The sequence below is a fragment of the Cygnus olor genome, chromosome 3, assembly GCF_009769625.2.
Source record: "Cygnus olor isolate bCygOlo1 chromosome 3, bCygOlo1.pri.v2, whole genome shotgun sequence".
NCBI lineage: Eukaryota > Metazoa > Chordata > Aves > Anseriformes > Anatidae > Cygnus > Cygnus olor.
Genome location: NC_049171.1, coordinates 27209171 through 27785886, shown reverse-complemented (window position 1 = coordinate 27785886; position 576716 = coordinate 27209171). Strand labels below are relative to the sequence as shown.

General features: G+C 36.8%; 1 protein-coding gene and 1 long non-coding RNA gene across 6 annotated transcripts; both read left to right on the top strand.

Annotated features, from left to right (window-relative positions):
- Nucleotides 1-154280: 154280 nt before the first annotated feature.
- Nucleotides 154281-513882, top strand: KHDRBS2 (KH RNA binding domain containing, signal transduction associated 2). Of its 5 annotated transcripts, XR_005818562.1 has the most exons (11): nucleotides 154281-154518; nucleotides 220360-220487; nucleotides 278282-278398; nucleotides 329323-329469; nucleotides 391361-391488; nucleotides 394742-394937; nucleotides 467557-467639; nucleotides 483874-483932; nucleotides 503448-503621; nucleotides 505588-505639; nucleotides 513410-513882. XR_005818562.1 is itself a non-coding variant. In XM_040553047.1 (10 exons), the coding sequence occupies exons 1-9, from the start codon at nucleotides 154428-154430 to the stop codon at nucleotides 492731-492733; spliced, it is 972 nt and encodes a 323-aa protein (XP_040408981.1). In that variant the 5' UTR covers nucleotides 154281-154427; the 3' UTR covers nucleotides 492734-492739; nucleotides 503448-503521. The 5 variants fall into 5 exon arrangements, 3 of the variants coding, with proteins under 3 accessions (XP_040408981.1, XP_040408980.1, XP_040408979.1); XM_040553047.1 differs by lacking the exons at nucleotides 505588-505639; nucleotides 513410-513882 and adding an exon at nucleotides 492711-492739 and having other exon boundaries at nucleotides 503448-503521; XR_005818563.1 differs by lacking the exons at nucleotides 483874-483932; nucleotides 503448-503621; nucleotides 505588-505639; nucleotides 513410-513882 and adding exons at nucleotides 470533-470745; nucleotides 472134-473461.
- A 19840-nt stretch (nucleotides 513883-533722) lies between these two features.
- On the top strand, nucleotides 533723-536582 carry LOC121067646. Its single transcript, XR_005818365.1, has 2 exons — nucleotides 533723-534255; nucleotides 535806-536582. It is a non-coding gene; the product is annotated as an uncharacterized LOC121067646 (long non-coding RNA).
- Nucleotides 536583-576716: the final 40134 nt, after the last annotated feature.

The window sequence follows — 576716 nt, the reverse complement described above, 5'->3', positions numbered from 1 at the left end:
ATTCCAATGTGATTTAGTATCTAAGACAAACAAAACCATGAAAATATTTTCTAATGTTTTAAACAGGTACATTTCTATTGCTGCTCATACTGACAAAAATCCTAAATTTGTGGTACTGCAGAATCACTTTTCAGGTTAGAGTTCTACTTTCTTAAGTGTTACACCTTCAAGCCACCTGAAAATTAGAGTTATTGTAGAGAAAACGTATGATAAACTTATACCATCTTTTTAGAATATCCCATACGCAAACATAGTTTCAAAGTTTCCCATACTTAAGAACACATGCAGTGCCAGATTTAAAGATGAAATCTTCTATATTTATGTAAATTATTCTTGTTACTGTTGTAATATGCAACTATATGCTTTATTTTGGACTAAATATACTGAAGGGTTTAATTAATACTACTAGAAATGCATTAATTCTCATGAGAATTTAAGTTTCTCCAAGTATTTATTTGACAAAGAAGAAACATTAGCTTTTGATTAGTGTGTAGCTTGAAAAGCTCATTGATGCTGAAAGGTATTTTTGAATAGTTGTTCCCATTTTAGGTTAAGATAGAAAACTTTTCTTATGTTTTTATTAGAGGGATATTTAAGTGAAAACAAGTTCTATCTTTTAATTTTTAGGAATTCAACTATTTCTCATACTTTTTCTCTAACCCTAGTCATAGTCTGTCTCTGGCATCAAAAATGTCTCTGGCTGTGAAAATGATTATCATATCAAAAAGCAGGATTATGACCTCAAGTGAGGAATAATTAGAAGGAGCAGATGAACTCTTCCGGCTATGAGATACAATCAGATGGGCACTAGAAGGCTTTGAAAACTGCTGTTATATATTTTTAAAATGATAAGGCTGAACTGAAGATCCACTGATCTGTTAGTATTCTCCATGAAAGGATGATTATCTTCAGGTATTCAATAAATACAGTGTGAACATCCCTCTGAAGAAAGGTAGCTTGATGAAAAACATTTAAAAAGAGATGAAGAAAGAGGATAACATTTTCTGCCTTGCTGTATGAGGAAATTTGTACACAGTGTAAATTTAATAGTGTTCTTACTGGATTGGTGTATGTTCTTGATCTTCTGTGGCAGTTTGATCATTAGGAATCCTGAGTACATTTTTTTTTTTTCTATCTGCAACCTACTTTAGGCACCCAAGGGAGGACTGCAGTGCCTGAGACTTTGGGTGAATTCCTAACACTCACTGAAGAATCCTGGATCGATGCAGGTTATAAGGACACAAATACATTCTGTTCTGTGAGGAATGCTCTATTTTTGTTTTATTGCTTATTGCATTAAAGAAATTAAAAATGTTTATTCCAGAGCTTTTTAACTGCTTCCAGTATTTGTTTCTCTCAAAGGCACATTGAGAACCTTTCAAACTGTGAAGTAAAAAAGTTTGAGAGGATTAAAAATGATGCAGTGATGAATCTTGAATCTCATGAGGTAATCAAAACATATGTCGTGCGTAAACAAGAAAGAACTTAAATTGTTCACTGTACTGGGTGCAGGTGTCGTGGTGTTAGCAGCAGGGTGCTGCAATACGATTTCTGTGAGGAGAGGCTTGGGCTGCCCCGTGCTGGCCCCAGCTGGTTCCAGACGGCTCCAACGGCCCCACACACAGGGCACGGCTGGGCCCAGAAGCCAAGATGGCGGCGCCTCTGGGAAGTGTATCAAAGAAAGAGGAGAAAATGCTGCATAGCAGTTGTGAGAGAAGAGTGAGGATGAGAAAGCATAAGAAACAGCCCTGCAGAAACCAAGATCAGAGAAGTTTTAGGGGAAGACATGCTGCAGGCACCAGAGCTGAAATTACCCTGCAGCCCAAAGCGAAGAGCCCATTCAGGAGCAGGGGAAAAGTGTGAGGAGGAAGGAGCAGCAGAGCAGCTAGGTGAACATCTGGCAGTCAGTGAAGGTCAACCCACCACATATTGGTTCTGAAAAAAATTGATACTGCTTACATATTTTGGATCACAAGGATATTACATGACTCTTCGATGGGTCTCACTGCAGGCTAACACAACTCTTTGATTTTTCTCACCTCTGACTCATTTAGAGAGCACAAGTGAGGCTCAACCATGGCTGCATACTGCCATAATCTGAAACCATACGGCTCTTCTGAGACAAAGGAAGAAAGAGAAAGGGAACGAGTGGAGAGGGAGAGAGGTAAAGAGAGAGAGGAGCTGGCTGTAGCTCCCTTTGCTGTGTGAACTGAGGCTAGGATGGTGTTGGCCTAAACCTTGGCATATAGTGTCATTCAGAGTCACTCATTAGTCCTACAGTACCATATGTGGCCTCTAACCACTAGTAAGGGATGCCTGCCTCATTTTTGTCATCTTGTTTGGATGACCTGAACATCCTGTGTAATCTCAAATGGCACTGGGCATATGTACATGCGCAACCTAATCATGACCCCATTTTTTCATTGGTTCTAATGATAGTATAGGCACCTAACACAAATGTATCTCTTAACTTCTAACTGAATCCTACTTCTAAGCTTAGCTATGTTAATCTCAGACTGAATTCTGCTTTCATAAATCTGCTTGTAGCATTTTGGATGCAGGCCCGATTCAGTTTAGAAACTGTTAGTTGCATTACCAGGGCACTAAATCTCCTCAATTCCAGCTGGGGAAATGGATTGGTTCTCTACCATTGCTCTCATCCTTTTCTTCCTTTTCAGCTACATTTCCCTTGCTGCAAATACTGTCTTGGCCCAGGCTTAGGAAAACGTGTCAAATTAGATCCACACATCCAGACCTCTCACTATGTTGGCAGAGTAAAAGTGTGACTCACTACACTTACCAGGATTATTGTCAGGATTACTTATTGTCAAAATCAATTGTTAATGAGAAAATATTGTGAGTCTTACACAGAGGTACAATGGAACAAAAATCCGGGCAACCCTTATGTCCTGGTTTCCTCTAGGATAGAGCTAATTTTCTTCATAGGGTACGTGCTGTGTTTTGGACTTAGGAGAAAAATAATGCACCAACGTTTCTGTTGTTGCAGAGCAGTGCTTACACAGAGCCATATACTTTCCCGCTTCTCTTGCTGCCCTGCCAGTGAGCAGGCTGGGTGTGTACAAGGAGCTGGGAGGGGACAGAGCCAGGACAGCTGACCCTGACTGTCCAAAGGGATGTCCCATATCATATGGTGTCGTGCCGAACAATAAAACTAGGGGAGTTGGCCAGGGGATGCGGAGGGGGGATGCCGCTGCTCAGGGATGTGATGGGCATCAGTCAGCAGGTGTGAGCAATTGCATTGTGAATCACTTGCTTTGTGTATATATGTATATATGTATTATTATTATCATCATCATTATTATTTTCTCTTCCTGTTCTGACCTATTAAACTGCCTTTATCTCAACCCAGGAGCTTTACCTGTTTTTTCCAGTTCTCTGTCCTATCCCACTGGGGGGGGCGGGGTGAAGATGGGGGTGGTGGGGGGAGTGAAGAGAAACAGCTGTGAGGTGCTTAGCTGCCTGCTGGGTTTAAACCACAACACCTTATTATACTTTCAGAGTTAAACAATCCTACATTGCTCTTGTAAGGAAGCTTTCTTGCTGCACTCAGCAGACTGCCATTTGCGTTAAGCGATTTTTTTTTTAATTTTATTTTTTTTGCCAAAACCAGTAGGAGCTAAGCATGGAAATAATTTCTCAGAATATCCACTGAAATCCTATTTTCTTAACTGTGAACTTAGATTTGGAACAATTTTTATCAAGATAGTTCAACAGAAGAATTATCTATTAATTTAAAAAAAAAAATCAAATAGAATCCCCCATCTCGTCTAGAAGACTAGACATTATATCTTTAAGAATGAATGAAACTAAAATATTAAGTCTATAATTGACAGAAAAATGAAACATAAAGAAAAATATTAAGTCTATGATTGACAGAAAAATGAGCATGTTTCCAAAAATACCGCATACAGATAGATCCAGTGAAATCATGGCGAGCCATGGGGAGAGCCATTCATTATACTTTCTTACACAACAATTCAGCTTCTGGCATGTATTGAAAGTTGAGTCTGTGTTTCTTGCTTAAAGAAAAAAGAAGCAAAAAACATATTTTGCTGTTTTTTATTGCTGTTATCTCACATTTAGGAAGGATTTAGTTAAATCCTATTTCTTCCAGTAGAATTGTACATAAATTGTACAAGCCACATTGGACAGCCGCTGGGCTCTGCTCACAGAGGCCACCCCTGCAGCCCCTCTGCTACCGAAACCTTGCCATTTAAGCCTGATATCCTTTAAGTATTTTGAGATCGAGGCTGTCATGTGCTGTGGCAAAACTGCCATAAATGTTTGAAATAACTAAGTTAGATTGCAGAAAAGGACTTTTATAAGCAACCCTAATGTTATAGTTGTGCTCAGAAACATTCTTCAAACCCAGCGTTGAATTATCAGCTCTGAAGTGTTCATCTGAACTTCTGTTGCAGTAGTGAGGAGTATGGGAACCTGGCTGGGGAGGTCATGCCGGCAGTTGCAGCTCCTATGGACAGAACTGAGGAGCTCAGCTATCCCATGCCCTGCAGTTCTTCTGGGGCATTTGGGGAGCTTCGACCTTTTTTTTCAAGAGTGAAAAGCAGGTGCAGTTCAGTGTAGTTCAGAGCTTGTGCTTGGTCTTCTACTGGTGCAGCTGCACTTCTAGCGGTGCTGTTTAAAACTGGTGTAGATGCATCTGTGTGAGCATACATATGTCAACGTGTGTAAGCAACCAAAAAGCATTTGGATATTCACAAGATAAACCAATAATATGCTCTTTTTATTTGGATGGCTGCTAGTACTGACATTCTTGTCCATTTCCCAGCATGCTCCCCATTCTCAGTGACTCGTTTCTCTTTGACTTACTGTTGTTCTGTTATGCTGCTGTTGCTATGTTGTTGTTATGCTGTTATTGTGTGGAAAGTAATGTGACTGCAGACCATTCACTATCTGTGAAGATTCACTATTTGTGAAAATAACCAGAATTGTGTCCTGCTGGTGCACAATTTCGTCAAAGGATATTTGTGCCTGTTCTCCAATAATTTGTATTTTTCCTTAAAAAAAAACAAACATACACACACAAAACTAACAAACAATAAAACTTCTAAGTTACTGTGAAACAAAGTTAGGAATTTAACTGTGTTCAGGTTTGGAAATTCCAATTCCAAAAGCTACAGTATTAAAATTCTCAGGAGAGGAGAGGAGAGAACATGAAACTACCACTTTCTCCCTTTTTCTTGCACACATTACCATTTTTCTATGCTGTAATATGAGAAATACCTTCCGTGCAAACACAAATTAAAGATTTTTTATTTGTTTGGTTGTGTACATGAGTTGTGTACTTAAGCCCGAGTAGACTATGACCCTGATTATCTATTTCAGATCTCTAATTTTAAACTTGACTTTTTATGTTACCCTAGAATCCATCACACCAAATCTAATACTTGAGTAAAACTTATGCCAATATATTCATTTTGCTCTCATAACCACTGAGCCTTTGCTCTCAATGTTTTATGTTCCATTAAGTCTGTTATTAAATGTGACCTTCTAGCTTTATTTAGTCTCTTCTCTTATTTTTAATAACTGTATTATATTTTTAGTTACCCTAAGAAATTAAATGGTCTTATTGCTATTTTTTTACCAGCAGACAATTTAGAATATTTTAGCAACTTATATAACTATTCCTGATCTTTACAAAAATGCATCAGTTTTGGCAAATAAATTATTATAACTGTCTCAGCATGTGCTGTCCTACAATAAGATCAGAAATCTTCCTAGAGCTTTTCCAGTGTTTTTCTTTCCTACCTTTCCTAGAGTTCACCTTAAACCATGGCTTCCAATTAGCTTTTTTGTTTTGTTTTGTTTTGTTTGTTTAAATCACTGGATTAAAGTAAGTTATTATTTAGAACCTAGAAGTCATTTACCTCTAAGCTGTTATACTCTAATTAGAAATATAGTTTGGGAGTTCATCAACTCAATACAAACAAATTAAAATAGGCATATCTGAGAGTTACCATCGCGTTATGAGACAAAAGACGGCTGTGAAATTCCCTATGGAATTGCCTACTTTACAGAATAGTGTAAATAATAAATACTTTGGAAGTAACAGTACATCAGTTACAGATATCATTCATGTAGAAAAAGTATAAGGAAAAGCTCCTTACAAAACATGTGTGTAACATAATTAAGGATTGTATGAAGGGATAGTTAGAGAAGAAAGGGATAAAATCAGAAAGACTGGAAACATAATGACTTTCAGTTAACAAGGCACATAAAAAGTAATAAGAAAAAATTAAGAATATTTTTTAAGGAAGAAAGGAGCAAAGTAAAATAAGCATAACAATGAAAATTATGAATGATACAAAGAAAAACTTCCTTTTGATTTAATCTTTATAGAAAAAAAAAGACAAAACAACAACAAAAAATGTGAGCAGGTAATTGAATGAATTTAGTAAAGGATTAGGAAATTAAGGTAAAATCTAGAAAGAAGTGTTCAGAGAATACAGAGATACATAGATGCATGCAAGTTCAGAGGGCCTGATGAATGTGTCTGATAAACTAACCAAAGTATTCTTTGAACTATCGAAGGTTATCTTTAAAATTTCTCTAAGAACAGAGGAAGTATCACTGGGCTGAAAAAGAATGAATATTTCTAAAAAGGTAGAAAAGACATCTTGAGGAGTTCTGGATACATCAGTGTCCTTTAAGTCCCTGGAAATATTCTTAAATCAATGAGCATTTATAGAAAACTAAGTGTTAATGAAGTGACAGAAAGAAAAGAAAACGTAGGCTTTTCTGGATCGTGACAAATGAGTCTAAACTCATACTTTGACATTAAGGGAAGAAGAAACAGATATATATAGAGAGAAACAGAAGCCTGAGAAAGCTTTTTGTACTATGCTATATGACACCACTTTAAAAAAGATAAGGTGCTGAAATCTCCTTCCTTGGAAGATTTGAAAACAGATTAAAATGTCATTTGATGAGGATATCTACAGTAAATTAATCCATTATCATTGCAGAAGTTGGTCTGGGTGATTTCTGAGAGGTTGATGTGGTCAGTTCTTGGTTTTAGTTCTTGGTTTGTACCCTACAGTATGCTACCCCTCACATTGCATTGTGTGATAACTAAATAGTGGAATTGTGGCAATAAGTATTTCACACTCTGATGTGAAGACCACACTGAGTTAGCCCACTTTTCTCCTCATATTTCTACAATCTGTAAGCTACTAGCTGCAATCTGAAGTGAGTATGATTTGTGTAGACATTCTTGCAAATGAGCTTGGAGGAAAAAGCAGAAGACACTATAGACCCCCAAACTTTCATTTGCAATCCTACTGAGCAAAAAATTATTAAATCTGCATTGTTTTGCCCCAGTCACAACAATGATTTATGTACACTGCCTGAGCAAGCTGCTGTTCATTTTTGCTCTGATAAAGATATCAGAACCCAGTATCCCATAATGCAAAAGTTCACAGAATCATGATTTATCTCAGATGTTTAGGACCTTAAGTTTGGATATCTGATGAAGAAGGCAATGATGCCTGGACATGAATTAATTGAGATACTGTTTAAAGAAGTAGCTAGCCTAACATAGTGTAGTATCTATACCTTAAGGAAAGAAAAGACTGCCTGTCTTTACAAGAATTGAGTAAATAAATGGAACATAATAAATTCCAATTGTGAATGAAAAAAGAAACAACCTTATTTTACTGATTTGCATAGCACCAAATGATATAGATGTTGGGGGACTTTCTTTAATATTACCCTTTGTAGTGCTGTTTTGGTCAATAGAAGAAAGGTTTGGGGCTGCCTGCCCATTCATGTATAAAAAGTTCATTCTACAAGCATCTCACTTGTCTCTGCTCATTTTATTTTTAAAAAACTCTGCTGTCTGTGATATTACTGAGTTAAGCTCAGACACCTACTCCATGTCAGGCAGTTAATTTAAACTAGAGACCAGATTTTCTATCAGATACTGACATGGTTTTTGCATTGAATCTTTGCTTATATACGAATGCATACAAAATAAGGCCACATATGCAAGGCAGTCACAGTAATGGAGGCCATATCAAAATGTTAGCATTAGAACAGAACAGTTTTCTGAGTACTGTTGTCATCTAACCTGCTTCTGCCCTGTATCTCAAGAGCACACAGAAAGAAATAAAAAATATCCTCCAACCCCAAATTATTACTTTCTGTTGATTTCCTTCTCTTTTTCAAGCATCTAACATTAGTTGGGAAACAATTTATAGTGTAATACTCTTTTTTTTAGTTATTCAAGCAATCTGAAGCTTTCAGTTTTCAAGGGAGAAGAGAGGAGAGGAGGGGAGGGGAGGGGAGGGGAGGGGAGGGGAGGGGAGGGGAGACACTGGGAGCTATCACAGAGACTTAAAGAATAGCAAAAGCCAGTGTCAACTGTGTGTTATTGCAGGTCAATATGGCTAATTGTGAGTGGGAATGTTGTGACACAAACTATTTAAGCAGAGGAACTATTTAAATGGACAAAACTCATGTGGAAATAACCTCTATAAATCAGAAGAGAAGACAGCATTGACAAGAAGTTGGAGGTACTAAGCTGCTAACTTGAATGAAAGCATTCTTGTACCTATCTTCCCTTGAGATGTGCCCATAATTATTTAAGAAATTCTGTCTGAAATCTGTCCTACAGATCCTCTTTCTCCTTTTGCAGCTAACTTTTGTTCCTAAAACAAGTTATGTTCCTGAAAATTAAATTCAGCTTGAGTTTAAAGGATCTAGGTTAAGCTCTAATTCTCAAAGGTCTCAAAGATTTCAGAGTTAAGTGGACAGTTCTAGAAATAACTGTAAAAGGCCGGCAGAAGAAATTTGTAATGCCTGAATATCTTAAGGTCTTGGCACTGACACAACACCCTTTACTTGTTTTATGTTTTGTTTGGCTTAATCTATTTCTCGTGTGATTTACTACTAGAGTTTATTAACATGGGAGTTGTGCTACCACAGCTTTATTGTTGCCAGTGTCAGCTGAATGTTTCTTCAAGGCACAGCATTGTTAATAATTGTAGCAGTTCTCTCCCTGTACTGCACCAGACCTCACAATGTGTATTCTTGTCCTCATGCATCTCAGGTAACCTAAGACATACACATCAAAACTTGGACTGACAACTGCCTATTTACTATATACTGTGCTACATATATTCTGTGCTATATCCTACCACAGGGAGCTTTGGTGCCTTAAAATAGATCAAAAAGTGCTAACCTATGGATCAAGAAACTGCTGAAAAGCTCTGTGCATCAGCACCTACAGCTAGTCAACAAAATTGAATACGCTGACTAGGGAACACTGGGTATTTCTACACAGACAGTTTAATATTGTCTCAAGTTCAGACTTATGCCTAAAGAAAACTTTACTCAATAACTTTAGTGCTCTAGCAATGAAGTCATTGAAGTCTAGGATTTCTAACATTCCTAAAAGGCATTTCCAAAAGACTAAGATTGCCCCCTTATGACACACAGATCAAAAGAGTATTGACTGTAGCTCTAACTGTGGGATCCAGTAGGATGTTTACCCATACAGTTATGACTTTGGCCCTCCTGTTTTGAAATATCAGCTAAAGGCAACCAACAACAGTTTTCTAAATTTCTTCTTATTCCTTATCACATGAACACACTTAGACTTCTTTTAATTTTTCCCTGAAATCACTCAAGAGGTTTCAAACGAGCTTTCTCAGGTTACAGAAAAGGCTTTAGAAAACTCTTGCTCTCAGCTTTTGGTTCTTACCCTACTCTAATTGCAATGCCAACTTCACCTATGAAAAATGTTTAGTCTGCACTACCATATCAGACATAGTGCAAATTTGGAAACACACTGTCAGACATCTGGAAATCAAAAAGGGGTTCCTCCACAGGTTGCAGCATGGAGATCTGCTCCACCATGGGACCCATGGGCTGCAGGGGGACAGCCTGCCCCACCAGGGGCCTCTCCACGGGCCGCAGGGGAACAGCTGCTGTATGCCTAGAGCACCTCCTGCCCTCCTTCTGCACTGACCTTGGGGTCTGCAGGGCTGGTTCTCTCTACATTTTCTCACTCTTCTCTCCCAGCTGCTGTTGTGCAGCATTTTTTTCCTTTTTCTTCAAACTGCTGTCCCAGAGGCCCACTCAGCATCTCTCTCTGGCTTGACTCTGGCCAGCAGCAGGTCCCTTTTGGAGCCACCTGGAGCTGGCTCTGATCTGACAGGGGGCAGCTGCTGGGCTCTGCTCACTGAGGCCACCCCTACAGCCTCCCCCTACCAAAACCTCACGATGTAAGCCCAATATAATCACATAATGATGTAGGTTTTGTTGTTGCTGTTTTAAAAATTTCAGTGAGGTTCTAAGGTTCTTTCTCAGGGTTTCCAGGACATACTCCCACGAACTTCAAATGTGTGTGGACCTCCAGAGGTCCCTTTCAACCTCAACCATTCTGTGATTCCTGTGATTGTATGGTTCTGTAAATGACATATTTATCTTGTAAAGTGCAGGAGAAAGGGAAATTAGCACCCCATTCTTCTTTCATGTGAGATCCTGGTACAGAACACATGATACTGTAGACTGTTAATAGTCCATTGATATCTGACCATACACTCCAGTAAGACAACAGTCTGGAGAATGTGGATGCACTGAACAACATTTATTAACTGGCATATTATGTGAAGCTTGCTTTTTCTGGAAGTATGTGTTGAACAAAATGCACACATTTAGAAAATTGAGATTTTACTTCATGGTCTTCTGCTTATTTCTTCCACAGTTGGGATATGAAGGTGTTCTCACTGAGTCATTACCGAATTTCATTTATTTCCTGGCATGCTCTCGGACAATTTCCTATTCCTCTCTTCTACACACATCAGCCACCTTTGGCTGCAACCAGCCAGGTGGTTCACTAACTGACTTAATAACTTATAAATTCACTATGCATTATATTTTCTGCAGAGCAGACTCTCTCACTACCAACAGAATTTTCCCAGACAGAGCAATAAATGGGGTTACCTCAGGGTTTAAACAAATGTGAAGTGTGTCCTTAATGCAACCAATTTAATCAAACACATCACTGAGTTCTTCTAGTATATTATTTTCATTTAGCTCACAGGAGACCTCCATTATACGTTTGATCAGTTTTAATTCTTCAGAAACTTTAATCCCTGGCACACGCTAAACCTCCATGTTCACAATGAGAAAATATAATAATCCTGTGTCCCTTTCTACTGGGAAGGGTGGACTTTTAGCATGTGAATGCTTTGTGCCTACATTTGCCATAATAGCATAGCATTTTAAAAAAACTTTCCTGTACTTACAATGAAAAGTTTAGTTATCTAAGACAAATGTCTATAGGAACTTGCAGTTTTTCAATGTGTAATTATCTGGATTTGTGACAATTTTTCTGAATATTGAATACTTCAGTTACATCTATTATTCACATGCTCAAGTACATTTCTGGCAACACAAAGGATTCCACTGTGAGTTTAACTGACAGGCTCACTATTTGCTTTCAAAATATTTGACAACATTTAAAACTATAGTTCTAAATTCCTTCTGAAATTTGTTTGTGAAGGAGTAACACAGCTTATTATGTTTAAAACTGGGTAAAAATTGTGAAACTAAGCCAACAGAAAACAGATCATTTTGAGATAATATGTGTTGGTTTTATAAAGAGTGATACTAACATAACCAGTTGATCAAGAGGTCAAAGAATCACATGGGGGCACACAGGGACTGATGTATTCGTAACCTAGTAATAACTGAGGTCAGATTTTAAAAAGGGAAAAAAAAAAAAAAAAAAAAAGAAAAAAAAAAAAAAAAAAAAAAAAAAAAAAAAAAAAAAAAAAAAAAAAAAAAAAAAAAAAAAAAAAAAAAAAAAAAAAAAAAAAAAAAAAAAAAAAAAAAAAAGAAAAGCAGTTGGGAAAATGTCTTTATATTTATATATTATACTGTTTATATTTCAGGATAGATCCAAGGTCATTAGATTGTTCCTACTGAATGACAAACACTTCATTTTTGGATAGTGAGAACCTTCTGAAAAGGCCTCTACAACTACTGACATAGTGTTTAGCTGGTTGACTCCTTTAGCTTGTTTTTAAATTTATTATCTTTAAATGTTCTTGGAGGTTTGATTCTGGATCTCAGTTTATTTTTTATGTTGTAAAAACCCAAATCTGTGTATTGTCTTTCTGATCTCTCTCTCTGGTCACATAGTCACCTCATAGCTCTTTTCATCTAAATTTCTGAAGGTCGAAGAATTTCATCCCCTTCAGTCTGCAGCTCAGACCACTAACCTAGATCTACCTTTGTTGTCACTTCTGTACACATCTTAGTTTAAGACAAGCTGTATAAGTATCATATGAATTATATATCAAGTGAGGAAACACGGTCAAATTTAGAGGAAACTCATCACCTCAAGCCTGTTCCCCATTAATTACATAAACTTTGAAATCCAGAAACCTAATGGCAGCATTTTACATGATCATGTAACTAACTCCTACTTTTAACCAGTAGACAAACCGAGAAGTATGGGCTAGATAAATTGACAGTGAGGTGGGCTGACATCTGGCTGAACTACTAGACTGACATCTGGCTGAACAGTTTTGATGGCTGTTTAGAACACGAAGTCCAGCTGGAAGCCAGTCACTAGTGGGGGTTGATGCTGAGGCCAATATTGCTTAACACCCTCTTTAATGACCTGGATGATAGGATGGAATACACCCTCAGCAAGTTTGTATGTGATGCTGAACGTGGAGGAGTGGTTGTTGCTCCAAATGGGTGTGCTGCCATTTAAAGGGACCTTGTCAGGCTAGAAAAATGAGACAGCAGAAGTTCTCATGAATTTCAAGAAAGGGAAATACCAAGTCCTGCATCTGGGGAAGAAAAATCCCATTCACCAGTAGTTGCTGCAGTCCAACTGGATGGAACACATCTTTGCACAAAAGGACTTGCCAGTTCTAGCAGATACAAAGTTGACCATGAACACACTTTGTGCAATGCGTTCTTGGGGCAGGGAAAGCCAACAGCCTCCAGAGTCCCAGTAGAAAGAACACTGCCAGCAGTCAAAAGAGGTTATCCTTCCCATCTGTTAGGCACTGCTGAGATACATCTGGAGTGCTGTGTCCAGACCTTATGTAGCTTCCCAAGTACAAAACCAAAGTGGAACGAGTCCAGTGAGAAGATGAAGGTTATTAAGGGATTGGAGCATCTCATACAAGAGGCTTTTTTTTCTTCCCAGAAGGAGAACTGAGACTAGTTATCCCCTAGAAGAGAAGACTCAGGGAGCTTCTGTTCTTATCAAAGTGTATAAATATCTGACAGGAATGTGTAACAAAGATGAAGCTAGGCTCTTTTCAGTGGTGCCCAGTAACAAGACGAGGCAATGGGCACAAACTGGAACACAGGAGTTGCTGTCTGAACATAAGGAAATGCTTTTTCTCTGTGAGGGTCACTGAGTAACGGCACAGATTTCATGCAGAGGCTGTAGAGTGTCTATCTTTGGAGATATTCAGATCCCAACTGCACACAGCCTAGAGCAACCTGCTCTTGGTGGCCATGCTTGAGCAAGGGTGCTGGACTAGACAGTCTCCAGAGACCTCTTCCAACCTCAGCCATCCTATTATTCTGCAAAATTCAATTTACATGAAGTGTAGCAAATGGACAGGGAAGTGGAAGAAAAAAAATAGGAAAGAGGTGGAAATGGAAGAAATTACCTGGCTGACAATTTCAAATACAGGCAGTTAAGTTTACTGACACCACTGATCCAGTATTGCTTTTCATCAAAGGAGGAGACTCCAGATGACATTTTATCTGATCTCAGTTGTTAACCCTTGCCCCACTTTGCTACTAATAACTTTCCTACCCACAAATTTCTGTAAGTGATAAAGGAGTGCTTTGGCAAAGCTATAAAATAGTTTGGTGATCATAAGGGATCATAAAGGTGATCATAATGACGGAAATTCTGATTCTGATTTCAGTTGACATTAGTCCATCTTTTGATTTGATTTGGTGGGATTTGTTAACCCTAGTGGTGTCAGTTTCTGTATTGCATGTTTCAAACCAATGCATTCAATAGAGCAGGAAGTGTTAATTCTATAAAAAAAATGCTTCAAAAACATCTGGGGCACATGCTCTTAAAAAGTCAGTGTAGGTTTTAAATATTTCACTACATACTCATGTGTCATTGCACTTTTAAGGCTCTGAACTATATCCCACTGGAAAACTTACTAACGAATTCTCATTCTACTGCATTTAATGCCAGTTTACTACAAAACTTACAAATAAATAAATACATCACCTTAAATAAGGTCAGAAAGGAGCTACTCCCTAAAATTAGTATTCTTCTAAGAGACTTCCAGTAAGATTTCCTGAACATCTGATCTTCAGTCTTCAGCAATACAATATTTGAGCCCTCCTTGATCTAAAATGTTTGTCGTGGCAACCTTATGCCACCTGAGCTGAATCAACATTTTCAGAAATCAGCCTTCTCAGAATAACAAGTCTTTCTAAAATGCCAAATCAGCTTTTAAGTAAAAGATGAGAGGTTTAATTGTTTCATTTTTTTTCTTTATTATGAAAATGCTGAATGATATTTAGGAGAGAGAAAATGAACCAGTGAAGAATGAAGGGAAACAATTACAAAAAGAGAACAAGAGGTAAGGAATGAAGAGAGAGACTGAAAGCAAGATAAGAAATATGAGCTAATAGTGCAAGAAAATATGACAAAGTTTATACTGTTTAGAAATATTGCATTAAATATGAAAATCAAGAGAAAGAAACACTAATGAGCTCAGGAAATAATGCTCTCCATAAATCAAGAGTAGTTTTGTGGTTTCCAAGATTTGAAATACAATAAATATGCCATGTGAGCCTTGAGATCATTGAATTCACCTTTCAGTGCTTTCCAGACAGAAATGTCCCTAAAAAAAAAAAAAAAAAAAAAAAAAAAAAGTCAATAGCTTTCACATAAAAATATGTGTGGTAGCCTCCAGGAAAAAAAAAAAAAAGAAAACAGTATTGTGAGATACCAAAGACAAATGGAAAGAGAGGGAGAATAACATCAGGAAGAGCTGCTTTCGAAAAGGAATTTTCTATTGATCAAGTCCAGTGTCCATTTCCTCATCTTTTTGATGGTTTTCAAATTTGTTGAAACTTAAAAAAACAAAAAACAAAAAAAAAAAGAAAAGATTGCCAAACGATCTATCTAGGCATGAACACAAAGGAGACGATGTAAAGCTGCCTCAGGAAATCTGAAGAAAAATAATGGTTGGGAAGAGGGAGAGGGGAATGAGGACTGCTGACAGTCTACAGGTAAGGGGCAGACAGTGGTAGAAAAGCAGTGTTAGTATTAATATTACTTATTTTGTTATTAAAATGAATATGCTATTTTTTCCTTTTTTTTTTTTTCCTATTTTACATTATTCTGGAATTTAATCTACTAAATATATTTTTTGGGGGGGGGAGAGGAGGGGAAGAAAGTAAAAAAAGAAACAATTCTGCTGTGGTGTTACACATGAAATCAGCTATATAAAAAAGCAAGTTAACTGCTTTTCTGTGGGAACTTTTTTGTTGCCCATATAGATGAACAGTGGTTTAGGAGGTAAAAATGAGCTTTCTGTTATCATTGTAATCTATTGCACTGAAAAATATGAGACAGGTGAAAGCTACAACAGAGAGAGTTACTTATACAATTGCCTGTCAAAAGACAACCATCTTGTGTTAAGTGAAGCTATTGTCTACTCATGGAGTCTTAGAGTAAAGAGAATAGAAGGGAATTTGCATATCCTCATTCTTGTAGTTCAACTAAATTCAGCTATTAGAGACACCCTGGAAAAACTGAATAACCACACTTAAGCCAAATGTTGTGAAAAAGATGGCATTTTCACATTTCAGGTCCATCAGCGTTAAAGAAGGATAAGCTTGGCTGCACATTGCATATGTAACAGTGCTTTTTCTGAAACTGAGACTGCACTTCTGATGCTTTTAGAGGCACTTCTAAAGTTTCAAAGACCAAAAAAAAATAAAAATCACACCCCTTGGCTGCATGAAATCCAGGCCATTTGCAGCATCTGAGAAATATACCATTTTTTTCAGTCACACATAAACAGAGAAAGCTGCAAGGACACACATCTGTTATGGTTCTATGCTACTGCATCCTGCTACAGTTTCCTGCTCATTTTAGCCTGAATTTCAGTCCCTTCTTGTTAAATGAGGCAGGAGAACCTAGCATGTAGCAGCAGCTCCAATGGGTTTGTGAGGTAAATCCACAGAGCAAATTTTCTGCGTGTTCCCCAGTGGATCTCTGGTTTCTTCCAGTAATTATTTTCCCTGTCAGTCACTGCACAATTAAATAGCTACCTGGCTGTGGCAGCTTGAACCTTTGATTCTGACAAGAGGTGGTTGGGGAAGTTAGTATGGAAAATGGTTTAAAATAAACCGCTCCAAATGCCATATCAGTCATCAGTGTCCTCTGCAGACTTCCAGAGAAAGACAGCGGAAGATCGTATATTTTGACACTACCGCAAAGTTATGCAGGTGATTTTTAATGATTTTTAATTTAAAGAATAATAAATGCAAATCACACTGTCTAGGAAGAAAAAGATATTGTAATTCGATAGAGCTTGTAAGTAAGAAGATAAAGCTAGCATAAAAAATAGACATGTCAAAGAATCTTTAGATGTCAAATGACAGACCATCCCCCCAAAGTTTAAATGGTATTTTATTTGCATTTTTTCAGGTAACCAAAGTCTCAAGAAAATAAACCTCTTCCCAACTAATTTAGAGGAGAAAGAAAAGGGGAAGATTCATGGGAACTGTTTGGAAAATTGTTTCTGCACATGGACATAAAATTATCCCCCGCAAAATGGGTGATGGAGCACTGGAACAGGCTGCCCAGGGAGGTTGTGGAGTCTCTTTCTCTGGAGAGATTCAAGGCCTGTCTGGACGCCTACCTGGGCAACCTGCTCTAAGGAACCTGCTTTGGCAGGGGGGTTGGACACAATGATCTCTTGAGGTCCCTTCCAACACCTACAATTCTGTGATTGTGTGTGTGATTCTGTGATTCTGTGATTCTGTGAAAACTGTATGAAAAGGGACTCAGGTTGGGTTTCTCGTTCTCAAAGACAGTAATTTCAAGAAGTAGTACTGGTTTGGTCCTTGACTTTCATAACAGAGATGTGCCAATAGTAATGCCTAAGTCACAGCTGGGGCTAAAATATATGTGATATCAAACTCATTGAGCTCTAAATTTTTTTCTTGCTTTCATGGTTTTATTTTATAACTGGCTTCTAATTTTCTCATGAAGAATTTACTCCTTTACCTTGATAGAATATCCTAATTCTCCTGCTGGATAAATATGGTGAGCTCAGGTGTGTTCAAGAAATCACCTCCACTGCAGGCCCAGATTAGTCTGAAACAATCACATGGTTCCTCTTTTTCAAAAAGCAGCATGCACTTTCTCAGTGCATACTTTCTCACTTCCTCTCTCCTCTGCTTTCCATTTTCCCCAGTAACAAGGCTATTACTGCTGTCACTCTGAGCAGCCTGTCTGTGTACACTTCAACAGACAACAAAATGAAGTTGGAGCTGATGTACTGCAATGAGATAATGTTCTTCCATTGCTGCATCCTAGAAGGGTTCAACAACTTTTTCCACAATAACATGTCAAAATAGCAACTCATCATGGCCACACTAAGGTCCAAAATATATCATCCTGGGTCTATTGCTTTATTTGTTCTAGTATTATGATTGTTACCATAAAAGTGGGTCAAAGAAACTATCTAAGACTCATTTGGAGTTTTAGAAAGCAGGCATTCTTTAATTGCGACACCACCTAGTGTGCATGACAAATTGTCCAAGCTACAGGGGCTATGTACAATCAAACATAAGTATTCATCGATTTCCGAGAAATAATCAACATATTCATACTATTTCCTGTAACTTGTTAAAATATGTAAATGTCCCTGACGCACACACAATTTTCTGGTGGTGGTCTTTTGGGGGTATCTGGTGGTTTTTGGTAGTCTTCCTCACTATGTTGACTGCTTGAACCCAGTTCTTATGCATGCTCAGATCATCTCATTCTTTCTTATCTTGTTCCAATTTAGCCACACACACTAAGCTAAGTCATTTACACACAAAAATACGTGCATACCATGAGTTCCTCACCTGTTACGGGCACATCCTCCAGGCCTGGGTTATTTTACCCCCCTCCCTTGTTCTGGATACAATTCTGTATGGTTTTACAGATAAGGCTGACTAATTAGTGAGTAAGGTATCATCAGACATACAAAGTTTCTAGTCTTCCTTTTATCTAATGAAACATAGTAAAATATTTCAAATTTGGTTCTGTTATTCTATCAGGGAGAGAACCATATGTCCATCTGACTTGGTATCATAATGTGACTCAAACTCACTTGTGGCTCAGTTTTCATTTTGCTGCACATGCTGGCATGTAGATCTTACTTACCTCAAATGGACTGATCTAATTGTAACACCTCAGATTAATCTTTAATGACAGATATGTGCATGACATCCCCATTACCTCAGAAAATCCACAGAAATGACCAGAATCCAGTTCTTCAAATCCTAGCCCCTCTTAAGGAACAAGAATGTAACTTTCCACTTTTTTTTTTTTTTTTCCCTCATTATTTTAGTAGATATTCAAATTGACACAGAAAAGCAATATCTAAGAAGTGTAATAATATAGATTAAAAAAGCCTCAGGCCCCTAATAACCTGTGCACAAAATTTAGTGGGATATCTATCTGGGATATGATTCTGATAATTTTAACACTGCTTATTATATTACCTTTAAAATATTGCTCATGGAAGTGGCTGTACTATTCACAGTTACAATTGTTTAATACTTTGAGGTTACTTTTTTTGGCATCACATACATTACACAGCTGAAGTTAGGAGCAGAGGCCACTGATGGGCACAGGCAATAGTTAATGTTCTGCCATGTGTTCCAGCTAAACAGGGAATATAGGCAGCTAGATTAGGTGCTTAATATTGTGCATCATGAATACCTTTCCTTATCTGCTTTAAACTCATGTTCTTAGGAGACCTTTGTAATAATTTAAGATAGGACTTGTTTTGACAAGGACCTTCTCAGCAAGGCAATGGCAAAATTTCTGTTCACTTAATAGGGAGGAATTTCAATGCCATGTTTTTATCACTTGAAAGTAAGTTTTGGATAGTAGGATGGGTCACTGTGGCAGAGACAGAAAAAGGAAAAGATGGAAAATTTTGAAATAAATTTTAAAGAGAAGAAGGAACTGTGAAGAATGCAGGATTAAGATATTATTCCAGTAGAGACAGGCATCTTGAAAAAAATGTGATATATATTGGTCAAAGAAAGAGGAATTAGGACTTCAGATATGGAAAGATGAGGTGTTTAATGACAAATATAAGCATTGTAAAGCTGAAATGTTAAAAATATATTTTCCAAATTATTTCTCATCTTAGTTATTCTTATCATGCATTTACAGTAGTACTATAAGAGAATTTTTACATGAAATGACATACATGGTTTTGGACAACTTTTTGAGGTTTTGAATACCTCAAGGACTATGGTGAACTATAAAACTGTGCAAAAATTCAGTCTGAAGAAAATTTATATCAAAGGTGAAATTCCGATGTATATTAAGATTAAAGACAAAATAATTAAAAACAATGGTAAAAGAATGATAGTATTACAAAATAGAAAACTCGGAAATTAGGAAATTCTGAAACAGATAGCTGTTGTAATTGAAAACTTTCATAATTTTCTATAACAGACTTCATAAGATAATATGCTACATAATTACATGATCATAATTGTCGCTGGATTCTTGCCTCATTTAGGACAGGAGCTAGATTAAGTTCTAGGAATAATCCAGATAGTTTCAACCTGAATATTTTAGATATATTTGAATATATATGAATTTTTAGATTTTAGATATAGTATAGCTATGTGCAACTACGAACAGGTTATTTTAAAGAGAAAGCACCATCTTTTCTCTACTAGCTCTACCTTCTATGTACCTTGAATAGCTGCAAAGTTATATAAGGAACTTATCTGCAGCTTTATACATACACATGCATTTTAAAATGTCACTAAAAGCATTGCTGATTTATTTTGGAAAGTGAAGGACCTGTTCCCTCTTGCCCTTTATGCCTTTTTAAAGCACAAAGTTTTTTTCTTAAACAGGTTTTCTTTAAAGTGTAGCTACTTTCCTGTGATTGACAAATTTGAAGATAAAACTAAGTCATTTTGCAGTACTGAGTGCATCTCAACATTTTTTTCCAAAACGTGAAACTATCTTTTTTTTTCTTCTTTTTTCTTTTTTTTTTAAATTCACTCAGACAACTCAAAACCAGAAACATTTAATTTTACAAAACCACTCCTAGAGTCAAAGAAAAGAAATAACCTTGGCAGTGAAAGCATGCTTGAAAAAAGGTCATTCAATCAACCAATAATTTTCATTTTATGAAAGTCTCAAAATTGTGTCTTAAGAGGAAAGTATAATATCCCTTAACAATTCTGATGACCATTGTATGTGCAATACATGTTAGATTCAAAACAGTATATGACCATCATATTGAAGATCTAAGAATCACAGTGAATGGAGTTCAGTCCAGATGGTGGCAGGTCAAAAGTGGCATTCACCAGGCCTCAGTACTGAGGCCTGTTGTGTTCACCATTTTTATCAATGATCTGGGTGAGGGTATTGAGTGCACCCTCAGTAAGTCTTCAGATGATACCAAGTTAGGCAGGAGTAGGAAGGCTTTGCAGAGGGATGTGGATAGGCTGAATCAATGAGCTGAGTCTAATCACATGACATTTAACCAGGGTAGGTGCCAGGTCTTGCATTTGGGTCATAACACCCTGATGCAGTGGTATAGGCTAGGATAAAAGTGGCTGGAAAGTTGCCCAGCAGCAAAGGACCTGGTATGATGGTTAACAGACAGCTGAACACGTGTTAGCGGTGTACCCAGGTGGGCAAGAAGGCAAACTGCACCTTGGCTGACCAGGGAAGTGGTGGGATTATCCATGGAGGTATTTAAGGTACATTATATATTACAATATAAAATATATATATTGTTTTATATATATATATATTTTATATATAAAGCGCCTATCACCGTATTGATAAACACTCTTTGGAACCACTCTGACGGCAGGGGTAAGAACAGGAGTTGGCCTGTTAGTACCTCAGCACTTCTGTTTCCAACCAATTTAAAAAAAAAAAAAAAAAAAAGCCACAAGATTTTGATGCCAGCCTGGCCCACTGGCTGGTGTTAATACTGCTACTCCATCAGGGTTGGAGGGAGACTTATTGTGACCTTAAGGTATGTGGACATGGCACTAATGGACATTGTTTAGTGATGGGACTTGGTAGATCAGTTTGAAGGTTGGACTTGGATATCCTGAAGGTCTTTCACAACCTAAATGATTCTTGAAGTAAAGAAGGTAAAATTGTGGCCTATGTTCAAGCCAAATGGCTGCTTCTTCATATTTCTCTTCAAAATCTTATAGATCTTGGCATTATTTACTTGGAACAGGCAAGACCATTTTGTTTTCTGAGTTATGATGTTACTGAAATTCTGAATGCCTTCACTGCTGGCACAGGTGCTGAATAGCCCTACAGCAGAGGGAACTGAATAGAAGATACCTTTCAGTTGCTGCTGCCTCTCTTCTGGTTTCAAGAGAAGCACTGGAATTACATGACCTAACTACCTGTCACAGCAGAGGAATAAGGTGAAGAAAAATGTGAGGATATGGACATACAGAGTTGCTGAGGACCTACAAAAAGGTCCAAAAGATGAGGTTTGACTGGAAAGGACAATACAAGATGCATGGCAGATCAATTCCTACCAGTGTTCTGTAAGATGTGATGTCGTAATAACATACAGAAAATAGCAACAAGGAAGTACAATGTGAGAGGCAGGCAAGAGCAGCATGGCTTTGTAATAACAGTACGTACACATATAAATAAAACCATCAAAACATACTCCACAACCTGCACTATAAACTAATTCATTACCAAAAAGTAAAAAATAAAAATGTCTGTCACTCAGCTGCCTCAAATCTCATATTCTATTGTGACAAAACACATGGAATCAATCTTAGAAGGAGTACAGCTAATTTATCATTCCAGAATTAATTGCGTTAAAATTCTAACTTATCCTTAGAAGATATAAAGCACCATATCTTCAGAAACAGTAAGGGTTATATCTAGCTCTCATGCGTGAAACAAGAGGCACAATCTCTAGCGTGGCTCTGTTTAAAGGTACATAAAGTTTTCCATCTCTCAAATCCTTCATCTCAGCTGCTGACAGCAACCAGTTTGGGCTCAGCTTGTGTAAGACATAGCCAGTATGTATATATTTCATATATAAATATATATATACTGGCTATGTCTTACATATATATATGTATATATATGTTGTTATATATATGTATTACAGAAAGGCTGTGAACCTGGGGAATGTTCATCAGTGAATGTGGTTGGAAGGCCATGGGGTGCAGGCCAAAAGGGAGGCTGCTTGTTCAGCAGAAAACTTTGAAGAACCACATGTGAAAGCTGACATATAACAACATAGAAAAGCATGGTAGCACAAATGGTGACCTGTGGTGAAGAGCACAGCCACTGAACAAAAATGTCACTCCATGACTGCTGATGCAAATATGTGGCTAGAAAAACACCAGGGAGGTGGGAAGCTGAGGAACTGAAGTGGTTATGCCTGGGATCTACATTGTCTGTCCATCACTAAAGAAACAGTCTTAAGTGAGAACTCTAGCATCAAAGCCTATGAAATAAAGACAATATTTTCTTATATAAACATCATTATGAGTAAATAATAATATTATTTTTCTATTGCTCATGTGGTGCTATCAAGTAAAAGATGAATTATTACAATTTCTTTTGGTAATCTCTATATATTCCTCCTCTGTCATTCTTACTGAGTATTAGTATACTCAGTTACTAGTAGATGTGCCTATTTGTTGGAGGCCTGTGTTCACATATAACCCAATTTTATCACAGCTCTTAAAACATTTTAGTAAAGTCCCAAGTATTATGAAATATTAAATGAGAATTTCAGTTTTAATAGACATTAAAACCAAATTTCTAACATAGCGAACCAGAAAAACTTACGAGCTCAGGAATATAGAGAATTCACAGAGTATTTTTACTTTTTTATTATCATTTAAGCCAATCTCATAATTTCTGTGGAAAGAGTTGGCACAAGAGGGAAACCCAGCAGTTTTACTTCTGAGTTTTCAAAAATTCCCAAAAACATGACTCCGAGGTTATGAAATCCACGAAGAGGCCAGGGCTGCCCCGTGCCGGATACAGCTGGTATCCAGCCCCACCAACGGCCCCACCACAGGGCACGGCTGGGCCCAGCAGCCAAGATGGAAGCACCTCTGGGAAATGTATTTCAGAAAGGGTAAAAAACACTGTCCAAACGATGAGGGAAAAAGAGCAAGAAACAGCCCTACAGACACCAAGGTCAGAGAAGAAGGAGGGGAGGAGGTGCTGCAAGCACTGAAGCAGAAGTTCCCCTGCGGCCTGCTGAGAACAACATGTCTTACAGTTCAACATTTCCAGGAGTTGTGACCTGTGGAGAGCCCACCCAGAAGCAGAGGAAAAGCATGATGAAGAAGTAGTAGCAGAGTGGAACTGTTATGGACAGACCCCAACCACCCTTCCACATCCCCCCTGTACTGCTCAAGTGGGAGGTGGGGGAGTCTGGAGTGAAGGAGTTAAGCTGAGCTTGGAAAAGGGGGAGGAAAGATGTTATAATGTTTAACTTTTTGTTTCTCACTATCCAGATCTATTTTAATTGGCAATAAATAAAATGATTTTTCTCCATGTTGAGTCTGTTTTGCCTGTGACTGTAATTGGTAAGTAATCTCCTTGTCTTTATCTTGACCCACAAGCTTTATCACTCCTGTTATTTTTTGCTGCATCCTATCCCAAGGGGTGGTGGTGGAGAGTCAGCAGCTGGGTAGGCTTTGGCTTTTGACCAAGGCAAACCTGCCACAGGCTTCTAAATGCTGTCCTCCTTAACTCTGTCTTTACACCTCTTGTTGCCTGTCTTCAAGGTCACAGCACTCTTTTAGGTGAAAGAAATTAATCTGAGCAAATTTCACCTATTTCATCTTCAGTGAGACAAATGCTTCGAAACTGCCTACTCCTCTCCTTGTTTAGAAACAGACCTAATGGGATGGGTGCTGTGGACATGAAAAGTTAGGCAAGATTAATGCAATACTTTAAGTCTGCAACTATCCTGAGGTCTTATGTGCAGATGAGTGGCAGTACATTTGATCTGAAAGGAACTTCAAAGAAGTCAATTCAAACAATAGGTTTTGAGCTATTGTATTAGAGAAGCAACTAGTGAAATCTCTCAGCTGAGAAACTACCAGTGAAATTTCTCAGTTAATGAGTTTATTTGAATACTTGGGTTTCCTTTGTGAAGTCTTATGAGTGGAAAACTCTATTTAGATTAAGAAAACGCTAGTCTGGTCTTTAGTTGTGTAGATTAAGTAGATACACTCAGAGAATAATATTAAAATCAATCCTTTTGCATTACAGATAGGTGAGTTCATATGATGACAGATTTATCTTTTTATATGTACAGATACTCAGATTATAGGAGATTATATTAAAGATATATTAAAGTAACTTCACTTTGCAGTTCCCCAGGTGGGTTGGCCTAACAGAATTATCCTGTGTTCCAATACTTCTGTTTAAAATGGAACAGAAAGTAATTTATTGTAGGATTCTCAATTGGGTGTTTCATTATGAAATCCAGATGAACACATGCTGTGGTAATTGGTAAATCTCTGTACTCATTATAAAGCAAAGCAAAAAATAAAGCTGTCTTTTAAAAAATATGGCTTCATCCAAATGCATATGAGCTTGCTGTAATGTCTCTATAACCCCCATTTTTGCTGTTCAGTGTAATGAATAATCCACATTTTTTCCTGTTCAGTGTAATAAACCACTTCCTATAACCTCTTCAGACTGATGAACTGTTGTTTATGAAAGACTGAGCTATTTAACAGAACTAGCTTAGTCATAAATACTGTCAAGTGCATAGTTAGAGAACTGTCACATCACTGACTATTGTAGTATTCATTCTACCTACTAGAAAAGAATGGGGACACAGATATTTCCCTTAAAATTTCTCAGTGCCTAACAAGAGTATATACATACATGATCACATAAAGGATGCACATCAAAATGTTAAGAGAGAGCACAGTAGGCTGTAAATTATGTGGGTGTCATGTATATATATATAAATAAATTCAAACATAAAAAATATAAATATAAAGCAAACCTAAGCATCTGTTGAGACCATCCTGAAACTGTAGATTTTTTAAATGAGACATAGACGCATGAAAGATATCAAGCATATTTCTAATACTGATGACTTGACCAATATCAATACTTTTTGCATTACTTTCATTTAAAAGTTATTTTTGACATAGTTCTAACACAAGTTACTGTATGGTTTACCATGATTCAAACAAACAAAATCTTTAATTTAATGTTGTCTTGTAATAAAATGATTAACTGAAGGTACTGTGGGGAGGTGTAGGCAGATTTCTTCCACAGCATAACAGTATTTAAATTGGAGATAATCTAGTGCTGCATTATCTAGCCAGTGCAGAAATATTTTCAATACAAAGTTGCGCTAAGCAAAAGACTAATTTCTGACATACATTATTCTGGGTCAAAGAATTGGTTAAGGATAGTCACTTATTATTCCATTTCAAGAAGGAAAAATAGTGAAACCCAGGTGACTCAACAGTCTATATGTTTTGTAAGTAGATCCGATGCTGGACTTTTGTCATAAAACTTGGAGCAAAGCCACTAGGAATCTTCTACCTGCTTTTATGGGAATGGAAGACAGACACAATTACCACAGCCATCATAACTAAGTTGCTGTGGACTCAAGTACACACCTGATTTGGCCCTGTCCAGGGGGACCTTGAAGATATAGTCTGTATGGGTGGTTCCTGGAATACTCCTCTGGCTGTGTCAAGGAGGGGATATGTTTCTTGAGAATGTTGACCAATGCACAGTCTACTGGGCCAGGAAAAGAGGACATTCTTGCCATGTTAGATACAATACTTCAAAAATTGGATCTACTAAAGAAATAGAGCACCATTTTGTCACGTGCCATCTAAACAAGCAGATTAAGAAAGAAAAGAAGTGGCATTCAAAGTGACATTTGGTAATTAAAATTCCATGGGGAAGTTCTCAACCAGTTCTACTTAGTGTGCTTTATAATCATCCTTTTTTTTTGAAACAGTGTAAGGAAGAACGATAATAGGAATGGGGTAAAATTATTAGCGGTTTTTACTGTTCAGGGTTGACCAACTTGAGACCTTAAAATAAATTTTATCACTGGACTTGGCATCTTTATAGGATCCTAAAAATATCTAAGCCACAGCATCAGCTGATATTACCTGCAAGCACAAATGCTCATCTGTTCTGCAACTCACAGCCTATGGTATTTGCAGGGCAAACAGAAATAAGGACCAGTTAATGGTCAGCTATAAAAAAGTTCTGTTTGAAGGACTTTTCCTGCCTCAGATTAGAAGTCTGAGGCAGAGATGGGGTAGAATTCTCCCAGCTTTCTTTCTTCTCTTGCAAACCCTCTGCTACATTCATAAACATGGTCTCAGTTACCAAAGCAATGTTTCCCCACATAACAGCTTCCTTCCCTGCACAATCTCAGCAATTGCCCAGGTGCCACATATCCTGACATACTACCCATATTCCAGTCCTCCTTAAAATAAATAAACAAACAAAATAAATAAAAAATAAATATGGATAATGTTATTAAACATTGTATTAAAATATGTAAAACACAAGATAGTGCCTACAAGCAACATGTCTAGTAAAACTCTGCACAGCTACTCTGTAGAATAATACATATACTGTCAATGTGTACAAGTACCTTTTTGAGCAAAGCATGTTCAATACAGAACCATAAAATGGTTGAAAGGAACCTCTGGAGTACTACTGAAACCTAAAGCAAGTTGCCTAGGACTACATCCATGTGAGTATCTCAAAGGAGTGAGACTCCAGAAAGTCTGCGGGTTACCATGAGATAGTTTAACAGACATTTTGATTAAGTGTCTAATAATTATGTAAGGAATATGGTTCATCACAAAGGCAAATAATTTGGGTGATAATAAGGGTGATTTTCACTGAAAGAATTAACATGATATCAGGGCAAAATCCAAGTTTCTGTTGAAAAATCTGGAGGCCTTAAAACTTCTTAAGTATAACTATTGTTGAATAATTTCTTAAAATGGGAAAATAAAACATTTTCCTTATTTCAGTCTGAAAAACTTTTAAATAACTTTTCCTAAAGCTTTCCATTTTGAGACAGATATCCAGCACAGGAAATTTCAGCCTTTAGCAAAGTAGTACAAATGAAAGCCGAATGCTAGGATAGGAAGAACTAAGCAACCAAAATAGAAGTAGGTTTGCATAAACAAATAACATGTCATACTTCACTTCTGCAGATGAAAGTGAGGAGTTCTGCTTGTGCAGCTTGTGCAGCTTGCCTTCTCATATAGACAGATTTTTTTCTTTTCTCCAGCACATGCATTATTTCTTTTAACTTTCTAGAGAGCTAGTTCAGACTGCATTGCATTGTATTTTTATCCTCTCTGTACAGCTTAACTGCTCCAAAATATGAAACAATTGTTTTAGTTAAATTCTGGATTAATTTGTATCACCAGAATGTATAGCAAGATGGTATAGACAAGGTGCAGACACTGGGCTGCCTATAGGGGCAATTTGGAGGCTATGAATGTACCAGAGTAATAAAGATATATTACAATCTTGAAGAAGCATTCATAACAGTCGGATGAAACTACTTCCTGAATAGGGGATCATGCTATACAAAGGTTCAGACCACCAGGGCCTTTGGTTTGAAAGAGTGCTGATGACATTTGTTAGAAGAAAGAAAATTCTTTTTCTGTAGAAATAAAGTACTCTCAGAATAAACTAACCTAAACTGAACTAAACTAAACTAAACTAAAATACAAATTAAATTAAATTAAAAAATAAAATAAAGTACATAGAGCATCATGCAGTAAAGCTCTGAGAGCACACCTATATTTATAATAAACAGTTCAGATGTGCACGAGCTAAGGCTTGTAATAGCAGATTCTGCTATGGCTTTAGCACCAGCTACCTAGCACTCTCTCAGATAACTCTCAGATGCATGTCAGGAGCTAACACAGGCTGTAGACCCCCTCTGGGTGCAGTGAGGGTGTAGTAAGCCTCTTCCGCAGTCCAAGACAGTCTTATAATACAGTCAAGGATAACCACAATGAACCAGGGGGCTACAAAATTGAAGAAGGGGCCTGGAGCTGTGGGATTGGATAGGCTGCAGAAAGCCTGAAGCCTGTCTACTGAAGATTACAATCTACAGAATGGAGCCCAGAAGCCTGTTACTGTGAAGAAAAATATTTTGAACCTCCTGTCACCTTACTGTGTTAATTCAGAGGTCTCTTCTTTACATATATAATGCCATTATTTGAGTTTGGTAGAAATATTAGATATGAAACATTTGTTACATTTTTTTTTAATAGTCTGTGTTAAGGTCATCTTTTAAATTATCTTTTGTGAATAATCATTTATTATCAACTAAATATACTCTATATATTATTTCTAGCCTGAAAGTTGATGAGTGAGTCTTCATGTAGTACAGTTGCTAGGGAGACAGATTTATACTCTGAAGCCAAAGTAAAGCATTATGGATTGACACAAAGCTTAAAATCTAGAATTTATGTGGACTAGAGCTTGGATGCAAAATGACATTGTGTTTTTAAAGTACAGATGTGTAAACATCAACTGAAGCCATATCTGCATACAAAGCACTGCCAAAATAAAGAGTATAGTCTGGTGGAATTTCTGCTGAACTTACTACATGTAAAGATCTACCAGCTTTTGAGCTTCAGTTTTCCCTCTTCTTAAAGGGCAGCATCTGGAGTAGCCAAACTATAGAGAAGGTTATGATAAAAAGAAGAATAAATGTTCTTCTGCCCTAGATTATTTGGTAGGATTCAAAGGAGGCTGAAACTCAAAAAAATTTTATAAAGGTATAAGAGACAAGAATGATAGAAACATTTTCATAAATATAAGTTGAACTGAAAATGAGAAATAGAGAAAAAAAAATACATGTAGCAAATAATATGTCTACTTCATTTTTCAGGGAAAAAGTTTGTAAAAAATAAAAGATGTTACATAAATGGTTAAATGTTCTTTTAAAAATTATTTTTACTTTATAAAAATAATGTGCTTATACGTGCCTTGATGCTACACATATGCTTGACTTGAAACTTCCAAGTCAATGTATTCCAAACACATTTCAAATAGAGATCAACTAAGCAGGCAGTTTAACCAAGTTCTTTATTAACATGAAAGTAAACAAAAATAGAATGCTTTTTTTTTTTTTCATTTTATTTTTAATAGCAGTTCTGCTGTCCTTACAGTAGTGTTTTCTGAAGACTGAAGGAATGTGATACATGGAAACCCTGGGACTGCTGCAGTCATTACAAAAATCCTTGTCACAGGATGTGGTCCAGTGATAAACAAGGTCAGGGAAGCATGCCATCTGCCCATAGAATATCATGTTGACATGTTGTTCTGGGTTTTTTGCAACTACATTGTTTTCAGTCATTTAAAAACAGAAGCAAAAATCCATTGGAAAAAAAAAAAAAATAAAGCTTATTTAGCAGCTAAATAAATGCAGAGTAAAATAGGCAAAAGTAGAAATACAGAAATATTCTTTGCACAGCAGTGAAACCTGTGGTTTAAACCACAGCCATATCACACCATGCATCAATTATAAGTGATTTAAATGGGAAGAATCTAGGTTCAGCTGTTCTCCTTTGGAAGGTGTCTTTCTGGGAGCTGTTACCTTGTCGGCATTGGGCTGCGTGTTCTGGACTCCTGCAGAGGAAAAAAATTATTATCATTCCTCAGCTGACTGTCTTATGCTCTGTGCACAGCATGACTGAATTGGCTGGAGTAAACCAAAGCTTATTATAACTGTGTTTAAGACTATTTCCAGAATGAGACTTTGAAAAAAACACTAACAGATTCAGAACTACGCCTCTTGTTTTCATTAGGTGAAATGATTTTTCACAATTCTGCAAATACAAAGTACAATAAAAGTGCATGCAGAGTGAATATAAAATCCTTTTTCTGTTTTATCTTTCCTTATAAAAAGTAAAATTATCTTGTCTTTGATTTTTTTTGAAAGCAAAGAATTAAATACATACAATTTGTATTCATTGAGTTCTATAATTTCTGCACAGTTTATCACTCTTGGAGAGATACAAGTCCTGCTGGCTTCACTTAGAGGCATGTGTGAGTAACTGGTATCTTGTGCTCTTTGGAATTATGAGAAGTAATTGACCTCTTGTTTGGGATACTATGCATTTACACCGTTTTCTAAATTCTTCTGTTGCATGGTTTAATTCATAGAATCATAGAATCATTAGGGTTGGAAAAGACCTCCAAAATCATCTGGTCCAACTATCACTCTACTACAAATGTCACCCACTAAACCATGTCCCTAAGCACCACGTCCAAACTTTCCTTAAACACCCCCAGCGATGGTGACCCCACCACATCCTTGGACAACCCGTTCCAATGCCTGACTGCTCTTTCTGAGAAGAAATGTCTCCTAACTTCCAAACTGAGCCTCCCCTGGTGCAACTTGAGGCCATTCCCTCTAGTCCTATCGCTAGTTACCTGTGAGAAGAGGCTGACCCCCAGCTCCCCACACCTTCCTTTCAGGTAGTTGGAGAGAGCAATAAGGTCTCCCCTGAGCCTCCTCTTCTGCAGACTAAACAACGCCAGTCACTCCTTATAGGACATGTATTCCAGACCCTTCACCAGCTTTGTAGCCCCTCTCTGGACATGCTCCAGGGCTTTAATGTCCTTCTTGTACTGAGTGGCCCAAAACTGAACACAGTACTCAAAGCGTGACCTCACCAGAGCAGAATACAAGGTGATGATCACCTCCCTGGTCCTGCTGGTTACACTATTCCTAATGCAAGCCAGGATGCCATTGGCTTTCCTGGCCACCTGGGCACACTGTCAGCTCATGGCTCATGTTCAGGCAAGCATCAATCAACATCCCCAGATCCACCCTGGAAAAAAAAAAAAAAAAAAAAAAGGATAAGTGGAAAAAAAAAGGAAAAGTGGAAAAAAAAGAAAAAGAAAAAGAAAGAATCTCAAGTACTTAAGTTTTATTATCACATGTATTTAACATCTCTATATGGGTGCATTACACAGACATCTATCCACATTACAATCATGAAGCATATTGCAGTATGGGAGGCCCCTTCTCCTAAGCCAGGGAGAAATTCTGCCTACTCCTATTTGAATGCACACTAAGTACCAAAAATGGCCATTATAAGACTTCAGCAAATTGCAGTTCTTGCATGGTACAATGCAGAGAGATTTCTCTTTTTTATTCTTTCTTTAGAAACATGAATATCAAAGGACTATGAAGGGATGGGCAGGTGGTTATCAGTGGCCTCACACAATAGTCAGCATAGTTGGCTAGCTTAATCAAAGGGAAAAGAAGAAGCAGTTTTCTATAGGGGGAACAAGAGCCACCTGACTTCACTGCACCCTTGGGTCTGTGTCACAGAGGTGGTGCAGCCCTCTAACTCCTTACAGATTTCACAGTAATACAGGCACGTACTAATGGGATATATAAAATACCTTTATTATGCACTTGTTTGAAAATATCACAGATAGCCCAAAATTTCTCTGGTCACTTTGATTTTACATTGTGTATCCAAGGGCATATTTTTTTAAGTATTTTCAATGTTTTACTTTCCCTGTCTTTCTAGTTTCAGTATATATATTTGAATTTTGAATCTTAATCAAGTATATATTGATTATGTATATAAAATAGATTTGATAAAGAAAATATAGGTAGATATAGACGTATCAAATTCCAAAGATTGTTATAGTGGGCTATTTACAGAAATAAATAAATGGGAAGTTGAAAAGTCTTTTGATACTGATTTTTAGCATGGGTATATTTTCACATGTTATTTATAGATGAAACTTTTACCAGTACTTTTAAGAACATATTCTGATGGTTTTTGTTCTTTCTTTATTTGAGGATTGATCTTGGTAGTGACCATGATAGCTGCTGTCCAGAAAATCGTTCACATACATGCTTATGGTCATGGAAATGATTTTTAAGGTCTGTTGAATACCTGAGTATTCAGAGGTATGCATGAGTTTGGGTACCTTGAGAAGATAACCACAAAAACAAATGCAGTATGTCAAGGCTAAAATAATGGACATATGACCAATCACTATGGTTCAGCGGCACGTAGCTGTAAACCTAACATGGTTTGGAGGTCTCTTTGGGAAGTGCCTAAGATCAGAATCCTCCAGCTTTATTCTTTGAATCCATGCTGACTTTATGATGTGAATAGACAAAAGCAGCGGCATCTTTTTACTTTTTCAGTCAGCACACATGCTAAATCGCACTATATAATATAATATATATAATAATAATAATGATAATAATAATAATAATAATAATAATAAATATATAATATATATAATATAATAAAATAATGTAATATAATATAATATAATATAATAATATATAATAATATAATAATAATAATATAATAATAATATATATATATATAATAATAATAGTAATAATAATATAAAATTACCAGTGTAGGGTAGAGCTGTTTTTTAAAGCTTCCTTTTAAGTTGGGCCTAAGGATTAGTCAGTATCCTGCAGGCAGGCTTTTCTACAACTATTTCAGTGAATGCTCTATTGATGAAAAAAGTAGTGATACTGCAGCAACTTTGAAAAGATCATGGAACTGTATGACTTCTGTACCATCTTAATGATAAATGAAAGAGATAATCAGTTTCAGTTTGCCTGGATAGTTAGGGCAGACAGACATATTTGCTTCCATTTCACAAAGTGTGCATGTGAGAAAGCAAGTCTTTGGTTTTACATTCCTCACTTATTATTCGTAAATTCAGTTTACAATAGAAATGAAAGGAAGTATCACTTATTTTTCCATCATGAACATTGATTTAAATTCCATTTATGTATACTCTTAAATTATGTTTAGTTTCATGACCCTGGAAATTTAAATCCTGTATTAATTATTCTACGTGCTTGGTATTTGAATCTTTATTCCTAGAGAGAGTTTCCTAGAGAGAGGGGAAAACAAAACTTTATCTCAGCCTGAATTCCACAATGCAGAGCATGGCATTTTCTTTATCTGTTGACATTTTTAACTTCATTCCTTATGTATGTTGTTATTTTTGCTACTAATCTCATGCATCTGTTTGTTTACCACTAAATTCCAAGTGCTTCTCCCTCAGTTTTGTTATAGCTCAGAGCTCTGATTTTGCCTTGAATCCTTTCACTTCTTCAAGATTTTCTATATTTCTGTTTTTATTTGTGGCACTCCTGTCTACTCTAAGAAATTTATTCATGCTTGTTATTATTCATTTAGCTTCTCATAGACTTATTTTGTGGTTATTTCTCCGCTAGCCACCAATATTTCATTGACTTCAGTAAACTTTAAATTGGCCTCAGGGGAGCTTTGCTGAGTTTCAGAAGTTTACCAGAAGATGAGCTATGATCATTTTCAAAACAGGGTAGAAAAAGTATATTAACTCTAGCAATAAGCTGTTTTGTGTGTGTGTGACTGCGGCAGACAAGAGGCCCTTCCAGGGTCTAAGGAGTTTGTGTGTGCAGACCTTCTCTTAAAGCAGGACTGGATTTCTGTAACCCTTGCTGCAGCAGGAGGAGGAACAGTCATTTCTCTACAGCCCAGTCCAACATTTGATGTAGAAAGAAGCACTGGAATGGTAATATTTTTAGTAAAGGTCCTGATAAAAGGAAAATTGTTTAGGCACAGTGCTTTCTTAATAACTGATTAAAGAGCAGGCAGAGAGGAAAGCGTACACCTGCACAAGCTAGGAGTGTTTGAGAGAGATTTAGTGAGTTATAATGTTCTTAGAGGAAGATTTCAAGGAGCTAGCAATGAAAGCAAACTGCAGAAGAAAGGAGATGGGCTCTTTCTAAGAAAAGTATGGAAACCCTTGGTGAATGAAAGAGATGAAAGCTCCTGATTCCTTTGCAAGTGCACTTGGTAAACAAACAAACAAACAAAAAATATTTAAGACTGATTTTATTGTCCTTAACTGGGAGCACTGTTTAGTTCTTGGAAATCAGAGAAAAAAAATCAGGAAACTGGGGGGAGAGAAAACAAGACACTTTATTCTGTTTGCCTGGCAGTATTAGCAGCTTCAATTTGTCTCAACCAGTGTGAAAGGGAAAGCTCATGTCACTGCTTCTAAGGATATTTTTCACGGGATAAGGAAGGGTGGTATAGTTTAACATTACAAAACCTTCCTTTTCCTTATGTTTTAGGGCATGTACAGGTATTCATAGCCAGTAAGAAACTGTTGTGTTCCTTAAGGCAAATATTTGGCTAGACCTGTGTGAAGCACCTATGTCTCTGTAATTTCTCAAAGTAGCACATAGAATTCAGTTAGAACACCTGGAGTTCAGTGTTGGTGATTTTGAGGAGGTAGTGTGGAAGAAGTTAAAACAATTCCATTAAATATCTCCCAATGTACTCAGGGATACCCTAAAGTTACTTAAGCCTCTCAAGTGATTCCTACTCTTTTCCACTGTAGGGCAGGGGAGAACAATCTCACAGAAAAGCCAATGAAATGTTTCCTCCTTTCTCTTCCCCAGGAGTGGAATGAAAAAGAAAAATCTGAGCTGCTTCCATGAGGGCAACAGTAAAGAAAAATCTGAGCTGCTTCCATGAGAGCAACAGTAATCTTAGTATAAGGTTTTGATGTGAGTTATCCTAAAGGTAGATAAGAATCAGAGAAGATACAAGTCAGGACAACAGTAATTTTAACAGTCTAGCACAGAAGAGTGCTAAAAGGACAGGGAAAAATGCTGTGCAACAGATGTCTGCTTTCATGTGACTGAGCCAATGAATCTTCTCTTTTGGTAGTTTTACATTGCATTGTCACACATACAGCCAACAGGAACATTATAGAAAAAACTGCTGATCATATAAATCTAACAGTTTGGTTCAGAACACTCAATGGAATCAGCTATTTATAATGCATAGGCAATGGTGGGTTCCTAACTATGTCAGCCCACATACATGGTCATCATAAAGAAATGGAAGTTATCTATGGGTGATAAACTTCAAAACACCTAAAGAGGCAATATTTTTTCCCTGCTATTAAAAATCATGTTCCATCTAAAACAACTTATATGGTGCATTCATGCATATTTTCCTCTTTTTATTTCTCAGATATAAGCCTTTTCTAAGTCTCCCTTTTTTTTTTTTTTTTTTCAGGTTTAAATGGTCATGTGTCATAACTGCATTCCTGACATGAACTTTTGGTTCTTTGATCATTTCTAGCCATTGCTTATAGTTTTTTCTAACTGCTTTTAAATCTTATACTTAAGTTCCTTCCTTGTACTTTTTTTTTTTTTTCTGAAATGCTTTTATTTTTTGCTACAAGTCTACACTTAATCTGTGGCTTGGCTTGGATGTTTTAATGTGATGCTCATCTCTTATTCTCTTTACCTCCCATGCTTCTTCACATCTTTCCCTTCATGATCATCACCAAGTTTTTGTGCTTATTATGCTGGTCTTTAACTCCTACACTTGCTGTACATTTGTTTAGCAAGAATTTATTTTATCCTTCCCATGGCATTCTTCAGTCTAAGAATTTAAAACAGATTCCCTACTGAGTGTTATCTTAATCAGAAAGGTAGCACTCCAGGGCTCACTCTCTAACAAGTCCCTCTACACAGCGTTTCTCTTTGAGCCTTTAATGTTTTACTCCAATTTTACAGAAATTTAAAAGTTGGGAGACTTACTAGTAAATTAAAATGTTAGAAGATTCAGCTTTTTATCATTTAGAGACACTATCCTGTATTTCTTCTCTAGAGATGCATTTCAAATGTTACAGCTGAGCATTTTAACAGAGCACAGGCCTGACATTTGATTGAGAGATTCCTTTTTATGACAAAGCTTTGAAAGAAATATTCCACATAGGTTAAGAATGGCCACACATCTCATTAGACAACATCATGTTGTAGGCTTTTGTAATACATCAAGAAAAAGAATCTGAGAACTGGGGGGAACTGGGGAAGTGTTCCTTCTAAGCACAGTGAAGTAGTAGAAAAAATGTTAATGAAGTAGTTAATCTTCTGAGCATTTATTCTGGAATTTGATATATATGTTGGGAGGGCATAAAATATAAGCATGATGAGCACTGGAATTTAATAGAAAGTAAATTGTGGTAAATATAACTAAGGGAAAGATGGGAAATGTAGCTTGATCCTTTTCCCATTAAAAGCAATGGAAGTTTATCACAGACTTTGAGAGCAGGAAAGAAAGGACTTCTGTTGGTTTTGATTAGTATTTAATTCATTACCTTGCTAAAAAAAATAAAATAAACATTTTAAATACAGATTATTAAGTTTTGTTGTAAATTAAAATCGTGAATTTGTTGGTCTTTTCTGCAGACAAGAGAAAGCAGTTCATGGAAAGTTTTACAAAAAATCAGGCAACACAAGTTGATAGGGCTGCATTTTTGTGCAATCTGGATCACAGTCCAAATCTAACTAAAATTTTAGCTAAATTTCTCTTTTAAAAAATGCAAAAATTAACATATTGCTTTCAGTTAAGGTCTTCACTGAAATATAATTCTCTCCCATATTGATGCTCAGTGAGCAGCACCCACCCAAACTTAATGTTACTATCTTCTTTAATTCTGTAATGTATAGTTAGATATATACCATCATTTATACATTATTTACTAGATACATAAAGAATTTAAAAATTGGTCATACAAAGCTAAAAATGCTAAGCTTGATCAGGTCTATATGACCTATGAAAATATAAAGATATATAACATATAAAAATACAATATAAAGATATAAATTTTAAAAAAGCATTGGTTGTCACTTATTTAAAAAAAAAAAAGTGAAAACTGAATATTTGCTCTTCCTTTATGTAGTAGCTATGGAAGACCTTTAAAATCTATGTTTTAACAGATAGCTAGATGAAGTTTGCAGTAAGAAGTTCAACTATGTGGTCAAAGGCAAGAATTAATTTATGATTATTATGTAGCATTTGTGTATATCTGCTTCATTCAATAAAATTTAAAATCTTTTAAGGAATATATTTTTTTTAAATAGCTAAGATTAGACTCCACAAAGTAATGAGGGATTAAGGAAACAATTCAGAAATAATATTTTAAATTTTAACTCTGACATCTACATCACCGATAGGTCAGGGATGACTCATAAAAAAAGCAAAAAAAGTGAGTCAGAAATCATGTCAGATAACAAATTTTCATTGAAAAATCTCTCATGTATATTTTCATGAAAAACTGAAACAGTATTGAAAATATAGTGACCAGAAGGAAAGATATTCAGTGACTTCAATGACTGCAGGGATTAAGGAAAACTGTAATAAGCACAGATAAACTTTGCTAAAAGGGAAATGTTCTGACTGAATGCATTCTGTGTATCAGGAAACAATGGATGAGAACAAGGAGGAGAAATGCTCGGAGCAGCAAAAGACATACTTGTTGCTAGCACAGAAATCTTATTTGTATCTGGTGAGGAAAAAAAAGTCAAAGATGGTTGGTTTTCTTTGTTTTTGTTTTTGTTTTTGAAGAAAGAAGCAAAAAATAAGTTCACCTTCAGCACAGGTAAAAATGCTGAAAACTCCTCACCAATTTCTTGAAGTAAGCAATGAAGCACAAGGCAAGAGAGGAAGACATGTTTTGAACCTGTTGTCTTAGCTTCTACTTTGAAATGTAGTATATGGGAGAAGGAATGTGACTGAATGTTTTTTTGGTTCCTGTAGCCAAAGAAAGAATTAAAAATAGCTCATCAAATAGCTCATCTCTGAATACTGGTAGTCTGGACATCCTGTGCTTTTGAGTTGCTCTTTGAGCCACACTTTAGTTATAAAGAAAATCTTAGTTTGTAGAAGGAAATCTTGGTTATCTGAGGAAAAATCATTGGAGTTAAAGCAGAAGATTCCTAGTAAAAATAGTAGAGGTAACTTCAAGTGAACTTGCTCACTCTCCACTGGTGTTTGTAACTTGGAAAGCTGTCCCCTGACACCTAGGTTTCTGGAAGAGCAGGTCCAACTGCTCTTCTGGCTCCAGAAAGGGGCTGTATAAATGCAACATTCTGTTTTCAATTGCCTAATTCAGAACTCAGTCTTTTGTTTAGTTAGCATAGAACTAGTGCTGTTTTTCCACAGATGAACTAAGTGCAATTAAACATTTTTTGAAAAATACTTGGAGTGGTGGTTGTAATTCAGGATGAGCCAGATAATCCCAGATGTGGTGTTTGTTTCCCACAAACTCTAAAATTTAATTTTGGGATGATGTCATCCGGTACAGGACAGGATTCTCTGTTAATGGTTATCTGTTAACCAATGGGTAATCCATAATCGGTGTAATGCATAGCCTATGCAATTGGTATAATTAAATCTAAAATGTTAATGTGCTGAAATGATTTCAGATCTGAGTGATAATTTGAACTTTCTTGCTGAGAGAAAATGTCTTGTTTGATAAAAAATAATTCAAGGATCCATAGGTTAGTTAGGATCCATTTCAGCAGCGTGCTGAATAACACTCTACAAAGCAAGCACAGAAAAAGGGGAATTACAGATTGAGAGGAAAATATATGTTAAATTGGGTAAATGATCAAATTTCCTCTACTTCTGAAATGTAAGATGGTTATAAATCTTAGTTTTAAAAATCTCTGTTAAATCCGTTGACCTAAACAAAAATCTGTAGTCAATTATGGTACAAAAATAGGCACTGCTGAAAAAGAATACAAAAATGTCCACAGTATAACTGTCAAAACAGTATGTTTTAATCTGTTTAGGTGTTTGAGAACAGTGGCATGGCACAACCTCAGTCTATTTTCAGTAGTTTATTAAAAGCCATGTACTGCCCTTGTTCTACATAAGCAATTTACTTCAACAGTACTGTCTGTAGACTGGAATCAGTTTATGGTTCAAAGAACTGGTATTAAAGCTTTAAGAAACTGTCTCCTCTCCTGAGATTATTTTAAGCATGTCTGGTTCTATTCACTGTCATTCAGTTACCAGATTTGCCAATAATTTACATTTTGCCTGAAGCCAGATAGTCCTGTCATTATTTAATCTCTTTGGGCATGTACAAATATCTAGGTCTTTAGTTATGGGGCTTGAGGAGTGTATGAGAGAGTGTTGTGTAAACAGCAAGGCCACAAAATAGCAAAAATTACAACAAAAAAACAACCAGAAAAATATGAAAGTGGGAAACACACTTCTGAAGAGTACGTTTCTTAGCCACTTGCAAATTTGTGCAGTTATTTTATTCACCCTTGCAAAATCAAGGATAACAGATGAACAAAGCATATTCAAATGGAAATATTTGTTTGTTTGTTTGTTGTTATTTTTTTTTAAATAGGTTGACCTTATTTTTTTCCAGATCATTTCCTCATTCATTTCTTGTGACAAAATTCTACACACTGAAATGTGACTTCGAAAACTGCCACATTCTTACTCCATAGGTCTTGTGTGAGATTAGCATTTTGTCCATTCTTTTCAAAATCAGTGTGCTGCTTCTTATGCCATAGCAAACATGCCTGGGTTTCTTCTTTTGTGTGAATCCTAACTCCCTACTGCAAGCAATTTTCTGGGTTAGATCAGAGAGGCAACATGACTCACTTCTCTGTACTTGAACAATCTAAAAGCTGGCTAGAAATAAAATGTTCCATGATAAGAAGTTTCCCACATGATATCCTTGTCTCTAAATTTGAGAGATATGGATTTGATGGATGGAACACTTGGAGATTAAAGAATTGTCTGGATGGTTGCACTCATAGAGTTGTGGTCAACAGCTCAATGTTCAGGTGGAGATCAGTAACAAGTGGTGTTCCTCAGGGGTTAGTACTGGGATTGGCACTGTTTAACATCTTTGTTGGTGACATGGACAGTGGGATCGAGAGTACCCTCAGCAAGTTTGCCAATGACACCAGGTGTGATGTGGTCAACACACTGGAAGGAATGGATGCTACGCAGATGAATCTGGACAGGCTGGAGAGGTGGGCCTATGAGAACCTCATGAAGTTCAACAAGGCCAAGTGCAAGGTCCTGCACTGGTCCTGGGCTGAGGCAATCCTAAGCACAAATACAGGCTGGGCAGAGAATGGGTTAAAAGCAGACTTGATGAGAAGGAGCTGGGGGTGTTGGTTGACGAGAAGCTTGGCATGAGCTGGCAATGTACACTTACAGCCCAAAGAGTCAACAATATCCTGGGCTGCATCAAAAGAAGAATGGTCAGCAGGTCAAGGGAGGTGATTCTCCCCCTCTACTCTGCTCTCATGAGACCCCACCAGATGTATGGCATTCATCTCTGGGGCCCCAGCACAAGAAGGACATGGGCATATTAGAATGAGTCCAGAGGAGGGCCATGAAGATGGTCAAAGGGCTGGAGCACCTCTCCTATAAAGACAAGGCTGAGAAAGTTGGGGTTGTTCAGCCTGGAGAAGAGAAGTCTCTGGGGAGACATTATAGAGACATTCCAGTAGCTAAAGGGGGCCTACAGGAAATCTGGGGAGGGACTCTTTGTCAGGGAGCACAGTGATAGGACCCAGGGTAGTGTTTTCAAACTAAAATAGGGTAGGTTTAGATTAGATATTCAGAAGAAATTCTTTACTATGAGAGTGGTGAGTCACTGGCACAGGTTGCCCAGAGAAGCTGTGGATGCCCCATCTCTGGAAGTGTTCAAGGCCAGGTTGGATGGGGCTTTGAGCAACCTGGTCTGGTGGGAGGTGTCCCTGCCCATGGCAGGGATTTGAAACAAGGTGATCTTTAAGGTCCCTTTCAAAAGGGACCTTAATGGTTTGGACCCCCAAACCATTCTATGACTCTATGATTCTAAGTTATGTAGTCCTAAATAATGAGGAAAAAGCATATTCACTTGTCTTTGACTTTCAGCTGAGTCAGTGTAGCTATGTGCTACTCTTTACAGTAGATTGTAACTTTATAATCTATGCTGTTTGTTACATCTTGATTGACTTGCTTAAGAGCAAGATGAGATGTTCCTGAGAGCATAATTTGGCCTTCGGTTACTATATTGCTGAGGATTACAGAGGAGATACAAAGTACCCATGTTGACTCTGAAAGATTGAATTAGAAGGAATACCAAATGTAAAAAAATAACTTTTTCTTATAGAGTTGCACATGTGCAATAGATTCTCTTAACCATAAAAATCGTGAGACCCCATATGGCTACATCTACTGAGTAATTTCTTAGACATGAATTATACTTTAATTGTCTTTTTGTAGTAATATATGACTTTCACATTTATATAAAAATTGATTTTATTTTCTGTATATTTTAAGTTGGTTAGTGATTAAGTTATTTTGGACTACACAGAACTAGTTCTTTTAACAATGTGCTCTTGGTCAAAGTGCCATCAAGCTAATGACAAACAATTTTTTTAATACAAATGTTGTGATAAAACTGTTGTGTGAGTCAAAAATGCGACATCCACTTTCTTCTGCTCTGCTCATGTGTTCTCACTTCCTTTAGTGTACTGGATGGTTTGGATGAGCTTGCCAAAATGGTCAGAAAATTAATCTCTAATTTTGTGATGTAGTTGTCCATCAGGTTGACAAGCTGATTGAATGGCTGCATGACGGCTGGAAGTGATGAAAGGGAAGAGGTGTCCAAAGGAGGGCTACAAAGGTGGTGAAGGGTCAAGAAAGCGTATGAGGAGCAGCTGAGGTGTCTTGCTTTGTTCAACCCAGAGTAGAGGAGACTGAAGGGAGTCCTCATGGTGGCCTGCAACTTTCTCACAAGGGAAGCAGCGGGGCAGGTGCTGATCTCTGCTCTCTGGGGACAGCAACAGGACCCGAGGGAACAGCATAGAGCTACAAAAGGGAGGGTCAGGCTGAATGTTAGGAAAAGGTTTTTCACTAAGAGGGTGGGCGGACACTTCAATAGCTTCCCCAGGGCAGTCACAGCATCAAGCCTGCCGGGGTTCAAGAAGGATTTGGACAATGCTCTTAGACATGTGGTCTGATTTTTGGGTGATCCTGTGTGGAGCCAGGAGCTGGACTCAATGATCCTTGCAGGTCCCTTCCATCTCAGGATATTCTTTGATTCTATAATTATGTGATGCTCTTCTAACTAGTTCACTGATTTCAGATCACCTACTGGCTCTTTTTAGGACGCATAATTGTTGAAAAAAAATCATTTTAAATATTACTTTTTCAACACCATAGCCTGGTGAAATGGAGGAGTCTATCATATGCATGCATCACTGCTCTTAGTGAGAATTAGCAAATAACGTTGTTGGCTAATTTGAGATTACATGCATGATTCTTGATTACAGTAATAATGTAACTTCTCTTAAAATACAACACCAGTTTGCTTGCCATACATGACTTTGAATGGAGCAGGACATATGATTAAAATAAATGGGGCTCAGGGTTTTAAGAAAGAAGGGATTTGGATTTCAATGTTGATTATCAAATTGAATGGCTATCGCGCTTTTCTAAAGAGCCACCTGGGGCAACACCCACCATCACTTTGTAAAAGATGTGTCTTTTGCTACTTTTGCCACAGTTTGTCCTACAGGACTTGTGCCTATTATTGCGTCTACTTTTATTTATTGTTCATGAGAATTTATTATTTCTTGTGAATGATTTTGTTTATCATGTGTAGAATAATTACTGGAGGTGACTCATTGAGGCTAAATATTTGTCCACCTCTTAAGGGATGGTTCAGCATAAGGAAATTTCTACCGTGAGATGCAGCAGATACTCAAGGAAATCTGTCCCATGATAGTCCCCTTGGCAATATAGCCTGTAACCTTAGTATTCGGAAATCAACATTCTCTATAGAGCTTTTTTTATCAGTTGCACACGTGTAGTCGTTGTATTAGTCTATTTTTGCGTATTTGCACAGCTTTGCAGACGGTATTTATCACCAGCAATCCAAAAGAACTTGTACGCCTGGTTACTTCAATAAACTACACCAGTCATTTACTATATTGTGCTATTTGTGAATCCGTGACCTTGATTAATGTGACCAGATTATAGTAGTGCTGATTGCCAACTATTTGTGCATCCGTGTTGCGTGATAATTCAATATAGAATTGGATGAGACCAGACTGTATACTGCCCAAAGTGGGCATCAGTCAGAATCTAAGCCCAGCCGCCCCCCCCCCCTGATATCTAAGGACAAGCTAGAATGCAAGGGGGTTTAGGTCCTGCCAAACTTCCTCACCCTTTAATGCAACAGAGAGGAAAAAAAAAAAAAAAAAAAAAAAACATAATGGAGAAGATTGTCATGGATAAACTGCTGCAAGAATAGAAATGTGCCCCTTCCCAGCCTGGGAAGGAATGGGCTTAAAAGTTTTGGAAGGATGAAGAGAAAGTGGTAGAGCAAATAAAGCAATGTAGAAGTGAGCAGAAGATTAAAAAGGTAAAGGCAAAGGAATTGTTTGCACTATACTGGGGACTTGCTTATCTTGGGCTCAAAAGGAATTTAAAGAATCTCTTCCCCCTGAGAGAATTGCAGATGTAGAATATGTTGTGTTAAAAACAGAAAACGAGGTGCTAAAAATATCACTGTCCTTTGAAAAGGAAAGCCAAGAGAAACTAGGGACAGAAAATAGGGAACTTAAAATGCTATTGGCCTCAGATGAAAGGTGAGGAAAAACAACAGGAAATCTCTCTCCTCTTACCTAAACCAGATGCCATCCTCAGTCTTTGCTAAATCAAATCCACAGATTGATACACTGTGGCATAAATCCTGAGACATGGGATGGAGAACATCTGTTATAGTAATGATAATTCTGAAGTGGTAGGAGATTCTGCTTATGATCTTACCCCAGAACTGTACCTGTGTCACCATTGATCAAAACTGAAATTGCAAATGATGGAGATAATGACATTCGCACTACAGTAAGAACTGTCCCATGGTCCTCCGTCTAAATTAGCAAAGTTACAAGAAAGGTATTCTAGACACCCAGAGGAATCTGAGTATGTGTCAAGGTCTTCCCCACCGGTAAGGACAGCGGGATGGGACTAAATCCTACTAAAGGAGGAAGAGGCAGAAGGCTACTGGGAGCCTGGTGAGTTTTTAACCATTGCACCAGTGATCAAAATCAATCATTGACTACACGAGCTGCCTATTTGGGCCAGCGGCATAGACCCACAAGAAAGAGGAGATCCCCTTGTTATTAAGACCTCAGGGTTCTCCAGTTTGGCTGTGTCTGTGGCAAAAAACGCCTGCATACAATGAATGTATGAGAGGGATGTGTTAAGGAGATCCCGATGCTACTGCACCTATTGATCCAGCCAAGGTTAACTCTCCTTATTTGTGTAGTCCCCAGATAGCCTAAAGACATATGTAGTTCAGGACCGCATACAGACTGCACGTGCTATGATTGCTGCCATTGCTTGCTGCACAGCCCCATGGGAGTAGGTCCCTATAACTACCTGGAGTGAGTTTGTGCAAGAGGTTGGAATTATGGGTGTTGAATGGGCTGGGTCAGGCTGATCACTGGAGAACCACCCAAAACTTCCCAGATGGGTTTACCAGGTCCATACCACTAGCTTAAGCAAGAATTCAAGCAAAGTTGATAAGGGACCCAACAACCTCTGGCATAAAGCCTTGGCATTAGGGGTACCATGACAGTTACTGTGTGATACCTCCACCACCAAATTTGTTAGAAACATCTATACCTTTATCGTACTCCAAATCACCAACGGTTTGGCAATATTTATTTCCAGCAGCAGCACTTATGGGTATTACAGGGTGGTGACAGAACTGGAAAAGATAACATCATTAGAAGGACTCATTCACCTTACAATTCACCAGTGTGGCAGTAAGGAAGTGATTGGGGAATGACGTTTCTCAGTTGATTATTGACAGTTAAATGCTGATACTGCAACCTTTAACTGCCTCGTCCCAAACGTTGCATAAATAGTGACATTGATATAAGTGGCTGCTCATCCTTGGATGGCTTCTTTAGATGTTAAAGATATGGTTTCATGATTCCTCTCCTTGATCAAGATAAAGCACAGTTTGTTTTTACATGGAGGGGGACCCAGTATATTTTTAATAGGCTTCCACAATGTGCATCATGCTATCTCTATTTCATTAAGAAGTATCTGTAGGAATTAAATAGTAGCTGTTTGAAAGAAAATTCACCATACTATAATTTTTCTATTTCTGTTTCCTGGAAATGTTAGGGAACAATTGCATGGAAGTTTGGAAAAGCCCTTTCAAAACATCTTAGGAAGCAAGTCAAGTACATTGCACAGGCAGCCTTGTTATCAAACGTGTCTTCTTGTGTATCTTTTTGAAACAACTTGAAAAGGACTTGAAAATGTTTATTTGTGTATTAATGGTGTTTCCTTTAGGTGTGGGGATAGCCAGCTGAAAACCAAGGGCCAGGCATATCACTTTGACCATTTCCTTTCCAACTGCTAAAATTAATTTTCATTTTTGAAAATACTGAACATAAATCATCAAAATATTAGATGTTACAACTGGTGTTCCGGTAAGGACAACATACATGTTCTGGGATTTTGTTAGAAACAAATAATACACTGCTGATAATACACCGAATTTTTAGTCGTTGCAGGGCAGTGCTTAGAGAGAGCCAAGGACTTTTCAGCTTCTCCTGCTGCCCTGCCAGCAGGGGGCTGGGGGTGCACCAGAAGTGGGAGGGGGACACAGCCAGCGACAGGTGACGCGGGCAAGACCAAAGGGATGTCCCACACCATGTGGCATCATGCTCAACAAAACAGCTGGGGCGGGGCTTGGCCAGGGTAGGTGCTGCTGCTCAGGGAACAAACAGGCTGGGCAATTTATCAGCAGGTGGTGAAGCAATTGCCTTGTGCATCATTTGCTTTGTTCATCTTCCTCCCCTCCTTCTCCTTCTCCTTCTCCTGCTCATTCTCCTTCTCCTTCTCCTTTCTTTCTTCACCTTCTCCTTCTTCTTCACCTTCTTCGCCTTCTTCTTCGCCTTCTCCTTCGTTCTTCGCCTTCTTCGCCTTCCTCTTTGCCTTCTTTGCCCTTCTCCTTCTCCTTATTTTCTGTCCTATTTAACTGTTTGTATACTCAACCCCAAGATTTATCTTTTATTTTTTCTTCTGATTATCTTCTGAATAATTATTTATTTTTCAAATTCATTGCAGTCTATAATTAGTGAAAAAAAAATCAATGACACCCCAATCACAGCAGGTATGAGACTTGGGGATTTTTTATTTATTTATTTTTAATTTAGATACTGTAGGAACAGAATTGTGTTTAAAAATATTACAACAATCTGTCAACATTAAAAAAATGATGCATAAAATCATCCACAGCACAAAAAGTAATGGGAAAAAAGTGCCCAGTAATCACATTGCTATTTAGCATTCAAGATGGGAAAGATTTCTAATCTATCATGCTGTTAAAATGAAATGGTAACATATTTCTTCATGTATGCCAACAGGCAAATATTGAACTATTATTTTCAGCAAACACAGAAGTAATTTGGTATGTTACTTGAACTGGCTGTTATTTAAAATACTGAAATACTATATGCATTTTATAATAGAACACATAATTTTAGGACAGCTGATAACTTAGAAATGTATCTGGTAGTTCAAAAACTGTGGTTCATTTGAGACAATACTAAATAACAAAAAATGTAAACTATTAGTAAAATAGCATATTTTAGCAAAGTGGGTTATTTATCAAAAATATTAAATAATTTATCAGATATTAGGTCATGGAAAAGTTACAGGAAATAATTTTGAAACTTACAAACTTGTATTTGACGCTGACCTTGTACTATGACAATTTCACTAATCCATCAGATATTCATTGCTGGCAAGTGAGTTTGAGAAGAAAATTAATATATATATATATGTAGAATATTATATTTGAAAAGTTTTTCTTGAATACACAGTAATAGATTTTTTTCATTACAACTAAATGGTATAGCTGAGACTCTCTCAGAAACTGATTTATTAGATGCCTTAGCAGTTGTTTTAAAGCCTGTTTGTAATTTGGAAAACAGGCTTTTTTATTTTTATTTTATTTTTTATATATATATAAAGACACAGGTGATTATACAGGAGGGAACAAAGAGAACAACATGTCAATATTCTGAAATGTTTCTAAGAATTTGAACACTGTGTCAGCACAGTACAGAGTTTCTCCACACACTCCAAGTGCAATTTTACCTGACAAGTACTTGCATTCAGAAGGGACGAAGTGCTTTTACTGTAAGACTAAACACTGCTTACATACATATTTATTTCAAACGTGAACCCAAAACCTTCAACAGGTTTTTTGTCCACCGACTTCCCCCTTCTCCACCTTTCACCACCAGGCAGTTCAGTCCTTCCACCTCTGAGGCCACTAGTCCACGACCTGTAGCTGTCAGTACCAGACCTGTACATTGCCAGATCCCAGCAGCATGTATCTGATCCCCTTCATCGTGTATCTGCTAAGAGAACCAGACCCCATGTCATGGCATTTATTCCAGCTTTATGCTTTTAGACCTGCTGGGAAGATAAACAATAACTGGTCTAGCATAAAGCAGCAATCTCTGGTCTGGCATGAAGTCTGCTACTATAAAGTTAACCAGTCTTCATCCTTTTTGAAGAGTATACAACAAAAAGAGATTATATCAGATTGGCACTTCAGATTGTGTGATTGTAGTGCTTTCAAACTGGGAGCAGCAGTCTTCAAAAGGAGTTTCCTGTGTTGCTGAAGCAGTGTGAGCTAGTTGCTGCTTTTCAGACTGGGTCCTCTGAAGGGAAAGTATTAAAAAAGGTGGGGAAATTATAGACACATTTCCTCAGCACTGCTACAAAGGAAGCTCCTTATCTGTTAACTCCATTAACTTCAGTGACCTTCTGCTTTTATTGCCATGCTTAGCTTTATACATGAATAATCCCATAAAGGGACTTCTGTTTGATGGGGGTGCAGGTACAACTGACTGCTTGATTGTACTCTTTACCTTTCTCCCTCGCTCACAGTCTCCATTTCTTTCTCATATAGATGTGAAATGCTCTGTAGAAACCTTCACTGTGAGCAAAGATATGCTGATTTTTATTTTTACATGCAAATAAATACAAGCTGCTACTGTGAGGTGCTTTTATATTTTTAGAAAGAAATCATAGAATCATAGAATATCCTGAGTTGGAAGGGACCCATAAGGATCATTGAGTCCAACTCCTGGCTCCACACAGGTCTACACAAAAATTCAGACCATATGACTAAGAGCACAGTCCAAATGCTTCTTCAACTCTGCCATGCTTGGCGCTGTGACTACGTCCCTGGGGAGCCTGTTCCAGTGTGCGACAACACTCTCAGTGAAGAACCTTTTCCTGATATCCAGCCTGAACCTCCCCTATCACAGCTTGACACCATTCCCTCGGGACCTCACTGGTCACTAAAGAGGATAGACCAGCGCCTGCCCCTCCACTGCCCCTCGTGAGGAAGCTGTAGACCGCGATGAGGTCTCCCCTCAGCCTCCTATTTTCAAGGCTGAACAGGCCAAGTGATCTCAGCCACTCCTCATAATGTTTCTGTATTTTCAAGTTATACTTTTCCAAAGGCATTTCAGAAAATTTTATTGAATAAGTCAAAATGACCGGAAACAAGATAATTAGTTTAGAATTACACATACAAGTTTGCACCACACCAAAGAGCTGTCCTCTGCTCCTCTGGCTCATGCTAGGATCTACTGTGGTTCTGCAGATGTATATAATTGCAGTGGAGTGCAGATGTGAGAACTTTCAGATAAATGATATCCCCAAGTGACCGTTTCATCAGTCACAGCTATGAATCTGTCCTTCTTTTTGTAGACTCCAGGGAGAAAATTGAAAAAAAACAAACCAACAATCAACAAAAAAATAAAAATGAGTACCCTTACTTACATCCTCATAACAGCATTTAGGGAATTCAAAACAGCATTTTCTAGGGGACTGGCTTTGACCATATTTTGTAGAAAGACCTGCAGTTTTACAAGTGCCATACAGTAAGCAAGCTGACCCACAGTGTGCATTCAGGGCTTCCTTGGGATCCAGTTTATGGTCGGAGCACAGGCTTAGTGGGGTTTGGAGCCTGCAGTTTCTTGGCTCATGTGGACTTTCAGACTCAGCTGAGAGCACTGCACAGGGAGAAAACAAGAAAAACACCTATGCAAGTATATACAACATCTTATTGAAGTCACTGTCTTCCCTGCTTTTTTCTCCTCAGATGATATTTAGATTGAAAGTATGCAACTGCACTTTTAGTCCAAAACTGCAGCAGTAGCTACAATATACTATCTATTTCAAGCTTAGAGAGGAGTTTGTAAAATGCAGAGATTCCCCTCATTAGTTTCAGAGGCCGTAGGCAGCGTATGCCTTCAACTGTACATGGGCAGCCAGTAGAGAAGACAGTTTGTCTTGATGTACTGGTAGCTGTATCTGCTGAGATAAACCAAAATCTGGCTAAGATGAAAGAGTTACTGAAATACTGGTATTTTAGCCACTGTTTTTAGAAGCTTCTCCATAGTTGTGGAAATTGATTATTTGTACAGTGACTTTCGTTGCTTTTGTCATGGATTTATTTGGTTGAAAATCTGGTGGGAAGGGTCTTTGTGTGTTGCTAACTCTGACAGGGTTTGGGAAAAGAATGCTGGTGACTTCTGTTGTCTGTTTAAATCTCTCTATGTAATGCAAATTGAATACCTTAGTCCTTTGATCTTAATGATTTCCTTTGTAGTAGCAGATATACCTAAAAGTGACATCAAAGCTGTCAGAAATACTAGGACTAATACAGTTATGACTAGTTTGTTTTAATGAAAGCGTGAGTCTTAATAATACGCTATTAAACTATAAGATGTTTTCATTCTGAAAGTGCTGGGGGAATAGCAATTGGAACATCTGATAAATGTTAAAAATGTTAAAATGTTAAAAATCAATAAAAATTACCCAGAAATCAAAACAACCCAGCAGAGAAAAAGAATACTGACCATTAAGCATCCATTAACATTTAGAAATCAAATAATACATCATTTTTTTAATTGAAATAACTGCAGGTTTAGAAAGTCTCTGGACATATGCACTGAAATTATTAGGGTTATTTAAGGAACATATTGTTCTGTAAATTCTTGTTTCATACGTTGTGATGTAAGTGGTTGCATATGTTGTGATATAACTGGAGAAACACTATACATCAAAAAAGGGACTGAGGGAGGACAGCCAGCTTGTTTGTGGGTTCTTGTTTGTTTTTTATAAGCAGGATAACCATTTTTTTTCTGAAAATTTAGTTTCAGAACAATGAAAAGTATATCTGAATATGATTCTAAATGATATGGATTAAAAAGACTGAGAAAAGTTAAATCTGTTTTTGAAATTAAAATTTTCAAATTTGAAAAATGTAATAGGTCTTTTTTGGGGGGATCAAATACAAAAAGTTCTGTTGTTGATTTTTTTTCTTTTTTTTTTTTTCTTTCTTTTTTAACCATCTTGTTTGACCAGGCAATCAAAATATCAATTTAGAGCTCTAGACCAAAACTGTCGTTCTTTAACAAAATCATCCTGAGACTGTTAAAGGGGAATTGTAAATGAGAACATTGACATTCATATCACAAAAATTCCAGTACAAATAGGCTGTAATGGGAAAGATTCCTATGATATAGATGTCTACATAAGGTTGCTGCCCTAGGCTGTCAGTGCAGTAACTGTTATTGTGTGTAAATCCCACTGTTAACTAGATTTAAGATTGGATCAAATGGGTAGCTCCTTTGAACTGCCTTCTCTCTCCATTGATTATAAGAAGAAGAAATGGAAAACTGCTAGAAACAAGTGAACTGTATCCTACTTGAACTGCTTACAGGGGCAGTAACCACTCTTTTAGCAGATCACTCACAGTATAAATGTGCCACAGACATCTGGTTTGACAACAAATTATTTACATGTCAAGGTTTTTTTTTAATGAATTTATACCGGACTGACCATTTGTGTATGTATGGATACATTACTTTAGTTTGGTACTTGCATTTCTGCAACTGGATTGATTGACTGTTGTCAAACTAGAATCTGAGGCATTCACTACTCTTTAGGTTGGGTCCCATGAACTGTAAATGCAAGAACTGTGGGTAAATAATGTGTCCTTTTTTGATACAGTGGCAGTCCCCTAGATGGTAACCCTGTCCTGCTGCTGTTTCATTCATAGGTAAAGGCAGATAAATCAGATTTGATCAATGATTTGTATCATATGACCATACCAAATCTGATTTGCATTAGCAGCATGAAAGTAAGCTTAGAGTTACACAGTACATTTACTTTGGTGGAAAATCATACCTCGGTTCTCGTTCTCATCAATATTCTTCAGCTCACATTGTGGGTTGGTGAGGGCAATCCTTTGGTGTGATAAAGGGTGAAAATCAGATCTAGATCTCTCACTGTAGTGAGAGAAAAATTTCTTGAGTGAGATTTTCCACACAAAAAACAACCTTTGAAAGTGATTCAGATGGCAAACTGTCAAATACTGCCTTTTCCCCAAAGGCACTGGAAATCAATTTCTATCTTCATTTTGGTATATATATATGTTTTTTTTTTTCTAGAAGCCTAAAATCTTGGCCTTCTGCCAATTTTAGCAAGCATGCTGTTCTGCCATTTCACTGCAACTGCCATCTAAGCTATGTAACAAATAAGAGCTGGGTGGGAATGAGCATTAACCTTCCTAGATCCTTACTTTAATTCATAAATGATATAGAGAAACAGCAGTCATTTCAACACATAACATGGAAGTTTTAGTGCAAAATAGCAAGGGAGGAAGGGAGGGAGGGACAGAAAAGTTTCAAAGGGGAAGAAAGTATTGGAAGAAAGTATTTCACACAATAACTTACCCTATGGCCAGTACACTCACACAGGAACCAAGAGCCTGGGATTTCAGCTCCACTTGCTTTATCCTTCAGCTACATGAAAGTATTTGATTGTCCATTTCCCAGCGGAATGATCCTGGAATTAAATGAGTAATAAAGTGGTACATTAACCAGTCATTGTATTAATGCATAAAATGTCATGACCAAATCCCACCATAACTTTCCACCAGGTCTATTCCCAGGCTGCTGAGTCAGTACCACTCTCATTTGCTCATGCCTACTTGTTCTCAGCTCTCCTGGCTTGACCCTTAGCAAATTTCTATACATGGAGAAGAGTACCCTTTTTCTTTATTCACTTCTAGACTGTGGTTGCTTGGTTGAGAAGTGAGACATGATAATTCAAATCCACTCTGAACAAGCAGGGAGATGTAGAAACCCTACATTTTCAAGTGTTTTTAAACAATTGTGCAAGAAGGATTTAACTATTTCTTTTTCTAGGTGCTGTGGAATAACTGTTGGAGGTGACTCACTGAGGCTAAATGAGTCCATGTCTTAAGGGAAGGTTCAAGGTTGAGGAAGATTCCATGGTGAGATGTGGCAGATATGCAAGGAAATCTGTTCCATGATAGTCCCCTTGGCAACATAGCCTGCAACCTTAGGTATTGGTAACATCTGGGAAGCTTGGTGTGCTGATCCTAAGAAAGATTGTGTGTGTGGGTGGAGCAGGGTGAAGACACCGTGGCCAGGCTCTGTGCTATCACCATATGGATGGGGAACTGGATGGTATTGTGGAACTGGTAGACTGCATGGCCAGCCCTGACTCTAACTGATAACTAAATCATGTCTTTTGGGTGAACTTTGCTCATTATAATCCCATTACAATGCCAAAACACACCTCCATCCCAAAGGCTACTCACCTCCAAGGTGCAACCACCCCTCACTGAGCCTATAGTTTTAAATCAAGGCAAGAAATATTTATGTCAATCACAACGAAGACACATATGACTAAAGTTACTCAAGTTCCACCTAAAAGTAAGAAAATAGTATTAAATGGCCCAAGGGAAGGAAAATTTGAGGGAAGACACCATCACAGACAAGTTGGAAGGACATTGTTGACTTCTGGGATCAGTCGACGGGCTGAACCTCAGGCCCCCCCCCCCCCCCCCCCCCCCCCCCAAGTAGGTAAACCTATTGGGTGAGATTCAAACTCTTAGTCATGCCAAGTGCTTCTCTGGGAAAACTGACATTCTCTATAGAGCTGTTTTATCAGTTAGCACATGTGTAGTTGTCTGTGTTAGTCATATTCTTGGTATTTGCACTTGCAGACAATGTGTTTATCACCGGCAATCCAAAAGAACTTGTACTACTGTTGCTTTATAAACTACACCAGTCATTTACTAGACTGAAAGTGTATTGTGCTTTTTGTGAATCCGTGATCGTGATTAATGTGACTGGACTTACAGTGCTAAATTGGGTATCACTCAGAATCTAAGCCACTCCCAGCCCCTCTAATATCTAAGGACAGCTAGAACGCAAGGCTGTTTTAGATCCTGCCAAACTTCCTTACACTTTAACACAAAAGATGTCTTACCACAAAAGAGTTATCTGATTGTAAACAGGCAACTGGTTTTAAGACGAGTCAGGTAGGCAGAAGTAGCCTTGTGCCTAGCATTTCTTTCTGTATGGCTCCAGGTGGCTACACATAAATTGCCCTGTGAGGCTGCCTGCACTTCCCATTCAGTCAGGGAATGATGTAGGCACCCTACGTGGGCATTCTCCAAGTGCTTCCCATTCATCCACGCTCATCATACGTAACCCAGGCTTTCACATTAATTGCTCTGAATCATACTGCTGGTGTTTTACCCAACCCTGCTGCCTGAACCAATGTGAAAATAGCTCATCATTTGAAATATTCACATTTTAACATGTAGCATGCAGCATCCTGTAGCTTAGGATCAGCATTTTTATTTCAGTATATTAGAAATGGGAATCAAAGTAATAAACTGCCATCAACTCTTATTGCCTAATTGAAAGGTTACTGTTGAAAGAGCTGAAGTCTGTGCATAGCATCCTGTTGTGGTTTAACCTGGCAGGCAGCTCAGCACCACACAACCATTTGTGTACTCCTCTATGATAGGATGAGGGAGAGAAAAAAAAAAAAAAAAAAAAAAAAGGTAAAATCTCATCAGTTGAGATAAAGACACTTTAATAGGACAGAAAAGGAAGGGAAAATGACTGATGCCTCATCCCTGAGTAGTGGCACCCCCTCGCTCTGTGGGCCAACTCCCTCAGCTGTTATTGCTGAACATGATGCAACATGCTGTGGGACATCCCTTTGGTCAGCCTTGGTCACCTGTCCTGGCTGTGTCCCCTCCCAGATCCTGGTGCACCCCCAGCCTCCTCACTGGCACAAAAAGCTGTGAAGTCCTTGGTTCTGTGTGGCTCTGCAACAGCTAAAATATTGGTGTGTTATCACCGCTATTTTCATCCTAAATCCAAAACACAACACCATACCAGCTACTAGGAAGAAAATTAACTCTATCCCAGCCAAAAACAAGACACATCTATATTTAAACCTCTGTAGGCTTGCAGTAGTTTAAACTAATAGTTATCCTTGACTTTAATAGTATTAAAGGGTTTTGAAATCCAAACTAGTGTGACAAGAGAAATACGTTTTTTCAGTCATTTATGTGGATTATGTGCACAGCATTTGTAATATAGACAATACCTCTATGACAATATATTTAGAATTGATGCCTATTTTTCTTCTTCAGATTATTATAATACAAAATTGATACCAAGCAAAAACAATTTTCAGAGACTAAGCAGAGGAAGGATTTTTTGTTCTCTATTTAGCACAAAATTTTACGGCAACAAAAATTTTAATATGGAAGTAATCTAATAGGAAGGTAATAGCCATTGTTTCAGCACAGCTGTTACTATATTATGATGCAAATAACAGCCAAAATGAAAGAAAAAATAACTTTTGTTGTCATGTTTGATGCAAGTTGCTTCCTTTGATAAGTCTCTCACAGCCTAATTTTTCAAAAGCTAGAAATCAAAGTGTTAACAACTTTTTTTTCTGAACCCTTGAAAGAGAAGCAGATGAGATGACTGAACAGAAATTTCACAGAAACTTGACAGAAGTTGATTTAACAGAAACTTTGGTCTGTAAAAATATTAAATGGCAAAGAAATAGAAACCATGGGTAAAAACTACTACAAAACAAGTATGAGAAGAATGTAATTCCTGAAATATTTCAAATTAGTTATGTACTCTGATTGTTAAGGGATCTGTGTTCAAACTGGTCTTATACTTTGATTATTCACCTTAAACTCCATTCATTGTACAAGAGATATTATTATATCAAAAAGAAATTTCTAATGATGAGAGCAATTTGTAAGAAAAAATCACAAACTTGGAACCCAACTTTCATGTTTTATTCCAGCTTTGCTGCTCAGATTCCCTTCCCTTCCCTTCCCTTCCCTTCCCTTGCCTTGCCTTGCCTTGCCTTGCCTTGCCTTCCCTAAACTTCCCTTCCCTAAACTTCCCTTCCCTTCCCTTCCCTTCCCTTCCCTAAACTTCCCTTCCCTTCCCTTCCCTTCCCTTCCCTTCCCTTCCCTTCCCTTCCCTTCCCTTCCCTTCTTTTTTTTTCTCTCTCTTCCTCACTAAACAACTCAAAAGAAAATCCAAACCACAGAAACCAAACCCTCCATGTCTTCATTCCAGCAGTAACAAATGCCTGTTCTGATTAATTTTGTGCATATCTTTTGTTGTTGTTTTGTTTTGTTCAAATGTAATTTGCCCATAGTGAAATGTTGTACAAGTTAAGGAATTAAAGAGTGTTAGGATGTGGACTTCAACACTCTCAGATAAGATCTCCAAGTTAGAGATACTAAGTAGCAAAAGGAAAAAAAGATGGTAGCACCACAAACTAAATATTTTAGTTAAAAATAAAAAATAAAGAGAGAGAGAGAGATTTAATACCTCCTGATATACATCCCTATGATTAAAGGTGTTTGAGAAAGAGGCAACAGCTACAGTAACTAGGAAGGAGGTTCACAATGAGGAATAAAAGCTGGTCTAGTACAGTGTAAATAAGGACATTTACTCTGTTTGACTCAAACAGACTAAAGAGAAAAACAGAAACAAAACAAAAATTTACCTTAACAAAAGCTAATTCCAGCAATCTAAATAGCAGGTCTTCCCTATGCAGCCTGTTCTGACTAAAATGACTGACATTTTGGAGTAGACAACTTTCACTAGGAAGGTGGGATGAATGGGTGGGGAAGAGATTGCTTCACTTGGGGCAATCACAGCCAGAAGAAGCTGTATAATTGTATTCTCATTTGAATAGATTTTTGAATCAAAATGCATTTACACTTTGTAGCAAGTTTCAAAGTAAAGCTTGTCTTTCCTTGTGAGTTCCATGCTTCTTCTCAGTCAAGTCACTTTGTTAGTGTGGAAGGGAGGGGAGAGACTTGCCCTTTCTTGAATGTTCCTCACAGTTTTTTCTTCCATATGTATTATTAAGAAGAAAATGCAGTCTTCAAACTGAATGTTGGACACTTCTTTTTTTCCACCTTTCCCCAAAATCACATTCCCCATTCATCATGTGGGACACTGCAACATGATATGCTACACCAAGAAAGGGTATCTTCCTGGATTTTGCAGTACACTATGTTCCTTCTATTCCTGTCCACCCTTCTGTCGCTATGGCACATGGCCCTGGCTGTAGTATAAATAACATGTGGCTCTGCCCAAGTCTATCTTAAGGCAACTACCACAGATCCCTGCAACAGCCTCCATTGGGCCTATTTCATAGCTGCCTCCTCTGACCGGGTTTTGCTGCAGAGATGCAGCTATGTAGATGGCCCTTCCAAAATTACCTGTCAGGCTGAGGAGGAATGCTCTGTAATTATTTCATCTTCATATGACCTTGCAGCTTACAAGTGCAGAGATGGGACCTGCCTCAGTCAGAATAGTGGCTTCCTAGTGTAGGTGAAAGCTGTACAGTCTTCATCTATGCTGACAGGGAAGGCACACACTTGATGTGCAAGTGTCCAGATATGGGTGGAGGCCAGTCATTTGGTCTTCTGGAGGACATGTTGGAGCAGGGAGTGGGGAGAGCTGGGTGCAGGTCACCCAAGCACTGCAGTTCCAGTGCACTGCCATGTCCCTCTGGTTTCTGCTTCTGTGCTCCAGCAGGACTGTGTAGGGCATATCAGGCGCTCCTGAGACCCTCAGGAGTGTTATCATCCAGAGCCCACAGCAAGACCATATAAATACTCTATGAGCATTGGTTATAAAGAATTAATCTCTGTGGATCTTATTTACCCAAAAGCAAGATGTGAGTGTTTTTGTTGGCAGTATCCTTTCTATTCAGCACTACAGTACCTAGAATAACAATTTTCAGCAACATTCACTTATTTTTCCTCATTCAGAGAATGGTACAGATTGGGAGAAAGTTAAAGGATTTACATTTCTTATGCCTGTGTTTCCTTTAGCTTGTGCCTGTGTGTATAGGTTTATGTAGAAATGTGCTTCCTAGTTAACACAACACTTGGAGGAGTACAGATGATAGCACAAATGCTAACAAGAAAGCTCTCTTAACTATTACACATTAGTAAACTTTTTCTTCCAAGAGTTACTTCAGCCATATAGTTAATTATATGAACATAGGATTCTTTGTTAACATCAAATACCAAGTACTGTGACTTGACAGTAACCAGAACATGACTGGTGATTCAACTTCCCCAAACATTATTTCAAAACATGCATTTAAGCTTGTCTGTTCTGTCTCACTTACATACAGATATTAAAAGCTGTGATGAATGCATATGAAAATAAGACTCCTACCAATTTGAAGCACAGGACAATGTCAAACAAAAAGAGACAATGCATTCGGTCTTCCTTAGGAACACCAAGCTGAATTAAAAACAGGCTAATGCAATAAAGAGCACAAATGACAGTTCATCTGTCTCCCACAGATTGGTCATGGATAACAGCACGCTGACCGTTCGGCTTGCTGATGACCATGAGCTATCCTCCTGTACCCATAAACAAAAGACAAGCATATTAAATCTTCAAGTTAGATAAGCTGATTGATATATCCCAGTATTAAAGAGCACCAAGCTGCACAGTTGTTGTTTGTTTTTTTTTTAATGTTTTTGAATTTGAATTCGGGAAAAAAAAAGAGCAAAATACAAAGGAGAATGTGAGCTACTCACACAATGTGCTTGGCAGGCGTTATTCTCTAGCAGCCTCCTCAGACCAGAGTTGTGCACACCTTCATCTCCAGGCTGATGAAACAGACGTAGGGCAGAGGAGCAGTAGCAACAAAGCTCCAGTTTAGATTCTCCCAAACATTTCCAGAGAGCGAGAGTTCAACAGCCCTCTGCAACTGTCTGATCACAGCTGCACATGCACATTCATCCAAACATGGGAGTAAATACCAGCATAATTAATCCTTTAATTACTAATGATCTAGCTACAAGAGCTACAATTCCTTGTGGCAGTAACCAACCCATTGCTTTCTCATTGATGCTGTTCTCTTTCAACATATCAAGCATATTAGAAAATGTTACATTGTCATTATGTTAGTTTTTTTGGTGTTTGCCTACCTAGCTCAGGAACAAAAAATTCTGAGGACTTAGCCTCAGAAGCACTTAGCAATAGTGAAAGCTGAGGGAACTCAGACTGATACCTGTGGTTCAAACATAGAACCCTTCTGTTTTACTGCATTCATACTTAGCAGAGTGATGTTTTACTATTTTTTTCTTTTCTTTTTTTACAAAATGGTCTTCATAGCACACTTGAAAAAGCAGAAAGAAATGTGGTTATGTTGTGCTCTGTAACAGTGATGCTGCATAAATAGGGAAAATACATTCAGTTATTACAATGTTCTGATATTCATCATTATTGTTGTAGTGATTGTGCTTGTCCTTAGAGAATATTGCATAGCACCACTTTGTATAGCAACACTTTGTATACTACCTCTTGTTCTCTGTGGGTAAATATATCACTCTGTGGCAGATTGCCGCACAGTTGCAAACTGCCCATTGCAGGTCAGAAGAATAAGAAATTTTAACCACAGTAATACGCACACGTTGTTAACACAAAAATAGGCTGTTGCATTTGTGGCCACACAGCTGAGTTAATATAAAGTGGAGATGTTTAGTTTACAAAATATATAAATAAATAAAAATAAAAACAAAACCAATAAATCAATCAAACAAATAAAACCCACTGTTCTACATGATTATGTGCCTTCTTTCTGCTTTTGCTGCCAAACATAATTTATCACTTGTTCTCACCCTTCACAAGCTTAAAAATTTTGCAGGTTAAGAGGAAATTCTTCAAGTAAGGGCAAAATATTTCCTGGATCATGTTCCCTTTTCATAAGCATCACTGACAGTTGTTGGCTTATGTTTATAGGAAAACTAGCTTAGGCTCAGAATTTAAGTTTAGATTTGGAAAGATTCCTTTATAATTAGAATAGGTTCATTTTTAACCTCAAACAAATTAGGAAGATTTAGAACAGTTTTCAGCAGGTGTTGATTTGTTTTATCTGTATTTCAAAAGTTGTGAAATTTGTTATTTGGCTTCAATATAGTTCTGCAATTTGGCAGAGAAATGGATATATCTTCTCAGTCTTTATGAGGCTGCAATTGCTGAGAAACTATCTGAAGAGCAAGGGTTTGCTCGTGGTTATGTTTGTGTAAGGAGCAGACCCTTTGAAAAATATACTTTGTTCTGCACCCAGGTTTCACCGTGGAGGTGAACCAGTTCTTAGTTTATAGGCTGTGATCTCAAATGAACCTAGCATATAGATTGCAGGTGGTTGCAGAACTACAGTGAAAGAAATTGAACTGAATCAAATATCAGTGTGGATGCACCTTTCCAGATATTAAGCATTTTTCCTTCTTTTCCAACAACTATCTCTGCTGTTAAGAATAATTACATAACAGCACTTCTTACTTTATTGTATGTGCAGTCATTTTAGATGCACCTGTACCCAAGTGTAGACACACATGATGCAAAAGTTCGTTCGTGTTGCAAAATCTTAATTTTGTCATTAGCATTTCATTTTAGCATTTGCAAGAATACAGATTTTTTTTTTTCCTATTCCTTTAAAAAGGGGATTAGAGGAAGAAGAAGAAGAAGCAGCTTCTAGCTCTTCCTATAAACTTAGACTTGCCTAATTTCTGAGTTCAGGGGTAATCTTGTCGACATGAATGAAGAATCATAAAGTCCTGCACCATCTATTTCTATGGCTCATGTTTGGTATGGTAATGTAAAAATGCCTCAAGAGTAATTTCACATTAAATAAATAAATAAATAAATCCATTTTACTTGTGCTAGAAACAGATATATAGGGACAAAACAAAACAAGACAAAACAAAAAAAAGGTTTTGAGCTCCAAGATTTATCTTTTTGATGTTTTTTGCAGACACTGATTCATTTTTTATCCAGACTATCGTTTCTCCATCCTTAATGAGAGTAGACGAAAGTGAGGGTCTTTTTGTTTGTTACTTTCCCCATAGACTCTTAGCTATAAAGAGAGTTTGATTTATTGATTATAACAAAGTGTTCACTCTTTCTAAACCTAAGTTTTTGTTTTGACATACACTATGCATAAATTATGAGTAAGTTGACCTCAAAAAGAACTATGTCTTAATCAATGTTTAAATCTATGCTAAGATCTTTATAACACTTATTCAAAAAATTTCTTTTCTTGGAATTCTACAATAACCTCCAAACCTTTTCTAAACACTGACAATGAATTTTTTGTGCTTTGCAAGTCAGTACCTTTGATGTGATAATACTGAGTCTTGTTCTGTTGTCATTGATTCTTGCTACTGTATTGATGCCATCAAGTTACACCAGTGTTATATGCCATTCTGTTGTTATATATTATGTTAAATATAAATATTTATATTTATATAAACATGTTATATATATATATATATATATATATTACATTGAGTCCTTGAAATTTTATTGTGGTTTTCTCTAGAGTTATTGAATGGCAAAAAAATTCACTCAGGAGGAATTGCATTACTGTGAAGGTTCTATAGCATTTTACCCCTAGTGTTAAAATGTTTCCCCAATGTGTCAAAAGAATGATAAAAAATAGACTGTCAGACATTATTTCTGTCTAATTACATACTACAGCAATACAGTGCTCCTGGACTTGCATTACATTACTGTTCTGTATGTGTACTTGCAGGTAGACTGGGAGGTCAGAGACTGAAGGCCAAGCACTTTCGTCCATGCAGGAAGTGTAAATTAGAAAACAATACTGCACATACAAACTGGAATTCAGTTTATTCAGTGTTATAATATATATCTTCCTTGTCCTACAGCAACTAGATCATATGATGGCAAAAGCTTTTAAAAATTCCAATGTCAGTATTCTCCCAGCAAGGGTTATGATGAGGTCACAACTGTGGGAGGTAATACTGTACCCATACAACCATTATTTACTAAAAGCTAGGAAAATTACAATAGTGATTTTCTTGTGCTGTTCACTAATGATCTATAATGGCACAGTTTTCAAACACGTCTTGGATCCATTGCAAGTAATTCTGTGCCTTCAAGCAGCAGAGATTTTACCACAGTGGGTAAATAAAATGTTCCAGATCTCCTTATCTCACTATATTTCAGAGAATCTTAACAAACAATTTGCTATATAATGACTTAGGATTGTAAGTTTTTTGCCCTTCAAATTTCACTGACAGCTCAGTAGCACAGAATAGTGGTTCAAGTATAGCTATCTTTTTTATTTTGAAATATTAAAACACTACTGAGTGAATCAACAAACTCTGCAAAGTGCTTTCTCCTTTTCCAAGTGTGTGATAGTGACACATATAGAGGTTCACAGGGGTGTCTGCAAGTCATTACACAGTCCTTATGTCATTCTGACATAAATAAGGATAAGTTTCTTACGCCTGTTTACATAGTTAGTTTCAGACAAAATCTAGCTTGCTCTTCTCATAATCTGAGCTAATTGGATGGGAGCAAGCACTGCTCTAGACACTTTAAATTTATTTACAGAGAATGTTGATTCAGCTAAGGAAGACTAGTTTCTCAGCAGACATTTTCAGTTCAGCCCAATATCATGTCAAAATAGATAAATGGCTTTGGCTTCATAGCTGTTACATATCGAGCCATGTTGCAGTCTCACTTTGTGGCCTATCACTGAGTACATACAAACATTCCTGGTTTGAAAATAGCTTTTCCTGACTCTAAGAGTTTAGCTTTAAATGCAATCATACTTCTACATGCATATCTTTGCCTAATGACTTTGAAAATATGTTTCGTCCAACCTGTGTCAGACAATGGATTTTCCCCAGATGTCACAGCTAAGGCATTGACAAAATAGCATAAAAATGGTTCTTCGTGTAGTGACTGCATTCATGTTTTGTGATGCCTGTTCTAGAAGACACTTAGGACCACTTACAGATATTTTTTCTGACACTATTTAAATAATTATAACCTTTGAAAATCATTCTAACCTATGGATTTCCTTCCCTCAGAAATCATGGCTAACATAAAATAGGGGAGTAAAAAAGTGCAACTTTCCCAAAGCAATTGTGGTTTGCTTTTCACTGAGCTATGAAATTTTTGCTCTGGTTTTATCATAGGTAGTAAAGCAATTATTATGAGAACATGAAAGTATTCTCCAGCATCATGAATATCAATTTTAATTTCCTATTTCTTGTGATTGAGTCATTTGGAGGTTGATATTCCAGAAAAATAATTAGGAGCTGTCATCATGATTTCCAGGCTTTGAACGTCAGAGAACATCTGCTAATAACACCTTCTGGGAATTTCTTGTGGTCTAGTGCTGCTGGTGAGAAATCATTTCTGGAGGGTTTTGCTTCTGCTTTCTGTAGCAAGCAACTTTTATTGGCTGTTTCCTGTTTAGGGAGTGTCTACACCCGGTGTCCTCAGCTGACAGCTGATAAGGGAAAGCTGAGAAACAAGGTGGTGGGTGGGTAGGAGCTCTAGGGTTGATAAGAAGGAGCACAAAATAAATAGGGGCTTGCTAGTTGTTGTTGTAGTGAGAATTGTAACTAGGTGGTTAAGGGGTGAGGGGGGGGGAAAAAAAAAAAAAAAAAGACTGGAAACTTTATTTAGAGCAGTGTGGGATTTCCTGGGACAGTGCAGTGATGATACACCATATGGCTTGGCTGCCAGCATCAGCCAGAGGTACCACGCTGGTGCTCTAGGTGCCTAGTCCCAGTGGAGTCCCAGAGCAGGGCTGTGGAGAGTGCCTGGCACCTCTGCCCAATAGAGCTGAGGGTGATGGCAGCCTCACCTATGGAGGTGTGCTCTGGATGAGTTACTAGGTGAAAAACCTGTAGAAAAAGTGAGCAGATGGTGCTATCATGGAGGGTGGAAAGGAGACTGACACTGTCTGCAGAGGCAAGGTCTCAAACTGTGTGATATAAAGAAGGAAAAGCAGCTACAAGTTTTTCTCAAAGGAGCAATGAATGGAGGCTCCCAAGAGAGGAGATGCTGGAAAACTGTGGTTTACAGCAACACAAAGAAGATTATTATTCTGTCTGCAGATCTGCCACTACAAAATAAGAATAACATTCTGGGAATAAATGAGGAGAAATTGTTGGAAGAGGCATCAAAGCCAGACGAGCCTGAATACTGTATTTTCACCAAGAGGACAAGGTGTGTGTTGGAGGCTTCCTTCTGTAGAAGGAGCTATTGATGTTTCAGGTGGTTTGCTGCTTTCTGTGACTCAAATATAAGGTGCTTTGGAGCCACTACTAAGGGCTCATGCAGCACTTCAGTTAGGACTACTTGCTGCTTCCCTTTGTGGGCAACTGGGTACCATCAAGACTGCAGTGCTCTGGAGGTAAGGGTTGCAGGCAAGATGGTTTACCTGGTACTCTCTTTGATCTTCCTGGTGAAAGTGAAGGGCACAAGTAGGTCCATCCTCGAGGTTATCATCTTGCTGCTAAGCTATCACTGTAGACAAAGCTTTGGCTTGTATGGTTACAGGACACTCAATAGTAAGACTACTGTCAAATAGATCCCATTCTCACTCAGAGCAACACAAGAGTATCTATACCATTGTTTGCAAACCTCATGAGGAAGGCTTTAAATTGGGTTGTTTGGAGCAATGTTTACAGAAACTTGAAAGAAAAGTTGCCTTCCTTGAAGGCAAGGAAGACAGTGAGGAAGTGTCTGGGGATTAGCATGCTTACAGAGGAACCTACACTTCCCTTTTGAAAACAGCAAAACTGTGTGTCTGTCTCAAATGCCAGCACCCAAATATATGCAGCATGGGAAGGAAATAGGAGGAATTAGGAGTTCATGAGCAGCTGCACAGCATGATCTCATTGGGATGCTGTGGGAGGTTGCCCTGAATATCGAAAGGGGCTAGGAAAATTTTGATCTTAAAGGACAATATCCTCAAAGCACAAGAATGAACTGTTCTTCTGTTCAGTTTGTGCAGGTGTGGCAAAAGGCCAGTATGAATGAACAAGGAACTTCTGACTGAGCTCAAATCAAAAAGAAACGACACAGAAAGTAGAAGTGGGGATGGATTTCCCTGCAATGGGTGGAGACACAGCACAGGTTTATTTTTATGTATCAGTAAGAAAGGCTTGACAACAAATGGCATAGTAAAATAGTTGTTTTAATAAGATATAATAATAGGAGGAATATAGTGACTACCTCTTGTGTCCCTTCACATGTTGGGAACTCTGCATTCATGCAGAATTGGATGGACCCTGGATTTTTTTTTTTTTCACATGACATGCTGAGCAAATACTGTCCTTGGAGAAATGTTTGCTTTTCTTAGTCCTTTGAGCTATTATGTATTTTCTTACAAGAAGGCATCTCAGTTTCTGAAGGTTGCTCACATGAGAACTTCTTCCTGCACAAGGACATCTTGCTGCATCTTTAGGTAAAGGCATGGCCACACAGGCAATGTGTAATCACTGCTATCAAGGAGGAGCTGCTTGCAGATTCATCTGTTACAATGAACTAGCTGAGTTTATGCTGTGGTTAAGAGATTTGTACATCACTATGCTGCCTGGTGGCCAATCTTTACCTGCAGCACAGCACGTGTCTGGGCCTACTTAGGTTAACTGCTTCGTGGATCACTTATTTGTGGGTGTACAATGGTCTCCTGGTCATGATCATCATATTCCATCCCTTGATACACATACAGTCCACCTTTGTTAAAAGTATTACATGGTACTGATAGTATTAGTTACCTACTCAGCTAATAGGAAGTTTCATGACAGATTGGGATATCTGTCACATAGCATCCATTAGTGTGTAGCACAGGCCAGCATGGGGCACTCCACCAGGTTCATATACCACATAGCTACTCATGCTAAGTAAAGGGTTTCTCAAGCCCTAAGAAGGATGCTCAGTAGAGATAGACATGTCCTGTTCAGGAGGATCAAACTCCTCAAATGCAAGGACTTCTGCAAGGCTCCCAGTATAGAGCATCTGGACAATTATGGAGCTGGAGAACAGAAGGTACAAGCAGAGTCTGAGAGAAGCCCATTTCTGAGTCTGAAGAAGAGATATCTGAGGGGAGAACTTATTGCTAGTTATAGCTACCTAATGGGAGTAAATAGAGAGGGTAAAACCAGACTCCTCCTCTCAAAGGTTCACGGTAATAGTACAAAAGGTAATAGACTTAAGCTTCCATAAAGGAAATTTTGATTTGACAGCTTGGATTTTTTTTTTTTTTTTTAAGATACACTCTAACAGGTTGTCCAGAAACTCTGGGAAATCTCCATCTTTAGAAACATTCGAAGTTTAACTGAACAAATCCTTGGTAACCCAATTTAATGGAGTCTCCTCCGACCAGAAATTCATTAAATGACCTCCAAAAGTCCAACTTTCTTTCTGGAAGCTAACATCCCCTTATTCAAGACATATTGTACCTTGGAGAGAGAGAGAGAGACAAAGGTTTTGTGTGAAGGTCAAGCTCAAGGTCATATTGTACCTTGGAGAAGGAGAGACAAAGGTTTTGAGTGAGGGTCAAACTTGTTTAAAATCCTTGCACTACTGAAATCAATGGAAATCACCCAATGAATGTGCAGTGCCTAAGAACATCATCATAGCCTATAATGCTGATGCTCTGTGGCTGATCACAGCCCACTAATTTTAACTCAAAATTGTTCAGTGCTGCTCTTTGCACTGGTTACATTTCTGTTACAGATTGCTGCACTGTCATTTCAGAGCATGATTAAAGTTCATTACTGTCAGAATTAACACAGAAAAAGTAAACAACGTTTTGTTAACATTGTCTGTCCTTGTTATAAATTTTATTGGAAATCTAAATCTCTGGTGTTTACTGTTGGCCTGTATGAGGAAGAAGATTATTCTCTGCCTTTGTACAACTGCTGAGGATAGCAGCATCCTCCAGCATATATCACGGTTATGATTCTGCCCTTTCTGTAAAACAGCTACAATCCAAATATTTCTTGGTGATTCCTCACTGGTTCTAAAGGAGGAAATATCCTCCTCCCTCCTCCATTTCCCTTGTTGAAGATGAGAAAGTTCATTCAGCAACAGTACTAGCTGCATGAAGGAATACTATGTTGCTTTCAGAGGACGTCTTGTTTTTTGGAGGCTATACTTTTACAATGCAAAGCATGCGAAGAGCTTCATTTTTTATTTTCTAATAGAGTTCAACTTCTTGTATTTACAAGAGAATAGGCACTAGTCCCATGGATTTTGCTGAATCAATGTTCATCATTGCTTTTCTTTGTATCTGAGTTATAGAGAAAGGTATGAAATGGTCTAGGACTCACTGTAGGGTGGACTATTATTTCTGTAGCTAGTCTGACTGAACTCTGACATGATTCCCACTGTGGGCTTGGGCTCCAAAATGTGGCTGCTCTTATTTCCATCTAAATACCTTCTCACTTCAGCAATTTTCTCACAGAGATCTTGAGCATGTTCAGTAGATCTTTTACATGTTTATCTCACCCTCTGAGATCTGACAGGAAGATAAGAAATGCAACTTATTAAGATGAGAGAAACTCCTTTCCCCAAACTCATCAGAGAGGAGACAGTGTTAGAAAATTAAAAACTTAAGTTAATTAATGAGTTATTGTGTGAAAGTAGGTTACGACCAAATCCTGTGAAATTTGTAGTCTAAGATTACTGTAAAAATGTACTCCAGATATGTATGATTATATGCAGAAAACATCTGGTTTGTGAATCCAGCAAAGCCAGAGCAAAAAGTAGTTGCAACATAATTAAACTGCTTCTAACACAGCCTTTAAGCAGGTCTGTGTTAGATGATGGCTAAATGGGAGTCAAGGAAACTTATGCTTATGTTTCAGACGCAGAAATCTGTGTTCAGATCTGTTCTCCTGAGTCCTGTAAAGACCAGGTGTTCTTCCAACAACAATTGAAAGGTACTATCTTGACAATTGAAAGGTATATCTTGACAAGGCATTAATCAAGGTCATGTCCTGCTAAAGCTATTCAAGTCTGTGTTGGAGACCCAGTCTCTGATCTTTGTATAATAGTCCAAAGCTCTGGCATTCAATTATCATTTTTCAGTTTCATCTATGGTTATATATAGGCTTGTACTGTGATGAAGCAGACCAATATTTCACTATGGTTAGGCTTCATTTGCCTTGAGTTGTTTTGACAAGTTAAGCAGCAATCCATAACTAACTGTTTTTTCAAGATCATAACTTACTCTAAAGTCACGATTTTGTAAAGGACACAAAAAGGGGCAAAATAAATCTCTTAATACAAGGTGGTTAACGGGTGAGAGGACATAGTGCTCGACTCCCTAGCATGCTAATGTTCCAAAACACTATTCTGTTTGGTTCTGCATTTGTACTAGATCAGCTGTAATCAAGTTATAGATTACGTTATTAAAATAATAATAAACTTATTACAATATGAGAAAAAATCTAAAATTGCATTGCTGTCCTTATGAGAATTTTGTGCTCGTAAAGATTAGGCATTCATGGAATGCCTAGGGATTTGTGACAGCCATTGGAAGTACCTTTTTGGTAGGAATTGGCATAGAACCATAGAAAAGTCCAGGTTGGAAGTGACCTTGAAAGATCATCTGGTCCAAGTTTTTTTTAAAGTTTCCTACCTGTAGCTTTTATTTATTTATTTATTTATTTTAAACTGGTACTTGCAAAAGAACAACAACAACAGCAAATGTTTCTTTGCTTGTATAAAATCATGATTTTTCACTAAATTTCTTTCCCTGTGAGACAGTGCTAAGCTATTTTTTTTTTCATATCAATTCATCTTCCAATTTCTACCTTATTTGTATTAGAAAAGCAACTTAAATGAGGCAAGTCTAGAGAGATCAGAAAAAGGCAGTTCTGCCAAGGCCAACAGAGTTAGTTCAGCAAAGTATTTGTCAGAAATAGATAAAATAAGTGTTACCTGAAAAAGAAAAGAGACCTCTGGAAACGTAAGTGCAAGTCTGGAAGGAAAGAGGAGAAACTTGGAATAGCATTGTTAGCTAGTGAATGGCTAAGATACTCCTTTCTTAGAACGAAGTAACAAAGCTGACAACATTTTGAGGCTAAATATGCAAAGACAAAGGTAAGAAATAGAAGATTATATTATAATCTGGTATAACATGGTACATTTTAAACAGCAACATATTTAATTTACTGGGCTCAGCAAATTGTTTACTCAGGCAGATGGGCTATTGTCATTCAACCTGTTCTAAATGATAAGTAAAACACTAAATAAAATAAATGATAAGCAACCTTAGTGAAATAGGCAGTATGAGATTAAATGTGGCTGTACACAAAAAAGAAAAAAAATATTCTGAGGCATATATTAAGGTAAAAGATATTAGGGATGATGAATTTAACTAAAAAAAGAAATGAGACTAATTTTTGAAATACACTAATTATTACAATAAACAAACAAAAAACAAAACAATGATAATCAGTGGAATGAACAAATCAGAACATAGAAGACAAAGATGTACAGCAATGTAGGATAGCAAAAAAAAAAAAAACCACCAAAAAACAAGTCAGTGACATATATGACACATATGCCATTTGATATAAAGCCATTATATCAAAAGCAGTAGTCAGTTCAAGGTTTTTTTTGTTGTTGTTGTTGTTGTTTTTTTTTTTTTTTTTCCAAAATCTATGGTTACATTTCTTTAAGCTTTAGCCAAGCAAATTAAAGCTTCCAGTCAACATGGGGGTAAAAGTCCATTTCATTCAATCATGATGAAATTGAAGTTGTCATCTTCCTTCAGTTCAACCTGAAGTTCAGCCTTTGAAATTTTATAATTTGAGTAACTTTAGAGACAAGCAATAAGAATGGCTAGAGAACATAATAAATTAAAGTATTTGTTAGTGTCCTACCTAATGGCAATTAAGTAACTTCATGAGAAATACTAAAGCTTTCATTTATGAAAGACCTTCCAACCTTAATGATTCTATGATTCTATACTTGCTTTTAAACATTGTGTACACAGAAAGTGTTGATATCCCAGAACACAAAGATTAAAAACACATGCAATTCTTTGCTAGGTATGTTAGGGCATATACTTAATACTATAATACTTGTCTGAGGATGATGGAAGAATATACAATGGAGCCAATGTCATTTCGGTGATATTGATATCTACAAGAGAGGAAATAGTTTAGGACAGTGTAAAGGATCAACAGGTAGTAATATTCTAAAGGAGCTTTAAAATGTGTTACATCAGGTTTTCTCTTGCATTACCTATTCCTGTTATATTGGATTATCCTTCATCTTTTCTTCTTCAGTAATGACTGAGTTTTCAAGTCCATGGGTATAAAGCAATAAGAAAATATCTAAGGATGCATCTAAAATAATTGATTTTTTAATAAACTGACTAAATACAGATTAATATACATGCTAACTATCTATAAACTTTCTTATAACAAACAATTTAACTGGTTGTTGATCTGTTGTTGATCAACCATTCAAGGGATTTTGAGTGTTCCTTAATTTTTATTTTTAACATCAGCATTGTATAGTATTTAGAGACTACGAGAAATAAAGTGGTGTAGCAGTTTTACCTCGCGACAGGGCAGCTGACCTCTACCACAACTGCTCTCTCATTCCCCCTACTAAAAGGAAAAGGGGGAGAAAATATGGTGATAAAGGGCTCAAGGGTGGACATAAGGACAGGGAGATCACTCAACAACTATTGTGATGGGCAAAACAGGTTCAGCATAGTGAGATTAGAGAAATTTATTGCCTATTAATAACAAGATAGAGAAGTAAGAAACAAAGGAAAGAAACCAAAAACACCTTCCCCCCATCCACCCTCTTTCATCCATCAGGAGCAAACTGCTCCAGCACGGGTCCCCCACAGGCAGCAGCTCACCCCAGACCCCCTGCTCCTGTGTGGGCTCCTCTCCACGGGCTGCAGCTCCGGCCTGGGGCCTGCTCCTGCAGGGGCTCTCCATGGGCCGCAGCCTCCTCCAGGCCACATTTACCTTCTCCACTGGGGGCTCCTTCACGGGCTGCAGTGTGGAGATCTGCTCCATGTGGGACCCATGGGATGCAGGGTGACAGCCTGCTCCACCAGGGGCCTCTCCACAGGCCGCAGAGGAGCTGTTGCTGTGCTGCTGGAGCACCTCCTGCCCTCCTGATGCACTGACCTTGGGGTCTGCAGGGCTGTTTCTCACTCCTCACTCTCCTGGCTGCTGTTGTGCAGCAATTTTTTTCCCTGTCTTAAATATGCTGTCACAGAGGCGCAAACAATATCACTTAGTGGCTCAGCTCTGGTCAGCAGCGGGGCCCTTACCTTACATGGGGGAGCTTCCGGATTCTTCTCACAGAGGCCACCCCTATGGCCCCCTGCTACTAAAACCTTGCCACATAAACCCAATACACGTGGAAAGTAAACAGCTCACACAAAGAAACTAGGCAGTTTTCATTGATCTGTTTTACTAAACAGGATTTTTTTTTAGGGCTGCTGAGAAAGTTCTTAGATTTTCTTTAGCAAGCATATCTGGTTAGCTGTACTAAATGAAAGGTGGAGTTTGAGCTCTGGAGAGAATTCAAGGTAGGCTCAGTAGCCAAACTACAAAGAGACTTTAGGTTAAGGCTGTTTTTGGAATGACATGCTCTCTTACTGCTGTAAAGATCTTAACAAGGCTCTTGGTCAGCTCATTGCATAGGAACAGGTTTTGTCTGGATTTTTATTTTTTTTAATTAATTAATTAATTTATTTATTTTTAATAAGGAGCATTCATATAGCTTAACTTGTCAGCCAAGGCTTGAATGGATATGCTCCTTCTAAAATACAGGGGAATGCCTTGAATAGTATTTCCTGAAGAAATAATTTTTACTGATTTAGAGGTTGCACTAGAGCTAAACATAGTGTTAGCTTGCCAGCTTTGCCAGATGAGTACATGGAGGAAAGGTGTTTTAAATTCTTCCTTTTCTTTTTCAGTTTTCAGAGCTTTAAAAAAATACTCTGAACAGGTAATTTTATCCACTCAGGATCTTAATCTTCTCTTCAATGCCTTTCTTTCAAAACTTGTGGGTGGCTGGAGGGCTAAAACTGTGTCTGTGTGACTCAGACTAGTTTTATATTTTTGCTTTTTGAAAGGTTGTAAGATATGGGGTGTATAATACTGGAATAGACCATATATCAAGAACTAAAACTCAGGACTTTCTCTGAAGCCAGATGACAGTCCACACCTGCAAGGCTGTCATTCCATCTTTTTAGTCTCTTATTCAAATTGTTTTAAGAGGTGGAAGGAATCCCACAAAAAACTTGCAGCTATAGGACTGTCTGGGAAGTCTGGTGTATGATTCATGCCCCCAGATCACATGAAGTCCCTACAAAATGGAGTCCAGGGTCCAGCTCCTCTCTCAGATGACTGAATAATAGAAGTGCAGAACAGCACCACTTCCTTCTCTGAGCGTTTTAAGAGAAAGTCGCAGCCAGCATTTTGTTGACTCTAATGATGTATTAAGTCTCTCATTCAATACACATTGAGGAACTAAAGTTTCCTGGTCCTGATGGAGTTTAGACTTAAGATCGGCCCCAAGCCAGCCAACCTAGTCAAGCTGACACACTTCTCTGGTCACACCACAAACAGGCAGGTCTAGGCGCCAAAGAAATATTACTGTCTTGAAGGCAAAACTACGACAATATAATCCCTAATTAGAAAGTTGCATAGGCAATAAGTTTTGAAAGCTTGAACCCTTTAGGTTGCAAAAAGAGTCCTGACTTTCTGATGGTTTGAAGTGGGTAATGATCAAGACTCTTGCTGCGTGATTAAGTTGATTTGAAAGACTTTGCAGCTGTTTGCTATTTAATGGTCCTGCATAATCCTGAAAGCCTATACTTCAAATAATATGTGTTTGCAACACAAAACAAATCTTTGTCAATGGGTGGAATTGCTGGTTAGCAAAGAGCTTTCAGGTGTTGCCTGGCTTAAACTCTAGGCCATTTGTTACAGTGGGGTAGTAGCTATGGCTCATGCCCATGACGTTTTCAGCCCAGTTAGAGAGAGACTAATATTAATTCACGCACTGTCAGTGCTGAATGATGGATGAGATGAAATCCTTTGAAGTTCAAAGTCTTCTGGGCCTGATCCTACAGAATACATTATATGCTTAGATGTAAGCCCACAGGAAGAGGCACTAACTTCAGTAGCAAGAGTTACATTTTCCTAAATTAAATTCCTACTCAAGTTATTTTCCTAAAATGCTCCTTATTCTTTGTGATCAAGGAGAAACTCCAGCATGTAAAGGATAGACTCATACCATAACTATGTACTGACTTGTTTAGACACTGAAACATAAAAACAGCAGCCCAAAGGACGTGCTCTGCAGTGTTGCTTATTAATTTTGTGTGATGTCCCATAAAGACCTACTGTAGTGCAATATCCTGTTATGTCCAAAGATCTCAAAGTAGTGAAGAAATACATTAATCCCCACAATATCCCACTAGACACACCTTGCAGGTAGGAAAACTGAAAAACAGAAGTTAAATAAACCATCTTACTTTACATAGCAATTTAAATGCTGATACAGAAATAATATCTTTAATTCCTATAGTTAATGCTGTTAAGACGACCTCTGCTTTTACTGTAATGCTCCTGTATACTTCAACTTTTTTTTTTTAATTATTATTCCTCATTTTCATTGTAAATGAGTATTTTAGAAATTAAATTTGATGTCAGTATCAATTTTGTAGCTGTCGAGTAGTATTATTTGGGCCAGTCAATTAATTCAGTTACATATTTTTATTCTGAAAATTAATGGAGGACAAGTATATTTCAAAAAAAAAAAAAGGTAAAATAATAATAATAATAAAAAAGCTTATTTTGCCTCTAGACCATTTCCAAACTGGGTCATTTTAAGAATCAGCTCTGTTTCTGAGCCAGAGGAATTCCTGGGAGGAAAGAGAGGCTCTGGTACACAGTTACACCCCTTCAGTGATTAATATCTCAGGTTTATGGAAGTGTGATTTCAATTTTCCCTTTAAAATGCGGATCAAGCAATTTTGCCAACACCTATTCTTCTCTGTCAAACATTTCACTTACTCTCAGCTTTGCAGACAGCTTCTGAGCTCTTTCTGTTGCCTGGGTTTCTATGGCTGTATGTGCTTTTGATCATCAGAGTCTGGATTTTCTCCAGCACATTGCCTAGAAGCTTTACCCGATGTATAGTAGTAACTTCTGCAAATATGGGGCACCAGGACCATAAGAGGCAGTAGGAATCTGACATTTTGGCTTATTCTCATCTCCTGATACCAATAGTGTCTGTCCTGATATCAGAAGTGAAGCAAAACATAAAAAAGACATAAAAATTGACTAAAGGCAATTAAATGAAAGTAAAAGCGTAATCAGAGTTACAAAAGGAAGAAAGTACAAAGAACTGACTATTCTCTGGAACCTTTTTTTTTTTTTTTTTTTTTTTTTTCAATAAATGCTGCCAACAGTGAAAATGACCCGCCTGGCTTTCCTTTAACAAGTGAGAATTGCTTACTGTGCTAGGGAACAGAAAAGAGAGTTCAAATTGAGGTCGTTGTATTACTGACAATATTTGGAATATTGCTCTGATAAGAGAAAGGGAATTTGAAGACCTTGAGAATTGGCATGGCAGGGAGAAAGAGAGATAGGTAGGACAATTTGTCCTATTGACTGGCATCTGGGAAATGGCAGAAACAGAATCACAGCACGATTTACGTTCTCTGAAAGCAGCACAGAATAAAAGCAATTTGATCTTTGAGTGTGAATAGCTGGAAGAAGAGTATACAAAAGAACATATGCTCTTAGAAGGCACTTGACAAAATAAACTTGCACTTGTCTGAAGAAATACCTGTGTAGCCAATAGACTGCAGGTAGCTTGGCGTTGGAAAGACATTGGATTTCACAGAATGACTGAGGTTGGAAGGGACCTCGAGAGGTTATCTGATCAACACCCCCATTTAAGCAGAGAAACCGAGGGTTGGCCACCCAATGCCAGTTGCCAATTGGGAATATTCAATTAACAAAAGCAGTAAGTTAATGCACTGGATCCCGTAACCAGGGCTGTTTTTTTTTGTTTTTTTTTTTTTTTTGTTTGTTTGTTTTTTTTTTTTTAATAGCAATTTAGTGATGGATAGGCAAAGTTTTTAAACAAGTGTTGTGGTTTGTCCCCAGCAGGCAGCTCAGTGCCACACAGCCACTTGCTCACCCTCCCCAGGTGGGATAGGGGAGAGAATCAGAAAGGTAAAAGTGTGAGAACTCATGATGTGAGACAAAGACAGTTCACTAGGTAAAGCAAAAGCCGTGCACACAACCAAAGCAAATGAAGGAATTCATTCGTTAATTCCCATCAACAGGCAGGTGTTCAGCTACTTCTAGGAAAGTAGGGCTCATCACGTGTAACAGTTCCTTGGGAAGACAAACACCATCACTCCAAATGCCAGCCCCCCCCCAATCTTTTATTGCTCAGCATGACACCACACGGTGTGGGACATCCCTTTGGCCAGCCTGAGCCAGCTGTCCTGACTGTGTCCCCTCCCAGCTCCTGGTGCACCCCCAGCCTCCTGGCAGGGCAGCACCAGGAGCTGAAAAGTCCTTGGCTCTGTGTGAGCACTGCTCTGCAACAACTGAAACATCGGTGTGTTATCACCACTATTTTCATTCTAAATCCAATGCAGCATCATACCACGTCTTTGAAGAAAGTTAACTGTATCTCAGCCAAAAACAGGACAACAAGAGTAATCCTACATAAATGAGCAGAATATGTAGATATAGATATAGATATAGATATAGATAAAGATAAAGATATAGATAGATATATCACAGATGATTTTTCCAACTGAAGGAAATGTATTTATTTCAAGGGCAGAGCTCAGACAGCCTGGACCCCTTCATGGGTTGCCATTCACCAAACTGAGCTTTCCGTAGTAAGGTGATTTCCTTCAAATCTTATTTTTCTCATGGGCTTTTGGTTCCAGTCTCAGCACCCATCAGTGATTAAGTCTTTTTCAATGTTTGTGAAGTTTATCTGTTAAGTGTGAGAGGAGTGAAGTTAAACCATTTTGGTTCTGATGGCAAACCAAGAGTATTATATGTCATCAAAATATGATTAGCCTGTTGGTTATAATTTAACTGCTTACTTTTGAGCTCTTCTTTCTTGGGAAAACACCCAAATTTAAAAATTTGCAGGTCATAACATGTGATGTAAATAGCAATGGAAAATAGTCATCAGGTTAAATCATTGCTATTATAATCTTTTTTTCTTATTTCAGTTTTTGTTGAATACTGAAAAATAATTTAAATTTTAAAAAATATATTTATTTTAAATAAATAAATACACAAATATATGTTGTTTGAGCATATTGGTTTATATCCATTTCAATCCAGGAAACTTTTTAAAATCCACTGTGGGACAACTGTTTAGATCATCATCATTTATCTGCATAATTAAAAAATTCTTCAACAAAAACATTTTCTTCTGCTATAGAATAACAAAATAACTGCTGAGACATGCCCTAAACTTTGAGCATATAGATAGATCTTTTTAATAAGTAACCTTTGCTCGTTTGTAGGGCTGAGCTGGAAGAAAATTAAAAGGCAGAAATCAGAATTGATTGAAAAATCACTCGTGCACACATTTAGTCGCATAGCATAAAGAACCCCTCCCCTTTTCTGATATCCTATTTTGCTAAGACCTAGCTGCAGCTGAGACGAGCTGCAGAATAGCAATTGTTCATATCTCATTGAAGCAGTACTTCCAAGTCTTCAAGAAACTGCATGTAGCATATTTAACTTTTCTCCCTGTTGTTTCCTTCATCTGTTGATTACTATGTCCAAGAAATGTTTGGATGAGTCCTACATTTTTAACTGTGTGCAGAACGTGAGGATGCTGACCTTAGCTTATGCTTTTAACTTTCTGGCTTTCTTGAAAGGTCACTTGAGTAACTCACACAGCTTGTTGGAACTAGGTCATCACAGGAACTTGTTAGATTTTAAATAAAAAACATTTCCTGAGAAGTACTATGAAGTGATATGTTATGATAGGGGGGGAAAGATAGTGCTTGAAAGACCATTCTGATGTGACTTATAATGATATTGAAGTGCACTTGGTAGCTGTATGTGATATGTGTAAGTCAGTATCCATACAGACTTCTCATCTTTTGCAGTACTTCAAACAAAAGGAAGTTCATATCCACTGTGTGTACTTTTACAAACACATGCTGCAGCAGTTATTTATTTATGAAAAAAAAAAAAAGGTTTTTAATGTCTCTATTTTGATTCGGGTGTCCTATGGTCTTTAAATTAGAGGCTGGGTTATTACACACCCCAGTATACCAGAGAATAATTTCAAATGGCTGTAACACATTTGTAAACAATCAATGTGATACCTTATCTTTGTTTCTTTATCCTACATTCAAAGTCACTGAAGTCTATGTTTAGACTGCAGTCTAATTCTTTCAGGAATTTTAATATTGGAGATTATTTTCAGGGTGGATCATGACATCCCATCTAACAACAGTTGCTACAATTATATTTTTGTTTCTTTGTATAATCCCAGCATTGCACAAATTCTCATAAGCAGGAAAACAAAACAGATCTATTTTGGTACAAAGTTCTATAAAAGACTGAAAGGCAGAAAAAAACATAAACTACTGTCCTCTGCAGTTTTATATTAGGCTGAGTTTCTCATTCAATTTAATTTGAGTAATTAACCTATTCACAAATTATTAGTCTATGAGGAAGCCCATATTTATTTGTTTATGATAATCACTCTCCTAATTCTTTTATTTTCTTCCCTTCTCCCACTCTTCTGTGATAAGATATGAAAAAAATGTACAATATATATTAAATGCTTAAACGAAGATCTGGATTTCATTCTGAATACTCCCCAGCCATCCTAAATTTGTCAGGAAAAGGAGTTTGAAATTCCTGAGTTTTAAGTTATCTGATACCAGCCAAAACTGAATACAGAATGCATCCATGATTGTTATGTGTAAATTTCTTGCTGAAGGAAAATCTCCTTGTTATCCTTTATGTGAATTATCTAATGAATAGTATTAATCACCAGAAAATATATTAGTTACTACTGCAAATAGGGTTGTGTATAAGTTTCTATCCTAATCCCTATTCTAGTCACATTTGTCAAACTTCTTCAGCTTTAATTTCTGCATTTGAAGAAGACTTTTAATTAACACATACATTTTAGTAATTTTTTCATTTAAGGATATTAAAATCTCTGAACCCTATTGTATGGAATGACTGGAAGGAACCTAGGCTTTCATGAATTTTTCAAACGTTGACATTTTGGTATAAAGGACTCTCTCTGCATCTATTAGAGGTGTCAATGCTATATGGTTTAACCAACTTGAAAAACCTGGTTTATTTTGTACTTGGTAAATATATATTTGAATACATTCCATTCAAGAAGCAATGGGCACAAACTGAAGCATGGGTGGGCCCGTCTGAACAGAAGGAAACACTTTTTCACTGTGTAGGTGACTGAGCAATGTCACAGGTTGCCCAGAGAGGTTGTGAAGTCTCCCTCCTCAGAGATCCTCAAAAGCCATCCTGGGCACCGTGCTCATGGTGGCCCTGTTTTAGCAGGGGTTGGGCCAGATGCACTCCAGAGATTCTGCCAACCTCAACCATTCTGTGAATTCTGTATTCTGTATACTGTAGTGTACCTTATTTTAGATACAGGTTATGGCTGTACTTAGTCACAAACCTGCTCTATCCAGGGACTAGCAAAACATACATGCATACACACTCTTAGGATCAGGGATCAGAACACCAGGCTGCTGCCTTGGCCCTGAATGCCTTTCTCACTGGGCAGCAAATGATTAATTTTGGCTGTTGTCCTCTGGCTCAAATCTTGGCTAGTTTAATAAGTAAGCCTCCCTCCCTCTTTCTTTGTACTCCACTAAAGGATCCAAAGATTGGTGGTTAAAGCACTGTTACAGTATGCAAATTCTGAGACAGGAATTTAACCCAGGTTATCCATCTAGGGGGTGATTCTCTAATCACTAAGTCATTGGGCAAAATGGTAACTTGATGTGGCTTCTAGGCTTTGAAAAGCTTCACCTCTGCTCAGCTGGAAATTATCCTTGGAGAAAGACACAGCTGCCTTTACCCAGAATGTAGGAGATGCAGCCTGACTCACAAAACACAAACTCCCAGAAAGGTCACAACTAGGATTATCCTATGCTTAGCAGTTTCTTCTCCCTCTGCTAGTTTGGTCTCCTTCCATCATGAAGACTTTCCTGATTTCCACTTGGAAGCAACAAATTCTGTCCATAATGAGTCTTGGAATCTGAATTCAGTTTTCTGAGTAGTTGTCTGGCCTTAGTACGTATGTTCTATTTATCTTCTGTCCTTTTTTGATTTACAGTATTTGAGCCACCAAGTCATGGAAAATTTCTTGTATCTTTGTATCTTTGTATCATGTATCTTTCTGTTGTGATGGCAGTAAGACTACTTAAGAGATAGCTATTACAACATATAGGGTGGGAAACCTCTAACGGAATGTGTATTGTAATATCAAATATATGGAAATTAATTTTGCCTATGAACCTTCTGCCTAGAAACTGGAAAGGCAAAAGTTATGTGGGCTAATAATTCTTCTTTGTGGGCCATTTATTGATCTCAAAGACTTTACAAAGGATGAGTGCTAATTCTCTTTCGTGTCTGTCTCCATGGACAAAAAATGTCTTCTGGCCTAGTCTCTTCTGTCTTCAAATCTTGCAGTGAGCAGGAAAGGTAAGTAACAAGAGACAATGATGGGGGGCAGGGGTGTTGAACTGTGGCTTTCTTAATACTGCAGGACTGCATTTCTTTGACTTAAAAGTGCTAAATCGTATGTGAACTGTTTTAACTGTATAAAGAACTCTGAGATGCTGAAGATACAGTCCACTCTCAACACACACTTGTCAAAATCACTAAGCCTGCTCTCCATAGATCTAGAAATGGATTGTATTAATGTTAATACCTGACAATTTAATATTTCTTATACTTCTTGTGCACTGGTGCTTTATATGTTGAATGAATACCCAACCCACGTGAAAATTGTGGGTTTATCTGTAGTTTGCTCTCTGGAAAAGTTGTGTGCATAAAATCTGTTCACCTGCTTTTGAAACATATATACTTTAAATTTCTGAGCAATCTATTATACTAAGAGGAGAAACAAATAAATAAAATGTGAAAACAAAAAGACAACAAAATATCTAACAAAAGCACTCTTAGAGACATTTCTTAAAAAAGAAATTTTAGAAGTCAAAAAAATGAAGAAACAAGCGAATAAAACACTACTGCAAGTTTTTACATTTATATTTCAACAGATTTATTTACCAATTTGTTTGCTAATCCTATCAGCAAAGCAGAGTGGTCCATAAGCAAGAAACTATTGACTTTAGAATATGATTCATTCAGCCAATACCAATGAGGACTCTTGCTATGCAGTTTTATAGGCTGTGTTCATTTACATTTAATGCTAAAATTTGAAAGCAATCTTGTCTAATTTAGGAATAATGGGCCATGAGTTACAATAACTCAGCAAAATATGTGCCATCTGGATTCTAAGTTAGCCCAGCAAAAATATTTATTTGTATGAAACAGCATAAAAGAGGTTTATATAATCTCATAGTAAACATCAAAAACAAAGAAATCTTATTTGAGTTGCTTGTCAGCTCTCACAATGCATAGTTGAGCAACCATATTTCTAAGAGTGTAAATCTGTGGTATGTGACAGTTTTGTGAAGTATAGTTAAAGAGTAAGTCCATATCTAAACAAGGAATTAAGTGAGAGCCATTGGCTGTTTTATGCTTCATTCTACTTTCAGCCAACAGCTTGGACAAATACATCAGCCAGGAAACAGAAATTCTCTTACATACAGTTACTGATGTAATCATAATAGGAATAACAATTCATTCTTAAATCATGCCTACAACTATTCAGAGAATCTATCAGATGTATTATAATATAGTTTTATGAAAACCAATTTTTATCATCTTCTTGACATCAAGAGCTGTGTCTGAATAAGACAGTGTTCCAATGTACATATGTACATCATGCTGAAATGTGGAACCAAGAAATAGTGAAGTTCTTATATTAGCTGTAGGTAGTCATACAGACATCTAAATGTTATTAGAGCAAGGAAGAAAAATGTGGGGTTTGCGAAACGATTTTGATTTTATAGATCCATATCTCAACCTGCTGTTCTTTAAGGACAGTGATACTAGAATTTTGGATCTTCTGCTTTTGTGTGCTTTGTATTATCTGCTACAAGTGAAGCTTGGAAAAGTGGTCTCGGACTTGTACTGAAATATCTTTTAACAACCGTAAGAGAATGCCATAAATAGTTGCATACTTGCAACTGATTAAATGCTAAATACCTATTTCTGTTGCTGTTTCTTTCTTTGAAGGACAATGGTTGACCCTCATTAATCTCTCATTAAAATAAAGATTGTTCACAAAAAATGTAAAATCCCTTAATTTAGTTGAAGAACAATGGCTTTTGACAAGAAAGTTTTCTTACCTGATTAATCAGAATGCTCTAAATAGATACACTTCACAACTCGACTATCATGGCTTTGCTCCTTTTGTTAATTATGGCTTGTTTTAAGCAGCAGAGGAAATGAGTAGCTCTGTGAAATTTAAAAAAATTCTGACTGTTTTCATGGCTGCACAGAAAAAACTTCATTAACTCTTCCACTGATAAAACCAACTCAAAATTTGCAGTGTCATTCACCCCTAATTATACAAAAACAACGACAAAAAACCATACCACAAAACATAAGCTACACACCACCCAACCCTTCTTTATTTCATAAACACAGCTTTTCAAATGTATCTTTTATATTTTATATAGCTTTTAGTTTTGATACATGCCTGTGAAATCAGTTCCTAAGACCGATACATCAAAACTGTAGTAAATATTGAAGGTCTCTTCTACCAAGCAACTGTGAGGTAGAAGGATGCTACAGGGCACAAATGTTCTGAATACCTCTGACCTGGTTTTCTGTGATATTTTTTCAGTTTTTCTTTTCTAGTCTTTCTGTCCTCGTTATATGAAGACTTTGCTTTTCCCTGCAACCGAAATGACTCTCTGACTCTGCAACATGCCTGGAGGTTTGTGATTGCATGTTCCTGTCTCTTTTCACTTACTCAGCCCACAGGTTTCTAGCTTCTTTGATGAAGGGATGAACAGATTATTCTCTTTGCATACCTCTCATAACTGCACTTTCAGATTTTCTTTCTTAGATTTCTTTCACGGAGCCCTGACAACAGAGTCCAAAAAACTTCAGTCACACATTGAAAAAACACAGTACTAGAAGTTTTTTGGAAAAAAAAAAACTAAAAAGAAAAGGAAAAAGAAAAAAATTACAGAATTTCATTTTTCTTCCTTTCTGCTTGTAAGCAAACCCTTTTTACTTGTATTCTTTCATTTTTTTTTTCATTGCAAGTATATGACCAGGAAGGATGTAAATGGTTCCAGTGAGTCCAGAGATGAAGTGACTGCTGGTAAGTCTACTTCTGAATGTCACAGGTGGCAGTTCATCCTTAACACTCTAAAGGAAACAAAATAAACGCATGGAGAACTCAGTTCTCTCCATCATTCATTCCTTTTTATAAAGAGGTCATGTTAACATTCTACTTTCATCTGCATCCTGTATCTATGTGTAAATAAATGAACACTTAATGAATTAATATATATATATTATTTAAACCACAAGTTCTACAGCATTCAAAAGCTGTTACCATTTTTTTTTTATTATTTTATTTTTGTGAGACAACTCACTGTTATTGTGTTAAATATTCACTGTTACCTCTAAATACTTTGCTGGTGTAGGCAGCCAGACACTGCTGGATAAGATGATTAGGGTTCTGACTTGAATAAGTTAAGTACAGCATCCAGAAATGGCCTATTGGTTTGTTCACTCTATGAAGTGTCAAATCTTGAAATATTAACCCATAACTCATTAATAAAGTGCCTACCTATACATTTTTTTTTCATATTTGACAAGTCAAGAAATTCTCATTCCTATCAACTCTTGACTTTAAATCTTTCGGATGTAAATCTGTTAATTACAGAAACAATTCTGTAAACTAGATCCTTTTCTCTGGGTTGCTACCACAGATTTTTGCCTTAAAATACACCAAATGCTTACTAGCCTTGTCACTAATATATTTCTTGTGACATACAAAATATATATATATATATATATATATACATATATATATATATATATAAAGAAAAGACATGTGGTATAGAGAAAAATAGAGCAGTAACAAGAAACCCATAAGGATTTGGGTAGGCCTTCATTCTGGAGCACACAATTTCAGTGTAACTATTGTCATTGGTGAGAGAGGGAAGGCTTATCACAAAAACAGTAACAGTATTGCCAGCATTGCATTACCTGAGAATTGTGGCTCACAGTAAAAATTAGCAGAGTATCACACCAAACATGCTGGCCTGGCACCCCCTTGACAGGTAAGATGTTGGAATATAACCAGTGTTGAAAGTACCTGCTTGCAGCTAGCAGCAAATCACCATAGCAACTATGGCATTAAGAATAAATAAATAAAATAATAATAATTAAAAAAAAAAATCAGTAAACTGCTAGCAGTTCAAACCAACTTGGAAGGCTTTTCTTTTTCTTTTTCTTTTTCTTTTTTTTTTTAAAGAAAAATGCATTTTATAAGTATCAATTGTTTGTGAGAACAGGCAGTGGTACTTCCCAATATATATTTTCTTGTCATACTACTTACAGAAACTGGTCATAAAGTGGGAAATGGGATGTCACAGTGCTGCTCTGTATTCCATGCATTAGACATGCACTGTGTTCATTGACAGCAGTCTATACTTTGGTTCAGTTTGGCTCTCAGCATCAACACTTGGTGTGATTATTACTTTTTGCTGCAATTGAATAATTCAGTTTCATTGTTTTAGCTGGAACACATGGCCTGTCATTCTATTCTCATGGATATTCAATTTTTGGTAAATGCCAACAGGCAGAATTGAATGAAGTCATTATATGAACTTTAAGAAACTATACGATACCACAGGCATGAGAGGTATCTTTTATTTCTAATGGCTTTAAAAATTCAAAAGTGTTTTATCATTGGCATTACAACTGAGTTTTTTCCTCATAACAAAGGTTTCTCCAAACCCCCATTTCCTTTTTCTGAACAAATAGCTGCCCAAGGTGAATGCATTAGCAATGTGTAGCACTGAAATGAGTGATACTATTGCAGTCAGATGTCTGATTATTCAACTGAGGAAATACTCTTGGTTGAAAATGAAGTAAATCATGTTGAACTTTGACAGCTTGTATTGTACTCAGCCAAAAGCTGCCACTAGCATGAAGAAATGGTTATGAACTTTGATATGATGGCACACTGAAATTCTGTGTAACAGGGAGAAACCCCTTCAGGACAGGAAAGAAGATCCTTCTAAGGGCTCACCCAAGACAGTGGAATTAAAATGCTGATAATTATTAAGTAATCTTTATAGACTGTTTGGTCTTGAATATTTTCTACATATTAACTTTGTGATACAATTTATGAGTTAATGTTGCAAAGAATGTTACCACTAGGTTTAATGTACTAGATCATAGAATCATAGAATCATAGAATATCCCGAGTTGGAAGGGACCCATAAGGATCATCAAGTCCAAATCCTGGCACCGCACAGGTCTGCCCAAAAGTTTAGACCATGTGACTAAGTGTACAGTCCAATCTGTTCTTAAATTCAGACAGGCTTGGTGCAGTGACTACTTCACTGGGGAGCCTGTTCCAGTGTGCGACCACCCTCTCGGTGAAGAACCTCTTCCTGATGTCCAGCCTAAACTTCCCCTGCCTCAGCTTCACACCGTTCCCACGGGTCCTGTCACTGGTGATAACAGAGAATAGGTCATCTGCCTCTCCACTCCCTCTCGCAAGGAAGTTGTAGACTGCGATGAGGTGCCCCCTCAGCCTCCCCTTCTCCAGGCTGAACAGGCCCAGTGACCTCAGCCGCTCCTCATATGTCTTACCCTCTAGGCCCTTCACCATCTTCGTCGCCCTCCTCTGGGCACTCTCCAACAATTTAATGTCCTTTTTGTACTGTGGTGCCCAGAACTGCACGCAGTACTCGAGGTGAGGCTGCACCAGTGCAGAGTAGAGTGGGACAATCACTTCCCTCGACCGACTAGCAATGCCGTGCTTGATGCATCCCAGGATGCGGTTGGCCCTCCTGGCTGCCAGGGCACACTGCTGGCTCATATTCAACTTGCTGTCAACCAAAACCCCCAGATCCCTCTCTGCAGGGCTGCTCTCCAGCGTCTCATCGCCCAGTCTGTACGTATAGCCAGGGTTGCCTCGTCCCAGGTGCAGGACCCGGCACTTGCTCTTGTTAAACTTCATGTGGTTGGTGATCGCCCAGCTCTCCAGTCTGTCCTGATCTCTCTGCAAGGCCTTTCCACCCTCATCCGAGTCCACAACTCCTCCAAGTTTAGTGTCGTTGGCAAATTTGCTCAGAACACCTTCTAGTCCTACATCCAAATCATTGATAAAAACATTGAAGAGGACTGGCCCTAAAATGGAGCCTTGAGGGACCTCACTAGTGACCATCCGCCAGCCAGATATGGCCCCATTTACCACAACCCTTTGAGCCCTGCCCATCAGCCAATTGCTCACCCATCGTATGACGTTTTTGTTTAGCTGTATGCTGGACATTTTGTCCAGTAGGATCCTATGGGAAACCGTGTCAAAAGCTTTGCTGAAGTCCAAAAAGATCACATCAGCTGGTTTCCCTTGATCGACTAGATGGGTGATCTTATCATAAAAGGAAATCAAATTTGTTAGGCAGGACCTACCCCTCATGAACCCATGTTGGCTGGGACCAATGACTGCATTGTCCCCCAGGTGCGCTTCAATAACTTCAAGGATCATCCTCTCCATAATTTTACCAGGCACTGACGTGAGACTGACAGGCCTGTAATTGCTAGGGTCTTCTTTCTTACCCTTCTTGAAAATTGGCACAACATTTGCCAGCTTCCAGTCCAATGGGACCTCACCAGATTCCCAAGATCGTTGAAAAATAATTGAGAGAGGTCCTGCGATGACGTCTGCCAGCTTTTTAAGCACCCTGGGATGAATCCCATCCGGACCCATGGACTTGTATGGATCCAGGTGGAGCAGCAAATCCCACACACATTCAGGGTCGGTAGGGAGTTTGTCATTCCCACCGTCATGGTCCTCCAGCTCAGGGTACCCTGGGTCCCAAAGCCCATCATCAGCGTTGAAGACAGAGGCGAAGAAGGCATTAAATGTCTCTGCTTTGCTTATGTCATTGTCTGTGAGGAGACCCTCCACATCTAGTAGCGGACCTATGTTTTCTTTGGTTCTCCTTTTTCTGTTCACTTATCTAAAAAAACCTTTTTTATTGTCTCCCACAGACATGGCCAGCTTCAACTCTAGTTGGGCGTTGGCCACACGAATTTTCTCCCTACAAACACGAACAGCATCCCTATATTCCTTCATCGTCGCCTGACCCTCCTTCCAGCAGCTGTACACTTTCTTTTTTCGCCTTAGCTCCAGTAGAAGATCCCTGGTCAGCCAGGCCGGCCTTCTGCCCCGCTTGCCTGACTTCCAATATTTTGGAATTGCCTGATCACGAGACATGAAAATTAGCTGTTCTGGTAAAAGGTCTTTTACATTTTTCTAATATATATATATATATTAATGCATTCATTTGGGAATACATATATTCTCAGTCTCCATATAGGCCATTATGTTATTTTCGTGTGTTTGACCAGACCAAAATCCACTTTTAAATTTAGTTAAGGTGCTATCAGTGCTATCTCACAACTGTATGTTATTCATGGTTTGTAATGGTTACAACGACAACAAAAAGAAGTAAAATAAAACAGTGTATTAAAATGATGAATTTTAAGGGTGCTAAAGGTTCAAGTTAGCCTTGTATAGTTTATGTTTTCCTCATAGAAAATTTAAATTATGTTTAAGCTGTTTTTTTTTTCTTTGAAATAAGACTTCTTGTTTTGTTTTGTTTTTGTAAAATGCATTAAGATATCTGCTATTCTGAACAGATGAAAATGAGCTCTTTTTTGCATCAGAATCATGAATGTATTGGCATTTAAAATGTAGTGGTTACTCTAAAAAGTATGAAAGCTGGAATGGGGGCATTTTAAAAAGACTTACAGTAATTAGAGTTCTGTTCTATAGTGAACAGTATCTGTGGAACTAAAGCAAGTACATACTTCTGGTAATTATTATTTATTGATTCAGGCAAGTTCTGCACAACTGAAAGGAAATATAAAGAAGCCAAATAATTTTAGGTTTTGGCATCTTAACCATTTATTCCTGAGGATGAAAATCAGATTTTTAATTTTCACTGAAAGGATAGCTTTTGCCACAAATCTGACCTGTTGTCTTGCTATGTGATATTTTGATTTAAGTTTGTATTCCTTGGAGAACACTTTAAAATGCATAGTTAACAACTATGTGTTACGTACTGTTGTATTTGTCAGCTACAATTGAATTGGTATGCATGAGATAATTATATTTCTTGTCACAACAGATATTGTTCATGTCCCTTAAGATTTTTAGAAAGAATCCCTTCAATTAAACCTGGCAGATTTGCAAAAGAAGTTTTCAAATGTATGTCTTGTTTAAAAGGCATGTGTTTCTATTCAGTCATCATTTTGATGTGGAAATGAGTACAGAATTCACAAAATGTTCTTACATTAGAAACCAAAATGAAAAAAAAAAAATATATATATATATATGTATAGTATTGAGAAGGTTCAAAGCTATTTATTTATTTATTTTTCATAGGATAGGATGCTCTAAATCCCTTCTCTCTTTTGAACTAAGAATATTAGTACAGGTAGAGAAAGGTAAGTGTACCTTGAAAGTCTTTTATCATGTTTTTTCCACTCATTCAAAACTGTGCAAACATTTTTACTTTTCAGGTAACAAAGAACTCTGAAATTCTTGCCATCCTTCAGGCTAAATTGGTACTGAATTTTTGGATGCATTCTAGCAGTTTCCGTTACTTCTGTTGAGACTATGGGGCTGAAAAGCAAGCCACACTCTCCTTCTGAGACACTGTATTTTATTAAAACAACAGCGTTAACTGATGTATGGGAAAGCCACAGCTGTCTGGGACAGCATATTGTGTTTTGGAGCTCTGCTCTTATTGAGGTAGTTAGCCTGGAAAAGAGTATGAGTATTTAGTGACAATAATGACACCGGGGCTGGTGGATGATGGTGGCACATACACTCACTTTCCATGGCTGACTGTGTCTGCATTAAATAACAGGATCATTGCTTTACACTTCAAGTGCCAAGTGAAAAATATTTTTCTAATTGGCACATAAGCACTAAACTCATGATACTCTCCTGTCAAGGAACTAGGCAAAGGAAGTGAGACTGATTTTTTTCTGCTTTTACAGAAATTATGTTGAAAGGCAAAAGCTATTCGTAGAACATTACTCATGTATTAACTACGAGAGAGTGACAAATAATGCACTGCATAAGCCATCTACACTGGGTAAGTGTGAGAGTTCTTACCTCTTTACACACCTGTTTTTCAATTTTTATGTGTTAGGTTTCTAGCAGAGTTTGGGGGTCTTGTTCCTTTGACAGGGAAAAACCTTTACATCAATACTGGGCTCATCATTTCAACAGAAGTTTTGTAATAGTCTTTTCACTGCCAATCTTCTGCCACATCTGAATTCTATATCTTCTGTATTACCCCACTTTAATAATAAATAAATAAATAAACATTTATAAGCAACAAAAAGTTCAGACAAATTTGTGTTACATGTAAAACGACCAAGTCAAACTTTTACCTGTGTTTCACACTGTATTTGTGCACCACTATGACCTAGTTGTGATAGTAATTTAGAAAAATGCTATGACAGAGCTTGCACTCAGATATGACAATGATATACATGGAATAGGTTTAAATAAAAAAAAAAAAAGATTTATATTTGTCTATACATTCTAGCATTGTTTCTTCTTTCTGGGTTATCTTTTGTTTCTGTATTTTCAGCAAAGCAACAAACTGAAAAACAAACAGCCTTGGGAGCAGAGACTGGAACTGGCTTCTCTGACCTCTCAGGTGACTATCCTGACTTGTAAACCAGAGAGGTGTCTTTAGGCCAATTCATCTTTGTTTCTCATAGGCAAGGTGAAATAACTTCTCCACAAGGGATTAAGATTTTGCATCCTTTTTCAAACAGATGAAAAAGTGCAACGGGTCAGGATGTAAAGAAAAAAAGTTTTATTTTTAAAACACTTTTGCTAGAGAGTTGTATTATTGTTTTTGTTATTTGTAACTGCTTTCAGTATTATAAAGGAATATCTTAAATCCTGTTATTGCTATTTGTGGCTTTGTGAAACTTTGGCATAAAGAATATTCGGGAAGGAGTAGAACTGTAAGGATATATATATATTTTTAAATTTTATTTATGTTTGCCAGGAATGCTCACCTTAAAAGGGAGCATTCCCTTTCCTCTCTCCTATCCTGTAATTTTCACAAAGACAGGCTGCTATCCAGCTGGCTCCTCTTGATTAAAAGCCTTTTCTAACCATCTTTTTCACTAAATGAATGACATGAAATAATAATAATTTATGGAGCGGGGAATATATAAAATCTCCAAAGGTGAAACTAGTTCTACAATATACATGGGCTCTATGTTTGTCACAGAAATGATGCATTCTGTGATTTTAATGAGGGAAAAAATGTGATTTTTTTTTTTTTTACCCCTTCTGAACATTAAGAAGCTTTAAATTTTCCAGTGAAATTGCTTCCTGTTTAGTTCCAGAAGAAAGTCTGAGACATGTCCCATTACTTCAGGGCATAATCTGAAGTTAATAGCAGGACCCTCTCTAGGATTTATGGTTATTATCTCTTATATTTTATGAAGGGGGCAAAGAAGAAAGTGGAATTACTATGTTTATGTTATGAGGGGCTGAGGCATCCGGCACAATAGTCCTATCATGTTGATTTTCCTAGCCATAATGACTACATGGAGGTGAGCTTCCAAGACTACTCGTTGATGGGACCCTGAAAAGGGATCCAAACAAATCTGTTGAAGCCAACTGGAAAGTATCCATGGGCTTTTATTCTTTGTTGCAGTTATTAGCAATAAGAAAAAATCACCTGCTTTGTTAAGGTGTTTTAAAAAACAATTAAGTTATCTTTATTGCAAATATATAAATATTGATAATGTGAACTTTGATTTTTTACTTTTATTGTTACAAACTTTGACTCCATTAACATCTGCTTTCAGACTGGAGAATGCCTGAACGTGTATTTCTTAAGATATGGATGAAAAACTACTTAACGTGCAAAACACTACAAAGTAGGATGGCACAATGCAAATGCCTGAAGCAATTAAAAGGAAACGTCTGCTTTGTTCTGATCCTTTAAGCCTCTGGCACTTTCTAGCAGGTGGCAGTATAAGAATATATTCAGCAGTCCTTTTTGTTCTTGCATTAATATTGCCACTACTGCATTTTGTTCTGTAATGACACTCTGGAACATTTTGCACATCAACAACAATGAAGAGAAAATGGAGTATATTATTTGACTATTGCAATGGTAGGAATATACAGTGATCTGATAATATTGTGCTGCAGTAGAGAATCTTAAGTGACTGGTAGAAGTGGGCAGTACCTGCCGTAGACTTGTGAAGAGTATATGCAGTGTCTCGTTCATGGAACAGAATAACTATGAACGTTAGAGTAATTGCTTCTTTGCAAATATATTAGGATAAAATTTTAGAGTTCTTGAGAATTACATATACCTGCAGCTGCATGGTAAATTGCATTCTAAAAACCTTTAAAGTCAGAGTATGTTGGTCTTAGCACATCAAATTGATAAAAGCATAAACTTTGCCTAAGGTTAACCTAAACTTGCAAAATAGTGACATGCACATTCATCTCAAACTTTCTCTTGCTTTGTACACTTCCCTGGGCAAATTAGTCTAAATTAAGTAGTTTGCCCTTTGTTGAGGATTTATTCTAAAGTATTTATATAAAAAATATTTACAAAACCTTGTAGACAAATATTTTGGAAGGATCAGTATGTCTGCTACAGAATTCTAAATTGTCTTGTTAATGGCATCTTGTATATAATTTTCTGAAATCATCTTGAAAGAGATGAATAAAATTCATGGAAAATGAATTCAGGATTCTACATACAAAAAGGAACACTTAATTAAGCACATTCATGATGGGAACCTATAGGTTCTTAAGCAGTTCTTAACAAAAAGCTGGGTTGTACACTGTCCTGCTGCAAAGTAGGCAATCCTCATCCCCGTTTATGTGTAACCCATAGAATGTGTGAAGTAAATCCTTTCTATTGTTGATAAGGCCTCAGCTGTGTTGTAAATGGATGTATTTACGTATACGAAGAATGTATCTGGGAATTTGAGATTTGACATGATTGCTTAGAAATCTGATAAATTTAGTCCAGTTTAAAACAAAACTTTACTAGAATTACATTGATTAAAAATATGCTTCCTGTAAAGTCAGTTCTTTTACATTATTGCTACTTATTTCTAGCTAATACTTTTAGTTCTTAGCACTCGTATCCTACATTAGCTGTGAGTGGACAGCACCAGGTGCTGGTGCTGCATACTTGGCAGCGATAGCCATGGTTCTGGGTGGTTCTCAGTGTCCGAGCTTAAGGTGATCAGGCTTGAGAAACCTTTGACAAGGGATTTGGGAAGTGGAACACAGCACACTGGTCTGCAAACTTCCTCCTTCATGATAAGTACTTTAATGATGCTCACCCCACCTCCAAAAAAAAAAAAAAAAAAAAAAAAAAAAGGAGAGCATCTGCCCCCACTGCTGTTTTTCTTGTTTTTCATTTTGGCAGTCGTCCTTCTTGTACCTAATTCAGGGCATCCTACCTGTTTGCAGAGCCTGGTCCTTCTCCTGTTCTTTGTTATCTTGCAAATTCATGACTTGGGTCACAGTTGATACATTTTCCAGTGCCTGCTGTGTGCAACTGCACAGACAGGTTTGATTCTTTAGCAGTCAGATTGCTCACATTCTTCAGTAAAATGCTATTGCATTTGGCTAGGCCAATACAATGTTACAAAATATTTAGAAACTGTACTGGTTTACATTATTTTAGTACACATGCATTTGAGTTGGAGGCAAGCTACTATTAACTTGTTTATGCCGGCAGGCAGCTAGGCACTACGCAAACCTTCACTCACACACATACATACACCCCATAGTGGGATGGGGGAGAGACCATGAAAAAAAGGGTAAAACTTTTGGGTTGAGATAAAGATGGTATAATAGGATGGAAAAGGAAGTGAAAATATTAATGATAATAATAATAATAAAATTAAATATTATATATAAAAATATATATAACAAGTGATGCACAGTGCAGTTTCTCACCACATGCTGACCAATGCCCAACCCCTCTCCGAGCAGTGGTCCCCTCCCCAGGCAACCCTCCCAACTCTTATTGCTGAGCATGACGCCACATGGTGTGGGACATCCCTTTGGTCAGCCTGGATCACCTGTCCTGACTGTGTCCCCTCCCAGCTCTTGGTGCACCCCCAAGCCTCCTTGCTGGCAGGGCATAACGAGAAGCTGAAAGGTCCTTATCTCTCTGTGAGCACTGCTCTGCAGCAATTGAAACATCAGTGTGTTATCAGCATTATTTTCATTCTAAATCCAAAACACAGCACATACCGGCCCTTATGAAGAAAATTAACTCTATATCAGCCCAAAACAGGATATGACTATATCCTAGTCAAAACACTTATAATTTATAGGTGTCACAAGCCTCTGCTTTGATGACAGCTAGAAAGCCCTGTCTGGTTCTGGGCACGACATTAAAAGACAGATGTGGGCTCGCTATGGAGAATCAAGAAGAGAGCAATGGAAATGACCTAGAGGTCTAGGAAACTTGGTTTATGATGAAAGCTTAACTGGCAGAACTGGCATTGTTTAGTCTACATTTTTTTATCTTTTACTTCTGTAGAATCTCTCAGAGTGATATTAAGGATGGAGAGGGTACTTGCCCAGGCAGGAGAGGATACTTACTACCACCACACCAGGCACCACAGCAAATGGGAGCACAGGTACTGCTGCAGGAAGCACACCACAGTAGCAGTAGCCCTTAGAGGGGATTTCAGAGGATTTATAGCAAATATAAAGTTTATAGGCTAAACTCTATTCTTCAAACACACACAGACGTATGTGTGAAGGCTTGGCTGGAGGATGAAACAAGGGGCATAGGAGAATGGTGGAAGACCCAGACATCCCAGATGTTTTGAAATTTCCCTTGTGATTTTATTGTTGCCACTCTAATTGTGTGCTTCATCTTTCCTTTCTAGGGTGAAGTTGAACAAAATAGATTTTTTCTGAAGAAAGCTATTTTCTGTAAACGAGTTACAGAACTCATGCACTTGCATAATAACAAGTAGGGGATTTTGCTGACTGTTCTCTTGCTTGCAGGGATGGGTATGTGGTAAAGCAAGTTTAACAGAAAGAAAGGCACACAGGACATACTTCAAAGGTCTTCACAAGGAAAATCTGAAGGTGTCTTTTACATGTCACTAAATCACACAAACCTGCCCCTTTAAGTAATCTGTACTACACAAAAATACTTTGGAGTTGATAGATTAATCTCTCAGATTATAATCTCTTTGGAGTTGAGAGTTTATAATATCATCTCATTATTTTTCAGGACCTTGACACAAATAAATGGTCTTCATAGTCTACCCTCATATAGGATAGACACATTAGATAGACAAAGAATAGAGTTTAGTTTACAACCTTTATGTCTGCTATAAACTGTTTACAGACTTTTGGTGAATTCGTATGACTGCATCATTACCAGCAATTGTTGGACTGACCTGTACAAATGTACTCTACTTCTACTAAAGCTATATGAAACATTTAGTTTAAGTTACATAAACCTTTTCAACTGCAAGGTTTGCAGTCCTGGTCTAGGTTTCTAAGGTTTTTCTCTTGGAAATCATTGCAGTAAACAGAAATGGAACTGCCCCAGTAATGAAGCCTGTTTAAATAATACATATTTTTCCTTGCTCCCTGAGAGGGGTTGTTTTTTAAAACCCTTTACAATAGAAGGAAATCCATGTCACCTATTAGGAACAAAACTATTTTTCCTTCCTCCTCTCTATGCTAGAAAAGCTGATTTAAAGAGGTGGAATAGTTTATATATACCTGCATTCATTTTTAATGAGAATTTTTCTGAAGACTTTTGTTCCTTTAGCCATTGCATATTTCTTTCTCTGTCAGTTATCTGCTGCTGTTTTCCCACTTTTTTTCTGCAGTGGATTTCATTTCAGAAATATTACAACTCTTACAAAACTTCCTTCTCAGTTGAAAGGGAGTTTTTCTTCTGTTTTGTTTTCCCCAATCGTGGCTATCGAATATTCTGTGTTTCTTAAAAATAATTAAAGAAAAACTCATATTTAGAAACAAAGACTAAACCAAGTGTAGTAAGTACATTTTTATATACTGCTTTATGCCCTCTCTTGGCAGTAAAAGTAAATTCTAGATTGCTTTAAGAAGAACTATAAAAATGTAAATTACTAAGATGTGATTTGATCTTATTGCCTTAGCTGAGTTCTAACAGTTAAACCTAGAATATATAGCTGCTGAAACTTATTAATACAGGGTAATTTACATATTCAGAAGGATCCCATTGTACTCCTTTTTTCTCAGTTAACATAAGATGAATGAGAAAAAGCTCCAGAGGACATTTAAATAAGGTTCTCAACTTGAAATTTTTACCTTCATTTAAATTTTTAGAATTTCCTTATAATGGGATCAGTTCATGGTATCTAAGTCCTTTCCCCCTAAATCTTTTTTTTTTTTTTTTTTTTGCGGGGTGGGGTGGGGGGTGGGGGGCGTTGATGCCAAGAATAAGATGTACTATTTTATTTCATCTGGTTTGTAATTTTAGAGAAAAATCACTATATAAGAGAATTTGGAGTTATTGTTATGTTTTTTGATCTTTAAAAATCTGATTAAAATATAATTTGCAAATTCTATCTCTGTAAAGTCACAAGGGAAAGGTATATGTGTATGAAGAATAATGTTCTGTATTTTTGCTGGACTTTTGCAAAACGTAAAATAGAAAAGTGGAGAAAATTATCTTATTTTCTACATTAACTGCACATTATTAGATCCTGATCCAGCCAGTCATCTAAGTGTATACTCTGTCAATGTGAACACAGCAAATTCCATAGGAAAAGGAATTTGCAAGTATACATCAAAGAAGATATGATTTTTATATATCTCCTATATTGTATACAGTAGCAGAAAGTATTAATAATGGTATTTTCTTCATAAATGGGTATTTTTTGGGGTATTTTCTGCATTTAGTTCAAGTGAGCTGGTTAAAGCCTATTTTTTTAGTAGAAATGGCTTGTCTTGACAGTAGTCATCTGATTGATTTTAATGTGGAGAAGATCTGCAAAGAGCTAAAAATGTAAAGCAAATTTCATGGTCCGATAAACATAAATTTGACAGATGGAAATTGCTGGCATGGGATCTTTTCAATCTTATGATTTAAAATAGATCAGACATTTGTGTAGATGGTATCTTCAGACCAGCTACCTAGAATGGAATGACAAATACAATAAAATCCCATAAACTGTTTACTGGCTGTAATATGTCAGTGATACGGTTTTGATATTCTTGGATATTTGTGGATGGTAGAGACAGAAGGCAGAATAACATGCAGTTAATCTAATTCTGCCTACATCACAGATCACATCAAATGATTCCAGCATTAAGTGCTTAGTTTTGGCAGAGCTGCTTCGTATTTTTCAAATATACCATTTTTAGAGACTTTGGTGATAAAGAACCCACCAGACCTCTAGTATTCTCAAGAGCAAAGGGAATACATTGTTAGTAGATGGAAGGTTAAACCAGTGGTGATCTTTCCAGTATCTTCTTTAGATAAGATTAACTTTCACCATAATAATTATACAGTGAACTTAAAATGAAGTGAATGACTGCAGTTCTAACAAGTATGATTACAATCCAGATTCTGTGATTACTTCTGTGTGTTCATTAGAATTTTTTGTGCAAGGAAAGGGTGTATGATTGGACTCTATTCTGATGTAGTGAGTTGCCAGTACACAAACATGAAAAACAAAACAAAACAAACAAACAAACAAACAAAAACAACAAGCTAAGCCATCTGTACTTTTTTTCGTTTGTTTTAAATGAGATAGATGTGAAGTTAAGTAAAGCTGTGGATGTTTAGATTTACCAAAATGTGCAATAGTACTTGCAAAACACTGTAGAATGAGTTAGTCTGAACTTATTTACATAATTTTTCATTTCTCATATTCTCTTCCAGATTGTCTTTAAAACTGCACAAGCAATTCATAATTTGAAAGGAAATTATCTACCTTTAAATATTTGGAGATATTAAATAAAATCTTTATTATTTAAAGAAGGGACATTATAATATTTAATTACTACTAAAACAACATAATATAACAAATTATTTTTCTTCTTAATTTGTGCATATGCCATTTAATCATTTTGTCATTTCTCTACAATGTCATAAAGCTAGCTGTTGGCTGTTTGGAAAATTGATTCAGTGGGAGTGAGAAAACAGTAGTGATGATATAAAGCATTTCTATTATATATTGCACCACCACTCTATGAGTAAGACATATTTCTACTGTTCCATTAGCCAATATCAGGTAACATATATTTTAGTACTGCCAATTACACCGGGGGGTCTTTTCTAATGCCCTCATTTTTTTTTGTTTGCAGAGAAGCAAAGAATCACAGACTGTCAGAATCACAAAAAAGCTCAACACCTCACAAGCTTCTCAGAAATTTATGTCTTATCAAGAATAAAATTGCTGCAAGTAGTTTAACTTGACCATGTTTATTCTCACAAAAAGCCAGCATCTGTTGCTCATTAAAAAAAAAAAAAAAAAAAAAAAAAAAGGGGGACAAACCACTTGGCACAAGAGGGTTTGGTTAGAAGAGCATTCTTTAGAACAACAGTTTGTGGTATCTTGGTTATATCTCATTCTGACACTTTAATTAGAAACTTAGACTTAATGCTTTTATCTTTTCCATTCTGTGATAAATGCAAGTAGTATAGTCAAGGTTTCCAAAGGTATTCAGACTCTTCAAGATGGAGACAGTTCTCTAGTACGATTTACAAAAGCCTATAGAAACTAATCAGGAATTTAATAGCCAGGTGCTTTTGAAAATCTCACTGGGTAGATATTTACAGTTTAACAGTTCAGCTTTCCCCACCCTACCCCCTGCCTCCCAAACCTGAGTTTTATAGATTCTTGAAGAAAAATAAGGATATTTATTTAATCTTCTCAATTCAATAACACCAAACACCCCTTGAAACTTTATTTTGTTGTTTATATCTCTGATTCAGATTGCTTTGCTGTTTATGCAGTAGTGTAGTGAGTATCTTCACATGCATTAATACAATTCAGTGCAATTTATTTTTCATAGTAGCTTTTATATCATATACTCTGAAACCATCAGTTTTCTAAATGATAGACCATATGACATTGAACAATGCATAGTAAAGAAAAAATGTTTTATTTTGGAAATAGATAATTTGCAACATTTTGGGAGGAAAAGGTAGCATACTATATTTCAAGTGTAGCAGAACTGTTGTTTAATATTCCCGACACAAAGTGAAAAAGAGCAATAAAGAGATATATAATCAGATTAAAATATGAAAACCATGTAATTTGGTTATTCAGCTGCACATAACCATTCAACAAGCATAATCAAGGGAGATTTTGCTGATAATTAAATTAAAATCTCCTTGTTTTAAAAAGGCACTTTAAAAGTAAGAACAATAAGTTCAGTGATTGGTGGAGGAAGGGTAGTTTGCATTTTTGGCGGGCAGTTAAGGGACATTTCCTGACAATATTGAGTGGAAAATTTTTCAGTAAATTTACCTCAACTGAAAAATATTTTATTGAGATCAGATGATCAATGGGAAAATATTTTTTCTGTGAGGAGGTTCCTATTTATCAGGCTGAACTGTTGGTGAATATTTAAGAAATAAATGCCTCAACATTTAAAATAAAGTCCTGGCAAGCAATGATGGAGTTTGAAATCCCCTAATACAGTCAGCTCAGTGTGTTCTACATTGATTATCTGATTACTGGGCTATTGAATGTTGTAGGAGGATTTTCTCTCAGTCTCTCCTCTTGACTTGTTCCATTCTACATAGGATATTCACTGTTCCTTTAGATCAGATTACTATAATAAATAGAGACTTGAAAGAATCTAGCAAAGAAAGATCTTGAACTAGAAAATATCACACCCACTGATAGTGCTCTTAACCCTTCAGTAGTGGGAGATCCCCTTTCAGCTTTTTGGTAAAAAATAACCAGCTGGTGGTTTGTAGGTTTTTGTTTGCTTGCTTGCTTGCTTGTTTCTGTTTCTTTTGCAGTTTGATCAGAGTGGAGACAGGTTTTAATAACTCTTTATTTCAATAAAGTAGCTGTTTTCTGAAAACTCAGATCTACAGACTTTTAATTCCCAAAGAAATTTCAACTGGTTTTGAAAACAATGGCTGTAAAGAGGTGTTACATTTTTTATTAAACCTGGGTCTGTAGTCTGTGACATTTAACATAATGTGAAATTGCACTTTTTAGGCTTCAAGAGCTAGAACATCTAGAGTCTAATGAGGAATAATTTCATTTCTCTCTGCTGCTTTGTTTCTTTCTCAGATACAGAATTTCTAACAGCCCTTTCTTCTCCTGAAATAAAAGAGAGGAAAGGAGAGAAATGGAAACACACCTCTCTTCAGACAAATGGGGAAACCTGGTGCAAGTATCCAGAAGTAAAATATTTGCCTGATTCCACCCATTACCAGACAAAGTATGTTTAACTCCTTGGGTACTTAAAAAAAAGAAAGGAATGTTATCCTTGTGGAATAATTGCCAGAGGTGATTTAGAAATTAAACTTATATTCACATTTTAAAGAAAAGGTACAGCATTGAAGAAGCTTCCAGGATGTATTGTAGCTGCATTCCATATGCTTTCAGGAGAGATCCTTGCAATGCAATATATTTAGGCTTGAAAGAATCAGGTCTGAAAAGCAAGGTGATTATTTATTTGTTTTCAGAATGCAGCAATTTGCTTGCTCTGTAACACAGGGAGAAAGAGCACTTTGGGCCTGTGAGGTACCTACTGAGTGGACTCTTTCCAACAGCAATTCATCGTAAGCAGTTTTCAGCTGAGATACCCTCTTCAGTCTGCCCACTGAGAAGAGAGTTATTTGGAGATATTTTAATATTTTAATATTATTTTATATTATATTATATATTATTTATTATTATATATTATTTTATATTATATTATATTTTATATTATTATTTGGAGATATTTTAATATTTTTATGATTTTATAAAAAATCTGTTTAATTCTATATTCAAAATAAGTATTAATGTCAATTACTAAAAATAGAGACATATATATAGAGAGAAATCATAAGTTTTGCATTTGCACCAGGGAGATAAAAGGGCCACAAAGATGATACGGGGCCTGGAGCATCTTCCCTATGAGGAAAGGCTGAGAGACCCGGGTCTGTTCAGCCTGGAGAAAAGAAGACTGAGAGGGGATCTTATCAATGTGTATAAATACCTGAGGTGTGGGAGACAAAGGGATTTGGCCAACCTCTTTTCAGTGGTTTGTGGGGACAGGACAAGGGGTAATGGCCACAAAATGGGTCACACAAAGTTCCGCACCAACATGTGAAAGAGCTTCTTCACAGTGAGGGTGACGGAGCACTGGAACAGGCTGCCCAGGGAGGTGGTGGAGTCTCCTTCTCTGGAGATATTCAAGGCCCGTCTGGATGCCTACCTGTGCAGCCTGCTCTAAGGAACCTGCTTTGGCAGGGGGTTTGGACCCGATGATCTCTTGAGGTCCCTTCCAACCCCTACAATTCTGTGATTCTGTGATTCTGTGATAAGACTCTCAAGGCTGTTCAGTAAAGATCACAGTTTTGTCTCTCCATGTGTTCAGTCTCAGAACTAGCAAACTGCAAGAGCAGACTGTGGTGGGGACTATGTTTGACCTGATGGGCATGAAGAAAGCTACAATTAAGGAAATGCATTGTAACTCCTTTTTAAGGTCATCATATAACAGATATTGCTATACAAGGAAGATTAAAACATCAATTTTTTGCTAATTTCTTAATTAGATGGATAAAATATAACATTGTATATAACCTGTTGGATATGTATTTTCTTTGGGACTATGGACACTCAAGGTGTCAGATGTAGCTAGAGAGTGGATAATCAAATGCAATTTTAAAATTAATTTATCCTTTTAAATAGCTGAATGAAGGACATGAAGGATATTGCAGATAATATTGTACCCTTGAAAAGTAATAACTGTTGATTAATAATCTCTATTGCTAATATTGGGTAAAAAAAAAAATATATATATATGTATATATTAACCATTATCTTAGTCACAGTTTTCTATATTAAAATGTATATACTAAAAATATGTAAATGATAGATTTTTGGAAATCTTTCATAAATAAAAGTAATTTTTTCTCATTTTAAATTCCCCAGTAATCTAATTTATACTGTTATTTCTGAACAATTTCTTCTGGTGTACACCTTATATTTTGTTTAATACAACATCCTCTATTGGTTAACGTTACATTTACATCTTTCATATTGTAATACTGCTCTCGGACCAGATGGATTTATTCCTCAAGGTTTAAATATATGCATGTCTGAGCCATTCACCCTTGACTCTTATTATATCAATGGAGAGAAGTCAGCACTTTCAGGGTGCTAGCCATATTGATCTGTTTTCAGTGATTGTTTTATTATGAGATGAATTACACTGAAAAAAACAACAACAACAACAACAACAAAAAAACACTCTTTTGTCCAGTTGATTTTAAGGATGCAAAAGGCAACTGGCTCAGATGTAGATGTTCTCACTGTAAATATTGAAATTTGATTAGATGTATCAAACACACACACCACTCTTCCCCCCCTCAAGGCTATGATATTAATTTCAAGCTACAAATGTTCATTTCCTTACAGTAGAGGGAGTTTAGGAATGTATAGGACATCTATGCTCTTCAGTTTTACTTTAAATTCCAACCATAATGTCACAAATATCCTGAAAAACCCTGCCTGATACTTGACTCCAATTAATTTTTACTTCATAATTAACAAACATTTTACAAACAAAACAAAGTAAAACAAAAAACCTAAAGCTTTGTATTTTTTCATTAAAAATATTAATCTCTTCATTCTTACAAGATAATATCCCATTTTATATCTGTTTCACTTTTGTGACCAAGACCAATACTTAATATGGGAAGCTTTAGTTTTAGCAACTAACAGAACATTGAAGTAAGACTCTCAAGACCTTAATTAATTTCTGTTTAAATGTCTCCATTAACATGATCCTGGAAATCTTTCACAAAACAGTAAACACTTAAATTTAGGCGCCGAACTGAATTTGAGGAAGATGTTATAAAGATAAATGCAGTAGATCATTTTCCAAGCCTTTTATTTATTTATTTATTTTTGTTCTGTAGTGATAGTTAGCATTTCCATTATCTAACAATTAAGAACCTTGAGGACCAGTGACCAGCATCAGAATCAACTATTAAACTTGCCAACACAGTAGGTAAATCCCCAAAACTCGCTGTCTATACAAGATCTAGGTCAGATCTGCAGCAACTATCAATCTTCTTATCTTCACTGAAAATATATTGCAAGGAGAAAGATTAATTGCACCTAACTTTATATCTGAACAGGTCACTGTAATACATAAAATGGTACGTATTTTGTTCACTTCAGTTATGTTATTAAAATATTACAAGTGGAAACCTCATGAGTTTTAGACAGGAATGGAAAGCTAAATGTCTCCAAGCACCCTAGCTCATGAAAGAAATTTGTTTAATGTGGGAAAAAAAATCTTTCTAATAGCAAGACTGTGATTGTACTTTGGCAGTGTAGTATTGGTAATTTTCTGGACCTGTGTAGGAAAATGCGTGGTATGAAAGATTTACATTGGGTTAGTGGAGGGGATTGAATTCCAATATAAGTTAAATAATACAGCCCTTTTTTTTTTTTTTTTTTTTTTTTTTAAGAAATTACAGCCCAAAACATTACTACCCCCTGAGTAAGCAGAAACAAAATATATGAGACAAGATGTAACCCAAGAGACAAAGTACATATCAGGAGCATGTTTTTCCACTGGAGAGGGGTAAAATATTAGTATAAATGTAGCTGGCATTGCACTTCCTGCCATTATAGAGAAAGATCATACCTTGGGGATTTTCCAAAGACAAATATTAAGAACATGTAAATAAAATATAACTTATTCACCTTGGTATTGGATTTACCTTGGTAGTTCCTGTCTCTCTCTTTGACAAAATGACACGCAAAACAAATTTATATATTTTTTTCCTGCCTTTCATTTTTTCCTTCTTTCATATCTGATATGTCACTTTAAATGGTGGGATCTTTTGTTGTTGTTGTTGTTAGTATTGATCTTGGAGATTTTTTTTTGGAAGTAGAGGTACATAACAAAAATTACTAGAGGGGTCTGTGCAGTGGTGAACTCCTCTGAGCTCTTCTCTCACCATGGGAAGAGAGGATAGAGAGAAAATGGATACAGGCAAAACATGTTGTGAAGGCTGTAAGAAATCTGACTTCTGTGAGTTGCTTCCATCCTCGAATGCTCTCCCAGCAAGTGAGTGCCATCACCTGCTATAAAGTCATTCCCTGCTCTTCCCTCTCCTGCCGGCTGCTGCCAGAGTGATGGCACAGGCTCCCTGTCAGTGCATGCTGCCTGGCGGGCAGCTGTACTTGCGTGCTGCTCCCCAGTGGACTGGCTTCCCCTGCCTGCATATGCAGTGCTTAGGAACTGTCTTCCTAAGAGCTCAGACAGACAACCCTTCAGCTCCAGGGCCCCACAGGCAGCATCAGCAGCAGGGGTTGGGAAATGGCCTGATCCAGCTCCATTTTAGGGCTGACCAGAGGAAATTCCCGACCCAATGTAGGAACGGCAGCATTGACTAATGCCACCAAGCAGCTGCCTGGGCTGGAGGGTTGTTTGTCTGAGCTCTTAGGAAGGCAGTTTTCTTCCCACTTAATTCACGTTTAGACAATTATCCTCACAACTGGAAGGGGTGAAAAGTATGTTTTGAAATGAAAGGCTGGCCTTGTCAGAGATGATGACATTTTCCAAGGGGAAGATGCCATTTCTGTTATGTGAGACTATTTTTCTAGCCCTAATTATGGTGTATTTAATATTGTCCACTGTTTGTAGGAGAAAGAGACAGGAAAGGAAAGGGAAAGCAAGTATGCTTATAAAGGTGCAAACAAATTTGAACACCAGTGCTGCACCTATAGCTGGATTTAGGAATTAAAATTGGAGCAGGTCTCTGGAGTCATTAAGATAAATCCTCTCCTGTCACAGACATTTTACTTTACATGAGCACAGTATCATCTTGCTTACAAATAAGCAGTAGCACATTCATATGAAGAAAGTCTCTGTTGACCAGAGGTGTGTATTATATATTCTTCTCATCGCACATCTATTGACTAATGAAGATGCACTGTGTTGTAGAACTTTGTTAACAGTTTATTTTTCAAATAATATTATTACTCATTGGACATCCAAATTGACAGAGAAGTGTGGCATGAATAGACATTCCTTTGAAAATATCGTTCTTCAGCTGATGGAAACAGACATATGTCCAACAAAGCCAACACCATATTCACCAGTATAGATCTCAACCTCCAATTTTAATATTCTATAAATTTATTTAAACCCTAATCATTGCAATTCAGTTTTCTTTCTGCTAGCAGTCTTTATAATGATATATGATATCACCTTATACACTATGATGGTGAACAGAAACACTGTATTTAAACTGGACTCCTCACACCTGCTCTCTTACTTTCCTCTCATCCTCTCTGTTCAGACCTTCTTGGCCAGCTGCAGCAGTCCTGACTGTATCTTGGCCTCAGGCTGTGCTGCTGAGGTTCTCTGTGGCTACAATTGGTGAGAGATGTTGAGGTGTTGATGCAGTTTTACAAAAGCAGCAGTGAAAATAAGAGGTATATATCTTATAAATACACTTAGTATGAAGTACTTTGTCCCAGACAGATCCATTTTTTAAAATCTCTCAAGTGAGAAATTAATCTTCATTACTTTTTTTCATCATTACATCAGGGTACAGATAATTTTTGACCAAACAGTAGCACCACTGGTGAAAGAGAATCGCTGATATTGTTTATTTGTAGGCATGCAGCAACTAACTCTGGCAATATTTGAGCTCCACCAGCTTTCTGGAAGCATTTGCTTTAGGCTTCAGCCAAAGAGAAGGAATTCATTGCTCTGGTGTTAGATTTCCTCAGACAGCCTGACAACTGAACAGACAGCTGTGATCAGCCCATTTGATCACCAAGGCTTTCAGCACACTTCTCGTTAAAGACTGGGCTACTGGCTCATCCTTGGAACTACAACACAGTTATTTTCCTCTTTGTTTTCTATAATCCCCAGAGGGTCATGATGAGCACCTGCTCCTGTGCTCTGATAAAGCTTGTGCAGAAACTCACAGCTTGTGTAGTTTTCTCTTGTATCCAGCATATGGTTAGCAACCATGGGAAACTGGAAAATGCTATTGGTATGAATGCCTTTTATACAATTTCTAACTTCTATCTGGGGCAATGTCCTGACTAATTAACTTTCAGCTATTCAAAATCTCAGCCTTTGTTTAACAATACTGCTAAAAGCTATAGTTTGAAGATGTTTGTCTTTGTTGACAATAAGATATTGTCAACTGCCTTAAGATATTCTCATCTGCCTTTTTAACATTTAGCGGGCTTGCCCCCATCCATCCCATCCAAATATTTTCCCTGCCCCGGCTTACAACTCAGACTCACAAATGGCTGTGTTGCTGCATCTCCAGTGGTAACACTGTGATGGGAATAAAGGATTAACAACTAGGCTAGCGTGATGCTGAATAAAGAGTATATGGAACCACAACTTAAGTTCTCCAAATAGTAAGTGAAGGCAAGGAGGAAGCTCCAAATGTCTCCAGAGCGAAGGCCTCCATTTTAATTAGGAGTTAGAATATGTCATTTAGGCAAATAGGATCTTTCTCTGGGCAATTTTCATAGAATCATAGAATCATTAGGTTTGGAAAAGACCCCCATGATCATCTCGTTTAACCATAACCCTACTACCAATGTCACCCACTAAACCATGTCCCTAATCACCAAGTCCAACCTTTCCTTAAACAGCCCCACGGATGGTGACTCCACCACTTCGCTGGGAAACCCATTAAGACACTGTGTCTCATCCCTGACACTGTAAGTACCATGAAAGCTTCATTGAGCAGGACAGCTTTCCTAGGTGTTTTGGAAAAAAGATGGATCCTTCTTTTTTTTTTTTTTTTTTTTTCCCTTCTCCTTTTCTTTTTCCTGTTAGTAAAGTGTTATCCTCTGGACACTCTTTCAAACTGTCTGAAAAGAACGACAGCTGAATGAAGGGAGCTAGTGAGTAAAGCTGGAAAGTCTGAGCCAAGCTCCCATGTGGAAGGAAGTGAAGATGCCTCTGATTACCTTCCTGAATTGTGAAAGTGGTGGAAAATCTCAGATTTCTGACTTGTTCCTTTTTTTCTGCAATGTCAATGATCCATGGTGGCCACATCTCCCCAAGACTTCATACAGATGCGTCTACCACTCCTGCAGGCAAGCATGTCATAGTAGGTCTTAATTTCCTTATATGTCATTGTAGCAGTTATTCAAACAGGGTATTTGGGGAAATGTTTGTGTTATAGCATCCATTATCTCCCCACTTGCTGTAGAAGAATATAGCAGTAATATATACCCTACTCTTCATCTTTTTTTCTCAAGACCTGCTTCTGGTCAGAGCAGAACACTGACACCCAAGTCCATTATCCTTAATTTCATTATTTGTTAATGTTTGTGTCTTGCCCTTTCATTCTAATTGATTAAAGTTCCTCTCTTCATATCCAGTATTTTGGTATTTGGATGCCTCTTCTAGCACAAAATTACTGATGCATTTTTATTTTTAACCTTCCTTGAAAAAATAATCCTATGAATAAAATATATGTATGTGTTTTTCCTTAGCCTAGACAAGTTCCAGCTGGTAAAACACACACAAATATGATGGAAGTTGAAATAACATTCAAATATTAATTATTGTACTTGATACTTAGACACTCTTGTGAAAGAAAATCTATGAATATGCATACAGGGAGATAATTTACTATTTACTGTAACTTTTACAGTCACAGTCCCTTATATAGGAGCACTTTCATGCTTCTGCGTTTTGCAGTTTCTGGATGCTAATTAAACAAATGAGGTGAATAATGAAGTAAAACAAGCTGAATGTTCAACCCCTTTTTTTTTTTCTCGTTGAGAAATGTATTGATTTTTGTATTACTCCTAAAAATATATATATATAAATAAATAAAAACTGTTATTTCAGGCATTGAAAATAGACATCCTAAAATGATGGAAAAAACACTGTAGAAGAAAATTATCTTTCTTTTTTTGAAAGGGCTGGATAAGGACTGGATAGAGTCTTTTCCTCTTCTGTGTAGTTTATTATTCACTTCCTACAGTCAGTGTGATGAAGGGAAAGTGAGTTATGTAAGGCTCCCAGTAATTAAGTTGTCTTGAACTGGTGAGCTAGTACATCAAAAGATAAAATGACCACAAACTATAATGCATTCTGCTCCAAACTACTTTCATTATGTTTATAATGCAGAGCAAGAATGTTGTTAAATTAAAACAGGTTTGCTTGAATAAATTTAATCAGTGTGCACACAGTATGTTATTGCTCATTTCCAGAACTTTCATGTCTAACTCTGTAGCCATTTAATTTTTGTTGTTAGTTTTTTTGTTTGTTTGTTTTCTTTCCCTTTAAATCTCTACAGTCCAAAATAATTTCCAGCTTGCAATGTTGCATTTATGAAGAATGGCCACTAGAGTGCTGCAGGTATCCATTGAAACTGCAGTTGTGTACATTTACTATCAGTAAATAAGTTTAATACATATCTATATAATTCATTTTTTTAAAAAGTAGACTTCTGTGCTAACTATATACTTGAAATATTTTAAGGTGGTTGTGTGTGTAGGAAAGCTCTGACTGGAGTTTTCTGTATATATAGAAATGAAGGGTATGACTGTTTACAGGGTAGTCTAGACTTGGATAATTGCTTAGAGGATGGATAGTTACATTGTATGCCATTGCCTTTTAAAGGGCTAACAAGTAAACTGTTAAACATCCATTTTCTTGTTCATGCTGTCTAGATCATTATTGATATAACTATAATGTATATGCCTGTATAACTAATTAGTCATCCATCAGGTTTAATGTCTGCTTCCAAAAAAATACCAACAACAGGTACAGACAAATCTTGTTTCTGAAACTTGAGCACTAATGCAAGAATTATCATAAAGACCTTGATCAAAGTTTCTGTCAGTTCCATCAAGCAGAGCAATTCCATCAAGGAGTCACATATTTTCTGTGCCAAAAGAGATGTATGCACACTGCCTGAGATAAGCCCTGAATCCAGTAAGAGCCACTAACCCGTGTTTTAGCACCGTAGTTGTTCGTCCCTGCCCGTGATTAGTCCCCTTTACAGCAGCAGTTGTAAGAGCAGTAGCCTGACTGGCAGAGATGATACAAGACCCTCTGTTAGAGCCTATTAAGCATTGAAAAGAAGCCAAGTGCCATCTCATGTTTCTGTGTTTTCGAGGTTGACCTTGGCTCTGTCTAACCCATCAAGAACTTCTTGGTCAGGCTTCTTCATAGCTGCAAGTCCCAAGATGGGACTGTAGTAAAAAAAAAAAAAAAAAAAAGTTAAGATACTCCAGTGCTGAGGTTATCTGGTTTAACTCAGTCTAAAAGAGCTATAAAAATATCGCTTTAAAGCTACATGAAGACAAGGCCAAAATATAATTTGAAGGTTAAGAAAGGAAAGATTAAAGCCGGGAAGTCTTGTCAGAAAGGAACTGATACTGGGGTGAAGATGAAAACTGAGCACTCCCAGCCTGCTCTGAGGAGTCTGTCAGGACACAGCACTGGAAAGGGGGACACTGCTGCGACAAATAGATTAAGAAACACAATAACGCTTAAAAAATTGGGCAAGATGGCATAGCAAAGCACTGTTACAAGAGAAAGCTTAAAGAACTGCTTGTAAGACCCTGAAAGGTGAGGAGGACTGTGGTCACTGTAACTATGACAACCAGCAAAATGGACAGAGGAAAAGAACAGCCAAAAGAAACCAAAACCAGAAAGATTTGACACACACACATGCTTTTTCCAATCACTCAGGGGAAAAGGAGAGTGCAAAGAGAGAGAAAAAAAAAATCAGTGATAAACAGAGAAGAGCAGTGCTTCTTTTGCTTTCCTCCTTTGACTGGTATTAAATTCCTTTCCATTTTATACTCTGTCCTAAATTGGCAGTGTCAAACTCTGCTGTAAAGTTAATGAAGGATGTGGTTTTAAAGTGTTTGATGTTTAATATATCTTTTAACTGCCATTAGGTGCCAGGAATTTCTAATCATATTGCTAAGTCTTTTATCAACCTTATAATCTTCTTCTTCTACTTTTATGCTGATCCTCTATGGTAAACTCAAAGACTAGCTATGGAAATTTCTGAAAATCCACAGATGTCAGTCTATCTCAAACACATGGATTAATAAGGATTTACCTAATCACCAGTGTGGAATTAATCCAAGGAAACATATGAGAACAGGTTGGCTCAGAAAGTATAACCAGTATGCCAAATTCTTTTTTCATTCAAGTGCATGCCAGCTTATTGACTGATGTCATTCTATTTGTTTATCATTCAAGTGACTGTGGTGAGGGAGGGGAAAGTGAAATGGAAAAAAATTATGTCCTAAGGAGGGAGGAGGGGAAATCCATGACACTAATCTTGACATAGAAATGTCCATGTGAACACCTGTGAAGTCAGACATCTTGTCTGGACATAACCACCTTGGTGAGTGGAGTTATTCTAAGGAAAAGAGCTCAAAAGGATCCAGCACTCTGGTTGGCACACTGGCTCATGTTCTGTGCAGTGTGACACACTGAAATGTCTAGTGTCAAATGTTTATGTCTTAAATGTTCTAGGAAAACTTCTTAGCAGAAGGTACTGTCAGGCTATCACAGTAGGAAGGTACATGACAGTTTTTAGGAAAAAAAGGTAGCCATTCAACCACAGCAGAGTTTTTAACCTTTGATGACAAAGACTCTGTTTCACAAAAGTGTTCTTCTAGGAGCTGGTAAAATCTGATCCTCAGTAATTCATGACAAATGTTTTTCCATGATAAGACACGAGAAAAGCACAATATATGGCTTTACTCAGCTACAACTTTGTGCCAATATGATCTCCTGCAAGTTGACCAGCGTTCAGATCATCATAATTTCTCATCTATCACATTTTCCCCGTGTTTGTGCTCAGCTTCTGCTCAAGGTTGCTCAAGGTGGTGTGTTTACCTTACCTGTGTTGCTAGAATTGGGGTTAACTTTGATCTTTACTCTACCTTTTTTATAGCTAACGAAGTCCATAGTGTGAAGAGGTAGTGAGATGGAAAACTAGGACCGGATTTGTAGAGGACTTCACATAAGATATGCTCATTATTTAAAACTTTTTTTTTTTCCTAAGTTTTCAGTTTTATGACATTTTGACTTCCATGACAACGAGTGAATACCATATTTGATATTTTAAGATGTTGTTTATATGGACAAGCTCTTGTCTACATGCATTTAGGGCTCCATGTATATCCATCAGAATAACATATGCACTGCATCTGTTGCAATTCACAAAATAGAAGGAATTGTTTGTTCAGATTATTTTTTTTCCCTTCTGTTCTAGAGCTAGCTGAAGGTCCAGACAATATGCAAACTCCCCCTCCTAATTTCCTAAAATGTCTCAAATTGTCTAATATTTCACACATAGCTGAATTTCACTCCAGGTGTGCTAGCAGGTGGTTGCAGAAGGAGCTCTAAGTAGACTGCATTACTGTGCCTAAGACAGTATTTTGTGGAGAGAGACAAGGAACAAGAACCAAAGATCAGGAAAAGTTTACTGAAAATTTCTTGGTCATCTTCTGCAACTAAGTGCAGATGGCCCTTTAGGATCACAGTTGTATTTTTTAGCACTCAAATTCAGTTGGAATTTATCTGTGGATAATTCTTAAAATTGGTTTTATTCCAAACATCTCACTGTATGCCAATATTTTAATTGATATGTTTCTTCAGCAGGATATTGAGTCAGAGATGAGCATGGATGAAACACTGATTTTCCTCTTTTCTCCCTACTTTCCTCTTTTCTCCTTACTCTCCCTACTTCTTCCTACTTCTCCCTACCTCTTTCTTTTTTTTTTTTTTTTTTTTTTTTTTTGGTTCTCTGTAGATCTCCTGGGTGTGTAATATGGGGATCATTACTAAAAGAAAAATAAAAAAATAATCTCTTTAGATTTCCCACTGTGTATTACATTAAACAAATCTGAAAGGTTAGACATTAAGCAAAATCTCTAGGAAATCTCAAGTCTCTCTGATTTGCCAAAAGCCCAAGTCTTTTTCATATCTATTTAGAACAGTAATTCAAAGACTATTGTTACTCCTACTTTTGACTATATCACCTCTTACTGTGTACTGCTTCGCTCATTCTTTTTGCTTTATAATGTAAAACATAATAGGATTTTTCTTTTTCAGGATCTTCCATGATCTCCCTTATCCTATCTATCATTTCAAATTTACCATGGGAATGTCAGTCCTGTCCGAGTCTCTCAGCCATCTAATTTTTCAAATATTTTTTCTTCCAAAATATCTTCCTTTCTCCTCCCCCATTGTTTTGAATGAACTCCTTGACAATGTCTACAAGAAAACTTTGCTATTCTTTAAAAGTCTCTTAAGCTTCTCTTTTTTGGCATAATGCCTGCAGGATTTTCACAATTCTAGGTGCCGCTACTACCATTTAAAGATCTGAAGTTGCTTATTTTCCTGGTATTTCCATTCTTTGTCTGTTTCTGTACACTTTTTCTTATGTTCAAATTCATAATTCCTGATCTTTTCGTCAAGAATCATGTTTTTGTTTGGTGCTTGCACAGGACTCAGAAGGATGCAGTCATGGATACAAACCTGGTCTGTCACTAGTGAAAAAAAAAACACCACCACCACCACCACCAACAACAACCAAACAAACACAAACACAAGCAATGTTAAAAAGAGTATCTGTGAAAAAAGATCTGGTTCTGTTCTCTGGAAAAACAATTTTCTGAGACCCCAAATGTACAATAAACTGACAAGGAAATGCAAGCTTATTTTCACCTTGGAAAATGTGTCATTATACCCCAAATTTATGCACTTCAGCTTGTAGGAATGCACACAGCTGTTGAGAATTCATTCCAGAATGCCCAATTAAATAACTACTTCAGCAAAATAAAGCCTCCAAGAGAATTATATTTTTAAATTATTGTATTAATAGATTTCAGAGTTGTGTGGTCTGGAAATTACACCAGAGGTCTGACAGTTCATTACTACAATAACATCAAGTTTTACTGGCAGTTTTAGAAGCTCTGGAGAAAACAAAAGCCCTATAGTGCAGTCAATTTAATCTATTTGTGATAGGGATCAGAGAAGACCTGTTGGGTTTGTTGACAACTGCATAGTTTGGGAAGGCTTCAGTTTTCACTAGGACTTGCTAGATCAGAACACACTTTCTTTCCAAGAAGAAGAAATAAAATGAGGTATTGTAAGAAACAAAGTTGTGTTTTTGTAGTAGAATGTATTTTTGCAGTGGAAAATTCCACTAACCTTTCGTATTCAAAAGTGATTGTGCAGGCATAACAGTGGCATAACAGTGGGGAGTATGTTAAGCAGACAGGGAAGGTCCTACTATCCCAAAATAAGGAGGATAGGTAAGAAAAACAAGACAAGCCGTGCAAAATCAGTAAAAAAAAAAAAAAAAAAAAAGAAAGAAAGAAAGAAAGAAAGAAAGAAAAAAATGAGACCCTCTAATCATGAGAGAAGAAGGGGAAAAAAAAAAAATAGGAAAAGGAGAAATTAAAGGTTGGTCCAATACAATTGTATATATATGGAGTAGTAATAAGCATCGAGTAGTTTGTGAACCTGTAGTACTCAGCCAATGAGGAAACAGGGGAAGAATTAAGTGTCAGGTAATAGGAAATATAAGGTTATGGTATACTTTTCCTGTGAATTCCTGCTTGCAGGATGCCTACCATTGCAATCACAAATAAAAATGCTACTTCGCTGAGGTCTTCACCTGAGCCTGTGTTATTGGCTACAGATTTCTTCTCACAGGTATATGTTATTTTGTTGCACAGATGCCCACATCTAGCAGAAAAGATGAGCTTTATAAGATGAAGAATAGACATAAGACAATATGATGTCAAATCATTAATCAGGGTGTACTGAACAGGGACAGACAATAAAGAAAAGTCTAAGTGGGAAGTCAACTAGAAGAATTCAGTAACCATTGAATATTTGCGGATGTTTATATAAGTGATGAAAAAAGGTAAGCTTTTTAAAAATATTTTGTTCAACAAGGATAAAAAAGGATTAAATTATAATTGTATCACAACTGAAAAGATGAAAGAATCGTGTTTTTATAAAAAAGTAACATTTCTGAATGTGAAAATTATTTTACAATTACTGTAAACTTCTTGCAACAAAAACTATGAAAATTAGACATTATAGTGTTCTATACTGTGTAATATTTTAACAAGGATTCACTTTTGGTCCTATGCTATTAATAACAGAGCAATTTTTTTTAGTGAAGGGTTGTTTAATACTGTAAACACTTTATTCATACATAAGCCCACAGAATTCCAGATAAATATTGTGGTTCCATTTATTTTCAGGACCAGCCTAAAATACAGTTGTTTAAAACCATAGATACACATGATAAAATCTAAACCTAATTAATCTAAGCCATAAACTTTGTTTTGAGGTGATAGTAATTAACACAGAAATACATTTGAAGCCACCTTCTTATTCTTAAAACTTCATTAAAACCCTTCCTGCTAATTCCTCATAGTATTTTAGAGTTGTATTTTCCTATGAAGCCTGGAAAAACAATGGAAAAATTAATTTCAAAGTTGTAACGTCAAAATTAAATAAAAAATATTTTTGAAAACACAAATGTAACCTAGCCAATTAAATGTTTGCTCTCAATCATCAATTTCATATTTAGGATTCATGGTGATGAGACTGTATGAGAGTCTCTTGACTGAATACAACTTTGTCTGGGTCTTTCTGGAGGTCCTCTTGTCTTTCATGTGTGAAAAATTGACATGAAAAAGGAAGGACTGCAGCAGGGTACATACACAGACTTGTGCTGGCCTTAATCTAGTGATCTTGTGTATTGACAGGTTCTGGCTCTGACAGCACACAGGCAAGACCCACCAGACCTACATCTAGAGCCAGTAGTCCTACAGCCCCCCATACGCCAGATCTGAGAGAGGTAACGTGCATTGCTCTTTTCTTCTCCAGTGTGCTTCTGGGCTTCATTTTCACAGAAACCAAATTAAAATACGTTTGGATGCAGGCTGAGCTGGCAAACAATATGGGGTTGTTCTGAGGACTGGAAAAGCACACCAACCTTTCACATGTAGCCAGATTTAATTATTCTATTATTTCATGCTATTGCATCAGTATAATGGAGGAGAAAATTCAGGCTTCGAGTCACTAAATCAGAATGAAAAACTTTTATTTCAAAAATCAGTGCAATAGAGCTTGAGTATATGATATATGCATAACTATTTTCCACAATAAAGATAACAGTTATAAAAAGCTGAGGACCTGTTTAAATTTAAATCCCAGTCTGGGCAAGACTTCATGGAAAAGACAAGAGCTAAGGCCTTGTTCAGCAAAGCATTTAATCTCACATGTAACATTTAATCTTAACCTCATGCATAAATGCTTTGTGGTTCCGGGACCTCAATGGGAAAAATGAATAACAAATAAATAGCTGCAATACTTTCCTTTGCTTTGGAGATATGTTAAGCATTTCTTTATTCTGGAGTAAAACATTTTTGATAAAGTCTGTCAAACTAAGAAAACAGAAACAGGAGGTTTCAACTACTACATGTAGAAGTGACTGCATTGCATCATTTATTTCAAGGTAATAACTGAGTCACCCTCACAGAGGAGCTGACTGCTCACAAAGAAATCCTCTGTCTTCTTTTTATTCTGGACATCTGAGGACTTCTCTAGTGCCACCAGACAATTCCTTTTCATCACCTCGGTGGGAGACGTGACTCTCCTCCCACAAGCAGTGCTTCCAGCAGAGTCAGGAAAGCAGCCTGGTGCCACTGCTGCCAGCTCAGTGGGTCTCACTAGAGGGATGCTGTGCGAACAAAGAAGGGCAGACAGGTGCCTGAAGGAAGAGCAGCCACAGATGACAGCAAGGCATCTCAAAGCCTCTAAACTATGGTGTGGAGCATACTCCAGAGAAGATGAGAAGGAGATCTGTGTGTTGTGCCTGAGCCCACACCAGAGCAGGCATGATTACAGCTCTGTCTCATAATTTCATTGCCACACACTTCACTAATGTGCTAATGCAGTGAAGGGTGGCCAAATATGTTCAGAGACAATACCAGTGAGGAGATAAAAACAAGTCTAAATTAGCTGCCAGCCCCAGAGAAATTGTTCTCTTGTGTATATTATCTGGAAATTATTTAGATGCTTGAAAGGCCATTACTGGCTTGGGAATAATTAATTAAGTTAATTTCATGGTGTTGCCTTTCTGAATTTTTGTCAAAATAAATATTGATTTATAAAGTTTTAAATGCCTACTAATGCCTATTATGTTTCATATCTTAAACTTTATAGTTATCTCAGTTAAGAATTTGCCTACTACACACCTTCATTATAGACAATAACAAGATGTAAGATTTTTTTTCCTGAAATGCATGTACCTATGCCTCTTGCACCCTTACTGCAAGAGTTTCCCTTCATTGTGTTACAAGAATCTGAGCCTTTAGTTGGTCACTTGAATGTACAGTAGTTCTGCTGATGTTCCTCAAATACATAAAATTAAATATTTATCCAAATCTTTCAAAGTTTATAATCCTAATGCAAAATAATAATGATGATGGTAATAATAATAATAAACAATAATAATAATAATAAATCAATATAGCAGAAGTAAAAAGAAAGGGAGGAAAAAGAGGCTTTAGTCTAAAAATGAAGAGGGAAAATGTCATATAATTCACTATGAAACCAAGGTCTGTTTTACAGACTTATATTGACTATTTATACTGTAACACAATGCAACCTCATTCCGACAGGCAATTTTGAGAAATGCAGAAATTTACAGAATACAGAAAAATTCAAAAAAAGCAGTTTTTGTCCCTAACAGTGCAAGCAGAGGAGATAAATGAAAAGGGAAAGATTATTATCAACTTAATCTAAAAGTCAAAGGACAGAGGCGCAGCCAGTACTTGTAACTTGTCTGGGAGCAGGAAGGACCTGTTTTTACAAGAACACTGATACTGATTTCCAGTCATGACGTAACTATTCACCCTTTTGGTTTGTTCCTGATGACCTCAAATCTAGCCATATGTCCTGGCCTTTAGAACTCACTATGTGAAAGAAACAGATCACCCACAAAATGAAACCCACCTAAATATTGCGTTAGTGGTAGGTGATCGTCTGTGTGCTAGTTCTGTTGGTTACTACTTCAAATCACCACAGCTTTTAACTGGTTATTTGCTGGAAAGAAAGCTCCAAGTCAAGATGGGGCTTCAGAGGTGATCTGAGTGGAAAAGGGTATTGAGGAATTGTTGATGTGTACCACGTTTGCTCATGTGTAGGAAGACTCTTAGAAAGAATGGTATACAATGAATCACAAGATTTTGTAGCCCTGACCAGAGTAACAGAGCATCTACCATTAGCAAAACACATTGATTTCCTCAGAAAAAGAGAGGCAGAAAACAGTAAGATTCCTTACAGATGTGTCTAACTCAAAATGTTGTCCCACTGACCTGCTGACTTTGGGCAGTCTTTTCTTTCAAGTTGTTCTAAGGGATGGTGTGAGGTAGCACACATTTGTTCCATTTTGCAGAACTGAACTTAAGGAAGCAGACATTGGCTTGCAACTATGTGCCACAATATTCCTGAAAGAGACTGGTTTTGCTAATAATATTTGACAGAATGTGAGGAGTTATAAATTAAGAAGGAAAGCAAAATTTTTACTTGCTGATAATTTTTAGTAGTTGTGAGTGTCCTCATCATTACAGTGTGTGCAGCTCTAAAAAATGTTTTAAATTACTAGGGATAAAGTTTGCATTCCAGAGGAAAATCCCCTAATTATTTGCTCCACTAATTTTATCATCTTAGATAGTCAAATCTTTTTTGAAACTTTCTCAGTTATTAGAAACTAAATATTAGATCTTTTGTTCAACATATTTACATTACTTATGTTACTTGTTACTTTTACTCACACATATTACCTCTGGTAATAATTCTTATTAAGTATTCCCATATAAGAATATGGAGGTAACTTGCTGTCATCATGTGTCAGTTTTTTTGCCACAGTGATTTTATTTTTTTTCCTTTTAAGTTCTCAGAAGTTCCATGAGGTTTCCACTGAATTTTCTCTCTTCCCTGTGAGCACTGATGTTCTGTATTGTCTGGATTCCAAGGTTTTGAATAGTACTTTATAATCTTAGTTCCTTCAGCTAAAAGGACCATAAAATGAATCACTGAATATTGTTCAAAGAGCTGAACCCAGACGTCTACTGTGTTTTTCAAGAAGCATAGTGAGGTATGAAACCAATTTTTCACAAAATAAAACTGATATAAAAAATGAAGAAATAACACTTTCTTACAATTTATTCCATAGTATTAGTCATGCTACTTTGTTACAATGTTAGGATTGACCCATTGAATTCAACCCTCTTTGTGTTTCCAAGGTTTTGAATGCAAAAAAGAAACAGGGTTCTATGACAGGGCTAAAGTTAGTAAAGTTAGTATTATTGACTGTAAAAGCTGATGTTATGTCCCCAGCGAACAGTTTTCTGTAAGAGTGAATTTAGTTATTGGCTTTCTGATAGCTGTAACTGTGGTACCATTTTGACATGACATTGCCCCATCTTTACAATTTTAACTTTACAATTTAGAGTTTTAAAGTACTGCTCTCATAGCATCAGCTGTCAGGAAACCTGCCTCTGGAAATGTCTCTAAGAGGCACGGAAACGGGGATGCTGATCATAAGTTATGTTTGTCTGATGCCTACAGTGTGAATATAGTAGACTACAAGGATGGCTTAAGGCTATTTTAACTCCCTCATTCATTTCTGTACAAGGATGACAGATTTGAGAAGAAACCTGTGTCATGGACATAGACTGTGATAATATGGGAAAATTCAAAATTGTAAAAGCTTTTCACCAGTGGTATCAAGTTTCAAGTAACGAAGGTTTCTGAAATAAGCAGCTTTGTTTTCTGAAATGCTCACTCCGCCTGTTGACTTCAGTGGTGGCTTTGAGCAGCCATTGTCTTTGATGACCCCTTGTCTTGACAATTAGCTTTGACAATGTTGATTTAGATTGAATGATAGGTATAATATCTACAGAAACCACCTTAACTATTCAAAAATAAGCCACCAATTTCAGGAGCTGCTATAGCCATCTTGCTGTTGTTGTAATGATAGTTTCTTTTTTGTTGTTTGTTGTTTTGTTGTTTGCTTTGTTTTGTGAACCACAACATTTTGTCTTTCTATAGTACTTTCCTCAGATTTTTGTTGAAAAACTAAAGGTTTAATGAAGGCTTCTGTACCTGCAAATAGTAATAGTCTCTAGAGAATCTACAAGGCGCACACCAGGTGTTGTGGTTTAACCCAGCAGGCACCTGAGCACCACATAGCTGTTTACTCATTCCCTCTTCCCAAGTGGGATGGGATAAAGACAGTTTAATAGAACAGAAAAGGAAGGGAAAAAAATAATAAAAGAATACACAAAGCAAGTGATGTACAACGTGATTGCTCACCACTTGCTGACCGATGCCCATCCCATCCCCAAGCAGCGACCCTACCAGTTTATTGTTCCACATGATGCCACATGGTGTGGGACATCCCTTTGGTCAGCCTGGATCACCTGTCCTGACTGTGTCCCCTCCCAGCCCCTGGTGCACCCCCAAGCCTCCTTATTGGCAGGGCAACACAAGAAGTTGAAAAGTCCTTGGCTCTGTGTGAGCACTGCTCAACAACTAAAACATCAGTGTGTTATCAGCATTATTCCCATACTAAATCTAAAACAGAGCACCACACCAGCTACTAGGAAGAAAAATAACCCTATCCCAGTCGAAAACAGGATGTTGAAACCATTATTTGTTATAAAAAAATTATTTTCTGTAATACTGTTTTCTACAAAGGAAATTTTTGTTTGCTTGGTTGGTTGGTTTTAATTCTTAATAGTAATTTTGTGTTATACAAACTGTTAAGCAAAGCTGAATCCAGTGAGATTCATGATCTGGGGTTTTCTCCTTCCCAGCCTCCTTGAGCCAGTCAGTGCAAACCAAGATGCAGGGATTCCTCACATCCTAGTCTAATAGATATGGTTGCTGTGGTGCTCACAGTAGCCAGGCTCAAGGGGTGTCTCCAGTGGATACAGACACATAGACAACACTGACCACCAAAACAGATAGTCCAGCATGGCTTTCGAGACTGGATGCACATGCATGCATTCAGACACAAAGGGGAGTACACTCACACAGGAAAATAGTTTGGAATAGAGGTTTAAAAGATAAGGCTGTAGTGATCAGGTGCAAATGGTGATTGGCCAGGCAAGCTATGAGTCCTTTTTATCCCCTCTCTTGCATTTTTTCAGGCTTGTTCCTTCCCTTTGATCCCTCCCTTTCCCTGCCTTTGGCCCTTCCTTAAGCATCCCAAGATATGCTTTGAACATCCCCATAATCCCCACAACCATAAGTTCTATGCGGACCCACAACTTGAGGATACTCATGTATATTATAAGAAACTCAAATTTTCCCATCACATGCACTGTGTTGTCTCCTTTCTTGCTAGCTACAAGGCTCTGGCTGATCCCCTCTGCTCATATGCATGACTGTTTCCTTCAATGTCCCCTGAATTAATGACCTGAGGGCTCTTAGCATTGCTACCATCTCAGTTATGTATTGCTCCTTAGGGTCTGTGTCATTCTTGTTCTGTTTACTACTTTTCCTGTGTCTTTTCCTTTTCCTTTGTCATTACAAACCAGGTATGTTTACATTCCACGTATCTTCACCCAATAAATAAATAAATAAAAAGACATTTCAGACCATTCAGGTTTGGTTCACAATGTTGGAAGTCTGCTTGTACTACACACTTTGTATGACTGAATTTATCAACATTTTTTTTTTTCTTCTTTTTTTCCCTCATGTTGAGTTACTAACAAACAGAAAGAATGGCTAGGGGTGACTTTTCTGAAAATATATACCTTTGTGATTTTGGTAAAAGCCCTGTAACTAGAAGTCTGGCAAAGGAGATTATTTTGTAGAAAACTTTAAAAAAGACTTTGCCATTGAAACACTGATCATCAATGAGATGTCATGATGTTCTCTGTTGCTCGGTGCAAAGAAAAATAATTACAATGTTGTAGGTTTTTGGTTTTGTTTTATGATTATTTGGCTCATTTCTATTCCATAGCTACAATGGAAGGATTGAAGGATTCTTTGAAACCACAGGAAAGTAGTAGAGTGAAGAAAAGCCTCATCAGGGGGAGTAAATAGCTGTCCACTTCCTCAGGCACTTAGGGAAGACTTGTCCATTATTGTAGATACTGGAACAATTTATCCGTAAGGTAAAGTGCAGTGTTGGAGATACCAACAGTGATCCTGGGAACTGGGAAGAGTTGAATTCTGTTGAAATAATGCTCTAACCTAGGCTACAAAACTGTATTAAGAAAAAAGTGTATTAACTTAGGTGAAACATTTTCAACATGTGCTAACACACACCAGGTGAGAGCAGGTATCCTCACTGAACAACAACAACAACAACAACAAAAAGACAGGTTTCCTATGCACTGAGCTGATAGCCTAATTTCTGGACTGTACTTCATTTTCCTCACAGAGCAAGAAGTAGGGAATATGTGTAAAAGTGGAACATATCTTTTAGCACATGGCCATTTCTTGCTTTCATTTCAGTTACATCTCTTTTTGACATGCAAATTTTAAACTACAGTTCTAGAAGAAATTTCACTTACACTTCCTCATCTTACCTGGGTTACTCCATGCTAGAGTACTATTGTATCTCACCTTCCACATCATCATGACTGTTCTCTCCTGAAATGCATGCTTGACAGTATCTACTGTTTCTTTTCAGCACACAGGAATAAAAATATGAACTAGTCTAATAGAATAGTCTTTGAGCATACAAACTTTGCTAACCCTGAAAAATACATAAGACAAAGTTTCTCTCTTTGGTACATTCAAGCTTGTATATCTTGTTTGTAATTCAAACCTCTGAATCCCTGGTGCAATACACTGAACTTGTTTACAGTACTTTCTGTATGATGTTAGCTAATTGGTATTATCAGCAGGGCATGTAAAAATTATTTATGGTTTCTGTCTGTTGACTTCAATAAAACAGAAGTCGTTCAGGCTGAGGTTTTACTGTTTGGTTGTCAAAACATAACATAACATTATTAAAAGAGTTAAGGTTAATTATGCATCCTTTTGAACCAAGCATTTACAGCAGTCAGATTTTAGCTTCCAGATACAGTCCAAGAGAGTAATATCAAACTAATAAATTTTCTTGTAAAACTCTAAAGCTCCATTAGTTTTGATTTTTAAATAAGTAGTACCAGCCTAAGAAATTACTGAGACCAAAGACAGGAAAAATAAGACTGTGGACTTTTTTTTTTTTTCCACTTTTTGAAAAGTGTTCTGAATTTTTTAGAAGAAAAAGAAATATGGATGGATTGTCATATGAAGTATGGATTCAGAAGACTCCCAGCCTGAAACAAAGAGATGGGAACTCTTTTTGCTTTTCTGGCAAAACAATTTGGAGGACACTACAATCAGTTGTAAATATCAGTGTGCCAGAAAAATGTCCACAAATTATAGAGAATTCAAATAAAAAAGAACATAAAGAAAAAATCTATCTTTTAATGAGACAACATTAAAAAAAAAAAAAAAAAAGATAAACTAAAGCAGCAGTTCTTTCTTTCCTTTCTTTTCTGGTTAATGACTGTCAAGGTCAGCAACAAAGATTCTTTTAGGAGAAAAACTAATTGGTTCTCTGCAAATTATAGGTGTAAAGTAGCATTTTGCAGGATGCATGATTAGAATATCATAGCATTTGAGAAAAATAAGGTGTTTGAAAAAATATAAAACTGTCAGTGTAAATTTATCCACAATACAATCATTTTACTGTTTACTGTCTTAAATTTTTTAAATATTTTTCTCCCTATTCTACTGCTTTACCTAAATAAGCCTTACACAAGTCTACTGCTTTTTTGCCAAGGGTGGTTTTATTTGCAGATGGCTGTTCTTTAGTCACTAATGACCAAAGGGGTAAACCTCCTTAGGGCAGCAGCTGTCTTCCATGCTGACACTTCTCTGAGATTTTTGTTCGTAATGCTATACTAACACCAGTGCACAAGCAATATCCTGTAGCCTGCAAACAGTACAATTACACTGTGGTGGTTTTACTCAGCTGGGCAGCTGAGCTCTACCACAACCGTTGTCTCACAAAGGGAAAGGGGGAGAAAATACGATGCACAGGGCTCAAGAGTTAAGATAAGGACAGGGAGATCACTCAACAATTATCAACATGGGCAAAACAGACTCAGCATAGGGAGATTAGTAAAATTTATTATCTATTACTAACAAGTTAGAGCAGTGAGAAACAACAACAAAAACAACAACAAAATAAAATAAAAACACTTTCCCCCCATTTACCCTCTTCTATGTCCTTCCCCAGTGCAGCACAGGGGAATGGGCAATACAGGCTGCGGTCAGTCTCTAAAGCTTCATCTCATCCGCTTCTTCACAGTCACTCTCTGCCCCTGCTCCATGTGGGGTCCCTCCCACGGGATGCCGTCCTTCCCGAACTGAGCCTGCGGGGGCTGCCCACAGGCAGCAGCTCTTCAAGAACTGTTCCAACATGGCTCCGTACCACAGGTTCCATCCCCCAGGAGGAAACTGCTCCAGCAAGGGTCCCACATGGGTGGCAGCTCCCCCCAGACCCCCTGCTCCTGAGTGGGCTCCTCTCCACGGGCTGCAGCTCTAGCCTGGGGCCTGCTCCTGCGGGGGCTCTCCATGGGCCGCAGCCTCCTCCAGGCCACATCCACCTGCTCCACCGAGGGTTCCTCCACAGGCTGCAGCGTGGAGATCTGCTCCGCCGTGGGACCCATGGGATGCAGGAGGACAGCCTGCTCCATCAGGGGCCTCTCCACAGGCTGCAGGGGAACTTCTGCTCCATGCCTGGATCTTCCTGCCCTCCTTCTGCACTGACCTTGGGGTCTGCAGGGCTGGTTCTCACTCCTCACCCTCCCAGCTGCTGTTGAACAGCAGCTTTTTCCCTTTCTTCAATCTGCTCTCCCAGAGGCCCAACCAACATCACTCCCTGGCTCGGCTCTGGCCAGCAGTGGGTCCCTTTTGGATCTGGCTGGATCACACTCTAATCTGACATGGGGCAGCTGCTGGGCTCTGCTCACAGAGGCCACCCCTGCAGCCCACCCGTTACCAAAACCTTTCCATGTAAACCCAATACATACGCATACCGGTGTTTATAGCTAAGGAAGACATTCTATTCATATGTTTGTTTATATTTATGGGGATTTTATCTTTTCTCCATACTGACCTCAGGTTGGCCAAGACTCCCTCTACCCTTTGTCTTTTTCTTGTAATCATGAGAAAAACTTCTATTGAACATAATATAGCCTTTGTTTTTTCCATTTGGTGCCACACCTATTTCCATGTTTGTGCAGTTTTTATCATTGACTTGTTCTAGACAGAGAATAGCCAGTTCAGATACTGGAAATCTAGCCTGCTAGATTATTCATCACTATCAATAATTCTTTCACAATTAATCAGAAAGGTGTTGTGAAGTAACTCATCACACAAAGAAATGTTTTGAAGTTCCAGCCAGACTAGTGTGGAACATACAACTTTATGCTGAACTCTTCTTTATTTCTCTCAAATATTTAGTAGAACTGAAGAAAATGAAATTTAGAATATTGAGAAAACCATCCTGAAATTAGGCTTCCATTTCTATGCCTTTTCCACCCTAGGTGACTGAGAGTATCCCAGACACCAAAATGTGAAAGACGAAATCCTGTCAGTGTGAGTTTTGCCACTGACTTAGTTGAAAATGTAATTTTCTTGCAGTTCCATCTCAAAATCTCAGTGTAGGAAATTAGATGGGCATGCACTGTTTATCTTAGAGGGATTATAATGTCATGTCTTGCCACAGGTCCACCAAAATTATGTAGCATCCACCAAAATTATGTAGCATCACAGGTCTCTCTCCTGTATGTCAATTCACTGATGCAAAACTTCAGAAATCTGGTATATCAATTATCCTATTCATTTTTCAAAAAACAGTTTTTAGTTTTGGACTTCTGTTAGTGAGTAGTAGTGTGAAAACTGAATTCAGTCTAGTCTCAGATTTATTTTTAAAGAAATCTTTGAAATTCCAAAATTCTTCGTATGCATTCAGTTCAGTACTAAAAATAATATGTATTTTTTATTATTATTATTGAGAGAATATAAACTTTCTCTTCCTTTTCTGTTTTGTTAACACCCTAAACTGAGAGGTTTGTGTGATGAGGTTTCATATATTACACAAAATGCTTTGGAGAAGGTGGCAAGTCTTTGATTCATATACTAATTCGGAGCAGGCAGTTCACTGTGTGAAGTTAATCTTGCAAGGAACAGATTAATCCTGATTCTGTGACCCACCTGGGAGTATAATATGACTACTATCTACATTCCTGCTTAAATTGTAAGAGTATATTCACGTTGATTTGCAACAGTCAAAACCATGGTAACATATCAATGTTCACTATTCTGTATAAAACAATTACATATAGACATAATCTTTTGAAAAAAAAATAGAAGTCATTCAGTGAAATGCATCAGAATATAAAGTTCTGTAAATGTAAATTTAATGCAAAAAGTAAGTGACCAGTACTTAGGAGCACTGTAGATATCTTCTATATAGTAAAATTATGAAAAAGTTCCCCCATATTATGAGTTTTGCTATGGATTACAAGAAGACATCACTTGGACTTCTTAAGCATATATTAGCTCTGTTGGAAAGCATACAAATGCCAGCAAGGTGGTGTATTCAGTATAAGATTATTTACGCAGAGATGTCGAGCTCATTTGAGGGACATAAGTAAAGCAGATGAAGTGGACTTATTTTGTGCAAAATATAACTATAAAGACAAGAAAATTGGATTTAATGCAGCAAAAGCAGTACAGCAAGTGAATAAACAAATTAGGAAATAAGCACTGGCCAGAATGATAACTCTACACCCTATGGCTTTTCCACCATTCAGTGTTTTACTCTGGAGTATATTAAGAATTATTTCAGTGTCTACCATTGGTAAGTATGAAATAACACTGGCAGGTATTATAGAAAGTAAAATTCATAATAGTGTATTTGATAATATAAATTGACAGTTTAATTGACAGCATAGTCAACAGGTCTCTGATTCAAATTTATTGTTCCCATCAGGAAATTCACTGAATCATTGATGTCATTCTTTCATATACAGAACAGGAAGTAAGCCCTATAGAAATCTAAACACAGATGAATCCCAGACAAGAATATGGTTAATAATTATGTATTTATTTATACCTTCTATGTCTTTGGGGTGTTTAGGTTAGGTTTTGTTTTATCTTATGTAGAACCTGTCAGTCATAAAGCAGACATAAAGCTAAATCAGCTTTAGGACTTAGCCACCATTTATGTGTCTGGGGTAAAATTCAAAGTAATATTTAAATGTCCATAATACCTATAATTCTCATAAAGCTCCTCAAACATTTTAAACTCTTTTCTGTGTATACCATGGGTGTAAGTTTTTCTTTCAGTCTTCCTTCTAAGGCCATCTGAGAATCATAAACTCTGAACCTTGATGCCTACAAGGAATTTGGTAGACATGCTCTGAGTATAATGAGGAAGCAGTTTTGACTTTTACAAACAGTACAGCTCTTTTTTTTTTTTTTCCTGTGAAAGTGCATGTGGTGATGCCTAAAGTTTGCCATAATAAACTAGCTATTGAAACACATACTCTTACTTAGAAAAGTGACTGAATTTAGTACTTGAACTGTTTAAATGTGAGTCTGCAATTACTGTCTTCCAGTGTCTGTCTCAATAGCCACACTATTTGTGGAATGCTAACTCTGTGAAATGCAACTTTGTCAAAACTCTATGGAGTCAGCAATGTGAACCATTGTGCTGGAAGGAGAGGAGGCAATCATAAACGTGTATTTCTTGCCTACTTTCTTAAATTCTCAGTCTGAAGATGCTCTTCTGGGGTGAGAGTATAAAATTTTGAATTTAAAACTAAGATTTGAGTAGATTTTTTTTCCAGAGAGCTGCCTGATGTATTCCCAAAAGGTGTTGTCTATTTACTCCCATTCCATGGGTAAGTGACTTCATTTCCCAGCTCAGGATTTGAATTCTGAATCTGGATGCTTGTCTGCTAAATATTATGATGTAAATAATTACACTGTCTTACTGCCTTCTTCTGTCTGTCTGATCTCCTGTGTGGAATATAGTACATGGAATATGAGTGCTAGTGTCTTATGTGAAATACAGCAAAAACATTTGTTTCCAAAGAGTGTCACCCTATGAAATTTCTTCTCCAGTGGCAACTGTGAGAACAAGAAACAAGAATATTGGTTTATAGTGTAATGAAGATTTTACCTGGGAAGTCTCTAGTCTCTCGTTTCTGTATTGCTTCCCTATTTTACTTAAAACTTTCTTACAAAAATATGTGACTTTGTGTCGTCTCTCTCAGGAATGGACTTCTGTTAACAGATCTCAGTCATACTTCCTTTCACTTTCTCTCCCTCTCCAGTAATTCTTAAACTATGCTTGCTACACTGTAGTCAAACTTTAGTGGAAGTTATGAACAGTTTGCTTTGCAACAAAACAACTCATAGCCAAGTTTCAAGGCACATTGCTAAAAAACTGCAGAGATAAGTTGAATACTCTCATAAGGCTGACTCCCCTTTAGATGTGTGCTAGCCAAAAAATTATTACATTTAAAAAAAACAGAATTTTTAATTCAGCTCAGAATCTGTTCCTGTGAATTGCGTTAAGTATTTTCTTGGAAAATATACTAAGTAAAGCAGATCTGTTTTCTGAATACTAAATGGATTTAGGTGCTGAGCTATGCAGAAACAGAACTCACAGGTGTCTTTCAATTCAAATTTTACATTCAAAACCTGAGACATATGAAATGAATGCAGCAGAAATTCTGTACTTACAAAAAAAAATCATTTTAAATATCACTTAAACTCCTTTTCTAAGATTTACTTCATGAAGATTAACCTTGAGGATTATTATGTTGGACTGGGGTCTTTAAACTGTAAAGTAGTAACAGCAAGTCATATCAAGCCCATCTAAAGACCTTAAAATAAATTATGTGTTAGCAGTTATACTAAGCAGAAATTATATTTTCTTTCTACTGGTGTTTCAATTTAGAAGAAAAAAAAAAAAAAAAAAAAAAAGGATAACCAGGAAATTGATTTAATAAGAGGTACAATGAAAAAGACAGGGAATGACACCTGATGGAGAGTTCTCAAAGGAACATACATATCTTCCAGTGAAAATGTCAAATTGTGGGAGCAGTAGGACTTCCACTCCAGCTGAGCTGATGTGTATCCAGCTAAGTGACTCAATGAAAGACTATCTTGGAATGTTCTTTGAGGCTTCTGTAAAGGCATCTTTACGCCTACAGTTTGAGGATAAGGAAAAACTGAAATGCACAGATTCTCTTTCTCTTTGACGATACAATTAGATCTTCTGAAGAGATAGCTAGAAGCCCCTTTTTTGCAGTTCTTGACTTATGTGCAACAGAAATCTGTTGCAAAAGACTTTTCATCACTGCCTTTTAAAACATCCTACCACGGTTTTCAGTTGGGAATGGGAGATGTATATGTATGCATGACCTTCTTATGCTTTTGAAGTTAGTCTCTCAAAACATAAAATGGATGCATTTAAATATTTACAATTGTTTTAATTCTCCAAGATGTCACTGAAACTCACTCTCACACTACATAACTGAAGTAGTCATACTGGTATGTTAGGAAATACCCATGAAGTTTACAAGTACTGCTGAATTTTTATGTATAATATGTCTAACACTTTATTTTACAAAATGACACTTAGAGTCTAAGAAATATGTGCTTAGAGATTATGGAGAAATTTCATTTTACAGTTCCAGAGCTCTAGTAGTTTCCAGTATTTTTCCTGTGATTCCAACAAAACCTACTCAGCAAGGAAAGTGACCTTTAATAAATAGCTTCTAAACCCTTACAACTATCAAAACTGAATTTCAATATCAGGAAATCCAATTTTTTCCACATAATAAAGTTTTTGATGGCTGTTTCTGAATGCTTTGAAGCCTTTCAAGAAGTTACAAGTTGGGAGACAAAATTTCTCTTTCCTTTTAAACCATTTTTTTTTTTGTGACTGCACTGTCTCTTCTTACAATAAATCTATCTTGTTAATGGCTAATAGTACTCCATGAATTTGTCATTAGATGTCAATTCAACAGTGACCAGTTTCTAGCTCAGCTGCTACAGGTTTGTCATAATGCATGAACCTCTTTTAATCCTTCTCTTTCAGACACAGGAAACCCTAATTTCCAGACGTATTCACTGTTGACGTGATGTTTTCAGGTTAAATGGCATTTCAAAACAGATGTGTTAAATTTGTTGGTACATACCTAAGAATCTGTGGGATTTTCCGTATTGGGAAAGACTAAAATGCAAATTATTTATTCCCTTGCTTAATATCACAGAGACATCTTGACCACTGAAACTAAATGGGAGGTAAATGGCAAAGCATAGCAATCTGTGTCATTTGTTCCCCCTCCCCATTTGGTTCCATTATCTCTTGCAAAATAAGATACTACATTACTATAATTTGGAATTAGAATTCTGTAAATAATAAATGAATAGAATGCTATCACCTTCCTCTGAAATCTCTTGGGTAGAAATGTGTAACATAAAAACACAAGCACTTAATTCTTACTTAAAAAAAAAAAAAAAAAGATAGTGGTCATACTGACCCCTTCTGACCTTAATGTTCATTAATCAATCTTTAATTTTAAAGTGGAGTAGAGTTAGATATGCACTGTGGGTCTTGCCTTTATTGCGAAGACAATGTTGATCAGTATTTTCCTTCATAAGGAAAACCATCAATAAATCGAGGGTAAAACATTTAAGCTAGTGCTACCACATGAGGCAACAAATTCTAATGATGCATTTTTAAAAGCAACTATACAAATTTTGGTTATGAATGCTAACCTTTGCTAAACTGTAGTGGTAATACAATAATAATTATATTCTCAGTGATAACACCTCTCATCTGTTGATAAATATGTTTTCATGTTACAGCACTCGAACTTTTGTAAGAGGCCTTTAACACATATTAGAAATCAAAACATATTCATTCTGTAAGCTTGCTATTATAAACAGCTCATTATCTTTCCTTGATTAGATGATGTTATGTGGGGCCCTAAAATTTCTTTATAACAAGTGGAGAAGTATGTTACAAGTAATTCATATGTCCTATTTTGTATGTCTTTCGATAACATGTTTCAGATGTTGCTAATCCAGTTATGTAGTGAACGTCCATGGTGTTACATGCAAATCCATGATTTACTAGACAAAGCACAGTTCACATTGCACAGATCATCTCCATATTCCTTGTTGAAACAGAAAGACTGTGTTGTGGTTAAATCCCAGTAGGGAGCTCAGCACCACACAGCCACTTTCTCACTCTCCCCAGGTGGGATGGGGGATAGAATCTGAAAGGTAAAAGTGAGAAAACTCATGGGTTGAGATAAATACAGTTTAATAGGTCAAGCAAAAGCTGCACATGCAAGCAAAGTAAAACAAGAAATTAGTTCACTGCTTCCCATCAGCAAGATGTTCAGCCATTACTAGAAAAGCAGGGCTCCATTACACGTAAAACTTTTGGGGTGAAGAGAAACATCATCACTCCCTTCCCTTCTCTTTCTTTCCCTCCAGCTTTTATTGCTGAACACACCATAAGGTATGGAATATCTCTTTGGCTAGTTGGGGTCTGTTGTCCTGGTTCTGTCCCCTTCCAGCTTCTTGCGCACCCCCAGCCTCATCGCTGGCAGGGCAGCACAAAAAGCAGAAAAGTCCTTGGCTCTGTGTGAGCACTGCTCTGCAACAACTAAAACATTGGTGTGTTATCACCACTGTTTTCATCAAAAATCCAAAACACAACAGTAGACCAGCTACAATGAAGAAAATTAACTCTATCCCAGCTCAAATCAATCCCTTTGCTTGGCAGAAACTTGCTAAAGCCAATTTCTTTTCATTTGGCCTGGAATAGTTTCCTGGCTGATACATTGGTATCATCTGACTTTTAGAGATATGCAGGCAACAAACTTATTCCTGCAGTTTTCTAAAAGAGCTAATGAAATCTTCCATAACTGCTGACACTTAGAAAACATCCAGTAAAAAACAGTGCTCCTTTTTCATCAGTTTTCAACCTTCAGCTTTTTCTTGGTTATGATAGAAATAGCAATGCTACATTCCAAAAAGGCACACAAGCCAATCATTGTTAGATCTACCTTAGTGTCCAGGAAGCATGCTGTTTTCATGAATACTATACCACTGATGTGGCATATCAATTTTAAATTCAATTTTGGAAGAGCCTCTTGCCAATGGGACACTTACAGGAGATTTGTCTACTAGACACTCTCTGTACTTCTTTCTACGAAGACAGGCTGAGAGAGTTGAGGCTGTTAAGCCTGGAGAAGAGAAGGCTCCAGGGAAACCTCATAGCGGCCTTCCAGTACCTAAAGGGGGCCTACAGGAAAGCCTGGGAGGGACACTGTAAGGGTCCCTTACAGAGTCACTTACTTGTAGTAATAGGACAGGAGGTAAAGTTTTCAAACTCAAAGAGGGTAGATGTAGATTAGATATTCAGAAGAAATTCTTCACTCGGAGGGTGGTGTGGAACAGGTTGCCCAGAGAAGCTGTGGATGCCCCATGCCTAGAAGTGCTTACGGCCAGGCTGGATGGGGCTTTGAGCAACCTGGTCTAGTGGGAGGTGTCCCTGCCCATGGCAGGGGGTTTGTAATTAGATGATCTTTAAGGTCCCTTCCAACCCAAACCGTTCCATTATTCTATGAAATAACATCCCAAGCATTTCTGAAATACTTAACTGAGTCAGCAATAACAGAAATATAATTATTCTGAAATAAAGGAGGTTTTTTACTTGTAAATGTGAGACGTGCCTTGTATATGTCTAAAGCCTGACTATGTAGTTAGAATGAAATTATAAGAATATTTTCCTTTCAGCAACTATCTTGGAAAAGCTACTAATCTAGAAAGATTATCATTCTATTAAACTATATAAATAAATGTGAATAATTTGAGTTTAGAAAACTTATATTACTTTGCCCCCACTGATGAACAGAGGATATTCTCTATTCCAGAGGACAGAGTTCTTCTGGAATCATTCAGGTATCAAACAAGCTGCAGTTACTTACATGTGAAAGAAAGTCAAGTCAAAATGTTCTGAGACCTACTTGTGTGCTCAGGTGGATTTATTATTTTTCCTATTAAAAAAAATCGTACTGTTTTTGACATTTATTTCAAATGACGTTACTGCATTATTTTATTTTTAATGCACCTTACATCTTTTTCTGTTCAATGATGAACATGTGACAAAATAAAAAATAAAGCAGTATGCTGTAAAAAAAAAAAAAAAAAGTCATAAAAGGTTCTGCTTAAAGTTCCTCTTGTTTTATAAAAAAAAATAAAATAAAAATCCTAAAGTCCCATTCTCTATCTAAACCATGACTGATGATTTACATCTAATTCATACAGGAGAATGTCCAGGAATGTCCAGCTTTATAAATATTTAAATCAAAGTAATAATTGGAAGAAATGCAGTAGATACATTTCATCTTCTTAATGGACAATGCTTCTCTTTTATACTGGATAATAATGTCTCAATAGACAAAAAAAAACCAGACACAGTGTCTTCAGAATCTATGAAATAGAACTTCTGCTTCTATGTACCGTGCATATCAAATTTCTAATTTTGCATACTTTTAAAAATGTGATTTGCAATATTTCTGACTAGCATTGTGGAAATGGATATTTCGAATCTATCAATGTTTTGATTACAAATTATTCTGAATATATCTAAACAAAGTGAAGTCAAGTGTTATGGAAATAGACCACAGGATCTGTTCAGGGCTAGAATGAGGTCTTTGGATGTTGCCAGTCCTCTAAAGGTTAGAACTTTTCTTCTCATTTCCAGCCCAAATGTATTTATGTATCATTAATTTTTTTTTTTGAGTTACTGTTGCCTAGTTCCTAGACTAAAGTTTTATTTTAGTTTTAATGGATCATTTTTTACTTTTATGTTTAAACATGTATGTTATTTATTAGGAATGATCAGCTTACTAAGCTCTTTCAGTAGTCACGTTAAATAGAACAAGTCAAGCTTTTTGGTAATTTTTCTTCAGGTGGTTTCACTATTCTTATCATCATTCCACTAGTCCTTCCTTTTTTGAGTTTAACTTTCTTAAACTACACAGGAAGGATAAAATTGCAGTGTAGCAGGACATTTCTTGAAACAATGTTATTTTAAGGTTTTAACGTTTTTGTTTGAGTGCTCCAACCTCTTCATATTTAAACACATATGATGATGAATGCCATATAATAGTGTTTCTGTATACTTCTACACTGCTCTTCAGTGTGACTGATTTGAATTTCACCTTCATTACATTTAATGGAATTGCTACTGTTTAGCTCTGCTGTCTTTTCTAAAGTGACGTATAACTCCATGCAGGAAAACATGAATGTTTTCCTTGGTGGGAAAAAAAAAATAAATAGAGAGAGAGAGAGACAGAGACAGAGACAGAGAGGCAGAGACAGAGAGAGAGGGAATTTCATGTATTTCTTGAGAGTTTCATTCCTCCCAAATCACAGCAAGGCAATGGACAGAATTGTGAGATATTGTTTAGTTTGTCCTCCTATAAAACAGGAGTAACTGTACCTAAATCGTTCTGACAGATGTTTTTCTAACCTTCTTTTAAAGATCTTCAGTAAGATTGCCAAAACATCCCTGGGTGTTCTCTTTCATCGCTTTCAGTTTTCCATTAGAGAAAGTTTGCTTGTTCCTGTGGTGGGTTAGCCTTGGCTAACAGCCAAATGCCCACCAAGCTGCTCACTTACTCTCCCTCCTCAGCATGGTGGAGGGAGAAAATAAGATGAAAATAGCTTGTGGGTTGAGATTAAGACAGAGTGATTGTTTACCAATTACTGTTGAAGGAAAACCGACTTGATGAAAATTAAATAAATTTGTGTAGTGAAAAACAAAAGGACAAACACTAAAACAATAAATTTCCTCACTCCACTCCCATGCTTAACTTCATTCCTTCTCTCCAGACTCCTATAAACCAAACAGCACAGGGCGATGTGGGCTTATGGTTGTTTATGGTACTTAATGGTTTAACTCTGCCACTTCTTCCTCCTTAAACTTTGCCCTGCCCCAGCATGGGTTCTCCACTGATGACAGACAGCTCCTTCAGGAATATCCGTCTGCTGCAGTTTGGGTTATTTCCCAGACTTCAGGAAAATCTCTGCCCTGGCACCTGCCGCCTTCCCTCCTTCTTCACCGACCCTGGTGTCTGCAGGGCCATTTCCCACTCGTTTTTGCCCCCCTCCTCCTTTGTCTGTCTGGTATTTTCTCCCCTTTCTTTGATACAATTCCCACAGATGCCACCATCTTGGCTTCTGGGCCCAGCCATGCCCTGCAGTGGGCCATTGGAGCCGGCTGGAACCAGCTGGGGCCAGCACCGGGCAGCCCCGGCCTCTCCTCACAGAGGCTGCCCTGCAGCCCTTTGCTACTAACTACAGGACACCTGCATCCCATACAGTTCCTTTTGATTTTCAACTTCAAATTAAAATCTCTTACAATAACATTTTGAGTCCATTATTTATGGTACTGCTCTCTGCAGACAGGGTTACCAAATTATTCCCTCCCTCTGTCTTTTGTTTCCTAGACTTAAAAAAATTCTCTCTGTTTTCCCCAGAAATCATGTTTTATAAATCACAGTGCTCTCTAGTATTCCTTCAAATAATACATGTCTTTCTCAAAGTGCAGCACACTTTGGTGTAGACTGAGCAAGAAATCTTTCACTGATGACAGCAAAGACATTTTTCACTGCCCACCCTCCTTCTTACCTCCTGTTCACCTCTTCTGGGAAAGCACGACATCAGCTTCAGCTTGGTGTGCCATATGACTCTCAAAACTTCTCTAAAGAAAGCAAAATTGTCTCCTCAGCTTTCATCTGTCCAGCTGAGTACTCCTGTATAATTAAGATGCCTGGCTGAATCTCATACTTGGTATTTCAAAAAGGGAACAAAGCACTGTGGATGATGTGTGACTATGCTCTCAAAATTCAGAATTAACTTCCATAGCTCTGGTCATTAAAAGAGGCTGAATTCTCACATGATTTCATTGCAGTAATATCTCCTTTTAAAATCACAACATTTTTTGAGTATGTTTACATTTTCTGAATTTGAATAGGCATTGTGAAACAACTCAATTTTGGTATTAATGTGAAAGAATGTTTTTCTGAAGAAAAGCAGATATTTAGAAGTAAACAACTCAATAATTTAAGTTAATAAAATAAATACGTGCAATGTTTTGAATGAAATAATGGTCATAGAAAAACTAGCAGCATGTTGAAACGGTTTGTCAAAAACATGTATAACATTACCAAATTCAATAAAGCAATCTGCTTGATTAACCCCAGAAAGGAAAACATCCTAATATGTATACCCTTACTGACTGAGGAAAAGCTTTCCATTTGTCTTGTGTTGCCTAGACAGACTGTCACCACGTTCTCATCTATCTTGGTTACTCAAAGGATACAACAGAACTATTGATTTGTATTCCTTCTTATACAAATTGTGAAGAGATTTCAGCCTTGACAGACAATTCCGTTGCATTCCTTTCCATACTATGTGCTAAGAGAATTAAAATTGCTTATCAGACAACTGCAGTATATTTCATTATGTCTGTTGTTAACTATGCATTCAAATAAGAAAATATCGAGTTAAGGTATACAGGATCCTAATGTGATTAGTCCATTTCATACACATTTGTGATTAGTGTTCACCACACTTCATTTGAAAGCAACATGCATGGAGAAATTTCTGTCACTATTATATATGTAATTCCTAATTTAGCTCAGCTGGTTAATTGAGATTTTTCACACTGTACCTTAAGTTAATAAAAGCAACTTAGTTATTTCTAAAGCACAGGTTTAAGCAGCTTGGAAAACAGAAGAGGCAGGCTGTGTGTATGACTACTTATTTTTACTATTAATCTTTAAAAATACCTTTTTATTAGAAAAATAGATCTGTATTTTTCCTGTGGTTTGTAGTGCAAGAGCATATTCATAACAGATTAAATGAACAATTTACAATTTTTAACATTAAGCAGCCCACAAGGTGAGCCACTATTGTCTAAATTCAAGAATTGATGACCTTGTCTGTACAGGCTTATATTTTCTTGAAATAAAAACATAACTGAATCTAATTCATGGTGATTAATACTGCCCTTCTTTTCTTGTCTTACAACAGAGAAGAGGTATGTTCTTGGACACAGTTTAACAGCACTTTAACTACACTGTGGTTTCAAAGACAAAGCCTACATCTGCCTCAAAAAGACAGAGAAAGCATTAAATGCAATGCTTGAACATAACACAAATTGTTCCCTAATTTTAACTTATTTTACAATAAGAAATATGAAATGTTTGATGAGCTGTATTTCTAGGAAGGAAATAAAAGTATTTATAGGAATTTATAGGAAGGAAATATCTGAGACTGAGGGAGATTAATATGTTGCATAGCCTGTAGACCTACTTCTCCAACAGTAAATCAAATGAGCTTAGGCCATTCTATGGTACCAAGGCCAGCTGGCATCGATCAGCCTGTGCTTACACTACTGAACATTTACACTCCCGCTGCTGGGCTTGTGCTAGCCAGCAGTTAGGACTTGCCTCTGACCTGTGCTGACCACTGATCCATGCCTGACTAGGAGAGGGCTTGCTGCTCTGCCCCAAACCCTTCAGACAGTCCAGCGAAGCAGACAACCACCTTGCAGTACGGCATACACTTCCAAAATGTTTACCTTGTCATAAAATAGTTGCGACTAACATTTCTGAACAGACTGAGAAGATATTCAGGATACGTAAGCAGTAACTCAGGACATTTATACTGATCAGAAGCAATCAGTCTCTGCCAAGTCAAAAAAATGAGAGTGCTTTCACTGCTCTTAAAGATCAATATGTATTTCATTTCTGGAAACTGTTGGCCTAAATCTCAGCAAAACTAACCTATGAGGCATGTGTAGTCCCAAACAGGAATCCATAAGAATTTCCAGGAATATATCCTGTAGCGGTGACTTTCTTCTTCTGTAGCTTCTGCTTCTTTTCTGGGGTCTCTGAGGCCACCATCAGCTTTGACTCACCCTGTCCAGCCTCTGGGGCTCCCCCCACTTGCCCCTGGCCCAGGACTCCATGTCAGCCCCAGGGCCACAGCAAGGCCACAGAAGGGTCAGTCTCCAGCTCCCCACATCCCTGTCCAGCCTTGCCCACTTTTGGGCCCATGTCCTTGCTGAGCCTCATCCTGTCCCCATTCCTGGGGTGTCCAGTGCCTGTGGTTGGGGCTGCCCTGGTGCCCCTGGCTGTCCTGCACCTGTCTGGGAAGGTAGGACTGGGACAGGCCCCGGTATCAGGCCCTTTTCTGACAACACCAGGGAGCCCCAGCTGCTCCTGGCCTCCAGCTTGGTGAGCCAGCAGCCCCTGCTGCACCATGACATACAATATCTGCAGCAGAAACCCACCAATCCCATCTTTTTATGGCATTTCTGACCATTCCAAAATATGAGATCCACTTCCAGAATCTGTTACCCCATCTTGAAGACACAGGATCTGAAAGTACATGAAGGGAACAGTTCATTTCACACATGCAGAAAACATTACTTATAACAACAAAGAAATAAAAACTATTCAGACATAAGATGATGAATTAGTGAAGTGGGGAAGTTTTCCTTAAACAACCTGAGCAAACAAGATGTGTGTGTGTATGAACATACATATAAATATACGTGCACACACTGTATGTATGTACTCAGTAAGCTGTTCATCTACCACAGCATAATTGTTGACTTGTAACACTGGTGGACTTTTAAAGGAAAAGTGCATTTGTTAAACAATAATTAAAAGAAGACAAGTTGTAATCCAGTATATTCAATATAACCCACAGTTGTAACAAGTAAGGACAATAATGTGTAAGAATGTATGTTTCAACTTGAGGTTTATAATAATATTTTCTAAAGAGAAAAGTAAAATATGTGTATTAAAATAGACCTATCTGGTCTATTCATCACAGACTGCAACCCTCTGAGACTTTTAGTATCCTCAGTATCATCACAGCCAGTAAGAGCTGTGTTGGTTTACTGTTTTGTGAGGGATTCTCAGCAAATTGCCTTTTAGGTGAGAGTGATTGAATTTTTTTGGCTGAGGCTTTTATCAAAACAATGACTCATCATAACACAGAATGAAAAGAGAAAGATTCATTATTAAATGCATGGAATCAGTCACTGATGAATAACACATTGCAGTATTATTTTCATGCTTAACAATGAAAGTCAAGCCAAAATACATTTTTTAAATTTCTTACAATATGTACTGTTCAGAACCATGTGATGCTTCATTAGTGTGTACATGTGTAAGTGCTGTTGCAGTTTTGAATATCGAATATACATAAACAACAGAGAAGACATCTTTGTATGTATTATTAATAGAATTAGAAATATGGCTTCTTAAGTTCTCAGACATATATTTCCCTATTTGCCACATATGCTTTCAAAACCTTAGTGTTCTGTTAACTGAATATATTTCTTAGTTGCAGGATGTAATGTAGTTTAGAGATGTATTTGTCTCTCACAAGTACAGTTTTCACTGGATCAACATCACCGTATAGACTTTCTGTTTGACATCATGAGTCTTCCCAATCATATAAACAAGGTATGCCTAGCTTTTTAACAGTTGATATCCCATATTTGCCCCTTTCTTAGTAAGCACGTACTTGAGATAAGTCACTGAACTACCCCAGCTATTTATTGGGGTTCCAACATTTATATTAAAAATGATGATGTTCCCAAGAATGCACTGGATTGACTGTGACAGAGATTTGGTGTTCTTTTTATTCCAGTCTTCCTGATGCTTAGAGAGAGTTCAAACGATTTCCCCAAGAGCAGCTTTAACATGGTCATTTTCAAACACTATTCCTCCTGTCACTCCCACAGCCTAGCCAGCTCGTTCATTCTAACAAAGCCATATGCATTCATTTGCTTATAAATTACCATACAATTCAAATACTTCAGAATAGAAGAGAATTAACTCATTATAAATATAGAAGGCAATTATAACACATACAGTAGGTATTCCCATCACATTTTTGGTTATCCCAATTAAAATGAAAAAAATATTCTCTTTTTATTTTTTATTTTTTTTATTTTCTAATTTAATCAATCAAACCACTTATTGTCAAATTTTCTTTTTAATTTAACTCTTTTTCTGAAGGAGTGGCTTTAGTCAAACACAGTACTGCACAGTGTGATATAATAATTTCAGTATAACTTGAGATGGAACCTATTTCTACTATTTCAAGTTTGCCCATCGGATGGTTTAAAATTAACAGCTTAAATTAGGAAGATATGTACCAACTGTTGTCCTCTATTTTTTTGCATACATAAATAAATAAATTTTATAACTCAGAGGCAAAAAGCATAATGTTGATACCAGCCCATTAATAGCAAAATAAATGTTAATTTTTCACACTATTAAAATAAGTGGTGATTTACCTGTCATTAGATATCTTAAATCAAAACTGGCTGATTTTCTGAAATACATGATTTAGCCATCCACAGTTATTGGACTCTTTAAGGAAATAGCTATGTAAAATTACTAAACTCTTTTTTCTTGGGAATCAAAGTATTTAATCTGATATTCAAAGCAGTATACAAACTGGTTTGTAGAAACCGCACATACTATATTTATAACTTTTTTTTTTATTTAAAGCAAATGGAGTTTCAGATTGCAGTGGTCATTTTATGTAGTTTCTCATTCCCCCCAAAAAAAAAAAAAAAAAAAAAAAAAAAAAGAGGGAAGGTAAACAGTGGAAATAATTTAGATCTATGTAATAGGTCCATTCTAAAATATAAGTCAGTGAAGTGCTACAATACCAACTACACTAATTTGTCCCACTCTTTCACAGGTAATTTACAAAAGGTCAGGATGAAGTAAACCTATGTATCTTTCAATTAAAAATTATATGACACAAACTAAAATATAGAAATTGTTTCAGGTCCCACATATTTGGGACAGAAGTAATAAATGCAAACTGTATATATGAAAGCTCACAAACGTTGACCTCAATGGGACTAGATCAATAGAAGTCAAGGAGAGGCCACTGTTCTGTTCCCCTCTGGGCCAGATGTTTCATTTCCTGCCAAGCTTGTTACTGCTAATCACTGCTGGGTTTGGACTTATTACAGTTAGTTCAACGAAACACTGTAGAGGGAAGCAGTGACATTACAAAAAAAATGTGAGTAGCATTCATATGTCCTTTCAATACTAAACATGTTTTACCCACACATATTTCACAAACATTTGAAAGAGGAAATGAATAGGATCTTAGCAGCACATGCTGATGTAGATAAGTGAGAATTAGTAACTATGGCATATTTTGACACGTGCAACTGTAACAACAGCCCCTTTTTTGTATACATCATCAATTCAGATTTGACCACTGACCTCAATCACTACTACAGAAGATATAGGATTAGCTATGCTAACAAGTAGGAGGAAGAGATTGGCGTCTGATATAGACCAGTGACTAGAAAAGGGGTTCTGGTAAAGTAAATATCTTTGTGATAAAAGACAACACAAACAGAAACGGTATTCCTTTGAGCAATATTACAGAGTCACAAATACATTTTGAATTTCATCTTGGGAAAATTCAGTGGAATATGAAATGCCTCATGAAAACCAAGTTGGGAAAAATCCATGTTCATTCACGTCAGTTGTCCAATGTATTGAGCTGTAATTCATGCTTTCCTGCATATTACATTTATTTGTCTATATCTGAGTCATGTCCCTCCTACTCCTTGGGAGAAAAGAAGTTGCAAATAGGAGATTAAAGATATCCCTCCCAGATCTGTATAGTTGCAACTGCAGCTCTTTTTCTTATGACTGAGAGGTTGCCCTGAGAAGCAGAGGGTTGAGATCTTGCTCCCAGTACTTCTGAACTGGTTTTACATAGCAAGGTTTTGGTAGCAGGGGGTCTACAGGGGTGGCCTCTGTGAGCAAAGCCCAGCAGCTGCCCCATGTCAGATCAGAGCCAGCTCCAGCCAGCTCCGAAAGGGAACCACTGCCGGCCAGAGCCGAGTCAGGGAGTGATGCTGGGTGAGCCTCTGTGAGAGCATATTAAGAAAGGGAAAAAACCGCTGCACAACAGCAGCTGGGAGAGAGGAGTGAGAAATGAAAGAGAAACAGTCCTGCAGACCCTAAGATCAATGCAGAAGGAGGACAGGGAGTGCTCAAGGCACTGGAGCAGAAGTTCCCCTGTGGCCCATGGGAGAGACCCATGTGATCATGGTAAGGGAATGTGGGTGAAGGAGTGACAAAGTGTTAATAAGCAATAAATTACATTAATCTCCCTTATGCTGAGTCTGTTTCTCCAGTGATGGTAATTGGTGAGTGATTCCCCTCTCTTTATCTCAGTTTATGGGCTCTTTTCATCATGTTTTCTCCCTGTGTGCTTCTGAGGAGGGGGAGTGAGAGAGCGCTGAGTGGTGTTGAGCTGTCCATTGGTATTAAATCACCACAACTTCTCACTGCAATGCATGTTGATGTAGCTGCAGAGGACCAGGGTTCCATGCTTACATCATTTGTGGCTTTGGTATGCTGCCAGTCAAAAAGCAATATTGGAAACCCCAACAGGAAAACAGTAATTCTCTGTAGTTTATTACCCAGTCAAGTCTGAACATAATTTCCTGGCATCAGCCAATGGTATTTTCCTGGTGCCAGAACTTTTCCCCTGTCAGAGTTCCTACAAATAGTGTAGGTGTATAAGCTACCCAAGAAGAAGGCCCCAACAATGTTTCATAACAGTAAGTGTTTCTCAGGTACCTAAATATAAGAACACTATATTTATGATAAAAACAAGATCTTACTATTAGTTCTGTGCAATATATTGAGCCATCTTGGAGATGTAAGAGTAAACAATTTTGATTTCTTTCTGTTTCTTTTAGAATAGAATTATTACTCGTACAAGGAGTTTGTGCAGATATTACATCTGCAATGTACTGTACAATCACGTGAGAGCAATGAGAAATCTTTTTGTTATTTCTCCAAAAAATAAATGAAGCTAAAAATGCAGAAATACATTAACATTTTGTAAAGAATTCTTCAACATATTAACTACCACATCATGTATATTTTTGACATAGCTATAGATATTTTATTTTGTGATGGGTGAAAATAGTTTAAATTGTGAACATGACTAGGCAGCAAATAATTGGGTAATGTCTGTGTGTGTGTATGTATGTGTGTGAATGTCCAGAATTTAGCTTTAAACTGTTTGAAGCCTGCAACTTGTTAACTGCAACTGGTACAAGCTGGATGTAAATTTTTATAACACTTGGACTAGACAGAAATGGCACATCCCAAATCCTGCAATTAACAAAGACACATGACATAGAACCACCAGTTAAGGGCTGGATCACACATTGAGTTTCTGCATGTAGACTATTTATACTGAGAAAACAGGAGGCTTGGTGTTCCAGAATGAAGACCTGGTGCTGAAAATTAAGGAAACAATGTCTTTGTATTATAATAAAAGGCTTAATATGGGCTTTGAGATCAATGAAGTAAAGGACACTGTCTCCTTTATTTTGGTTTGCAAAAGTCCAGGTATAAAAGACTTAAGTGGATATAAGATCAATATCACTGGAAACTCTTAAGTGATCTCTCTTAAAACTCTAAAGGAGTAGTAAAATAATACATACTTGAACTACCAGATCTGTTAGCATCACTTTTTTTTTTTTTTTTTTTAGGTTGAAATCTCTATTTGCAGCACTTGCCCATGAAGAGAAAGGTGTGCTGAAGTTCCCAGGTTAATATATACTTAGGTCAAGTATGTTTTGTGAAATGGCCTTAGGCTGAATTGCCAATTGTCAACCGTGGTTCTTCCCAAAATTAACTGAATTGTAGCTTACACTGACCTAAACAGATGTTGCTGTGAATATGAATCACACATAATATGGAGGAGTTTTGCTCAGTTTAGACCCAGATGTTGGGATTTATCTAACTTAAGGTAGTATATGAAAATTAGTTCTTAAATCTATTTTAATCATCTGAAGTTCACTTTGTTGTCAATGCAGATAAATGAATATCTAAGGTAAATGAGATGTGAGAATGACCTTCCAGGTGTGCTTATTTCTCTCTGATTATAAAGGAAAGTAGCATTAACTAGCTTAAAATCAGGTATCTGGCTTTCAGACCTATAGTATTTGTTGAAATTAATCCCAGAATTTTAAAACACAGTCTGGTTCTACAAAAGCTATTTTCTATATTCTTTATTGTCTAATCTGTATTTTCACAGCATAGTCTTCAGGTTTCATCAATATACCTATATTTCTTATACAAGCCATAAGTAATGGCTTCATAAGGAGGTTCAAGGAAGCTGATACAATGTAGGTTATATGTTCAATCTTGTCCCCATCTCAGGTGCACATACAGGACTGAGGTAAACAGGAATGCTTGTTCCATAAGTATTATCCTGATGCTTGGCACCCGAAAATGAACACAGAGTAGATTTTATTTATTTATTTTTAATTCAGCAACTAATACATTAAATCAATGTTCTATTTTTTATTTGAAGAATGTACATCTTGCACCTTGCACAGTTGGTAGATTGTAAACTATTGCAGATGCAGAAAAACTTTTAAAAAAATCTGTGACAGTAAAGTACGTTTGGTATTCTCCTGGCCAAAGGAAAATTAGGCTCTAGTCTGGCAGTTGAGGGCATTCATTTGTAAGAAGAGACCTGGGTTGCATTCCCTCTTTTGATGATTGTTTGTGTATTAGATATTAAGCATTTGCTCACGTGAGAGCTGAAATTGGATTGTCTGTTTCTCTGGAAAGTGCCCTGATCATGATGCTACACTCACACAATAAAATACTCACATAATGAAATACTTCCTTTTTCACTGGTGAATATGTTGTTGCTCCAAACAGTGAAACAGTTTCAACAGAAGGGATTCTAAGGAAGCCTTATAATGGAAGGCAATAAAAAGAGTAAGAAACTCCACAGGTGTTTAAAAAGTCTGGGCAAGTGTTTTGATTAATTTCCTAGAAAACAGTATATAGAGAGAAGAAGAGGTAGACCTCACATTCTTTATCATGAGGACAGCTGTAACTAGCATGGAAGTGACCAAGCAGTGCCACCACTACTGGCATTCTATGGGAAAGGGATGCCGCTCAAGGAAAATGCTTTTAAGACATTGGAGAGTCTTCCCTGCAGTATGGGAACTATTTGCCAAAGACCATAAGGAGAAAAGGGATGAGAAAAAAACCTGCAGTCAACTCTCATTCAGATCTCTAGTTCATGTGGACACCATTCTCAGCTGCCTTATCCTTCACATATTGTGTAGAAGGCGTATATATCTCATGACTGGCTTCTACCATGAAGCAGCAACTGGGTTTGTGCTGTTCTAGGCACTTTCCTGAAATTATGACAGTGTCAAAAAAGATACTGGAAGCCAAGGGATTACTTTCTGAAACTGCTTTGAACTGACTACTAATTAGTGTTTTGTTTGATAGCCCTTTCATAGCTGGATACAGCTGAATGAAAATAAACCACAAAGGGAGCTTATTTTTGCTTATCATTAATTTTTACTTAGTTTTGTAGACACTTGTGAGATACTGCAGTAATTGTAATTTGTCACATACTATAAATTGATTTAGTAAGTTTATTCATTTCAGTAGTCTTTTTGTTACTTCTCATAAGTCTAATCAAATGAATACATTTTGTAGTGTGTTGTATCACGTGACACTGCTAAAACTAATCTGACAAACTTGTATTTTATTACAATATTAGATATCACTAAAGTTTACAACACAGGGTGAGATAAATTTTCCAATGCCTTGAGGGTATTTTCCATGTAATAGAGAAGCAGGGCTCTAAGATGACATGTTTAGATGTTGAAAATAAAAGCCAGTGCTCCTGCAACACATAAATGAAAAATAATTCCTACACTTCACAGAATAAGTGATTAGAATTCTCTCTTTTGCTTTAACATCTATATTCATAAACCATAACTAGATTATAGCATATGTGAATGCTTCTCAGTTCCTGGGTCCTGTCACCTGCCCCAGCTGCATCCCAAATCTGTATCAGGTCAAAAACAAGGTATATACATACTAAAGTAGTACTGAAAACTTTTCAGTAGTACTGAAAACTGAGGTGTATGGGCCAGAAGAAAATATATGTTCAAACCATCCTGAAGGGCCAGAACCTGGGAAAGCCACTATATTTTAGGAAGAAAGTTTTGATTGTCTTAAAGATTCATCCATTTAGCTAGCAGTAGGGGGGTAGTTTGTTTGTTTGTTTGTTTGTTTTCATGAGAAATACAGCCCAGTCTTTGCTTCTCTCCCTATGTGATTAAAGCCATTTTCTTCTTAACTGATGTTCGAAGCACCTCTTTTCTCAGCAACCTAAAGAATTAATGTTTTGATGATAACCCTTGCTGTCAGTTTAGCTACTGTTTTGTTTTAGATTTCAGGCACTTAAAGATGTCTCACTGTCAACAGATTATTATTATTTTTTTAATTGCTTTTACCTATAAGCTAACCTGCTTAATCATGTTTTAGTGACCTAGGTACAGTTTTCTCCTAGGCTTCAATTCACCTTCACCAATAGAAAAAGCTTGCTTTCACGTTGACTAGGATCTTAGGACATGTTAATGCTAGCTCTCTGACAGGATCTAACAATAACACTTCTGAGTGAAGCAGTTCCACTCTGCAGGGTAGGCTCTTATCATCTTGAATGTGTGATCAACCATGACTCCAGAATTTCAATGAGGAAATAGACTTTCACAGAGCTATGTGAGGGGCTAGCCCTGGCTATGCGGGATGAAAACCTTCAGTTCAAAGAACCTGTGCTTGTGCAGAAATGGGTCATTCTTCTCAACTGTACTGCAATGTCGGCAGTACAGTCAGCTGTCAAATTGCTGCGGTAGTAGGTTTGCAATGTGACTCTTTAAGTGGTTTCTACATAGATACTGACATTATGAGCATTTGTGGAACTACAGCCTGCTTTCAGAAAATGGAGGTCTCAAACTATCAGTCACTAGTAGCACATTTGTACTTAGCTTTCCTCTGTCAAATAGATGCATGTCTGCCAAGATATAGGGATAGCTCTCACTGATACAGTAAGCCCTGGCAGATGTAAAAGTGTTACAGAACTATTTTTTTAAAAAGTGGTAAATAGCATATAAATAATTTGGGCCTGCAACACACAATAGATAAAGAAAAATATATTAGAAGGACAGACCCAGGGCAATAGCTTTTGGTAGGCTTCAAAGCCACTGATTATCTTTATTTATATAATATCTTTATTAACAGAATATTTTCTGGTTTTTGACATGGAATCCTTTTAACTATAAAGCTGTGTTCATCTGTTTTGACTCATGAGGTATCAGATTATATATATATACATATTTCTAAGTGAATAGGTTTTATCTGGTAGTGCAATAAATTTTGGTGTAATTACAGTTACTCAGTTCCTTGAAGGTGGGCATCAACTACATATAGTAAGCCACTAAACAAATAGTATGTGAAAATAGCACGGTCAGACCAGCTGCTTCTTAAATTAAAACATTTGCTTTTTAAGCCTAAAGAAAAGCATAGAACTATAGGGAAAATCTATCAAGCATTCAAAGAAAGTTCCACAAAAACAGGATGATATCTCTTGTTTGCTAAGCTCATGTTTATTTTCCTTTTCCTTAGTATGTATGTAGAGATTTCAGGTAGGATCCGTGTCTTACTCCCTCCACTGCTTCTTTTCAAACCCTGGAATTACCTATCTCCCAAAGCTGAATTTCCAGTCCCTGAGCAGTCTTTAGCAAGCACAAGCACACAGTAGAACACAGGTATAAATGAAGTGTTCATATGGAGCTGCAGCAAACAGCTCATGACTGTCAGCTCTTCTCTCATGCCTCACATTATCTGGACCTCTCTAATTCTCTTCCTTCATTTACAGACAGTGATGCAGCTTTATTGAGCATATAAGTGTGTTTTTTTTTTTCTTTCTGATTTTTATTAAATGAGTCTGATAACAGCACAAGATATGTCAAATATAAACATCTATCAAATTACTGATGTAAACAACCAGATTTGGTCTACCACTTAGTTTGATCAACCTGAAATCCTGTTATACTAAAAAGATTTCCTAGGAGTGTGGAAAAAATGCAAAAAACTTTGATGAATAGATGAAGTCAGTATTGGGTAATTGATGGTTACAATTGCTACTTATGCTTTCCCTTTGTGTCAAACCAGAATAAATTTCTTGTGAAAGGTCAGAAGGCAACCAGATGAAATCAATTTACATGAACAAGGAGCCTGATAAGGTTAAGAGGACTTGCAGAAATCTGTAATTTTCCAAGGGAAAAATTTTTTTGAAATCATCTAAGAAAGGTAACAACCATTTGATGATTGTAGCAGAGAATTGTCTTTTGAGTAGGGGGGAAGTTCTACCTCTTTTTGGTTTTGTTGTAAACAAAATCACTAGAAATGTGTAAAAATGTATAACTACTAAACATATTTTGTAAATCTGTAAGTTTGAATTTTCCTTGAAATGTCGTAGTTTAAAATAATTAAAAAATTAAGATCAGAAGGCAATATTATTGTTAGTCATTACATGAAATTAGTATGATACTGCCTGAATTGGGACAGCACTTAAACACGGGTAACTGTGGCATAATCTGTCCTTAAATTTCATACCCTCAAAAAAAAAAAAAAAAAAAAAAAAGTTATATGCATATATATGGAGTATATGTAATCATGGAGTTCATAGTGCTTTGGAATGACTTATTTGGAGAATTAAATAATAGCGAGATGAGATTGCGCTTAATACTCTGTTCAGAAAAAGAATGACTCATCCATCCATTTGCTCCATGAGTGAACTGAGCTTTGCAATAGTAGGGACTAATACAGTACAGCTCCTGAAATAAAGCAAATCCATTTGCTCTGGCACAAATGGCAAATAAATTCCATCATTATGAGCAGATTTAACAACATTTTCTGAGCTTTTAACATTTTTGTTTTTATTACTTTATAGCTGAAGCTGGTCAGAAACAGAAAACATTTTTTCACAAACTTGCTAAATGTTTGTCTGCTTTTTAAACTTCCTCTCCTTGAAGTTTCCTGACCTACTCTATTTATTATGCATATCTCTAAGAGACCCATTACCAGTACTACTAAATAGTGACAACTTCTTCAAAAAACCTGCTGGGAGCATTAAATGACTTTGCTAATGGAGAGAAGCAAGGAAAAGGTGGGAAACTTGCTAAAAGTTTTGAAACTACTTATGACTTGAAAGTTATAAGATTTGAGTTCATATTGATTTTTTTAAGCTGTACATCTTAAGGGTGACAATGCTATTTAAAATATAGTGATACACCTTGATCTTTTCCTTCCGTGTGTGGAAAAAAGGATGGCAAAAGTCTTTCATGCATGAAATTCTATGTAGTCCGTAAGAAATCAATTTTTGAAATGGACTAAAGAAAAGGGATGGGAAGAACTGGACTCGAGAACTAGAGCAGATCATGCTTAATGTGTACTAAGAATATTTTAGGACTGGAAGTGCTCCTAATTACAAAGAGAAACTAGGAATTTAAAAACATTTTTATAGAGGACTGGTTCTCTAAGGACAGGTGACTTACAAAGACAGTACATTGCTTTTTATAACTCTGAACTGAAAATGTCTGTATTGACCGTTACCCATTTGAAAATTGCATTCAGATATACTCAATTTTCATCAAGAAATAGTGAAATATGGTGAAACGTACCATATTTTACCATGGCTTACAGTTAATAAAATGCTAATTTGATGTTTAAATAATTATCTGGCTCTTATACACCTTTTCTTGTATGTTGCTACAAGCCTTAAAATCATTCAGTGAATTTTCCAGAAAATGTTTTTGCTATCATCCTATAAGATTGAAACATGTGTGGTGTATTGATTCTATTATTTCCTTGAAAATAGATAAATCTTTACAAATAGGTTGAGTACCATTTCACAGCCATCTGCTGAACTAGAATATACATTGTTAAAAGAAATTATTTACTGTCTAATTTGTTTGTCTGTTTGTTTGACAATGGTGGTAAGACTTCCATTTAGTTCTAAATTAGACGCCTAACTGGTGCCTACATTTTAGGTGTCTACTGAAATTTCTGCCTAAAAATAGTTCTTTCTATAGTAAATAGAGAGATTTAGGTTCCTTTGAAGCTCCAAAGCTCCTCTCTTTCAAGGTCCTGGAGGATAGTTACTTCCAACCCCATCTTTAAAAAGTAGTACTTTTTAAAAACTCATGAGTTGCTGGTATTGAATTCTCTAAATGGATATATAATGAACAGTGACATGTTTATACTTACAAGTATGTACATTAATAAAGATGTTGTATAGTGTCAAACCCTTCCTCATGTCAGGTTTCATTTTAAACAAAATTTCTATGTTATTTGACTATTGTTAAAGAGTTAGTTGAACTCTTCATGAACTTTTAAACTTAAGAAATTTCTTGAAACTTGTTTAGTGAAGATTTTTTTTTTTAATTCAGGTTAATTGATGATTTGCATGTTCTGTAGTTTTATATATTTGTTTTTAAGATTGCCAGATGGATGTCATACATAGATGATTTATCTGGGATTTTCTTTGTGCATGTCTACACTTTGGTAGGTAAGAGGCAATTGGCTAAACTCCATGGCTATATGATGTAAATAAGCATGTGTTAAATCATATGCTGGATTTGCTCCATATCAGTTGTTGCTGCACTGCAATAGACCAATGGATTAATAAAGTATAACTTTTTCTTGTTACCTGGCTGTGAGCTTTAAGTACCTGATCAAACAACTGGTTGAGTTCAGGTAGGTGTGATCATTGGAGGTCACTAAGGAAACAAAATTAACAAAATCAAGCTATTAATTAATCAATTACAGATAAATATTCTTTAAAAAAAAATATATTAAAGGTCCGTTCCCCTCCCCCCCCCCCAAATGGATAAAAAGCTATAAATGTATTGGGAAAAATAAAATAAAATTATATTGTATTATTAGCATTCTTCTATACATGCCTACAAGCCTCCCTTTCTTTGCTTTCTGCTTCTGATGAAATTTCACTTTCCAAATGAAAGTGTAAAAGTAGCTTGTTTTAATCAGTCTACAATGTCTCATACGCAATTTATTTTAATTATTTCTAGTATGTATCATTTTTATCCTCTAAACAATTCTATTTGGACTTGTATATAATATTTTCTTGAGGTGTTTGTAGATTTTCTTACATTTTAGACAAAATAGATTCCTCATATTTTTTTTTCCTCAGAAAAAAAACTGTAATTTTAGTTTGAATGTGGTCTGCCTTTCTACTTCTATATGCCTGACATAGAATAGATTTTATCAGAATATATATTATATATAATATATATTATATATTATATTTCATCAGAAAATCACTTACATTTTTGGCAAAGATTTATTTTTTCCTTTCATCATTTGTTATAATGACAGATTCCTCTGGCCACTTTGTTGTCATATACTACTGAAATCAGCTGGAATTCATTTGCACTAATGTTACGTACAAGCTAGATGTTTAGGTTTAATCTAGTTACTGACTTGGTATCCAGTGGAGAGAAATCAGTCTTTGCAAAGGATGACTCATCTCATCCAAAGATAGGTACCTGCAAGTCAGATTAATAAACTACTGGAAGAAACTATTTCATTCCACTGACTCTAAAGGGTGTTTATAGTGACTGCAGAGGACTTAGATGGCTGAATTTTACAGCTTTTTTTTAATCAGCTTCTTTTTACCTCAGTTTCTACATCTGTTGTTGTTTTTATTGTTGTTATTATTTGTTTAAGAATAATACTTACATACAAATAAGCCTATGATAGCCTTTGTTTTTTTACAGGTAAAATGAGTTTGTTTTCCAAAAGTCTTGTTTAATGGAATAACGGTATCCTGCCATTATTTTGTGCATTAACAAAATGTTTCCTAGACGTCATTTTAAGTTCTTCTGGAATTCCTTGGCATTCTTTGAATACACAGAAGGAATTAGACTTGTACAAAGAAACATTTTTTTCTAACTGCACTGCCATCTTGAAACAAGCAAGAAATAGTTGAGATTTAGGTGTCAAAATAGTAAGATGAATAATTCATCATATGACAATATAGATTTGCATGTGCGAGTTACTGTTGTTCCATAATAAGCCCTCAGTAGGTATTGCATTGGTATAGTTATCCTTCAAAAGAGAAATTTGTATTGAAGGCGAATTTACATACCAGGAAAGGATGTCACAAACAATAAACAGTAAGGGAGAAAGTAAAAGAAATATACAAAAGGAACCATTTTGCATCATGTGAAAAGGAAAATTAAAAAGCAATGTAATCAGGGGTTTTATATGAAAAGTGACTTCTAAATCTTGGAGGGAAGGGTGAAAGTGGAATTCAAACATCTATTACTTATTGATTGTAGTAAGATTAAAGGAAACTGATGGAGACTGTGCTGTGATCATGGAAAAGATTTTCATGAAAGTGCTTGAGCTACCTGCAATGGATAAGCTGTAATGTAAAGGTTAGAAGGAACAGCAGAGATAAAACTTCAAATATGAGCAAGCAAAATACAAGATGTAGCGATTATCTACACGTGGGAAGGAGAAATTGGTAGTTATGTCACAGATCCACAACTTCTCTGCAAGTTTTGGTAGCATCACAAAGAAGAAAAAAGAGAGCATTCTAGACTGCATTTTTTTTTCCAGTCCTTTTCTGTTTAAGCATTTTCTTCTGTCTTCATCTGCTATTTTATGAATGGAGATATCCCAACTCTGGTGAAATTATGATCTTTCTTCCGAATTCAATCAACTGTGTGTTGGACCATCAACCTGAGCCTTTTGTTGCACACAGTGCTAGTCTGAAGGAGATCTACAGTGAACTTGTTAATGCATGTTTCCTTTTAGAAGTACAACATGTGAACCTGTTGTCAGCAGGAGCTACAGGGTTGATCTCTGTGGGAGGAGGCTGGGGCTGCCCTGTGGTGGGCACAGCTGTTTCCAGATGGACCCACCACTGGACAAAGCCCAGTGCACCATCCCAGTGTTCTTACATGGAAATGAGCTTTGCATTAACAGCCTATGTGTCAATGTGCCCCATAACAAACCAGTGATGCTACATCGTCCCAAGATTAGTATCCACAGGCCACAGTGCAGAGATCAGATGGAGCCTGGATATAGAATTTTATCCTAAGAAGGAGTTAAAGTCAAGAGACATTCCCTCCATCTTGTATATGTATTGTTGCTTCTTTATTCCTTATATCATCAATTATAATTCTACTTTAAGGAAAGGATGTGGTTAGATGACAGGATGAAACAGGTGACAGGAGAAATTTCCTAGGTTTTTAAACCTGATCTAGAGTCAGTTCAGGAACAAGATAACCTTTAATCTTACCTAAAACAGGTGAAACAGAGAAGAAATTTGAAAACAAATGGAATATCTGAAATGGAAAATTCTTGATAAATTTGATCTTTGGTGCATAAGGTCATATGTGTACTCACATGCCAAAAATAAATGTGTTCATCTAAATTAATATAGTGGCTTAAATATGGTGTGTTAAAAGGGTAAGTCATTGTCACTGTGCTCATGCTGGCTCTACTTTCTACTCTATATTCTCAACAGTCTTCATATTTTTTAAAATAAACCTTTGGAAAGTTTGGAGATCTTCCCCCAGTTGTTTGCTTCCACTGCCTTTTGACTTCAGTGCTACATGATAATACCCAGCAGGTATATTTAGTTGTCATTCAGAAAAATCCCTAGTGACATATTTAGTATATATAGTTGGCATTGGTAAAAATACACAGTGATTTACCTAGTCAGTTACTTGTTCTATCTTCAAACAATTTATAATCTGGTATGCTCTGATCCACTTAATTATCAGACAGTAATAAAATACAGTACAGATAAACTTTAATTTGGCTTGACACTTCAAATGAAAAAGTTGTAAAATGTGTCTTTGGTTTTTAGTAGCTATGAAAAAAATTGATCTCCAACTAGCAGTGAAGTCATGCTTGAGGTCTATATTTCCTGACTGACAGATTTTATTTTATTTTATTTTTTAATGAGGTCTAAGGTAAAATTCAGAAAAGCATTTCAACGGTTTTGCAGCCTAAGTGTCACTGAAAGTCAGTTTATACCTTTTGAAAACTGAACTTAGACAAAACTTGTCTCTGTACTTGGCTCTAAAAAAATCTGCATGCAAACCTGCTCTCTACTTCTTTGACCTGAAAAAAAAAAAAAATAATAATAATTTGATGAATGTAGCACTTCCCACTGCTTAATAAACTTCAAGGTGTTTAAATCAAAGCTTCCAGTAATGGAAGGAAGTTAAGTACAATTAAGCAGAATAAAGCAACACTATTCTCCTAATACTCCAGATGGAAAGCCTTCAAGCTTTTTTTCTGTATACATGACCATATGGTAAGTTTTGAAGGCTACCAGACCAGGATGGCTTCTGAATCAGGATGGTTTAAAGTAGTCTCGAAGATACTTTTAGAGAATACACCTATCACCAGTCTTCTGTCTTTTTGAACAGAAGGGCACCAGCCTGAATTATTCTGATGGAAAGAACTGCATAAGTATTCTTTGAAGACATAAGTGATCTCTCAAGTAAGACAGTTCAGAACTGCATTTCTTGCTCAACTGTTAACCAGAAAAGAAGAACTATTCATGCAGTAAATTGGATTAGGGTAAATTATTAACAAAATATCTTAGCTTGTCTTTATTTTATATGTTTTATTTTTTTAAAGGATGACTTATGCCTTCCCTTTATGCCCACACCCAATTTGTAGAAAACCTGTCTGCCAATTAAATCATTCAGTTCTGTTATCAGTCTTCCTTGCTTCTGAAGTGTTTGACAAGTTTCCTGAAATCAAAATTTTCCTTCTCTTTCTTGGCAGGGCATTTAGTTCTCAGGCATTTATTTATTTATTTATTTTTCCGACATGAAAATATGATAGCATAGTAGCACTGACATTCTCCATACATTCTTGAAAAGATGTGTAGTCAATCAATTGTACTGCACATGGAGTAGAAATTGTGTAAAGGTTGCCTGCAGTTACACTGGATTTTGAAAATTTTACAGACCAAATTTCTTTACAATTGTACAATGTCTTCAAAACCTTGTGGATAAATTTATAGACTGTTTTTTCATTAGGGAAAAAATAAAATTAACTAAAAAAGAAAATTCAAAGCAGCATAACAAAAAATATTTTGAGACAAAGAGCAGTGGGTAATACAAGTCTGAGCATATTATTGTAGCAGCTACTAATTTATTTTGAATAAATGGTAGTTTAGTAGCCTTAGTCTAAGAAAGAATTTTACATGGTCATTGAACATAACGCAACACATTGTGGCAATAGACTTTGTTCTTGAAGTTCTTGAAGTTTTAACAGTTTAAGATCAGTTAAGCATCTTTTGTTTTCTCTCAAAATCATGATACTAAATTTTCTGTTGGAGGAAAATCTTGAACAAATATAACCAATAGTAAATGTATACTTAAAGCTAATTAAAACAATTAAATTGTCTAAGTAAAAACAATTTTATTTACTCCAACTGTAGACGTTTTAGTTGCACAACAGCTTTAATTCTGCGTCGCTGTGGGAGGTGCAGAGAGCTACTCCTGGAGGTGCAGGATGGCATTCGCTGGCAGAGATAGTCCCTTCCCCTCAGGACCGCCAGTGTCCTGCGCTGTCTCTAGCTGTGCACAGCAGCCGCGGGCAGACATTTTCGGTGCGCTGCTTAAGCAGCCGTGCCTGCTTGCTGATGCTCTGATCACATCCTCAGGGGAGATGCTGTCTCTCAGCTCCAGCACAGGCATGCTGCCGAGGCCGCACCCCATTAGCAGGGCACCTCCCCGGTCCCCGCAGAGAGTCGGCGGGCCGGGGAACACGGGGAGAGAGACAGAGATCGGTGAAGCCGCTCCGTGCCCGCCGGGGCGGGAGGCCAGGGGGCAGCGCCGGCGCCTTGGACTGGCCGCGACTTCAGCACCACAGCCAGTGTCGGACGCGGCTTCAACACCACGGACAGCGCCCGTCCGGGTGTTTCAGCACCGTGGACAACGCACGGGTTCAGCACCGCGAACAGTACCGGGGGTTCAGCGCCACGGACAGCGCCCGCCCCGTTGGGTATGGGCGCCGCGTTCTGTCGAGACGTGCAGACACGGACAGATAGATGGACAGCCACAGCCACGCAGACACACGCTCATAACGCGCACGCATAGGCACAGCCACGCACGGCCACCCACAGGGCCAACACACGGCCACCCACACGGCCAACACATGGCCACAGCCGCCGGCACCCGCTGGCACACCGGCGGAGACACGGGGACACGACCCACGCGGGCGTGCACAGCCCCAGAGCCCCCCACGCAGCCGCAGGTGTGCCCACGCGGAGAGGCACGCCGTGACACAGGGGCGCACGGCTGTCCCTCCCGCACAGACACAACATACTCGCGCACGCACTCGCACCTCCACCACAGTACACGTGCTCGTGCTCCCGCGGGCACCCCCGGGAAGCAGGGCCACAGACACAGCGGCGCGGCCAAGACACACGCGCACGCAGTGGCACACGCACGCACACACACATACCCCACATGCTCCCGCAGGCTCCCACGGCCACGCACGACCACTCGAACACACACACACATACACACACATACACACGCACACACACCCATACACACACACATACACACGCACACACCCATACACACACACATACACACACAGCCGCACACCCAGCCCCGCGCCCTCCCCCCCGGCGCCCCTCCCACCCCTGGCGCCAGCCAATAGCGGCGCCCATCTGCTCCGCGGGGCCCCGCCCCTCCGACGGGTCCCCCACCAATAGCAGCGCCGCGGGGCGGGGAGCCCGCCTCGCCCCGCCTCCCTAGTTAAGGCGGCCGGTGGGAGCGGGTCGCTCACTGGCGGGCGGGGAGGAGGAGGAGGAGGACGAAGAAGGTGGGGGGGGGGACGGGTGGGGACGAGCAGTGCGAGGCGCACGGAGCCCGGCGCCCGTACGGCCCCCGCCCCCCGCGCAGCGAAGGGGGGAGGCGGCGCCGGGGGGGCCGAGGGCAGCGCCCCGCCGCGGGAGGGGGCGGCCGGGGCTGCGCTGCGCTGCGCACCTGCGGGGCGCCGAGCGGGGCGGGTGAGGAGGAGGAGGAGGAAGAGGAGGAGGAGGAGGCGGCCGGAGGTGCGGAGCCAGCCGGCGGCCGCGCAGCCCGCCCCCGGCTTGGCCAGCCGGCGCGGCCCCGAGGAGATGGAGCAGGAGAAGTACCTGCCCGAGCTGATGGCAGAGAAGGACAGCCTGGATCCCTCCTTTGTTCACGCCATGCGCCTGCTGGCCGACGGTAAGGCTCCGCTGCCGCCCGACGCGGCCCAACGCCCCCTATCCCATCCCCTCCCCTCCCAATTCCATCCCATCCCTGGGGGGTTCCCGCGGAGCCTCCCCGGTGGGAGCAGTGACCTGCGGTTCCCCTGGTGGGGCTGGGCAGGCAGGGCTTGCGGGGCTCCCGTTGCGTTTTGGGGCTCCTCTTTCTCGGAGAGCTCATCGCGGCTTGTTCCCCGGGCTCAAGGAACGAGGCTGTGGTGCTGCTGGCGCTATTGAGCCCCTAACAGGGCGCTGTGATGGGCGCTGGTGGCATGTGGCTCATCAGCTTCGCAGCACGGTTTCGCCCAGGACGTGATGATCTTGGTTTGGATTCGTGTTGTGATCCGGGATATGCCGCTTGTAGCGCTTGGCTCTGCACTCTAGTTAATTCTGTTCACCTCACTTCGGTCGAACTGGTTCAGGGAATCTTCAGAAAGTTTGCAGTTTCGTGGGTTTTTAGACAACTGCTCGGTGTAGTTATTGAATGTAGGCCTCGTAGTACAGTGCCTCAACTTCCACAGAAGCATAACCCAGTAAGTTCCCCTTGCACTTCTCTGTTTCTTCTGAGGCCCCCAGTACTCATTTAAAAAATCCCTGTTAAATCTGGAAAAGAAGTGACAAAGGATGATGCATAAAGCAAGACAAGCTATTGAGCCCTTAGATGAGATCAAGGCAAGAAACCTATGGGTAGGCCCGTGAGGGAGTCACAAATTCAAATCACCTCACAGTCAGGGGAAGTGAATGACTTCCAAAGTTCTGTTACATTTTAGGGACAATCAAACTATTTAAAACTTATTATGCTGGCAGTAAATGTCCTTCCCTGTGTCAGCAGTCTGTGAATTGTCTTCCTTAAATACCTGTTTTATTGATTGTGAATGAATGTACTGAGCCCAGGTTTTATTGGAGTGACCCTGTTTGATAGCTCGGAAATTCAGGGTGAACAAATACACGTTCTGTGCACCTTTTTAATAACTATCTTGCTGCTGAAGTGACAGATGTATTACTTTTTATGGTTGTTTTTCTAATAAAACTACAAGAAACATAAAAGTCTGTATTTCCTATAGGGGTGTAGTTTTTGCACCTTGCAGTTTAGTCTTTTCCCAGAGGGGGGAGGTATCTGCTGAGTGTATGCATGCGAAAGATAGAAAATGCATGAAGGACATCATTGAAAGTGTGCAAAGTAAAGTTTTAAAAATAAACAAGACCAAAATGGGTATTTCTAGGAGTCAAATCCATGCAGAAAATGTATTTTGGGCAAATGTGAGTTTGAATAAAAGATTAATCTTCTCTTTTCCTCTTAAGATAACGAGGACTAGGTATATGTGGATTTTTAAAAGATGAAGGTGAGCTGTCTGTGGAAGCTGTAGGGAATGCTAATGTCAGATTCACACCAGATACCTGGCATTATCCTTCAAAACACCATCTGTCAAGCTTTCTAGAGATTCATTTTAGAGTCTAACATATGATAGCTATTGAAACAGTTTCACTAAAGTAAGAGTATAACTAGTTAAGGAAACGAGTGAATGCACTGGATGCTGCTGGGTATAAAGAGAAAATGCATGGAACCGGCAGATTTTTTTTGATGCCAGAAAATGGGTGCAAGGATCTCTAATACTGTATTTCTAGGATGTGTTAGCAATGAAGTGATGCTTCTGGGCTCTGGGCTTGTATTCTTTAAAAAAATATGTGAGCAGTTACATCGCAATTGCAACCAGGTGTTGCTTTTGTGGCGTACTAAGCTGTCATGATTGCCAGTAGATTTTGTATAAAATGTGTAAGTGTAGCTTTGAAGGTTTTGGCTTCAGAGCTGAGAGCCTCAAGCTTTCACTCTGGCTTGAAGTGCTGTGATTTTTCATGTCAGCAGCTAGAACCTGGAGTTGAGAGGATTCATGCTGCTATGTGAAAACACAGAAGGGCAAGCAGACATTACAAAAACATGGCTTCAATTATGACACTAGATTTACTTGTAAAGATAAAACCTCACTTTTCTCCCCATTAATTCTTTGCTTCATTATGCTTATTTTAAAATCAACAAATTTCTTACGGTTTTTGATATCTAGGTCTGTGTGTCTGTGTTCTGCAGGTTGACCAGTGTCAGGTGCCTACTTGAATCAGTAGATATTTACCCCTCACCACTGAAAGATGATGTGTAGAAGTAATTTACGTTAGTCCTTATCTAGGCTAGAGCCTCCCTTTTGCAATGTATGGTGAAACCCACAGAAAAGGGATGCTTCTCGAGGCAGGGAATGCACATACTTATCAGACAACACAAACAAAGGTGAGAAAAGAGGTATTAATGCTACTTATGTATAAAGTGTGAATCATAAAACACAACTTCTCTAAAAATCACAGGTGAATTCTGAAAATGAACCCAGCCTCTTAATGACTAAATGAATACCTGAGTGAGAAGACGTTATTCCTCACTGCACCGCCCCCCCCCCCCCCCCCCCCCCGAGGTCATTACCTGTTTTGTGTAGGAATAGCTCCTAGTATAGTATGATTATTTCATCATTAGAAATGGAAAAGCCATTTATGTCTTCTATTAGAAGGACGTGTGAATTGTGGATGGACGGTGATCGTTTGCCTCTGTGTGCATTAGTTTAAAAAAACTTTTTGCAAAACGCATTGAGCATTTATATTTATACTGTGATCCAGTCAGCAATAAAACCAAAAGACCTCTTTTAACTGTAACTGGTTGCCAAAACCTAAAGGATAGGCAAATCTTTGCTCTTTGGAGAGGATTTTTCTCTTTTAGTTGTGCTATTCTGTGTAGCAGATTGTTTCGTGTTTGTGCCTGGAAGAGATATATGGAAAAATCACACTGTTTTGTGGATAGTTTTAAACAATTTTATTGTAAACTGCCTTTTTTTTTTTTTAAGGTAAGATCATACTGCTTCTAGTGATGGGATCTGTCCTCATGTGCTGGATCAGGATAAATACTTGGTCAGATGAAAAATGTCAAAGTGAGGAGAGCATCTTTGAGCAGTACCTTTTGTGCATGAGTTGTGTTTATGTCACAGCACAATCTCAAGATCCAGCCAGATCTCAGAGCTGTTCTACTGCTACATCCCATTGCAGTCCCTAACGAGTGACTGACATACACTGTTTTTGCATATATGTAAATTATTTTAAATAAAAAGTGTTAGTTAATTATTTATATATTGCTTGGGACAAGCCAACTTTATATTTGTAAATGTGGCTTTGGAAATCTTGTACTGTATATTATTAAAGCCATATCTTTGTTTTCTTATAAAAACACATAGGAGAAAGACCTATTCAAAACAGCTAGCCAAAGAAAGATCATCTCTCCCCATGGAAATATCAGCATTACTTGGGTAATGAGGTAGCTAATTTCTCTCTATATAATGACAGTACAATTGACCTCAAATTGTCAGTTGGCATTCTGAAGGCAATGAGAGCCAGGCCTTTAACTCTAAACTCGAGTTAAGTCCCTACATTATTCCATGTGGCATAGCATGAGTTTGTCAAACCTCCAGTCACGTCAGTTAGATTCATATAGTTCAGCTTCGTAAAGCTCCTTGTAGGACAGGGCATGATTATTCAAAAGATGTATAATTACTTAACATTTACACCCCGTGAGCATTAGTAATGCCTTTCATACAACAAGGCTGCAACAATTGTTCTAGGTAGCCTGAAAACTGCTGATGTAATGCAAATTCCTTTTGTCTTACGATCAGGATTTCAACTGATATTTTTGCATATGTTGAACTTTTTTTTTGGACTTTTGGAGATTAATTTGCTTTTCATATGGGAATGCAGATTTCGTTCATAACCGTATGTTCCTACTAAAAACCTTGGGGAAATAATAAGGTCACTACATGAGAGTTATTTGTCTTGGTGATGTAGAAAATTAAGATTGTATCCTTAGCCTAAGATGTGAAAGGCTCTTGGTCAAACCTGTGACCTGCTGAAGTCAGGCCTCTGATACTTTTTTGTTTTCTGTAACAAACTACTTGTGAAAAGATATTTACAAATTTTATTACCTTACTGTCTATTAAAGTCTTTGAATTCAAATAAGATTACTATAAAATGTTAATGTAAACACATAGATTAATATTAATCTGTGAGCAGTCAGTTTTCTGCTTGTTGTTTCTTTTTTTCCTGATGTTTATATCCTGTGAGAAGAAATCTGTGTTCACAGAATAGTTTGTATTAATCATTGTTTACTTTGCTGTCCCACAAAATGCAATGTGAACGACTGGAAGGTTGACTCAGGAAACGTGCTGATGTTTAGAGCATGTATTTTAGGAATCAGTTTCATTAAAAACTAGATTTCCAGAGCTATTATTTGGATCTTATTCAGTAAAAGAGGATAACAATGCAAACTCTAGATGAATACAAGGTACTTATTATTTCGGTAAAGCAGCTGTGTGCTAGGTATCAGAGACTCAATTCAAAACTTACTGAAGTTAATGGGAATCTTTCTGTTGCCATTTGTGGGCTAGCTGGCAGTCCTTACACAAATCTGATGTATTGATTGATGCAGCTAATATATATGGAATAATGAGAAAGGATATTCTATCACTACTGCTGACTTTTGAAATGAATGTATGTTTCAGTCTTTAAATGTTTTTTTAAAAGGTAAATTGTTGTTTTACTGCAGTATGACAGCATGGTGTGTGTTCATAATCTTAAGGAAATAGTCTGGGCTTTCAGAATGCAATGTAGATAAGTCCCAGGGGATAACTGGTTTTAGCAAAAACAAAATAGTATAAAATATTAGACTGAGTAAATTATCCTTGCAGAGATCTGAAGCAGTTTAGGACCATTTGATCTGTGATCTTAGAAAGCACATCCTTTGAAACACAGTAAATTTCCTTACAAAGAAGGAACTATATAAATGCAATAACTGAAGGCTAGATTCTGATACCCTTATGTGAGAAGTAGTGCTTCACTCTTTAAATGGTGCTATTTGAATCAGTGGAGCTGCTTAAGGTGTGATTCAGTGTGGGAAGCAGAATTTTGTACCAACTGTTTAAGAGAAGGTCAAAGGCATTTTCTGAGACTGAGGCTTATCTGGATAGCCATAGCCTCAGCAACATTCCAGAATGCGCTGTTTTTTGGCAGCATGAATGTTTTACTCGGAAGGAGAAGAGAGATTTTATTTGTTATGGGAATTCCTTTAGTAAATTTATTTCATTCTCTAGCTCTCCTTGGTGTATTAATTTGGGGAACACTTACCGCAATTATCCATTTCTCTTCCTTTGTGCATCAAAATAGATATTTTTAAGCTGAAGAAACTCAGAAATTGATATAAGCTGGTACCAAGAGAAGGAGGAATAGCTAGTTATATAGCTGAATAGAAAATGAACTTTTAACTTCCTAAGCATTTAATACCTGCATAATGTGTGGAATAGTGGCCATCTGTAACCAGGAGGTGGCATGGTTGGGCTCCACATGCCACAATAGAGCTTCAAGTCCCAGCACCTCCTGGGAAAGGGCCAGTCTGGCCCATCAGGTACATCCTGTTCTTGTGCACTGGATGTGTGCTTCTCTTGTTTCAGCGATATGCAGACAACATATACTGATGACCAGATTTGCTATAACAGGCTAGTTGCCTACAGAATCTGATAGGTTCAATAGTGACCAGTGCATAAGACTCCTGAGAAAGGCTAAAACATATACATAAAAATAATATGTCTACCTAGCCCACTAAGCGATGCAGGAAGAGTAAAAGAGCTCTTTCATGATATCTGCTGAGAGACAGGTTTCAGGCTCAATATGTTGGGTCTTATTTCAGAATGCATAAATATTGCTGTTGTTGGGTATTTCCTGTACAATGCTTGGTAAAGTAGGAGCGCATCATGCTTTCCTGTGCCTGGCAGCTGTACCTTAGGCTGAAGGCACTGCCCTGATGAAGCAATGTTTCCTTGACCTGCAGGGTCACTGCAGTAATCCTGCATTTCAGTACAGGGTGAGTGTGCATTTTTTTTTTTAAGGCAATTTTTAACTGTTTCAGTTCAAATCTCTTTTCAACAAGCTACTGAATTTGAAGAAAAATTCAGCGTCCTCACAGCTGACCTTAGCATATATATTTCTCTTACTTACTCTTGATAAAAAGTAAGTAATTAAAAATATGTTTTTCTTGGGGATTAATAAAGTATGTGTAACAGAAGCTGTTTTGTGGACTGATCCTGCCAAAGCGGTATGAAGGTATGTGTTCATCTTTTGTTCACATGACATTTTTCAGCCCTTGGATGGGTGTTGTGGCTTAGAGCTCCATAACAGAATAGGTGAGGATGTGGACAGTTTATAAAATGGAATAAACTTTAATGGTGCTTTAATGGAGCTACAGTACAGTCTTTGGCATATAATCAAATAAGAACTGTGGAGGACCGGACAACTAAAGAACCTTGACACAGGGATAGAGGTCTGAGGTGCATAGTAGATGGAGATTTGATGTTTTTTTCCTCGTACTATGTACCTCCAATGAATACCCTTTAAAACTTTCACCTGGAAGCTGAAAACTAATACTGAATTTCAGTCTGATCTTTGAGATCTCTGAATGAAAGTAACTGCATAAGAAATGTGTATTCTTATTACTTCTCTTATGAAATTATTCTTTTTAAATCATCAGACAAAAATAAACCTGGTTATTACAGTCTTCCATAAATTCTGTCATAGTTTAATTAGAATCCTGCTGGGACTGAGTACAGCTACTTCCTTATCCTAGAAAGGTGTCCATAGTGGAACTAATGATCCAAAACCTAAAAGACAGAGGGCAGGTCACTGCTGCCTTTGAATTTCTATGCACCTGCTGAAGTGTGCATCAATAGAACAAGAAACTGAGGCTAGAGTAAAGGTTAACCTAGAGATGTAAAGCTAAAAAGCTTTTGATTTATCCAATAATTTGAATTCTGGAGATTGATGTGGCTATTGGAGAAAATAATACTTTATGCTAGCCTGCAAAAGATTGATTTATAATCTACATTCCTTCTTTTATCTCTGCTTTGAATCTGTAAGGAGAAGAATTCTGCTAGTTCTATTGCAGAAACAGTTTGGATTTGCTAGCTGGTGAAGGCAGCAATGTTGTCAGCAAAAAAAACAACAACAATGTAGGGGTCAGAGCTGCTGGTTCATAACTGGTCAACTTCCAAAGAGCAGCACTGGGAATGAGAAGAAAAAACGGCTCCCCTAGGAAATTTGAACACTGGAGAAAGAAAACCAAATCCCACTTTGACAATAACTCCTAGTTTAATGCTTTCAGGATTTCTAATACATACTTTCCAAAGCTTTTTCAAGTGCTTGAAGTTAAAGAACTTGCTATGAAATCAGGGACCCTGTGTATGTTTCAGAAATGGCTTTTTGATGTTGAAGAACTTAGTTTCCTTCTTACTTCTTAAAGTGAAGACTTTTACGCTCCATATTTCTGAATATCAGAATATTTATTTTTCTGATATTTCTGATTGTTTCTGAGCAAATTAATTTCTGGCATTTTCTCTTTAGGATTACAGTAAGCACTTGATGCTGTCTGGGCATTATGCCACATATTCTCAGTGGTCAGGGAGTGAACTCCGTAGCTGGGAAAGAGTCAGACTTCATTCTTCCGAAATACCCAGGACTGTGCTAATTTGCTGCAGCTAGGAAGTTGCCATCCCTAATTTACCAATTTGCAGTTAAAACTGATTTTTTTTTTTGCTCTCTCTACCAAAATAAGCAGCACCAAACTCTTAAGTGACTTACTGAATTACTTAAATGACTTTATTGGCTCTCAGAGGCTAAATTTAGGACTGATAACATGAAGGAGAATTGCAAGAGCCTTTTCTCCAATGTCTTCAGATAGCTGTTCATCAGAAAAATAGTTAATTTTGGATAAATAATGCTTATTATCCTGGTGTATGCATGGGACTGAAGAACTGTCAATACATTTGCAATTATTTCACTAATATTTGTGTGTAAGCTTCATACTTCAGGCTTCATACTTCAGCTTCATAAGCTTCAGCCTTATTTGAAAGAACTTCCTACTCATACATGCAGATCAGGACAAATATATGAATTGTATATCCATATTACATATTTGTTTTTATGCTCAAAGCCACCATCGTAAGGTTGCTGTGCTCAGTTCTGGTATTGCTCAGTCTCTTCTCTGATCCTTCACGCTCATGTTTAACAAGGTTGTCCTGTCTCTGTAAATATGCTATTTTGGAGTGTCCTGTAATTCACTCTATTTTGTTTGTCAGGGGTCCTCCAAATGCTGTATTGCTGCTGTTACTGGGGTGGCTTTGTTTGCTGCAAATGGTATAGGCACAAACAGATCAGGTTGCAAAATGCTCTAAGAAACTTTTAGTGATTAGTGGAAAAAGAAAGGGATCCCTAAGTAAGCAGGGAATGTCACAAAACAGGTGCTCATGTTACATTTTTGTTACCTCTCTTTTTCCAGAACTAAACTTTGAGGTTACCAGGTTATGCAATAGTTTGTATGCACAAACCATCAGTTCCAGTATTAAAATACCCTTGCTGCCCCAAAGTCTACGAATAATCTGAAATATGTCAGGTGCAAGGGAATTATGAGTCTAAGCTTTCCCATTGCTGCAAAGATTTTGATGTAATGCTTTTATAATGAGGAACCATTCGTACTGTCAGCTGTCTGAGTGCTTCTTGTGGTGGGGGTGAAAGGAGATATCACATTAGAAAGTGGAGATGGACCAACTTGATTTAAACGTGAAGCATGAGCTTGATTTGATTCTGCAACTGTATAAACACTAAGAAGTCCTGAGCTGGAAATTAAGTAGAGACTAATACCAAGTTTTGGCTGCAGCTTTCTGCTTCTTGACAATTTGTCTCTGTCCCTTCTCATGGCCTTTAAGGGTTTATGAATAATTAAAAAGAGGGAGGAACTGAGAGGAAAGGAACAGAAAATAAAGGAATGGTGGAAAAATGAGAGAAAAACAATGGCAAATTGTTACAGTAATAGAGGAGAGTGGCAATACAGAAAAAGAAAAATGAAAAAAATCTCATTTAATAGGTATAAAATATTTAGCTACTTTAGCTTTAAGAAACTTGTGACAGCTAGAAATCTCCAACCTTTGAACTTCAGTGAGGACTTCTGGAAGCTTTCAGTTAAGTTTTATTCATCTAAAATGGATATATCAAAGCTGCTGATAAGCAGTTGAAAAACACTTATCCATTTATTTAAGAAATTAAGATGAGGTTCAAGTCTTTCTGAAAAGCTTCTGTGAATAATTATCATTTCAATACTGTTGTATTTCATGTGTTTAGGGATGCTATAGGTGTCTGTGCCATATATATAATTACATTATGCAGGGATTAAACATGATATTTTGCAGAGATGCTCCCAATTTTATATTAAACAGCAACTGAGATTTTTCCTTTTAACCTTTAGAGTTCTCTTGAAATATTATCAGTTAGTGGTTAATCTGTTTACATTTTCTATTTTAAAGAGTAATACTGTTACATTGAACACCTCACACTTCTACTTATAAAGCTTGTCTGCTTCTTTCTTCAGGTAATAACCATTCAAATGTTGCATTAGATTTTTCATCAGTGTTATGAGCTGCAAGCTTGTAAGCCCTTTTATTTGCTTATCTCAGTAGCCTCATTACAGCTGAGAAGAATTGTCCAGATTCTGTTATTTCAGTACAACTCCTCCAGCTTTTTCATTTGCATTGCCTTCCCCTGGCAGCTGACATCTCCCCCAACTGTGCTCCAAGCAGTTAATATAATTAGAGAACTTTCCACTCCTCAGCCACTTTCATTCTGTTTTATACTCTTCTACTATCCCCACAACCTCAGTCGAGTTTTTTAATTTTAATTTTTCCCATGGAGACTTGACTTGGAAGTAAAGCTGGCAGCTTTACTGGAGAAGGATGTCAGAAACAGAAGGAATTATGGTGAGAAGAAAGGCAGGTGAGTGGATAATGTATCTGTAGTAGAGAGGAGGATCAGTAGGTAGGGAGAAACTTGGAAAGACAGAGCAGGGCACATCAAAGAGGTGAGAATGAAAATTAAATTGGGAACTCTTTTCCCCTTAAAAGGCCATAGTGCTTATATAGGTGATATACTTCACTTACTATACACTCATCCATACATGCAGATAAATAGTTCTTGTGTGTATATATTTTCCTACAAAAAAAAATATAAAAAATAGCGGTACAGTAGTGCATTATCTTAGAGAAAAATCTTTACTTCTATGATTTAATTATTCATGTCTGTAGGCCATACCCCTTTGTGTATGCCCCAGTATGGAGTGGATAATTCAGTGTAACAGTGCTAATGCTGCTTTGATAACATTATGTTAATCTCACAGGGATATGCACTTCAAGGCTTACTATTAAAGACGTAGTGACTCTTGCATATCGTATATCAATTGAGATAAACTTACACCGGTGTTTGAATTTCTAAACCTTCCTAAGTGTCCCCCAAGTTAAATGTAACTCATATTCTGACAGAAATGTGGTTCAAAGTACACAAGCTGCAATTATGAAATAACTTCTCAGCTAAGGATGAGATGATAGTTAGCATTTTATCCAGCCATATGGGACTTCAGAGAAGAAAGAAGAGGTATGCCGAGATTATATTGGAAACAGTTTCTATTGTAGTCTCTACCTGAGTAGAGAGCAGCAACCTTCACAGTGATGTAAGCAGCAAGTTTTCCTGTGTCTTTAAAAGTAACTTGTTATCAGTAAACTGAAACAAACAAACAAAGAGGTGGTAAAAACTTCAAACTGCAAATAGTATAAAGATTATATAAAGCAGTAGGTTAAAGAAAAAAGGACTTGATTGGCACTTCTGAGATTAGATTGTTTTAAGGTAATATCAGTTTTTGCATTTTACTGATGTGCCTGGTAAAAGAAAACAGTTGCAATGACCCTAATTGGGTCATTTAAGTTTCAATAAACACTAATTTTCCTATCTTAATAAATATGAATGCTTATTAGGTACTTTGGGTATGGCGTTTCCTATTTGCTGCTCAATAGAAAGTGACAGGCTTTCTTCAGTGGTCTCCAAAAATCCATTCTTGATTCCTGATTGTATTCACAGAAGGTTTCTGGGGTCTCTGCCAACAGGTAGAGAGACAGAGGACAACAATACTTCAACTCTATTAATATAATAAAGCCTTACGCCAAACCTAACAAAATAATATTAAATGAGATCATTTCCCTAAGCGGAAAAACTATGTACATGCTAAATAACAATACATTGCTAAATAACAATATAAATAACACTACTTGGTGAAAAGCGAGCTTGATTAACTCTGAAACTGCTGACACCTGTGTTATATTGCCTCTACTTACAGCTACAGCTTATGCAGCATGCTGCCACTGATACCAAAATTATTTTAGAATCTGAAAGACTATAATGAAAGTATCTTTGAGCTGATCACTTGCCAAGAGGTGAAGTTTTGATATTTCTTCCAGCATTGCCCAACACTCAATTAATGAACAAAGACAACAGAACTTTAGTCATGGTCTGCAGTAAAAATTTCAGTGTTATCACGTTTGTCCTAAAAGCTTTGCATCTGGGTAGCAGCTGACTATCAATTTCTCTTCTTGGAAAAAGTAAATGAGTAAGGTAAAACAGTCTCAACCTGTGAGACATCTCTGTGGCTTGTGATGTTCCACGGGGTACTCTTTGATCTGGCTGACAAATGGCCCTCTGGAATTTAGTCCTTCATTTGAATGCAGAGTAGTGCAAATGTCATTACAAACCCATGACCTCTGAATTCTAAAACTTCCCCCATCTCTTGTGATTTAAAATTCTATAGCCTGAGGTGCATGGACTAGGAAAAGATGTTTGGTCCAGAGGCATGTCACAGCACAGCCAAGATGATGATCAAACCCTGAGTAAGAGTTATTCTGAAAGAAAACCAGTACCATTTTACAGTAACAATTTACTGGAGACCTTTAAAAAATAATTATCTGGTGTTTGCAAATATCTGTTCAAAGATGTTAGATGCCTAGAATTAAGAATCTTGTATGTGTGTGTCATAGGTTTATTTTTGGCTGCCTTAATGCTGTCATAACAATATTGTTTTTCCTTAAAGAAAAAGGACAACTGCAGGGGAAAAAAGTGGAGCCTTTAATATCTATTTGGGTTGACAAAGGGATATCTTTCAGCTGTTTTGTACAACTGCACAAGCAAACCAATAATTAGAAAAGATTTACTGATAATTCAGCACTTGAGTTCAGTTAATTTTTAAGATTTTTCTTGTGCCTGAACACAAGTTGTAACTCCTGTTCAAGTTGATTATTTTTAGCTCTGTGAAAATACAGAATTAACCTTATAGATACTGTATTGTATAAACAGACTGAGAGATGATGCAGCACATACCTTCTTGAGAAAAAAATTGGAAGATGTAATTACGTTCCTTAAATACTGCTAATGAATGAAAGAAGTATTCTTCAGATGTTGAAATACATAATCTGATTGATGGTACTGCTTCATTTGAAATGGTTGAATATGCCATCCACACTAATAATATTTTCTGCATGCCATCTTGCTAATATGAGTCATGCCTGAAGATATGTTTAGCAAAATATGATGAAAAACTCTCCTATAGTAGTGGACATGCTTAAGTCTCACAGCTCTTGAAAGCTGGTTTGCCAATACAGTAGATCGTCCGATGGCTCCTTCCTACTTTTAGATACAGGCTTGTTATTGTTTTTTTTTTTTTTTTAAGTATTTTAAGTTTTCTTTAGAGCTCTGTGTAGTTCTTTCCCCATATATTTCCTTGTTGCAATATCCCTTTAGTTTGTATCCCTCCATCCCTTTTGTTGCAACATGTCATAAGGCCCTTCCATTTTTTGTTTTAATTTTTGACTAATTCTTCTGCCTTCGTTTTACAAGTGATCTTCTTGTTATGTATCTATCTGAACATACTGTGTCTATATAATTTCTTTTCTTTATTCTTTCATAATCTTTGCACTTTCACTTTCCTGAAATGTTGTCCTGTGTCATGTAATGTCCTTGTTTAATTTACAAATTTAGTGCAGTAGTTTTTTATCACTCCCTGTTTGTCAGGGAACTGACCACTGCAAGACAGAAAAATGGTCTGTAAATGCTATCAGGAGGGTTTGGAATCTCTTTTGGAGATGCCTCTCAAAGTGTCCCTCTGTTCGTACTGTGTTCTTGTTGCCTTCTCATTCACAGTTTCAGCTTGGTGCTGTAACCTTTTTCTTCAACATGCCCATAAAGACACTTTCTGTTGTTGTCACTACTGTTTTGGTGACCTCTGGCCTTTTTTAGTTAAGTATCAAACCCATCATCTCTCTGACCATTCTCTCCATTAACTTCAGAAGTTTGTGATTATCTCTGCAAGAATACCAACCAAGCACTGTTCTTTCTCTTGTAAGAATGACTGTCTTTTACTGTATCTCTTGCAACACACTCATGTTCTAGGCATGTCATTGTTTCTTAAATAGCAAGCTGTTTCAGCCCACTTTCTGATTTTATTCTACCTTTTATTCACCCACACATTGTATTTTAACTTCAACAACTGTCAAACACATTGTTGTACAACATGTATCTTAATCACTCTTCTGTCAGTTGTCTTGCTTGTATTTTTGGCTATGATGTACTGAATTCGCAACTTCAGAAAACTAAGCAGAGAGACAATAACAGCCTGCACACTTATCATAGAACCACAGAATGACTTGGTTTGGAAGGGACCTTAAAGATGACCTAGTTCCAACTAGGTGATCTTTAGGCCATTGGCAGGGATGTCACCCACTAGATCAGATTGCCCAGGGCCCCATTCAACCTCACCTTAAACAATTCCAGGGATGGCGTGTCCACAGCTTCTCAATACCAACATATCCTATTTTTCCAAGTTAAAAAGAAGACTGGTATATTCAAGTTACTAAATTATAAGGCTGCAGCAAAGAAGACTGTTAATGGATTGGAAGGACAGTGAAAGGGGAGAAAAAAAGAACACTGGGCTGGATAATACCAATTTTGCTTTGAGGAAAAAATAAGATTTTGAGCTGGGAACAAAAGTATGCATGTAAGACACCAGTGCCTTTCACCTTTGTGGGTGAAAGTTAAGGACCACACCAGTAAGGGACAACATGTGGTTGGGGTCTACTGCAGGCCACCCAATCAAGGGGAGCCTGTGGATGAGGCATTCTTGCTTCGATTACAAGTGTCATGGTCGCACACTCTCATCCTGATGATTGACTTCAACCGTCCGGATGTCTGTTGGGAAAACTACACAGCAGGCTGTAAGTGATACAGGAGATTCCTGGAGTATGTTGAGGATAACTTACTGGTCCAGGTATTAGGCAAACTAACCAGGAAGATTTCTGAAAATTCATCTTACTGTGCTGAGAAAATGGTGATGATGGTATGCAGGAATATGCCACATAAATGTACACCTGACTTGTCTTTTTGGTGCTTGGCAAAAGCTAAAAATATACTTTTATTGAAAAATGTTACTTTGCTGCCATTAAATACTCTCAGTGATAAGTGAAATAATTTAGCTACAGCTGTTGTCATGTTACTATATGTTACCTTACTGGCTGTTAATCACACCTTAATATTTTAGCTTTCTCCGTAATGGATTTTTTTTTTTTAACTGTGGTTTGTCAGGTACTTGTTTTATAACACCTATTCCCAATGCTCTTATCTTGCTACTGCTACTTGTCCTTTCAGTGGGAAAGGGCATTTCAGGGAAGATTTACTGAGGACACAGATGGGAATCTTAGTCGTCCAGTTACCGTGTGCATTCTTTGTCATTGGCATGGTCCTGCTGTTGTGCAGCACCATTTGAAGAAAGGTTTTGCTTCTGCAGAATTTTTGCTCTGATGGTATCTAATGCATATTTTTTTTCTGGAGTCTGAAATCGTGACCTTCTCTAAGAGTTTTGCGTAGTTATATTAGAAAACTTGCTGTTGGTGTTCAAGCTGGGAGTGAGATCATGACAAACATATTCTAATTTTAAACATATGATGCAGAGTGTGTATAGAAAAGTGGAAAATGTGTATGCATTGTCAAAGCCACTTTTCAGTCTTGGGATCCTCCCTGTCCATTGTCTGACATCAGTTTTCTTCTAGAGCTCTACAAAATTTGAGATGTAATGGTAAAATGATGCTATTGAAGTAAATGGAGTTAACTCTGCAGAGCTGGTTGGTTTCAGGTGGTCTTTGCATGGTTTGGAGGTAGTGGAGAGGAGAGCAAATCATCATCTTTAGTGTCCCATGAAGAAGAATTTTCTTTTCCTGTGAATTCACTCACATTGCCTTCAAAGTACAAATTCTTCTTCCCTTTGTAAAGACTTCTTAGACTTTTGCCTGGCGTAATAAAACATACATAAACCAAAAAGCAATGCCATTTAAAGATCTGCTGATTCAAAAGAATAAAAGCAAAAAAAAGTTTAATGGTTTATAAGAAAGTTCAGGTAGAAAAAACAATTAGTTGTCTCATGTTTAAACGGAATTTCCTGTATTTGGATTTGTGCCTATTGCCTCTTGTCCTGTCTGTCTCTGGATACCACTGAGAAGAGCATCGGTCCAACTTGTTTGTACCTTCCCTTCAGTTATTTATAGACGATGCTAAGATCCCCCTGAGCCTTATCTTTGTAGGTTGAACAGTCCCAGCTCTCTCAGCCTGTCCTCATGAGATACTCCAGTCCCTTCATTACCCTTGTGACCTCTCCAGTAGCTCCATACCTTTCTTGTACTGGGGAGCCCAGAACTGAACATAGGACTCCAGGTGAGGCCTCAGCAGGTCTAAGTAAGATCACCTCCCTTGACCTGCTAGCCACACTTTTAATGCAAGCCAGGAAGCTGTTGGCCTTCTTTGTGACAGGGACACATTGCTGGCTCATGGTCAGCTTGGCAACTACTGGAACTGGCAAGTTTTGTTATGCAAAACTGCTTTCCAACTGTTTGGCATTCAGCTTGTACCAGTGCATGGGGTTATACCAGGTGTGGGACCTAGCATTTCCATTTGAACTGTTCAAATAGAGTAATTCATTTGGAAGGGACCTTCAGCCCTTTACAACCACATGTATCACTACAGGCTGGGGGATGACCTGCTGGAGAGGAACTTTGTGGAGAAGGACCTGGGGGTCCTTGTGGACATCAGGTTGGCCATGAGCCAGCAGTGTGCTCTCGTGGCCAAGAAGGCCAATGGGATCCTGGCATGCATTAAAAGGACCGTGGCCAGCAGGTCAAGGGAGGTGATCTTCTCCCTCTACTCTGCCCTGGTCAGGCTCACCTGGAGTACTGTGTCTAGTTCTGGGCTCCCCAGAATCAAGAAGATGGGGATCTCCTGGAAAGAGTCCAGCGGAGGGCCACACAGATGATACGGGGCCTGGAGCATCTTCCCTATGAGGAAAGGCTGAGAGACCTGGGTCTGTTCAGCCTGGAGAAAAGAAGACTGAGAAGGGATCTTATGAATGTGTATACCTTAAGTGTGGAAGACAAAGGGGTATGGCCAACCTCTTTTCAGTGTTTGTGGGGACAGGACAAGGGGTAATGGCCACAAGATGGAGCACACAGGAAGTTCCGCACCTATTTCCAAAGAACTTCTTCATGGTGAGAGTGATGGAGCACTGGAACAGGCTGCTCACGGAGGTTGTGGAGTCTCCTTCTCTGGAGATATTCAAGGCCCGTCTGGATGCCTACCTGGGCAACCTGCTCTAGAGAACCTGCTTTGGAGGAGGGTTGGACTCGATGATCTTTTAAGGTCCCTTCCAACCCCTACAATTCTGTGATTCAAAGATCATCTACTCCAACTGCTTAACCTCTTCAGGGCTAACCAAAAGTTAAAGCACATGAAGGTACTGTCCAAATGATACTTGAGTACTGACAAACATGGGGCATCAGCCACCTCTCTGGGAAGCCTGTTCTAGTGTTTTACCACCCTCACAGTAAAGACATTTTTCCTAATGCACAGTTTGAACCTCCCCTGGTGCAGCTTTGTGCTGTTCCCATGTGTCCTGTCATTACTTACCAGGGAGAAAAGACCAGCACCTCCCTCTCTACTACTTCTGCTCAGCAAGTTGCAGAGAGCAATGAAGCCGCCTCTCAGCCTCCTTTTCTCCAGACTACACAACCCAAGTTTTCTCAGCCTCTGTTCATAGGACATACCTTCCCACCCTTTTACCAGCTTTGTTGTCCTCCTCTGGATGGTTTCAATGACCTTAACATCCTTTTTATATTGTGGAACCCTGAATTGCACACAATATTTAAGGGGAGGCCTCACCCATGCTAAATACAGCAGGAGAATCACTTCTTTTGATGGGCTGGCTATGTTGCATTTAATGCATCCCAAAATGTCATTTGCCCTCTTGGCTGTCAGGGCATACTGCGGGTTCATGCTGAGCCTGCTGTCAACCGACAACCCCAGATCCCTTTCTCCTGAGCTGCTCTCCAGCCACTTGTCTCCCAATCTGTGCTTGTGTCCAGTGTTACTCTGTTCCAGGTGCAGCACCCAGTATTTACCCTTGTTGAACTTCATGTTGTTGCTGATCGCCCACTGCTCCAATGTATCTAGATCCCTCTGCAAAGCTTCTCATCCCTCCCAGGAGTCAACAGCACCTGCCTGTTTAGTATCATCGGCAAACTTGAGGTTCCTGTGAATGTCAATAAAATCCTCTGTTTTATCAGTCACTACTACCAGTGTTGTCATCTGCAAGCTTGCTGGGGTAGCAGTCTGTCCCATCATCCAGGTGAAGAATGTTAAAAGGTATTGGATCCAATATGTGCGTTGTAAGGGCTTTAATCTTTAATTGAATGCTACCCTTACCTGGATTCCAAATTTATTAATTATGAAGAATGTAGAGAAAACATGCAAATATTGACAAGATAAGTGAATAGACTGATTTTTCCCTGGTCTATGATCTTCCCTATGCACTTAATGGAGTTAGGAAGATTAGTATGACAAGTAGAACAGTAGGAGTCTGCACATATTTAATTTGATGCAACCTGTTCCTCGTGAATTGCTCAGAATACATATTTGTCTAATAGTTACAGGGCTACTTCCATGGTAAGTATTTAACTTTCTGAAGAATTTTTTTGTATTTTCTCCTTTTGTTATGATGTTTCTTCCGATTTTTACTGTGTATTTTTTTAATTCTAGTCTGTTTCAGTCTACTAATCTAGATTCAGTTAACAGCCTCTTCTGGTATGTTTTATTTTGTCAATGATTGACTTCCTGTATCATTTTCTTAATCTTCATAGTTTTGTCAGTGGCATCACCAGTGTCTTATGCTGGACTGTATGTTGGCAGGCTTCAATTAATGTTGCCTTCATTCTCAGCCTTCAATTATCAAATTAAGATAAATCTTAGCTATTTTCATTGTCTTAGCATAATTATGGCTTAAAAGAAAACTGATAAATTCATTTTTATATGTAGTTTATCTAGTCTTACTTTGAAATATATGGTAAGCACCATAAAGAGGGAGTTCATTACAGGTGGGATGACAGAGGACTACTGCAAGTCTGCAGACCAAATAAAGTATTACTGTCTTCAACACAATAAGTTTAAGACTCTCATACTAATATATATGGGTGGATGCTGAAAGAGAATAGTATAAGTTTTACCAAGAATCATAACACCGAGTGACTGCAGCTGTTTTTCTAGCTCACATAATGAATGTACAAGTGAGGAGTACCCCTAGTTTGCTGACTCCACATTGTGGATGCCTCCTCTGTGGGCTTTCTGCTCTCTTCCAGCATATATATTTATATTTGCTTTCAGTGAGATCAATGTTGTTTAATTCTGTTCATTTGACGCTGGAACTTTTTCTCCAGATTCAACAAGGCTAAATTGCTAACCTACTGCAAAGGTTTGAAAAATAGTTTCACAAAACTAAAGCAGCTTACTAGCATTAATCTCTAGTGATGATCATATTTGCAAGCTGAGTGCCTGTTCCTGGTTCCTGTTTGCTGTAAGAACCTTCATGTTCAGTATGTTGCTGTTGGTTTTTTTTTCCCCCTGATGTCCTAACTTCTTTTTGCTGGAGTTCTTCCCTGCAGTAAAGAGTTTTATTTTAAAAATGTGATATGTCTTTTAGGGCATGATGGGCTGCAGGTAGTATTTAAACTGCCACTTGCCAAATCACATTTTGCTAATCATTTCTGCATTTAGGTCAGATCATAAAATTGCTACTGGAAGTTCTTGCAGCCAGCAAAGAAAATGAAATGCAATTATCTCAATGACACCAATAAATATGAGCTCTTTAACCTGAGCTTTTAAAGGATACTGCTATAAGCCCATATCCATAGCAGTCAAAGAGATAATTACATTTTGAGTAAGTCAAACATCTGTTTTATGTTTTATAAACTGTAGTAGTAAAGCTTTGTTTGATCTTCAGCCTGAAGTGTCCCCAGCAGATCACCTCAAAGTCCACCAGGGAAGTGGAAAATTAAAATTTAGACATCAAGCTGTAGGGGACAAAGGGGAAAAATGATGAAACTTTAACTTTTTTTTATGCTATACACTTTCAAATTTAGGTACAATATTGAAAGTTTGATAGGGTACCCAAAAGTTGTGAGTAGCAAATATCTTGTGTGCATGTAATTTCAGCATAAATCTGTGTATGTAGCTGACAGAATTTGAGTAAAACCAAACAAATTCCTATCTTGTTATACATTTTCTCTCACTATCTTAGTGCGTTGTTTTAAATTCAGTTTTGTTAAATTTCACCAGTTGAAAAAATTAAAGGGGACATGTTTTGGCAACATCTTTCCAGATTTGGAAAATTGGAAAATTATTGGAAAATTGGAAATTTTTCCATTGCTACCAGCTGCCATAAGGCAATTTCTTTGGCTCCACTTGCACTACTGATAGCTGAGGATGTGATGGGAAGATGCTCAGCCTAGCTAGAAAGACTTGATGTCACTGATGCACGTTTCCTGGACCACGGTATGGAAAGATAATGGCCTTATGTGGAGCAGATACAACTTCAGTCAGGATTGTTTGAGCATTGTGCCATGTCTTACCTAGTTTAATATAAATTTCATGAGTTTCAACTAATTTGCAAACACCTCATTCATCAAGGTGTCTTTAACCTGCTTTTTCCCAAATCTGATCCTAGATTTTTCTCTTTTGATGATAGTCTTACCATGTTAATCATCTTATTATAGCAACCTTATTATTTATTTATTTATTTATTTTATTTACAGAGGCTGAAATAAAAAGAACTAATTAGCTCTGGGTGTCTTAATATCATTTGTTACTAGCTTTAACTTTGCCTCTTGCTAGTCGGAAATAGGGTTAGTAGGGTTTGTGTACACTTCAGTTTATTCTAAAAGCATGATTTGGTTTATGTTCTTGACAAGAATTAAAAAAAATGAACAGCACCATTCCTAAAACACAGTGCTAGTAAATCTAGATATCTTCTCTATGGATGAACTTCTGAATTCTTGAAGTACAAATTTTCAGTTATATGAAACACCAAATTACAGCATAAAACAGCTGAATAAGAAAATTATAATATTGAACTAACATAGATAAAGACGGGTGCTATAAATGAATCATTTTAAGTAATTTTTCTACCCAAATACAGCTGTTTTCCTCTAAAACCACCTTTTCTTATGGATTTAATTCTCACACAATTACAATGGTTATTTACATTCTGAATTGAAATGGAAACAATTATTTACAATATTCAGGGATTGAGAAACCGAAAGTTGTTTAAGTCAGCAAATGAGAGTGCCAACTGGGAGTCCACATTTGACAAGAGCTGCAAAGACATGTGAAGGAATTCAGACAGTCAAAAAGCTTGAGGACAGTCGTTACTTAGCAAATATATATCTGTGTAGCTCTGAGACCAGAGTTTACATAGAAATAGGCTTATAAATGCAAACAGTATTTGGTGGTATTTGACAAGCGTTTTTGTTTATGACCTACAAAAAATTCACAGGATTACTGACTACAGTTAGCTGCAGTAATAGTGATGAGCCATAAAAATGAATACAATAAAATGAACCCAATTAGATAAAACATACTTTCATCCCATTTGCCTGTTCCATACCCCCAAGGTTTCCTTCCTATTTCCAACTCCTATTACTAGAGCTTTACAGAAATACAGTTTTATGGTGTTTTGAACACAGGAGGAGGCTGTTGGTGTGCATTCCCCACATGGTCAGCTATTGCTGTTTTTCATGTGCTTAATGGTTTCATCTACAGCAAGCTAATTGTTTCATTTTCACTTACATTTTCCCCCATTGGTTCTGGAAATAATGGGGGAATAATAAAATGTGTGTACAAACACAGATATATTTTTGTGTGTATGGAAAAAAGACAACAGGCAAACACTAGTTAGCCAAAAAACTCTTAAAAAAAAAACACCACACAACAACAAACAAACAAACAAAAACAAACTGCAACAACAACAACAAAAACAAACAAAAAACAGCTCACCTCTGTCTGAAGACAGTATGGCATGTTATAGACTGGTGTACTATAATTCAGCATAAAGTCACCAGCAAAAATTATTGAAACAGATTCAAGTGATCAGTAACATTGATTATTGGGATAACCATGCCCATAATGTAGCTTTTTGTTCCTAAACAATTCCTCCCCAGGAGTCCCACGTATATTTAGTTTGCTTGGAGGTGAAACTCTCAGCTGATTATTTCTCTCCTGTGCTGCTTCAGCTCATTTCCCCCTAGCTGCCAGAGAAGGCCAGTATTCCCTAAGCTGTTAGGATCTTCAGAGGCATTTTGCCTCTGTTCCAAGCCCCTTTCTCTCAAGTCAAGAGGGTGGAGAGATGCCAGTAAGGAGATGCTGTGGAGGGGAGGTTGGGGAGCTGGATTTTCCATTTGAAGTGTAGCATGTACCTCAGTCCATCAAGTATTTAGAGAAAATAAGGTTTGATTGTGAGCTTCGTGTTTTCTAACAAGGAATCAATCGTGTTTTCAAACCTGATATTTGAATTATACCACTGAAAACTGCCATGAAGTTGTGGTGAACAAGTGGATTTGAGCGTATATTTTGTTGATGGGGATAGTTTCATTTGCAACACAACAGTTTAAGATCAGTTATTGGTATATACTTTTTTAGCTTGTTTTAAATAATTATCTAGCCTTTTATAAAGTAGTCGTCAGCCTTTTACATTAAGGGAGATTATATTGGTCGAATAGCTATACATAGAATATAGCTTTCTAATATAGTAATATACTTTATTTTACTTTCACTTTCTTTAATGCACTAAAATGAGAACTAGAATAATTTCATAAAACATCTGATTGGATTGAAATAAAATTATTCATAGAAACAGCCATATGAAATTATCTAGGTTCAATTCATTTCTGTTTCATTGTCCTCTAATTTCATTTATGAACTAGATTATAAATTTCACAGGGCGGGGACTTTGCCTGTTTGGTATCTGTGAAACATCATATATGCTTTTAGAGCATTATGCAAATTTTAAATACCATGAACAAAACAATTTATGAAAGTGGAGAATTGGTGTGGCATGCTGTATTTCTTAACCAATACTTGTACTGTTGATTGCAGCATCACTGATTCTTAGGAAATGATACTGTTCTTAGGAAAGGAGACTCTCCGAATGACAGAGCAGGATGTTTCATGAGAATTTCAGGTAAACTGAAGACTAATTAAAGACAGAATAATACATTTATGTAATGTGATAAGGTGAAAGTATCAGAGTTTCTCTTAAGGAAAATTGTGCTTTTTCTGCCTGACAGAGTTCATAAGTAAATAAATAAATAAAACACAGTTAAGTATATTAAGGTTACCTGTCAGGCAAAATGTTCTAGGATTTTCACAAAGCCTTTAGGGTTCTTTGTAGCAGGCTTCAAAGAAAATGAATAGTGACAGAGTAAGGAACATAACTTAGGTGTGGTTTAAAACCTGACTATGCTTTAAACAGTCACAGGGGTCTGTGTCTGATAAAGCAATAGGAGTAGAGTGTCTGATAAAGCAATAGAGGAGTAGAGTAAACGCCGCTGATTCTGAGGAAGTGGGCTGCACGTTGGCAAAACTTCCTTATGTTTGACTTGTGATTAGGAACAGCTGTTCAGAACTATGAAATTCCAGATTATAAATGCATTATGAGAAACCGTGTGACACAGTCAGATGCACCTGCATTTGAGTAACTAGCTTAATGGGTAAGACCTGGTAAGACCTGGTAATGGGTAAGAAATGGTAAGACCATTGAGGCTATCATTTGATGTGGATACTTACTACAGGATGAAGTAGAAAGGGACCAACTGTGTTTATGAAACTCAGTACTAACAGAAAATAGTTATAACATTGTTTTAGTGAACACTTTACTTGGTAAGGATGAGATATGAAATTACATTAATTTTAATAGAAGCAGTAGGTGTATTTAGTGATTTTATTTTAAAGAACTAGTGAAGTACAAAGTACCCTTTACAATGACATGACTGACTTGCAATGAATTATGCAAAAACAACTTTAATTTATTTTGCAGGAAGGTTAAAGACATGTTTTAGCCAGGTATTAAGGAAAATTAATCGTCTCTTATTTCATTTTCAAACAACAACAACAAAACACCAAAAAACAGGTAGACAGTTGTAAAATTAAGAAGTGAATTAAAAACCTATATACCTATAAAATGAAATAATTATGCACTATAGTCATCACATGAAAATAATTAGTTCCACAGGGCCTTTAATCAAAAGCTGAGGATTGACTTTCATTTTCTGTTAAGTACTGCATACCTAGAAACAAATAAAGTTGACTCTTGACTGTGCTTTTTTATTTAAATGTGTGTAAGATTGTTGAAAAAAATGCTGTCAGTTTGGGAGAAAAGTATTTTTCTTTTTTCTTTTCTCAGGTGGAAATGATTAAGTAAGTTCAAAATCAGTGGAAGTTCAGACTGCATCCATTTGCAAGTTTGACTAGGGACTTGTGTGCTGGTGTTCTTTCTATGTATTTTAACTTTTGAGAAGTGTTGGGTTCAGTTAGTCTGGGAATAGTTCAGTAGATTGGGAATAGTCTCATGCCAGAATACTCCTAATAGGCGACTCTATGTTTGTGTTTGCCATGAGCTTTTTAGGTCATGAAATAATCCTGGTTATTTTGTTATCCGGAAGTCTTGCATTGCTATTGCAAAGAAACATAGATGGTTATTTCCATGTACCCATACATTTATATACATGTTAACAAAGTCTTATGTGTAACTGAATTCACACGTGTTGAGTGCATTGTTGTGAATTTTGTGGAATTAATGTTGACGACCTTCCACTGGATCATGTTTACCTGATATGCTGGCACAGAAATGAGGTGAAATACTTGGAAACAAGAATATGAAAACTCTTCACTTTAGGTAAATTGGAATGCATCTCTGCTATGGAGCCTATGTATGGTGTGGAAAAGTGGTGAAAGAATCTACATTCATGATCCTCTCCTTTAATTCCCCGTCTGTCCTTTCCACCATACATCATGGCCGTATCTACAGTAGCAAATGAAACAGGTACAAGGAACAGGGGCTTTTGTCCATTCTGTGAATTTTTAGGAAGTTTCCTGATATGGTTTTGGAGCAATGCAACTGGAATTCTTCCAAACAAGTCCTGGACATGGTTCAGAGTCTAGCACAAGCTAGGAGCTGCTCAGTATAAGTAGTTGCCTTGGTTGGAAGTGTTCAGATGAACAGATGTGAGTTGCATGACAGTTGATCTCAGGGATGGAGAATGCTTGTTGGCCCTTTTGTATGCCCCTAGCATAGTTGTAAAGTAAGATGTTGATAATGCCAAGTCCCTATCATCTGTCTTTTGTCCTGCTTTCAGGCTTGTACGGCTCCAAATTATGAGACTACATCCCTCATCATATGCTTTCCCTCTCCGTTCTCCACAAAATTGCTTTCATGCTACAGTGACTTCCGTTATTCCTACTCTTGCTCTTGAGTATATCTTTTCATTCCACCCTGTTTCCTTAAGGTGCCATGCCTGGTGCTCCCTCCTTAAAAATTCTACATTATTTAATACATGATTCAGCACTTCTACAATTTGGATGAAGGCTTTAAAAAGCAGAGCACATAGTATCTCAGTCTAGTTGCACAGCTTTCTCCTCTTCATTCCTCTTGCCCTCTCACCTTTTCTCCAACAAGGTTTTACTTTTGTTAGATTTTAGGCTGTAATTTCCTTAGGCAGAAAATATCTGTACCTTGTTCTGCTTGTTTTTCAAGAATAATTGGAAAAAGTGATAGGAACATCATGCTTTTCACAAGCTTCTGTTAATCTTTCTAAAGAAATAATTCTACTGATGGCCTCAGAGTTTTCCATACATATTATTTATAACTAAGTATGAGCTATAGGAGTAGATAACAGAGAAACTGGACGTTAGAGACGAATTTTGAAAATACTACATGCAGAGAAAAAACAGTCTTACTGCTTCTAATTTACTCATCTTCCAAAAATATTGAAATATTCCTTATTGCAGAAAATTAAAATAAAGGTTCAAAACACTGGACAAGAGAATAGATTAAAGGTAATTTAGATTTAAATTACATCAGTAAGTCAGAGTAGGATGTTTGTAACAGTATCTTCGTTTCCAATGACTGTTGCACACAGACTATTAATGCAAATTAAAAGCCACTCTCAAACTTCCATGCAGACAGTGGCTAAAGAGATGGTCTGCTTTGTTGGGTGTTATTACTGCAGCTGGAGAATAAACAAACAAATAAAAAAAGTGAAGGAGTGTCACCTTTTTGTTTGGGTCTTCTAGCTAGTGAACACATTACGGTGTTTGGACGTCAAAGGACTGGTCCAGATGTTATGGAGTTTGCATTTGCTTTAAGCTGTTGATGTTGCATATCTACAATTTCAAACGGTACAGTTTGGCAATATGCTGTGAATAGCATTGTATCTTTCACATACTTTTGGGGCAGTTTTTCTGCCAGAAAGGTTAGGATGTCTGGATTTGAAGGAGTTAAGGCCTCAAATATAAACAACCCAGGAGAATGTGCATGGTAGCACAAGGGAACAGAAAATCCAGTAAATTTAACTATTGGAATAGATGCTTTTTCTTTAATCTTTTTAGGCTTGTTGAAATGTGAAGGCATAACATATGTGAGTCATTTCTGAAAGAGCATCTGTTCATGTTAAGAGAGTCCTAAAAATTATTCTTTTTCAAGTCAGCTCAGGGCTAAGCACCAGGAATCGTTCAATTCTGAATCTAGTTTCTATCTGTTTTTGTTTGGTCAAAACTCCAGCATTAGGTATCTTGCCCAGCATTAGGTATCTTTTACCATTTTAAAAAGTTATCCCAATTGCACAGATTTCTGAAAATATAACTCCATTTTTATCTGCTAAAGTTTGCTAAATATGGATTTAAATTTTGGAAAAATACAACCTAACTTTCCATGGTTATGTTTCCACAGGTACAACTGTATTATACTGTACACTGTCTGCTACCTGGTAGTATTATTTATGCCAAGATTTGTATAACATCTGGAAGACTAAGCGTGGAATGAGTGTTTCATTTATAACTGTCTGAATGGAGTAGAATACTGACAACTCTATATCGGAACAACTACCGGGATGTTTAGGGAGAGGGTGATGTCTGTGGTGTATGTGGTAGTGGATCCAGAAAAGTTCTGGGAATAGATTTTTCTAAGGACCTGTAATTCTCTAGCTAACAAATATATTTTCTTTTTAATCTTTTCTGTTGTTAAAATATTTCTGAACTATAAATGTGTATCTGATTTTGCTTTCTGTAGTCACTGTGAGTTATTTTGTGGAGTAGGGATGGGAAGAAATACTTTACTTTCAACATGTTGCTAAAATTAAGAACAAACATGTTTTATAAGTGTTGCACAGATTGACCAATCTGTCTACTAGTATGTCAGACAGATTGGTGCTGCTAAGTTCAGTTAAAGTCAAGATATTGGACTAGAAAATAAATATGGCATATTACATCAAGATTGAAAAATATCTGATGAGGTATTTCTTACCTGTCACAATGTCCATCTGAAAGTTGGCTGGCTTGGATATTTCCCAGCCTGCTTGAAGCCTGAATGTGCCCTGTATCCGCTGTTTGTAGCGGGAGTGGTTGGCTTCTCTTTTTCATGGACAGTAAGAATGGTGAAAACTGTTAACCCATGTTTTGTGCTAATTCAGCTCTATTAAACTTTCATGAATAATAGTTATCTAGGAGACCAAGGAGTGACAAAACAGGTATTCTGTGGCATTAAGGTAGTCTGAAGAACACCCTGCTGCTAGAAATGTTTTTATTTTTTTATTTATTTTTTTCACGAGGAAAATGATGTTATGTTTTCCTGTAGTCCAAAGGTAAAGTAAGGTTGTTTTCTCCATGAGCCGAGGCAAAAAAAGTTCATTTTTCCATTCTTCTATTACAAAAACTTTGAAGTCTGTATTAAAACTGCTTTCTCTTAGCTTAAGAAACAATTCAAAGCGCTGAAAGGAAATAGACATAGCTGGGGAGAGTCCATCTTATGTTCAGTTTGTCTTCAGTTTCTAGACCCAGAAAGAAAGAGATTAAATTGCTGAATCCAGTGGTTCCAATCTAAGTATGGGAGCTGAGGTGCTGTTCAAAGTTATCATCATATATACAAAGGGAATATGGCTTTCTAATTTAATTCAGGAATGACAAATGAGCTGAAATAATGCTTTCAGGGACATACTGTTGTACAGAAGAATGCTTAGAAGGACTGCACTGCAATATATCTTATTTGAAATATTAGGAAACTGAGTTGGAATTTGAGTACTAATATCCCAAAGTAAATGTTACTGATAAAAAGCTTCAGCTTGATTATGTGGACTTTGTAGAGGAGATAATTTTGAAACCCTGAACAGAAAGCAGACAAATAGTAATGTTTGAAAGACATCTTCCTTCTGAAATAGATTTTATATCACAAAGAAAAGTGACTTTTAAATCAGTAAAGCATATATATTAGGGAAAAAGAGAAACACTTGTTAAAACTTTGTTAATAACTGACAATTCACAGGTAACTAATAGACCATTGTTTTCATCATACTCTGAACCATAATGTTGGGACCATGTGCCATAAAACCTTCAGTTACAATACGTTTAAAATGGCAACTTCCTACTGAATTAGGTGGCAGGTATTATCTGTGAATAGAGCATGATGTGTCTAGACTCTGCCTGTCTCTAGATGGGGTAAGTGTTCTCCTCTGTCACTGTTCTGTCACGTGCAGGGCGAGCTTTGTGAACGTTTCGGTCAATGCAAATGTAGTTAATACAGTCCATAAAACATGGAGATCCAGCTGAATGCCTTCTTTAGTAGGCTGAGCCACTTAACTTTGCTTCATTATCTCTGATAAGATACCTCATGTGGCATTGACTTGTTTATTTGAACATGGTCCAGAGCCGTTTTAGATGTCGTGTGGTATTGGAGACATCCATAGAACTGACAGGTATTACAGGGTGTACCAGGAGACCTTTGCCTTCTGGCATTGAGCTGGAGGCTAGACAGGGTATCTGACATCTCAGGTGGTAGTAAATTGCTATATTTATGCAACTAAATTAAATCCTTACATTTTTCAATAGACATCTAAATTGAGGTATCTTAATTTGAAGCTGAATTCCACACAGATCTGAGACATCCATCAAAGACTTGCAAGACATGAAATCCTATAGCAGATCTGCATTCTGCTTCCCTTTCAGTTTCAGGACAGGTGAGATGTCCTTGCGTATCTCAAACTGCACAACATGCTTCTGTTTAAGTAGCTGAAGGAAGGCCAGAGTATGTACTATCATGTAAGTTTCTCAGATGTGATAAAAATAAAAAATCATGGAAATGTGGAGAGAATCAGTGAAGTCAGTTAAATACTATGCGGTTGTTCCAATTCAGCTAAATCTTTGTGACCAAATGGTCTGAACACGAATGGAGTGTTGACGCTACTGTGTGTTCCAGAATTAAATCAGTCTGCCCACAACTAAAATGTTTATAAAGTGCAATTTACTTTTAAATTTTATCTTGCATTTAAGACTGAATTCATAATTACAGTTACCAGGATTTTTAAACGTTATTTTATTTAAAATTTACTGTTAAGCCTGTATAGTAAAGTTTATATAAAAATTTTTGAAAATAATGTATCATTTTCTTATCAAATACCTTATGAAACGTTATTTTACCAAAAATTATCCTGCATACTAGCTAACAATATATGTCAATATAAGGAAGTGGTTTTTTTTGTCGTTTTTTTTTTTGAGAAAATGATATGCAACTTGAATTCCTGTGTGATATGGACATATCTGATAACCAGTAGGTATTAAAGAAGAAAGTAGCAGGAAAGGAAATGGCATAAAAGAGAAAATTCCCAGGATAAACACATTCAAATAAGATAGCAGTGACTGCTGTATCATTTGGGAAGTAATTACTTAGTTGGCTGTATCCTGGCTGGTATGTTTTATTATCCCCAGTGCTGGCAGCCTAGGAACTAAGGTGATCCTAAAACTGAAAATTATATCAAGTAAACAGAAGAATTAGTGTATTATAAGATTATAAATAACTGGCTTGTACAAACAGAGTGAGTTAGTAGGATAGGGTGGCTGTCCTTATGGCAATACACTCAATTGCCATACACTGTATATTAAAAGTTTAAGAATTGGAGAGGAATCATGCATTGAATTGTTTCATTGCCTTTTTTTTCAGCCTTTGCTACCTGAATGTTCAGTCTTTTTTTTTTCTTTTTTTCTTTTTCTTTTGGTTGAAGAAGCAACAGGTAAGATCATAGAACCATAGAATGGTTTGAGTTGGAAGGGACCTTAAAGATCATTGAATTCCAATTCCCCTGTCATGGGCAGGGACACCTTTCACTAGACCAGGTTGCTCAAAACTGTACTCAACCTAGCCTTGAACACTTCCAGGGATGGGGCATCCACAGATTCTCTCGGCAACAACTTCTCTGGGCAAGATCTAATCAAAGGTATATTTGGGTCATGGGTAAAATTCTTAGCTAGTAATTTTATTAATATATTAAATTATTTATTCAAATTATTATTAGTATTTTTTAAAGCAAAATGAATGACCCTGAAGTAATTAAATTCAGGGAAAAAGAGTCTTGTCATAAACACAACGGCTCTCACACTCTCATACAAGAGGAAAACAAAAAGCAGCACTGTGCCCATTAGGTCACCTGAAATTGATCATAAAGAATAACATAACATGTCTAGTTTAACTCTTGAACTTTGGGTTTAATCTTTCATATTGAACTGTCTGGGTAAAATGGCAACTTAATTTAATACTAAGTTTGAGGGAAGCATCATTGTTATTTGAGAAATATTGGGAAGTGCTTATTGGAGACTAAGTAGGGAAGATTTGTGGCAGGAAATTTTGATGGCAAAATTGGAAGGATGCAAGATGTCAAAGAAGAGTTTTTAGTCACATGAATTTCAGAGAGGAGGCTGGAAGGAAATGGTATGCAGAACATTGAGTAGTGAGAAAGTCTCTGCCTGAGAACTTCTGAAACTGCCAGTCTTGCATGTGATGTTTATCATCAGCTTTCTCAAGTGGGACCTCCTTTCTGTCCTTGCTCAAGGCTGACTCAAATGTTCTGATATCCAAACGCATGAGCAGTGATTGCTGTAGTGTTGTCATTTTTTTTCATTATGCTCGGCGTGTTACCATCAAAATTTGGAAAGCAGCTTTCTTAAGTTAATGTATATACAAAGAAACACAAAACAAAACACCAACTATTTATATATAAAGCAGTCCAAGTCTTAAATAGCCATCCAAATTAATAGGAAGAAGAGGGGACAGAGAAAGTTGAAGATACCTGTTTATAGCATTTATGAGGTTAGTAAAGGGTGAAACAAAAAGTAAAAAATCACAGAATCACAGACTGGTTGAGGTTGGAAGAGACCTCTGAAGATCATCTTGTCCAACCCCCCACGCCAAGCAGGATCACCTAGAGCACGTTGCACAGGATGGCATCCAGGTGGGTTTTGGATATCTCCAGAGAAGGAGACTCCACAACCTCTCTGGGCAACCTGTTCCAGTGCTCTGTCACTCTTACAGTAAAGTGCCCCCTCATATTGAACTGGAACTTCCTGTGCTTCAGTTTGTGCCTGTGCCTCTCATCCTGTCACTGGGCATAAGTGAAAAGAGTCTAGTTGCATCCTCTTTAAATTCTCCATTCAGAAATTTATATGTGTTGATGAGATCTCCCCTCAGTCTTCTCTTTTCCCAGCTCTCTCAGCCTGTCATGGTATGACAGATGCTCCAGTCCCCTAATCATCTTTGTAGCCCTCCTCTGGACTCGCTCCAGTAGTTCTATGTCCCTCTTGTACTGGGGAGCCCGGAACTGGACACAATACTATAGGTTTGGCCTCATCAGGGCTGAGTAGAGGGGGAGGATCGCCTCCCTTGACCACCAGGGAGGTTGGTCAGCCAAAAATGGTTGTGGAGAAGCAACAGAATGATTACAGTGAATTTGGTAATCTGATACTCTGTACAGGTATTTATTTTGTCAGTGATTTTAATACATTAATTGGCATTTCATAGCTATGCAAATCAAGATGGATCTCAGACCACATTTATTCTGTGGATGTTTGTAGGTGATGTCTCCCTTGGAGATTTCAAGGCCAGGTTGGCTGGGAGCAAACCTGTTCTAGTGGAAAGTTTCCTTTGCTGAGGCAGGAGGTTTTGAACTAGATGATCTTCAGAGGTCTCTTCCAACCTTAACCAATCTATGTCACTAATTTATTAACTTACGGGCACTGAACGCCCCTGGTTTTAACGGTCTATTTACAATTTCTTAAAACCTTTCTTCCCCTAGCAGAACTTTAACACACAGGCCTACTGAATTTTTTTCTTCTTCTTTTAAAAGCTTAATAAGAATGCTGATAGACCAGTATTAAGCTTTTTCGTAAATAAAAAGTAGCTATGGGTGAGCCTTATTGAAATTCATAGCTTGATCCAATTATTTTTATAATTAAAAATGAGAATTGAGATTAAATTCGGATTTTTAATTCTGCAGGCAAAACAGTTATGGAGTCTAAATTAGGTTTCATTGCAATTTGGACGACAGGCCTATTCTGTTCATTAGATTGTGCTTATATTCTGATCATTTTTGACCCTCACTTTCACATACCCTGAAATTCACAGAAATACTGAGAGAGATGTGAAAAATAGTCATATTTCCCTGCCATTCTGTTATTACAGGGCTAAGAGTTAACAGAGTTGCAAAACTAATATTTTAATTTAGATCACATTATGGAACTCTCATGTCAAAAATAGACCAGAACATTTTAAAGCAGGCTTTTATCTCAAAATGCAGGGGATTCTCCTCAACCTTTGATTTCATTGCTGTTGTTCTGGTGAACTTCCCCAATGACATCAAAAGGCCATAGTAATGAACACAAGACAGTCTCTACAGGTGCATATGTCATTAAAATTTGTTAGCATGAAAGACAATACAAATGGAATATATATTTTTTTATAAATAATGTAGTTGTAATGGGTGAATGTTAAACAGTGGTCACGATAAAAGTAAAAATTGCCATATGATCATATTAACTTAGTATTTGTGGATGAAGAAATTTGTTCATATCTAATTCATAACAGAAAACTGTGTATTGGGTTTACATGGCAAGGGTTTGGTAGAAGGGGAGCTGCAAGAGTGACCAATGCAATTAGTAATGATTTTTTTTTTTCTAAAATATATAACCACTCACTTCAGGTAAAAGTTCTCAGCATCTGCTTTTGTTTTATAAAAGGTAGATTATACATGCTGCTGAGACCTATTGCTTGGTGTCAGTGTATTTAACCAGAGTTCAGTGCGTGTAATTCTGTGTTTCCAAATACCCCTAAATATGCCATATTTTTTCTTCAGACTTCAGTACCACTGGTAGGCTGAAGTAGTGCTCAGATTTAACTTCAATATGTTGCTCAAGAGTGCTTTATATTATTTAGTTCTCTTAAAACCTATTAGTGCCAAGGAGAAATGCCTCAGAGCTAATTTGGTTTTCAGTGCAAACAAAATGCAGGCATCCTACTCCAGGACAAATTACCCTGAGGATGCTTATCATTGTAAAGATCGATCACTACAAAGATGTAATCTTTCTGAGTTTTATGGGAAAGAATGGGAAGGAACTGTGCTAACCATCAGATGAGAGCAATTGCATGTCTGTCTTCAACTTTATAAGCACTACTGCTTTGGGAGAAGTATTACTGGCTTAGTCACAGGCCCTTAAGAATTAATAGTTCAGTTAAAGAAATTAGACTAATCATTTTAGGTTTACATGGAACAAAAAATTGCTCCTTAAATAATAAACTGGAAACATCTTGATGCGATTCATTTTACTGATCTCTTGTGACTTGCATAGCGAAACAGTACTGTTATTACCAATACATTTAATATCCTAAGAACACCAAATCTTAAATCATTTACCAAACCTAGAAATAGTGTAAGATGAGCAGAATCATGTAGCATACACAAACATTCTTTTTTGTCCCTCTATCCTATTCTCTTCCCAATTCATTTGAACTCACGTGTTGAAAGTTGCATTCTAGGACCAGTAATGCTGCTAATACATTGTGAGGCTCTAATATTTCTGTAGGACTGTGGCTTCTAAACATAGGATAACACAGTCTTGATATCTTTAACAAAAAGGGGAACCAAAGTGTCATGTCTTTTTTTTTTTTTTTTTCCATTTCAGATAGGAAAGAAAACACATGAAAGTACAGTAGAACAACTTGCTTCCTTTTCATGTCCTTAATCACAGATACCTTTCTCCTTTGGACTTTATTGGCATATATATCTTTTAAAACAGTTCTTAACTATCAGTCACCATCATCTACCCATCTGCCCTGTGCATCTCATTAAATATATATATATATATATATATATATATATATATATATCAACTACCATTCATTCAGAAGGCTTTCATTGTTCCGTGCACTTAACCTCTAAGCCACAGTGATTCTATTAGCTTCCAGAATTTCTAAATACCTCTGGTGGTAGTGTTGAAAAGGTAATTCTTCATTGTGGAATGCAATTTGATATTTGAATTTGCTTTAAAAAAGATATGTACTCTGATTCACTGAACAGATATGTAGGCCTCCATCTGTTGAAGCTGTTTACATGATTAAGTTCATGAATTAGAACAGTGAGTCTGTTATGGAAAATAATCTATCAGGAGCTAGTTTTCCTCGAGGAAAGTTGTGGCAACTCTGTAATAAAATTTACTCTAGTAACAGAAAGATGCTTGACAGGTCAAAGATGTTCTGTGAGATGTTCTGTGAATACAAGGAATCACTGACAATTAGTCCTTCCTATGATAGAAGAATATCAAAAACGCTGTTTAGACTGGACAATCCATTTAGTTCCTTTCTCTTAGGTCCTGATTACCCAATGGAGAGGCTTGTTGGCCCTCTCCATCAGTTTGAAGAGATGAGCTCTCCATTTTCTCTTACCCCCCAAATTTAATTTTTTTAACACAGAAAACTGATTTTGTCAATGTATCAATCTTGTTTCTTTCAATCAACTGAGGAATTTCAATCATTCTGAGGAATTATAGTGCTGAAAAAGCCACAAATATTTGCACTCCTTCTGGCTAAGAGGATATGAATCTGTCCTGGAGGGATTTCATAGGAAGTGTGATTTTTTTTGTTTGTTTTTTGACTTTCATTAAAACTGATCTATACAGAGCAATCTACTTGTAACATATTTTAGGTAATTAGTAGAGATACCAGTTAGTGACAGGTATCAGTCTTTTGATAGTCATTTAAGGTTGGAGACTGAGAAATCAGCTTCCGTTAAAACTACAATATTTTTATTTTTTTAACTGGGAATTTATTCTATTTTCTATTTTTTCTAAATGTCAGTGCCAATGCTTAGTGTGGAGAGGAATTGTAAACTGTCACACTTCATAAAGATAAAATATATTCTATGTTAAACTTTGTCATTGGTTTGGAGTAGTGTTCATCCTGACTTTATTTCAGTTGTGCCAAGGAATCCATCATTAAGCCCTGCTTATACCATACAGAACATGGTATATTACAAAAGTTCATGCATGCAGTGGTTACTGTAGCTTGGATTTTGACTGTTACTCCTATAGATTTGGGGCAAGTTGTATGGCCTCTACTGCTTTGTTTATTGTAACACTGCCCAGTTATGCCAGAGGCTTTCCGTGTCAACAGAATCACAAGGAAATTCTTTTTTAATGAGACACCAGGATGTTTTATATGTGAATTACACATGGATAATACATGACTGAAGTACCGTTTTACATTCCTTGCAAACTTAAAGTAAACCAGACATATAGAAAAAAAAAGAGATTTTGGGAGTTGTGTGACACTTTTTGTGGTAAACTGAGCCAGAACACTTTTGAAAGAAAATGATTTTCACTGTACTGAATATGTTGTATTTTTATAGAAATTGCTTCCTGTGCCCTAGCGGTAGTGGACTTGCACATTCTCAGTTAGAGGTGTAAAGTCAAAACAAAGTGCCTAGTACGTTTGTTATTTTTTGGATTTTTCAGATTGCTTATTGCCAAAAGATATGTAGAAATATAGAGCTACACTTATTAAAACTTCAAAATTACCCATACTGTATGTAGTTATAGGAAGACAATAGCTCTCCTTGTTACAAGAAAATATGCAAGGTAGTTTTTTATTTAGATGTTCAATTGACAAACTTATGACAAAATGTAAATGGAATCTGATTGAATAATATTTAATATAGGGAGGATAGCACTTTCTCTGTGACAGCATGACCAGGGAGCTCTATCCATAAAAGCCCTCTAGTACTTATTCTCTTCACTGATTTCTTTGCTATTCCTTATGCACTCCCTGTTTTGTAAAGCTTGTTTTCAATATTAAAAATAATAATAATAATTGGAGGAAAAAAGTGTAATTTTCAGGAAGGAAAGGATTCACCATTTTTTCCCTTTCCCTGAAAGGCATTTCATACCACAGTCTCTGTATAATCACCATAAGCAATCCCTGTGCTATTGGCTGTACTATAAAGGATAGTGCTCTCTTTACTTCATTTAGTGTGAAATTATGAAATATGATGCAGTGACTTCAACAGAAGATATTCTCCAAAATAATCTGGTGATGAGAGCACTCTTCTCAGAATTAGTAGATGTATATTTATATCCCTTCAGAACGAAAAGGAAGTTAATCTATGAATGAGGCTGGCTGCCTTAAACCCTCCCAAGTCCCAAATGGCAATTTTGTTCACCTCCTTTCTTTGCTCTGCCTGGCTGTAGCACAGGGCACTTCCCTGCTAAGTTGCAAGGCTTTTTGCCATTATTACTGGAGTCATCCATAAATTCTCAGAACAGCCTGCCTGAGGGAAATCACTGCCTGTGTCCTGAGTGCAGCACAGTACAGCCCAGCATTATATGGACAACCACTACACACTAAGTGCAAGGATTTGATCTCATCAGTTTTATAGCTATCACTAGCCATCAGTTATGGCATAGGTGAAGGTACCTTATTTTTACACAATAGCCTAGCAGCTGTAGCAGACTGGATTCATCAGTCTCAGAGTATCCAACAACACCTTGAGATATAGGCCCTTCTCTGCAGAGTTGACTTTAAGCTCTACCATTAATTGACTATTCTATATTAAATAAAACAAAACAAAAAAGGAAAAAAAATGATTACCATTGCTATCTTCATACCCCAGAATTATATCCTGTGGTGTTCCATGTAGTAAGCGGTAGTTCCCCGGATGCTCAATAGAGTAGGCACCAAAATTCAGTGGATTGGATCGCTTTTGGTCTAGTCAGCATGTGAGCAGAAAATAAGGATTGTCACAGAATATCCCGAGTTGGAAGGGACCCACAAGAATAATCAAGTCCAGCTCCTGTCTCCTCACAGGACCACCCAAAAATCAGACTGTATGTCTGAGGGTGTTATCCAAATGCTTCTTGAACTCTGGCAGGCTCGGTGCTATGACCACATCCCCAGGGAGCCTGTTCCAGTGCCTGACCACCCTCTTGGTGAAGAACTTTTTCCTAACATCCAGACTGAATCTCCCGTGTCACAGTTTCGTGCCTGACTGGTCCTAGTCAGGTCTCACTTGTGTGGAGTACCCATCTTTGGAGGTTTTCCATCCCACCTGCTTCTGTCCACTGACTAGACAGGAAAAAGATTCCTATTCTAAGACATTCACTGCCAGGACTGCTTACCCCAAATCTAAACAAAGCAAGGCAGCTGAAATTTAAAGAAGTGAATCCTTTTCCATGATTTCCATGATTCCATAAGACTTGCATCTTATGTGAGTGCTATAATGATTGAGCTGTTGAAATAGAAAGGCAATTGCTTTTACCGCATTAATTTCTTTTGCCTATCAAGCCCTCAGCAGAGTTAATCCATACCCATATGTCAGTCTCGGTTTTGAAATGTAGAGATCTTTGACTTTTACTCAGAAATTAGTTAATGAGTGCCTTACTGTCTTCAGAGGGTAAAGGCTATTACTTTCTATAGGGTGGGTAGCCTGAGAAATGTTGGCTTCTAGGCACTGCTTTGTGTTAGTTTTGTATTCATAATAGTGCAACAATCAGTAAAGCTGCTAATGCCTGCAGAGCCAAGGGCAGAACGCTGATCTAGCTTTGGTAATAGCATTATCAGAGCCTGTGACACTTAACCAAGTTACCTCACAATTTTATTTAACACAGAGTGATGCATAATTATTGCTACACTTCATCTGATCAAGTACAAAATCATAAAACAAAATATAGAAAAAATACTACTTCAGGATTTTTAAAAGAAAAATTAACTTCTAAACCTTCCATAACTGTATTGCTATTACTCACTCATGTTTATATCTATTTGCTTTTCTTCAATTTCCATGACCACTTTTAATTATATTTTCATTGTGTATAATGAGAAATACTTGTATTTCTTTCCCTATATTCCTCTGTTACTTTCTCTGTCTCTCAGAAAGGTATAGTACTAAATTCACTATTTTAATCGTTTTTCTTTGGAAAATATTTTATTTTCTAACTGATTAGGATTTTGAAGAAATGTTAAGAAGCTTCCAGGATATTTACATAGCTACAAGATAAGCACTGGAAATAAATCAATTTGAGGCATTTATGCATGCAGAGCTCCTGGAAACCAAATTTTAACTGTTGGCAAAACCAAAGTTTAACTGTTACTATAACATTCCTTTGTCCAGATTGATCTTCAAAATGCCAGCTGATGAAGATTGCACAGCCTGTTGTCCTAGATACTTTTTTTTTTTTTCTGAGAAATATTTATTCTTCCATGGTAGCCTTTTGCAGATACATTCTGTGTAGTTTGAAATACTGTCACTTCTTCACACAGTTATTCCTTCTCAGCTGTGCATCTTTGATTCCTTTCACTCAGCCCCGCAGTGAAGCTTGGAAAGCAGTCTAGTAAATTTACTCCGCAAACCCTGGGTATGTACCAGTCAGCTTAGTAGTCAATTTTTCCAGCTTTTGATGGGATAATGGGTATGCATCATATTTTCAGATTGTGAACTCATTAAAAGGATAGTCAGGCATTTGAATATGTGCTGATGAAAATGTCCGATTGCAGCTATCAGTCAAAAATTATGTGAATTAGGGACACTCTTGGGAGGATTTTACATCCATAAAATAAATTGGTACTTTATAATGTATATGACCATTCTCCCATAAGCTTTATGTAATTTTGGATGAATTTCCAATTAATTGCAACAAGATGAAATTCTAGTGTGTTGTATATGAAAATGAACTTGACAGCATCCATGAAAATTTAGGCTTCTCAACTAAAGAAGTCAATCCAATGCTTTTTCATCAGTGAAGCTGGAATGATTTTTGGCTGCTGAGAATCTTAACAGGAAGCTGTGTAGTAGAGATGTGGGTGTGCATGAGCATGAATATAACACAACAGGAAGATAAAAAAGTATGCAAAACAAGAACAGCATGGGTTGCTCATCCAGATGATCACAAAAAAAAAAAAAAAAAGAATGTTTAATTGTTACAAACTGGAAAACAGCAAATGGCCCTTTCCTTGTAAATGACTTACTACCTGTCTCCCAGATGGCCCTTTTCATGCTTCCCTTTGGTGCTGCAGCATGCATATTGCTGCATTGGTGGGGCTAGCCAGGGGAGGAGCAGAAAGCTACTCCGCAGGCATTGGCTGCAGTAGGTACTCTGTGGTGTGTTGTGGTGCCAGCCTCAGTGCTCCTGTATGCACTCTGTGCCCCATGAGAGAGGAAGATAACACTTGAAAGGTTTTTATTGATGGTTATGGAATTGTAGAGGTGGAGTGTACCCGTAGCAAGAGCTGGCCCTGCTTCTTATGTCACGTAGCAAACTATTTAAGTGCATAGCTTAAATGTGTTTAATTTGTCTCTAACCTTAACCTTTGCCAAGTTGTTCCACTGGTGTAAGAGTACTATGCTTTTTCAAACATCTAAAAAGCAGCTAATTAGAATTTCTTTTTATTTCTTCCATGCTGTGTTCCATCATACATTTCAACACTTGTCATTTTGTTCTCAGTCTCCAGGAGGAAATGCAGAGATCCTCTCATTTGCATAATTTCATATGGGTAATCAAAGAACATGCCATGGAGGAGGATTCAAGAATTAGAATTTATTGTTGGTTTAATTAATGCTTTAACGATCTAATCAAAATATAATAACTACTGATTTTTACTCCAGTTGTAACAGTGCTAATAATACAGTTTGCGTTAATGCTCATTAGTAATACAATGAAATCAGTAGCTGCAAGTCTTCTGTCTTCTGATTTTAATTCCCCACCTCTCCAGTCACCCATAGTCCTGGGTCAAGGGCCTCTGATCGTCAAACAGGATGATCTAGTAAGTTTTCAGCATCCTAGTTCTTCACAAGGAATACAGCATCAGTGGTGAGGTAGGGTTTCTTCCCTGCTACTGAGTTCGCTCAGAGTTTTTTTAAATCTATTTCAACCTCACTTGTGGTAATGGATTACACTTTTTGCTTCCTTGTTGATCCATGAGGCTGTTAGATTGCTTAGGTTTGTTTTTTTTTTTCCCTGTATGGTATTATTTATTTTGGGGAAGACAAACTACACAAGTGAAAATATAAGGAGAAGTTAAGCTTAAAAAATAATGATTAGAAAAAAAGGCAATAACCTCAGTAAACAGAAAAATCTAATCAGAAATTTACTGTTGGAATGGATAGTTTATTCCTCTGATTACCTTAAAAGTGGTATTTCAGAGACACTTTGATCTTTCTCTATAGCTAAAAGTAATAGAACAACCTGTAAAACAGGTACTAATTTTATAGATCTATATTTGTACAATTTATCTACTATAACTTAAAAATTAAATATTTTTTTCAGAAATTATTATCAACTAATATATTGTTACATGCCGTTGCTATGATTACACAGAGGTTAAATCGGTCTGGGGAAGCAAAACAACTTCACTAGAACCAACAAAATACCGGTTAAGTCTTCCATTATACCTGTATGTGCTTGTGATTTTTCACATGCCAACACTTCACTTTGCTCCCCTGTGTTTTTTCAGTGACAAGAAAGCTGAAGAGTGAAAAATGGGAGGGATGTTTGTATGAGTTAGAGAAGAGCAGATGGAGAATTCAAGTAGGAATGTGAAATAAGCCCAAAAGAAAGTACCCAATGCTGCTGGAAAAGGAGAGCTGGATAGAAATGGCTCCTGTGGTCAGGAGACCTTTTCAGGGCGTTGAGCCTTGGCTGTATTTCAATTTGAGGGCTGTCTTCTCCAGTCTCCCCAGTCAGCTCCCTGTCTGTACCATTAGATCGCTTTCTTGCTGTCCTCCTCTTCATGTGCTTCTGCTGCCTTGTGTACCTCCTGGCTTCTAACTGTGCCCAGTGAGATCACAATATGCATAACGACAAGTGACATGAAAACAGAAATGTCGTTAAAAACACATTCCACTTGAGATGACAGATGCTTTATTTGTTAAGTGTATCAATGTTTCATGGTGCCATTAAAAGATGGAGAACCTTACTGGTGGATTTCCACAACTTGAACTGAAGGGATTACATCTAACATTGGCTTTAGAAGTGTTTGCTAATAATGACCACAGTCCTGTCATTTTCATTATCCTTAGGGTACTGAAAAGTTCTAGGGTTTTCCTAACTGCTGTCATTGTATTTTGACATCCTTTTATCTTCCTTGTGGCACGTATCTGTGTTTAATTCACTTTTTTCTTCAAATAATTTTTCTTTCTTTATAAATATGTCACTAGTTATTCTGCTCATTTTACTTTGATATTTATGTTAAGGTCCTGTGTTTTTTCACTTGAGTGTTTTATCAGAACTCTTGATGTCAGTGAAAGATATGCTCAAATTAAGGCAATTTGGGCCATATATTTAGGGAGTATGTGTACAGAATTGCTTATAAACTCTGAAGAAAAGATTTGGAGTAAGGTGATGTTTCTGTATTTATCAGTGATTTATATGATGATGTAGATGAGATGATCAGATTCATAATTTTCCAAGGAATTATGAACACATTCAAGTTTTAGTACCCTAACACTGTGCTTTAGCATTGGGTCACATTGGAGAGCCAAAAAGTTTCAGAACATATTAATGTATTCCAGCATGCCTATATTGATTATGAAAAATAGCATATTAATGTTTATAAGAAATATTTATAACATCACACTGTAAAGAATTCATCAGAAGGCAATCAAGACAGATTAGTGGTTGAGGAGTACTTAAAAATAGAAATGCAATTTATTTTAACCTTATCATAATAAACATAAGTAAATACATTTTTAATAAAGGATAGACCTGCTATCATTGGAAAGGAGGAAAAAATACAATATCTAAATTATGTTCATTGAACTTGCTGTGTCTCATCCTGAGAATTGAATAGAAATTTAAATGATCAATTGTGTAGATTGCAGGCACAGTTACTTTATTAATGTCTGTTATTATGCATACATATATACATCTATATATGCATACACAGATGTAGTGCGCTGTAACCTGCTGGATCAACACTTTTTGCTTAAACTTTGATAGTACTTTAACATTCTTTTTGTTTGAAGGATCACATGGATTTTATTAAATAAAGTATACTAAAACACAGCTTTTCTTCCACAGTAAAATTTAGATTTGTAAGAAGACAAGGGATAAGGTAACATGGTACTGTTTGTACACACCCTCTCTTGGAATAAACTTATTTACACCCATATATTAGCTGAGATCTTAGACACTGTGAGAAACCAGCTTCTAGGGCTTGTTCTAAGTCACATCTCTGACAGATACTGCTGCTAAAATTCACTCTTATCTTCCAGTCCACTGTTCCCCTTGTGTTGGTGTACAAAGGATGAGGTGCTGCAATCTTCATTCATTTGACTCTTTGATGATTGGGCTATTCTGGCATTATTTAGGCCTGTCTTATGATGTGGGCTGTAAATTGCTGTGGTACCACTAAAAGTGCAGTAATTCTACCTTTTTGAACGTAGAGTTTCTAAGATCTATTAAATGGGCTGCAATTCTGTGTAGTTATACTGATATTTGAAAATCTAGATATTTTTGTTGTTGAAATCTCTATCAACTTTTTTGTGAAGTCAAATTATAAGTAACATGAGTAATGAACACCTCCAACAAATACATTTTTAAATACTGTATTATTTAATTAAGTCTATAAATTAAAATGCTGTAGTTTATAGCAGAAGGCTAAAATAGTAGTGATCACATCATAATTTTTTTATTCGAAGTCTCATATGAAGGAATGAATCTTGTCTTCTTTACTCTGTGTAGCACATCTTTGCACTTTGTATTGGTCTGTGATCCAGACTTCTGTGCTATCTTCAGTGGCATTGACCTTAAGATTATTGTTATTCATCTGTACAACATCAATGTAATTTGAATGCTGTAGAGAAAGCACACAGCACATGGAAAACCTTGGAAAAATTCTGATTTTCCTTATGAGCTCTTGGAGGTGTACATTACAGTACACAGATGGCTGCAGAATATCAGCCTTTATCAGGTACATCATAGTTTTCACTGAAAACCAGGGAGCACAGAGTGCAAATACGTCATATCTTTCTAGTGTTCGGTGGAGCAGAAAATCAGATATCATCCCTGTCATGATTTAATTGATTTACGTGGAGCCATTCAGATGAAATGAGTATGTTTTGAGTGTGGTGACAGTGTGCAACCAGGGTCTAATGTATGTGAACTAGTCTGATGATGCGACTTGAGACCTGTTGTGGTAGTTTTACTCAGGTGAGCAGCTGAGCTCCATCACAGCCTCTCTCTCACTGTCCCTCCTGAAAGGGAAAGGGGAGAAAATACAATGAAAACGGTTCAAGGAGTGAGATAAGGACAGGGAGTTCACTCAACAATTATAGTTACTGCCAAAACAGACTCAGCATAGGGAGATTAGTAAAATTTATTGCCTATTACTAACAAGCTAGAGAAGTGAGAAACAAAGAAACCCAAAACACCTTCCCCGCAACTACCCTCTTCCACCTCCTCCCCCCAAGCAGCACAGGGGAATGGGGAAATGAGGGTTGGTCAGTCTATAGCACTTCATCTCTGCTTCTCCTTCATGTTCACTCCCTGCCCCTGCTCCCCGTGGGGTCCCTCCCACGGGATGCTGTCCTTCCTGAACTGATCCTGTGTGGATTTTCCCCAGGCAGCAGCACATCAAGACTGCTCCCATATGGCTCCGTACCACAGGGTCCATCCATCAGGAGCAAACTGCTCCAACCTGGGTCCCCCACGGGCAGCAGCTCCTGCCAGGTCACCTGCTCCTGTGTGGGCTCCTCTCCATGGGCTAGAGCTCCGGCCCAGAATCTGCTCCAGCAGGGGTTCTCCACAGGCTCCAGCCTCCTTCAGGGCAGATCCACCTGCTCCACCGTGGTCTCCTCCATGGGCTGCAGCATGCAAACCTGCTCCACCATGGTACACCATGGGCTTCAGGGGGAAGACCTGTTCCACCACATGGGCCTCTCCAGAGGCTGCAGGGGATCTTCAGCTCCAGCACCTGGAGCACCTCCTCCCCCTCTTTCTTCACTGACCCAGGGGTCTGCAGGGCTGTTTCTCACTCCTCGCTATCCTAGCTGTTGTAGCCCAGCAGTTTTTTCCCCCCCTTTCTTAAATCTGCTCTCACAGAGACGCAAGCAACATCATGTATTGGCTTGGCTCTGAGCAGCGGTGGGTCCCTTTGGAGCCATCTGAGACTGTCCCCTTCTAACATGGGTCAGCTTCTTGATTGTTTTCACGGAGGCTACCCCTGCATCCCCCCACTACCAAAACCTTGCCATGTAAACCCACTACACATGTGGACAGCGAGGTGAGTGCTTGGCAAAAAGGAAAATCGAGCACATGGCTTGGTAGCTCTGCTGTTAGGGGAGGAGTGAAGCAAGGTTAATTCTGTAAGATGATAGGATGATATTTTAAAGATTCGGAAGAAGCATTGTGTTCAAGACCACCTTTAAGGCGACCTCAGATCTTTGGGTTTTTATCATCTGCCATATATTCAGTGCAGTGAATGAAAATGTTTTAAAACCATATTTAAATCAAAAAGAAAAATCACCAACATACAGAAGATACTTCTGTGTTACTGGACCAGTTTTTGCCGTGGTCATTTTGACTTCATTGTGCCATGACTACCATTATGCTGTGCTCAGGTTATTTTGTGTCTCCTGTCATTACAGTATCTTCCATCACTCTGTTTAATTAAGGGACTAACATCTGCCGTGAGGTCATTTTCTTCTTTCTGCATTACCCATGACTTAATCAGTTTTGTAGTATGACAAACATAACACAGTGCAGAATAATTCATAGCATTGGCTATAAATTTGATAGCAATAATGTTTACATTATTGTTTTTGTAATTTATTTATGCATCTTTCCTAGTTAATAGCCAGATTGGACTATTAGAATGTTTGTTTATGCTTCCTTCAACTTGCTTCTTTACAATTATGATCCTAACACCAATTACTATAAATAATTATCTTTCTTTAAACCAAAAAAAAAAAAGTGATCATTACTCTACTAGTTTATTTTCCAGTTGAATCATGAATTCAAAATTAATGTAATGTGAACACACAGTACTCATCTTTCCTGCCTCAGTTCAGTATGAATTCATACACAAGGAGCAGCTGAATTTATTTACGTTGCAGAGCAATCCTTTTTGCAAAATTACAGGTTTTATTTAAGGTAACACTATGACAATGAATCGATATCCTAATAAAAGTATTTCAGAACATTGTGTGGTTTATTGAAGAATAATTATTGTTATTTACGAAACCAAACTGTCATTGTGTCTGATGACCACCTTTTGCCTTAAAAAAACAATTTTAAACAGTCACAGTGGAAAGCATGTCCCAGTAGCACAAGGCATGAGGATGTAATTCACTGTGGAATTTCACTGCTGCTGTACCCACAATACCTAATATCTATAAAGAAGTTTGAGAACTGTAATAATTATCATTAAGGATTAGAGTTTTACTTATGTTATCAGTTTTTCACACAGAACAAGGGAGATGTGTAAAAAAAAAAAAAAAAAAAACAAACAAACAACAACAACAAAAAAGGCAAAAAAAATCTTAAGAGTATTTGCTCATATTTCCTCATCTTTCCTGCCTGCATTTATTAGGAATATGAAAAACATTCGTCTGCTAGCAGGAAAGAAGGAGTAAAACGTGATAAAATGTGCCTGAACCATAAATAGAACTAGTGACTTTATTTAATAGAACATGGTTATTAACATTATGTTATGAAAAAGCTTGATTTTTAACCATCTGTTTTAATGATTTAATTCATATATGGGAGAAACTTTCTAAAATTAAGAAACAGGTTTTCTGGCATTGCATAATTTTGTGATAGATTAATATTTATCAGTTGCGAAGGATGAGAGTTTGATCTCAGGTTCTGATTAGAGAATATCACATTGCCTTGACTGCCAAAATAGATGCAATACCATTTAGGGCACTACCCAAGCCCAGGAGAGAATGCTGGTTCACTTCTCTCTTTCCTGCCATAAGCAGGAAAGCAGGTGAGCAGTGTGTAGGATCAGTCTTTCTAAACTGAAAATCCATTCAGCTAGTTTTCTTCTGTAGATTGTTTTCTCCTCTTGTTGCTTCAACATCCTTCTCTCTGGATGACAGTTTAAATCTGCCTTCTTTGTATCCCTTCAAAAAGCTCCTGATAATTTCCTGATAAAAAAACTCCTTTTTAGTAGCTATTGTTCTTCCTATAAGTTTCATCAGTGATTTTCTCTCTTCTTTTTGCACCAAACAGGATATATGTTTCTGTCTTCAGATCTGTTCGTAGCCTATTCTCTGATCTGCCATACCACTCAGCCATTCATCGTTCATTACTGAGATGCCATATCCCAGCTAAGATCTGCCTGCCAAGCTAGCCTTTATCACCCTTGTCACAGATTCTCAAGGAAATGTTTTCATGCTCTTTCATTGTTAATGCCATGTTAATACCTGTAAAGTACATCTCAATCCCCACACCTTTAATCATTGCAGAAAGTTCCCCTCAATAGTGACAGCAACAAAATACTAAGCAGCAACAGATGAATTATTATAGTTAAATGAATAAATAAATCTATTTCTGTGGTGATATATTACCATTCCGTTGTTCAAAACAGAGGGGCTTCCTGCTTACCTTTTTACGTAGTTTCATGTTATGAGTAATATTTCAAAAAGATAAGTCTCTGTTGGTACTGACTGTATCCATTCTACTATTCATGTTTCATATTGGAAAGTAGTTCTTAAACTTTAAATAAACATTTCTATTTGTATCTCTTTCCTAATTTTTCCTATAATGCTATTTAATTATGTATGTAACAATAGCTGTATTATGTATATTTAGTATTTAAGTACTAAGAACACAGCATAATGGACCGTTTTTTAAAGCATGTGACCTGCGGTGTAGTTTTTAGTCCTTAATCCTTATATTTGAATAGGGCCCAGGCTCATTTAAATGCCTAAGGGAAAAGAGGAAGACATGCCTAAGAAGACATTTCTTAGTTAGACTTCTTATCTTCACGTTGCTAATGACCTTTTTGTTTGTATAATATTTGCATTTTTCATGTAGCCATTTAAAAGTCATAATGCCGTTACCTCATCCTTCTGCAGATACCTTCTGAAGTGTCAACTCCACTTCAGTGCCACCAAACACTGTGGCATGACAGTCTGCAGGTAGGTGGCAAGCTGAGATTTCTCCCAGTACATAAGATAGGTTGTTTTGATGTAACTGCAAATTCCCATTCCCTCACTAGCATCTCTGTTTCTGTTCTCCTAATGTGTCTCATTTCATAAATTGATGGGAAATTATCAGGAACAGGTTCTGTATGCTTTTTTTGTTTTGACTTGTTTTGTTTTGACATATAGTGTTTAATGTAATGTAGAGCAGATTTGTTTCTGGAACCAAACTCATAGTCTTTACAATATTATTGAACAGCTTTGCTTTAAAGATTTACAGTCTCCAGAATAGTTAAACCTTTTCAGAATTTTATTCTACTTTTATTTTTAATATAATTTTATTATACTTTGTACTATTCTGTACCTGGTATAATATATTCTATGCCCAGAATTCATATAATTGAATTGGTTGCTTGTCTGATTAGATACTTACACTCCCTCAGAAATCTTGTTCTAAGAAGAAAATGCCCAGTCAGTTGAGCTTAGGTTTAAGGTTAGAATAAGGTGCCTTTTCAAGCTTTAAGAGTAGGAACTGGGCTCCTAAATAACACCATGGTTTTGAAAGTATCACCCTTCTTGTTTAGTGCCAACATTAAAAAAAAATAAATAAAAAAGTACTAATCAGTGAAACATTTTATGTTTTACCAAGTGAAGGAGAAAATATGATGTGATTCTGCGATTCTGACCATTCCAGGGAGAGATTCAGTTCTAACACAACAACTAGGTTTATTTGGGATCCAGATGTGCATTTATCCATGGGTTGAACTCTGTGTTTAGGAAATAAGCAGACTTCAACAAAGGTTTCCTTCTCCCTTGTGAGAACTAAGTGTACATGATAAAAAAAGAAAAAAAAAAGAAAAAAAAAGAGTTAAGTATGTGATCAGTTGTTGTTTGTGTACAAAGATCAAGAATAGAAGAAAGAAATATTGTTGCTATGTGTGGAAGATTTGTTGCCTCAAGTTCTTACTGTGATACCAGTGTAAAGAAGATGAAGTATATGAAGAATAGTCCTTTTTCTTTAAACAGTAGTATTGAAGAATGTAGTAGGTGTTCATTGCTCAGATACCACTGGTTGGGATTTTGCATAACAAGAAAAGTGGAGGGGCAAAAGCAAGGAAAGAAGTCAATTACTTCACTTTCACTGAAAGCGAGTCATGCGTTCTCCTTGGCTTTTTCTGGCTGTTTTTCTAATGGTACTAAAAAAAGGGTGTTTCTTGATCTGTGTGTATTTGGTGGAATCTCATCTCCAAAGAGCACTTTTATTCTACAAATGAAACTATGTTGGTGCAATGATGGGAACCATACAAGTTGTATACAGTTGGATCTACTACTAGAAGTTTATGATCCAGCCTTGGCCTTATAAATAAACATTAAGGGCTAGGCTTCAGAAGATATTCAGTCATCTGACTCATTAATTTCAGTTAGAATTAAGCACTTAAATACCTTTAAAATCCAGGACTAAATTCATTTTTCCTTCAACGTGGCAGTTTTAGAATGTATCTGTTAACATTAATTTGTTTTTATATTTCTATTTAACTTAGGACTTTCACAGTAGGTTTTAATGTTTATCCCCATGGCATACAGTTGTTAGAGCTGCTATCACACAAGTAAAAGACTGCTACGCTTCCATAATGTCTTTTTTTTACTTCATTCTGCACTGCTTATGATTTGGTTTTGTCAGTTAAGTGTTTCTACTGACTTTTACACGTGACTTTCTCAGACACTTCTCCTTTAATAAAAACAGCGTAGTTTCTTCTGAAACATTTATTTTCAAATCCTTAGAATTTTTCATCATTAAATATTTTCTGTATGGTATAAGGAAGAGAAGGTTAAAAGAGGACAATAGACAATACCCAAAATACAGTATACATCACAAAAATAAATCTGCATATTTTATATTTCCTCTTGGCAGATAGCCAGACAGCCACTTAGTTATGACAACTTATATTATTCCAAGGATTTCAGTTAACTACATGAATGATTATACCATTTTTTGCTTGCATATATGAGTCTGTCTTCATATTATAACAATAGCCTAGCCTATAATTTGTGTACTGCAGTTTTAATTGGTAAAGATGTTGACTGTAGCATTTTTTGAAATATGTGGATTAATGCAGCCTAAGTCACTGGAGCGTTCATGGTAGCAGTATCAACTTCTAGACAGAAAAGCTAGAAAACAATAGCTAGAACGAATAGCATATTATTTATAAGATGATGTTTGAAAATCCGATTTTTATTTTTTATTTTTGCCTGCTAATGTTTAATCCAAACAACATTTTCTATTAGCTAGTTGATAACTTTTTTATTTTGATTACAGTGATGTGTTTTTCTTGCACTGTTCTGAACTACCGATAGCTGGACACATGAACTAAAATGTAACTAACCTTTTTTTCAAAAGCTGAAATAATTCTATGGGAAATTATTTTGTCTGTTTGTATAATTTCAGTTGTACCGGTGTTTTTGAAGTAGGATATTGCTATTATCTGAATTACTGAGCCAGCCTCATTTGTTTTCTTGACCTTGCTTGACTATGATGCGTTGGATTTTCAAAGATCAAAGATCAAGATTTTCAAAGATTTAGCGCCACAGTGGTATTTAACATGTAGCCTGTTCTTAAATTTCATTTATATGAAGGATGTTATCTGATATACTGGATTGTTTCTGTTTAGTTTTACCTTTGGCAGGTTCCTTGTAGGACCTGATCTTGATATCTTCAGTTCATTGGTTTGCTACAGCTTCTTTATCAGGTGTTGCTTCTTTGCAGTAACACTAACCAGTTTGTGTCTTTCAGGGTTTCCTCTGCCATATTTGAGATATTAGGACCGGTTTTGATAGTCTGCAAAGGCTAAACATACTTATCTCTCAGGTTTTACTGTTTGTTTTTGAATCTTCATATATAAATCCCCTTTCTCAGAAGAAGCTGTTAAGGAAATGACATGGCCACGAGAGAAAGGCAGAAATGACCTAACCTCAGAGTGAACCCCACCCAATATATTTAATCATAAAAGAAATTAAATGAAATTCAGAATGACTAAACTGTAATTCTTATTGTACATGGTTCTGATCCATGCAGACATAAAACTGTCTAAGTATATTAAATATACCTGGGAACATTCATTGGTACTGCAACTAACTGGCATGAAAATTGCTGGATCTATGCTATTAATTTCTTTTGCTGTCCAAAATAGAGAGTGCATACAGACATTTTATTGCAGATGGTCCCTGACTTTTGATAGTGTTCTCCTCAACCATACCCCAAAAGTGTCTGAGAGAATGCTAGTGAGTCTAAGTCCTGCCAGTTCTCTTCTGACAATTCAGTGATATAGTTGGTCAGGTTCCAGTTCACACTGACACTGCCTGATGCTCAGGGATTTTGTAATTTGAAGAAACCACTGGTTAACTTGTAATGTAAAAATATCACCCACTCTTCTGTCTTTTTGCAGTAGCTTGGTCACAAACAGTGAGAGAAGATAGATGGTCTCTCCAGTGCTCCTGAGTGTCCCCTGCACTCTTATACACGTTAATTGGTGAACCTGAATATATACTCCCAATCAGGATAGTGCTACGTGTCCTCACCCTTCCAGGAGGCAGGAGGAATTGTCAGGCTTCTGACTGTCTTGGCGTAATTTCAATTTTGCTGTCTGAGAATTGCCAGACTCAGCTTTTTCTCTGTACTGGCATGTTTAAATAGAAAGACATCATATAAACCTAAGGATATTGAGAGAGGAACCAGGTTTATTAGCAGGTTAAATTTAGTTCAAGGAGACACAAATCAATGTATATTTTAGTGTTTATGTATGTATGTGTGTATATACGTATATTAGAAACCTATATATGTAAAAATAACAAATTAACGTTTAACACTGAGTTCAAAGTATGCTTAATCAATGAAAGGGTCTGCTTTTGCACATTTCTTTTTCAGCTCTCCTTCAGAAACAATTCTGTTTCTCCTCTCTGTTTGATATTTGGACTTGCTCTCCACCTCAGGCACAGTCTTCAGATTTGTTCCCTTGATTTCTCACGTCCTGCCCAATAACTTGCTGTCTTCTTCAAACAGAAGATTGACAAAGTATGACATGAACTTTTGCCTTTCCTCTCTCTTCCTTTTTATTTTTTTAAAACTTGATTGATCCTGCCATCTCTTTTCCTGCTTATCTGCTTCTTATTTCCTTGAATGTCACTTGACCATCTTTTGACATCTCTCTCTCCAAATTCCTGTATTATTTGCCCCTAACTTCCAGCTTCATCCTGGATTCCCATTTTTCCAGAAGCTTACTAAAATGGAAAACAAGGTGTATCTACAGAGTGTCTAATATCTCTTTTATTTGCAAGCTGTCAGAGTGCTTCATTTTACTTTCTAGAACTGATGTGAAAGAAAGTCTTTTCAGCCAAGAAAGAATTTTAAACCATTGGAGGATTCTGAGAAATCAGGAGAAAATCAAAATGCAAATATTTCTTTGTGTCTTGTCTATCCTATCAGCCTTTTTTTTAATTATTTTTTTTTCTTTTAAAATTGTTCACACTTTCCATTGTCATTGAGGCATTAAAAGACCCATATTTTTTCCTTGCAATATCCTTCTAAATAAGCACTTCTAAAATGGACATTAGTGTTCTCAGCACCCAACTGGGCAACCATGAAGCTGTGTGTCTGCAAGAACACACATGGTCCTTGTGATTATCAATAATTCTATCTCTTGGACAGATGTTTTCTGACTGAAACAAAATCTGTCATCTTTTTCCATTTCTCCATAAAATTGAAATGATGAATCTGTGAGAGCTGCCAGCTGTTGCTTGTTGCAGCATCCATCCTTAACAACAGGAAGGCTATATGATTTTTATCAGCATTAAAAAACAAACAAACAAAAAACACTGTACTTAGCCCTGCTGGTGTATTTTTGTATAAAATGGTTACAATTTATTGAGAAAAGGAACACTTGTACAAAAATCCTGAATTCCTCATTGGGTTGCAGTTCTTGTATTGAACTGAGCCAGAGCAGAACTGTTTTGCAGTGGAACAGATTGTCTTGCAATACAGTGTTCCCCTGGATGTTTTCTTCTTTAAGAATGAGCCCTTGGCATTTTGTGAACTCAAGAGGCTCTTTCCTGTGCTAATCAAGGCAGCTGACAAACTCTTCATCATGCTTGAATCAATACGGGTTAGCCCAATTTCTTTCTGTGCCATGTGCATTCTTAGAAGCAGCAACAGATTGACAGATGTTTCTTTTTATCAGGTGCTGGGATCATCAGTGACAGAAACATAACCAGATGAAAGGTTTGTTAGTTTGAGACATAAAATGCAGGCAAAACGAGCAATTTCTTTCAACATTTTCTTTGTGAATTGTGTTTTTCCCTGTTTATTAAATATTTCATGATGTGTAAACTATAGTAGTATAAGCCATTTCATCTGAACATAGTTAATTAGGATGTTTGTTATGAAGCAGGACAGTTCTCAAATCTGGCCAGCCTTAGAGAGTTTATAGTTGTTTAACTAGCGTGCTAGGGGAAAAAAAAAAAAAAAAAAGGAGAGAGAGAGATCTCAGCAGAAGAACTTATTTATGTGCCTGGTAATGAGCAGTAATAGTGAGTTAATTCACAAAGATGACTTATAAAGTGGAAGAGACAGGAAGAAAGAAAAGATGTTAACAGACACACAGAAGTATAACAAGCATTTTCATTAGCTTGACAAGTCTAAGCATGGCAGTTTTCCTTTTCACGTTTACAATTAAAAGCTTACCTGCCAGATACTTTTACTGGAGGAAAGAATTGCTTCTAAAGAAAAACAGGGCATATGTTAGATTTGTATGGCTAGCTTCTAGATGGCAAATAAAATGGCATTAAATTGGTGGGAAAAAAAAAAAGCTGAAAAGTTCTGCCTTTTAGATTAAATTTAATGTTTTGATTCAAGTACTTTTTAAAATTTCCATTTTAGTTCTTCTATTTTACTTCTTTATCCTGTTCTACACAACTATTATTAGGTTTGTTTTATGTTACCTGGTTGCTTTATATTATTCACTAAGCAGTTTAGTTATATATATGCTAGTAAAGAGGAGGGCAGTTAAGAGCCTGTATAGTTCTAGTAGCAGCCTATGGGCTCCTACATCAAATAACATTTCATTACATCTCTTCTCATTCATGTAACCTGTGCCTCTGCATTTTTCATGTATTTAGTATTTTCACGTTCTGGGGAAAAAGAAGAGAAATGGCATGTCTTTTATAGGAATTCTAAGGAAAGATTTCCAATGAAATACAGTTATTTTGTACAAATCAGTGGTCAATTTCATAGAAAGGCTTGGGTGGCAAGGGACCTTAAAGATCACCCACTTCAAACCGCCCTGCTGTGGGCAGGGATGCCACCCACTAGATCAGGTTGCCCATGGCCTTGTCCAACCCTATCTTGAACACCTCCAGGGATGAGGAATCCATGACCTCTTTGGACAACCTGTTCCAGTGCCTCACCACCATTTGACTAAAGAATTTCCTCCTGACATCTAACCTAAATCTCCCCTCTTTTAGTTTGAAACCACTCCTCCTTATCCTATCATTGAACACCTGTGTTAAAAGTTGCTCTCCATCTTTTATATAAGCCCCTTTTAAGTACTGAAAATCTGCAATGAAGTCACCCTGGAGCCTTCTCTTCTCCAGGCTGAACATGCCCAGCTCTCTCAGCTGTTCTTCATAGGAGAGGTGCTTCAGCCCTCTGACCAACTTTGTGGCCCACCTCTAGACCTGCTCTAACAGGTCCACATCCTTCTTGTGTTGGGAGCCCCAGACCTGGACTCAGCACTCCAGGTATGGCCTCATGAGGGCAGAGCAGAGGGGTACAATCACCTCCCTCGACCTGCTGGCCACTCCTCTGTTGATGCAGCCCAGGATGCAGCTGGCCTTCTGGGCTGCGAGCACACACTGCTGGCTCCTGTCGAGCTTTTCATCCACCAGAACCCCCAAGTCCTTCTCTGCAGAGCTGCTCTCAATGAGTTCTTCTCCCAATCTGTCTTCGTGTCTGGGATTGCCCTGACCCAGGTGCAGCACCTTGCACTTGGAATTGTTGAACCCCAGGTGGTTCATGTGGTCCCACTTCTCAAGCTTTTCCAGGCCCCGTTGTATGGCATCCCTTCCTTCTGTTGTACCAACTGCACCACTCAGCTTGGTGTCACCTGAAAACTTACTGAGGATGCACTTGATCACACTGTCTATGTCATTGGTTGAGATATTAAACAAGACAGACCCCTGAGGGACACCACTTGTCACTGACCTCTACCTGGACGTAGAGCCATTGACCACCACTGTCTGGGTGCGACCTTCATACCAACTCCTTTTCCACTAAATGGTCCACCCTTCAAATCAATCTCTCTCCCATTTGGAGACCAGGATGTCTTGTGGGACCATGTCAAAGGCCTTACAGAAGTCCAGGTAGATGACATCGATTGGTCTTCCGTTGTCAACTGATATAGTTACTCCATCATTGAAGGCCATCAGATTGGTCAGGCATGATTAGCCCTTGATGAAGCCATGCTGGCTGTCTCCAATCTCCTCCTTGTCTTGCATGTGCCTTGGCACTGCTTCCAGGAAGATCTGCTCCATGATCTTCCTAGGCATAGAGGTGAGACTCATTGGTCTGTAGTTCCATGGGTCCTCATTTTGACCCTTTTAAAAAATGGGAGTATTTGTTTGCCAGTCTCCTTTTCCAAAAGAATATTTTAACATGTTGTCTAATTTCAGCCATGTATGATATACAGATAAAAATCCATGCATTTGAATTTCCTACATGTTGTTAAGAAGGAAGACTGGTCTTTGTGGCCAGGGGAGATATTCCAAAGTGGCCTTATTGAGGGAAAACACGGTGGCTCAGCACTCTTTCGGTTCTGAAAGGTAGAAAAATGCTAAAAGTAGCTTCTACATCAACCAAAATATCTGCTGCCTCCTTTTCTACCTAAGCAGATGAGAGATGTGGGAGGAAGCTGAGATGAAAAGGATACATAGATAAGAATATTATATGGGGAGACATAGTGAAAAATACTGGTCAGAAATCTATAGGAAATAGAAATTAAATAGTTCTCTCTGTCTGACACATATTTGTGGTAGTGATAAGGTAAAAGCAATGCATGACGTCAGATATTTGGGAAAGAGTCATAACAGATTCTGGGAAATCTATATCTCCCACAGACCTGAAGCCTATCTTTTCCACACTGATACTACAATGAATCACAGAATCATAGAATCATTAAGGTTGGAAAAGACTTCCAAGATCATCTGGTCCAACCATCCCCCTACCACCAATGTCACCCACTAAACCGTGTCCCTAAGCACCACATCCAACATTTCCTTGAACACCCCTAGGGATGCCGACCCCACCAGTTCCGTGGGCAACCCGTTCCAAGGCCTGACTACTCTTTCTGAGAAGAAATGTCTCCTAATTTCCAACCTAAACCTCCCCTGGTGCAATTTGAAGCCATTCCCTTTAGTCCTATCGCTAGTTATCTGTGAGAAGAGGCCGACCCCCAGCTCCCCACACCTTCCTTTCAGGTAGTTGTAGAGAGCAATAAGGTCTCCCCTGAGCCACCTCTTCTCCAGACTAAACAATCCCAGTTCCCTCAGTTGTTCCTCGTAAGACTTGAGTTCGAGGCCCTACACCAGCTTCGTAGCCTTTCTCTGGGCATGTTTCAGGGCCTCAATGTCTTTCTTGTACTGAGGGGCCCAAGAGTGAACACAGTACTCGAGGTGTGTCCTCACCAGAGCTAAGTACAGGGCGGTACAGGGGGATCATCACCTCCCTGGTCCTTCTGGTTACAACATTCCTGATACAAGCCAGGATGCCATTGGCCTTCTTGGCCACCTGAGCACACTGCCGGCTCACGTTCAGGCAAGCATCGATTAGCAGCCCCAGATCCTTTTCCTCTGCACATCTTTTAAGCCACTTTCCCCCAAGCCTATAGCATTGCATGGGGTTGTTTTGACCAAAGTGCAGGACCCAGCATTTAGCCATGTTGAACCAAACTGAGTTACACAGTACTTGAGGAGTGAACTCAATTCTCATGAGGCCTGTCATGGATTTTTATTCCATTTTTTAGATGTCCTGGGCCATGGTTTATGATATGCCTTGAAAATAATTGGACTTGGAGTTGACTTGAAAATTTGCAAATTCGAATTGGGAGCTGAGAATTTATTTGGTCTTATAATAAGTTGCTGATGCATGTGCAGCATTTCAAAGCAGAGAAGAAGAAATGCATCTATGAATTTTTGACAGTGTGAAAAATGATCACCAGCTACTGTGCCAATGTAGGCTCTTCCAGCCAGCTGGAGTTAGAAGTACAACTCCTAGGTCTGGGTGATACACTTCTGTAAGATCTCAACGTCAGCAAAGATTCAAAAATATGCAACAAATTAAACAGTTGTGTATGTTCCTCAGAAGCAGTTTTCACTGCCATTGTGAGCTTCTCAGGTTGCTTACCGAGTTTCCTAACTGTCAGCTCTCCTGCTTCCTCTGGGCTCAGTTTCTAACTGCTCTGTGTCAGTGAGCTTGTCTGTGAGAATTGTATTCTTGGCATATGAATCTATACTGTCTGATTAGTATGGCTGTTGACATGGATCTCAACGTTCAAAGTATTTTTTTATTGAATAAGAAGCAGAGGATCTAGTGGGGAAAAAAAAAAAAAAAAAAAAAAAAAAAACCAAAACAACAAAAAAAACCACCACCAACAACAAAAAAAAAAACAGAAGTTTCCCATCACTGATTTTTGAATATGTGCCTGGAGCACACATATGCATATTATTTGAAAACATTGTCCTGCTCCCTTTCTTTCCCTATGGCAAGATAAACAGCCTTTTATGTTTAGCAGTGATAAAGTGGGTGGCAGGCAGGTTCAAATAGGCGTTCTTCACCTTTATAGAATTGATTCCTAGAAATGTAGTTGGAGGAATTGAGGGATATTTGCAGGAAATGAAACAAGTCTCCTTGACATCTGTACATTCTCATTTATTGCTTTGGCCTCTGCAGTGAAAAGAAGTACTCTTAAGGCAAGGTGACAAGCCTATGAAAAACATGCATCCTGTTTACTGCCATATGAGGTTGTAATACCACTCTAGGATGAGTTTTAATTTCCCATGTCAAATAGTCTGGTGTAATGAAATCACATTACCTGGTGATAACGTGTTTTCTTTCCTATGAAAACAAGTTCTCTTGCTTGAAATTTTGCTTTCTACGATTGCCATAGAGAATCCTATTTCCAGGCAAGACCCAGGTTTCCTTGTTTTTGTTGAATGGTTTTGTACTGAATCAGAAGACTGTCTCTTATCTTGCCTCAGTTCCAAGTGCTCTTTACCTTGTAGACATGGTAGCTGAGAACACTCATTGTCACTTAAACTAAGGTTTATCAGCTACACATATCTGCTATAAATAGCACTTGTTCCCTTTCTGGAGTGATAACTGGACTAGCTTCTGTATCCTTACATTATGGGCATTTCATTAAACCGAACAGGGACAATACACTGGCCAAATTGTTGTCACCTTGTTAGCATGCCCCCTGTCAGTCTGCAAGTCAATGTTTTACCAGTTAATGCTAAGAAATGGCCTGAAGAGTAGTATGGGTGAGGAAAACCTAACTAGCCTGGCATTGGTATGTGTGTTCTGTCAAATTTAGTGAAATTCTACAGAAAAACACGAGAGACTTTATACAATAAAATCTCTATAGATTTTAAAAATAATCTTAAATTGTATTACTTTTTTTCTACTTCCTCAATTTTAATTGCATAATAATAAGTATATGAGTTTATGTAGCTGAATAAGCCATGTATTTTTAGCTTTCACTGACAGTTTCTCCTGAAGAGGCAGTACTGGAAGTTAGATGATCTTTAAGTGTACATTACTGATACCCTGGAGCAAGGATCTATTTGTACAGACTTCAGAGTGGAGGCTCAGAGCAGATATGACCTCCAGTGTGTTTTTTTTTTCGTTTTTGTTTTTTTTTTAATACAAAAGGTGTTATTTGTAATTGTTGCTTCCACTCTGAAAAAAGGTAAATTAAAATGTACAGCAAGAGAAATCAAATATCAATTATGATGCTTTTGTAATAAGAAACAATGAGATCTTTTGGATGAATTATGAATTCCTGGAAACATCTAGTGAGCCTCTGAATATCATTAAAATTGACCTTTGCCACAAAAAAATCTGGAATGTGTCTGTTGCCTATGTAGTACTAATGAGTACCTGGGTGCAGCTTCTGTATAAATTTAACTCTTGCTTGTGATAAAATCAATGAATGTTTAAGAGAGAACATCACTCCAGATAGATATTGTGTATATGGTTATATATACCAGTACCAAATATTCGGTTTCTCTCTTTCATGATTTTTAATAGTTAAGAATAATAAATATATTTAATATATAATTGTTTGTTTTATACTGTATAGTAGCCAGAGCCAATCTTTTCTATTTGCTGACAGAAGCACGTTAGGAATCTAAGGTCTTATTTTGAGACACTGAAAATAATTTCCACCTCTCAGCAATTCCTCACAGTTACTTGGGGTTTCATCATCTCTTCCTTGGTGAAGAGTGACAGTTTTCCTGTCACTATTTCAGATACAGTCAACTTTCCAAGCTCAGGATCTGAGATCACATCCTAAATGGAAACTGCTGTTTCAAAGGTTTGTAAAGGCTCCTTTCGTATACTTTGATAACTGTGTGAGCTGAGGTTATTAGCTCATTAGTTGCATTGCTAACTGAAAAACAAAAGAGGTCAGTGAGAAGCCTGAGCTCCAAGCAAAATTTTATACCTGGTCTTTACTTCAGTAAGTTGCATTTATTCATAATTTTCAATTCTGTGTACTTTCAGATGTCAGTCTTATTCTGTAGCTATTCTACCTCAGTACAGAAAAACCCTAAAGCATCTAAGTTAGAGCATGGGAAAAAAAAAAAAAAAAAAAAAAAGCCTGCTGTTCAACTCACTCTCTTGCTCTGAGGACAGAATAGCAGACATTTTTATCACTAATAAGTTCTAGGACTGAGGAAGAAAGAGAAAGGCTTTTCTCCTTTATGGAAACTGTGAAGAGACAGAAAAGCTTCCTTTTTTGCTAGTTGCACCAGCTGGGTAGAGCGCCTTCTCAAGAATACCATCAGCTTTCATATAAGAAAGGATAGATAATGAATATCTCACTGAGGAACTTACTGGTGACTTCACCGATTGATTCATCTTTCACCCCTACTTATCTGTTCCACACCATACAATATGTAACATGGCATTGATGTTTTCTCTTCAGATTAATCCAAAAGAGCACTTCAGCATGTCTTAAAATGCCTTGTTGAGTGGGCTTTATCGTACTAGAAGCTACAAAAATCTTTGTTGACAAAGAAATGCTTTCTTTTTCTTAAGCATCATAGAAATCCAGTTTTCTAGGATGTTAAATTCAAGGACACCTACAGATACTTTCAGAAATAAATACTCTTGATATTTTTTGGTGTTTTTTTGCTTTATGAGTAAATATTTGCACTCTGTACTTTCTCCTTTTATGAGTAGTCTCATTTCCAGATGAAAGAAAAACATAATTAAATAAAAAATACCTTGTCTACTTTCAAGCTGGTCTTTCATCTAACTGGTAGCATATTCGTAATACGATCAGGGACAACTATATTGAGTTCAGTAACCTAGTGAACGGTACACTGTACTGTTCTAGCAATACAACAGCTGCCAACATCAAGCCTTCATCACAGCCTGTGCAGACTAACTCCCCAGAGAAAGACACATTTGACTTCAAAGACACATTTGAAAGAACCTTAGTCTTAAAAATTTCACCTAGTGGCTTGCTTTCTTTTTAAGTCTGGTAAAAAAAAAAAAAAAATAAAATAAAATAAAATTTAATCAGTGTTATAATTTCTCAGTACTTTTAATATAGAAATGTACAAAACAATATTCTCCCCAAAACAATGAAGAAATTCATGTCTTGTAACTAATGTTGTTATGACTTTAATTTCATCAACAACTATATTTCAGTATGTTATTGCACTCAACATTCATCCTTGATCTTTTCTTCACAGTGTACACACTAATGATGACCTTGAATGATTGTTACCATTTTTACTGAGGAGAAAAAGATTCTACTGATTTGTTTTCATGTGCTACAGTAAATTTCATCATAAAAGCTACTTTTTTGTGAGATATACATATATCTAGAATTACATGGAATAGTGTATTGAGGAATTACCTGGCAATTAAACTAGAATTACTTGGTATAGTGCATGAAAGAATTACTTGGCAATTGGACTCAAAATTCTCCCTAGAAAGCTGTATGTCTGAGCAGATGATATTCAGAAATTAAGCAAGATGTGATATTTCTACATGAAAAATCTTTTTAGTTATTTAACACTATTAATATTCTCCTTATAGCTTTTCTGATCTATACTGATCTAGCCATAGGTCAATAGATAGATACACTAGATAATTGTATTTCTACTGTATTTCTATAATCTGTATTTCTACAGTATTTCTATAATTTGGAGACCACTTTGGCTTACCCATGCAAATTGCTGAGAGCTCTATTAGCTCTGTTTTGAGAAATTTCAAAATATTAAACTGGGCAGTAAAAATCAATTGTCTATATAAAGAGGAAGATAGGAAATTTAAGTTGTTTCACTCATTCCTTTCTCACTTCAATTTTGTCCTCCTTTATTTTCCTGTTTTTTTTTTTTTAATCAGTTAAAAATATTAATGCCTTTAGATCTTTAACTTCTTCTCTGTCTATATTATTACATTTTGTTAGGAGGTTTCCTAAGAGTACAGGATTTATTCAATCATGTTATTTCTGTGTCCTTGTCTTAACTTTGTCTGTGATTGCATTTAAATTTTTGGGGCAAGTTCAAGCAAATTTGACAGACAAGTATCTGAATGGTATTACATTCATAGGATCATCGGATAGTTCAGGTGTTCTCTTGCTTAAAGCAGGGCCAGCTGTGGAGTCAGACCAGGTCATTCAGGGCTTTACTCTAGTGAGGTCTGGAAAACCTCCAAAGGCGGAGATGGCCTAACCTCTTGGGGCAGTCTGCTCCACTTCTGGGTTGTCCTCGTGGTGAGAAAGCTTTTCCTTATATTGAGTCCAAATCTCTCGTTTCACTTTCTCTCCTTTTCCCTGTTGGGTCTCATCCTGTGAAGAACCTGACAACATCCTATAACTGGGGGGAGGGGGCCTGCTGTTAGGTCCCCTAAAGCTGTCTCTTACCCACAAAAACAGGTCTAGTTCCCCTAGCCTCTTCTTACTTGGCAAGTGCTCCAGCCCCGTATCATCTTGGTGGCCTCTCCTGGACTCATCTCAATTTTCAGTGTCTTTCCTGTTCGGCGGGAAAGGGGACAAATCTGGAAACAGCATTCTAGATATGGTCCAATGAGTGCTGATTAAAGGGAGTAGTCACTTCCCATGTTTCCTCTACGTTTTGTAAAATATCAACTTGATAGAGAATAATGACCATTAGGACCAGCAATGAAAAAGGGCTTTAGTATATATTGAACTTTTAAAAGACACTACATTTTCATCTGTGTCTAACTTGAAAGGACCTTCAGTAGAACATTATGCCTTATGGGACATCATGGAATCTAATCATAAGTCATAATGTGGATGCTTTCAGTAGTTCAACAACATAATTGCATGTTGTATGTAAAAGTTATTTTTTTGTTTGTTTTCAGTCTGTAGCATGGCAAGTTGATGCTTTCAGCTTCTGAGAAACTGTAAACAGCCACTTCTCTTGTTCCTTCTTATGCTATTTGTGATTTTACAGATCTCTGTCATTCCTTTTTGACTTGTCTTTTAAAATTCTTTCCCAACATTTATTTTAACAGCCACTTTTCTTGCCTGAGAGCCAAGGTAGTTCAGCTTGAGTTAATACAGTTACAAAGCTTCTGGTGATTCCGAGCGTAGACAAATCAAGTTCATATCTGCCTACTATTGCTCACATAGACATATAGATTTGACCCGTGGTTTTCTAACAGGTATCGTATTAATCACTGGCAGAAATATTGCCTTACGTGTGTCTGTTGTAATAGGTATTACTTCTTTATTCTCCCTGAGTCGTCCTTACTAGCTGTGTCAGTGAATTAATCCATGTACATACAGTGGAGGAATGTTTCTAACAGATACATGCAGTTCTGGGTGAATGAAGTGAGCTATGAGGTAATTTTTCAGAGCCGGTGGCTGATCGTGCTGTCTTGATAACCCTTCCCAATTCCTTTTAGATACTAAGTGTTTTTACTTTTAAATAACCTATCCTTTGGGGTGTGGATTTCCTCTTCATGACAGGAAACCTCTTAGGATGTTCTCTTCTCACAGATCAACTTCACTGTAATTGGTCCAATTGTTTTTATTGAGCCATCTGTTGTGTTCTTTTTTTCCCCTGAAAATCCCATAGCTCTGCTTTCAATTACAACTGAAATATGAGCCTGTGTGTATATTTTTAGTACTTACTGGTTTTAAAAATACTCTGGAGTGTTGTATCATTTTAAAAACATTGTAGGCATGCAAGGTTCCAACTGTGTAATTTTTAAAAAATTTTAATAATAGGATCTCTTATTAAGATAGAGATGTCAATGATTTAGGACTTGTTTTTTACTGGCATTGGCTTACTCTTTCTCTTACAGTTCAAATGTTCTTCCATTCACCACACCAGAAGCACATGAAAAAAATACGTGCTTCTCAGAGTAGTAGATAACCTTTCTATATGTAATACAGCACACAGGCAAGAGGTTGGTGAAATTCCCATTCTGGAAATCACTCCCATCAATGGAAACAGATTGTTCTTTAAAAAGGACATTGTAACAGCAGGTCATGTTTCTTTACTGAAACAATACCGGTGCTGCAAACACAATAACCCACAAAGCCTGATAGGAAAGGTGCAAGGTAGGCTTGTAGAATTCCTTTCAGTGGGAGGCAAATGTTGACAGCAGAAAAAGGGATGTGTAGATTTCATTTTTTGGTAGGTTGGACAGGCTGACAAGTAGTACATTATTTTTTGATGAGTTTTGACATGATTCTAAGTGTAGAAAAAGGATGTTTTTACTGTGGGATGCCTAATTTTAATGGGATAACTATATTCATGACAAAAGTTTTGTAATAGGTGTCAAGTGTGTTGAAGTGAACTATAATTAACATCATTTTATTGGCACTGTAAGAGTAAAGCAGATAGTTTTGAAAAAGTAAGAGTTGCTCATTCAGCTATTCTATTTTATGCTAAATCACTGAGGTAAAGGAAAAAGAAGCTATTTCCCTCAAAAATTCTGAACAGGCTGACACTACTTCCAGAATTTTGCAGCTCCAAGTCTGGAGAGAGCTGAAGATCAATTTTTATGGGGGAAAAAAATCTAAAAGATGTTAGAAATGCCTTTAGTCTCTGACACTTCTCTAGCTGTGACCTCTTTTGCATGACTGTGATATGCATGTTCTCTTCCAATTAAGAGGGGTAAGATACACGTGTATTATACAAAAGGAAGTGCGAGAGTACTGTTACAGATGAAAGGCGAGAATGAAGTGTGCTTGGGGATTGACAGGTACTGTAGGAGGTAAATGAAGAACTATCTGTCTCCTTGCTTAATTCAGTTAGCTCAGAGCAAAAGTGGGTGGAAAATGTGTGAGGTTTCTTCTCAAGGAATGCTGTCTTTTTTCTTCTTTCCTAAGATCAGTGTTGGGGAAAATGTTCCGTTGGGTTCCTTGTTTTTATTCTTGCTGGAAGAATATTCTTCCTTATGGACCTTCATTTGTCATTGTTCTCAAAATCCCGTACTAACCATGCTTTTTAGTAAACACAAAATGTATAATGGTTGCATTCATAAAAATAAACATGAAGTTCTTGAATCTAAAGACTTGTTATCTTTTCATTGTGTGTGTTATATGTGGTTATAGGTTTCACAGCTGGCTGGCAGGTCAGTTGATTGCTGCATGTCAGGGCCACGAGCCAGCACACTGGCAGTTTGATCCTTGTCCTCATTTTTTCCTGATGGTGTTCTGCTCCATCTGTGATGATCCTAGTCACAGAATGACACAAGGCGTATACAGAACAGAGAACAACTTTAGTTAAATACAAAAATTCAATGCATTTTGTCTTGGTCCAGTAATTAATTTATTGTATCACCTCTGTCTTCTGAGAAAGCTCCTCTTCCAGTCTTACTTGGAAGCCATGAGGTTCTTTGTAAACCACTGGTTTTTATTGACTTTAGTCATTGACCAGTCTTTGGACATGTTCTGAATAATCTATGGCACATACTCCCACTAAGGACATTAAACGTGAGGCTCTATACAGAACATACCCCAGGGACAAATTTCACTTTGAGAGTTAGTTTAAAAGTTTCTAAGGAGAAAGGAGAAGAAAGGAAACTGGTCAAATGCTTGCTACCAGCATGCTACCACCATTACGTTTGAACTGGCTATCCTTATGTGGTAGAGCAGAGTAGAAGTAAATCAACTCCGTGTATCACTGCCACCTTGGAAAAAGAGTGGAAAGTAACGGAAAAAGTTATCTGGGGGGATCTCAGGGATACACTGTGAGGGAAAAAAAAAAAAAAGAATGTGGACTAAACCAAAATTTTTTTATAATAATGCATTTATGTCATTGGTACTAGGGCAGAAAGAAAGAAAAAAGAAGTCATAAAATCTTCAGTATTTCATACCGCTGACATACAACATATGGGGAAAAGACATGTCCATTTAAAGTGTTCAGTACAACGTTTAGAGACAAGTGCAAGGTAGAACTGTATGAAAAAAACAGCATCCGAGCTCCTATTTCTTATTTTGTCATAAACCTAAAAGGCCTTGCAAAAGTCCCTTTAAGAGTTGTTCACTAATGCAGACTTTAAATAAATTATTTGATCTAGAATAGGCAACGTTAGCATTTATTTAAAAATTCTGACATGGACTGTTGTTTTACATACCTTTTCTCCTGGTGCTTGTTGTAAATCAAATAGGCTTGTATTTGTGTCACACGTGGTTGTCAGTGTGTTTCTCTTTCCTGTGGCTGCTTTTTTGGCCTTAAAAATGCATGCTTTTCAGACCTCCAACTGTCCCTTTTAAGCCATTTAATTAACTCATTATGAGCATTGCCATTACCTTCCTGCACACTGGTGCAAATGTGACTTTTAAATAGTACCTGTACCGTTAGGAAACTCAAGTACCATAACAGATATTCTTTGCAGAGTAGTGAATTTAATTGTTGGTGTTATCCTTTTCTTATAGAGCTTTAGGGATTAAAGAATTTGTGTGAAAGCACTCAAAACTATTCTACCTGAATATATTTTAGAGTTCTTTTTGTAAATTCTACTAAAATGTTCTACATACCATCATTATTATCTATTATTATTATTACTTATTGCATTCCTTTAATGAAAAATTGTTTTGTGCAAGAGTTATTTTTATTTCTTAATGTATTTTGTACAGCCTCTAAATAATTTCTTAGTGTTTTACTACTCTTACTGACTTTTAGCCCTTTCAATTGGAATCTGACTAACTCTGGCAGGACACATTTACAAAATAGCATCAAGCTGTGATGATGTGATCCTCTCTAAAAGAGTGACTGCCTGAATCATAAGCCTCATCTGTCCTGTTCCCACTGTGACCATTTGGAATCAATTTCATCTGGGAAAGAATTAGTCAAGCAGTGCGAACTGTGAACTGTCACCTCCGCCTCACAACACTGGTGACGGTTCAGTTTTTTCAAAGTTAACTGTACATGTCATGTGAGTGCAAACAGTTCAGTGCAAAATCTATATTACAATGTAGAAGTTTAAACTTTCTGAGGATGAAAAATGTCATGTAACTGATTGCTCTCTTTTTTATTATTTTCAGAAATCGAAAAATTTCAGGGTTCTGAAGGCAAGAAGGAAGATGAAGAAAAGAAATATCTTGATGTTATCAGCAACAAAAACATAAAGCTGTCAGAAAGAGTTCTGATACCTGTCAAACAATATCCAAAGGTACTGTAAATATAGTCTAACGCTTTTAAAATCTTTCTTAAAAGAATGGTGGAAAAGCTATACACTTAACCATTTTTTCATTGGCTCTCAATATGCAGGCTTCAAGATATTTAAAAAACTAGAAATACAGCTTCTGTCTGTATTTACCTGTATATTATTAGATATTATATGGTCTAACTTCTGTTTCAGGGCCTTTCAGAAAAGCTATTAAAGTGCATTTGAATATTTTCTCTGCCTTCAAGTGTTTTTTTTTTCTTTGTTTTGTTTTGTTTTGGTTTTTGAGCTGGTCCATAGGAAAACTGCTGAGGTTTTCTCACAGTAACTCTTTTAAAGAAAATGGCAAGATACCGTATTTTTAAAAAATAAAGGACCAGTTTAGAAAAAAACATTTTGACAAAGTAAAGAAAAAAAAACACCACAGTAACTCTCAACAGTCAGTTGAGGTGTGCTGCAGTTTCTTCTTGTAAGAATTATGGGATATTCTCTGCTGTAAGAAGTCATAAAAGATAAAGTTAACAGGATTACTGTAAACTATGAGTTTAACAAAGTATGTCCCTGTTTATAAAATTCAAATATTTTTCTACCATACATTTCCTTCATATGATAATTTTGTTCTCCTCACTGGTACATACTGTGATTAAAAAAAAAAAAAAAAAAAAAAAAGAAAGTTTTCCTCATAAAAAGAACTGCAAATTGAGCTCTTTCTCTGAAGCTTTAGTTTTTAATTTCACATATCTTCGGTTATATTTTACATGAAAGAAGAGAATATAGTTTTATTTGTACAGCCTTGTATTTTACATAAACAGTTTTAATAGTATTCAAACTGAAATGGTAAACATCTCCATTTATCTCTAGAGTATTTTTTCTTGCTGATTTATTATCACATGGTATTTGGTTCACCATTAGCCTTGATTACACTCTCATCTTTTTGCTTTATACTTTCATCAGTAATGGCAATAAATTACTATGGATAAAAAGCCTATCAAACAAAATGAAAGGTGTAAAAAATTGAGATTCAATGATTCCAGCTGACATTTACCTCCTGACTAGTGAATATAAAACTGTGATAATGTAATCATCCAAATGGTGAAGACTGTAGAAATGCAGGCAGTGCTATAAGGAATTACTTTATTGCTTCATAGCCTGAGGTACTTTGTCTAGATTTCTGGTATTTTGTATAAATGCTATAGGTGACCTGAAATTCTTAATAAGAATGTAATAGTGCCGTAACATTTTTAATGCCAATGTGATAATTATTCAGAATACTATTTGATGAAGATAGAATGAAAGACAAACTATTTAAAAGACAAATAAAATGATCTGTCCAATGTATTACTTGAATATGATTAAATTAACCTTCATTTACTTTAATGAGCTTGTTATATTAATAGGTAGTGTAAGATAGGAAGCATTTTTACAGATTTTGAGCAGTGAACCAAAAAAAAAACAGTGCAGTGAAAATGAAACACTTTCAGCAATGCAAAACATGCTCTCAGAAAGTTTCTGTAGTTGATTGCCTAAGAACATTCCATGTTCAGAATGGAATAATTCTCAGAACTGCAGGTTTCCTGCCATCCTTCAAGGGTTAGATTTGCTGTTTGTATCAAACTGCTGATTGCTGTGGTCCACAGTCTTATCTTTTCCTGATGAGTTGTAGGCATAAGGATGGCCAAAATCAGTACACAGTGGTTGCTGGAGATTGCTTTATAAATATCCAGAAAGAGTAGATAGTGGAAAAAAATATGTATTTAGCAGAGTATGATAATAAGAGCAGTTGGTCAGATCTTTGCTTTATAAACAGTTCAGTCTGAGCTGTATTTATATTTGAAAGAACATTATTTTATATTATTCATTCATTCTTTGCTGATGAGCTTTTCAGGATAGTGCTGGGTGAGCAGGGAGATCCCTGAAAATCTGAAAGAATTGTCCAACAGAGTAAAGATTTTGGGAAAAAAAATCTGATCAGTTCAAAAAAACTTTATTTCACATGGTTCACAGCCTCTCTAATCTATTTAGGAACAAGGTCATTCCTTTGAAGACATTTGCTTTTACTGTAGCTACATATAGCAATATAAATTCCTCCAAGGGAACTCTTGGTTTGAAGGTTTAGTGTGCTCTGTGGGTTAAGGTAGATCCCTTCAGGGACAGCTTTAGAAGCAGAAGCAGCATTTTAAGTTTTGAGTGAGAATTAACTTGAACACAGAAGGCTTCAATTGGCTAAGCAGCTCTTGTAGTTGTAGTATAGGTATTATAAAATTGCCTCAAGTGTCTACAGCTTGATTTGTGAAAATGCTGATGCAGACAACAGAAAAATAAAATCAAAGCCTGTAATTAGCAACAGCTGCCTTACATTACCATTAAAGATATGTGCCTTTCTCCTTTTCTGGAAAACAGATACAAAAAAAAAGAGGAAAAAAAAAAGTGTAACCTGGTAGTTCAGCGATGATCTTTTCTGAGATGAATTACTTTAAATCTCAGTAACCCAAGTAAAAACAGTGCCTCATTTAACACACTCCTCTAGCAACAGATATTTCTAATGCCCTCAAAATTCCTTCTGAAACAGTAGTGAAGTATTTTCTGTTTGTTGATCCTTTTTGTCCTGTCTCGTAATGACATTTTTTATTTCATACAAGCATTCCAGCTAAGGCAGACCAACAAAAATGCTCAGAAGAATATTTATTACTGACTTTTCCATTTTTCAACTTTTTTTAGCTGTTCAATTCAAAGCTTGCGCAAAAATACCCAAGGGTTGTTCATAAAGATTTCACCATTAATCAGTTACATGTCATATTTCAAATAAATCAAATGTGGAAAAAGAGTGAGTTATTTCTAAAACAGAGAGAAAGAAAAATCTGAAATGATCTTGTCGCTGAAAAATAGAACTCACAATTTTGAAGCTTGATGTGCAACTTGTCATCTGCAAGCCAACACCTAGGGATTACAGAGCCTTAATTTACTATAACGGCTTAGGGTCACAACACCCAAACAAGTATAATTTATATCTCCAGTTATTGTCATGAAAGTCTCTGTTGAAAACCTATGATTATCAGTAAGCAATTTTTCTTCACACGAATTACAACAAAGAGTTACTTTGTTTCAAGTTACTACCTTATCAGCTTAAAAAAACATTGTGGTATATATGTTTGATATGACGGAGCCTAAGCCAATTCAACATTGATTTTATGATGTTTCTTTTCAGTTGTTTTCTAGTGATTTGATTATTGAATAAATAAATATTTGTCTATAAATAAAAGCATACAGTATATTATATAAATGTATAAATACAATATTAAATGAAATTACTCATTTTCTGTGATGCTAGAATGAGTTACAAAAATGAGGACGTTCTAAAATGAAATCTCAGCTTAAGTACAGAATTGTATTTTAATTTTCCCTCTACTGGTTTGTTGGATAATGAAAACTATCAAAATATAAGATAGAAGCATGTCCTGCTACCAGTATCTGAAGACACTACCACTACCTGGTTTAATAACCAGGGTTGACGAAAGAAAGAAATGGTTGGTTCTTCTATATGACTTTCTTGATTTAGAGTTGCCAGAGCCTCTTAGGGGAAGCAATGTAATGAAGCCTCTTCCCTGCACAAAAGCAGCATCCCAGCTCAGCTTCTTGGTAATAATGGTCTTTCTGGGAAACTGGATAGCTTCAGCTGAGCTTTCTCCTGGAAGCTCAACTACCGTTTTGGGAAAAAAAAAAATATAATCCAGCCCCCAATTTCTTGAAAGGCTGCTAACACCCTGCTTTATATTGTATAAGCTTGGGGAAGAAAGATAAACTAACCTTGATAAATGCTGTAAATTAAGTTAAATTCCAGTTTCCTGATATTCTTTGTTTTGGCTGTGTCATGACAGTTCCTTCAATTACTCGACTGAAGCCACCTTTCTTCTCATTCTTTGTGATTTTGTGAATTGGTTATGTTGTGAATAACATGTCAAGCTAGTGACACTGCTCCTGAAATGAAATTTATTTGTTCAACTGAAATCTTATGCTGTATTTTGATCTCTGTAATATATGAAGAAAAGATTCACAGTTGATTTGCACAGCAAAGTACTGTATCTCTTTCATATACACTACACCTCAGAGTGGATCTCTCCACTAAAAACTTTTTTATAAGGTATTCAGAACAGATTTTGGATGAAATAAACATTTTCAGGAGAAAAAAAATGGTTTTGTACTTTTTCTAATAAATTTAGCAGAAGTTAATGGGATTATTTTGTTTGTTTTAAATGGTCTCTAAGGGATCACAAATAATTCCAGTGAGTTTGAACATAGAGAGTGTGTTGATGCAAGTCATCTCCATGTACCAGCAGTGTCAGCTACCAGCATTTGATCACTCATTTCTCAGTTCTAGCAAGTATGTGATTAATTAAAGAGATAAAGTTAAATGATACTCAGTAACTGAAGCACTGGTTTTTCATGCGTGTATTAAATATATCCTTCCCTTATATATGTTGTTGTGTAGATCAGATTAGAAATATATGTAAGAGACTGTCTAAATTAGTATAGCAGAAATTTCTCAGGACACTAAGATATATCTCAACTGAACTGAGATTTGTTTCTGAATTTTCACATGTATTAATAATTAAACATTATCCTAGTTAATTGACAACTATATTTTTGTGTGTGTGTCAATTCCACATTAAAAATATACGAGTATAAAAAACTCTGCATTAATTTGGAAGACTTCTGTGCAGTGGCAGATCCATGAATATTCCTCTCCCCCAAAATGAAAAGAACTTACTTTCTTGCTATTCTTTTCTTGCTGTTATTTCATATAGGGAAACAAAGTCTCTGATGTTTCTGTTCAGTGCATTTGGAAGTTTAATTAGAGGGATGGACACAAAAAAAATACAATTGATAATAAGAGGAAGATGTCACATACTGGTGATGAACTGGTAAGAGCTCTTACTTGTAAAGCAGAGCAAAATTTATGAATAGAAATGAGTAAAGAGGAACTCTGATCATGGTATCAGTAGAAAAGTGATAAAAAGAAAAAGTCTCCCTCATTAATGAGGAGAGAATGGAAAAGGGTAGTTATGCCTGAGACATAGGGAAGAGCAAATAGTCTGGAAAATGGGACAGAAGGTTCAATTCACAAAAAGAAATACTATATGTGCAGTGATGTTTTCTTACACGGGAAAGTAATTAGGAAAATGGTTATATAAGAGATAAGAAACAGGAAAGAGTAAGAGGTAAAACAACTGAACTTAAAGACAAACAAAACAAAAACACAAAAACAAACAAGCAACAACAAAACACAATTCATTACTGCATTAAAGGAATAGTCAGGATTGAACAAGGGGGGGCCAGTCTGAACTGGAATATATGCTCATTCTCTGGCCAGCAATGACAAATGCTGCTGAACAAATAGTCATTTTCCAACAAATTGGCCCTCATTTGTTTTATTTTGGTTTCTTCTACAAAGGCTTTTGAGAAATGTAGGTGTATTACTTTTCTCCTGACATGAATTAGTGAATTATTTTTTAAGTATGAAACAAACTTTACTCTAGATGTATTTCCTGATAAAAGTGTGTGAGCAAAGAGAAAAAAGATCTCAAGTGGAGACAATTCGGTTGTCCCTTATTATTTTCAAATGGGTATGTTTCTTTGTGTATGTTAGTAATCTATTTGGTCTGATCATTTATTGTTCTCATATAAGATAGATTCTAAGTGTGTGTTTAAAATTGGTATGTGACTGGAGCAGCTTTGTACACCTAAATGTGACCAGACTGGTGAGTTAGTTCTTTGACACAGATTTTTGTTATTTAGTAACAAGTTGTTTGGTTTTCATACTTTTGTATGGTAATCCCCATGCTTTGTGATAAAATGCTTAAGGAGCTTGTAAATATTATTTTGCAAATTTGATTCTTTGTCCAGTTTAAGAATTTGAGACCTTTTTTGAACCTTAGTTTTATGTGGCACCTCATACAGAAAAAATTTTGTTTGCAAACTTGTCCAGTGCAAGTTAAGTTAAAGTGGCGTTGATTTTGATGAAATTATGACCTTTTTGTGCTTGGCTCAGCTGGATTTCAGGCTTTAAGATATGGCTCACTTTGTTCATTAACTTTGCTTTCTTTAAGTTCAGACACAAAGTGTATGATGACTCAGAAAAAATAAACAGTAAGCACTTTTTTTTTTTAATATTGCAGTGCATCTTTTACTATTTTAGAGATTCAAATAAAACTTAAAAGATTGTCACAGTGATGAATAACACCTGTTTTTATCCTTTTATATTTCTTAAACCCATGACTTCACACAAATAACTCATACAAACTCACCAGCAGTACAGAATCCATTGTGAAGGGTGAGCTTTTCTGTACTTTTTTTTATCTTGAAAGTACAGCTCAAGCAGTGAATATGGTGATCCTTTTTTTAAAATAAATAAATAAATTCCTTTTATTATTTGATTACCTCAAACATGACAGTTGCCCATCCTGTCTTCAAAGCAACTGTTGTCATATTAATAATTTCCAGGTGATTATATGTTTAGCTCCCTGTTCAGTGAAGCAGGAAGAAAAGGAAATGGTAATACGACCATTAGCTGGGTGGATAAGAAAAATACAAAAATCCTAAGGAAAATGGGACCTGTGCCATCAGTTCCATGGGTAGCCAGGACTTCAGACTCTGATTTTTATTGCTATAATGAAATAAGGGCCTTGTTCTGTAAGGCAAAAGGAAAATTTAGTCTGACACTCAGTCCTGGAGATGTTTCAGCCTTGGGGGGAAAAAAATAAAAAATAGTATCTTTAATAAAAAGAAATAGAACTAAGTGGATAACTACAGAATTCAGATTTTACCTGCCTACCTGCATGTTTTTCTCCCATGTAAAACAAGAAATACCTCTATACATATAAGGATACTAGAATATAGATTGATGCTGAACTTATGCTTGCTCAGTTTTTCAACTGAATTCTTCAAAGAGAAGCCTGAATAACAGAAAGCAGAAAGTTATTAATTTAGATAGTGTACTGCACTTAAATTGTTGATATGAATAGTTGTTTAACTAAAGAATGTTTTCTCATATATCTTCAAAGATTTCCACCTCTGCCAGTTCTTGATGAGGTAACTGAATGGGTATCTTTGTAATAGCATATCACTTTTTATATTATAAATTGATGGGGTAGGGTAATTCGAGTTTCTTTTTTAATTAAGGCCATTTTAATTTTCATGTTCAGTGTAATAGTCACCCATAATCTTTGATCCACAAAACACCAAGAATAATTGAGGGGGGGAGGGGAGAGCTGCTTATGTTCTGTACTGAATCTGGAATTTATTAGTATTTGATGCTTTCATTAAGTCTCTGATTTCTGGAGTCACTGATTATACAGAAAATTATTATGGAAAATTACAGTTTTATAGTCAAATAAAGTGGTTAGTACTTAAGGTTCAGAAAAAATCTCTTCAAAATATACCTGAATAAATATGATTTAGTGATGAAAGACAGACCCTAGTTGACCTGCTCAGATATTAGAAAAAATATCTTTGAGTATGCTATCTCACTTCTGCCTCAAGCTAAATTTCATATTGAACTATATTTTCCATCCTGAACATTAATTTCCAATACACTTGGAGAAATATTTCAAAATTCAAATTATAATTTTTCAGTGCTGTGGACTTTTGCTGCCAATAGCTGTTTGTAACTGAGGTATTTGCTTCAAATCATTTCTATATGAACTGTCCAATTAATTCTGAAAGGTGAAATCGTCTGTGAAGACTTGAACAGAGAAAAAGTGTTAAAAACAGTATCTTCATTATTATTTTTCTCAATATCTTCCAGTTGAAAAGACAGACCCTCTCAAACCTTAAACCTCATTCCACCTCTCCAGAATTTTCTTATGAGTGACGTAATTCTGTAAAGTTTTTCAGTATTTCTGACTGTACTCAAAAATCAAAATACATATGAATCTTCTGTCCTGCATTTAATTACAAAAGGCATTTGGAAAATTCAGACAAATACTTGAACTCTATTTTCAGTAAAATGGATAAAATACCATGCACATATTTTTCTTTTCTTACTTGCATATTTAGGACCTGACCTTTCAGCTGTCTGTCTGTACTTATTTTTTCGTCAGGAGATGACCCCTGCCTTCGTGTTTTCCAGGCCTCTGTCAGTGTTGTAAACCTGTTCAGCGGGCACAGAAAGTAGCTTGATTTTAATAGTTGCAGGGGAATAGAAAAAATACTTTATGATAAACTGGTTCTTCTACATGATTTTTACTTCTTTAAAAATAACGTTTAAAAAATGTGCAGAAACCTATTATCATTCCATTGACAATGAGAAGAAAGTGTAACTTGTGAAAGAGAATTTGTCTAATATGGTAACAAATCAAAACAGTGTGTGTGAGATACATCAGGAAGAACAGGCAAGGTACATCATGGCTTTTTGCAGGAAACACTTAATTACTGAAGTGAAGTGACTGAGCACTGTCATAGGTTTTCCAGAGAGGTTGTAGAGTCTCCCTCCTTTGTGACCTTTGAACATGGTCCTGGGCAAAATGCTCTAGGTGTCCCTGCTTGAGCAGGGGGGCTTGGACCAGAAGGCCTCCAGAGGTCCCTTCCCACCTCAACCATTCTGTAATTATGCTACATCTTAATGAGATGGAAAGATTATTTTCCTATAGCTGTAAGAGAAAATACTTATTGCAAGAAGTTTAAAACAGATGGAAAAGCCTTTCAATTTGAAACGTTCCTCTGATATAGGATATGAGACCTTTTTTCTTTTGATTTTGGTACACTTTTGTATAAATATTGTTAATTATAATAGCTATGGCTTTAGTAAGAAAATCTGGTGCCATGTGAATATCATATGATAACATTTTCTTCTCTCATAGGCAATCAATCTACCTGGGTGTTACCAGGGAATTAAAGAACAGTATACTGATATCTTTAAGTGAAGTAGCACGGTTAAGAGTGTCTTAGCAACTCACTGAGATCTATCTCTAGTATTTTCCAAAGTATGTTTCAATGATCAGATCAGTTTTAAAGTAAACAATGTGATCAAGTGAGACATACTTAACACCTATAGAGGATACATTAAAATAAATATTTGCTTACATACAAACATTGAAAGAGGATTTAATATTTAAAGGAAAAAAAATCACAATAGATACTTTAGAATTACTGAAACAGGTAATTGATGGTCATTTCTTCATATGTCTCTGCTGTTCTAGTCTAAAGGGATCAAACTGTAAGTGCAGAATCTTCATGAACTAATCAGTTCTTGAAATCAAATGTACTATTTCATCTTACACATATACCCCTGAGGAATGTTGTTCCCTCTGATAGCTGGAAGTGAAAACAGTTTTGTGTCACTTCAGATTTTTTTCTTCTGTTCAAGTGGGTTACGAGGTCACTTCAAAGTAGTCAATAATGTAATTCATAATAACCCCTAGGATAGCTAAAATTTTTGAAAATTGATTATAAAATAAAATATTAAAAGCTAATGGTCTGCATTCATCTCATTGTGATAGACTCCTATTAGGAAGGAAGTAACAGAGCTCATCGTGGAATGATTCAGGTTTTATCAGTACCTAAATACAATGGCATTAATGAGGCTGTTTCTATAAATCTGTGTATTGTGGCTAACTGTGAGCTTTGATCTGAGTTTTGTCTCATGGTGTTATGGTGTGATAAAAGCTGTCTCTTCTATGTCTCTTCTTCTTAAGATGTGAGCTTATGCCTCAGCCTTCCTGCAGTTTGGACATGTCCTCCTGTCTAGCTCCATAATCTCCCCAAACCTCAAAGAACTTACTTATGTCTGAAGTAGCCACCTCTGTCAAACTGAGTTTGACAAGCTATGAGTTTCCTCTGAAAAGTCTCAGAAAGGACATAGCCACAGATCATTCGTTTCATCACAGAGGAAACCTAGCCCAAATACAGCCACATGCGCATACAAGCAGCCTTCTCCAGAGCAGACGAGCCACGAGCAGTGTGAATCTGAGCTTGCTTTTACTAGTTGGTTTAATGACTCCCCCTTCAAACACTCACTTCAATGCTTTTGTGACTCCTTTGCAACTTGCCCCAGATTTTGGTGGCTTCTTCCCTGTTTCTTAAGTTTGTATGTTCCCACATATCATCAGAGATACTTAAGGCATAATTATATGTTACTATGTAGAGAGCTACAGTAATGAAAGAAATTTAGTCTCAAATGTGCCATTCTGTGCTTCCTGAATAAAATTCAAGGTTTTTCAGGGATTATGGGGAGTATAAATTCCACAATCTGTACTTTTCCTAGTGCCTTTAAATAACAGTGTTGGGGATAATCTTTATTTCCATTTTGTATAGGCCAAAACCTACTTTTCCTTTTAATTTGATGGGGTCATCATTCTTTGCTACACTGAACCAAGTTAGAAATAATGCTTTGAATTTTATGATATCTCATAGAGTGAGATAGTTTATGATATCTCATAAAGTGAAATGAGAGTCTATTTATGAGTACACAAATTGAATTGAATTTATAAGTTAGAAATAACAGGTGCTTTCTTCTGTATAGGTCAGAATTATTCCTGTCTTTAAGGCTGATATTTGAATTCAGTTTTAAGCCATGTAAAACTGTAAATGTGTTTTCTAATATGCAGAAGAAGTCATGCATTCTGTTTAGTGTAACAAAGTCATCATCATGTTATTGTATTCGATTACTATCAACTGTTAAATACATGAGGAATTATTAAAAGATTTGGAACTACTGATGTCACAAAATTACAGCATGGTGGGAAGGGACCTCTGGAGGGCATCTGGTCCAACTCCTTGCTCAAGCAGGGCCGCCCAGAAGAGGTTGCCCAGGCCCAAGTCCAGGCAGCTTTTAAAGACATCTGTGGGCAACCTGTACCAGTGCACGGTCACCCACACAGTATAAAAAAAAAAAAAAAAAAAAAAAAAAAAAAAGCGTCTGATGTGTAATTTTGATGAGATAGGAGATAGATAGGATAAAATTTAAGATGAGATCACTTACAAAATGGAAAGAGTAAAACTACTAAAAATAAAATTCAGAAACAGTTGTGTTTCTGTGGTTTGGGATTGGCAGTCAGAGGGAAAATACTACAAACTAGAAACAAATCATGCCTTATCTCTTTGATTTCAATAATTCATTCAGGTTGGAAAAGACCTCTAAGATATCTAGTCCAACCTTTAAGCTAGTACTGACAAGTCCACCACTAAACCATGCTACTAGGTTTTACATCTACACATTTCTTGAAGACATTCAGGAATGGTGACTCAACCAGTTCCCTGGGCAGATTATTCAAGTGCTGCACAATGCTTTCCGTGAAGAAATTTTTACTAATATCCAACCTAAACCTCTCCTGGTGCAACTTGAGGCCATTTCCCCTCATCACATGGTGCTTGAGAGAAGAGCCCAATCCCCACCTCACTACAGCCTCCTTTAAGATAATTGTAAAGTACAATAAGGTCTCCCCTGAGCCTTCTTTTCTCCAAGGTAAACAACCCCAGCTTCCTCAGCCACTCCTCAAAAGATGTGTTCTCTAGACCCTTCACCAGCTTCATTGCCCTTCTTTGGACACGCTCCAGCACCTCAATGTCCTTCTTGTAGTGAGGGGCCCCAAACTGAACACAGTACTTGAGGTGCAGCCTCATCAGAGCTGAGTACAGAGGGACAATCACTTTCCTAGTCCTACTGACCAATCTATTTCTGATACAAGCCAGGATGCTGTAGGCCTTCTTGGCCACCTGAGCACACTGCTGGCTCACATTGAGCCAACTATCAACCCATACTCCCAGGTCACTTTCTGCTGGGCAGCTTTCCAGCCACTCTTACCCCATCCTGTAGCACTGCATTGCATGGGGTTGTGCCCCAAGTGCAGGACATGGCACTTAGCCTTTTTGAACTTCATACACTTTATTTTTTTTTATTATTGTTTTTAAATAAGGTGTACAGAAGGTTTTTCTGCACTCTGTTTTCCTAGGTATGAAATCATAGTTATTTTCCAACAACTTAGATTTAGAATGGGTGAGAAATATAACAACTATATGTTTTGAGTTTATAACCATGTTATCTAAGTAAAGAATAGGAAATGCTAAGGTAACTACTATCACATGAATAATTCTACTACAAGACATAGTACATGCAACACAACATACATAGCATGATTACACACCACTTGCTCACTAATCACCGGTTTTCAAATTCATAGACCATCTAGCATCTGATGAGATAAAATGTGTATTGTTTATGTCAACTCAGCAATAGAGAAATTAGTCTTCTTCAGCCACTTACTTTTAATCAGGGAAAATTATTAGACTGGAACAATGCCTAATGAAATATTAAAAGAGAAACAAGGTATAGAGAGCCATTCAATAATAATAATGACCCTGTTTCTTAGAATTTACCAAAATTTAGTTTTAGTTTTGAATGAGCTATTCCTCCCTTATTTATTGAGAAACAAGCTGCTGGGCACCAGAGAGACAGAAACCACTTCTTTCTGAAAGAGCATTATCTCTTACTGCTTTTACTGGCAAGCTACCTTTTCCATTGCTTTTATTTATTTTATTTTTTTTTGAAATATTGGCTATCTTGTTTCAGTTTGGGTAAAAGAAAAGAACCCTGATTTAGACTGCTACTTATCACCTTTCTTTAAATACTGTTTTTCTGATGAGGTGAGAATCTATTTTGGAAGAAATAAAAATATTTTTTCTACAAGCTGTTAAACTTTAGCTCGATTAACTACTTATGTACTAGATAATCCTAGATTTCTAGCTTTATTGCAGTGCATAAGCCACATTTTATATCACATCGCAGCATGATACAAGGCACTTCTTTTTGCTTTGCTAGTTTTCAGACCTGAGAGTCTGCATTCTCAAATATCTTCCGTGAATTTGTCATGTTGTTTAAAATAATTGGCACACTTCAGTAGATGGATTGTCTGCAGATTTCCACCAGAACGCATACCAGATTTTTGCTAGATAAATATGTTCATATATGAAACTGATATATAAAGAATATATGCCTAAACTTCATTCCACATCCAGTGTTTATAAAAGTCTTTTATTAACCATGTTTATGTTATTTATTTATTTATTTTTCATAGAAGCCTCACTTCTTTTATGGAAATGCCTAATTTCATGTCTGGGTGTGAAGATACTGAAGATGATTAGTATATATTTGCAACACTTGTCTCCAAAGTTCACAAAATTTTTAAATTAAAGTATATAAATCGCATTCTGGATTAACTTTGTTTCCGCATCACAGACCCTAACAATGTCAAATTTTTACTGGCATCACAAGTTCCTAGTAGCTTACACTGTGTAATACACAAGTGATTTACAAAATTTCAACCTAAAAATTAAGCCATTTTTAAGAAAATGTCACTAATGAAGCTATTGACTACTGTTTTGTGCATTCTCATTAAAGTAGCTAAATTATGTAGAGCATAGCTATCAATCCCTGAAATTAGGGGGTTCATAATGTAAGTGCTGACACTAACAGAATTCTAGAGGCATGAGTAGTGTCACTATAATTAGCTTAGAGCTGGTACAGATCACATTTTAGTATTCTTTCAACTCTGCAAGGAGAGGTGGTTTATTTCTTTCAGGCATAATTACATTTGTCACATTTTTGAGATTGCAAAAATCATACTAGCATAAAAAGGCAAGATGACTTTCAGAGCACTTAACATCATGTTGTTTGTAATATCATTAGCAGGAAGAGATGATGGGGAAAAAAAAAAAAAGGAAAACAGGGCTTTCTACTTTTCATATATTTTTTCTGCCTTCTTTCCCTTTTTGAATTTTTTTTAAAGAGTCTGTAGGCAAATGGGAGCAGAAAATATGTTCTCCCATATGTGAAATATAGGATGTAGGGAAGAGAAAGTCTCTACAAATCCTCTCATGATTTCATGATTCTCTTTTCTCAATGGAAAGGGAAAATTCTATGGTGTTTTTTTTTTCTTTTTTTTTTTCCTTTTTTTTTTTTTTCATTTGTGTAGGAGTTGGTTACTATAGCATACCATGTTTTGCAGCAAGGATGTGTTTTGGTAGTTGTGCTTAGTCTTAGACTCAAGTTCACAGACCAAGTTCATTGAATCAGTTGTATGTTTTGCCTGTGGGGCAGAGATAGGAGTGCATCAGTGGTTCACAATGCTGAATTCATCTACTTAATATGCAAGTTGACATCGGTCTACCCTACAGTGAAAGTGACAAGATTCTTTTTGTGGTCAAGGTAAGTAATACGTAGGTTGAGAAAGGAATGTTGATGGAGCAGTCAACTTGTCCATCTGCTACCAACACAAAATGATTGCCTACCTGCCTGTGTCTGGTTTTGGTTTCTCAAATACCAGAAGGCATAGATAAACTGGAGCGAGTTCAGTGGAGGTCCACTGAGATCATTAGGGGTTGGAGCACTTGCCGTGTGTAGAGAGGCAGAGGGAGGTGGGCTGAACAAGTCTGGAGAAGACTCTCTGTAGAGATAGCCTCAGGGAACGTAAGAGCAGCCCCCCTGGTGTCTACAGGGAGGGTGGTGAGGAAACTCTTCTTAATGTGGGAAGGAAATCTTCTCATGGAAGGGAAGATGAGAGATAGTAGGCATAACTGGAAAAAAAAGAAATGTTCATATTGGATAAAAGAAGGAACTTAGTCACCATGAGGACAGCCAAGCAGTGAAGCAGCTTGCCCAGAGAAGTTGTACAGATAGAAGGCATTCAAATGGTCTTTAACTGCAGCCCATTAAAATGTAGCCAATATCTTTGATTTAGCTTCTTGGTTTGTGTTTTTTGTTTGTTTGGTTAGTTTTATTTATTTATTTATTTATTTTATTTTATTTTTTTCCCAAGTAATCTAGCTGCAATTGCTCAGAGTTCAGTAAGGGCCAATTAATTAACCAATGACAAATTGAGTAGGTAGAGTAGCTCAGGTCAGCTTCAGTGCTTTGATAACTTCATAGTTAGCAGTAAATAGTGAAGTTAGAGGTAGTTTAGGTATGGACGAAAGTGCCACAGTTGTTGCATTCTTAGAAATACTCTTTATTCTGTCCAGGAAAATTTATATAGTTTTTTAGTTTATATACAGAGGCCCAGCATATGGACCAAAGAAATCAAGAAAAAGAATTGTTTTGTTTTGTTTTGTTTTTCCTCCCACTATCAAAAAGTAACATTCAAAATAGGGAGAGGAACTAATGAAAGGGTTTTCAGTATAACAAGAGCCTAATCATTTGAGCAGTTGCAGAAATTTGGTTACAATCCTATAACAGCTGGCAAGAAAAAACTGCAAAACAAATCACTTTTCATAGCACATAGTCAGTGCAGCAAAGTAACAAGACCATATTTAAATAATATATGACTTTTTTATTTGTATTTCTGGTGTATTAGGAGTACTGAAATCTCAAAATACCTATTTAGTCAGAAAAGAAATGAATGCTAATAACATGAGGCATATATGCATGTGAGTTTTCTATTGCAAATGGGATCATAAGGGATGAATTTACCAATACCACAGAGAAAGATAGTTATGTTCCAGGGAAGGAGATTCAGAAGTCATTTCTGTGATAACAGTTTGACTTTGAATTTATCACTGAATAAAGTGATCAATCATTAAAGCACTTTGGAAGCTACAAAAGACTCTGCAAATGCATTGCCCTTTCATGCTTCTCAAGTTTGTCTAAGGGTAAAGCTGGAACAACAGATTTTCACAGGGACAAGTTCCTGTACACCAGTCAGAGAAGGAAGGAAGTAGAGAGAAGGGAAGATGGACAGGAGGAGCTTAATATATGGATGGTGGTTCTAAAATCATGTAGTATTTATTGCATAGAACCAATGCAATTGTAAATAATCTACTATCAACGTTTGAATAAATGAAAGGCAAAAGGTACAGAGAATGTAGATCATAGATTTAATGTCATTCCTGACCACAGCTGTTGATCCTGTCAGGTGCTTAAAGGCTTATTTACACCAAGAAGACAAAAACTCTCTTCAAGGGGTGAAGTGTTATAAAGGACTGTGTCTTAAATGAAGGATCTCACTAGGAAGCTTTCTGACTTGCAGGAACACCATACATGTTCCTTATGTTCCTGTGTAAAATACTCCATTCTGTAATTGGAGAAGTAAGATATCCCCTGACTGCTGCAGAGAGTGCATTCAATACAAAGATTTTTCTCTGTGATCTGAAAGATGCATAGATTTACATTTAAAATAGAGAGGGCTGACCCCTGTTGGAATCCACAGATCTTACTAAAATGCTTAATATTCATAATATGGAAAATACATTCCTTATTTTCTAGGAATGATACCAATGCAATGTATTACTGTGGGTGATGAGGTCCTTTGGAAATACTTATGAGATGGGTAGGGCTTTAGTTTTACTCCCAGAAGTGATTCCATCTCAACTATGTCCAGTGCATTCTATGCGGTCATTCTATGATGCTATAATTCTGTGATCTTTTACTCATTAAATCCAGAGCACATATATTTGTTGTAGATGAACAGGGTTAAAATGCTACCTCATCCTTGTAAGGCTGGAAGCCTAGCTAATGAAGAAAGAGTAAAATAGGCAGAGTGATTCATTTCATCCTAAATGTTCATGTGTAAAAATGTTTCCTAAAAGCATCAGTTTGTCTCCTTTGCTAGAAAGCACAGAGTTTCACACACTAAGGGTAGGTGAAATTGAACTGCCTAAACAAATGTAGTTATTGTACTCTTGAAAGTACAGGCCAAATATAGAACTTGATCAAAAGCATTGAATGCCATTGGAAAATAATTTCTAAATGAGTTGTTTCTCAAAAGATACTTTTTGAAGGTGCTAGATTTGTTCACCTTTCCTCTCTTACATTTTGGGAGCAGAGGTTTTATTCCCTGGTGTTTGCACATCTTAAGGCAACACTTCATAGGCCCACTTTTCTTTCCATATTTTATACTACTTTAAAAAAAAAATGCTGTAAAATAATATTCTTCATATTTGTAATTTGGACACAGGTGCAGAACAAATTATGCAAGTATTCTAAGTATCAGAAGCTTATATTCAGTCTCAGAGGTCCCGATTAGCTATTATTACTCATATGTTTTCATATCCTTTTCCCTCACAAGACAGCCACCAAAATGGATCCTATGTCTCAGGCTGTTGGATGGTGTCCTCAGCTGCAATTATAAACATCTTATGCTTTTCTGTAAATCAGCTAAGCAATCTATCTTGAAGCAATATTTTTTTCAGTTATAGACTATACATAGTCTTAATCAAAATGTAATTGAAGTAATTGATTTACCTTCTTTGGAAGAGTGGTTGTTCTTACAGTCTGCCATCCGCACTGAAGAGATAAAATGACCACATGATTTAGAATATTCTCCACATCTCTTCATAATTAGTATAGGGCATACTCAGGGACTACTGCATATTTCAGGGAAGCTGTATTTATCACAGGCAAATGACTGACTATATGTAGAACACCACGGAACATAAAGGATGCTAAAATATTAACAGATTTTTATTGAAAAAAAAAACAAAACTTTTATCAATAGGAAAACGCTTCAGCAAATGAAATGTTGACTTTATGTTTCACTGTAAAACAGAAACAGATTCCAGTAATTTTAAACCAAATCATGCACAGATATATTTACAGCAAGCATTCTCAAAAAATTACAATACTCTTGTAACATGCTCTTTCCTTTCTTTTTTCCCAAACAATGTACTGTCCTCTAGTCTCTTTCTTCTTTTGATAAATGCAAACTACTGATAATTACACATATTAAAGATAATACTTATATTTTATACATCTACTAAGAATATCATACTATTGCCTTTAATTAAATTGCCATTAAGTTATAATGTGATAAAAGATACTGAAAACCAAATATTTGTTACATAAAGCAGGCACATGTTCACACACACACACAATAGCCTTCTAAGATCAACAATTCACATAACATGTCAACTGACAAAATAAGGCTAATTTTACCACCGTCTGCCTGAGAATGATTTGCAGAATGCGTTGCATGGAGACAGAATGCAAACGCTACACAAATTACACAAACAGATCATCATGAGAAAACTAGTTTAGTTTAGTGCTGTCCTTTATCAAAAACAAAAATCACACTGGTCTATATGCAGCATTATGCTCTTACAAGATAGATTATTTTTTCTAAAGGAAACATGCTCTCAAGATTTTATTGTAAAATGAAATGTTGTTATACCTGGAAAGTTGGATTGCCATTAGCTCCCTGTCTTACTTCAAAAAAAGGCCTATGTATGGCTTCTTTTTTTTTTTTTTTTTTTTTTTTTTTTGTGACAGGGAGAAAAAGCAAAAAAAAAAAAACACCTCAGTTATGCTTACAGAGGCTAATTTCGTGAAGTAGGATGACATGGATACACTGATGGGCTGTAGAACAAGCTTATTCAAGCGTTTAACAAAGGTGTGTAAGCCACATTACAGCTGCTACAGCTGCTTGGAATAGACTAAGAGGGTTGTAGAGATCTTTTATTCAAGTTACTGGGTTATGGTACCAACAGCAATCATACTTGTGCTCAGTCTCTTCTTATAGTCACTGTTAACTTCGGTTTGGTGGAATGTTCTTTATTCCTCTGGTAGTAGTGACTTAGGTGCTGCTAAGGTCAAGCTGCAGTTTCATATGTTTTTTCTTAATATGCTAGTTTAACTGCTATCAGTGTAATGCTGCTGTAAAGGTGTTGTACAAACAGATGCATAAACAGTATACACTTGGCAGCTCTGAAGTACTCTGAGCAACGGTCGGAAGTTTTTCCCTCTAAATCAGAAATTCTTTCACCAGCTGACCATAATCAGATGCACTACATGCATCACTGCCCTCCTGTTTTTACAGGGAGTGATTGCATCTGGAACTATTTGTATTTTTACTGATATTTGGAGAATTAGCATACAAAAACTTTCTTTCATTTATCATGTCAAAGTTAAAATATATGATGCTTAGGAAAAGGAATACCAACACTGTAGGCATCTATTTGTAAATAAAGACTGCATTTATGTCATACAAAAAAGAAGCAAGTCAATGAGATGTTAATCATAGCTTAATGTTTATTTTGACAAAATCAGATCTCTCTGGAAACAGATAAAAGTCTGGAGTTACATTAAAACAACTATTTTTTATGTATTGGTATAACAGCTTGAGATTAAGAGCATAAAACCAATATTAGGACTTTAGATGGTGGCATTGAAAAGACTTGCATACATTTTAGAATTGTACGTGCTGTGGTTAGTTTTACTGAAGATGGTGGGGTTACTCAGAGTATAAATAAATACAGGATATTTTCTTTTCCAGAATGAGGCCTTCACTTACAGCAAGGAAGAAAGAAAAACAAAACAAAACAAAACAAAACAAAACAAAAAACACCTAACACTGTTGAGTCTGCTCTGCTTGAAAAATATCTGCACAAACAATTTTCCTAAAGTCATACACATTAAGTTACTGCTCAAGCTTATCATGAGCATATTCTCTTCAACAGTTAATTTCAGCCTGGAAAAAGTAACTGTAGCAGCAAGACCTTTATTCTTGTACCTTGAATAACTTGGAATTTGTTGAAAAAAATAGTCTCTATCATGAATAAGTAAAGTAAAAATACATTTTTTCTTATGTTAGTATGCTTTTTCTCATTTTCTGAACAATTGCTTCCCTCATACTTTTAAAACTAGGGAAATTAAACGTAAACTCAGGCCATTTCAGCCTGGTACTCTAGTTGTATTTTACAGATATGTCAGAAATATCAAGTATTCCTTTCAGGTCATTAATGGTGAAAACATACAGGATTTGATTCACTAATGTACAACTTTACTTTTCTTCACTTTAACATTAGTTGTTTTTGGGGGCTCTGGAGTCCTTATTCAAGAAATGAGCTAAGATAAATTTTGAGGTTTATCAGCCAGCACAATGGCTTACAATGAAAAACATCAAGTATAGGACTCAAGACATGTTATAATATAATTATTAACTGTCTTTTTTGGTCTTTAGGCAATTCTCAATTAAACTTTTTCTATAATGACCATTATTACTCTGTCATATAGCTTCTAGGGAGAATAAAATACTTTGTTTTGGTGGGGTGTTAAACACTGACACTTCCTAAATCTTTTTTTCATTGTGAAAAGAGGAACATTCTCTGAAACTTCCTGAAAAATAGCAGTAATAGTACTGCCAACAAGTACTATCAATTAGCTTTGCAGTAAGTCTTAGTAGAAAGTACTGGTGTTAAATGAAAAGTAAGTTCTTCAGTCTAGTGAGAGAAAGACTGAAAAGATGATTAAGAAACAAAAAAGGTATTGTGCATTTTTTCTTTCCAGAATACCAATAGCCAATGTATATTTTGAAGCTTCAAGGATTTTATTATTTATTTTTTTAGAGTGTGATTAGAAGATGTAGGAGATTCCACGTGAATTGTTATTACTGTTTATTCTGGCATCCGGTATATTTGTCAAGTTTTAAATGAAATTTCCAGCACAGGAAGTTTAAGGTCATCATTTGACATACATCTTGTGTTAATTCAGAAAACAGTGAAAAGTAGTTGTTATTGTATCCATCTGTAGCAGTGTAAAGCAATTTTACTAGGCTTTGGAATAAATACATATAAGATGATACACATTTTTCAGCTGAATCTGACATCTAACTTCATGAATAAAAAAGACCCTATTAATCATGGGGTGATAGAGTCACATACATGGTATTTATCATTCTTGTAACAGTGAGTTGTCTCTTGTTAATATTTTGAGGAAATGCTAGTAATTATACAGAACAAATAAGCCAAGAAACTAAAAAAAGCAGTTAACTTCTACAGAAGCTTAAATGCTTGTCCCTAACTTTATATTAACACTTTGCAAATAATAGTGTGTGCAAGAAGAAAAGGTTATTCCTTAAAGCGAATGTGAATAATAGGTAATGCTTTCGCCTGGAAACAATTTTAGGTTACTATGTATTCTTAATATGAAACATCACACATACTCATGCAATCTACAGAACAAAAAGGATATAAACACTCTACAGCAAGGAAGCAGAAGTACGGTTTTCAACTAATCATTATCAGTATAAATTAACCAGTGCTCATTATCACAGTATTTATTCCCTGGAATCAACTCAAATATAGCCAGAGTACAGGAGAGAGCACAAGTCTAAGGGTATTTATTGAAATACTCATTTTTGGTCCACACCTGATGATTCTCTGGGGAATGCAGAATCTTCACTTCTGGGTCAGACTTTCAAATATGAGCTTACTTGTATGCCTCTTGAAGCAACTAGAAGTCATTGCTACCAGACGACCATTCTGACAGACAAATGAAATAATTTTATAATTTCAGTTGATTTGTAATAATCTTAGTGCCTTTTAACCAAAAGCAATGGATCAGAAACCCTAGTTTGTGCACTCCATCCAACCTTATTTTGTACAAATGTATGCACAACTATGGGGGATTCCTGAACATTTCACCTATGCGTTTAGATCTTGCTTGCCATTCTTCAAATAAAGGAAGAAACATTTGAATCCTTACTCTTAATGATCCATTGACTGCATAAATTAATTTCTAGTGTAAGATGATTTCTGTTCTCCTATTCTTTGCACCTTTGCTTCCGCTGTTGTCCTTTGAAATTTCATTCAACACATTTTACTTACGGGTAATGCTTTTCTGTAAGTATTGGAAACAATCTTAAAACAAATATTGAAATTCTGGAACCTTATCTTCCTAAGCTGACTAGTCGGAAGATCACAGGCTGGACTCTTGACTAGGTTTGAAAGAGCAAAGAACATTTAAACAGGTAGCTATGTGTTGAAGAAATCAGTGAAACATATCCTGACGTCTTACAGAGCTTGGAGATAAGCTCATTTTTAAAGCTTCCATCTCTTTTGAAGGTGTCCTCTCTAAAGCTACTGTTCATGCTTTTGCATCTTGCAAATAGAAGAACAATAGTACTTTAATTCTACTCCATATTCCTTTCCTAAGTTCTTAAAAGCATTGAAGCATGTCAGTGTCTCTTTCTTTCCTAGATGTGTAACAGGATATTCTGTAAAGCTGTATTCCATAAAAATGGACAATATTTAAAATTTATGGATGATAAGGTATGTAAGTAATCAGAAGTATTTGCTATTTTCCCTTTTAATTATTTTAAGCTAACTGTAAGCAAACCTCATACATTATAGAGGTAGTCTTCCTAACCGCAGTATAATATTCACTGTAAGTTAAGAGTCATCAATATGCATGACAGGGTGGCAGACTTCAGCCTGTAGAGCTGAAAACTGAGTTAGTACAAAATGGAAAGCTAAAATGATATCCAGCAGTGCTTGCAGCACCATTTTCATGTACCTTTTAAATCTATTTTAAGTCTTTATAAAGGTTATATTTTTCTGAGACCTTTCGTTTTCTTCTGCTTCTTGTGTATACTGTGGCTTCTTGGTCATTTCTGTTAGGTATATCATGGGATGCTGGGGGCTATTTTGTATCTTTTTTGTGAGGGAGAAATTGAAATTTTGTGGGTTGCTCTATAGTATGTCTGCAGTCAGACTCAATGATCCCTATGGTCCTTCTCAATTCTGTATGACTATGAAAGCTCCTCCCATATTTTCATCTCATTTGCAAGGGAAATACAGAACTGGAAACTGAAAATCACCATTCTTCTCCCTCAAGCCCATCATTGCCTTTGTGTGGAGCCAGATGTAAGCATCAGACGCACAAATTTTCAAACAAAGAGGAAGCAGCAATAACTTAGCACACATGAGGCAGTCATACCTCTGCATCCCTGTGGGAACAGCAGTACATCTTCACCTGCCATTGTCCACTGCTCATGCCATTTCTTTGTCTACTAAGAAATTAATTATGAGAGCAATTTTTGAGACCATAAACTAGAATTCAGCTGGAGCTAAAATTATAAATTATATATGATGAGAAATACATAATGAATTACTTTTTATCAGCTTTCCTGAGTTACAGGACATAGAAACCAAAGAAGCAATCATTCTCTCTGTGACAGAGTAGCTGACAGTTAATCACTGTAAGTCTCTCTCTCACAATGCAGATATTTCTGTACTCTTTCTTAGCAGGCCTTTGTGCACTCAGCCTGATAGCTATTTGCTGATGATTTTGTTGGAAAGTAGATGCCATAAGTATGACTTCTTTTCTGAGCTATTAGTTGGCTATAGGTAGGTATCTGCTGGGTTTCCAGGTGTCTAAAGTGATCAATATGTAACTTGCTATTGATTTAAAAGGAGTTAATTCCCTGTTTCCTCAAATACATTTGCAAATCTACAAGATGCCTGCCTATATCTGTGTTAAGCAAGTTGCATGTCCAAAGCACACCGTATTAAAGCCGTTCCTTGTATGTCCATCAGCAGATGCAGCCCCAATGATAGCAAGGATGCTGTTTTCCCCTTGGCTTCTTGCTGGCAGTAAAGCTCTATAGAAACTAGACTGTGTAACAGACATTTTCTTTATACTTTATGTATTCATTATAGAGCTGGCACTGATTATGTATTTGTTTTGTCCATCTTATTGTTGGTTGCCTGCCACACACTTTCTCATCCATTTCAGACAGACCAGTTTATCTCTGTATAACACCAAACTATTCTTTTATGTATTTTCTTAACAGCAGATGGTATGAATTCTTGTCTGCATGTATTGTTCAAGTCTGTGTCTTGATTATGTATGTAGCATTTCTATGTACGATCCAAGTATGGACACCTTCGTTCTTTTCAGGTGCACTTTTCCTTTTTGTGGAAATTAATTATAATAATAACATTTTAACAGTAAATGGGTATTTTGGATATCCTTATCAATAGAAGCAAATACATCAGGTTCTGCAGGTGGATTCTTGTATGTAGTAGCAACACATAGTAAATTACAGAGTAAGGAATTTCTTTAACCATAGATATAGGTGTGCTTGTGTGCATATGTAGACATACTACATAAATCTTTTCTCCTGTCTGCTCCCCTGTTGCATCGCTATAGTATCTTATGCATCCTCTGTTAGGGAACTGTATTTCTCATTTTCAGGAGCATTGTCTATGCAACCCTTTAGTGGCCTCCTATAGTGCATCACTGAGTTTGCCCTTCTCAAACTCTTGAGAGATGCCTGTGTTCTTTTCTTCTTGCTAATTCCTCACATCCCTCATCCGTTTCTTCACATAAAGGTTTGTCACCACTGAATTATTCAAAAGTCTGCCTCCCACTCATATACAAAGTAAACTGAATAAATTAGAAAGTTAAGTATTCACTGTCAGCATGTCATTTTGTTTGAAATAATTTTCTTCAAAATTTAACTTTTTAAACAGTTTTAAAAAGATACCTGAATTATTTGGTAAGCATAACAATTGCAAAGTTTTCATTTCTGCGGACAGAATCCATAGTCACCATTAGGTTTGTATCACGTCCTTGGGGATGAAATCCTACATGCTCAGAAACCGCTCTTTTCTTCCCCTCAAATTCTACTTTCTTCTTGGCCTATTCCTGTTGTGCCACAGTAACACACTAAGACTTGTTTCACCCAAGTATGTGGGAAGTCATGGGGATAACTTCCAAGCACTGGTGTGTTGCTTACAGACAGTAAACATGTATCTCTACTACATATGTCAGTGCTAACAGCCTGCTTAAAACAACACTAACTTTGTAAATTCCTTAGAAGAGGTATCAGTACATTCTAAACTGACATTTATTCACTTAAAGCATGGAAAATTAAATAAATGTATTTGGAAAAAAAAAAAGCTTACATACACCTAGCCATGAGAATAGTTAGTGTAATTAAATATATCTTTTCAGGTTTATTAGTAGAAAATTGTTGCAGAAATAAAGAAAGAAAAGTATTTTAAAATGCAAGCAGCATAGATTATATAAAAATACAATTGTCATATTCACTTTAAAAATATTCAAGAAGATATTAACTTGCTTAATTTTGTGTATTAGTTGTTCTCTTTTTACTCATATGACATGGCTGCTGCTTTATTGTTAGATGTACATCAGATCGAAAGAATCAAAAAAACCACAAGGTTTATATTACACAGGTGAGATAGTTACTGCAATAGCAGGTATTTTATATATTTTATTTTATTTATTTATTTTGTTTTGTTTTGTATCTTTAATATTTATGTAGATAGCACAGTACATGTATTGAGTCTGTGTTTGTGTACCAGTCTAATGGACTTCTGGTATTAAATTTTTACAAAAGTGCTTTTATATTGCAAAATTATATACTATTACTGCATCTTTTAATGTGTAGTATAGAGGTTTTTTTTTTTTTCCTGGTTTCTGTACACTTACTGTCCAAGTGAGTGAGTTATACACACAGAGGAAGAAAGCATCAAACTTCTGTGTTGCCACTGCAGTATACCCCTAATAGTCTAGCAGATGATTTAAGAGCTGTTTTTCTGCAGCCTGAATAGACCAGTTTGCTTAGAGAAATGTGAATAAAAAGTGGATCTATTAAGTATTGCCAAAAAGACATTTTTAAAAGGAAAGGACAGAAGAAAGTTACAGCCAAAGTACATGGCAGTGGTCAGGGTAGTGGGAAGGTGATGTGAAGCTGCCTACTCTAGCTAGTTTTCCATTGTTTACTCATTCCGGATTTTTTCTTGTTTCTCTTGTTATTTTTTTCCCTTTTAACTCCATAATGATTAAACAAGTGTTCCTGGGCAGATAAACTACTCTCTCCCAGGGGAAAAAAAATATTAATGATACTGTTTCTTTTTACATTATTGAGAAGGGGGAAAAGAAAAAAAAAAAAAAAAGACAAAAAAAAAAGCCTTTACGTTTGTGCATAAGATTTTGATATGATTTATTGCTCATAAGTTTGTTACAGTTCTAGGAAAAGAAATCATTGTATTGCTTCAATAGGAAGTAATTTGCGGGTTGGAGATTAGAACAGTAGCATATTTCATTCAATCAAACCTTATGGATTTATAAGCAACCAATACATCCAAGATCTCAAACAGAATTAGCAATGTATTTTAAAGATTTATTGTTGTAGTAACAACATATTTGTGGAGATAATAAGGGGCCATATGCCACTTCTGAACTGCACCTGCAGTTTGCACTGTTGTATGCTCATAAGCTCAGGATGCACCTGGATGTATGTAACCTACGTGCCCTCTGAAACTGAGGTCAGCCAAAATTATGAGTCCAGTGCTCCATAAAGATCTTGTGACTTAAAAGGTTCCTGCCTTTCTTAGCAGAGAAGATCAAACAGAAAATGACTATAGTGGATATTATACTTGGTAGAGAGAAGCCGTTACCATGAATCCCTACCCTATCCTGCTGTTTCATGACTCTTGGTCACACAGCTTGTGATTGCTGCTAAAATAACTCATTTGCTCCCAAGCAGACTAATCCACAGAACAGTTACTAACCTTGCAAGTCATTTTTTTTTTTTTTTTTAATATTTTCAGGAACCTCTTCTAGGTTGACTTCTTATTCCCTTCCTGGTTATATCAAATACATTATATTTTCATTTTTAAGAAATGAAGATGTGATTTTCAGCACTTGATATGCTCAACACATAAAATATGAATAAGCTATCTTCATTTAAATTTGGACCTAGAAAGATTTGTTGACAAGTAGTCTCTCACATTCTGTCATTTTTTAGAAATTGTCATCCTGTATAATCACTCATTAATACAGGAGAATGAATACAGAAGCAGGTCATGTCTTCATAATATTTAGTCCATCTGTATAAACTTCAGGTGTCTTTTCCACTGAGATTATTCTTATGTTGTTCCATTTGAATTTCTCATGCCTTCATTGTCTTTCTAACAGGTTTTTCTGTTTCAGTGGATATTGTAATTGAGAGAAACTAAATGAACCCCCACTATCCCTATTTGTCTTTTAGGCAAGATAACTACTTACACAACTTTCTGTCCAATTTTGGTTACTGAAGCATTTTACTGGTTCTGATTAGTCCCACAGAGTGGGAGCATCCTCATCTTGTCAGTTCAGAAGAGTCATTAAAACCTGTGTAAGCTGTGGTGATGCATGAGCTAGGGGTATGCAAATTCCCTGTTAGTGAATGCATTCTTCATCCTGTCAATTTTTTGCTACCTGCTGTTAACTCTGTAGGTAACCTAGTGCAGCTGATAGAGGAAAAAATATAGAAAGCAGATTGGTTGTAAAGAAGTAGCAGAGGTGATCCTTACACGTTCATAATTAGGTTTCTTTGGAAGACCTTGTATTAAAAATGTTTTTTGCATCACTTGGATAAAGTAACAGAGGAATTAGCATAGCAATAAAGTCACACTACTTACTTAATAAGATATTTTAAAATAGGAAGGGTTCATATGAGATATTTCTTTTGAGCCATTCTCATTTGTGCTGCTGGCACTCAGCACATGAGGTTGTTCATCTGAGCTGACACTAGCCGGTGCAGTTACAAGTGTGATCCTCATGTGCATTTGAGCTGACCTTGAAGAATATATCCATTGCAGCTGAATCAAAAGAATTACGTACGGTGTTTTTTTCAATTGTTTTTAAACTTGCAGTGATTTCAAACAGATTTTTTCCCCTACTAAATGCAAATAAAAGTGTAAATCTTCATGAATATTTTGGTTCTCAGAAGATGACCCATCAACTTGGCAGGAGGGTGATACTATATAATAGAATTCAGTACAGAATCCCACCAGAGTTTGATTTAATATAAAGATATTTGACAATACTTAAACTTGAATCTTGATACAATCCACATTATAAGAAGGAAAAATTATATTTAAACTGATTAATATTACCAATGTGCAAAAATTAACTGTGATTTTTTTTTCTCAGTATAAATCATTTTCCAGAAACAAGCCCATTTTGCAAGCACTTGCCAATTTTCATGTAAATTTGTTCGTTGCTCTTGTAATGCACATACCAGATGCATTGTAATGTCCTCTCAATAATATGTCAGTAGATAAATATATTAAAAATAGATGTTTAATTCTGTTTCAAGAAAGTAAAGGTAAGCTCTTTTTCAGTTATTAAAATCAGAAATTGTGGGGGCTTGGGACTTAAACGCCATTAACAACACAGTCAGGAAAACCTAGCATTATTAATCTTTTCATCAGTGTGTAGAACAGTGGTTTTATTCTGAATTAGGTTTCTTGTATTGAAAACTAAATTTTCAATTTGGTCCTGTAGGAAAACAAAGGGTATTATGCCCATGCCATATCATGTTCCAATATTTTTCTTTGCAGTTGTACATGTCTAAGAAGCACCAAATGGACTATTTAGGTTATTTGGTTAATTTCTACCCCAAATCCTAAAGACAGTATGGTTTTTTAGGATTGTTGCTGTCTAAAATATTTCTCACTTTGTTTTTGTGTGTCAGCTCAGACAACTGGGATAATCTGTCTCTGTTGGCAGTATGAAATAGCACTGTCATTCCTTCCGTGTCACCAGTCATTTCTCAGAGTAAAGACCTGAATGGAATTGGTTTGCCTTGCCATAGGCATTTGATATAATAGCAGTTACTCTAGGCATTTTTACAGATCAGGTGGAACTGAATCTACATGTAGATCTCTGCCTTTCTAAAGAGACAGGCCAGTATGGTTGCTCAGTTTTAAGTGTCTGTAGATACCTGTACTCAAGCAAGTCAGTCCTATCTCCCCACCAATTCCCACAGTCAAGGCACCTAAGTCATACCTATTCGTTAGCTAATAACTGCTAATTGTTTTTGAATGATAGCTTGTTTGTGTGTGGCAAAACTTGGCATTGGTATGCAAGACCACTTTTGGTTGCTTTAGAAAATGTTATTCAGTGTAACCGAGGTAGAATAAGACTCTTATATTTCAGTCTCTGCATAGGACTATACTTTTCTATATTAGGTACACCAGAAAGCACTGCTGGGGCAGACATAAAATCCAACTAGTTAAGGTTAGGTAGTACCTCAAAGACTGGGAATGGCACATTTGTGTCTTCAAAGCTTGCGTTGTTATCCTACTTTAAGCAGTGGAGATCCTAGTACCCTGCTGTGCTTTCCAAGGTATATATGCATTTAGAGATTCGTGATGTTGGAAACCTTAAACAAAATAAATCCTGAAATTTGTTGATCTACTAGAACACTGATGGGTATGTAGAAGACGTTAAAGTCTCAACAGCTCACAGATGCTTCACTTTTATTAATAAGATAGACTCTTACCTAACTGACATTTTAACTATATTTAATCATTTGCAGGTCAAAACATCAAAATGAGGGCTAATAATCTGTTCAGAAATATCATGTCATTTTTAATATACACCTTTATTTAAAGGCTGTCAACAGTAGGGTTTTCTCAACACATTCAGTCCAATTTGTATCTGCACATTTGACTAACAGTGAGGCAAGGCAGAAAAGTACTCCATCTTTGAGGTGGATTCTCTTTTACCAACTCTTCGGTTGTGTGGAAAAAAAGGTAGAATTTACAGCAAGAACAGTATCTGAAATAGCAAAGCAAAACAAACAAACAAGGAATCTTTACCATAAAGAGGACATAATGCTTTCTTTTGATTTTCTCAATAGCCTTTACTTGCATCATAATCTCTCATTTAGAGCAAAAGTTAGATTTTCCTTTGTGGGTCAATATACTGAGAATGAGATATTTGCCTATTGCAGCTTGAACACGAGAATGAGAAAAATGTATGCTTTGCTTATTGATTTTCACCTGTTCAAGTGGTTTCTCTTTCTCTTACTTTTTAATGTCTAGCAAAGAGCTCAGTTATTATGTAGTGCTTTAATGAGGTCTATAGGCAGCTTGTTTGTAGAGATATCATACTTTAAGCCCATATCAACTTTCTATCTACCTTACCACAAAGAATTTATGACACTATTTAATGGGCTGTTTCAGAATAGAAATAAATAGTATAGAACTGCCAAGCTTTATATTTTACACAGATTGCACATTATTATATATTGTCGTATTGTTGTATGTTTAGACACAGAAACAATTTTCAGAGCAATACAATGTATTCATATATTGTAAAGTATTTATTGTAGTTTCTTGTGTGTCGTTAGGTTATTAATTCACCGTAAGGCAAAGACTTTCTAAGTAGAACTGTGCTAGCTTCTCTTTAGAAGTTCCAGCAGCATAAAACTCCTGCTACTGTAGCTTGTAGTGACCTGCCTTATCAGTAATTTGTTTTCTAGAAGATGAAAATTGGTTTTCCTCTTATCTGTAATGATCCTCATACACACCATGAGTGTACAATGATACTACTAGTGCAGAACTATGCAATCAACACTTTTTTGGGCATCACACTAATAACAGTGAGGTGAAGGGTTTTGCCTGTCAGAATATCTTTTATATTTAATACAATAGGCTGATTGAGGGTGGATTTTTTTTCTCTTTACTAAAGATTTGTTTTCTTCTTACTTGTTTCAGATTCCTAGTATCATTAAAACATAATGAACATTTTTTAAACTTTTTTTTTGTGTTCAGAAAAAATGCAGTATGTAGTTCTGCTGATTTGATTCTGATTCACCTGCTTGTTAACCTGTAAGGTTGTTTCATGTAAGGATAACATCCATGAAAGTCATAAAAATTAGCGTATGAAAGTAAAGAAGGGGCAATATAAATCCCAATAAGCATGCCTTTCAGGGTTCTACCCCTGCTTAAAAATATTTTTATTAATACTCAATGTTTTATCTCTTTGTTTTTGTCTTAAAATAATAATAGTATTCTGTGATTTTCAGTTTTAAATAATTATCGGGTTGTATCTCCAAATCACTCTGTATTTCACATACTTCCTTTTCTAAAATATTTACATTATATGGATGTGACCCTTCAGTTGTAATCAACTGGACTATAAATGAACCCATGAAATGCCTCATCAACCTCACTGTCAGTTCACACTGGATGCGTATTACATTCTAGTATTGAATTTGAATCAGAAAGAAGTATAACTCAGAATTCAGAAACAGAACACATTATTCCAGTATTTTCTGAAATGGAAATATAGCAAATACCCAAATTTATACAGAAAAAAAAAAAAAGAATATTCAAAAACCAGTCTTTGTATATGCTGCCAGCTGTCTTCCCACATAGAAAGGAGGGAAAGAAAAGAGGTGTTTGGAGAACATGAATTAGAACATGATTTAGGTAGACCATGTATATACTTTTAACATCAGTAGACACTTCCCAGTAAATGACCTGTTTCCTATTTCGTAGAAAGAAGATTAAAAAAAAAAAAAAAAAAAAAAAAAAGGTTGTGTTGAATAAAAAAGAGTCAGAGCACAGCTGGGAGAGAAAGGGTCCTGGGGTGGGGCTGCAGAGGACCTAGTGTGAGTCAGTGGAAAGACAGGAGGGCATTAAGAGAAGGAACGGGAGCTGAGCTGTGGTTCGGTAGGCCTTGTGGGAGAAAGTGAATATCTAAATGGATATGGTACATTGGGATGTGAGCTTCTGGAGAATACAAATGGATTTTTTTTTTTTTTCTGGAGATCAGTCTCATCCTCTTATTCCAAGACAGTGTCAGCTGTATACTAACTAGTACTTACTAACGGTTGCCAATTGTAGTTTTAAACACAATTTTGTTTTACTATGTCCTGCCTTCTTCAGTCCACAGGATGTCATGTGCATTGTCATAGGGTACCAATCTCTTCTCTCTGGCAACAGCGATAGGAACAGGGGGAACAGCATGAATCATGAATCTGCATCAGGGGTGGTTCATGTTGAGTATTAGGAAAAGATTCTTCAGTGAGAGGGTGGTCAGGCACTGAGACAGGCTCCCAAGGGCAGTGGTCATGGCACTGAGCCTGCTGGAGTTCAAGAAGCATTTGGACAACACTCTTGGAAATATAGATAGATATTCAAATCAACTGGCACTTTCCCAAGAACACATAAATCTCCGACCCTGCTCTGCCTAACTTGTTTCTAGGCAAGCCTACTCTTTGGGAGTCTCTGAAGTTATTTTAAGTCAATGATTAAGCTATAATCATTGAAATACTGCCTTTTTCTATCAAGTAGACAATACAGAATTAAGGAAAGTTGCTTTATTTTTAGGTTTGTTTTGATTCTTGATACAGACACTAGTAAAGAAGTTCTTATAAAAGTAAGAGATATAAGGTACCCATATAAAATAATTCTTTATTTGAAAGGGGAAAATTAGTCCTCCATTCCAAATTATTCTCTATATTTCTTGATAAAATTCCTATTTTATTTTGAAATTTCTTCAAACTGAGATATCTAGGTAGTCTCAATTTAAGACAGAAAGAAACCACAGCTAATATATTAAGAAATATTAAGAGGAAAATATAGTCTAGCAACTGAGTACCAATCAATTTTTTGAAAAAGTATTCTGTGTGTGGAGTCATTAGTTCCCTGTTTTCTTGTCTATGTTTTTTGGAAGAAGTGTCTTATTTTTGAACCAAGATTTGTCTCATGGGAGCATAAGATCAATTAACCACATACTCAGATCAGTACATAGGGCTGTCAGAAAAGAGAATGATGAGATATTTTTAGATGTTAAAAAAAAAAAGCTAAATTGAACAATTTAGGAAAATCATAAACTAGCTTTTATTTTGTTGAGGATTAAATATGCTGTGAGCTATGTATGAGCCCCTTTGGCTCAAAGATGTCCTTACTTCAGCTCTGATTACAAAGTTTACAAATAAAATCAAACACTATTTCTACATGTTCTGTCTCATATTGTGTTAGCTTGTCCTCAGGCATGATAATAGAGAGTCACTAACAAAAAGCATAAACTCAACAAAAAGTGGTTTTAATACGTATTCTGCCACATGTTATTACAAGCTGACATTAGCAAACTTCATTTGTGTAGAGCTCCAGACCTTGTATTATCTCTTTGTGACCATGTAAAATATAATATGCCATAGAGATATTAAGTTTGCATGGATGCTTCTTGATGAAATAAGCTCACCTGGAAACAAGAGCTATTGAACCCATATTAAAGAAAGCTCGAGAGTTTTTTTTTTTTTTTTTTAAATGCTTTCTCTCAGTTTTTAGTAATATCTATTCAGTTCTTTTCAAATTGAAGATGTTGGAATATGTGCATGTTTAAGTGCTAGAAGATTTTACTGAACTTCTTAGTTATCATGTGCAGAGTCTGACATTAGAATTACTTGACATCTCTTCCATTTTGAAGCATATTTATACGTCAGTGTCTTTTCTGAAGGTGATGCCTTTTAGATACAAGGAGAAAATTATTGTTATGGTGAAGAAAGAAGTTTAGTTGAAGTTTTTTGAAAAGGAGTCTAATGTCTTCTCTGAACACTTCCTCCTGAGGTTGTGTTATAAATTTTACATATTATTGTTGCTGGAGAAGAATTTTGAATTACCTAAGTTAGGAATGACTGAATTTCTTAGAGGAAGGGTATTACCAAAGCTCTCAGTGTTATGTGTCTGTATGTTTATATAATAAACTTTTCCTATAATTAATTTATTATATATAATAAACTCTTCCTATAATTAAAATCTCTCCTAAAATCAAACAAACAAACAAACAAACAAACAAATAAATAAATAAATAAAATAAATAACCGAAGATCTAGATTCTTAGCTTTTTTTTTTTTTTTTTTAATTTCATCAAAGTTTAAACAGGAAATTTTCCAAGCGTTGAGCTTCAGCTTCATCATCCTCAATATACTCCATCATCTCTAGCCAGTGGACAATGGAATAACTTCCAGTTATAACTGTGGCATAAGCCACAACAGCAAGTAGCATCCCATAGGTCAGAACTAATCTGTTAAATGAATAAGTGGTAGAGAAAAGTCGAAGGCACTTGAGCTGAATTGGCCATACTTCCATACTTCTACATTGTCAAAAGTTCCCTGACCTGTTTTTTGGCCTGGCCAACTTTCACTCTCAAAGATTTCCCAGGATGTCTTTCCCAAGGTTTAATGTGGGTCATGTACAATTAGAAACTGACAGTTTGCATGTTGTTTCTCAGATTAAGAGATCTTAAGAACAGGGAGCTGGATGTGCTATGTCACTTGACCACAGTCACAACAAATGATTCTCAGTACGTTTAATTTACTAGTAAAAATGTAGCTAGAGACAACTGAGAGATAAGGTTTGATAAATTTTCCTTTCCTCCAGATACTCACAGTTCTTCCTTATGCTCATTCAGTATTTTTAAGTGCTTTCCATGTGGGACATCTCTCAGGTGACGGCGTCACATACTAGACTTCCTCTTTGTCATAGCTGAACAGTGCAACCTTCCACAGTTCCTCTTTGTCATATTTGAACAGTGTAGAAGAGTCCGTTATTTTAATAGGATCTACCACACCCTTAACTTTAAATAAAGATATATTTTTACTCTGAAAACGTTCATAGTTAATACAGCACACTCTAGTTTTTTACATGAAAACTAGTTTTCTACTAAAAAAACTAGTTTTTTACTCTAGTTTTTTAACTGAAGTTGAGTAACTTCAGTGAGAAAAATGTAGTATTAAAACAAGGAAAAAGCTAGTTTTTACAGTAGAAAACTGATATCTTTAAGCATAAGGAGCCATTTTGTGTGTGTTTCTTAACATCTGAGGAACAGATGATATATTTTTATGAACACTTAAAACTTCTATGACCTGCAGATTCTCCTCACTTTACATAAGGTGTGAAGTGTTCCACTTGAGGTTACAATGGGAATGGAATTCAATGCTGTATAGGTCACATATTTTAATAGTAGTATTATTGGAAGTAGTGATAGTAATAAGACTTGTGGTACTTACCAACTACCTGCCCTTTTTATCAGTTCAAAGTATTCCAGAGAGCCCTTGGAACATTGGTTTTAGTTGCTGGTCATTGACTACTCACTGACTACTCACTGACTACTGAGTACTATGTTTATGAGTATGAGCAACAGCACAGCTCATATGTGCATTGAACTCCAATCACATACCACTAAAACACTTGATGAAAATGATAAAGGAACAACAAATCAGTAGGGTTACTGCTGTAAAATCCTTTTCACTTCATAAGATAAATAAGTGTTGGCATTGCATTGTGCAAATTAATTCCTTTTAGCTGTGAATGATCATCATAAAAATTTTCTGTAGATGCCCATGTAATACAACTAACAGTCAAGGAGTTAGTTAACATAAAGGGCAGAACACTGGAAGCAGGCTGTAATAGAACTATTATGTACATTATGTATTAAAAATAATGTTACATATGCTGTATATATCATTATATATACATGCTGATGTACATTATATATATGGTAATGCATTATATATAATATATTATAAAAGGTATATATTCTTATGTTATAATTTCAAGGATTTTATAAATTCTACATGTCAGAGTGAGATCCTCTTTAGAGACATGGAAGCCTGCAGATGGGTTTGTAGCATGTCATTTTAGAGTAGTAAACAAGATTTGGTCTTAATGGTGGCGTTCCAAAAGCTTTTATTAAGGAAGGGATCAAGCGAAAGGGATTATACAACAGTGAACCATGTGGTTTAGGCATGTTACATCACTCTCAGAGTAAGGACATAATTTTTCCTAGTTGACAGACAATTCAATTATACTTCTCTTCCAACTATTCAGAAATCTGAAAACTCTTACTAATTCAGACAGCATTTGTTCAGTTACTGAACTTTAGTTATCTAGTCAGAGGAGAAGGAGCTGAACTCACCGTAAGGAATAATACAATGTAGACATCAAAAAGTCACACCAGCCATATCTTGATTCAACAGCATCCCTATGATATCAGTATTGGTGAGTATTTAGTTAGGAAAAAAAATTGTCAACCTAGTAATATTCCTGTAGTAAAGGTTTTAGTTCCTTGGGATTTCTAGGATTATTTTTGCAGTGCTTCTGCAGAAGGACTCCAAATACTCCACAGTACCTCCAGACTCTCCTTCTGCCAGGCCTTGCTGGAGGGTAAGTTTCTGCTCAGTGCTTTCCTACCCTCCCAGTTACTTTCTAATGTACAATGGATATCTCAAGCAACAATTCCCCAGAGGTCATGGAGGCAGTGGAAAGCAGATACAGAATGAACCAGGTTGTGCTGCGTAAATCTGCAACACCATTTAACGTGATCACCTCAGGTCTGAATAGGAGCAACCATCTGGCATTCAGAGATAGCACAGGTTTAAGTGTGGCACTGGGCTGAACAAGAAGGTGAAACATTGACAAGAAGAATGCATAAACAGTGACAGTTCTTTTAAAAAGGGTCTTAGTGTATTACTACAGAAGTCCTCTTGTTTTCAGGATCTCCTGTGAAAGATCTTTGTTTAACATCAATTCATTTTAATGGCCATGAATAGCTAAATGTCTGTTTTATGTGCATTTACAGGATGGAACTTTATCTTGTAATGCTGTATTAACATAATCATTGACATTACAGGGAAGGAATTCCTGCACAAATTATTTGCCTTTATATTGTCTGCTTTCTGCATAACACTCTTTTCAAGAATACTCAGAAAGCTATTGAAGAAATTCCTTCAGACAAAGAAGAAAAGGTTTAATGAAACAGCTTTACTGAATGGCAAGACTAGCATTTCTGGACAGCTTTCAAAGGAAGGATCTGGTGTTTGGTTTCTGTAGCACCTTTCTGCAGCACCTCTTGACTGTGTTTGATGGTGTTAAACACATTGCTGGAAGAGAGAGAATTTTGTTTCGATATATATATATTTTTAATCATAAAAGTATGTGGTTAGCATAAGTTATGATGTTAGTTGTCTTCTGGCATTTGACCAGTTGAATTACTCCAGATATTAGTGACCCTTTCTCTGCCCTGTATTTTAATCTTCTTTTCACTCTCCAATCTATTTAAAGCAGTTAAGAGGAAATGATCTTAAAGAAACGGTTTAGTACTTCTCTTGTTTAATCCTCTGGAATTTCTCTGAACAAACATGGCTAAAACTGGTTGCCACCTTTCTCTCAAACAATATTTTTTTCATAAAAATGATTTTCTTCTAGAAAAATACCTTTTTCAGTAAAGATATGTTTTCATATTTTTGCCCTGAAAGTTGTGTCGATATTGTTCCAGGTTGCCTGGAATTTTTCAGTGATGGGCAGAGACGTGGACCTGCAAAGACTCCTAAGTCAAAGAACAGTAAAAGGTCAAGAAATATCAACATGGGAAATTTTTCTTCTTAAGCTCTCCTTGATTTAGTTTCCTTGGGTTCCTGCTTCTTTTGCCATCCTCTGAATAAAGCCAAGCCAGAAATATCCAAGAATTTGTTAAAGACTAGAGATTAGTGCAGGTTGTTCTGAACATGGAAAAGAAAGCCAAATATTATTCTCACAGAACCTTCCTAAATTAGAAGCTATTGAAGTGAAAGAAAAAACAGTCAAACAAACAAACAAACAAAAGCTCTCATTTTGTAATAACAACAAAACCATGAGTGCAAAGAGTAGAGAGTAGGGTTGGGAACTTTTCCTTTTCTTTTTCTCACAGACATGTTTTTAAGGGGAAAGAAAAAAAAATCATCTTTCTGCTTCTACTCCACTTGATTTTTAAATGCATTTTTTATAATTTTAGCTGAATCCAACAACTAAATTCTTGCAAGTTCTGTGAAAGCTGGAGGTATGATTGAGACCCCCATTCAGATAACATAGGCAAGTTCTTCCTCTAAAAATTTTTAAGACCACCTGAGGAAACTGAACATACATGGGACCTGATGAGATGCATCCCAGGGTCATGGCTGATGTAGTTGCCAAGCCACTCTCTATCATATACGAAAAGTCCTGACAGTCAGATGAAGTCTCAAATGACTAGAAAAAGAGAAACATCACTGTCATTTAAAAAAAAAAAAAAAAGGCATTTAAAAAAGAGGACCCAGAGAACTACGAGACCAGTCAGCCTTACCACCTTGCCAGAAAGATCCTCCTGGAAGCTATTTTAAGGCATATTGAAGACAGCAAGGTGATTTGACACAGCCAGCACAGCTTCACCAAGGGTGCTGTCCAATGTCATGTCTGACCAATCTGGTGGCCTTCTGTGATGGAGTGACTACATCAGTAGACAAGGGAAGAGCAACTGATGTTGTCTACTTCTGTAAGGCCTTAGATATGGTCCCACAAAACTTCCTTGTCTCTAAATTGGAGAGAAATGGATTTGATGGGTGGACCCTGATGGATAAGGATTTAGCTAGATGGCTGCTTACAGATAGTTGCAGTTGATCTCTCAATGTCCAGATGGAGGTCAGTGACGAGTGGTGTCCCTCAGGGCTCCATGCTGGAACCAGTACTGTTTAATATCTTTATTAATAAGATAGACAGTGAGATTGAGTGCACCCTCAGCAAGTTCGCAGATGACACCAAGCTAAGTAGTGCAGTTGACACAACAGAAGGAAGGGATGCCATCCAAAGGGACCTTGGCAAGCTTGAGAAGTGGGCTCACATGAAACCCCATGATGTTCAACAAGTCCAAATTGTAAGGACTGTAAATTTAATCCAAACATCATGCGAACCATGTCAGGAAAGAAGATTTATAGCAATCTGCTAAGTAATAAAAATCATTCTTTTTAAGGAGTTCAGTAGATGTAACCCAGTTCTTAGTACTGTATACACTTTTTGGTATGCATATGGCATACTTTTTAGGCTTAACATACCATAGCTTTGAATCTCTATGCTTCCTCATTAAGATTGTTTACTGAAAATAAATTATTCTTTTTAAAAATTGCATTAACATTGTTTGATATCCTCACAGTGTGTTTGCCTTATGTTGAAATGTCTTCAACTCAGTAATTATGTTGTTTCACTGAAGTCAGAAGTATTTGTTATTTAAACACAATATTTGATGCATCAGAATTGAGGAGAGGTTAATACAGTGAAGATAAACTATGTGTTAAAGTATCTGACTAACACAACAGTTGATGCAGCAGTGATTGTTATAATTAATTTTTCCAAATATTTTCAGTTACAGAGCATAACTTTCAAAAATCTATACCATCTGGCTGAAAAAAATCCTCATTTAGCTACAGTAGAAAGGTGGTATTTTGTCTTCAAAACAGCCCTGTTAATTTTTCACTCAGTGTCACAGAATAACCAGCTCTTCTAAAGAGGGATAAGACAGTTTTAATTTTAGTGTCAGAAAGGTTTGATAAGGTGTTCAGTGTCCTGTATGTAAAAAACAAAAACCAACCAAACAAATGAAAACCCAGAAGATTTACACTTTCTGGCATCAAAGGGGCATGTCTTCCCTGGGACTCTTACGAAACTTACGTGCAATGAATTTTGTTGTCTTAATTAGTTCAATGTTTATTTGGTTGAATTCAAATTAAGAATGTTAATTTTGAGTAAATGTGTCCAAACAAGAGCTAAATACAATTTAATTACTCCACTTTATAATTTGTTTTAAATATGTATATATTTAATACCACTATGGAAACAAAGCCTCAGTCATTCAAATAGTTCCTTCTTCTACAGTGTATCCTATAGTTGTTCACTGCTGGATTTTTCTGTCATTTTAAATTTGTAGAAGATGTGATTGCAACATATGATACTTACTTGTGAGATATCCCCAAACTGGCTAGCTCAGGTGTATAGCTTGAGTAGCACTATCTGTAGTTAAGGCTATTATAATCTCCATAGCTGTGGCACTCCCCACAGGTATTGACTCTGCCAAAACTTTTCTGTGTTTCCTTGGAAATTCATACCAAAGTAAAGCTATGTTCCCTCTGAACTGAATATTTACACTCTACCTGTCCCTTTCCTTTATCACGAGAATGTGATAACCTTATGTATAAGAATAGAAAAGACTGCAGAAGGCACTATCCCTTGCCTAAGTAATTAATAGAACACAAAACCTATAGAAAAAAAAAAAAAAAAAAAAAAGACATGGAACAGTCCATCTCTTCCTGTTAATTTCTTCCTTGATCTTGACCTGGGGTAGTCAAGGACAGGAAACTTCATCTCCCCCTGCAGTTTCTAAGCTTCTCTCTTGGCCTCTTGAGAGTGCCCATGCCAAGCATGGTCAGAAAGACAAATTATACTCATCCACAGTTTCACAGTTTTCCTGACTCATTCAAATATTTCTAATAGATTAAATATATGTTTCTATCATGCATCATTCAGATACTGAAATGTTATTTCACATTTTTCACAAAATGCATGAATTAACATTCATACAGTTCTTGGTCTTTCTCTCTCCCCTCCCCCCCCCCCCTTTTTTTTTTCTGAATTGCATGTTTTTCATTTTACATAATACCTGTTTTTAATGTGATAGTGTACTTTTTCAGCAAGCTATGGAAGAATGTAGTCAGACAAAACTTCTTAGGTTTGGTGATGTGTTCCAATTTGGTTTGGTTACTACAGCTCAAAGCAATGTGGTGTTTGAATTAGCTGGGTAGAAAGGGTAAAGTCTTCCTTTGTTTCTCTTCATTCAAAACACTAATTACGTTTATTTGAAATGCTGTGCTTCCTATCTTACAGTTTTTAAAAAGTGCTTTAGGATAAGGAGTGAATTCATGCCATCTCTCTTGTATGGATATAGTAGTAATCGATAACCATGTCTCAGTCCTACAGGGAGAGATTTAAATGATTAATATTTCTGTGCAATACTTCAAACACTGAATTGTTTTGTATATAGCTAATTCTGTTTTAATGCAAACATTGCACGGAGTTTAAAGAGTCTTAAAACTTTAATCTAATCAAGATGAAGCTTTAGTACAGTAGAGACAGTACGTTTCGGTTTTGGATTTAGACTGTAACCAAAGTACGTATAGCTACATCTACACTAGCAACTAAAGCAGCACCAATGCCTGTTAGGCTCTGCAGCCAGCTGTTATGATCTAGCCACCTCCATAGCATTAAATCTCATATCCTCTTTAACAAGATAACTTCCTTAAAAATGAATCTAGGAAGTAATCCCTGGATGAAGTGAATTCCCAAGGGCTGCTTGGTGATGGAGTGTGTGAGTGCTCATGGACTGGTCCAAAGCCTCACCTGGGCAGGTGTAACAGTGTTAACAGTGCAGATTCCCAAGTACTCTGCTGAGTTTGTCTCCTGGCACTCTTTATTTGCATGTATGTAGTCTGTGCATCCCTGTCTGCTCAGTGGTTTATGAAGACAAATTTGAACACAAGCCAAGGCAGAACCAAGAGCTTGCTAGATTGTGAAACTGCCAATGGTGCTATGCCCACTTGCTCCAGTGCAGAGAAATGTAAACATGGCTTTTGCAAATCTCTGCAGACACGTAATCCAAATCACAATATGGTCATTACATTGCAATTATTTTGAATCAAATGAGCCAGAACTCATCAACACAGATCTTTGAAACACAGGAAACAGTCCTGTATTGCATATGATATATTCTACAATTTAAATTTTATCCAGTTTAATGTTGAAATTGTCCACTTTATTTTATTATTATTATTATTTTTTAATTTTATTTTTTTACAATTTCCTTTGGGTCACTGCTCCCTAGTATAATGTAACTCAGTACCTTTTGTCAGTTTTTAGCTTCCTTGTATCCATCTATATCCACTAATTTTGTTGTGTAAAAATGGAATTAAGGAAATAAAACAGAAATTGATTATTTGGCAAGGGTAGAAGAGAGACATTATTCCAGAAGTTTGTCCTAAATGCAGTGTTCTATTTTAATAATTTTAATATTTAGTGGGTTTTATTTTTAATGGGATAATGGGATTGAAATTGTAGTTGGAACTAAAAGGAAGATGACTTGATTAGCTGTGTATAGTCACTGTAACCAAGTAAGAATTCATACTAATTAGCTGAACGTGTTAAGAATTGCTAAATGATACAGCCTAAGACAAAGAGCTAAGAAAGAAACTGTTTAAAAAGGGGAACATATACAATGTGTTTTTAATTCTTTTTTTTTTTCTGTCTTGTATTTTCCAGAAGTACAGAGAAATGTCAGTTATAAGAAACCATTTTGTATAAAATGGAAAGATATTTATAGCTCTTAATAAATTACTCTTTCTGCTCAGTGCTTGATTTGCAGTATTTGTTTTCAGATATGCTGTACTAAATTTTGCTGAGAGACACTGGTACATTGATTACCTTTACTTTTCAGGTCAATGGGAATGGTGCTCTGCTTACAAAGAAATGAGAGATTACAGTAAAAGATTTTTGATGGAGTTCATTTAAGATGCACACACTGATTTGTATACGTATGAGTTTACTGCCAATGACATTAAAAAAAATCCTTTTAGTATAAAACAATAAATAATGATTGGCTCTGAAAGCTGTCATTTAGCAGTTTACATCAGAGCACTTTAAGGCTATTTACATAAAAATAAAAAGAAACTGAGTACATTAAATGTTTCATTAATTTTCTTTAATGACATAATTTTCTCCAAAGTATACAGTAGGTGCAGAAGATGCAAATTAAGAGTAATTATGTTATTGAAAGGATATTTTTGTCATAATTCCTTAAGACTTGTCATAAATACCATGCTGTAAACATCACTGAATCAATTGCTTTTTTGATTCCTTGCTTATCTTCTCCATATCCTTTAATTTTATATTAAACAATTTGAGTGCTTTTATATTAATAATAACCAGTTCTTCATCACATTGTAACTACCTTTCGAAAATAGTTATTAAGGAGGTTGTCAGCCACCTCAGGCCTACAACTTACAATTGCCTCAAAAGCTTGTAATGATAAAATAAATACAAAAATATCTGGTTTACAGATAAATCTTAATGTGTACATTAAGACACATTTTCACTTCTTCAGTTTGTCATGGTGAATTCTGTAGTGTCATGAATAAATTTGATGCTTCTCAATGACAAAGTAAAAATAAGAAATGTTAATTAACATTACTGTTAGAAAAGGCTATACATCAGAAATGCATTTCAGTTTAACTCAATTATTTGTCTACATGGCAAGATTATAAACTGTCATCTTTGAAAATATTTAGATGTGCAGTCACCTTTTTTTTTAGCTTAATTCTAATAAGGTATACGTCAGACCAATAAATCATTGTATTTTTTTTAATTAATAAATATGAAAAAAAACAGGAAGAATCCCATTCTACACTCTCCTTTTTCCACCAGACTTAGACCAATATGAGTGTGAAAGCTATTTAAGAATCCGAGTGCTAAGAAATAATTCTATGGTAGAGTTACATCCATATCAGTTACATTATATCTATATACTATTCATTAAAATATGGTCATTCATGAACAAATAAGTAGGATTAGGGCTTCAGCCTAATTATTTATGCTGTTTGAAGAACTGTAACGAATTCACTTATTTATCATATTCTATCTGCATGAAATAATAAATATCCATTGACAACTCCCACTGAATAGCGGAAGGAAATGTGCATCTGTAGATAGATGTAATCAATTTTTCAGGGATGATAATTTATTTAAAAGAAGAATATGATCTAATTTCCATCACTGCTGTAAAGTGTTGCATTTGAGTCTGGAAAAAATCATGTACATATAACTATAGTGGACTGTCAAAAATCGTATCTTCAGAGATTAATATTTTGATCAAAGCATACTCCAAATATCTATTTTTTACCATGTCAGTTTAAGACAATTATTTTTGGAATAAAATGTAAGAATTCAGGAAATTAATGATAATTACTTTTGTAATACAATGCAGTATCAAGAAAAATTTGTTATTGTTGTTGTTTGTTTGTTTCTAATGACTTTTGTACATGCCAGCACCTAATAAAAATAGAATGTGACTTAAGTGAAAGGGGGGCAATATTTGCTAAAATAAGACATGCTTAAGTAAGACATATTACATTATCTCAAATTATTGCAACATATTTCAAATCACATTATAATCCAGTTGCTGCATACTGTGACTTCAGTGCCCCACAACAAGACCATTACACTGATGTGGGTTAGCTCTTGATTCCTATGCAGTCAGGTATCCAGTTTTCCAGCTGTGACCAAAACTGGCCACCTAAAAAGGAATATGAGTACAGTCAAATGGTGCAGAGAGATGTCCCCAGAGTATTATCCCAACCTCCAACAAGAATGCCCTGAGGTCAAAGTATTTTCTCCTGATGAATCTGTCAATCACTTTCTAAACTCTTATTTGGAGGAACCATACATAAAACAGCTTTCTTTTGTTGGTTTTGAGACTGTCGCTTGCTAGGATCCTTTGATGCCCCCCTCCCCCCCCCCCCCCCCCCCTTTTTTTTTTTGTGCTGTGGAAGAAGCTCTGGAGATCAAGTCCAATTGACTTTATTCATGCTCCTTATGGTTTTAGGGATCTGTCATTGCTCTCAGTTGTGTTTTTCAAAATGAATTCTCCCTGCTTAGGACTCTAGGTGACTCCTATTTTGTCAATCTCTGTACAGAAACATCATTTTTTTGCCCAACTTGCCCAGCTGTACTCTGGCTTATCTGAAACGGGGATGCCATAACTGTGCATAGTCCTCAAGATGATGCGGTATTACAGATTTATAAAGTAGAATAATGATATTCTTTGGTCTTTCCTTTACTCCTTCCCTAATAATTTTTAACATAGTACATACAGTTCATTTTTTCACTGATGCTGAGCATTAGCTATCTGTTATTCTTCCTGATATCATTTCTGAGGAATCAGCACACCATATTATTTATAAAGGTGAGATGTCTTTCCATGTATTTTACATTTATTTACATTGAATTTTATCTGTCATTTTATCACCAAATGTCACAATACATAGGTCTTTACTGCCCCTCTTGCTTTCAGTCTTTCTTTATCATCATTGAAAAAGGTCTCACTGTACACTGCTTTTTCTAGCTAGGGCCTCCCCCTGGATCCCTGCAGGACTCAACTAATGACTTCCTCCCAGTGTGAATACTCACCATTTACTTCAAATTTCCAAATCCAAATTGGTTAACCAATATTTTATCCTTAAGAGGGCCTTCCTACTAATCCCATGTCAGGCTGGTTTCTTCAAGAGCCTTTGATAAAGAAACTTGTGAAATATCTTTTAGTAATCATGTATAAGGTGTCAGCTTACTTTCCTTTCCATGCTTGTTTGTTCTTTAGAGAACAGCAATAGGTTGGAGGCATGATTTCCCTTTAAAATAGCCGTCATAGCTCTTCACTTCTTTGATGTTTTTATTTTCCCATGTACTATTATTATTGTTTATTCTGATTTTCAGTAATTTAATTGGAAATTCTTAGGAAATTTTTGTTGCATTACCTTCTTCCCAAGCCACCTGTCAAAATTTCCTCCATTATGAACCCAGATGCAGAGAAAAATGTATTTTATTTTTGAGCTCTGACCTCATCTTTCTTGAATACTCCTTTTATAGCCTGAACAGCTATTAGCCCTACAAACTTTCTTTCTGGTTTCTAAGTCTTTGAGAAATATTTTATTGTCAATTTTTATGCCTTCTCCAAGTTGTTCCTCAGATTATTTATTTTACCCGATTTCTGTGGATTTTTTTAGGCTGATAGGGTTTATGGTCATTTCATTTTTCCTTCTTTAGATACAACTTCAGATTTGTAAGGGATACTCTTCTTGATTCTAATAATATTCCTTTCCTGATATTTAAATGTCTTATTTCTTGCATTTTCTCGATTTTTTTTTTCTGGGGGGGGGGATAGGGAGTATGGATTTTTTTTTTAATATGAAATCTATAATGCTTTTCATATCATATGCTTTATATCATATGCTGCTTCCCATAGCATCTCTTTATTATTTTCATTTTTGTGAGGGCCTTTATTAAAGAAAAATTATGTACAATAGTATCATGTTTTGTTCTTGTAGAACTAATTCATTATGACCACTCTTGCAGGATGGCTCCTTAAATGTTATATTCAAAAAGAATATGTCAAGACCAGATGCTTCGTGGTTGTGGATTCCAGTGATAGTTCCATGAGGGAGTCAGTGGCTGTGTTACAGTCTGAGGCAGGCTGTTCCATGAGAATAATTGAATTATTCCATGCCCTGCACATGTAACCTTTTTGATTTTTAGGCTTATTGCAGCATTTCACAATACTGGTCAGGTGGTTCCTAAAACAGATTTAATATATATATATATATTTAATGTAGTCTCAGACTCTCAGTCTGTCTGTTTGGTCTTTTCCCTGTTGATTAAGTTAGATTGTTAATCAGATTTTATTTTCTTTAACATCCCATACCATTCTTCCTTAAGCAATGATAGCAGCCAGGTATCTCATTGTTCTGTTATCTGCCTACCTTCAACTATGTTTCCAGCATCCTTTTTAACTACAGATGCCAGTCTTCATCCTGTTTATTAAATCCCTATTGTTTGTGTAACATGCATATGTAGCAGTTTTTTGATTTTCTACTTTGAATGTTATTTAAATGGTACTTGTAAAGCAGCTTGTTCTGGCTGCTTTCCTGGTTTTTCTTTCATTTTCAGTCTTCTGTTTTATGCAGTATTTGAGAATTTAGAGTTCCTGCAGCTTTTTCCCTAGTGGATATATAATTGAAAACAATCTGCTCTTCCATGCCACTGACATTCTTCCACTTTTCAGATTAAAAGCTTTTAAATGTTATTCTTGATTTTAAAAGCCAACAGCTGGATCCTTCATTCTTCAAATGAGATCTCTTCCTTTTGTATAGACTCTCCCTATCCTAGAGGTGTCCTTGGTTTCAGATGAATCTTAATTCTTCCTCCTAACAACATTATTTCAGCCCATCATTGGAGCTTTGGTTCTGTTGTAACAAGACTATTGCACAGAATGCTACTGTGCAGGTCTTGAGCATGTGCAAAGAAGAGCAATGAAGCTGGTGAAGAGATTAGAAAACAAGAGTTATGGGGAGAGGCTGAGGAAATTGGGTTGTTTAGTCTAGAGAAGAGAGGGCTGAGGGGAGACCTCATCACTCTATTCAACTACCTGAAAGGAGATTCCAGTAAGGAGGATGTCAGTCTCTTTTCTCAGGTGAAAAGTGATAGGATGTGAAAAACATGCCAGAGAAGTTTAGACTGGATATTAGAAATAATTTTTTCATGGAGAGGATGGTCAAAGATTTGAATAGGCTGCCCAGGGAAGTGGTGGTGTCCCCATCTCTGAATATATTTAAGAGATGTGTGAACATGGCACTGAGGGACATGTTTTAATGATGTGACTCAGTAGGTCAGGTTGATGGTTGAACTTCATGATCTTGAAGGTCATTTTCAACATAGATGATGCTATGATTCTAAGCCATAGACATGTAAGCCATAGACTCCCAAGGGACTAGAAGTTGCCATTCTGTCCCTTGAAGGATCTAGGTACTGAACACCTAGCTCTCCAGAATTTATGAATTTCAGAAATCTGTGTGTGATACCAAAATTCATGTAGTTAATGAAATGAATGAGGCATCTAAGCTGGAGATATACAGCAGCCCACACTGAGCGTCTGAGGCTGGAGGCAGACAATAGAAAGTGTTAAAACAGACTGATGCGTTTAAAACTCTTACAGAGACACCAGCAAGACAGCTGTGTCAGTTGTGACATGAAAGTGAGTTTCAGACTGATCCCTCTTCCTACATACCAAATTAATTACTTTGGTATGGCTAACTGTGTCACTTTCACCCTTCCAGGAGAACATACCTGTCTTCCTTGAACAGCTGGAGCCTGGGACATGCTGTCTTGGCAATGTAAATGAAAGATATTCATGGCCATTTTTTCTGTTGGTTGATATCTTTTATACATATTTTCCAAACACATTCACCCTTCCTGAACTTTGTAGATGTGTAGAAGAAGGGTAATTACAGTGGAATAAATGCTTAAAAGTTCAAACTAAATAGTTTTTATATATACCCAAGGCGTTTCTTAATCAAATTTGATATTACTTCTATAAAGAGGGAATTTGATATTACTTCTATAAAGAGGGAATCAGATCTTAGACTGGAGTGCAGGGAGAAGAAAAAATGCCACCAGTTAAAACATTAGCAGATCACTTAACGTTTTATTAGGTAGGAGCATCCCAGCCACAGTTTTGTTCACTGTGGATATGCTGTATCACAATTGTAAGACTTCCTTCCTGGATACTCTTTAGTTATTACAGCCTGTCTTATTCAAAGACACTCAGGCCCTCCAGCTCACTCCTGCCAGCTTGTTTTTCACATACAACGTCTTGTTCTTCTTTCAAGGCGTTGCCCTGAAAATACTTTTTTCTGTCTTACCTTAACTATGTCTAAAGGACAGAAATGTCACTCACAAAGGCATGCCATCAGCAAAGTATGACATTCTCAGTGCTTTAGATGTTTTTGACACTCAAATGTCCTAAAACTCAGTAACGTCTAGTTTTGTAATGAGACTGAGTAGGTGTTCCAAATAGGAATTAGTGAGAAATAAGTGCTATCAATTTGGCAAAATTACAAACATCGACAAATACTGGTAATGAAAAAGTCACATTCTTTGTATACATATTTAACACAATGGTGGATTTTTCATAGTTAGAAAATCAGGTACATTGATATCAAATTACATAGTGTTAACATACGTACATATATGTTAAGTTTGCTTTTACATTCAGCAGTGTTAAATGAATTGGAAATTAAGGGACCAGTTGCACTGGTTACTGCTACTAATATCAGTAGGAAGAAGCTCTGCAGACCCTCTGTTTGGCATGCTAGAGAACAGAACAGCCAGAACCATTTCAATTTAGAGAAGGGAGTGGATCTTTCCACGCCCAATACGGTGGTTGTGTAAACCAATGGAAAGCCATCCATGCAAAATGATGGGTTAACACAGCCTTTTCTCCTTCTTTAAGTTCACCATAGCAAGCAAAAAATTAAGTACCAGTTCAGGTCTTTGAGTTAACACCGTATTACTTAAGTGTTTTCACCTTGTAAATATATTTTTTAAAAGGTGTCCTCCTCTTAAAATATTTTTAAAATATGTTTTAAAAAATGTTTTAAAACAACAAACAACAATATAGAAAATGTAGAGAGGGAAAAAATGAACCAGAATTTTGTAAAATGTTTTTGAGTGCTTTTCCAGACTGGTTTAATTTCTGTAGAGTGATGTAGATGTCAATCAATTTAAAGTTATGCTTTGCTTTGATTATAAACATGACTTGAGAATAAAATGAATATTTGCATAGTGCTTAGTATATGTAAATTGATACACAAATGCTGCTGTAAGTATAATTACTTCAATAACGCAAGGCAAAATCCAGTTGACTAACACAGTTTTTAATTAGATTAACATAAACCATTTGTGATTTGATACAATGCTTTCTGCAAAATTAAATACTACATGCATGTATGCTAAATCGGTTCACTAACATTTGGGTCCAAATTAAGTGTCATTATATTTTCATTGACTAAAAAGAAAATTGAGTTTTATGTCACATTTTTACTAGTCCGATATCAGTAGCATATATTTGAAAGATACATTAGTTTTATGGCTGAGTATTCAACCCTAACATATCCTGATTCTTGTTGACTTAGAATTTAAATTTGCAAATATAGCATCTGGCAAAGAGAAATCTTTCACCTAATATGAAATCATATCCAGCTCAGTTAGACTAAGATATGCACTTGAAAATCCTACTGCATTGCAGCTCCTTTAGATCTTCCTTTTAAGTTCCAAATTCTGTAAGTTAGAAAAAAGTTGGTAGGTTGCTGCCAGTTAGCAAAGAGCAGATGGTGTTTATTACTGTGACCAGTAAATTGTGTATCTGTGGGAGTAATAAGCCCAATTAGCCAAATGTTGATTATGCTTTTAAGTGTTGTAGTCTAAGTACCTATTTTCATACCTGTGCATATGCTGAATATAAACTTATTTAATTGTGCACTTTGGAAAAAGCTTGGTGGTGCACTTCTTCAGTCTGAATTGTTAGCATTCGTAGAAATATCATTTTATACAACATCTTTCAAGTGAGTCAGTCTTACCTTGTATTTTACTTATTTTTAAATACTAAAAGTTTACTGTCTCAGGCTTGGCTAAGATGAATGTGAAGAGATTTTTTTTTTTGTATTTTTTTATTTTATTTTTTGTCCTACAGAGGCCCCTTGCCCTTGATTTAGTAGAATATGACTGTTGCATAGTCTGATTTTGCTTTGAAGAGATGGATATTTTTAGCCTAGCCTACTCTGCCATTTTTAAAAATACTGCTCTATTTGAACAGTCGTTCACTAAAGAGCAGTCTTCGTAGACACGCGTCCACAAGAACCATCCCTGCTTAACATCAGCCTTGCACAGTCCTTTGACTAAGCTGGTGAAACAGAGGTAAGCTTAGAGAAAATCAGCATCTGGAAATGTGTGTAGTGTATTCCATTCTTGAAATGCAGACAAAACAGGGCCAAAAGGTAAAATGCAAAGATGAAATGTGACTTAAAGATTCTCTTTCCCATTTCTGAGGTGAAAAAGCAGGCTACTGTGTATTCCTCTTGTCAGCAGAACCTGATCTTACTGCACTTACCTTGAATAAGTCCACTTTCATAAGCAAACCAGTGATTTTAATTGCAGTAATTTCTTCAATTACACACTAACCATTCAAATAAGCAATAGTAGCTACATACATGTAACAAGGTCTATTTCTTTATTTATTTATTTATTTATTTATTTATTTTTTTAGCATACTTGACAGCTTAGGGTAAATATCATGTCTTTTTGTGTCTGTACAGTGCTTGGTACGTTGATTCTATCTATCTCCACAATTAAAATAATAATTAAAAAAATGGCTGCAGTGAGTCATAAACCCCTTAAACTTGTTAATTGCAGATTTAATATAGATCCGGAAGTCTAATTGGCTTCTTGGATTCTTCTCAATTACCTCATGTCAAAGTTAAAAACAGAATTACACAAAATGAAATGTTTGGGTGTGTGACAGATTAGTGGATTATAATAAATCATACTGCTAATGCATGTATTAGAGAAATATTTATTCAAATTTTCCTCAGTTAAGTCATTACATTTAACTGAATAAAGACACATCAGACACCAAACAATTACTTTTTAAAAACAGATAAAATATTTTAATTCTAAGGTCCATTTAAATTCCTCTATTTAAATGCCACAACTTGTTACCAAATTCTGACAGAAAATTGCTTAAAATGAAGAATGAGGGAATATTTTTGTTATCTCAGTATGGACTTGTATCTGGAGGATGTTTGTCTAGAGTCACTGACCATCTGTTTCATGGAGTTATGCCAAAAATACATTTTCACTGTAGATTTAGATGCTTGCTATGAGCTAGGAAATTACCAGACAAATACTGCACCATCTTCTTCAAGCACACCATAAATATGTGCTCCCAGCACTTTTTAAGATAAAAAATGTGTAATAAAAATGTTTATTTCTTAGGTAAATCTTTCAAACGTGGTAGTTTTAATGACTCTAACTTTGTTACTCAAATTTAATTTATTCTTGAGGTAATTCTGTTGATTTAAACCAGAAATGAATTTGCCCCTATGTTTTCAAGAAGCTGTATTTTTCCTTTGAGCATTTCATTTTGAGCCCATCTTTCTCCCCATGAGCTAGTATCAGGTTTCTTCTCCAATCATATATGAACAGATCAGACACAGAGTGCTCTGGAGGATAGGGTAGCCCTGTCTTTTGGTTCTGGGACCCCTGTAGTGAAGTCTCAGCAGTGCAGTAGTCTTAGAAAGCATTAGAACGTCTCCTTTGGCGTAGGTCTCCAGAGCCCATCTAAAGAAATATGTTCATTTTCTTCTTCTCCTGCTGTCTCCTAACATGCCCGGCTAAAGTAGAGCCGTGCAAAATTTGACCCTTCCAAACTTGTAAGCTCTTCTCGAGAGGCAGCAAACACTACAGTGCCAGAATTAAAAATAATATTGCATTCCTATCTGGAGCAGTAAATGCATTTTGGAAAAGCTGAAAAATACTAGATTTTGAAGAGGCATTGGGATAAGCAACTGTATACAGAGGGAGAACAACTTGTCCATTTCAGGATTTGCTAAGCTTAATGTGCCTATAAAGTAATGAGGGAAGTAAAATTTTCCTTCCTAATCTTCCAGTGCTACCTTTACACAAAGGGAAGTCCCCTATGCGTATCAAAAGGTGAGACAGTCTTTAACAAATGCTATTCTAAAATGATTGAAATATCAGAAGTCCTAGAACAGGGTGAGAATAAACAGGTCTCAGTCAGTAAGGTTTTACTCAGGAGTGGAAAATGCCTTTGTCTCCTCTCCTTTTTCTTTAGCACAGGACTGAATTTAGATAGGAAAAATATCTTTATTATTATTATTATTATTATGGTGGTGGTAGTGTTTTTTTATATATATTTTTATTTTATTTTATTTTATTTTATTTTATTTTATTTCTTGAATAGAGAAAGATTTTTGTGAGAATAAATATCTCTGAATATGGAAAGACACTTTGTCCCGCCACAAAGGAGCTGATAACAAATGGTGAATAGAGCATACTAAAAAATAACAAACCTGCTTTGTGTTGCCCAAGCCACTGCTATTTCTCTTTTGCTGTTTATAGGATTAGAAGAAATTAATTTAGTCTCCCTGTTCAGGTCTTTGTGTTGCTTTATCTTACAGCTGGAAACACTTGCCTGTCTCATTCCTTATTTATATGTTTTGTTGCTTTTCTGAACATTTATCTGTGTATAGAACAGAAATAGTCACTGACACATACGCTTTTTCTGAATGACAAACATATTCCTTGCTTTGCTTGTAAAACCCGATTTAAATAGTATTTGTAAAATATGAAGTGTTACAGTTATATCAGGGAAGTATTTGGGCTACATCAAACACGGAAACAATTATTCTTCTAAACATAAATGTTCACTTTCTATCAATCATTGTATTAAGTTTGAGGCTTGAATGTTAATGCTGTAAATATAATGCTAGATTTGTTATAGCTATAACTGTGGTGTCCTGAGATGCTCAAAATCTTTACTAAAACTAATGGAGATTTTTAATTTTGAAAGCACTGCAGGTTAGAGCTTTATGTTGCAACATAGGATAATAAAATATGATTACTTGCTGTTTGATTGTCAGCATTTTTGCCCCCATGTGCAGAAGGGAGGTGGAGAGGAAGATAGGTATGGTTTTAGATAGGATAGGACTTATGGGGAGCATTTTAATTCATAGTGCTTCTATATTATGGAGTAATTTTCTGTGTACTTCTGACAGTGCCACGTGGCTCAACAGGCCAAGTGGTGTCCCCAGCAAGGGTGACTTTCCTCAGCCCAGGGTGCCTCATGCTGCTGGCTTTGGGGAGACCCCGCCTGACCTCACAGCCTGTGGGACGGTCACAATATTCCTTTGCACTTAAAAGCAGAGCAGCAATGGCAGCCCACCTGGTTGTTACAAGAGAACTGAGCATTAGGTGGTTAGGTTATTCAAAAACAAGCTTATTACATTTGGAGAGAGTCCTGTGTATACAACCAAAGTAAAGATTCAATGTTTGATTACTATTTTGGGCATTAAAAAATGAGGTAGCAATGAAAGTCACAACTGCTATCTGCCTAGCTCCTTTAGCTCCATTTGTAGCTGTCAGGTCATTGAGACTGCTCCAGTACAAGGAGCCACAGACAGGTCCTGGACAGCTGACTTGGGATACTTTACAGTGTGCCAGCTAGCCTCCTAGGATTAAAAACAAAGACAGGATTAAAAACAAAATTAGGATTAAAAACAAAAACAACAAAATTTAGTCATAATCCTCTACTTGTACAGAAGAAAACAAACATACAAAAACAGAGTGTGGCTGAATCTCTGTCATAAAATTGGGGCTTCGCAACTTTTTTTTGTTGTTGCTTAATTTTAACAAAACTTTCATTTTGTAGTTTGTTGTATGAGGCATTGATTGGTCCCTTGTCATTAGAAGCTTACTATATTAGTATATGTATGCAGTTCATACACAGTTCAATAGGATAGAGTATAAAAGTATGCTGGTGTCAGCTACAGCCTCTCCACAGTACAAATTCACTTTCTTTTCCCCATCTTATATACAACAAAAATACAGTAATGAAGCTGTGTCCATTTACCTTGGATGCCTTCTTTAAAGTTCAAACTCCCACCTGTGTTCATTTCCAGGAAAATTTACTTTAATATGCCGTATACTGAAAAAACTTCCTCTTCAGTTCACCACACCATATAAAACAGATATTATGTAAATATAAACTTACAAATATTTGTTTGTGTGTTTATTTACAATTCCATAATAATGCTGCTGATATTAGGACTTTAAAAAACAATACACAACATCGAGTTTGAAGAAGGTAAGTTCAACCATGGGAGTGAGAATACACGTGATGATCTTGATGTATTATAGTACACGTAAGTCTGTCATAACAATGTATGTTAGCTATGGGATATATTTTAAGAACTAATTATTGTACATGTTTTTAACAGCACAGGTTATCGTTAATCTCTGGCATTCCACAGGTACCATGCAAAACAAACATATCAGCATAATAAATGCTGACACTGGGAGACGGACTGCCTATGCTGTGCTCCAGCCTGACAACACCTTGTTAGTTTTAGGGATTGTCTTCTCAGTGGCTTAACCTGAAGCAAGTGAGGTGTGTTGATGTGCAGCATGGGAGGGATTTTCAGACTTCCAAGAGTTTTATGATTATAGACTAGTGCTAAAGATAGTTGGCAGCCCTAGAACTTTCAGATGCTGGCAAGACTGAGGACAGTGGTAGAATTTCTGATATTGTGCACTGGCTTTTCTTCAACTTTAAAAAAAAAAACAAAAATAAGAGCAATTCAGTTTTTCACTTGTAACTGCTTGCTTCCTGATCTATGTTTTCAGAGAATATCTAGAAGGTGGATGAAGTGTAAATGCGTGTCTGATACATAATCGATAGAATTAAAATCCCTTGCCACTTATTTCGTCTGAAGTGATTAAAATCCACTTTGTACATGGTTTATGTTGGCCATACTGCTCCTTTGCAGCAATATTTCAAGGTAATTATTAGACAGTTTATGACGTGCTTAAGTATAAATGTTCAGCATAAATCTTCATAGACTGTAGTTTAATAGTTTTGCTCCATTCAGAGAGCTAACACTGTCGAGCTTTGGCTGGTCTTCTTGTAGGCTTTTCCAAGGTTACGTAGCTGTATAGCTCTTTCAGCTTTTGAAAGGCATCTATTCCTAATATTTAGAGACACTGAAAGCATAATTTCTGTCTGGTTCTACTCTGATTCGTGAAGTGTAAGTTGTACAAAATAATTCATCCTGTAACAACCATTCTGCACGTAAGCGTGTTCCCTGTAGAGATGAGACAGTTCTGCTGTTCGCTCGACCTTCTCTAATGAGCCTTCACATGCATGAGATTTCATTTTTGAAATCTTACTTCTATCAATAGATTAAGTCCTAGGGCTAATATATAGTTTCAAATTAAAGATGCAATTCAGTCCTTGCTGTTTCTTCCTCATCCTTAGGCTTATTTCCATATGAAATTTAATAATTCATCTGAAGCCAGCAACTTCTTCCAAGTAAAGTTGGCCATGGAAGATGCATAGCTAGTTTGAGTACAGACTTCATATTGTTTATATCATGATGATTTAAAAGGGTAGGATTTGTTGGAAAAGTTGTTAACTTTTATTAAATCAACACATAGAGTTGGAACAAATTGCAAGCACACATGCCTGAAAAATGCTTTTTTGAGCTTCAAAGCTCTGTTTTTCTGCAGCTGTACTACTTGCTACTTCCCCTTAGACATTTCACCTTGCTGAAATCAGTTATGTTAATTTAGGTGGAAGTAGATTTTGCTTTACATGTTTATTTTTCCTCTGATTACATATTATTTTCTTTGATGATATAACCAATATTTGAAGGAAGTTGCAAGTAATTTGTAATTAAGAAACTGGAACAAAAGTTAGCTTGAGTTCCAGGGTATCTGGCCTGATTTTGTGTTTGGCTGGTATATATGCATGTTAGGTTCTTGCTGGCTAAAATGGAAACAACATTCCCCCAGATCTCCTTTTTAAGATTAAATTTAAAATAGCAGGTAGTGCAAAACAGGGTATGTTACAACATCTCTTCTCTCACCATCTCCCACAGTATTCTCCTGAAGAAGCTTGCTGCTGATGGCTTGGACAGTTCAGTGGGGGAAGAACAGGCTGAATTGCTGGGCTCAAGGAGTCACAGTGAATGGAGTTCAGTCCTGTTGGCAGCTGGTCACCAGTGGTGTTCCCCAGGGCTTGGTACTGGGGCCACTTTTGTTTAACATTTTTGTCAGTGATCAGGATAAGGGGATCGAGCGCACCCTCAGTAAGTTTGCAGATGATACCAAGTTAGGCAGGGCTCTTGATCTGCTTGAGTGTAGAAAGGCTTTGTAGAGGGATCTGCACTGATAGGCTGAGTCCAATCACAGGACACTCAACAAGGCTAAGTGCCAGGTCCTGCACTTGGGTTGTAACAATCCCATGCAACAGTATAGGGTTGGGGAAGAGCTGCAAAGTTGTCCAGTAGGCAAGGACCTGTGGGTGCTGGTTGGCAGCCAGCTGAGCATGAGCCATCAGTGTGCCCAGGTGGGCAAGAAGGCCCATGGCATCCTGGCCTGTGTCAGAAACAGTGTAGCCAGCCAGTCTGGGAAAGGTATTGTCCCCTTGTATGCGGCACTGGAGAGATCACACCTTAACTATTGTGTTGAGTTTGGGACCCCTTACTACAACAAGAATATTGAGTTGCTCAAACGTGTGTAATGAAACTTATGAAGGGACTAGAAGGAGTTGGGGTTGTTTAGTCTGGAGAAGAGAAGGCTGAGGGGAGACCTCATCACTTTATTCAACTACCTGAAAGGAGATTGCAGTAAGGAGGATGTTGGTCTCTTTTTCTCAGGTGACTACTGATAGAATGTAAAAAAAAACGTTGTGCCAGCAAAGTTTAGATTGGACATTAGAAATATTTTTTTCATAGAGAGGGTGGTCAAGGATTGGAACAGTTTGCCTAGGGAAGTGGTGGAGTCCTCATACTTGGATATACTTAAGAGATGTATGGACGTGGCACTAAGGGATGTGTTTTAGTGATGTGACTCAGTAGGTCAAGTTGATGGTTAGACATGGTGATCTCAAAGGTCTTTTCCAACCTAGATGATTCTCTGATTCTCTGATTTGATTCTGTGTTCTTTCTAGAGGTTCATGTGTAGTTTTGACACCGGTATGTCCTGGATTGCTATTCTTATTGTCATGTTCTTCATCCGATTTTTCTGCTAGTTCTGCTCTAAAATAAAAACAAGGAAGTACATATACAAATGCACACCTTTATCCTCAGCTGAGCTTACTTTTTGTTGAAAGACAAGCCAGAGTACTGTCTGTTCAAACTTGATCATAGTTTAGAAACATCCTAAGCTAATACTGATGGTTCTCAGTCAAATTCCAAAGACAGAATGCCATAGAGTTTATAAAAGATTTTGGAAAGCATAAAACATATTAAATTGAAGAAACTATTGACTGCAGAATAAACAAATCACTGTTACTTTATAACTCCTCCCCTTTTGTTATTTTTGTCAACATTACATTAGCACCCCATTTATTTACTGTTCTGCCACCAAATTTTTCATATAGATCTCTCTCCTCCCCATACATATAAAACACTGTTGTATGTGTCACAGTACCTGTGCAGTGTTTAAGAGTATTAGCAGCATGCCAGGCAAATCACAGTGCTCCTCAAAATCTTCTCAGAAAACAGCCTGAATATGTACAGTGATCTATTATTTGTATGATTAATTCAGTTGCTGGCAAAACAGACATTTGAAGCTGATACACAAAACAGCATTTATTTTAAAATCAATATGTAAAACATCAATTCTTAAAAATCCATTGAAAGATCTAACTTTGCAGAATATATTACTTTGCCAATAAAGCTGGCTAAGTCGGGAAAGAACATATTCATTCTCTCAGTTTCACCTGTCGTCTAGTAAGAAAAGTTCTTGTTTTAGTTAGCTAAACCTAAGCAGCCACTGATTATTTCTCTCCTAAAGATGAACCTCCTAGGTTCCAAATAAACCATGAATGTTTTTAGTGATAAAAAAATACCTCCATTCTCCACACTTCTATGTATTAGGCCTAGAAAGAAAATTAAACTTTTCCCTTTAACCAACTCCTTTATAAAGGATTATTAACTTTTCAAAAAGGTGCTCCTTGGTTTAAAATAGTTCTCTGTCTTACTTTCTAGTTCAATTTTGTTGGGAAATTGCTTGGACCAAGAGGAAACTCCTTGAAGCGGTTACAAGAAGAAACAGGTGCAAAAATGTCTATCTTGGGGAAAGGCTCCATGAGGGATAAAGCAAAGGTACTGTGTCTGGATTCTGACTGCAATCAGTGTTGATACATTTGCTCTTAGCTGTTACACTTAGATTGCCTGTCTACTTATTAATGGCTCAGTTAACAGACTTAAGCTAAACTTTGACTCCAAAGGCTCATTTGTTTTTTTCAAGTTACATCAATTGTTTAAATATAGTTTTTCTCTTGCTACGCAAACCTTCCCGGATAATTGTGGACCACCACAGTTACTGTAGTACCACTATTGTTTAAATAATTAACACAAAAGAGAAACCATCTTCTTTTTTTCTGAGTGAAGCTTGTTTCTCCTGAGAAAGTTTAACTTTTTAAGATTACTGCTGTAATGCTGATGTACGTTAATAGTTTTTCTCTCTTTTGTTTTTTTAGGTTTGCTCTTGTTGTTTATTTAGAGAGGTAACATTTTAAAAAAGCTTGAAGTTTTATTCAGGGAATAGTTTTAATAAAGACAACAAAGTGTAAATTTTATTTAAATGTGCTTAGAAATGCACAATAGATAAAGAATCTGTATTTGGAATCACGTCTATTGCGCCTTAAGTATTTATTCATAAAGTCAAGTCATATATGTGTAAGCCAAAGAGCAAGTAAGTATACATTGCATTGTGGCACCTTACTTTACAGGCTGTGGAACAGCAGTATAATGGTCAACACAGAAATAATGACTACTAATTTCACTGCACTGTATATTGCCTTTAGTAATGCTGTGCATTATTCAGCTTTCCTTTCTGTCACCTCTATCATTCATCTCAGTAGCTAAAATAATGAAAGAAATAACATGCCAGAATAAAGGAAAAGCTAATCAGGATTTTACCATTTTTATGGTTGGTGTTATTTGGTCTTGGTAATGCGTATCAGCAGTCACACTTGCATTATGCGATCTCCAATGGCAATATTAAAAATAAAACACAAAAAGACAAATTAGGCACACAGAGCATATTTCATTTTTTCAGTGCTTTCTTTATGACATTGGGCATACTCACACTTCAATTATCTATTTAACATTATATTTTATGATAATAAATGTTGATTACACTACAGATTGTATTTTTAGTTATTGACAAGTAAAATATTTTATGACTTCTGGCTTACTTCTGGAATTATAAAAAACGACTGCCTGGATGAATGAAAGTGAGTGCTGCTTAGTAGCAGTAATTTGCATCTGTACTATGTCTGCCAGCTCCATTCTTAGCTACCCACTCAGATTATTATTGCCAAGAGATGCAATTGCCCAGACAGGGAAGTGTGAAGAGCTTGTTACCAGATAAAGAGGTTTAAGCACATAAATAGACAGACAAAGTCCTCTGATTTTGAGATTGGTGACTCTTCTTATCATACCATTTGAATTTCGTATGATCATAACAAACAGTGCCAGCATGCCAGTTATTACATTCACTCATGAGTATGTCAGTAGAACAAGATTCAATTTTTATTTTTTTTCTCTTTGTAGAATATTTATGCCTAAAGTTCAATATGAAGTTTACTGTGAACTTCATGGAAAGTCACTCATATAAGAAAGGTGTAAAAAAATGAAGTTCTAGAGTAAAGTAACATTAAATATGGCAGTGATGAAAGCAACTTCTGTAAAGAAAGCCTCACAAGCAATTTACTTATCTTAATCCAATTTGGACATCACTGACTCAAAAGAAAATGAAATGCCTATGCTCTTACAGTGAGAAAGGAATTGTCTGATCTCTGTACATCACTGTTAGCAGTTCCAAGCAAAAGACACTGAGAATGGCCATGGGATGGATAATAGTTGCAATTCAGAGGGGATTTTCTAGGTTGAGATTCTGGTAAAACTAAAGAAAATAACTGTGAGCACAAATAATAACCTAGACTGCCACGGCACTAAGGAAAATGCAACTTGCTCTGGTCAAAATAGTTTTCTTGCTTTAAAACAAGCTCACTAGCCTCTTTTATGCAGCACTTTTTATGGAATTAAATACAAATTACCAGAGTCTGGAGGCTTGCTGTGGTTATTTCATACCATACTAGAAATCAATTTATGTATATGGGCTGATGAATCTTCCTTCTGGAGGAACTTTCAGGAAAAATCTCTGTAATTGCTCTCTGTTAACTAGAATATCCTTAGGGCTGTCTGTATTATGCAATGGGCCATACCAGTCCCCAAGCAGACAGCAGGCATGTGGGCTTTTCCCCTCTGGTCCAGTGCAGCTGACTGCTCTGCTGCATCAGAGCAACAGAAGCTGAATTTCAGTGATATGCCTGATGGAAAAGATTAAATACTTTTACACCTGAAATCCTCACTTAGTGTTCACAAAGGAATGATTTGTGTCTTTTTGGTACCAAAATGATGGTAGGCACATGCTTACCTCTACAATGAACCACTCTGGGCATATTCTGTAATTTCAGGCAAGGGGAGCTGCAGTTCCCAGTTCTGGGAACCTCCCTCTGTTAAGGGTGGTTTATCTGGTTTTCAGATTTTCTTTATTGTTAAAAAAGAAATCTATGTATAAATTCCAAAGACTAAGGAACTGAATTTGTTCCTTTTTCAAGCCTCAGGGGACACTGTTGGTAAGAGTGACTTGAATTTTTTGCATATCCACTGTTCCTACAGTTGCATAGGCAAATTAATTTGAAAAATCAATGCAATTTACTAAACATGAATAATATCAGCAACTCCAGTTGTGCACTAAATACCACAGAACTTATATACATCTCACAGAAAACTGTGTTCACAATTTTTGAAGAGATGCCCAAAAACAACTTCGATGATTTTGCAGCATATTATTGTGGATATAAGAAAAATTTAATCTTTGTGATCAAGCTAATGCCACTAGTTCAGCAGAAGTTTACTTTGCTGTAATGAACACAATCTGTAGGGAAAGATCCTACAGAGTTCTGATAGGAAAAACAAGCTCCATCATGAGATGTTGCATTACCTCTAGGCACAACAAAAGATGATGCTGAATTTTAGATACTTGTTCTTTGCCCTGGTCAGGCCTCACCTGGAGTACTGTGTCCAGTTCTGGGCTTCCCGGTACAAAAAAGACAGGGATCTCTTGGAAAGAGTCCAGCAGAGGGCCACAAAGATGATACGGGACCTGGAGCATCTTCCCTATGAGGAAAGGCTGAGAGACCTGGGTCTGTTCAGCCTGGAGAAAAGAAGACTGAGAGGGGATCTTATCAGTGTTTACAAATACCTTGAGCGTGGGAGACAAAGGGATTTGGCCAACCTCTTTTCAGTGGTTTGTGGGGACAGGACAAAGGGCAATGGCCACAAAATGGATCACAGGAAGTTCCGCACCAACATGCAAAAGAACTTCTTCACAGTGAGGGTGATGGAGCACTGGAACAGGCTGCCCAGGAGGTGGTGGAGTCTCCTTCTCTGGAGATATTCAAGGCCTGTCTGGATGCCTACCTGGGCAACCTGCTCTAGGAAACCTGATTTGGCAGGGGTTGGACCCGATGATCTCTTGAGGTCCCTTCCAACCCCTACTGTTCTATGATTCTGTGATTCTGTGACTGTGATTCTGTTCCTTTTGATTTTGCATGCAGAACTGTACTTTTAATGTTGGCTATAGCTGAACTTTGAAGTATTTGTTAGCTGAATAACTCCATTTATTTTTAAATCATAAGAAGGTATTGTTCAACATGATGAGCATAGTCACGGCTTCTGAGAATTGTGCCCATCATAAGAGCGCAGCCAGTTTCCTTTGAGTTCTTAGGACAGGTTCAGCTCTTGGTCAGTCTTGGTGACTGACGTGATGCCATCAAAGCACATCATTCCTGTAGTAATATAGTATTATAAATATGCAAAGACATTCTTCAGAAGAGGTAGTGATGAAATTAAGCATAGTCATGTTAAGTTGCTTGGCTTTTGATTCTTTTCCACTTTTTTTTCTGCTTTTTCCTGACAACATGGGAGGGAATTGTAAAGGTAAACAATCAAACTGAAGTGACAAGAGAAATCTCATTACAAGTAGAATTAATTGATTGCTTTCATACTTACATGCAGATTTTCTGCTTTTCAACCATACAATGAATGATTTTCACTGCCGTTAAAAAGAAAAAAAAAAAAAAGTATGCAGGGAGGTGGAATAGCTTTTTCATTAAGCTATAGTAGAAAGAGCATGGATTCTCTTTAAAAGAAGCAGGAAAACATGTAGTGATGTTTCTTAAACACTGATTTCTTCAGTGAGGTGCCTGAAAACAAGATACCAGAAAGACTTTTTTTTCAAGAGAGAGTACAATCTTAGGGCTTGCACTATTTCTTCAAAATCCCTGGTCTTAGATTATTTATATGAGTAGTAGTAGTATTTTTATTCACACTAATTATATACCAATATACAATAAATATTCACTAAAGATTAATAGTATATGTAACTTGTCTTTGTATTTTGTAGAACTTTGGAACACTGTATGTCAGAAATCAAAATGGCAATGATTTAATGCAGATGGGACCCGAAGGAACATTTTGGTAGGAAAGCAGAACATTTAGGGACAGAGATAACAGAAACATACTGGTGTTATAGAACTTTCATTAAGGGCTGCATTACCTAACTGCAGGTTGATGGAACCTGGGGAGAATATGTGGGAAAAATTGACACCGTCCTTCTTCCCCCTCCACTTTGCCACAAGAACTCCCTACTGAGTGGAGAGAAAATACTGATCTGAGAGTACATTGTTATGATGTCCTTAATAACAAGGGTGAGAATACATCAACAACTTTAATCATAGTCCAACAGCATGCACTTATCTGCAACATGACCTCACTTTTTCTTCATGTGTTTTTCAGAGATTAACTATATCAGAGTAGGTAAGATTGTATACAGCGAGATTTACCTTTAACAACTATACTTGCAGTCAATATCAAAAATTAATTGGTATGAATAATGCTGTTAAAATAGAGCAAATGAAAGCCATGATCAGATTAATAACTGAAACAAGGCATAGAAAATGAAAAAGAAAAAAAAGAAAAAAAAAAAGTTGAAAAAGGGAGCAAGATGGCTTGGAAAAAAAATGGCAGGTATCAACCCTTGTAAGAATTTTATCATAAATCTTTCCTGTTTCATATGTAACTGTATGTTGGGAACATTCAAAGAAAGAAATGACTGAAACACAAAATTATCTAACAGACATGTGGATGCTCCAAAATTCTGAAATTAAGTTGAATTTATGTATTTATTTAAGTCAGCACAAAAGAAGGGATTGAAGAGAAATCTTTAAAACATACAAGTATTTTAGTTCAAAATTTTTAAAAGCAAAATGCTCGTGTCTTTTTTTTGTTTGTTTTTTTAGAAGAACTTTTGTATTTAAAAATTAGTCTTAGTGAAGAGATTTGAAAGAACTGCATAACCTAAGAAAAAGTGTTTTTATTTGCTTTAATAACATTTCCAGTTTTATGCAAAGTAATATTCTTCACTGCTTTTCATTTTGTGAAAAAAATATATATTTTTTAGCCTGATTATTTTTTCCTGAAAAGTCATTATTAGTCACCTATAAGACACATCTTGCAGGACAAACTATTTAAACTGAAAAGGTGCAGATTGTCTTTGCAGAAATCACAACTGCTTTTTAACCTATATAAAGTTGGGTTTGGAAATTAGTATAAGACCCAAAAGATAAAACGTAAATTGCTGTAGTATCACATGGGCTGTCATCCACTCATGAAAGAAAATGTTAACTCATATTGCTTGAGTTAAATCTCCCAGATGCTGATATATACCTGTCACCTCAATTTAAAGCCTTACTGCTACTTGGATTGCGATTCACAGACTCGTTTTGCGCTTCCATTCCATGTCTATGTCCCTCCACCCTGCATTGCCCAGCAGCTCAGCAACTCACAGCTCAGAACTCACTTGTTTGACTTAGTCCTTGTTACCAAAGATTCCCATTTCTTTCCCATAAACCATGGGGAATTAGATAATAAACTTGCACTGCAGCTTTGAAAAATCACATAAACTGTTTTTTCCATGACTGAGTGTTTTGCCAACTACTGAATGAACTTTCAACCGCTTTCAAGTTTCAACTGTTATGTAAAATAGTTACTAAAGCAAGAAGGTTTTATCACAGAAGACTTAAGAGCACTAGAACTGTCTACCTTTCGTGCTTTCCAAGGAAGCTCCACTGCCACTAGACAGCAGCTTGTCCTTTAGGACAGGATTTCTTGCATGAGCTTGTCTTAAAAAACACAGGTGTTAAGACTTTATTGGCAAGTGCAAAGAACTAAAGTCAACTCACAAAGAACCTAAATAGGTTCAGTGATAAATGTATTGGCTTTAGTTGCTTTTTTTTTTTTTTTTTTTTTTTTTTAACAGCCATATTACATGAGTACCTTATCAAAGGCTGGGGAAATGTGGGAGAATTGCAGTGCACCCCAGTATGTTCAATGCAAATGCTGAGTGTCCTGACTGCACTCCTGCAACCTTTAAATATGTGCTTAAATATTGTACAGGGTTAAGTGCACATTATATATAATGTGACATAGTGCCCAACAACACTGTGATTTGAATCACTATATATTTCTTCATCAGATCATTTCTTCATTAGATCATTTCTACCATGAGCATAATGTCCTAATATTGGAGAGTTAATTCTCTGATAGCATTCTCTCAACTTCGTTGTTTTTTCAATAAAGCTATATAAATAATGTTCAGGTAGCTAAAAAGGGAAGGAAAAGGTTGTGTTTTGTCTATAGGAGGTGATGATCTGAGCATTAGATTATATCCTTTCCTAATCCCCTTTCTTTATAGAAACATGAGAATGAAAATGTCTTCTTCAGTGTCCTGAGATTCAAAAACCTTTGAGTGTCACTGCCTGTTATGATCATTTAAGCTTATCCACTATAGTTAGGTATGTCATATTTCATTTCAAATGAGAGTGACACCTTTCTAAGCAAGAATAATTATGATGGACACTAGAAAGCTAAAAATAGAATTAAAATAAATAAAAAATAAAATAAAATAAAATAAAATAAAATAAAATAAAACAAAAACAAAAACAAAAACAAAAATAAAATAAAATAAAATAAAATAAAATAAAATAAAATAAAATAAATCTAGTAGTCTATTGCACTAAGTTTTATGCTGATGGCATTCCACTCATGTCAGTGTGGTTGCTTGCTCTAGTTTATGGCTATAGTAGTTCAGCCCAATGTGTCATAATGAGATTTCAGCTCTTGTAGTAGGGGATACAAATTTGAGTATTTCTTTAAAAATAACTATTTTGGTTCTTTAAAACAGAAACTGCAAGTTTACTTCCAGCCTGTTGGGAGTTTTGATCTGGACTTTATGCAAAGTCCCTGCAATGTTTTTTTCTTAGGTAAGATGTTTCTGTTTCATTGAATTACTCATTTATCATCTTTATCCATAAAATCTCTAAGGGAAAGATAGAACAATGCATGACATTGGATTTAGAAAACTGGCTCACATCCAGAAGCATCAATAGATAGTTTTAAATCACTAAATGGTGCTCAGCCAATTAATCTTTTTCTGTTAGGTTTTCCTTTGCTATGTGTAAAAGTATTATTGACTTTGGATTGTTATCTCTACAACCGTTGTACCTTAGAGCTTACAGCCATCTTACCCCACAAGAAGGTTTATATCCAAGAGCAGTTTATAACCAATGCTCAGCATGCATTCAAGATATGAGCAGAAGTAACAGCAACTCACTGCTTCTGCTGCAGCACATTTTTTCCTTTTGTAAATCTCTCTGCCTTCCTGATACTGACTGCTGTGAAGCTATAAGGACTGTAACAATGAGCAGCAAAGAAAGGTACAAGCAAAAACAAACAAAACAAAACAAAACAAAACAACACAAAGAAAAACAGAGCACCCCATATTTTGAAACTGGAATATTTCAAGTGCTCATCTGCAAAAGGATGTTAATCCTTTAAAGTCTACTTTAATCTACATTCTCTCAGCTTTTCTTTTAAGTGAGCATGTCAAAAGGTACGAAAGGTTTTCAAACTCTAAAAGTAGGTTTTAGCTGAAAAAAACAAACGAACTAACAAACAAAAAATCCAAAGAATATACTTTCTACTTATACAGAGAAAATGAAAATCTGTTGGCAGTCACAGATTAAAAGTAGAGACTGTCATTATCACTGCTTCCTCCAGTGTTACTCAAGTCATAACAACTGGTTGCTCAACCACCACAGTTTCTTTGGAAAATATCTGTGTATCACCTCTGGTGTGAAACTCCCTTTAGGGGATGGAATTCAGGGTCACAGAACAGATCACAAACAATATTTCTTAGAATATATTTTATTCATAAAGCTGTTTCTACTAATAGCAGATAATTATTCTAACAGCACATTCACTTATTTACTCTCACATTTGATTTGCACACTCACTCACAATTACTGGGTTAAAACAATGCTTGTGAGGTCAGCTCTGAGTATGTACTCAGAAAGAGAAGGGTCATACTAGCAGACCAATTCCCCTCAGAGGGTCCTTTATTTCATAAAATGTATGCATAATCCCATAGCTTTCATCTGCATATAGCAGCTGTCTTAGATGCAGAGTTACTCAATGCTAGCTGGTACTTACTCTTGGTATTCTCAGACCGTATGTTCTGGTAGGTTTGTGGAAACTGAACTGAACATCTGAAGTTGTTGACATACCCAGTTTTTTTTATAAAATGTTTTGGTATTATATAAGAAAAACTTATGTTTCTTTGTACAAGGAAAATTGGAATGCAAGATTTGCTTTAAATTGGAAAGATGACAGAAAAATAGAGATTACCATGTATTCCTAGCCTTGACACATGATGATTATTGATGAAAAATTAAAGTTCATACATCGGTTACTCATTTAAATACTCAAAATTTTTGTAATTTAATTTTAAAATTGTTGTATTTATCTCTTTTGACTCCCAATGAAAATCTATATGATCTCCTCTAAGTGTCCCAGAGGTGCATTTCCTGTACTTACTGAAGCCAGTGGTAGTGAGAGGAATAAACCATTCTTAGTATTTTGCTGACTGAGAGAATGAAAATCAACTGCAAACTCAAAATACATTAATTCTAAGACTGAAGTCCGATCTAAAGAGTGAGATGTTAGGATGGTTGCAGAGATTCAGCCATCTATATTAACTTAAATATTTCCTGCTAACTTGATTTATTGAGTGCAGTGATACTTCCGTGTAATTTGTGATGGCATTTTCAAAATGGAATAACCAAGAGGGCAATTTAACCTTGTGTTAAAAATTACAGACTGTAAGGCTGGTAGTTAAGAAAATTACATTGTCCTCACAAAAGAATTACATCTGACTTTGAACAGATGCTGAAAAATCCAAGTTTTATTACTGGTGCAACACAGTGGTGATATAAAAAAACTTCATCTCCTCCCTTGCATCTAACGTTTTAACAGACTTACAGTTGTAACTATGACAGGATATTTGTGAGAATTATATTGCTATTTTCAAAAAGGTAGGACACATTCTTCTCTTTTTGCTAAATTAGACTACTTCCAAGGAAGGGGCAAAGTGTTAAGATAGTGCTTCAGACTTATTCTGTCTGTTCTGAATTAAAAGTGATGAAGGACCACAAAACATTAAAGGAGACAAAACATAATAAGTAGCAAAAGAGAGGAATGTGGGAATGGTAGAGAAAGTCTCTAGTGAAAATAATACATAGTATTCACAGCAGCAAAAGACTACGTGCTTTCTGTTTTGCCAACTTGTACACTTTTAATAATTTTTTGACCTGAAAACAGATGTTTTTGTTTGTGGATTATCATATTTTTTTTTTCCCCTTTTTAATACAGCGTAGAAGGTGTAAACACCTGCCGTGTACACATATATTATGTATTAGAAACAAGCTGCCCAGTAACTCAGCTCTGATATTCCTCTGTCAGTAGTGGTGTTGATTTGATACCTAAAAGTCAGAGATGACATCCAGATCTGTGCCAAATTCTTCTTGATTTCAAGTCATTCTGAGTTTTTGGGCTGGAGAATCAATGGTGCTTGCTGGTGCAATTTAGTTATTGCTATTGAGCCTGCAGGTAGTCTGGGACCAGCTGGGACTTCCCCATTTCCCACAGATGGCAGAATTTTCAAACCTGAATGTCTAGTCAGTGTGAGGCCTGACGCTGACATCAATGCCTTTGCAGCAGGCAATAAGTTTAAATTATAAATAATAATTAAAAAAAAAAAAGAAGAAGAAGAAGAAAACTATAAGTAAATGAACTCGATAGCTTACAGCAATTTGAGGGACTGTAGATCTCTTCACAGTGATGGTGTTTCCCATCCACACTTTCTCAGAACAGTGATTTATATTCCAAAGAATTTTATTTATCTGCATGAGGCTTCATAAAGACCAGGTTTGATCTTGCTGAGTTTTTGTTTTATGATTATTGTTCTTGCTGTTTTACATATAGATAAATGCAAAAAGAAATGCTTTGAATTATTTGCAGCAATTATGTTAAATCCCAGTTTTCCATGCATAATGTTATCTGTGCTCTTGAGGACCATGATAAATACTTTTAATATATTTTAATGGGTTACTGTTACAAGGAATTTTGCATTGCACAATAGAGGCAGCATTGCAGTAAATTAAATTACAGTGCACACAATTAAATAGAATAATGAAAAAAATCAGACTTGGAGCAACAGCTCTTCAGAGTCCTCTGAAATTTGATTCCATGATAAACATAATAGGAGAAGATGGTGAGTGGAATTTAGATAGCTAAGCTAGATATTATTTTGTTTGTAACATCTCCATCAGGGATTAATGTTCTCTTATTCATTAGTCTCTAGATTATTTTTTCTGATTGATTCCTGTTGTACTGTAGCATTCCTTCTTTGTTTATCTACCCAGCATCAATATAACTTTATAGCTCTAACTTCATCATGGAAAAGTTGTTATGCAATCTGCAATAATTTGTGGGTTCTCAATAACGGTTTTAAGAAGATCTGTAGACTTACGTTCAGCCGGTAGCCATATATTACTAAAATAAACAAACAAAACAAACAAAAAAAAACACTTCTTTTCATCATTTCTGAAAAAGAAATTTATAAATTTCACATATTCTCTGACAACAGATCATTTCGAGAACACTTGAAAATGAGACACATCTCTGTTTTATCAAACAGTTAAAGTAAGGCATGTGTGCAGCTCTGGGCAGTCATTGTTTTGAATATACAATGAAAACAAAAATATGATATTAAGATCATAGATGGCATTATTGCTTTTTTAAAATTTTTATTTTTGTTATCTTTTTTGGAGATGAAGATAGGTTGAATCCAGCAGAGATGTGGTATTTCAAGTCACAAGGAATCTAGATTTAATTCCTATCCTTCTGTGGCACTGGCAAAGTAACATTATTTCCTATGGTCTTATTAGTTTTCCTACAGTAGAGGATAATAATACTTGCCCATCTACTTTAGAGGTTGCTATAGAGCTATATATTCATTGATAATTATAAGTCTCTTTACAAAAGCTTCATTTTATTGAACTAAATACCTCCAATACAACTGCAGAATACCTCCAACTCCTAAGGAAATTTGTGGTTGTTTTCAAGGCTTTCAGGTTCTTTTTCAAACACTATTTACTGGTAGGATATTTAACTATTTATGAAGTTAGCTATTCCACTGGTTAAAATTAGAATAACCCCACTTAAAATCTGAACAGAAAAAAAATATATATATAAAAATCACTGTTACAAAATTTTTGTAGGAGGTAAGATGGTGGTTAGAATGTGCATACAAGGTCTTACCCAGGTTCACCATGCGTATTGGGTTTATGTGGCAAGGTTTTAGAAGCAGGGTGGCTGCAGGGGTGGCCTCTGTGAGCAGAGCCCAGCAACTGCCCCAGGTCAGATCAGAGCCAGCTCCAGCCGGCTCCAAAAGGGACCCACTGCTGGCCAGAGCCGAGCCAGGGAATGATGCTGGGTGGGCCTCTGTGACAGCAGACAGAAAGAAAAAAACTACTGTGCAACAGCAGCTGTGAATGAGGAGTGAAAAGCAGCCCTACAGACCCCAGGGTCAGTGCAGAAGGAGGGCAGGAGGTGCTCCAGGAACGCAGAAGTTCCCCTGTGGCCTGTGGAGAGGCCCCTGGGGGAGCAGGCTGTCCCCCTGCAGCCCATGGGTCCCACATGGAGCAGGTCTCCACGCTGCAGCCCGTGGAGGAGTCCCCAGTGGAGCAGGTGGATGTGGCCTGGAAGAGGCTGCGGCCCACGGAGAGCCCCTGCAGGAGCAGGCCCCGGGCCGGAGCTGCAGCCCATGGAGAGGAGCCCACGCAGGAGCAGGGGGGTCTGAGGGGAGCTGCTGCCCGTGGGGGACCCATGCTGGAGCAGTTTGCTCCTGATTGACCCCGTGGCGGACCCCACGTGGAGCAGGGGCAGAGAGTGACTGTGAAGGAGCCGCGGAGATGAAGTGTTAGGGACTGACTGCAGCCCCCATTCCCCATTCCCCTGCACCACTCGTGGGGAGGAGGTAGAAGAGGGTGGAAGGAGGGAAGGTGTTCTGGTTAGCTTTTAGTCTGTTAGTAACAGGCAAGAAATCGCATTAATCTTCCTGTGCTCTTTATTTTACCCATGATGATAACTGGTGAATGATCCCCCTGTTCTTACCTCAGCCCTTGAGTCCTTTCCCTTGTATTTTCTTCCCCTTTCTCTTTGAGGAGGGGGAGCGAAGAGAGTGGTTGTGGTGGAGTTTAGCTGCAAGCCGGGTAAAAGCACCACCATGATTTATCACCTTTTGCCTTTCACACAAACCAAAAAGTTTCTTTGAAAGCACATCTTTAGAAGTAACCCTGGCTGTTCACAATGGACCCTGATCTCGTAAACCACATTTTGAAGACAATAACATATTTTTTTTAGCCTAGGGATGTGTCAGTGCTTTGCTGAGTTTAGGCCTTACTGGCAATTCTTCCATTCCTGGGTTTACAGACCCTTGCTGTGAAAGTAAAAGACTGCTTGATGTTTATTCTTTGTTGCTCAAGCAGATTAATGATTTACGGGATATCTATAAACTTTGAAGAATTCATTTAAGAGTCATTTTTGAAGTAGAGAAAAAACTAACAACAGCAAAGCTCTGTTTTTCTGTCCAACTATAGGTCCCATTTCGTCTTCTGTTACATTAAAGAAGCCTGTTACCACATGCTTTTTATTTGACAGGAGAGGGAAAGTAAAATGATGTTTCCTTTGTATTATGTTTTTAATTCTTCTCCAGAGGTTAGTTTAGAGGGTAGGGAGATAGAAGGAATGGCCAGCAAGCCTTCTTTCCTTAATTAAAAACATAACTAAACATGTAAAAAAATCTCTTCAACTCTAGGGTAACACTTATATTGAGTCTCTGGCTATTAACAGGTTTGATCCATATGTCCATTTGTAAGTTCAAAAATAATGAACATTTCTTTAAATTGATGTAGCATATAGTCCTATAGTCCTGAATTGTTTGACAAAAAAAAAAATTCTTTAAAAAGGAATACAAAACCAGCTACCCCAAATGCCAGCCTAGCAATTCTTTGTTACTTACATTGTTCTGTGAGTTGCAAGGAAATAGTCTTATGGAAGAGTTTTGCAGATCACAGTTGATTGGGGCACCCCATAGGTAATGCACAACATGCGTGCACATTCAGAGTGTATCTAAGCACCCAAAAACTGTAAAGCAGCTCTTTGAGATTCTGTGAGATGTTGAGATTCTGTGAGAGGTAATATAAACTTCTGCATGTCGAAGTAACATTAAAATTTCTCTTTAACACATGTTCATATCTTTTTCAAATTTTATTTGGTACTGTGTATAGAAACTCATACCAGCTGAAGGGTGCCTACAAAATTACCTAGCATACCAGATATATAGTGATATTCTAAAAATCTTCTCCAAAATCATGAGGAATCCCAAATCCCACCCATATGCTGTCCAAACATTCAGCGAATGTTGATATTCTCAATTTTATGGTGGTAGACATGCATATTCATTGGAATAAGACTTGTAAAAATATTGCTGGTGTCTTATGTCTGTAGGCCTGTCAGTCCGACTTCGGTGCCGGGAAAGCTCATGGAGCAGATTATATTGAGTGTCATCATGTGACACTTGCAGGGCAACCAGGCGATCAGGCCCAGTCAGCAAGGGTTTATGAAAGGCAGGTCCTGCTTTATGAAGCTGATCTCCTTCTATGACTAAGCTTAGTGGGCGAGGGAAAGGCTGTGGATGTTGTCTACTTTGACTTTAGTAAGGCTGTTGACACTGTTTCCCACAGCATTCTCCTGAAGAAACTGGCTGCTCATGGCTTCGTTGTGTTAAAAATTGGCTGGGTAGCCAGGCCCAAAGAGTCGTGGTTAATGGAGTTAAATCCAGTTGGAAGCCAGTCACTAGTGGAGTCCCACAGGGCTCAGTATTAGGGCCAGTTCTCTTCAGTATCTTTATCAATGATCTGGATGAGGGGATTGAGTGCACCCTCAGTAAGTTTGCAGACAACACCAAGCTAGGTGCATGGGTTGATCTGCGTGAGGGTAGGAAGGCTCTGCAGGAGGATCTGGATAGGCTGGACCAATGGGCTGAGGCCAACTGTATGAAGTTCAACAAGGCTGGGTCCTGCACCTGGGGCGCAACAACCCCAAGCAGCGCTACAGGCTGAGAGATGAGTGGTTGGAAAGCTGCCTGGCAGAGAAGGACCTGGGAGTATTGGTTGATAGTCGGCTGAATATGAGCCAGCAGTGTGCTCAGGTGGCCAAGAAGGCCAACAGCATCCTGGCTTGTATAAGAAGCAGCGTGGCCAGCAGGTCTAGGGAGGTGATTGTCCCCATGTACTCGGCTCTGGTGAGGCCGCACCTCGAGTACTGTGTTCAGTTTTGGGCCCCTCACTACAGGAAGGACATCGAGGTGCTAGAGTGTGTCAAAAGAAAGGCAACGAAGCTAGTGAGGGGTCTGGAGAATAAGTTTTATGAGGAGCGGCTGAGGGAGCTGGGGTTGTTTAACCTGGAGAAGAGGAGGCTCGGGGCGACCTTACCACTCTCTAGAGGTACCTACAGGATGCTGTAGAGAGGTGGGGATTGGTCTATTCTCCCACATGCCCGGTGATAGGATGAGGGGAAATGGGCTAAAGTTGCACCAGGGGAGGTTTAGGTTGGATATTAGGAAGAACTTCTTTACTGAAAGTGTTGTTAGGCATTGGAATGGGCTGCCCAGGGAAGTGGTTGAGTCACCATCCCTGGAGGTCTTTAAAAGATGTTTACATGTAGATCTTAGTGATATAGTTTAGTGGAGGACTTGTTAGTGTTAGGTCGTGGGTTGGGCTAGGTGATACTGGAGGTCTCTTCCAACCTAAAAGATTCTGTGACTCTGTGTGATTATTTATGAAGTATGTCTGTGAAACATCACTATACTGTCTTCTGCATTAAATTTGAAATAATTTAGAGAATGGAGTTACCAAATTCTATGTTTTTTGTTTGTTTGTTTGTTTTTAATGAGATTCACATAGAGTAACTGCTAATTTTCTTTCTTCAGGGTTTATCATTTTTGACTTTCCTGATTAGCCTACCACCACATACATACAATATGTATTATTATTATTTATTGATGTATACCAGGATGAAGTAATTTTGAAGCAAATTCATCATTAAATGAAAATCTTTACACTCATTACATTGAAGTATATCACTATTAAGAAGTGCTAGAATAGTTCAGAAATCTATCCACAAATATATTCAAACTGTTCACACATGACTGGGAACTCATATCCAGTACTTCAAGTATAGTGAATAAAGCGTTATTCATCATCAGGATTATATGGAATATTGGCCTAATACATATACTGAAATATATTTCAAATGTTACTTGGCAATTTATTCGTGAGGAGGGTAGCCTAGAATCATAAATAAATAAAAAGATTTTACATATGTTACTTTAAAATGAAGCAATAAACCATTCTGTGTAAAGTTAGTTTCTTTTGCTCAGTTGGGCTTCGATGTGAAACGGCTTGCGATAGATCATACACCTGGTTATTTATTTTATGGACTTTTGTTTCCAAACTGATCTTCTCCATAGATGAACTATAAAATTTTCTTGAATTATGTAGCAATAAGGGCAAATTTTTACATTCTGTATTATACTATTTGTAGTATGTAGTACAATACAACACTGAAATCTGGAGTTGTCGTAGCACACTGAGTTATTAACTTATCTAGCATTATTTCCTGGCTCTGGAAATAGTATTCAGTGTTTTAGAAAATGATGAGAGGAGAAATAGGGGCAAATAATATTCCTAGGTAATTGAAAAAGGTAATATGCTTGAGGGGAGAATTCCCTCCTATCATGCATAAGTTATCACCTTATACCATGAAATACAAGATCAAATGACCCTTCATAATACATTAGCTAGCACAGAAGCATATGTTATTCTTTCTCATTCAGCATGCCTAATTAAATTTTGCTAAGCTATTGGTGCAAAGAATTCTTGTTGCCTTGTATCAAAAAATGTCATTAGAAGAAAAAATCCTTTGTGTCTTTGAAATAGATTACATACACTGCACTGAAAGTACGGCAGGAATATTGCAGGCAAATATTAGAAAAGATACCTGATAACAAAAAGAAAATCTAAGAAAGAGTATGTTTAGATAGGAGTTGCAACAAAGCTCTGACAGGTTATACCAGTCTAAGTGGTCTTTAGTTTGATTTATTTCTTTCATTTTCTGTAAGTTGAAGAAAAGGGTTTATAGACTTCAAGGAAGTGTCATTGCTTTAAGACTCAAATATAATGGGGCATGAAAAATTGGGAGTTCTACCATGTACCATGATATATTTGTGATAGTTTGTTCCTTTATTTCTGTGAATGATTCGTGATGTATGCTCTCATTTTAATTTTAAATATGGAGAAGTCATTCATTATATGTTGAATAGGCCACAGTTGAGTATCATTAAGAAGATGAATGTGCTTCTGGACTGATAGGAGCGTATCTGAGTGATTTGAAATGTTAGAAATTATCCTGTCAGCTTTTGGCATCTCACGGGATAAAAACAAAAATGCTGAGAATACACATAAAGTGATAATTTTATGTTGTTTATTTTTTTCTACTTTGTTTAGGTATCTTTGTTGTTAGGATTGCTGTAGTCATTAGTTGGGAGCTGCTTGTAGTTATTTATATGTTTTTTTTCTTTTCTTTTTTTTTTTTGTATGTAGGATTTTATTTCTGTCTTATTTATGACTCTTTATTTTATTTTATTTTTTTTCAGACCAGGGAAGTCATGTTTTTAAATCAGGACAACTTTTAACAGTTTGGATGTTTATTCTTTCTGTACCCGCACAGCCTCCAGTGTGGGCTTAACATGGAGACACTGAATTCTGCAAGAGTTACATGTATCTCTGGAGTTTGAGGAAGCTCAAGCATAAAAGTAGGGGAAACTTCACTTGGTTCCATGTATTCCTATTCATGTTCACCCACGGGTGAACTGCTTTGTGCCCTTTCTCTAGGAGGGGCTATGAGACTGGCTACAGCCAAGTCTTGTCCTTGAGTTTGCTAACCTCCATGGTTGGGTGGTGAGAGTACTACTTTGCTGTACATGACATCAGATTTTGGTAGGAATGAGTTCAAGCTACTTCTTTGTCCTGGCAACAATTATTTAACATCAATTCAGGGCATAATTAAATATTAAATGCAGACTTAATTTGAGCAGGTATAATATCTGGGCTTGCAACATCCAATCAGAATGTTTATGTGTATCCTAAAAGATAGTAGAATAGAAAAGAGAGAAGGAGAGAGAGAGAGAGAGAGAAAGGAAGGAAGGAAGGAAGGAAGGAAGGAAGGAAGGAAGGAAGGAAGGAAGAAAGAGAAAGAAAGAAAGAAAGAAAGAAAGAAAGAAAGAAAGAAAGAAAGAAAGAAAGAAAGAAAGAGAAAGAAGGAAAGAAGGAAAGAAGGAAAGAAGGAAGGAAGGAAGGAAGGAAGGAAGGAAGGAAGGAAGGAAAGAAAGAAAGAAAGAAAGAAAGAAAGAAAGAAAGAAAGAAAGGAAGGAAGAGAAAGAAAGAAAGAAAGAAAGAAAGAAAGAAAGAAAGAAAGAAAGAAAAAGAAAGAAAGAAAGAGAAAGAAAGAAAAAGGAAGGAAGGAAGGAAGGAAGGAAGGAAGGAAGGAAGGAAGGAAGGAAGGAAGAAAGAAAGAAAGAAAGAAAGAAAGAAAGAAAGAAAGAAAGAAAGAAAGAAAGAAAGAGAAAGAAAGAAAGAAAGAACGAACAGTAAGATTTTATTTATTTTAATCAGACATTAAGATCTAAGTTACGAAGGTGGATAAGAAAACTAGTTCCAAAGTACTAGATTGTTGTTTATAGTTTACTGAATTTTAACCTAAAAATAGAAAAGCTACTTACCTGTTATATTAATGTGTAAAAGGACATAATAAATATTATATCACTGTTATTACATCAGTATATTTTATTATCTTACATTTTACATAGTGAAATATATTCTAATTGTGTCAGTAGCCTTTATTTCAGTTATTTCAAATTCTTGTGAAGATTAATTTAATTGCAAAAGTGTTTGGAGTGCTCTTTTTAAGCATTTCATCAGTATGTTTCTGGCATACTTGGTTCAGGCAAACAGCCTTTAAATACTGTGTTTCAATTCAGTTTTGACAAAGATAAGAAAGACATATCAAGCACCTTTTGTAAAAATGACAGTGCCAAGTATTTTGTGCAATATATTATAAAAAGAACACTAAAATACAAAGTGACATTTTTCTAGAGGATAAGCAGACTGTAATATAGTGTAAATTATTCTGCAGAACAGCGTATAATTATCTTTTGAATTTGTAGGTAAACTCAGAAACCAGAAGTGTTCCTGAAAATATAAAATAATGAGCTTCTTAATAACATAATTCTTATCTAAAGATCAACTTTCAAAAGAACTATCATGACCACCAGATTTAGCCATAATAAAAAGATTTGATTAATATAGATACAATGTTATCTCTGACATGATGTAACAGAGAAAATACGTTGAAAAAAATAAAATGAAATAAAGCCCTCTGGTAGTGTTAAGCAAGCAAACGCATCTGGATTTCATTCAAGAAGAAAGCTGTCTACCAGAGATTGAATAATGGGGAAAAATACAAATCCTTCTACTTGCCAAGACCACACAAGCCTTGACAATATTTTTCGTACCAGGTTCCTGCTCTGTGTTCCCCAGTCCATCTTCTGCACTCCCACTAATTACAGAAAATTGTGCCTATGTCATCTACATCCATGTTGTGAGTATATGCAGCTCCCTATTCAAATGCATAAATGTGAACTATGAGGAAACAAAGTGCCTAGACTCCTGTTAGAATCAGTGGAGATGTAATGAACACCATCATCAGAGTGCAGAGGTCTCTCCAGCTGGCTAACTCCAGATGTCTTATCTCAGGCAAGCTGAAGAATTCTCTGGATGCCTTGAACACTGTTGATTATTGATTCACTTAAGCATTGGTGTCTGGTGCCATTTAAGATGTATTCCACCTGCCCTGTACTGTGTACTTGGACCTTAGCACAAACTTCCCACACACCCCTTATGCTTGAGAAAAATCAGATAGGCACTGGTATATTTTGCATGCCTCGTTCTGCATGGATACTCAGCTGTTGCATGGAATACAACTTTTGACACGGGTATGGTTGTGGAGCAAGTATTTCTTCAAAACTGAGAAGGTTTAATGTTACTTGTGTAATTGCTCCTAATTTTTCAATTCTTCTTCATTTCCTCTTGCTAGTTTTCATTTTATTTTTTGCCTGGTTATTCTTTCTTGGTCATATGTTTATTCCATATAGTTTTCTGATTCAGAAGCAGTTTAGCTGGAACATAGTGTGGAAATTCTAAGTCTTTCTTACACCTCTGATATCTGATGAATGCCAGCTTCATCACCTGTGGATGTTTAAATCCAGTCGCTTTATTATCTGGTTCTGTAGTTTCTCAGTATTTGCAGTTCCCATTTTTGCTGTGTGTGGTCTCCTGTGCCGTACTGCAGGCAAATTCCACGCAAGTTAGTTCTGGAAATTTCTAAGTTCTTATAAAATTTTTCATTCATTTATTTTTGCCTAAATGGAAAAGTGGGCAAAAGCTATCAAAGAATACCCTGCAGTGCTGTAGTCAGGAGAATCATGATGTATGTATGGGAGTATAGTTGATAAACTGTTCTTGTGAGTTAAACATACTTCTGCTTTAGTTTGAAAACTCTTCTCATCAAGCAAGCATTAGATATTATACTATCTTTCTGGTCTGCATGGTACAGATAAAATCATTATATTTTTTCTAGTAAGTCAGGGCATTCATCTGAGTAATAGTCCTTATTGGGAGGAGGGGAGATTTTTAACATCTGTTGGTATATATCGAGATATATTTCTGTCTGAGGACAAGCTTCATGCCATGATATCCAGCATTTATATTACAAGCCATACCATAGCCTTAATTAACCATGTTGCCAGTTCTTCAGTATACACTCCTTGAGCATCAGGGTTAAACAGAACCATCGCAGTGTGAGCTGGAAGGCACAGCGGGTTTGGCATATGGACAACCATGATGGAAAGCCGTAGGAAAAGCTTTTAACCCTCCTCTTCTGGCAATCTGAAATGTTGCAATAAAGGGTTAACTGCCGAGAAGGCTTCTTTTAAACCGCGGGCTCATTTAGGTTAGAAGATACTGTTCTTTGTTTTCCCACTGCTCATCATTTTTTTTCTATGCAGTAATGCAAATCTTCCAGGTGAACTTTAGTGCCGTCATCCCCATCCACAGAAGATCTGACAGGCTCATTGATCAGTCCATTAGAATGCTGCACCTGCCTTATCACTTAGCTTGCACTTTCTGTAATGTATCACACTGGGTCAATTTTGCAGTCCTTAAGAACAAAAATGAAATACAAGTTAGGAGAACTAGGGGTTCATGAGTCTAGAAGTGAGTATACTAAGAATACTTACATGGTATAAAAAGAGGGGTTTACCTGTAAAAAGTGACTATCTATAGCTTAAAAATAAATCAAGAAAAATTAATGATTGTAAGCCATGTTCACCTCATTTTCAGAAGGCCAGTGGCACACCAGCAAGGTCAAGAGAAACTCAGTGTTTTGAGGTCTCCCTTGGCATGTGGATTTAGAGAACCAGGAGACAAGGCAGGGTGCTGGGGAAAGACAGATTGGATATTAAATTTAAACAGTGAATCAGGGAGGGAGAGGGGGGGAGAATAAATTAATCATTCTTATGATTTGTCCCTTTTTTGTTAGCTTTTTTACTATTCCAACAATCAAGTTTTGCTAGAAAATTTTGGAATCACATCCATAAATAATTTTGCAATTCCACTTTTGCTAAATTCCTTGTGCCTAATATGCTCATCCTCTCAGGGAACTCAAATGGCATTGCGGTCAATAAACATCAAGAAAATTCAACTCTCTGGCTGATTTCATGTAAAAAGCATTGACATCAAAACATCTGCTGTGAGATATTTTGGGAGGAAAATGCCAGGGTCAAAATTCAGTAAATTAAATACTCATTGCAGATTATTTACACAGCTGTATTTCATGCCCATAAATTAGAGACTTTTCAAACCAAAAACCTGTGCTGTTGTTGCCAGCATATATGCAACTTAATATAAGTGATAAGATCCAATGTTGTTTTTCTTTTGCTTTGGACAAGGCTAATAATATTTTCCTCTTCTCCAGAATGCTCCCAGAAGACTGACAGGTGTCAGGCTGCCCTCTCAAAGCAGGGTTTGTCCAGCCTGCTCTTAGTGAACCCAGGAACATAATGTTTGTGTTGAAAAGAGCTGCATGTGGGATTTCATTACTTCGTTATTACTTGTGCAGCTTGGTATGTTTTTTTTTTTTTCTTTTTTTTTTTTCTCATACTTTTACTGATAGATAACTTTCAGGCAATTTAAGAAGCCACTTAAGAAAGGTTATCCATTTAAGGAGAGTTTTTCTAGCCTTTAAGCATTTAAATTGCTATGACCTTCTTAGCAGTTAACATATCAGACTTTCCTAAGTGCTTAGAAAGTAATTGGGTTTTGCCTTTAAGAAACAAGGAATATTAATTTCAGAAACCTTTCCAGTGTGGATCCACTCACTTCTCAAAAGGATGAAAAATTTCTAAACAAAAGTTTAATGATGTTTATCCCCTGGAAAATAGCATCATGAAATAAAGTCTCAACTAGCAGAGCCCTGAGTCAGTAAGCCCACTCAGCATGCTGTAACTTGTAGACTTTTCTCATTTGTGTTTGTTTATATGCAGTTTTGCCAGAGTGGCATTATATCCCAGTTAGACTAGATCTAGACCTACACTGGCCAAGTCTGCACTTCACCTGGTTGTCCGTGAATTGTTACCAACTCACATGGTCATCATCTTGGTGTTCTGACCAAGGAATTCCTTTCCACTGTACACATAATCTCTGCTGTTTAAAATAAAAATAATGGGAGAGGAGAGGAGAGGAGAGGAGAGGAGAGGAGAGGAGAGGAGAGGAGAGGAGAGGAGAGGAGAGGAGAGGAGAGGAGAGGGGAGGGGAGGGGAGGGGAGGGGAGGGGAGGACACGGTATCTGGACTGGGGCTGTCTGCTTCATTTCACATCCATTTCTTGTGGGAGAGCTGGAGATATCCAGTGACCACAATGAGGGACACACCAGCTGTGCAAAGTACATGAGATTCCTCCTCAGTAGCACAGTTCTTCCCTTCTGTGACCCTAAGGCACAATTTGGTTGCATTCAAAAGAGAAGAAGAATAGAGAATGAAGGACAGAAGTGGTCTTTGAAGTGTTTTTGAAGTCTAGAGAGGATCAGTGCTATGGTGGATAATACTGTGGTAATGCTGATGCTTATTTTCCTGGCTGTCCCTTCCAGTTTCTCTCCCCAAGGGACTGTATTACCTAATGCAGGAGTAAAGAAAATTTACAGGGTTATTTGAGAGGGCAGTTGTCCATCATCTGCAGCTGCTGGCTGCTCCTTCTGCCACCTTGGAGCAGGCAGCATCTCACAAGGGGTAGGTGCCTTCACTGTCAGACCTCCAGCTGGACTTGGCAGATTCTGTGGGATGTGCTGATGTCATAGTCCTGAGCAAAATGGGAACTCATCTCTCTTCAGGTCCAGAAGGCAAGACACTGAAGAGAATTTACAATTAAACACATAATTAACTGTCAGAGGATCAATAACTAACATATGAGTAAGATCAATAACTAACATATTAGGATTACTCTATTTCATTGATTTTCAGTGCAAAGATTTTGTTGCATTCAGCTATTCAATGAATTACTTTTATCTTTCAAATAAGCTGTCAATGGTCACCTTTTCTCCTTGTAACCTCTGGAAAAAAAAGCATCCCTTACCCAGGCCATACCCAGTAGAACCCAGCTTCTACATAATTATATAGAAACTTGCTTGTTTTCATTATCAAATACAGATCTTCTTAAATAAACCACATAGAATCATAGAATCACATATCTGTCTGCTAATAAAATATTTTGTAGGAAACATTTTTATAAAAGAAACAAGCATGCATAATCCTAATGCATCTATAACCTAAAGAATAATCATAGTCTGTTGGGAAGCACTCAGTATTAAGGCCCATCTCTGACACTTTGCCATATACAACATAACTCTGTGTTGAAAGATGCTACCAGTTGTTCTTTGTCATTCTGTATTTCCCAGTGCTTGCCTGCTTTTCTGCTCTTGGCCATTTTTCTTACTGGTTCTTGCCCCACAGACTGTTCTCAGGCCATCCCTAAAACCTGAAAGCTTTCCTGAGATGAACATTTTTCCTTACTGGAGGCAGTCCCACCTAGGACAGATGCTCTGGTTCATTTTGTGTTATTTAAAGATGAAACGTGTAAGCATTATGAGATATTCTTAGGCAGTGTGTGCTTTTTAAAAGTACCTGTGTTCTATTTCCCCACACACAAGCAGAAAATTTTCCCGTTACCTTTTAACAAAAAACAGACTGTGCAACAGCAATTTTCTTTCCCCTAAGGATGGTAGCCTGTCATCTCTATTAATCTTCCACACGTTATCCTCACCTGCATGCTTTGTTCCAGTATGATGAATTTTTACACCAAATATAGACAGCTATTGGTATTTGAGAAAAAGTAGTCCTCCTGACAGAAGGCTGTAGGCAGAAAGATGAAAGTGGACAGGGTTAAATTTTTGGCATATGGTGAATCCTTTGGCCTGTTCTTGTTTTTCTTCTGTATGTTGGTTAGTGAAGGATTTCTGAATTTGTGAAGTAACACAATAGCTAGGAATCTTCCTTCATTTGTTTATATTTCTGGAGATGATTTTCTATACGTTATAAATGCAAGTCATCCTATGGACTTCAAAGGTATGCTTGGCCATTTAAATTTGTACATATTCATTAGAGTCTACACTAATTAGACCATTCTTAGTGCTGCACCCTTCGCATTTAATCCAAATGAGAGCTCTGAGCATTGTCAGAGTAAAAAAGGATAAATAGTGCTCCCGTTCATGTTGCTATTTTTCTTTCACATTATTTTTAAATTACTTTCAGAAGAGAAAGATCTTGATTGTTTTTGTTGTTCAGGTTATATTGCTGGTGTATGCTGGAAGTTTGCAGTGATGCATAACAATATACTTTATTTTACATTATACCACTGTGTACTGCAGTGCTGAGATCCTATTATTTGTTCAAGACATTTAGTGAGATGCTGGCTTAATGCCGTTTAAACAATGTTAATGTGGTTTATGAAGTAAATTGTCATTGCATTTATATTAGTACTGCCTCTAACTGAAAACAGCATTAATTTTCAAAATTAAAAGAAGGAGATATTAATGCTTCTTTTCCCTCTAGGTTGTTTACTATTAAATATAATTAATAACAGTATTAACTATTCTAGTTCCAAATCTGTTTGTTTATTTTTTCCTGTTGTTTTGTCCCTCATTATTAAAATGTGTTTTGGTTAGGATGATTTTTGCTGACTTTTCAGTAATAGTGCCCTACTGACTCTTTTTTGTTGCTGAAATTGAGCTCAATGCCTACATTCCAAGGTAGTACACAGATGCTTCTTAAAACTGTCATTCTCTATAAAAATGCAATATATCTTTGGATATTTTGCAGTTTACTGGTTTACTAGCACATTACAGAATTATTGCTCCTCTGTTCCAAGTTGAAAGAACCCTTTGTTAAAAACTGTGACATATAAAAGGGCAATTACATCTCCTTGTAGTACTGCAAATTTGAAAACTTTGAATCCAATTTATTTGTTTTAAAGAAGTATACTTGTTGTGCACAAGTTTCTGCTAATGTTATAGAACCAGTTAGAGATAATCGTAGAGTATTCCCAAAGAAGGAAATCTTAAAATGGCAAGTGTAGGGGAAATATTTAGCTTTGCTACTATTTAAACACTTAAAATTTTCTTCATAAATATACAGATTTGAAATGACCCTCCGTACCCCTCATTTTCTTTACAGACCTTCTGCACCATTCCTTTGCGGTAAGAAAAATGATGAAAACTAATGAGGAAAAATGCCATTAACAAACTCATTGGCTCATTTGTATTTGGCCACGAGGCAGAGCGGCATCCTTAGCTGGAGGATGTTGCCAGCCCTGGCAGGGGCCCTTCCCCGGGGAGGGAGCGTCCCCCTGGGTGATGCTCAGTTGAATTGACACCACAGGTGTTGTGCCTTGTTGTTGCTGGAGCGTAGCGTCAAAGCGTTTCCTTCTTGGGATGGAAAATAGGGAATGAAATTGGATCTCAGAAGTTGGCTCTGAGACCAAGTGCTTTTTGAGACTGTTCCTGTACTGAAGCAGCTTACGGTGCATTCTGTGTTCAGGTTGACTAAATCCATCACCCATTAGTGAGTAACTAGTGCAGGACCACGAATGGAGTTTGTGTCACAGCTGAGCTTACAATACTCCTGTTCTTAGGTCTTCATCCTACTCTCTAGGTCTGGAAAAAAGCGGCTTTCTGGAAAAAAAAAAAAAAATCCTAAAGACAGTCACTTTTATAGTAATTGAAGTGAAGTCAACCAAGAAATAGATGAGCACATAGTTTTCACATCACATTCATTAGCACACCTAAGGAAATTAGGAAAATTGAATGCATCCACGTATAAATATAATGAAATATATTTTAAAAAATATAATACAGAACAGTATGATGAATAAAAGACATTTCACTGTCTGAGGAAATGCATATGCAGGAATTGACTGAGTACAGAATTACTTTGATAGTTAAGAGTGGTTAAATCAGAAAAATTAAAGTAGGAGAAAGTGTGCTCTGTTCAGTTTTAAAATTCCTGCTGTATTTTTCTGATTGGCCATCTTTTTGTAAAAGTTGAAATGAAAGTTAGAGGCACTTGAGTGTTTTGGTTCCTGATAATTCAAGTGCTGGCTGCCAGTGCATAATTTCTCATCGTGTTGATTGGAGAAAGATTAACTAAAATCAGTAGCAAAATTACATGGCTGGATTATTTCATTTTTCAAACTAACATAGACTAAATTTTAAGACCAACTTTTCACCCAGTAAGCAAGCTAGGTTTTGAGATCATTCCTTGCAAAACTAAGCAAAGATAAAATGAATGATATGTCTATATATGTAACATGTTAACTCCTCTAAATGAACAAAATAGTATTAGGCAAACCATATTCTGTGTTTGTTTGTTTGTTTGTTTTTTGTTGTTTTGTTTTGTTTTGTTTTCATTATTTATTTTCTCACTATGGGCATATCTAATGTATGTAAAAATACCATAAAAAAAATCATATAGTGTAATTTCTGGTTTATATAGCAGTATAATATTGTGATGTCCTGGTCTAATCCACTTGAAAATCATATCATTTTCCATTGGTTTGTTTCATGCTGAAAACAGAGAAGGACTAACAACATAGGACTAAGCATAAACTTGTCACTATTCCTTTCTGCAAAAGAAAACAACACTTTTGTTTTCAGTTAGTGTTCTTATTGTACAACCTTATTCCCACAAGGGAATTTTCTTGGTCTAAAGAGTCATGAAGGGCAATGACCTTGAATAATCTTGTAGGTTACAGAAGTAGGCTCATAGTTGCTTAACTCTTTTATTTCATACATATTGGTGTGCTACATAAAATAAGAGTATTATAGTTAATCTTAATGATATAGTAATTACTATAATCTTCTAATTAAAAGAGTAATTCTTTAATGCCAGCTTTACTTAACAAGAAACACAGAAAACCACAATGAACATCTAAAAAATTTGGTAGCAAAATAATTGGTGCAGAATCACAATTCAACAAAGCACTCACCAGCAAGTGCATAATCTGTATATTAAGTCCACTTTTTGTTCAGTGAGGGAAAGATTCATTGGTAGTCAGATGTGAGAATGGTCTGCACAGTGCATGTGCAGGGGTTTTGTCATCGTGGCATGCCTGAAGTCAGAGTAAACCTCAGCGCTCTGACACAGGATCAGGCTTGCTGGAGAGAAGGGATTCAGTTATAAGAGAAGGAAAGGGTGACCCAAGCATATGTGGGTATTGATCAAAACACAAATAATTAAATAGCTATATCTGTGTGTATATGTTAAGTACACTTTGGTGCAGTACGTAGTTTACTTCTATTATTAACATTAAATATAAAAATTATGAAGTCCAACTAGAGTTTCTCATTCTCTGTTTTTACTCCATTGTGTATGTATTGATATTATTGCTGCAATAGAATCCATTTTGCTCTGTCCTTCAAGCAGACGGGAAATTGCATGCTAAAAACATTTTTAGCAATTTATATATATCTTTCTTATAGTTTGGACAAAATACTAATACAGCAGGAAATAAAAATACAAATATTTTGGAAAAATGCAGAACAAATTAGTATGTCTGGCATTACTTTTTTTTCTTAACAAAGCCATTTCATACTTAAAAAGTACACATGTCAATAATAATAATCAAGCTATGATTGCAAGCACTCGGGGAATACACTGCTTGTAGAAAAAAAAAACATACAGTAGCCATCTCATGCATTAGCCTGAAAGTCCGTATACTTTCCAACTGGCTGTCTTGATAGGCAACAGAATATGTGAATATTACAGAACATCACTAAAGCCTCAGCATATGTTTAATGCTTAAGTGCTAACCCAAAGAAGGTTGAAGTTAAGACTAGCACAACTCTGTCTCAGAAGATCACACTTCCCTGCTGTCGAAAAGGACTTGCTGCTTGTGCTCTGCAGTCATATCACTGATCCAATTTAATGACATGAGTAAACTCATTGTAAGAGTTTTGCTCCCATTACTGGCATCTGAAGGCTGTCTCCAAACAAAATACTGACAGTTAGAAATTTAGTCCCTGAATTTTATTTTCCTTCCTTAATGTTTACCTTTTTCTTTCCCTTTTCCTTTTTTTTTTTTTTTTTTCTCTTTAGAGGCAGAACATATGTCCCCTCTAAGTGTTGGCTTTGGCTAGGCAACAAAGCCCAAGCTATTTTAATTACCTCTCCTAAAACAGAGTCACAGTTCTGAGCATCCCAGCATCCCAGTCATTTTTCTTTGTACCTATTCCAGTTTGAATCCTAAACCCATCCATTGGCTGCAGTAGATGTTTTCAAGAATGATTTGTATTCAGTAAGTCTCACCATGCAGCAATCAAACTTCACAATAAAGAGTCCAATGAGAATTTTTTTTTTCATTTATCATTTGGTTTAGAAACATAAAGCCAGATTATACAAACACTTATGCACACACTACATGTGTGGATATAAAGATATAATGAAAAGCATAAGTGCTTATGCCAGGAAAAATACAAGAGAGAGTCCATATATATATATATATTTAATACAGTATAATTCATATAGAAACAAGTAATAGAGAATTTCAAAATAAGATCAAAAACCTGTTAATACATTTAATAAAATACGTATCTTTTCCAGACTTGAGTACTGACAATTATATTTTCCAGCGCCACTTGCAGTTTTACTTCTGTGCTGGGTTCATTTTGTAGATATGTTTTCAGGGATTCAATACCTATGAAACGGAAAAGAGGGATTTGAGTGAGAAAAAAAAAAATGTACTCACCTTATCTATGTAAGCTTCATAAAGCATTGCATAAGTCCTTTTAGTGCTGTGATAGTATGTACAAATGCTTTCAAGGACTGGCTAGGAGAGCATTAATACATTAAGCATTGTGATCCTGAACCCTGCGGCGGCTGTAACTGTGAATAATGCAGAGGATATAACACATTTTGCTTCGGGGCTTTCTGATTTCTCTCTGTTGCCTCTGTATTTAGATCTTTTTGGTTTACAGATCTTTTTCATTTAGTTAAAACTTAGCACAACTGGTATATTCAAAATGAAAGCAATTCAAGCTGTGGTAGAACCTGAAATGTAACTCTTTTATCATTTGCTATCTCAAACATTTTTACTAATTCATATCCAATTCACGGCCACAGAGTAGACGTTGCCAATTGCCTGAATGCTTCTAATGGAGCCACTTTCTGCTTGCTCCTTAATCTCACTCTCTTCCCCCAGACGGGCTAAATTGGTAGTGACAATATAAGTCCATTTTCAGAGTGCTTGCTTTCAGGAACATATCCTGGTTTATTTTTTGAAAAGTAGTCATCTAGTCAAAGCAGGGTGATTGAGGGCACTTCATTCAGGAGACTGAGGTTTGTGTGTAATTAATGGAGAAGGCAGCACAGGCCTCCGAAGGAAAATTAAGATAAACTAATCTGTATTGTATTTTTCCATTCTCAGAAAAGAATAGATGGGACCTGGTTCTGTGCCTAAAGCCAGACAGAAGACAACAGTGGGCACACTGAAACGTCTGAAGTCATGTCAGATTCAAGGTTCCACAACTAATACTTTCTTTTATCCAGTTCAGATTTAGATGCTGAACTATCTTTGGAGGAATAAGTACCTCATTGAATGAAAAGAGTAGTGGCCTTTGGGAAAGCCTGGATGTGATTTGACTGTGGCAGATGAACTCACGGTTGCGTATTTTCAGAAGAGCCATGTAGCCAGGAACTATAAGGACATGCTTGAAGAGCTTTGCAATGTGAGGAGGATTTTTTTTTCTTATTTTGGGTCACTCTGAAAGAAAGGATGCTTTAGTCTTGTAATGGGAGAGAAGAGAGAGCAAGGCTGGTAGTGCCTGTGGCCATTTTTTTTCCAAGACGCATGCTTCCACTCAGTTAGTGGAAACAAACTCTGAGTGGGAAACATGTTAGCTCTGTGCTAAGCCTAAGCTTATACATCTATCGCCTTACAGACATTATTAGCAAGGGGTCTTTGCATTCATATTGTGGCTATGCAGCTCATGGCTTTTAGCTGGTGTACACGCATTCACCTCAAACAGCGCGCAGGGCACACCATTTGTACACGTCCTTCTTAGCCCAGTGAAAAAGGTCACTCCTGAAAGGATGAGTTATGGGTTCTGGTCACTATGAAAATAAGTTTGTGCTTGTTCCTGGTGATTTCAGGTGGCTTGCAAAGCCAACTGATGCATGAGAATGCAGCCCGAACTGGTCTTTGAAACATTGGGCTCAGTGTATCCTTGCCTTTCGTTTTCAAGTCATGACAACCTTAATGACACCAGAGCTTAAAATGTGATTTTTCAGATGAAAAGCACAAAGGCAGGTGTATAGGTTTAGCGGTCAAGCATAGTTATAGATTTATGAAGACCCATGACATCATATTCAGTGGAACTATGCTAGACTGCAAAGGGCAGAAAAGCTTATTCAAATAGAAAATCATTCTAAAAAGCTTTGTAAGCTTTTTAAAGTAATGAGAGAGTCAAGTTTTTGAAGCGGAACCGTAACCTTTTATGGATATTCCATGGCTACTCCTTAAACTTGTCTTGTAAAGTCTAGCATTGCACTGACAGCAATGAGAAGAACTCTCCTACTGCTTCTAGACCTTGTTACTGGTGCTCCTGCGTTAGATAATATAGACCTCTCTGTATGTTTCTTTTAGAAGAAGATACAAGTAGCCTTTCTCCATTTTGTTCACAAATAATGTACCACATCCTGTTTAACAGAACACAATCGGAAATAGCATGCAGGCCATTTTCTTGTTCAGAAATCCAAGTTTTCTTTTAAAGATTGTAGGATCCAGGCAGGATCTTTTCTCTTCATTTTCATTTAACTTCTTAGTCTCTTGGCTTTTTTTTTTTTTCCTGTGAGGCAAATAACTAGCTGCAGCCAAATAGGCACTGGACCCTGCATTCTCAGCGGGTTTTCAGGAAAAAAACACATTGCATTGTTTCATTTGCCATCCAGGAGCTTTCTCAGTCCACAGTTTTAAACCTCTCATCAATCAAAGTAGTATTTATTTAAAGTAAATAAGTGGTAAATAAATTAAATAAAGTGATAAATTAAATACAAAGTGTATTTATACCTTACTAAAAGTATTTAGTCCAAAAGAGCATGCTCATCAGATCTAATAGCCACAGATGACAGATACAATCACAGACAAGTATAAGCTTTATCCAGCACAGACCATATGTTGCTGGACAACTTTTCTAGCTGCTCCACCGAGTTTTATTGGCATTATCTACTGATGGCTCAGTTCCTCATCTGTTGCTTGGTATTTTGATCTCCAGCTAGTTCTCCAAAAATGCCATGAGGGTTTTGCTGGACTACTTATGTGGCCACCAAGCTGCCTGCATGGAAACAGCCAACTGTCAGCAGAACAATGCTGCACAAACTGAGAGTTGTACTTGATCAATGTCTTTGAGTTTTTCAGTTTGTCAGAAACTGGAGTAGACCTGAGCTAATTCTCATATCAAGCAACAGTGAATTAGCTGCAGTTATCACCTCAAAAGACAAAAAATTATGGTAGAAAATCTGGTACTTCCCTCTGAAACCACCGTTATTACACAGAACACAGTCACATCTCTTTGCCAATCTGCTGGTAGCAGAAAACCAACAACAAAGATCTTAAAGATTAATGGAAGATATTACTCAAATAAGCATTTAGGTAGCTTACACAAAACTAAGTGCACCACTTGCCAAAACAGAGAAGGGCGTTTAAACAGCTATGATTGTCTGCCTTCATTACTGCATACTCTTCACTGCATATTTTCCTCCTAGCCCAAAGTCTCCATCTCTTTATTTTGAAAATAAAAGCTGAATCTCTATGAGTAGGGAACAGAAGGATTCTGTTTTCAAGTCACCATTTTATGAACACACTTGGGAAGCAGATAAAAAGATTCCCCAAAATATATGTCTTCAAATATTTTTGTCCCATCAGGGTAGAAGGAAATGAATGGAAATAAGAAAAATAAAATACTGATCAGTCTGTTGGAAAAAAAAAAAAAAAGGCAAGAGAAAAACACACTATTTAGATGAGCATTTCAATGAATTATACTGGAAATGCTAAAGGAGACTGTTGTGCCTAAAAATTTTCATAGACATATTCAGATTCTGTAGTGTTGACAAAACAGTGTTGAAAACTTAGAATGTGCAGGTTTTGAAATCCAGAACCAGAATATTTTGATTTTCCAGTGCAGACAACTGAGTCTGAATTAAAACACTTGCATGCTGTGCTTAGATTCAAAAAATGATAGAAACGGTGGGTGGCTGGCTCAGAGGATTTGGCATGGATAGATTACAAAACTAGTCAGCAGTCGCAAGCCTCTTGTACTGGCAAATGTGACAGTTTATTTCAACTTGGACATTGTTTCTACATTGATCTTTTGTGCTCTGGTCTAGAAATAAACGATGCTCAAAATTGTGGGTTTTGTTTTTTGGACAGTGTTGGCAGTTTATATTTGTCTATTTTACATACTTTTGGAGGGACATTATAAAACAAAGGAAAATCCTTCAGATTTAAGGACTTTATATCAATATATTTATAGCACTTTATATCAATACGTCCACCCAAGTCCTGTATGTTCATAAATAAAACTAAAACTTAAAGCTAAACCTAGCCATCACATCTGAGTGCACTCCGAAGGCTTTCTTTGGCTCTGCAGAATCTCAGAGAGCTGTAGTAGTTAAACGTGCTGGACAGACTAGGTTTGGAAGGCAGCCTTCTCCACTTCACCCTACTGGTGGTATTTCTAACTCAGCCTCCATATTATTCTTTTTTTTTTTTTTTTCAGAAACATGTAATGCAGTAGCATGCAATACTTTATGTGGAAGTAGCAACAACATTATCTGGCTACACATTCATTTCTTTAAAAATTTACTCAATAGTCATGGTTTCTTTACCTCTTATATCTTTCCACACTGTTGTAACCAATGTGACTTCACAAGGTGAGGAAGAAGCAGCACACTGGACCTCCCTGAAGAGTTACAGGTATTTCAATCAACTGTGCTGACATGGGACTCTTTCTGAACTTTGCAGATAAACCCACTGCATTCTTAAAAATGCAAACATCTATCCAGCCGCTCATCTCTCAGTACCTGCATAATCAGAAAAAAAAAAAAAAAAAAAAAAAAAAAAAACAGGTCTTCAAAGGTCTTCTTTTCTGCAAAGGAGTTTGGAGAACATCAGTTAAGAAAGTCCATTTTAATGACTTTTTTTTCCTTCACATTATTCAGTCCTGTATCATCATCGTGTGTGATAGAATGTGCTAATAACACTTAGTTGGATAAATTTGCACTGTAGGAACGAAAGAGAAAAATCCATTTCTCCAGACACAGAAGAACCAGATGTCCTGCCTCTATAGCAAACATGGCAAGTCTCTTCATTTGCCAGCCTCTGTGTTTCTCAGGAGACACTGGCAGAAAAGCTGAAAACCAGCATGAAAGGAGATTATAAGCTCATGCAGAGGAGTTGGGGAAGTGGATTCTCAGGGACCCTGTTCCCTAGAGAGTGTTGCTCAGTTGCCCCTCATGCACCACAGACTTTCTCGTAGGCATCTTACCAGCCTCAGTGCTGGGGTGGTGCCAGTAACAGGGGCAGGCAGAGGCAGGCAACAAAGGGGAAGGTAGGCACTTGTGAACATGCAGTATCAAGAAATGGTTGACAAGAGGACATCTTTGCAACTTGAAATTTCTAACACAGAAATTCCCTGGCAGGATGTGATTGAGAGAGCTACCGTGAAATATGCTAATAGTAACATTTTTAACAACAACAGCAACAACAACAACAACAATAACAATAATAATAATAATTTGAAGAGAGCTTTATGTACAAAGGAAGGAAGGCTTCTTTCCTTTATGTTAGTCATGATATATACGTCCCCAACTGGTAAAGTGCTCCCAGTGAGAATGTAGAGAAAGGGAATGCCAAGGAGCTGGAGGTGCAGCAGCACTAGCAGTGATGTGGTGTGCAGGTACCCTAGTAAGACCTGAGGGATGGAGGGACAGGGCAAGACCCATAGGTGGGTGAACCAAAGAAGGCAGCAGTCCTTGATCTTGGCCAGGGGGTCAAGGAGAACGATTCATGGAAAAGATGGCATGCTGTAATTACTGGATAGGAATCCTAGCCACCTATTTTTCAGACTGCTCCGTGCATTTCAGGGACTTGAAGTGATATAATGACTGCAGCTGTGCAGTTGTTCAGAATGGCCAGGCACGGAGCGGCAAACCTGTCCTCGTGTGACAGATGTAGTAGTGCTGAAAGTATATAATTGGTAAAGAGAATTTCAATTAATCAGCTATTTTTCTGCAGTAATCACAGAATCATGGAATTGTAGGGGTTGGAAGGGACCTCGAAAGATCATTGGGTCCAAACACCCTGCCAAAGCAGGTTCTCTAGAGCAGGCTGCACAGGTAGGCGTCCAGACGGACCTTGAATACCTCCAGAGAAGGAGATTCCACAACCTCCGTGAGCAGCCTGTTCCAGTGCTCCGTCACCCTCACTGTGAAGTTCTTTCACATGTTGGTGCGGAACTTCTTGTGCTCCATCTTGTGGCCATTACCCCTTGTCCTGTCCCCACAAACCACTGAAAAGAGGTTGGCCAAATCCCTCTGTCTCCCACACCTCAGGTATTTATACACATTGATGAGATCCCCTCTCAGTCTTCTTTTCTCCAGGCTGAACAGACCCGGGTCTCTCAGCCTTCCTCATAGGGAAGATGCTCCAGGCCCCGTATCATCTTTGTGGCCCTCCGCTGGACTCTTTCCAGGAGATCCCTGTCTTTTTTGTACCGGGGAGCCCAGAACTGGACACAGTACTCCAGGTGAGGCCTGACCAGGGCAGAGTAGAGGGGGAGGATCACCTCCCTTGACCTGCTGGCCATGCTCCTTTTAATGCACGCCAGGATCCCATTAGCCTTCTTGGCCACCAGGGCACACTGCTGACTCATGGCCAACCTGTCATCCACCAGGACCCCCAGGTCCTTCTCCACAGAGCTCCTCTCCAGCAAGAGTGTTCCAGCAGGAGTGTTCTCCTCTCCAGCAGTAATGTTCCCACAGATTCCAGAAGAAAGGTCAAAGCCTGAATACCATGTGGCTTTTTCTGCTGGAAAACTTCACCACTGTCAAAAACATCTGTAACTTAGGTAAAATGAAAACAAAACAAAAGGAATTTCTCATAATTAGATATATAATCCATCTTAAAACAAACTGTAATCTGTTGTCCAGTGTTGCTTTTGAAATCACTGAGTAGAATAAAAATTGAGGTTGCACTGCACAGCAGAAAAAAATATGTTTCAAGCTGGTAATAGTAACATCTCAACAAGCATTTGTCTGATTGCTTAGGTTTTCACCTTATTGTTTTCACTTGGTAGCACCAGCAGTGTAACATCTAGGTCACTTGTAAAAATAGTTCAACTTTCATCTAGTTTGCCTGGTAAAAACAGTTAACACTTAAACATGTGTTTGAAGGAGAAAAATGAAGCATACAGCTATTCACATTCATGCCGATTCTGTTAACATTTTCCAGAATAGCTAAAATTCTGCCTATAATACTTCACCTAGCTTCAAAATTGATACCTAGCAGTCCTTAAATTTGTCTAGCATGGTACTGTTTTTTTTTTTTTGGTTGGTTGGTTGTTGTTTTTTGTTTGTTTGTTTGTTTTTGGTTGGTTGGTTTGGTTTGGTTTGGTTATGTTTTTTTGCTAGTAATCAAGAAGGTGAAGGGACTGGAGCACCTCTCCTGTGAGGAGAGGCTGAGTGAGCTGGGATTGTTCAGCCTGGATGAGAGGAGGCTCAGTGGGGGTCACGTTAATGTCTACAGATACCTGAAGGGAGGCTGCAAAGGTGGTGGAGCCAGGCTCTTTTCAGTGGTGCCCAGTGCCAGGACAAGAGGCAGTGGGCACAAACTGGAACACAGGAGGTGCTGTCTGAACACCAGGAAGCACTTCACTGTGTGGGCGACTGAGCACTGGCACAGGTTGCCCAGAGAGTGTGTGGAGTCTCCTCCATGGAGATATTCAAAAGCAACCTGGTCAAAAGCGTGTCCCGGGCACTGGGTGTCCCTGCTTGAGCAGGGTGTTAGACCAGATGGCCTCCAGAGGCCATCCTTTCCACCTCAACCAGTCTGTGATTCTATGATAATTTTCATAAAAGAATCCAACCAATACCAGACCTTTATATGTATTAGTGATGTCAATTGTATTTTGGTTACTTCTTTATTAATATCATTTTGGCAGATCCAAAAAGATACTTAGATACCTAAACTGACTTATTCACCTAAACTCCCAGAGCAAGATCTTATCTCAACTATATTTGGTTCCTTAATGTGTGACCTGGATACCCATTCATCAACAATCAATCACCTCCACAGATCAAATCGGCTTAAACACCTAGCTCAGCTTGAGACGAGTCACTCATGAAAGTGTCTGTTTCTTCCCATCAAGAGCTCCAGATGGCTAGTTTTGGCTTAAAAATCAAGCCTTCGAATGCCTAAGTTAGGCTAAATGAATCTTATTCAGGGAGTTGAAATCAGCTATCCTGTAACCAGCTTTTCAGATTTGTCCCCTTGTATCAGGTCCAGCAAGTCAAAAAAAGGCTTGGGGTTGAACACAGTCTGGTGAAGTGTAATTCTATCCTCAGAGAACTTGAGACAATCTTTCTTTGCACACTTCTGATGAAAAAAAAAAAAAAAAAAAAAAAAAAAAAAAAAGCCCATTCAGGTGGAAAATGTAGCAAAAGAAGCTAAATTTGTTAGGAGCCAAAGCTCCTGTGGTGCACTTATTCCCAATTTAGGATTTATATTTTATTTTAACTGCTTTCCAATTTAGAAGAGAAAGGAAGAAGGGAAGAGAAATGTGGCTTTTTCAGCATTTAATATCAGTCAGAACATTTGAGGATGCTCATACAACAATAAAAACAATCTCATCTTTTGTCTCAAAGCTATGGAGAAAGTCTGTCATAAACAGGGCTGCTGTTCAATTTTATTTTACATTCATTTGTACTGGTATTGAAAATGAGCAACAAGGGAGACCACAGGTGCTAAAGCACTAAAGAACTGGAAAACAAATGCAGTGCTTCATTTTCAGCCAGAGGCAGGTTACGGTGTATCCTGGGAAAATGCTTTTAATAGAAGGAAATTTTGTGGTAAACTGATGGTGACATTAAGCAGAATTGACTGTAATTGATTAATGTAATCTGCATATTTCATGATTATCTGAGATATGGCTACCGTATAATGAAAGTTTTGTGACACTCAAAGCCTGTGCACAAGGTTATGTCTTATAGCATAAATCTGAGAGCATAAAGGGGTTTGGAGGAGTGCTTTAAATTGCCAAGGATGATCTGGCTGATAAAACTTAAGTACAAAATGAATATTAATTTTTAGTGCCATAAAATTAGCTGACTCTTTGAAGATTGCTGGTACTTAACCTTTTCTGGAGTAGAGTGAACTGCTTTAAACAGAATTTCACAATTATGTTACTGTTACAATTTTATGTTTGTTTGAAGTGTTTATGGTGAACCATTCTGATTTGGACCCAGTAAGAGTGCTCTTGAGAAGGTAGCAGGAACAGTGCTCTGGGAGTTTAAAGGAGAGATGCCATTTCTGCAGTTAATCACTGGCATTTTGGCCAGGCCAGTTCAGTATCAGTGAACCCCTCAGTCATGGGTAAACTCCTCTCAAGTGTATGCACATTTGATGTTTCCTTTGGAGACCTAAGGAATAACATAACACAATGTTGGACTTCCCAGAGGAAAGCCTTTGTCACCCACCAGGGTACTTTCTATTCCTTTCTCTGCCTTTCAGTCCAAAAACTGATAGCAGATAGTATTTGCAGCCAGTATCACGAATGTATCCTGAACAGAACAAATGAATAGCTGTGAAATGGCATTTCTCCAAAGGAAATTCAGCTCACACAGCTTTTAGTACAGCTTTTGCAGACTGTCACTCAGGACTTTCCGCTCAGTGCAGTCTCCTCTCATTACTGGGACAGTCTGTGAAAGGAATGATGAAAGTCAAGATACTGCTTTTTTTTTTTTTTTTTTTTGAGTACCTTGCCAACGGGGTCACTTTGCCTTCCAGTGAGGATGCAACAGCCTTGATCTTAACCTTGTTGGTTGTGCACCAATGGGCAGCTCAGCGTCACAATGCTGCTCTGTCAGTCACTCTGCTCAGAAGTACAAAGAGAGAAAATGCAATGAGAAAAAGCTCATGGTTTGAGGTAAGGACAAGCAGATCACTCACCAGTTAGTCATAGGCAAAACAGACTCAGCATAGGGAGATTAATGTAATTTGCTGCCTGTTGCTAGCAGACTACAGCAGTGAGAAACTAAAAGCAAACTGAAAACACCTTCTTCCCCATCCACCCTCTTCTACCTCCTCTTCCCAAGTGGCACTGGGGAATGGGGAATGGGGCTTCTTATGTCAGTCCCTGATGCCTCACCTCCACCACTCCTTCACGGTCACTCCCTGCCCCTGCTCCATGTGGGGTCCCTCCCACGGGATGCCGTCCTTCCCGAACTGAGCCTGCAGGGGCTGCCCACAGGCAGCAGCTCTTCAAGAACTGCTCCAACATGGCTCCGTACCACGGGGTCCATCCCCCAGGAGCAAACTGCTCCAGCACGGGTCCCCCACATGTGGATGGCAGCTCCCCCCAGACCCCCTGTTCCCATGTGGGCTACTCTCCACGGGCTGCAGCTCCGGCCCAGGGCCTGCTCCTGTGGGGGCTCTCCATGGGCTGCAGCCTCCTCCAGGCCACATCCACTTGGTCCACCGAGGGCTCCTCCACAGGCTGCAGCATGGAGATCTGCTCCACCATGGGACCCATGGGCTGCAGGGGGACAGCCTGCTCCACCAGGGGCCTCTCCACAGGCCACAGGGGAACTTCTGCTGCATTCCTGGAGCACCTCCTGTCCTCCTGCTGCACTGACCTTGGGGTCTGCAGGGCTGGTTCTCACTCCTCATTCTCCCAGCTGCTGTTGTGCAGCAGGTTTCTTTCCCTTTCTTCGATCTGCTCTCACAGAGGCGCAAACAACATCACTTATTGGCTCAGCTCTGGACGGCAGCGGGTCCCTTTGGAGCCATCTGGAGCTGGCTCTGATCTGACATGGGGCAGCTGCTGGGCTCTGCTCACAGAGGCCACCCCCGCAGCCCTCCCTACCCACCCTACTACCCAAATCTTGCCACATAAAATAATACATTAGGTAAATAACGAATTCTAAAAATTTGCAGTGAAGAATACCGGAGTTCCTGTTGCAGTCACAGACTGTGACCCCACCCTAACATTACCATCATCTTGTCCCTTGGACAAGTTATCTTAAAATAACAAATTTGTCAGAAGTAATTCTGACTTCTTTACTAGTTACAGAGTAACCAGTGTGTTACATTCTCAAGTCAATCTCTTGTGGTTCAGAGTTCAGGTCAGGTTCAAACTGCATAGTCAAGGAGTTGGATGTTACCTGAATTTTCCATCATCTGAGTACTCTGCACTTTTCATGAAAATGAGCCTTCTAGTGAATTAGTATTAGAATTGCTATAATCACTACTCATTAAACAATTCAGGGTTTTTAGTCAGACTCATTTACAGCTTATATTGGACTAATATCCTTACGATTTTCCATTATGAGAAGATTAGAAAATGTGTTCTTCCATCTTTACAGAGCAGAATCACCATCATAGCTGAGATGACCAAGAATCTATTTGCAAGCAATTTTATTTGCATTCAGTAACTGTCAGACATAAAATCATGATATACATAATATTACTATAACAGACTCATCTGTTAACTACTTGTGACACTTTTGTGAGAAATCATCCAAGAACTTGTACTGTGACTAAAATTTATCTGTCTAAATTAATGTAATGTGAGTAGTTAGATTTTGGGGATAGTAGAGAAAAAACTAATTTTACCATTGAAATTGGTGTTTGTGTTCTTTGTCATTATGCACCCAAGGAAAGAAAAAGCAAGTGAAACCTGCAAAGTCATGTGTAACTATGACATGTGAGATGAAATGTCTTATTTGCATGACATTAAAACTGCAGATCATAAAAAGGATATGCTTGTGAAAAGTGTTTGAGGCACTGGTTGACAGTTCAGGCGTTTGATTTATCTGTTATTTGAAGTACTTTTTCAGAAGTTAGTATGTTTTGGAGTAATTTCAGATATTGAAACATTTCATTCTGACTTGTTGCCACAATATTTGTCCATTGTTTATGAACTTCCTTTTCCTTCTTCATTCCACAAGGTTCTGTTTCCCTCCACCAATGTGAGTACGCAGCACCAATGTGCTTTCAGCATCATTGCATGATAATCAAGAAGTATAGAAAATACTTGTCTATTTCTATACGCGGTGGTAGGATCCTCAAATCCTTTTCCTACTTTCTATTTCCAAAATTGTGGTTTATCAAGGGGCAGATGTTCATAAATAATTATTGGCAATCAGCCAAGTTGCAAAAAAATAAACTTTCTAATACAGTTTATCAGCCAGGCTTTTAAACAGCTGGGAACCTGTTCCCCTACCTAGGCTACTATTGCAACCAGGGAGAGGTCCCTTCCCTTGTGCCTTCCACCCCTACATAAATACTGTATGTCAACAAAAGCACCATACATATCAGAAAGTTTATGCTGCACCCACCACACACACACACACACACACACACACACACAAAAGCCACAAAGTTTCTATGTACACAGTAAAAAACAGGGACTCCATCTTTCCAAGTGTTTAGGGAAGGATCTTCCCTGCATCACAGTACTGTTATATTCACGGTACAAAGTGTTAACCTGTAAGCTTGCTCAACAGTGGGAACTCACTAGAAAAAGCTTTGAACAGGTAGCAAGGATGATCAGTTCTTGTGCAAGCTTCCCAGCTGAGCTTCAAAGGATTGGCCAGAGACTGAACAACACTGTCATTCAAAAAGTCTAGCTTCAGGTGAGGACAGCAAGACATGAGGGACCAAAGGTAGCAGTCGCTTCTCTGCATGCTTTGCAACGATTGTGATCCCTGAATCTGCAACTGGAAGTAGCTGTAAATAGCTCTCCTCTGCAATCTCTCAGCTATGATTATAATGAGCAATCAGAGTGGCTGAAGTGTTGCATTGCTTTCTAGATGAAGCACTTGTAATGCTACATTGAGCTCATTTGAATACTAATTAGCATATTTTAAACAAAATGTGCAGCATAGTGAGAAACATTATTAGAAATTAGTTCCATATTTGACACTGCCTTAAGTATGTACATCTATGCTATAGGTGTTCTTTAATAAAAAAGATACACATAATACATCAGCAAGCAATTACAAAGATTGTAGGATAAAACAGCTTAGAGTTGCAAGTGATTTTATTCTTCAAGTGTACAACACATTACACCCAGCTAGATGCATCCATATTTCCAAATGAGACAGAGTAACAGTGTCATAATCCTGTTTGCTGTTTCATTTCTTTTCCTTTCTTAAACTACCTAGTAGAGGATGTCTCTTTAATTGCTATTTGACATTGAACCAATTCTTTCTGGAAAACAGTCTGTAATGTCTCCAAGATCTTTCTTGAGAAATAACATATCTAAAGTCTTTTATAGAGTGCACAGTTAGAGCTGTTTTTTAGCACTGGAGAATTTTTATTACTGTTCAACTCATTTTCTAGATTACTTATGAATAGTTTAACAGAACGTGTCCCAGAATGGTTCTTGTGGGACTCATCTAACAACTTCCCTAAAATGAACACCTATCTCCTAACTTCATACTGCGTAACTTGATGAGCACTCCAACTGCTGTCTCATTAACGTAAAGGGCAGCAGCACCACTACTTTATTCAGTTGGAGTGTATTCAGGGCATCCATCTCATTCAGCCCCTCACTGGTTTATGAATCCCAAAGAAGCTTAAGCATGAAATAAGTATGAGATTTCCTTCACCCTAATGAGGCGCTGCTGGTTAGATACTTCTGTATCTGAGGAATATTTCTGTTGACAACACTGGCATCTATAGATCTCAGGGCTAGGAAGCAACTGAAGAGGAATTCAGATGGCCACAATCTGAGGTTTAGGATCAAAATCATGCCTAAATCATGCCTAAATCCTGGGCTTTTAAATTCTTTTGTAGCTGTAAGCTAAATGGGTAGGTTATGCAGTTAGATCAGGAAAGGCTTGGAATATCTATTTATATAGGCACTGACAATATCACCAAAGTAATGCCTTTGTACTTCAGTGGATTTATTCTGTTATCCTATATTTCAGGAAGCATCCTTCATCAGATATGTGGTTAAGCAGGTAGTTTACCTTTAGGTGTGTAATTAATTCTTTCATCATCTATTGATTTGAAATGTATGAACAAATGAATTCTCCAAGAGAAATTTAAGTTTCCCTCACAGTCATAGCTAAGAGCACACACTAGCTCTCTGCTGATTAGCCCCTTGGAAATACAGTAAAAGTTTTAATTCTGGTTTTACATAAAATAGATTAGGCATAGATTTTTCCCAGCAGAACTTTCTATATGACAGGAATACACTTTCTACTATTTCCTTCATATGACCAAAAAGAAGCTGTTTATAAAGCATTTGATTACTATACAGCCAGAGTTGTATTTCAGTTTGGTAATATAATATAATGTGTTGCAAGAGACTTAACTGAAAACTTTGAGAACTTCAAAACATTTCTTTTCACATAGGTCCCTTAATTAAAGACAGAATGCTTTTTGCAAATGTAAAGATATAAATATTTTGTCTATATATTCCTTTAAGAAAAAAAAATGCATTCTAATAGGACCAATAGAAATTATGATAAGTAACAGAAAAGATTAAAAAAAAAAAAAAAGGATATAGATATTTAATTTAAATTATTCTGTTTGAATATGTGAAATGGCAATATATTTTGTTTAGACACAGCTTTTGAGAACACAGTCTTTAAGAGCACTGCTTCACAGAGATCAGGATAAATGTTTCCTGGAAAATAAGAATTGTAGATATTTTAAAACTCTACTATTGTTGTGGATATATAAAACCTTCTGAATTCTTAACATAAATGCAGGTAACCTGCTTTTCAAGATGTCAAGAAGACAATTTATCATAAACTAGCTTGTTGAATTACCTAAAACATCAGAACTTTCTTGTGTCTGTAACATTTGTATTACTTTAAGGTGACTATTCACTTTCTCTGTCTCTAAAAATGGAATTAAATTTTTTAAAAAACAAGATAACTTGTCATCATACACAATAAAATAAATAGAGCTAGAAAGATGTAATAGAAGTAACAAAATGATTTCAGGAAAGTGAGAATGTTAGCAAAGGAAAAGAAAATATGTTTTCTTCAACCAGTGTAAACAAATTATGCCTGCTTTACTCAAAGGATCTTTTTCTTTTGTGCCACAGGCTCATTACTTTATTTTTGACAAATACAATAAGCTTTTAAAGTCCTTACAATGGCATCTGCCTTTGCAACATATCTCTAGTCCTTTTTGTTGTTGTTGTTGTTTTGTTTTGTTTTAATTATTAAATAACTGTACTTATCTTTTTGAACATGTTCATTTGGCACGTGGCTATCACCAGCCTGATGTAGTTGAACAAAATCCTGTATCATAGTGAGACTCCTTCCTTAAGTGATGGTAGAGCTTGGGAACACAGTCTGTGCTCATTAATGTTGGTCATTTTGTGCTGAACCTCAGTCGCCAGCAGTAGGTCTAGCAGTCACAACTCACTCTGTAGTAGAGCCCAAATGATATTTTAAACCCTCAGATAGTCATGCATAATGTAGCACTTAAGTTTGCTTCCTTGAACTAGTGAGTGCATCTGAAACCAGTGGGCCACTTCCAGGTGTGTATGTAGGTTGAAAATCAGACATTTGTAGCAGGAAAAAAATAAAAAAAATAATAATAAAAAAAAAAAGCACGATCTTGGAAGCTGGATAAAATCATTTTATAAGTAAAAAAGAGATCAAAGAAAAAAAATGTACGACATATATAAAACTAACCATATATAGTGAATTTGGACAGAAAACAGAGTTGCAGAACAATGGAGAAAGAGCAATTTATTTAGCGTGTTCACAGATCATAAAATTACCCCCAGTGCTTTCTGAAGAGAGAAGGAAGAAATTATCACCATCAGCGATACGCATCTTGCAGCAAAGGACTTGAGATGCTGCCAACTCACGGTTTTGCCCCCCAACCTCCACACCTAGCTGAACCTGAGGACCTTCAGGAGTAGTGGAAGGTGTGCATAACACCAGAGAATGTGTTAGGCACCAGAAAGTTTGTGTATATGTAATTTTACCTCCATGTAATTTCAGCTGCAAGCATTAGTATGGGACTAGAGTACTAATAATTCTTTGATTAGACTTTTACAAATATATTAAGACAAAAAATAAAAGGTATTTATTTGCCCACAGTAAGAATGTTATGGGTTGGTAGAAGTTCAGACAGCCTACTTTGTAGCTTGGATGTAACAAATTGGTAATTAGCCTCGCATAAGTAAAAACATGACATTTTGTACTCTCATTAATTAAGACCAAGTCTTTTTCCTGAAGCTGAATCCACCCTGAATGTAGCAGGCCCCTGGTTGTGATCATAACTATTAAGATGAACGTAAATCTTTGTAGGAAGCATCTTTAGATATAGCAATTGTGCATTTCTTGAGGGTCTTCAATTTCCTGCATGGTCTTTTCAAACTTTTTATTCAAATTCATCGGTTGTGTTCATTGAACATCTTGATCTAATTTAATTCTAGCAGCTATTGTCTAATGACCAGGTGATTCTTATATATTTTGTTTCAGCTTTCGCTCGGTTTTGTACAAGCATAGGTACCTCTGTGGGTTTGTGATTTCCCTCTCTACTAGCAGCTTTCTGACATGTAATTTATAGATATATCATGTCTTGTTGGTCACAGTAGTCACTGGCTGTAGCCTCAGTTTTGGCACATATCACTTTAACGTGTTAGCCTTTCTCCTAAACTTTCATTTCCTTTGCACAGAATTTATAATTTTTGTTCATTCACCCCAGGTGTTCAGGCTTTTCAGTAGTGATACAATGGGCATGTTCACATTTTTCTACTGATTTGTCTTTGTCTTCCTTGTCAACTATCTACCTCTTTGCCATTAGGATGTTGTATTTCATTATGAAATGTCTTGAGAAATAAAGCACTCCTGAATTAAAGAGCCCATTTGCCAAAGGCAGTACTGAATGTACACAAATCTCTGCTCCATTTCACCGAAGTAACTATTAGAGTTTTAATGATGCATCAAGAATAGAAAAATAATTGTTGTCATATGTATCTTCTAAATTTTCCTCTGTTGTAAGCAATCTTCTTTTATATGTAACCATTCAATTATCGGAGGTGTGTGGCTGACTGCAGGTGCTGTGATGTAACTGGAGTACACCCACTCTCTTAGCTCTGCTATGTGAGCTCTACTCATGTATGACCATATCCATCATCTTTATTCTTCTTCCTGGAGTGAGAATAACTCCTCTAAAAATAAGAATCAAGGGATGGGTAAGCTCTTAGCTTCACTTTATACTCTGTTTAGGCCTTTCCCTATTCTCAGATTCACTTCTATTCTCAGACTGTTCCTCAGTTTACTTCTCTGTTTCTTCAGTGAACATTATCAGGACCTAGGATCTGAGCGCTTTTTAACTCTGGAAAAAAAAAAAAAAAAGCACTTTTTAACTCAGGCACCGCTGAGAAATTGTATCTATTCTGATTTACTTGTTTCTGTAGAGTTCACTTATTACTTCTACTAATATCAGCAATGCAGACATCATGGCTTTTCCATTTATGTGCATATTAAAAATTAATTGGTTTGCATTTGAGAAACTGCATGCTCATTAATTTTCTTCTGTTGCATTGTCCATTGATCTTATGAATAATGCTTCTTTAACAATACTGCTGTGACTATCATCTTTGTCTGTACTTTGTACTACGCTTTTATTTCTAAATTCTTGTCAGATATGAAATCCACTGCAATTCTCTTATTGTTCTGCAAATACCCATTGTTTCTTTTCATCACTGTATTTGGTACAATGTAAGTTCCATGTGTTGTGTTTATGAAATTTATCTCTGCGATCTACACAATTCCTACTTCAGGTTTTTCTTCTAATACTCTTGGATATTCTGGCATTTTGACTTTATCAGAACACTTTTTTTTTCATCAGTCTGGATTGCATAATTTTGTTTGCTATGTGAGTTCAAGTTGTTCTTTCAAATTCCTTCCAGAAGCTTTATTTAAGTATATCAGTCTGGGTTCTAGTCCAGTCAGTTCTCTGTCAGGTTCAGGACACATTATTTTAAAAATTGTAAGGCTGCTTTCTCATCAAGAGATAATTCATCATTTTTCTTGGCCTTTATGTTGATTACCACTCATACACTTCACTTTTGCAGAGGTCAGTACTCCCCTAATTTCTGCTATGGAGTTTTATAATTCATTCTCCCTGCTTGGGTCAACATGAACTTATAAAACACAGCAGTTGTTTCAAAATATGTTAGCTTTTATGAGGGAGTGAGTTATGGAGCCATGCCTCAGGCTAAGGGGAGGTGGGCTACAGCACGTGACAGACACACTGTGAGACAACAGAAGAGGACAAAGGAAGTCTGAAGCACAAAGTGTGAGAGGAACTGGTTTTGGACATGGAATATAACGCCATTAATTTGGAGAGACGAAGGGAGTTGGCACATAGATGAAGATCAGGACTAGGTGGTAATTGGTCACTGGAGGGTGCTGTGCTGAACCAAAGTGGAGTTAAATATCACCACCCCATAGTAAACAAGAAACAAGACTGGTACAGTCTAAGGCATCATGTTGGGAAGTCCTGTGTTTGTTTGCTGCCGCAGGAGCAGGACAAGACAAACTAACTTTTCTGACCAGACTGAATGAGCTGAGCCATCTTCTGCTGTCATGAGGGTGAAAGAAGCAGAAGGGGGTGCTTGCCCTGTCCAGCAAGGGAGCACCCAAATGGGTCAGTTGAGTATCCTGTTACCACCATGTTGGTGTCCCTTCCAGACCTGACAGTTTCAGCAGCTGATTGCTGCTTTGTAACACCCTGGTCTGGAAATCATTTTGTTTCTCTGGTGTCAAGTTCTCCCCTAGCTAAGAAGCTGTGCTGACAGACCTTGCATGCAAATTCATTTTGAGCTTGTTTACATCTGGAGACCTTAGTGTCTGTAAAAAAAACACATAGCTGCACCCATCACTGTAAACATATTGTAGATTTTCCCTTTTGTGCAGCTTCACACATCTCTTTTACTGCTATCGTTTGTGTTCTCGTGATGAAGATCACATGCAGGCTGAAGCTGAAGCTTAGAATGAATAGCTCTGAATATAGCACTTGAATCCTTCCGTGAAAATGTGAGTTAATTTAGAACTGGGTTCCTTTCTATAGAAAATAGCTTTGCAAAGTGAGCAGGAGTGTGGTGTTCAACCTGTGCCTTTGCACCCAGTCACTTGTGAACAGTCACTTTACAGTATCATTTTACATCCCACGAAGTCATGGCAACCACAGGCTCTCCAGGCATCCCACCTGATAGGATTGCAAACTCCAAACTGGAGATATGCTTTGAGGTTCTGGGAGGTATTTTGTTCAGTTCAGAGTTTGCAGATGCCTGTGTGCATATTCAAGTAGATATATAGTTACCTCTTTACATCGTGCAGTGTGAAATATTCAAAATGGACAGATTCTGTAATTGGGAAGGGAAATCTTACCTCCTGTGTCTTCAAGAGATTTTGAACAAAGACAAAGCTTTCCAACCCTCTTCTGCAATTACTGGTGGAAAATTCACCATTTTTCATCTAATATTTTGAAACCAGCATATGCAAGTTTTCATAGTTTGTAAATGACTGGGCAGACTTAGTAAAAGTATTCTTTGTCTGTCTTGGCTGGGCTTTATGATAATCTCATTCACTTTTGCATTGCATAACAGAGAACTTTTCTGTTTAGCTAGGAGTTCTCCCAATCTTAGTTCTTACCAGTATCACCTTGGGTGTTCATTCATTAGTATGAGGTGCAGTTTAGAGAAGAACAACCTGATCATCCCCACTTACTGGTGGGGATAGTTACACCGTGTAGATATCACAGTGTGTGAATTGGATTCCTCTTCTGTATGAAGGTAAACCAAAGGTGGGCTCCAGGTAAGCTCTCTGACTTCTAGTGGAAACTCGGTTCGTGCAGCCAGCCTACAGCTAACAGGAAGCAAAATCCTCTGAGGTGCTAGATAATATGTAGTGCTGTAAAGATGGATGTAAGTAGTGTGGACTGACCATTTTGCTGTGTGGTTGGGTTGTGATACTTGCTAATTGAAGACCTACAAAGGCGTCATCCAACTTCATGTGCTCCTGTGATAGGAGAGTCTGTTTAGCTGTGGTACGCTTAGAAATCTGTATTACCTGCCAGTAGATATAACTTTCCATATCAGGCAAGTGTCTACTCAACAGTGTGAGTTATGTCTGTTGTTTTGGCTGTTAGATGCCTTTTACTTGATGAATGATTCAATGTAAGGCTATGCTCAGTCCTAAAATACTTAGTCATATTCCCTGGTTTGGGGAAGCAAAGCTTGGAACAGTGCTTACATGGTCTATGAGTTCTTACTCTTCAGTATTTTTCCGGAAGTGATTTAATAGCTTCTCTCCTCTTAATGACACACGCAGAGTTGCAATAAAAGAAGCATTTTCTGACATATCACCCTTGTAGGAAGAAGTACCATGTGAAAATTCAGTCTTTAACTCCAAGCATGCCATTTAAAAACCATCATTAGATATCTTCAGAAAGAAGTGCTGAGGATCTTGCTGTCCTCGCCTGCTGTTGCTAACACCTACAGAAATGATTGCTGAGCAGTAACAGAAAACATGTATAGAACCTAGGAAAAAGGTTATAAAATGATGTGTTTTAAGAATTTCTGAGGTTATTGAGATAAGAAAAATGTCATTACCATTATTATTACCATACAAGCATATACATAATTTGCTGTGAGACAGGTCTATGTTATAAAATCATGTTAATGATGTCTTAGCTGCAAAAATCCTTATCAAAATAATGAGGCAAATATTATTTTTGTCTTTTTCTACATATGAAAAAAAAAAAGATATAATTTATATTTTTTATGAAATTTGTTGGTAGCTTACTCCTAGAAGAAAATTTGGGGAATTTTCTGGTGTTGCTTTTATGAGACCTAAAAAAGTGATATGAAAGAACCTTTGAGCATTTACCAGGATATTGCTTTATAAACGTAAAAACTTAAAAACTTAATTCTGTTGAAAGACTTCATGTCAAATTATTACAGAAGTTGCAATCAAATAGGCAAAAGGCATTGTAACGTCTCATGATAGACAGTTATATTATGCTCCGGTTCTTGCGGATGTTCCAATGAGATTTCGGTGGTAAAGCTGTAATGTCAAAGATATTTGAACTGTAGTAAGAAAAAATTCTTATACTATCTGTACTGTTTATCACTTTTAAACTTAAAACAGTTATTTGTATTTTCAACATTTAAAATAAAATTATGGATTACATTTACTGAGTTATGATTTTATCCTAAGTTATCATGCAAAATTTACACTTATGGGGCCAGATCTAGGGTTCTGGAGCTAAAGGATCTAACTGTTTTGTATTCAGTGAAAACTCAAAGTCCTTTGGGCTGGATCTTCTACTGTAGACAAAACAACTATGCTACAGTAGAATATTTTTTGAAGCATAGCACCATGCAAGTATTTTTCATGTGAAGCAAAGGTATAAATTAGGTAACACCCAAATAAATTAAATTAATGCATAATTAAGTAAGTAACAACTGTCATATATTGTTACAGTTTTTATATCTTAGAAATCTTAATGCTGAAATAGAATTATTTTAGTATATACTAAGAAGCTATAACTTCTTGACCATTTTTAAGCAAATTAGTATACTTGTTTTCTGTGATTATGTTTTCTATCTATAAAATTAGGATATGCATACATGCTTTACTCAAATTTACGTTTCTAAAAATATTTTTGAAGACTGAGCTTTGAACTGAACGCGTCTTCAGCATTTCTTATCGCTGTCTTGTATAATTACTGTGTTTTGTTGTCAGAGACAACAGCATTGACATGATCACTATTTTATATCTTTGCTTTTTATGTGTGGGTAACTACTATGAATGTACATTACAGTTTACATTCAGAATCTCAAAGTCTTATGCGAAAAAGTGGGTTGAAGTTTCAGATCATTGCTCTGACATAAAATAGGATTATTAGGCTCATTTTATAGATGGAAAACTGGGACCAGAAGACTGTCAAGATAAACCTAGGTGAGGTAAATCACCCTCTTAGCCAGTGTACACAAGATTGCATAGGTACTGTGTGTCAGAAATGGGACTGAAACTCAAACCTCATGTCTCAGGTAGAAAAACTAGAACATTGTGTTTCCTTTAGCAATACTGAAATGCACAATCTACAGATATTCTTTAAATAAATGGAATACTTTAATGAGCTACAGAATTTGTTAAAATGCTCCAGAATGGTTAACTGGATCTTTATTTCATATTTTGTGAACAGCCCAGATTCAAACAGATTAATTCAGCTTTTGCCTTATGGAAGTAATATTTCAGTACTCAGTGCTGGAGTATTTAGCATTTTTTCACTGTGCTGACTAAAATCTGTTGTAGATGATAATTATGCTGGTTTTATCATTCAAACACTCAAAAATGATTTTTAAATCTTCAAGTGGCTTGTAGTAGGCTTTTATTTCTCAAAGGGTTTAAAGTCTACTTATATTATGTCCTTTTGTCATGTTCTCTGTAGATGCTAAATCAGTAGATTCCCAGTTTTAAAAAACAACAACACTCTTTTTCATAGGAGGAAGAACTGAGAAAAAGTGGAGAAGCCAAATATGCACACTTGAGTGATGAGCTTCATGTATTAATTGAAGTGTTTGCTCCACCTGGGGAAGCATATTCTCGTATGAGTCATGCCTTGGAAGAAATAAAAAAATTCCTCGTTCCAGTAAGTGGCTTATAGCATTCTTCTGTGACTGTCTATGGCTTTGCTGCATTGAATTTGTGTCTTCTTTAAGTTCCTTCAGCTCAAGGGGAGGAAAAAAAAAAAAAAAAAAAAAAAGGGGGGGGGTCTGTTGAAGATTCATCTTAGGAAGATGCCAAACAGGCCATTAGTCGTCATAGTTGACCCCCTGCCCCCTGGTATGTGTTTTATTTTTTATTTACCTTTTTTTTTTTTTTTAAGGAAGAGTAGGTTATTTTTTCCGGTTGCAGTCATTAGTATGCAAGTACACGTTTAAGATTTTTGAATATTTAAGTCTGTAAAAGTATTTTAGTATAGGTAATGATTTATCTAAAGAAGTCAATGAATTTTGTCTGGAGAAAACAGCATGAGCAAAACATTCCTCAGATTTTACACTGATGTTTCTGCTCAGACAGCTAGTCTTAACTCAGACCACAATTTAGCAATGCTTCATCAGCTAGGAAAGTGCAGAAGCATCCTCTACAGCTGAGTACCTTTTCAGTTCTATTTAGACTCAATACATCAACTTCTAAAGTATTTACCTGTTGATTTTCCTTCAATCTCTCTGAAAATGATTTTCTCCAGTTTTCTACAGCATTCCATGATATTATTGTGCTTAAAATTTGTTGTAGAATTTAAGTAAATGTTGTTTTGTATAGTAGAGTTACAGAAGTTATTGTCTGCAGTCTATCCTGAGACTATTAAGCACTCTAAATGTATTCAGAAATTGCATTCCTTCAAAAATACATTGGGAGCTTATTTCTATTTGAAGTAAACCAATGAAGTTAATAAATGTTCATATGTTTTCATAATAACAGAAGGATTTTTATCACATCATCACATACCAAGATCAGAGGTGTTCATATTAGGCATACATCTGTTTGCATGACAGAAATTAGACGTTTTATTCAGTGAGGAGTTCTTAGCAGGAAGAGGAAAGAAGAATACTTAGAAGCACATTATTTAAATACAGCATTTTAAACATTATTTTTTTAGAGCAATTAAACATTTTTAAAGAATACAAAATAGGTAACATAAAATTTACCAAGTGAATCACAATAAAAAAACCACTTATAAAATAGTCTCTTTCAGACTTTCCCATTCCATCTCCTTATACTTCCAGTTAAAAACCACAGATATTAAAATATTATTTTAAATACTCTTACACAGGGAAATAACCATGAGACAAGAAAGCACTTTATTCATGATTTCTGACTTTGGGTTGAACATGCAATACAAAATTAGGTCATTGTCATAATGGTGGCAACATAACATGGAATGATGTTTTGGCGGCAAGTTAATGGTGAGGATCTGCCAAGGCATACCACTGAAATAAAATTTATAGCTAAGTTACAGGTTCCTGAAAAATCTGGAATAATATAGCTAAAAATGGTAGCATTGCTGATCACAAAGATTGACAGCATTTGTCTTTGGATAAACCTATTTCCAGTAGTTCACAATTTTGCCAAACTTTAAATTGTTTTTATAAAAGCTTTCTTTTTAAAGATAGCTTTGTATGTCCTCTTTGTTCTGAAAAGGAGCTACTGCATTATAGCATTACATAGTCATGATGGTCTCCATTCCTATGCCACCTTGATTTTAACATCTGTTGAAGATTGTCATCTATTGCAGAGCCTGAGAAAAATCTGTTCTGGGTGAATAAGGGATAGAGAGTAGTGTGAGCTCTAAAATTTGTGGTGTATTACAGTTTACAATACTCAGAATCTGCCTAAGCATATATTTTGTCTGACATTATTTATTGATAAATGTTATATGTATTTTCCATCACAAGCATAACAGCTGCACTGGAAGAAATACAAAAACAAGTTCTTTGTTATAAGATTTTGAACTCAGCAGTGGCAATAATCACTCTAAACAAGTAACAATCATACTTTATGACTTGTTTGTTAGTTTTATCCCCTCTGCTTCATTTCAGATTTACAACAATTTACAAAGCAATTATTAACTGGCTGGTTACAACATGTGTCAAGGGGTTTACACTCAAAAAGCTTGCATGAGATAATTTCCTTTTTGTTCCCTATTTACAGCATCTCTTGAATTTGTTTTATGATGTTTTGTTGTTTATAAGACCTAATTTATTGCAGCAGTGAATATCAGAATTTCATTACAGGGATGAAAGCAGTAGAACCTAACAGTTTTATTTATACCAAATCAAGGATGTAATAAACTATTCAAATGAGTTTTCACATTGCTTATGAATTTTGTTAAATTTAAGTGAAATATTATCATCAGAAATTACATTGATTGTGTCAGTTAGATGTAAGGACATTTTCATACTTACTTCTTAATGAGACTTGATTTTCAAACAAATGCCTAGAAAACATAACAAAAAATGAAAAGAAAAAAAAAGGGGGGGGAGAATAGTAATGAAGAAAGAAAAAAAATTAACAGTTTATTAACTGAAGCAAAATTATAAGGAACTAGTACTTTCAATTTAAATTGGATTATTTAATTTTCCATCTTGCCCAAGAACGGCACTGAAATTTTTACTTGTCAAGGTTTCACCTCAAAGTTGGAGGCAGAAAACAATTACCACAGTTTATACTGGCTCTTCCAAATGTGAATACATTTCAAAGTCACAAGTGGCTCAGCCTCAGGTGGTGTTTTGGGATCCCTCCAACTGGCATTTAAATGAATGATTGAACCCAGGATGTCTGTAGCCTTCAGTAGTTCAGTGACTGACAAGCTGTTAAAACCAAGCTGCTACATTTACTGTCTGCTGCTTCTGTTTTGCAAATGGCGTGAGGTCTGCATGGGAGCCACACTCAAGACTTTTCTACCTGGTGAATAAGATTTATTTTGCAACTGACTTTGCAGGATTTTTTTTTTTTTAAAGAAGAACTTTGGCTTTTGGAAGTGTGGGGAAATCTTATTCACAATTATTAGCTAGAGATAATGCTCTGTTATATTTTGATGTTTAGTCTTAATATGAAATGTTGATTATAATAGAAATATGATAGGTCAAAAGAGTAAATGAAATTGGAGTTTTGAAATACAACTGCCTGATATAATTTATTTTTTTTTTTGGCAACCTAGTAAAAATGAAGACCAAAATGTGCTCCATAAAGTCTAGGTTTTAGTATCATATTTGTACTAATTTTAACATAATGTAAGTTAGCCAACATTAACTATGTGGAAAGTATAAACAGTAGAGACCAAAGGCTTTGTTGTTGTTGTTGTTTGTTTTTTTTCCATAAAATTTAAGTTTCTCACACAGTTGCATGGCTCCAGGAGCTATGGCTTAAAAAGCAGAACCGTAAGCCTTTAAATGTTGACAACTTGATCATTTTGAGCTTCTTCGTCTTCACAGAGAAAGAAATATTCCCATAGTCCTCTACCTGTGAACAGCCTTAACCAGATAGCTTTGGGGCCTAGAAGGGATGAGGGTGCAGGAGAAGTAGAAAGGATGGCTCTGGGACAGCTGGGATTAGGAGCTGGGTTTAGGGCTTTCAGAGACAGTGGGAACTTGAGAGCTGAGGTCCAGGATTCAGGTATAAAATGCTGGGATTACCAGACGTCTCTGGTCATCCTTTCTGGACACCCAATTAGCTCCCCTGTCATTGACAGTAGAGAGGACTGCTCTAGGTGGCCTTGCTTGAGCTGATTTTACCTTGATTTTTCCTCAAATACTAGATCTTTTGGTATTCTTACGAGTATTATGACTTTTGTCATTATGCTCCATGCACAACCCGTTTTAGCTGGTCTGACTTGTGCAAGGGGGTTGGAACAGATGACCTCCAGAGGTCCTTTCCAACCTCAACCATTCTGTGAGTCTATGAATTTACCCCACAGATAAATGCATTTTGCAGATTTACCTCTATGGCCTGAACAGATCTCGTAAAATCGTTTGGTGTCTGACAGTCATCTACCTGTGACCCCAGACTGGATGGCATCTAGGTCTGGGTGAAGAACCTAAGGCTGATGTTTTGTCTCCGTACTTCAGAATGGGATCCAGGGTCAGTGAAATAAAAGGGGAAATGTTTAAAATGTCCAATTAAGGAGATGGAACTGCTTAGAAGCTTTTCTTGCTCTGCTGATTTTGAAAGGTTCATATCTAGTAAATGCTATTTTAAAATTTCTTCACCATTAATGAGAAATGAAATGCTACATAATTCTCATCGGATATTACTACGTCATTCTACTTTTACACCCAAATATGGAACAAATGTATTTTCTGAACAAGTTAACATTTGTGTATAGTAAAGGACTATATACCATCTTTAGGGTTTTTGTGCTTCCAAATGTGCTTTTTTTTTTTTTCCTGATAATCACTTTTATCCCTGTAAGCAGTGCATTTTTGTTTGACACAGTTAGCATCCCTTGAGACTAGGAGGGAGGCAGATACTGATCATTCATTTTATGTGTGAGTACTCTGTAATAGCGAGCTATTATGTAGAGGGTAGGGTGCAGCTAGTGTGCCATGACCACTTTAAAAACATTGTTTACAACTCTGTGGTCAGCTGATCAGGAATTGAACCAATTACCACTTTAAGAGCTGCTGTTCAATTTATTTGTCTTCATGCATTTTCCTAGTCTATTATATCAGCTTTAAATTGACACACCCTGGCAACACTCAAGGGCTAGGAATAAATCTATGGTCATTTAATGCATTTCAGTTGATGTATGATCTCCTGTGATCATCTGGCTGTGCACTTGGGTATTTTTTTAGTATGTTGATCAGATCAGACTCATCAGAAGATTTAGGGAGAGCTGCAGTCTGCTCCCAGGGTGCTGGGAGCCCATCAGCTCTTCAGTCTTCCCAACTAAATATGGAAAGTTATTGTTTTACTGAAAGGTTCTTTTTCCTCAATAAATTACTAATTTCCTACTAAAGTTATTTATAATAAAACTTGGTGTGAAAAAAAAAAAAAGAGAGATTTGAAGGCAATTGAAAACAGACTTTGATACCAGTTTCTTTCAGTGGAAAGAATTAAATAATCTATTTAAATCTAATTAAAGTAGTTTAATTCCCTGAAGGCCTTTCTCTAGCTAATGTCTCAAAAGAAGTTGTTTAACTTCCAACATACATTTCCTCTGTGTATACACAGGAACTCATATACACTACAGACCAAAGTTGCTAATGATCTGTTATGCTGTGCTGTGCTGGCTATATTGCCATATATACAGCACACAGTAACAATGCGATGTTTTGACTGTTTCCTAACAAGTATACTGAAGTATATGACATTTATTTTGTTCATTTTCATTAGTCATCTAAGTTCCTTCTGTGCTACAGTACAATATGAAATCTCTATTTACATACAAAACCACAGAGTGTGAAATAGTAATCTTACTTTTCTTTCTAAATAAGCTATATTATCACTTTTTATTTTCAGTCTTCTTGTCCTATTTCAAAGATATCTCAACAGGCTAAATATTTCCATAACCATGGCAGTGAGCAGCAGCACAGCTCCATTCCTAAGAATAGATATCATTTATATTCTTCAAAGTAAATAATTTATACTTACACATTCTGCAAATGTACTTGCATATTAAGTACAGTAATTATTTTAAAACTGCGATAAGGAAATTATTTGAGCAGCTGTCTCAGCTTTGCTATGAGTTCTGTTTTCCCACAGTGCAACATCTCTGGTAAATTTATATACAAGTTTTTTTTTAATTGAGGAAAATTTTTTTGAGATTCTGTTGAGGCCTAAAATGTCATATAGCACTTTACCTATTCACATCTTTTTTTACTAAAAATTGCCTATATACAATCAGATCACTATAAATATGTTTAAACACAAGTGTACTCAAGAGAGGTGTAATAACTTGGGGGCAATAGCTGTTGACTTTCTACAAATGATGGAGTTTTTCTGAACATGATACTGGCTGTCTGGCAGCACGCTGGGCAGCACTGAAGCTGCATAATTTAGATAACCCATTTTAATTTTGACAAAAATAAACTTAAAGCTATCCCTCAAAGTGAAGGTTTGAGGGGAGAGATGTACACTAAATTTACACAGATGGCCTTTTTAAATTGAAAATTAAGCTCCAGTGTCTTTCAACTGACTTTTTATGTGCTTGCTGATGCACAATATAGGCTGCTGCTATTACTTCTCTTGTGAAGCTATAAAATGGAGAGCAAAACAAAAAGCATGCAATTCCTCACATGTCTGAAAGAACAAATGTAATGTGCTCTCTGCATAAATGTTTTTAAACACGTGTGGTGATGAGTCAGTTGCCTGTTGGCCTACCAGACCTACAGACACCTTCTAACTAGGTTTAGTTCCACAGCTGCTTCAGGTGGTCCAGAATTCACCACTTCAGGTCTGCTTCAAGGGTTGATACTCCTAAATGGATTAAGGTCTTTTTAGATATGCCAGAGACGTATTTAGTCTATGAAAGCAATCCCTTGGTGGTCTTGCTCTGTCACACAGTGGAATCAATATAAAAGCACATTCTTACTGCTGGAGCCAGCCCATTGCTTTGCCTTTCAGATTAACTGGAAAAGTTTACCTGACTGGGTATTTTACACCAATCATTGATCTGAGTGTATTACTGAGACATGGCTGTAGTTTAAAGACATATCTATGACTCACTTGGTGAGTGTGTACTCAGAAGCAGTTTCATGGGCTTGTCTTACTGCTAACTGTTGTTAGGGTGCAGGTTTTTCACCAGGGACAGATCAGTAGCAATGGTTTGGATGTAGGTGATAAAATTCATGCAGAGAGATTTGAATCCTATAGCACTGCTCTCAGTTTCTCAGCAGCAGAAATAGCTAGGTTTGTAACAATCAGCAAGAACTTGGCTATGGTATTACACATTAAACTGTACAAACCTCTTCACGTTGGAGGGACCCGCAGACCCTCCAATGCATCTGTCATTTCATTTTAGAACTGGTACAAAGGTACAAATTTTGCCAATCTCATCAATGGCAATAAAGATTGAATATTGGACTCTGTGAAATGGCTGCATTTTCATGGCCTTAAAATAAAATCGCATCTACTTTATATAAAAGTAGATATGAAAAATGTATGTAAATACTTGTTTTCTTCATACAAGAATTACTTTGTAATGACGACAAAAATGACATGCAACACACAATGGCATCTTGCATCATGTATACTTGTGGTTGTTTTTTTTAGCCATCAATAAGAGGAAAGAAAAGAAAAATATTGGAGTTATAGACATGAGACTGGAAGCAAGGAGATAGGAGGTGTTTATTTTGGCTTCTTGAAGAAATTGGGAGGGTTGTTTATTTTGTTCTGTTTTGCTTGTGTACTTTTTAAAGTGGGAGGTGGAGGGGGAAGGTTTTGGTGACATTTTTAAAATTGTATCTTTTTTTTTTTATATATAGCAAAGGTCAGTATAGCCAATTCTGATGATGCCTAGTTATGGTTGCTCAGGAAAACATAAAAGAGAAAGCACAAATACAGAGTAATCTTTCCTCTATTGTGTTCTTTCAGCTTCCAACAGTCAAAAATTGAATCTTTTCAAGGCTACATCTACACCATCCTGCCTTTATACCCTGTGGTAGATTTGTTTTCTACTCTCTGAGCTTGTCAATTGTTGCTGTTTTTTGTTTGTTTGTTTGTTTTTGGAACCTTAGTTAAGCTTTTGGCAATGAGTTTGACTGTTTAAGTACACACTGTGTGTAAAAAGAGGAAGTGGCCTTTTTATTTTTGTTTTTGTTTTAAACCAGCTGCTTAAGGCTTCATGAGCGCCCTCATCTTAATGCATAGTTAAAACCAATGGATAGTTTCACACCATTCATCACACTTACCTTCTTCTGGATTTGTTTCTTTTCTGTGCCCCTCATCTTTTCATGTACAGAAGCTATGAGGTACCTCTGATTATCCCACTGACATACTATCCTTTGCACTTCTTTCAGCATTTTCTTTCGTTTACCTCTTATTTTCTTTTAATGATAAAATGGCTAGGACAGCATATGATAGACTCATCTCAGTAGAAGCAGCAGCATACTTCTGAAATGGATCTTGTGATATTTTCTGTTTTAGTGTCAGGATTTATTCTATTACTGTCTAGCATTCTTCCTGCTGGTACTAATCTGATGTTTTCAGAATGCCATTTGTTTAAAAAAATAAAATAATCCCTGGCATCTATCTTAAATGATAATAACTAATTTAGCACTATTTACTTTCAGTATTATAATGTCTATCAATACTTTAGTTTAATTATTGTCATGTTCATTATTTTGCATTTATCAATACTCATTTTTTTCTGACATTTTTATTTCTAATCTTTCAGTATAATGAGATCTTTCATCAATTTTTTGCAATAACCTTTAGATTTTATTGTGCTGAATAACTTTCAATAAAACGCTGTCATTTCAGTATTCATTTTTTTAGATAATTTATAGATACCATGAGCAAAACAGATCTTTTTTTTTTTTTTTTTTTTTTGAATCACCACAATACACTCCCTCGGGGGAAAAGCAAAGAAACCCACTATTCCTAATATTCTTTCTCTTATAATCAATTACAGAACTATTAAGCAATAAGGTGATCTCTGTTGCCTTCTGACAACTTTTGCTGTGACTGATGAGAGTTTGGATATCCATCTGTGGAAGTCCATAAACAAAAAGGTGTTTCATTTGCTCTGTGCCATATTATACACCTATTCAGAAATTGTCTGTGTGAAGGATAAAGATGCATTCATCCATAGATGTATTCCTGATGTTCTGAAAGGTTTAAAGTGTCATAAAGGCAAGGAATAATATGACCAAATGTCACTAGGATAAGAGATTTTAAAAAGAAAAATTAAGTTAAAATATAAATTCTTTAAATATGATAGGTTGACTAGGAAAAGTCTGCTAGAGAAAAACAATAGCTTTAGTTAATTGTGGTTTTGGTTCAGCCTCAATGATGAAGCAAAGACAACAACTTATAAACAATTTGTGTATAGAAATTAGAGAAAGTTGCAGAAGACAGATTAATAGCAATTAAAGTTGGCAAAATTAAAATTTCACATTTAATTGAATTCATAGTAATAGCACAAATATGTGACCAGCAATGCAATGATAGTATGAATGAGTTTGAGAAACATTAGTGTCCTGGTTTCAGTTAGGACAGAGTTAATTTTCTTCCTAGTAGCTGGCAGGGTGCTATGTTTTGGATTAGAATGAGAAGAGCGCTGATAACATGCTGATGTTTTAATTGTTGTAGAGCAGTGCTTACACCAAGCCAAGGACTTTTCAGCCTCTCTCTGTCCTGCTAGCGAGCAGGCTAGGGATGCAGCAGGAGCTGGGAGGGGACAGACCCAGGACAGCTGACCCAAACTGGCCAAAGGGGTATTCCATACCATCTGACGTCATGCTGAACAATATATAGGGGTGGCTAGCTGGGGTGGAGGGGGGGCCGGCTGCTCGGGGATAGGCTGGGCATCGGTCAACGGGTGGTGAGCAATTGCATTGTGCATCACTTATTTCGTACACATTATTACTATTAATACTATTATTATTATTATTATTATTGTTATTCTTTTCCCTGTCTTAATAAACTGTCTTTATCTCAACTCGCAGACTTCACTTTTCCCGTTTCTCTCCCCCGTCCCGGAGAGGGAGGGGGGAGGGTGAGCGAACGGCTGTGTGGTGTTGGGCTGCCAGCCGGGCTAAACCACAACAATTAGAAATAAAAGCAACCCTGAAAAAGATATAAACTTCAGTCCCTAGAGATGGTAACTTTATGGTTAATGATACAGAAGAGGCAGAATGTTTCCATAAATACCAGTTGTGTAGCTGGAAAACTGTAGGATGATATACTTGCATCTTACAGGAATGATGCAATACTTTGCAGCACAGTAATGCTGATTTTGAGAAAACCTGTTCAGAAAAAAATTGGGATACTAGAGAAAAAGTCATGGTATGCTAGTCTTAGTTTAAGGTGAAGTGGAGCTAATGAAGGCTGATTTTTAATGACTTCATGTCTCGTATTTAGATTTTGTGGGGTGATAATGTGTTCTCTGACTGAAACTTCGATGTGTTTCAAATATTCACAGCATCTGCAAATTGTGGATTTTTTTGGTTGAGGCTTGACCTTATGTTGACGTTTGTCCTTCAGTAACGGCATTGACAGTATCTTCCTCACCCTTCTGGATGACCACTTTCATGGGCAGGACTCACTTCTTTAGGACTACTGGACATATGATAGATATAGTTGGAATTAACCAATGAGTCAAAAGTTAATTGGTTTGGAAATACAAGGAGTCAATTAAAAATGTGGCCAGTGAAAAGAAAAACTTTCACTAGCAGAATGACCCAGGTAATTGCATGGTGACCAGCCTGACAGAAGTCATTCATAGAATGATTGGGAAAGATTGAAACTAATGAAAAATTGAGAAAGGTATTTAACCTCTAGTTTTATGTTTTGATGGCTTTATAAAAATAAATATGTCAACAAATCTGATTTCATGTTCAATGAGAAATTTTGCTGATAAAATTGTGTTAGATACTTAATTTAGTGACACCTGACATTCCCACAAGAATATATCACTTGCACAATGTTAGTGACATGGGTAAAAATCTTTCCTAATAAGAAAGTTCCTGTAAATAGGTGTCTGTAGCAGTTTTCTTACAGAGCTGGTATATGAAACACCTTTGTTTGTCAGTCCTGGTTTTTATACCAGGTTTTGAAGATGGAGATTTGCTTCTGGTATTAGATCATTTCATTTCAACATATTCCTCTCTCAACAAAGCAGGTTCCTCTGAGTGAGACCTACAGAGGGGTACAGGTGTCTCAATACTCAGACCTTATACTAAGTAGGTGAAGAGACTTCCAGGGTGAGGGTGGTGCCCCACAGTGCATGTCCAGCCATCAGCCTGCTTATGTTAAGAAGTAAAACATACTGAGAAAAAGGATGTATATTATATGCTGCCTCCCAGATAGGTTTAGCCACTTAGTAAATAACTCCTTAAACTTTCTTAAACTACATACCTCCAGCCAAAGTAAGGTAGGAAAGGATTTTAACAGGAGATGAATCACTCTCTGAAGTTGCCTATAGAGTGACTGCAAAAGGGAAACCACTGGTGACTTAGATTTAAACAAAATGAAAGTCTCATAGGTAACTAAGCCCTTTTAGGGAAAGTTTCTGTGAAACATAATCTTTCTGAAGAGTCATACCAAGCGTGTTGATCACCTCTAAAGTGTGGTGACTGGTTTTGTTCAGAGATAGCTAGAGGAGTAAGGTAGTCTGGTACCAGGTGCTATAAATGGGAGTCAATTGGGACTGATGGGGCAGAATATCCCATGTGAATGGAGAGGGGAGATCATTCAGAAGGGAAGGGTAAGGATGGTTGCAGAAGTTGTGAAAGCCATCTTTAAGAAAAATATCTCGTATTTCATATATAAGTGACTTTGGTACAGTTACTCTACCTGCTTACTTGCTGTTTTATCTGTTTGAAAACTCTTTGATGTATGCAGTTTATGACCTAGGGAGTTACAGCACTATTGAAAATCTGAGATTCTAGGGCCAGAATTGAGGAAGGGAGACATTTTTGGAAGCTGGGAGTGTGGCTACATTTCTGCTTATATTGGATACTTACCATAGAGTGACTGCAAACAGTGAAAAGGCTTTATTTTTGGAATTATCCTTCAGACTGTTTTTTCCACTCTTACATACTTTGTTAAAATGCAAAAGAAGAATTTTGAACAGTAGTTGACCCGGGGCTGTTAATTAGGCTGTTAGATTAGCATTGAATGTATGGACATGCACTGTCCAGGAATAGTCAGTGAGACAACCGGCAGGGAAATGTGGACAGAGGGTAATTTTGTCCAGTTAGGAAGGGTTTTAAAAGGTCATAGAAAGCTTTGCAAGGAAAAAAAAAACATTCTTAGAGTGACAATTAATAGTTGGTCATTGTTTACTGACTTGCTTTACATGATTGTTACTTTAGAGGAAGTGAATAAATAGTGCTTTGTTCTAAAGACAATATTTCTGAGTTGATTTAACCTAGTCATGAAGCCCTAATATGTAGGATTTCCTTAGGTGTCATTCACACATGGGCCACCGAGTTGAAACGGATGGGGAAAAGTGATCAAGGGGTGCAAAATAACAGTAGATATAGCAGGTTCAGGAAACAAGAACTATTATCTCAGAATGACTAAGAAAATCCCCTCAATATTAAAAAAAAAAAAAAAAAAAGAGCAATTACATATGTAAAGTAGTGCTAATTAACATGATAGTCAGGCATAATCTCTGCCCAGTCATTATCCTTAAAATGATCAGTTGAAAATCAGTGCAAGGAACCAATGCTAAAATGAACAAAGATTTTGCTCTGATTTTAATTGAGATTTCTGTCTATAAACACATAAGAAAGACAGATTGTGCCTTGGGTATTGGCTAGTGTACACTTTTCTGAGTATCTTTCTTTGAAAAGCACTTATGTCAGCCTATAAAACAAATTGCATCTAGGGTAGGAGCTTGGATGCAAAACTCCAAGTGGATACAGTTAAAAACAGAGGTGATGTAAAGCTCTGAAATTATTTTGTGTAATGGGAATCCTGAAATCTGCTTGACTATGGCATTTTCAATGTGGTACACTGATTCATATCATAAAACAGTATGAGTCCCAGATATGCTATTGCATACCTGCATGAAAATGTAGTTTTGCCCTGTCCATCTGTCTCTCAGTGTGAATATGTTGCAGTGTGTTTAAGAGATCTCCACTTTAATTTGATTAATTAGTCATCACTCAGAGCTCAACTTTTTGCATGGTCAGAAATCATGTTTTTGGTTGGAATGCAAAAGCCTATTTTGGTTCAATGTGCAATCATATATTGCAATATCACTTAATGTCTCATGTTTGACATGTCAAAGTAAACAGTTATCTGAATCAAATTCTTACAATTTAAAATGTCAAACAAAATATGAATGGATTTCATTTTCTTCCAAACTCCAGGCTGCTTTTATGTAAATTAGTGTGTCCAGGGGCCATAGCAGAATAGAACATTATAGAGTATAATAGCCCAGTTAGAGGGGCCCTCCAAAGATCATAGAATCATTAAGGCTGGAAAAGACCTCCAAGATCATCTGGTCCAACCATCACCCTACCACCAGTATCACCCACTAAGCCATGTCCCTGAGCACCGCATCCAACCTTTCCTTAAACACCCTCAGGGACGGTGACTCCACCATCTCCCTGTGGAACCCATTCCAATGTCTGACTACTCTTTCTGAGAAGAAATGTCTCCTAATTTCTAACCTGAACCTCCCCTGGCTCAGCTTGAGGACATTCCCTCTAGTCCTGTCACTGGTTATCTGCAAGAAGAGGCTGACCCCCAGCTCCCCACACCTTCCTTTCAGGTAGTTGCAGAGAGCAATAAGGTCTCTCCTGAGCCTCCTCTTCTCCAGACTAAATAACCTCAGTTCCCTCAGCCGCTCCTCATAGGACTTGTGTTCCAGACTCCTCACCAGCTTTGTAGCCCTTCTCTGGTCATGTTCCAGGGTCTTGATGTCCTTCTTGTAGTGAGGGGCCCAAAACCGAACACAGTACTTGAGGGGCGGCCTCAGCAGAGCAGGATACAAGGGGATGATCACCTCCCTGGTCCTGCAGGCTACACTATTCCTGATACAAGCAATCATCTAGTCCAACTGCCTGACCACTTCAGGGCTAACCTGATGTATATTATTGCATATTCATGAGGGGATTATCCAAATGCCTCTTGAGCACTGACTGGCATGGGGCATCAACCACCTCTCTGGGAAGCCTGTTCCAGTGTTTATCCACCCTCATGATACAGAAATTCTTCCTGATATCCGGTTTGAACTTCCCTGATGCAGCTTTGTGCCATTCCCTCACATCCTGCCATCAGTTATCAGGGAGGCCAAGAGATTATCTGTGGTTGCAGCATTTATGAAAAATATAAATGCTGTAAGTTTTATTTAAATCTGAAAGAGAATTAGCTTTTAAATCAAGCGTAGCATGAAGATTTTAAATTCATTTAGTTATGAAGAAATGAATTCTTGAGTATATGAGAAAACAATAACTGTTTATATCCTTTTTATATTTCCGTTTTCAGTATGATGGAAGTATTTCATAGGAGACTGTTTGTGACAACTGGTAAACTCCATATAAAAATTACACGTTGCCATTAGTATATTAAGCACTGCATGTTCCTTATTTCAAATGGAAATGTAGATGAATTATTACAGTACACACATTTTAAATGGAATATTAATAGTTTTAATTTCATTGAGATTGACAGAACAAATATGGTCCAATTTCCCATTTGAATTTTTGCTCATTGCTATCAAAAATACTACTAGAAATGTCACAATACTACGAAGAAGTTGTGAGAAGGCCACCATGACAACACCACCTTTTGATGTATGTTTGCTGAGAAGTAGTTGGCCCTAAGTGTAAAATTTCCAAATTAAAATAAATAAGTAAATAAATAAAAAATAAAGCAGAGTCCTTGTCATATTGTCATATTTCGTGAGCAAGGTTGGGCATATTGGGGGAGGGTTAGAGCAGCAGGGAAAGCAACAAGTCATGAATAAGCACAGCTGGTGGGAAAGATCAAATACACAATAGAAGATATGAGACGACTCGGAGAAAAAGCCCTTAAATTGCATTTTTATTTTTTTTCCATAGACATCAATATTAAATGGAATCAGATCTGTTTTACTCTGAAGAAAATTTTTTAGTGAAATCAGAGCGTGTCATGAGAAATGAGATGGGAGTTTAGTATTGAATAAAGCTTTCAGTGGGACCAAAGTCAGTCATGTATGCAAATACTTTATAGTTTGTTGAAGTTAGAAAATAAACTTGAATTTTATCCACCACAATGCTATTACCTCATTTTATTTTTTAGTAATTTATCTCACAATGCGTTAACCCTCCAAAAATTAACGTTTTAAACAGTATTAATAGATCTGGGTGAGGGACTGCTAATAGCTGTCCAAGAATACAAAAAAAAAAAAAAAAAAAAAAAGAAAAAGAAAACACTGCTGAAAACATTTCATTCTTGAGGAACGGTGCTAGCCTTGTGAGCACACATTTATATAGAGCTGCATGCACTCACACACACAAATACAAAGGCTCCTGCAAAATACAAAGTCCCATGAGCTTGTCTTGGCTCTTGACTCCAGGACTTACGTGCAGACTTAGCCATTACAAATGCATTAATTACTCTGAGTTAGCTCATCATCAACTATGCTCTCCAGAGTACTTCTGTTGATAATCTGGATGTACATGTATAAGATTAAGTACATACAATTATGTACTTAAATATCATCATTGTAATTATCTCAACTTGGACAGAACCATAATTTAAGAAAATAATCATCAAGTAAATGTTCAGAGCCAAAATTTGTTCCAGGAAATACTAATTGTGAATCTGATATGTAAGCAGTTGTATAAGTACTTTAGGAAATGGTGTTCAAGTATTTTTGCAGATTTAGCTATTGAGAAAAACTAGATGATTTATTTCTTCCGAACTAATGGAACATTTACAAGTGAAAAGGTAGATTTGGGGTCTCACAGTGCTATCAGGTTTTAGTGCCCCATTATAGCCCCCATCCTGCAGGGAAGATTGAAATTTATGCTATTGCTCTTCTGTCCCGTGCAAGGTAGTCAACACTATAACCTTGGATGCAAGATCAGAGACAGCAAAAGAGACATAACCCCAAAGGTGCTGATGCTGTAACCTTGTAAAAAGGGCACATTTCTATGGGAAGAATTCCCAACTTACAGTACCTGTTCCCAAGGCTGTTTCTGTATTTTTTCTGATGACACAGAGAAGCTATACATGCAATCCCTGTAATGAGGAGCAGAGCCTGTGTCTTTGTTTTCAGAGGTGTGCTTTCATAATTAAGAGTTCTATGACTCTGAGGATCTTACTATGCAGGCTGATGATTTTACAGTGATATGTTCAGCATGTTTGTTTTTGATGTCTGATTCTGTTCAACATCTTCATCGACGACCTTGATGAGGGAATAGTGTCTGCCCTCAGCTGGGAGGAGTGGCTGACACGCCAGAAGGCTTTGCTGCCATTCAGTGAGAGCCGGACAGGCTGGAGAGTTGGGCAGGAAGAAACCAAATGAGGTTTAATAAGAGCAAGTGTAGAGTCCTGCACCTGGGAAAGAACAACCGCACGTATCAGTACAGGCTAGGGCAAGACCTGCTGGAGAGGAGCTCTGAGGAGAAGACCTGGGGGTCCTGGCAGACAACAACTTGGCCATGAGCCAGCAGTGTGCCCTGGTGGCCAAGAAGGCCAATGGGATCCTGGCGTGCATTAAAAGGAGCATGGCCAGCAGGTCAAGGGAGGTGATCTCTATCACTCGATCCCTCTACTCTGCCCTGGTCAGGCCTCACCTGGAGTGCTGTGTCCAGTTCTGGGCTCCCCGGTACAAAAAAGACAGGGATCTCCTGGAAAGAGTCCAGCGGAGGGCCACAAAGATGATACAGGGCCTGGAGCATCTTCCCTATGAGGAAAGGCTGAGAGACCCGGGTCTGTTCAGCCTGGTGAAAAGAAGACTGAGAGGGGATCTCATCAATGTGTATAAATACCTGAGGTGTGGGAGACAGAGGGATTTGGCCAACCTCTTTTCAGTGGTTTGTGGGGATAGGACAAGGGGCAATGGCCACAAGATAGAGCACACAGGAAGTTCCGCACCAACATGTGAAAGAGCTTCTTCACAGTGAGGGTGATGGAGCACTGGAACAGGCTGCCCGGGGAGGTTGTGGAGTCTCCTTCTCTGGAGATATTCAAGGCCCGTCTGGATGCCTACCTGGGCAGCCTGCTCCAAGGAACCTGCTTTGGCAGGAGGGTTGGACCCGATGATCTCTCGAGGTCCCTTCCCATCCCTACAATTCTGTGATTCTGTAATATCTGTTTTATGGTAAGATTTATTTGTTTAATTCTATTAATCAAAAAAGTGGAAAAAAATCTCAAAACTCTAATGCTAATGAAATCTACTTACCTATGGGATGTCACAGGATTACATGGTGTTCAGAAACTTTGTCACTGGGGAAGAAGAGGAGGTGGCAATCAGGTAGTCACTTATCTGGGATATTTATTTGTAAAAGGTTGTTCAGTACTTGGGTCCAGAGTAGAGCATCCTTTGATTATTGCTTGTTCCAAGTTGAACTCAAGGAGCAGGAATTTTTGACAAAGGTAAATGGAAAAGATTTTTTTTTTTTTTACTAAGTTATGTGTTTGCAGTTCTAGACATTAAAGGATATATAATGGAATGACAAGTAGCTCAGAAGTTTTAATGAGTCATATGGAAGGTGGGTATTGCCTGCTCACTTTTCCTTGCATCTTTTCAGAATAATTACAAATAAGCAACTTTTAACATTATAAATTGCTTGAGAGACTTTTCTAGGCAACTGTAGACAGGGGAGATCATGGGTGTAAAAGTTTAAAATGAAGGTGGAAGAGAAATGCTTTTAATGTCAAAGAATATTGGAATGACTTTACTGTGCAATGAATAGGATGAAAGGCAAAGCAGTCTTTGCTCATACCTGCCAGAGGAAAGGAAAACAGCAGGATATAGTTGCTGTAGATTCTTTTTAAAAAATAAGTCTGCAGCATTACACTGATATAGGAAATCAGAAAATGAATATGAGTACTTGTCAGCAGAAAAAGCACTTAATAATGGTGCAGATTACCTTGACTGGGAGAATAAGGGGTGGACCTCTCTTGTGAAGCCACTGAAGAACTTGGGTGTTCACATGATTCTCCTTATGAATCTCTTGGTTTTCATTTTGAACTCTTTCCCATCCTGGGAATGACAATTTGGCTACAAGGTCTTATCAGAAATTCATTGATTTTCTCTGTTGTGTTTCCATGTATATTTATTCTTAACCTGGTCCTCCATAGAAGTCTTTTGCTTTTTTGAAGAAAAAGAGAGGATTTTAAAAGTGTATCTCAAACTAGGTTCTCATAGTATTTTTGGAACAGAGAGAGATAAAGGTGCCCATGGGCAGCTGTCATAATATTGTTAAACATCCCAAAAGTCAGGGATCTATTATGATAATAGAAAAACATATTCTTCATGATATGAATGATTGCACATTACACTCAGAGAAGCATTCAACATTACGAAGAACAGATCTACAGATCAAGACAAGATCCCCTGCAAAGTTTTATATATATTTAGGGCTAACTTTTCGTGGAGCATTACTAGTTGAATTACAATAAGAGAAGCAATTTATTTTCTTCAAGGTTAAGTTAGACAAGATGGAGCCTGCATTGACATAAAGCACTGATGTTAATAAAAAGCACACTTTTTGCCTTGTTACTTTAATAGGGTTTGCTTAGGGTTTTGCTCCTTTTGTAAAACTGCCAGTTAAATTTATACATTCTAGGGCCATAAATATAAATTAATGAACAACTGAACAGTCTCTCTTCCTGTTGAAAAGCATGATTTGAAGATTATATCCTCAGGAGATTTCCAAAAGTGCTGTTAATGGCATTTCATGTTCATTAAGTTCACGTGACTGGAGTTAGGAACAGGCTCCTACCTCCTCCCTTCCTGAAAAGGTCCACGGGAAGAAATGGGTACTTTATAGGAAAGGGACTATAACCCCTTCCCCCACCCCCTTTTTTTTTTTTCTTTTGTTTCTTTTTATTATTATTATTTATTTATTTTTATTCCTGTAGTTTTCTGTATAGTTCCTTTTTTAAAAGACGTAAATCTTGAACTGGCAGAGACAGTGGCACACTAGCCCTCCTCAAATTGTAGGATGACACTTACCAAAGAGTTGTAGGATGACTCTTAAGCCAAGAGATGTAGGAAAAATCTTCTAGAAAATGGCTGGTCAATACACTTACGCAATGACTCTTTGCAAGTCAAACTTCTTTCTACCTTGCAACAAAATAATATTCTAAACTTTTAAGACTGCATCATTGTATACAGGCCTAAAGAACTGACAAATCAGCATGTTTTTCATTAATGTAATTACTATATTTTGTTATTTATTTTTCAATATAAACTGTTCAAATTATACAAATATCCCAAAGAAGTGAATAATGTGAAAATATTATTTTTCTTCATGTACAGCGATGTTTACAGCTGTAGATATTTTTAAATTGTGTATCAGAAACAGCGTATTATTGAACCACACAATTATAAAGATTATCTTCTTAACTAAATTCTAACCTTGATTAAATATTGAAAGTTTACTCTTAATAAATATATATATTTATATTTTTTTAGTGTGATAAATACACATTGTAGTATATTAGTTTTCTCGGTGATCTGTTTATCAGTTTCTCTCTTGACTTTTCATTGTTAGATCACACGCTGCAGGAAAATACAGACTTTATGTACAAGCTTGCTACTGTACCATTGTCTTTTTATTTTTTTTAAGTTTTCTTCTATTACATAGTAAAAAAATAGTTAAAAAAAAAAAAAAAGAAGTAGTAAGATATTTATTTCTTGCCTCTTTCCTTAAAGAAATGAAGCTAGTGCAGCTGAGAGGAATCTGTGTGTCAGAAAGTTTGAAAAAATTCAAACTGGAGGAGTACAGACATCAAAGATATTGTCTACAAACTCTGTGAAAACTAGTTTATTGGTCAAAGAAGACCCCCAAAATCGTATCCTTACAAAGAAAAAGCAAATAAAATTAGATTTTATATTTTTAATACCAGTATTCAAAACAATATTTTTGCATTTTAGCTTTACCAAACACCACCAAGTTGTATTAAAAATCTGTCATACTCTTAAGAGTCAAATATCCAAAGCATGCTTGCAGTACAGAAGTGAGCTGAGGAAGATGTGAGCTGGTGGCTTGGAGAGGATCTGAAGAAATGCACCAATGTATCTGGGAAGGGTGGCAAATGGGAGACGCAAGGATGTGGGAACATTACCTTAGGGCTTTTGTGCAGAAGAGACAGATGGAAGTCAGCAAGGCTGGATTTACTTTAGCAGAACTTTGTAGGGAGCAAAAGAAACCTAGTCTTATGCTTCTTCTGCTAGAAGGAAAAAAATGTTTGATTAGTTCTGCGTATGAATGAATATTGCTTTTTGTTGTCTCAAGGCAAGATGACTGTTAATGGCAAATGCAATTTTGTACTAGAATTAACTCATAGCTTTTTGTTTGTTTGTTTGTTTGTTTTTCTTTTTACTTACAATATTAGAATCTGATGACTGGAAAAACTTTGGCAATAAAACATATCACCACTAGGAAAAAAAAATATATATGGTAATTTATTTCCTTACCATGAAATTAAATAAATTTGGAAAAACTTAGCACTAACAAGTTTCTTGAAAGTCTTACGATGATGACCTCTTGAAGAGAGTGAACTTTTGAGCTTAATGTGTACACAGTGGCATTAAAACCATTATTTTTTACTGGTTTTGGACCCACACAGGTCTGTTGAGGAAAGAAAGGCTGTTATTAGCCTCTGAGCATCACAGACCACTTAACTGCCTGCAGGCATACCAATTAAGTGGAATTATCATCCCAATTAACCATTGTCCCTTGCCAGTCAAAACTCATTTGGTTTAATTCGGCTCCCTAGGAAATGTCCCAATTAACCAGATTTCCTAATTATCTGTGTTCTGATTAAGTGAAGTGTACTAGTACAGCCCACATTAATAAAAGAGCATTTTCACGTTGCTGCTTAAATCGTTTTCCAAAGTTTTATGTGTAATGTTCTTAGAAAAACAATGGTCAAATTTGGGTTTCTATTCTAGCAAATACAGGCTTAAAAGTCAATTGGACCACAGACATCAGTAATTTAAGCAGGAGTTGTCAGCAAAGTATTATCTGTAAAGGTAACAAAGGTATTTGTATCTCGTGTTTCAAGCTGAATATTTCTTTCAAATGTGATGCAGCCATAATGTTAGTTCTTCAGTTGGTAAACCTATCATTTCTTCTTGAGTTCAGAAGATCTTTGCAGACTCATGTGAGCTATAAGGCCAGATTTTTAATATCTTTGGGTACATAATTAGGTATAGAATGTGTCTAAAAAGTGTGGTCTCTGTCGCATTTAGAAAATATTTGGTCCATAATCATTATGCTGTTTGCTTCAAGGCATGCTTCAGTTTCTTGACAGAGGATGTCTCAGATCCTCACCATGTCTGTGACCTGTGAGTAAACGTGCAACTGAGATGTCTACTAGTAATGTGTGACCCTGATACTTCACCTCATGTAAATGAAACAAGACAATAGAATTCGTTGGGAGGTCAGGGAACACACGTGAAAAAAATGGAGAACCTAAGAGACTTCGTTTATATGCTTAGATTATATTTGTGATTACAGTATGCAATTGTTGTGTTGCATAGCAGAGTCTACTAATTATAACATTAAAATTATTTTCATCCAAGAATGTCAAATCTTGACTCTGTAGGAACAGTTGGGGAAGGAGAGGTGAATAAGCTATAGAATGGAGTTCCTCTATGGCTTTCTTTTAAACCAGGAGCACTCAAACATTTTTTGTGCCTTGGTATGACAACTTAATCAATTTGCCTGAACTTTCCTGGAGTTTCTTGCCAAAACAACAACAACAACAACAAAAAAAAAAAAAAAAAAAAAAAACAGAGACACACACACACAAAAAAGAAAAAAAAAACAAAACACACCTCTCTAAAGCCTTGTGTGACCACGATTACCTTTACTAACTAGATTGACTTGGTCTCAAAATAAAACAAAAAGCAGGTTTCCAAATAGTCCCAGAACCTAGCACATAAGCCAGTGACCGTTTTCATTGTCACTTGGTTATAATGGATACCAGATAATCTTGGCTGACAGAACTGAGCTCTGACAGATTTCTGGGGGAAATCTGCTACCTTCAGTAACTCTAAGCATTCCACTTTGAATGAATAATTTTTAGCATTTTCTTTTATGACAGTCTGACCAAGGTGACCAGTATAACCAAGGTGAGTCAAATCAGCATGAGGAGTACCATATACAAGAGTTAAGACCCACACTAACACAGAAGAATACCTATTAATCCTAAATATTGAAGGTACAACATACAGCGAAGTGGTATAATTGGAGGGGCGGGGGGGGCGGGGAAGATAACCAAAACTATCAGGAAGTAAGTAGGCTCACAAAAAAAAGACAAAAGACAAGATAAAAGTCTATTTTTATCTTTTCTGGGTGGCATAGGTATCTCTATTTATGTTTTAATCAGATAAAAGCAGTAGTGAAAGAGGAAAGAAAATGTCATTGGCTTGATTGCTTTCACAGTTTTTACTTTGGGAGATATTAAAAACATTAACAATAGATGGTATCATAAGAGGCTTCTGATAACTTATAATTCTCTCCAGCCAGCTGGGAATGAAAAAGCTTGAAAATGTTTCCCAAGTGAAAAATTTCTCTGTCACAATGAAGTTTTCATTTTCTGTCTCTTATGCTGTGACTTTTCTGTCACATCCACTTGGGATGTAGTGAGTAAGGCAATATTAAAAAAATAATAATTCTCCAGAGTACTCCTTCAGCACTGTCATATAATTTGAAAACAGCTGAACCACACTCTTGTCACTCTCTCCATGCTTAGATGAAATATTTTCATTCATGTTTATTCTCAAGGTTTCCCAGCTCTTGAGATTTACCTAAATATTTCAGTTCCTTGAAAATCAGCACACTTTGATTAAGGATTATGGATTGTAAAAGTATCAGATGTGTTAGGTGAAAACCACAAATAACAAACAATACTTACGGACTTATTACTGTGGAAAGTATACAAAAGACTTTATGTCAACATCCTCCCTACTATCTTTAAGATTTCTGAAAAACATTACATTAACATATTTGTATTTCAAAAAAAAAAAAAAAAGTATTCTTTTAACTGGTTAATAAAAAGGAAAAACACATGTAGAAGGAAACTATATGACTGTCCAGAGTACAGCCTGCTTTACTGATTTATTCTGATTTTAGGAGACTTTGCGTATTTTGGACAGAGATGAACATCACTATGATACTGCAGTGAACATGAACAGATGTGAAATCAATTGTTGATTTATGCACTCGAAGAAAATAAAGTTTCTACATTCAGACCTAGATGGCAAACAGAAACACAGAATCACAGAATGGTTGAGGTTTGAAGGAACCTCTGAAAGTCATCTGGTCTAACCCCCTGGCACAAGCAACCTGCTCTCAACCAAGAGCAGGTTGTCCAATACCATGTCCAGATGGCTTCTGAATATCTCCAAGGAGAGAGACTTCACAACCTCTCTGGGCAACCTGTGCCAGTACTTGGTCACGCTTACAGTAAAGAAGTGCTTCATGCTGTTCAGAAGGAAATTCCTGTGTTTCAGTACTGTACACAGTATTTCAGGTGTGACCTCACCTCAAAAGTAGGCTGTTGTCCTTCTTTGCTGCAAGGGCAAGTTGCTGGCTCATGTTCAACCTGGTGTCCACCAGGACCCCTAGGTCCTTTCCTACCAAGTTGCTTTCCAGATGGGTGGCTACCAGCATATACTGGCGCCTCGGCTTCCTCCTCCCCAGGTGCATGACTTTTCACTTCTCCTTGTTGAACTATGTGAGGTTATGTCTGTTCATTTCTCTAGCCTGTTGAGGTCCCTCTGGATGATAGCATGACCCTGCCATCACAAATCTGTATGGCATATCAGCCACTCCTCCCAGTTTTGTGTCATCTGCAAACTTGCTGAGGGTACCTCAGCAACTTTGCTGCCCCATCAGCCAGATCATTAATGAAGGTGAGGACTGAACAAGACTGAACCCAGTATTAACCCCTGGGGTAAACTGATAGTTACTGGCCTCCAACTAGACTTTGCACTATTGATCACTACCCTCTGGACCCAGCCATTCAGTCAGTTTTCAACCCACCTCACTGTCTGCCCATCCAGACAACTTGTCTATGACAGTCTTATGGAGGACAGTGTCAGAGGTGGTCCTGAAGTCCAGGAAGACTATATCCACTGATCTCCCCTCATCTATCATGTTTACCAAGTTGGTCAAGCATGACTCCATCTTGGTGAACCCATGCTGACTACACTTGATGACATTCTTTTCCTTCATGTGCCTGGAAATGTTTTTCACTATTAGCTGCTTCATCACCTTCCTGTGTGGCCTGTTTTTCCCTGTTTTCTAGCCCTTTTTGAAGACAGGAGTCTTCTTTGCTTTCCTCCAGTCTTTTGGCACTTATCCCAGTTGCCACAGTCAAGTGAAGATTACCAAGAGTGGCCTCACTCTGACATCAGTCAGTTCCCTCAGCACTCATGGGGGAATACTGTCAGGGCCCATGGACTTAGATATATCCAGATAACTTAAGTATTCCCTGACCTGATTCTCTTCCACCAAGGGAAGAGAATACTTGCTTCCTCCTTGTTCCAGTCTTTCAGCCTGGTCTCTGTGACTTGGGATTACTGAATGACAGTCTTGCTGGTGAAGACTGAGGAAAAGAAGGCATTCAGTACCTCAGCCTTTTCTTTGTCCTGTGTGACTAGGTCCCCAGTCTCATTCAGCACTGTACTCCTGTTTTCCCTAGTCTTCCTTTTGTTCTCTTGTGTACTTATTCTTGTCTTTGAAACCCCAATCCAGATTCCATTCCATTTGGATTTGGCTTTCCTAAATCCACTCCTGGATGCTCAGACAGAGTCTCTGTATTCCTCCCAGGCTACCATTTGTGGTTCTACCCTCTGTATGATAGCTTTTTTGTGTCTGAGTTTGGCCAGAAGCTACTTGTTCAGTCATGCAGGCGTCCTGGCAATTTTATTTTCTTTTATTCTTTAAAGTTCTCAATCTGGCATAGTGCAGGTAGAAAAAAAGACATGTTCCGTATTCCATTTGCCATAGGAGACCGTCCAAGCATTAACCATCAGTGCTCTCCATCCTTCTTGACTCTTTCCAATACTTGATGAATTTCTTCACTATCGTGATGGACTATGATAAGAATATTTTGTCCTGTTCTCTGTGTCTGTTGTAGGAGGCTCACTGGATCAGGACAGTAAAGGAGTTGCTTGACTAGGGTCAAATTCATTCCAGTGGGCGTTAGTTGCAGTTTGCAATATAGCATATATTATATATATAAAAGACAAACCTTCATGAGTAATTATGGGTGCAGAGAAATTAAAATCACAACTGATGATTGTGAACAATATCATCTATTAGCAAGGATTCATACAATGTTCTCATACATAAACATCCTTTTCCAATATATATGACTATTGTTTCAGAAATCTCATCACAATGTATAAAAATGACATATTTTGTTCTGTATCTAACAGGTATCTTGAGTTTTGAGTGTTCTCTCAAACATAGTGTTTGCCAACTTTTTCTGTTTCATTGGGCCCACAGCCTGTGTTCTGATGGATAGAGTACAGTGCGTTGTGATTTAAACCTAGCTGTGATGTAATCCTCATTTAATCTGTTCAGTTCAAGGAAGAATCACTTCAAGACCTAAAGTGGTTTATAAACCTGAGTAAGATTTATGTCAAGTGCAGGAGTAGAATGTACCAGCAACACCTTCTCTCCATTACATCCTCCATCCTCGAGAGTTATATATCTTCCACGTAATTCCATTTACATACATTTTAAGATACGCAGACCAGAATTTCACTTAGTATACAGGATTTTACTTAGAAGTAAAATGAACTCCCTTGTTCTCAGTACCCTTTTTGATAATTCCCGAAGCCTGTCTGGCTTTTCCACTGTCACTCCACATTGACCTGTTTGGTATATTAAGGTCAATGTTTTCACTCCTGTGGAGCACTTAATCTGAGGTACTTGTAATCTCATTGACCAGAGAATTCAATATTAAGTGTTTTGAGAAAACTCTGTTCATTGCAGCAAGTGTCTCATTGACTTTGATTGCAGTTCTGATTGCTGCATTACTTTAAGTCAAGTTCTGGGAATATCAGGATGGAAACTGAAACCACCTAGAACAAAAGTTCACATTGTTGACTTGCCCAGTCTAAATAATCTGTCTATCCAGCACTTTTCCTTTCTCACTCACTGTATATTTTCTAACATTTGTATCAGATGAAACAATGGTTCTGAAAACAGTGTTTTTCAGTGCAGAACGTACCTTGAGCCCTATTAATTCTGTACAGTGGCTGAGAAGAGTTCTTGATGAAAAAGACATTTCTCCTACTCTGTCTGTGGACATAATGAAATTAAAATAAAGCATCAGTTTTCAGGCTATTGCGTGAAATTAAAGATAATGTATAGGAATATAGGCTAATACTTTTCATATATATTTCAATTTTAACAAAAATGTGTGTAGAAGTTAAATAAAACTGCTAGTTATTCAATATAGAACTTTTGTGCACAGATTTTCTAGAATGTATTCTCAGCCTATTTTTACTTGTGTGATTAAATATTTTACTTTATTGAATATATATTAATATTTCTTACAATTGCAGACTCCTGTAAAATTCTTACATTTACCATTTGGAACTTTTGAGGACATACAGATGTCACCCCATACTTTTTTATTTACGGTGTTGTCAAAACATGACTATTTTAACAGCAGCAGTGAAATCCCTTGGGGAGAGCTGAATCAAGTAATTATTAATAATGAACTGTAATGGTATGTAGTTCTTAGTGAATAACTGTTCTCAACCGTTTACTCTCAGGTAATTTTAAATAAACATTAAATCATTGAGCATATCCATAGTTAGTAACTATTTAGAGAAAACTGAATTAAATCTAACTTCACTTTTTTTTTCAATTTAGTATGACTAATATCAATTCATACTTGTGTCCTGTAAACCTGTCGTATTTGGAGAACTTCACGCTCAGTTGCTTGTAGAGAAGCTGTGAGTGTTGTATAGCAGTCTAAAAATGCAGATAGATACTTCATTATTCTACTTGCTGGATTTCAGCTTAGGGAAACTGGAAATATTCCCTGAATGAAAAGAAAGGAAACTCTAAAAAGACCATGAGTGTTGGTAGGGTGTTGATTCAATTTTGAGCTCATTGTTGAGTAAAAATCTATCTAAAAAAAATGCTGGAGTACAGGAATTCACTTTTCAAATGAATTTTAATAAATTTTATGTGGTAAAGAGAAGAATTAAATTTCAGTTATCGTCACTACTTTAATACCGAGTTTAAAATGTGTAGACAGTAGTCCTCATCTTAGGCAATATTAAAATCTCATCTGCAGTTTGTATTAGTGCAACAGAAAAAAATAGGGTGTGTCTTGTTTTCTCCATACTGTTCTTCCACTTATCCCTAATGTATGGGTTGCTGAATGCTATACAATCCTGAGAAATGACAAAATGTGGTTTCAAAATCCAGCGTGGTTTATGAACAAAGTCAACCTCAGACTTTGAGAGGAAAAGCTGCTGTCATGTCAGGTCTGGTGTTTTCTCTTGCTCTTTTAGCAGTTTAAAGAAAGTGACGTTGATGGGTACATTTCATGAAGCTCCAGAACACGTGCTGCTATAATAATGTTATATAATAAACAGCATAGGCACTCAAGGCACTGAAATGGAGGTAGACTTAGTTTTCAGGAATCATTTTGAAGAGTTCATACCTTTTAAGCCTGCATTCGTGTGAACGGTTGCCAACACAACAGTCTATGCTCAGTAAACTTTGGAAAAAAATTATAGTGAACTTTTGTTTCCTTCAAGATCAGACAAATGTGACCAGGAAAACTTCAGGAGTGTTGTTACAACTTTAGAGCCAACTCCACCTTAATCTCAATTTTTGGGTTTATGGATTTCAGTATTCAGAAATATGAGAGAGCATTTCTTTACTGTGAGGGTGACAGAGCACTGGAACAGGTTACCCAGAGGGGTTGTGGAGTCTCCTTCTCTGGAGATATTCAAAAACCAACCTGGATGCCATCCTGTGCAATGTGCTTTTAGGTGATTCTGCTTGGCAGGGGGGTTGAAATGGGTGATCTTCAGAGGTCCTTTCCAACCTCGGCCATTCTGTAATTAATAATAAAAAGGTGGATTTGAGATGTAGAAAAATCTTGTTTTATTATCTAAATTTTAAAAAGAGAATCATAGAATCATAGAATCATTTAGGTTGGAAGAGACCTCTAAGATCATCTAGTCCAGCTTTTAACCTAGCACTGCCAAGTCCATCTTTAAACTATGTCACTAAGCTCTACATCTACGCATTTTTTGAAGACCTTCAGGGATGGTAACTGAACTACTTCCTTGGGCAGCCTCTTCCAATACTTCACAACCCTTTCAGTGAAGAAATTTTGCCTAATAAATTTTTTCCGACCTAAACCTCCCCTGGAAGAACTTAAGGCCAATCACTTGGTGCCTGGGAGAAGAGACCAATCCCCACCTCACAATAGCCTCATTTAAGGTAATGATAGAATGTGATAAGGTCTCCCCCAAGCCTTCTTTTCTCCAGGCTAAATAACCCCAGCTTCCTTAGCCTCTTGTCATCGGGCTTGTTCTCTAGACTTTCACCAGCTTCGCTGCAAGAAGAATGCAGACACTGCAATAAGCAACTGTAGGTAAGAAGGCTTCTATTAAATTTTTTAGTTTCTACAAATAAACTGTTTTGATCCATATTTTAATTTCATTTGGGTAGGATGGGGAAGAGATCTCAGCAGATGGTTGTCATAAACTCCATACCTCATTTTGGAATTAGCATACAAAGCTATCCAGTTTGGCACAAACTGCACAGCGTAATTTTTCCTGCATGTTAGTGCCAAAAGAAATCTGGCATAGAGAATGTTTTTCTAATTATTTTCAGATTTTATTAACCAACATCAGACCCATTTAACCTGTGGTTGTTCTATCCATAAATCTATATTTTTCATAGTTCTATGAGGGAAAAAAAAAAAAAAAGAAAAAAAGAAAAAAAAAAAGTTTTCATACAGCAGTGACCTAAATCACTAATTGCTGGCATTATTGGGCAATTTAATTGCAATGCATTATCTTGACACTGTAACATCCTATTGCCTGATGGTGAGACTGAGTGAAATGTTTGTACTTGAATTGTAAATAAGTCTTTTGAGAGAGATAAGTTTAGAAGATATGCTAGTTAATACTCATAAGGAAAAAGTTGTCATTTTTAGGATGATTTAAATAAAATGTATTCTTATTTTTGTAATAATTTTGATTTTTTAATGGTGGAACGATACATTTATGAGAAGGGAAGAGAAGAAGTATAATCAGCAGATACTCTTCTAGATTTGTTGTCCATCTCAGTCATGGACTCATGCTATATAACATCCTAAAAACCTTAACACATATTTCCTTTCCCTTCTAACTCAAAAAAAAAAAAAAAAAAAGTCAATGGAAAACATCCCTTATATAAGTCTGAAAGCATATTGGCCCCAGGAGGAGATTCATCCACGCCTGTTTTATGCAATTAGTACATTGCAGAACTAACAGCATATTGTCTTCAGAAATATCTATGAAATAAGGATAAAAATTACCTCTGACAGATGTTAGATACCTCTGAGAGAGGTTAAGTAGTTATAGAAAAGGAATGAGTAATACAAAAGCCAAGAACTTCTTGCTTACTGTGTCTTATCTGTGAACAAAATTTTTTCATATTAAAAAAATAATATAGTTAACATTTCAATATCAAAGACTGAAGAAAAAAATAATGAATTGATTCTCCAGAGAGAAATTAGGATTTCCACATTTTAGACCTTAAAAAACAAAGACCAATGACAATCTTTTCTACAACATACTAGTATCAAAACAGATGAAGTCAATTCCCCTAACTGTCCTAGCAGACCAGACAAACTCAGGTCTTCTCCACAGTTCATTAAAGACAATTCATGAGCAACAAGGGTAAATGCTTTCCCTCTTCCCATTTGGGATACAGGCACCCAGTGGCAAGAGCTGTGTGGAAATATCCCACCACCACTGCCCAAGGTGATTATACCTCCTCTGTCAGAAGACAAGGGGAAGCACAAGATTCTCCCACCACCAGCTGATACCCAATCTTCTGTTGGAAACTTCTCCTTCTCCTCCTCTCTGCTTCCCCTCTGTCACTCCCAATGAAAGCAAAAGATTTGTTTGTGTTACATGTATGTCCAAGTTAAATCTCTCATCACTAGATTGACTGTCTAGGGAAGGAAGATTTTTAGGAACTGGGTTTGAATATACTTAGATTGCTTTTATCCTAAGCTTCTTTGGCCTTTGACTGGAGTGGCTTAATTGGAGAAGTTAATGTCTTTGTGAAAGTGTGACTAACAATGCTTTCAAACTTGCATTTGTTTCATCCTTTAGCATATCTTACAGAGACATAACTGGAATCTTTTGTCTAGGATATGCTATTGAAAATGAGAACCTGACTTTGAGTGTCAGCTTTGTAACTTGGTCACTCATCTCCCTTTGGAATCACTCAAAATATCTGATATAACTAATGTGAACTCAAATATCTCATTTTTTTTTTTAATTTGCCCAGTTGTTCATTCTTTTACAAATTGGTAACTTCATAACTTGATTAAAAATAATGCATACAAGCAGAGAAAAGAGGATGCCATTTCTTCATAAAAATTATTTGTCCTGTCTGCACTTTATACTGAAATGTTAGGTATATTCTTCTTCCTGTTCTCAAAAAGACAGTTTGGTATCTTCATCTTTGTGATCTATGTGACTGACGTGTGTGTCAGACAACGATCTCCCAGAATTCAGCAGTAGAACTAGAGAGAACTAGAAGAGTTTCTCTATGAAGCCTGAGTCTGGAAACACAGGTTGGTTTTAAAGCCTACTGGGATAATAGAAACTAAGGAGTAAAAGTCTAAGAGAGAAAGCAGTGCTTATTATTTTCAGTTGGATCCAACAGAAACATTATGTGCTTTGAAAAAGGATATTTTAAACTAATATTATTAAATGAAGAAGAGGAAAAATTAGCTCTTTATTATCATTTTATTTTTCAGGGCCAGGAAAAATCAGTTCATAAATAATGTACCTGCCGTTTACACTGTTATTCACATCTGTGATAACCCCACTGGCTGTTCTACAATTATGCTAATAATATCTTTGACCTAATGTTCAATGCAGGAGGTCTGGTGCTTAAACTGTATTTCTGTGAGTAGATTCCTCTATCTGTTTTCAGGTTTTCAGTATTTAATTTTATAAGTATACTTTAAAAAAAAAAAAAAAAAGGATAATGTAATAATCAGTAGAAATAAAATAATGTATTTTGTGTAGTGATTTCTACTTATGTTTTAGCTCCTTCATCTTTTGCATTTTGCTTGTGTAGGGAAGAAACTTTTTAGTGTATAGTTTATGTTGGCTTCTCCTTTGGGATCAGCAGGACAGGCAGTTTGGATGGGGGAAGGAGTTTGATGATCCTATAGAGGCTCTGTATCACAGGACTAGCAAAGGTTGTGATATTAAGGGGGTGCTAATGATAGTATTGTTTTAACTCTTTTAGTCGTGATGACTAAATATGTCCCTCATAAAGGAAAATCAAATCAGTTCCCCATGAACTTGTAGGCAGGTTCCCAGATCTCTATGAACTTGTAGTCAAACATTAGAGAAGGGTAAGGATTCCTGCTGTCGACTCACTTTATAACCTTATGGAAGATATTTAACATTGATGCAACTTGATTCCTAATTAGGATAATGAGCATAATCATACTTAATTACTGTGCCTATTTCATAGGGGAGTATGAAGATAAATTAGTTTTAAGAGCTTGAAATATAAAGAGCTTTGTAAGTAGATATGTTCCACTTGTTCAGGTTGTTGACCTCAACCAATAATGAAGAAGTTGCAACAAATAAATATATATAAGAAAGACTCGTGCTAACTAATGAGTTTTCTGCTACAATGGTGTTTAGCAGATCTACAGCAGAGCCTTCTCAAATTGTGAGAAAAGAACCTGTGACAGCACCTCAGTGTGGTGTTAAAAGAATAAATAGGTAAGAAGCTGAGAATTATATGAAATTCCTTTCTTTGTAATGACCTCAATGTAAAGACTGCTGTCAGTCTTACATAAATGAAATTCAGTAACAAGGACAGGGATGACTTTGGGGATGTATTTGTGTGTAAGATGCTAAAATAAAAAATACCTCATGAAATACTGCATCGCTTAGCGGTATGCTGCAATTTATGTACAGACATGGGGATTATAATAACCTTCTGTTTATGAAGTTCAGCGAAGATTCAAAGAAATACTGTGCATGCACACACTAGATCAAACAAGCATGGCAAATGATGATGAAGATGATACAAGTGACCCACTTAGGCAGGGAAAAAAAGAAGAGTGAGAACTATGAGAAATGACAGACAGATGGCTATATTAAACATAGCAGACTTCTTAAAATGTCTGTAGCCCAAGGGTGTAGACTTAGCTACAACTTGAATATTGGCAGATTATTTATCCAGCATGTCAGGAAAAAAGGGCTGTTATTTAGTAAACAGGAAAAAGAAGTAATGGGTAAGAGCTGAATATATTATCCTTATGGTATGCAGTGTTTCCTCATGTAATGAAAATGGTTGAATTTTGTGAAGGACAGCAAAGCAAACTTTAGGAAAAGGAGCCTTTAGAGAGATTACTAATTTAAGACTATCCATAAATACTCTTATTCTGGTATGTTTTCATTCTCTTTTCCATGTTTACTAGTGTGACAGCTGGTTCATGCTAAAATAGCTGGATGCCCTTTTCTGGTCAATAGCTTTGTAGTGCGGTGCCCCCATCTTAGACTATAAGTTTTAAGGTTATAAATGGGACTGCACTTGTCTCAGATAGCAATGCTTTTCTCTGTCCCTTGTTGGTGCCAGAAGGGACAAGTTTTGAAACCAGGTGGGATTGGAATAGCAAAGGTGAAAGCAGAATAACGTTTAAAATACCAAGAGGGTAGAAATGGACCAGAAGGAAAAGTCAGAACTGAGAAAGGAGAAGCAAGGAGCAGTCAGAGGGTGAGCAGAAACTGGACAAAGGGAAATGCATTGTTCCCACACAGCAGATTTCACCCCTGGCCCTACAAAACCCAGGGCCAGCCTTGAGGCAGACCAGCAAGATAGATGATGGCAGTGACAATGTCGCTGGGGAGCGTGCAGATAGCCTACCAGGTGTTTCTGGAGTCACCATGACACAAGGACATCCTGACAAAGCAGTAATATGCCCAGTGGCACTGTGAGGTGCCTATGGAGTCCTTGTCTGCCAGAGTACATCTTTGTTACTGTTGGTACTTGTTTGACAGTTCTTGATTCTGTGGCAACTTTGTTCCTTATGTCTTGTTTATTCACTCGTGATGTTTTGTATGCCATCTGTTTCTTCCCTCTCTGCTTTTTCTTCTGTTCATAAGATCATAAGCCAGGTTCAGTGTAAATATGTATGTCTACTTCCTGCTCATCTAGTATTTTATGTGGCTTGAGTTTTTTTATTAGTGCAGAGCTTAAGTGTTTGCCCTTACTCTGACCTTTAGAAAAATGGACAGATTTCACTCTTATTTCACTCCCTTACTGTAAAACCTAAATAGCACTGTTGGATGCAATGTAATTCTACTATAGATTGCTATAAATGACAAGATAATTTAACTGAGATCCAGGCCACCCACCCTTTCCATCTGGTCTTAGCTAAGTGCATGGCAGCTCAGGAAGAACTCTGATTCTCCTCTGTGCTGTGCAAGGCTCTCAACCCAAATACTTGCCAAGGCCACAGGCACCCCTATGTCAATGCGATTGCAGGGAGCTGTATAGGATGAGCTATCAAAATCTGGAGTCACAGGTGCCTCCTCCATTCTGCTACAGAGTATTTTGCTTGAAAATTTGTGCTCCCTTTCAGTCTTAAGTTTACCATATGCTGGCTCAGTATGATTTCGTGTACCATCCCAGCCTTTGGCCATCCTTTTAGCATACCTTCTTGGAACCTCCTGCCTCAATCTCCTATTGCAGTTGCCTGCTTTTTATCAATAACATTGCCACCCATCCCTTGAATAACTGTAGCGGTGGTTTTCTGAAGAACTCCAAGATATTGACGGCCTAATTTTATTGCAGCATTTAGGAGTGAAATTTCTCCCAGGCTGTACTTTTGTACTGTTTGGTACTTCTGTGAAACTTTTTGACTGCACTTCTATTTTCTAAGTAGGTGGAGGATTATGACACATGCAACTTTACAGCAACATCAGAAAGTTATTTCTTTGGTGCACCATACCTGGGTCATGCACACATTTCTTGTTGTTGGAAGAAGTGGTGTGTTCTATAGAACAGTGAAAGAACATTGAAATTTTACAAGTTTTTGCTGAGGATTTAAAGAATAGCTTGTTTCTTAAGATGTCAGAAATGCTGAAGGGCAACAGTGTCAGTGGAAGGGTAGGGAAGCAGGAAAAATCCCGGTATGTCAGAGATCCACAGCCGTAACAGCAAATTTTTTCACTATAAAATATACTTGTAGGTTATCTTGTTTTGTCCAAGAGGTGGGTGAGGGAAGCACGAGAAATTCTGGGAAGCAAACTGGTCATTTGGGAGCCTGCTCCTCCTGCAGGCCAGAGGGTTTGTCATTGACTAGAGCAGCTATGGAACCAAAGCCTTCATGCTTTGCATGTTGTTTTTGTTTTGTTTTGTTTTGTTTTGTTTTCTCTTTTACTAATATTAATAAAAAGTGAGAGACAGAGAATAGCAGTTACAACTGAGAATCTCTACACAGAGCAACAAGTTTAATAATAATAATTTTGCTCTCCATCTAATGCGATTCCTTTAAATATCTGTAATACTTTTCAAAAGCAACATAACTTACCAAAAGGTATTTTTGATACATAAAATTTCTTAGCAATGTAATTCAATTTTTTTTTCAAATAAACATGAATTAAATAGAACAATTCAAGTAAATAGATATTAAACATAATATATTTGACATCAAGCAAGAAGTATTCATGCACACAGTAAATGAAGGGAACAATAGACTTACTAACTATTTTGGTTATGATTTAAGTTAATCCACTAACAAAAACATTTTAAATAGAAAAGGAACACAAAATTTCAAACAAACAAACTGTCAGTGCAGGTAATCGCACATGTTGGAGCAGATCACCCTGGAATACTCCCTTCCCTAGTTAATCCTTTCTTTCTCATTTCCATAAATCTTCTCCATCCCTCCAGGTAATCCCCACCATTTTATTCTCTTTCTTTTCCCCATTGAATAATTTCAGTGGTTCCAGACCAACTTCTTTCCTCTGCTCATATAAGTGCAAATTTTTCGTGGCCTGAATGCAACGAACATATTTTAGCTGTCCATGACAAAGTGGGAGTTTGCTTCCAGCCTTCAACTCAGAGATCACTTAGAGAGGAAATTCATGTTCTAAAAGGTGGCAATTTCAGGGTTTCCCACAAGCAGAGCAGAAGATTGAGATAAAGGAAAATATACTGTTCTTTTTCCTCTGGATTTTCTTAACTGGATTTCTCAAAAACCTTTTGATGGCAGTGGGATAGAAATCCTCAAATGACACATTGTTCTCCACTGATGTGCTTCTGCAGCAATCAGATTACACTGTGAGCTCTGTCTTTACAGGGGGGAAAGCAAAGAAATGTTACATTTTCATTTCCAATAAGAAGTTATGACTCCAGGATTTCTTTGATGTTCCAGACAACAGTTACTGGAACTGACACAGCCCAACTTAGTTACTGAAAGAAAGTTTAATAACTTCTGATAGGTTATTCTTCAAACTTATGTTAAAGGCATTCAGTTTGATATTTTGCTAGAAGAAGTCACTGAAGTCAGATGTCTTTTTCCTGATTTTATGTTCCTGAGGTGCTTTTTTTTTTTAGCTAGTGAAATAAATGTCATTTGTAATGAAAACTGATCTTCAGTCTTTACTGAAGGATGGAAATATTTTCCTGACAAGTAGCTCAAGGTGTTTGCTTCCTGTAGAATATAAAAAAAAAGGAAGCAGCTTCTCTGCCTGCCTTTTTTAATACCCCAATGAATATTCAATTGACAGCATCAGAGTAAAAATAATAATAATATTTTTTTTAAAAAGGTGTTTTAGTCTCGGCTTAGGTGAGTGGTCTTCTTATGATGTTTACGCAAAGAAAGAAAGCTATAATACAGTGGGACATAAATGTTTTGCAAACCTATTTTATTAACAACAATCTTTTGTTCAATAACATGGCATATATTGTAGGAATCTTCCTAAAGCAATTATGAAATCTTTACAGTAGAAAGTTTCTTTTGCCAGCTGATTTGGACATTTCCATGAATGCAGGCACAGTGTTTTACTTCATTGTTAACAAGCCTATTTGAACAACAGAAACTATAATTCTGGAACCTTTCTGGTGGTTTTGTGATCTTTACTGAGTGGATGCCAAAGCCCAAGAATGAAAAGGATTACCTATGCTGACTCCAATGTGATAAATACCTTTTTATTTGCTCTGGGTTAAATTGTGCATTTAAAACACTGCTGTAAACAGCTCTGCCAAGGTCACTTTATAGCTAGTGCCCAGCAGACTTGTATATCACATGAAAGTGTTCAGTAATTTACACTGTATTTGAATTTTAGTAATTTTCCTTTGAAAGCTTTCAAGTACATTTCTTGTCAGACTAATAGATTTAAAAGATTTGGATGAATGAGCAATCTAGTTGTGTTAGATGGCTAGCATGCTGTACAGCTGACACTTCTCCTATACTGGTATAGAATAAACCACTATTTTTTGCTGTACTAAAGGAGAGCAAAAATAAATAAATAAAACCCAAAACCACCACAGATGATTTACCACTAAGTACAAACCAAATTGATCTGTTTTAAATACTCCTGTGATGCTGTAAAGAACCAGACAAATATTAAAAACAAAAGAAAAAACAAACAAAAAGATATTATAATTCATGTATTGCCTATCTGTCCTCATGTGAGGATATTCTCTGTCCTGTGGTCTCCAGTATACCCTAGGCTCTCTTGTCCAGACAAACTGTTTGAAATGATCTCTAAAAGATTTTTCTCTTTCTATTATTTTCCTGTCTTCCTCACAGAAAATTTTCAGATTCAGGTAAACGTCCCTACCAAGGAGAACGTAGACTCATAGAATCACAAAATATCCCAAGTTGGAAGGGACCTGTAAGGATCGTTGTGTCTAACACTTGGCTCCACATAGAAACACCCAAAAACCAGAACAGATGTCTGAGAGCATTGTCCAAAAACTTCTTGAACTCCAGTACTCTTGCTGCCATGACCACTGCCCTGGGCAGCCTGTCCCGGTGCCTGACCACCCTCTGGGTGCAGAACCTTTCCCTAACACCCAGCCTGACCCTCCCCTGTCCCAGCTCCATGCCGTTCCCTCGGGTCCTGTTGCTGTCCCCCTAGAGCAGAGCTCAGCGCCCACCACTCCGCTCCCCTCGTGAGGGAGCTGCAGGCTGCCATGAGGCCTCCCCTCAGTCTCCTCTTCTCTGGGCTGAACAAACCAAGGGACCTCAGCCACACCTCATACATCTTCCCCTCTAGACCCTTCACCATCTTTATAGCCCTCCTTTAGATGCTCTCTTTTATTTTTATGTCTTTATTATGCTGTGGCACCCAAAACTGCACACAGTTTTGTGAGGCCACACTAGCACATAGAAAAGTGGGAGAAAATTCCTTCCCTCAACTGGCTAGCAATCCCATGCTTGATGCACCCCAGGACATGGTTGGCCCTTTTGGCTACCAGGGCACACTGTTGATTCATATGCAACTTTTTGTGGACAGGAATCCCCAAATCGCTTTCTGCAGGGCTGCTCTCCGACCTCTCATCCCCCAGTCTGTACTTATATCCAGGGTTGTCCTGTCCCAGGTGCAGAATCCAGCACTTGCTCTTGTTAAGAGTCATGTGGTTGGTAATCGCCCAGCTCTCTAATTTGTCAGAATCTCTCTGCAAGGGCTCTCTACCCTTGAGAAAGCCAACAAATCCTACCAGTTTATTATCGTTCGCAAACTTGCTTAGTATTCGAGTTCTGCATCCAAGTTATTTATGAAAACGTTGAAGAAAACTGGCCTTAAAATTGAGCCCTGTGGAACCCCACTAGTGACTGGCTGCCAGCCTGATGTAACCCCATTTCCTATAACCCTTTGATCCCAATCCATCAGCCAATTGTTCACCCATCCTAGTGTGTCTAGTACGTAGTATGTGAAAATAACGTCACAAAGTGTCATGGTTCCTGTGGTTTCCACGCTAAATGAGGAACACAGTCACAAAGGATCCTGTGCTTTAGTTGAAATTTTCCCCCTCTGGCTGTTCTTTGTGATTGCCTCTGTCATGACTACCTACCACTGAATGTGTACCAATCTTGTTTCACGCTGAAAAAAAGAAAAAAAAAAAAAAAAAGAAATGAAGGAATAATAACATTTTCAGAAGTTCTTTTTCCTTTTCATCTCCTGGCTTCTCTTGGAAAAAATGAGTAGAGAAAGGAGAAGCTGATAGACTTCCTGAACCACACATTCCCTGCTGAGTAGCCCAAAAATGCTTATATGGACACAAACAGCCTTTAGCCTTCACTACAGACCATAACACAATTATAGAGACAAATTATAAAGACAAATTATAAAGACATTTTGAATGGATAGTTGTGTGTTTACCTCAAAACCATTCATGTACTCTCATATTTTATGTGCATTCTGTTATGCAGAGAATAATCATTTATACTTTCAGGTAGAAATAGGCATTGCATAATGCTCTCTACATGTTGCTCAGCTCATTCTTTGGTTTGGTTTTGTACATGTTCAATGAGATTTCTAATACCTGCAAAACTGGAAGCAACTTTAAACGGAAACTTGCCACAGAAGGGATCAAAAAATTCCTTGGATGTTTTTTTCTTTTTTTGTTTCCTTATTTGTACCATGAGAAGACAAGTTCTGTAAAAGAGTACACACCTATAAACACAAATCATCTGGAAGTCTTTTAATATGTAAGAGTATTTTTCTACGTGAATACGCATATATGTGTATACATACACACACATAAATATGTATTCTTTGTGTTTGATGTTTTCCAGCTTTTAAAAATAGCCATGCAATTTAAATATAGAGGGAAGATGTAATATTTAATACTTCAATCAAACATAATTGCTAGGAAACGTCCTCATGCTAAACTGGCATAAATCAGTACAACAGTATATTGATATTGATGTGTACTTAACCATGGGTAGAAAATGCTAAAACAATGAAGAAATCCCTTCTCTAAGCACTTTATTAGCTAAAGGCCTAAGTGGACATAAAGTGATGCATCACAATAGCATAAAACATCATTATCATATTATTATATTCAGGCATGAGTGACACTGAAAGAGCTGAATTGGTCTGATAAGAAATACATATTAAATTTGATATGTTTCAAAATAATTACCATATTATCCATCTTATAGAACTTAATATTTTATTTTATGAAAAAAAAAAAAATCAGTCTTTAACAGAAAGGTTCACACACATTTAAAAATAATAAATAAATCTGGTACGTGATCCAGCTGGAAGCCATTGCAATGAAATCTTCCTTTAGTCTATTTCATATTTCCTTTCACTCTACAACCTTGAGAAATCTTCAGAGCAGATGTATACTGTGATTATAATAAAACAGTGTAACTGGGCAAAAAATGTGCAATATTGTGAAAACTTCATTAGTCGCTTCTGTGTCAGACTTTGTAGAGCAGCCAAGTGCTAGTACTCAACCCTAGGTACATATGAATAGTTTCATCTCATTAGGTATTTCTAACATCTCACACAGTGTCAGCAGAAATTAATATTCTTTATTGATCTTCCAAATGTTCAGAGAAGTATTGTATTATAACCCTAGAAAATATCTAGCTACATAAAAGTTGTAACTGTGTTTAAAATTGTAACCTTAATAGACACATTTACAAAATACAAGACACATATACAAATTACATAAAACACATTTACAGATCAAAGATGTTGTTAAAACAAATTCTGATTCAACAAGTTTCTGGAAGACATGGTCAGCCATTCAGGCTTCACTAAACGTTATACAAAGTTAAAATCGAATGTAGCTTGGTGTGGTGTCTTCACACTGATGGGCAGCTCAGCACCACCACAGCACTCTCTCACTCCCTCTCCTCAGAAGGACGGAAGGAGAAAATACAATGAAAAGAGGCTCACTGGATGAGATAAGGACAGGGAGATCACTCAACAATTACCATCACAGGCAAAACAAGTCAGCATAAGGGATATTAATGTCATTTATTGCCTGTTGCTAACAGACTAGAGCAGTGAGAACTGAAAGCAAACCAAAAACACGTTCCCCTCAACCACCCTTTCCTACCTCCTTCCCCTTCATCTCCGCCGCTCCTACATGGTCACTGCCCACGGGATGCCATCCTTCCCAAACTGAGCCTGCAGGGGCTGCCCACAGGCAGCAGCTCTTCAAGAACTGCTCCCACATGGCTCCGTACCGCGGGGTTCATCTGTCAGGAGCAAACTGCTCCAGCACGGGTCCCCCACGGGCGGCAGCTCCCCCCAGACCCCCTGCTCCTGTGTGGGCTCCTCTCCACGGGCTGCAGCTCTAGCCTGGGGCCTGCTCCTGTGGGGGCTCTCCATGGGCTGCAGCCTCCTCCAGGCCGCATCCACCTGCTCCACCAGGGGCTCCTCCATGGGCTGCAGCATGGAGATCTGCTCCATGTGGGACCCATGGACTGCAGGGGGACAGCCTGCTCCACCAGGGGCCTCTCCACAGGCCACAGGGGAACTTCTGCTCTGTTCCTGGAGCACCTCCTGCCCTCCTTCTGCACTGACCTTGGGGGCTGCAGGGCTGGTTCTCTCACATTTCTCATTCCCTTCTTTCCTTGCTGCTGTTGCACGGCAGTTTTTTTCCCTTAAATCTGACAGAGGCACAACTAGCATCACTCACTGGCTAGGCTCTGGCCAGTGGCGGGTCCTTTTTGGAGCCAGCTGAAGCTAGCTCTGATCTGACATGGGGCAGCTGCTGGACTCTGCTCAGAGAGGCCGTCCCTGCAGCCCTTCTCCTACCAAAATCTTGCCAAGTAAAGCCAGTGCTCTTGGAACCACCAGAGACTACTTCACCTTGAACAATTCATGTTTTCTAAAGAAAAAATGGATTATTTTTGCCTGAAACTGCCAATACTTGAGCCTGGTGAACTGGTTTGTTATTGCATCTTCTAAGCCTGTGCCAGATGAATATGAAACATATAAGCTGTAATTTTATATCAGGCTCAGCACTTGCATTAAAATAAGAGATGCTGATAATGTAGCGTGATTTATATCTTTCTTCTACTCTGAAAACCTGTTTAATCACATCAGTGTCTTAAATGGAGAAACATCTATCCCTAACTTATACATCTGGTATATTAACTTTAAGTGAGTGTTGCAGTGCTCTGCTATCTTAATCCAGGAAATTCATTATCCAACATCTGTTTTAGAAGGCAGCTTGCAATATTACTGGTGACAAGAATGCCACAGTTTCCACCAGAGTAATATACTCTATTTTCCACATCAGCACTTACTGCTGAATAGCAAACAAGTCAAGTCATGGAGCTAAACACTAACCAAAGAAGGGTAACTAGGAAGTTGTGCAGATAATAAAGCTATTGTTGAAAGTGTTGAAAGACAAACAAACCCATTGTCATTATCAAAAAAAAAAAAAAAAAAAAAAAAAAGAATCTAACATTTCTCATAGGTTACTGTGAAAATCAGATTTTATCATTGGATTTACCAAAAACCTTTGTCCTCATTATGCTAACCTTCAGGCTCAGATCATTGATTGTATACTTAAATAGCAAACTATTTGTTGCATTTTACATAGAAAACAACACACATATTTCTTCTGTTGTACTTTTACACCTAAAGCTTTCATGTAAAGCAGAATTATAGCTTCTAATTGCTACAGAACAACTCCGTTCCACATTAAGAAACACACAAAATATTTGGCAGTACAGAGGATCAATAAACATATCTAAATATCAATTTTGGGAAATAGAAATATTATAAATTGCAATTAGAGTACATCTCACTTAAGGAATTAAAAGACAAAATCCAAGGATTTTATTCTCAAGAAACAAATTACATAATCCAGTACAGAATATATGTTTATTGATTGATTTATAGATGTAAATGTATTCATTAAACTTGTGAATTCACCTAGGCTTTCTTAGATTTTGTATGCCACGGTACAGAATTGGTTAAGTATGCTACCATAATGTAATAAAAGGCAGCATAAAGTGAAAAGTGAAACTAAGTTTTTTCATTTAAAATCTTGCCTTTCACTGTAGGCAGACATATTTGTCCATGCAAATGTCTCCCTAACTGTTAGCAGTGCATGCTAAATATCACTTTCAAAAATTGCAGGGAAAATTTTTGTGCTCGTAACAGGACTCATCACCTTCCTTCATTTTGAAATGACCCTTTGAGCTGAAAAAAAAAAAAAAAAAAAAAAAAAAACTTCAGAGAGCCTTTTTCTTTCATTGGTGTAGTTTAGGTGACCAGAAAAAAAAATAATCCTGTAAAGTTTGATTCTTCGTTGACTTATGACTATATAAAAACACTTAGGAAAAGAAAATGTGTATCATGTTGCAAAGTGCATGATAAATGCAAATACATTTTCAGACCAATGAATACTAGTTCCTTGCAAAATCTGTTTTTGTGAATACAAGACAGACACACACCATTACACACAGAACTTGTGGATTTACAAATACAAATTTCTCTGTGCAAATAGTTTGTATTTCCAATCTTTTGTGGCTGCACAACCCTGCGGTTTGAAAACGTGGCTATAAATGTGTACCATCTTTCTTAAGAAAAAAAAAAGGTTGGAGATAAACCCTACTTAATCTTAGCTGGGCATGTTTTGCCATGCTGATCTGAAACTTGCATGGCAGACCTAAAAGAAACAGAAGTACTATGAAGATTAAATTACATCTTAAAGGAGGTGGGTGTGATGCTGTGAATAAGAATTAATTTACATTTGCAGTAGAGTGTGATGACAGTTGAACAGATCCTGTTTCAAATTGACTTCAGCCCACATTCTGTGAGTGTTTAATTCAGCATAAGAAATGAGTCATTCAGCTGCTGAGTTTTGTGCAGGTTACAAGTAGGAACTCAAAACTTGATTTTAAGCTCCCAAGTAATTTCTAGCTTGGGGTTTCCTCTCACTGACCCCTTGATGACACCAGTAGTGACTGGCCTCCAGCTGGACTTTGTGTCACTGATCACAACCCTCCAGGCCTGGCCATTCAGACAGTTTTCAGTCCACTATACTGTCCCTTAATGTAACCTATACTTGTAAAGACTATCCATGTACTTAGGTATGCATCCAGAGTATCCAGACATATATATATATATAATATATATATATGTGTGTATATAATATATATGTATGTGTGTGTGTGTATAATATATATACATATAACTATGTCCAGTTTGTTTAAGAGCCCTCTAACCTGATCCTCCTCTGCTGAGGGAGAGTCTTCTCCTTGTTCCAGACTTTCCCTCGGGTCTTTGGGATCTGGGCTTCCTGAAGACAGGTGAGACACCTAATTACATTATAGAAAAGCAGCTATTCACACTATAGAATATGGTTTAAATGGTACTTTCAGTACCCTTGCTTTACATGTAAGTTAGCAGTTTTCTCCCCAGCAGAGATTTGTGGGACAAGTCAAGAGCTGGGAGCTGTAGAATTATGGACAGCTGTGTGGCACACAGGTCCTCAGAGCAATCAGGAAGGGATATGATAGGAAATGTTTGTGTCCTTATGGTCTATTTTAGTTATGGAAGTGCCTTTACTTTATGGGTTAGTTTAAATAATAAATGTACTGTAAGTGGAAAAGAACTTACCCTTACTACAGATTTAATGGCAGACAGTCTCAAACCAAGGAGCCAAGATGGCGGCTGATATCCAGTAATAACATCAAGTGGATATTTCAGCAATAATTTTATGATTTTTCATACTCACATCTCTTTTTTCTACTTCAGACAAGGACATATTCAAGTTTGTTTGAAGATTTTGTCCATCCATTAAGACAGAATTACTTTGTTAATTGCAAAATAGGAAGTAATAAATCATGGAGAAATGACTTGAATAACATAGTCTGTTTGTTTTGATCAAAATACTTGCTTCTTTTCTAGAAGCCTAACAAAAGTAAAGCAGATTCAGGCCATGTGGTTGTGATTTCTAACTCTAGTCCTTATTCCAAGCTGGCCTTAAAGTTCCATTGAAAGCTTTTCCAAAACAATGGCTGTGTTCCCAGCCAGAACAGTATTCCTATTTTCAACGCTTGAAAATATAAGTTCACCACTTGGCATCTTTCTAAAAATTATTTTCTACATAGAAATACTCAGCAGTGCCTGGGAACCTGTCTGTGTGTGTGATCTTTGGAAATTCTGTTTTCCAAGTCTTCAAACATGAGGCCCTAATGGAAAAAAAAAAAAAAAAAAAAAAAAAAAGGGGGGGGGGGGGGGTTAGTGGGAGTTAGGTAGAAAGAAACAAGTGTTTTTCCAAAATCAGAAAACAAAATTATTGTTAAATGATTCCAGGAAGCAAGGAAAAGGAAAGAACAGTTCTTTTAATACCTATCAAATTTAGGAAATCCTAGCCATCAACATTTTTGTGGATTTGAATCAGGATAGAATCTTGATCTGCTGCTGAAAATCTCTGAGACTAACCTCTTGCAAAGTAAAAGACAGAGCATTCAGTAAGACAGGGATATTGAAAGAAAAATAAATAAATAAATAAAAGGAAAAGAATGAAAGTGAGTTTTGCTAGTGCACTGCTGGAACAGTCTGGAGGATTTTCTGGTTGGAAACTTTCAAATGAATAATTACCAGAAGAAAAGATCACAGAATCACAGAATTGAAGGGGTTGGAAGGGACCTCGAAAGATCATCGGGTCCAACCCTCCTGCCAAAGCAGGTTCCTTAGAGCAGGCTGCCCAGGTAGGTGTCCAGATGGGCCTTGAATATCCCCAGAGAAGGAGACTCCACCACCTCCCTGGGCAGCCTGTTCCAGTGCTCCGTCACCCTCACCGTGAAGAAGTTCTTTCACATGTTGGTGCGGAACTTCTTGTGCTCTATCTTGTGGCCATTACCCCTTGTCCTATCCCCACAAACCACTGAAAAGAGGTTGGCCAAATCCCTCTGTCTCCCACGCTTAAGGTATTTATACAATTGATGAGACCCCCTCTCAGTCTTCTCTTCTCAAGGCTGAACAGACCCAGGTCTCTCAGCCTTTCCTCATAGGGAAGATGTTCCAGGCCCTGTATCATCTCTGTGGCCCTCCACTAGACTTTTTCCAGGAGATCCCTGTCTTTTTTGTGCCGGGGAGCCCAGAACTGGACACAGTACTCCAGGTGAGGCCTGACCAGGGCAGAGTAGAGGGGGAAATATTGGGAGATAACCAATAGAATTCAGAATAGATATTCTAAGAAGTCATGCTTGAATCTAAGAAGCACTTCAGCTCCCTTCAGATGTTTTGATTTTAAAAACAAAGCGAAAATAAGCAATATTTTGAAATATTATGTTGGGTGTATAAAACTGAGTCACTGGTGTATTGCATTCTGTAGCCCATACAACCTTTTCCCTTCATTTCAGATATTTTAAATATTATAAAAAGCTACTGGTTAGGCTTCTATTGTATATTTTTAATTCCATTATATCTAGGGTTATGCTTAAATGTTTAACAAGAATTGGTGTATTTACAAATATCCTCTGAAACTTGTAATCTCTGTCAATCTGAACTGAACTCAAATTAATGAGGTGAAATTTCCACATAAAGAAGAGAATAAAGACTGTGAAGACCTGTGTAACTCATGTAACACATAAACTGTGTAATAGCTGCAGAAATGTGGTACTTGTGAAGCTCTGCTTCTATTACTAAAGGCTAGTTTGAGGGTTTGCCAGTATTGAAAACAACATGGAATAGGCTTGGTAAGAAGGGAGAATAATTCATTTATCAGTAATATGTACTGTAATATTTGAAACAGATTCTTCTGTCAGCTATTTCATCCTACTCTTGCTTCAAAACCCCTTGCATAAGGACACAAATGATAGTTCTTACCACTCTGGAGTCAGTATTTACTCAGCACAAATGACATTCAAGGAGAACAGTTTATTAAAGCAGAGTCCAGATTCTCCAAAGAAAAGGTAGAACCGCTTGGTAAATAAATCAATGTAGGTCTTGTTCTGTTTTGTTCCTGTTCTTTTTTAAGGAAGTGTAGGATTGAGATAGACTTGCTTTGGCGGTTCTTTAGATTGAGGAATCCTGGGAAACTTCAGCCTGCCAAATATTTGGAAAGTAACAGTGCTCTTATTTCACAGTGACACAGCTGGCATACACATGGCGATGGTGGTTGTCCAGAGCATTTTGGGGAACTTGGTTCCTTCTCTTCCTTTAGAAGAGCAAAGGAAGTATCTGCTCAAAGATATCTGCACTGGCAAGAAGAGATGTCTGTCTTCTTATTTTCATAATGTACAGAAAAATAAATGCTAATGATGACTGGGCCTACAGGAGCTGACCTGAGAGCAGTTAAAATTTTTCAGTTTGTGCACCCTGAAATCACCAGTTTGAATGATGAAGAAATCTTTCTTTTTTTTTTTTTTTTTAACCACAGCATTGCTGGATAATTCTCAGAATGCCTTAATAAAGATCACAGTGGGAAATTCTGGACTTCAAAATTTCATGTTAACACAGAAATTTTGAACCCAAGTTATTTACAGGAGGTTTTTGGATTCCAGGAGAACTGTGAGACTTTTAACCAGTCCACACAGCACGAGCAGGTGGCAAATATCAATAACCGTGCAGGTAAATCAGACCTGAGTCCGTTCTCTGCTTGGAAGAGAGCCAGAACAGAGAAATTAATCTCATAAACCCCAGGGTTGGAAGGTTTTAATTCAATAAAATAACCTACCTTTGCTGTTAAGTAGAGTTAGTGGCAGCCAACCGAAGCTGAGATTACTTTGCACCTTGAGGTGCGATGAACTCCTATGTGTTTGTCTTGGCTTGCTATGCTGAATTTAAACACATAATGAGATATTGATATTCAGTACCTATCCATATTTGGCATTAAAACTAATGGCAGGCTTTGACAGTTTAATTAAATTAAATATATCTCAGTTTTAGTTAAGTACATTTCAGTTAAAATAATTGATCATTTGAATTATGAGAAAAGGAAATAAACTAATCTCAGTTAATTCCATTTATAGTGCTCTTCCCTTTGACAGGACAACAATGATGAATATACTGTTAGTTTTTAGCATCTACTCACATTTTCTGTGATGGGGTGAATTATTATTTTTAAAGTTAAGGTATTTAGTTGTCCTAAGCTTTGTATATTGGTCACATTGAACTGAATTAAGGGCATTTTATTTGAACTGAATGTGAAAAAGAGAGGAATGTCTTGCACTGATTTCTGTGCTTCTAAAATCAATAATACAGAACTGGGTTAATTATGGTTAAATAACAGCTTGGAACAAATAGGTTCACAACCACTTTTTTTTCAGTTCAGACAAGCTGTAAGTCTATACACCTTTTCAGTTGGAAAATATATAATGTAAGCTGATTGCTTCTTATTTCATTGATGATAAGATAGCTCATGAGAAGTTTTGTAGTGGAATAGAAGACAGGTGAGGAACCACAGTGCATAATTTAGCTAATAACATTATGTTTACAGTTGAGGCTTATTAACACCAGCTATTGTTTTTGGATAAGCATGAAGTTATGATGGTTTTAGTTATGTCACTAACACCATTAAATAATTCACCAACAACTTGCTGCCTGCCCCAGATTTTCCCCACAGAAAAGCACTGAACTCAGTGGGATCTTTCTTAGCCAAGAGTAGAAGGCTGACTTCAAACCCTGATCATGGTTCCTGAGTAAAATCAGGGGTCAGATTTGAGATCGTCAGGCGTTGTTGTAACAGCCAGCCAGGCACTGGGTAGGTGATTTGTATGTGCTTGCATGTTTGTGCATATGGGGTAGCTGTCTTGAAGCCCTGAACACAAGGTAGGGTCTTTTACAGCTGGGCTCTGAGTCCGTATATCAAATCTGTTCTGAATGGGAAACCTGCTTGGCAAATTAAACATTTGTGGCACTTGATTAACAGCTGCTAAGATCCAGCTGGAATTGAGTCCAGTTTTAAGCTGGCATTGATCTCAACATTGTATTTCTAAGATTAAATAAATAAATAAATAAATAAATAAATCACTCTCTTAAGTCCCACTTCCTAGTTATTCAGGTATATTTTCACTATCCTGATTCAGACTGGGAATTTAAGAAAGGAAATTTATGACCCATCTTTTTGGTTTTGCTATTTAGAAGACTGAAATATCATAAAAGAAATAAAAAGGAAGAAATATTCCATCTCTGTGTATACAAAATAACTTTTAAATGTATTGTTTATGAATTTCTGACTCTTTCCACAAAATTAATAAGATTTTTCTTTGATAGAGGCCCAGCTTAATAACTTTAAGACACAGACATAGACATTTTGATAGAATTCAGCAATGAGCATTCATAATAAGCGGAGAGGACCACCATGCTCTTTTATATCATTATTTCAATATTATTAGAAGAAAAAAAACAAACTATAAAAGTATGTTTGCATGTGCACAACTGTATGCATTGCAGCAGTTAAGGAACTAAATAGAGTTGCTTTTTCAAAATCATTTTACTTTGAGATGTCTGTAACAGTATAATAAAGTTACACTTTTTTTTTTACAGACATCTAGTTGTACATAGAACTGTAACCAAGGTTTTGTCTTGTATACTTACCTGGCTCTGTGAATGTGGTGTCTGAGTGTCCAAAAGTCATAGGTGTACACCAGTGCTGTGGTCAAGTACAGCTGGAAAGGAAAGCAATTGCTTGTTTTCTTTCAGTAAGTCAGAAAGACTGGAAAGTCTGTGGCCTGTCAGGACTCTAATGTTGGACACAGACTCATTGGTCCTACTCTAGGTGAATTTTTGAGTTCCTTGTTCAAGGCCAAATTAGAAATCTTACAGCATAAAATAGAAATTGAACATACATTTTCCAACCACATTTTACCCCTTTTCCCTGTTTTCTCTGTTTGGTACCATGTGTAGTTGCTGATTGTGTTGCTTGGAAATGATGGAAAAGTATTGAATGTTATTTGTTTCTTTTATCACACAAAATTTGTTCAGTTATTAGGAAGTTGCAGTTTAATATTCAATAATTAATTTATCATCCTGAAACTCTTTAAAAGTTTAATTTAGATTCAATTGAGTTGTCTTTCCATAAAAATAAACCAGTTTAAGAAAAAGAAATACATTGGTGGGCCTGCAAGTCAGAACTGAAGTTGAAGAAGATATGTGCTAATGAATCTAGTTTTATCTACGGAATCTGATAGCTAAGTCTGACTTTTTAATCCCATTTGCATTTCTTCAGTATAGCTCAGGTTTTCCTCCTGAGAATACAGTTTGATCCTGTGTTCAATGCATATCATCATTCTCAAGATTGCCTGATGTAGGAATATAGCATATATGTAGCAAATCTTCAGGTGTATGTACTTAATGAAGCTGTGATGAAATATAGAAGCTCATATACTAAATGGAATATTGTGCTGTAACTGCATCCATTTAAAAGGTGTTTTTCCACTTCCGGGTGCAGCTTAAAAATAAATTTTTAACCTTTAAGTTGACTGGCACCATTTCACATAGTAGCCTCTCTCCCTCCTTCCACTACACTGCCACTCTTTGGATAACAGTTGTGCTTGAAGTGGATCTTCAGTTGCTTCTGCTTAGACATCTTTGTGAGAGGGCCCTTCAGCTGTGGAGCTTATTTCATTTTCCCCCTCAAGCCTGGATTGTTTGTGTTTGTTCTGAAGTCAGTTATCTTCTGCAGCCCCCTGGGGGGGCAGGTTTAGATACATCAGCCACAAAACAATGAAAGATTTTGAGAAGCAGGCATTTTTGCTAACTGGTAGTCAGCAGGTATAATCTGATATTACATTTAAAATATATATATCCAAAAATAGCAGTGGTAATAGTGTTAAAATACCTGGAACCCTCTTTAATGCATGCTGCAGAGCAGAAAAGGAGACATTATAAATACAGGTGCCATATCTCCTGGTGAATAATCTTATTTACAAGGGTTTATATGATAACAAAATAAAAGATATTCAAATTAAATAATAACAAACATAGAACTGTTGACATATATCTTCATCATGTTGTATATTAAATTGTTGAGCTTGAAACTCTGGAAATAATGTCACTTATATCTGGTTACAATTCAAAATATTATTTATAATAAATTAATTACAGCACTTTCTAAGTCTTACACACTTCACTACTAATCTTTCATACACTATGTATTTTAAAAACAGGGGAGAGACACCTGGGAATGAATATAACTGTACTTGATATTTTGTCTAAGCCTTTTTTTTGTGATTTTACTAACCGTCTTTCCTTATATCTCCAATCCTTTTCTGAAAAGATAAAACCCACAACATCTTATACCTGATGCATACATTCCCAATGGAATTAGTAAAAGCTTTTTTTTTAAACTTGCGTAACTAAAAAAGTATTGTTTCCTAATTCATCCAGCTTACCTTTCCCACCCCACCCCAGTATGATTTCAAATTGTCTTATTTGATACTTTTCTTCCCATTCCTTAGAATATATATATATATATGATTATTTGTCTATATATTTACACTCTTCCTCACTTGAGGCTTGGTGTAAACTTCAAAAAGATGAGCCTAAATTATTTTAGTATTTTTAATTTCTTTGACTGTTTGGACAGCGAACCTGAAATCCAATAGCAGCATCATTTCTCATTGTTTTTCTTGCACTTACAGAATTTAAACCCAAGAAGCCATTCTGGCATATAGCAAGTTTTCATGGCAATATTGCAGATGTTCAGGGATGAAGGCCTGGAAAGGCCTGCTGTTGGAAAGAGTGAGCAGTTGCAAAGCTGCACATAAATACTGTGTTAGAAGGCAGACGATGCCATGCAGTGCTGGAGGGTGTGTGGGAAGGGGCCCCCACCACCTAACCTGATCAGGAGCAAGCACAGGACACCCTGTCTTCTCCACACCTTCCCTCTGCCAGCCTGGTTCCTCCCCCAGGTGAGGAGAGTCCGGGAGAATGGACGCCTGAGGGGTGCTATGATGGGATGCAGCACAGCAGCTTCCACAGGGCAGGCGCTGGTGGGGTGGGATGACACATGTTACTTGGAGCCTGTCGCATTCTGCCTCAGCCAGGCAGCTGTCGGTGTCACCAGTTTAAAATACAAAGTTGTCTTCTGCATAAAATGAAAACATGGATGTCGCGTGGCACGCTTCTGTCTCAGAAGGGAAGGGCTCTCTGCAGACAAGTGTGGGAAGGGCAGCTCCTTGCATACCTGCTTGTCCTCTGTTGGCTTTCCTCTATATCATTACATTGGTTATCCATAAATCTCTTCATATGGGAACTAATTTAGATTACATCAGGTCAAACCAAGCAGATTTAAAACACATTTGATTCTGATGTTTAAAATTGCTTTTGTATTTTTATAGCACTATTACATACCATCTTCCCAGCATGTTGTGTGTTATCTTTTCCCTTATATAAAAAAGCCTTGGCTCTAGGGATGATGTGCTATGCTCTTTAGTTTGGGTTAGTCAGATTTCTTTGTAGAAAGATTGTGTGAGAAATACAGTTACTGTGGTTTCTGCCTTGACCTCCGACTGAGGAGAGCACTTGAGGCACAGCTGTCTCTCAAAAACTAAGCCCTGGTGGTGGCCTGAGCTTTTTAGAAGCTTTCTGTGCATGCTCCTAGGACTGACAATAGAAAGAAAGTCTTCATCCTTTTTCTCAAATCCTTATTTTGGAAAAAGGAAGAACTGAATTCTCAGGTCATGCCACTGTCCACTGTCCTGGTTTCAGTTAGGACAGAGTTAATTTTCCTCCTAGTAGCTGGCAGGGTGCTATGTTTTGGATTAGAATGAGAAGAGCGCTGATAACATGCTGATGTTTTAATTGTTGTAGAGCAGTGCTTACACCAAGCCAAGGACTTTTCAGCCTCTCTCTGTCCTGCTAGCGAGCAGGCTAGGGATGCAGCAGGAGCTGGGAGGGGACAGACCCAGGACAGCTGACCCAAACTGGCCAAAGGGGTATTCCATACCATCTGACGTCATGCTGAACAATATATAGGGGTGGCTAGCCGGGGTGGAGGGGGGGCCGGCTGCTCGGGGATAGGCTGGGCATCGGTCAACGGGTGGTGAGCAATTGCATTGTGCATCACTTATTTTGTACACATTATTACTATTAATACTATTATTATTATTATTGTTGTTGTTGTTGTTGTTGTTGTTGTTGTTGTTATTCTTTTCCCTGTCTTAATAAACTGTCTTTATCTCAACCACAGACTTCACTTTCCCGTTTCTCTCCCCCATCCCGGAGAGGGGGGGGGAGGGTGAGCGAACGGCTGTGTGGTGTTTGACTGCCAGCCGGGCTAAACCACAACACCACACAACTCTGTTAAGATAACACGTTGCTGCAGTAAATCCACCTTTCTGACTTTCTGAGGATGTAGCAATTGGTCTGTGGTGACTGAATTTAAGATATTTTTTACCTCCTGTCTTTGAATCAGACCAAGCTTATTTCTGGAGTTCAGTATATAGCATTATTAAGAATGTTTCTTCTGTGTTTGTACTAGAGCTGGTGCTTGTCAAGACAGTCCTTACTTCAAGGACAGCTCATGTTTTCTTAATTATATATTGCAGTAAATCAAAGAAATGCTCCTTTTGCCTTAAAAATTAATTCATGTCTCATTTACAATCAATTTGTACAGATTATCACCTAATGGGATTTTTTGAAGTTGTAAAATGATTCAGCAACCATAAAAGAAAGGACACTCAACAAACCTTTATAAGGTATTTTCTTGGCCAGACTTCCCATCCTTCATTGTTCTTTGCTGTGCAACATGGGATCAAGAAAGCATAGCTGTAGCAGGGCTGTAAGAGACAGTCACACAAAATGGGAGTAAACGTGTCTGAATTTTGCCGTTCTCATCAACAAAGAGGCTTTGTTATTATCCTCGTCAAGGGGGCTACAAACTTACACCAGTGGGTTAGGAGGAGGCGATGTGGGTCCCACCTGGCATTGTTAAAATAGAAGATGCGTAGATACTCTACACAGCTTGTTAATTTCATTTACCTTAATGTGGCTATAGTAGACCATTACTCCAACCCTAAGAGCAATTAATGATCTTGTTAATAATCAAAGTACACCTACCCAACAAACAGCCGGAGAAAGAGCAGTGATAGTCATACTCCTGCCTCTGCTTTCTTTGAAGGACATAGGTTTTCCCAGAGGAAAATCAGTCATATCACACATCCTTCCTAGGAGCCGGTATAAATATCCAATGTAAAATCTATACAAATTTCTTCAGTAATGCATGGCTATACCACCCTCCCCACAGCTTGCTGTATGTCCTGTTTATATATTACAAATTCCCTTATACATACCTCCTTCAAGTGACAACTGTAAATAAGCACAAGTCTCTGGCAGCCAGGATTCATTCAAATTTAAATTCAGGAATAGGGAGCTGTCAGCTAACTGACTTCTGTGGCATCATAGCTGTAATTTGAATGAATTACAGACCACAGTATCCATTGTTCTGAGGACTGGGAGCAAGAGGGGTAGAATAAATTGGGGCAAATATCTGGAGTTTAATACAGGTTTCTGAGGGTTTTTAACACATCATGCACTGAGCTTCAGTGTGGTTACTTTCTGTGGCTAACAACATTTCCATGTAAAATGGAACAATCTTTGGTTACAAGCCCTCTTTACTATGAAAAGGAAAGGAAAGGAAAGGAAAGGAAAGGAAAGGAAAGGAAAGGAAAGGAAAGGAAAGGAAAGGAAAGGAAAGGAAAGGAAAGGAAAGGAAAGTGCATGAAAGGAAAGGAAAGGAAAGGAAAGGAAAGGAAAGGAAAGGAAAGGAAAGGAAAGGAAAGGAAAGGAAAGGAAAGGAAAGGAAAGGAAAGGAAGAGAGAAAGAAGGAAGGAAGGAGGAAGGAAGGAAGGAAAGAGAAAAAGGGAAGGAAAGAGAGAGAGAGAAAGAGAAAGAGGAAGAGAGAGAGAAAGAGAGAGAAAGAGAGAAAGAGAGAAAGAGAAAAAGAAAGAGAGAAAGAGAGAAAGAGAGAAAGAGAGAAAGAGAGAAAGAGAGAGAGAGAGAGAAAAAGAGAAAGAGAGAAAGAGAAAGAGAGAGAGAAAGAGAGAAAGAAAGAAAAAGAGAAAAAGAAAGAAAGAAAGAAAGAAAGAAAGAAAGAAAGAAAGAAAGAAAGAAAAGAGAAAGAAAGAAAGAAAGAAAGAAAGAAAGAAAGAAAGAAAGAAAGAAAGAGAAAGAGAAAAAGAAAGAAAGAAAAAGGAAGACAATACAAAACTAGATGAGGTTTATTTTGCTCTGTTCTAGCAAGGATTAAAATATCTGGATTGAAGTTTAATAACAGTTGACTATGCACAATTTACACTCTGGGTATTGGCAGCTTCTTTTCAGATACTGAGGAGCAAGATGTCCCCCCTCCCTCCCACACTGCTTGTAGAGAGTAGTGCCCCATGCTGATGATGCCAGGCAGATTTAATTGTGCATGCTCAAAGAGAAAAATGACATCCACGCTTGGGTTAGTGCTCTCTGTGGCAAGCTGACAAATCCCCCAGCTGTCAACTAACCTCAAAGGCAAGTGTACGTGGCTCTAGCTTATGTCTGCTTGCATTCTGCCCATAGGCATTTATAAGCTGAAACTCATATTCGCTGCAACACATTCAAAATGTTACTGAGAGAAATGTATGGTCTGCTTTATGTGTTCCAGTCTCTAAGGGTGACCCACACAATTAAGGTTTATTTTTCAGACAGACTAGAAACAGGTAAAGACAACCTCTTTTTTTTTTTTTTTTTTTTGTCATATGTGGCAAGTGAAAGGACATAATGTTTATAGCTATGGATTTGGCTAAGTTGCCAATTGCATAGAGAAAATCACATTTCTTCGTTCGAGTCAGATGGATTATATTTATATTTTTATGCATTTGGGGGGGGTTACTGGCTGCCAGAGAACCACATGCACACGGAATGGCCTTATGTAAGTTCCAATATGTATGGTCAAATGCAAAAAGGCATGTGGTGTTAATGCAATATTGGAGTCACGGAAGAGAACTTCTGGCAGAAGCATTATCACTTGTGGTGCACTGCAGGCTGTCCATCTAAACCTATCATTACCTGGCACCTATGCTCTAGTGAAATAATCAGACCAATCTACAAATGGGCAAAAAGCCATGTTAACAGATGGTCTTGACTGTAGGTAACCAGGAAACCGTGCATATACATTAAATATGGGTTCAGAGAACACAGATCTTATCTAGGAATGTCAAAACAGCTGTCGGTTTTGAGCTTCTCCATATACTGTTGAGAACATATGCCATACCCATCAGAACCCACACAGGGTGGACTAGAGCCAGCTTCCACAGTTCTGCTGAACCTTGCAGGAATTGTTTGGTTGGGCATGGTCTCTGTTATAGATTAATCTCGTACTTTACAGTGAACTTTGAATTTTCATTAGAGAGACAAAGAATGAAGTTTGAGGATGCAGTTCCATCCACCTGATTTACATGCCCAGCTGAGACACTGCCTCACCTTAATTTTAGGTGATTGAGAGGGCTATACAATCTACCTGGCATAATTGCCTAAGTTTCTTAAGTGAACATTGATAGAGAGAGGCTTTAGATGTGTGCAGGAAAAAGTCTGATATGTTTACACTTTGAATGCAATAGAATCTTGGAACTGGATCTTAGAATATACGGAAGTGCTAAAATACTTCTGTCAGCTTAGGATTTAGTTCACCAAGCTCTTCTGATACTAAGCAGCCAGTAATAATTCACTTTTATTTTTGGAACAGTCTGATATTAAAGCACTCAGCTAGGAAGTGGGAATTCCTGGGTTCTTGGCCTCTTCAGTTCAATAAACTGGAGATCCTGACCCCATGAGTCCAGGTGAGCAGCTTTCACCATGCTTTGAAGTTGAATCCTAGCAACTCCTTGTCATAAGGCCACATGAGCACAAAGTAGCAGCGACTCCAGGGAGCTCCTCACTACCAGTTATGTTCACAGACTTAAAGCTTTACCATATATACAAGAAAGCATGAGAACAATGTCTCTTTTAGTGCCCAAAATTAGTTTGTACGTATCTAAAAGCAAAAAAAAATAAATAAAAGGGCTGTGTTCACATCTCCTAACTCCATGTAATTCACTGGATCTTCTGTGCCCTACTGGGTGTCCATGGGTTTTCTGAAGCAGCTACTCAATAGAAATTTCAAGCTAATTGGTACTTAAGCTACCTAAATATAGCCTCAAGACAGCAACCGCAGGATTTAGGGGAGGTAGTCTAGCTTCAATAAATCTGTGCAAATTTATGGACCCTAAAGCTCTTTTACTGATTCTGGGAACTGGGCAGGAGGCAGAAGTGCCAGGGGAGTTCAAATCCATCTCCTGTTGCCTTTCTGCTACCTGCTAGGCTGAGTGCAGGAAGAGAGGAATGCAGAATGGGGAATACCTATGTCTGTGAATGTGAAGCGCTCTGTTGGCAACAGTTTCAGAGAAAATTACAAGCCTGAGAGACAGTGTTTTAGTAGTTCAGGCAGTACAGGCTGAGATTTTCAGGAACATGGGACCACATTTCTGTTCTTGACTATTCAGGTTTACTGTAAAGAGGTGATGGTCTCTTTAAGGTAATATATGACTCTTTTGACTATAGGATCTGTCATACATATTATTTGAAACCTCTCTACATAGGCCAGCTGTAAATTTCAGGTATTGTTGCCTTGGGATCCTTGGGAAGCACTTTAAGCATTATACAGAAAATAACGAGAAGACAAGCATTTATATTTTGCAACTTCTTTTACACTGAATTAAAATCATGGAAAGTTTGATGACTTAAATACAGAATGCTAATAGGTAGTTGTTTGTCTGTAGAATTAAGGTACCTGTAAATCTATCCCAGTTGTGCCAACACCATGTGGAGAGTAGTCTGTCCTTCACATGATGCATAGCTAGCTTGGTTGTATAAGGAGTGTGAGTAAGTGTGAGTATGCTATAAACTGTCATCCATATAAGGTACCAAGTGTGCCTTATTCATACTTCAACATTGTCAATGTGAAGAATTATGATTATCATTTTTGGTTTGAGTTGCATAAATCTGCATTTTTAAGGTAGTTTGCCTTTAACATAAATTACTTTCCCCTTAACTATGGAGTTAGAATGAAATTCAGCTGTCACAGATAAGAGTAATCATATTTATTAATAGTGCAAATCATTCATATACACGGAAAGAACTTAAACTTGCAAAACACATCAGGACAGGAGATCACAGTCCTTAAGGGACTGATTTATCCTTGACTTCTATGAGCCTTTGTTATGCTAATGATAGATAGATATTCCTGAAATCCATTGCCTCTGTCTACGTCTTACCCTTTGATTTCTTTTTTAGCTCTCCTCCCTTGTCACTGTGTGATCTTTTAAATTCAGATAAGGTTTTGCAGCTTGCGCCATATTTTGCTGCTTTTTACCAAAAAAAAAAAATAAAAAATAAAAAATAAATAAAAAGGTTTCTAACATTTCCTAGCTTATGTGCATTTGCATCTTTGCTGTACTTCCATGCCAGAACTGCCCCTGGGTGAGCTGTCACTGGTCTGATTTTGATACTGACAGCTTTCCTTTGTTCCTAGCACAGTCAAGTCAACTGACGTAATTAACCATTCCACACCCACATAAATAAGCATTGTTGTGGTAGTTTGGGATAAATGTGTTCGTGTAATTTAGAAAACTAAGGGTTTTAACTAAATGCTTAATTTGTTTTGGGGCACTTAGATGAACATTGTGATTTGCTGGTGTCCTGGTTCTGTCCCCCTCACAGCTCCTGCTGTACCCCCAGCCTGCCCACTTACAGGACAGTGTGAGAAGCTGAAAAGTCCTTGGCTTAGTGTAAGCGCTGCTCTGCAACAATTAAAACATCAGTGTGTTATCAACATTATTCTCATCCTAAATCCCCAACACAGCACAATACCAGCTACTAATAGAAAAATTAACTCTATCCTAGCTGAAACCAGGACAGCTGGTCCTGGGTGCTAGTGACTTTGCTAAGACTGTAAATCCTCGGTGTTTTTAAAATCAAGATACATGTTTAGGTGAAATGTTGTGGGTGTGGGTGGTTAGCTCACCTACAGTGGTTGTTTGCAAACATTGACCACTGTGATGTAAGCAGATGACACCCTTAGTGTCATTGAATCCAAAAGCCGTTTATAGTTAGCTAATAATGTCTTTAAGGATATAAACAGGAGCAATATATATATGCTAATGTAGATAATCAGCTATAAGATTCCTAAATTAGAGAAAAACTAGTAAGTACAGCACATTTCTCATGAGCTTATTTTAATGGAAGGAGTAGGGATTTTATTCTGAAACAACATATTACTACAGTGTATAGCTACTTCATTATACTTTGTTCAGTATAGGTATGTCTTGCAACATCTTGTACTCTCTCGGGACTAGATATATATGAAACACCTGCAGCATAATTTTGCTCAAGTGCTAAGCTCTCTCTGAACTCAGCTACAATTAAATATTCAGCAGGATACTCTGTCTCTAGCTAGACTCATGTAGCAGTTATGAAAGATTAATTCAGTGTTATGTTTCTGTTTAATGAAAGAGTTGAAAAGAGCATTTCTGTTGAAAATTTCAGGTTTCAGGTTTAGAGGTTATGATTTTTATTATGCTTTTTTAAAGGGCATGTAAGATAAATGATCTATATAGAGTAATAATTTTTAATAGATTTTTTTTTCAGGATTCCCAGCATTTTAATTACGGTTCTCCATACACTTTATGGTCTTTTCCTTGCTCTTTTAAAATAAATAGTGCATACTGCTTAACTGTGAATACAGTAAATAACCTGTAGGAAAGTAAAAGGCATTGTATAATAGAACGGTGCAGATTTGCAGATCTTGCTGTATTTTATAATTTTTTTTGGATTTTCCTTTTAGTCAATGCTAAGATTGTAAATGATATGCACATCTGAGCAAGGAATAGTAGCTTTGAGGTAGTTCCTGGTAGAAGTTCATTTATACAACAACATTCCAAAAGCAGCAACAAAGAAAGTTCAAGTTTATGTTCTTTGCAGGTGCTTCCTTTCCTTCCTTTCCTTCCTTTCTTTCTTTCTTTTTCCCCCACATCTTACTCTTACAAAATTTACTTTCATTATTAATGAAGCTCATTCCTAGCACTGTTGTGAAATCTGAAGGGCAAACTCAATCAGCTAGTTTGAAGTTCTAATCCTTGAAGAGCCAGTGTGAATAACAGATGATATTAAGCAAGGCACAGTAAATGGTACATGTTTTGATTTTGCTGTAAATGTGACCTGATTGATCTTATCTGTGTTTTTCCCTCTGTGTTTTACAGGACACATTTATTTAGAGCAATGTATATGTCTTATTACCATTAATGTTAAAACAACAGAAAAATGTGCAAAAAGATTTGAGGATGGTGTGATCTGAAAGCTATCATCTGGTTTATTAGCAAATTGGGGATTTACATTTAATTATGATTCTGCTACAAATGCCACATGTTATATTGTATAAATGTGGTTCTCTTCTGAACTGAATTGTTAGGATTTATTCCAGCTGCACTTCCTAGAAATTTAGAAGTAAAATTATGACTAGGCCTACACTCTCTTAGAGCACAACAAGGTCAGCATCATATCATTCAACAGATTGCCCATACCTCTGGTTCAGTATTGTAGGAAGAAAGAGGTTTAGCTCTTTTGTGGGGTCTCTTTGGGATTGATTCCTAAGATTAAATAAAAAATAGTGGCAGAACTGTCTGAAAACTTCTCCTGTTTCTCGAACCCCTCATACCTGCCTCAGGTCACCAACTTCTCAAATATTCAACACAAGAGCTTGGCTTTGTCTTCTAGTTTTAGTTGATTTGTTTCATAATTCAGGTTTACCAAATGTCCTCCCTTCCTACAGTAGCACCTACTGAACAGGCAAATCTATAAACAATATCCTGGGCACTGAGGAAGATGGATGAGAGCTTCATAGTCATAAAAATGTCTGTTGAAAGGGTCCGCTGAAGATTTTCTTCAGTCTCCCACTGCAAGCACTTCTACTGCCAACAGTAAACAGTAAATCAGGACAGCTATGGCTTTGTTTGGTTGAGTATTGAATCTGTATAGCCTGTTCCAGGTTTGCACTGTCCGTCTAGTGAAAGACTTCTTCCTCATGAGAAGCCCAAATCTCCTCAGTCAATTCTTGTGGTTATTGATTTTTGCTCCCAATACCAAGGAATTTGTCTGCACCACTTTGTAGCTCTCGTTCAAGTACTTGCAAACTTCTGTTAGATCACTGCTCAGTCTCCTCTTCAACAGACTAAAGAAGTCCACATCCCTCAGCTTCTCCTCATATACTCTGGGCCACTGACTACCTCAGTAGTCCTCTGTTGGACCTTTTTCAGTTTCGCCACATTCATCTTAAACTGGCAGGCCAAACTTGGACAAAATATTCTAGGTCAGACATAACCAACACTGCGTAAATTGGATAACTTCTCTTGAGCTGCTGGCTGCACTCCTCTAATGCAGCACTGTATGAAATATACCTTATTTCCAAAATGTCTAATATTTCCCTAGTGTCTAATATTCAAACAAGCATCCACTAGATCATCTTTAGCAGTGCTTTGATATAGCCTGTAATTTCCCAGCCTCTAAAAATGTGTGGGTTTGATTATTGCAGCAGATGTGCAGAACTCTGCACCATTTCTTGTTAGCCTGCAAGAGGTTTCTGTTGGTCCTTCAAGCTTCTCAAACTCCCCGTAAATTGTAGTTCTATTTTTCAGTGTGTCAGCCATCTACTGTTAGAATTATCTGCAAATTTCTTAAACCTACTTTGCTGACAAAGCAAGTTTATTATGTGTGACTCCAGAAAGTTGGTAAGGATTAGGAATAAGTAAAGTCTAGGTTCCATCTCACTGTTTGTTTGGTCTCTAACTTGGCTAAAAAGTGTCACTTGTAATGCAGCCTGGATAGTCACCCATCTGAGGTGACTGTAGCAGGTATTGTAGCATTTTCAGATCCTGGCATGCCTGTCAATGACAGTTGCAAGTTGAAGGATGAAAAAAGTGAAGGGTTGAAATTCAATAATATTTTCTGTTTTGAAACACTAGTTAACTATTGCAGAGTTTATTGCCAGAGAGACGGTTAATGCGGTGGGCTCTTATTACTATGATCAGCACACAAGGAGCTGAAAACAAAAGGAAGGAAACAAAAGAAAAAGGGAATTCTGACTAAGACAAAGCTTGTAAAATAAGTTTAAATTACCCAATATTATATATTTTGTGTCAATAAGAAAAGGAAATTCATCCAATGTTCTGTTCACTGAGCCGACAGAAGCTTGCAGAGTTGATACCCTGCAGTCTTAGAATGGGCCTATTTTATATAACTGAACAATTTTATACAGTAAACATAGCATTGTTACTCATGAGTCCTAAAGACAGCTCCTTTCAGAAGTGGTTTAGTAGATATACAGAATAACTAAGGACAGTATTGAATGATGACAAAATTCAGTAAATAATATGAATGTAGAATTTAACTTCATAACACTATAATTATTGGTATGTTATGATTAAACCATCCAATCAAATGCATCCAGTGTAATTTTGCATGCCAAGGTGCATCAGCAGATGGAATCTGTGTTTGGAGTGTGTGAAAGTAGCCAATGCTGTCTGCCTAAAAATATATCTAATATTTATAATTATTTTTTTTAATCTGATTTCGAGCTGTTTGAGATAGGTACCTTTTGTATGTGAAAGTGCATTTGCATCTTGTTTACAGATATATCCTTAGTATCTGCTTTGTCTTTATGCCTTGTGTACCTTTTGTGTTTTATTTTGGGTGTATATCTTGTTTATGGCCATCTTAAGTATACATGTAAGTTTGTCTGTCCACATATTACAGGTAGCTTTCCAGTCCACGAATACTTCAACTTCATATCATTTGTGCATACAAAAAGATCATATTTTAGCCTACAGGTGACAATGTGGGGAAATTCACCCAAATGGCATCTATGTAATTTCTGTTTTGGGTTATTTGGCAGCTCAGCCAAAATGGTAAGTTTCAGCAAGTTTTATCTTTTACATTTCAGGATTATAATGATGAAATTCGTCAGGAGCAGCTGAGAGAGCTATCATATTTGAATGGTTCTGAGGATTCAGCACGTGGACGGGGTATTCGAGGAAGAGGGATCCGTGTGCCACCTGCAGCTCCTTCAAGGTGGTAACCTGACCTATTATGCTAATAGTGTTAGAAAATTTAAACAATGGCAAAACAAGCATAGAGGGTTTTTGTTGGTGGTGGGTTTTTTTGTTTGTTTAAAAAATGAAAAAAAATATACACATCATGGTCAGTAAACCAAAAGGTTTTTCTTCTAAGAACTTGTGCAGCCTACATTGCTCCAGGCTCTACAATCTACAGGCTATAGTCAGGGTATACCAGCAACAGGCTGAAAATCACAACAGATTATGAAGCCACTAAAAGGATATGTCTAAGAAAAAGTATTGTAATGCTGACACAGAATCAGTATGGTCAGTGTCATAAAACCATCGGTTTTATGAGCATTCTGTGCCATAGTCAGAGAAGGCCACATAGTCTGGGTAACACTTCATTTATTACCAAATCATGACTTATTTTTGTGCATATTATATGTATAATGTTATTGTTATATTGCATTGAATTTTATTTGTTGTGTGTATTATCAGTTCTATATGAATTTCACTTACATCATCTAAAAGCATTGATATATGAATGTTTCCAGAATTCTTCCAACTACTTTTTTATATACTGTTGACAGAGAGCTCTGCTTGTTCATAAGACCAGTATAATGCACTCCTTCAGACCCATTTTTGACCGTGACTCCTTAAAATTTGTCACCTAAGTTATCTAAGTTATCTGGCTACTTGGAGGCCTCCACAGAGACCATTTCAAGATGGGTCCTAAGAAATCCACTTTTATTTTGGAGGAAATAGACCTCCTGATTTTAAGCACACAGAGGAGCCATTCTTCGGTAATTGAACTGGCTGATCTTATCTATGCTCTTTCTTTCTTCCCTGAAAGTGTTTTCTCTCAGTTTTTGAATGAACTTTTTATCAGTGTTATGATGCCATGTATAGGATTTTTTACAGTTGGCATTCATGACCATCTTGTAGTGGAAGTCTTCTGGGGCTCAGAAACCACACCTAAGATCTATGAAGGGCTTATTAATAGTGATGTTCAGAACATCACTGCAGCAGATTGCCAGCTTTTAAACTAGATTCAAAGCATAATCAGTGGTGTGATGGCCTCCATTTCTTGCAGAACACCCTACTGATTGGATCAGTAGGACAGCAAGTAGTATTGTGGTATGTTGGTTTTATTCTGTTGGGCAGCTGAACTCCACCACAACCACTTTCTCATGCCCCCTCAAAGAAAAAAAAAGCTGAGGGGGGGAGAAAATGCAATGAGAAGGGATCAAGGGTTGAGATAAAGACAGGGAGATCACTCAACAATTATCAACATGGGCAAAACAAACAGCATAGGGAGATTAATGTAATTTCTTACCTATTACTAACAGACTACTGCAGTGAGAAACTAAAAACAAACAGCTCTGCCCCAACCACCCTCTCCTACCTCCTCCCCCCAAGCAGCACAGGGGAACGGGGAACGGGGGCTGCGGTCAGTCCCTAATGCTTTGTCTGCGCCGCTCCTTCAGGGTCACTCTCTGCCCCTGCTCCACGTGGGGTCCCTCCCATGGGATGCCATCCTTCCTGAACTGAGCCTGCACCCACAAGAAGCAGCTCTTCAAGAACTGCTCCCACATGGCTCCGTACCACGGGGTCCATCTGTCAGGAGCAAACTGCTGCAGCACAGGTCCCCCACGGGCGGCAGCTCCCCCCAGACCCCCTGCTCCTGTGTGGGCTCCTCTCCATGGGCTGCAGCTCTAGCCTGGGGCCTGCTCCTGCGGGGGCTTCTCCATGGGCTGCAGCCTCCTCCAGGCCACATCCACCTGCTCCACTGGGGGCTCCTCCACGGGGGGGCTGCAGTGTGGAGATCTGCTCCATGTGGGACCCATGGGCTGCAGGGGGACAGCCTGCTCCACCAGGGGCCTCTCCACAGGCCACAGGGGAACTTCTGCTCCGTTCCTGGAGCACCTCCTGCCCTCCTTCTGCACTGACCCTGGGGTCTGCAGGGCTGGTTCTCACTCCTCACCCTCACTGCTGCTGTAGTACTGCATTTTTTTTTCCCCTTTCTTAAATCTGCTCTCACAGAGGCGCAAATAACAACACTTATTGGCTTGGCTCTGGCCAGTGGTGAGTACTTTTGGAGCCATCTGAAACTGGGCCTTATCTAACATGAGGCAGGTTCTGGATTCTTCTCACAGAAGCCACCTCTGAAACCCAAAACCTTGCCATGTAAATCCAATATGCTTGGATGCTTTCCTTATTTAATAGTCAGAAATCCCAGGGGAATATTAAAATAAAATGGAACTGAAACATTTTAAGTTAAATATACTTGCATAGTTACTTCCTGAAAGTTGTAGTAAAATAAAGATCATCAAAAGCTAACACTATTGGTTTGACTGTATCAGTAGAGAACCGACCGGGGCTTATACAGCTGAGGGAGACCTGAGTTGCATTCGCATCTCTGGACCTGGGTGTTAAGTGGTGCCAGCATCCCATATGGTTGTACTGGCCACTTGCACAGTCTTCAGAAAGAGCAGCACACTCAAAAGCATACTACTCTAAAAGGAAATTCATAGATTGCTTCCCTGATATATCATCCTTCTAGTTTGGCACACGGTATAGTTACAAGAACCTCCTTTTAAGCAAGAACAGCTGCTGCTGTTTCTTCTGACATACCAATTAGTATGGTGCAGTGGGTACAGTATAAATAAATGGGAGGATGCTAAACCCTTCTGCGCTTGTTTATACACAGTGCTGTCTCTGTACAGTTGGGAAAGCTGAATCCCATGATGTCCTTTGCCTGTGCTGATCTAAATTAGACAGGAGAAAATGTCCTTACTCTCCTTTTATACTGTTGTTCTGCTTTACTGTGATAGTTTCTGCCATCCAGCATCATCTTATGTCAGACAGATTCTCCCACTCACCAATAAACATGCGAATGACAGCAATGACTGCTCTTGTACTTTGAGAGCAACAGAAAAAAAAGTCCTTACTTTCTTCTTGTTTTGGAACTACTTCAGAGTAACTCCACAAAACTGAATTACAATGATCCAGGATTTCATTAGTACAAGCAATATGAGGATCAGGTGTAAAAAGTACTGGATGGCTTAGTAATAATGCCTTTCCATAACAGGAGTTCTGCTTGAGATACTGCCTAAAAGGGCTTGACATTGTAGCTGCCAAAACCTCCGAGTTATACGATACTTTAAATAGTAGTAAAAGTATAAGAGCCTTTAAAGTGGGGTGGCACTTGCATATCCTCCCTCGATGTACACCTCAAAACGATCATCTCTTTTTGCTCCCCACAGGGGCCGTGGAGGTGCGATTCCTCCACCCCCACCTGGACGAGGTGCCCAAGCCCCCAGAGGAACACCAGTGACACGTGGAGCACTTCCCGTCCCACCAGTAGCGAGGGGTGTTCCTACCCCTCGAGCAAGGGGTGCCCCAGCAGTCCCAGGCTACAGACCACCCCCGCCACCTGCACATGAGGCATATGAAGAATATGTAAGTAACTGCATGCATTAATAACAAATGTAAACCAAAGTGGTGAAGTTTGTGTACCTCTGAAGTCGAAGACTCTAGTCCAAAAATTCCTCTGTCTCTACTGTGTACCTCCTGCTGGTGAATTACAACCTAGGTGATATAATGTGGTCTTTTGGGTGATTGGCATTTAGAGAGTTTTTCACAGCTTAGTTTTAGATATGAGAAGGTCATGCTGGTTAGCTCTCACTATATCATGTAAAAGCAACACAGACTATAATGTAGTCTAAAGACAGTATTATAGTTGAAAATCACTGTTTACTGTAGGCAAGTTCTTAGGAATAACAAATTACATCCTTTGTGAGAAACTAAGATTTTTATTTTGTTCTTCTGAATCTATACATGTATATTTATTTGTACTCATAATTGTGTTACAGATACATAACATAGAAACTCAATTTTCACATAAACTGATATAATAATGCATATTTAGCAAGGAGCAATATTAACTGTCACCTTTCCTTATGAGGTGTTAAAAGTAATTGTGCTGTAAACATCAAAGCTTTCAAGCCATCCTTATTAATGTTCCACTCCTGCAACTATCACCATAACAACAGATATTCAAGTAGAGGAGAAGGTACCATCAAATATAGTGTCTGACTTTTTCCTGAAGTAGCAAATCCAAAGGTAAGATGAACGTCCTGTCCACTCTGTAATTCTGTCACTATTGAGAAAATGCAATTTTATTCAATTAGTGGTTTTCCTGGAACAAAAGAAATTGAAATAGAAATTACTGACTGTTGGTAAAGCTTTACCCATCTATATTTGTAGAATATGGGTTAGATCACAGCTACTTCAAATCAAGGGCACACATTCTGTCAATGACAAAAATCACAACTGAAAAACAGCTGCAAAAAAGGAGGCAAATTAAGTCACTCTCTGTTATTATTTGTCTCAACATAGTTACCATCTTTAAATGAGTATAAAGCGCTTCTTAAAATAAAAGGAATTTTAAAAAAGTATACCTCTCATTTACAGGTAATATAATAATACAGATAATCTGTTGGTTGCAGAATGTATAAGATCTTCCTGTTCTGTGCAGAACTGTATCTTTTCCTAATCTACACATGACAAGTTTCAAAACAGGATCCTTGTAATTTAAGATTATTATGAATGAAGAAAACTTTTTTTTTTTTAATCTACAGTACTCCTAAATGTCCTAGGGTATTAAGCAAATTTCAGGAAACATTTCTTAGGCATTTTCTGGATGGCAAATATACAGAAAGCAGCAGTTGAGGCAGCTGGACTACAGAAGGTTAGGAAACCATTCAGCCAGTTCCACATTGTTTTTACTCTCAGGAACACCAAATATACTGAAAATTAAAAGTTAATTTATGTTATAATAGAGTATTCCAATAAAAACTAACAAACACATTTGTGTTTCCACTTTGCTTACCTACATGATAGCAAGCACCTTGCCTTTTGGAGATCCTTCAGTCTCCTATGTCCTATCAAAATCTATATTCCCAGCAGGTTTTCTCAGACTTCTTGTCATCCAACAGTTTTTAATGAAAATCTCTCTCTTCACAATTTGAAGAGACTTGTGAGCATAATCCAAATACATGCTCCTATCTTATGGACTGAGATAATAATTAAAGTTCTATTGGTGTGCAGTTAGAAGGAAAAGTTCAGTGTGAATTTGTAAATAATATTTTAGGGGAAATATTTTGAATTTTGAACAAAGTAATCAACACAGTTTTTCTTCCTACACAATTTGCAATTGCACCACATCTGTCTGCATGCTTAAACCAAGTGAATCTATTTGTTGACCAGCCACAAATGTCATGTGTAATTGTTGTTCTTTCACACTCAATCCTAGAGATGAAAAACTAATTTACAGTGAATAATTTATCCAATTTACTTTGTCTCATTTTCTGCTTGTAGGCAACTCACAAACATATTACAATTTCTTTATGTGTTTATGTCTTTCATTTTTGAGTACAGTATTCCTCTACAAATTTTGCATAGTGTATGCAAGCACCTTTTGTTTGATTAGTTGTGCATATGAATGCAGTGTCATTGATTGTCAGTATCCATATACAGTCATTTGAATGCTGAGTTGAAAGTGAACTCAAGAAATAGAATATGATGGCTGCAGCAGATTTTTTAAATGTGCTTCCTGAAAAAAAAAAAAATCTTGATATTTTCTCAGTTCTATGAATCAGAGATTGTATTGACTTTTTGACCTTGAAACAATGAACCGTCCAAATCATTTTGGATAAGCATTTAAAAGTTTGGATCACTCCTCTGTAATTATTTAATATTCTGCATTTTCTTAATGGCCTTTGGAGAGTCCATAAAACAAAATGCCTAAAGGTTTCTCAAGAAAAGTGAAGTTTTGTTGCTGTGATGAATGTATTCATGTTCAACATTTTTAATGTAAAGCTCAACCAAAAGAAAATAATTCTGAACAACCCTCAGAAGAGAGGGAGGCTAGACAGGGAGGTGTCCACTTGGGCAGCCCTTGGGCAATGTGCCACACTTCAAGCCTTTTTCTTTACTTGCTTTTGAAACGGGTATGTAGTTTTTATTGGGTCTAGCTTAATTTATTTGAGAAACTTCTGAAGATCACCTACAGGAAGAGGAGGTACAGATATCAAAAAGCACATGCGAAGAAAAGTAATGCTTACTACTTGACCTTCCCTTGCCTTAAAAACAGTTCATTGTGTGTGAATTTGGATGGGGAGCTTAATGGATAACTGGTGTGCAGCTTCTGGGATCAGAGAGGTTGTCATGGGTTTGTAACATGGTGAGTCAGAGTACTCTTCAAAGTGCCGAACCTTAGTTCAGTGCAACTACCTGTACTATGTGCTCTGTTTAAGATGTTCACTAGAGTGCAGTTTGGAGCAGAAGCTTGAACTGGTCAACATGAACTTTCCTCAGAAGAAGCTTATTTCACAAAGCTGAACTTGACCCTTTGTCATTACCCTCTGGGACACAGTTTTATATCCCTAATCCACAAGCGCTGCCATACTGAAGATGTCCCTAGAGGCTGAAAAGGGTTCAAACCTGATAAGAAAAAACAGCCTTCTGAACCTTGGGTTCTATTTTTGTTGTTGTTTTTTGTTTGTTTGTTTTGCATTTGTTTGTTTACTGGAAACCACACAGTGTGGTTGCCCATTAAATGCATTATGGATCATACTCAGGATCCATCCACAAATACAGTACACAAATTAATTTGAATTATTGCTTAAGCCTTCTTTCCAAGTCTAGTAATATATGCCACCACCAGCTGGCAGCAATGGCTCAGTCTAGAACTTTTCAGGAGTACTGATTTACTACTGAGCTCCACTGTTACTCAATGGGTGCTGAGGGTAATATTAGAGAGAGCAGCAATGCCAGCAGGTTTTAATGAAAAAATGGCTGTTTGGAATTTGTCAGATTCAGTTTTTAAATTAGGTTCACATTCTAAATTTCATAAGACAGCAATGTTTTGAGTAGGGAGAATGGTACTGGAATTGCGTTTTAATTGCTTCTTCTAGACTTACATCTTATGCAGTTGTGGTTTGAAGTATTAGTTTTGCCTATGAGACAGCTGATGTCTGATCTACAAATCTTATGATGTTTCTATATCAGTGCACCAAGATAGGAGATAGTAAATAAAAATGAGTTCAGACATTGTTTCAGCCCTGCATCATCACCTTATTGACAAGGCCAATGAGAAGATTGATTTTGTGCCATTTTTTTATTACAGTTGTTAAGATTTGTTTGGTTGAACATCTACTTTTATCAGCTACTTGAAATATAGCAAGGAAAATTAACACTGTTATCATCTTTACAAATTGGAGGGAAACTTCTGGAGCCTTTTTTTCAGCAAGAGTAAGCAATTTTAAAGGCTAAACTCCTATTGGCAACTTTAGAGACAGCAAAAGGATGATAGACATGACTGATGGTGACTGATGATAGACAGTAGTGTGGCAGAGAGTAGTCCTTGAGTACGTATTCCACTAGAAGGAACATCCTGCTGAAGAAATAAAGACCCAGACTTTTTCACTCAAGTTAACAGCAAAATATTTAAAGGGTGCTTAGCCCAAATATAAACTAAAAATACAGTTGCTTTCTGGTCATGCTTTGGAATTGATTTGACTCTGGAGTTGTATTTCTGTCTTCTTAATCTGAATGAGCTGTGATAAAAACAGTGTTTTTCCTTACTTTTTAAGAGCTTTTGTAAACCTTTTTAAGAGGTCTAATGCAGGTATAGAAGTGACCTAGCATTTGTTTCCTTATTCCAGATGCAAATAGTTACAAAACAGAATAAATTTTATACTAAATCACACATAATTTTAAATTTTACTTGCACTTTCCTTCCTGGATGAGGAAGGGGAGGACTTCCAAGTAGATATGGCATGGTCCTAAGGAAATTAGAGTAACTTGTAATTTAAGTTAATGTTAATATTTCTAGTAATATAAATTTGCTTTACTAGACATTTATGGACTGCTTTAAATAAAATGAAAACCAAGGTGAATATGCCAAATTTTCAGCAAATAAGATGGAATATCCTAATTCTATGCAATACTTTCTTATATTAAATATTCAAGAATTTTCTGCAGCACCTTGCACACAAAGCTACTCATCTTAATATGAATACCTAGATGAGGGTCTTGTATTTACAAAGAAATATGTATATTTTTTTGCAAGATATATGCCAATCTGTCAAGACACTGAGAAACTGGTGCAGCTCCTACGTGTAGGACAGCCAGATGAAAGAGCAATTTTAAATGCCTCTGATTTTACTGATCAAACTGGCCAAAAACAGCTTCTGGTTATCTTCTGGAATAGTGAAGAGCAACTCTTTTACAAAGTCACTGGAAAAGAACCACACAATAAGATAGACAGTGTTTTTAATGTCATGCTGTTCTTCTCATTTCAAGCTATTTAAAATGAAAGCAAATGTCACACTAAGCTGTTCATTCTAAATGAACAAAAAAAGTAAATGGTTATTTACTTTTTTCAATAGTTTTCAAACAATCTGAAACAACTGTGCTCACGTTTTCCCAGTGCCAACCTAGATAATGAAAAGACTGCCAATAAGAGGCATTTTGTCACACTTCAGCATTTTTAAAAGAATAATCAACATTTACATGTGACTGCAATCCCCGAAATTGTGCTTGTGGATGCTTTGCTTAATATTTTAAACTAGAATTCTTAGGGCTTTTAAATCCATTCTATCTGCTACTTTGAATGCAGACAGAAACTGTGTATAAAGACCTGCACTTCTGCTTCATGGCATGTTTGTGTCTGTATTAGTGCTTCGATGAATATGTTAAAGTGAGCAATTGGTACTTGATTCTGCTACTTTTAAAGTCAATTCCTATAATCCCAGCAGGCCATTCTCAGTGAGAGTGAGAGCGGGACAACTAAGGAGACTTATTCTAAATCTTAAAACACTGAAATACGTTGGATATAATTACATTCAAAGGGGATTTTTTTTTCTGAATTGGTATTTCTAAGTTTTAAGATGTGCCATTTATTTATTCTGTGGCCCTTTTGCATGAAAAAGAACCTGTTAAGAATGTACTGGGACTAAAAATCATTTGAATAAAGCTGGAATTATAGACATGGGAATCTGCATGGCAGAATGACATATTGATTAAATATGATTGATTGCCTAATTATGCCCAACACACTTAGGATAAGAGCTAAACTATATTCAACTTACATCTGCTGTAACTTGAAAAATCAAATTTTATTTTTACTATAATAGTGATAATCAGGACAATGTCTGTATTATCTGAAAGATTCTGTTGGGCTTTAAAAGAATCCTGTGAATGATCGTCTCATGAAGGTAGAGTGGATTTTTCTATTAGTTATTCAAACTTTGGAAAATTTAATACATTGATAATATAAAAATATCTATTTGTAAGAACAAAAATCACAGTCAGCATTAAACCTTCAGTGTCTGAGAACCTGCAGTTTCACTTACCTGTGCAAAGTGTAATTTGGTTCATATTCTTATAGATGATATTTAAACAAAAAAGGCTTACACCTTGCAACCATGTCCTGAATCAACACATCAATAAATGCGAATACTGCTTTCAAACTCATCACTGATATGAATTTCTCAAAAATTGACAATGTGCTGTAAATTAGACTTTTATTATATGTTTTTCTTGGTTTGAATTGATGTGGTTTGTTTTGACTGTAAAAAATACATTTATTCAATGGACTAAACTTTACTTGTAAAATACAGAAAAGTATTAACATCTACTTATAAATGCTTCAGAAAGATTTTGTGAAGAAACTTTTCTGTTGTCCTCTCCATGCTCTTCTAGCTTTGCAAAAATAATTATCTCCTTGATATTAGTTATCAACTGTTCAGTTCAAAAATGTTTTCTTTGCTAGACAGAGTATAAAAGAAAATGCTGATGCAGCTGTACATGTTTTAGTGTTATACATGATGTTAATACAACTACAACCTAATAAATATTTATATTTGTTATACAGAGATCTAAGTGAAGGGCATCCCTCAAATGATCATCCAGCTTTCAGATGGTCCTTAAATATTCATAGTGTATGCTGTTATATTCATAAGGTACTACATAAAAAATATATGGAGTACTCTCCATAGATACAGAATTTGTCTGTATCATGCAGTGGACCATTTGATCATTAAACAGTGTGATTGTTCAGGAGCCTGTTGCTAAAAATATTTGTCTACTATCCCATGTATATGTCGCACTTTATCACTTGGTTATTTGTCTGATGGAGAACAGTGTTGGCTGGTACAAAATGATTCCATAGACATTCACTGGTTAAATTTGATTGTGTGACTGCATCTCCACCCATGTTTTCATTTTTATGACAGGTGCAAAGGTGAGTTATAAGTATGTATTTTGTGCAAATTCATAGAAACTTAGAAGATTCCTTTTAAAGAATTGGGGCAAATCCAATTTAATTAGAGTTGTTGAGAGTTCAGTTACTGTGTGAATTCAGCAATGATGCCATGTTTTTTTCTTTCACTTCTCAGAATATCTTATCCAGATTTAGTCCATTGAGGTACTATAATGTTAAATTTTTTGGACTGCAAGGTTCATCATAACTGGTGAGTTTCTTAGGAGCCAGGCATACATATAAATTCTGTGTTAATGAGAAAAGTTCAGTGCAAGCTTCTATTTCTTGCAGACTGGTAAGCAAAGAAACTTCAGCTGTTCCAGATAATTAGAGAAGCCTTTAGTTCGGGTTTCAGGAAAGGCACTGGCTGACAAGATGGCACTTAACATCATCACACCAGCATTGCCCCCAGCATACCAGTCTTACTCATGTATACTAGTATGGTTTTGCAGTAAACACAGATTAGTGACTCTTTATTATAGTAGATAAACAGAGTGCTCTGTATATCAATAGACCTCATGTATAGCTAACAGTACTACTGTTTTGTGTATTATATTTATTTATAAGGGATTTTCACTATAGCTAAAATATAAGCTTTATTCATACAGTAAAGTGCACAGTTTAAGAACCATATTATATTAAATTCAATCTTTTATGGACTGTTCCAAAATATTATTTTATTTATCCTACTATTTTAAGGGCAGGTAAAAATACTTTCAGTTGCATAAAGCTTTCATCAGCGTTCATCTGTTTTCTTCTTTTCCGTACTTCCATGAATTGTCATCTTGCAAAAGAATACTTCTGTATGAAACTGCAGTGATACCTATTTAGCAACTGCACTTAAAATCAAAGATAAACATTACAGAGCAGTTTTGTTTCATTTTCTGGCTGATGGGCCTCTTAGACAGTTGCTTCTATCCATTCACTTAATGTTTACTCAGGATAATTGAAAAAGAGGATTTCTATTTGGTACAATAAAAGGCCTGAAAAGTAGTCTTATATGTCTGTACCTTTTTTTTCTCTCAATATGTTCAGTGCATTTGCAACTCTCAATTTCAGTTACACACAGGAAGAAAAAGGTTTGTACTGGGTGAATTATCTCATGTACTTGGATGCAGAAGCACTTGTTCAGCAGTATGCCTGTTCTTTCTGGTTATTTAAGGAAGGCTCAGATACATACCTTAGATTTTCACACACATAAGTATGCATTTATATACCTTGTGGGTATGCTGGCATAGACAAAGCTTGCTCAATTTGTGCCATGGATGCAGACCATCTGCAGGCACATGGCAGCAATTTCTTCCCCTGAGGCAGGATGTGAATGTCCCATTATTGAGTACTGTTGGAAGGAGAAAATTTTATGACTCTACAACTTCCTTAGTATTTTCAGTAAATCATTGCTTGAGTATAGAGATGCATGCGTACATTCTGATAACCACATGCATATATGTTATCTCTAGCTATAGCCCATAAAAATACGGTCTACTTCTTCCAGCAGTCCATATAAGGACTTAATATTGTGCAGAGCTCCTCTGTAGCCTACAATATAGATGAGTAACTGAATAAGGATCAGTCTGAAAGATTTGAGAAAAACAAACAAATAAATAAATCATATAATTTCTAATTATACATTCTGGGGGAAGAAAATATTTATCTGCTTTTTCTTTACATTTGTGTTGTAGAAATTTGTTTCTCAGCTTTCTTCCATAGGTCAATGATTAGACCCAAGTAAGGATTCTCATTATGCTCTAGTTTGAGGCCAGACTGGTGCCACCTAACCACAGGAGCAAAACTGTAGTTCTGTCTTAGAAAACTAGACCGTCGGGATTCTGAAAAGCTGGTGCAGACCTTCCCTAGAAAAAGAGCATTTCATGGTAACCAATTATTGTTCTGGAAGACATAGTGAACAGTAAATAACCATGATGCTCATTAGTATCTATAATCTGTCATTATATATTTGAGACAGGAATAATCAAATGAAACTAAGGAAAATTAAATTGGTTATTTCTACTTCCATTAACTTATGTGAAATGGTTAGACCACTCTGAGCAGAGAGTGGTGGACATATCCTGGGACTCTTAAAAGTAGTAGGAAAAAAGATATCAGCATATATTTAAAAGACTAGTTTCACCTGTATGACCAGATGGGCTGGATGGAGTACAATTTGTCTTTTCTTCCAGCTTTAATTTCTTTAGAAAAGGTGGTATTAAAGTGACAATATATGCTCATTTTTAAAACAATTGGATCAGTTATATTTAATCAAAGATGAAGAGTTAGTGTATCTCTCTGAAAAGTAGCAAAAATGTTGAAAATATTGATCTTGTTATGAAACTCAGCACCTTAAGTTTGACCTAGAGGGCTCTTAGGGAGTGTAGCAGTCACCCGAAGAGGGTGATGCAGTATAGTGGCTCCAGGACAATAAAGTGGCTGGCTGGAGATGAAAAATGGTCCTTCTCCATACAGACCTGTGTTGGGTTTTTTGTTTGTTTGTTTCTTTGTTTGTTTCTTTGTTTGTTTTCCAAATGAAATTATGCTTGCCTGCCTTTTAATAGCTTCTACAATCATTATAAGTGCTGTTACTCATAGATGTCTAATAGGTCTCTTTGACTAGCTGCCGTTGTTCTCTAGCTCTTGTCAATATCATATAAAAATGTGTGGAATGTAACATCTGAAATCATATTCAGTATATCTGATAACTGAAATTATGTAGGCAAGCACTACTTAAGTATTAGTATCTTAAGAATACATAAGTATCCTGAGGACGCTCTTGCAAAAAGACATTTACTACCCTATGAAATACAGTAAAACTGAATGTAAAGATTTCTGAAGTGCAGCATATCTTTCCGAGTAGAGTACCTAACATTACATATCAGTTCCTATCAAGGTGCTTTACCTGTAGTCTTGGTGGTTAAAATGTTAAAATGTATGCTTATTTGTTTTAATACAAATCTAATTTTAATAAAAGATCTTTACATTTTCATTACCTGTTTCATGTAATAGCTAAAAATGGTTTCTGAGCAAGATTTGGTTTGGTTTGCTTTGCTTTTATTGTCAAAATTGCTCAGATATGTAAAACTTGTTGTTTAAAACTGATTTAATAATCAATGATAATAAAAGAATAAGTACTTTTAAACTGAAACAGAATTTTGGAAATTGGGATTTCCAAGCATTTTTAAGAGAAAAAAATTAGTTATCTGAACAGAATGCAAATTTTATCTTCGTCATGCAGAAAATTCCTAATAAAAAAACTGTCTGTAGTAAGCTGTTAAAGATTTTACTCTGGTCTGTTGCAATCTGGATGTAATTAAAATATCAAAAATTACAGTTCTAATGAAAAGATATTATAAACAAATAAAAGTAAGTCAAGGTTGTGCAGATCAGGCTGCAGAGGAAAGGCAGAGAGAATGTGTTTCACTACAAGTTAAATTTTGTCAAATTTCAATGTGGACATTGTAGCTGACAGAAAAAGAATAATACATTTTTAGAAAGCAGAGAATCACTGAAACACAAATGATAGCTCTGAGTGCATCTGTCAAATAAATTAGAAGCCACAATGCTTTTGCTTTTTCACTTTCCTGGAACTACCCTTTCACTTTATTCCAAGGCCACCCTACATGCAAACATCCTAAACAAAACACCAGAGCTCTTCTAACTGATTTCTATTGAGGGACCTGTAAGTTGTCACTTTGGAAAAAAAAATATATAATAATAATAATAATAATAATAATAATAATAATAATAATAATAATAATAATAATAAACACAGCAGAGTAGCCACAGAGCAACAAAAGGAAAAAATGTCTATATTTTTTTCATTGTCTTTTATTCATTTCACTCATGTTTCCTTTGTTTATTTTCTAAGGGGTAAGAAATCTCTCTGATGCAACTAATTTGTCTTGTGTTTGAATGTCTGGCGTTTTGTGTAGTACTGGAGTATAATTACAAGTAAGGTTAATACAACCGTTTCAGCCGCAGTCGTAAACTGTGTGGCTGAATCAGTGGTTACTATGTATATGTATATATTTGCATGCAAAGTGCCATATGAAAAGTAGTGAATGTTTTCCTCCTGCAGAATGGGTTGTATCCCAGTATAGGGGTATATATGATCTATAAGTTGCCTAGTCCTTATTGTCCCTAAAAATGAATATTCAAAGAAATAAATACTAGGCTTTTAGAGATAAGGATAATCTGCATTTTATGTTGGCAGATGATCATACAAGTCTGTATTACATCTCCTGAGTGGAGTTTAGAAGAATAAGCAATATCAAAAACCAAGAATGCATCATTGTAAAATCAGAGTAGCTCTTCTGAAAAAAAATAGATGGAGATCAAAGTGAGCAGTTGTATTGTTAGGTGGAAAATCAGGTATTCCCAGAAAATTACTGCTGAATGGGCTGAAGCAAGTTTTAGTACCCACAAGATACTTAGGCCAGCAGACGCCCTAAAGTGTTACTGTATCATCTTACTCTTCTGAAACTTCTAAAACCTCTAGCAATTTAAAAACCTCTGCCAGTTGGAAGACAATTTTCAGGCCCTAAGGAATCAACAATCCAGTTGGCAGCCGGTCACAAGTGGCGTTCCCCAGGGCTCAGTATCAGGGCCAGTTTTGTTCACATTTTTATCAATGATCTGGATGAGAGGATCAATTGCACCCTAAGTTTGCAGATGATACCAAGTTAGGTGGGACTTGATCTGCTTGAGGGTAGGAAGGCTTTGCAGAGGGATCTGGATAGGCTGGATCAGTGGTCTGAGTCCAAACATAAAGTATTCAACAAGGCTAAGTTCTGGGTCCTGCACTTCGTTCGTGACAACCTCATGCAGCGTATAGGCTTGGGGAAGAGTGACTGGAAGCGTGCCCAGGTGGGCAAGAAGGCCAACAGCATCCTGGCTTGTATTAACAATAGTATGGCCAACACTATGATTGTCCCCTTATACACAGCACTGATGAGACCGCACCGCAAATACTGTCTTCAGTTTTGGCCCCTCACTGTCCCTACAAGAACGATATTGAGTTTCTCAGGTATGTGCAGAGAGGAACAGGGAGGCTGATGAAGGGAATAGAAAGCAAGAGTTATGAGGAGTGGCTGAGGGAACTGTGGTTGTTTAGTCTAGGGAAGTGAAGGGTGAGGGCAGATCTTATTGCTCTTTACCTGAAAGGAGGTTGCAATGAGGAGGATGTCACTCTCTTTTCTCAGGTGACAAGTGATAGGATGTGAGGAAATGGTCTCAAGTTGCACCAGAGGAGACTTAGACTGAAAATCATGAATACTTAATTCATGGAGAGGGTGGCCAAGCATTGGAATGGGCTGCCCAGAGAAGTGATGGAGTCCCCATCCCAGGAGGTATTTAAGAGACATGTGGACATAGCGCTAAGGGAGATGGTTTAGTGATGGGACTCAGTAGGTCAGGTTGATGGCTGGACTTGGAATTATTGAAGGTCTTTTCCAACCTAAATGATTCTCTGATTTTATGAACAATGAATTAATGTAAAATAGGTGGCCAAGAAGGCCGACAGCATCCTGACTTGTATCAGGAATAGTGTAGCCAGCAGGACCAGGGAGGTGATCATCCCCCTGTACTTAGCTCTGGTGAGGCCGCACCTAGAGTACCATGTTCAGTTTTGGGCCCCTCACTACAAGAAGGACATCAAGGCCCTGGAGCATGCCCAGAGAAGGGCTACAAAGCTGGTGAAGGACCTGGAACACAAGTCCTATGAGGAGCGACTGAGGGAACTGAGGTTGTTTAGTCTGGAGAAGAGGAGGCTCAGGGGAGACCTTATTGCTCTCTACAACTACCTGAAAGTAAGTTTTGGGGAGCTGAGGGCCAGCCTCTTCTCACAGGTAACTAGTGATAGGACTAGAGGGAATGGCCTCAAGTTGTGCCAGGGGAGGTTAGGTTGGAAATGAGGAGACATTTCTTCTCAGAAAGAGCAGTCAGGCATTGGAAGGGGTTGCCCAGGGAAATGGTGGTGTCACCGTCCATGGAAAGTTCAAGGAAAGGTCGGACCTGGTGCTTAGGGACATGGTTTAGTGGATGATATTGGTGGTAGGGTGATGGTTGGACCAGATGATCTTGAAGGTCTCTTCCAACCTTAATGATTCTATGATTCTATAGGCATTTTTTGATGGATGGAGTTAAGACAGTGGGCTGGAACTCCTAGGTGTTGCTAACCTTATACTAGTAGGTAGCTAGAAGGAGGGATGTGAAATTTCTGCAGCTATCTTTTATTGTGCATAGTTTAGGTCTGCTATGGAAGCTGTAAGCTTAAAAGTAACATTTCAGTGTGTGCAAAGCAGGAAATGAGTTCCCTCAGAACTGTGGTGCAAAGTGGTCTTTCAAGTGGTTTCTGAAGTGACCCAGTTAGTAGGCACAGTGTATCTCTGTCAGACAAATCATAAAATGTAAAATATTGTAAAAAATATTAGTACAATCCAGTTGTAGTGGCTTGGTTTATTTTAATTGATATAATGATTCTAGGATTTTAGATTAGTACTTTAGATTTAAATACCCCTAAAGCAAATCACAAAAGACAAATTGACTCTTTGGATTAGAGTTGCTTGTCATTTATAGTCCTCGAAGGGGAAAAAGTACAAATAAATGTCCAACAAAAAAAGCCTTGTTTAACTTTTAGTAAGCAGCTTGAAAGGGTCAGAGACACAGAAGCTATCCTTTACCAGTCCTGGAGAAAAAAAATGCATCATACGTAATCTTTCAACTGAGAGGCTTATTGAACGCAATATGAATGTAAAGATTATTCCAAGGGGTGCTAGCCACTGTATGAGTTGACCTTGTGATTTACAGCTGCAATACCATGCCCTGCATGAATTTCATGACATAACAATCTGTCAGTTCTTGCAGCTATAAAGTCAGCCGCACAATGATGGTCATTTCAGGATGTAACTACCTTTTCTTAGCTTAATAATAAAATAATGACGTGATTCAAAATGTCATGCTTTAGTTATAAGGCTAACAATCCTATTAAACTATAATGCAGGTGATAGATATTGTAAGGTATTGCAAGTACTAATCTAGTCTGAAGTAATGTATTGGATCTATTGCAAAGTGGATAGGAACTGTCAAAGGTCCATAAGCAAATTAGAAAATAAATTCAATGTGGTAACCAGGTTACTTAGTGAGATATTAAAAATATTCACAATAATATTTATTCAGATATGGAGAAACAGAATTCCAAACTACTTTCAGCTGTTAAGTGCTAAGATTTAATTTATTTATGTTTAGTCAAAATTCCATGATTCTTTAGCTAGTGCACAAATATAAGACATGAATATGCATCATTCTTGGAAGAGTTTCCATTGTATGTAAGAGTTTCATGTAGTGATATGCCAACCAGCATGATGACTGAGCTGACAAAAGCGTGCTATATAAAGGCTGATTCTTTAGATATGAGTAATTTTTTTTCCATTGAAAGATGAACATCATTTAAACCAGTAATACCTGATTTAATAGATTGACAACTTATATGTGGTTAGAAAAATCAGTGAGTTTTCTTTTCAGCTAGAGAGCAGGAGAGGAAGTTTCTGATGGCTTCATGTTGGAGCTCACTCCGTAATCTCTGTCTGGTCCCTGAGGATCTTCCGTCTCCAGAATGGAGTAAGCCTTACCATTTGATTTAGAGCAGCAATATCAAGCCCTGCATGAAAGTCATGACATTAATTGTGTGTTGATGCTAGACGCTGCAAAGCTTTAACTCCTTATGGAAAGTTCAGGTCTTCTTGATAATGGAAGTTTTCAGCCAGCCAGCCTCCAATCAGCAGAAGATCGTTGAGATTTTCAGTCAGATCAGCATCTGCAAAACAAAAATCAGCTGTTCTGATGCTGTCTAGAGAGTTAAAAAGAGATATTATTTATACAGAGGAATGAGGATTTAGATGTTGTGGTAGCCTGGGTAGTAGTTAGATTTTGCTAAGAACTGATACATTTATGCAGATATATCAGCTTGCTGCTAGGAGGTAGCTTCAAATACATCTACATCTACAAATACATCATTACACTTTTGTAACTACTCCAATCTGTACAAATGTACAAATGTTGCCGACAAATTAGAGCACTGGGAAATTACCAACTGCATGAAGTTTAAAAAGAGCAAGTGCTGGATTCTGCACCCGGGACAATGCAACCCTGGATATAAGTACAGACTGGGGGATGAAAGGCTGGAGAGCAGCTCTGTAGAAAGGGAATTGGGGTTTCTTGTTGATGGTAAGTTGACAGTCAACTTGATGGTAAGTCAACAGTGTGCCCTGGCAGTCAAAAGGACCAACCATGTCCTAGGGTGCATCAGGCACAGCATTGCTAGCTGGTCAAAGGAAAGGATTGTCTGGCTCTGCTCTGTGCTGGTGCTGCCTCACCTTGAGTATTGTGTTCAGTTTTGGGCACCGTGATATAAGAACATAAAACTATTAGAGAGTGTCCAAAGGAGGGCTATGTAGATGAAGGGTCTAGAGGGGAAGACATATGAGAAGCAGCTGAGGTCCCTTGGTTTGTTCAGCCCAGAGCAGAGCAGGCTGAGGGGAGGCCTCATGGCCTGCTGCAGTTCCCTCACGAGGAGAGCGGAGGGGCAGGCGCTGAGCTCTGCTCTCTGGGGACAGCGACAGGACCCAAGGGAACGGCATGGATCTGGTACAGGGGAGGGTCAGGCTGGGTTTTAGGAAAAGGTTCTTTACTGAGAGGGTTATCGGGCATCGGTACAGGTTCCCCAGGGAAGTGGTCACAGCACCAAGCCTGCCAGAGTTCAAGAAGCGTTTGGACAGTGTCCTCAGACACATGGTCTGATTTTGGGGCAGTCCTGTGTGGAGTCAGGAGTTGGACTCAAAGATTCTGCTCAAGGGAACCTGCTTTGGCAGGGGGCTAGGACCCGATGATCTCTTAAGTTCCCTTCCAACCCCTACAATTCTGTGATTCTGTGATTCTGTGATCCTTGTGCATCCCTTCCAACTCAGGATATTCTGTGATTCTGTGAAATGTAAGGCAAGTGTTGTTTTGTTGGTGCACATGGGTCTCTATCCATATATTCTCTTAATACTGTATAATCATCAAGGTGCTTCTGCACACCTGCACCTTTTGTGAGTCATATACTCTGCACTTGAAAGTTATTAACATAATGACTGACTATTGTAAAAGTGTGTTTATATCAAGTGAACAGATTTTCTTTTTGGGGCAAATAGTCTCAATATGGAAAATGAACAATTTGTATCTGTAATTAATTTTTAAAAAGGCAAAAAAGAAACTGACAGATACAGGCTTGGCGTTTTTTCATTTCAGGCTTTTTGCTACCATACAACTTTTCGTTCAGCATAGATTTCTGACAGCAAAAATGCAAGGGTAGTCTTTGATCCAGTCATCCTTGATTAACATTGCTGATTCATCCAACACGCTATTATCTGGATGCTGATCCTCTTGATCTGCTTGGCTTGAATTTATTTTTGATACTTCTGACTTTATTAAAAAGCCGTTTCTTCTTGTGGGTGAGACAGAAAAATCAGTAATGCCCTAACACTGTTACATTACTGCATACCCCAACACCTAACACCACAGTCTTTTCACCCTATTTTTACCCAGAAGCTTTTTACTCCAAATTATAGATGGTGCTTCTTTCAGATTACCTAATTTTCAATATCTTTGATCTAAGCTTTGAGAAGTGTAACATAAGATACAAAATTCTCTTCTGAATCCCTGACTGGTGTCTGCAAGTTGCAGTTTGTGGGTAGTATGTCATCACAGTCATAATGAATGTGGCATTAAAAGGCACATTTATCTTGCTGGAAAAGACTATTTCAGAGAGGTAAGAGATTCTACAAATAGCTGTTGGTATCAAAGGAGCTTCAAGTGAGAAGAATAATAGTCAAAAAAAAAAAATACTTTTCATATTCCATTCTCTTGATTGCCTATCCAAATCCATAGAATTAATATTATTATCTTCCATTGTTTATATGGCATCAAGTGCGTAGTAGACACTTTGCAAGCATGCATTAAAGCAAAGTCTGGGCAAGGACATTTGCATTCTAGCATACAAAGTATGGATCAGTGGTTCAGGGTGGGAAGGGCAAGTGACCCTTCACTAACATTGATATGTATCAAGGCCCAGTCCTTAAGAAATTCATTTTGTAAGGATGACTGGTTGAAATGTTGATACAAAAGAGCCAAGAAATTACAAATATCTTCCAACCAGTAAATCTTCCAACCAGTCACAGTCCTCAGTATTTGCTCTGGACTGGAGCATCCTCATATTTCAGCTAATAGCCCAACAAACTGCTAAATGAGTGATTAAAATGAAAACCATACAAAAAAAAAAAAAAAAAAAAAAAAAAAAGGTGGTACATTCCTCAGTCACTTTGGTGTGTTTTTGTAATACTGGCAAAGAATAAAGATCATTTATATGAGAAACCTTTGTTCCCAAAACACTTAGTATTCTGTAGGGACTTATTATGCAGTATTGTCAAATCACAACAGATTGCATAAACTTTTCTGCAGTGTAATCAAATAGGAAAAAAATTACAGGTGCAGTGCATCAGATTAGTTTCACAAAAGCAGTATTTATATCTTGCAAGCCATGACATATATTGAGAGTGACTGGTTTTCTGTTTTTGGAGGCAGCACTGTTTTTTCTTTTTTGCTGAGAAAAATATTATTCTGTTTCCTAAAACTATAGAAACAAAATATTTCAGGAAGAAGTGTACAGTTGCAAGAGTATTTCACACTGGTTTTACATCCATTAAATTTATGCTTTCATTGATAATTAAAGTGTTTTGAAAGAGAATCAGCAAGAATAAAATAAACATCCACACTACATGTTTTTAGCATCTAAAAGAAGTTTGTTAGACTATATATTGAATAGGCAGTGAATCGTTTTTGTTTTTTTTTTAGGATTTGAATTGGTACAAGTATACTAAATAAGATTTAGACAGTAAGAAGAACTTAAAGGTAAACTTACAACAAGAGGAGAATAAAGATATGAGGGAACAATAAAAGTAAGATAATAAAGAAAGCAGACGATGAAAGTGAGCAAATGAAGTGAACTTGAGTTTCCAGAGAAAAATGTGAAGTTGATCTTGCAATAAAGGAATAAGGCCTAAGGAAAGACAGAAGCCTTTGGAACAGTGGAAGAATGCCACATGGTATGGAATATAGATGAATATAGGCCAGTCTGGGTCACCTGTCCTGGTTGTGTTCCCTCCCAGCTTCTGGCGCATCCCCAGCCTCCTCTCTGGCAGGACAGCAGGAGAAGCTGAAAAGTCCTTGGCTTAGTGTATGCACTGCTCTGCTAAATTAAAACATCAGCTTGTTGTCAGCATCATTCTCATCCTAAGTCCCAAACACAGCACTGTAGCAGCTACTAGGAAGAAAGTTAACTCTATCCCAGCTGAAGCTAGGACATACAACTAAAAGATTGGAACCATGATATGTTACGAAGTTGTACATCTTTCTCTCAATTTTTTTCCATATCAGTAAAGATCAGTAAAATCCAAATTTGTATGTACTTGCTTCTCGTTGTTTTCAACTCTTTGAAGGTTGTTGGTGTGACCTGAAAGGTGTCCATTGTTGCTGGTCACATGAATTCACTGCATTTCTTTGTCTTTGTGCTTAATATTTGGCTTTATGTACTAACCTTTCATGGGGAATTTATTGGTCTATTTTAACATTTTGAAAACTTCATGTGCACTCTCTACTTTCCATTTATCAGACCTGTCATCCGCCTACCTCCTACACTAGCCATCTTAATGTTAAATGTTTTTTTTTCCTTGTTCTTCAAACCAATATGCAAGTACAATTTATGTCTCTTTAGCATGGGAAGTAACTTTCAGAAACTTAATGGATCTAATGGCATTTTTTATATATTTTAACACAGTGTCATGACTATTATCTGGACTACTTCAATTTCTGCTAGGGACCTATTAACACAAAAATGAAAATGGAGGAATCTAAAGGATAAAACAAAGCCAGCTTTGTAAGAGTCAAGATACAACAAGAAGGGTTGCAAACATCTTTCTTCTTCTGAAACTGTTCTAGTAGTGGTGATCACACAAAATACCCCAGTCACACAAGACAACAAAAAGCCCACCTCTGAAATGCTGTGAACAATTTACAGTTTTCTTCAGTTCTTGTATGTGCAAGTTAGCCCTCTGACCATCATTTATTTCTCTGACCACTTTACTTTCACTAGCATCTCCCTGTTTTTCAGTTACTCACACCAACCAGCAGCAGGAGTGGTAGAAGAAAGTAGCAGTAATGAAAGATAGGTGGACACCTCTCTGCTGTTCTGCTGGACTCCTTTTTAACACTTATTTGCAAGACTAAATGTTTTCATCTGAACTTTCAAATCCTATTTGGTTATGGCCATGTGTATTTAAATTTTGGATCCTTTGAGCTAGTAGTAGAATATTCTGCACATGGTGTGAGTCATTTAAATCCCTGTGGCAGTACCGGAGTAGCATTGCACTAAACCTTATCTTAGAGTGTGCTACTGAGCCAGAACAGGTATCCTCACATTTTTTACCGACTTCACATTTACTTTTAAAATACCATTTAATTGTATGCATGGGAGGAAATAAATATCCTAGCTAATAAATATCCTAGCTAATAAATATCCATCACAACAAAGTCCTGCATTTTCCCCTGCAGGAATTAAAGAAGGTAGTGACTCACTCCAAAATATGTATGGGAGCACATGAAGGGGTTCCACCATTAAAATAATTTTGTGCAGTCCACCACATTTCTGGTTATGCTGTAGTATGTGTTATGCTGATGACGTTACTGTTTTATAAGTACCACCTGCTATAATGTGCTGGAATGAAGACTGTGTTTGCTGTGTATATCATTGATGTTATAGTAATCTGCAAGAGTAAGTCTTGGTGAGTACATTGTGTTATTGCAGAGAAGGGGATTATATTCAGAGTTGGCCTTTGAAGAATTTCAGGAGGCAGTGGATTGAGGAATTGTTAGTTCTCATTATGTCTTTTGTGTAGGTGTAAGAATGAAAGCAAAATTTTTGTGGAAGGGAAGGAATACATATAAATGTGAAGGAACACAAAAATGGTGGAAGAAGTCTACAAATGCATAAGAAATTAGCTACATTTCAAGTGATTATTTAAGCCAGCAGGTGTGGAAAGGGTGACATTCTTAGGATCATACACAGATACTGAACCATGGTAACAGTAATATTAGAATAATTCCTGAGGAAGCCTGGCACTAAGAAGGAATCAAAAAAGGTTCAGTGGCACATTCTAGGCAAAGTATGAGGCTTTCTGACACAGCAGATCAGAAGAGAATCCTGGCCAATAACAACAAGAACAAAAGCCATACTTTACACATTCTTCTAAATTTTTCTTCTGAAAAATGTCAGATAATGTAATCTTTTTAAAAGTAATTTATTTTCAAGTTAGTATGGCTAATAGATTGCCCCAAGACATTTTTGGAAATGTTACACCACAACGTAAAAGCCTCGAAATAAATCTCAGCCTTGTGTCATTCCACAAGTTATCATTAATTACATGTCATTGTCCCATAAAGGTGCCATTTTTCAGGATTATCCAAAAATTAAACTAAGCATGCTGTCACATTATGTTTCATTACAGATTGTTTAAATAAGAATGTATAAGTTTTCACTGACTTACATTATTTGCCTTTATTACAGCATCTCTTCAGCAACAGGACAGATTTACTGGTTGTTGGTCTTCCTTCTCTGGAACATTTACATTCTTTCCTTAAGGTCCTTGAGGTCTTTAAGACAATTGGAAGATATTCAGACTATAGTTTAAATTGCATTTGCAATCAACGTATATTTGGCTCTTCATTTTTCAACTCGGGTCCCTAAACTGTATAACAAATGCCTTTAAATGAAGAACGTGCAATGAAAAATCCCCCATATTCAAAACAAATCCACTGTATCTGTGTATGTCTGAACTTTTTATCAAGTACCTACTACTTCTGCATCAGAGATCATAAGAAATAAGTGTGTGTGCAGGTTTTATTAGAGGATGGTGCATGATTTTATGGGTATCGTACAGCCAGTTTAGATCTAGCTTGCAGTAGTTTAAATTATGCTTTGGAGGATGGACTTTTAGAGGAACTTTTCACACATTTAGCTTTTAGATTTTTACTGTATTTAATAAAAGTGATTGCAAGATTGTACAGTCCATCTGGGGCTCGGATCCTGGGGTTTGGGTTGAGTTAGGTAGCCCATTTCAGTTCTCACTGGTCCTGCTGAATCTATGCATAAGGCCATTGAGGATAACATTAGAACAGAGAACGTGTCCGAGCACAGATTAAGGAACTAAGGACAGATTGCCAGGTACAGAGAATCAGAGAATAGATCTGGGATTACTTTAGGAACTTCTGCTGCATGCATTGAGAATCCAGTGGGCTTCATATGGGCACTTTATCACATAATCATAGAATCAAAGAATCATTAAGGTTGGAAAAGACCTCCAAGATCATCTGGTCCAACCATCACCCTACCACCAGTATCACCCACTAAACCATGTCCCTAAGCACCACATCCAACCCTTCCTTGAACACCCCCAGGGACGGTGACTCCACCACCTCCTTGGGCAACCCATTCCAATGCCTGACTGCTCTTTCTGAGAAGAAATGTCTCCTAATTTCTAACCTAAACCTCCCCTGGAGCAACTTGAGGCCATTCCCTCTAGTCCTATCACTAGTTACCTGTGAGAAGAGGCTGGCCCTCAGCTCCCCAAAACTTACTTTCAGGTAGTTGTAGAGAGCAATAAGGTCTCCCCCGAGAAAAATGGGTGGGGCAAAGCACACCGATAATAATAAAGCATAGTATTATTTAGTTACAGAGGGAGAAAATATTTATCATGTTGTAATAAATATATGCAAGTACTTGGTCAAAGCAAGGGGAGATTTACATTGATGTGAGTGGAAGAAGAATGCATTACTTATGCTAAAATTCATAAGTTCGTGGTTAGGGCGATTGTTGTAATCATCTTGTCTGACCTCTTGTGTAATCAAGACCTCTTTTCCATGTGCTTTTTGAAATATGGACACCAGAACTGAACATACGGGTCCTCACTAATGCAAGCGACAGGCATGATACCACTTCCATATGCCTACTCCATACCTGTTCTGTGATCAAATTAACTCCCAAAGCCACAGTACCACAGTGGAAAAGCTCAGGCTTTGCTGAGTATACACAGTGACTCAAAAATCATTTTCATGGTCATTCAGGACACAAACTTCTATCCTCCAGTTGGTAGTTCCTAAGTACAAGGCCTTGCATTCAGCTTTGTCACAATGTATGTAGTTCAGATGGGTGAACATTGCCGAGAGATCTAATGATGCCTCTGTAGCAAGCCCGTGGGTTCAGTTCACAACTGTAGAGCCATGCATCAGCATTGTGTGGTGCTAACCGTACATTTGTGATCACAGATCATATATGAAAAATTTGGAGCTACTGTATTTTACTCTGCTGAAATGCATGTATATACTGGAGCTTTTGCAAGAATGGGTTTTGCAGACAGGATATGTTGTATCTTTGCATTGTGACCAGTGGCAAACCAAGGATTCACAACAGTTTAGGAAACTAAATAGTAGCAGACTAAACACCATTTAGGGTTAATTCTTGTAAGGAAGGCAATATAGCAACAATTTTAGATGTCAGAGAAGCTAAAAGTAGGTTTAGGGACATTTTTATGCAGCTTAGAGTAAAAGGACAGTTATTTTCCTCTCATAGCACTAAGAATGGAATCATAAAGGCTTAGCATTGTTTAAACCTCATAAACTACAACCATAAATCAGCAAATTAGCTAATGATTGCCTCTGGGTAGTGATACATGTTGAAAACCAAACGAGGAAAGGTACTCATGCATTGCACTTTGTAGCTACTGGAAGAAATAAAGTTCTATCTTCATAGAAAAAACTGTTAAAGGGATGTTTTGAAGGGTTGTGCCCTGGCTGCAGAACAATTACTGCTCCAAATGAGCATGTTTTTTAATAAATGCTACAATACTAAGTCTGCAATTCAGCGCTAGCAATTTTAAATGAATCATGCTGTAACAGAGAAGTTGTATCTGCAATGGGAGACTGAAGAAGAATACTGCATTTCCAGCCCTTTGTAGATAGTGCCAACCTTGAGAACTACAAATACACATAACTAAATAACCAAAGAATATCTCACAATGATATCACTATGCCAACAATTATCAGTGAAGACACAGTAATGGTAAGCAAGACTCCAGACGTTTCAGACCATAAATTGGTTTATTGCCATTTTGAATAAAATAAAGTAACCATATAACAGTAACAAATCAATAACTCATCGGCCCACCCAGACCATGCTGCTACCTGCAGAGCACAGGACTGGACCAAGTTCCTGGACCTTGTTCAGTGATTCTTCTATTCCCACTCTGCTTGTGCTCAGCATCTTTTAAATTTGTTTTTGCTTCTGACTTAACGTTATTTTCAATGAGTTGACTATATTTAATTGTCCATGTAGTGGAAACATCTAAGTAAAACTTGTTTCTCTTTGCTGTTTAACATCTTCCCAGAGAAATTCTGCAGCTGAGATGCCTTGTAGGTTTTTTGTCACAGCATGACTCATGATTTTTATTTATTTTTTATCCTTATGCCTATTTGCTTACAATACACCACGCACAGTAATCAGGGGTCTTAATAAATTTGCATCTCCTTATATCTATGTGGGATATGTAAGAAAGAGAGACAGTACCTAATCAGTTCATTCAAGTAAGATCGAGTACACATACACAAAACTGCTCAGGCTAGATGTTAAAGCTTGGTATTTCTACCTTTAACTATTGCTAATTTCTATTGCGATAGATAATTACTAATATTTTAAAATGCCTTAGGGAGGTATGGCTAGCTCTGTGAAATTAGAGTAGGCACTTAGTTTCTATATGCCATATGAAAGGCTAAAACGAGAAGTCCCTTTTAAATCCCGTACATTTCCAGAACTCAGGAGCCATTCTCTTTAAAAAGACTTAATTTTAGTATCCATAATCCTAACTTTAGGCATCTCACCTCAACCCCATAAAAGAGAACCAGGGTGTGATGTGTCACTCACCCATGGAGCTGGCAGCTAGGAATGCAAAGCACGCGCACAGGATGCTGCAGATGGGACACTGAACCCCAATGGCAAGTTGTACTGCTGTGATATTTAAATCCCCACAAGCAAGAAAGTGTTAAATTTTGATTTTCTACATCTTGAATAGTCAGTCTAATCACTGAGTTTTTAAATGGCTTTTGGGGGGAGGGGAGAGAGGTTTTTTGTTTGTTTGTTTTTTCTGAGACCACTGTGATCTCATATAGAGTATAATTTCTCATTAAAAGAGAAATTGCTGCCTTTTGACATTTCACTGCAGCAGGAATGCTTTGCAGATAATACATCTATAGCAATTCATAAATACATAAAACCAATCGGTTGTAGTGATCCTAGCTTACCAGCTATCACTGCTGGTAGTTATATTGACTTTTACTGAATGTGATAAGATAGGGGATTCTTTGCCAATGAAATAAACAGCTGGAGCCTGGAACCTGTTTTCTCAATGTTGTAAATATGAAGTGGTCCCAGTGAAGGCACTGGGTTATCACAGCAAAATTCAGAGAAAAGAGTTGAGATTGTCTGTGACAGTTGCAGCAAATGCATCTTTTTCAGAGGTGAAAACAGTCTTATACTGCATAATGTTTTCCATAATGCTCACCTAGATGTAGTTCCTTGGATACCATTTTCACACAAATAAGTAGAACCTATCTTCAAAATCGCTGTCTCTCTTTACTGATTATAGGTGGATTCTAGATTTGTTATTATACATGTAAGTAAATAAAATTCTCCTATGATTTTATCAATTGTCCAAACTAGCCTATTTCTCAGAAAGGGGAACATTTTGTATTCTGTGGCCTAATTCAAAAAAAAAGTAGCAACTTCTAGTAGTATTAAGCAGAATGTATTGTCTTGGCAGTATATTAATTGCCACACATGTAAACAGAGTTATATTCTAGGTCTTTTTAGATACTTTTATTTGGATTTTTGTTTTTAAGTGAAAGCCATCTTCTGTTGGAAAAATGAGGCCAAAGAATTGCTAAACTGTGTTTTTTCTCCACCAAACATACATTTTCTACAGAGATCAGTTTTTACCATGTGTACAAGGTACTTTATTGTTAAAGGAGTAATTGCTGACATTTTAACATTTTAATAAAATACAGCCTCAAAGCTGTCAACTGAGGTAATGTATAGTGTGATATAATAGAGGGCTGGGATATGTGCACTGGGATGTTGCCAGTAATGAAACTAAATCACTGTTTTATATTAGTCTGTTTTACAAGATAAAGAGCTGCAGTAGTTAACTATGTAAAAAATAAGAACCCATGTAGAAAGGTACTGGCCAAATAATGGCAGATGTATTATAATTACATTATTAATAATGGCAGTAGTATTAGCATGGGCAAGAAGTCAATGTGTTGATATTTGTATATTCAGAGCTACTTTTGTCCCCATATATAATCATCAACTCAGAAACAAAATATTTGTCTTTAAAAGAAGATTTCTTGGTTGTAAGCTCCAAGGAGACTGATAAATACAAGTTTTTTGTTTGCAGACTTCTTCTCCTTATGCTTTCTGAGAGTGAATTTCATGTTCACAAACAGTGCTGAGTAAAGGTTAAATAGTTCCCTTTCTTCTGGAAAGAAGGACTTCATGTAAGTGTTAATTTCAGTCAGAAGCACAGCAGATGATAATTTGATGATTCCTTATCATTGAGTGTGATGCAAAGAGCAAAAGATAAATCATGAGCTAGGTTCAGTTTCAGTGTTGAACACCCTGGCACCCAACAAAGGAGACTGAAATATGGGTGGCCAAGTCTTGCCACTTGGTGTAGTTTTCATAAAATCTAAATTCTCTCTAAAGTCATCTGGGAAGGGTAGGTATGTCTGCAGAACAAGAAAGAGCATTTGTGTGAGAAGTGTACCACTGACTTGACTGGAAAGGAAAAAGACATACAGGACAGTCAATCTCAACATGATACAAGTCAATGCATGAATATGATCTTTTACACGTTTACTACAATGGTGAATTAATTCACATGTTGTATCCTTATTTTACATACATATCTATATATGACATTTTGGTACCTTCCTAGGTTACTGAAGAAAAATTGAAGAAAAATGTTATGTCCTACATGAACTTCCTCAACTAAAGCAAAAATTTGAAATAAACTTGCCACAGAGAGCATGTCTGTCTGCATGCGATGGTGGCATTTGAATACCGCTGGATGATGAATATAGATGCAAATCAAATTCACACCTACAAAGAACCACTCAGTCACTTTAGATCACTAATGCAGATATACCCAAGTTGCATACAAGATCTGCTTTGTATCACTAAACAAAAAAGGAACCATGATGGCAAAGGTCTCCCTTAGCTCCTTTACTTTAGCCTTAACAGACACAAAAGAGTCGAGCACACAGCTGAAATCCAGCTCTTCTGCGGTAAGGAGACTGGAACAGAGTATCTAGTTTTATGCTTTCTAAAGATTGTGTCTAAGCAGCAGCTTTTTCTGCTCCTGCATCTTGAGTCCTGAGGAGCTGAGTGCTGATGGAGTGAAGCAAAAAAGATACCACAGAGACAGGTATAAAGTCATTGCAAACTGTCAGAAGTCAGAAGGGGATGCTGCTGCTGTAAAATTTTATCACTGAAGGCAATATGCTCTCTCTTCTTTGTGTTATTGTGTCTATCTGCAGTATTTGTGTGCATGCTTTGCATCTGTTTTGGAAAGTATTGTTAGCAGTAGGCATACTACCTACTGAACAGTATATGTTAAAAGGAATAACTATTAAATCTGAAACTATTTGAGTCAACAAATGACTCAAATACAAGAATATTTTTAAACAAGTTGTTCAGCATTTGTTTCATTTCTTTACAATGATGATGATCTTTACAGTACAACAGACCATTAAACATTAGCTTCACTATGAGGAGATGAGTATAATGTGAAGATATTTTTGGTTTGTGTACTTTTTGTAATAATACAAACAATCAAAAAAACAAAAACAGACTGCAGATTTTTAATTACAAGTCTAAGATAAATACAAGTAGTGGAGTTGGAGTCCAAATTATGACACCAATATAATATATTTTTTAAACATAGCTTATTATATAATATATATATATAAATGGGTATATCATCACACCATCTTATTTATGCATATGGAGGAGCTTGATTTGAACTACTGGAATTTGTTCGACTGATTTCAAGCTGAACATATATTAACACTTAGAATATGAGGAAAGAAAAGATTGAATTTCACTAGCAATTTGTGTTATACTAAAGCCAAAAGATGTTAGATTGAAATTAAAGTCTTATATTATTTTAATAATATATGGGTAGGTGAAGAATGGTATGAAAAATAATGCATAGATTTCATTAACAGAAAAAAATAAAAATATTGGTTGGCATCCCCTTTTTCTCTGCAATGCCTAGATTTCCCTGAGCACTTTCCATTCAGTTAAAACTTCAACTTGTCTAGTTTAGGCAATTGGCAGGACACAATGACACCGCCTACTTAGAGACATATTTTTAATCTGAAGATACATCTTGAAAACACCTCAAAAGCTAATATTGAGATGCAAAGGCAGTAGTGCAGGGGAAGCATTTGAAAGGACTTGGAGAGAAGGCCACAGAGATGGCAGTTGGTGCTTGCTTTTTATTTTTTGTTCACCGGTATGAAGTGGAGGAAACTCCAAGGAAAGGAACATCGGTGTGAGTAGCTTTGGGGTAACTACCTTATTGATGTTAACTAAGTTCTTACACTTGTGACCTGAGCAAGGTTCCCTGTCTGCAAGAAAAATATGGATGTGTTGCATTCCACGGGGTCTTCAGGTATTTACTGTGTGAATATGTAATTATGGAAAAATAAGTAATTCCAAAAAAGCACTCACAAATCTTGAGGAAAGTGAATGGATTACTTATGGTCACAGTACCCAGGTTACTATTCCTTGACAAGTGGCAAAGTCTAGGGTGTATGCAACTTCTGAACTATTTCCCAAAGAATGCAGGCTGTGTTGCGTCAAGGGGATTTCTAGAATACAGGTGAAATTTCAGACCAAAGTGGCTGGTTTTGCACTTGCAGCAGCTCTTTGTGTCATTAATAGTTGCCTTGACAAGAATCTTGAATGATTAATGTTAGAATAGTACATGCTAGGGTTTAGTACATGTTAGGGATAGTATCTTATACCTAGTGGCCATGTGCTATGCAAATAAACAGCCCTTTGATTGATGTGCAACATTATTGGTGATGAGTGACTTGTGAATAAAGGGGTATAAGTTAAAGAATGGAACATACAATTTTTTAAAAAGAATGTGCCAGAATATATGAGTGACATAACGTTAACGAAGCTATTTCAAAAGTATATTTTAGAAGCTGCAGCAAGTGCGTGTCCAAGAATTTAATCAGAATCCAAAGCTTTGAAAAGACTTGAGGACAAAGACTGTAGGTAATATAAAAGTGTCACTCAGGCCAGTTGGCAGTGCTAACAAATTGTCATGTCTTTGTCAAATGCTTATCACTCATTCTAGTGTCAGTTAATGACCATACAAATTGTAAGCGTGTAGATTGTGCAAGATGTTTAATCCAAGCAATCATCCTTGCCATTTTACTACATGAATGTCTAGTAAACTCAGAAAATGTTGAAAGAACTGTACTATATAATAGAAAAACCTCAGGAATAAATGCACTGTAAAATAGGATTAATGGTATAAAACTGTGGATTAGCATAAATCCTATTTACCCCTTCTTAATAAGGCATTATAAAGCAAGCAAGGTTTATTTAATAGGATTTAATCGTACTTAATTTTCTTCTTTAAGGAAATATCCAGTTGACCTTAACATATATCATACAAAAGCCAATTTGTGAAATATTCTGTAGGTCCCCAGAGTCTCTTATAATTAAAGATAGTGCATAAACTTGACATAGCTATGTGCAAGCTCTGAGTTATCCATATTATAACCTCACTCTATGGTTGCCATGCAGAAAATCCTGTCACTAAAATCAAAGGGAATTATATTTTTCTTTGAATGTAATACTCTATCCCTTCCCCCATACGTGTTTCATTTATTTTATTTGGAAAGTCTTGGAAACTTATACTCTCCATTTGATTATATGCCTATTAGTATGATAAAATTTAGTTGTTTAATAAATGTGCTGTGTTTTTATGTATTTAATCATTTGATATGTTTATGTGCATTTGAAAATTAATAGTTTTCCAACTGGTGTTTTTCTATTCTGACAGTAACTCTTGAAATTAGCTTCAACACTGAATGATGATAACAGACTTGATTTTACATGGATGGTAGACTTAATTAGCAGCTTTCTTACAAAAGTCTTTGTGAGTTTATATTACTGAATAATAAAAATGGTCTTGTTTGCATTTGAGTAATACTTTTGTCCCATGATAAAGGTTAATCATGAGGTTTAGGATATGTAGAGCTGAAAATGTTTTATTTATTACTGGACAGAGTTTTTCATTCAGGCTGTAAATTTGTTTATTTTCATCCAACATCTTTGAGCAGTGTAGATAAACAACGTTTGAAAGTTAGCTACCTCATAAAATTACTAACAAGCTGCCAGCAAGATACTAATAGCCAGAAATAAATCATCTCAATTTAGTTATTTGCAATCATTCAGATTTTCTAGACATCTCTCTACCTTTGTTGCTGTCATTTTCATTGATCAGAATTAATGTCGAAGGAAGATTTGAAAAGCTTGTATTTGCATATGAAATAAGTAGCATTTCCCTGGACAATTCTGTAGAAAGTGCTGATAGTGCTCATGACCACACCTATACTCCCTTGAACTCTGTGTGGCCATACTAATGATTTTCATGACTTTGCATTTATAGGGATGCATGCTAAATACACGCTGTCGAGTGTATATAGTAGTAGAAATTCATTTCGTCGTTGGAATTTCATTTTTAACCCTACTGCCCATGTGCTACTTATCTTGATAGCCCCTTTTTCAATTCGCATTTTTGGTTAGTGATTAGTAGCTGTTTTGTAAAGGCAAGATTCTAAGGTATTTTTTCTGGTTGCTTATTACAATGCAACATTAATCTTGTTCATCAGTGATGACTACCGAGTAAAGCTGTGGCTCCTCATGTGCAAAAAGGAATTCCCTGCTTCAAACAAGCTAAACACTGCACTGACCAAGGAAATTACCAGCACATGCATCCTCAAGGAAAGTGTCAGTCAATGCAAGCAGAATTCCTCCAGTTCGGAGGATACTGAGATTTTCACTAAAACTCCTCCCTAGTAGCTCTTTTTTTCACTTTTTCCACCACCTTCTGAGATTTTTTCATTTTCCTTAAAGTAATGTTTTTTGATGTTTTTCATCTTTATTCTGTTTCTCAGGCAACACAGACTACACCAATTGCTGTTAACTACAGCATCCCATGTCACTTTCTTGGATCAGATACAAACTTCCTAACCCTACTCTCCCTGTATTCTGTGACAATTCCTGGCTTTTGAAGCCTTCTGGTGAGTAGTCTGGGAAGGCTTTCATTTCTTCAAGTACATTTCAGTATGTGATGTTTTCTTGCAGTACTAATGCAAAGAAAACATGCAATCAGTACTTATTCCAGGTTGATCATGATTTTGATATTTATATTTCTGATATTAATGCCATTTTATTTCCACTTTTTCTAAGTGTAGTTGATGGTGTTTATACGTTGGACAGATAACTCTTAAGTAGGACAGAGAAGCTGTAAAGATTGTTAGGCAAGTTGTTTTGGTACATTATTGATATTACTTCAGTCTAAAATTGCTGACTGCATTTTCCAAAGAGCAGACAACTTATAAAACACAAATAATTTAATATTTCCTTTGTTATTGAAAACAGCAATTTATTATTTCAAAAAGCAAATAATTTAGGTTCTAAAAAATCTATTAGAAATGTGAAAACTGAATATTCAGAAGACATTAAAATAACTCAGCAGGAAATAATTCAATAATGGGTCACTTTGTCAAAGACACTTTTACACTTTTACTTTTTTATCATGTCAGCAGTAAGAATGGTAGTGCTGCTGCAACCTTGAGAAATAGGCCTGTCAATAATTTGGTAATTAAATATAATTACCAAATATAAACATTAATTCTAAGCATATTTTATAGGCTGTGGTAAGAAGAAGGTGATTCATTTTAAGAAGTCCTCATTGGCATAAGCCTATGAAATAAATTAGCTTCTGATACAAACCTCACAGCCTAAATTTGATATGCTTGTTTATTTTAAATAACACATCACTCAGGATTTCAATGGAAGTGTTGGAAAAATCACTATGAATATGTCCTTTGTGCTCTCCATTGATAAGCATATTTAGGAATGACCTTCCATGTCATGTTTGTTTGCAGAAGCTCCCTTGACAACATTAATTCCTACAAGGATGGTTAGGGACAGCCAACTTGCAGGCATGCTTTTGTGATCAGATCTGGTGCTTGGCAGGGAGTTACTGAACAACAAGCCCTCAGACGTCCTTCTAGCTAAAGACACACATTCTTTCTGCATCCCAGGACTCCCTGAGGAGTTGCTGTGACAGCAGACTCCATGACTGTCCCAGTCCATCGTTGCTCTGGTCCAAGGGCTGATTCTCTTCATGTACTTAGGGGAGGGGAGGTTGCATAATCTAGAAATATAAAACAAAACCCTATCTACTACCATTACTGGATTAAAAAATGAAAAAGCTTTTTTTTTTTTTTTTTTCTAGTCATTTGTTCTAGACCTCCCCGTTCAGACAAAATTACAGTCTACTTCAGTAGTTCAAGTGCTGTGTCTGATTAGCTCTTCAAAATACCCCTAAGTATTCATTTATTTCCCTTGATACATCAACCTATTGCCCAATGGCTCTCACAGAGAGGAAATATTGTCTGTTCTTCAACTTGCACACTTCTGGTTTCATATTAAAGAAAAAAAAATAGTTCTTTTTAATGCCGTTCTCTTGGGTAGGAAGAAGGTCATGCTCTAATTTATGTTGTACTGTGTGTTACGAGGCTTGATCTTTCCCAGATATTTCAAATATAAATCTGAAGTTTTAAAAGAATAAAAGTAAATATTAATTACATTATTTATTTATTCATTCTCTTCTTTTCTACTGACACTTTATGTATTTTAGTACATTACAGCCATTTTTGCAGTACCTAACCACTTCATAAAAGTGCATTGAAATTGCTTCAGAAGAGATTTATATATCTTTCCCAGCCTTCTGTTATAATTTCATATGTATCTATGTGTTTTGTTTTGTTTTGTTTTGTGTGTGTGTGTGTGTATAGAAGGCCAAAAGGTAATTTTGTTGTATATTAATGCAGTTCTTCAATACTACCATAAGTATTTCATCACAAAAAGAGGTGCAAAATTCCAGTCATTTCACATACACTGAAGATAGGTGGCAAAACCTGACATAAAGCAAGGATTTATAAGTTTGTCTTTATTTTAAACAAATTTTCCCTGCTAGTATTCTAAATGTGAATTGGATTAAGCATTTTCTGCATGAGACATTATGGATAGTGTATTTTTACTGCATGGTTTTAATTTATTCAGCAATATGGTACAAGTTCAAATTGGATTTGATGTGCTAATCCTATTAATAAATATTCCAGTATCTTCATCAGTATCATCCCCTTCCCTGACTCCTTTTGCTGTCTCTGTGTATAGAATCATAGAATCATAGAATATCCCGAGTTGGAAGGGACGCATAAGGATCATCAAGTCCAACTCCTGGCACCGCACAGGTCTGCCCAAAAGTTTAGACCATGTGACTAAGTGCACAGTCCAATCGGTTCTTAAATTCAGACAGGCTTGGTGCAGTGACTACTTCACTGGGGAGCCTGTTCCAGTGTGTGACCACCCTCTCGGTGAAGAACCTCTTCCTGATGTCCAGCCTAAACTTCCCCTGCCTCAGCTTAACACCGTTCCCGCGGGTCCTATCACTGGTGATAATGGAGAATAGGTCACCTGCCTCTCCACTCCCCCTCACGAGGAAGTTGTAGACCGCGATGAGGTCCCCCCTCAGCGTCCTCTTCTCCAGGCTGACCAGGCCCAGTGACCTCAGCCGCTCCTCATACGTCTCCCCCTCTAGGCCCTTCACCATCTTCATCACCCTCCTCTGGACACCCTCCAACAGTTTAATGTCCTTTTTGTACTGTGGTGCCCAGAACTGCACACAGTACACGTGAGGCCACACCACACCTCACTCCTTTCGTTCAACTCCTTTTGTTGTCTCTGTGTACTTTAATATTAATTGGAAATGTCTCATCTTTGTGTCTAAGAGCATGACATTCTATATTGCATCCTTCCCAAGACAACATGCCTCACACCTAACTTCTTTTTCTTCCCCTTTTCTCTCCTTTTCTTTCTCTGAGTCATAATATTTGTGTGGTGTTCTCCATATCTAACATTACAACCATTTTCAAGTGTCTGCTTCTCTTCTTTAAATCAACAGTACATCAGTGAATACATGTACAATATCCAATAGGTAAAAATAGTAAGTGATAAATGACTGCTGAGAGAAATGAAAGCTAAACTGGTTAAAACACTAGCTAACGTTATGTAACCTCTTATTTAAGCAAACACAATTACAGAAACCTGAAGTGTATATGTATGTTTTATAATGCATTTAAAACATTATGTCCAATATATCAATATGTCTTTCAACTTATAAATTTGAATTTCCAACATATTTACATTCCGATCCCATTCCATACTCTTTTCAGTGGTGCCCAATGACAGGACAAGAGGCAACGGGCACAAATGGAAACACAGGGAATTCCATCTGAATATGAGAAAAAACTTTTTTACTATGAGGGTGACAGAGCACTGGAACAGGTTGCCCAGAGAGGCTGTGGAGTCTCCTTCTCTGAACATATTCAAAATCCACCTGGATGTGACCCTGTGCAACATGCTCTAGGTGACCCTCCTTGGTGTGGGGGGGTTGGACTAGATGATCTCCAGAGGTCCCTTCCAACCTCCACTATTCTGTGAAGTCATTTATAGATCTATATATTTAATAACTTCACACAAGTATGAAATAAAATACTATCACTGTACCAAGGATAAAGTCCAGTGGATCTTATTGCATCTTTCTATTTTGATACTGATTCTTGATAATCATTCTTGTTACTATTTTTCCAACATTTCTAAACCCATCTTTTAGATTAATAGATGCTTGCTTTTGTCAGATGTTTCCTTTCAATTCCACCAAAGGGCATTTCAGATCTTACACAGGCCAAATTATCAATGAAAATGCATATTTTTCACAGTTAACAGTACAAGAAAGCAACAATGTTCTTAAACTAAGTATCTCAGTCACATACCTGAAACTAAGTGGAATGATTCCAGGCCTTTGTCAAAAGTAAATTCTATGAATTTCAATAACCAACAATGAAAGGTTAAAAAATAAGAATACGGGCGAATGAAATATCGCTCACTGTAAATACCTTAGTTAATGATATCAGGAGTCAAAATCCAAGAAAAATATTTTTAATAGTAGTGATTGCTGCTTGAAATAAGTCTGAGGGCATACAAAATAAGAAGTTGTTTTTTCATTTATTTCTTGGTAGTATGCAGGCATCAATTCAAAGTATGATTATAGATGAGCTACTATATAATAATGAACACTTCATAATTATTTTTACCATCTCAGAAGGATACTGTACTGAACTGTAAAAGTGAGATACGGAGCTTTTTAAAACATTATTTCAATAAATTAAAAAATGCAGTGCAAAGGATTAATTTTAAATTTCTATTCAATTAAGGAGTTAAGGAAAAAGAACCACCTCAGAGATGATATAGTTGCTTTTTAAGAAAATAACACCTGAGCTTAGCCTGCAAGAGAACTTAAAAGTCAAGGATTAAGCCTGTATGAATATCAGATACAAAAAATCTATTAAATACTCAGTTTTGTTTTCATCAGTGGGAATGTTAGCAAAATTATTACAATGCACTTTTTGTTTCTTTACTTCCAGAGAGTTCAGGTATTTGGGGAGGCAGCTATTAGAAAAAAAGAAACTTTGAATATCTAGGCAGCAAGTGAATGAACAATTCAGAGCTCATTCAAGGCTTCTGAATGAGTTCAAAATAGGCTAAGCTGTCAGAAAATGAATATGATCGCTTACTAAAACAAACATTATTTCATAGGAGTGGAGTGCCATGATTTGAAACTTTGATCTGTTGAGGTGATAAAGGAACTAGCAGCCATGCGTTTTCCAGCAAGTTTCCATAGATCATTTGTCTTCATCATCCCCTGAAGGAGCATACAAGCAAGGAAACACCCTTGCTCATTCATTTTCAGTAACCAAAGTTAATACTATCTCAAAGCTGCTCTGAATTATGCCAAATCTACTAAAAACAAACAAACAAAAGCTCTGTTAGGCCTAGAGCACCACTAGTTGCTCAGAAACTACTGAGAATAGGAACCAGATCTAATCAGTATACATAACTGCCTATACCTGGTGCCTGTCCAATGCATAGAAAGATTGCAGTGGAAAGGATTCTTAGGTACTCTACTCTAGGTCTTTAGTACTACAGTACAGTATATATGACATAAACCTGTATTATGTTTATCCTCCTTCTACTCATTTTCAGCATGCATTATATTTTTATTTGCAAAGTACACTGAAGTTTACTGAGGTTGCATCAACCAGGCTTCTAACTACATTTCCTTAATGTAAGTGTTCTGTTTATCATTTTACTGGTATAGGATACCACCCCCAACTTGACAGATTTATCAAAAATGCTTGTAACCACTCTTTGAAAAAAATTGTTTTCTGGGTTGTTTTTTTTCTTTTTTAAATTCTGTTAAAGAGCTTGTCCAAGAATTCTGGAGAAATAGCTAGACAGTATCTTTGGAATGATCCAGACGTACTTAATCCAGCCTTGCTGCAGAGACAGGGACAGGAACTAGTCCTCCATTTCCACAGTGCCATTGCTATGGCTGTCAGAGAACTTCACTATTTCCCTTGGAAACTCAACTGGCTGGAACCCAGTCATCATCATACAGCACAGCTATTGCTGAGCTCCTCAGAGTTGAGGTACAACACTGCAGTAATAGTTGTAGAGATGGAGCCTCTTGCTACAAGCTAACAGATTTCTCACATGTATTTCTAATCATAGTAGTCACTACAAGATTGAATCTGAATTTGTAATTGATTTCATTTGTAATGAATTATTATAACATTTTTCCCTCCTTTTAACTCTAATACTTGAAATATTTTGTAGAAGCACCGTGCTATCATTATGAGATATTTCTCTGTAATGCAACTTGTAGGTCACATGCCTTTTGACTTAGAATTTATTAACAGAAAATACACTTACACCTTTTAACTAAAATTTCTAGCTTGTATTCGCAACGTGTACACACCAAGAAATGCTGTGGTGGACAACGTAAGTATGTTAGTTATGGGCACCACTGCATATTTAAATTATTAATGATTGTATGAAGATTGTATTTAGACCTCTGTTGTTATAGACACTTATCTTAATCAACTGTGTATTATTGTATCTAAGTTCCCAGGACAGATGAATGATTCAGACCACCAACTACCAGCCAAACAAGACTCCCTGACAGTCAAAGGGAACAGACTTGTCATGAGTAACAGTAATGATAAGAGTAGGTGTTCTATTTTATTACCAGATCTGCTTTTTCTTTGAGGCAGGAATGGACCAAATCATAAAAATCTAGGGGTAATGATAAACATTTTGAGAAATACTGATCGCTATGACTGATTTTGATTCCTGAGACTGGAAAAAAAAAAAAAAAAAAAAAAAACTTTTCTTTTATTACATGCAAGCAATATGGGATAACAAAGAAAATCATAGCAAATATGTTGTAAGACTTGCCATAATAAATTCCAATTTCTTTGAAAACATCGCATGTGATCAGTGAACCTGTTAATGTTGTCTAGGAAATTTATGCTATATCCCACCTAACAGACTGGATGTACATCTCCTGCAGAATAATCAGGTTGAATGTAATTTAAAACCAAAGAACCGCTTAATTTTTCTAGATAGAAGAATGGGTATTATGCTTCTTATAAATCGTAAAGAACCCAGACTCAAATTTGAAGGATAAATATGATATAGTGGTTTTGCTGGATGCTAGCATGTGTAGCAAGGGGAACATATAAAATTCTAATTGCTTTGGACAGTTGAAGCTGTCAATCCATAACACTGCACACCACATAGTAAGCCTTGGGCACATCAGTACTCTAATTACAGAAAGTCTGGCTCTTCACCAATGTTTTAACACTTGATTTATTTCCTGTTCAAGTTGTTCAATAGAGCTGAGTTAATTAGTTTTCCAAATGAGTGTTAAAAATACAAAGATCCGGCTTCATTAAGTGGAGGCTGTACTTATTATGCACCACTGAGTTGTAAATCCATGTAAAGGTTAGCGGGTGAGATTTCAGAGCCCTGTGTACAAAACCACAACTTGAATTGGTTTGTTTTGCTTACAAATTATAGTTAATACCTCATAATTGACCTTAGCTGCCTTCTCTTTTAAAGAGGAAGTTAAGCTGCCTGGGAAAAAAAAAATAGCAAAAAGCTAAATATATTAAAATTAGGTTAACCCATTTTTTTATTTCATGTGATGTTCACCATTTATCTAAAAGGATTACAGTATTTATTTGCAATCTCAGTGTACTTTCTGTATTCATAAAATGGAACAATCATTTTGCTGAGTCATTTACTACCGATAAAAGATTCCTTCCAAGTACCTTGCAAACTATCAGTGTATCACAAACAAATCATCATTTCCTATTTCCATGACCTACATTCTGTTGCAGTTCAGTAATGTGATTCTACTAATAGCAAAATCACAACTTAAGAAGCAAAGACAGCTGGCAGGTATTTTCAACATTTTAAAAGTCCTATAAAGACAACAAAACAGAGTAGAAGGACTTAGTGTTTTTTTCAGGAGCAACCAATGTTTATTTGCTCTTTTGTTCTGTCTTAGCATGAATGTATGTGTTTTGTTGTTTTTTGTTTTGTTTTGTTTTGTTTTGTGAAGGTTTGCACTATTCTTTTGTATAATTTTTTCCTACATTTTTTTCAAAATTGCAGTAAGAAGAAAACTGATTATTAAGAGTCTTCAGTTTAGATCCAATAAAAAACAAATAAAAAAAAAACATAGCATATAGTGTTCATAGGTAGGCAGAAAACTGTGCAGAATGTGCCTTCTTCTTTAGGAGTGAGTAGTGGGTGAACGTGATAGCAATGGCTGGGAAGCCAAGACTGGAGCTGATCTGGAGGATAGATGAGGTAATGAAGACACACAGGCACAGAAACACCATAATATCCATGGCAGGGGGTTTCCTGATAAACGGGTAAACAAGGACCTCAGAGGAACAGCAATGCATGTTCATGGAGTTCAAACAATGTCTGTGCTGGAAGAGGAGTTTCCCAAGGAAGAGGCATGTGGAAGTATATGACTACAAACATATGATATTAAAAAAATAAATAAATAAACTAGTGGGAAAGTCATTTCTGAGAGAGAAGTTTGTTTCTCTGGAAGGTGGTAATAGAAGACTGGACAGCAGGGAAAAGCAGAATCAATTTCAAGAGCAAGAGAGTAGAAAACTGAGCCAGAGACCCATGGCCAAGGAAGGATGACTCTGATCATCAGGTGAAAATGGGTGAGCTCAGGGGAAGAAAGGAGACTAGGGAGAGGATGCAAGTTTCTCACAAATGCAAACTTATACTCATATGGACATTCAGGCTTACCAACCTGGAGGCTGTGAAGAACTGACAGTCTCATCAACAGATGCTGTCACTTGGAAAGGCACCTGAGTCACAGTGTGGTCAACACAAAGAATCTGTACAGCAAAATGAAGGAGATGGAGCTATTCTTGTATTTGTAAAGGTTAATATCGCAAGGGAACACAAACCATTATATTCATATGATTTTAACATGGTACTCTTTTTAGGAAGCCTTGAGGGCCAGCAGCTCCCTAGTATACCCATAGTGGACCAGTGGGAGCTCCCAGCAGTGGCTGGGCAGGGCCTGGCACTGGGGCCTGGCCCACCTCCCCAGCCAGGAGTAGAGCAGTCAGGGGCACCAGGGCAACCCCAGCTCTGAGCATTGGACATCTCCCTGGGGACAGGAACAGGCTGAAGCCTGGCTAGGATGTGGGCCTGCAGGTGGGCCAGGCAAGATAGGGCTGTGGAGAGCTAGAGACCAGCCCTGCTGCAGCCTCTGGGGCAGGGGCTGATGGTCCCGGGGATTGACATGGAGTCCCGTGCTGTAGGTGGGTGGCAGGAGCTCCAGGGGGGGAGCAGGGACAGTCACGGATAGTGATGTCTTCAGGGCCCTGACTCTTTTCACTAAAAATAGAAAAATAAAGTAAGAATTTTATATATCATGTTACATTACCATGACAACTATTAGAAAATAAAGGACAGAAGGGAAAAATAAATGAATGTAAAACAAAAATCACTTCAGGGAAAGATTTTTATGTTTAGAAGCTCTCAGATCTGATGGAAATTTGCTTCAGATATGGACAGAGATACCTGAATATCTTTAGGGAGAAATGCCATCAGTCTATCAGACTATAACTTTACACCTAGGGATAAGAGCTCAAACATTACTAAAGTAGATACTTGAAATAAATAGCAAACATTATGGTGTGGGTATTCTTAGCCCAAGATTTAAAAAAAAAAAAAAAAAAGAAAAAGAAGTGCAGGTAGACTAAGATAACCAGTTGGAAATAGAACAGAATAAAAGATGATTTTGAAGATGGTCAAAAAAAACCAGCAAGTTTAGTATACACTAGTTCGGGAGCACTAGATCATCTCCTCCCTAATATGGGGAAAATGGCACATCATTGTTCAGGAGATAAGAAGAATGGATGAACAAAAACTGTTAAAAGCAAAAATAAAAGCATATGTTGGGTTACTTGTAATAATAGGAGACTGGACTGAATCACTCAGCCTTCTAGTCTCATGCTCCACAGAAGAGTAAACACCAAGGAAGCAAAAGGACTAAAATAGACACGTTAAGCAGTGCCTATGTATAATGTAACTATAATGTAAAGTAAGTAGAAATGCCTGTGAAGACATTTAGTCTGGAAATTTGAAGAAAGATTCTGAGTGCCTGGAAAATGAAGTTTGAAAGAACTTTCTTAGCTTTAATGTGAACTTTTGCATAGATTTCCTACTGGCATCAAATTCTGAATAATTTTGTGCCAGTGGAAAACGATTGATTGTGGTTCACGCAAAGGAATCCTGAGCGAGTAACCATAAGAACACCACTGAGTTCTGTTCACTGCAAAATAAATCTTCATTAGACTATGAGTAACAGCTTTACTGTAGTTTCTGTATGTTTCCGTATAGTTAGGACCTACCCTTGTAGGGTTTTGTGACAATTTCTTTAAACATTTTCCATAAAAAAAAAGAAAACCAAAATATCCTTTTTTTTTTTTTTCTGCTACATATAATTGCCACCCAGGTTATAGATTACAGATAGCCAATAATGTTTGGTTTTTGTCTTCAAATTAGAAGTTACTGTGAGATGTAAATGTGTCTAAACTGTGATGTGCCAAATAAGCTCCATTCTGTTCTGTCAGAGAAATATTTAGAAACTGACACTTCCACCCAGTTGACATTGAGTTTGCTGGAGATGATCAAAGGGATTATCAAAATGCATTGGCTTAAATAATAATAAAATGTTGACTTTGGATTTTATTATTGATCAGGTTTATCCAAAGAAGAATCAGATTTCAAATATCATTTTTATATCAGACCACAAAAAATATTTTAGGAAATTTTTCACGTTTGGTAACCATCAAAATTTTTATTCTTCTAAATTCTCTTACATGGAAAAATACATATATTAGGGCAATGAAATTTCAGAGTATATACTTGGTCAGCAGACTAATTGTGGTAGTACTTCTCATTAACAATTCTGAGTGCTATAAAGCTTTTCTTAAATTGCTACTGCACTTAATGAGAAGCAGCACAACACAAGCCACATGACTAGTGTGACAATTTGTTCTATTCATTTATTATGCCTGTTTAACTGCTTCCTACACAAAAGGATTGCAAAACATTTGGAAGATATTTGTTCATCTTGATGTCTTAGCACCACAAATATACAATAACAGTGTTTCTTACAAGCACTGCCACATAGCTTGGTGTTTAGTCTTACCTGGATTTTTTTTTTCTCTTTCCCAAATGCCAGCTATAGTCTTCACTTCTGTAAAGTAGATTGAAGAAGACAGTAAAGGATCTAGAAAAAAAAATGCTAATGAAATAAAAAAATGCTAGCAATGTTATAAAGAACTCCTCTTTCATTTTATAAAACCTAATTCTACCATCATTTTATGTTATTAACCTATTTGTTGTAATAATATTCCTCTTGCATTGTGGGTAAATTATAATGGAAGAAACATTTAGAGAAAATGATGCTGAACATTCATATATGTTTTTTAGAACATAACAAGGACAAGACTGTACTTTCAAACACTGAATCATATGCAAGTGTTGTTAATGCCTAGTTGCAATAACTCATACATAATAAATGTTCCTTGAGAAATTACTCAAATGAAATGAAACAGCAAAGAAATATTTTAACTAGAAGATGCTCATAAAAGCCCTGGACAGGAAAATGAAGCCACAATTAAAATTTTACAAGGACTGACTGCAAATTGTAATTAGGAATATGCACCAAAAAAAATCTGTGTTATAAATGCAGGTTGATTCATTGGCTGATGAAATCAAGGGTAAGATTCTTGTGTGTTTTACCTCAGAAATTTCTGCTTACATTATTGTTACCTATCATTTTGTCAAAGAGTATCCAGAGATCAGACTGTGTGATCATTTAGCAGCAACAGTGTCTCTGTACACATTTAAGATAAACTGAAGAAGAAATACAGTTGAATGGAGTTAAAGGACTTGCTAGGTAGTACAGAACCCAGCTCTAAGATGATGTTTAAGTTTTATATCATTCATTGGAAGGTGCCCATTTGACTTAGAAATTGTGAGGAAGAATTACATAGGATGTGGAGTATTTGACTGAGAGCAGTTATCCTATTTCTCAGTTGATTAATACAAATACAGATAAGATTCTAGAAAGAACAATAATAATAATAATAATAATAATAATTAATAATAATAATTAGAAAAACAATGGGATGCCCACTTCCATCTATGAACGATTTAACTTTGCCCAATAAAAAGACTTTCTGAAGCTCAGCACAGCTGTAGGTCCTGGATCCTCAGCACTATCAGCTGGACTGATGCTTCTTGCCAGAGAATGCAGCTTTAAAATCAGCAAGAAAAGCTGTTTTACCACCATGCAAGTACAGTATGGTGTCTGAGACATCTCTTAGCTGAGAGATTTAAGGCTATTGCTCTAGCTATTACTTTCTCAGAAAAACTGACTTGGCAAGAGAATTTAAGATGAGGAAACTGAACAGGCGTCTGGGTGAGCAGTAGCTTGCAGTTTCCTCTGAGAGTTCAGAAGCCTGCCTTGCCTATGAAAATTAGCTCAGTACTTCTTTTTTCTTTTAAGTGCTCATAACTTATAAAAAATAAATAAATAAATAGATAAAAAGGCAGAAATAGTAGTTCTAAAAGTCTTGTAAAGGAAAGTTACAGTGATACCTGTGATACCTACCAAACCATCAAATCCATCAGAGAAATAACTTTCGGCACCTTCAAAATAACATATCTAGAGGCTTATTACCTGACAGACCTCCTCCCCAAATCCGTGACATTATTCTAGTGGGTTGTATTTCACACAGCAGAGCCCAAAGAGATGGGTCATAGCTACCTGAGGGGATGGAGATGGATAAAAGGCACTGAAGACTGTCATGACCATTACTCAGACTAACTCATGCCAACGCCTTGGGCTTGCATGCCCCATAGGAATAGACTGACTGCTGAAGTTTATGTTGCCAAAACCTTTGTGTTTGTAACTCTTCTAAGCTTATATGAAATGAACAGAGAAATTCCAGAGTAGATGTTGTATTTGAAAGAATTTTATAGCATGACTGGTAGCTTTTCATACAGCAGATGAACAGCAGTGATGGAATCAAAACCATCAGAAGAAGCATCATAAGTGATTTATCAGAATATTAATGACAAATTCCAAACTGCAATACAAAAATGTTCTGGATATAGTTAAGAATGGCTTCTGTCTTTCTACAGTCCAAATAAAGGAAAAATCATCCTACCCACACACAAATTTCCATTTCCTCTTCCCTTTCCACTCTTTGTTTAGTGTTTGGGAGTAAGTTTTTGCTTACAACACTATCTAATGACTCTTGAGGTGTAATGCTAGGATACCCTAGTAGAAGGACTTTGTTGCCATCTCTTCTGTTAAGCCTCTAATAAGGTTAGCACCACTGTTCGTAACATATCCTTTTTTTTTCTTTTTTTTTTTTTTTTATGTGCCCCTGTTCTTACTTGAGACTGAGTGGCAGTGTTCCAAGACAATTTGTTCCACAAGCTTATTGTCGTTGGAACGGGTTGCCCAGGGGGTGGTGGAGTCACCATTCTTGGGGGTGTTTAAGGAAAGGTTGGATGTGGTATTTAGGGACATGGTTTAGTGGGTAATATTGGTGTTTGGGGTACAGTTGGACTAGATGATCTTGGAGGTTTTTTCCAACATTTCTGATTCTATGATTCTCATGTTTGTACTCCTGACAGTTGCTGTTTGTATAGGATTACTTCTTCCTGATGTATACAGATGTACTGTTCAGTGTGTCATTAACTGGGCACGAGTCTTAAGAGATAAGATTCAAAGACACAAAAAAAGTTATCAATATATACCAAACATATTGACTGTTGGTATATATATACAATAGCCCCAATTTCATCTCTACATCTTCTGAATTATGAAGTACTGTGTATTTTCAAGAAGCCCTCCTTAATCTTTGAAATGGAGCATAAAAAAATTCACCATATTTTATTCTAAATGTTCTTTACTACACTGTTAAAATCTTTAGTCAATGATCAGTAGTGGAACAATGTTCTGATCGTCTGTTTCCTATTTTTGCTTATCATAGTCGCACAGTCTTTGCAATAATCACCACATGAAAAATTGAGTAAATCATATTTTTCCTTCAGAGCTGGCTGGATAAACTAATATATCATTTGGATAAGTTGCTTGAATGCGCTTCTCTGGCATAGGGGTATGAATTATTTTAAGCAAATATTTGATTAATTGACAAATTAGTTGACAAATTTAAAATGCAGCATATTTTGAATATTATTTCATTCCTGGTCTGCCTTAATTCAACAAAGCAGTGATGTAGTCCGACAAATTCTTGTGTAACAACATCTAAATGTCAGTAGCTTCACCAAAAATTCATTTGCACATTGAAGAGGTATTTATATCAGAATCTTCTCTCATGAGCCTTAAATTGGGGTGAGTCACTTAATGAGGAAATTAGCCTGTGCATCCAATTTGACTAAATCACTAAAAAGAAAAAAAAAAAAAGAAAAGAAAAAAAAAAAAGGCACCACTATCAACTGCAATTGATTAAACAGCTTCAATCCTTACCAGTCAACTATACAAATCAGAAACTGTATAACTGCTCTCTCTTGATTAAGTATATAAACTGTGCTGAAAAGACAAAAGATATTTCAGTCAAGTGAATGGTTGAACATACACTAGTTTGCATCTGTAGTTCTCAAATTTTGGCAAGGATCTTGAGCAAGTAATATCTACGAGTTTAAGAAATTCTGCAGAAACTATGCTGATTATCAGCTTCCAGCCATTTCTAAACTAGAAAGTTTGTTAAATTCAGCATTACTTCAAAGAAGTCATCTAATTCTTTCATGAGTACTCATGAATGTACTCAGTACATTTCTTCTAGTTTATATATGTATATATATGTATTTAAACAGAAAATCTCATATTACTAATAATATGATGTGGTTCTAATACGGGTTACTGTAGTGATAAAATTGACTCAATTTGGTAAGAGAACAGGCTCTATGTAAAGTAGCAGTTAGGGAGATAGATATCTCTTAGAAACATCTATTTACTTTTAATTTGGTGAATGGAAACAACAAAAAAAAGTTTTCTTCAGCTGCTTGTTGGCATACCTCTATAGGTTCTGTGACAAGTATATAAATGAATATCAACCCTCCATTGACCTGTTGGTACAAGTGCACACAAATTATATTTGCTTGTATATCCATATTGTCATGAATATAGTACAAGAGCAAACATAAAATCCAGATCAACAAGCCCTCTGCAATTTATGATAGTAGCTCATTAACCTCAAGTTTACAGATCTGGAGAATTGAAGTGTTTGGACACTTTTAATTACTGTTAGAGGAGGACTATCAGCTGATTGTTTTCTGTTCCAGCTTCTTCAGTAACTGGCACTACATTCTTCCCTCTTATGTTTAATGTGCAAATATTACAAATATGTGACCACTAAGTTGGCTCCTTTGCTATCTTTTATATAGATATATTGGTAAATGGTTCATGTTATAAAAGAAAGATTAAACTTGTTCTTTGGTCAGTAGTGTTTCTGAAACTGTTGAGATAGAATTTCATTGTAATTAAACTGACTCTAGACAAAAATCAGACCTAAAATAACAGACCTTAAATAATAATTTAAGAATTTTCTAATATATGAATGTATATTTTAACAAGAGCTATCTTACTGTTCTCTGGTGTTGGGGGGGGGGAAGTTGCTTGTTTTCTTTTTAAGCTGGGATGTGCTTAGTGGAAGCAGGAAGTTTGCTAGCTCAGTTTGCTTGCTCTGTGAATATTAAATGAAAATCATTAGATGATTAACAAAAGCAACTGTACACAAGCTAAAACTAATTGGAGGTTGAATGTAAGCTATTAAATCATTATTTCTTTTTTACAAGCAAAAAATAAGGAGAAAATTAGCTACTTGAGGCCAAATTCTCTTTGAATGGGCTGCCCACTGAGCTGAGCACTCCCTCAGTAGACATTATACCAATCCAGAGCATTATTTGTGTAAAGACTGAATTGGAATTTAATTTGTTCTTTGTATCCCTACTACAAGAAAGTTAATTTAATACTTTTATCAAGAAAGGTTCCTTTAATTACATCAAACTATCTAGAGATTGTTTGACTTCGATAGTTTTTACATGAACCACAGTGGATATTTGAAGGTGCTGTCTGGTAAATACAAATATTTGAACGCACAGATATCTAAGGAAACAATGTTTTTGTGTTACATACAACTTACGGAGTCATAGCATGCTATATTTTGTGATGTTCTTCCAACTCACCTGTGCATTCACTAATCAGTTCAATGCAGATAGCCAATCAGTTTATGAAGCACAAAGAAAATGTTTCTGTTAAATCTCCCCTGAAACTTGACTTACCTCCCCTTCTAGCTGTGAATGTGAGGCTTTCTCTTTCTGAAAATTTCAAATAGAATCATAGAATCACAGAATGGCTCGGGTTGGAAGGGACCATAAAGATCATCTAGTTCCAACTCCCCTGCTATGGGCAGGGATGCCACCCACTAGATCAGGTTGCCCAGGGCAACCCTGAACACCTCTAGGGATGGGGCATCCACAACCTCTCTGGGCAACCTGTTCCAGTACCTCAGCACCCTCTGAGTGAAGAACTTCCTGTTAACCTTTAATCTAAATCTCCCCTCTTTCAGTTTAAAACCATTCCCCTTTGTCCTGACATTATCTATTTAGCAAAAAGTTGTTCTCCATCTTTTTCTAATTACATATGCCAGGGATGGACTTCATTACTGAAGTTTTGCCATACAGTTTGATCAGCTCATTGATAATAGCAATACTGAACATACAGCACACAAAAACTGCACTGATGAACTCACAGTGCAACAGCCCCAACTTGGTAATTTACACTGCCTCCAATTGTTCTCAGCTAACAGAGGTAGACAACAGATACAGCAGCTCACATAGCAGTCTGAACAGGAGGAGGGCCAGTAACTGTGGAAAGAACAGCGTGCATGTGCTTGGCAGTGGTGGTGATGCACCACAGGGCACAGTCCCTTTGCTTGCTGGTACAACTTTTCCTGACACATCAGGGGCCTTGACTCAGATGCAGGATGCGGTTCTGCAGATCTCAGCTGCAGGGAAGCCTGGGACCTCTTGCTGAGGCTCAGGCAGCAAATGATGGACTTCTCTCTTGCAGAAGTTGTACACTGTTGTCATGTATCTATACATTAAGTAAAGGATCTACAGGAGAGGTCAGAAGACTGCACAGGTACAAGAACCTGAATCCTCAACTGTACCAAAGGAGGGGCAGGTGTTTTCTGATCATATTGGGAAATAGAAACTCCTGGTAGTGGTGAAGGCTGGAAGCTTGTGACTGCTGGCACCAGAGGAAGGCTCCTGCCCCATTTGCAGTTCTGCTGCTAGAGAATGAGCTCAGTGCCCTGGTAGCAAGCAAGGGACTGGGAGCTCTGTTCAGTGACAAATCTGAGCCATACAGTAGTACCAGGAGGAAGCAGTGAGTGACTCCCTGCAACCAGGGATGGAGGCCCCATTTGCTGACCCAGCCAGCTGTCTAGGAAGGTTTGTTGCCTTCTGGATCTGTTATGTTTTGGAAAGACTGTTGCAGCTTGTCTGCCTCTTGCACTATTTCTCTGTTGCTTTTCTCTGGGGATACCAGTGATACTGCCAAGAGAGACCTGGAGCATATCAAGGGTGCATGTTTCTGAAAGTGAGGACAAAAGGCTTGCGGGCCCAAGGGGCCCCAAACATGGATTCTTCTCAGTAGTACCCAGTCAGAGTTGCAAGCTGAACTATAGTGTCAAGGAGCAGCAAGGGCTGGCTGCTCCCTAAGGGATGGAGAGCCAGAAACCAAGGACAAAACTTGGCCTGCAAGGCAGACCTAGAAATAGTAGCTGGGTTCAACTAAGACTCCAGATCATCAGACAAGTTCTAGTAATGAGGTAGGTGTGAGGTCAATCCACAGGTCAGGATCAGGTCTGGTGGGGGTGAACAGGGTCAGACACAGCTCAGGGATTGTCAGGCAGGTCCATGGTGCCAGGGTGGGAAGCCAGTCTACCAGCTGGGTTGCAGATCAACACAGTCCATGGCCGAGTACAGGCAGGTGTGGCTGAGCAGGAGACTGACACTCCTATGTTATTAATGGGATAGAGGCTGAAGGTTGAGCTGAAAGCGGGTTCCTGAGCCCACGGGCAAGCTCCAGATGAGGCTGATCAGGGCCTGTAAAGTGTGTTAGTGCACCCTGGCATACAAGCAATTCCACTTATATATCTAAGTCACATTTCTACTGTGGGGGGGTCAAATAACAGAACAGTTTGCTCGGGGAGATTGTGGAATATTCTTGAGGATATTCAAAACCTGGCTGGTCCTGAGAAAACTGTTATAAGCAGGGAGCATTGGACTAGACAATCTCAAGATCCAACCTTCACGTGTCAGGATTTTTGTAATTCTCTTATGGTTAGAAACAAACATGAGATTTAATTTCGGATGAGTGTGTGCCCATAGGTTAACTGCTATGGAATAGCTGTCTTTCTTCTGTCACGTTCTGTCTTACCCTGTAATACTTTATTTTTCCAAGCCTTCAATCCATTAGTGTCTTATGTGGTATAAATCTACAGCAGAGATTTTCATCTAAGCACATTTTCTAATTTAATCTGTTTCATAAAATTTATTATTCTTAAATGCATTAAATATGCATTAAAATGTGTAATTAATTAAAAGTCTTGCTATTTATATACTTACACTCTGGAACATAGAAGTGTTCACTCAACAAATACATTTCCTCAGCTTCATGTATGTGTGCAAACACCACACGCATACACTCTTCCTTACAACTCTTTTACATAATGTATTATTGGTGCTGGAAGAATCTTTAAATTAGGTCACAAGAAATCTTGACTCTGCTGTCATACTCCTGCTGATTCCATGCAGCTCCTCTTGATATCAGTGTGAGTTCTGCATACTGAAGGAATGTAGAATATCTGAACTAAGGTCAGGCATGTAGATCTAAGAGAATTTTCTCTGGCTCTACAGCACTGCATATTCTGGGCTGTTTTGTTTATGCATTATAGATGACCTGTTTTCTGATAGATAAGCTTTCATCCTAAACTTAAAGCTCAGTACTTTTCATATCTATATTTTTATACTAAATTCAAACTTCTGCCTCATTTAGAGAAAAGGTTTGAAATTGCATCTTTCCCCACAGACAGCATCTTCACCATCTCATATCTACTCATATCTACTCTCTATTTCCTATTAGAATTGTTCCACTTTGTATAAAATGTATAACTATTTCCCAGAGCTGAGACAAGATGCCAAACACAAGTCCACAGATTCCCTCTTGTTCCTCTTCTGTCAAGACATATAGTCTGATGCCACTTTCTCAGGCCCAGTTGGCAGTTCTGCACACTTACAGATAGGGATTCCAAACTACAAAAGAGTGAGCTGACAATGACAGAAATGGAAAATAAGATGGGGCCATGACTGACCCAGCTGTAAACTGCCACATTTTTAAGAGTTGGCATACATTGCTTTCTGAAGAGAATATTTGATAATTCTTGTCAGCATCCTCTGTGAAGCATGTCAGTCCTGTTCACACAAAAGGAAACGTATGCAAAATTGCTTCAGTGAAATGAATTAAAAATTAGCTTCTCTCACCTTCCTCAACAATATTTCTCTAAAGCTGTTTCTAAAATTGGAAGCATTTTGAGCTGAGAAATATGTAGATAATATAACACATGGAAGAACATCCAAGTCAGCTCCAGTCAATCACATGTATTTACTAGAGTTCCTAGAACTTGGAGCAGCTCTAGTGGATTCTGTTTTTCATGTGCTAGTTTTTAAAAGATACAGAATTTCTTCATTTTGATGTAGCCCCAGTTTTTTGTATAATACTGATCAATAGTAATGTATAAAATTTAATATTCTCTTCAATGTCACAACTAAATGTAGTCTTTTGGGCTTGACTCTTCAGTGTCTAACATCTGCATTATGCCAGTCCAGTGCATGGGATAATTGTTCTTTTTCTTTATATATTGTCTTGATGGTAAATCAAAAGATGCATATCTACAGATGAGGAGTGCTATGCAAAACTGTCATAGCAATTTGCAATTTTACTGGTATTTACTTCAGCTATATTAATCTAGTAGTATGGTACAAGTATAAGTATATAATGATATGGTTTCAAATAAAAGTCAACAGAAGGATCAGGAACATAATACAATCAGGAATAGTTGATGTATGCGATGGTAAAACATGTTTTACACTGGTGTGGTTTTTTGTTTTTGTTTTTTTTAAATAGCAGGGAGATGTGTTAAGCTGTATTAAGGGCATGAATTCTCTAAGACATATTCAGTAAAATTGGGGGTATGGTATTGGTATTGTATTGGTTACGAGTGTGTTTTCTTGCATATTGTTGTGTTCTGTTGTCTATAATGACACCTTAAATGTTTCCTCATAGTGGATACGCTCCATGTCCTTCTCCAGTAATATCTCAGACAAATGTACATACACCTGTGTTAAATGGCCTGCCATAACGAACAAATTCAACCAATCAGTTTAGAGCTCCAGAGAGGGTAAGAAGTAGCAAGACTGTTAGGCTAAAGCCTGTGAAAGTTAATACTTCCAATTTTGTTTGTTCTCTCTTTCTTAATTTCTTCATCTTTTGCTGTGGCATCATTTCAATGGACTGAGGAACTCAACCACAATGCAGACAGTTTAAACAAGCATGCTGGCTTTACCCTGCTGGGAAGCTGAACTCCACCACAACCGCTCTCTCACTCCCCCTCCCCAAGGAAAAAGGGGGAGAAAATATGAGGGAAAGGGCTCAAGGGTTTAGATAACAGGGAGATCACTGTAATTATTTACAGAAATTAATGTAATTTATTGCCTATGAATAGCAGACTAGAACAGTGAGAAAATAAAAGCAAACTAAAAACATCTTCCCCCTCTCCTACCTCCTCCCCCTGAGCAGCACAGGGGAACGGGAAATGGGGGCTGCAGTCAGTCCCTAATGCTTCATCTCCACCGCTCCCTCACAGTCCCGCTCTGCCCCTGCTCCACGTGGGGTCCCTCCCATGCGATGCCATCCTTCCCGAACTGAGCCTGCGGGGGCTGCCCACAGGCAGCAGCTCTTCAAGAACTGCTCCCACATGGCTTTGTACCACGGGGTCCATCCCCCAGGAGCAAACTGATCCAGCACGGGTCCCTCACGGGCGGCAGCCCCCCCCAGACCCCCTGCTCCTGCGTGGGCTCCTCTCCACGGGCTGCAGCTCCGGCCCGGGGCCTGCTCCTGCAGGGGCTCTCCATGGGCCGCAGCCTCCTCCAGGCCACAGCCACCTGCTCCACTGGGGGCTCCTCCACGGGGGGGCTGCAGTGTGGAGATCTGCTCCATGTGGGACCCATGGGCTGCAGGGAAACAGCCTGCTCCACCAGGAGCCTCTCCATAGGCCGCAGGGGAACTTCAGATGATCTTAGAGATCTTTTCCAACCTAAATGATTCTATGATTCAACATTTCTGTGCCGGTGCCTGGAGCACCTCCTCCTCGTCTTTCTTCACTGACCTTGGTGTCTGCAGGACTGTTTCTCTCACATTTTCTCACTCCTCTTTCCCAGATGCTGTTGTGCAGCAGTTTTTTCCCTTTCTTACACGGGGCAGCTGCTGGGCTCTGCTCACAGAGGCAACTCCTGCAGCCCCCACTGCTACCAAACCCTTGCAACATAAACCCAACAAAACAAGACATAAAGATCTATTCTTAGCTGGAAGCTGGTTATTTGATGCCACGTTGACATTCATGATATAAGGCCAATTCCACTCCTGAGGCCATGCAACACTCCACCACTGTGCAAAACTTAAATTTTGCTCCTTTTGCAGTTAGAAAGATATTTAACTATAGTTCCTAGTACACTCAGTCAAAAAGATGCAGTTTTCTTAACACTGTGGTTGCAGACTGCTTGATTTTGCTGCCTTTGTATTGCTTATTTCCCTATAGTGTTCATTTGTTTTTGTTTTGACTTATCTACAGCATTGGAGAAGATATTGAATTTGCAAGGGGAGGAGGGGGCAACAATCTTTATACTCAAAAAAAAAAAAAAAAAAAAAAAGAATAAGCATTTATTATAGACACAAAAGCTAACTTTGATCAATAGAAAAGATACTAATGGGCTGTTTTCTTGTCACTTAAATTTTGATGTAATTCTAGCACCAGCACCTAGAGTAGTGCTGTGCTGCTAGGAAGCCAAAATAAGCACAGAGAAGCCCTGCTAGGATAGCAGTATCCAATTATACCCGTTTCCTGTGCTTTGTAACCATGAAGTACATTACCATGTACTTCTATGTTTTCCTTAGGAATACACTGGCATGAATTTTGGCTATTTGAAATAAAGCTGAGCAGAACTTAATATGAGATTATTGGACAATTATTATTATTGAAATAGTGTATTAGCCTTGAACTTTAGATGTAAATTGTTTAGGAAAAATAGCATTATGCTCTTAAGGTATTGACTTTTCTAATGACACAACTGAAACCTTTTTAAAACTGTTCCCATTGAAAAATTTTTGTCTTGAATTTGTAAGACAAAATTTGCTATGACAGACTACTTCTACTGTCACAAAATAGCTAGATGAAATCTAGGCCATTTTCCAGATACTCTGCAAGTTTAGCTTTCCACATAGGGTTCTCTCTTTAACTCACTCAAATTTTACTAGGCAGAAAGAGCATCCCGCTTCACAAAACTGAACCGTTTGGCCTCTGCCAGTTAATCGGAACACCCAGCTTGAAACTGAAAGCTTTACAATTAGGATTTTGTTGCTAGATTAATCTTTTTCACTTTAATTGCTTTCTTACCTGCTTATCATCTGTTATCAGCTGTAGTCAGTTATGGGTCTAGATGGACAAGCAAACGTTGTCCAAATGAATAAGGGTACATTTTGCTCATGGAAATGCCTGTGTTCCGTGCATTGTAAGTTAGAGAATGTTTTTCATTCCTGAAGGGAATTTGTAGTAGCTTCTTCATGTGCTGTCTTTAAAACCTGCTATCTCTGTGTGTTTCAAGAATTATGATCAGAAGCTACATTTCTGAATTTAAATCTGAAGTGTTTTTTACCCGTCCGAAACTAAAGTTTGCAGGGTGTGTCTTGAAGAGAGAAATACCATGAGGTATTAGCACAATCAAAGGACTTGAGGCAATGCTACATTTCCCTATTGTGCAGTTTTCCTTGGGTAGGGTTACCAGCTTCCTAATTTCCATTGAGCCAATTGTAAGGACAATGCAGGACTGGAACTGGATCAGCAACCTGCCTGCTTCCTCCCATGCCAAGGTAATGAACATGTCTGTTATCCTCCAGATACAAGGTTTGCTGTTGCATCTGAGGTTTGGTTTTGTTTGCTTTGTTGGTTGGTTTGTTTTTTTACAACTCATTCACAAGCAATTTCCCCAACCCCAGCACATTGGTTAGGAACAAGCATACCGTTAGTAAAATTAAGGAACTCATCAAGTTACCTTAGCTAGAGAAAAGATTTCTATAGTTAGAAGTTCCTTGCAGCTCACAGACACGGCATTTTAGAACAAGGAAGAACCTTACATTAAAACTTAGTGTAAAATTGTCTCTTTGTTATGCAAGATGATTTGACTTAATTAGATCTCAAGCTATCTGTGAGAACAAGAGGATATTATATTTGCATTAAATGTGCAAGATGCAGTTACAGAAAAAAAGACAGGTATATTTTTGATGCTGTACACAGATATCTCACAATTAAATGTACATGACATTCAAACAAACATACACATGCACAGATATTTTGCTTGTACTTTAAGGCATTCTTGTGATCTGTGCTGGACAATAAGGATGTACAACATGTATGAAGATGCATAGAGTAAGATGAGCTTAAAGAGCTTTAAGTACAACTAATAATTCCAAAATGAAAGTTGAAATGTTACTTTATCTGTCAAATTTCTGCACAACCAGTTAGGTTAAAACAAGACTTGCTCTGCAGCACACTGATGCTGGTTGTAAGGCATTTCTCCACAGCATCTGCATCTGTACTGGATCTGGCCGGGATGGAACTAACTTTCCCTGCAGCAGCCCATACAGTACTGTGCTCTTCACTTGCAGCTAGAACAGCACTGGTATCACAGCATTGTTGTGTCTACTGCTGAGCAATACTGGCACAGCATCAGGACTCCCTCCATCCCCCCCAAGCCAGCAGGCTGGGGGTGGGCAAGAGGGGAAGAAGGAACATCACCAGGCAGCTGACCTAAACCAACCAAAAGGAATATTCCATACCATATGATGTCACACTAAGCAATAAAAGTTGGGAAAAAGAAGAAGAGGAGAGGGGTGGGCTCTTGTGAAAATGTCTGTTCTCCCGAACAACGGCTATGTGCTTTGAGGCCCTGTTTCAAGGACGTGGTCGAGCATCACTTGTTGGTGGGAAGTAGAGAGTAATTTCGTCTGCACTTCCACATGGCCTTTGCTTGTTGGTTTGTTGTTGTTGTTGTTTTTTCCCCTTTTCCCCTTTCCCTTTTCCCTTTAGTATTTTTAATTAATAATAGTTTTTCCTTAATAATTATTTTTCCTTTAATTAAATTATCCTTATCTCAATCCGTGAGTTATTTCTTTCCTTTTCTTCTTCCCTTCCTCTTCTGAGGAGGGGGAGTGAGAGAGCAGTTGTGGTGGAGTTCAGCTGCCTAGCAAGGTTCCATAAACCACTATATCATCCCAGAAATATCAGATACAGTAAAAAGGGGTATCCACCTACTTAAATGAAGGATGTTCAAAACTTTGTTGAGGAGGTCAGAGAGAAAAAGACTGAACAGAGGCAGTGTTTTGAAAAATATTAGAGCTATTTGAATGATGCAGTGAAAAAGTGGATAGGATCAAGTTTATTTCACTGAAATTTCTGAGAAGGCTGTGATTATGTTCTTCACAAAAATAAATATAGAAATATAAAAATTATATATATATATATATAAAGCCATCATGGTATATGAGGAGTAGTTTTCTCATGGATTTAATTACTCAATAAAATATAGTAAAGCATGCATAAATGCCGTAGTTCGTCCATATCTTGAGTGGTATAACTCCCATAAAATAATGAATAAGACTCATTTTTTCACACAAGAAGTAACTTTTGGAATCTGTGTCATGGAATGGCATAGAGACAAAAATGGGTTTAAAAACAAGTTCAAAAAATATTGTAACTACTCGTGCAAAGTAGGTCCATGATGATGGGCATTTGCGTCCACTGACTTAGGAAGTCTCTACATTGCTGTTGGTTAAAAGCCAACATACTTCATGGCCTATGTGTGAAAACATCACTATTATTCTAGGTGATATATTTGTCTCGCTGTCTATACCATTTATACTTTTTCCCAAAATATTTGCAACCATTTGTAGTCAGTGACAACATACTAGGCAACTCAAAGCTTTGGTGTGATCCGTGATGTATGAACTTGTGTAGTATGGACAGAGAGTTTTCAGTCACATAGTGATTAATTAATTAATCTAATCACAGCTAGTATACTTCAGCCACTTTATTACATTTCAGTAAATTGCAATAGCAAAGATATGTTCGTTCAAGTAACCACTTCCACTACGTGTTTTTCCAGTGAGCATGATGCAAAATGACAGCTAGTATCAAAATGGAAATATGAATAGGGCATGTGACAGCTATGGAGGTAGCAGCACCTTGGCTTGACACACAGGAAATTTGAAAGAAAAACCTTACCCACTTGTGGTGACTGTTATCTCTGCTGAAACATAAATACATGATTTCAGTACCACAAAGTATCATGGCTTAGTCTATTTTTAGTCTTGTTTTTCTCAAGCAGACCATTTTTCAGAATAATTTTAGCTTTAAAATGTTTTATGATAATCTTAAGCCTGACATCCACAGAAACACTTCAAAGTCTAACACTCTCTGTATTCATTAGTGATCAGTATTAATCAGTAGTGTTAGGCATCATATGCTCTGTGGATTTTCTTTGTGTTGCTTATTTATTTTTATGTCAGCATCCACCAGAAATGTTTGGATATACATTGTAAGGCCTATAAACTCTCTTAATAGCTTGATGGTTTTCTAAGCAGAGGAAGTGTAGAAAGCACAAAATAAGCTATTTTAATACACACAAAAAATCTAAAGAAACACATAAAACTCGAAAATGAAATAATATTTTAAAATATTAATGGAAATGGAAACAAAGTATTAAGAAAAGTGCTACAGTCTCAATCTTGATTGTAGCCATCCAGTTATGGAAGAGAATGAATATGCTGTGAGGTGAGATTAATTTAAAAGCTGCAATATAGATAAAAGATGAAGATAATCACAGTATTAGCAAAGAACTCTTCACTATCATTCCTTCGTGATGAAATAATTTGAAAACAAATCACCTATTTTTAGGTAAATCATAATTTTCTCACAAACAGAAAGGTTAATTTTTTCCTTCAAATAATTTATTGTGAGGTATTCTGTCAAATCTCAGGCACGCTGATGGACATCTCTAAGTATTCTAACTTTTTCAATCATCTTGCAATCTTACTCAGATTTCACTGTGCCCTTATTACAAATGTGTAATCAAAGAACATTAAATGAATGTCTGGAGGGCAGCCCACACTTTCTATGTGTTAGTGGAATCAGATGACTGAATGCCTTGACAAAGAAAAAGAATAATACTACGTCAGCCAAGTCAGCTTACCACAGTTTTAAGCCTAAAAAATAAGCTTGAAAATTCATCAAGCGTTATGAGAAAATGAGATAATCATATGAGAATAGACCATAAGGAATAAAACCACACACCTCAGCTCATCAAGATAGAAATATATTTCTGTGCAATTTTAAAGCGTCTTTTGTAAAAATAAGTTGCATGTTTTAAGACAATATGAACCTCTTGCTCTTGGCCATGGACTTATAGGCATGGATTTTTGAGTGTAAGTTGGTGAAGTTGTTTATTTCAGAAGATATTTATAAAATGTTTACAAAACAAACCTTTCTATGGCATCAATATCTTAATATCTTGACAGCATAATATCTACTGTTAATGCTGATGTGAGCAAGAACTGACTCATACCATTTAGGAAAGTGTTGATGTGATCCAAGTAATTTTGAGCTTTATTAATTGCTCTGTCACAGACCTCTACTTTGATTTTGAGCATATTAATGACATTAACACTTCAAAATTCTGTTTTCTATATCTGTATAACAGGGATAGTGATAATTAGTTGTATCACAGATTTTCTGGAAAGTTAAATACTTTAATACATTAAACACTTAAAGAGAATCAGAATATTTATATTATTAATACATTATTTTAGTTGCCATTATTTTAATAAAGAACACAAAACACTTTTTTCTATGCATGTTCTAATACTTACAATTAAATTCACCAGATTTAAAAAAGAAAAACATTCTCACTTAATTGTGTTCCTGATTTTGTTGACACTGAAGTCCATTAAAGTTTTCCCACTTTTTTAAAGGGGAACCTCATGTAGCTCAGTGGAGAAATTTGTTGCTCACGTGCTATAACTGTATAAATATATACAGACAGAAATGTCAATGACATTTTTAACACATGGTCTGAAAAATCCTGGAGACAGATTAGTCATGCAGAAAAATATTTTTCTCTTCTTCCTGTCAGTTCTGTGATCAAGTCTGGCTTCTATTAAAAGCAGATAGATTCTGGAAACAGAAATATGCAGTGTTTTTTGCTTTTTCTTTCTTATTAAAATGGAAAGGAAATGCAAAATATGATGTGTTGCTTCTGTGTCAAATTGACATTCTGAAAAACAATTAGAAGAATGTCTGAAAACACAAACATCTTTTACAAATATATTATGTACTTAAATACCAGCATTTACTTCTTAGATTCAAAAGCACTTTGGAAAATCAAGAACTTTAAAGATTGCTATTTCCAAAATTGTTCTGTGATAAAATACTGAGATTGACATGCCAATTGAAATGTTACAGAAACTTTATATAGCACACTTGAATTTTACACACATGAGTAATAGATATAAGTATCTATGTATGAAGTTCATTAGGGATAATTACAATTTACAGCCCTGAATCTTCTTCTGTAGCTGGAAAACTAAGGAATAAAAAGGAGCTTATACCTTTTTTATAAAATGCTGATAGGGCAGGACAGATAATTTCACCCCGCAGTGGTTCTGGTTCTGCCGTAAGGATGTTACAGTGTTGTAAAGTGACTAAATACAACTCAGAACAATTCTTGGACCATGGATTACAGTCTAAAACTTCTTTCTGTAAGACCATGTCCTAAGAACAAAGTTGTATGTTCATGTTTTCTTTGACAACCTCTCTTTCCTGAATTAATCTTTAAAATTGGAATAAAATCTACTAGATAGGCGTACTGATATCACATAATAGCTTAAAGCCTGATTGTCGAAATAGCCATTTCCACTAGAAATGTAGCTTCAGGCTAAAATGGTTATTGAACCAGGCCTGGCACTTAACTGGTGTGTTGTAGTATTGCACTCTTCCAGAAAGAAGTAAGTAATATCAGCTGTGTTTTGTGAGTAGACTGATTATGGATGTATGTATTAGATATTCTTGGAGCATGCCAACTGGCTCAAAAACCTTCCTGGATGATAACTGAAGAACTTCTATTTAGTGGATACTAATTAGGTATTAGTAATAAACAGTTGTTGAGCTGCTCAGTTCTGCCAATACTAAAGCAGCTACAAGCCTGCTCAGAAGAAATGTTTTAGGAATATAAACCTAAAAATCTTAGGTGCCCCAAGTCCTCAAGCATATTGGTTGTTAGCCTCAGTTTTAGAGGCTGGTATAGCTAAAAAGCACTAGTGTAGCTACACCCTTTGTCTCAAAGTAAATCTTATAGTTCAGTTCTATTGGGCTACCTGAGCACAGATTCTCATGTCATTTTTGGCATACTACAACCTCCAGGACAGAGGACCAGCAATGTTACATGTGACCCAGGAAAGATTGCACCCAGCTGGACTAAGTTGGAAGCCAGGCAGAATATGTCAGGGTGTCTAAAAATACTGTAACTGTACACAGCTGCTGAACTGAGCTTTCAATGTCTGCTTTGTGGTCACATGTGAAGCACCTAGCTTTCACACTGACACCAAAATTAGTTAATCTTACGCTAGGCAGCACCACTATATTGTGCCTTTGACCCCCAGGAGGCACTGATCATAGGGACCTTTCAATGAAAAAACTTGTGGTTTTATCCAAATGGACTTCAATTTAAACTTTTTATATAGATTGTTTTTTCTTGTATTAAACTGCCCATATTAGCAAGTCATTTTTATGTTATCCTTTACATTCAACTTCTGCACTCCACACATTGAAATTCAAGAACCTCATGGATCCTCAGACAACACCTCCATTGGCAAAATGGACAAGAAAAATCTTGTCTTTAATTTCTACAAGGCATGTTTTTGGTTATGTCTGGTTGCTCTGATTTTCACTCCTTTGCTGCAAATATACTCGTCAATCTTCTTCTGGGTCAAAATGCAAAACTGAGATATAACTTTATTCAACTGGCAAGGGTGACTACAATTTAAAAGCTAAAGGCTGGTTTTTAATCACCAGTGATGCAATTCTTAATGTTTGTTTGAATACTGATGGTTTAGTGTTAGGTCAGTGATGCCTGCAATTAAGTGTTACAAAACTCCTTATTATATTTTATAATTCTGATTAAGGTTCTAGGCTTCCCAGGTGTTTGGAGTGATGCTCAGGAGTTTACCAAGCACTTTTTATTCACCTGTTTCCAAACATTTTACTGAGTAAATACCATTAGCCCCAATGACTTAGGTCGTATTTAATTTTAATGCTGAATATTAAAGTCAATATTCAGTACACATGATGGAAACCTATGATCTTGGTTGGCTATTTGGTATAAAATATGGAAATTGGGAAGATTAATTTTCTATATATTTAGAAGGATACATGATACAAAATCAGCATCAGAGTTAAGTTGTCATCTTAGGTGCATTGAGAGTGATATTTAGGTAGAGAGAGCTTTATTTTAGGAAAATAAACTTCCAGATATTGTTTTACTAATCTGCTCCAGCAGCCTGCAAATAGAGCTCTTGGACTCAGCATGATGGGATTCAGAGGTGTCAAATATTTTCATGAGTTTGGCTTGGATATTTCTTATAACAAAATTTGAAAACAGAATTTCTAGCCTTGAAACTGTTTGGTTTCAGTGATTACAACATTCAGGTTTCTTTCAATCTATATCCCCTTAGGTGAGCAAATCTTTGCAGTCAGACAGTATGTTTTTAAGTATTTATTCCCTTTATGATCATTATCAACATATGCAACAGACAGCTTATTGAAGTGAAAAAAGTAGGAGTTAAATAAGTTTTTTATTATTTTTATTTTAAATAATATTTTGATATTTTATGTAATCATCTATAATTATTTTTTTCCACACTGGAGTAATTCCTAGTCCCGGGTAGGAAAAAAAGCCCTCTATCCTATGGATTTTCTGTTTCAAAACCCAACTGAATACTGTAGTGATGCACTATATAAAGTGCTGACACTGCCTATGTGAATCTTTGAGATTTTTTTTGACGTGGATTCCTGAGTCAATGACTATTACAATCACAGCTAAATCAATGTCTTTATTTTCTCCAATACATTAACGGAACAAAAATGTGCCAATAAGGAGATAATACTTGCATTGTGGAATAGTGGCTTAACAGTTGAATAGATAGATAATGGAGGAACAAGAATGATGTATCCCTTTTAAAAGGTTTATACTTTAAAGAACAGAGTCAGTATATTGTACTTCTGTCATTACAGCTTTTAAAATGAGAATAAACTTCTGCTCATTTTTTAAATATTTAAGCAGAATCTATGTGTTAGCTGGCCTCCCCTGAACAGATAGAGAAAGAATGTATCCATATGTTCATCCTTTTCCAATTGAATAAATGCCTACTATGGTCACTTTGGGTTTGTTATTTAGCTATCAACACTCCATCCTTTAGTACTTCCAAAACTAACATAACAGCTAGTTGAGCTTGCTGCATAAGATCTGATACACATTTCACAGAATTCAGTTTAAAAACTCCCTTTAACTTTGTTACTTTTTAAAACAAAAATCTGAGAAACAGGTTTGATCTTATGCTGGGCAAAGTGTTATCATGGCATAAACAAGATAAAGGTGAGTGTGTAAAGCTCTGGAATAATGTTCAAAAGGAAATAGTAGTTAATAAACAATTTATTTTAATTCCATTAGCCACATTTTCTCTTCCTGAAGTAGATTTAATTAAGATATACTACAATCTGTATTCTACACCATAAAATATCCCTCTATTAAAAAAAAAAAAAAAAACACCACTAAAGTTGCCTTAATGAAAGTTGCCTCAACAAAGGCTAAAGCTAAAAATCTTTGATGGCATATAGGAAAAAATAATAACTGTGGTAGGTCATGATGAAAAGTTTCTTTGTATAAAAGTTGTTTTTTTTTTTCCTAGTTACCTAGAGAGACAACAGAAATGGTTTGTGCAGGAATCGATTACATAAATTTCTGCTTGTGTGTGTGTTTGGGTAGCTGGGTCTTTCTCCCTAAAGTATAAATGCAAATTGACTTGTCACACATTCTTTAAAATTTAAACAGCTGAAGAAAGAAAATCGCATGGAGTTATTTTCAAATCCATGTATGGAGCTTAAGGGGTTCTGAACTTAGCAAGAAATTCTAAGGAATGACAGTAAAATGTATTCATTCAAAACACTATGAACAACACAAGATTTCAAGTACATCAGTAAAAAGATGGTCACTGCAATCCACATTGTGCTTCCACATTTATAGCCAGAGTAATCTCTTCACACATTTTCTTTTAGAAGGTAGTCTGGCTGTCACATTTAACACTATTTATTTAATGTAGTTGTTAAAAAGAGGAAGTAGAAATTACATCTCACCAGAGATTTCAGTTATAGTGAACATCATTTCTGCTTTCCATCATTTTTAGACAGCATTGTCATTAGCAGCAGCCTCGAAATCACGTACACTCATACAGTGTAGTTGAGTGAAGGGGATAAAAATATTGCAGTTGCCCAAGTAGAAGACAGGTGCCTATGTGTTGGTGGAGTGGGAATATACATATATTTATAGGTATTTATGCATATATATTCCATAACAGATTAATCAACACTGTACAATAGAAGAACCTGTTTCTTACAAAAACATACTTCTACAGTGTGGATTTTTTTTATTATTTTTTTTATAGCTATCAGATGTGTGATGGTTATATTTTACTAGAAACCTAGCTCTCACTTTATAGAAGCTCATCAAATTTGGGAATGGTACCTTTTCCAAAACATTAGTGATTACAAAATAGACAAATGCAGTTGGTATAATTATGCTGAAATTTATTAACACAAATCAGTGTATGTTAAAATGTTCCTATATTCAATATTTTGTTAATTTTTGATTGGTAAATATGTTAAACTAATAAATAGTTGAAATAAATAGAGGTATATTAGTAAGAATTAAATTGAGAGCTAAAGAGATGCTTCAGGTTCATTTTCTATTACACTATGGACATCATTGGTAGACTGTACACCGACTGGAGCAGTCATGCCTGGGATGGTTTGTACAGATTTGGGAATCCAGCTCATGTTTGAGAAGGTTTGTTGAACTTTTATCATTTTATTTCCATTACAGTTTTTCTAGTAGAAGAGGTATTATTAGATGTTTTCTGTATGGTGAGTGGAAATCAGTACTAGTATTAAATGGGCATATTTGCAGCCCATCCATATTTTTAATCAGTATTTGTTCTTCATTTGTTGACAGGCTATGTCAGGAAAGGTCAGAATCACCCCTGTGTAGCTCAATTCTTTTATGGTTGAATAGTCTCAGCTGGCCTTTTTTGCCTTTTCTTATGCTTTTTTTTTCCTTTTTATTCCTTGGTGGGCATTAGAAAAATTAGCATAGAGATAAAACATAGTGTTTTCAATATGTCAATCTTACCTCATTCTGTATCTTTTCAGGCACTTATCTCGACTGCTGTATTGAATACCCAGTCCATTTTCTGAGTTTTCAACCATGAATGATAGTTGGCAGGTTAGGACTAAACTAGACCACAGCGATTACAGCTGCATGGTGGAAAGAGTGTAGCATTTAACAGGGGAGACCATTCTTACTCTCCCACCTTCTTTCTTGTATCTTCTGCAATCTAGGATCTTGATGCATCCCTGTTTGCTGAATGACAGTCAGGCTGCATAAAAGTCTAGGAATATGCCATAAATAATAACAGGATTTTTGTTCTCCATTTAATACTTTTTTCTTTTTTTTACTGTCGTTTGTACCTGCATCACGTTTATCAGCTTTAAAAAAAATCAACAAATTCAATCTGATATACATCATAGAGGCTTGCTGAGTAAACTGAGTGTCTAGATATAAAACCTGTATTTTGAGGTCTGTACTGACTTCCCATTTCTTGTTGGGTGCACTTTAATGCAATCAAATTCTATTGGATTTTAAGAATTTAATTTAGGCGGTTCTTCTATCCCTGTATCCCACAAATCCTGAGAGCCACTTGTGTTAGAAGGCTGTAGGTGGCTACTTGCAGTGTTTCCCACTCTTGATCTAGTACAGACTAAGTTGACTGCCTATCTTTTCCAGCATATCTATCTGCTGCACCCAGGAAAATGGAAAGATATGTAGAGATAGGGATCTGTATAAGGTTTTGAAGATTTGGGGATTCTGGCTTGTTGCTGTGTTATCTGCTGATCAGCATATCTCTGTGTCAGGATTGCATTTGACTTTGAATCTCTGTACATAAATTATTTTTAAAATAGACTGGAAGAATATAAACCCAGACCTGGAAGAATACTGATCTAGAGGAATGCATCTCATTTGTACGGTGAGATATACTTAGTAGTATGGGATAAACTTAGCAGAGGTGTCCTGACACTAAGATCTATTAGGCTGTCAGGCAGTCTCCCAAGAGAAATGGTGGAATCCCTACCTCTGGCAATATTTAGAATTTGATTAGAGAAAGCACTGGAAAATGTGCTGAAAGGAGCAATCATATTTGACAGGAGCTTCTAATAGATGATCTATTCTTTTTCATTCCTAATTTCTCTAATTGCATGCTCAAACTTGAGGGAGTAACAGTTTAAAGACTATCTCTAAGTACCTCAATAAATATTAAACAGTTCTTACTATTTTGTTCATTCTTATATTCACAAATGAGAAGTCCCATCACATTCTACATTTGCTTTTAATTATACCTGACCTTTCTGCAATAATTCCTGTACAACATTGTACTATTGAAGTTCACCGTTCTTACATATCTTTTAAAACCAAGAAGAAAATTCTGTATTACCTCTAATCTTTGTGTTTTATACATCAAGCTAAAATATATTTCCTAGTCATTCACTGGCAATATCCATTACAAGATGAAATATGACAGCTGAGAACATTCCATGAGTGGGCACCTTCTTATTTATTCCTGTGCAATACAAAAGACCAAGAATGTTTTCCAGGAACATTTTCATTCAGATATGATTAGCAGCAGTATAAACACTGCTGCATACACTACAAGTAGCACTGTATAATACTTTAATTATTGTCATAAGCAGAAAAAAAAATGGAGTTCAGCTCTTCTGGAACTGATAGCAACTTAATGTTTCATTTCGCTGGTTGTAGATAATTTTTCAAAACTTTTGGAATCTACCTATATTTTTCACAGTGAGTTTCACTATGTCAACCCTTCAAAGTTTCATTTTGAATGAAAAGAAAATTGATCAGTTTAAATATACAAGTTGATGAGACACTACTCACATTGCAGCTTCAGAATTTAAATCAGAGGTATCATGAAACTGAGGAAATTATATTTAGCCCCTTGGCTTAAAACAATGCCAAATAAGAATTATCATGGCTATATCTTCTAAATACTGCTATATCCTCTTATGTGGGGTAAGAAATCACATTAACAGTTAAAATGCTGAAAGAATTAAAATTATACAACATGCATAAATTACTTAGACAAGACAAGGAATACTACAAAATCAATTTAAAACTCATTGTCCACATTTTTTTAGGAAATATTTTCATTAAAAATGTTTTATTGGGAAATATTTCGTTACTTCAGTGAGATATAAATACGGGCAAAATTAGTGGTGAACAATCTTTGTAACAATCTGGGACATTTGAAATTTGGGTGAAAGATGCCATTTATGAAAAAGTATGTGATATTTTATCTGCAAGTAATAGGATGTAAAGATGCAGCCATTAACAATGCTTGAACTTGCAGGTAGACCTACTTCAAGATTAATAAATAAATGTGTATTTGCCCAGTTTTCTGTTATTTTAAGTACTTCAGACAATTTCCTATCTGCTTCTCCTATCTCTTTCCACTGGAATTTGTAGTCTCTCCTTTTAAGATGAAAATCACTTCTCTGATTTTCTCCTTTATATAATAAAACACTTCTACATATTAAGTATTACAAATAGTTCTTGTTTGACTTGAACAAAACTGTTCCTGAGTGAAGATGTTTCACTGTTAGATATTACTAACTCAGGGAATCCTTAATGGTAGAATATATTTAAAAATAGGATAAAGATAGGTCAAAAACAATGGTATTTCACATTGAATTAACCTATGTATTTTCTTTTCTTCAGATAGAAAATATAAGGCTACTTTTGCTTGTCTTGGTTTGTTTGTTTGTTTTAATGTCACAGTAAAATTGGAAAGATCTCTTAGCTATTAATCGTGATGACTCCCACAAGTCTTTTCCTGAGGGAATTCTTTAAATTCAGAGACACAAGCAAAGACACAGTTTATAGAATTTGAGGATGTATTTACTAGAGCACATTATCTTGCATTTGGCCAAGTTATATTTAATCTGCCTACTTCCAGCATCAATAATACATCAGAGTGAAATTTGATTTAAAATTAAATATAATTCAAGGTCTTGTAAAGCACCTATCATACCATTGCTGCTCTTTGCTATTGTCTCAGCATTTACTCACACATTTACAGGCTCTGAGAGTGGAAAATACTGTGGCCCAGTTTTCATGGGTTGGAAAACAAGAAGGGGAATTCCTAGGAATTTCCAATCTTTCAAGGGTTGGAAATTTCATTTGCTGGATTATTATAAAGCCTATTTAAGATTGAAACAGTTTACTTTGAAGGCATTGTGTCTATCGTGTTAAACCATTGTGAAATGCTTTAAACTGTCAATTAGTTGTTAAACAGAATATCTGTCTGTCCTCAGTAGGTACTTGTAATTATTCTTGTATCTACAATACAAGAAACATTACTGCTCCATGGACAGATTTTATGTCAACTCAATCTATTGATTATACAGCTTCTCTAGGCAAGCATCATGACACACAAGTTCATTATCTCCTTTGCTTGAAATTTTGCAAACGGAAATAGTAGATATGATAAAGAAATTAAAACCAACTGTGAGTGTAGTACAGCCCATCCTCCCTTGGCAGCTGAAAATAGCTTTCTATTCTATTTATTTAAATTCACAGGAAAAATAAATCTTTCATTTAAATGTCATTTATGTGATATATTGTTGCCAATGCATCTTGCCAGTATAATATATTATTGCTGAAGTACTATGTAAAGTAGCACAAGTCATCAATAAAATAACAATTAAAAAATCTTTTTTTTTTTCAGGGATCTCACTCCCAGATAGATGTGAAAATGCAACTTGTCCGAGATACATAAGGAAGATATTTAGGACTGTTTTTCACCTCCACTTGCTGCTTATTACTAAAATAAGTCATTATACTGATATGGAAAGAAAGAGATGTTTGTGAGACACTTTGTGCAATAGAAACTGGATAAATGATTGATTCTGAGGTTAGGATTCTATTTCATAAGAAAAGGCACTATGGGAAAAAAAAAAAACAGTAAAATGTGAGAGGAAAGTGTTTTATTGTTAACGGTAGAAAGGATGGGGGACAGAGAAAGAGCAAAAAACTAATCTGATGTAAGTGGCAGCAGATTATGCAGAGATTTGACACATGAATTAGGACTTTTAAGGTGACTCCATGAGCACAGCTAACAGAAGAATTTGAAAATAAACATTATATTAGTCAGATTACAGTATGGGTATAATAATTGCAACAGCAAATTATTCTGTAAGCTACAGCAAATATGGAAGGAAGGAGAAAAGTGCTATATCTATTAGATTTTCTTGTACATTTTCATTACATTCTGATGTATTTTAATACACCCAAATGTATTTTAAATGTTACTCATTTATTTCGTATTTAGTTGAAGAATTACAAAATAATAAAATAATTAAAAAAAATTTGGAGAATACACAGCAATTTTGATGAGGTACCTGAGATTCTGTTTTACTGTGGCTGCTTTGGCACCACTTAGCTGTTTGCTTCTGTGACCACAGCCCTGTTTTTATCTGGCATAGAATCAATTTTAGGACTTAGGGGAAAAAAAAATTCTTTAGTTTGACTCATTTTTATTGCCATAATTGTTCAATACAGGGTTTATTTAAACCCCCTGAAATATGAGGACATGAATAGCTCATTTATGAATAGCTCGTTTAAGTTCACTGCTTTGAATTCACAGAATATCTGTGACTGTGATTATACTGAAATATCAGTGACATTTCCATGACTATATGAAAGATGTTCACCTATGTATTTTCTACCATCCAGATATAATGACATTTCCCATTGCTGATATGTGAAGAATAAAACTGACTTCAATAAGAAGCCCAACATGTTGAGATTAGCTCCTTGCCTCTGGCAAGCAGATATACTCTCTGCTGTTTTATCACCATAGACTCTAGTTCCTACATTGCATTTATGAAGTCCATAGCATAGAGCTTTGATTTTTCAGTTGATTAGTATTCCCATTTTAATTTTAATATTATTTTTGTTATTACTGTTATTTATCATTTTGATAGATATAGTGCTGCTCTACTTACTTTTCTTTGAGTTTGTCTTCAAAACGCTTGGTGAGATCTCACCAGCACTGAGGGTATATCTCATCTTCAACAGACTGATGATATTTAGTTTTGGTTTTTTTTCTGACCCAGGAGGTATAGCTGAAGAAATCAAGGCCAGCTATGGTAACAGTCACAAGTACTTACAGAAGAATTTAGACAGAATTTCAGTTTCTAAGCATAAATTATGTTTCTGGGGATCTTTGCTCAGCAGAAGACTAACCTCCCAGGTACTTCAGTGAAATTCATCTGCTCTAATTGCAGGTTTTCAACACTAAATAATCCAAATCTAAAGTGATTACATTTTAACCCTCTTTGCAGTCAGTAGGGAGAAATTGCCCTTTGTCTAAATTATGTAAAATTAATGTCCTGAGATTTGTTCCTCTGCATGTATTCAGCTGTCACTATCTTAGAACAACGTGGGGACTGAACACCAAATGGGTATGTGTGACTGTGGTAGAATGTAAGTCATCCCCCTTCTTCATCGTATAACTCTCTTGAGAGGCTCAGTTAACTTACCATTCACAAATCATTCTGAACACCAAATGACAGTGCTATCTGCAGGTTTTTTTAAAGGAACAAGTAGAGAAGGAGGTGACAATACTACAGGCCCAAGTATAATAGCTGTGACCTACTTAAAAAGATGGAAACCTTGGTTAAAATTACCATTTCTGAGCTACATGCTTTAAGAACCTACCTCCCACCCCTCTGGATAATGCCTTGCCCATCAGAATATGGTGATGGGAGTGAGGCAGTGGCTGGTACAACTGTGCTTGCTGGTTCCTCCCTTAAATGCTCTTTGCAGGAAAAATGTAAAGATTTATTAAGCCAAACAGACAGCATGACTAGCCAAAGGCATAAGTCATACATCTGGAATAAGAAGGCTTTCCAGATGTTCCTACATATTCTTTCCAGTGTTTAACATATAGTAGAATGAGTGGGATTTAGAATTTCCCATAGCTGTTAACATATCCTGAGATCTGGATGTGTACCAAACTGTCTGACAAGAGATCTTATCTGAACACTGTACTGTCTGTTTAAGATGACATTCTGACATTCCCATCCTTCCCTGGGCATCTTTCAGAATGTTCTGGATTGCATTCGCAATCTCTGGTTGCTTCACAATTAAGCTTAGAAGTGCTGATTTTTACAAGATAAGCTTTCTCTATACAATAAATTTCTTCAAATGAGGAACTGACTTACATACCTAAAGGTTAGTTAGATCTAAATCTTGCACATCCACACTGGTCTCCCTTTATAGTCAATGAAAGGAAAGTTCTTATTTAAAGAGCAAATCAACTCATCCTCAGGTAGATGTCGAGAGTGTGTGCTATGAATTATCCTCTAGAAATGTTTTATTTCTCCCCTTTGATTCTAAAAGGAATCTACCACTAGCTTGATAGTAGATGACTAGCTTTTAGACATCTAAAGTAAGGTGATACGGACATGTGATAGAATATGGATGTGGTTGAGTCACAACAGAAAAGAGAGAGACAATGTTTGTAGATTTGTGGAAGCCAGTTGGAGAAAATAGAAGAGACTATGTGAAGACCAGTTTACTGGGGAAACCCTGGTTTTATACAGAGTTACAATTAGAAGTGAATTTTTATATATTTGCCATCTTTGAGGTAGAGTACTAATTTTTATGTCCAGGAGTACTTTTTTTGGGCTACAGCTAGTCAGAAGAGCTATCTTGACTCTGGCATGCAGACCTTTCTCATGTTCACATATTTGCCAAGTTACAGAGTAGTATAACTCAATTTACTTTGACTTACTGTTTTGGTTTGGTTTGTATTTTTTTTGGTGAGTGTTTTTTTTTTCCTTTTAAAGTCTAGACATATTGAAGTAGGCTGTTTTAGAAAGAGTTTGGGCTTTCTTCTATAATTAAAAAAAAAAAAAGTTTTGATTTCCTTACAATGTATTTTATCATGTGTTACTAGGACAACTGAATTTAAAATATTGTGAGGCATTTTTCACAAGAAGCATGTGAATTATTTTTCTTCTTGGTCTCCCAGAGATGAAACCTACCATTTTTCAGAGCATGCTGTGAAAATCCTATTTTGTAAGGCTCTTCAGAGAAGAGATAATTTAAACTTGGTGCATTTGAGTCTGTTATTGTTTAACATAGGGTGTTAAGTAGGTAACTCATGTTTAAAGAGAAAGCATTACATTAGCCTGCCCTTGTTATTCTTTATATATTTTTAACATTTGTTTCAGCATCTGAAGCTCGGAGAGGATTTAAGCAAATCTAAATAAATAAAATAAGACTTTACAAAAGATATCTTGGGTGTTGAATCAAATTGATACTTAACTCCTCCTGAGGTAGTAGAATCTAAGCCTCTTTCCAATTGTGTACTTTTTTCTTTTTTAATACACTCCTTTTCTCCTGACTATAATTTTCTGTATTATAGGACTGCATATTTGCTCCTGAAGTGAGTGCTCCCAATGCTAATTTCATATGTTATTCTGAGAGTCTTCTAATTGTTTTTCCTATCTTCACTTTGTCAGGAAAGGATGATAAATACTTAAATATTCTTGTTTTCTAGTTAGTCGTTTCTTGGACTGAGCTGTATTTTTTTAAAATTTCTTTAGAATTTCCACTTTTAAAAAAAAAATGTTTTTCTGAACTATACTAAAATTCCTCAACTCATTCATTAGTGTTTTTAAATATTGTTAACCCCACTGCAGCTCCATAAATATGTTTTTGTTCCTTTCTCTCCTGTTTGAGATGTATCACTGCAGGGCCAGAGCAAATCCCAGGCACTGTAAGATGGGAGCTGGGTGTGTCATTTCTCAAAATGTGCACAAAAGAAATACTTTCAAACATTAAAGTTGTAGGTGCTGAGGAGCTGAAGGTTTAACAGAAGAAAAATGCTTGGCAAGTTTGAGACGCTTTAGGGATGTGAGCAGAGCTATTTCTAGTTCTAGTTGCCTGAAAGCTTCTCTAGAACAAGTGTGTCTGGGTACAATACAGCATATTAAACTGTTTGAAAAAAATGCTTGTAGGTACATTATGTAAATAGTTCACTTGTGGTATTAGAAGATAATTCTCTTACAGAATGGTACAAATAATAGAACATTTTCTGGAAAATACTTTTTCTTTATTGAAGAAGCATCATGCTTTTTACTCTGTCCTTGTTTTCCAGCCATTCCACATGAAACGTTTGCGCTATATTGACCTGCTCTGAGCCTTTAGGGAAATTGTTAAAATCTGTAACGCAGAGTGTCAAGTATTAACAAGAGTTCTCTGCCCTACTGGTGCTGAACATTGATCCACCTCAGGCATCAAGACACTGAAAGAGCTAATTTGTAATTCTTGCCTTTTCTGTTCTCTCATATAGTGAGTAAGCATGCTGAAATGTCTTTCTTCTAGCTATTACTCTACTTTATATAGGAACTTGCATCACCCTCATCTTCACAGTGGCTGGATTCTACCCAGTAACATACTAATCAATGTGACTAACATCTGTCTCCGGTGGTTCATTGTTTCTCTCAGCCTGTCCCCAAAAGCAAGATCGTGTATTTAGTCATATAATGTTAAAAATACTAGTCTGCAGGAGTATGTGTTTAACTATACTTTTTTTTTTTTTTTTTTTTTTGCTATGAGTTTATATTAATGAGGGGGAAAAAATGGTGCATTTCAATGTGAAATAGAAGATGACAGGGTTTGTGTGGGCTTCAGATTCTGGCAGAGGTTATTCCCCAATCTCAAAATGAGATTCACTCTCCAGCCCAGAAAATTTTTTCCTATACTGCAAGCTGATGTGGGTGCCTCAGAAATGGAGTTACCATCTGAGGTCTGTATCCTGTCCTTCCTTCAGGCCATGTGGCACCCCAGGGGCAATGTCTCTCACCTGAAGTCTTTACTCATGCTCACTGATCAGTCGGAGACCAGAAGGATAGGCAAATTTAATATGTTTGAGATGTTAGTGAATGCATCCTCCTTGGAATGTTTTCTGAAAATTGTGTGTACCAGTGTAGTTCAATACCATTACAGAGTTTAATTAGCAGAAATAATGAAATATCAAAGTAACATTGTACTTTGCATGATTATGACAGTTTACCAGAGTGGTTGTTTACTGGAGTCCTGTCATTTTGGAGCAGCCGCGTTCTGTCCCGTCTACCCAGCCTAACTGCACTTAGGTTATCTGTGGAAAAAACTCAATTCTCAATTGCCTTCTGCTATAGTTAGTATTTAGTCACAGATTTTTAAGCCCCCTAATTCCTTTAGCACTTCCCATAACAGGTAAATTTTCTTGTAACTACAAAACGCTTGGTCTCTATTTAACAAATATATCAGCTCCCAAAATTCATATAAAAATGAAAAAAATAAATAATAATAATAATAATAAAATGAACAAAGTGTGTTTCCATACAGCATTTCATGACTACTTTGCTGTCCTGTCTTTGAATGAACATAGACTCAAGCACATCAGAAATCATTCTCCAGATTATCTCCATTTTCCTTTTTGTTATAATGCTGTACAGTCAGTATATTTTTTTTCTGCCATTTGTTCATTTTGCCTATAGGTATTTTTGGAACCATTTATATAACAAATTGCTGCGAAAAGATTGCTTTCATTATCATTCATGAGTAGGCTAAATAGATCTTGCTGAAGTACTGTGGTCTGGACAATGCACTACAGTTTATCAGTGAATAAATTCCATTCTTAAATGAGTAACTCATTTCTTTGCACTTGCAACATACAGGTTTTTCTTCACAATTCACAATTTTTGTCAGAAGGCTGCAAGTTGTCCATAATATTGGGCAAACACAGCATGTATATGCTGATGCGGATTACTTTTACAGCTTGATAATATTCTTTGATTTATCACTCTTTTAAGCTTTGGTGTTTTATTTTCCCTTAGGGATATGATGATGGATATGGGGGTGAATATGATGATCCAAGCTATGAGGCATATGATAACAGTTATGCCACCCAAACACAAAGGTAAGCATTTATACTTTTTCATTAAATTTTCCAAAAAAACCTTTCTTTTCTCTTGAATTTTTATGTAAATATCCTGTTTTGGTTTTCTACATTAAATTCTACAAAATTTCACAGTACTTTAAATAGCCATTAAAAAGTAATAATGGTGGTCAGAGTTAATATACAGAACTATTCAGATGAAGTAAAAATGCAGACAACTAGACAATGTTGCAGATTAAGTGTAGTTAGTTGCTTGTTTGTTTTTTTTTTTAAAAAAAGCAAGTGATTATACCATTTCCCTATCCGGTGTCATTCTGAACTTGTTGGTGCAAATTTTTTTTATTTTATTATTTATTTTTTGCTTTAATAACACAAAATAATCAAGGCTATATCATATTTAAGGCTTTTACAGTGTTTTGGGCAAAATGATACAAAAATTAACAAAAAAAAAAAAAAGATGGTAAATAACTGTCACTGGTTGGCATCCGCCATCAAGGTAGATTATGGAATGGAATGGTGTGCTTGAAATAACGCTGAAACTATTAGCTTCAGTCAGTTACTTTCTGAGCAACTTTCAGAACTGGTATAAGTAACCAAGTTTGGAAATCTTATTTTATGTCCGTACTGTGTGAGATAATGGGAGGATTATATTCACAGCTACTTCTATAATTTCTATCACTAAAAAGAGGCGACAAAAATGATCCCTTTTGATGTACACACACACCACATGCACTCATATATTACCTCAACAGTTGGTCCATGTTTATTACATATGGAATGATATCTTTTCCACAGTTAAGCTGAAGGATAAAAGAGTGCTTCAACCAATTACTCAGAAAATGTGCTTATTGGTTGCTAAGAGTGTTTGTCAAATTGTGGAAAGGCAAATGAAGTTCTAACAAGAAAAGAGACAGTTTTTAATTGAGTTAGTGTGCTTCTCACTGGATGAGAAAATGATAGTTATGTACAGAGTTCTGTACCCTAAAGACCAGGGGACGTTAAACTTGCTTTTTGTTTAACCATGTTTTTTGTTGAATGCTTTGGTGATGAAAATGCCTGTTAGAATAATGTTGAGCCGTAAAACTGCTGTAGTGAGTGGCATTTGAGCCAATAGAAGAATAACTTGTTAAGTAATTTTATAACCAGTAAACAATATTTTAAAGGATTTGTCACACGTAAATGTGAACTCCTTCAGGTATACTTTAACAACACACTTTCAAGTAATTATACATTACTTGCTTCATCCATCATGTCGTTGTGTAGGTAGATATTTTTGTTGCCAGGGGTTCTCCAATTTTTTCAGAATTCAGCCCATCTTTTGATACAATAGTGAACTATCACATTGTCTCTAGTTCAAAAAATGTTAGTTAGAAGTGTCTCTGCAATGATATTGCTTTTTTTTTATCATCTGAATATTTTTTTTGCAAGTTGATGTCTCAAGCAAATAAATGACAAATATATCGAGTTTATTAGTTTATGATAAGAAAGCTAGAACATGTAGTGATAATTTTACTGAAGACAGAAAACATATAGAGTCAAATATTTTTGTAAATTAAACAGCTATTAAGTAGTCAGATATGTTCTCTACAATGTGCGGTACCTCCTAGATACCTATTCTATTTTAAATCTGTAACTAAAACATTTCCTTTTGTAATAGATGTCAGGATACACAGTAGTACTCATCTGTGTTGAGTGGTACTGAAGGCCACAAGTAATCTTTTGACTTGAGTGAGAGCACTTGCGGAATAACATGCTACTCAGATTTCAAAGATGTAAAGAACAAATGGACCATTACAGATGCAGTTTGGATCTCTGTACCTTATTGGCTATTTATCTTCACAGAAATACCTCCTTACTGACCTGAAATAGCACAACAGAATAGAATAGTTTGACTGCGATATTTGGTCAGGTGTATATACCAAAAAGTTTTCTCACAGTCAAAGATCTTGTTTTTAGTGTAACTCTGATTACAGGTGCAATACCTATCAACCACACAACTAACAAAGAAGGTAATTTGTAACACTTCAGAGTACTTATTCATCTCATCCACTGTGTGATTTACAGGTGAAAAAAAAAAAAGAAATACTGTAGACAATCTGTGCTCAGAGAGAGAAAAAAAAATCATTACTGCCCTCTGCAGGGATTGAGTGAAATTCTGAAGCATGAGATGAGAGATAATTGAAGTCTGTGGCTTAAGCTCCAAGCTTTCTTCTCATGTTAAGGGCAGAGTTTCCACTTGCTTTTTACAGCTCATTAAAGAATCAATACGGAAATTCTTAGAGTAGGTCCAATCTCTGGTCTATCTGTCTCACCACGCTTATTGACAAAACCTTATTCTCATTGTCACTTCAAACTGTAGAATGTGTGTGTTGGGGGGGGTGGGGGTTGGGGGTGGAACTAAACACAAGCTGAATTCAGTGTGCTTTAGAGCAGAGCACATGATAAGTTGTGCCTTGTTCCCCTATGCACCCAATGCACAGAGTGAAAATACCATTTGGGTAGCCTACCACTACTGCTGTTAACAATACCTTTGTCTTCCAGACCTTATATCTGTTTCCCACTTGCTCACCAGAGGCTTCCTGCCTATATATATATTTCTTCTGAAGGCCCTTAGTCCTTCATTGCCCAAGAGGTATGATTTAGATATTTTATAAATTAGTTGCTGACAATAGCAGAGAAAATGAGCACGCTGTTAGCATACACCACTGTGCTATTACACAAGATTATGACTTAGAAGGAGCAGCAAAAATGCCCAGCACCCAGATCACCCAGCTATTAAGTAGAGATAAACACTGTTTTTCTGTGTACAGTTATCTGAAGACTTGTACTGAAGGTCAAGGACAGAGTTTCAGGCCCAACAATACATTCTGTATAGGTCCTTCTTTAATGACCTCTACCACTGCCACCCTTCCAGACAGAGGGTTCTGTCCTCCATGACAGCAGTCTGATTTCAGACTGATAACAGGGGGATGGGGTCACTTGTAGAAGAAACCATGACAGAACCTTGGGATCAGACTAGAATGAAGCCTACAGTAATCTTCAAGGCTGAATGAGCTAAGAGACATCTCAAGAGCACTGAAATGGATACAAAAGCAACTTGAAGAAGGACAACCTGATCATTGCTATGGTAAGTGCCACCTGTATCTTATTATGTCTGGGGAGAAGAGAATTATGGGTTTTGAGAAATAAAATTATTGCTATAGTCTATACTGCATGAGGAATGTCTTGCTTTAACTAGCAGAAGCTGTATTTTTAAAGCCATCTTTTTTCTTCCTCATCTTCCTGTCCCAAAATTGCTACTCAGAAAACAGGATGGAACCTCAGGACAAAGATTTAAATGAACAACTGATTGTCTTTCCCAATAGTGTCTATAATCATTATTTACAGGATTCCATAAAAGATTACAGGTTTAGCAAGAACATTTAGAAACCTTGCTGGTTTTAGAAATGTGTTTACATTGATGTGAAAATAGAGATTTTAAGGTAATTGGAATGAAAGTACTGTCTGAGACCAAAGACAACAAGGAAAAGAAGATTTCAGTGGGCAGAGGAAGACATCAGATTTGACACACTTCCCACAGGCAATTTTGTACTACACTTTGAGTTTCTTGATGGAACATCTTTTTCCTTTCCCTTCCATTCAGTGTGAAAATGGATTTCAGTGATAAGGACCTCCACCTGCCCAGACATACCAAGGGATATTCAAGCTGTTAAGTTCATAGACTACTCCCTAGACACTTGGAAATCAGGCAGAGAACATTCAAACCCTTTTCTGCCAGCTATGTTTGACTCCTGAACTTTTAGTCTGACTACTTTTGTTAAAAATGTGAATCCTAGACATGCTAATCAGAATTGAAATCCCTTTCTGAGTATGATGGCCATCCCTGTTTTGCCAATTCACATGCCTCAATGGTGAGGAACAGATGGCAGGTGAGGGTAATAATCAAGCTGATGTTCTCAAACAGCAGCATTTCATTTCAGCAAATAGTTAATATCCATATAAGTTTGCCCTTTTCCTTGCACTTGATAGTTAAAAGCTTGATGTATATTCTCTTTGTCCAACAACATTCAGGTATGAAGAAAAATTACTGCACAGATTTTTATCTAGACTGGACCCTTACCAGTAAGATGGCTAGATTTTGACCCTCATCAGTCGTTATACCAGATGCTGCCCAAATTTCTCTGCTAAGTTGAAAGACATTCCTCTGCAGGCCTGTAAAATGTGCTGCTTGTCCACTTTTTGATGCTTTTTAGCAGTTCAACCACACTGATGTCCTCAATGTGTTCTTCCTTCAAACCATGTTGGAACATAACGTGGCAATAGTCCTTCCTTTCCATTCTTACTGAAAAGTTTATTTAAAGACATAAATATGATTTTTACAAGCCAACAAGCAAGCTCATAAAACAAAACTCCAAAATCGTAGAAGTATCAATTTGCATCTCAGCTGTAACACACATGATGTGGGAGGATCCTGTCAATTTTCAAAATATAATAATACACTTTTGATTTTCTTAGCAGGTACTTATAAGTCTGTTGAGCCACCACCGTTGTCCAGGATTCATAGGATGAGAACACTAGATCACCAGGCGAAGAGGATGAAATCTTTTGTGAGAGGATCTAAAAGAACTGCCTGTTTCTTTACAGTCTGATAGAGGATCAGACTGTACTGCATGCAAAGCATGGCCAAACACCTCAGCCAAGACCAAGAAAGTGATTTTGCAGAAGTAGATCAGTTGCTGGTGAATCAGCTGAGAACCCTGATGGCTAGCAGAGCCACATTCAGCTCTGCTACTACATCTGTAGTCATCTCCACTGACCTTTGTGTCTCTACTAGCACCATCAGTTTAATTTCAAAGGTACCATGTCTCACAGCAAAAAAGAGATATTAAGGAATTCTGTGACTGACGGACCAATCAGGGGACAAAACAGAAAGGGTATATTCTATTTAAACCACTTGCGCATAACCTAACCAACCACATGCAGTGTAAACAATGGTGCCTGTAAGGGAAACAAAAAAAGAAGTCAATGATGCTTAAATTTTGGGTTTGATATAATTTCCCTGTTCCACAGCATCTGGCATGAACACTCAAACACTGAGTCCTTTTTTTTTTTTTTTTTTGTGACCGGGTAGCTGGTACATTGGCAAAGGCTTCCTGGGCTGCTTTCCTCTTTTTTGTTCTGTCTGTCTGAGCAGGTGTTTATTAAAGAAAGAAAAGTCTGTGACTCCCATCCTAAGCTTTAAATAGGCCTGAAAAAAAAAATCACAAAACCTGTAATGTACTAAAAAGAATAAATAATTTAGTGACGAAAGATAGAGGAAAATAGTGCAAACCATTGCTGAGTTACAGATCCCACCCCATAGTTGCACAGGCCACCTCATGACATCTTATCTATGTTGTATGCTGCACCATTACATAGATAAAGATCATTCCTCTTGCCAGCCTGGACCCAGCCCCACTAATGGTAACATCCCAGTTTTAGGACCTTGAAGCAGTTTTTGGCAAAATATTTACTGTTAATCTTGCAAATTTGTTATGTAATACTATAGGCAACGGTCCTCTAGACATGTGTTCCATGCTGGCATACAGATCATTTTGGGACAGCGATTTGGTTTTAGTTTGTCAGATGCACACTGCAAACCCAGACGCTAAGCCAATAACCAAACTTCTGTTTCTGATGCTGTTTAAGATGCTAATGGTAATACAGAATCTAATCTTAGCATAAAATGTCATTAATGTGTCTGAAATACATTCTAAGCTTTTACATGATCTGAAGACTTATACATAGTGTTGATAAAAGCTGATACATATCTATCTTAGAGGACTGAAGAAGAAGAAAGGAAAGTTATGGTGTATCAGAGAATTTCAAGTTGACAGGCATATCTTCATCTAGCTGAATAATATCTAATTCAAAAGATATAGTTATCTGTGGTTGAATCCCTATAACTGCACTATCATATGCAAAGTCCCATTGGGCTCCCGTTTCTTAGTGTTAATAACAAAAATATAACAAGAAAAAAATATTTCAGGACATATATACTGCCAAGTCCATTTTCCTGCTATGGCAGATAGTTGTTATGACCATACCAATATAATAGCTCAATAACAATATATTCATAGCAGTACCTATCAATTCAACCAGCAGTAGTCTGATATTAGTAAGTCAATCTTCAAGGTCTTTTCCAACCTGAATGACCCTCAAGGGTCTGTCCTGGGACCAGTACAGTTTACTATCTTTATCAGTGACATAGACAGTGGAATCAAGTGCACCCTCAGCAAGTTTGCAGATCTTTGCTCAATCAGTTAATGACAGGACAAGGGGGAATGTTTTTAAACTAAAAGAGGGGAGATTTAGTTTAAATGTAATGAGGAAATTCTTTACTCAGAGAGTGGTGAGGCACTGGAACAGGTTGCCCAGAGAGGTTGTGGACACTCCATCTCTGGAGGTGTTCAAGACCAGGTTAGATGAGGTCCTGATCTAGTAGGTGGCATCCCTGCCTAAGGCAGGTTGTTGGAACTAAGTGATCCTTAAGGTGTCTTCCAACTCAAGTCATTCTATGGTTCTATGATTCTAAGGATCTATGATTCTAGTCTCTGCAATTCTGATTCTCTTTCTTATAATGACATAGACTTATTGCAAATTTCAAGAGCACATTCAACCACTGAGGTTGAATATACCAGAAGTTATTGACTTTGAAAAGAAACTTTACTTTCTCATTTATTCTTGCTTCTATTATTAAATTCATGTGATCTACTGTACAGCTTATATTTATAGCTCCCTTTTCTGCAGTGTGGACTTCTAGTTCAGGAGATTTAGGGATCACTTATTCCTTGATCTGATATGCAGAAATATAGCATGGACCACAGTTCATCCCATGTCAGTTATGTGATTTAAGGTACAATCACTTCAGTGCTGAGACACACTGCAAAATGATTTAGGAAGAAAAGCAAAGAACATTTTATCAAGCTAAATCTTCAGGAATTATTTACATCAACAGGATGTATTTACCTGAGCTCCAAATCAACCTGTTTACCCTTGTTTGACTGCCAGGTATCAAGACTTCATATGTACATCTAATTCCAGAGATGTCTTCTTCACAAGCACAGTGCTGCAGGTGAAATAGCTCTTTCAGACTAGTACAATTCTAAAACCAGCAGTACATAATTATGCTGGGGATACAAATTATTTCGTGTATCCTATCAAGGGACCGTTCTTCTCTTCTAGCTCCTTTTGGACTCAGGAAAAAATGTTTCTATGTTTCAGTAACAGAAATTTACTTTAGGGAAAAAAAAAATAGTAGTAAAACAGAACTACAGTGCTTGGGAATGTCCCCCAGTGCAGATTTAAAACCACATTTGACAAATTGCAGTAAATAATTATGTAAATAAATTTGTGTCTGCCTAGAGGCAGATGAAATGATCTAGGTGACATCCTGAGGTCTCTTCTACATCTATCTTCTGTTACCTTTTCCCCTTTTTGCTCATGCATAACTAAGTTTATTTCAAGATAACAACACAGGATAATCCAATTAAATTCAGGAAGCTGTTCTGTTGCGAGTATAAAGAAAGTAACCCAATTTTGAAACTCCAGCTTGCTTTGAGTGGTTTGTATGACTGACAGAAATCAAACTAAAGTCTGATATTTCAAGCTCTAAATACACAATGAATTCATTCATAATAGAGTAGGACACTGACGTTCATATGTTTTGCATATCGTATTAAATTGCGATTAAATTGCGTATTAAATAAGTCCATTCCTTCAGGATGACCTCATAATAACGATATCAGATCTTAAATTTTCACAGATAACATTTTCATCTAGATATATAGATGTACACAAACTGAAATCTATAATACATTTCATAATACAGTACAATGCAGTACTGGATGAGCTTTCTGTTTTAGACTGTCTGTTTCCTTAGTTATGTTGAAAAGGTGCCAAATTCATTAGGGGGAGAAATCCTAGATACAAAACTATCAAGACAATGAACAGTTATTAATTTTATTTGACACTACAAAGGAAATGAATCATGGCCTACTCATGTGAAGCATAAACTATCTAATGTGCTACTTTTACTTTCAAGTATTGAAGTGGACTTCTTACCACAGTACCAGAGTACATGAAACAATGGTTAACACAAATTGCAAAGCAAAACCTGTTTTGTCAGCCTTCTCACTGTCATCTGTAGTCACAAGAAGAATAAATAATTCTGCCGAGATTCTGCAAGAGTGAACTGCTAAAAACCTTCTGCTTTGGATGTGAGGGACAAATAGCAGCAGCATTTAGATTTTTTACAGCTTTTACTCAGGTAAGGGCTGTATTGGAGCAGTTTACAGGCAGTTTACAGGCCACGTTTGTCCCTGTAAGTGACGTTAAGAGTGTTGATTCATTAACATCATTGTAAAGTCTAGCAGTCCAAGCAGGGAATCAGCACAGTGCTACCGAAAATCTTATGCTTTCTTCAACGACCTTTGAGTCAAAAATCTTCAAAAACTTCTTACCTACACGGTGGAAATGTCTCTTTTGTTCTGTTTCAGACTTTGGCTAAACAGATAGTAAAACCTTACTAAAAGTAGAACCTTTTCTGATATATCTTTTGAAGGAAAACTTCGTCTGGAAACTTTTGAAAAACTAATCAGAAGTTACTTGGAAAAAAAACATTGCCAGTAGCAAATAGCTGTTGTATAACAGGTAAATTCTGATTCCTATTTACAGATTTAGTCTTCAGCACTGTAAAGTTTTCATGTTTAGATAACAGGGAAGGCTACATATTTCCCACAGGATATTCAAATTACATCAGTTTCCTTACCTACTGATAGAGATTCTGCAGGGAGAAGCCCAGGGGGTTTCTGGTAATTTCCTATCTCTTTCCAATGTCTCTAGTGTGTCTGTACCTACCCCTTGTAGGTGCAGTGTAGTTCAACATTCCCTGTCTGTGGTTTCCAAATATCTACCCTCCCCCCAGTTGAATCCCCAGCAATAATGCTGGGGAGGGATTTTCAAGCAAAAGGTGGAAGATATCTATTCTAACTGAATACCAAAGCAATTGAATATGGAACAAATATTTCTGAACAGTCTTAAGACAGAGAAAATCACAATGATATTTACATATGTCCTTTCCTAATGTCTTGCTGAGGAGCTTTAGTAAACAGCATTTGTCAGATTTATATGTTGTGATTGTATTCAGAAGGAAAATACAGAGAGAGGTCAATGATCTTCCTTGAGGATAGAATGAGTTCAAATAAATGCTTAAAGCAATTAAGAGATACACTTACTCGATCAACCAGTCCCACTGTTTTTTTAACTACTAGCTTTGTAAAAAGCTTCTGCAGACTAGCATTGGAGTAAAATGTCCATAGTTAAGTGAAACATTTTTGTCCTTAGTTTAGAAATGATAGTTGGACAGGACTGTGAATAATCAGTAACTTATTTAGCAGATTCTCACATGAGTAAATCTTTTGGCAATATGATTGGAGGTTTAATCATTTTTCCTTCACATTCAAAATATTCCTGTATAGTTAAATATATAGACACATAAATATAATCCAAGCTGCAATAGGTACATTGTTTTTTTTTAAAATGCAATATTCTTTATTATTTTTCCCTATTATGCATTCTCTCACTTTTTAACCAGAATGCAATGTATTTATACTTTGTCATATTTCATTTTAGCTTTGTGCTTATATCCACCTGTTCATAAATAAAGATTTCTCTGTATTTTATTTCCAACCCATTAAAATCAATCAAGCCAGGAAGCCTAGAATATGACATTTTATGTATCTTCACAGCAATCCACTTATGGCATTCATCATCAGAAACTGTTTTCAAATGCCACTTCTCATTTACTTGATTCTATGAGCAAAATGAAAATTTAGCTGCTCTGAAGTAGAGAAAAGTTTTTTTCTCTAAAACTGGGTGGGATTCCTAAAATTCTGTATCACTCCCTTTGTAAATACTGTGTCTGCAGATATTTTATATTATATTCTGAAATAGTAATAATTTTGCGTGTATGAGAAAAATACAGAGGGATGGAGAATATTTGAATAGAAATCCCCATGTGTCTGTGGTTGTAGCCCATAAATGGAATTTTGGTTTCTATTTCAAACTTTGCAAAAACTTCAGAACCCAAAATCATCTTGCAACTCAGAAGGCTCTCTGCACATATCCTTTATAGCTCTACTGGCTTAATTATTTATTTATTTTTTAATCAGAGTTGCAGTAACATGAACTCAAACAAGAAAACACTGGAGACAGATGAGATATAGTTCAACTTCAGGCATATTGTAAGCTACAGAATAAGTCCAGGGAGTATTGTAAAGGAGATATTCTTCTTAGTTAAAAATATGAATACTATCAAAATTGAGCTTTCAGGAAAAAAAAAAAAAAAAAAAAGAAAAAGGAAACTTTATCCACTAAATTGTTCACCATATTATTCTATTAGTTCTAAAGAACTGTTTAGTAAAGGTCCATATTTATGATTTAAGGATGAATCCTACAAGTTCCTTTATTCAAAAGACTTCTCATCTTTCCTACAGACGTAATGCTTAATTAAACAGAGATGATCCAGTAAGTCTTAGATTCCTAGGAAGATTATTTCTTTATTCACACATTTCCAATATGAAATATTATGAAATATTATTTTATAAAAATTGCATATATTGCAGTTCATGTAAGTGCAACTTTCTCTCACTTCTCTTCCAAGAAGAAGGATGCTGCTTTGTGTAAACAACTCTTCTTTCATTGTCAGCTATAAGTTAAATCCTGCTGACTTGACTGCTTCTGTTATGTAGGAGGAAGAAGCATTACAAATGCAGTCATACATGAAACAACTAGAATAGTATTAGACAGGATCCTGTTAGCATAGGAGATACGTATTTGATTGTATCATTTATCAGTATTTAAAACTGAAAATTCTGCAAGATGCTCAACAGAAATGATATTGGAAAAGAGGGAGGTAATGGGAGATAGGATACCAAGACCTCAAAGGATCCACCTGAAGAAATGAAAAAAGAATAAGAGTTGTCTAAAAGGTTGAATCCCACCTCTAGGGGTTCTTATAAGTCATCTAGTATGTTAGCTTGACTTGAGAATCTGTTATGTGAAGCTAATACAGACTGGGATATAGATATAAAGAGAGCTATAATTTTATTTCTCTGTATTTGTCTAAAATATCAATGCTAACTGCACAACGACAAAGGCCAGGAATCTCTCTTCAAAGACTGCCAATCCTAAAACACATTGGTTCATTCTCACATTGTCAAGTGACAACACAAGAAGGGAAGTCCCTCAAGAGTTATTCGAAGTATAGCATGGAAGCTTTTCATCTGTTTGCTTATGAATCTAACTATGGAACTTCATTGGCATGAGCTGAATCTCTAGTTTGGACCAATTCAAGTACTTCACAAAAGAATCCTGGTTATTATCTAATGTGTGAGTTATAACTCCAAGGCTGATCAAAATTTCCTAAATTGACTAACTGTTTCCTAACCATTTCCTAATAAAAAGTTAATATAAGATTCTAGTGTATAATCTCCCAGTGCAACCATTATGAAAGAGAAGCAAGTTATAATAATATTCCTTTACAGCAAAAATAAATAAATAATCATCTGCTAAAGATCTAGCTCAACAGGTTTTAATCAAAAGCTGTTAGATTCTTAAGGTCTTTCAGGATAGATTACAGAACACACTTTACCAAGTATCTATATGGAACCATGCATTTGCAGTGTTTAAAACAGACCAACCCTTTCTTGTACCTAGCAACTCTGGCTGTTAGTGTGACCACTGCATGTCCACAACCACATTTTGTGCTCCACAGTTAGAGAACAAGCTAGAGAATTTAGATATTTATCAGTGAGTGAAAGCAAAGAACAAAAAGAGAAGAAAAAGATACATGAGAGAACACAAAGAACTCAAGTTCTTCAATTCTTGCAATGTTCTGCTGCCTTATATTAGAGAAGTTGCAAGAGCAGCCAGGGAGCCAAAAGGTAATTCTGCTGACCCTGTGTCTTTTGCCAGCAGCTTCCTTCAGGTACAGGAAGAGATCAGTCAAAGGCTAGTGCAGTCTATTCATTAATGTTGTGATTTTCCATATCTCAAACCATTGATCGCTGAGTGGTGAACATCAATCCTCCCTCAGATAGTTTGTTGACCCCAAGAGTTAGGGTTTTGTGACTTCAATCTTAACTCCTTTGTTTGCATTTCTCTGCTTATACCATCTTAAAGCACTAGTCTTCAAAGCCTTTTGAGCTGTGTGGTTTCCCATGGGTATTGACACAAGTTGCAATTTAATTTTGCTTAGTTTCTGTCAATTTGAAAATGTCCCACCTAATGAGAGATTAAAAGCCAGTTGCTGTTTAAGTATACAGTCTCTGCATTTAAGGTATTCTCATTTCATAGGAGCACCAGATAATTCTGTTTGGAAGGAATTTAGGACGTCCTTATTGCTCAAATAAAGAACATTTTTATTCTTTTCTTTGGAACTGATCTGTCTTTATCTGCCTGAAAAGATGTTTGATCCCCAGACTTTAAAATGGGTTCAAAAGCACTAACCAAGAGCTACAGTTAAGTTAAAAATAAATATAAATATATTATGATTATGAAGATTAATGGTATATACATTATAAATATTCTTGTCCACTAAGCACAGAATCATATATCCTAGTTCTGAAAATTTAATCTAGGTAGAGGAAAATTTTATCAGAGGTTCTGTTGAAAAATGTTTCTGATGTTGAAAAACAATTGGGATGTAAAAATAATTAAACTATTTGTAAGACTCAGAGTCCCATATATGTAAATTTTTCCACAAGTGGTACATATAGAAGGTAAGTCTAAGTCATGGCACATCGTCCCCTGTGTTTCAGAGTTGTGGTGTTAAAGTATAGTGCAATACTTTAAAAATTTAGGAATAAAATCTGTGAAGTTGTTAATGAGTTAATCTTATCCACATTATAAAATGTATTGCATCATGTTTTCAGGTGGGTACTTGAGTTTTAGTAAATTACACTTCATCTTGCTTGAAAGTAATAAATGCTAATGATAGATAATGATGTCTTGTTTCCAATTAACACTGCAAACAGAACCTGAGGTTTCTAGAATTCATGATCACTGCAGTTTTCAGGAACTGTCTGAAAACGTTAAAATTATATAAACAAGTTTTTATTTATGCTGAATTCATTTGCTGTTTTTTTCCTTCCATAGCTGGTCATAATGCAAATGAATTATGTTTATCTGTATTTTAATAATAATAATAATAATAAAAAGACCTTATGTATGTAGAACCATTTTCTATCACCCATTTTTATAACATTCATTGTTCACTTTAATAAAACACATAGCAAAATGTTTACAAATGAATGCATATAATAGATTTATAGTGAATATTCAGAAAGGTTTAAAATAGAGCAGACTAATGAATGAACAGTCTGGCTCACAAGATATGTCTTTAAATTGGGTATTTCGTACTAAGTACTAACAAATTTGCCCCAGTTATTGTTCAAAACACTATCTGAGTTACCAACGAATTTGAAATATTTTCATTCCAATCTGTGAAAAACATGCATTATTCAGGGAAAAAATTTGGAGAACTTAGATATTGTGCTATGAATTACACGTTTTCAGAAACAGTTTAAGGATTGTGCTTACAAACATCAAATTTGCAGTATACAACAAATCATTTCCTTCCTACAGCTGCAATACAGCTTGTTTCTTATTTAATGGTTTGCATATTGACTTTGAATTCTGTTTATAATGTATTTAATTTCCAAATGTTTTCTGTGCAGGATTTTTATCTCTCATTCTTATTGTCTGTATGACTGTGTTGTTTTTTTTCTCAAATGAAAAAATACAACAACCATAAGGTAGCAAGGAATTTTTACCTGCTCTTACAAGTGTTACATTTTGCTAGATGTTATGCTGATGGCAATCACTCAAGTGACCAGTGAAAGGGGGACTGCTGTTGATAACTTACTGGCCTTTGGATTGGGTCCAAAATGCACTCAGCTAAAAGCTGACCTTTGGATGCACTTTGTAAAATATAAGAGGAAGAAATATTAGGATCTTATCCACTGACAGAAGATGAGAGTTCTATGATTTCTTTTCCTATAACCCCCCTCACTATTCCAACACCCTCCTCTACCAAGAAAAAGCTACAGTATGCCAAAATGATGATGCTTAAATTGTATTACGTGAGATTTTTTATGCCAGATGTGGGTGGTATGTCAACTGTCTGTTCTGAACATTTCAAACATTTTCTTAGGTCTAAAACCATGAACTCTGTAGATATGACTGGATTTATCCCTGATTTTGACTGCCCAATTCACCCTGGGTAGTCCTGTAAATTGTATTATAATTGACTACTAAAATCATTGCAAAAATGCTACAGAATGTTTAGTGTGTTCAACAAATAAAAAGATGTATTCTTCCTGTCTGTTTCTAAAAAGTCTTGCACAACTTCAAGAGAAGGGTGTATATGTTTGGATAATTACTTTTCAAGCAAACTGGATGACTCTACTATGGTTATGCTCAGATGGCATTGGGAAAAATTTTTAAATGAATTAACTTCATTTTCATTCATGTCGCTCATAAATCCACTTTCTGTTTTAGTGAATGAATTTCATGTCTAAGACATTTACATCAGTGCACTATCTGCTCACATGAATGAATGAATGACTGCTGGCTAAGTTAGTAATGCACAACAATTATCATTGCATTTTTTGTTCAAAATCAAAACAAACAAAAAACCAATACACAACATTTGTAGCTCAAAGCTGACTATGAGAGTAGTACCAACCCAGTCAGGGAATGTTGTGTCCCAAATCAGAATAACTTGACTGTCAGTTATCAAACACATGCAATCAGTGCTCTCAAATGAGATACAGCACATGAATTATTCTCAGAAATTATTCCAGGAATAGCTATGAATAATTATTAAGTTCAAGACATTAAAAATCTGATTACAGGCAGTTGGTGAACAAAGTCAACATTTGTTTAAGAAAATAATTGTTACAGATTGTTTGTTTATGTCTATTCCATTTGTGAAATATTTTTACTTACATTCCACTGTCAACTAAGCTTCTCTTTCAAGTGTAAACTAATATTTTTGAAGCAATAATCCAATATGGAAAATTGCCTGAGCAATAATGTTACAAATAGAGAAATACTGAGCTGGCTGCATGCTACTGTTGTTTTTGAAAGAGTCCTTCTCACATAGTCTCCAAGGAAAAAGGAGCAAAAGTGACAACAAAAGAGTTAACAACAGGGAAGTATTTTTTTGTTTGTTTCCCTGCAGATAGAAGAAATACAATATCATATAATGCACAGAGATTGCAAGTTTTCTGGTCAGGTACTGACTCCTTTTAATGTCTGCCTGGTATCTGGTAGCAGCAGTAGTCTGATCTTGAATTTGGTTCCAGGTACCAAATACAGAATTCAAACCGTGAATTATAATAGCAGTAAAGCAAAAGTGTGATTAATTCCACTCCTGTTTCAATACATATTAGAGGTCAAATTTTCTGGGTGCCCACTTCAAGGGGATTGCTGATTATCAAGTTGTTACTATGATCTGTAATCCTTTGGTAACATGCTGATACAACAATGCTTGATCTTTTTTAATTAACAAAAAGCAATCAAAATGTTCTTTTGCAACTGATTTTCCACTCCTTAAACCTTTAAATATGTGTTTTATTAGTACTGTGTAAAACTTTGCATGACTGTCAATAACTGCATAAGCAATAGGCCTGTGCAGGAGCCGTGGAAACATTCTTCAGGAGAAAAGCTGAAAAACTGTCAGTGTTCTCAGTAAAAATAAGTGGTTTACAGGTTCCATACAGTACAATAAAGTCATCTTTGGGAAAAAAAGAATGCTGAATTTGATACTGCATAAATGTTTCGAATTACAGGTAAATGGGTTTACACCTCTTCTGGCAGTTTAACAATAGTGAGTAATAAAGTGGATAGACTGTTTTCATACTTTATTTTTGCAAATAGAATTTCTGACAGTGTTTGTCACGTCTCCTAGCTTTATGTATTTAGGGACAATTTTACCTTATGCTTAACAGATAAAGAATGTGATTTTATTTATTATATCTATTATCATCATTAATACCTTCTTCTTTACATTTTCATAGTTTTCATTATCCCTGAAACTAGCTGGACTATGCTATCATGTAAAAGTATTAAAATACATTTCATTTTCTGTGCTCTATTTTGAGTTGCTTACCCATGACAATAATAACATGCCTATCTGAATCTTTTCCAGTGTGCCTGAATATTATGATTATGGTCATGGAACAAGTGAAGAGGCTTATGACAGCTACGGTAAGGTCTCTTCAGTCTTTAGCAAAAGTGTGAAATCAAAAGAAAAATCTGTCATCGACAACTCAGAAATTACTTCCATGTACTTTTCTTTCTCTCTGTGCTTTTACAAAGGCCAGACTTAATGGATTTGTGTGGTCCATTTTGTGTGGTTTTAGGGTGTGGTTTGACTTACTGATGAAGGACCAGAAAATAGGGCAGATCCATTTTAATCAAAATTACAAAGCAAATTAATCAGTCATAGATCAGCTTTAACAGCAACATTGAAGTTTCTGCTCAGTGCCTGAATCACAGTGCTATGTTTCAGTCTGCTTGATGTGCCAATAATCCTGTATATCTACTACTGCCATATGCATTTCAACCAGCAAGTTTTGCAATATTTTGAAGTATAGACTTGCTCAAAGGGGAAGAAGAGGGTGCTCCACCCCTGTGTGAACCCCTCCTGCACCAAGTGGCAGAGGAGCATAGGAGTATCCTCAGGCTGCATGAGGCAGTAAGGATAAAGAGAGCACTGAGTTCTTTGCATCTCTCCCCACTAAGTCTGTGTCTGAGACAGAATAATTCTTCTTCAAAAAAATAGAAGGCATGAGACAAAAAGACAATATCACTCCAATGTGTACAGCCAATTTTCTAGATCAATTACTTGATATTAATGATGTATTTCAATAACTAATTAGAATCTATTCCATTTTTTCCAAACATATTTTTATCAGTACATTTTACCATCAGATGACACAGTGAATCAGATGACAATTTCACTGAGACAAGAGAGCAGTGCTGACTATTGTAAGCTTAGACGCTGACCCTTTTGTATTCAACACAGCTATCATGCTTGATTTACTGGTACTAATCAAGTATTGTAAGTTCACATGGTGACTTCCAAAGCATTATGAAAATGAGAGCTGCTGGAAATGACACTGCAAGCAGGAGTTACATTAAGGGGTTATATAAGGATTGCTGCTTGAAAAAATAATTTTATTCATGCAGCTGTGAAGCAAATTTCACCGTAATATAAAGTTGCAGTTTCCTTTGTATTTGTACAGCAATCACAAGACATTACTGGGACACTGTCAAAATGATTGCATTGTATAATCAGAAATAACTTAATTTTTTGTATAATCAGTATTCGCAATACATTTGGATAACATAATGTGCAGTCAAGGACATTTCCAGTTCTAAACAAGTAATAATAATAACATATCCATATTTATGTTTGTGCTTCAGTCACCCTCTGCCTTTTTTCCTCTTTGTATGTAGTTTTTTAATATCTGCAATGAAAGACCTTTCCTCCCCTTTACGGATTCCCTCTACATCCCTCCTTCCAGATGCATTGCTAAGGTTTTGGGCAATGCAGAAAAGCACAGTCTCAGCACAGTAAGAATTACCCAGTATTAAACTTTTAACTAGACTCCCCCACACCGATTCTATGTGTGCTTGGGCAAGCCATTTGAAGTAATGTCACTCTTCCTCCAATCCTTCATTTGTAAAACTAGAAGAATATTACTTGTTTTCCCAGCAGGGGGGTTGCAAGGACTAATTAACTAAGGCTTACAAAGTGTTCAAGGAGTCTGATCATGACTAAATTTATGCTCCACATGAAGCTACTTTTTTTTATTTTTTTTTCCATTAAGCAGCTGAAACAAACTGAAAATATCTGGGTTTGCTTTGCTAGACTTGTCTCAAAATGTATGGTTGATAACTGTTGACTTACAGTTTTGCATAAAGTATGTTCTGAGCTCTCAGTTGAATACAACATTCTGGAGTAGTTTTGCCAATAACCTGGAGCAAATGTGACAATGAAATAAGATTACAAATTGCAATTTTTCTACTTTCTGAAATCAGGGAGAGATATGTATATGAGAGTTTGTGCTCCCATTGCTTCACGTTAGCAGATTAGTAAAATTTGTGTTTATATGTTTTGGAAAGCTGTGCGTGAAATTTCTGCATCCCAAAGTTACCACTGTTTGTCTGAGGAGGTAATCTGAGTATACGCAGCTGCAGTTTTCTGAATGTTCTTTCAGATGTGTGTTCTCTCTGAACACACACTGTTGTTTTTCTTTCTGTATCTTTTTTTTTTCACTGCCTCCCACTCAACCAATAACCAAGCAGTCTGGTGCCTCCCCTTCTCATCCTCATATAGCTTTTGCCCTAACTCTCCATTATGTCTCTGTTTTCTAATTCTGCTTCAGAATGTGTTGCAATTCATCATGAGACATCTGAATCCACCATACTGTATAAAATTATCTCCCCTATCGTATCTCTGTGTCCCACAGGAATCAACAATCTTTTTCTCTTACCTCTGTTCATTTTCACACCTATTTTTACCTTCCACAATAAGACTATATCCCTCCTTCACAGTCCTTTCTGGTACACTTCTGTAGTTCAGAATTCCCTAAAATTCTGAATAAGACCATACACACATGCAGCACAAATACATTGAACCCATTTTCTTGTTGATGTCTATTACACATTTCCTGTAACTTGCCCTTTCACCTTTATTCTGTCAGTATCTGTATTATATATAAAAAAAAAAAAAAAAAAGGTTGGCATTTCTCTATTTTGTCTCATGCATCCTCTTGCTTTTAACTTATCTTTAGATGGTTCTTAATCCTGAGAAGGTTTTCTTTTATTCTGTTCATAAACTTGATTCCCCCAAATAGTAATGCTACGTAGTACTTACAAATTTGCCTTAATGTGTCATACAGAGCTCTCTGTATTTTGTTGCGTGATATAGTGCATAGTACCCCCATACAAGCTGCCTGCTATAGCTTTTCTTTCTTCTGAGAAATATCAGGTTTTATGTCTCATGGGTTCTTTTAGGCTCCTTTTAAAAGAGTGCAGTGAAGTCTGATTGTGGGTACTCTTTTCTCAGAAGTTGTTTAGATTTATGCATTAATGCAAAACGGATGCAGAGTCCACCTGAAAGCCATGTCATTCTCAAAAAGTTCAGCTCTCTTTTATGTAGATGTAGGTACCAAGCAAAAAAAGGCCTGTTACTTGTCTGAGGCTAGGCAAGATGGATTCTCACATGCTATCTCCCACTGTGGAATCTACACCTTGAGTTAATCATCATGAACTCCTTGTTCAGTTTCTTATGTGAAGTTCCTGAGAATTGGATCCCCTACAAATCCAACCAGGAAACCTCCCAGGGCAATAGCAGAGGCAGCTGAGAGAGATATAAGTAAAATCCCACTTTTTCCTGTGACTTAGGGACATTCTATGAACAAAAATTCATAGCACAGATCCTCTTATGCAGCTAGTCACTTAAACTCCTTACGGTGATTTGATATCCTTGCCACCTAGACTCTCAGAAGGATCAAAGTTAAAATGCTTCAAAATTATTCCCTGCAGAAGCTTTGGAGCATCTGGGAATGTTCTGTTAAGGAATTATGAGATTCCTGCAAATTTTCGATGGGTTCAGGATTATACAGCTACTGCTAGAGAATTTCAAAGATCAATGTTTTGGACTTAGGAACGAATACCAGGACATACGCATGAAATCTTCTGGATATAGCCCTTACAGGCTTTATTATTTTTACTGACAAATTTCTTTAGAAGTTAGTTTAAAACTGAAATACCATTTACTTAAACTACTGTGCAATTTTCTAAAACATAAAGTAGCCTCACCTCTAATCACACTTAGTAACCATTTATGATACTTATCTTGCTGAAGTACAAAAAAGGCATTTTATTCACTGGATAGAAGCAATCTAAAGGAAAAGCCCTTTGTAAACCATTCAACTCATTTCATTCTCATTTTCCCTGTTCTATAGACAAACCAGCATTCCTGCTGCAAGTGTTATGCTGCTTGTTAGCCCACTCTAGAAGGATAACAGATATAGCATGACTTGTTAGCAAGCACATCCTATAACTTTTAAGTTATATTAATTATATCTGTCTGACCTCACAGATGTTTCATCTGAATGCTGTTTCTTCCTTGAACTGCTCAGAGTACTCAAGGTGTTGTTTGCCAGACGCAGTTTCTGCCTAGCTTCCACCAAAGGAGGGAAGCTGTTGCAGAGGATCTCTGCCAGTTCCTCCTGCAGAAAGCTGAAGAGGCTCCTGCCTCTGTTCCCAAAGGTTAATACTGCCATATTGAGTATGGAAGAAAGTAAGTGTGTGCCCACTGTCAGATGCTGTAGTTCACAACCCAGTGCAGGTACTGCTTTTTGTATTAGCTGGACAACAGGGATTTATGTTTTTATGTCAAGTCACAAACCACAGTATCTCAGAGACATATGCACTTCTGCTGCTACTACTAAAAGAACAGGAACCTTAGGAAAAGGGTGAAAGAAGAGTGTTGAAGTCTGTAACACCCTAAACTGCCACAATTATGCTAGAACACCATCTGCCAAAGGCCTTAGGCAAGAACTGAGAAGGTTAATCTGTATCTTGTCTCCTGTACAAAGAGAGAAGAGATAAGTGAATTCCACACACACTTCTGTTGCTATACAGCAAAACGTGGCAAGGCTGATCCCTACATTTGACACCATGCAGCAAGGAGACATTATTTCAGTGTAACTATCATCAACAAAATTAATCATAGAATCAAGGAATGGCTTGGGTTGGAAGGAACCTTAAAGATCATCTAGTTCCAAACTACCTGCCATGTGCAGGGATGTCAGCAATTTTTAGGAATGTTTATGAAACTGGAAAACTTGTCTTGGCCAAAATACTCAGGTTTAAAAAACTCTATGAATCCTAAGAATGAAATTGTTCAAGCTCAAAAATCCCAAGTGCTATTCCTTACAAATGGCTAATATCAGGAAAAACTAGAACAGGACAAATGCAAAGTAGTACTTCAGCTTGTACAATACCCCAATCTTTCCCACTTCTGGCAAACTGAGGGACTCCCTAGGCCAAAGATGTGCTACATCACTGTGTTTTATAGTCACTGTCCCATTCTCTTCTACTAGTTAGTTTAACTGCTTTTTTCACTCTGTTTTAGCATCCACAGAAATTCATGGAGAAGCGTTCTACAATGTAATTACTCATGCCTTAAAACGTACTTCCTTTTGGTTGTTTTAAAACTAACTCCTGATCACATTTCCAATTTTTCGCTGTATTGTAAAAAAAAAAAATATTGTTCTCTAGTCACATTCATAATGTTTTTCATTTATTTACAGTATTTTGTCATTCCTCAGTCAGAATTCATTTCTCACTGCTTATTCTGATGCCAGTAAAAGGGAAAAGAAAAAAAAAAAACAACACCCCAAACCTTTTCATTTTTTCACAGTTTGTTTTAACACAAATTAGAGGTACCCTAAAAAAATAAGTCAAACATTAGCATTAGTCAATCATTTTTGCTTTGAACTCAAAAAATATTCTATTCACCAAAAATGAAACAGTGGTAGATATTTTTGCATTTAATTGAGAAACCTGAGGAACTCTTCATTTCATCAAAAATTATTTTTCTATCTTATAAATTTTTCAAGCTAAATAAATGCCTTGCTCCATTCATCAGTCTTAGGGGAAGAAGAAAAAATAAACCTTTTACATTCAGATTCATTTAATGAAAAATGACAAAAATATTTTGGATTCAGAAAAAAAAATACTGGGATAAAGCATATTTGGCTCATTTTTTATTTACTGTAAATTATTCAGGATTTTTTCTCTTTTTTTAAAATGTGTGCATTTTTCTCCAATTATAACATTTTGTAGTGCATATTATACCCCGTTTTAGCATTAAGCTCTCACTTGTAAACAACTAGTATTTGGTTTTAGGATAATTCCACCTTGTATAAAAATTAGAAAGCATAACTGTTTGATATAATTCCTTTTAATGTAAAACACCATTTAAGTTGTAAAATGCTGCCACAATGATTTAACTGACTATTTTAGAAATAATTCTCTGCCAGTCATTTAATACAAGAGCTTAATAGTTTTGATGACAATTAGTTTACTAAGTAATACTCTACCCAAACAACACTTTATAAAAAATTCTTTACAGGGCTTTATAGGGCTAAAAGCTAAAAATATACAACAATGCTCCACTAGTTTTTGACTATCTTGTTTACTTTTTAATTTTGTGTTTTTCTGAGAAGTTTATTAACCAGTATTTTTTTTTTTTTTTGGTTGGGAGGTCAGGGTGGATAACAATGATAGTTTCTGCTGAACAAGTAAAAGCAAAAATGAATATATAGTTATAAAATTTAGGGAGAAATATATGGAGAGATGAAACTTCAGGAATTCCAATAAACAAATAGGTTGGTTAAAGAGATGTTATTTTATGAAACATAAAGTCTAATAACTTATTATAAGACAAGTGTGCTCATTTCGTGGAGAAACTCAAGTAACTACCAAACTTGTGTGAAATATACCCTTCATTATTTAATATGGCAGTGACAAAAACACATGAAGCCATGCTGCAGCGTATACAGAAAAAGTATTTTGTGAATTCTGAAGAAGCACGTAGCAATTGCTCTGCAGGTGAAGGTAAGAAGTTTGTTCAGCTGTCAGTCCAAGTTCCTTCCTTATTTCTGATAGTAACATTGATATTGTAGGTCACTGGTCCTATTAATCACCAAGCCTATGGTGCTAAGTGTTTCTTGCCTTTTTTCTCTTTTTTTTTTTTTTGGCAGCCTAGCACCATTTAAGTCTTCAGTCTTCAAATGTAGGAAATGAAGTGCTCAATTAAGGTAGCGACTGATATCTAGATATAAGAGACAGGTCTGATTCTCCTTGTTATATTGTTTGACTTCACATAGCTTGTGAAGTTTACACTGATTACAGGAAAGATCTTTACTAATACTAATTGATAAAGCTTTGCTAATGTGAACTGATTGTTCATTTATATAATCTGAACTTATATATGTTTGGTATCTGATAGAAGGTATCACTGGCAAGGTACTAAAGAAAAAAATAACTTGTTTCCAACTGATAGAACATCTTAGCATTGAGTAGGCATCTCAGAGATAAGTTTTAGAACAAGATCTTTTGCTTTCGTCTTTTGAAATTTTGCATTTCTCTCTATAAAGTTTTAGCTTCAACAGGAAAAGACATAGCATACCAAATTAGTCTGCTTCAGGCCAAGAGGCTGAACTCAGCTCTGTTTAGCTGTAAGTTCATATACTCTTTTTTTCTGTTAAGTCTTTGATACTGGACAATAGCTAAAATGCCAAGAGGCAGCAGGTGTCAGATTGTCCTGGTGTGGTAGAATTTTTTCTGCTGAGCCTCAACAGAGCAACCAGTAGGCAGGTTAGTGCATTCTGGGTGCATCTACACTAGCACAGGAACAGGAGGGCACTTTTGAACCAGATTTACTAATTTTCTTCATTTATTACACTTCTTTTCATGTAACTGAGTAGATTTAAAATACTTTTAGTTTGATTTTTAGTTTGAAACTAAACCAGTTGCTCTTATACTATTTGTAAGCAATCAGTCCAAAGGCTCAAACTAGGGCTGGTCTGAAATGGAAAAAATCTTCTACAAGCCATGCAGTGTGAACATCAGGTCCTCAACATCAGCTGTTTCACTCTGCAGATCATTCCTTTTGCATGACAAGCTGCAACAGGGGAGGTTCAGGTTGGATATCGTGAAAAGGTTCTTCACCAAGAGGGTGGTCATGTACTGGAACAGGCTCCCCAGTGACATAGTCATGGCACCAAGCATGTCGGCGTTTAAGAAGTGTTTGGACTTTGCTCTCAGTCATATGGTCTGAATTCTGATTTTTGGGTAGACCTGTGTGGAGCCAGGAGTTGGACTCGATGATCCTTGTGGGTTCCTTCCAACTCGGGATATTCTATGATTATATGATTCATGCACTACCTGATAATATTGATATAGCATGTGAGTCCTGGTGCCTTCCCAGTGGCCCAGATCAATGAACTTGCCAGATGTGCCATGGATCTCTCCCAGAAGTTGCCATTGTGCCATGAAACTTCAGGCCCACCTTTATTTTGGGGAATAAAAAGGCATCTAGTCTCTCCCTGATCATGAGGTAGATGAGCATCTCCCTAAGAAGACCTGGAAACTCAGAAGTGCTCCTGAGTCTTCCCGTACAGATCTCCACTTTTCCTCCACCAGAAGCAGGAGTCATTGAAAATTTCTACTGAATGTGGACATATATGTCATATAAATTGCTTCTCATTAATGTTCTATTTCAATCATTTCTATACTTACTATGGTATCAGAGAGCCTGTGTACCTCAGTTCCTACACTGTATGACCAAATAAACTGTCAAAAACATTTCCTTAATTTTCTGCAAAATTTTATCAAATCTTTTATTGGAGAAATCATCTTAGCTATATCTCAAATAGTGTTCATTCCCTGAGAAGAGATTTATTATTTTCATAAGAGAGTGATTGTGAAAGTCTTCAAGAAAAGGAACACATTTTAAATTCACATCAGCTATGATGGCTGGTGTGGGGACAATACTAAAGATGCTGCCGTTTTGTCAAATCACTGTTTTAATTAAGTTGTAACTCTTTAGAAAGTTCCATATTTAAATCTGTCACATTCTTTTAACTGACTGTATATCCTAAAACTTTTGTACTTCAGTTGATATACTACTACATTGCAAATATATATATATGCATGTAGCAGCAGAAGAGAGTGCTCTTAATTTATAGCAACTTGTTGCTCTATTACTCCTGAATTATTAATCATTTTTATATGACAGAATAAGAATAATTATGCAAAACTTTCTTATCAAATGCAGTATTTCACACAGTAATTTCACTGACTTTCACCATGGGAACTGTAGATTTGGAGAACCTAAGTGGAAAGTCCTTATTTCCTTTCCTTCAACTCCTTATTTTCATTCATTATTTCTTTTTGCAGATGTTCACTGCAAAAGTGGCTGAAGCCCTGTAAGAAATTGCCTTCTCCTATATTCATTACTGCTCCTCTTGCCAACATTACTTGTGCCACAGTAATCATCTCATCTGCTTCAGTGCAGTTGCATGGATGGTTTCTTGATGGTTTCTCTGATTCTCCACTTAGAAGAATCAGTTTAAGCCAGGGCAGTTCACAATACACAGTAAATTTAGAGTACCCATGTCGGCTAATTAGCTAGCCCTCCTGAAGGGGAAGTAGCATCAAGCACAGGGAGAGTGTTTTTTTGAAACAGTTACAGCTAAGTCCACAAAATAGACTATTAAACCAGGAGGTTTTCCTACCATTTCAGGTTTTTGAGCCATATATATTGCATATGCAAACTTGACTTTATGTGGGTTTAGTAAAAATAAGTGCTTTTTAGTATGGTATAAGTAAACTTAGTGGTTTTCAGACTGTGTTTCAAAAATAGTTTTTGTCCTCTGACAGAAGTCCATATTTAAATAAAAAGGTACCATTTGTGATTTGAAAGATAGCCACTCCAGTTATTCTTCTTTCAAAATTGTAAATGCACAGATATCAAGGGAGAAAATCTTGAGCATGTTGTGGGCTTTGCATATAAGCGAAAAGAGACCAAAATAATAATTAAAAAAAAAAACTATGCAGATTCTATTCTTAAAAAAATAAGGCAAAGCCTGTTCTTGTTTTTGTTTGTTTGCTTGTTTTGTTTTGTTTTTCTTTTTTTGTCTAAAATAATATATACTTGTCCAATTATGGTACAAGTGACACTATATTTTCTGAGTGGATTTATGGGGTGAAATGCTGGCTTTGTCAATGTTAGCAGAACTTTAGTCACTAGCCTGAGTAGAAAAAAGTTCCAAGCATTGCTTAGCACTGTGCCTCCAGCCATCTTTTCCAGGAGGAAGTTTGGAGGTTTACGAGAAAGACAGGACAAATTGAATTATCCAAAGAATATCATTCTAATTTTCAGTGTTCTCATTTTAAAGTTAATTGTCTGGTTTCTATTGGGTGTTCTACTAAGCACATCTATAGCACTTTTCTTTTACCGCTCAGACAATTAATTACATTTCAGAACACCCCAGGGAGGTAGGTATTCCTGTCTCATTTTACTGGTGAGGCAGCCATACCATAAAAATAATAAATAAATAAATAAAAATTAAAAAAAAAAAATCCAAAGTCACTGAGCAAATAAGGAGAAGAGCTAGAAATCACAATTCCTAATTCCACTTACACTCCATCTCTAGTGTTGTGTTATCTTGCCAAATGTATGCAGTGACCTTGTAAAGATTGTAAGGAGAATATTTCCTCATAGGAAAGAAAGCTATTTTATTGTGAATTAAAAGCAGTGTCTGTGTTTCTAATAACATTGAAAGCTAAATGGCAAATCACATTAAAGCATTATCTTAATTACTGTCATATACATCTTAACTATCTAAACAGAATAGCTCTTTTTATCTCTTCCTGGCCACCTGTCCCAAAATAATTGACCAGAGATTAATAAAATTGTCCCCCTAAAATGTGGGCAATATTCAGGTGTTAAATAAGTTACCAGGAAAAAGAAGGGATCGGGTCTTTATAGCTACAGGATATAAGTAACAAATATAAATGTAAATTTTATTGGGAAATAACATTCATATGCAAATCAGATACTGTTAATATATTATTTTTAACTGTAAATCATCTGTCTTTAAGTTACTTGTATTGTTGCCCTCTTTGTATTTGTGAAAGAGTTTTTATTCAGTGATCTAAATTCCATGACAAGGTTAAAAAATGCTGACTGAAGAAGAGAAGTTCTCTGAATATGTGTTTAACTGGAGTCTTGTACTAGAAGACATTTAAGCATGTGATGATAACACTGTTCAGAGCAGAATTTTGTATTAGGTAGACCACTGTGAATTTTAATGTACTCTTAATACTATGTAGGTAAAATAGTAAGACAGAAACAACTTCATGTGTTTTCCTCTCTGTTATAAATTAAACCATTTAGTGATACCAGATTCAAAAGAATTTCACAGGTTAAAATTACTATGACATGTTTTTCACTTTGACTGCCCAGTAAGGAAAAAAAAAATCTAACATATTTTGTGGTTTAACAGTCTGAGCTACTGAATCTACTAGCAATTGGTTGTACAATAACCTGTCAAGGGAGTTTCAGCTAATGTATTGATGTCTGTAACAGATACTGAAAATATATAGAGAACTCAATGAACACAGCAGCTAAGAGTCAATCTGAATTGTAAAAAGCAGTACTAAAATACTAACACACAATTTCAATCAATCATAAACCAAGGGTGCCGATTGCCTGTGATAGTAACAGTTAATTTATGTTTCCTAGTGGTGAGTGTTTCCTGGTGGAGCATGCAACAAACTGAAAGGTGTCCAGTGTAACTTAAGGGGCTGTGCCCATGACCCACATTTCCTATCAAACTAGTCACCAGAAAATTCATTGACTAAGATGGCATTTGTTATCATACCCAAAGCAATCCTCATGCCCAAGCACACCCAGATTCCTTAGCTATAAACTCTGTTTCCAACACATCAGCCATAATTTATACTTTCAGTTTCTGAAGAGGAAACAGACATTTATTCTTCACTAATCAGAGAAATTATCAAATTGGTAATAACAAATTCCTGGAAAAAACTGGACCCTCACCTCTAAGTAATTAAGCTGCCTGCATAGATTTCTCTTCAACTATTAATAAAATGAAATGTCCATTTTCTGACATGCTTTCTAGGTCTGCTCCCTAGTTCACCTCTGTCCCTAGTTTCAATTTGTATGCCCTCAGTGCATTGTTCTTTGATCTCCTACATGTTCTTCTTAAACTGTTATTTTAACTATCTCTTTTTACACTTTCAATCCCAACTCCTGTGAGTGTAGGCAAAAAAATGCTTTTGTGCTCCTTTACTCATCACCTTCTTTCTATTTTATACGTTCTCTGTATTTTATTTTATTTTATTTGGATTTATCTTTCAGTCATTGACATCTGATAGTGTCAGTGACAGACAGAAGTAGCAAAGGACAGAAGAAGGGAAGAGCCCTCCAGAGCAGAAGGATGAAGGCAGGCTGGACATGACTAAGGGAATGGGGAGGTCAGACTCCACAGGGTTTCTTTGCACAGAAATGAGAAGGAGGAAAAAGAATCAGTATTAAAACATGATGACCTCTCCGCACATCTCTTCAGCTCTTGGTCACGCTGATTCACAGTCTCAGTAGTGATTTTCCTGATTACCTTTCTTGCTTCCAGACTACAGCTCTTACCTGCTCTTCATCTGAACTCTGGTGCAGTTTCCACTTCACTGACATATTAAGACCAGATATGTCCAGGTTCTCTTTCCTTTCCATTTTGGCACAGTCTCTCAGAGAAAGACCAGGCTTCACTGTTCTCACCAGCAAGTTTCCCGCTTCACAACATGTTTTGAGCCCTTTTTTTTCCTGACTGTGTGTCTGTATGTTTGTCGTTTTGTGTTCTCAAGGATCTGCACCCATAATTTATTCCATTTTTTATATGCCATACGCAGGTTTTAAGACTTTATGGGATTTTTTGTTTGTTTGTTTGTTTCTGGAGTGCAAATAGTTAATTTCTTTGCTAATCAATAGAGATCACAATGTCAAATTACTCTCTCCTCTCACCTCATGACCAGTACTGTATCCCAGAGGAGATCATCTGTGACACCTCTGGAATTAACATCCTGGAACTGAAGACTGGGGCTAGAATCACCTCTGGATGCACTCTATTGCGTAGTAACTTGTTGCTCTCAAAGCAGCAGCTATGAGCTTTCACACAAAAGGTGTAAGAAAAATAAGCAAGGGATGTAGCCAGATAAATATATGAAATTATGGGTGAAAAAAGTCAGTCTGTATTCCACTGTACAGCTAATTATTTTGTAAGTCTTTTTGCCTACATCCTCCTAACACATATAGTAATAATATTAACTAAATAATGCATTCTTAAATATATGTTTGTTTGTTTGTTTGTTTGTTTTTAATAAGGAAATCACAAAGGAAGATCTTATCTTGCAATATATAGTCAACTGAACAATACCAAAAACAGTCTTTCTAACCCATTTCTGGGATCACTGCTTCTGCTAGTGAGTGGGAACTTGGAAGCCATGATTCAGAGGAAACTGTAATTTCAAGGAGTTAGCAAGACTGCTGCTTCCCTCAGTTGCCTTCTCCATGTACTGTCAATGATGTAATTTCATGTTTCAGTTAGCACTAAAACCAAATACACTCCAAAGGAGACCAGGATACTTGAATTCACCATTTGGCAGGACAATGCTCCTATTATACAGATTCTTAGGGGGGTCTTTGGGAACACAATCCCTTTCAAAAGCATATACTCAAGAGATTTTGCTCTGAGAGCCACACTGTTCCTCTCAGAAGGTTTGTGGCAGTATGTAAAAGCTAGCATGACATCCACAGCTGTTAAAGATCTTTTAGAAGGGGAATCTTTCTCCTATTTATTTCTAAAAGTATCAGAGTAATCAAAGTAGAGCAGTGGAGATATTTTTCCTGGTGTAATCCTGGTGTAATTTTAATGGTTGGTAGAGAAATCAAGTACTTACATTTTTATGGTTTTTTTTACTGAAATCTCTAAAAATATGACACACTGTCAGTTCATTTTCCTCTAAATAGTCCAAAACTAATTTGAAATTATTTTCTATTGAAAGAAATAAGCAACAAAAATAATTTACAAATGCTAGAAAAGTGATATCCTTCCTCTTCTGTGCAGGTCAAAATGTGTCATCTCAACCTGGTCCACAAAACTGATCAAGTAGTAAAATGAAATGCTCTTGCTGAATTTTCATTAGAAGCTTGGTAATAGAGGTGCAGGGTAGTCAGCAAGCAATTTCGAAATGGTTCAGTAGTCCTAGAGGTTTCAGAACTACTCAACAGTTTTAAAAAATAAAAATAAAAAATAAAATAACATGGAAATCCTAAACTAAATTAAACATTAATGTGAACAAACGAGTACTGTAGAAACAAGGACATACTCCCATATAATATAAAAAAAATATGGGGTAAAAGAGAAGAGAAAGACTTGGCGCTAGCCGAACATAAATGAACAAAAGCTCATTTTCAAGCGTAATGAAACTCTGCCTGGGAACCAAAAAGGCAGAAGGGTCTTTCTGATTGCATGTGTAGGAAGATAACAAGCTACCCAAATATCTGTGTCTACTGAGGTACATGGTTATATGGTTTCAATCCTTTAAGATTATACCTGACGGTAGAGCGTTCCATTCTCAGGAGGCCCCATCTTTCAGGATACTGAAAGAGAGAAGGTTACCCTGTTATCCTCAAATTGAGATATGAAAGAGCAAATTTGCACATCAGGAACCTTTGATTACTAGCATTCAGATAAGTTATTTTTCATTATAAGTCCTTGTAGGAAAAAAAAAAAAAAAGTTACCACAATAATAATCCAATTTTAATTTCTGGTGTGGCTGTATCTTGTTATTGACCGGGTTCATGTGGTTCAGAGACTCTTGATAGTGTTGTTCCATATCAACTTTCTTTCAACACAATAAATATATAATCCTTTTCTACTACATCATTGGTAGCGAACAGTGTTTTCCCAATTGAAGACTCTAATCCCAAAACTTCTGTCCATGTTTCAGCTGTAAATTCACCTGTTAATGCAGTGGAGCCTATCATGCAAGATCATCAAAAACAATATCCGTCAACCTTCTTTTCGTATCTTGATGATCTCTTTACCAAATAGATGTAAATAAATAGTGACCACCATCCTTCCTTGTTGAAGTTGGAAATCAAGCAAATAGGTCCACCATGTTGCTGGAATAAAGAACACAGAGGATTTGTACTACAAATTAGGGTTTCTGTTCTTATTCTGTTGTAGAAGCTGGTACAGCCACAGCAACAATTTACTCTAAAAACACTATTAGTCAGGGAAAAACAGCCTCCTCCAATGGTTATATACAGTCATTTTTTAATATATAAGAGCTGGCAGAAAGATTGTGTTCTCACATGCATTTTTCAGAAACACATTTATATGGTTTATATGAAGGTATTTTAATCAGGAGTTAGGGGAGGGGAGTCTAAGGGAACAAGAAATTGTTTTGTCTTTGTGTTGTACAGTTAGTGAGTATTTTCACTACTTTAGTCATTTTCATTTATATAAATAAAGCTTCTCCATTTTTGTCTAAACCTTACTCCTCCCCAGGGCCTCTCAGCAAATGCAGTGACACTTTAGCAAAGGGTAATTGAAGCTGCAGCACATTTACAGCAAAATGCCATTTTTAAAGGGTATAATGAAACATACTGCAGAGGCAGGATTTTTAAATTCACGATATGGAAAGTGGTTCCCTGTAGGAATGAGAGACCTGAGGATCTAGGACTATATCATATTGGCTGATGCTTCTTCAGCCCTCTAGGCAAAAGCTTTCCACAGTAAACTTTGGTTTCATGTAACAGTAAAAAAAATAATAATAATAATAATAATAATCAGCAACAGAATATTCTGAGCAGCTCAGAGAAACAGCAATAAATGGAATGCACCATAAAAAAAAAAAAATTGCAACAGAAGCCCTTCTTCTTCCATATCAAGAGCAGCTACTTCCAAATCTTCTCCAAAGGTGTCCACATGAATGTACAAAGGTGTACATTCTATCCTGAGCCTCACTTAGCTCTGCAGCTATTATGTCCCCTCTCCACCATGCATGTTCCCCTCTCAGACTCCAGACAATGAGATGATGAAATGCAGTTTCAGAGAGGACATCTTGCATAGAAGAAGTTAAGTTTCCAGAAACTTAACAGTCTTATGTTTCATATTCTCATTTTTCTTTTTTCACAGGGCATTATCTTATACTTTTTTATATTTTGATTAGTTTTATAAAAGCTATCTTTGATACCTGTTTTAACCATTCATTCTAGGGTAAGCTAATTATTTTCTTACTGGCCACAAAAGTCAGCAGTGATTGATTAGGAAAAACAAGGTAACAGCAATAGAAACATGCCAATTAAAAATCAACAGGCTCATTAATTAAAATGTTTCAGTTCAGCCAAACTTTTTTTCTGTTACCTCTGCTCACTCCTGGAGTCTTTGGCATATAGGTCTTTTTTTTTCTTTTTTTTTTTTTTTTTTAGATCTCTAGCAAGATTACTAACTCCAATTATGTAAGAAAATAACAGATATTCTGGTTTTCCAAGGGGAATACTGTTGTTTTTCCTACTAAATGAAAATGAATAAATGATGAATTTCATGTATTATTCAGGAAGAATTTTTAAAGTGTTAAAATTCATTAAATGATATAATAAAATTTAAAAAATAGGTAGTGGAAACTTTTAAACTTCCAAGGTGAATAGCAAGGAGGAATTAATTCTTCCTTAACATCAGCAATATTTTTATTTCTCTTTAAAACAAAGTTTGGAAAATAAGGAGGTCATTAGGTTTGTCTACACTGGAAGAATACATTACTAATAATTTACCATCTCAAACCAAAACTGGAAAGAAATCTGTATAACACAATTTTATACTCTCTTTGACATGTGTGATATGACTGGAGGGACAAATTTACCCCTTGCCTTTGGAAAATATAAGTGATTTCAGTGACAGTATCAGAGAGTATGAAGCCAGTGGGCCAATTTAGTAGGCCAGTTATATCTATACCGAAAGGAGCAGGAACATCAAAAGCTAAAAGGAAGGAAATAAATGTCCTCTCCAACCTGCATTTAAGCCCATTCATGGTTCAGTATGATGCAAACATGGTAATGTTGCATGTGCCTGCACTGCCAGATATGGTCTATGACCATACTGATTGTTCACATCAGAAATTGGACTCTAACATATATCTATATAAAAGAAAATCCAAACAAAATGAAGATGCTTACTTTTTTTTTTTTTTCCTGTGCTTGTACTATGCAATGATAGTACTGTTGTGTATTTGGAATTTTATATTATTATTATCAATAGATGTATTAATCGAGGTACAAAAGACTTCTATGTTTGTCACACTGGAGAATCCTGTCATTATATGCTCATCATAACTAATCAACATGAATAAGCTATGTAAAGACAGATTAGTGAAGGATGAACTTTGGTAAGTTATCTATACTAACTTCAAAACTATCAAAATTTCGATTTTTTACTGAACCTTTGTTCTGTTCAAGAACGTATATTTACAAAATCTTTGCTTAAGAGAAAAGTAATGCCTATTGCTATAAAAGATTGGTTTAGTAAAAGAAAATCTTTGACATTTCTTAATGGAGATAAAAAAAAAATAAGTTCCTTATTATATTTAATCCGAGACCATCATTTCATTAATCAAGTAGCAGGCTAAATTTAAGGAAATGTAGTTAGCTTTATTTGAAATGTATGACTAATATAATTTTGATGTTTGATATTATGATGTACAAGCTAATGTATTTTATTTTGTATAGAAAGTTATATTTTCTTGTTTAAGTCATTAAACACGACATCTGAAAGACCAGTGCCTCTTGGAAAAGCAAGGCGAAAGGAAAGGAAAGGCAAGAAAAGGTGAAAGGAGAGGAGGAAAGAGAAGAGGGAGAGGAGAGGAGAGGAGAGGAGAGGAGAGGAGAGGAGAGGAGAGGAGAGGAGAGGAGAGGAGAGGAGAGGAGAGGAGAGGAGAGGAGAGGAGAGGAGAGGAGAGGAGAGGAGAGGAGAGGAGAGGAGAGGAGGAAAAAGGAAAAATAAAATTTAATTGGGGTTGTATTTTTTCTACAGGTGCCTCAGGGATCAGATCAAACTTAAGAATATCTTGGCTTGGTTTAATAGCAAATAAATGAGAAAGTTGCAAGTAACATCAATAATGTAGTAAAAATATGTACTTCTTAACTATAAGCAAGGAATGTTTTTGCACTGATTTACCAGATCTGATATGCCCCACATTGATTCACAGCTTATCTCCTTCTACCTGGGAGTTCAGCAACATTCACATTTATTTCATATAGATGAATTTTGTCAATACACTAAGAGTACTCATTTCAACACTTCTTGGGGTGACTGAATGAGGTAACAAAAGTCTGAAACAAGTCCTGAAACAGGAAAAAATATTCTGAAATGCTCTTTTGTTCAATTATATGGATCATGACATAAAAATTGTGTATCTCTTAAAAATGGATACAATTAGATTTTTAAATTTATGGGGCAAGGACCTCAAATTTTTCAAACCTTCATCAGTAGCTCAGGACTGAGTAGTTCAGTTTATAACTGTGTTAACTACTCATAAATTAAATAAAATATCCCCACTTTTGAACTAGTGAAAGGAGCCAATTTTACTATATCTACCAATTAAATTTGTATCAATAGCAATAGCAAATATACTGTTTTATGGTCAATTTGAAAGTTTCTGTCTCTTTTCCACTGGCTAGAAGACACCTTCCAATCTTCTAAACTCTTATCTTTTCAGTCTCTGCTTTTTATGCATCTTAAAAACTGTTCTTTTTGCACTAGCATCAGAAGGCTTGTCTTCTACTTTTATATTTTACAAACATTTATCTTCTACACAAATCTCTAATACAAGCACACAGATTACTAACAAAATGACAATATATTGACAATAATTAATATTTGCCACACTGATTTCTAGACAGTTTCTATATTTCATCGCAAAAATGTACACAGGTTATCACATAACTTTGCAGGGATATGTAGAGATTTTGAAGCTGGCTGGTGATCATGTGTACTTCAGATATATTCTAAGACTACTGTAACAGGGAAAATGTTACACTGTATGACAGAGAGATGATATACTGTTATTTCTGTGATGTCCATTTTAAGCACTGTATGTACAATCAGTTGAAGTCAGTAGAAGACAAAACCAGAAATTGTTCAACGATCCACTAGCTGATTAGGGAAAACAGTTGAAGTTTGGGATTCAACTGCTAGACTACAGCTGTAGGTATGTTCCTGTTTGCTCCGTTGGAAGGCTCAACTTCCAGAAACACCTTGTCTGTGAAAAAGTATTTGTAGAAACTTTGTACATATTGAAAAAGTTTTAAGGATTTTATTTTATTCTTTCTGGGCATATATATATATCATTAGTGCCAATTAAGAAAAAGAAAAACTATTCTAATGATAATACTAAATAAAAACTATTTGGCAAAGCAAAAGCTTAATGGAGTAGCTTCCTTCCTACATATTTTTCTTCCATTATTTTTGTTTCTTTTCTTTCTGCCTCAAATGGAAGTAAAAAATCAAATATATTTCAATTACCTTTTTATGATTCAAGTTTTCATCTTATTAACATACCAGCTGCATAAAATGTTATTCACATTGATGCTTTATCTTAAATGCTAGAAGCTCAAAACACAAAATAAATTCTGAGCTGGCAGACGTGCAGTGATTTTTCCAAAGCTGACTGTACTGCCACCGCACTAGATATCCATTCTCTGCTGAAAGTGGAAGAGTAAGAGTTTTTTCATCCTGACGTAGATGAGATGTCTATGTTGAGGAGTAGAAGGTTAGTTTTCTTTATGTTTGTAGGGATTTTTTGTTTTGTTTTATTGTTGTTTTTTGTTGCTGGTGGTGGTGGTGGTATTTTTTTGTTGTTATTTTGATTTGATTTGATTTGATTTGGTTTTGTGGGAAGATAAAGAAATGAATGACAACACCATCTCTGTTTTATTTTTGTAAAACTTTTAGCCAAAACTCTTAAGTATTTTGACAACTGTTAGTGCTGACATCACTTTGTTCTTTCCAGTTTAGATATTTACAAAACATATCTTTTCTCTTCTGTTTTTAGCACAAGAAGAATGGGCCGCCACCCGTTCCAGCCTAAAGGCACCACCTCCAAGGTCAGCCCGAGGGGGTTACAGGGAACACCCCTATGGTAGATATTGAAGGTCCTCCTCATCTGTGACCTCATCTCAAAGACAATTAATAGCCTGTGGTCTCCACATAAACAGCAACAAGACAAGTAATAGTCCATTTCTTTTCTATCCTAGGGATTACTGCTCATTATTATCCTATGTACTACTTGTATTTCTTATAACATTGGAGTGACATTGGCATTAGTATTATTTTATAACACGGACTTTAAAAACAAACAAAAAAAAACAGAAACAAACAAACAAAAACTTTGGCAAGCATTGTCTAGAAACCATTCAAAGATGATGTTCTGTTGGTTGTATTCATTGCTGTGTGTAACTTAGAAAGCATGACACTGTTACAGATCTTGAGTCTCTCTACATACTAGCTAAGGCTGAGTTTTTGTTTAGGGTTGCTGAAAGACTGTAATATGATTTTTTTTTCCTTTTTTCATTTGAACCAGACAATAATCAAGTTGTAGATAAGATGTTTTAACCTGTCTTTTTTAATATATGTTAGTTTAGATTAAGATGTTCGATATTAAGTTTGTAAATTTAATTTTAAATGCTGTTTTAATGGGGTTGAAAACAAGCAGCTACTGTATGTATGTAGCTAACTGAATTTGTTCAGTGTTTTAACCTGTATTTGTTAAAAAAAATCACATAAAGTTCCATGTGTAAGCTTCTCTAAATAGGAAACCATAATTTTGTCAAATATGTTTGCCATAATTTGTCAATAAAGCTGAAACCTTTTGTAACAAACTAAATTTGGAATTACTTGTTTTCTAGCTTTAAATGCCTGCTTTATTTCTTTTTCAAGAGATGCCTAAAAATGTTTTTTATATAAAAATTACAAAAATGAACCCAAGCCTGTTTTAAGCTTTTTGTGTAAGACTTTAAAAGTTGTATTAATAACTTCTGGTTGTTAAATAATTTAAAAGTTAACAAACTAAACTGTTACATGAATCATGGTTAGTATCCACTAATGTATAACATGTTAATGGAAAAAAATGCTTTAGAACAATAAATGGATTTTAAACTATCCTCTAAGCTTGATCTTGCTAAACACAAACTCTGATTGACTTGTTTGTATTAGCATGTCTCTCGTGAGAATGTAATGGAGTTTAAAGAGGTAAGATTACCACTTACCACTGTTAGACTGTCTAAATGCTAGTTCTTCAACCTTTGAGTTTCCCCGCACATTAAATATCCCATTCAACATGTAAGCATTGCATAGATTCACTTATTTGTTTTCACTCGGAAGAGTGCGTTGACTGCATTTTTGTAGTATATATCAATTTGTCTTGATAAACAAATCATCAGTGTCACTGCCCAGTTGTTGGTACTCAACCTCAAAAACTTTATTTGTAATTTTCAGTGCTAAATATCACCGCCCTTGAAGGCAGTTTAGAGGGCTGATATTTCTTTTGAGACTATCAGACTTGATGGCTGATGATTATTAAGGAAATATGTCGCAGGACTCAAAGGATGACTAAACGTTAAACAGGTAACACTAATAGTAACTCTGTAATTTTGAGTATGCAACAGTAATGTTAAATATTCTCAGTTATTAAGTTACTGATAGTTAAAAAAGTAAACCTACCAAAAGATAACAAATAGGTATATAGGTTATTAAAACAACTAATTAACATTAACTAGTGACAACAAAATGATTCTACAATATATAACCCTCAAGGTAATAAACAGAACTAAAATTAACAATAATAGTAATGCAACTCTTGCTAACAACAAATATATAACCTAAATTTTGATGAAAACAAACCAACCAACCAACCAACCAACCAAACAGATGACTTGATGGTAGGGATTCCAAAACTGTTAATCCTTTAAATACAGTCTTTTTGTTTACAGTGGCTTTTTGTCAATGTGATTGGTTTACTTTTTTGATGAGAACAAAGTAGTTTGTGAACAAAGTCTCTTGCAGCTGGAGTTGCATGCTAATTCTTTTTGAATAGTTAATTAAGCATATGTTGTCATTTTAACCTGATGTGTTAAAAGTGAATGTAGTGGGCTAGATGATTGTTACACTGAGTTTATTCTATCTCACTGTTTCAGGGCCTCACAGGCACTGGACAGCTAAACAGCAGATCTGCTGAGAAGTTGTCAGGTAAGCTCTGCCACGTCTCAGGGCTTTTTTCTATTTCATATTTCTTCATGCATTTCTGTTTACTAACACATGGGAGCATGTTCATGTGGAGTTTTGAAGTAAATAATTATTTCCAGCAGTGTTTCCTTTCATAGCTGTGTGAAGATTGGGGTATAATGGCAATCAAAGCATTTGCTTCTGTAAGGTATGATACATTTCAGTTAAATGAAAGAAGTCAACTGTTTTAATGGTAAATATTATCATGTGACACGTTATAAGTGCTCAGGATAAAAACAAGAGCTCATGTTTATTAAAAGAATGTTTACATTTTGGAAACGTTTAAGTCATATGATTTAGAAAAATAGTTGCTTACCTGTTGCTTCTCAAAATATTTATCATTACTGTATATGACAAAAAGATCTGTAGAGAGACAGGGTGTTTTCTTTTTATTCTTTTGCTTGATAATTATTTCTTTGTTACACTTTAAAATGGTAGACATGTTAATAGAATTACCATGTGATTACATGGATCAAGGCATAATTTGCTATATTTCTCTCTTATCTAATATCTAAAGATAAAGGGGGGGGAGGGGGGGTGTTTGTTTTGTTTGCTTGTTTGCTTTTGATAACCTTGTTACATAAACTTCAAATTATACATGAGATTATTGATTAATGATAAATGTTGCTGCTGGAAACATCATAAAAAGTCATCTCAAATAGAACTTTGTCCATTCACCCAGAAGTGTCCACTAATCACAACACAAAATGCACAAAATTTCTTGCTCTATCATGGTTAGATAAGAGCTAATAAACAAAATTGATGATGTGCACCAAATACACAATCCCGGACACATTTATTACTCTGGCATCTTTTCCCCATGATTGGGGTCTGGCTGATTTGTAGTTTTCAGTTACCATTGTACTCCATGGTTACTTACAAGCACAGGTTGTGTTGTACAGCAAGATACAATGAGCTTAATTTTCCTCTCCAAAGGGCTACCTTAAAACTGGTTTGATTTATGTGGTACATCCGCTCTACAAGCCAAGGTCATATGACACAGCAATAGGATTTGTCTGCAAGTTACACTCACATCAGTTTGAGTGTCCCACTGCAGTAAAACACTTTCACCTACCCATCTTGCATATAGTTATACAAATATGCTTTAGTCAATCTATGTTACATCTATGCAGGTAAGAAAAACCCACTCTTCTGATATAAATACAGTTGCACACTGGTATAACTATGATTATAAATTATTATCCACCATAGCTTTTACTATATTTCAGGAAAAGCTCATATGCCTTACTGAATTAAGTAATTACACAAAACTCTGAGCTACCATACCTGATGTGAGATCCAGGGCTAAGTGTATAAAATGAATTTCACACTTGTACACTAATTTTTTGTTTGAGGGTAACTAGTGTAAGCTCCTTGAGGCTAAACTTCAATACATACTGTCTTATAGCAGAGCGTTGTCCTGTACTATTATTGTCTCAAGTCTTCTTTTATAGTTATTATTTGTGTAAATTAAAAAAAAAAAAAAAAAAAAAAAGCACAATATATAAATAAAATAATGCATTGTAAAATATTCTTGTGTAGGAGCTATTTAGAAAAAAAAAAAAAAAGATAAGTCAGTGCAAACAGTTCTTTATGCAAACATTTGTTTTATTGACTTTCAGGAAATTAGTATGAAAAATTACCCATAACTACATGTGCTGTTCTGTGCTAACTACAAAGTATATTTCACATCAATTTTGGAAGAAGCTTTACAGCTAATCAACTATGTCTTCTTAATAAAAAATAAATAAATATCCATCTTCTTAATTTGTGAGAGAGTAACAAGGAACTATGAGTATTTTAATTAACAGTCAGCTTTAGGTCTTACATGAAAAGGTATGATGTATTCCCCACATCCACCAAGACAGACATAATTCTGAGGTCCTGAAAACGTACAGACATCAGAAAACACAGAAATTAACTTGTGCTATGGTTAATTCCAAGACACTAATCACCCACTAAACACGTTTTCTTTGGATGAATTCACATACTAAGTCATTTACCTTGTAATAGGAAGAAAACTTGTATTCAATATCAAAACAATCTGTAAAATCAAAAACTAAACTAAAAACATTGGAGGAAAAAGAGAGAGAGAAAGTAGGAGAGAGAGACACCAGAGATTAAAAATTTCAAAGATTTTTTATTAGCTTGACCTCACCTATAGAACAGTTTGATCTTTAAAATAAACTATTGTGTTATATTTTCAGTACTTAAAACAGTAAAATATACTATTTTACAAAATTACACAAAAATATTCATAACTTTACTTCTGTGTTATCAAGCTAAATATTGATTTCATTGTTTTCTTTCTAAAATGGAACTGTTTACTTTTTAAAAATTCCCTTCTTTCATGAAAGAGTAGATCATATATGCACTCCCAGACGGAAACCCTTATTGCCCTAAATAGGTAGGCTATTGCATTGTAAATGCAAGGGATGCACATTACAAAAAAAAATAAAATAAAATAAAAAATGTTAGGAATAGAATCAATGTGTCTGTTTTTAAATAATGATTTCTGGAGGCCGGTTATGCAATATTTGACATTCTGCATTGTTGAAATGTTGATCAGATAGTGGAGTCGAGATCACTGTAATAGAATTTTTAACTTCATATGTCATACTGGCACAGCTTCTCTAGTTAGAGATTTGGTCTAAGAGGGGGAGCAATTTTCAAGGCTATCTAGAAGCAGAGTCAGAAAAAAGCATCAAGTGGCTAAGTGCATAGTCACCTGCTGGAGCGGACCCCATGAAGATGCACCACAAGGGACAGGCTCCTGGTAAAGTAACAGTTGAAGAAAAATTGCACTCCTGGACTGCTTTGTCTAATAGGCTTGTTACATGTGTTCAGGAGCCATTCTAACTGAAAAAAAATAATTAGATATCGCTATATTAACAAACTTTATCAGAAAATAAAGTTGCACCACGGGTCTGTTTCTTTCCCATACAGCTTATCTTACACTGTTTGAACAGGATCTTAAATCTTCATGTGAATGAAAGAACTTTAGGAAGCATAGTATGCATGACCTCACCTCAGAGAATATTAAGAATATTCTTCTAGCTCACTGATGTCTTCAACATCCAGTCAGAATAATGATATTATAGCCATAAAGCTGGGAGATATTCCTTACTGCACATGCTCCATTCAGTCTATAACCCTGCAATAACATCTCTATTATACGTGAATGTGTACTGACTTCTAAAACTGGGTCATGTTGTGTGAGTGCATGTAAAACAAATCACTGTGTCTGTGGTAGCTCTGAAGGAATGGGTGTGAAGACCTGTTCACTAGGCCCTACGAGCTGTGTCTCCTTATAGCCAGGGACAGCCAGGACTGAGCTGAGTATCTGGAATTTAGTAAAGAAACCAAGTTACCATCAGAATCAGGGTAATTAACATATATTGGTGCACCAGTTAAAAGACGTTTTATAATGAAAATATAGTTTTATGGTAATACTCATGAAATATCCAGGATTATTATCTGAGGGTTAAAATTATGAATAAGTGATGTCTTTTCTTTAAATAAATGTCAATTTGATCTACATCGATGATGTATTTTTTCTTTATATTTATTTCACCTTATCTGTTTTACCACGTTGGTCTATGGAGTTAGAAAAGATACACAGGTAACTTTCTCAGACCGATTAGGGCTTCAAAGACAATCAACATCTGCCACTTTGTTGTTAGCTAATTATATTTTTCCAGTCCTTTTTATTGCTCATTGAGACCTGACTGAATGCCCTTTGAAACCAAAAAAAGGATTTTCAGTCCTTTCATGGTCTCTGGTTGACTAGGTCATTTATTCTATAACTCAGTAGAACATTTTAAAATTGCTGAAGTATGTGTCCAAGCTGTACAAATCTGGAACAATTTTTTCATTCTCAGTCAGAAGCAATCTCTGTGAACTTTAGCATAAGAAATGCAGATTTCTAAACTTCTACTAAAAACATATAACTCTTTCAAAAGGTTGCTTTGTTTTGTTTTGTTTTGCTTATGTAAAATCCGATAAAAGGCTGTGTTTAGTACTTATCGAAAGACATAAATGCTTCCTTTCCTAAAATATTTGATTTATCTTTGAAATCTAAGATTTTTACCAGAGAATAGCAAGATTTCTTGAGAAAACATTTTCACGCTTTCATACTTCAGATCTGTACTTCAGAAGAAAGTTTTACAGGAGAAAGATCACACCTGTGCTATAGTGGTAAAGGACACACATTCACACATGAAAAGGAAAAAAAATGAAAGAAGAGGCCGGGTAGTTGATTTTGTAAATCCTGTGTACTCCCAAAGAAGTTGCCGAGACACCGTATAGACAGGATCAAAAGTTTCTGATATATTTTAGCAACATTTATTTGGATATACAAGTAGGATGGTGGAAATGCTTCAGTGCCCTGATGAGAGCAGAATTAATTTTTAAAACAATTAATTTTTAAAACAATGTTTCTTGTTTCTTCTTATTGCTGCTGTACCTTATTGATTTAATTGAGGTACAGTTTCTTCTTATTAAGTGTTACTATGCTATGTTACTATAAAAGATGAGAATACCTGCTTATGTCTAGCACTGTTCTTGCCACACTGGATGCATTAGTTAATGATGGGTGACTTAAGCTCACACAAAAACAGTGAATGCCTTTGCTATATGCCCTTGCATTACAAGATCTACACACTGTGTTACCATTAATAAGTCAAAGCTTTTGAGAACCAAAGAGCTGAGCTCCTTGTTTATGACTTCTTAGCATTCTGGCTTTCTTTTTCTTTTATTCTGCAAACAGAACAAAATGTGAGACTATTTTGCATGACAGTTTAACATATTCATTTTCCATATTAATTTCTCAACTAGTAACTCACTTTATTTCTTCTTGAACTTCATAACAACCCTATACAACCATTGTAAAAGTTCAGTGGAGAGGTTTTGGACAAGCAACCTATGACTTTTTCCTGTTTTTCTTCTTTTTCTTCCTCTTCTTCCCAAAAGAACATTTGTTCGTAATGACTTCAGATGAAAAGATAGTCAAGGTCACTCTCATTCAAATGAATGCTACTACTTTCTGATAATATATGACTTCAGCTTAATATCCTCAGGGTATCCTTTAAGTTGATGGGCTTTTTTCTTTATTCTGTATGATATTTTGGACATTATACATTTTTTAATATATCTATATTAAAATCCATCATGTAGAGACAAAAGCAATCGAGTAGAATGCTCTGTAAGGATAGACTCCAGTTAAGCAAAGTAGCTTTTTGATAGAGAATTCAATCCAGATGATCTTACTCAGGTTTCACTCTCTAAAAGTCCATGCTGATATCAACAATTGAAAAGGGAATATGAAATTTAAATTTCATCTTCAGTCATCTTTTATAATTTAATTGTATTCAAACAGAATCTGTTAAGCACTGCATTGAGTTATTCCAGCCAATGCCCTGCTTAGCAGGCAGTCTGAAATAGCCTTGACCCAGGAAGAGCACTTCAAGGTACTGCACCCTTTCACAGTGCTGAGATGCCTATGATCTGGTAGACCTTTGCTCCATTTGTTGTCTTGTTGATAATTGTAGCTGTCAATGAGGAACAGTGATTGCAGTTCTCTGTCAGAGACACTGTTAGCCCTTTCACCTTCATCCAAGTAGATGCAGCTTTATAAGAGGTCTCACTATATAAACCAGACTAAAAATGCTGTGCACAGAAAATGGAAGTTTTACAGTACCACCAGCGAGATGTACCTTTTTATGTCATCAAAAATAGCTTTTCCATGTGCAAGAAAAATTTTCAGTTGAAAATATTTGCCCAGGAATCCATTTGAGTCTTTATCTCAACTTGGAAATCAAGTTAATCTATTTATGGTAGCTGTCACTTTATTTTCAGTAACCCCATGATCACTCCTTCAGTATCTCTACCAGTAGAGTTTTGCATGATGATAGGCAAATTTCACAAACTAAACGCCCACTAATAGTGTGTTTCTTATTTTCTTGAGTTCTTACAAAAATTTTGGGATCTGGTTTTCATCAGAGTTACAAGTTGCATCATCAGGAGTTGTTCTTGAATATGCAAAGTGCTATATAATTTCAAAATCGAGTCTTGTGCATCCCAGGTTGTTTAACAGCTAAGAATGGTTTTATTTTAACTTCAGATATATGACAATAAAAACTACTAACTTTGCTGAGGTATTCACATACTATATCCAAAAGTGGCACATAAAGCCAACTGGGAAGTTCATAATTTTGGCAAGAAAAGTTAAGGATTTGAATAGAGTTAAGCAAGTAAAGAAAGGAACAACACATTGAATAATGAGGGTAGAAGAAATATCAAATAGCTGTTCTTTCATTAGACTTTCTTGTGCATAAAATCAAGAAGAAAAAAATAATTCAACCATTCTAAGGACTACATCAAATGTATACTGAAAAAGAGGTAAATTAAGGTTTCACTTAATTCTTATTTATATGGCTTCAGAGTGCTTGGCTTACTTTAACCATTTATTTTGCAGGCCTGATATTTTTACCTGCTTAATACTTTCCATCATAGAAAAACATCTTCTGATTTATGAGACTTTTTACACAGTTTACAAATTCAGTGTTCCTGCAATTTGTAACAGAACCTTGCCTTTGGCAGGGGGTGGAGGATCCCAAAGTTATTTTTGCTGCATTAATGAAAATCTGTTTGTTTGGAATAATATCATGAGACATCAAAAACGTTGCCTTTTACCAACTCAGTAAACTTGGTAGAAGCTATGCTAAAATAGCCATAATACCCTGCCCCACTGATTAGATTATTATTTTTTTTCTCTTATGTGAAGTTACCTTAGTGTACCATCTGGGGAGCTATGGAGCACATTCATATTCAAATACCTAGCTTTTGCCACTACAGGTACCTAGGGTACCTTTATATTCAGTGGAGTGATCTTTGCTTACAGAAAAGAATTCAGAACGATTAACACTGTTTACATGTACCTTTTATCTCTCCATTGACTAGTTGAAGAGACTGGTTTTAACTAGTTTCTCATAGACCTCAGTATGTCAGTATTATCAAGAAATGAAACACAACTCCAACCCAACACTTTCTCAAAAGTTCCCATTCTCACTCAGAAGTAATTTGCTCAGTATTAATATAATTACTGTGCTGAGTTATCTGCATTAAGGCAGTATTGGTGTTAATAAAACTCACTGCTACAAATGTCTTTTTATTACATTGATAAAAGCATGCTCATACTACTGTGCACAGGCCATGAGCCTTCATCTCAAGTAGATGATTGCAGGTGGAGAAAAGGTATTGAAGGTAGTACTTCATAAATTTGTAGCATTATAAAAAATATAAAAGTAAGAAGTTGGATGAGAAAGCTGTTATCACATAAGTTCCATACAATAACCTCATAAACATTCAAAACTAGAAATGCCAGCATTTAGTTTGTTCCCTGTCCTCATTTTTGCTGTGTTGTGCACATTCATTATTTCAGAGACCCTAAGCAGATGATCACATGATCTTCCATTCCACTTGTGTTTCTTGCAGGGCACAGGAAATGTGTCAGAACTGTGGAACTGTGTAGCAAATTATTATTTTTCGTTACTTCTTTATTTCATAGCTTGTAGAATTTGGAAGACAGTGTCTTCCAAGAGCTGTCTGTCACCCAGACTAACCCTTTGTCACAGAGATGCTGTGAATCTATCTAAGTCATTTAAGGTAAATATTAATGTGACAACTAATTCTGTGTTTTCCGTTGAATGTGTCCAACTTTGTCTTGATTTACAGAATTTTGGAGCCCTTACGGAATTACTGTACCTTTTGAGTGGTGCTCATGGAGTTGAGAATGTTCAGCGTCACTTGAAATAAATCAGTGGGATCTGAAGGACTGAGCCTCAGACTGGGAATCTCCAAAGCACTGAATTCTAAACCCACCATTAGCACCCTCTCCAGGACATGTTGGTGCTCAGACTCACAGTGATCTTCCAGTCTATCAGGTGCGCTGAGGTATTTGTCTATATGTTTTTAGTCTGTGCCAAAGGTGAGATAATTCAGACAGAAACTGAGATAATTCAATCTTTAGAGAGAGAGAGGGTTGTTCTAAACTAGTTCACCTTAGGTTTGTAATGGGAAGAGTGCTCATGCATATACCTATGAGGTATGTTACTTTGAGATAGAAATGTTTGATAACGCATTTAAGTTCTTATTCTGTCTTTCTGTGGTCAGGAAAGCTAACATAAAAAGCTTTTCTCATAGAAGTAACAAAAGTAATCAAACTATATTTATGCCATATGTTGAACACAGAACAAGCTTTTAAAAATGCCAGGTATTCTGAGAAATCATCTCCCCTTGGTATGAGATAACTCATCAGATGGTCATGTTAAAATATTTTGCAAACTGTTTTTTTTTTTCTCTCTGTTCTCTATTTGTTTATTTAGAAAAATATTTGTACCTTCATAAGGTGTTTTGAATCTACACTTATTAATGCTTATAAGGTTCAGTTACTGTATCATTGTTGCTACAAATGATGGAAAATGTAAGCCTGTGAGAAAGTAAATAATTCTACATCAGTGGAAATACAGATGGAAAACAGTAAAATAATTAAGTAATTAATTAATGAAATTCAAGCCCATATCCTGAATGAGTTCAGTCTTGTGTAGAAGAATGTAGGAAGGGGTCTTATAATTAAATGCTATGACCTCACATATATATGTAAAGAACCCAGTATAACTATTTTTAAAATATAATAAATCTAACACTTCCTAAATCTTCTGTCCTAAATGTTTATAAGAAAGTTGTGTTTTTTATGCAATAACCTTATTTATAGCCATATGAAAATAGAGTTATTGCATTTTCTTATTAGAAATGGGATTGGTTCTTCAGCAAACAGTATGTGAAATTAAAGAGCATTTTCAGTCTTTATTGATGGTAACTAGCAACCTCCAAAAGGTTTCAGGTAAACAGAAAAAGTAGTATCAGTAGCTAATGTGGAGTTACTCTGCAAGTCCTCTGGCAGTTTCCATATAATGGCACCAGAAATGCTTGCCACAATCCTGTACACACCATCACTTCCCATATCTCCATTCCAACCATAGTCCTTTCCTTGTTCCTTGTGACTGTACAGAAGAAAACAGACCTGAAGTTAGTCTTCTGCAGTTCAGGACAGACTCTCCATTCTTTGTTGTCACATGTTCTGAAAGCGATGACACTTTTTTTTCCCATGCTATATTAGGATTTCATGGCATTGCTAGCCGGTCGAGGGAAGTGATTATCCTGTTCTGCTCTGTGTTGGTGCAGCCTCACTTCAAGTATTGAGTGCAGTTTGGGGCACCAAAGTATAAAAATGACATAAAACTGTTAGAGAGCATCTAAAGGAGGGCTACAAAGATGGTGAAGGGTCTAGAGGGGAAGACATATGAAGAGCAGCTGAACCGACTTAGTTTGTTCAGCCCAGAGCAGAGCAGGCTGAGGGGAGGCCTCATGGCGGCCTGCAGCTCCCTCATGAGGGGAGTGGAGGGGCAGGCGCTGAGCTCTGCTCTCTGGGGACAGCGACAGGACCGGAGGGAATGGCATGGAACTAGAACAGAGGAGGGTCAGGCTGGGTGTTAGGGAAAGGTTCTTCCCGAGAGGGTGGTTGGGCATCAGAAAAGGCTCCTCAGGGCAGTGGTCAAGCCATACAGCCTGCCGGAGTTCAAGAAGCATTTGGACAATGCTCTGGCTGATTTTTGGGTGGTCCTGTGAGGAGCCAGGAATTGGACTCGATGATCCTTGTGGGTCCCTTCCAGCTCAGGATATTCTTTGATTCTATTCTATCATTCTAGGATTTTCTCTCTGCAAATGGTGATAAAAATTTGGTTCTGCCTTGCTATAAATTTTCTCTACTGTCTGAAGTAGTCACAGGCAGATTTTGCCTTCTGAAATCTTTACCATTGTTTTCCTCAATAAAGTTAATTTTACTTTCATTTTCACTGGTGTTTAGAGGGTTCTCTGAGTACCCAAGCCATTATGTAAGGTACACTTTTCTCAGTTGAACTTCAGTTCAGCTGGGAAGAGAGTGAAGACTGACTGCCAGCAGAAAAGCAGTATTTATCAGAAGTTTGTCAACATTGTACTCTAACAGGAAATCCTGGCCTTTTAATAAACAGTACAGTGTGAAAAATTAAGTGAAAGTTACTTTGGGAAAACAAAACTAAACAAATGTAGTTAAAAGCTATTCAAACCTAACACATCTCCAGCTTTAAGAAAAAAAAAAAATTATATATGATTTTTGAGATTCAGCTAAATCTAGAAATAAACGCTCAGTCACAGTACTCACACTCGAGATTTAAGTAGGTCTGAGAGGGAGATCAAGGAATGGGTGAAAATATGCAGATTTCTTAAGGGTTTAATTAGATTATAGTTAAGTGTCATACGTAGTAATTTAGAGCTCTTAGAAATGTGTTCCACATTATAGTAGTGTGGAACAAGAAGATTCATGTCACTATTATTATTTGTTATTTACACACAGTAAATGGAAGGAGAAATGGGAAGCTGTTTCCTGTGTATCATACAGAATGCTATAGAGAATAACCAAGATAGATTTTGCTTATAGCCCAATCTCCTGGATGTTGGGCTACGTTTCCTAAAACGACTTAAAAGTAAGACTTGGGGAGGTGATCATTTTCATTCTTTGCCTAAAGAAAATGATTTAATGTCCTTGGAAACACAGAAGTGGTTCCTTTCAGCTTGGTAGAGTAACTTCAGGCTTTAGTAAGTGGAAAGGTGTTTCACAAGGGTGGGAGAGTCTTCTTGTATTTCTAAGAGGTGACCAGAAATCTGTAGAGCAAGAAAGGAAAGTCTGATTTTTCCCCACATTGAAATTCACAGAATTCATGAAAACAAGGTTGATCTGCCTCCATGACTTCCTTTCATTTTTCTGACATTCTTGTTTTTCAGCTACTTCCCTTTGCAGTACAGCATATTCTCTTCTATTTGATGGCCATTAGTTTGACCCAAAAATATGTGCCAATTAAGCATATTTTTCAGACAAGGACTGGCAGCCATTTCCACATTTCCCCCTTTTAACAACCCTGATGAGGTATTTTTTGCAGGGACACCAGAGGCCTGTACAGCTGAGCAGTTACAGCACAATATGCCTGGATTTGTGATGTAGGGCTAAGTAGATATTTTGCAGCTGAGTAACCAACTTTTTATAGTTTCTAAGGAATTCTTGACCCTAATATGTCTGTGGATAAATATAGCCTATTTGAAACATTTTCAGTTCTACTAAAACCCATTTTGTAATTATGGAGAGATGAGCAACATTCCCAATGTTACATTCGTTTTTCAGACACATGGTATGAGTCAAAGGAAAATGGGAGATTAGGTCTTGCTTTCTGTTCTGACATCCACAATTACTTCAAAATTTGGACTAGACCTTGTTATTTCACTAATATAAGTAATTTTTTCTCAGACAAGTATGTTTTCTTTCCAATCTCTTGCATTAAAATGCAATGATATGTCAGGCAATTTCGCTGTAAATTCAGGTTTTTCAATATTTAATTTGACCAGAAGCAAGACCGTACTTACCCCCTGCTTTTGTTAAGTGGATCCATAAATACAGATAGAAATCCAGATTTGACCTTTTGATGGTTGGATTATCAGTCAATGTGTATAGTAACTATTTTAACATACAGATTTCTATGAAAATATATACATTGTTATAGCAATTGACACACACTATATTCCAGAAAAAAAAAAAAAAAAAAAAAAAAAAAAAAGATAAACATAAACCAATATAAAATATCAGAAATTTGTTGTGAAAGTCCTTTTTTTTTCCTTTTTACAAATACAGAGGTAGATTTTGTAGGATATTATGCCATCACAAGGAAATGTTACTAAATACTACTACTAGGCTGCTAAATGTTGCTAGATGCATAACAAAAAGTAATGCTGGCTCCAAGGAAATATTAGCATTATTTCCTTTTTACTTTCCTTGTCATTTTAATACATTTTCCTTAAAATAGTGTATAAGTAATATTTCAAAAAGGATAGTGAAATGCAACAACACAGAAGTCTTAGAGTTGATTCCATGAACCAGCTGTAGCTATTTCAGGGTTGTGTGTCATATCTAAACTTCTCCTTGGGATTCCCTCTATATTCAATGCAGAAAAGACAGTCAGGTATAACGTAAAGGATGATTTGGCCCACGTTTAGAGATGTGTAAAAACCAAATTGGATGAAATGCCCACTACTGTTTAGAAAAGGAGACTAGATGGCTGTGTAACTAGTTTTTAGATAATTTAGTTGGGGTGAAATTAATTCCAATCTTAATAATTAAAATTTTAAGGAACAGGATTTTTAAATTTCAGTTTGGGGAGATAATTACATTAAAAGCTACAGATTATGCTTATCATATTAACTAGACTTCATTAATTAAACTGTGTACACAGAATCTGTTATATATGCTTGCCTTTGAATCCTGGCTTAGAGTCTGGGGCATGTTCTGTGCCCAATGTTCTTCTGTGGAACAAGAGGATGAAAAGTAGGTATAGAAAAGCACAGCTCCATGCACAAGAGCTTTGCTTTGATAGAAGAAGTCATTCAAGGCCTTCACATCAAAGCTACCATTCTAAATATTCATCTAGTAGAAACTGGCCTATGGAGTTCTCCGGAACTGAGTTTTTTTTCTATAGCCTTTGATTTTTATTTTTTTTTTTCGCCTCTGGTAGCTTTTTTCTTGAGTTACTTATTAAATAAATGGTATTGGCTTAGGAGAAGTCATTTCTGTTGATGGCCCTTGACAATTTTTTACACATAAATATAAACGCCATCTCTATTTGAGCACTGAAGACATATCTTTGTTTTCAGAAGTGTTGAGTAGCCTGCAGCTTTCACTAGACTCAACTTCAGGATCTCAAAACACAGAAATCATGACTATCTGAATATCCTCACACAAAACACCTTTTAATCCTCTTGCATGTTTATACAGGTATTGTGGAAATTAATATATTACAGATTGTGATACAGGCAGCTGGTGTTAATGAAAGCCAGAGAAGTACTGAAGATGTATATATTACATTAATATTTCACTAATAGCTTGAATTGCAGCTGAAGTGAGCCTACTTGATTTTTCTAATAGCAACCCTAACGACTGGGACATGTTGCTCTACTCATAAAATATAGTTATGATCTATGCAAATTAGAGGATGAATTGGATAACTGCATGCATTTTCCTAAAGGTAGACAGAATGAAATGTGGAGAATATTCAGCCTGAAGATAATAGATATAAGACACTGTGAACCATACCACTAATAAATATATTAAACTTTTAGGTAATGATAAATCTTACTGGTGAGTTCTGCAGCTACCTCCACAGCATGTAGATTCAGGTGAGTAAGCACTCTTTATAAGACTGATACAGAGTTAATAAATGCTTAGTTAGGGTTGAATTTAGCATGTAGACATTGCGCTGAACTCTCCATCCCGTCAAAGTCGAATATTATTTTAATGGTTATCAAGCTGACCACGTGAATCTGCTCAGCAATAGAATCTGGTTAAATTCATTCCTCCTCCTCTATATCTAAGGTGACCAACCAAGAAGTTGTGTTCTCCAGACATGAAATGGCTTTTTATTACTGAGGTTCACCATGCAGATCGCTAGAAGTTACATAGTAATCTAAAAGGAAATATAACTGGAAGTATATCAGAAGATAAAAGTGCCTCAAGCTTCCCAGCACATTTGAATAGTGTTTCATGAAGTTATATGACATCGGAAGATCACTTTAATGTTTTATACATGTGCTTTTTGTCACTGTGCTCTTCCACAGCACTAGCTGTTGAAAGTATCAATCACAAAGTCTGTAACATAGGACTTAATACAGGAGTTTTCCATTTGCTGTTGTGGTTCACACTGGCTTTCTTTATAGCTCTGAGAACAATTTACCTGCTGAGGACTTAGTATTTCATCCTTCAGTAGATAGAATTGTTTTCATCTTACCCTTCCCAGTGGAACAGAGAGGAAATATAGTGTGAGCACGTATGGAGTAATGCACAAGTGAGTAACAGCAACACAGGCAGCCTTATTCAAATATATTATTGGATTTAAAAAAAAAAAAATCGAGTAATAATACATGAGAAATAACAGTAAGTCTATTACCAACCTGAAGTATTCCTAAATGTTCAGTAACACCATAAAAGATGCCTGTATTTACTACAAATAATAAAGCTGTAGCATTAAAATAATCAAATTCAAAGTAGTTCAACTGCATAATTTCAGTGAAGAGGTGCTTAAGAAACACAAAATGAACTCCAAAATGGAAGGCTCATTGCTTCCTAATCAAAAGCAGTCAGCTTTATACACCAGCCAGTTAGGTGATAAGTTTGTCATTTGTCAGCTGCACTGGAGAGAAGTTGCCAAGAAGGCTTGACAGCCTTTAAACTTCACAGATTATTTTTGCCTGTTTATGAACCTCATGGTAATCTACTAAAACTGGGAAACTGGGAGGAGAGGCAGGCTAACAGCAGTTTTATTAAAATATATTTCCAGCAATGAGTGTGTCAAGTAAAGTTTATGGAGTGAAAAAATGTGTAGCTCCTGAAAAGAAATTTCTACCACCCCTCAAATCTGGTTCTTTCTTGTCTAACTGTGTCTGGCTACTTTGGGGAACTGAAGAGTATCAATGATTAATTGCCTAGGTGACAGGCTTGTAATACATCATTAAAAGCCAGAGATCAGGTAGTCTGAATTAGGATGGGAAGCTCTGAATGAATATATTACTGCTATATATAATTAACAGCACAAGCAAGAAATCATTGAGTTTCGCAATTTAGAACAATGGCAACTCTCCAGTGAAAACATATTTACAGTGGTTTTACATTGCTCTCTACAGGCTATGTACAAAAGGGAGAGACACAAATTAATATACACCAAGGCAGTAACAGAGAAATCTGTTTTTGAACTCTTCTTTGCTTTTAAACAGCAGGGGCTCTGCTAAATAGGAGAAAGAATTATTAGAAGGTGGAGAGCATCTAGGTTACTGAGGGTAAATCACTCTCAGGGGAATAACTTTGCAATCTGAGCAACAGAGTCTGACCTTTATATGACTTGGGATGAACAGGTCTTCTCTGTTTTAACCCAGCATGAACAGCAATTGCAAGGCAGCTTACCCAAAGTCACTCAATTATCTTATCCTGCATCAAGGTCTGATTTCTCCTCCTTTGGCAATTCTACCGGCATCCTGGAAGAATTTTCTAATGCTGACTAAATGTCTTCTATTTCACATCCTAAAGTGTGGGATTCTGTAGGTATTTTAGTAATGTTTAGTATTGGTGGAAGTCCCATCAAGCTTCCAAGGTTCTTAAATTGCTTCTTGGAGTTTATTTGTCTTGTAACTCAGGTTATAAAAGTAGCACCATAAACATTAATTGAACAGCCATTAAGCAGTATGGCTGTTTGTTTTGGGTTGATAGAGGACATAAAGCTTCATACCCTGTGGTGGAAAACAATTAGATACAATGATGAACATGCTATTAAATATACCATTATCAGACTTCTATCATTTTAACTTTAGAAAATAGCAACCAGCTGTAGCCAAAGCATACACAAGTGATAGAAAGTCATATTTTAATTGTCATGTCATAGTCTGTTATAAATATTGTAGTTTTTAATGTTTTATGCTAATGACAGTGACTAATGGTAGTCATTATCTCCATTCATTCTCATAAAAAATTTCCTCAAGAGAGTATGATCATAACCAGAATGATGTTTAAAATTAAACTGTGTTTTTCTAAAATAGAGAACATAAAGAACATTTAAATACCAAGAGGCTGGCTAGCTAATTTATTTTGTTTTGAGTGTGTTTGACAACTACAGCTGTTGTTAGCTGTGCCATGAATTGAACTGATATTCCTCTCAGAAATATTTTTGGCACACTAGGATGTGTATACATGTCACGTCTTTGTGTGCTCTCTGCGGCATGGGATAAAAGGTGAACTTCACAGTGGGATACCTGTGGCCAGAAAAAATATGATGCTGCCCCTGTAAAGCCTTAATATTAAGAACATTGAATTTCTTCATCCATTTCTTATTTCAGTTATGAATTCTGCTTACTTGACAGGTACAGAGTGCTTCATTATGTGCACGAACAGAAATGTTTAAATGGATGAAGCAGCTATTTACATCTGATAGGAGCTAAGTGGGACATTAAATTAATGCCAAACAAGTGAGTGCTCATTTTAGTTTCATTATAAATGGCTGCAGCACAGCAGTAATGTGTTGACTCTCATGTGCTGACAAGTTCTATATTTCTTACAAAATTCCCTTAGAACTCAATGTGGAAAGACAAATTCACACTCTGCGTGATGAAATTAGCAGCAGATGCATTAATAATTGAATAAGGATCTCTGGAGAGACACCATAGTTCAGCAGAAAACTTGGTGACTGGCTCTTTTTAACTAGGGATTTCTGTCACATATATGCACTTACATAAGCCCCAAGTTATGTCACAAAGCCTTCTGTCTGTAGCCTTTTGTATCAAATCTTCATCCTACTTTTAGAAGACCATGTTAGTTTGAGCAGGTCCCTGAATATACAGCCATGCTTATCCCTTCTTCCTCTGTGACTCTCCTCAAACTTTCAGTCAAATTCAACAGTCTCTTTTGAATTTGTTTCCAAAAGATGAGTGCAAGACTACACTGTATGCAAGACTCTTGCCATAAAACCCCACATTTTAAGTTCCTATAGAGTCAAAACATTCTCCTGTGGTGCGAGAGCCAGCAATTGAAAGAACCAGCATTGAAAGAACCAGCATTGAAAGAAAAGGATTAAAACTGTGTACTTTCATCTTCCCTTCCATCCTGTCACAGGGATATTGGTGTCCTTTGAGTGAACCATACACATTGCAGATTCCAACGTTTGTGAAAGAAAAGAGCTTCTGTCCTTTTGACTGTAAAAGGAAACAACAAGATTGCCAGAAAAACTCTGCGTTTTACAGATCCTCCCAAGGGCGTGATGTAATTTCTAATACCTAAATTATGATCATTCCTCACACCAAGTAATATTATACTCAGAAGACATTGACAAAACAGTTTGACATCTTGTAGACAGCAGTACTACCAGGGTAAATTCTCATGGATTTAAGATCAGTGCTTTATTGTACTAGTGCCAAGAGAGTAATATCAATTTGAATAATCTAAGAATTTGTCTCAGTTGGGAGAAGAGTAGCAAAGTTTAGCACACTCTTACTTGATTAACTCAACATACTTATCAGCTCTACTAACTGTTCTTGCAAACCTCAGTCACTTATTTAGAGGTGCACAGCTGGAAACTACCTCTGTGTTTTGATTTCCTCCAGTTGCAGGTTATTTCACAAATCTCAGGATGTGGAAGGCGGAAAACTTTGACTCCAAAATGTTGCTCTGTATTTTCTGGAGTTTCATCAGCAACAGGAAAGCTAATTTTAATCTTAGGTTTTGAAAATATTAATATCATCTTGCAATATTTTCAATAGGCTATGATGTGATTTAATAACATATACATCTTTAAAAAATCCATTAAAATAAGTATGAAGTACAATTCCTTCTTTTAGATACGCAACTTTTTTATTCAGTAACAGTGGATATGTTTTTTATTTATTAAGAACTTGGTATCAACTTAGTCCTAATCAAAATAATGGATTTGAAATCTTTTTAGTGCAAGAAACATTTAAACAGTTTGTGTTGTCACTTGAAATAGGAGAAAAGTCCAAGAGATTCATAGTTGTGTAACGATATACTGTCTTGATCTATTAGACACCCTTGAAATATCCTGCAAGTGACTTAGCTGAGGAAAGAACAGTACATTTTTGCTTTGCAGTGTCAGACTACTGATGCAGATGATAGAGATCAGAATATCAGATGAAGTAAACATGCTGAAAGAATACTCTAGTTTCAGTAACACCTTTTCTTTTGAGGTGTTTGAAACAAAGATGTAGAAAGTAAATTGGACTCATTTTTACTGGGCAGGCATAAGATTTTAGTATAATATTTTTCATTTGATTCACACATATTAGCGGCATTTCATTGCTGCTATTAAATAAATAAATAAACATGTTACCGTTATCTGAGCTCCGAAGGAAAAGACTAGATAAATAAACATGATTGTGCACTGTTGGATGAGAAGCATATACCTGAATTATATAGGCCAAAGAGGAATAAAGAAGCTGTATTGATGGGGAGGAGGGGAAGACAGATCACAAGTCATTAACTATGGCTTTATGCTTCATGTCTCTGTACAGTACGTTTAATCCTATTAACTGCTCTGCATTCATTCTGTTATTCCCATGGAACAGGATTCTAATTCTGTTCCGGGTTAGTCATGAATATTATGCAGTCCGATAACTTTTGTAGCTTTTGCTAGTATGTACAAGACCCATCAGAGGCTTCAGTGTTTATTCTCAACATCTGAAATAATCACTGAATTTCACCTCTCCAGGCAATTATCAGTCCTGCAGAAGCAAAGAGATGTTTCTAAAGCCACCTAGAGAATGGATAAACCAATGGCATTTACCCAGGTTTTTCACGTCACTGGATTTTCAAAACAGCAAAGCAAATTAAAAGAACCCCTTCTCTTCTGCTATCGCAGTCATTTTGCACTTTAGTATATGAGGGTTTGCTAATATAAAAGCTATTGAGGAAGATGTGGAGCTTCTAGCTCTGCCTTGAAAAGTAGCAATAAAAAAAAAAAAAAAAAAGTTGTTGACTTCCAATCAGATATAATCAACTTAGAGGTAGAAAGACAAGTTTCTAATTGCCAGTTCAGCAACCTCTGTCTGGAGGTCAAGTGGTATACTTTTTGCTTTATACCTCATCACTAATGTTGATGTTTCTGTAGGCCAGAATTCCTTTTATCTTGTGTACTCACAACCTTCTTCAAAGTCTTCACACCTTTCCCCAGTCACCTTTTGCTTTTATTATTATTTTGTCTCTTCTGAACTGTTTGCACAGGTAGCATTTAGAGGTGCCATGGGAACAAGTTGGCAACTCTGTTGGTGATTCATTCATTTATGCGCACTTTCATACAGATTTCCCAGAAGAATAAATTGAACCTCAAACTAGATATGTGAGCAAGGAAACGATAGGGGGGAAAAAAAAAAAAAAAACACCCTTTTTTATTTTTTTTTCTGAATTTGAACAGAGTTGAACACAGAAACTGGCAAATGCTGCACCATCCATATGCACTCTGTTGAGCATAAGTTCTAGGAAAGGCCAGCACAGCTGATGGAGAGCAAGGTGTTGCAGAAGAAATTTATTGCAGCCAAAAACAGAATAGAATAACATCTCTTTCCTTGGTAGCTTTTGGGATGACGGACTATCCCTAAGTATGGACAGTGTCACTGAGAGTCCTGCCCTACTGTATTAGAGCAAAACAAATACAAACAGATGGGATCGTTGTGGGTGTCCAAAGAGTCTTTGAAGGCTGTGAAAACTGTGCTGAGCTGGCAGAGCTAAAAATTCAATACAGCCACAACAGAATGTATTTGATTTCTTTTTAGTGCACCCTGAGTACAGCAAGGCTGAGTGTTTCCATTTATTCTGTGTAAACCCTCTTTAATTTTAAAAATCAGATGGGATGGCAATTATACAGACTTATACAAAATTTTGCATAAAATGATGCCCCTTCATTCATCCCAGCAAGTGATACTATAGTTCTACATTTTCTCCTTCTGATATCTGAGAAAGTAGGACCTGTTTTTCCAATGTCCCGTATGACAAGTGCAGCCTCTTCTAATCACAGGAAGATGGGTTTATTTTTATCAGCTTTTCTCTTCTACTTTCCTTGTCTACTGAAGGAGACTTGCCTTTCCCATCATAGTCTTCACTGGTTCCCAAACATTTCCTAATCTAATTAGTGTTGTCAGCTTTCTTGCTTCCCTTCTGTCTGCCTGATAATGTGTAGATAATGTGTGGATAATGCATGAGATGTCCACTGACTTTGAAATTAAAGTGTCTATTTTAAAGTTCACTATGCATAAATGTCTAAAAAAGGACACTAACTTAACACATGCAGTTCCAAAGTCTTCATTGTTGCACAGTGGAATAGCCATTAAGCAAGTGGAACTTTTCCTTAAGGTTTTATTTAGGAGCTAGCTTTCAGCTGCTGTTTCCTGTCTTTTCTGTTACCCTACCTTTGCTAATCACTTCTTATATGAAGCTGATATAAGATTTACACATAGATGTATTAAAGTGACTTTGCTAAAGGTAGGCTTTTATAACAAACATGGCAGTGAAACATGATGAATATTGCAGTACAAATAGAATTCATTTAAGGTCCATTCACCAAACCGTCATCCTTATCTAAAGAAATTTTCAGTATGAATCTCCACAGATGTATGTACTTTTACATAAAGTACTTTTAGCCTTGTCATTTTAAGAAAACATTTTTGAACAGAGATGGTACAGCAAAGGACTCTCAAAAGATAATTACAGCTTCAAAGCCTTCAGTTAGGACAGCAATTGCTGTGTACAAACAACTAGATTCTCTTCATTATTCCCTAGATAACTCCACTAAGATAGTGAAGGGACTGTTAGAGGGGTGGGAATTTCAGGATGGAAGTGGAAGATGAAATCACAAAGCTAGAGAATTTTGAAGATGTTTTTTTCTGAGAAAAATAAAAACCTGTGAATCTCAGATGGTGCTTAGGATGGTCAACAGAAAACTGGACGAGGCACATGGGATGTAGTATGGATCTTAACAGTGGCTGCAAAGAAGCTACTCGTAAACAGTCCAGTTTATGTAGCTGCAAAACTATGTGACAGCACAGACTTTAACTGATGACTTGGAGCAACTCCTGTAAACTCCTGTACCTAGATCTGTGCAGAAAAACAGATGTTAACACGGGAAGCTTCCTTGCCAAAACAACTGTATAGTTTTAACAGCATGCTTGAATGAAGTTGAAGCCTCCAAACTGAATCTAGCTTTCTGGTTTGTTTGTTTCAAGCAATGGTCAATTTGGGGGCTGTAAATATATGCAGCATTTTCCAGAATATTAAAACAGGCAACAAATTAGTAACATTTATGTAAATAAGAAATAACCTATGTCACAATCCTACTCTTACAAGGGTTAAACACTATAACCGTCAGCATGCACCACCCCGATCTCTCAGGAAATGTAACAGGATATTACACATGTGCTATAACACATGGTGGATTTTGTGAAATGAGCAATTACACTGATAAACAGAGAACCTCTTCCAGGTGGAGGGATGTACACACAAACTGACTATCTGCTGGATAACCAGTGCCAAAACCCAAGCTAGATGAAAATTTAGGAATATCAGACATTTGTAACAGTGTCTCAGCAGTGATCGTGTCCCCATGAGAAAAAACTGTGCCAACAGAGAAAGTTCATCCCTAATCTCAATAACTTGATGGATAATTTTTACTCTAAGAATATACATTTATTTTAATACAACGTCACATTGCATTAGATTTTTATTTTTTTTATATATATATTAGATATGCAGAAGAGAGTTCAACAGCAGGATTCCCATAGAAGGTGAAAATGGGGTTTAGTGGGTTTATTCTTTTTTGGGGGTGTCAAGGTGTGCTTTCATCTGAATTATGGCTGTTCCCATTGCCTATAAACACATCTTTATGATGCATGCGAAAACAGTTTTAGCTCAGTACTTGCTAATAATTTGACTTAGGGATTTGTTCATTTTATGCCTATAAAGAAAAAGTTATAATCTATCTCTGAACCCTTCTGGTTTTGCTGGTTTCAAAATTAAATGAATAAGGAAACTGTCATCAATAGGTAACATTGACACAAGTTTCCATTTTAGTCACTATAATTTTTCAAGCACTTTAGACTCAAGCACACCTTTGGGCTATAAAATAATCTAATATTCTAATTGCATTTCACATTCAACTATTTCCTGTTTCTTGGACATCTGTTATGCATTGAGCTGCTGTTTCTGTTGGGATGGGCGCAACTTTTATATATTTTCCATTAACACAATGAACATAAAATCAAGGAATATATATTAGTATCTAGACTTCAAAAGTACATCATTCTGCATTTTGTCAAAATGCATGTTGACCCATCGACATATTTCTCAGTTGCCTCCTTCAACCACATCTCTGAAATTTCTTAACAGTCTTTTCAAATCTAACCTCTTTATGTTTTTATTTTCTGCTTCTTTTGACATCATTTTCAGCCGTATTCTTAGATTTTAATTAAAGTATATTTAACTTCAATCTTGATATGAATACCAAGGTGCTGCAATATTAGTCTTTTAATATGGCTTAACAATTCCTCTTGCTTGTTATCATAATCTTATCCAGCTTCTTATCTTCTAACAGTCGATCTTTATAGAGAGAGATTTTTTAAGGCATGATAATAATGCAGTAGAGAGCAAGATTTCTCATAATGACTGGATATTTAATTGGTAGCTGAAGGGAAGGCCATTTCACTTCTTAGGAACTATGTCATTTGTCTATAAAAATCAGAAATTCTATCTTTGCGCAGCACCACAGAACAGGGTACAAGGATTGCGAGACATTTGCAGCCTATTCTAATGCATCATATAATAACACTAGAAAACACATTCTGAGTTAGATAGAAAAATGTTATCTATATATACTATTTCTGTGTTCCAGGTCTCTTTCTCAGCTACTCTACCTTCTTTGTGCCTCAGAAACATTTTTTATTTAAATAAACTCATAAATATACATTTTAAATAAATATACATTTACTCATAAGTATATTCATAAATATACATTGAGTGAAAAACAGTTATTTTCCTTGTATATAAGAGGTGTAGACAAGCATTAAGCTCATCCCAGTATCTGTCAGTTCAGTTGACAGAATGAGCTGTAGCTTACACAAAGTGTAACAACCCTGTAGCAAGTAGTTCATTTCAAGGACTGTGCTGTACAGGTTTCCATGTACATTGGCAGAATATGGCATTTTCCTGTCCTATCAACCAAAGGGAAGGTATTTCTATCATATGGAAATTGGTTGGCACAACTAGTTCTCTGTGAGTATCTGGAAAAGGGACAACAAAACTGATTTTGTCAAGCACAAAAGAAGAGTGAAGGGCAATACCAGAGTAAATAATAATGTATTTAGGCATATACTTTAACAGATTTGAACAATACTGATCCAAGCAAAGCAAGTATAAAGTGATAAATGTAATAACCTCAAAAAATGAATATGAGAACCCATTTAGGCTTTTTACTAAAACTACAAAGGGTCGACTTACCATAAGCTACAAAAGATGTCATTAAATCATCGCTATTTACCAATAACTGCGTGTTGTGGTTTCTGAGCTGCTCCTGCCTCACCCAGTATTCTGAGTAACTACATAATACTCCAAGAATAATACTTGTAAGGAAGTTCCAAGTGTCAGACTGATGGAAAAATAAATAAATAAATAAAAATTAAAATTAAAAACAAAAAAAAAAGTCATATCTTATTGCAGTAATGAGAAACCCTATTCATCTCAGTGGGTCTAATCATAGGTGTGAAGGTTATCAGATTTGTCTCTTAAAATTATACCATGTTAAATGTAAGAGCACATAAAATGGTTTAATAAATGGGATACATCAAGTCATTTCAGTGGTGTTCTCTGAGTATAGTCTGTATACCAATAAAAATCTCCATGATTTTTCTTAATTCTATTAAGTACAACATCATCTCCTAATATTTATAGAGATCAAGCAGACTCACTTCAGGATGAGCCGTACATACATACCAGAGGTGCCATTTTCTGAAATGTAAACAGTTGGCATCTGCTGAGCCATAATCCCTAAATCAGAAACACAAATGTTTGGATTAACAAAAAGTATAAAGCCTCATTCTTTGTTGTTGACCTCTCAATGCATATTTTTTCACTTTCAGTGTTACATGCGTGACTGGCATTCTTTATCCAGGACTGGAAATTCAGGGTGGCTTTTTGCCATAGTAACCACAAAGAACAAAGGTGTTCAAATTCTAGGCAATCCAAACCTTCACTGAATCTCACTGACTTCAGGAGTTTTGAAATCAAGCCTTCAGTTCAATTCTACAGATATGATGCATCATGAAGTGGCTGAGACCTTATATTTTTAAGAAACATACAAATTACAGAATATATATTTTATATCTTTTTTGATTCCACAAATTTGTTTTGCTGGGGACACTAATTCTAAGTTTCAGGGAAGACAGAGATTGTCCACATGTGAAGGATCAACACTTTAAAACTGCAACAAAATAATAAAAATTAAAGTCAGTAAAGTACCCTTAAGTGCAATTTTAATCATTTTAATAAACATTTTCCATACTCTACTTCTATGTTCTATTCATTTCTAATGTCATTAGATTTCATTTTACTCTGTAAGATGAAAGGAAGCTTTTTAAATTTGTTGTTTAGTTAAACACATAGGATAGGTTAGGTGTTAAATTTTATGTCTGTGATTTTGAATTACTTCAAAATTATCAAAATAAATAACTTTTGTCTATTTAAATATGTGGGTCTTGTTTTCTATGCTGTTATATCTTCCCTGTCATAAGAAATCCAGAATTATAGTCAGAATAAAAAACGTGCCCTGAATCCTAGTGTTGATATTCACCTATTTCGCTTTTCAAAATGGTGTAATTTCACCAGGCATCATTTTAACCAAGTTGTAAAGGAAAGTATAATTCCACATTAAATAACATGCTGTGTATATTTTATCTGTTAGAGACCAATTCTGTACCTCTAACAGGAGAAAAAGCTGTTTCCAGTTGCTATGACTTTTAATGTTCATAATTTGCAATAACCCATATCCTGAAATCACTCAAGGGAAATCTAGTTCTTCTTCATGCTTACTCATACCCAAAAGGTCTTAGTGAACAATAGAAAATCATATTTTACTATGGCTGCAGCCTTGACACTAGAATTGACATGGTACAGTGAATTCGTATTTATAGTTTGTGCAACAGTACATTTGATCTTTGATTTTATTATTCTACTGCCACATAATTCATGTCCTTACAGATTTTATCATACTGAATTACTTATTCACCTCAAGCAAGGCCTAAAAAATAAGAACTGTCCCTCTTTAATCATATCCATGGAAAGGATCTAACAGCTGTAAACACTGTTCTGGCTGTGGGTTTCTTCATGTGCATAAATCTGTACACAACCCATAAGCAGAACACCAACTTGGGTGAAAAAAATTATCTTCTGATTTCTTATCTGAGATATGTTCTGTGCCAGTAATAATACTGGCAAAGAGTGTCCCAAACCTTGGGTTAGTTTCTATTGTAGAATAATATTTGTACCTTTTGTACAGAAAAGAGAATTCTTTCTAATATTAAAATGCAGAATTATAACAGCCACCATTAGTAGGATCTATTCAGGGTTTTTCAACTTTTTTTCTGTTTCAACTTGTGAATATTAATGTCTCATTTTTTGGTGAAAAACCTAGGAAGAATATTCTTAGAATCACAAATGTACCTGAGAAATTTAAAGTCATCACTTTTATTTTAATTACCAAGTTTACTTCATCATCATTGTGCAATTCTATTATCAACCACATGTATCAGTACAGGCTGGGGGATGACCTGCTGGAGAGGATCTCTGCAGAGAAGGACCTGGGGGTCCTGGTGGATGACACGTTGACCATGAGCCAGCAGTGCGCCCTGTTGGCCAAGAAGGCCAATGGGATCCTGGCGTGCATTAAAAGGAGCATGGCCAGCAGGTCAAGGGAGGTGATCCTCCCCCTCTACTCTGCCCTGGTCAGGCCTCACCTGGAGTACTATGTCCAGTTCTGGGCTCCCCGGTACAAAAAAGACAGGGATCTCCTGGAAAGAGTTCAGCGGAGGGCCACAAAGATGATACGGGGCCTGGAGCATCTTCCCTATGAGGAAAGGCTGAGAGACCTGGGTCTGTTCAGCCTGGAGAAAAGAAGACTGAGAGGGGATCTTATCAGTGTTTACAAATACCTTAAGTGTGGGAGACAGAGGGATTTGGCCAACCTCTTTTCAGTGGTTTGTGGGGACAGGACAAGGGGCAATGGCCACAAAATGGGTCACAGGAAGTTCCACACCAACATGCAAAAGAACTTCTTCACAGTAAGGGTAACAGAGCACTGGAACAGGCTGCCCAGGGAGGTTGTGGAGTCTCCTTCTCTGGAGATATTCAAAGCCCATCTGGACGCCTACCTGGGCAACCTGCTCTAGGGAACCTGATTTGGCAGGGGTTGGACCCGATGATCTCTTGAGGTCCCTTCCAACCCCTACAATTCTATGATTCTGTGAATCTGTGATTCTATATTCATATCGTATACCTGCACGCCCCTTTGATGAGTACTGCAACGGGAAGAAAAAACCTACAGGAATTAAAAGCCTTGTTTCTTTGTTTGTTTGTTTCAAAATGTGTCAGTGACTATGGACCGCTACACTTCCAGAAAAACTGCTACACTTTACAGAAAATAAAGGAAATTTGAATGAAATAAATGTAAACACAAGGATTTAATGACTTGACAACATCGAATTTGAAGACAAGCCTGAAGTGATATTTAGAGAATCAATTCTGAAGAAGCCTGCTTGTCATCTAGCTTCCAACAACGAAAAATTATGATTTTTTTTTTTTTTGGTAATTCAGGGTATTCTGAATTGGGCAATTCAGTCTATCCAACTACCAGGGAATATCTATATCCCCTGCTATCTATATACAGTCTATCCATACCAGGGAATGCGCATATGACATATATATAGCTCAGAAGGAAGAAAGAGGAAGAAGAAGAGGAAGAAGAAGAGGAAGAAGAAGAAGAAGAAGAAGAAGAAGAAGAAGAAGAAGAAGAAGAAGAAGAAGAAGAAGAAGAAGAAGAAGAAGAAGAAGAAGAAGAAGAAGAAGAAGAAGAAGAAGAAACTTAACCTCAGAAACCATTGATAAGTTTAAATTATTTAATTTAAATTAGTTTTCTGTGGTTTGGCTTCTAGTAAAATATTAGTGAGTACATAAAAATATTTCATACACCTAATCAGATCTACTCTAACGTAAAATTCTTTCTTTTCAGGTTGGAAATTAGGAGAAATAGAAAGAGTAAACTACTCAGAAAGAGTAGTTAGGCATTGGAACAGATTGCCTAGGGAGGTGGTGGAGTCACCATCCCTGGGGATGTTTAAGGAAAGGTTGGATGTGGTGCTTATGGACATGGTTTAGTGGGTAATATTGGTGGTAGGAGGATGGTTGGACCAGATGATCTTGGAGGTCTTTTCTGACCTTAACTATTCTATGATTCTATGAAAATCCCTGAACCCCTGTCCTTTCTTCAAAGGCCTGGCAGAAAACTGAGTTTCCTACTTATAGGAAAGTTTATATTGGTTTATATTGCTTAGTTTATATTTTTCTAACTAAAAGCCAGAGTGCCCTGAAAAGTTAAGCTGGCACCAGTAAATGCCATCAACATACCATATCACAACCGTTCATGTTTATTTAATTAGACTTTACTCTTTCTTGCCTCTCATCTTGAATGGTATTTATGCATTTGTTATTCTCCAGGCCCATTTTTAACAGTCCCTTCAAAACAAAACATAAAATCAATGATGCTGAAGTTTACATAGGCTTGATATTAGGCAAAAAATGAAAGTGCCTAGCCCTGCTGTCTATAGGATGCATTTATGTAGTTCTCCATGTAGCACTTTTAAAACAGGGTAAGTGACAGCAATCTCATTCTGAGAAGAGGAAGAGCCATATGGCTCCATTTTATGGGTAGCTGGTTTTATTATAGCTCAGAACAAAACATTTGTGATCTTTAAACAGATTCAGATTACTCATGTAGATGGGCAAAGTAGCCATGCATGGTGTTGTACTGCATTTTTCCCTAATAAATATGTAAATTCAGCAGGATTTTCTTATGTTTTGCATAGTTACTTAAGATAAGACTACAGTAATTAGTTCGTACCTGTAGTCTCTAGTCCCTCCAATTAAAAATACTATAAGAATGCATTTTATTGCTTCAAAGGCATTGCAACAACAGAACAGGGCATTCTGTGGTGCATTGCCATATTGCTATTTGAAATACATAGACACTAGAAAAGGTTGCAAGTTCACATTTCGGTCACCGTGTATGTTTGTGTGTGCAGGTGCCTGGGTACCCGCATGCATGCATACATGAATACTAGATCTTTGAATGGATCCTAAACTGCTTGCTTTGGCTTTGCTTCTTCCTCTCAGTACTGAGCTGTACATACAGATTGAAAGTGAGAAACTGGTAAATACAGTATCTAGTTTCATTGTAACCCCTTCCTGATTGATGACATGCCTTCTCCCAAGATCCAGCATTATAGTGCAAAACAATTGGTATAACCTGAAGCTAAAACTGCTCCTTGGAGGTCTGCTTCTTTTCTAGGGAAATATGGTTTTCATTAATACCAATGTTCAGATTCAGGAAAAAAAAATGTGCCTGAGATAGTGTATTATACTCAGAACTTTAAGCTATTGCTCTTCTTAATGGTACTAATCTGTTTTCCTACAGAGAACCAAGTGAATTTGTTACCTGTCATTGCATCCCCATGTTCATCTCTTAATACTTGTGGGTGTGATACAAACCACCTAAAAGAAATTCACTGCCTCTTTTACTGCCCAGACAAGGCTGTTTTCTGTGTTCCACCAATACAATTTTCCTGTTGCACATTTTGGTTTGGTAAGTGCTAATGCAAAGATTCTTACCTACTGCTTTTAAAATGCTTACTGACCTATAGAGACACAAAAAGTAAACAACAGTTAACAAATTGCTCTAACAGACAACACAGTCCCTCAGGAGACAATCATAACATTGACACCAGCATTGAGATGTTCTCTCTCCCGAGCACCATTAGCAGTAACTTTATCACTGAGTGTTTATATAATTCTGAAACGTCAGTCCCAAGACTGGGGGGTTCTCCAGGTCAGAAGTTAACAATAGGCAAAACCACTTCACTATTATTTTCATAGTCTATTGAAAAGAAAGACGAAAACAACCTAAAGTCTTAAACTTCCAGCTAAGAGCCCCAGTAATACAAGAATTTACAGATAGCAAAACCAAACTGTGAACACAAGTGAGCAGGGTATTGATTTTTTTCTTAAATGTTATACAAAAGGACAAGTTGTGTCTTTTTACTGTTTTTATTTTGTTTCAATTGATAGTTTATTTTGCTTTTAGTCTGATTTTCTCCTGAATTGGCCAGAAAAGCAGTAATTTTGAGGACATAGTGTCACTATAGATAATAAGCTGGATGGTGGGATGCTATGTGAAGACAAATATAACCCTTGTAAGACTTAATAGTTAAACAGTAAACAGAAATTTGTGCAGAATTATTTGTTCACATTTGCATGACTTTTACTGGAAAGACATCTGTTATTATGTCATGTTGAAAAGGATATTGAAAATCAAAATATATATACATAAAATAGTTTTGAAATGAAAAAAAAAAAGAAGGGGAAAATGCACCAAGAGCAAGACAAAAGTGAAGTTCTTTCTACTAACTTAGTTAAGGCAGAAGTCACTTGACTGCGGCTGTTAGATACCTACAGGCAAAAAGTATCTGTGACAATTAAAAGCCTTCTAATTTAGGAGGAAGGAATGTATAATTAGGGAGCCAAGAATTCCATTCTGACTATCACTTCCACCCCCACCCCCAAGAAAAATAACAATGGAATTTTTTGACAGTTGGAGCAACTTTTATCCTTCTGAAAGATACACCACATCTTAGACTGAAACTATGGAGGCTGACAGAGAAATTCTGGGACTCTGCCATGCAGGAGGATAGACTTGATAATAATGTACAATTTCTTCTGCCCTTAATATCTATTTCTGAAGTTAGGAATCTATAAATCAACCAAGAAGAATCTGGGTCTCAGTCATATATATTTTATCTTGTAATTACATTTCCCTTTGAGGATTGTAATTCAGTTCTCTTACAAGTTTTTTCTCTAAAACTTTTCTACAGATCCCCAAAATAGACTCTTTCACATTCTAATAATTAGACCTTGAACCAAATAGAAGCTCTTCAGCTCAAGACTCTGAATTGTCACGAGGAAAATTTAAATAAACATCATTTTAGCTTCTTTGTTATGACTGAATACATCAATAATCTAGCATTAAATGTGTTAATGTCTGTTATAGCCCTTGAGCTATACCAATATGTGGTTCTATTTTGATCATGCTTGATATGCTATGTCTTGACTAGGACTTATTCCATTCTGTTTCTACAGGTTAGTGAGACTTTAATCAAGAAAAAAATTCTAATGAACAGCAATTTGAAACAGAGCATTTGGAAAGGTCAAAATGGTACGCTACATCCTTATTATCCAAAAGAACAGATGAGTTTAATATCCTGGCAGCGTTTTCCTGTGAAGAAGATATTAAACAAGAGCTGAAAATGGCACAAGGTTCCCTCTTCCTTTCTTGTGACAAAGATTGTAACAAATGATGAAACTGTACAGAATAAATCTCATCCTGCTTTAATGTTCAGACTGGGGATCCTGCCTAGATTTCAAAAGCCTAAGCTAACCAAACAGACAACACACATGGTATTTGTTTCAGGTGTATCCACATGAAGCAGAAGTCTTTTAAAATACTTTTTCCTACTTACATGACCTGATTTCCATCAATATTTTCTAGTCTTAAAAATGGGAAGAAATGGTAACAGAAGGTACACAGTGCAGTGAGTTTCAAAAAGCAGTGTTGAACTGCAACAAATAACGTACTGCATCAGCCCTGCTTAAAATGTAGAGTTGTCATCTTCAGTTTGAATAGACTGCAGAATACAAACAATGTATTCCAGCACACAATGCATTGTAAGTGTTCTGCTTTGGAGAGTCCCTGAAGGTATGGAAATGTTTGAAGGCAAAGGAATTTGCAGTATATCCCATAGGTTGTTAGCAATTTGATTAATACAAGGAGCTGTCACTATGTGCTTCCTTAAATCTTTAAATTGGTCTTCATGTTAAATCTTATTTTTACAACTGAAAAAATGCTTTGCTTAAAGATTAAAAAAAAAAAAGTAAGCATGACATACACCTTTGTTAGTCACTTGCATTCATTCCACCTGAGATATGAGAAGTCTGCTATTAAGTAAGAATATAACAAGTTATATATATATTCATAATTATTAAAGAAAAAAATATAATATTCCTAATATTATTCCTGTCTTCAAGTAATGCTGGCTGAAGTAGGATTACATGGTTTGGCACAAGAACTCGCAAGTAGAAATCATATGGAACCTCTTTTTTCCACACCATTTATGGAATACATCCAGAAAAATAAAAAAAGAAAAAATCTCCATGGTACATTACATGCAGTTTCTTGCTGGGAAAAGCCATTTTGCTTTTGTCAAAAAAAAAAAAAAAAAAACCTAAAATATGTTTTCCACGTCTTGAGTGAATATATGTATATATATATATATTTGCCTTTTACTTTTCCTTAGATGTTTCCTTAGGTGTACTTTTTCCTGTTTTATTTTCCACTGGAGATTGTAAATGCATCCTTTGTTTTGCAACTGTAATGCAGAACACATTTTCAATTCATTAGCAATGTGCAGCCTATTTTGAAACTTCAAAGGTTTTGCAAAACTATGGAAAAAGATCCCTGATGGGTGTTCTTTTCATAAATACCAATGGAAAATAATGTTTTCCATGTGCCTAATAAAAATCTACTAGATACAATTTAAAGTTTCTATTGAGTTTCTTGTGATTTAGCTAATACCCCTGAAACTAAAATGACAAAAAAACAGGTCTTTTCTGCTTGCCAATCAGCTGAGCACACAGCCCACATTAAATAATGAGCAAAACTATTTTTTCAGTTCTTAATTATTGTTCACAATTCATATCCATGTATCTTTATCATGTGAATTACAAAGTCTGACCATATATAATTTAATTCTACGACTAAGAAATAAAATACATGCTGTCGTATCCTAATCTTTAAAAATCATGGTTATGGAATGATTGAATATAGAACCCAAAGTACTGAGGGAAGACTCAATGTTGCCAATTGCACACACTCCAGCATTTCTTAGAGAGTGAGTCCCAAATATCAGTTGAAGACAGTGGCTTTTATTTATACTTTTTCAGTTTGCTCATGATTATGCAAAATGCTGTTACTGTGTCACATACTATTTAACATGGGAAACACCTTGAATATATTATGCAGGCTTATTTGGTTATTTCATTTTTTTTCCAGTAGGTGATCACAGTATTTCTGTTTGGAAAAATAACCAAGATAATCAAGTGCATCTTGTGAACCAATACACCAGTTTGCAGTGAAACTTTAAGAGGTACCTACTTCCCTCACTTATCTTCAGTAAATCATATGTTGGCTGGACATTTCCATGAAATCTTTCTTTAATGAAGAAGGTAAATAGTAAAAACTGAATGTAACTGAAAGTAAAATGTTGGACCTGTGAACCCAAGAGTCACATCTCAAAGCAAAGAATCATGTAATCCTCTGTGAAGGATATTCATTAAATTAACAGCAGATGGAAAAAAAATAAAAATAAAAAAAAAAAAGAAGAAGAAGAAAAAAGAAAAAAAAAGATGCAATTTCTTATTGAAGCAAGATGATCAAAAAGAGAAGTCAAAAGACAGCTGACCATGTGCAGCACACACTTTCTCACACGTGGTTTTGCACCAGGATGCGCTGGTTTATTGTAATCCCAATAAGAAAGCTACCATGAAATACTGCCTAAAATACAATTTATCAAAGCTAACACTGTAATGAAAAAGAGTATATTACAGATAGTCTTATGTCCCTTCAGGGGACCCCATTATGGGCCTCCAAGCAGTGCACAGCATCCTGTGTAGAACTTCTCCATAGAAAAGTTACCCTATATTTTAGTCTTTTGAGCTCTTGTAGGGCTTTTCAAAAAAAAAGTGAAATAAAATAAATCTATGTCTACTGACAAAGAAAAATGTGCACATGGGAATTTGTCACTGCGGTTTCAGATAAAGGCAAGGACACACAGGTGGTACAATCATCAGTACTGAGTGGGAGCTATCCACAAGCTGCTTCATTACAATTAGCCAGCAAAGTCTATCCTGCAGCACAGAAGGATAGAAGGTTATGCTTAGTGTGCAGCATAATGCAGACCTGTGCCTGTGTAGAGTAATTTCTATGTGGATCACTAACTCCTCCATGTGCAACGGTCTTCTGGACAGGATCTCTGCACATGTACACATACATATCTGTTTTTTCATTCACACATGAAAAGCTCCTTTTGTGCTCTAAAGTGAACGGATGAATTATATTCAAATCTACACACATTCAAAATCTGCATATGTCTATTGCAAACACTCCTTTGTACATGTCTCTGTGCCCATGAAGCTGGAATTGTGCAGGAAGTCAGGATTATAATTATGTAATTTGTACCTCCAAACATTGTTAAAAGGCTATGTAAGTATATTTTTACAAGTGCGCTTGTCTGCAGCTTAAAATCTGGTTCTACTAGCATATGAGTCTGTTTTGTTTTGTCATACAATGCTACCTGATATTATATGAATAAATCATCCATAAGGTAGAAAGCACATTAAAATCAAAGGAACAAAGTCAGTTGCATTATTGAAAGGAGATTAAAATAATTTGACATGAAAGGCATTTTAGAGACAATACAGCCTGCCTGATTTACTGATGTGCGCAGAACCTAATATATCATTCAGCCTTGCAACCACCTGACAGCTGCTCAGCATCTAATGGGAAATGTGATGGTGGTCACAGTCCAGTTCATAGTGGACAGGTGTCGGCATCACAAAAATCATCATCACAGCTGGCACTAATTGGCACCTTTGTTGACAGCCTCAGCAAAGAGGCCAGTGATTGAATTGGCATGGAAGCTGCCTCACAGGCTCCACTGGTAAGGGATGCTGGGCTCAGTTCTTCCTTTACTGAAATCATCCTTAGTTTTGCACATATTTTAAAGGAACACAATCAGGTCCTGACACTATTTGCCTGTATGAGCACGCACACTGCTGTGGCATACCTCTGGAAGTGATTTCTCCCTGAAGAGGGTTAGACGCATCTTGGGGGCACTGAAGCCTGTCTGCTGACACTGGCCAACAGAAGAGCCAAGGGACTTAGATTTGGGGGAAAAAACAAAGGGGATGAAAACAAAAACTGCTGCTGATGCAAAGAAGTCCCATATCAACTACTCAGGGCTCCAGTCTCACCCAGGGTTTTCTCAATTTTAGTTTGTTTTAGATAAAACTGTGATTTTGTGGACTTCTAGTAGCCACTGTACACCTCCATGCCTCAGTTTATTCTTTTGTAGGAGGGTCATAATGTTTGTCTCAGATATAATATGAGGTGTTGCAAATTAAAAAATGTCTTAAAGACTTCTAACAGTTCTGATGAAAGTCAATAAACACATTAAAACACAGGCTTCAAAATTATAGGAACTCTGATTTCTTAATAATCCATTTAAGTTGTAGGCAATGACTATTGCATGCATCCTTTTTGCACTTTCTATTCACTCTGTGAATATTAAGTACAGTTTATTCTTCTACTCAGCCCGCCCTGCTCAAATTAATGTTTAAAACTAATTTTCCTTTGGTACTCAGAAACCTGTATTGTTTGTGGGTTAATTATCACTTTTTTTTTTTTTCCTAGCTCTGTAGACAAATAAAATATAGGTCAATAATGTGACTTTAGGATTTGAGAATGCTTTTATGGTAATGAAAAGAAGTAAAAAATTAGGTGGTAAGTTTGATTGTAATTAGTAACAGCAACTAAAGTATACAGAGGTTATTACAGGAAGAAAAAAAATTTAAAAAGGAAAGAAAGAACTGTTCTAGTATCATGTGCATGGAAAAAAAACTGTTGTATTTGTTGCATGAGGCAATGTCAGTATGTAGACAAAAGTGAGAATCAAATTGAAAAATAAACCCACGAAGTCAGTTAAAACAAATATGATTTTATAAAGATTGAAAAAATGTCTGAGGTTTATCTGTTTGTATCATTGTACCAGAGGCTTACTTTCATTAGAAATGATAAGGGTATAGGATTACATGCACAGTTAGAGAAGCTCAAAACAGTTGCTGAGCCAGATTCTGATCTCTCAGCATTGATTTTTCACTGCTGTATTATATCTGATTTCAAGGAATTTTCTTCTCATTTACATGCATCTACATAAATTCAGGATCAAGCCGCAAGCTTTTGCTTCTCCCAGTGCTAATAATGAGCAGTGGCTGCTATGGTGTGCTTCTAAAGACACTCCGGAAAAAGAATATGTCATCGTTAGTCTAATGAGAGGGAAGAGGGAAAGAGATTGCTAAATGTTTTCTCTCTAGCCCAATTAAAGGAGAGAGAGCAGGGCAAAGACAATGGGAAGGCATGCAAAGGGGAGATCTGTATGTGTGACTGATTTCTTCCTGCCTTCAGCTACAAAAGCATTCTTGTTAGGTAGAACTGAAAAAGACAGGAGGATGTAGGAGCACAAAGGATAAATCCTTTTCCTGAAATCAGACTATAGCAGGATAGGCTTTCATTTCAGTTGCACATTAACTTCCAAAAATATCTTGCTTGTGAAGAGAAGGATATAATAACAAAGTAATGTGCTGTCGTTAGGGTTCTTAAGACAAATTATCTCTGTGAAAATGAAGCAGCCAAGCTTATCTGCTTGCTGAGAGCCCCTTTGACCATCCACAGTCACCTTTCAGGACTGGTCTAAAGAGATAGAGCCACGTGTATGAAGGACTTGCCCATCCAGGTGTTGCTGAGCTAGTGAACAGCTGCCAACTCACGCTTGGTGTGATGAAACTTTGTGCCTGCTAATTGAGCTTAAAACGTAAGGCAGATTAGAGGAGGTCAAGGTGCACTGCAGAGCTCTGGGAGTGACAGAATAGGGAAGGAGAGAAACAAGAGGAAGACTTTACATCATCTACTTTTAGCTACCAAGTTCAAGTGTTTGAAATCAGGAGCCTCTGTTCCCAGTGTAGTCCATGGTCCTGGTAGACTGAGCCTACTCTAGGAATTAAAGTAGTTCACAAACCACTCTCTGGCCCGGAAGTGGGGTGGGAAAAATTTAGCTGCGAAAAATGATTTTGTAAAGACTTTCTTTGCTCTCCTAGTCTTATATGTTGCAGTTTCTCCCAATAACTAAAAAATACTCGAGAAAGTTCATGAGAAAGACTTGCATTACCAGTCTCTTTCTGCATTTTTTTTTTAATCCATCAGTACTGAAGACCTAAACTTTGAGTCCTTATCATAGTACACTTTCTGGCTTTTTCCATCATTAAACCATGACTGACTTACATATTTTTCCCCTACAATGAGACCTATTTTCCTTATTGCCACTTACCTGGGTACAGGCAACAGAAGGGCAATATTGACTCTGGCTTCTGGTTGTCCAGAAGGAAACACAGAGTGATGTTGCAAGCCTTGCAGTGAGGAGCACAGCACAGGAACAGTTACCTGAACTCTCCTACCAGTAAAACAGCCACCTGCCATGGGGAGAAGGGTAGGTCTGCCACTAAGACTGGCAGTAGCCCAAGCTCATTCAAGTGGGCCCAACTCAGCCTTGTTTGTACAACAGCAAATAAACAGAAGTTGAGAAAAGACCATGATTAGAGTCCAGATGCTTCCTATCTCCTTATGATATTTCTAGTTTATTCAAAATTTCTTCCTGTGCATATATATTTTATAAATATTGTAGTTAACAATGATAGTATCATAAGATTTACATTCAAAACTTTAAAAATTCTAGTTACTGTCTCTCAGAGGGCTTTTTGTATCTTAGATTCCTTTCTCTTCTTTTATTGCTTGTTTATTAAGTCCTAAGCTCCCCAGTAAAAAGCTGCCCAACTCACATTTTTAATACTCAAGTTTTCTCTTTTAATTTAAAATTCTGGCCCACTAAATTCTGACTTTCTAGTGGTTCACTCTGTGCTGGGTGCTAGCAAAATTAGTGGGCTCATGAATCAGTACTTTCAGCTCCTCTGTCTTGAACTGCAAATATCACAAGATCTGAAATAGAAACATTATCCCTGATGGTTGAGGACACTATTAAATTCAGTTTGATTTAATGATAAGCCTGACACTTTGGGAGATATAATGACTATCTAAAGGAATGGTATCATATTTGCTTACAAATGCCATCTTTTAAAATATTATACATCAAAAGCAATTAATCACTTACTGACATTGATTCTGTTGGGAGTTTAGTACAATGGTAAATTTTAATGGACAACTGTGAGTTCAGTTAACTTGAGTTCATGTACAAGGGGCTGAAAACCTATAACACAACTGGATCCCTCCAAAGTTCACCAGTGGCAGGTCTCCATACCCCAGCTGGAAAACTGGGGCCTTTCATTACCCAGAAATGGTCTAAGGTACTGTAAAGAGGAGGGAGTACTATAAATGTCATTATGATACAGAAACTCAGACAATTTCTAGTCACTTTTTTCCCTTCCCACTGTATCTCAACCACTGCAAAATCTGCCTCACATTAGGGAGTCTGAAGTTATTAACTTCAATACATAGCAATTTAATTTTTGTATAAAATGCTGTAGCAAATAGGAGAGTTGTCTGCAGAAGCTACAGGTAAAAATTCAATCTCAATCAGCAAGACCAACACAAAAGACCAATCTAGTTTGAATTATCAGACAGCATTTCAGTAACATTCCAATTATTTTCATCATTTAGAATGACCCTAGGAGTATTTTGAAATTATATTTAAACCTGTAGCTGCTACTAATCAGTGAGCTATGGCAAGCCAGCAGAAGGGTGGAGACAGATACTGTGTCATCTTGATCTCACTGCATAAATTGCTTTTAAGGGCAAAATTTCTTGCAGTTCTACCTCTTAATCATCTGGATGTCTGGAATAAAGGGCAGAGTATCTTAGCATGGTTTGGAGGGCTTTTACTACATGTCATGAGAAGAAAAAATGAAATTAAATTGTATCTATTTCTCTATTACCCATCCCCAACACACACGCACACACACACACACACATTTTTTATATTACTTTAGACCTAATCTTCATTAAATCTCAATTTCATCGGCTTTTCATAGGCTTTAGTAAGCGCTGCAGGACATCCAGTTGCCCTGACCATACCAGACCAGAGCTGGAATGAAATGTTAATAACACTTATTCAGAGCGGACAATACATTACAGAAAATAAAGAAAAAAAAAATCTGTAATTTATGAAACTCCATGGCAACATGGTTATTTCATTCATAGTTTTACTATATAAAAAGCAATACTGTTAACATTGGTTTAATAATGTTACTTAAATGCTTGTGCTCCTAAGAAGAAAAGCTACATTTATTTTTTGTTTTGAGCAATTTGGTCTTCTACTAGCATCTTCTTTTCCAGTGTAGCTAAGTGATGTCCTGATAATGTGGATATTATAAAAAGCAGATGTAATTTTTTTTCATCTTAGTTCTTATTCCAAGCGAAATAGATGGCTAATGGTGGCATCAGAAGTTTCTATTATACTATAAATTAAGCTCCTTTTAAGGAGTTTAAAAAATTAAAACTCCTCCAAAGTTCTATTTTCCATGGATCGATCACCAAAATTTTGTTACAATCCAAACAAAAAAAAAAAAAAAAAAAAAAAAAAAAAAAAATCCAAATTTCCTTTCATTATCTTAAAAAAAAAAAAAAAAAAAAGGTCACTAGGGTTATTTCTTCAGTTAATGCTCAGATTTGTTGAGGACCTTAAATATTAAGCATAGCAATTTCTTTTTATGTATTAAAAAATAGAACTGTTAAACATGTGGTTTACATACGCCTATTACTGATTAAAGCATCTCACTTAGAGAAGCTAAAGCTGCCAAAACCTGTAGACAATAAAACATTATCTGAGCAGTATTTTATTTCTCTGAAATACTCTTCAGAGCTGCTGCCTTCTGTTTCAGTTATATATAAATAAATAAAAAATCAGAAAAATCATTAAAGCTTTTCTCAGTATTACAGCCACTTCAATGCCTATAGTACACACTGAATAAAACCATGCAAATGTGTCCTAGAAGATCCATAATTCAGTCAGTTTCCGAAGAATGAGGAAGAGAACTGTACATAGGATTTTCTTTCTCTTACAGTGCTAACTTTAAAAAGCCTGAGCCATCTTTGATATCAGTAGAATAATATTGGAGCAGTTCAATTGCTTAATTTCACTTGATTCTGGCCATCATATCTAGATAAGAAGAGCAACAAATGCTCTAAGTTTGGGTCAACATTGAACCTGCTGCTGTGCTAAACCATAGCTCTGGCAATGAGAAGCATCTCTGCCACTTACCCCCATGTGTGCTCCTGGTCCAGTGACCAGAATTTAGCTGTAACTGTCAGAAAGAGTCTTTACCTGATCTCATCAAGCATTCCTCTTGTGAGGGTAAAGATGATAACTCTTCATTTTGCCAGAAGCAACAAACTAATGGAAAGCCCCTTCTCTATCTGTTATCTTTTGGATACTTTTCTTATATATCTGCTACTGGTCACTGTCAGAGGTAAACCTTTGGACTGAACTAAGTGGTCAGTCTTATGGATCTACATCCTTTCTGGTCAACTGCTTTGAACCAGCAAAACTTGGCTCTTCTTTCCATACTGCTTTGTGCAGGTACTCTTTATTTATTTTAGATAGATGTAAAACCCAGAAATATTCTTTCCAGATGTTTACCTAGCATCCTTATTACTAGCTGAGTGTTTATTTGCATGGCAGGAGGTGCACAAGCATCAAAGACATTTTAAAAAATTCTCTAAAATATTACAGACAGAAAAATCCCTGACAGATCAGTTATAGCTTTTTCTGTCAAAACAGAGCTGGCCTTTGGGAAAATAACAGCACGTTCATGCTTCAGGAATTTCCACTGAAACAGTACAACATTCTCACTGAAAAGGAAAGAGGTTTTTTTTTTGAGACCTCCTCTGATTTCCCAATGATTTGCCATAACACTTGACTCTTCCTAGTATGGAGTAGCATGCAACTGAATGACAAGAAAAAACAATATGCCTAAACATGATATTTAAACAGCAAAACAAAAATCAATCCAGGCAATGTTAGCAACACAGCATACAGATGAGGAGGAGATATTTAGGGCTATGACAACCAATCTAACTGTGTGTCTGGGTAGATAATGTAACTCACAGGAGAGAATGAAGTTATTTACTAGCTGCAGCTCCCATATGATACCAAGTAATAACTCACCTCTTGTACCCTGACATGTTCATTTGACCATAATTCATCCACTGAAAACAAGTGGATGAAGAAAGCAGTATCTTACTTATAAGCGCATGTGAGAAGCTTGGGGTTTCAACTGTAAAAAAGAGGGTTGTGCATGTTTTGTTTTGTTTTTAATTAAATCTCACTTGATAAGCATATGACAACACCACATCAGGTAGAAGACACCTTGTCACTATGATTTTCTTCACAATCGTATCAAACTCCAGTTATGTTAATATTCAAGAACCATATGATATATAATAAGCACAGACCAAGGGGAAAAAAAAAACAAAAAAACATACAAAGCAAAAGTGTAACTTCTGGGAGGTATAGTAGCTTTGCAAAGTACAATACAATTGACCTTGAAATATTGCCACAGTGGCTTAAGGTCATTACACAGATGATTTCTTCCTCTTTATATTTCTGGGTGATCTTTATTTTCTAACTTACTAAGTGAAATAAGGTATGTGACAACTCTGAAATTCAGTCCCTCAGACAGACACTTTGTGTCTAAATTTATGGATGCAATCTGAAATTTTTAAATGAAGTCTTATGTTTTAAAAATATCTGGTATTACTAAGTGTTGTGGGTTAACCCTGGAAGGCAGCTTGCTCATTACCCCCACACTGGGACGGGGAGAGAATCAGAAGCATAAAAGTGAGAAACCTTGTGGGTTGAGATAAAGACAGTTTGCTAGATAAAGCAAAAGCTTTACTCACAAGCAAAGCAAAACAAGGAATTAATTCAACACTCCCATCGTCAGGCAGATGTTCAGCTATTTCCAGGAAAGCAGGGTATTTGGGAAGGTAAACGTCATCACTCCAAACTTCCCCTCTCCTTCCTTCCTTTCCCTTCACTTTCATTGCTGACCATGTTGTCATATGGTATGGGATATCCCTTTGCCACTTTGGGTCAGCTGTCCTGGCTGTGTCTCCTTGCAACTTCTTGCCCACCCCCAGCCTCCTTGCTGGTGGGGCAATGTGAGAAGCAGAAAAAAGCCTTGAGACTGTGCAAACACTGTGCAAATCTAAAACACAGCACCATATGTCTGCTGTGAAGAAAATTAACTCCATCCCAGCCACACCCAGTACATTAAGCTTCTGCTGCTTTTTCCATATGAAAACACTGAAATGGATTTTTAAATGTATTGCATTTAGAAAGAGAATTAACTTCACTAAGTCTTATCTCAGTAGGTCATGTAATACTTCCTAGAAAATAAACTAGAAATTACTACTGACACAGCTGAAGAAGATGAAAGAAAATGCATATTTAAAACACTCAGTTCATAATAACATTCAAGAACTAATGTATTAGAGTAGTCACAGCCGTAACATACTCATGTGCTATACTGAGGACTCTGAAAAGCAGTTTTAAATAAAAACAGTTATAAACACTTGGTTGGTTCAAGGAATTCTAACAATGAGGGACTGCATATAAGTTATAAATAGCTAAGCAGAAAGTAAATTATTAGCTTTATCCCCCAAACCAACATATACTCCTTCAGCGTCAGAAATTCTATGAAAATGGAATATGTGGGTACATGCTTTTGAAATATCACCTTTTCATCTGATTGAAGTAAACAAACATCTTGCACACTTCAACAATGAATTGAAGAGTTTCCTTTTACCCCTGGAATGCAAAATGAAAGAGAAAATAATCACCGCATTCATGCTTTGTGGTTCAGGAGCAAGCAATTCTCTGCCTTGTTTTCTCTAAAGAGCATACAGGAGCTTGCCTGTGTAGGTTGTGGAATATAATCCAGAATGCAACTATAGTTAACAGATTTCAGAAAGCATAACAGTTCCACATGTTCTGTCTGATTTCTGCTGCTGGAATAGCTGGTGAAATATGATGTCATTCCTCTTTTTGGGAAGGGATAAATCTTGAGTAGAATAACAAACTTCTTGTTTTAATGCTAGCAGCCAAGACGTGGTAGCATTTGAAATGCATGATCTGAATAAATAAATAAATGTATGACTTTATACAGAGGTGACAGACTGGAAATTTTGGAGAATAAGGCTGACAAAACAACCAGAATAAGAAAATGATATAAGCTTTCTTTTCCAAACCTGGAAATGTCTAACCCTTCTTGAGTGAATGCATGGGATATATTCAGTTCATATATAACAGCTGGGCTTTCTGTTAATACTGCTGCTTCTGCACTACCTGCTTGGGGTGCTGCTTCTGCACTACCACCAGCAATCAATGCTGAGGATTCAGATAGTAACAACTCTGCCCTCTTAGGCATCTGCCTCCAAATCAGATATCATGGGCCTTTTACCCTAACTGGGTGTACTGCACACTACTGTCTAGTTCTGTGCAAGAAATCATGATTTGGGAGAACAAACCCTAGCTCCTGGATGGCTGTGGCATTTCACACCCACTCACAGGAAATGTTAATCTTCTTCCAGTTGCAGTGAAATGCAGAAGAGGTTTGTTTTGTTTTGTTTTGTTTTGTTCTATTGGTGCATAGTACTAAACAGGTAATTTGAGATAGCTTATATCTTTGCTGCTTCTGCTTCTCACTTTGAGAACATACATATCATTTTTCCATTTACTGCTCCCCAAACAAATACACTAAGTAATGACTATGACTGATTTTCATTGCTTCCCATTTTTCACCTCTCCATTGCATCTGGATCCTTTAAAAAATGCAAAATTGTTTTTTAAAGTTGAAAATATACTTTTAGTGCACCTAAGCTATTATTTCCAAAGTGCCTTCTCTAAAGAGTTAGATTTTATGACCACAAGATGCATCCTCAGCCATATGTAGCACGCCAATGGTGGCATTCAGTTGTCAGGGGCTTGGGGTCATTTCCTTATCCAGCATGAGTCTCTAATTGTGTTGGCCTGAATTCATATTGGATGTAAACTATTTTACATTCCATGCTTAGTAGAATTTAAATGTGATGTGACATTAATAAAGCATAAAGGAAAAAAATGTTAACACCAAAAGTCTCTCACATTATATCTGTGCTGGGTACCCATTCTTCTTTATTAAAGATGTCTTTTCAAAATGACTATTATTTTCTTGGTTCAGGTGTTTCTCCACTGCTCATATGAGTTTTTAGTGTACTAAGTTTAGATGGGCCTGGGCTATCAAATAACTTATTTTATGGAGCTCTTTTGATGAATCAGAAAGGGAATAGGCAGGCATTTTAACACTGTGAAATGGTAAAGTATTTCTTTCTTTGCAAGTAAGTTTCATGGACCTTCTTCCAAGAATAGGAACTTACATGCTACTTTTACAATGCATCAGAGATTTGTTTGTGTCAGATTTTGCACTTCAGTCTTCTTTTTTTAAGTTTCATGAAAAAAAAAAAAAAAAAGAAAAGAAAAAAAAAAAAAGGAAAAAAAAAAAAAAAAAAAAAGAGAAAAAAAGACAAAAACAAAAAAAAAGAAAAAAAGAAAAAAAAAAAAAAAAAAAAAAAAAAAAAAAGAAAAAAAAAAAAGAAAAAAAAAAAAAAAAAAAAGAAAAAAAGAAAAAGAAAAAGAAAAAAGAAAAAGAAAAAGAAAAAGAAAAGAAAAAGAAAGAGTCTAAAATCTCATGACTTCACCCACTTTTTAGACCCATGAAGGACAAAGTTTTGTTTGTTTCAGTTGAAGGGCCTGTTGTAATTGCCAGGAAAAATATAAGCCTTGAATGACAGAGCACTTTCTCTGAAGGCTGTTTTGAAAATATCTTAACATTTTCAAGGGCATATGTTTAAAAACAGGACAAAATCTCTGAGTATGCTTGTAAAAGTATAGTAAAAACATGTACTGTGCTATAGTCAGTCCCTGATTCTGCCACCCACTCATCTCTGGGGCTGCAGAATCTGATCAGCAGTAGCACATTACCTTGTCACCCCAAAAGCACACCAGCCAGCTGATTGTTCCCCGTGGCCTCTCCTCACTCTTCCTTTACTCTGACAGCTGCTTTTTGCTGCTGCTCCATGCCCATTGCCAGTTATCATATCTGCCCACCACTGCACATCTAGGGTGATTACTCAAATCTCAAAGGACTTCCCTCCACTCATCCACTGAGCCAGCCTGAGGAGGAGGTGAAGGAGGGGAAAGAGGAGGCTCTACTTCCCTTCTAGTCAACTCACCACCCATGTGGCATGGACTGTAGTGCTGTTTAGCTCCCCCTAGACATGGATCAAACTGTAAGTCTCCAGAATACTTACCCCAATGACAGAAGTTTAGATCAGCACAGGCTGTTAGTGAAATTACTTGCAAGTAATACTCCCCCCCTTTCAGATTCACACAACTCCCTCCCCACTCAGTGTCTGGCCTGGCTGCTTTTTAATAAGCAGTGGGTGAAAGAGTTTTCTGACAGTCCAATCTCATAGCAATTGAATCTGTTGTGCAACTGTACTGCGACTACATTTTTCAAAGCCATATTTTTTCAAAGGCTATTTTTAAATATTTTTTTCCTGTTTGATTTCCCTACTTTTAAAAGGCCACACAGGAAGATTTTTTGGCAATTTACTTTATAAATAGCAGTGGGATATGAGAAGGATGTCACTTGCCACCTGGATGGGCAATCATTCATAAGTCCTGGTCATGGACTTGTGATGCTTGATCCTACGCCAAGGCAGAGTTTCATTTCAGTCCATTTCCACCACTATGACTGATGCAAACCCTGCTTTTGTAGTTGCCCTCAAAGGCAAAAGGCTGCTCTCTGCATTGTGTTCCAGTGAAGAGGAGAAATGACAGAAATGTGAAGGGGGGTCTGTCACACTGTCAGGATTAGTGCCTTGCTTACGGAAATTGGTTCCAGGACAAACCCTGGCATACTCTAGGGAGCAAAGGCCAATCTTTCTGTCAAAATGTTAGGTCCCATTTTTCAGCTTCCTGCACCTTCCTTTTTAGTTATCTGTCCTAAACAGTTTCAGCTGGAAAGGTACCCTGAAGTCATCTCTTTCAAGAAAGGCACGGCTTTACCAGCTGAAGTTTTAGTGTCTGAAAATATTCCAGCCATATCTGATATTCTGCACATAGCTGTTTTCAGAACTATGTGTCCTGTCAGGGCATATAAATTCAACAGGCTTTGTAAACAACTGGCCCAAAGGGAGCTGCTACCGGCAGCATTATAAATATTCAAGACCCAGTCAGACATAATTAGTTTATTCCCTTACGTTTACTTTAATACTGCCCCCTCCTTCCAGTCTGTATATTTTGTTAAAGTTCCTGCTTTAGAATAAGATCCTGCCTGGGCAGTTTTATCTTCCAAGTACAAAGAAAATCTTCTGGCTGTGTAATAACACTGTAAGTGTATCCTGCATATACAGGAGGGAAAAAAATCATCCATCTTTCCTCCCTTCTAATAGGATCAGCAGAGTTTTATTATCCTCCATGTCTCTTCTGAAAGAAAACATCAAAATTTATATGCTTTGTGCCTCCAAACCTTGTACACTTCTGCGTCTTTGCTTGGATATTAAATTTTTAAACATGAAAGAGTGTAACTTACAATCTCATCCCTATTAATGGTAACAGTGTCTTTGCTGCTGTATGACCCAGAAATTTTGTGAAGTGCCTCTGTTCATATCAGAAACATTTCACAGAGCTGGAAGATATAAAGTTGCGGGATTTGCCTACCACAAAACATATTTTATTGCATATTTGCAAAATGAAGCATAAACACATTAAAAACTAATAAGTGATACAGAGGCAGAACAATCCACAGAAAATGCAATGAGTCAAAGGGATTAATGAATTAAACAAGAAATTACCTCTTCAAATAGTGATTTCTACTGTTTAGCATTTGAAGGAAAGTAAGCTGGAACATCTCTGGGTTTAAAAGATTGATTTCAGATAAAATATTTCCTGCCCCTTTCTAAACACTGGCACTGCATCTGAGCAAGCTCACTGCACAGTGCCACCTCTTGCTTGGTCAGAGCCCTACATCGGGTACCTCAGACGTGGGAAGCTGACTGGAAAGTGGTGAACCTATCTGGTTATATCAAACATCCACTGCCATCTGTGTTGTGTTCCTGTTGTACAGCCATTTCTAATGTGGAATGAACATTATCAAAGTCAAGACACCAAAACAGTTATGTCAGAGGGATCCAAGCTAATCTCCTTTTCCAATGCACATAGTATTTAATAGTTTAGCAGCTAGAACAGCCTAATTTTAGAAGTGACTAGTCAACATTTAAAGCCCATTTCATGATGGATTTACATTATTGGCCATACCGTTATATAAACATTATTAGGATTATCATACAATTTAATACCAAAGAGGAGTGCTCGTAAATACAGCTGTATGTAGCTTTCTTCAAAGCTCAGCAAAGTTCAGAACAAATGTTTGGCATTGGCTCATTGACAGTAAGAAAATGTGAACATTTTTGCACCTAGAAACATTCAGAGAATAAACACTGAGAACACTAAGGCACTCTAAGGTATTGTCTGAAATAGCTGAAATGTAATCAAAACTAAACTTGGGGATTTAGCAGTGGAGTGCAGTGAGGCTTAGTCAAGCTGTCGGGGCCCTAAGGGCACTACCAACTCCTTCTGTCCCTGCCGTCCTACTCAGGGCTTTCCCCCCTCCTGCCCGTGGCCCAGGACCCCATTTCAGCCTCCCTGGAGTTGTCAATACCTGCCCAAGTGATGCCACAGCAGAACGGATGGACCTTGGATGCAATTCATTACTTCACTTTGTCTGGGACTATGGATAGACCTTTTCTCTATTACTACCCCAATCCCGATCAATAATCAGGGTCTAGTTAGTAAAGTCACGTCCCTTGCTTGTGCCAGGGTGGCCCTTGCTCAGCTCCTGGCTCGTCATCTCTTGAGGAGCAGTGCTGCTATTGCTGCCCCCTGACAAAGAACAGTGAGAGTAAGAGGCAGATTACTTCAATCAGAAATTAACTTTAACTAAGAGTGAATGTTACTCTCTAGATTATGTGAATGATGGTGAGCAAAATGATTTTATTTAAAAAATAAATCCTAGTTGCCAGAACTGTAGTATCACAGAATTAGCAGTGTCAAAACGCAGTATTGGAAATAAATCCTCTTATCTCAGACTAAAGAGCTTCTTCCTCTGGAAGCAGCATCTGGTTAGTTGTCTCAGTACAAGCTACATGACTGTGCAGCTTCACAAGCAGTTTCATTATGCCTAACTGATCTTTTTCTTTGCTTTGAAGCTGAGTCATTAGTTAATAAAACAACCTTTCTTCCAAAGCTTAGCCATTTCAGAAGTACTCAGATTTTTACATTTTAACTCCAATTTTATCTTTATCCTCTATCCATCAGGTGCTAGCAAATCAATGGAATTAAACTGCGAGTATATATATTGAACTGAATGTACATGGGATTCATCTAATCTAACTTCAGGTAATCTGAGCTAGTCTATACGTAAATTACTCATCCTGGGCTTTATTAGGCAATGGAGATAGAAAGGCACTTTTGCAAGGGCAAGATCCGTCAGGTCTCTGTTTGACATTATTTTAGCATAAGTTAGGTCACATCTTCCAGGACATCCCTCCCGGTTATCGGCATTCCCAGGAGTCAGGAAGAAGTTTGGCCCTGTCTCTGATTTGGCACCTGCACATGTCCACCCCCCAGAGGCCCCAGAGACCCCTGGGCAGGGGAGTGATGGGAGCCTGCCCCTCTGGAGGGATGAGGCCAGGATCAAGCAGTGCTGCCTGTGGCCCACCTGGGGGGCTAAAGAGATGCAGGATGGAGGTGCTTCTATTTGCAAAACTGGTCCCTGAAGGACCAGGAAGCCAAAACCAATTTCAAAGGCAGCTCCTGGCTGAGGATGGTCAGGCTGAGCTTGACCCCAAGCTGCTCCCAGGGACTCTACGGGCCTTGGCCATCCCAGGTAGTCAGCATATTGCCTGAGAGAAATCCCCAGAGCCTGGAATAAATGTGCTCGGTACCAGACACCTTGCCCCAGCTGCCTGTACCCACAGTCCTGGCCATCTCTGTGTGGGTCCCCATCCCTGCTGCTGGCCTCTCCCTCCAGCCCCATAGCTCACCTCACAGTGCTCCTCTGCACTTGGCAGCCTGTCGGCAGGCGGGAGCGGGAATTCACTTCCGCAGACATCTCTGGGGTCCTCTGCTGAGACTTGTCACTGACAGCAAGGGGAGCGGCTGCCTCCTGATGGAGCAGTTCTCCTGGGAGCTGGCACCCTGTGGGCACTAGCCCTGGCAGGGACACGGTCACCACAAGAACCCCCCACCTCTGTGTGTTTGCACAGCAGGTTGTCTGTCTTGCCACACATCCATTGCTGAAACTCATCAGTGCTGTCACCAGGCTGACTGCGATGCTAGTGGAAAAAGAAAGGGAAAAAAAAGTCCCTTTATTCTGAAGTGGTGTGGAGTGTTAACCTTGGCTAACAGCCAGATGCCCACCCACCCACTCTTTCACTCCCCACCTCACTCTGCAAACAGGAGAGCAGGGAGGGGGTTAGAAAATGAGAGTAAAACACTTTGGGGACAAGATAATGTCAGGTCAAGATAAAGTCACCTGCAAAACAGGTTTGGGAAAAAATAATTAACTTCACTTACAATTAAAATAATTTGGGTTAGTGAAGAAACAAAAAGCAAACATTAACACACACACAAACACACACACAGGAGTTCCCAGGAGGAACTTCTGTCAATAGGCAGGATCCATGCAGTGCCATGGGGAAATCTATCTGTGGTCCATCTGGTGCTACAGAGAACTGGGTGGCAGTATTTGAGGAGCAGTATTTACTCGCTGTCTATATTCCTCTTCATATTCTGCCTTATTAAATTAGCTATTTATTATGGCATTTGTTGTTGTGCCACAGTTCCTTCAAGGAATATCAACCTACTTTGGCATGGGATCCTCACAAGTAGATAAATGCTCTTCACTGTCATCACCCTCTTCTCCACACTTATGAAGCACCTCTCCAGATACTGACTAATGGCTACCTTCTCCCTCTTACCTCTCACACTTCTCCTAAGCAGGACCTACCCCCTGTATAAGCATACATTTCCATGTATCTCTTGTGTCTGCTGTTAGTGGAAAGCAATGCATTTGGCTGGCCTGTTTGAACTTCACAGGGGTTTATCATAACAGGATTTGGCTTGTTGCTGCTGCTGTTTAGCTTGGCCTCTCACCTTTCACACTTCAGCTGCTCTGTTAGTTTTGATGCCTAAAACTATATGGTCTCAGATGCACTCGTAAATAAGTCACTGGTACTTCAGGCCAACTGCTGCAGTCTGACTGTAAATCGTGTCTCTTTAATTTCCATTTAATTTTGATTAGACAAACTGAGGACATCTGGGGACTGCATTTCTGAAAAGAACTGTAGAATTAAATGAATGAACAATAACTGCTGAAGGCAATGATGATTCCAGTTATCAGAAAATCAAGGAATTATTTGATGCCTCCCGTATATTCTGGTACTCATCATGGGACATAGCTATTGCAACAAAAGACTTCAGCCTCAGACATTAGGAGTCTGATGAAATTCCAGTCACTGTTAGACATCTATCCATACACTGTACCTAGTGAATTAGATGTCAAAGAGTGGCAGCTTTGAAGCTATCTCCATTAAAAATAAATAAATAAAAGAATATTGAGGAGCTGTGGTTTTCCACATCTCATTCCTCTCTGGAGCTTGCAAACAAACTGTACAACAAATGAAGACTCATTTCCTTCATCTCAGGATTCATTCAGAGTCATATCTTTAAATTTTCATATCTTTGCATTCTAGAAGGCAATACATGTCAGTTCTCAGTAAATAAATAAACAAACAAAGCAGTAATAGTAAAATGATTCCCTTTCTTTGAAACTACAGGATGTTTTGGGGTATGAGGGGGGAAATATTACCCTCCCACCTTTTAATACAGAACGTTACAGCATTAGGTTAGGATACAGAAGACGTATGCTTATCTTGTTCATTGACCAAAGCTATCAGGGATTTCTATCTTCCTAACAGAGCCCCAAACTCTTGACAATATGTTATTCTAGACGACATCTTCATATTAACAGCTGGTACAAAGGGAAGTATTACCATACACAATCAATTTTAAGTTGTTTTATAAGTCCAATGACAGGTTGCTTGTTCTTATACAGTTATCCACTGGAAACTTATCTTTTCTGCTAATTTTGATATAGAAGAGATTTGTTTCCTTTCCCCATTGTACTTTCACTTTCCTTGGATACTTTCTTTTTCTTTTAATATTGCTTGTTTTCAAAATTGGACACATTGCTTGGAAATGTAGTGAACAAGCTCAAAATTTTCTGTGCCTGAACAAAAATCAAGGAAGTCTGAATGATGAGCCATCTTCCTATGGTGGAGATATAGAATCAATGAGAAAATAACATGGGGGAATATCTGTTGATATTCTGACTGAAAAATAGTAGTGGAACTTCTCATTCTGTGGAGGTGTTCTCCTTTCCCCAATTCACTTCAGAATATCTTAAAAGAAAATTCAACTGATTTAAAATATCCTGCAGAACTGTACTTCCATCTCTGATCAGTTTCAGCACAGACACTAAGAAAATAATTCCTTCACTTTCCCTGTTAGCTCTGTTTTTCCTAGGACTGCAACTATACTGCCACACAGGCTGCTGTAGGTCCAGCACCTATTGAACTCCAGGCTACACCCTTTAAGTATCAGTTCTGCATAAGCACTAGGGTAGGGGAAGGCTATGTAAGGTTTGTCCATATGCATGATGTAGTTCAGATCAGGACTGAATATCCTGATCATTCTTATTTACCATACTTTAGTTTATATCACAGAGCCATCTTGGGATTCTTCCAGATTAAACTAAACCAGAAAATAATCTCTAGGAACAAAATTAAAGTACAAATGTGTATTCAGTACATAGGGCCAGACAAAAGCTAGTCTAAAGTGAAAACCACCGAGACACACCAGGTCTTCATCCATTTCTCTCTTCAAATCTGCTGTACTACTCTCTAATGTAGCATAGCTCTTGCCATAAATCCCATTCAGACCAGCTCTTCCTGATAATAGTAGAACAAAAACGTACAGCAACTTCAATATATGAATTCAGTTAATATAATCTGTAAAATCCGCCTCATTTTTATCCCTTACACCTAACTATTATGCATTAGAAATCTGGCAGAAAGCTCTGTCGAATTGAACTATTGAACTCAGAGTGGCAAAAGTCCCTCCCCAGGCAAGAATTTTAAATCATTTTCAAAGTTAATTTCCTGCTCCCAGATGGAGAACAAATCTAATCGGGTTACTTCATTCTTCTGATGAACAAGAAATGTTGCCTGCATACTCAAAAAGGCAAAGTGTCCTAGAAGGCAACCAGAGCACTTGCACTGCAACAGCCAAAGAAAGCTCTTCTATAAAGCGATGTGTGTGGATCAGCATGTAAATAGGGGTTTGGATTTAAACCTGTCAGATCTTTTTGGTCTTCTGCTAACCCCTTTTATAATGAAATTATGAACTGTTTGCAAGCTACTGCACACAGGGTAGATTGAAAATAGTCAGAAGAAAATCTGGTATGGGCAAAAGGGATGTTACAGAAAACTGGCTATGCATTTAAAACACCCATCTCTAGTTCCTCTTCATTACTGATGGCCAGCACTTTTCCACAGGTTCTAAGGACATTTCCATGAACACTTCTGAAAACCAAATTTCTATGAGAATTGGAAAGAACTTAATGAGGTCACTTAATCATTAAACAACGGTTTATATAAGAGGGAACAAAAGTCTAATCGTCTTAAACTGTATACATCTATAATATGTACATATGATACAGTTTAAGATAATACAGGGTAAATTAACATTTTAAGTTATTATTAAAATTCATATTATCAAAGACAGAAAATAACCAGCATTACCATTCTAAACAAAAGAGTTAGCTGATTCTAGTTTTGCACGTTTCTAAAATTCCATTGAAAAAGGTGTGTAAGTAGCACCTACGTAATAGCACCTTAAATGTGTATTTATGAGTTTTGAAGCAGGTTGCAGCATTAATGCAACCTTAAATGCAACATTAACTAAACTTTTCCCAATTTCAGCATATGATATGTGACTTTTTACTGCTTTACTGAGCCAGATGTTATACTTACAGAAAAACTGATATGATCAATTAAGTTTACTTAACAGTAATAAGCTTTTAAGTCCATACAAGGATATCAAGTGTTCATTACTAAAAGCATAAATCCTCATTTATAACTAATTTTATTTTTTGTGTTTTTTATTTGTGCATTATATATAAGTACGAAATGAATTACTTGAGTGTAAACGTTTTAAGTATTGCTATAACCAGGGAAAAAAATTAGCTTTCATCAAGCTAGTGCTGAATGGATGAACTGCATAACAGTTATAATCTTATCATTAAAAAAAATCAGTTGATCAGTTGTTGAAGTCTTTGAAAACTATTTTTCCAAGTCATTGAAAACTACCATTTAAAAATAGCTTATTTCCAAGAAGCTCACTCATATTAGTTACTTTAAATCAGAACGTAACTCAGTTACTTTCCTCCTTATGTCTTTCTGACCAGAAATTCTCTTTTCATTCTGCACTCAAATTCTGCACTTAGTGACAGAGAGTTTCCTTCCTACTCAGCAATGCTATAATTTACCATACAGCATGATCAACCCTGCCACAAGGATTAAGACATTTGATGCTCTTGTTGCTTGCTTCCTTAATTTTACTTTCATTCTCTGACAAGTCCACATAGACTTTTGCATATCCCAAATACATATACAATCCTTTGGGATATCTCCAAACCACTCCTCAGTGAACTAAACTTATTCACTGAACTAGTCTTGACCCTTCTGCTTTCCGGTCACTTAAAGAAAAAGAAACATTTATCAAAATAGCCTGAAACAAGCTCAGCATGAAAAAAAACGGGCATGCTAACTTTTCAAAGATCTCTTCTAGAGCCCTGCATATAACAAACTAAATTGACTAAGGATAGCAGGCAAAACTGAAGTACTGAAGGATACTCTCTCTTATATTGACCTTGAGGAGCATATAGCAGATGAAGAAGCATACATTTCATTACCGTACTTTCAGACTTTCTTTATCCCTTCTTTTCTTCTATTTAAGGTAGTTACTATTAAGTCTGTCTTCAATCCTAGATTATTCTCTGAGTTTCATCTGGGCTATAGGCAATAAAATAAGTGGGCTTATTTAGTTAGTAAGAATATTATATTTAGCATTTTTTGCCCTGTAATAAATTTTATCTAAAGTCTTTTTTTTTGTATGTGAACTTCCCTTGTATAGCAAGCGTTCATTAACTCAGGACTGTATTTTGACAAAAACTGAATATATGAGCAATATGCTGTGATAACATTCCAATTATCTATTTGTACTGTTATTAAATTAGGTATTACATTGCCCTAGAATAAGAACTCTAAGTTTAAAAGACTATAAGTTTAAAAATTCTAAGTTGAATTCTCTCTCTCTCTCTCTCTCTTTTTTTTTTTTTTTTATCAGCATTGTCCCATTGTCCAGCAGGAGGTTACAGGATCCTTCTGCTTAACATTTTGTGTGCTTAGCAAAATCATTATTCAGTTACAATATTTATATAGCATAATCTTTTTTTCTTTAAGAAAATTTTGTTGCTTCTGATTTAAAACAAGCCTATTCATAATGCAACAATAGAATAAATAAGTAAAGATAACTGCCATAATGCCACCTTTATTGTGCATCATCAACCAGATGATTGTACCACTTGAATATCTGCACCTTCTAGCTTCAAAATGTGGATAGTTAAAAGTTTAAATCAGGATATAAAAGAAAAATTCTAGGCTGCCCTCAAGTAATTTGGAAGGAGTCCACAGTGTTTAAAGTACATGTAAAAATGGATCTATGTAAACTATTAAAGAACTGCATGAGAGTGAATGTATTTTTTAAGAACTTTGTAGCAAATATTAAGTTCTCCATACAACAAGTCTTGCTGCTTCTTTCTACTTCATTATAGTATGTTTTATGGGGAAAAAATATATATTATACTTACCTAATTGTCTTGGTTTTGAAAATTGCATTTTTATCCAAGTATTCATAGGATATAACAGAAAAAGAAACCTCATTTCTTTGTATGTGACCATTCTTCCAGTCAGATGGCATCCACTAAATACACAGAAGCATCACTGAAATGACTGTGTTACAGAAATTCAGGCAAGATTGGCAAGACTGACATTAATATGTAATGCCTTAGCAGATGATATACAGCTCGATCATCATTCCAGAACCAGGCTTAACATAAGAGGAGAACAAAATGAAAATATGGCTTTTGTTAAGTTGAACTTTACCTCTAGATCAAGACACTGTTTTTTAGTTTTTCTCAAAAAAAAAATAATTTCCTCCAAAAAAAGCAGAACAAAATGAAAAGCTGTAGTTGGAGGAAAATGGAAACTTTATTTAATTTTGAAAGTAACAGATTGTTTCATTCTGAAAGGAATGAAACAATTTTTTTTTTGGTCAAGAAGCATCTAAACACTACACTACACAACAGAGAAAGAAAACAGAAATTATTTGTTTTCAGTTTCAGTACAGTAGTAAGCATATGAGAAGCAAGATTTTCTGGGAAGTATTTCACTTTACTAAAACAACCTGTGTAGCTGAAAATGACAGCTTAAGGCACACGTCCTTCTTTTAATTTGGAACAAAGGCCGCAGTCTTACAGTTAAGAGCGCATTGAGGAGAGTTGGTCTAAGCTTAGCTTGATTATCTTAAATAATTAGCTTGAAAGGAAGAGGTGGTTTGAACCTGGGGAGAAGAGGGAGGAAGAGGAGGATGTTATTAACCCCAACAGGACAGAGAGAGACAGAAACAGGTAACTGCTGCTTAGAAGACACACTAAAGTTCTGATTATGGTGTAGGAAAAGATGTATTATGTTAGAAATTATGATCTCTATTGAGTTCCTGATACATAGTATCCACTAGACACGAAAAATAATCAATATGAAAAACTTTTTTTTTTCCCTGGTTCATATTTTGAAGACCCCAGCATGGTTTCTTTTTATTCTTGATATACTTGGTTGTCTAATATCTGGTATTACCTTTCTGACTAGCCTTCAAGCCTTGCCTCTCTTGCATCCTTAAACAATCACAACTCCATCAGCAGCACAACATAAAGAGAAAAGAAGTTGATTCTTCCTGAGTTTAATAATCTGCACAAAAAATATTTGAAAGCATAGTGGTCTGTCGACCCTAGGTAAGTATAAGAAAGTAAGTATAAGAAAATGACAAAAATATATATATAAGACCTTCAGCATGGGATCTTCTAAAATGGGTTGAAGATTAGGAGAATGTTTTCTAAGGTTCTGGAAGTATGTGCACTTCCACAAAATATAATCCTATTATGATAGGATAATTTTTCATTTGATCAGCTCCTGTCATTTTGTCTTAAAAATCTACATGCTAAGCTTTTCTGGTATCTAAGAGGAAATTCCTCCAGTTTTGCTCTTTAAAACAAATGTCAGTTGTGATAGACAGGCTTGTGAAGAAATACAAAAGCATATTGAGAAAGCTATTTCTAAATATGAATGAATTAGACATTAGTAGTAGAGATGTCAGACATGACTGAATACCACAGTTACATGGTGAAATTCATCTGTTAATTTCTTCCACTGTTTAGGAAGGCAGGCACCAGTGAGCAGTTTTCATTCCTCACGAGGGACCTTCAACAATAGTTTCGAAAGTTGAAGTGACTGTGCCAATACTGATTCCTGGGGAAAGAAAGGAATAAAGTAAAGAAAAGCAAATGGTTATGTAGGAGTCCTAGAGCCTCAGACACAGACATAACTCTGGAAACACAGTCTTTTTTTTTTTTTTTTAAATTTAGCATTGATCTTACTTAATGTTACACATTCAGTTAACTGGATGAGGTACAAATCTGGTTTTTCATAAGGGCTTCATTGGTTAAGTTCAGGAGCAAATAACATTCAGCCTACATCTCTGGCAAACATTCTTGTAGTCAGTCTAATGAGAGAAACCAGTGGAGGAAGGATGTGTAGCATAAATTGGCAAACTGCTGAGAAAAGCATGAACAGCGATTCCCAGAAGTTCCATTCCATGTTTTAAGAACAGGGTCTAAGAACTGTAAACACAGAATAAGAAGTTCTTAGCCACACTGTAGAAATCTGGAAAGTCATCAGGGAGTTAAACCTGGGATCTTTGCTTTCTCAGTTATATTATCATTAGAATAAATAGGGGAATACATCTGTCAAAGTGACAGTTTGCATATGGTCTCTGAATTGTACAGTTGTTCCATACAGTACTATAATTCTTTACCCATTTTAAGCTTTCAGTCAATGCCAGTGATATAGTGAAACTTGTTCATAATTTAATTTAGCAAAAAAAGGCTATGAATCCAAAATATTCCTACTGCTCCTTCATGTATTTACGATAGTACTTACATAGCCTATGGGTTAAGCAAGAGTATTTCATAAGCACTCTGATATAAGCAATGAAACAAGACACTGCAGATCAGTAATGGAATATCAGCTACTGCCATAAAAGCTGATTTCTAAATAAATCCACTTACAATGCAGGTTAGGTGGGCTCCTGACTCATCCACGTAAAAGATGGAAGGAACAAACATTCAACTTGAGTCTCAATGGTAAATGTGTGATCCCACTGTAATGCATGAACAGAGCTCCACCAGGTCATTATTCATGTAGCAATATTGAAAAATAAAATTGTTATCTCTGAGTGCATCTGAAATTTGTCCATAAGAATATGTTATCTGTTGGATAACATCTATATGAGAAAATGAGAATAAGAAAGCATGTTATCCATCTGGAGACCAGAAAATTGCCATACCAAAGAAGGAATACAGCAAGTATTTAGCAGTTGTGAACTTTTTAACCTCTGCACAACTTTTGCCATTCTGAGCTAGACTGCTGCTATGAGCTTTTATATTTTTTCCTCTTCAAAAGAATGGGACTTTAATTCACATAAATATCATCAGGACAGTTGAGGAAGAACCGTTAAAGGCGTAAATAAAGGCAGTCTTATCTTGAAACACATACAACAGCAAGTGCACAGGCAAAATCATTGGAGAGATGTCTGGCTACCTGTGGATTTTTGGATACATATTCATGTCTTACAAATCCAAATATAAATGCTGCACAAAATCTCATTCTTCCTTACCACTTTTTATTCTATTATTTTTATTTGCTCTGGTTCAGAGCAAAATACTTCTCTTTAAAAACTTCAGGAGAACTTAAATAAAGAAACATTAATGCAGAGGAAAATATATATTAAACTATGATGCAAAATGGTAATACTTTATGGTATTCCTTTAGTGAAGTCACTCATATATTTGTTTTCCTTAAGCTGTGGCAGAACATTCAGACTATTCTCTGCCGTAAGCAACTATCTGTCACTTCACTGTACTTCAAGATTTTTCATTCTGTGTAACAGCATATGCTGACAGAACATATGATCTAGAACATAGACAAATGTCCCTCAAGGCTAATATAAACTCTTCAGAGGTACTTGCTGGTGGAAATCATTGCACTTCTCACTAAGAGGGTGAGAAAAGTCCTTCCTTCAAGCAATTAGCTGTTAGCTCAGGAAATCTTTGGAGGAGGTTCCAATTCTCCAGCATAACCTTCATCATCCACTGTAAACCAGCCTGCAGGCCAAAGTGTGGTACAGGTGCTTTTTGATCTGACCAGTCCTTTCCTGAACTTCTACAACTGCAGACCTATCAAATTATCTCTATTAGTGAAAAAGTACATTACAACCTTTTCTGTCCAAAGTGCATCTCATCACATTCTTAATGACTTCGTCATAGAATCATCTAGGTTGGAAAAGACCTTAGAGATCATCAAGTCCAGGCATCAATCTGACCTACCAAATGCCATCACTAAACCATGTCTCTTGCTGCCACACCCACACATCTCTTAAATACCTCCAGGAATGGGGACTCTACCACTTCCCTGGTCTGCCCATCCCAGTGCTTAACCACCCTCTCTGTGAAGAAATTCTTCCTAATATTCAATCTAAATCTCTCATAACACAACCTGAGATATTTTCCTCACATCCTACTACTTGTCATCTGAGAAAAAAGGCCAACAGCCTCCTCACTGCAATCTCATTTCAAGTAGATGTAGAGAGAAATGAGGTCTCTCCTCAGCCTTCTTTTCTCTAGACTAAACAACCCCAGTTTCCTCAGCCACCCCTCATAACTCTTGCTTTCTAGTCCCTTCACTAGCTTCCTTGCTCTTCTCTGCATGCACTCAAGCAACTCCATATGCTTCTTGTAGTGAGGGACCCAAAACTGGACACAATATTCAAGATGCAGTCTCACCAATGCAGCATATAAAGGGACTTCCCTTCCGTAGTCCTGCTGGCCACACTATTTTTGATGTAGACCAGGATACTGTTGGCCTTCTTGCCCACCTGGGGACACTGCTGGCTCATGCTCAGCTGGCTACCAACCAGCACCCTCAGGTCCTTGCCTGCTGAACAACTTTCCAGCCACTCTTCCCCAAAGCTATATATTAAAGAATGCCTACCTTTGAAATCTTTGTGAAAAATCCAGAAAATGCAGAAAGTGACTTACAAAGGAAGCAAAAGGTACCTGTATTTGAAAGAGGCCATTTTTATCAGTTTCCAGGGTTTCTCAAGCACCTCAATATTCCATTAGCATTATCACAAAGATTCATATTAGCTGCAAATGGGTTTATTAATTTTCAATTCAAGATCATCACTTATTGTAAAGGTCATCAATTAATCTGAAATGTTACTTGAGAAAAATGGCTAGCCTTTGCTCAGATATCTTGGAGAGATGTTTTGCAGTTTTATTGTGTGGTGTGGTTTTTTTTCATGAGCACAAATACATGATGACTTACTTTTAACTCACCTGTATGAAAACATTGTGGTTAGATTAATGTGATATGATCACAAGGTACATGAGTAGCTTATTTTATTTACTTTAGGAATAGACTTTCTTTATATAAGCCAACAGAGGAAACATCACTTCCTACAGGTTTACTGTATTAGGATATAATGTTGGGAACTTCCCTGGTCAGCTGTTATACTTGCTGGCATCACTTGTGCAAGTCTCTTAAAATGCAGGTAGCAAACACTACGATTAAGTAATCAAAGACAACCCAACAAATATGGTCTTAGTTCATGTCAGTTATTGGTGACAGTTTTGTTGACATAATACATACAGAACCAGACTTGAGTAATGATACTCTTGTCTTTAGCATGCTTATGTGTTTTCAGTAATGATTAAAGGAATGAACAAGGGCATTATTATATGTAGAACAAACTGAGTGGGCAGACCCAAAATATGACTACAAACTTTGAAAAATTACAGATAGTTATAGATGCAGGAGTGGTTTTTGTCTGTGTTCCAGATTCTTTCCTGTGTTCCCGTTTAGTAGACTGCGAAGGGTCTTTCAGGACACTAATGATATATGCCTTATCTTCTCCATCGTTCTGACCTTCAAGGCAAGTTAAACAAGCCAGAGTTCTGCTCTCAGATGTGCCAAAGAGCAAGTCCATTCATTGTCTGAATGGCGTTTAGCAGTCCCTGATAATATTGCATACAGAGAACATAAGTTCCCACACCTAAACCATTTTACCAACATAGGGGATCTGTTTGTAATGTTAATTAACCTTTTTGACCTGCATGTTCACAACAAGGCAATTAGAAGCAAAAGCTAGCAGTTAATTTATTTTGATTTATTTGATGCATTCTGCTGCTTTTATGAATAATGTGCAAAGTCCATAGATGCAGGAATAAGCTTCCAGAGAAAAGTAAGCCTGAAGTTCCAATGTTTTCGGTCAGTACAGTCACCTTGCTCTTAGTGGTTTTTTCTCATGGCCACACTGAAGCATTAAGACATGATGTGTCCTTCAGCCTCTCTCTTAAAGCTTTTTAAGATATGTTTCCTCTCTTCTGGTCTGCACAGAGCAGAAAAAGCAGAATCCTCCTCCTGTACCTGTCAGCATTCATCTTCATGTTCAGTCGTGACATTTATCTGCATTCTGATATGGAGGTTTATACTGCTTTCTAAAAGAACTTAGACGTGTTTAAACCCTTCCATGCCATCCTTTTCCTTGCCCTTCCCCATGCCAACTCCTCAGTTTTAAGTATATTTAATCCATGGATAATAGCAAGAAACATAAAGATTTAGGCAAAATAGCAATATTTTTTAAGGTGTCAATTTCCAAGCTGCTTGCAGGACATAAAATATTTTTTCTTTTCTTTTACTTCTGATGATCTTTCAGCTCACCAGAGTATTTCCTAGGCTCCAAAGTATAGCTTAGATAATAGCATGGCAATAGCTGGAAAATGAATTCTGCTATTGTACTGCAGTCTTGCAATTTTCCTGTTGGAGTTCTTTTCTTTAGATTGGTCTCCCATAAGGTGGCAGATATGTTTTAAGCTGTTTCTGTTAATATTTATGACAAGAGGAAAACTATTTTTCCTCATAAATTACTTGATTGCTTTGCCTGTAGGAGAAAGAGCAGGAAATGAATGGACTGCTCTTTGGCAAGTATCCACTTTTGTGAATGGGGCTTCTTTATGCACAGAGTACTGTGATATGAAATCAACAGAAAAGCAGTTAGTTTCTTTAATAGAACCAGTTTTTAAGAATGGTTAGTTTCGAGAGTGGAGGTGTCATGAAAATATAGGGCTGGGGAGAGGTATTACTATGTATTTCTTTTTTTCTAGTTCAAGAGTTCTGCAGGATTTGGAAGACCACCTCCCTCTTACCTTACTTCTTTCCTTAGAAAAGATGAGTGAAGGAAAATATGTGCTTTAAAACATGTTTTTTTTTGTTTGCTGGTTTTAATAGTTTCTTCGCCTAGCATATTTAGGCGAAAAATAAAAATTAAAATTTAAAAAAAAAAAAGAAAAAAAGGAGAGTCCTTAGTCCAAATTCCTTAAACTTATCTAAGTACCTGAGACCCTTAGAAGTCAGTGGAAATTAGGCACTTGAGTCACTGGAGAGTATGCCTGCCTGGCCCTAGTCCAAATAACTGTAGAGCTTTCTAGAGAGACAGGCATAATAGAATAACCTATAGAGATTAAATGAGAAAAACCAAAGATTCAAAAACTGGCATTCTCACCAAGAGTTCTTTATGAGAACCATAGACTCATTGGGTAATAAGTATGCAAGAACCCAAGGAGGTCTCCAGTTCAACCTCCTGCTCAAAGCAAGGTCAGACAAGTGATCACACCAGGTTGCTCAGGGTTTTATCTAGTACAGGCTTGAAAATCACCAAATAATAGAAGATAACCCCTTCCCTCTGTGTACTGACTGTGATTCTCTTAATACAGCCCAGGACACTATTGGCATGCTGCTGATTCTTGTGCAGCTCACTGCCAGCTAAGAGCTCAGAGTCCTTTTCAGCAGAGCTACTCCCACACAGTCCCAGCAGGTATCATTGCAATTCCTTCTCCAGTGAAGTGCTTTCTGTTTACCTTTAATTTCTTGATGTCCCTGTCAGCTCAATGCTTCAGCCTGTTTGTGCTTCCCTGAATGGTATCCCTGTCATTGAGTGTGATCCAGAAACTTCCTTGAGTTTTTTAAAGTTGTTTGAAAGCTTTGCCTGCTTGCTCACCCTAGTCTCCCACCACAGACTCCCACCATGATGCCACCCTCACTGGTCTTTCCTCTGTTATTGACCCACAAGCTCTAACCCAACGTATTATGTATCCTGTACAAGAGCTCCCTACATTTGAGCTGCTGTTTCACATACAGAACACCTCCCTTTCCCCAAATCTCACCTTCCTTGCCCGTCTTCCCCAAAGAGCTTCTAACTGTCAGTCACAGGTCTCCAGCCACGAGTTAGTGCCAGGAAAGCTCATGGAGCAGATTATCTTGAGGGTCATCACGCGGCACTTGCAGGGCAAGCAGGCGATCAGGCCCAGTCAGCATGGGTTTATGAAAGGCAGGTCCTGCTTGACAAACCTGATCTCCTTCTATGACAAAGTGACGCGCTTGGTGGATGAGGGAAAGGCTGTGGATGTGGTTTACCTTGACCTCAGTAAGGCTTTTGACACCGTTCCCAACAACATTCTCCTCAAGAAACTGGCTGCTCGGGGCTTGGACTGGCGTACGCTTCGCTGGGTTAGAAACTGGCTGGACAGCCGGGCCCAAAGAGTTGTGGTGAATGGAGTCAAATCTGGTTGGAGGCTGGTCACTAGTGGTGTCCCCCAGGGCTCGGTACTGGGGCCGGTCCTCTTTAATATCTTTATCGATGATCTGGATGAGGGCGTCCAGTGCACCCTCAGTAAGTTTGCAGATGACACCAAGCTAAGTGCGTGTGTCGATCTGCTCGAGGGTAGGAAGGCTCTGCAGGAGGATCTGGATAGGCTGGAGCGATGGGCTGAGGTCAACTGTATGAAGTTCAACAAGGCCAAGTGCCGGGTCCTGCACCTGGGGCACAACAACCCCAAGCAGCGCTACAGGCTGGGAGATGAGTGGCTGGAAAGCTGCCTGGCCGAGAAGGACCTGGGAGTATTGGTTGATAGTCGGCTGAATATGAGCCAGCAGTGTGCTCAGGTGGCCAAGAAGGCCAACAGCATCCTGGCCTGTATAAGAAGCAGTGTGGCCAGCAGGTCTAGGGAAGTGATTGTCCCCCTGTACTCGGCTCTGGTGAGGCCGCACCTTGAGTACTGTGTTCAGTTCTGGGCCCCTCGCTACAGGAAGGACATGGACGTGCTCGAGCGAGTCCAGAGAAGGGCGACCAAGCTGGTGAGGGGTCTGGAGAACAAGTCTTACGAGGAGCGGCTGAGGGAGCTGGGCTTGTTCAGCCTGGAGAAGAGGAGGCTCAGGGGCGACCTTATTGCTCTCTACAGTTACCTTAAAGGAGGCTGTAGAGAGGTGGGGGTTGGTCTATTCTCCCACGTGCCTGGTGACAGGACGAGGGGGAATGGGCGAAAGTTGCGACAGGGGAGTTTTAGGTTGGATGTTAGGAAGTACTTCTTTACCGAAAGGGTTATTAAGCATTGGAACGGGCTGCCCAGGGAGGTGGTGGAGTCACCATCCCTGGAGGTCTTTAAAAGACGTTTAGATGTAGAGCTTAGCGATATGGTTTAGTGGAGTACTTAGTGTTAGGTCGGAGGTTGGACTCGATGATCTTGAGGTCTCTTCCAACCTAGAAATCTGTGTCTGTGTTTGTGTGTCTGAGTTGCCTCACCATGTCTCAGTCCTCCTTACAATAATGTTTTTCTGTTGGCAAAGATGTCAGGGAGATCCCATCCCTAATACTGATGCACTCAGGGCCTCCCTTAGATGGGTCATTGCTGTCCACATGGATGAAAAGCAGGGGGAATCAGCTAGCAGCAATGTGGAGAAGGTGATATTAAAAAGTGATTGGATGTGTCGTTATGATCCTATACTAAAAAACTTTGTTTGGGGGTTCATTTAAATGGCTAGATTTCACTTTCAGCAAATGATTACCTATAGGAAAAAAACTGCTGTAGCCTTCTTGCTACCTCCATAAGGAAAGAATTATTATTAACTAAAGAGCATTTAAGAGATTCTGTATCTGGCCCAGATTCTGTTTTCAAGTTCATGAAGTGTAAAACCACAGAAACCTCATCTAGCAAATGCCTTTTAAGGAAGCTGACAGTTCTCCTCTACTAAATATTCTTGTTTAAATGCAGCTCTTCTGGCTTTATATCAGTGTTACTAAGAGCAGAACGTGGTTCATTACAGTCATCCCCTCCTTTTTAAATGCCATTATTTTTAATCCTCATCTTTACCAAGGCCTTTCACATGTCATGGTGATGTTTTCAGGATGGTCAAGGAGCATCTTTATTTTTAGCCAAGGTTCTTTAAAACACCTTGCCATTATAATGTGCCCGTGTTTGATTATCTAATCTATGAATAGATCAGTCGTCTCAGGAAAAAAAAAAAAAATATTAACTTGCTCCCAGGAGGCTGGAATAGCTATTAAACAGACATATATCTGAAGCCATCTCTCTCTTGCATCTTTGTGATTCTGATAAAATAGATTAGTTAGATAACAACAGAAAACACTTTACACTTATATCATAGTTTCCATCCATGGATCTCAAAGCACTTCTTCAATGTTAACAAAGATAAATAAATGTTAATTAAGATAAATAAGTCATCCAGATAGTATGTCTATCAATATTTCATAGATAAGGAAATCAAAATACAAGGAATTTAGATGGCTTGCCCAAGGTCATATTGTAAACAAACAAGAGGACCAAGGAAAAAAAAAAAAAAAAGTGGTTTATTTTAACTGTTAGGTCATTTTTAATTCCAAGCAATAGCTTGAAAAATTATCTTCACTGCTATGACTATTTTGGCATTTTAATTAAATTAAGCAAACAATTAATTGTTTTTTAACACACTAAATCCTTTTTTTAAAAAAAATGAATGTATTTGAACATGCAAATCATATTTTAAAAATGTTGTACAAAGCTCTACAAAAGCATTGCTTAAGCACATGTCCTTAGGGATATGTACTATATGTGAATTAAGAAGCTAAGATCACAAATTATGTCCCAGTATCATCTTCATCATCGCTATCATATGCAGCCTTTGTGCAATAGATGTTTATGCCATACTTATGGACACATATGAAGTAACTCAAGCACCAATATTTATACACAAAACTAGGAGCTCTGCTACAAGCCGTGACAGATAGGTTTTAAATTAGATATTCCCTTTCAAATTCATGGTGAGGCCTGAGCTCTCAAGGGAAACTCAGAGCACTCATAAAGGAAACAGTCTAAAAAAAAAAAAAAAAAAAAAAAATGAGAGACAGAATCAGAATGTGATATAGTTGCCTACACATGGCTATTTCAGATACTGTGAGATGTTTCATTTGGCCCCTAACTGCAACTCCAAAAGAGTGGAGCTATTCCTTTGATCCAGTGTTATGTTTGCTGGCTTCATGCAGCTATTTAGGCAATCCCATACCATGTGTCCTGGTTCTTACTGTTTTCACTTGAATGAAGTAAAAGTAGGTGCCAGACCCTCCACTTTCATCTCCAAGTTAAGGGGTCTTTACTGTTTCACCAGGTCTACTTTTTACAGATTGCTATTAGAACAGACTTGAGTCACATAGCTTAGGGCTTTCTTTAGCAAAGATTAAGACATTTTCTTTTATTTGACTCATTGCATATTGTTTCTAGAAAGTAAGGCATTTCTAAAAAAAAAAAAAAAAAAAAAAAAAAAGGACTGACTCAAATTGTAATCTTTTTGGATTGCAGAAAAATTTTGGATACTGTTTTTCATAGTATCCTCCTTCTGGACTAAATGTCCAGAATACGTTAGCTAGACAAGTTTGTAATACAATGGGTGAGCAATTGGTTGATGGGTTAAGCTCAAAGAGTTATATTAAATGGGGTTATATCAGGCTAGCAGTCAGTCACTAGTGGGGTTCCATAGGGCTTCATTTTAGGGTCGGTTTAATGTTTTTATAAATGACTTGGATGAAGGACTCAAATGCATACTAAGCAAGTTTGCAGATGATATTAAATTTGGAGGATCTGTTGCCTTCCTTAAGAGCATAGAGGTCTTGCAGAGAAATACTGAAAAATTAGAGGGCTGGGTAATCACCAGCTGCATGAAATTTAACAAGAGCAAATGCTGGTTTCTGCAGCTGGGATAGTGCAATCCTGAATGTATGTACTGGTTGGTGAATGAGAAGTTGGAGAGCAGCCCTGCAGAAAGGGATCTGGGGGTTCTGTTTGATGACAAGTTGCATATGAGTCAACAGTGTACCCTGGAAGCCAAAAGGGCCAACCATGTCCTGGGAAGCATGAAGCATGGCATCTTTAGCTGGTCGAGGGATGTGATTTTAGGAAAAGGTGCTTCAATGAGAGTGTGGCTGACCACTGGAATAGGTTACCCAGGGCAGGGGTCACTGCACTGAGCCTGCTGGAGTTCAAGAAGTGTTTGGATAATGCTCTCAGACATATGGGCTGATTGGTGAGTGGTCCTATATGGAGCTAGGAGTTGACTCGATGATCCTTGTGGGTGCCTTCCAATTCAGGATATTCCATGATTCTACGATTCTATGAAATTGAACCCCTGACACATTACAGCTCTCAGGAGCATGAGAGCTGAGTTCATCTGTTCTCCAAGTCATGCAGAAAGAAGTCCACCCCTGTCCCGAAGTTCCCAAAGGGATACTGCATCCACAAGGCTATTCGGGCATAATGCACCTGCTTTTTCTTGATTTCATAATGAAAGTGGGTTGAGCTCCAGGGGGTAGTCTGTGAGTCATGACTGAGGAGCCCACTGTGTGTCAGAAATATGTTTTAATATTATAACTATTAATATGAATAGTTGTTAAAGCAGACACTTTGTACTTAAAGAGAATGCATTCTTTATCATTTTTAAATCCACTGCTAGAAGAGTCTGTGAAGTCCAAATATCCAAAATTTATTTTATGACAGTTATTGAAATACTAGAAGCAGTTTTATGATTTGCTTATTACATAATTACACTTCAATTCAGCCAATAAAACCTAAATGTGATTTACGTGGGCCTTGTATCTAATATACACAGAAAAATCTCAAACTTGAATCTATATAGTGTCTGTTACTATAAGCAGCACACTAGGATTATAGGAAGAAAAAAATGCCACCTGTTTTTGACTGGCCTAGTTCATGGAGTAAACTGCCCGCTGATTTAGAAAGCAGATCATGCTTTCTTTGGCGTTTATCCAGTTGCTGTCTGGACTGAAAGGTTACAGAAGCACACATACCTACATTCTGCAAAAAGTAGAAAGGCCAGTGAGTCACGTATCCTCAATGCCTGAGGCAGAGAAAATGCTGTTCCCTTCTCCAGATTTCTTTCCACCTTCAGTCTTCTAAGGGAATGTTGGACTTAAGGCATCAACATGTATTAGTGAGTTTGGAGACTGACAGTTTTATTCATTTTTTGGTCAGATTCTTAAGTTCAGTGTAGCAGAGAGTGTGTGAGATTTCCTTCGCCTACTATACCAGAATTGCCACCTGGAAACCTAGCCCCATCCCCCCACCCTTCCTATTAATTTTACATAAAATGTAGAAAGGAATAAAGACTGAGACAAGAGCTAAAATTCAATTCAAGCTGATAAAGATAATTGTTTGGATTATTGTTTTTTCAATAAGACCATCTATTCTTTAGCCACATATTGATCTGAAATGTTCTGATTTACAGGAACTTCCCAGATTAAATAACACAACAAACAGCAACATAACAAAAGTGCTGAAAATATTATTGTTCAGTTTGAAATAGGGCTCTTCACTGCTGCATTTAAAAAACAAAGTCCAAAGAAGTCTTCTGTTTCAGTGAGAGGCAAACAAATTTTTACAAGTCTGAAGTTTCAAACTAGTGCCAAGAAGTATGCACATTAGCATATGTCTGCTCAACAGACTGTAGACCCGTGCAGTTGCACCCAAATTATCTGATGGTGAATTAGGTCAGCTACCACAAGCAGCGTAGACAAATTATTTTATCAGCCTTCCTAGCTGTACAGACCTTACTTGAAAATAAGAGCAAAGATCTAATATGACCATGTCTGACATGGCACTGGAAGCAGTCATTCATGGTACTGAATCCAGACTAAATGGCTGGTTGGAAACAGTAGAGTGGCATTGACTTCAGAGGTTTTACATAATGACACTTGTTGTGAACTTCCTCCTTACCATCCCCAAACCAGTCTGACTAACAGGCATATCATGACTAACTTGTGGAATTCTCAACCCTTTTTCTTTTTGGTGGCCTCCCTTACTGTGCAAAGTCATAGAATCATAGAATGGCTCAGGTTGGAAGGGACCTCATAGATCATCTAAACTTTGTGTTTATTATCTTAATACCTGTGCAGGGACAGAACAGTGATCCTGGCAAGTTTGAATGTTCACATCAGTAGTAGATAATTATTTCCCAGAAAGAAATTTAGAAGTGTTTGGTCACTGTAGTAGCACAAGCTCAGTAAGTGTTTGATTTCTCTATGCTGTGAGCATGACAAAGAAAATCGAATACATTTTCTTGGGTGACCTTAATATATTTTCCTTGTCACTTTTTAACTTGGCTTAAAATATGATACAGCAATTTTCAGGTAGAAAAGGAAAGACTAAAAAGCATGTAATTCAGCTCACAATGGATTTTACAGGTCTCAATGGAATTAATTACTGAGAACTAGCATGTGTAGTAATTAATTTCATGCAATTCACCACCATCTGCAGATGCATTATTTCCTTTCAAACTTACTATAATTTAATGTAAAATAGAAATTGTTAGGGGTTTTCAGGCAGCAAAATCTTTTGTATCTTGTTTATGCCAAAGCAATTAGATAAGGAAATTAAATATTGTTTGAAAAACATAACCTATTTTTCCATTGAATAGAAAATTACTTCCAGTTGTTGGTAAGGGAACTGCTTGCAATTACAGAGATTTGGGGAAAAGAAACTTTGATTTAAGACTGGTTTTCTCATTTAAAAAAACATTCATGATTTTTTGGCAGGAATCACTTATCATTTGCAGGTGAAGTGTATTACTGCATCAAACTTTGTACAAATTGCAATGAAAAACTACCAGACCTGTTTAGATAAATACCAAAATTGCCTTATATTATTTACATGTAAGATATATAAAATGTGTTTAAGTACTTTTCTCTTCATCGGCTTGTATATATCTTGTCCTGAAACAGAAAAAAACTGACCTCAACAAATGACACAAATTTCTTTTATAATATTCAAGTTCCTTATCTTTTTTGATCCATATTCACAACTTCATCTGTACTGAACAAGCAATTTGATTAAACTAAATTAATTTAAATTAAGCTTTTTCTTATGTGGTATACTGGAGTAGTCAAGAGTACTCTTCAGTTCCATCCTTAAAGTGTATAAAATTTAAAGCAGGACTGTCAAAGAACAATGTATTGGAATTTATTCAGTGCATCAGCTGAACTATCAGTTGGATGTTGGGACCTCTGGAAAATTAATCCTGAATCTTTCCAGATATTCATGTAGCACCTAACACAAGAGGTGATTCTGCTATAATACTGTGAATGGGAAAGCATGTGTGTTTGGGAGGGAGACAATATTCAAGTAGCACAGCTTTTTTTTCTGTGGTATGTCATGAAGCATTCATTGTTCTTTGACAGTAATAATGAACGGGTTATAGACCCATTAATCTATGCCTATTTAACAGAGTCACATTATCATGGAATGGTTTCTGTTTTGGAAAAAAAAATTAAAATGTAACTATTATTTGCATTTGTTAGCATTATAATACTCAACTTCAGCTGAGAGCCCATTGTCCTCCATAAAAACAACACTGTAGCAATAGAGATCAGAAACAGCTAAAGAACACAAGCCCTGTAATTGCAAGAAGTATGAGACCAGTCAGGCTTTCTATATTTTCCACCTGCTGGTCAAAGTCTGGACACAGTTTTCCTCCCTGTCAAGTAACCACTGAAGTCTTTTGTCTAACAAGAGAACTAGATAGTAGCATTAGAATTACAGTTGGAGCTAAAGTAGATGCCATCATCAGAGTCATATGTGAGAATGGTATAGGGCAATACAAATGTCTGCTTTTAGTGCAATAGCTTATCAAAGCAAGAAGCAGTAAGTGAGTAAAAAATATTTCTTTTTCCAATGCATTTTACAAAGAAAACAAAGATTTGCAGGCAATAAATCTGTGGTGTTCCCACAACTACCCTTAAAAAAGCAGAATATCTTTACCTAGGTAAGCAAAGCTGACGAAACACAAAACAATTACAGTGAAGTTTCCTTATTTTTGAAGAGCGGTATAACAACTGTACTAATGTAGCAAAAGTACTAAAATGGAGCTGGTGATCTCCCCAGTTCTTAGTTCTCCCTAAGAAAGGGGAAAAAAAATAAATAAAAATGAATGAACATGAATGTCATGAATGTCACTTTGAAGGCCTGGATAAGGCAAGAAGGTATTTTGAAAAGGACCCTGAAATCACATTTCTAAAAATGCTAGAGGACTTGGTTATTTTTATAGTGCTCTCATGGTCATTACATTCATTGACAAGAGAAGAGATGAATAGTTTGAGGGAGGGAGGCTTGAGAGATTAGCTCACTCTGCAGCCCTAAGATTTACTCAGGCCTATATTGAGTGCTATATCCTGGTCCTTTTGTAATGTTTATTCCAATAGATTATCACCAATATTTAGTGTTTTATATATTCTCTGTGAATATTGTCATCCTTTTTATTATGACAAAACAGCATAGAGTCATATAGTAAATGCAGAAAATATCATGAATTTAATGCATTCACATAAAGAGATCTTCATCCTATGACTAAAAAGGCTCTGAATATAGGTCTGATGATTAAATTGGGAATTGGTAAAACAAGAAAAAAAAAAAAAAAAAGAAAAAAAAAAGCTTACAAATCATTGTTTCTCCAGACAGCTTTAAGATTATGATCTCCCAGATTTCCTTGGTGCTGCTGCACATGTACAAGCAATTCAGCCTCAAGAAAGTTTGAATTTAGAGGGCTTAAGTTCAAGTCATTTGTCCATTTTTGTGACTGAAAAGAAACTATTTACACTAATGAAATGTTATAATTATTTGTGGTTTATTCTGGCCTTGAATAAACAATGTGATGACTTTGTAGCTATCTAGTAAAAACTTCCATTTTTAGTTGAACACAACATTCAATTTATTTTTCTTCTAGCTCTTCCTTAGGTCCAGGGACTTTGTCAGTTCTGTCCTATGATGTAATGAATTAAACATGATAGACATTTTGGAAATGTTTATTTGTAATTGTCCAGGTGAAAATATTACAGTCATAAACCCAACTTGTCCTGTGCTGTAATGACTGATATGGTGTCAGTCTTCTTTTACCTAGCAAAAACTTGTCTTATAAAGGCCTCAAAACCTTGAGGAACCATTGTGTAGGGATTATGTGGTTTGCTACTATAAATATTGGCACAGAAGTTAATTACATTGTAAATGAGATGGACAAACTTTTGACTACCATACACACTCACAGACTAATTCTTTACTTTCTGGATACAGTAAATGGTCATATTTTGTTCAACATGTAGTCTTATTATGTAATAAGGCTAAAACCTGTCTGTGACTAAATCT

Excerpts from the sequence above, each read along its gene's own strand:
- KHDRBS2 (XM_040553045.1), top strand. The coding sequence starts at position 154,428 with ATGGAGCAGGAGAAGTACCTGCCCGAGCTGATGGCAGAGAAGGACAGC. Across the intron at positions 154,519-220,359 it reads CATGCGCCTGCTGGCCGACG|AAATCGAAAAATTTCAGGGT; the intron begins GTAAGGCTCCGC and ends TATTATTTTCAG. Across the intron at positions 467,640-483,873 it reads TATGCCACCCAAACACAAAG|TGTGCCTGAATATTATGATT; the intron begins GTAAGCATTTAT and ends AATCTTTTCCAG.